This window comes from Meleagris gallopavo, chromosome 26 (genome assembly GCF_905368555.1).
Source record: "Meleagris gallopavo chromosome 26, MGAL_WU_HG_1.1, whole genome shotgun sequence".
Taxonomy (NCBI): Eukaryota; Metazoa; Chordata; class Aves; order Galliformes; family Phasianidae; genus Meleagris; species Meleagris gallopavo.
In genome coordinates, this window is record NC_139429.1 from 4,177,106 (window position 1) to 4,720,340 (window position 543,235).

The 543,235-nt window shown below is 49.9% G+C and overlaps 27 protein-coding genes and 3 long non-coding RNA genes across 63 annotated transcripts; 12 read left to right on the forward strand and 18 right to left on the reverse strand.

The window, feature by feature from the left end:
* Positions 1-37,817: 37,817 nt before the first annotated feature.
* LOC146542761 (uncharacterized) lies at positions 37,818-45,057 on the reverse strand. Its single transcript, XR_014879773.1, has 3 exons — positions 44,933-45,057; positions 43,546-44,182; positions 37,818-38,035 (listed from the first exon to the last, which is right to left on the reverse strand). It is a non-coding gene; the product is annotated as an uncharacterized LOC146542761 (long non-coding RNA).
* A 4,459-nt stretch (positions 45,058-49,516) lies between these two features.
* On the forward strand, positions 49,517-53,905 carry THY1 (Thy-1 cell surface antigen). The gene is made up of 4 exons (XM_085209370.1): positions 49,517-49,667; positions 51,592-51,676; positions 51,760-52,095; positions 52,425-53,905. Exons 2-4 carry the CDS (start codon positions 51,640-51,642, stop codon positions 52,535-52,537), a joined length of 486 nt encoding a protein of 161 aa, XP_085065496.1. The 5' UTR covers positions 49,517-49,667; positions 51,592-51,639; the 3' UTR covers positions 52,538-53,905.
* Positions 53,906-54,830: 925 nt separating this feature from the next.
* USP2 (ubiquitin specific peptidase 2) lies at positions 54,831-65,922 on the forward strand. 4 transcript variants are annotated; one of them, XM_085209347.1, is made up of 14 exons: positions 54,831-55,064; positions 56,156-56,230; positions 57,689-58,335; positions 62,843-62,893; positions 63,125-63,248; positions 63,341-63,452; positions 63,527-63,658; positions 63,744-63,808; positions 63,887-63,990; positions 64,076-64,156; positions 64,235-64,313; positions 64,416-64,523; positions 64,599-64,719; positions 64,798-65,922. In XM_085209347.1, the coding sequence occupies exons 3-14, from the start codon at positions 57,730-57,732 to the stop codon at positions 64,883-64,885; spliced, it is 1,671 nt and encodes a 556-aa protein (XP_085065473.1). In that variant the 5' UTR covers positions 54,831-55,064; positions 56,156-56,230; positions 57,689-57,729; the 3' UTR covers positions 64,886-65,922. The 4 variants fall into 4 exon arrangements, with proteins under 4 accessions (XP_085065473.1, XP_085065475.1, XP_085065474.1 ...); XM_085209349.1 differs by having other exon boundaries at positions 54,833-55,064; positions 63,548-63,658; XM_085209348.1 differs by lacking the exons at positions 54,831-55,064; positions 56,156-56,230 and adding an exon at positions 56,832-56,959.
* A 696-nt stretch (positions 65,923-66,618) lies between these two features.
* On the forward strand, positions 66,619-70,346 carry MFRP (membrane frizzled-related protein). 2 transcript variants are annotated; one of them, XM_085209317.1, is made up of 13 exons: positions 66,619-66,678; positions 66,759-66,870; positions 67,068-67,196; positions 67,304-67,462; positions 67,540-67,759; positions 67,841-67,971; positions 68,393-68,518; positions 68,604-68,698; positions 68,816-68,964; positions 69,080-69,210; positions 69,379-69,513; positions 69,656-69,783; positions 69,848-70,346. In XM_085209317.1, exons 1-13 carry the CDS (start codon positions 66,625-66,627, stop codon positions 70,070-70,072), a joined length of 1,794 nt encoding a protein of 597 aa, XP_085065443.1. In that variant the 5' UTR covers positions 66,619-66,624; the 3' UTR covers positions 70,073-70,346. The 2 variants fall into 2 exon arrangements, with proteins under 2 accessions (XP_085065443.1, XP_085065442.1); XM_085209316.1 differs by having other exon boundaries at positions 66,625-66,678; positions 68,622-68,698.
* Positions 70,347-71,382: 1,036 nt separating this feature from the next.
* On the forward strand, positions 71,383-73,839 carry C1QTNF5 (C1q and TNF related 5). Its single transcript, XM_003212704.5, has 3 exons — positions 71,383-71,542; positions 72,203-72,435; positions 72,874-73,839. The coding sequence occupies exons 2-3, from the start codon at positions 72,222-72,224 to the stop codon at positions 73,389-73,391; spliced, it is 732 nt and encodes a 243-aa protein (XP_003212752.1). The 5' UTR covers positions 71,383-71,542; positions 72,203-72,221; the 3' UTR covers positions 73,392-73,839.
* A 3,866-nt stretch (positions 73,840-77,705) lies between these two features.
* RNF26 (ring finger protein 26) lies at positions 77,706-81,463 on the reverse strand. The gene has a single exon (XM_010723803.3). It carries the CDS (start codon positions 80,895-80,897, stop codon positions 79,488-79,490), a length of 1,410 nt encoding a protein of 469 aa, XP_010722105.3. The 5' UTR covers positions 80,898-81,463; the 3' UTR covers positions 77,706-79,487.
* Positions 81,464-86,523: 5,060 nt separating this feature from the next.
* Positions 86,524-95,880, forward strand: MCAM (melanoma cell adhesion molecule). Of its 3 annotated transcripts, none has more exons than XM_019623042.3 (15): positions 86,524-86,641; positions 90,439-90,566; positions 90,636-90,855; positions 90,934-91,004; positions 91,088-91,175; positions 91,262-91,441; positions 91,529-91,656; positions 91,742-91,904; positions 91,993-92,114; positions 92,222-92,360; positions 92,449-92,570; positions 92,658-92,793; positions 93,464-93,605; positions 93,942-94,059; positions 94,694-95,880. In XM_019623042.3, exons 1-15 carry the CDS (start codon positions 86,539-86,541, stop codon positions 94,721-94,723), a joined length of 1,890 nt encoding a protein of 629 aa, XP_019478587.2. In that variant the 5' UTR covers positions 86,524-86,538; the 3' UTR covers positions 94,724-95,880. The 3 variants fall into 3 exon arrangements, with proteins under 3 accessions (XP_019478587.2, XP_085065533.1, XP_085065534.1); XM_085209407.1 differs by lacking the exon at positions 86,524-86,641 and adding an exon at positions 86,993-87,161; XM_085209408.1 differs by lacking the exons at positions 86,524-86,641; positions 93,942-94,059 and adding an exon at positions 86,993-87,161.
* A 1,873-nt stretch (positions 95,881-97,753) lies between these two features.
* Positions 97,754-132,238, reverse strand: CBL (Cbl proto-oncogene). Its single transcript, XM_010723676.4, has 16 exons — positions 131,839-132,238; positions 127,038-127,285; positions 115,541-115,687; positions 114,102-114,258; positions 112,543-112,664; positions 111,711-111,848; positions 110,903-110,990; positions 110,373-110,504; positions 109,780-109,983; positions 108,530-108,661; positions 107,139-107,516; positions 106,002-106,096; positions 105,306-105,461; positions 105,012-105,115; positions 104,329-104,511; positions 97,754-102,307 (listed from the first exon to the last, which is right to left on the reverse strand). The coding sequence occupies exons 1-16, from the start codon at positions 131,983-131,985 to the stop codon at positions 102,027-102,029; spliced, it is 2,712 nt and encodes a 903-aa protein (XP_010721978.2). The 5' UTR covers positions 131,986-132,238; the 3' UTR covers positions 97,754-102,026.
* On the reverse strand, positions 116,961-125,644 carry LOC146542762 (uncharacterized). Its single transcript, XR_014879766.1, has 2 exons — positions 125,511-125,644; positions 116,961-117,708 (listed from the first exon to the last, which is right to left on the reverse strand). It is a non-coding gene; the product is annotated as an uncharacterized LOC146542762 (long non-coding RNA).
* A 2,243-nt stretch (positions 132,239-134,481) lies between the features above and the next one.
* DRC12 (dynein regulatory complex subunit 12 homolog) lies at positions 134,482-137,365 on the forward strand. 2 transcript variants are annotated; one of them, XM_010723684.4, is made up of 6 exons: positions 134,482-134,660; positions 135,222-135,290; positions 135,489-135,608; positions 136,160-136,252; positions 136,547-136,677; positions 136,753-137,365. In XM_010723684.4, the coding sequence occupies exons 1-6, from the start codon at positions 134,594-134,596 to the stop codon at positions 136,879-136,881; spliced, it is 609 nt and encodes a 202-aa protein (XP_010721986.1). In that variant the 5' UTR covers positions 134,482-134,593; the 3' UTR covers positions 136,882-137,365. The 2 variants fall into 2 exon arrangements, with proteins under 2 accessions (XP_010721986.1, XP_085065542.1); XM_085209416.1 differs by having other exon boundaries at positions 135,225-135,290.
* Positions 137,003-140,677, reverse strand: NHERF4 (NHERF family PDZ scaffold protein 4). Of its 2 annotated transcripts, none has more exons than XM_010723682.4 (10): positions 140,536-140,677; positions 139,764-139,791; positions 139,445-139,509; positions 139,076-139,287; positions 138,768-138,954; positions 138,546-138,682; positions 138,262-138,466; positions 137,982-138,178; positions 137,682-137,852; positions 137,003-137,552 (listed from the first exon to the last, which is right to left on the reverse strand). In XM_010723682.4, exons 1-10 carry the CDS (start codon positions 140,576-140,578, stop codon positions 137,508-137,510), a joined length of 1,290 nt encoding a protein of 429 aa, XP_010721984.1. In that variant the 5' UTR covers positions 140,579-140,677; the 3' UTR covers positions 137,003-137,507. The 2 variants fall into 2 exon arrangements, with proteins under 2 accessions (XP_010721984.1, XP_019478589.1); XM_019623044.2 differs by lacking the exon at positions 140,536-140,677 and adding an exon at positions 140,166-140,323.
* NLRX1 (NLR family member X1) lies at positions 140,416-146,217 on the reverse strand. 4 transcript variants are annotated; one of them, XM_085209402.1, is made up of 10 exons: positions 145,976-146,116; positions 145,530-145,643; positions 145,333-145,460; positions 145,077-145,137; positions 144,766-144,866; positions 144,005-144,621; positions 142,202-143,616; positions 141,393-141,479; positions 141,067-141,318; positions 140,416-140,944 (listed from the first exon to the last, which is right to left on the reverse strand). In XM_085209402.1, exons 3-10 carry the CDS (start codon positions 145,451-145,453, stop codon positions 140,626-140,628), a joined length of 2,973 nt encoding a protein of 990 aa, XP_085065528.1. In that variant the 5' UTR covers positions 145,454-145,460; positions 145,530-145,643; positions 145,976-146,116; the 3' UTR covers positions 140,416-140,625. The 4 variants fall into 4 exon arrangements, with proteins under 4 accessions (XP_085065528.1, XP_085065529.1, XP_010721981.1 ...); XM_085209403.1 differs by lacking the exon at positions 145,530-145,643 and having other exon boundaries at positions 145,976-146,217; XM_010723679.4 differs by lacking the exon at positions 145,976-146,116 and having other exon boundaries at positions 145,530-145,964.
* Positions 146,218-146,386: 169 nt separating this feature from the next.
* On the reverse strand, positions 146,387-155,885 carry ABCG4 (ATP binding cassette subfamily G member 4). 3 transcript variants are annotated; one of them, XM_010723689.3, is made up of 15 exons: positions 155,761-155,885; positions 154,830-155,067; positions 152,959-153,076; positions 152,760-152,892; positions 152,391-152,441; positions 152,078-152,223; positions 151,709-151,832; positions 151,408-151,522; positions 151,038-151,177; positions 150,857-150,955; positions 150,555-150,723; positions 149,954-150,054; positions 149,662-149,820; positions 149,432-149,550; positions 146,387-149,357 (listed from the first exon to the last, which is right to left on the reverse strand). In XM_010723689.3, exons 2-15 carry the CDS (start codon positions 155,056-155,058, stop codon positions 149,132-149,134), a joined length of 1,929 nt encoding a protein of 642 aa, XP_010721991.2. In that variant the 5' UTR covers positions 155,059-155,067; positions 155,761-155,885; the 3' UTR covers positions 146,387-149,131. The 3 variants fall into 3 exon arrangements, with proteins under 3 accessions (XP_010721991.2, XP_085065531.1, XP_085065532.1); XM_085209405.1 differs by lacking the exon at positions 155,761-155,885 and adding an exon at positions 155,312-155,446; XM_085209406.1 differs by lacking the exon at positions 155,761-155,885 and adding an exon at positions 155,308-155,446.
* Positions 155,886-157,780: 1,895 nt separating this feature from the next.
* LOC146542763 (complement receptor type 2-like) lies at positions 157,781-159,045 on the reverse strand. The gene is given in 5 exon segments (XM_085209415.1): positions 157,781-157,899; positions 157,984-158,216; positions 158,322-158,489; positions 158,630-158,773; positions 158,776-159,045. Coding segments are annotated over 4 exon segments (654 nt in total). The 5' UTR covers positions 158,900-159,045; the 3' UTR covers positions 157,781-157,899; positions 157,984-157,998.
* A 1,421-nt stretch (positions 159,046-160,466) lies between these two features.
* Positions 160,467-171,451, reverse strand: HINFP (histone H4 transcription factor). 3 transcript variants are annotated; one of them, XM_085209410.1, is made up of 11 exons: positions 171,220-171,451; positions 169,992-170,231; positions 169,819-169,883; positions 163,840-164,066; positions 163,582-163,693; positions 163,300-163,452; positions 162,917-162,994; positions 162,719-162,839; positions 162,486-162,624; positions 162,080-162,204; positions 160,467-161,428 (listed from the first exon to the last, which is right to left on the reverse strand). In XM_085209410.1, exons 2-11 carry the CDS (start codon positions 170,168-170,170, stop codon positions 160,906-160,908), a joined length of 1,722 nt encoding a protein of 573 aa, XP_085065536.1. In that variant the 5' UTR covers positions 170,171-170,231; positions 171,220-171,451; the 3' UTR covers positions 160,467-160,905. The 3 variants fall into 3 exon arrangements, with proteins under 3 accessions (XP_085065536.1, XP_085065535.1, XP_010721993.2); XM_085209409.1 differs by lacking the exon at positions 171,220-171,451 and having other exon boundaries at positions 169,992-171,213; XM_010723691.4 differs by lacking the exons at positions 169,819-169,883; positions 169,992-170,231; positions 171,220-171,451 and adding an exon at positions 164,219-166,688.
* Positions 171,452-172,651: 1,200 nt separating this feature from the next.
* POU2AF3 (POU class 2 homeobox associating factor 3) lies at positions 172,652-178,422 on the forward strand. 2 transcript variants are annotated; one of them, XM_085209414.1, is made up of 5 exons: positions 172,652-172,875; positions 174,455-174,549; positions 176,187-176,244; positions 176,981-177,207; positions 177,823-178,422. In XM_085209414.1, exons 1-5 carry the CDS (start codon positions 172,869-172,871, stop codon positions 178,150-178,152), a joined length of 717 nt encoding a protein of 238 aa, XP_085065540.1. In that variant the 5' UTR covers positions 172,652-172,868; the 3' UTR covers positions 178,153-178,422. The 2 variants fall into 2 exon arrangements, with proteins under 2 accessions (XP_085065540.1, XP_010721994.1); XM_010723692.4 differs by lacking the exon at positions 172,652-172,875 and having other exon boundaries at positions 174,180-174,549.
* On the reverse strand, positions 174,005-185,668 carry NFKBID (NFKB inhibitor delta). The gene is made up of 6 exons (XM_085209417.1): positions 185,112-185,668; positions 184,487-184,653; positions 184,249-184,365; positions 182,104-182,268; positions 176,118-181,473; positions 174,005-174,188 (listed from the first exon to the last, which is right to left on the reverse strand). Exons 1-5 carry the CDS (start codon positions 185,125-185,127, stop codon positions 181,402-181,404), a joined length of 537 nt encoding a protein of 178 aa, XP_085065543.1. The 5' UTR covers positions 185,128-185,668; the 3' UTR covers positions 174,005-174,188; positions 176,118-181,401.
* A 1,127-nt stretch (positions 185,669-186,795) lies between these two features.
* On the reverse strand, positions 186,796-205,545 carry POU2AF1 (POU class 2 homeobox associating factor 1). 4 transcript variants are annotated; one of them, XM_085209412.1, is made up of 7 exons: positions 205,265-205,545; positions 199,883-200,155; positions 192,177-192,304; positions 191,737-191,779; positions 191,375-191,646; positions 189,954-190,225; positions 186,796-187,236 (listed from the first exon to the last, which is right to left on the reverse strand). In XM_085209412.1, the coding sequence occupies exons 2-7, from the start codon at positions 199,896-199,898 to the stop codon at positions 186,831-186,833; spliced, it is 1,137 nt and encodes a 378-aa protein (XP_085065538.1). In that variant the 5' UTR covers positions 199,899-200,155; positions 205,265-205,545; the 3' UTR covers positions 186,796-186,830. The 4 variants fall into 4 exon arrangements, with proteins under 4 accessions (XP_085065538.1, XP_019478592.2, XP_010721995.2 ...); XM_019623047.3 differs by lacking the exon at positions 186,796-187,236 and adding an exon at positions 188,056-189,229 and having other exon boundaries at positions 205,265-205,534; XM_010723693.4 differs by lacking the exon at positions 186,796-187,236 and adding an exon at positions 188,056-189,139 and having other exon boundaries at positions 205,265-205,533.
* An 11,406-nt stretch (positions 205,546-216,951) lies between these two features.
* On the reverse strand, positions 216,952-218,071 carry TTC36 (tetratricopeptide repeat domain 36). The gene is made up of 3 exons (XM_085209423.1): positions 217,826-218,071; positions 217,482-217,673; positions 216,952-217,404 (listed from the first exon to the last, which is right to left on the reverse strand). Exons 1-3 carry the CDS (start codon positions 217,929-217,931, stop codon positions 217,136-217,138), a joined length of 567 nt encoding a protein of 188 aa, XP_085065549.1. The 5' UTR covers positions 217,932-218,071; the 3' UTR covers positions 216,952-217,135.
* Positions 218,072-218,172: 101 nt separating this feature from the next.
* KMT2A (lysine methyltransferase 2A) lies at positions 218,173-264,636 on the reverse strand. Of its 5 annotated transcripts, XM_085209422.1 has the most exons (37): positions 264,241-264,635; positions 253,427-253,496; positions 250,966-252,666; positions 249,998-250,425; positions 248,613-248,790; positions 247,940-248,174; positions 246,353-246,417; positions 245,394-245,765; positions 244,702-244,775; positions 243,834-243,962; positions 242,878-242,991; positions 241,563-241,709; positions 241,195-241,290; positions 240,331-240,451; positions 239,441-239,554; positions 238,928-239,112; positions 238,487-238,660; positions 237,586-237,696; positions 237,282-237,355; positions 236,598-236,791; positions 236,111-236,217; positions 235,430-235,567; positions 235,170-235,328; positions 234,762-234,879; positions 234,599-234,677; positions 234,184-234,344; positions 233,498-233,683; positions 228,909-233,220; positions 227,956-228,036; positions 227,450-227,514; positions 226,492-226,662; positions 225,850-225,924; positions 225,390-225,564; positions 224,924-225,031; positions 224,320-224,403; positions 223,946-224,075; positions 218,173-222,975 (listed from the first exon to the last, which is right to left on the reverse strand). In XM_085209422.1, exons 1-37 carry the CDS (start codon positions 264,586-264,588, stop codon positions 222,700-222,702), a joined length of 11,355 nt encoding a protein of 3,784 aa, XP_085065548.1. In that variant the 5' UTR covers positions 264,589-264,635; the 3' UTR covers positions 218,173-222,699. The 5 variants fall into 5 exon arrangements, 4 of the variants coding, with proteins under 4 accessions (XP_085065548.1, XP_085065547.1, XP_085065546.1 ...); XM_085209421.1 differs by having other exon boundaries at positions 241,195-241,287; positions 249,998-252,666; XM_085209420.1 differs by having other exon boundaries at positions 236,598-236,788; positions 249,998-252,666.
* A 107-nt stretch (positions 264,637-264,743) lies between these two features.
* On the forward strand, positions 264,744-267,603 carry LOC146542764 (uncharacterized). The gene is made up of 2 exons (XR_014879770.1): positions 264,744-265,235; positions 266,115-267,603. It is a non-coding gene; the product is annotated as an uncharacterized LOC146542764 (long non-coding RNA).
* A 750-nt stretch (positions 267,604-268,353) lies between these two features.
* Positions 268,354-271,394, reverse strand: ATP5MG (ATP synthase membrane subunit g). The gene is made up of 3 exons (XM_085209425.1): positions 271,235-271,394; positions 270,896-271,056; positions 268,354-268,531 (listed from the first exon to the last, which is right to left on the reverse strand). Exons 1-3 carry the CDS (start codon positions 271,296-271,298, stop codon positions 268,433-268,435), a joined length of 324 nt encoding a protein of 107 aa, XP_085065551.1. The 5' UTR covers positions 271,299-271,394; the 3' UTR covers positions 268,354-268,432.
* Positions 271,395-271,546: 152 nt separating this feature from the next.
* On the reverse strand, positions 271,547-285,830 carry UBE4A (ubiquitination factor E4A). Of its 3 annotated transcripts, none has more exons than XM_031556887.2 (19): positions 285,542-285,829; positions 285,211-285,387; positions 284,245-284,357; positions 283,800-283,952; positions 283,531-283,690; positions 282,958-283,160; positions 282,398-282,589; positions 281,213-281,546; positions 280,843-280,969; positions 279,434-279,741; positions 278,464-278,596; positions 277,441-277,628; positions 276,428-276,528; positions 276,209-276,322; positions 274,552-274,726; positions 274,232-274,412; positions 273,491-273,638; positions 272,819-272,976; positions 271,547-272,559 (listed from the first exon to the last, which is right to left on the reverse strand). In XM_031556887.2, the coding sequence occupies exons 1-19, from the start codon at positions 285,660-285,662 to the stop codon at positions 272,379-272,381; spliced, it is 3,267 nt and encodes a 1,088-aa protein (XP_031412747.1). In that variant the 5' UTR covers positions 285,663-285,829; the 3' UTR covers positions 271,547-272,378. The 3 variants fall into 3 exon arrangements, 2 of the variants coding, with proteins under 2 accessions (XP_031412747.1, XP_010722001.1); XM_010723699.3 differs by having other exon boundaries at positions 271,547-272,517; positions 285,542-285,828; XR_014879769.1 differs by lacking the exons at positions 271,547-272,559; positions 274,232-274,412 and having other exon boundaries at positions 272,830-272,976; positions 285,542-285,830.
* A 1,612-nt stretch (positions 285,831-287,442) lies between these two features.
* On the reverse strand, positions 287,443-290,386 carry LOC100541121 (G protein-activated inward rectifier potassium channel 4-like). The gene is made up of 3 exons (XM_031556893.2): positions 289,277-290,386; positions 287,967-289,188; positions 287,443-287,777 (listed from the first exon to the last, which is right to left on the reverse strand). Exons 1-3 carry the CDS (start codon positions 289,487-289,489, stop codon positions 287,530-287,532), a joined length of 1,683 nt encoding a protein of 560 aa, XP_031412753.2. The 5' UTR covers positions 289,490-290,386; the 3' UTR covers positions 287,443-287,529.
* A 3,948-nt stretch (positions 290,387-294,334) lies between these two features.
* Positions 294,335-295,446, forward strand: CLDN25 (claudin 25). The gene has a single exon (XM_085209432.1). The coding sequence runs from the start codon at positions 294,356-294,358 to the stop codon at positions 295,046-295,048; it is 693 nt and encodes a 230-aa protein (XP_085065558.1). The 5' UTR covers positions 294,335-294,355; the 3' UTR covers positions 295,049-295,446.
* A 2,870-nt stretch (positions 295,447-298,316) lies between these two features.
* USP28 (ubiquitin specific peptidase 28) lies at positions 298,317-321,945 on the reverse strand. Of its 5 annotated transcripts, none has more exons than XM_085209428.1 (26): positions 321,778-321,945; positions 317,091-317,165; positions 316,137-316,269; positions 314,722-314,815; positions 314,378-314,540; positions 313,411-313,497; positions 312,288-312,425; positions 311,839-311,912; positions 311,240-311,316; positions 310,699-310,847; positions 308,923-309,050; positions 308,698-308,793; positions 307,435-307,629; positions 306,856-307,070; positions 306,502-306,572; positions 305,954-306,182; positions 304,616-304,807; positions 303,574-303,713; positions 303,212-303,397; positions 302,407-302,502; positions 301,316-301,494; positions 301,144-301,222; positions 300,789-300,868; positions 300,315-300,438; positions 299,677-299,875; positions 298,317-299,482 (listed from the first exon to the last, which is right to left on the reverse strand). In XM_085209428.1, exons 1-26 carry the CDS (start codon positions 321,928-321,930, stop codon positions 299,307-299,309), a joined length of 3,528 nt encoding a protein of 1,175 aa, XP_085065554.1. In that variant the 5' UTR covers positions 321,931-321,945; the 3' UTR covers positions 298,317-299,306. The 5 variants fall into 5 exon arrangements, with proteins under 5 accessions (XP_085065554.1, XP_085065553.1, XP_085065552.1 ...); XM_085209427.1 differs by having other exon boundaries at positions 299,677-299,872; positions 321,673-321,807; XM_085209426.1 differs by having other exon boundaries at positions 321,673-321,806.
* An 8,574-nt stretch (positions 321,946-330,519) lies between these two features.
* LOC100541887 (5-hydroxytryptamine receptor 3A) lies at positions 330,520-337,795 on the forward strand. The gene is made up of 9 exons (XM_010723705.4): positions 330,520-330,592; positions 332,833-332,996; positions 333,213-333,257; positions 334,049-334,158; positions 334,827-334,996; positions 335,132-335,292; positions 335,573-335,783; positions 336,160-336,393; positions 336,636-337,795. The coding sequence occupies exons 1-9, from the start codon at positions 330,520-330,522 to the stop codon at positions 336,932-336,934; spliced, it is 1,467 nt and encodes a 488-aa protein (XP_010722007.1). The 3' UTR covers positions 336,935-337,795.
* Positions 337,796-340,833: 3,038 nt separating this feature from the next.
* Positions 340,834-414,946, reverse strand: ZBTB16 (zinc finger and BTB domain containing 16). Of its 2 annotated transcripts, none has more exons than XM_085209130.1 (7): positions 414,811-414,946; positions 412,954-414,271; positions 380,040-380,137; positions 369,211-369,297; positions 348,500-348,670; positions 344,855-345,022; positions 340,834-344,559 (listed from the first exon to the last, which is right to left on the reverse strand). In XM_085209130.1, the coding sequence occupies exons 2-7, from the start codon at positions 414,195-414,197 to the stop codon at positions 344,330-344,332; spliced, it is 1,998 nt and encodes a 665-aa protein (XP_085065256.1). In that variant the 5' UTR covers positions 414,198-414,271; positions 414,811-414,946; the 3' UTR covers positions 340,834-344,329. The 2 variants fall into 2 exon arrangements, with proteins under 2 accessions (XP_085065256.1, XP_085065257.1); XM_085209131.1 differs by having other exon boundaries at positions 412,954-414,267; positions 414,811-414,945.
* A 23,154-nt stretch (positions 414,947-438,100) lies between these two features.
* On the forward strand, positions 438,101-441,535 carry RBM7 (RNA binding motif protein 7). Its single transcript, XM_003212719.5, has 5 exons — positions 438,101-438,291; positions 438,903-439,065; positions 439,630-439,723; positions 440,222-440,315; positions 440,747-441,535. Exons 1-5 carry the CDS (start codon positions 438,196-438,198, stop codon positions 441,131-441,133), a joined length of 834 nt encoding a protein of 277 aa, XP_003212767.1. The 5' UTR covers positions 438,101-438,195; the 3' UTR covers positions 441,134-441,535.
* A 342-nt stretch (positions 441,536-441,877) lies between these two features.
* On the forward strand, positions 441,878-447,792 carry REXO2 (RNA exonuclease 2). 4 transcript variants are annotated; one of them, XM_085209239.1, is made up of 7 exons: positions 441,879-442,064; positions 442,175-442,258; positions 442,352-442,522; positions 444,493-444,604; positions 445,366-445,474; positions 445,833-445,886; positions 447,362-447,792. In XM_085209239.1, the coding sequence occupies exons 1-7, from the start codon at positions 441,930-441,932 to the stop codon at positions 447,489-447,491; spliced, it is 795 nt and encodes a 264-aa protein (XP_085065365.1). In that variant the 5' UTR covers positions 441,879-441,929; the 3' UTR covers positions 447,492-447,792. The 4 variants fall into 4 exon arrangements, with proteins under 4 accessions (XP_085065366.1, XP_085065365.1, XP_085065368.1 ...); XM_085209241.1 differs by having other exon boundaries at positions 441,880-442,064; positions 442,352-442,429; XM_085209240.1 differs by lacking the exon at positions 442,175-442,258 and having other exon boundaries at positions 441,878-442,064.
* Positions 447,793-543,235: the final 95,443 nt, after the last annotated feature.

Genomic DNA, 543,235 nt, shown 5'->3' on the forward strand with positions numbered 1-543,235 from the left:
CTCGACACTGGATTTCCAACATGCAGAAGGAGTTGATAATGCCTTGAGACAAGGCACCAAGAAAGGATGAGATCGTGTCTTGAGACATATAAAGGAAAGCAGCAGAGAGAAGGGATTGCTGGGCTTGTTTGGGGGATGACGAACCTTGCAGAGAAGGAGCAGGCGTGGGCATCAAACAAAAGCAGGGGCTGAAAGGGTGTCTGATGTCTGCAGCTAAAAACAGCAGCAGAAAGAGGAGGAGGGTGCTTCAGTCCTCGAGGTAAACGGTGACAGAGCGGGAGAGCAAACACAGAAAAACCTTTGTGGCCACAACTGGGCCTTAAAGAAGGAGCTGCTGTCTGCCAGAGCCACCAGGTGGGGGTCCAAAGGAGGATGAGGAGGCACAGCCCATTTGGAGAAGGGACTGTGGATGCAAACATAGGTGGTGGGCAGCACCACTGCATCCACCGACCTCAGCACGGATCTCCGTCCCTCTTCCCACAGCCCCGAAACCTGAAGGGAGGATGAGGAAAGCACATTGAAGGGAGGATGAGGAAAGCACATCGAAGGGAGGATGAGGAAAGCACATCGAAGGGAGGATGAGGAAAGCACATCACTGCTGGCAGACACTGCCTGAATGAGTCACCCTCCCCTCACCCCGCCGTCCCCCCAGGTGACACTACACGTGGGAGGATAAATATAAATAAAGAGGGGGATGAAGCCGGAGCATTTTGATGACTCATGTAATATTCATTTTGAATTAACTCGTACATGATTCTATAAAAAAGATACATTCCATGAGATTATTTTTGTGAGCTCTAATTTGCTGCTGGCAAGGAGCAGCGTTTGGGTCTTTTATGGGTATTAGTTCCATAGTGTATAGCAGGAGGCAGAGGAAGTTTAATTATGATTCACTGAGCCACATTGTGGGTATGTTTTAAAGCCACTTAATTAGCGTAGAAATATACAGCTGTAATTATCCTGAAATATGGCCTAATTAACCTATGGAAAACCCATACACACGGCTCAGGAAACTTGGAAGTGTTAATAGTCTATTAATACACCAGAGCTGACAGCCTGTCACACTCATGGGGAGCAGCGAGGCAGAATGAGAGGAGATTTCCTGCTGGGACAGCTGTGGAAGCAGAGCTGGGACTGTCCCATGTCCTGTGAGGGACAGTGGCACGTGTGACACAGGTTGGACACACTGTTCCGACAGCTCCTGGGCAGCAATGATGCTGTGGAGCACCCCAGTGCATCCCCTTCCTTCAGTTCTGTCCTCTTCTCACACTGCAGGGCAGCTCTCAGCCCCATTGGCACTCAGGGGGCTCAGGAAGCACTCAGGGCATCTATGATGCATTGGCCACGCTCTGTAGTTCCTCTTTCTCTGGAGCTGGATCTCATTTCACACTGAATGGGGCCGTTCTCTGCTGGATGAATTCCCAGCCCTGGAGCACGAAGTGGATCATCATGGAGATAGCCAGAGCACGGCCAAAGCAAAAAGGTGATGGCAAAAGGCCTCCTGTTTATGCCTGGGTGTTAAACCTGATAAAAAGCAGGAATAACCAATTACCACTTCGTGTCATAGGGTTTCCCAAACAACTGGCAGACCCGACATTCCAACTCTTTGAACAGCACAGGTAGGGGCCTTAGCAAAGCCAAGCATCCAATGGATGCCCTGTCCCTCATCCCTGGCATTTTATAGATGGGGAAACTGAGGCACACCACTGGAAATTTAACTCCCTGATTGCATTTTCCTTCAGCTATGCCCTGACAATCAGATCTTGGCTGGGGAAACAGCCTGATTTTAATAGAGCATCATCTGTCAGAAAGGGATGTTGACTTCCACTCAAGCTCCAGGAGCAGCAGCAGGACTGTTCCTGTGCAGAGGATGAATGCAGTGAGGTGGGGAGAGAAGGGAGGATGAAGGCAGCTGGCACGGAGCTCTTCTCTAGGCAGAGCACATCCCCAAATATTCACTGGCGTCTGCGTCCTTTGGTGATCAAAGCAAGAGAAATTGAATCCGGCTGTAATCATCCACAGGATAGTTTGCTTAAAATTCCCCTAATTATGGAAGTGCAGAAAATTACCGCTCCATGGTGCTCTGAATAGGAAATGGAAGGTTTCCACAACCCAGTTGCCACCACTGTGACTTAAAGAGAAAAGGCAAGGGAGGGCCAGGGAGAAGGAGAGGGAGAAAGAGATAAATGGACAGTGTGTGCGGAGGGCAGGGAGGGGAGAGGAAGACCAAGAGAGGAGGATAATTAATTGCCCCTATCCCACTGCCTGGAAGGTCACCAGTTTTGGAGGGCTGTGAGCTGAAGAGGGAAATAGAAGTGCTGTGAGCTGGTCGTTGCAATTCTGCCAGCACACACATGACTGTACCACAAGCAGTGCTTCATCCAGAGCTTCTGCTTGGATCTCAAAAGGCTCTTCCCAGTGCCATTCTGTCTGATATGCACAGAGCCACTCAATTGCATCAGCAGAAAGGTGTCTGTGTGTCTCTCTGCCCGTGGTGTCAGTTTGTCTCTTTGCTCTCAGGGTGAAGATGGAAAGGGACCCAAGGAAGGCTCTTGCTCAACTGAAGAAGGTCCTCAAAGCACCACAGTGCTCTCCTTCAAGCACAAGCACTGCCACGGTCCCACCTCTGCACGCATCCTGACTCTTGTTTGAATGGAGGTGTCTGCAGTTCCTGGCAATAACACGGGACATTAGGTTGCTGATGACTTTGCATAACAAGAGGATTGCAATTAACGTGACGATTCCTTGTATTCGAGCACGTTGGCATGGGTCATGAAGCCGGTGTAACACAGTGATCCAAAGGGAGTTATTTATCTGGCTGTGAAGGAGCTGCGTTCCTGCTTTCTGCTGCAATGTCAGCCATTGCCATCTCGTGCCCACATGCCACCAAGTGGACAACGTCTTGCTTTGCACACACGGTGTGCCCAGTCTGACACCTACCCAACGCTGTCAGCTCCTGCATTGGAAAAGCCAGGGTCTCTGCCCATATGCTTGCCATCACATCCGCACAGACCTGCATGCCCAGCACCATCATCTGCCACCTACCGTAACGGAACCGATGTTTCTGCACTCCCTTCTCCTCCACCTCTCCTTCTGTAGCTGTAATCAGTGGCCAGCAACAAATGAGCGGTGTTTATCATTACTCTGCAGTTAAGCAGCTCGTGGTAATTAATGCAGACACACCTGAAGGTTTGCTGGCAGGTCCCCAGGGCTCCTGCTGTGCCGTAGGAGAAGCGGTACCCCATCACAGCAGTGCTCCCTTGGGTGTCTGGATGGAGGTGCACCTCTCTGGGTCTTCCCATTGCCCATTCTCATTGCAATTCTGGTCCACGGACCATGCATGGGAAGTGGAAGAAGGAAGGATGGGCAATGGGAAGACCCAAGACTCTTCACGTATCTCATTCAAAGCCTGTTGAATGCAGGGTTCTAAAGACTTATCGCATGCTGCTGCACAGTCATATCTTTCTGTTTCTTCAGCCCATGATTTTTCCCCCAAGCTGTGTGTTTCGTAGCCAATACAGTCTGTACCTGGCTTTGCATAACTCCAAATCATTTCATTAATGAAAAAAAACAACCAAAAAAATGAGCCATTATAAAACAAATATACCAAATACGAACAGCTAATCTTTCCCTTATATTGCAAGGATTAAATAAGCAGAACTATCAGCAGAAAGTATTCCAGACACGTTGGGCTGCCGTAAAATTTAAGAGGTGAACAGTTAATTTACATATTCCCCAAATGCAATAGGGTGACACTTTTGAAATTAAAAACTGACGATACAAATGGCATTTAAAGTTCATTTAATATTATTTGTTAAAATTCCACTGACAAATCTGTCATACGTATAGCAGATCCCATTACTGGAAGAAGAGAGAAAAGAAGCAATTGAAATCCAAACCTACCCCTACACTGAAGGGTCTATTAAGACAGTAGATGAGAATTTGCGTTATCAAATAACCCTAACAGGAGGTTTTGTAAGTGGAAATGTAAACTGCAGAAGGTTCTAAATGGCAATTTCTGAGGATAACTAGCTTTAGGAACAGACCTGACTATGTTTCTCCTGGAGACAAGGAGGAAATGTTTCCCTGGGGGACTGGGAGTACCCAAACAACAGAAGTGTATTTCCAAAGAACAAATCTGCACCCGCCCAGGGTTAGGTTGAAGAAGTGCGGTTGGATGGATAATGCAGTGCTGTGGGTCAGCTGTGGGCCCAGCATTTGTTTTTCTTCCTCTGAAACTCTGAGGAGGGCTCATTCCTGGTCTGCAGGGCTGGCTTCCCTTGGGACACACTGACAGCTCTGCCTTCGGCTGTCTTGCACCTAGGACAATACTCTCAGCCCTTTGATCCTGTTTGCAGCCACAAACTCTCTTATTTAATGACTGGTCCAGGATCTCATCTACTGTAGGAGCTTCATCCCACAGAGACTGCTGTTGGCTCTTCCAAAAAACTCCCCGGGGTCTCAGAACCCTGGAGAATTAATGTGATGATGAAGAACATGATTCCCACTGGCCAGAAAGATGTAGAGCAAGACTCTTTCCATGCAGCAAGGAGCATCCTGATTTAAGTGACAGGGAGTTTGTGCACCATCTAAAAGAAGATAGATATTTGGACTCCTTTTTGTTCATTTATTTATTTCCCCCTTACATAAATATGGAAGGGAAGCATTGCAGGTGAAATGGCGCATGGAAATTAATCTAGTTCACAGTCCTCATAAATATTAACAAGCTGGTAAATATGTAACCCTATTTCTCCTTCCCTCTGCGTTCATTTCCTCCAGGTCATCCTCAGCAGGGGAGGTGAAGTGGCCATGGTCAGAAGGGGTGACCATGGAACACCCAGCCCTGGGGATGCTGCAGGATGCTCAACCTGTTTCCTGCAGGACAACCTCCTGCTGGAAAGAGAAATACCAGGGAAAAAAAAAAAAGAAAAGAGAGATTTCTTCTTTTCTTTCTTTCTTTCTTTTTTTTTTCCCCATTCTTTCAATTCAGGAGAGCATCTACCTGCTCTCTCCTCCTTCAGTAATTTCACCAAATAAACAACAGAGTGAGAAATTAATAGACGTTTTCATTTGCACTATAATAAAGTGTGCGTAGCGGGCAAGGACAGTGCAGGAAAACTCCATCTAAAGATCAAAGCAGCAGCCTGGTGTCTGATGGGCTCGGTGGCAATGCTTGCCCTGAGCTGGGCTAGAGTTCAGTGCCAGCAGAGTGAGAAGGGACACATGGAAGGAAATGCAGAATTGAGTTTGTGGTGTAGATTTTCGAAGTAGCAGCACTAGAAAAGCAGCTGGATGGAACCACTGGGCGACAACATCCCAGAGAGAGTGGCCACAGCTATAGGAAGTGGGAATATATGGGCAGGGCTCCCATATGGGCAATGGAGTGGGACCAAGGGGACACAGGGACAGCAAGAAGCAGAGACCTGCAGACGCTGCACTGCTTCAGGAGGGATTGCTTCTCCAGCAATGAGCACCTGTGTCTGCTGGTTTGATTCCACGTGCCCGTATTTTCCCCTGCAACAGGGTAAATGATGGAGGCTTGAAAGCAACCGTGCCATTTTCTGCCATCTGATCTTTTCCTGCCGAGATTTATGGGAGATGGCACCCTGTATTTTGGTGTTTACATGGATCGCTGCTCAATTGGAACCTGTCCTGTTTTCAAGAAGGGATTCCTCCTTTTTTTGGCAGAGAAAATGGGTTTGTTTTCAGATCTAGCCTGTGTGAAAGATCACACGGCTGCGAAGAAAATCTTGAATGGGTTCCAAATGGTGAAAATCATGAAGGCAGATTTGTACCAAAACCTCTAACATTTGCAGCTTCAGATATTTTCAGCAGGGAAAACCCTCCGCTTGGCGAAATTTCATGGAGAAGACATATTTCACTGGCACGAGCTTTCCCAAAAGACAAAATTGTGAATCATATACAAAGGAAGCAAAAAAAAAAAAAAAAAAAGGAAAAAAAGAAAAAAGGCTATTGAGGCATTGCAGAGCACTGCCATGTTCGTATCCTTGAGCAGCTCCCCAGAAAGGCAGTGCAGGGAGCCAAGGTTGGCACAGGGAGTGCATCAGGTGAGGGTGCAGAGGTGCATGCAGAGAGATGTGGTGCAGAATGAGAGAAGCAGAGGGGACAGATGACAAAGGTGGCAGAGCTATTTGTGCCCAATCTACCATGAGTATTCTGATCTTGGAGATGGAATGATGCCCCATCCTAGCACCTGCCCTCTACCCCAGCACTGTGCTTCAGGTCTCATTGTGCTCCAATATTCCCTTTCACCACTATTGGGTGACCCATCCCCTCCGTGCTGTTGGGCCCCTTAGGAAGTGTAGAGCTTGGGAGTAATTGCTGTATCGTGGGCTGACACCTCTAAAAAGGCAGCTCGGGTCTTAGCAACAGAAAATCCAGAGGCAAAGCTGGAAAGCTATTAATGTTTAACACACGAGGAAGCTGCTGTCTGTCAGATGCTCCCATCACCCCAAGCTTGGCAGGCAGAACGACGTGTTAGCACATCTGAAGCTGCCGAAGGGTTTGATCAGCCTGACATATCATCTCCCCTTCTGCTGCAGATCCGGTGCATGCACAAAGAGAGGGACCTGGTGGGATGAACACAGACAGAATCATGGGCAGCTCCTGCGCCCTTTTGGGTGAAGACAGTTGGTGGTGCAATGGGAGCTCAGGGGCTGCAGTGGGTGGTGAAGCAAAAGACAAATGCTCCTTGCTGATTCCAGGGAAAAAAAATATAAATAAATTAGATTTAAATGGACTGAAGGGCCCTCCTTGGCTATCCTCATGTCTGAGCACTTGTCTTGTCACGTACTGAGCGTTCAGTCTGTTTTCTAAATTTCTGATCCTGTTAAATTTCTCACAGAGGAATCATTTCTCTGACCCCTGAAGACCTCAGTTAAGCTGCTGACAACAAGTTGGCTTTCCTCCCTTCCTCTTACAGCTCTTTAGATATAATCTGTTGACCCCCAATAGTCTTCAAACTGCAGGTTGAAAACCACTGACCTACAGCACTTTGGGGTCTGCCACTTGAAAACTGCTTTCTGACATCAGGGATTGGAAAATGTGCTACAGATCCTATATTCCTTTATGGCATCACACAGCCCTGAGGGGAAGTGGCTCAGGCCAAACTAGGAGGGCACACTCAATAAAGTGCACGAGGTTGGGACCGCTCATTCCCTTTGTCAGCCTGGAGACACGGCGACCCATAAACACAGGTGAATGTGCCCGTCTATCTCTGCAGCAGGCAAGGAGAAATTGGATTTTGTTGTACCTGGAGCAGCTGGAAACTTGTAGTTTTTAGCTGCTCTGCTGAGTGCTTTCAGGCACTGCTAGTTCACATGAGAATCCAGGAGATTCAAGCTAAAAGTTAAGTTAAAGGTTAAGATATCGCTATGGAGACAGAGGCAGTGAATATGCCAGTATCAGCCAGGGAATCCCTTAAAGGGATGCAGAAATGGGGTTACATATAGAATCATTAAGGTTAGAAAAGACCCTTAAGATCATCTAGTTCAACCCATCACCACCACACCCACTAAACAATGTCCCTTGGTGCCGCATCCACTCTTTTCTTGAACACTTGCAGGGATGGTGACTCCATCAGCTCCGTGGGCTGGTGGAGTTTCATATTGCACAAGCCCTAGAGCACCTGAAATACTGCCCAATCCATGCTCCAAGCCAGCACTTCTCCAGAGCAAACCTGCAAGATGGATGACCCTGCTGCAATTCTGCAGGACATCCATCCGGATGGAGGAATGCAGCAGAGACTCAACAAAGCTTTTTGCATCCAAATTTATGGCAAGAAAGGGTGCAGAGGAGTAGGGGTGGGACTGCACAGAGCTCTGACTCCCCTGGACCATGGCATGCTGAGCCTTGGCCAGAAGGAGCCATTGATCGGCGTGACAGATGGGGGCTTAAAGGAGGAAAGTGTGCCAGATCAATATGCAATCCACAGTACATGAATCACTCCAGCTTTTCCAATTTATTCAGCTTCAAATCAAACGAGCTAACGAAAGATAAATATATAGCCATGGGGAGGCTTGGAAGGGGAGGGGGAGAGGAAGGCAGGTGGGGGAGGCAGACTCATATGGGATAATTAACTAGCTCCTATCATCCTGAAAAAGCACTAAGCCAGTAAATCTATGAGAAGGAGAATGCTCCAGAAAGTCATAACTGGTGTAAAGCAGAAGCTCTGGAATCCTCTCCTCATCTCCAGGGATGGCAGAGCTGCCCCCAGGGCATGGCACAGCCCCAAACTCAGGGTGGGGATCCCTGTTCCATGGCACACTGGGGTTGCAGCCTCTGCCCTGCACACCCAGATCACCAGCTGGAGGCCAACAACACCGCCTGGTTCAGCTCAATAGAGGAACCCAAGAAAACCTCTTTCCTGGTGATGAAGCAGACAAACTCTGTATTTACCTTTTGGATCAACTTGAAATGTCCTTATGTTCAAGTCAGAATATTTAGGTTGGCTCTGGGGATTGCCCTGCAGATGGCCGACCCCTTTGTTGCACTGTTTTCTTTGGGGTGGAAGCTATCATTAGATGACAGAACGTGGTTGTAAGACGAGAGCTGGTGAAGTTTAGTCAGACACAAGAAATGCCATTTCTGCCTTTTACAAAAGCGAGCGTTTAGCGCTCAAATATGTAGACATGCCACAGGGTTTCATTATCCCTCAGACCTTCATTTTAGGCATTCATTTGCTATTTACACAAAAAAGAATACGGTTGCTGGGAGATCACATGCCCCTGCAGGCTCTTTCCCAGCACTCTGTCCCCCCCAGCCATCCAACCACCCATGTTGAGGGGTTTCTCAGCCAAGAGATCTCTGGCTTTGCAAAAACGAATGCCGTTCCACTGCTCCAGCACCCTGATTAATTACTGATCTAGTAGGATTTGCTCTGCTCGTTATCAACTTCATTAACAGGATAGTGACAGGGAGGGGGAAGGATTTGAGGGAGGGATTCAGGAGTCTCAGACAACAAATTCTGTTTGTTTTATTGTGGAAATATTTGGAAAAGGCCCATGCTAGCTTCTTTCCGTCTCTGCTAATGTCTTCTGCTCCTCTATTTGTGTTCCAGCTTCCCTTGCCTTGTTGTCCACACATTGCTGGCGGTGATCACACGGTGTGGCTCGTACCTTTGCACCATTTTTAGAGCTCCACTTTTTGCTCTTCCCCTGTACGACTGCTCTCTGCCTCCCACTGCCTCCTGCTCAGTGCTCAGTGCTGCAGAATAAAACCACCAGGAAGCAAAGGAGAGAGGGAAGGGAAGAGATGGAGCAGGAGGCAGACCCACAGGTGCTGAAAACCTCGCTTTTCAATTCTGAGCACTTCCTCTCCCCTAGGCCCGCACAGGCAGAAAAGTCAGTTTAATTAAAATTACATTAATTCTCCTCGTACTGAACCGATGGGTCTCCTGGAGCCACCTGTCTGCCAAAGCCATGCGTGTGATGCTGTGCAAGGTGTGATTTTGTCATTGCACATGGAGATGGTGCCCTGTGCTGGGCACATGGTCCCACTCCAGCCCTCGTGCTCTGGGATGGACAGGAGGACAGGGTAGGAAAAGATTTCTCTTACACAGATCCATCTGAAATTGAGATAGGAAACCAAAGTATTGCCAATTTTCCCAAGACGGCCAATTGAAATCTAGTTTAGGTTGGGTCACTCCACACTTCACTCTGATAGCTTTAGATTGCTCCATTTCAATTTTGTGCTTCGGGGCTTTTTTAAAGCTTACAAGTTTAAACTTTAAGTGAAATGGAACATTTCAGCTAAAACTCTCCCAGACTTTGTGTCTGGATAACTTGAGGCTGGGGTGCCGTGATAATTTCCAAACTGTGTTTTTCCACCCCAGGAAATTCATCACGAATGCTTCCAAAACCCGAATCGTTCTGTTGCAACAAATCAGCGCTTTTCAGTGATGGAGAAAAACACATCTCAGTGCAAAATATTGCCACTGCCTCAGCCTGTCAGAGGCGATCTCACGCTCTCCATTCTCCTGCCAGGTCTCTCAACCCCTCCTGACCACAGCACACTTTGCTGCGTATTCAGAGAGAATTTCAGAGAGTTGGAGTGGCATGGAGGGAAAAAGGCATTTTCTTGCTTTCAAGCTGAGCCTGCAGTTGCAGACCTAGGTACAAGCTCATCTTCCCCTACACAAGGTGCAGCTGTTTTCTATCACAGCCTCAGGATGTCTTCTTGCTTGCTGTCCTCTTTGCTATTCCAACTGGGAGCAACTACTGCCCAGAGATGTGCTGAGGAGGGGAGAGGGGTTTTGTTGCCATGTCAGGATTTTTAATTTCCCCGTGTGGTGATGCTATCGTGGCCCTGACAGTGCACTAAACACGCCTTATCTCTCTGCCCGTGGAAAAGCAATATCAATTTTGTGGCTTTAAGGGCTGGAGCGAGAACAATGCGCTGTGCATTGTTAAACAAGCCACCAGCCCTGTGCTGTACAAGCAGAACAAGTGTAGTCAGTGATAGGGACTTGCAGCATAATTACAGCTCGTTGGTAAAGCATGAAACCTTCCTTGTCGCCCCTGCCTCACCTTGAGCATCCTGCTCTGCAGCAGCTGAGTGAAGTGGGACACAGGCTGGGAAGGCTCTCCATCCATACATCCACCTCCCGCTGCCTCCTCTGGGGCTTTGCTCTTTGATAGAAGCTCCCATGTTCCCCCAGCAGCTGGGACAGAGTGTGGGCTGCCCCAGTACACACCGGTGTGCCTGCAGCTCCTGATTTATACAGCGGATCATCCTGCGCTGAAGCCTAATTGCTTCTCTTAGCAGACAGATTCACAGAATGAATACAGTGTTTTGAAATGTTGAATAGCAGCTGTTGATCGGTAGTATCTCCGGAGCAAGGTCAACTGCTATGCAGTAAAACTCTATCCTGTCTTTCATATCCCACCAGCTCCTCTCTGAATACCAAATGCAACAGCTAACTCCAGAGTTTCCTTGGAGAGCATCAGGACAGGATGTGTGCTCTGGGCATTGCACTGTCCCCAGCCCCAGCACAGCTGGTAGGGGAGCAGGCTTGGCATGAATGCAAAGACAGCCTCCAAAGGGTTAAGGGCAGCATCTCCATTGGCCAAGAAAACAAAGTAGGGATGATTTCACAGGCTGGAGAGCAATTTCAGCGTCCACTCAAGCTTTGTGCCACTCTCTGAAATCTCAGTGCACCCCAACTAGATCAGAAATTGGTTTACACTCCCTTCTATGCATTTATGAGTTTGTAAAAGTTGATCTATTTTATTCTGTTGCTACTCCTCAATACCACAGCTGAGATACCTACTGAGAATAGAACTAGGATTCAGTATAAAGTTACCTAAGCAAAGTCACTGCTAGCGGGGTTGCTGGATCAGACAGTATTTCATTTTTTATTGCACTGTGAGGTAACACCTTGGCTGTAGCACTGACTTTGGCCCAGCATCTGCTGGGGGAGTCTGGAGCCGTGGTCAGGTGCAGTCAGCAGAAAAATTGCTTTTCACTTCTCGGAGGGCTGGGTCTCACCTGGAGGGTTCCATTTCTCACAGGGTACCACACTGGCTCTGGCTCACAGTAGAGCTGTGGTTCCCCTTCTCCTGTCACTGCTGGAGAAAAGACAGCAGGCTGCATGGATGCTGACTCCATCCCAAACAGCACCCTTCATTCTTCCTTCCCTCCCTGCATCTTCTTGCCCTCAGCCTCTTGGCTCCTGCCTGCCCCATCTTCCCAAACCCTTTTCTCATCTCACTTTCACCCATCTCAACCAAGAGCTTGACGAGCAAAACCCAATTGCATAACAATTTGAAAGCAACTTTGCAGTTGCCTCGTAATAAGAGGCAGAACCAGGATCATGGGTGTTTGCTTAAAAACCACGACACGCAGAAATAATTATCTCTGTTCATGGAGAAAGAGAAAAACCATATGCAGCACGTGCCCTGTTGGCCTGGCTTCTTCTTCCTGGATTCTTGGGTCGCTGTCACACTCTCCTGGCTGTTTGTGTTGTGTTGGCAGTTGGATTTGGTCATCTTTCAGTATCTTTTCCAACCTTAATGACTCTATAATTCTATGAGTGGACATGATGGTGATGGCTGGACTTGGTGATCATCAGGGTCTTTCCTGACATTAATGATCCCATGATTCTGATTCTACTTACGTCCACCCCTATGATTGATTCCCCATTGGCTCGTGGCCCCAGCTGTTCTCAGTGTTTATCAGCAGATCTGGGGAAGGGCTGTGGTTGCTTCATGCCTGCACAATGCAACACAACCGGGTTCTGGTCTCAGCTCGCTTCAGCTGACAGTACAATAATAGAACTGAAATATTAAAATCTGCCATGACATATTGAAAACTCATGTCTTTTCTCTGAATGTAAAAATAACGCTTTTTTCCCCCCAAAGCTATGCCCAAATGCAGCCACTTCTAAAACTTTCACTGCAACTTTCTCATCCAGATCTGAAAATTGCCTGTCAAATCAAGCCAGCAAATCTCAGCACTGCCCTTCCTCTGCTAATTCTGTGCCAAGAGTAGCATTCCTGCCGGAGCTGCAGGAGGAGCAGAATGAATAAACAGCATTTGCTGTCCAACCCTGCACCTTTTCCTCCAAATATGACAGCAGATAATTGCACATATTCTTAGTTTAACTGCTGATTCTGGAGGATTTTAAAGCTGAAAGGAAGAGGCCCCAGTTGAGGAACGTTTAGCCATGGGTGGGAGAGATATCCCAGGTGGCTGTACAAGGGCATGCACACAGTCTGAGTGGACAGAGGTTTCCTGCTTCACTTAAGAAAAAGTGCTTTCTTATAGGATATAGGTCTCCAAAATCTAAGGGGGTAACAAGTAGCAATTCCCCAGGTGAGGCAGCAGGAAAATGGCAGAAGTGGAAATACATGATGCCCCGTGGGGTTGGGGCTGGATGGGCACATCTGGGCCATCCCACACCTCGCAGGGTTTCAGGTTCTGCAGTTTTTTAAAGACTCCCAGTCCTGAGACACAAATCCTCCCAAAGAGATGTGCAGCCCTCCTCTGCTCTCCTAGTGCCCGTTCCAAGCCCTGAGCTGTAGCACAGCAAAGACAAACGGTGCACCTATTAGCACTGCATCAATATCATTTAAAGCCCCATTCTGAGGAGGGCCTGGCAGCCCCGTTAATGCACTTAATTTCCTTGTGTCTCTGAACGGACATAAATAATCGTGCAGCCCTAGCCCTTTCCTTCTCCATCCTCTCCAGCCAGACGGATTACCTCTTGTTCCTTCTCCAGATTTGGCTTCAGGATGCAAACACCATTTATGGTCATTGATTCTTCCAAAGGCCAAGCATATAATGTGCCATAAAATGAGATTTTGATACGTAGTGGGAGGTTAGAGCAGCTCTGTGTTGTTACAGCAGCCCACGTTCCCACACTTGGAACTCCAGCTTCTGCAGCTTGCCACTGGCTCCAGCAGAACCTGCTGTGAGGAGGGCACACGGTGACCCTGCATGGAAGAATTGAAGAATAACTTAGGTTGAAAGGGACCTTAAAGATCATCTTAGTCCAACATTTCTTCAACCCCATAAGCCTCACACATGGGATTGCCCATGGGTGAGAGGTGGCTTAATGACCCCCAGCAAGGAGGTGCAGCATCCTCCTGGCCATCACCACCTGGCTTTCAGTTGCCAACCCTGGGAGCTGTTGGGGGAGGAGAGGCCCTGGTGGAAGCTTCTGGGGGAAGAAGAGTGGAAGCTCTGCACAGACAGGCAGAGGGAACACCTCCAGGACATCTCTCCCACAGAGCAGAGATGAAACATCAGCTCAAATCTCCGTGTCGCCCAAAACTGAGAGTAGGGAACAGACTGCAAGCAAAGGAGTGAAGATTTATCATGAATTAATCACAATAGGGCATCTTTCCTCCGACTTGTATAAAACTCCTGCGTGATAATTTAGTGGTGAGAGTATCCTCTAATGAGCTTCGAGGAAACTGCAGTCGTCTTAATGGGCTCCTTAATGAAGAATCATTTAGGTTTTTATTAACACTGAGGAAAAACACATGGCGTTTGGTAGCTATTCGGAGCTGGATGAACGTGAATAATTGCTTCAAATGCTCAAACACAAGCGCTCTAACGGGCCCCTGTTTGGTGCTTTGAGGGATAGCACAAGTTTGGTCTTTGGGAAATGTATCCAGAATGAAGAGTTGATTTTGGTTCCCAAGCAGAATTTCCAGCACAACACGCTCTGTGACAAGTGCCTTTGGTACCATATGGTCCCCAGATGTTCTCACGACTAAAGATGAAGATCCAGAGGAAACTACCAGTGGATCTCAACCCTGAATCTTGCACTGGGTTTGCTGCAGGTTCAGCCAGTGCTCTCTGAGAGCAGCATTTGCCCAATCACTCCTCAATCTGCTCCTACAATGGATGGCATTGGATATTTTCTTTTTTAAGTCCTGACACAGCGTCTAATCCCATGGGAGGAAGGTTCATGTTGGTTTCAGAGGACCAGGGCCCAACCTTAGAGGGAACAGCCCATGATGTCCATATGATTTTCTCATTCCTGATCCTCCCCCAGGTTCTGAAATCCCCTCTCTGACACCAAGGCCATGGCACACCAGTTGGGATGAGCTGGGAGAGCTAGGAGAGGAATGGGGGATAAAGGTGTAGTGATGCACGGAGGTGACGCCCTGAGATGCACCCATCTCCCCCTGGCCTGAATGAGAGGCTTTGCTTAATTACAAGTTTCTTAAGAACCATCTGAATTTGCTCCCAAGAGACCAGCAGTTGAGAAAGACAGAAATAACCATGAAATTACTGTCTTAATCTGCGCTGCTTGCTGCGCAATCAGAAGGACAGCAGTTACCGTATCATTATGGAGTTAATTAAATGGGTATCTGTGCCCTTAAACATAAAACATTACCAGGAGGCACCTGCTGAGTGTTGCATTTTGGAGAAATAAACGAGACAAAAGAAGGGAGAATGAGAGAAGCTATTTTAGGTTAAAGGGGAGAAAGGAAAGGGGGAATCATCGTTGTCTTTCCTGATGTAGCACTTTGCTAGATGCCAGCAGTTGAACTTGTGCTTAATTTCCAAGATCTGTGCTTCAGTGCAGTGCAAGCAGCAAAGGAAAGCTTTTGCCAAATTCAATAGAATTAGTCAATAGTATTTCATTAATACCAGGGCAGTATCACAAGCTTTTAAGTGTGGACACAGTAATCACAATTTATTTTCAGGCTAGATCTACTCTCCCTGTACAGCTGGCAGTGAAATTAATGGCAATATTACCATTATAATTAATTTCTAACCTTGAAATTTTAGTAATGGCTGAGAAAAGAAAAGGAAGCTATCTTTAAGGAGAAACGTTCCAGGGAGGCATTATATGCAGGTGGATTTATTCCACTTCCAATTAAAAGACTAACTCTTCTGTTATTCTATCAGCTTTGATTTGCCAGCCGCTCTCTTCAGTTTCGCTGCAAACTGAAATTAGGTTCCTCTGTTTCTAATGGAGTCAACACCAGATTAAAAGGAGATTTACCCAAATAGCTGAGGAGTGCCTTGAGCTTCCTAATTCACACCAATTTGCAGATAGCAGCCCTGCAGTTTGCTTGGGCTCTCCCAAAAGATCCATCTCTCTACGATCCGGTCCAGTGCATTCATGCACAAACCACCCTGGGGTCACCAAATCGCTTTTTGTGGACGATGAGTTAAGGACCAATAGGCTGAGATCAGCAGAGATGAAAGAAAGCCAAAATTCATACGAAATCTCCTTTAATAACAGGGTGAAAAAGGTCACTGGCTGGTCAAAGCATGGAGTAGGGATTGAACCATTCTCTGTGCCAGAAAGAGAACCTGGAGTCTTGAGTGCAATAGGGACAGATGTTAGATTAGGCCATTACTCAAACTTCCACCATCTCCACCGCTAATTAATCCAGACTCCCACTCCCATGCTGTGATTTACCGTATCATCTCCTCTCTGCTTGCTCCTATTTGGGTTTCCAAGAGACATTCCCCCACCCATTGGGGTGTGATATCTTGATTCATTTTTGGCTCATTTCCCCATCATGCCTAAGTGATGGACAACGTGTCTGGAAGCCAGCACAGAATAATAACATTAACTCTATGTCTAGCGAACAGACTAAACTTAAGAGAACGCTGCCAAAGAAACCCTGAGGAGGAGAAAGTGATGAAAATATAAATGATTAGAAAGAGATAAGAGACAAAGAGTCTAAACCTGTCCAGAGAGAGAGGAAATGAAAGCGGTGAAGCAGTATTCATTGAGTTTAAATCAACTCACTGATCATCACAGATTGACACCAGCTGAAGATCTGCTTCCCTGGGTGCTGCTGGGGGGGCTCAGCCCTCATACTCTGCAGGCTAAGTTCTCCAAGCCTTTGCTAGCCAGTGTTAAGGCTGCAGAGCTTGGTATGTTGCACTGTGTTCTTGCAGCAGTGTGACGATGTGTTTTGTTTGCAACCCCTCCTTCAGGTGCAGGCAGAAGGAACAGAAAGAGCCGGGTGGGTTTTGGTGCACCCTGGAGGATGGATGCAGATCTGTGAGCACACACGTGTGCTCATGCAATTAGAAGTTTCCTTATGGAAGCATGCTCCTTAGACGTGGATGGGTTCCCCACCCCAGAAGGAAGAATTTATGGAAATAGAAGAAGGTGTTTTAAATTATTCAATATAAATGTAAATAGGAGAAAGGGTTCCTTTGAATAAATTGTGTTATTTATGCTCAGCCCTGGAAAAATGGGCACAGGTTAGGATCTGCTTGCAAGGCAAAGGCATTTGTTTTCCTGGTAGTTGATGCAAATAATGTAAATACTCTTTACATTTTAGAAGGAAGCTTATGAAATATTAAAGCCAAATTCCTAGGTTCCCATCTCCTGTTGAGATGCAGCGCTCTTGGGGAAGGCTGAATTTGTGATGGCAGAGCACAGGACAGCTGAAGGGTGCAGAGCAGAGAGAAAGCAGAGCATGGAAAGGGCTGGCTGGGAGAGAGCTGCGTGCACAGAACGGGAGAGATGCCTGGAGGGACAGATATGCAATGAAGGAGGGGGACATGTAAGGGCTGTTTCCCAGGAGGGTCTCCCACTCTCCTGTTCCCAGTGCATGTGTAGGGTGATGCATTTTCCCAGGGGACAACAGCAGAGGAGGAACAGGGCACAAAAGTCCCTTAAGTGATTCACTGCTCATAAATTACCTCTCTCTGCTGCTTCTGTGTCTGCAGGGCATGTTGTTATTGCAGGGGGGAGGCACGGGGATGGCAGAGCATCCTGACAGCAGGTATCACTCAGGGCAGTGGTGGGATGCTGAGGGCTGGGGGAAACTGAGAGCATCACTTCGGGGTTTCAACGTGTCTCCATAGTGAGAGACTTATTTCTCCCCATCCAGGCAGCCAAAGAGCCATAAACCAGCTCAGAAGTGGAAGGTGTAGGGCAGCAATTAAAGGCAGGGGGAGGTGGTTGGAGGTGCTGCAGGGCACGGAGGGTGAATACAGCTGGGCAGAGAGCAGAAGCGATCCCTGCTTTGGTGCTGGGCCAGGATGTCAAGAGCAGGCCTTGAAAAAACGCAGGAGAGTGGATGTGCATGATTTGGTAAACATCATGACTGCAGTAGGAGAGGGGATAGGCACAGCGCCTGCCCCGTCCTCAGCAACCCCAGTGGGGATGTGACATGTGGGATCGAGCTGCAGCTATCAGCAATGGCACTGCCCTGCAGCAGAGGCAGAAGGGCACACACACACTCCTCTGGCATGCCTGAAGCAAGTGACCCAGCTCCTGTTTTGTCTGACTTATTTTCTTCCTTCCCTCTTCAGAGAGGCAGCGCGGTCATTTCGAATAATTCTGGAGCTACATAAGGAACAGAGCAAGGAGGAGGCAAAAGCAGGGCTTGAGAACCTGCTTTCCATTCCCTGCATATGTCTACGGAATCTGAAAGCTCCAGGCATCCCTTTGGAAGACAACTGAAAAATGCATCTTGCAATAAGAGCAAGATGTCCCTTAGCAGGTCACCTCTCTGCCAGGGGATCTGAGTTCCAAAGCACTTTTAGTCTTGAAATTTATTTATTATTGAATGCCTTTCTCATCTGTAGTAGTGCCACAGTGCCAACCCTGAAGACAGCAGGGAGGAGGAAAAGCAAAAAGAGCATTATTTGACTTCTGATTGTGGGGTCTGCCAGTCTAAGCTGCAAATCTTTGACAACATCCAGCATCTTTGCAGCATTTTAAGCAGGACCCCCAAAAGAAGACATCACTTCAAAGTCGTTGACTTGATGACTGATTGGGTCATTGCCTAAATCTGGAAGCTGCGTTTGTATTTACCGACAGAGCTGGAGATTCCAGCAATGCAATCATTTGCTTGAGTTCCCCAGGCAATGGTGTATGATAGGCAGCTGCAAATGGTAATGGATAGAGAAGCGTTGGTGGGGGCAGAGCTGCAGGAGGGAAGGAGGAGGAGGAGGCAGAGCGTGTGCTCCCTGCCATTGCACAACCAGCAAATGCTTGATGGGATGATGGTGGGGAAAAAAAAAACAACCAACGAACAAAATAGGAAACCTCAAGGAAACCTCAAGGATAATGCAATGGCTTCTTGCATTATCAGCAGTTATGCACATTTCCAGCCAATGGAAAAGGATTTTCCCCAGTGTTGGCCCTGGGATAGAGCAGCACCCGAGTGAAATCCCATAGGGAGCATGGCTGTGGGCTGGGAGCGGATCACGCAGGCTCCAGCTGGGTGCTGCTGTGCCACCAGCTCAGCACCAATTATTTATGAAAGGAAATAGAAACAAAACTGCTTGACATTTGAAGAGAAATCATTACCACACACTTGTGGCGAATCAGAGCTGGAGTGCTTTAAAGTTCTGCTATCCCAGTGCTTAATTAGAGACCAGGCAGCTGATGTTTAGCTCTCACAAAAACTAAATTAACCCCTGGCTGCTTTGCCAAGTTCCAAACGCTGCTCCTGGACAACATCTTCCACTTCAGGGGTGCTCTGCTCCCACACCAGAACTCAGAGCATCCATCAGAGCTTTCACTCCATACCAGGAGACGTGCTGCTCCAGCATGGTCAGCACTCACAGGGCTTTGCCAGCTGTTGCTTCAGGTCAGATATTGGGAACAATTTCTTCTCTGAAGGAGTGGTTGGGCACTGGCACAGTTGCCCAGGGAGGTGTTGGGGTCACCATCTCTGAAGAGCTCCCAGAACTGTGGAGATGTGGCACTGGGAGATGTGGTGGGACGGATTGGGATTGAGTCTGGGGTTCTTAGAGGTCTTTTCCATCCTTCATGACTCCATGTTTCTAACCTTGGCCTGGGTTTGGGTTCCACAAGACATTCCCATGGATGGCTGAGCTCCTCCGAAGGAACACACGGGGCAGTGAGCAGAGCTTGCTGCCCGCTCTGGGGCCCAGGCTCAGCTGCAGTTCTCCCCCTGGATGCTGCATCCATAAAGCAGAGCAGCAGGTGTAGCATGGAGATAAATAGACTGAGGAGCACAAACTGCTCAGATAATGGGATCTGTATAAGCTTCCGCAGTAAACGATCATTGTAGCTACAACTGAATTTCCTTAATCTAGACAAGCCTCTGCTCTCCTGTCCTTCAACCAGCAGTTTAATTTGCATTAAAAATCCTTCCAAGATGATGTGGATTGCACTTTTTTTCTCCCCCTTCCATGCTTTACAAGATATAAACACCGCATCTTCTTTTTAAATGTAGCCTCTGGGTAGGGATTCCTGTGAAACTGAGAAGCAGGGCCATTTTACAGATAAATGATTTATATGGAAGATGCTATGGATGACCTGACGCTGACCTGTGTGAATTAATTCCAGCGTTTGAGCTTCCATTTCTATTAAAACTCCATTTACCAGGGAAGTGAAAAGGTAATTATCGTCCCCTGCTTTAAATCACTCCGCTGCTGAATTATTAAAGGGAAGAATTAAAAATAATCAGGCTTTTTCATTATACTTCATAGAGAGGAAATTAAAGGTGTAAGAATGTATTTTTTTTTTTTTGCTTGCATTTAAGTATTCATTTCTGAGATTTATGTCGAAATTGAAATTATTCTCTCTGTATGCCCAGCTCATTCTCTTTATGAAGAAACACAGACACATGCATGTGGGGAAAAAGGGGGAAAAAATAGCAAAAACCCTCTTGTAAAATTAAAAGAATAGAAGGAAGAAGGGATTTAACATGAAAAAGTACCAGGAAAGCGTTTTGCATTTTAATACCCTTTTTTTTCTGCACAATTACACCTCTGAGTGATCCAGCAGAGGGAGATTAAGCTGCTACTAATTTCAGATATACAGTTGTAAAACGCTGGGTTAGTTCTTATCAGGAGAGGTAAGAAAATCCGGAGCTCTGGCAGGCAGCAGATTGCTGCTGGTGCATGGGAGCTCCCAGGGAAAGCAATATGGGGACTGCAGGGGTGCAGCAGATTTGCACCGCCGCTGGCAAAGATGGATTGATCTCCTTTGCATTCGGTGGGAATGGTGGAGGAGGTTGGAAAAGAGCTCTGAGATCCCCAAAGCCAAACCCAACCCATCCCCGTGAACCACATCCCTAAGGGCCACATCCACCCTTCTGCTGGCCAAACCAGGGAATCGAGGACAGCAGACATCTGGCCCTGGCGAAGCAGCCACAGAAGTTGACGCATGATCCAACTGATAAAGAATTAAAGGCGAGAAATATAATTAACATCAGTTTTCATGGAAAATAGGTCTTGTCGGACAAATCTGATTTCCTTCTTTGATCAGATTACGGGTCCGGTTGATAAGGGTAGCTGCAGAGATGTAATATATTTAGGCTGTTGTAAGAGGTTTGACTTTGTATCTCGCAACCTTCTGATTAAAAAATTAGCTCTATACGATATCAGTAGAGCACGTGTTAAATGGATTAAGCAGCAGCTTTCTGGCGGCGCCTTGGAAAGAGGAATCACTGCACGAGGGAGGGAGGCACAAGTGGTGCTTCTTCCACATTTCCAGGCTTGGACTCAATTTTCCTCAATAATCTTGATACGAAAAATCAAATTAATACTGATGAAATGTGCAGGAAGCCCAAAGATCTGAGGAGAGATGTGTGGCAACAAAAAAGGGCAGAACACGGAGCGGAAAGCTTCCCCCGGCGCAGAGCAATGGAGGATACAGTGTACAGAGAGCACTGATCCATCACTCCCCGGGGAGACATGAGAGCTCCATCCGTTAGTTTATCAGAGATGGAGAAGTGACTTGACTGGAAGAGATAAAAACCTTCACGGGGAGACAATGGCAGGTAATAAAGGCCTCGTTAATCTGCCACCAGAGACACGAGGAGAGCCCGATGACTGCGAGATGAAGGCAGGGAAATTCAAATGAGAACTCAGGCCAAACTGTTTCACTACAACATAATTAAATGCTGACAAATGGCTGGGAGGACAGCCCTTCCTCCAGCTCCAGAAGCACACATCCACAGTGCCGTGCTGCTGCTCCCAGCCCCACGCACCCACCCACGGGATGGGATCCACGCACGTGGAATGCACCGACTCCTCTCAGACTCCTCTTTGATCCCACTGGCTTTAACCCAGAACCAGGATAACCCGTATGCACTGCCCTCCTGCTCAGCATCAGCCTTTAAGCCCCAGGTCTCCAGCAGCCTTACCTTTTTACCATATTCTGCACAGAACTTAAACTACCCAATCTCCTGGGCAATGAATTTATTATCCCTTTAACTGCCTGAAAAGAACTTACAGCCCTTGTAATAATACCTTATATCTCTCCAGGGTTTTCCTTCAAGGATCTCAAAGAGCTGTGCAAATAACTGTTCCTCCTTACATTCCCATGTGCAGCATTCCCTTCCATCCTACAGAACTCACGTAGATCACAGAACATCCCATGTAGGAAGGGACCCATAAGGATCATTAAGGACACGGAGATGTTTTCCATGCTCTATCACTTTTTCTCCAGCATTGTTACATCTATTGAGAAGGTATTTTGATTTAAAGACCCAATAATTCAGGAGAAGCATTTTTGGTTAAGTTGGAACTGTTATGGTGCTTGCAAAGGAACACCTTCACTTTTCATTCCAGACCCACCATGTCAGAGTGTGGCTTTTCCACTATTATCTTCTCAAGGAACCATTGAAAGGAAACACTGCAGCTGGCCCCAAAGCAGGATTTCCTGCAAAATAAACAAACAAAGAAATAAATATTCCATGGGAAAGAGTAACATTGGGTTCTCATTCAGGGAAATAAGTAGACATCATCTTCTGTATGGAGGGGTAGATTGGGATTGGATTCAATCTCTTGAGGTCCCTTCCAACCCCTGCAATTCTGTGACATCAGAAGACAAGTAGAGAACAGGTGAGCAGGTAAAGAAGAGGTGGGTGGATATTGCAGATGGATGAAGTGATAGAAGCGTGGCTATAAGCAGGCGGGGTCCCCAAGTGGAGCAGATGCTCTTGGCACCATCCTGCTCCCATCTCCTTGTTCTCTCCCCTTCCCATTGGGTTTATTTTGCCTCTTTGACCTCTGGGGCTCCAAGCAACCTCTCTCACTTGGATTTCTTCTGTGCTCCTTCTCCTTCTGCCCCCGCTACCACCACCTGTTCTCCCATCACTTCCCACCATAGCCCAATGAGTGTAAATATTGCCACCAAACAGAAATGCCTGCATGGATACCTTCCCATTCACCTCCCCTCCCTTCCCACTGCACGAGTCTACAATAAATTAGGAGAAAAACGCTGCTGAGAGGTGTCAGAACAATTTCTATTAAACATAATTTCCTAATGAAAAGGTTATAAGCGGCTGTGTCAGAGCTAATCAAAATTCAATCTCCCCATCACAGCTCGGCAGCATCCCCCTGCACCTCCTCCAACCTCCATGGCCGTGTCTGTGTGTCAGAGCAGGGCTCTGTGCATCGCACCCCATGCAGATCCCAGCAGCCTGACCCCCAGATCCTCACCAGCTCACGGCCTTCAGTGCTTTGCCCATAGCACCCAGAGAGGTTCCTTTCCCAGGGATGACTTTTCCTCGCCTCCAGCACCGCCCTTAAGCCATCCCTCTCATTTCTTGCTGTCTCCCTTCCCTCCCACCCTCCCTCTTCTCTCTGTCTTCCCCAAGCCACGAGGGAGGACTGAAGACAGGATTACTCGATGATAACAACAGCCACCATCCTAAATCCAGTCAGGGATGGTGGCTAATCCCTTTAATGAGTTGCTGCAGCTCTGGCAGCTGAGCTAACCTGCATGCTAACACATCCTCCTCCCTTCTCCTCCCAGAGAGAGGCTTCTGAGCCAGCAGACAGGCACAGGACAAGGTCCCCCTGCCCCCCATTCACTCACATTGCCTTCCCTTCCCTTCTAATGAGGCTTTCCCTCCTCACATAACACGTGCTGCCCGAGTTTTTCCCTCCGTTTCCTTATTAAGATAAAGCTGTCATTGGCTTCCCCACTCTGCTGGTTTGTTGGGGCTTTCAAAGCCTGGAAAAGTATTAAATATTCAGCCCACTCCTTTGGGCTGCATTTCAGAGCTGTATCCCTCCCTTTAATTGCTCCGTCAAGACGAGATGAAAGTTTGATGCCGAGGCTTTGACTGGAGCTAACTCCAACACTTTGGGCTCTGCTGATTTATTTATTTAAAGATAAAATATTATTCTGGATTATTCTGCTTAAATTAGGCACCACACAATTACTAAAAGCCTCCTTCATTTGTTCTTCTGCTCATTTATGCATTCTCTCAAAAATTCACTCCTTCCCACGCCGGTTTTGATGGTGCCAAAATATACGCGTGCACCTTCCTTCATCCTTTTCTCTCCATCCCTCTCCTGTCACCACACGTACATCTCCTCAAACACCTCTTCCAAAGCAGCACCGTGCCCTGAGCTCCCATGGGATGCAGATGGAGACTTCCAGCCAAGGAGACAGCTCCCCTGGGCACTGCTGCAGCAGAAATCAGCACCGGGAGAGAGCTTGGCTGGCAAAGAAAGCGCAACCACAGCATCCTCTGCTCAGCTCCAAAGGCTGCTCTGATTGACGGGCGCCCAACAGAAGCTCGTTAACCTGCCTCCCTCCCTCCCACCCCACCTCTCCTAATGGGCTGAGCTCCCAGCCATCCCCCAGGGCCCTCTGGAGCAACCCCTGAGCATCCCCTGATGTTTCCCTTGAGCTTCTTCCTTCTTGCTTTGAACGCTTTCTGCGCACAGAGTCCAGCTTTGCACAAGAAGACAGTTTTCCACGCACAAATTCAGCTCCTTCTCATTGCAGGCTGCAGCTGGATGGAGGGGTTTTTTTGTTTGTTTGCTGGGGGCTTTTTTGCTTTGTCCTCATCCGCCCCTATGTGCATCCCAGCTGCTTTTCACTGAGATCTGGAATCAGTGGCTGAGCACATCTGTGCCACAACCAGGGGACAAGGTCAGCCCCTATCACAAGGCAGCAAACAGCAGCCATCCGGCTGCACTGCCCTCCTGCTTCCTCTGATGTAATTAACATCCCTTTGTTATTGTCTGCAATCACGGCTGTCTCTGCTTTAATCATCTCCCAGCAATGAGCATTCCTTCTCATTAGGGGCTTAAAAACCTCCATTATAAACATGTAAATGGGACGCAGTGAGGAGGGAAATATTTTACTATTCCAATTTCCTGTTGTGCCACTGCCAGCGAGTCGTGATGTTATTACCAAGCATCTCCACGCAGCACCAGCATCCACAGGACCAGACTACATCACTCTTGCCCCCAGCATCTAACAGACTGGTATCAATGCTCCCAGCCTTCAGTGGTGAAAGGACGTTTTTCCTTTGAGGATGTGATAGAGATGGGGCTCTGAAAGCAAAGGAGGATGTGATGCACCCTAGGAGAGATCCAATTCTCAGCTGGCAATGATGGTTTTATCTTAGGAAGGAAAATTGACCCTTCTTCATGATGCATTAAACAAAATCTCAGCCCTTCTGGCAGCACCATTTCATGTCTTTTGCCACTTCTGCTAAGAACTCTGGGCCAGCAGCTCCTGACTTGCTGGTACACCTGGGCTAAAACGAGCCCACACTGCATGGACCTGGCTGATACTGCTGATTTCCTTCCCAGTTACCTGCAGAGCTGCCTACAGGAGCCCCCTCTCAGCACAAAGATCCTCCAAAAAGGTCAGCCCAGGTATTTCTTCCCTTTCAGAAAGAGCAGGGTTCTGTATTCCAGGAGGGGAAGAGCCCCTCCTCCCTTCTCGCACACACTCCTGCCCAGCAGACAACTGATTTGAGATTAACCCCTTTCTGCTTTCCTGCATGACCCCCCATACACCCTCACCAAACAGCTGTTGTGCAACTCAATAACATTTACCATGCAAAGAGCAGCTCTGTTTGCATGCGGAGCAGCTGAAGGGGGGAGTGCTGGGACCTGGCTGTAGCTGATCCACAGGAGCACTTGCCATCCAGCCCCCAAAATATGCTGTTTCGAGAGGTAAGAAGCTCTACTCCATTCCACAGCCAGTCTCATAGATCTCCCAGCAAGCATCTTCTGCTCTAAAAAGGCCTCTCATGCACAACCGCTATTTGGGCAACAGCTGGAGAGCGGAGCAGCTGTGACACCACTTTGCTCCTGTGACCACCAGAGCTCCCACCAGCAGCTTAACCTTCAGCATCCAACCTTCCCCTGCACCAGCCTGCAGCTCGTGTTACAGCACTGTGTCCGTTTTCCTCTTCTCTCTGTTTTTGTCTGTAGTAGGGAGCAAGGGACACTTGATCTGATCTCTCCAGACAGGCTTTCTGCCTCGTGCATAGTAAGGTCTCTGCGAGCAGAAATCACTGAATACATATAAAAAATTTCTCACCCAAGGTGGCTAACAAAGCCCCAAAGGCAGAAATAGCAGCCAAGGTGCAGAGGAGAGATAGCAAATCAAGCACTACTGTGCTTTCAACTCCAATCTCCTCGCCCTACCTGCTGATAAAACATCGCTGAGACTCCTTCCATCTCTCAGATCCTTCCTTGCGCATGGATTTGGCACCCATGAACTTTTTAATTTCATAAACCAGCAGCGCCTTGCCTTCCCTTTTTGCACTCACTTGCCTTCTTGGAGCTCTCTAAGCCAGGTGCATTCACTTGATAATTCCTTGTAATGTTATCACATTAGGGACTCTGCACCAGAGCTGAGCTGCAGCCCCAACTCCAGACCGCTGCAAAAGAGCAGGGCAGCTGGGACCTCAGGCTGGAGGGCATCACACAAACCTTATTTATCTGATCCCCAGCCCTGCTGCTAATGCTAACACCTACAGCATCCTCCTGTGGAAGCAGCTAGGCTGCTTGCCCCCCACCCAAAAATACCCTTCTTGGGTTCCTGCTGGGTGGTTTGTGCCCTCTGTGCACCTGAGGGAAGGGCATGCATCGTTTGGATATAAGCACGTGCACCTTTTTGCACTCCAGTCATTGAGATGTGGGCAAGGGGACTGTGCTCACTTAGTGAAAGGAGCAAGGGCAGGAGAGCTAACAGAGGTTAAACAGAGCCTTTTGTGCCAGACCCTGCGCTCAGGGCAAAGCCATCAGGTTTAATCCTCTTTAGAAAACACACTGGTTTGCTCCTGAACTTTTCTGTGTGTTCCCTTGGAGACGAGCCCTGAAAGCTTCTCTAGCAGCTCCAAGCACTCTGGCCATGCCTCCGCCTTGCCTTGGCCAAGCAGGGGATGGGGAGCATAGGAGAGACCAGGTGATTGCCTCCTGCAGCAGAAATACCCCCACACCAGCACAAGTTATACTTCATACCACCCTACCCTTGTACCAAGCCACAGCTGGCCAGAGCATCTCTTCCAAGGGCAACAGAGATGTGCACAAACAGCTCGGGAGCCCAATGCTGACCCACTCATAGCCAATGGCTTGTAGCAAAATGGGATTTATAGGCAAACACATCCACCTGCCCAGGGGCTGCTGCAAAACTGTCTCATTCCCTTCCAAGCACCACTCAGTCAGAATTTAATGCGTGCACTTTGCTGTTTATGTGCCCATCCTGGGAGCTTACAGCACAGCCAGTATTTTCACAGCAGCAGATCCTTGAAGGACTGAGCTGCTCCTGTGCTCAGCCTGCACCATACAGCAATATGGATGAAATTTGGCCTTCTCTCATGGCTAGGATGGGATACAAACCTACCACCAAAGTCAGAAGGATTTCAGCCTTTGCTCTGCTTGATTGGTATTCCAAATTCTCCTTTGCGTTGCTTGTTTGGGAAAAGATGTACCTGTGGATGCAGAGAATAAAATGGCTTTTCTCTCTGTAAGTTTGGGTGCTGATTTTAATCAGTTGTTTTTTTTCCCCCCTCTCCCACAGCTCCATTTCTAAAGAAAAGGAACAGTTCTGAGAGAAATTGGAGCTGCTCCCAGGACAAATGTGTCCAGCTGGCTGTGCATAAAATCACCACTGTCTCCTCACCTTGCTTTCTGCAATTCCTTTATTAACTAACCAAGCCTGCAGTCATTCTGCCTCTCCTCACTCATTCATTCTCTTTCTTTTTCCCATTTCCAAGGTCTATTGGAGTAGCAATGCAGTGCAGTGCTGGAACACCCCAACTCAGGATGCAACCACGAGACTTCAACCTTGGCACATGGTTTATGCACGGGGCTGGGGAAGAATCATCGAATCATGGAATGGTTGGGTTGGAAGGGTCCTCAAAGCCCACCCAGTGCCACCCCCAGCCATGAGCAGGGCTGCCCCCCACCAGCTCTGCTCGGGGCCCCATCCCACCCAGCCTTGAGTGCCCACAGGGATGGGGTAGCCATAGCTCTCTGAGCATCCAGGCTGAAGTTCCAGGAGTGTAATTAATTCCTATCCCAAGACTGGAGGAGAAGCGTATTTGTTTAATGAACGCATTCACGATTTGTTCTTCTGCTCAGTGTGTGTTCTGGCATTTTATTAAGACTTTTTCTTACCGGGGGGGGTGGGGAGAGGGAAACAAAAACTAATAAAATGTGTTAATGACAAATACCAACTGCGTGAAGAGAAGGCATTAAGGGACAGGATGATTTGTGGGCTGGATAGGAAGAGTCTGAACACCCAAATCAGAGTGAAGGAAAGCTGACATCACACTGATTGCAGTGGGCTTCAGTCTTGCTCATCAGCTCCACTGCATCTCCTCTGCAAACCCTTCTCCCTTGCACCCTTGGCACCATTCCTTTCTCCAGGACCACTTCTCTCCCTGCTCTCTCAGCCACCAGACCACATGCAGGGGTAAATTATAATTTTTTATTTTCTTAATATTACATCTCTGACATGGCAATAAATAAGCGGAACCGCCGCGCCTTTGTTGCAGCAAATATTGTTCTACAAGAGATGAAGGCAGATGTGATCCTCGATATACTGCCCTTCACTGGAGTTATTTTCTCATTCCTCTATTTTGGGTGAAGCTTTCTAGAACCATTTATATTTTCCTTATGTCACTTTAAAATCAGAAAGAGCCTTAAACAGAAAATTGCATTTTTTCTCTCACCTCAGAGCCTCAGCTTTCTTAATACTTTTCTCTTTGATATTTCTTTTTCCTAAAGTAAATAAATAAACAAATATTTCCCCCAGCAGCCTCCAGAGGTTACACCCTGGTCATTTCTCATGACTTTCTTTTTCCCAGTGTTGGGTGTGCAATTCATTCAAAATGAATCACTCTTCTTTTGTTTTTTTTTTTTTTTTTTCCTGGGCAGAAAAGAAGTTTCTTCCAATATCTCCAGGCTGGAGGACACCAAGAATCCAATTTCCAGCAAAATTTCTCCCATGCTGAGCTCCCTCCCTGCTTTCAACAGCTCTGCTGAGCGTGGGATCCTGCCAGGACACGCATGGTGTGTGAGCCTGGAATTGTGCATCCTTTTGGCACTATTGCTAAGGACAAGTCACCCAGCCACCCACTGCCTGCAGCACGTTGTTCTGTACCCATGTCATCCAAAACCCGACCTATATCACCTAGAACTTGTGCTTTTAAGAGAGGCACAGCGCTGGGGTGAGTAACTCATATTAAAGCCACGAGCCACGCTGTCACTTCTGTATCATCCCATCCTTTCAGAGGTGTGGGAGGCAATGAACAAAACCCCACCTCCTCACTGTACACAAGAAATTAAAACCTCGTTTGTATCCGCTGGGGGAATAAACCAGGGCTAATGAAATCCCACAACAATGGGTCATTATACAAACGAGCACCGCCTCCTTACCAGCACAGCTGGGGATGAGCCCAGCTGCTCATGCTGTGCCCCTCCGGAATGCTGGGGTGGTATGTCTGTCATGGAGCTCCCTTGTGCCCTGACAGCCAAAGCCAGCCAAGAAATGGCTTTTTTTCCTCCCTCTTTCTTTTTTTGGGGGGAGGGGAGAAAGCACACACAGGAAGAGCATGGGTACTCCCTCATGATAACCTGCTGCCAGACAGGGGCCCTCACCCTGCTCTGTCTCTCTCCCTTTTTTCCCAATATTGGGATGAGGACTCGAGATGGCAAACTTAGAGCCAAGAAACCAACCCACCATGGTGCCAACATCTCCATCCAAAACTCCACAACTGCCCATCTCCCTCCCACCCAGCTGCTCTGGCATCCCACAGAGGATGCTCTGCCCCTTCCCAGGAGCAGCACCAAGCAGAGCAGTGCATCACACAGCAGGAGAGTTTCCACCCCCCCATAACCAGGGAGTGGATCAATGGGTGCCTGACAGCCGAGGACCTATTTCCATGCCATTTAGTCTTCATTCCCATTGTCTGGTGTAATGCATACAACATGTAATGTGCTTGCTCGCAGTGCTGCGTTTGCAGTAAACAGTGTTTAGAAGCCCATGGGTGGATTGGAAAAAGAGCTGCTTTGTATGAGAAGGCTGAGGTTCATTCAGCAGAGCTCGGTGTAACTGCTGCAGCAGGAGGAGGGCTCCTTCCCTACCCACATCAACACAAGCTCAGCCTTTGTGACAGTGGTTAAGTACCTCGGTGCCTTCTAACAGAAAGTTAGAGTGTGTTTTTGCCATTTTGATAATGCTGAAATGGGCTGATTCATGAGTGCTGGGGGTTTATAAGGTTTTTGCCCTGATTTCATGCCAGTCCTGCAGTTCCCAGACACTGACTTGTGGCACGATCCCCCCTAGCATCTCCTCCCCTACCTTCTGCTCCCAAGGGCAGCCTCGTTAACTCACCTGCAAGATTATTTATTTGGCAGTAAAACGCACAAATAAAACAGAGCAGCCTAATGAAGACAGCTCGGTAAGTTTGGCCCATTTTTAATCTTAATGCTGCATATATTCCCCGTTTGGGTCCACAGACTTGTCAACAGCTTTACAACTTTGGACGATACGAGCGCAGCAGGCGGAGAGGAGCTGGGGAGCAGCATTAGGAGCTGCCCCAGGGGAACCTTTCTGCAGGAGCCAAGGACGTGTCCTCACCATTGCAGCAGTGACAGAGAGCAGAGCTGAACAAGCCCTGCTGCGTTGTCCTGCCAATAAAGCCCTCCAGACTCATTCACCTCCTCTCCTTAGGCAGGCTTTGTAGTAACCAGCTTACAGAACAGAGAATAAATCTATTCAGGAGCTAAGGATTTCCTGACAGAAGGATGGATGCAGAGAAAGCAGGTTCCTTCCCATCGTGAGCAGAGGCAATGGGAGCTCCATGGCTCTCCTGGATGCTGTGAAGGTCTGAGCAGGCTCAGCCCTGTGAGGTCTGCATTCCTCACAGGCAAGGCAGGAGGCACCCAGCTTTATGGATAGGAGAATTGGGACTGGGTGGAATTATATGACTGCTTCACAGCGCTACAGGGAACCTGCGGCAGAGTTTTATTCCCGTCCTCCATCACCTTGCCCCATCCAGGGCTCAGAATGGGGCTTAATCAAAGCTGCATCCTTTACAGCAGTGTAAATCAGGAGCTGCTCCCTGAAGGTCCTTGCACGGCAGCCTGCGGGGAGGCAGGGAGCTGCAGGGCTGCAGTCTGTGCACACAGGTATGGAGACCGACAGACTTCAGGCTCTTAAGGCCCCCTGCCCCAAAGCCCTCCTGCTGCTCACTGCTCCTCCTGCTGGGATAACAGCGTTGCAGTGCGAAGTGGGCTGGATTCAGGCCCCGAGCCCCAGTGAGGAAGGAGCAGCCCAGCGTACAGACACACACAGAGATGCTTCTTGTGTGAAGCACAGAAACTGCCACCAGCTGCAGAGCTGGTGGAAACCAGCCCAGCCATTGCCCAGCCCTCCTCCAGAGTGGGCTGACTCAGAAGGCTCTCTGCCTCCCAGGCAGCTCCTGTCGTGTCAGGGCTGTCACTTCCACATCCCACCATCAGCCAGAAGGGCTTTCTGCCGTCTGAGTTTGACCTTCTAAGGATGTTCGGCATCTTTCAGCATCTGGCCCGTGAAGGATGTGACATGCTCCACAGATAGGCAGGATTCAAGGCTCCTGCTTGGCAGAGCAGTAGGGACCTCATTCCCTTTCCTGCTCCAGCTCCCAGCAGGGACTGTGCCAACACCCACCATGGGACCCAGGTGACTGAATCTTTCCCTTGAGGAAGAAGCTTTGTCTCACTTACCCCTGCAAAAGGACTCTCTCCAGCCATGCTCTGCTTATTTCATTCCCTTGACACATTTTCCTGTCTCCATTGACGAGGGAAATTCCTCTGCACTTCAGGGCTGACTGAGCTGGCTGCAGCCTGGCTTCGTACCAACACCTGCAGCTACCCTGCTGGCTGGGCTTCCCGAGGGGCAAAGAAGAAGCTTGTCTGTCTTTACAGGTAATTAAATCTGGATTAAAACAAGATCTTACTGTAATCCAGCCCAGGAGGAATTGTAAAGGGCTTCGGGAGGTGGTGAAGCTCCACACCAGTGCCCAAGCAGTGCTCTGCCCTTTCTCTGTCCCTTGAAAGCAAATGGGAAGCCAAAGCTCCCCTGAAGCATCCTGTAGTTTGATCAGCTGGGACCATAATGAGCACTGAAGTACATGGCTCATCCCCAGCAAGGCTTTGCCAGGGGAATCCACCACCTCCTTTCCCCATGCCTCAGTTTCTCCAACCATAAACTGAGCCTTTGATAAGCACACCAGCAAAGAGTGCGTGCTGCAGCCCCAGCAAAGCTCCTGGCACTCGCTGCCCTCCCCAGCTCCTCCTCCTGCTGCTGCTGGGCATTTTCCATGGCATGCCCCTATGACCAGGCACACAGAGCTGTCATTCCCTGCTGGGTTCCCACAGCACCCCCGTCCCTCCCGGCTGCTGCATAATGGGCCTGAAAACACAGAACCGATATGCAAATCTGACATTTAATTTGGATACAAGAGCTTAATGAGACTGTGGAGATTCTGCCACTCGCAGCCTCCACATCCTGCATCCCGCAGCCACACTCCCTTAATTGAGCACGTCCCCATCCACACGTACTGATGCACACTCACGAGCATCTCCACTCTCCCAAACTGCAAACCTCTCCCTACTAGGATCAGTGCTTCAAGCCATCACAGCGGGGCCTGGAGCATCCCACACTGTATGCCTCCAGCCCCAATGCTCTCACCATCCCAAAACCTCAGCAAGATCAGCTCTGTATGAGTTTAAACAGCTCCAAAGCAGCCTCCCTGCTGAGCAAAGGCTGCTTGGGTATCCCTGGAGACCCCCTTCGCCACTCTGCCCTCCTCTGCAAGGTGGGGAAGGAGGAAAATTGCACCCTCCCCAGTGTGCAGCTCATTCTGACGTGAGAGGCACCCCTGGAAGCTGGAGCTGAACTGGAACAAATGGAACCATAATTAATCTGCCTCCTCGACTGCAACAGCCTGAAATCAGCACGCTGCTGAGAGCCCCAAGTGAGATGAGCATAGGATATACTGGCGCTGAGCAGGGCAACCAGGAATGAGCTCAGGCCTTCTGAAACCAGCACAATCCTTAAAACTTCCAGTGAAAAAGAAAACAAATAGCAAAACCCAAGCAAAGCCAGGAAATCCTCCATCCATAGGAGTTACGTTTTGTGCCTCACTCCAGAATGTGAAGCCTTGCAGCAGCTCAGAAACCTCAGTCTTTTTATTCACAGAGGATTATGGAGCTGCCATTCAGCAAAACAAAGCACTACCCAAGCTCTGTGCTGTGCCTGCCCTTGTGCAGAACCAGCACCACTCTGGGGCCACGGGAGCAGGAGCTGCTGCTGGCCTTGGAAATCTGCAGAGCAGAGAAACACCTAAGGGTGCATGCATAGGAGCCAGAGCAGCATGAAGAAGCAGGAGGAGAGCTTCCCTTCTTCATTTCTGCTGCTCCTCCAGCAGGTACAGCCAGGCTGTGCTACTTCAGCATCCTGCTTTCCTCCTGGGGTGCAGCCAAAGCACTGAGCTGCTCCTCTGGCAACGGAAATACAGCTCCCATTTTCCCTGCTCTAATAGGGACAGGAGGATGAGGGTTGCTCGCCTTCCCCGCTGCTTTATGTCAAAACAAAACCCCTTATTGCAGCAGCAATGAGGCACCCCGCGCACCAAGGACAACGCTGCAGCCTCCAGCTAAGGCTGCCATATTTAATTGGGAATGGGAGCTGGGATGAGGCAAAGAGATGGGGAGAATCAGCCTGGGGGAGGGGATGAGAGAGGGACCGGGGGAGCAGACCAGCAGGAAGAGGTGAGTACCTGGGACATGAGCCCTTCAGCGTGAGCTGGCTCCAGGATGAAATATTAATGCCAGCATCCCGAGAAGGCAGCAAGCAGCGGCGTCTGCGCCGCTCAGCCATGAATAAAAGATGGTCCTGAAAATGAGGAAGAGCAGCAAATTAATTAATCGAAGCAAAAGACGCTCCACTCCCATTAAAGAACAAACTGCAACCCTCCCTCACGCAGCCTGGGGAAGAAGCTGGGGCACAGAGGGAAGCACCAGCAGGGACTTCTCCCAGCACCTGCAGCCTCCCAGTGACCACCGGTGCCTTTCAGCTCCGATCCCGGTCCAGTTCTCCAGGGAAAGTGCTTGGCAGAGGGCTCAGCAATGCTCCTGCCAGCAAGGGAAAGCAGTGTGGTTTTCTCCCTTTGGAAGTGGGGATTGTCTGGGTGCTGCTCAGCGGCCGCTCTGCCTGAGGCAAATCCCTTCTGCCTCGCCGGTTGACTGGGAACAGAGCAGGGGAAGCTGCGCAGATGGAGAGCCACCCTGAGCACCAGGCAGTGATTGATCTCCTCTTCTGAAGCTTTGCCCATAAATTATAGATTTTAAGCAGTGTTTGTTTAAAATATTCAGCTTGCCACTTAAAAAAGAATACTCACACACACCGGGAATGGGGAGGAGGACTTGGAGAAGGGGAAGGGCAGCAGGAGCAAGAGGTGTTTCCTCTGTTGCTGCACCAGCAGCCCTCCTGCTGGGTGCTGCAGCAGTGCCTGCTTCTCCCAACAGCACATTGCTCAGGCCCAAAGGTTTACAGGAGCAAAGAGCCTCTGCTTTTCCCACCCTGCAACCAAAGTGCAGCTTGTCCCAGAGGCTTCCATTACAGCCTGGCTCCGTTTGCAAAGCCAGCGCCCAAAGGCTGAAGGAGGTGAGAAGGCAGCAGCACAGCCACGCACACCTAAAAGCACAATCGCTGCTTTGATTAAAAATTCAGCTCTCCAGCTGCCACGGCCAAGGGGCAGATCTGTAAGAGGTGAGAGGCAGAGAGCTGCAGCTGGGCTATTTCTCATCAGTGAAAGATGCTGCCCTCCGTCCCCACTCACTGTCAGCAGAGCCTGCATCGCCGCCTGATGGCAGAGAAGGAGCAAGGCTTGCTGCAGTATGAGATTTTTCAAGCTTGCAGCACCTCCCAGGTGAAGGATTTCACATAGGAGACAGCACTGGAGAAGAGATAGGACCGTGGCTTCTGCTGGCTTTTACAGCTACCATCACTACAGTGAATTGCAGCAGCACTGCAGGGTTCATCCAGCCCAGGGAACAGCAAGCGAGGCTTCCCAGTATAGCCTAAGGATGCTGCATCCCCTCCTCCTGTATTCCTCTGAGCAACCTGAGGGCCTGGTGGTCTCTGCTCAGCCCGCTGCCCACCAGCATGCCGTCTCTGGCCCCAGAAGGAAACAAGTGCACAAAGCTCACCAGCCCAGCCTGGAGCTCAATGCTGCAGCAGAACCTCAGCACAGAGACTCTGATCCCTGACTTTCTCAGCAAGGCATTAAAATGCACTGATAAGGCCAGGTAAAGGAGTGATGCTGAATGAAAATCTACTCTCCGCTCTCAGAGATTCCGAGGAAAGGCAAAAAAAAAAGAACCTCCAGGAGATCAAAGAGTCAACAAGCACCTGCTGAACACATTGATTTTACGATTTTTTTATTTTTTATTTTTTTGGCAGCTCTGTCTCCAGGTTTGCTCAGCACCTCAAGCAGGGCAAGGTGACGTGCACTGCCAGCAGACAGCAGCACCGTGCCCTTCAGCTGGGGGCTCACAGCCCATCATTGCCCCACAACGCCTTATCCCGACAATCCCAGCCCTCCCTGAGCCCAAATCCCACACTCTGGCAGCACTGTGCTCCTCACCACCCCTCCCATGAGATGCTGACCCTTCTGGCGAGCTCCTCAATCTATTTTTAATAAATTAGCCCCGAACTCCATTTGCATGGATAAAAATAGCATCAACCACTCTGCCAAGCCATTTTTTCTCTTGGTTAACACATTTATCCAAGCTGCTCTATTTGTCTTTCCTCCACAGACTCATATTCTTCTGGATTCATTTTGTCAAACAAATTGCACAAGCTGGACTGCCCATTTACCCAGTGTTGCTTGATTACAGGGGTTATTTATGAAACAGCAAGACGTATGGCATTAAGCTTCTTAATAATAATAATAACAATGAGAAGAGAAGGGGGAAAAGCACTAGAAGAGAAGGGGGGGGGGAATGTTTTTCATTGCAGACAAAAGCTCCTGCCATGGGTGATAAATTCCAGACACTTTTCCCTGTTGTTCTTGCGCTGCTGGCATGACAAGCAGCGTGGGCGCCGGCATGCAGCTCAGCTGCAAGAGCACAGCTGGAGGTAAGGAGGTAAAACAGCAGCAGTGCACAGGGCAGCAGAGGCACGCAGGGCCAGCAGGCACTTCACCTGCACAGAGTGCAGCCATCGCTGGGTCCCTCTGGGTTTCCCCTCTTCGGTCCTACAGAGCAGTGAGACAGGAGGTGGTGAATTGTCGTGAGCAGTCCTCTGGGTCCCTGCTGTCAATTCGCAGCTCCCAGTCTGCGAGAACCAATGGAAGACATTGAGTTTCTGGGTAGCTAAGCCACTTCTGAGCCTGTTTTTCCCCCAGCACTTTTCTCTGACTTAGTCACATAGTCTGGAGGTATGTTTGGAAACGCTCAGTTCAGCACAAGTAGAGCCCAGCCAGGTCTCTGGACTCGCCCTCCTCTGACCTGGAGAGCCTGGCTCTAATGAGGGCTTACAGCAATTCAATCAAAAGCTCTTTCAAAGGAAGATGCTTGATTAAGGGCCTGGGAGACCTTGCAAGTGAAGTCAGTCCTGCAATAGGATGGTAATTAATTATTTTAATCAGTGGGCGCTAATTTCAAGGTCTAGAGAAAAGCACCAGCAGCAAAGTTACTCCCACAGACAAAGTGGAACTCTGGCACATTGCTGGGAGCCCAGTGCTCAGAATGGGGCTCAGCCCACTCCAACCTGCTGCATCATCCCACCCCTCTTCCTGCTGCCAGAAGCTGAGCCATTCCATAGGGCATGGTGCATTTTTCCCCTTCAAGAGCAAGGCTCAGCAGCTCTTTCCTCCACGCCCTGTCCCAAAAAGGAGAGCACACCAAGCCTGAAATCAGAGGCATCAATCTGAAGGTGATTCCTTAGCATTCAGGCTCCCTGGATCCTGTCTCAAAGAGAAGAGCAGACAAGAGGATAACCAAAAGCCAACATTAATACTCAAGGCTTTCCCCTGGCAGATGCAAATGGTTCTGCAGTACTACCTCAGCTTCTGCTTCCTTCTCCATCAGTAGGCACAGACCTGGGGATGCTGGGCAGGCAGACTTAATCAGGCCTCGTTTGTGATTACAATGAACTCTTGTATTTCATGGCCTGCATCCTAAACCTGCTTTCTAATTCCCCAAGGGAGAGGGATTTACACTTTCAATTTTATGTCTAGTTAGTTAATGGTTCATTACTGTCAAAAGGATCAGTCGCTGGAAGTTAAATCCTGCAGGATTTATGATAAAGAAGAACCAAAGGCTGCAGAGGAGAACATGCCAAGGAGAGGGGACCAGGAACACCAGGAATGGGGAGGGGTGTTGGCCACAGTGCAGGTCTAGAGCAAGGTTCATCCTGTCCTTTTGAGGCAGGATGCTCTCCCTTTGGATGATGTACCACGTTTCTGAATCTGGTACCCAAAATTCAGTGGCAGGCTCCCAAGAGGAAGGGAATTCAAGTGTAAATTCCCCTTGTATTGTTTTCCCCCATCCACTGAAAGAGGTCCTGCTAGCCAGGGATCAGATGGATGGGAAATCAAACCCCTGTGTTGGTTGAGCTCCAGCCTACCTTCCATCAATGCCATCACAGTTGAGTGCCAAGCTCTGCTAGGGTAGGTGGTGCAGCTCCCTGTGGAGCAGTCACTGTCACCATCCCACAGCAGAGACGCAGTGCTTATGGTGGGTAATCAGAGGCTTGCAGCAGAACAGCAGCTTTGGCAAGTCTCAAGTGGGTTTGCCCTGCTCATGTTGAGTTTAGCCTGCCACAACAAGAGGCACTGGAAGGTTTTGGCTCCCTTAGCTGGATAAAGGTTTCTGTGAAATACGCACAAGCCTGCCAATAGCTGAAAATTGGCATCTCTGTTTCTGATCCCATCCCCTGAGATGCATGGTGTTTCTGCAGAGGTATTACAGCAGCTACACTGAAAAGGTCTGTCAACATCACAAGGCTTGAAGTGCAGGGGCTTATAACCTGCAAGAACTCACTCCAGGCTGAAGCAGGGCAAGCAAAGTCCCCATACACCCCAAGCAGGGAAGTGCTATTTGCTTTTTATTTTGTACACACTTTGTATTCCTGCTGTCTGGTTTTACTCAGAGATGCAAACAGTGCCAAGGAGAGTTGAGTCTTCAAGCAAAGCAAAAAGCTGTTTAGTTCAGCAAGAGGTTTGGAATGCTGTTACAGGACCAGGTAGCTTGACTTGCAGCCAGGCAGGGAACAGCACAACTCTGAGCTCACGGCCACTGAGGCAGATTCACGCTCCTCACCCAGCCAGGTCCACACCTGCAGGAAAAGGAGATGTTAGGCTTGGAAAGATGCCCCAGAACACGTGGGGCAGGGGAGGATGGCTTAAACGCTGCCGTTCTGGGCCTCCAGCAGTGCTACAGCTCCCACTGCCAGCGCTGCCCACCAAAGCCTGCATGCTCACAGCATCAGGGAACCCACCGCACACACCGCACTCACCATTGCCAGCACTCAGGTGATGTTACACTGCTATTGCTTTTAAGCACTTAGCTGATTCGGGAAGCAGCTGAGAGGTCAGCATGTTTGAAGCTTCTTCCCACTCGCTGTGCAGCTGGAAGCACTTCTGCCCTCTGCAATCTGTGCTTCCCCCACCTGCCTCAGGGATTTGCACGCTGTCACCTCTGTACCCAGAAAAGAGCTGTGCCACTCAAAGCTCACTTTTATCCCTGTCTACCTCAGTAAAAAAGCAAGCGCAGCGACCAGAGAGAAACCAAACCCACACCATCAACAAACCGCATCCCGCAGGGAGCACCCAGGGATGCTGGTTGCTACGACGAAGAGCATTTTGTCTTGCACGAGGCAGAAGAATCCACAAGAAGGCCGTGAGATCCGGGCTCATCATCGGAGGAAAGAGCAGAGCTGCGCTGGAGCGAGAAGAGCAGTGCAGCAAAGAGCAATGCTACCCTCTGCTGCTGCCTGCGGGAACGGCTCTGCGTGCTGCTCTGCTGCGGGCTGCAAAGAGGGGTTGTTAGTTATTATTATTGTTATTATTGTTGCTGTTGTTATTGTTATATTATTATTATTATTATTATTATTATTATTATTATTATTCAAGGCCAGGCTGGATGTGGCTCTGGCAGCCTGGGCTGCTGGTTGGTGACCCTGCACACAGCAGGGGGTTGGAATTGGATGAGCGTTGTGGTCCTTTGCAACCCAGGCCATTCTGTGATTCTGTTGCAAAGCGCTGCTTGCCAACAGCTCTGCATCGTGAGGTTTTCTTGCGGGAAAAATGGCAGCAGCTTAAGCCTGCCGAAAAATAAGTTTAAAAATTAAGGGAGGAAAGAAGTGAATGAAAGATGGAATAAAAAAAATAAAAGGAAAAGTAAAGAAATAAAATTAAAAAAGTAAAAAATAAAATAATAAGAAATTAAAAAAATAAAATAAAAAGTAAGAAAAAGGAAAAAGAAAAAAAAAGGAAAAAGTAAATGGAATTAAAATTAAAAAATAAAATAAAAAAATAAAAATAAGAAGTAAAAAATAAAATAATAAGAAATTAAAAAATATAAATAAATTAAAAGTAGGAAAAAGGAAAAAGGAAAAAAAAGGAAAAAGTAAATGGAATTAAAATTTAAAAAATAAAATAAAAAATAAAAATAAGAAGTAAAAAATAAAATAATAAGAAATTTAAAAAAATAAAAAGTAGGAAAAAGGAAAAAGAAAAAAATAGGAAAAAGTAAACGGAATTAAAATTGAAAAATAAAATAAAAAATAAAAATAAGTAAAAAATAAGAAGTGAAAAGTGAAAAAAATAATTAAAAAGCAAAAAAATAAAATAAAAAGTAAAATAAGAATGAAAATAAAAGATAAGGTTATAAAAAATAAAAAGTAAAAAAATAAAATAATATAAAATTAATAAAAAATAAAAAGTAAAAAAAATTAAAAAGTAAAAAGAAATAAAACAAAATGAAAAATAAAATAATAATAGATAAAAATAAAAAAGTAAAAAACAAAAAAATTAAAAGTAAAAAATAATAAAAATTAAAAGTAAAAAATAATAAAAAGTAAAAAGAATAAAATAAAAAATAAAAATAAGAAGTGAAACAAAAAAATGAAAAATAAAAGAATAAAAGAATAAAAAGCAAAAAATTTAAAATTAAAATAATAAAATAAAAATGAAATAAAAGAAAATGAAAAGTAAAAAATGAAAAGTAAAAAAAAATAAATAAATAAAAGAAAAAGAAAAGAAAAAAAGAAAAAAAAATGAAAAGTGAAAAAATAAAATAAAATAAATAAATACATGAAAAATAAATAAAAAATAAAATCTGCCCTAGGCAAAGCCCATCGCTGTTCAATACAGGCAGAGGGGCTGTGCCCACACACAGCTGCGCAGGTCAGATTTCCTTTCTCTCCCCCTGCTTACACAGCAGCCCCTCAGGCTGGTTCTAAATCCATCCGTGTGTCTTGGCTGCAAACCATCGCCGTGGCACGGAGGGGACGGAGGCTGCAGCAAACGCTGCTGTGCAGGGAAACGACAGCAGGGACCTCAGCCTCCATTTAATCCCCGTTAACAAAACTGCACCCGAATGGAACTTTTTGTTATCGTTTCCGATGTGTTTCCAGGAAATTCCCCACAGCCTTCCGGGCCAGGCAGGGATTGATGCGTTAAGAGGAGGTGGTTCAGTTCCCAGCCTTCACTTATTGTAGCAAACAGCAGCTTACATTGTGATGCTCAATAAAGAAGTGTGTGTTTATATGGAAGCGGAGCTTTCCCCTGCGTGTGCAGGACTGTAGCTGCAGTGCTTTCTGCTGACAGCACGTGGTTTCCATCCAACTCTTTGAAGCCAACACGTAGAATCAGATCGTAGAATGGCCTGGGTTGAAAAGGATCACAAAGATCATCTGGTTCCAACCCCCTGCTGTGTGCAGGGTCACCAACCTGGGTTGAAAAGGACCACAAACATCATCTGGTTCCAACCCCCTGCTGTTTGCAGGTCACCAACCTGGGTTGAAAAGGACCACAAAGATCATCTGGTTCCATCCCCCTGCTGTGTGCAGGTCATCAACCAGCAGCCCAGGCTGCCCAGAGCCACATCCAGCCTGGCCTTGAATGCCTGCAGGGATGGGGCATCCACAGCCTCCTTGGGCAACCTGTTCCAGTGCCTCACCACCCTCTGAATGAAAACCTTCCTCCTCATATCCAACCTAAACCTCCCCTGTCTCGCAGCAATTTCTTACATTTTGCTATGAACTCATGGCTTAGAGGAGCATCCCAGGATTTGGGGTGTTTCAGAGGGCTCCATCTTAGCAACGTAAGAAAATATTGCAGCAAAATCAGATCGTGTGCCCAGGAATTCCAAAGCAATGAGAAGAACAAGTCCCATTGCAGGAAGAGAAGGGCTGCAGATGTGAGAAGTAGAGGTAGAAGGAGATAGCAGTCACCTTTTTTCTTTTCCTCCCATATTTCTTCCTAGCACTGCATAGGAAAGATAGAAAAGCCTTCCTTACTAAGTTGCTTTGCAGACCACTGCGAAACAGCACTAACTTTGTGCTCATGGGTTGAAATGGGTGATCCTGGTGGTCTTTCCCAACCTGGATGATTCTCCAATACAACTGCAACACTTTGCCATGCAAGAGGTGTAAAATACTTCACTCGGAATGCACTCCCAGGATGGCATAAATGCAAAAGTTAATGGATTTACTCAATAAATCAGGCTGGGCTGCACCTGTGCTCTGTTAATTGCTCCCAGGTGCTGCCCATGAGGTCTCCCACCCCCAGTTGCCAGCAGATGGGGCATCTGCCAGCAGCTTCCAAGCACCTGGGAGGATTCCTGCTCATGCTGTAGGCTGGTTTGGGAGAGATGAGAGGTGCTTAAATCACCCCCTGAGTGTTCAGGATTAAAGCTGTAGATAGGGCTCGGTATTTGGCTGGGTGTTGGTGTTTTAAGAAGTCTTGAAATATCTCCCAGACTTACGGAATTCATAAATGAGGTTTTGTTTTCCTTCTGTAACTCCTTGGGGGTGGGAAAAGTGTCACTGAGGCTTTCCAGCCCTGAGCAGGGAGGTGAGCTGCGGGGTTTTGATAGCAGGAAAATGTTCTTTTGCCATAAACACAGACAGCTTCTGTCCAGGTGGAAATAGAAGACCTATAAAAGGCTTAAAATGCATAGGGAACGTTCTTATTTTCTCAGCTTTATAGTTCTGTGTGACCTCATTCCAGTGCAAAACAGCACACTCCCTTTGGAGCCCTCGCTGGCAAAGCAGCAGCACGAATCTGGAAATGATTAAGCAGGATGCTTTATGTTAAAAAAAAGAGAATATCCATCTTAAGTGAGTGCCGTGGGATTGAAAAGTTGGGGAAATCACATTGGAGTGCCTAGTTTTCCATTGAAAATGGGGTGGAGGCATAGGGTAGAGCCTAGGGAGCTGCTGTAGAGGATGTTGTGGAGTTGTAGTGCAGTATTTATGTACATATGTTTATATATATATACACCTTATTGGCAACAAGTCACGATGGCATGCCTCATGTTACATTCTGATATCATTTAGAGAGAGGAAAAGAGAAGAGAAACGGGGAGAGGAACAGAGATCCAGGAAGATCTGGATTCCCATTATAGAAGCTGGGTTGGTAATATTCCAGTGGTGGATGCCCAACTGTTGAGCTGTGGCCCTTTTTGTTCATTGCAAGAAGGGGATGTGTCACATATGTTGACGTGTGAGATGGAAGTAGGTTGGATTTGGCATTTGCACGTGCATGAAGGGGGAAGGATAGCATCAGCCCTTTCCTCCAGTAGAGATGGGGGTTGCAGAGACACTGTCCCTTATCACACTGGTCACAGAGCATCTCTTACAACAGAGGGGTTTGCCCACGCCTGCACAGTGGGATGCCATTCCTCTGCTCATTCCTCTATCCATTATAAGGATTACAGTATTTGTGATCCTTATTATTATGCCTTCTGACCCCATCTGCAGCTGAGGCCGTTCTGTTTTTGGCCCAGGTGCTCTTCAGTGGAATCTCAGGGGCCTTGAGGTGGTTTCCGACAGGAGTTTGATGCAGTACTATGAAGGAGATCTTACTATAGGAGACTGGGACAGCTTGTGGGTGTCTTGGGATGCCTTAAAGGGTGGGTAGGACAAGGGGAATGGTTTTAAACTAAGATGGGGGGGTTTAGGTTAGATGTTAGGAGGAAGTTTTTCACCCTGAGGGTGGTGATGCACTGGAACAGGTTGCCCGAGGAGGCTGTGGATGCCCCATCCCTGCAGGCATTCAAGGCCAGGCTGGATGTGGCTCTGGGCAGCCTGGGCTGCTGGTTGGCGACCTGCACACAGCAGTGGGTTGAACTGGATGAGCACTGTGGTCCTTTTCAACCCAGGCCATTCTTTGATTGTATGTTGGGTCCCTTCCTGCCATAGATGCCCCCTGCATTTGGGACTGTCTGGCCTGGAAGTGGAGCTCCCCAAGGGGCAGTTAGTGCACCAGCTGTCATAGGCAATTTGCACAGACTATGGGATGGACCCATTGCTTCCATTCCCAATTAATAATTAAATAACAAAAATAAGGCTCCTGGATGCCTGCACAGTGAATATCGCAGCCCATTTCTGAGTGCATCGGTTACGGAAAAAATACAAAGCTGTGCATAAAACATAGAGCGTATTGTTAAGCCATTAGAAGCAATGCACAGATTAATAAACCAATTAAATTATCTTAAAAGAATAGGAGAGGTAGTTAATTGTAATCAAGTGCTGGCTGGCAGGATCCCAAGTTCCATTAGGAATCAATGCTCAGCCAAGTGTGGTGGAGCTTCTGATGCTGAACATGAGCAGCTGAGTACCTGAAGAGTCAGGGAGAGATTTCTTCTGGTAAACGCAGACATTTGGGAGCATTTATCTTTTCCAGTCAAGGGTTTTTAAAAAATTACAGGGATTTAATCTTCATTCATTGCATCACTTCTTTTAGTGATGGCACAGAAGTGCATAGCATGTGGCTGCACCGTTTGTCAGCTGTCAGTAGCAGAGAAAACAGGCTCTGAAAAGAGCAGCAAAGCTTGCCCCAGTATCCACGTCCCTGCTTAGCCCATTAAAATATGAAAGGCTTGGAATAAACCCACTGTTTCATGAGTGACAGCTTTGATGGGAAACTCCTGGTGAGGGGATTTGCTGTCATTTAAGCGAGTAGATTGATGTCTCTTGCAATGCTCAAGTGGGATCTTTCAAAGAGCAGTGACAGCACTGCCTGGCCGTGGTACCTTTCTTCATGGGGCCTTGCCCATCACTTTCTTATTTTAAGGTGTTCTGTTTTGGTGCTTGTGGTTATAGGGAAGGAAGTGATTAGGAGCCGTGCTAGATGAAGTTTTCCAAGTGAGAAGAGTTCCTGAGGTTCCTTTTTACAATAGCTCAGTGGTCACTGCTGGCTCTGCTGTCTCCATCAGCGATGTCTCCTAGACCCATTTTTCAAATCAGAGGGTTGGCCTGGACCAAAAAAAAAAAAAAAAAAAAAGAAGCAATTTCTTCAGGATGTGTTTCTCTGCAGTGACCCACTTAACTTCTCTGGAGAGAACTGGAAGAGATGGGGACAGGAGACTCCAGCTTGCTAGCTGTGCCTCCGGCACGGGAACACAAAGCTTTCCAGCCTTCTAGCAAGCAGAAGCAGACAACAATGGGTAAAAAGCTGCCTGGGAAGTGCTTGAAAATTGCCCTCTTCTCCAAACAATTTGTCATTATGGACTGGGGAGAATTAGCAAGTGCAACTGCAGTCTGGTTGCGTGGATAGCTGTGGCTCCAGGCGTGATGGTGATGGGAGAGGGGGCAACGTGTGCCTTGGAGGAGAGCCCATTGGGCTGTGGGTAGGCAATGCTGGCCCACACCGTGGGTGTCCCTAGAGCTGGGGGGGGGCTCAGGCAGGGCAGCCCCACTGTCTGCCATCAGCTGGAAGGAGGGCAGGGGGATCTCCTTGCCCAGCCCCGATACACACTGCCATTGTCCCTGCTAACAATGGGGGAGATGTGCGGGCGCTGGAGCTGATGACACAAACCCAAGTGCAGGGAGCAGCTGGTTGGCTGCTAAACGGGAGCACTGTGTGTACTGTAGCAACAGCCCCTACCCATCTGTTGCTGCCAGGGTGAGATCCAGGCCTGAGCATCCCTCTCCCACCAGTCCCCAGCCCCAGGGTAAAACTGAGCTCTGTTCTGTGCTAGACCTTCCTGCCCATCTTTAACCCACCTCTTCCCAGAGCCAGGAGCTTTGCAGCTGGCCCAGATCACAGGGGTACCCTGCATCCCTGCAGGAATCTGCTTCCAGTTGGCTGCTCTTCTCTGGGAGCCTGCATGCTGAGAGTTAACCATCCTGTCCTGATGGTTTCTTCATAAGTAAGCAGTGCTCATAAACAGTTTCCATTCCTGAAGGCCCAGCAGGTAGGAGGAGAAAATGCAGGGAAGCTATTTCTATTTTCTGTAGCTTGCATTATTCATCTCTTCTGAGACATAGAGCAGAAAGCCTGGCTGAGAATGGAAGGCAGAAGCAGTGCTGTACTCTGAGAGCCTTTCTCTGTTCAGCAGCTTCCTTTTTCCAGCTAAATTCCCCCATAACAGAGCAGTCGAAAGTAGCTCTGAGCATCAGCTGACTGCCCAGGTTCTGTAATGTCACACAACCCGGCACCATCCTGTGTGTGCTCCCCTCGAATCCCATCCTAATGAGGGATAGGTGTCACTGGGTTCAGCAGGTGTAGCAGGGAAGCTCCACCCTCTGCCACAGCACCTTTTCCCAGTTCAAGCCCTCTGTCCACATCAAATCAGTTATGAAGAGATGTGGCAGCCTTGCAGGGAGTTTGAACACCAGCCCTCCAGCCTCACCCTGCAGGCACCAGCTCCAGATCTGCAAAGTGAGCCAGCAGCTATCTGCCACGCCAGCCAGGTCCGTTTGACAGAGATATCCCTCCTTCCCTAAGGATGAGTCTCCCTGTAAGCTCAGCACAGAGCAGGTTTGCTCAATACAGAGAGCAGCTCTGGAAGCCAGCAGCTGTGTGGGAAAAACCCAACCCCTGCCAAGCACCAGCAGGATGCATCACACGCTGCAATGGGAGGCAGCGAGGAGGAGGCGGCTAACGCAGGCAGTGCAACTCCGCTCCTGCTGAGGCTGGGGAGCAGATGGAGTGAGCATGGAGCTCCATGCCTCCACCAGCCCCCTCTTCCAGGCTCCTGCTATCCTGGCTGGCTCCAACAAGGATTTCTGAGCCTCCTGCAGGAAGATTTTCAGAGCTGTAGGCAGGAAGGCTTGAGGCGGTCTGCAAGGAGAGCTGCTCTGCTCTGGTAGGGCAGGAGCACTGTGTGTAGGACAAGGATTGTGTCTGGTAGGTTCCCAGGTCCCAGGGGGTGGGATGGCAGCAGTGCCAGATGAAGCAGGCATCCACTGTGTGGGATCTGATGCTGCCATTAACACTCATTGATAAAGGCCTTCCTTCAAGGAGGTATCACCCAATGCTGGGGGGACAGAGGGGTTCTTTTAGGGATCCTTGGTAGTGAGAGCAGCCCATAGAGCTGTGGTTATCATTAGAGTTTTACTATCGCATACAGATGTTGGCATTCTGAGTAGATTATTGTTATCTCCAATCACGAGCAGTCAGTATAGCTTATAGTTACACAGAATTTTTAGTAATCAGCGTAGCTTTGTTGTTAGCTAGAATTGTTATGGATCGGGTCAAATTGTTAATTATCAGCTCTCCATACAGTAATCATCATCTCGGGCTCAGGATTCAGCTAAAAGCCACTGACTCCTCAGGGATGGATGGTGGCATTGGCCCTCACCACTGGGGGATTGCAGCTTTTGCTGCCCAGCAGCAGTTCCCATCCAAGTCCCACCAAGGACTTGCAGCTGCTTGATGTCAGAGACAATATCTCATATGCTGCTCCACAGTGCATGTCACCACATCCCAGCCAGCCAATGCCACGGGCAAATCTTTCTATAGCAAACCTCCCTGCTAAGGCTGGGGCTTTGCATGAGGCATCCCTCCCTTCACTGGGCTCACAGGGCTGCTCAGAGTGCAGCATCCCCAGCAGTGCTGCAGCAGGAGCCCTGCCCACCCTGTTTCTGTGGCTGTGCTGCACGCAGTGCAGTCTCCTCCACCCCTGCTCTGAGCAGTGGTGTCACAAAGCCCATGGGCTTCTTATCTGGGCCGTGCTCCATATAGCATCCGTGGGGCTCCCAAGGGTTGCTCTGTCTCTCCTATTAAGGGCAAAGCTTTTCTGCAGCCTCCCTTCCTCATCTATTGAAAGCGGCAATGGAAGGGCCTGGGTTGTGCAGTAAGCACGAATCCTTCACGGCCCTGTGCTGCCCGGCAGGTGGGCATTTTCATCCTTGAAGCCACAGCTAGATTGATCACACTCGTTCTCGGATGCCCTCTCTTGCTCTTGCATCCCATAACTCTGGCTCTAAAAGCCTTGTGGAGGAGGCCAAGGACCTCTCCTTGGGAGATGATGGCCAGGCCCTCCTGCCTCCCATTCCCAGCAATAACAGTGGACAGTTATTGGTAAGGAGAGGCTGTGGGGTGGCAGGGTTTCGGTCAGACACACAGCATTCAGCTATGCAGTGATTCACGAGCAGGAGGGAGAGATTCTCTCTCTCCATGCCTTGGAAAAGGATGAGAGCAGGGGAGAGATGTTCTTCCTGAGAAGGATGTGCACCCAGCCTTCTGCTGGAAGGGCAATGTGCTGCAGCAGGCGTGCTTTGGGGCAAGGCCAGGTTTTAATTGCTGCAGCAGCACCAGATACCCGAGCCATGGTCCTCTGCGCCTCTGCTCCCAGCCTTGTGCTGCAGCTGCTGGGCACTATCCAGGAGCAGTACTGCCCCTGACGCATCTCAGCACAGCAGGAGGACTCCCCACATCCCCCACCAGTTGGATTTCACTGCAGAACTGGGGGCAGTTTGGCTGATCTGAGCTCCAGGAGGGCTGGCTGTGCCTTTTCCCACCGCATCGATCAGTGCCTGCTGATATCTGCCTGCACTGCTGCACTCCATTCAGCTGCCTCCCTCCCCTGCTTGTGCTTGTCTGTCTGTCTGTCACCGACATTTGCCACTGCACGCACTGCCTTTCCCCCTCTCTGTCTACCTGTCGTTAGATTTTCTCATCCCCGCCCTGATTTTTCCTTTTGCCCCTGTGTTATGTATGACTTGGGGGCTGATTTTTGGGTCTGATTTTCTCTGGTTTATGGATGGCATCCAGACTGCAGTCTGCAGTGAAAGGAGCATTCAGCTGGAGAACCTCTGCAAGGAGCCTTCTGCAAATGACTTATGCAGGATGCTTGCTGCCAGCATTGCCCAAAAACTGCAAAATCATGCTTGTCTCCAAAGCACTAGCAACCAGAAATTTAAAGGGAGCTGACATCACTTGCAATGGTACTTGGGCAACAGCTTGTCTCCAAAACTGCCCTTTGAGTGTGAATTCTCTGCTTGCCTATGTTTGCATGACTAGGGGGGAAGTGGAGGAGACAGCTTGTGAAAATGTGGGATTAAATGGAAAAGAACCCACCAGCGTGCATGCTATTACATGCGCTGCCCCACATCACAGCCCTGTCTGGATGCAAGCCTTGGGCTTCTGGGGTTTTTTTGCACCATGACATCGTAGCAACATGCAGGCAGTTTTTCTGTGAATTTGCATGGCATCAATCTGTTTTCAGTCTTGCTAATGTTGACTTTCTGTGCCAGTCTGCCATGCCTTTGCTCCCTTGCTCAGCGCTGTCAGTCTGTACCACCTCAGCTCGCTCTTATCGTATTGAAGCAATGCACACAGCTGGGTGCAGTCCTTGGCCAGCCTGGGTGTCAGACCCCATTTGGGGCAGCATGCCCTGCAGCCCACTCAGTGAGCCAGCAGCCCCAGTCTAGATTTTTGTGGAATTAGCAAAACTCCCCTGCACAGCCAGTTTGCAAAACCTCAGCACTTCAATGTCACCTGAGATCAGGTTGTGCTGGAGCAGAATATGGCTTTCCATATCGTCTTTCACCAAGCCAGCCCTTTTTGCAGAGCCCAGCCAGGGATGGGAGGAGGTGAGGACCAAGCAGGACCCCTGCATGCCTGTGCTCCTTCCTGGGATGCCTTAGGATCCAAACCTGAGGGTGAGCAGCTCCCTGATGCTTCTATCTCTTTGCCCAAAAGCAGGGGAGATGTCTTTTGTCTGGCTGACTTCAGGCTTCAAAGACATTTTGCCTGTGCAGAAGCAGCTCTGCTTAGACCCTTCCCATCATAGTGATGGGAGGCAGAAGGGAACTCTTGGCTCTTGGTTGTGTCCTTTCTGCCACCAACCCTGGGGCTAAACCAGAAGGCTTGTGGCCTGTGGCATCACAGTGCCAGTGTCCCCACTGGTCCTACTACCACCTCTTGGCTTCTTGAGTGAATTGGTGCAGGCTGCACTGGTGAGGACTCTGACTTCTATGCATTTGGGGAAGGGGAATCTCTTCCCCAGCAGAGCCAAGCCCAAGTTCTTCTTCCCACCTCCATACCACCCTCCTTTCCCAGCAAAACAACCCCACATTGCCAGGGAAGGCTGCGGGCTGGCATGCAAAATGCCACGTTCCCATAGCAATGGGGATCCATCACCCCTTCCAGCCTGCACAAAGATGGAGGAGGGCGGTGGCGGGCTGCGGGGGGGGTGCCAAACAAGACCCCCCACCCATACCCAACCATGCTGAGGAGCTGCATCGGGGCTCCAGCACAGCACAACACTCGGGGCCCTGGGGTCGGGGGGGGTGCAGAAGCAAAGCTGCAGAAACAGCCCCCCTCCAAGCACCGCAGGGCTGGGGGCTGAGCCTGCGTGACGCCTCCCGGTCCTGATTTGCTGGGACCGCCCGATCGGCCCTTCCCAAACTGCGGGAGCTCCGCGCCTCCCACACCCCGCCGGGAGCCGCGGGCAGCAGCGGGCGGCAGCGCCGGGAGCAGCGGGCAGAGGCGGGCGGCACCGCGCCGCAGGTAGGCAGAGCATCGGGACGCCGCGGGGGATGCAGAGCGGGGAGCCGGGGGGAGCCGTCCTCCACCCCGGCCTGGGGGTCCTCGGGTTTGCCGCGGTGATGCTTTGCACCGCGCACCGAACGGGGAGGGGGTTCTGGAGCTGAGAGCTGGGGAGGTGGCGGTGATGGAGGGAGATGCTCTCGATTTTTCGCATTGCTGCTCCCTCTCCTTCTTCTCCTCTATTTCCCGATGGTCGGGATTGCGGCGCTGCTCCACGGGCGTGCCCGCGCGCACACGCACCCACCTGCATCCCTGCAAGGGCAGATGCCCGAATTCTGCTCCTTGCACGCAGACCCCCGCGTACCCCCTTTGCTGCCCCTCCTGCACTGGGTCTCGGTGTCTCACACCCCTGATGTCCTCATATGTGCCATACCCCCGCCGGTGATGCCCTGCTTGTCACGGTGCTGGGCACAAAGGTGCACTGTGGCGTGGCACAGAGCATGGTGCAAAGCTTTGCTCCGCAGGGCTGGATGGAGTCCCTCGGATGCTCGTGTCCTTGTGAGCCCTGTCCCTTCGCACAGCCCCTGGGGTCACACAGGAAAGGGTGACACCTGGCTCTGCTCCTGCTGCAGAGTCCAAGGGACCAAAGGGCTGGGGGACACGAAGCTGAGAAAATCAGAGTGCTTTTGTGCATCAATGGGAGGAGGTCACCCTCTTCAAGAGCACATCTGAACTGATGTGGCTGTGACCTAGGCAGTGTCCCAGGATGTTCAAGGAGGATCAGGTCAGGGAACAACAAAGCAAAGGGCAGGAGCCAGCTTGGAGGAATGTGAAGGAGACTCAGTCTCCTCTGTTGTGCCTCTGTATCCTTTTATAACTTCTTGATTATCAATACCAAAGAGAAGGGAATTTTTTGTGCTTCACCAGGGTTTGAGGTTGTGAAATAGAGACCTTTCACAGCTTCAGAGTGAGTGAATGGTTTTGGTATTTCCTCTTTGAATGTTATATGAAAGACCCAAAAAATGCTCAAAAGAAAAGTCCAGCTGGCTGAGGTACAGGCAGTTCCCAGCTCTTCCCTGGATGCTTTGTCAGGTCCAGGCTGGGCTCTGCTCTCCCCTCTGCCAGGCTGGGATCCAATGGGTGCTAATTCAGTACCCTTCTTGGACGTCCCCCAATCCCCTCTAGGAGGACTGACTGCAGAGCATCCTTCAGCTCTGTTCCTGCTCTGCTGCTCCCCCACTCTTTCCCTGTGCTCTGCATGTCTGCGGCTGGATTCCCCATGCAATTGCTTGGCTGGGCTGCAAACTTATAATTGATTCCTCTCGGTTGGATCAGATCATCGGCAGGGCTGGGGTTTGGATGGCACATCCCCAGCTCCAAGCCCACGCAAACCACAAGCAACCCGCAGAGGGCTGAGTTGCAAGGATAAGGACCCAACAGGACGCCAAAACCCTTCCACCCAGCAGCCAGACTCAGCCTGTGGAGTCTGGATGCCATCCTTCAGCATCTCAGCTCTGTGTCCAGCTGCCGTGTCCCTCCTTCCTGCTGCTCTTGGCCCCTTTCCCTCACTGCATCGCAATGAGTCATCTCTGCTGAGCTCACCCGCTGGGAGGGGGGGGGGGAAGCAGTCTGGATCCCTCACCTGGCACCGCGCTGCGCAGGCACCAGGAGCATCCATTCTCCTGCCTGGTCCTTGGGCAGGCACTCAGGCCGGCACAGGCACAGGGTGAGCACTGCATGAGGGTCTGTGCTATGCTTCATGCCTGGTGTGGGGGATGCACGCGGGGAAAAGAGCGTGGCTGGCATCCCTAAGGATACCAGGATGTAAAGCATCATTGGTACAAGATGCAGCAGCCTCCAGCCCACACTGTGCGTGCCCACGTCAGTGCAGCACAGCTGTGTGCCACAGCACTGCCTGGCTCACCGCATCTCTCCCCCCACCCAGGCTCATCTCTCACTGGCAGCCACCTCTGGGCAACTCATCCTCGAAAAGATGAACCCCACCGTCAGCATTGCTGTCATCCTGACAGGTAAGGCTCTGTGGGGTCTGACTTGGGGGGCTGCTCAGTTGTCCCCAGTGCTCACATTTCCCCTTTCTGCTTGCCTGTCCCAGTGCTGCAGGCTGCGCACTGCCAGATGATCCGGGACCTGAGCGCCTGCCTGCTGGGCCAGAGCCTGCGTGTGGACTGCCGCTATGAGAACAAGACCAGCAACCCCCTGACCTACGAATTCAGCCTCACCAAGGACAACAGGAAGCACATCATCCAAAGCACCATCAACGTTGCCGAGAACGTCTACAGGAACCGAGCTAACGTCACCGTGCACAAGAACCTGGTGTGCCTCTACCTGCACAGCTTCACCACCAGCGATGAGGGGGTCTACGTGTGCGAGCTGAAGGCCACTAACGACTACACTGGCAACCAGATAAAGAACATCACTGTCATCAAAGGTGAGGTGGCAGCAGGGCTCGGCCTCCAGTTCCTCCTTCCCACCTGCCAAGGGCTCTGCAGGGCCAGCAAAACAAAACACATCCCATTGTAGGTGTTCCCAAACCAGGCGCAGGCAGGGTTTGGTGTTCCCCAGGGACTCTGCCCCCAAAATCTCTCCTGTTCCGTGAAGTAGAAGGGGAAATGGGCAGTGGGGCAGGGTGGGGCTGGTTGCATTTGTATGGCTAAGATGAGGTGAGCAGCAGGGTCCCAGCACCCCGTAGCACCTAACCCTAACCTCATTCCTGTGAGATCTCATTTTTCTCTCCCTCCCCACTCCCCATCCTCACAGACAAACTGGAGAAGTGTGCCGGCTTCAGCCTCTTGATCCAGAACACTTCGTGGCTCCTGCTGCTCCTCCTCTCCCTGCCTCTCCTGCAAGCTGTGGACTTCGTGTCCCTGTGAAAGGAAATGCCCCCCCACACCCTCACGGAGCACCCCAGCCTCCCCTGCCAGAGCGCAGCCCTTGGAAAGAGAAGATTTGGAACACACAAAACCTCTCTCTATGTTATCTCTATATAGCCGTGTATCTAACGCTAACCACCGTCCTGTGCTCAGCCCTGCCATCACGCCCTGCTCTGCTGCATGGTGGCTCTGCTAGGCAGCATCGCTGCTCCCATCGTGCCCTCCCTGCACTCAGGCTGGTGCTGGGGGATCCGTGCTTCTCCCACCCCTTAGCTTTTGGGGTTCTGTTTGGCCTGGGGAAATACAGCTGGATGAGCAGGTAAGGGAGGTGATGGGAGAGCGTGGGGAGGGGTCCCGGTTCTGTGGCTGCAGCACCGGGTGACCCAGTGACTTCTGTCCATTGCAGCCAAGCTGGAGCCAGGGGGGGACCAGCCCATAGCTGTGACGAGAGCAGTGCTGCCAGCCCCACAGCGAGGCCTGCGGAGCCTCTCTGAGCTAGGCACAGCACCGAGCCCCCAGGGGAGTGAGCCTGGTTGGGGAGGGGGCTCCTCTGCAGCACCCCTCGGTTTTATTTGGGGAACATCTGGGGAACATCTGGGCTCCCCATCCTTCCCCATGGCATGCATCCCTGTCCTCCAACCCCATCGGACCGCTGGGAGGAGCCCGTGTGCCCCCCTCCTGCCTCCCCGCTCCCTTTCAGCATCTCCCTGTCTCTATTTAGGGGTAGAAAAAGGTGGTTAAGGCCATCCTCGGTCAAGCTAAGATGTTTCCCAGCAGTCAGCGAGAGTGGGGAGAGGGACCCCAGCCTGTCCCCATGTGCCACGGGACCCCAGGAGACAGTGGACCTGGAATGAGCAGAAAGCTCTCCTAGGAAAGGGCACAGGGTAGGAGGAGGTGCTGGCAAGAGCATCAGCTCTGCGGAACGAACCCCACACAGATCTCCTTGTGCAGCGTCTGACAGCTGAGAGCAATTCCCAGCAGCCGGTCCCCACTCTTTGCTTTTCTCCGGCCACCAAAAGCTGCCTCCCACCCCACCGCCTCCCACCCCAATGCCTTTCCCTGCCCATTCCTGCCTGCTTGCTTGCTGTCTAGTGCTGCCCAGGCTGTGCGTGGCCAGGGCAGGGCAGAGCCCGGCCAACCGCGCGGACGCGTCTCCAAGTCTCATTTTTTTGTGAACATTTGTAGTTGTTTCCACAGCTTGTCGTCAAAGAAATTCTGTTCAAGGAGAAAAAGAAAAAAGAAAAAAGAAAAAAAAAAAAAAAAGAAAAAGAAAAGCCAACCTTACAAAAAGCAACAACAACAACAATACACCTATCCTCCAGGAGTTTTCCTCTGTCTGCACAATAAAATCTTAGGTTGTGTGTTGGAGCCATGACCACCTGTGTGTGCGGCGAGGGGCTGCGGGGGGGGGCACGGTTTGCCCTGCTGAGGGGTGACCCCCTCCTGCACCCATCTACACCTCCATTCCGTACCAGAGAACCCTTCTCAGCTCATTGTGAGCTCAGGGTTGGGGCAACCTGTGGCATGGGGAGAGGGGCAGAGTGGGGTAGGTACCAGCGGCTATCCCTGGGCACATGGGCATGGGATCCCTTGGCACCCCATCTCCATCCTTCCCTGCCTGCAGTGTGAAGGCAGCCCTGGCATCCTGCGGGCAGGGAGCATATGGGAGTGGAGTTGGGCACACAATGCATCCCAGAGCCACGGGATGTGTGCCACGGGGTGCACTCACCCCTATTGGTGACCCCATAGAAGTCTCTGGGAGTCACACCCAGGCGCAGACGCGTGGCCTCCCTGTTTCGGGGTTGGAGCTGGGCAGCAGCGAGGAAGATGCCACCATAATTGCACCTAATTATCATCAGCAGGTGCTGGCTGAGTCACGGCCACCGCGGTGCCGGCTCACCGGGTGGGTCAGGCGTCAGGGAGAGGTGCCCAGGGTTGTGCCATGATGTCCCCCCGTGTCACCGTGGGTGCACCTGGCCCCCACCCACCGTGCTCTTCTCCCTGCGACGTTTCCCAGGACACAAAACCCAAACCATCTCCGCGCTCCCCACTTACTCCTTATCCTTCCTTTCCCTCCTGGTCCCCCACCTCCATCCCCCTGCCCACATTCACCCTTCACCATCCCTACAACCCCTGTGCCCCCCTAGCCTCACTGCCTTACCACCTTATGGGCCACCTTGGGCTCACGTCCCCTTTAAGCCTCCCCGAAGCTGGAATGCGAGAGGAGCATTTCGGCGCCCTGCGAGGTCAGATAAAGACGCTATATTTATCTAGCTGGTAACCTGAGCCCTGAATTTCTGCTGTGTGGTTTTTACGCGGCCCCGCAACCCTCCGGCACGGCCCCTCCAGACCATTCTCAACCAAGCCCCGGGGTGATCAGACCCTGCCACCAACTCCCCCACACACCTCTGCTCTGCTTCAGCCCCAGGAAGCACCCCGAGGAGGGAGGACTGACACGAGGCAGCCCCATGAGCCACCGCTCACCCCACACCGTGCCAACCTTGCACCCCTGAGTGCGCATCCACTGGTGAGTGCAGGGAGCACAGGGGGATGCCTGCACTAGGGAGGGGGCTGTGGGATGCCAGTGGGACCCTTAACTGCCCTCTTTTCCCTTTGTTTGGGGTGAACCCATGGGGAAGATGTTTTTCTGTTTCCATAGAGGGTGTTAACATAGGACAGCCCAGCACCATGCCCAGCACCTGGCCCCCGGGTGGGCAGAGCCACGTCCCATGCACTTCCCCCCAGGCTCCCTGTTTTTTTTCCACCTGCAGACCTCAAAGCAATAACCTTGGGGCCTCCATCAGGGTTCCCCTTTGTGTTTGGGATTTTGCTGCCTAGGGGTGGCTGTGGAGCAGTGAGCAGCCAGGTGGGGATGTGTCAGCGCAGTGACGCCTGGCCGGCACACGTGCACTGAGCTGGGAGCGTTCTCAGGCTGTGACTGCGTGGGGAAAGCTCCCCCACCTCAGCTCCCTCCCAGCACCCTCGGCCCTAAACCAGATTGGAGCAGGCAGGGTGCTCAACGCGGGGTCCCCCCCATTGCCTCCTCTGTGGCAGCATGCTGGGAGCTCTGCAGTAACCTCCAGGCTGGGACGTTGTGTCTCAGGGCACAGGGACAAGGCTCACAGCCTGCGTAAGTGAGAAGCAGCTGAGCCGTAACACCTCGGCCAGAGCCAGGGCTGTGTAAGCTGAGCTTACCCTGGGGCTCCGCAGCCACCAAGGGGGAAAGCTGCCACTGGGGCCACCAGTGTGAGGCCTCCAGCAGAATGTCAGCCTCCTCAATACCTAGGAGACCCATGGGGATTCCATTGGGAATGCTGGTTGGAGCAGGATGTGCTCCCCAACATGAGCATCCCCATGGTGCTGGGTCCCCTTGGTGCTCATGGCCACGTGGCCACAGACCGGACATTCCCGTGCCTCAGTTTCCCCAGGAAGGATGATGAGGGTGCAGGAGGCCTGACTCAGCCATGCAAGCCCCAGGGCTTTGCTACGCATCAGGAAAGCTCAGCATTATTATTGGGCAGGGAGGGGCCAGGCAGGTCAGGAAGCGATGGGAGGAACCGGGGTTTTCTCACACCTCCTCAGCTCCTCAGGCTCATGGCACGCTCTGCTCTCCCGCAGCCCTGGGGTCCACAGCAATGTGACATGGGGACAGCACGGTGCAGATCATCCTAGCAGCCACAGCAGCCCTACATGGTAAGACCTCTCCTCCCATGATACCAGTGGGTTCACCACTGTGTCCAGGGCGAGTTCCCCTTCTGAGCCCCACATCCCTGCACATCAGCTCCCCACATCCCCAGGGCAGACAGTGTCCCGTAGGGACTAATCCCAGGGACTGAAAGCCCCCGTTGGAGCCACAGGACTCCAGCACCCTCACCCCAGTGCCCGTGGGAGCGCCGGTCCTTGGCTGGGTCCCACATCCCCCAGCAAAACCCCACAGGGTGCATTGGATTTTGGCTGGTGGAGCAGCTCTCCATTGGCACTCTCTGAGCCAGTGCTGGCACGGATGTGCTGAGAGCCGGGTGTTGGTGGTGTGTTTGCCTGCAAGGGGATTATTCACCCCTCGGCCTCAGTTCCCAAACAGGTCTGTGCGCTCTGGCTTGCTCTCGCTTGTAAATAGTTTCCTCTTGCTGCTCCCTCAGCAATAGCAGCTGGGACACAGCCCAGGGCTGAGGAGGGAGGATCCCATGGTGATCGCAACTCAGTGACCATCCCCAGGTCCAACTGTGCCCTGCACGGCAAAGGCAGAGCCAGGCTCCATCCCATCACCTCCACACTGCCTTGGAGTGGGGCCAATGCCCGCCCCAGCGGGGCTGGGAAAAACCTCTGAGCTGGGGTCATCTCCTGGGTGACAGGGGACTCTCAGAGCCACACAAGCCACTGTCCAGCCAGGAAGGGACACGAGGCAGCACAGCCCTGGGACAGGTAGGGGACCTGCTGTCGGTACAGAAGAGAGCTGACTTCCCTGTTTGCTCAAAGCTGGGGAGATTTCTTGCTGTTCTGTCTTTGACTCTGCTGGTTCCTCATTTGTTTCGGGTGCCTCCATGCCCCTCCTGTCCCATGCATGGGTCTCCGTGTGGCAGAAGTCACCACTTCCCGTGGGACCCAGTGCATGGCTGTTGCCCTGCCTTGCAGGCTGTCTGTGCCTGGAGACAGGGACACAGTGGCCACCTCCATCGCTGAATTATTGATGGCAGGCAGGCAGGGCGCTGGCGTGGCAGGGAGACAGGCGGTATGCTTCAGGAGGGTGACCCCTGGCTGTCCCCACTGTCCCCAGTGCCCCCTGGTGGGTGGTGGCTGCAGCTTGGCCCCAGGCACCATGCAGGGAGTGAGGACGGATGATGAGGACTCTTGTGCTAACAGCTGGAAGACAGCATGGCAGCAGTGCTGTGGCAGAGGCATTGGCTGATCACAGGTGCCCATTGCCATGCCCAGTGCAGCCCTACTCCAGTGGTGTCAGGTGCCCAAAGGCACACAGGTGGCACCGCTGGTGTCTCCCTGCTGCCCCAAGGAGGGCTGGTAGGCACTCTGTCCCCTGCACCCCTGCAGCCTCCTGCTCACCCCTCACAGGGTCTCCAGGTGGGGATCCTGGGGTGGGCACTGGCTGGTGCCAGCCATAACCCATGCAGCTGAGCCCAGGCCCTTCTCTTGCAGCCGATGCCTCCAGCTGAGCCCGCTGAGTCCCAGCCTCCAGCATGTCCCAGCTCTCCTCCACACTGAAACGGTACGTTGACTCGTCCCGCTATGCCGAGAACACCTACAGCAAGATGCCCAGCGGCTACAGCTCCTACACCTCCTACGGCTCCACCTATGCCTATGCAGACAGAGACAAAATCGGCTTCAAATCCAGCTACCTGCCCTCCTCTCGGTACCACCACAGCAGACTGTCCCCAACCAGCGGCTATGACAGCGGCCGCCTGCCCCTGTACCCCGACTCCAGCATCCGCCTGAGCCCTGCCTACATCCGCACACAGCCGGGCGGGGGGCTGAGCGGGGGCTCGTGCTACTCCTTCACCGGGACCCCCAGCAGCCCCTCTGGCTATGTGTCCACCTCCACACTTCTCAGCCGTCGCAGAGCCATCAGCCACTCGGACCTGGCACAGGAGTTTTCAGGGCTGCACACTTCGGATAGCGCCTACGCATCCAGCCCCAGTGCTCTGTACCAGGCTGCCACGCGCTCTGACTACGTCCGCGATTACCTGGAGAAGAGCAGCTACTGCAGCCTGCCCTCCAGCCCCTCCAGCAGCCAGCTCTGTGAAAGGGATGATGGTCATGGCAGCACGCACGGCCCCGACCCCATGGTATGTGGCACGCGTTGGGATGGTGACACGATGGTGCTGGTAGGGTGCGTGGTCCGAGTGGGCTTCTGGGTGGAGACTGCGTGGGATCAGTGTGGTGCAGGGATGGTGCCATGCAGGGATGCTCCCAGGGTCAGTCTGTCAATGAGTGCAAACCCAATGGGTGCACATGGGAACGCTTCTCTGCAGTGCTGACTGCGCCGTGCTGCAGCACGCACGGTGGCATGGCGTAACCCGTGGCAGCACAGCATCACACGTGGTGGCACAGCATCACGCTTGGTGACAGGCACTCGGGGCTCCAATAGGCACTGTGCCATCCCCAGAGCCATGGCCCAGGGCATGCAGCTATCGTGCACTCAGCCCAGCTCTGGTGTGCACAGCAGCACTGGTAATTTTCCACTTGGGTCCCCTTCCAAGATCCCATTGGCTCTGTCCACGCTGTCTCTCACTCTCAGTCCGCCCCACGGTGGAGGTCGGTCCCCCCCAGCGCAGGGCCTGAACCCCAGCTCCATCCCAGTGCTGTGCACCCAGCAGGGAGGATAAAGGCTGGGGGTGTCACTTGTGCATTCCCAAGAGCAAGACGAGAGGCTCTTTTCCTTCAAGCCCCACATCCCCCCCCATGCCCACACACCTGGGAAAAGTGCCGTGGGAGCATTCTGGAGGTGCCATGGGACAGCAGGCAAGCAGGGATCTGGATCGCTGACACCAGCTGAGATTTCCTTGGCCTTTAATGTGCACACCTGCTATTTTCCATTCCTATGCATTTTTCCCCCCATTCCCAAGCAGGGAAGTGAACGTTCCAATCGTAAAACAAACTGCAGGTGCCTGCGGTCACGCCAGGTGCCGGAAACATGTGCACCCATTGCTACCATTGGTTCTGCCCCATTACACAGCCTCAGGGGCAGCATCGCAGCCAGGGCAAGGACGGGGCTGTCCCCACGCCTGCTCCCATCCCCTCACCCAGCGCCTTGGCACCACATGGAATGGAGGAGCCTGGCACCTCCATTTGTCATCCTGTGGGGCACAGGGAGGTTTGTGCAGCTGCAGCGAGCAGAGAATTCATGATGCCAGGAAAGGAAGGAGCAGTGCTGTGCCACCCCATTAACTGCCTTGTGGGGACATAGGGTCAGGAGGCCAAAGCCAGCCACAGAATCACCGGCAGCTCTGCACAGCCCCATCCTGAGCAGCTGATGGCTCTGGCTCTCGGCCAGTCCTGCCATTGCAATGCCAGCTCATGGCAGAAGGTCACTGCTGCCGAGGGGACAACTAGGACAGGTTGCTGGCTCCTTCACTTTCTGTCTGCAGCCTTGCCCCAGGAGCCTGCATCCTTCTCCAGCTATAGGAGCAACCGAAGTCACTGGGGAATGAGGTTGGTCATGAGATGGGGCTGATGCCATCCCTTCTGCCATCCAGCATCCAGGGGAGTGCTGCACCAGCACCCACAAAGCACAGCAGGCTCAGTCCTGACCCCAAGCCATGTGCTGAGCTGCAGGGCAGGGTGCTGTGCCTCAGCCCTAGGGTGCAGCCGTGCCCCACGTGGGTGGGATCATACTGTGGGGCACACGCTGATCCCCCGTGTGCACACCATGTCCCTATGTGTGTACAGTGTACACAGCACAGGCTGTGTATATATATATACACGAGTGCAGATTACGACAGGGCTCCTCTTGTGATGCAAAAAGCGCTGGCCCTGCAGATGAATAACGCTGCAAGATGCCTCCTCAGATATTTTTGCTGGTGCCAAAAATAGTCTCCTTCCCTGCTCCCACCCCCCCCGCATCCCCATCATCCCCTCCAGTGGCTGTGCACCGCAGGCAGGGCAAGCTGCAGCTGCACCACAAGGGGTCCAAACAGCACCGCTGGTGTGGGCTGGGGGCATGCTGGGGTCTGGCAGGGGGCAAAGCAGCCTCACTCCATGCCCGCTACATGACAGCCCGTGGAAATTTCCCTGTGCAGGTGGCCAGGACACCTGGGCATGGATGGTCAGAGGGGTGAAGTGGAGGGATGCAGGATGGGGAAGCAGGACGGGGATGCAGTTTGGGGATGCAGGTTGAGGATGCAGGACAGAGAGCTGGGCTCGCTGCCAGCCTCCTCACCTGCCCTTGCTGCAGGGGCAGAGCTGGATGTCTGCCTGCTTGGTGCCTCAGTTTCTCCAGTGCTCAGAGGGGAGTGACTGGGGGGGTCCCTGCTTCATGCTTTGGTGAAACAAACAAGTCTGAGAAACACCCTCTGAGCCCAGTGCTAATGCAACCCCCTCCCCCCCTGACCGGCAAACGGGTGCCGCTCCCTGCCTGCCTCTCTGCCCGCACTTTCTCCCATAACACTGTCCCCTGAGCTCCGCATCCCATTCGGATACCCTGCAGCCCCATTCCATGGCTCGGGGGCAACTTTCCATCCTCTGGGAGCCCCGGGGAGGGAGGGGGCCGTGCCGCTGGTGCTCCCCACATTATGCCGTGGCGGTGGAGAGACGGAGCCCTGGAGCTCAGTGGACATCGCACGTGTCCCCCCCGAGGAGCCGCGTCCCCAGCTCAGCAGTGGCTGCGGGCACGGCCGCCCCTCGCGGGCCCCCCTGGCTCAGGGCTGGCTGTACCACGCGGTGCGGCGGGGGCCGGCCGTCACGGAGCCCTGCTGCTGCCTCTCCACCCATTTGATGTCAGAGCTGCTCAGGTGCCGTCAGCCCCAAAGAGCCGGCATCGGCTCCGGCACCGCAACCGCCCGGCCACGGCGGTGCTCCGGCCCGGCCTGACCCCATACCCTTGCCCTCGGCCGGCCCGAGGAGAGGGGACCCTCCCGCCCACCCCCTCTCGGCCCCTCGCCCCCTCGCCATCTCGCTTTGCTCGCGGGGGGCACCATGCGGGACTCGTACACGGTGACGCTGCCCGAGGAGCCCCCCGCGCTCCCCGACCTTCACAAGGAGTTGCGGCCCCGCACCTCCATGCCGGGCTCCCTGCTGGTTTCCACTTTCGTCGGGCTCGTCCTCAACAAGACCAAGGTACGAGCAGCCCGGAGGATGGGAGCCGAGGAGGGGACGATGGGGAGGGGGAATCCGCTGTGTGCTTTATGGAGTGCGGGGCTCCCCGCTGCCCCTCGGGGTGCACGTTGCTGCAGGATGGGGTGCGTGGTGCTGGGTGCCCATCGATGCCACCGGCGCTGGGGGACGGCACCTCCCATGCAGGGAACAGGAGGAGAGGTGAAAACACGTGGCTGTGCACCAGGGTCCCTTGGCCAGCACTGCCCCGGCCGTGACCTTGGCCCCATCCCATGCCCCCGTGGCAAGGAGGAGGTGGTGGCCGTACAGCGTGGCGGTGGCGTCACCGGAACAAGTTGGAACAGTATCTGGAGTGGGGACCCCCAACACAGGCACAGCAGGGCCATGGAGGTCAGGGTCTGGGCACTTAGCTAAGTTGGGTTTCTCCAGCGCTTTGCTGGTGCTCGGGTGGAGCAGGGCGGCCCGCATCCTGTCCCCATCCTCTCGCCTTGTCCCCTGTCCCCATCCCGCAGTGCAGCCTCAGGGACTCCCCAGCCACCGCCGCTGCCGCGTGAGCCAGCTCTGCTCCGCCGCCTGTGAGCCGCGCCGTGTCCTAGATAAAGCCCCGGCCGGGCGAGGGAGATTAGCTGGAGTTGAGTCACCCAGGGAAGGGAAAACGTGGGGGGGAAATACGACCTTGGTGTAGCCACGGCTATGGCACGGGGGTTCTTGTGCATTCCTGCCCCATGGAAAGGGGCGGGGGCTGCGGGGCCATTGGGCCAGCTCCCTGCTACAGGCACTGACCCGCATGCTGAGCGCCCGAGCTGCCCGGCTGAGCCACGTGTGCCCGGCACGGGGCACCTGGGTGCCCGCCGGTGCTGTGCCCCTGCGGCGGGTGATGCCTGCACCATCGCTATGGCACACGTGTAACTGTATCTGGGTTATTTTGGGCTGCTGTCAGGGCTGGGTGCTCAGCACCTCCCACACGCGCACCAGCTGCTGCTATTTTGGAGCTGACGGGCCCCCTCCTCTCCTCCTCCTCCCCCTCCTCACGCCTGGGGGAGGACCGGGAGCTGCGGCCGCGATGGGCGCAGGTCGGGGAGGCTCACCCTGTCACCGCCCTCTCTGGACTTTATCCCACAAAGCAGCCATGCTTGTGGAGGGTGGCACTTGCGTGGGGTGTCCTGGAGGGATGGGCAGCAGTGGGACGGGCAGCAGTGGGACACCCCCTTCAGCCATAGGGCAGGCACTGAGCACAGCCACCCACAGCTTCCCAGGGCATAGAGTTGGCAGGGGGAGGCAGAGGGTGGCCAGCCTGGCCTGCAGGGCATAGGGCAGCAAGAAGGACTTTGAGCCCTGGGAGTCATCCCAGGCCAGGCACCTGAGCGAGCAATGGGTCCTCAGGCTTCTCCTGCGCATGGTAGTGCCAAGAGAGCCCAGAATGCCCCTGCACGGCCATGTGGGGCTGCCCCACAGGGGTGCTGGCGGCCCCACGGGTTACTCACAGGCAGCTTGTCTCAGCCCTACTCCTTCTCTCTGCAGAGCTCCAAGGTGGTGCAGGGGCTGACTGGACTGCGGAACCTCGGCAATACGGTGAGTGCTTGTCCTCATCTGTGGGCACAGCCCCAGCCCACACAGTGCCATTCTGTGGGCACATTAAGGACCCTGGCATCCACGCTCCCAGTGGTGCAGGTGGACAAATGCCTTCCCACGCTCCCCCCTGCTCCATCTCCATCCCCTGCCCACCCGCCCCAAGGTGCCCCCCTGCCACCACCCGCCTCCCTCTCTCCGCCTTACGTTGCCATGGTTTTCTGCCTCCCCCAGTGCTTCATGAACTCCATCCTGCAGTGCCTGAGTAACACCAAGGAGCTGCGGGATTACTGCCTGCAGAACCAGTACCTGCGGGACCTCAACAACAACAGCCGCATGCGCACTGCGCTCATGTCAGGTATCCGGGGTGGGGGTGGGGGACAGGATGAGGACATCTATGGGGCACATTCCCCTCCTCCCCACATCGCTGAGCTTCCTCTCTGCACGCAGAGTTCGCAAAGCTGATCCAGCTGCTCTGGACCTCATCCCCCAATGACAGCGTGAGCCCCTCCGAGTTCAAGACGCAGATCCAGAGATATGCCCCACGCTTTGTTGGATACAAGTAGGCACTGGCGGTGTGGGGCTGATTATCTGGGCCTGGCTGTGGGTGCAGAGCCCCCCGGGGGTCTCTCACAGCCGTGTCCCTTTGCCTTGCAGCCAGCAGGATGCACAGGAGTTCCTGCGTTTCCTCCTAGATGGGCTGCACAGCGAGGTGAACCGTGTGCTGGTGCGGCCGCGGGCCAACGCTGACACCCTGGACCACCTCCCGTAAGCATGGGGCGGGCGGTGGGGTGGGGGCTGGATGCCCGTGGGATCCAGCATTGCTCAGCAGCTCTGTCCCTCTGTCTCACAGTGATGATGAGAAGAGCCGCCAGATGTGGCGGAGGTACCAGGAGCGGGAGGACAGCCGTGTTAGTGGTGAGCATACAGGGAGGGGTGGGGGCAGGCAGGGGGCTGGGCCTGCAGTCTCACCTTTCTCCATCCCCTCGCCTTCAGATCTCTTCGTTGGGCAGCTGAAGAGCTCGCTGACCTGCAGTGAGTGCGGCTACTGCTCCACAGCCTTTGACCCCTTCTGGGACCTCTCCTTGCCCATCCCCAAGGTGAGGTGTCCCCGCTCTTCCCTGTCCCCCTACCCCACACATTGTGCCCCATAACTGTGCTCCTGATTGTGCCCTCCTCGCACAGAAAGGCTACGGGGAAGTCACCCTGATGGACTGCCTGCGGCTCTTCACCAAAGAGGACGTTCTGGATGGGGATGAGAAACCGGTATGGGACGTGGGGTGGGGGCACAGGGAGTTGCATGGGTGCAGGATGGGTCCTCACTGTACTGCTCACTGCCTACAGACGTGTTGTCGCTGCAAAGCCAGGACGCGGTGCACGAAGAAATTCAGCATCCAGAAGTTCCCCAAGATCCTGGTGCTCCGTATCCTTCGTACTAATAAATGGGGTTGGTGGGGCTGGTGCGGGATGGCAGTTGTTGGCAGGCTTCCCTTTGCTCCCCATCTCCTTGACGTGCCCCCCTCAGACCTGAAACGCTTCTCAGAGGCCAGGATACGAGCCAGCAAGCTCTCCACCTTCGTCAACTTCCCACTGAAGGACCTGGACCTGAGGGAGTTCGCCTCACAGAGCTGCAGTAAGTGCTTGGGCTGGGGGGGCAGAGCTCAGAGCTCACATGTGGGTACCACTGATCCTCACCCTCTCCCCCCAGACCACGCCGTTTACAACCTCTACGCCGTCTCCAACCACTCGGGCACCACCATGGGGGGACACTACACTGCCTACTGCAAGAGCCCCATCTCCAGCGAGTGGCACAGCTTCAATGATTCCCGGTGAGGCTGTGTGGGTGGCACGGGGAGGGCCATGTGGGCACCCCATTGCTCATAGTGCATCTCCCCATATCTCTGCAGCGTCACCCCGATGTCCTCCAGCCACGTACGCAGCAGCGATGCCTACCTGCTCTTTTACGAGCTGGCCAGCCCATCCTCACGCATGTAGCCGGCCCCTGGGCACCCCTCAGAGCCTCCTACCTGGATTTTGGCACCCCAAGGACAGTAGAAAGCCCCGAGATGAGGGCAGAACCCAGGTAGCCCAGGTGCCTCCGGGCCGCTGGTGTTTGCTTTTTACCCTGGGGTAGTTTTTCTTTTTTCTTTCTGGTGTGTAATAAAAATACTGAGCAAGGGGCATGGGGCTGCCTGCTCCCACCAGGACCTTGGGGACACCTGGAGTTGGGTCCCTTCTGGCATCTTTATACCGCTCTGCCATCCCCGAGGATCCACGAGCCTCCTCCCAGCACCTCCAAACCTCCTGGTGAAGGATTGCAGCTCTTTGGTCGCCTCCATCCCACCTCCATCTGCTTTCTGATCGGCCCAGGACTTACGGCCAGGAGGGAGGATGATGTTTCGTGGAGTTTCTTTCTATTTATCACGGACTTCTCTCAGCCCGGAGCATCCCTCCTGGCTGCCCAGGGACTCACGCCGGGGGGGCTGACCCACCTCCTTATACGACGGTGCCTTAAACCATTTCGGGGCGCGGGAGGCCCTTGGGGTGCACAGGGATGTCCGTCCTACGGGGGGGTGAGGAGGGGTGGGGGGGTGGGCAGCACCCTTCTAGTACTGGGGCTTTCCTCCCCTCTTCACCAGGAGCCCCATGGGGTGCCTAGAGATGCTCACCTAGCCCCACTGCTCCATCCTGCAGCTAGCAAACGCCAGTGGCCTTTTTAGCGTTTTCTCTAATTTATTCTCCTCCCCATCCCGCCCTGCCTGAGGTGCAATGGGGGGGGACATGTAACTGACCCAGCACAACCCCAGCCCCAGTCCAACCCAGCACCCATCCTGCTTTGGGCATGGGCTGAGCCCCCCTGCCCCGAGCACATCCCCCAGGGGCATCCCGGCAGGGCTGGGGGGCAGAGGTGGGTCCCGGGCTGGGGCAGTGCTGCAGCTCGGCAGGTGGCTTGTTTACTGTGTAAGCAAGATGGGCAGGATGTGTCTCGTACAAGGGAGACTCGTGTAGGAATAAATTTTAGCTGGAACAGAGTGCTGTGTGTGTGCGTGTGTGTGTGTGTTCTTGGCTCCAGCAGCAGGAGGGAAACTGAGTCAGGATTCAATCTAGAAGGAACCATGGCACGGGGCTCTCCTGCAGCAAGTGGATGTGGTGGCCGTGGTGTGTCCTTGGGGCACAGGGAGCTTCTCCTCCTCCTACTGTGCCCATGCTCTGCCCCCAAAGCCCTGAACAAAGGCCTCTTTCTGCCCAGCTCAGGCACAGACCTGTGGCATTAAAAGGCAGCAGGAACGCGGGCGGCAGCACTCAGACATCAGCAAGGGGGGACAAGAGGGAAGGAGGGGTGCACATCCAACACAGCCCCTCCAGGGCTGCCCCACTCCCACCGGCACCTGGAAAGCCATGTCCCCAGCCCCTGGGGCAGTCTTCCAGCTCTGGTGCGAGCACACTTTCCCCTTTAAGATGTGGGATCTCCGTGCCAGGGCCTGACCTCGGCATCCTCAGCTGAGCTGGATTAACGGGGCAGAGGGAAGGGGCCCACCGAGGGGAGCAGGGCCTCCCAGAGCTCCCCACACACAGCCATAGGGCCCTGTGGGGCAGAGCACACGAGGGCACAGCCAGCACTGTATGCGATGGGAGCATCCAGAGAGCAGTGGGTGGAGGGACATGCAGCCATTCTGGGGAGCAGAGCAATCTGGGGGGGCTTTTAAGTGCTCTGTACCAGGAGTACTGCTACCATGAAGGACTTCACCGAAATCACGCTTTGCCCCGAGGCTCTGGAGCGCAGTGAGGTAGGGCTGGGGCAGGGGTGCCACCCGATGGGTCTCCACAGTGCATCCTCACAGTGCCATGCACCATTGCTTTTGTGCAGACTGAGTTCTGCAACCCCGTCTTTGAGGGTGAGGAGCCCCTGGCAGTGCCTCCAGCTGAGCAGCCACCGGACGATGATGGGGTGGGAGCCACATCACCCCAGGATGCCCTCGGTACCTGCATGGGGTTTGTACACGCGCCCGTGTCCGTGGGACCACTGGGAGCCCACCTGTGGGGTGCTGTCTGTGGGGGTGTGGGGATGCGTGGGGAATTGCTGGCATCCTGGGGACAAAAGACTGGGCTCAGAGGGTGGCACAGGGCTGGGGACGTGGCAGCACCCCGCTCTGCTCTCTCTCCTTGCCCTCTCCAGGCCGGCAGCTCTGGGTGCAGGCGGGCTGGCAGTACCGTGCCGACTGCAGGTTCACTTGGCTCTGTGTGGCTCTGATGAGTGCTGTTCTCCTCTTCCTCATCGCCCTCCTGCTGGGCATCGTCATCCACCGTGAGTGCTGTGAGCAGGGAGAGTGGGGGGAATGTGCCGTGACTGTGGGGCTGGGTGGGCTCTTCCAGAGCTCCCTCCCCACACTACATCCATCCCCCTTGGCGCAGAGCTGACATCCCCACCACCACCCCACTCCCCGGCTGCAGCCCTGCCCGCCCGCAGCACCGCCACCACCACTGTGGCACCCAGCCAGAGAGACCCCCAGGACCCCAAACCCTCCACCCCAACCCATGGCCGACCACCTGCAGCCAGCACTCGGGCACCAGGTAAGTCCCCATGCGGGTGACACACCATGGAGGTCACGTCCCCATGTCCTTAACCCAAACCCATTTGTAATATGCAGCGTGCGGTGGGACTCTGCGTGGTTCCGAGGGCTCCTTCAGCTCCCCCAACCACCCCGGCCCCTACCCACCCCATGCTCTCTGCATATGGCACATCGAGGTGGCAGCTGGCATGGCCATCCAGCTGACAATGGATGCGTTCAGCGTGGAGGGCACCGCCTCCTGTCTCTTCGACCGGCTGGAACTCTATGAGGAGCAGGGAGCCCGGGGGGGCACTGCCAGGTAGGGCTGTGTGCGCCCAAGGAGGGGGTGGCATACCCAGGGATGGTGCAAGCAGTGCTACTACCCCCACTGTGCCCCCAGATTCTGTGGCAGCGTGGTCCCCCCAACCTTCAACAGCATCTCCAACCACCTGCGTGTCACCTTTGTCTCTGATGGCAGTGTGGGGGCACCAGGCTTCAGTGCTCGGTACCGTGCTGTGGCCCCCAGTGAGAGTGAGTACATCATGTGGGTTGGCCTCATAATACCCAGGGCTTTGGGTATGGGTACGGGTATGGGTGTGGGTATGGGTATGGGAATGGATGTGGGTATGGGTACGGATATGGATGTGGGTATGGGTATGGGAATGGATATGGGTATGGGTATGGGAATGGATGTGGGTATGGGTATGGGAATGGATATGGGTATGGATGTGGATGTGGGTATGGGTATGGGAATGGATGTGGGTATGGGTACGGGTATGGGTGTGGGTATGGGTATGGGAATGGATGTGGGTATGGGTACGGGTATGGATGTGGGTATGGGAATGGATGTGGGTATGGGTACGGGTATGGGTGTGGGTATGGGTATGGGAATGGATGTGGGTATGGATGTGGATGTGGGTGACCAGCCCAGACACCTGCACTCACTCCACAGAGAGCTGTGCGTGGGATGAGCACTTTTGTGACCAGGGGCTCTGCATCCACCTGGGCTTTGTCTGTGATGGGTTCCACGACTGCGAGGATCGGAGCGATGAGGCCAACTGCAGCGTGAAGCACAAAGGTGGGATGGCTTCCCACCTCATGTGTGTGACTCCCACAGCCCCAGGGAGGTGATGGTAGAGGGGCACAGCTGCCATGTGTGTGAGTGCTGTGTGTGTCTCCAGAGTGCGGGGGGCCGCTGACCGCCCTGGAGGGGCACTTCTCCACCCCGAGCCACCCCCAGCCATACCCACACCAGCAGGTGAGAGAAAGGATGTTGGGAGGAGGAGGAGGAGGGCAGGAGGAAGGAAGGCCTCCTCCTGTCAGGGAGTCAAGGTGCCCTTGCCCAGCTTCACAGCTCTCACGGCTGTCCCCATAGCTGTGCCTCTGGCAGATCTCCGTGCCCCTGGGTCACATCATAGACCTGCACTTCCACAACTTCAGCCTGGAGTCACACGAAGACTGCAGCTTTGACTTCGTGGAGGTTCACGACAGTGCAGGCACCGGGACTGCCAGCCTCATGGGCAGGTGTGGGTCCTCAGCTGGGGAAACTGAGGCACGGAGCGGGATGCTGAAGTGAGCCAGAAGATGAGGCTTAGGGTTCTGCACACCCAATGCCCTCTCTTGCCCCATCTCCCTGCAGGTTCTGTGGCCACCAGCTGCCACCCACCTTGACCTCGTCACGCCACGTCATGACAGTCCTCTTTGTGGCAGATGAAGGAGTAGCAGACACCGGGTTCTTTGCCACCTACCTAGCCCGCAATGCCACAGAGAGTACGTAGCCAGGCAGGGAGCAGGGTGCCTCCATCCTTGGGGGTTTCCAAGGCCAGGCTTAAGGAAGCCCGGGTTTTCCTCCACATCTGACCCTTCTTGGAGCAGGAGCTTGGGCTGGAGGTCCCCTGGCTCTGTGCCCATGCCCATCCCCATGCCCTGCTCTGGCAGAGACCTGCAGCCCCGCAGACTTTTCCTGTGGCAACGGCGAGTGCCGGGCGCTGGAGTCTGTGTGTGACGGCTGGCACGACTGCCCCGATGGCACCGATGAGCTGAACTGTACTGGGGTCTCCTACCCTGCATTTGGTGAGTGCCCACGGCTGGGGGACACCCCCTGACAGCCATCCCACAGCCACCACCTACCCAGCTGCACACCTGGAGGCCATCAGACCCTTTGTGATATGTAACCCCTAACTCCAACCCTAACCCTGCACCTCTCCCTGTTCAGGCTCCATCTGCGAGCCGGTGGAGGTGGAGATGTGCCTGGGGCTGGGTTACAATGCCACCTCCTTCCCTAACATCTGGCTGGCCATCCCAGACCAGGCGGGAGCTGCCGAGGTGCTGCAAGACTATCAGGTGAGCTGCTGGGCTGCAGGTGGGTGCTCTGCACCACACTGTGCTCACTGCTTCTCTCCTGCAGACTCTGATGGAGCTCGCCTGCTACCAGCACCTCCGCCTGCTCATCTGCAGCCTCTTTGTGCCCAAGTGCACACCAGATGGGGGTGTCCTGCAGCCCTGCCGTGCTGTCTGCCTGGCTGCTGAGCTGCGCTGCCAGCACTCCCTGGGTCTCCTCGGCATCCTCTGGCCCATCAACTGCAACATCCTGCCTGACTCCAACGACCCTGTGGAGTGCTTCCAGCCCTGAGATGGCGAAAAAAGAGGTGTGGAGGATGCAAAAGAGCCCACTCCTGCCCCAAACCTCCCTTCTGCTCCAGCTGTGAGATGTCCTGCCCTGAGGCCTGCCAGTTTGCTCTGTGCCCAGTTCAGTGCCCAGATGCCACGGGCTTTTTGCAGGACTGAGTTCCAGGAGAGGGACTCTGAGCCCTCAGCAGCAGAGCTGTTAATGCTCTGTGAATGGCGCAGGGCTGGGCCAGGGTGAGTCGGGCTACAGGCTGTCCCCCAGCCCCAGAGACAGCAAAATAAAGAGCATGAGCAGCTGATGAAGTGATGGAGCAGGAGGTGTCTTTGGAGAGGGTCTGCGTGTTGGTCCCACCAGATTATACTGCAGAAATGGAGGCATGGGCTAAAAGAGGGAAGCCAGGAGTGTGGGCAGGAATAATAGGGCACAGGACTGTCCCAGCTGCAAGGAAGACATGGGCTTGTTGTTGTTGTTGTTGTTGTGCCCTCAATGGGATGGGGGACCCCAGAGAGATGGACGGGTCTTGGAGAGTGTCATGCAGGCATCTCCATGGTGCAGGGAGCAGAACTCACTCCAGCCAGGGCTCTGTCCTTGCTGGCTATGCTGGCACCAAGCCACCCCACTGGCCACAGCCTGGCAACACCCTGTGGCCACAAACCAGCTGCCAGCTGGCCAAAACCAACAGCCCCTTCACACCTGGGGGAGAGCAGCCAGGTCCCGTGCAAGCACCCAGCTTTTGGGTATGTGGGCCATGAAGTGTCACCCGCACCTCTGCACCCTGCAGCATCTCTTGGATGCACTCAGTGCTGGAAGAGATTCAAGGAGAGCTGGGAGTGCCTTGCAAAGCCCAGCACCATCCCAGCTTCATCGCGTGCCTGCAGTCTTCCTTCCTGCTGCCTGCACCTGCAGCCTGCCGCATCCCTGCACCATGCAGCACCACGCCTGCACCCTCTGCAGCCCCCACGGGTGCTCCTAGTGCTGGCACTGCCACACTCTGTGTGCCTCACTGTCCCTCTTGCCTTATCCCTTCTGCCAGTGACAAAGTGCCAGCCAGGGCATCACACACCTCTAGGACTCCCGCTCCCTTCTCCAACTCTCTCGCTCTGCTTTCCTTCTGTTTTCTCTCATATTCCCCATTCCATCGTGCTGTCCTGCTGCCCAGATGCCTTCAGCGCTGATGATTCTCATCCCACGCCTCCCCTCGCCCTGCTGGGCTGTTTGTCTGGCTCTCCCTTCCCCCTGCTTACAGCGCTTCCGACACCGCGGGATTATTTTTCTTTTTCCCCTTGTCTTGTAGTTTTTGGCTCCCGGGGCCCGTGATTTCCTTTGGAGTTTGGGAGGAGAGACGTGGGGAGGAGGGGGGGGGTGGAGAGGCAGCCTCTCCTCGGGCCTTCGTCAGAGCGAAGCGGTCAGGAAGAGCAGCAGCCATCCCAGCGGAGCACAGCAGGACGTGGGGACAGGAGCTGGGGGACTGCGGTGAGTGGGGAGGCATGGACACAATGGGGTCCCAGCTCTGGCACTGGGACAGAAAGGAGCCACATTTCTCCTCCTTTTCCTCTTTGCTGCAGCCGTCACATCCAGGAGAGGGGAGAGAGAAACTTCATTAGGGCAAGGCCATGGGGAAAGGGCTGGGGGCTGCGCCGGGGATTGGAGGGCTGTTGGGTGGTCCCAGCACCAGGGTGGTCCCAGCACGTCCCCGTGCGATGCTGCAGCCCTGGATGGCTGCATGCAGGGAGCTGGGTGGCTCGGAGCAGGGAGCCGGCCATGGGGATGCTGCCAAGGGCAGGGCCACGATGCAACTGGAGCTCCCGAGCTGCCGCCCCGCCACGCACTGCTGTCTACCAAAACCACAGCCCATGCGTGGTGTCACCCGTGGGCATCCTGCCAGCAGTGCCCACCCGGCACCCAGAATCCTGTGTCAGCACGTGTGCACTGTTATTGCCTCCCCTGTCTGGTCCCCTCCTGCTTCTGGCACCGGCATCACCACGGTTTGGGTGGGCAATGGGGATGTTGCAGCAGGTGCAGGCAGCGCCTGCCAAAAAGGCAACTGGGAGAGAATTGAGGGCAGCTGCAGGGTGCCTGCCTTCTGAATTGGTACCCACAGGAGTGTAACCTGTGTCCTGTGCTCCCTCCCAGCCCCTGCACAGCAGACGAGATGAAGCATCTCTTCCTCCTCTTCCTCCTCGGGCTCATCAGCAGCTCTATGCAGATTGAAGACAACAAGATCCCCAGGCAGTGCTCAGGGCAGCCGGGCATCCCCGGCACCCCAGGCTTGCACGGGGGCCAGGGTCTGCCAGGCAGAGATGGACGAGATGGCCGGGATGGGGCGATGGGGATGCCAGGCGAGAAGGGCGAGATGGGTCCACCAGGTAAGTAAGGGGTCATGTCAGTAGGGGACCCTCGCCATGGGAATGAGCTTGTGTCTGAATGCTGGCATTGCCCTATATTGCCAAGCTGGGAGGAAATCCCACAAAAGTGCCCCTTTTGTGCTGCCACCACCCTTCTGCATGGATGACCCTCCAAGAGTCAGCAGCTTGCTGCCACCAGCACCGCTGTGTTTCTCCCTTCCTTCCACCTCCTGCGTCAGGAACCCCAGTGTGGGTACAACATCAATTCCTTGGCTCCTGGGGGCTGATCTCCTGCCCTTGCGGGGTATGCTGCATCCCCAGATAGAGTGACAGCACCCATGGGATGCTGAACCCCACTGGGATGGGTCTGGGCAGCTGAGCTGGGGGAGTACGGATGGCAGGGGTTGCGCTGGGGACAGCAGCTTCAAGGTTACACTGTCCCCTCTGTGATCCCTCCAGGAGCTCCCGGACCCCGTGGGGAGATGGGCAGCCCCGGCATGGATGGCATGCATGGCGAGAAAGGAGCACAGGGTGAATGTGCAGTGGCCCCCCGCTCCGCCTTCAGCGCCAAGCGTTCCGAGTCCCGCAGCCCACCACTGGCCGACCAGCCCATCCGCTTTGATGTGGTCCTGATCAATGAGCAGGGCCACTACGACCCCAACACTGGCAAGTTCACCTGCGAGGTGCCTGGCCTCTACTACTTTGCTGTCCATGCCACTGTCTACCGCTCCAGCCTGCAGTTTGATATCATGAAGAACGGGCACTCCATCGCCTCCTTCTTCCAGTACTACGGGAACTGGCCCAAGCCCACCTCGCTCTCTGGGGGGGCTCTGGTTCGCCTGGAGCCCGAGGATGAGGTATGGGTGCAGGTGGGAGTCGGGGACTACATCGGCTTCTATGCCAGCGTGAAGACAGACAGCACCTTCACTGGCTTCCTCGTCTACTCCTACTGGCAGAACTCCGCCGTCTTCGCCTGAGCATGAGGCTGGGGATGGGGACCCCATGGGCACCCCTTGGGGATGGGATCTGGCCATATGGGAGCCAGGATGCTCAGCATCCTCCCCTTGCCCTACTGCGACTTCATAGCCTCGCGCCAGGCAGGGGCACGCTCTCCCTGCCACCCAATGCAGCTCTGTGCCAGAGCTAAGCATGATCGTGGGCACCCAGCTTTGGGGCTCTGTGCCCATGCCGGGGAGCTGCAGTGACCTGATGGCCGCATTGTCCCTGTGCACGCAGCGTCCCCCGGCCAGCTTCTCCCTGCGGGCTGCCTGGCCGCTGGCACGGCGAGGGGCCCGTCCTGCCACCTCCTGCCACGTCCCACGGTGAGCGGCCATCCTGCCCGTGTCACCTGTGTCCCCGTCCTCGTCCCCGTCTTCCAGCCGCCCATCTCCTCCTTCACCCGCAATAAAGGGGTCTTCATCCCTGCGCCTGCTGCTGTTCGACCCTGCTTAGGGGTCGGAGGGGAGGCTGGCACAACTCGGGGGGCCGCACGGAGGGATGCCGGCTCGCAGCGCGGGGGACAGGACGCCAGCAGGCAGCACAGCCAGCGGGAAGCCGCTAGATGGAAGCATCGGCATCCCTTTGCCTCCTCCCTCCCTGTGAGCCTTCCCCTAAATCATCGAGGGGAGGGGTTGGGGAGGGACTCCCCGCCCAGACCCCCGATCTCGGCTCCCTGCAGTGCGCAGCGTTCTGTCCGAGGGTCGCGTCCCCGCAGGGACCTCCCCCCCCCCCCCGGTGCCATGGGAAAGGTTGGGGCCCCGGCCTGGCTGAGGACACGGAGGTTGGGGCAGGGGGAATTGTTGCCCCCCACCGTGTCCAGGACTTCGGGAGTTCGCCAGCCCTCTCCCATTCCGGGATGCAGTGTGAGAGCAGTGATCCGCTTGGGAGAAAGATCCCTATTTTTAGCCGTGGAACGAAGAGCTTCCTCATTCCTGCCCAAAATAGGTCCTGCGGGGATAGGGGACGAGCAGGGAGAGGGCTTTTGGCTGGGGGCACTCGGGACGAGCAACCCTACAGTGCAAGGAGCGAACCGCCCAGACCTTGGGACCGCGCAGGGGCCCGGAGCCAAGGGAACATCGCTGCATCACACCTGGGCACACGGAGCACAGCAGTGCTTGTGGGACCACACATAGCCCCACAAGGACTTGCAGAAGCCATGGGGCCCGGGGTGAGGGCTCGCTCTCCATGGGAGCCCTGCAGCTCCCTCCCAGCCCCAGCCGCAGGGTCACGTTGCAGCGGAAGCGGCTGTTTGGGTTGAAGATGGCTTTTTCTGTAAGCAGAGCCGCTCAGGGATAAACAACGCGGCAGAGCAGATCGATGGTCGGAACTGTCTATTCTGGGAGGAGGATAATGACTTTTCTTGGGATGAGGCCAGGGGAGGTACGTGGGGGCTGGGAGCATCCTCCAGGCCCTATCGTGATGCAGGGAGCTGCTTGGTGCAGCAGCTCTGGGCTCTGCTTTCCTTGAGATGCTCTTTTTCACCGGGGTGCTTTGTATGGGGTCAGTGGGGGACTGCTGGGACCCCCCCCCGAGCAACATAGAGGTGCTCACAGCTGCCTAGGGAAGAGGACAGAGAGGGGATGGGGTTAAGAGGAGCCACAAAAGGCTTCAGTTTGTGGCAATACCTAGCAGCTCCTAACGAGCTCCAGCAGCTGCCCCTGAGGAAGGAGTGGCCACAGCCCCTATTCCAGCTGCACCCAGGTTGGGGAGGGACCACCACCCCTTTGGCCAACAGGAGGGTGAAGCTGCTATAAGAGGAGGGTGAGCAGATAGGTCTTGTTGTGCAGCTGACAGAAGTGGCAGCTGGAACAGAAATGTTTATTTAATCAAAAACAAAATAAATAAAAAAGAAGAAGTGCTGGCAGCTCTTCCCGGAGCAGCACACTGCTTCTTGGCCACAGTTAGGTCACAGTCTTATGCTGAAGGCTTGGACCCAGCAGGGCTGGGGCTGCAGCAAGAGTCTGGGGCTGCTATGTGCAGCATGCAAGAGGTGTTGGCTATGTGTGTGCCCTGAAGCTGCAGAGGAGGTGAAGATGCCAAGTGGATCGATCATCTCCACCAAGAGCCCAAACCTTCAGCTGCAGGAGCAGAGTATGGAAATGCCCTCAGTGGCAAAGGCTGTGCTGGTGACTCCTGGCTGACCTGGTAAGGAGAAGTTCAACCTGGGGGAGGGGATGGAGGCTGTCCTCAATCAGGGGAGGAGGAGGTGGGCAAGCAAAGGGCTCAAGTGTGCAACCAGGGCTGAGGAGGGGTCCATCCAGTGCATGCATGCCAACACTGTGCATGAGCTCTCATGGCTGTGCTGGGAAACAGGCCCCTGTTGGGGTATCCAAAGTGCCTATACAGCAGCGTGAGGACAAACAGGAGGGACCTGTGGGCTGTGTGCACCTGGGGGACTGCGGTCTTACTGAGGTGATGGCAGCCAAGGTCCTTGTGGGAATGGGAACCACCTCGATATCTGGCAACAGCTCACAGCAGCAGGTGGCTGAGGAGCAGAGCTCAGGTGGGTGTGCCTCTACAAACCAGAGGAGCTGAAAGAAGGGGACAAGACCAAAGGAGGACCCAGCTGGGGGCTTCAGGAGAGCAGACACTGGCTTCTTCAGGGATCTGCATGGGAGAATCCCATGTACAGGTGAGTAGAGTGGGACCAGCAGGACCAGGGATCATCTCCTCCAAGCTCAAGCGATGTTTCCATCTGCACCCCAACGAGATGGAAAAACCCTGGGGAGGCAGCAGGGAGTTTCCATTGATGATGATACCCACAGCCCAGCTGAGCACAGCCCTGTGCAGCATGTTCTGAGCCACTAATGAGGGAGCGAAGCTGGTGCCTGGGAGCAGCCCAAAGGCCCCCCGTGGTTCTGCTGCTGATCATCACCTGCTCCCTCCTCATCGGCCGGGGGCTGTGAGCTGCTCTGCAGCGTGCTTCTGTCGTGCCAGCTCCCTGCTGTCACACAGGCAATGGCAGCTCATTAGGGCTGGGATGTTGCAGCTGGGCAGACAAAGGGATGCCAGGGATTTTCCCAGGGCATGGGGCAGGTTTCAGTTTCAGCAAGCTGTCAGCATCCCCCCCACCTCAGTGCTTTTAAGTGGGGGTAACCCAGCAGCATCACACTGCTCCCATCCTAGCAGAAGGGAATGCACCCAGCACCTCAGACCTTATGCCCATGACCGGTCTGTGAGCATCACTGCAGCCCCACGCCAGCTCCACGGTGTTGGAGAAATATCAGGACACTGCTATCAGCCTATAACCCCCATCAGCCAGGGGATGGTTGCATTTTCCTCTTGAAATCGCTTGCTGCATGTGAGCCAAGTGCGTGCAGGACAGCTCCCAGGGGAAGGCTGCGTCCTTTACATCCTGTTCTCACTTGACCACAGGGGGATGAGGTGGCTGCATGCATCTCTGCATCCTCTGCTTGGATGTCTGCTGCACAGGGCATCTCCCTGCCAACTCCCATCCCCCAGCCCACCTCAGCTTTCTGAAGGCTGTGCCTCAGTTTCTCCTGGTGCAGCCGGTCCCCTGCAGGGCTTGGCAGCCCCGTGCTGGTGCTGTGCCTGGCTGAGCTGCGCTCCTGCAGCCTGCCTGCAATCCCCCTGTGTGACTTTCAGCCAGGACATGAAAGTTTCCTCGTTAAAACTAGTTTGTTTGCTGGCATAGCCCTGCCAAGGCAGGTGAGTTCAGGGCAGGATGAGCCAAAACTCCTGAGGTCTCTGCCCATAGGGGTCCTGAAATGTGTTTTCCAAACAGTTTGCAAGGATTCTGGAGAAGCCAAGGGTGCTTAAAAGCACACAGTAGCCTGCCAAGAGCTCAGATCAGGGCCAGGGAATAACTGTGCAGCAAATGCATCTGCTCACCAGTAGCTCAGCCTGTCTTGGCTTTTTTGTGAGGCAAAGTTGCCCCTGTGCTGCCTCCATCCCTGAGGACACCAGGCTTGCCAACACCCTCTGTCACAAGCAGCAGGACGTGTAGGCACCAAGGACACATGAGAGCTGGGATTACACATCCTCATGCTTTGTTCTGCCAGCCTGGAAAGCCTCAGCCCTTCTGCTCTGGGCTGCTCCAGCTCTGGAGAAGCCAAGCACAAATTGCTTTGGTCCAGCAGAGAGAAACACATGCTTCTTTCCAGGAGCAGCTCAAGACCTTCTGCAAAGCAGACTGCTTTCTCTCTTCCTCACTGAGCAGCCCATAGTGACACCAGCCCTGGAATCCAATTCTGTGTCAGTGATGGAGCCCAGGGGTAAGCAGAGAGGAGGTCCCAAGGGAAGCCCACCCCAAGAACGAGGCAGCAGGCAGCTTCTGGTAGAGGAAACTTTAATTTGCTTGTTTGTAGTGCAAAGAGTTAAACTTAAGGCAAAGCTTTCTCTCGTTTTTTATAAACAGGCAAAAAACAAATGGGCCCCTAAAACAATGACTGCTATAATAATAATTAAAAAAAAGATTTGTAGGGAGAAATCGCAGTCTGGAGGTGTCCTTCCTCCCCTGAAACACACATAGGAAACACTGCACCCCAAGATCGCTAGCTGGCCCCAACCAGGGGTGAGTCCATCTGAGCTGCAGAAGTGGCTGGGAGGTGAGGATGAAGAGACTCCAGCACACAGCAGTCCCTGCAGAGCTGCTCTCACACACCATCAGACCTCGACACAGCACAAGTTTGCAGGGCAGAGTCGTCTCCCAGCATGGCCTGGCCTCTCTGCTGCCTCTGTTTTGGCTTAAATTACTAATCAATTATTTGTTAGCAGGAGAATGGAGAAAGCCACGCCAGCCGCCCCCAGGCTCTTGGCTTGCAATCGAGGAGTCAAGGCTCCTTCCAATCTGGCTCCAGCCAAAATTGGCTCTGATGCATGGCTGACCCCAGACAAGCAGCTGAAAAAGGGAAAGCTTTTTAGCGCGTGGCTCTCTTGCAGCCCAGCAGTTTCTTGGAATAGTGCTGGGATGAGGCACCTCAGCCCTTCCCGGCTAGGAATGGATGGCCTCGTCAGACTTCGTGGGACGCCTACATTAAACAAACTGTATTTCATATCGCAGACAAAACAGAAACGTAACCCTGCCCTAAACAAACAAAGCTGTGGTCCTGGTACTGCTCTGTGCACAAGTCTGCAGGTCCATTGCACTTGTGCCTGGAGCTGGAATGTCTCAGTGGGCTTCAAGGAGGATTGGGGTGTCCCCTTGCCTCCCAAAGAGCCACCCCTTCCTGCCAGCCCAGCCTGGGAAGTGGCAAATGCTCTCCAGCCTGAGGGCTGCTCAGGTTCCCCAGGCAACAGGTAACAAACTCTCTTCAAGCCCCTCCATGCAAGTAACACAGTATGTGCTTGCTGGTCTTGCATAGGTGTGGAAGCAGCAGCAGCACTGAGCTCTGCAGTCAGCTGTCCTGCAGGGAGATGGTGCTCATCGTGGCTCCTACTAGCAAGGGAAAATTTGGACTCCAAAGCCATAATGGCTGGGATGTTAAGGAGCCTCAGAAGCCCTGCTGTCCTCCAGCTGAGAGCTGGGCTCAGCCCTTTGGTAGAAAAGCCTAAAAAGCTCAAGTGTGCTTTGCTAGAGCCTGCAAAAGGGGCATGCAAATCCCTTCCCTGGGAGCTGCCCCACTTAAATGGCAGGAGGAAAGAAGAATGCAAATGCAGTCCACCAGATAAATTTTTGGCCAAGCCTTGGTAGAAAAACACTCCTTTGCCTTGCACCAGTTCCAGTAATTTCCAAGATGGCACAGCTTTTATCCTTTCATCAGCTTTGGCTAGGAGGAACCAGAGCATCCCTCTGTGCTTTGTTTCAGATCACAGGCTCAAGGCAACAGGCCTTGAAACAGAAGTTGTCAAATACAACAACAAAAACAAAAAAACACAACCTTTCAGCCTGCTGCAGAGATCAGCTACTGTGCCTGCTAGCAGGATCTACAGCCTAGTTGTGCACTGGATGTGGCTGAAAGACACCTCTGACAGCTTCTTGGTCCTTCAGCACCGTCCTTAGTTCTTTGGAAACAACTCGAGGCAGCCCTGGAAAGAGCCATCCTGCGTTCCAGGATGAGGCAGAGGTGTCTTCAATCACCTGGAAAAAACAACCCAAACCACCACCCCACAGTTCACAAGTACACGTTGAGCGTCTGGAGGATCATCTGGCGGCACAGCGGGCAGTTGCGTTGGTAGATAGCCTGCTGCAGGAGGACTTCTGTGCACTCCTGGCACAGGCACAGGTGCCTGCAGGGCAGAAGCAGCACTGTCTTGGTTTGATCTTGACAGATGACGCATTTCTTACGTTCCTCTTGTTCTTTCAGAAGCATCCAGGGGTCGTTGTCTGGAGCGCCTGCTCCATCCCCAGCTGCTGCGTTCAGCTGCTCTCTTCTTGGAGCTTTCCCCCAAGAGGTGCTTGGCTCGTCCCTGGATGCCTGGAGACGCTGCCCAGACACAGTGCTTCGACTCATCCCTGGATGTGCCTGCGGGATCTGCTCTGCATGTGGCTGCTCCTCCTCCTGAGCTGCACCATGGTCGTCCCGTGCCAGCATCAGCCTGCCCAGGGCCTGGACTGCCCCTCGCCGCTCGCTCTCCTCATTCATTGTTCTGCCCCCTCGGCTCCAGTTGGTCACCTGCAAGCTCCAGTCCACCAACCTGCGCCAGGTCTGTGAGGTCATGGCCATGCCCAGCATCAGGACGGCCATCTGGTAAAGCCTCCACACTTCTTGCTGCAGGCGGGGATATGCAGGCAGCGTGTGAAAGTAGCCCAGCACATGGCCCAGAAGCGTGAGGAGCAGCCCGGGGTTGAAGATGACAGCGCTGACGACAATGATGGCAAGGAGCAAAGCCAGCCCATACACGTTGACAAAGAAGATGCCAATGAGCAGCTCAGTGGTGGAGACCAGCAGCTCGAAGGCCAGCTGGCAGGGTGACCAGAGCAGGATGGAGACAGCAATGGCGCTGCTGGAGACGTGTGCCAGGAAGGCGGCCAGCAGGTTGGCAACGCGCAGCACCGGGCTGACCACCGAATCCCAGAGTGCCAGCAGCAGGGTGAAGAAGTTCTGCGTGCCCAGTAGGCACAAATTAACCATGCTGTTGACCAGGTAGGCCAGCAGGCTGACCCCGATGGCCAGCCCCTCGCCCGCCTCCCTCAGCAAGGCCTGCCCCGAGCCCAGCAGGCTGCAGAGCCCGCGCTGCAGCAGCTCCCTGCCCCGCAGCCCCAGGTGGGTCAGCAGGTGGCCCAGCACCTTCAGGCCTTCCAGGGCGGAGCAGCAGCCCCTCAGCAGGCCGCCCAGCCCCTGCACGGCCCCCAGCGCCAGCCCGCAGGCCGCCTCGGCCAGGCCGCACAGCCCGCCCAGCAGCCCGTTCCAGCAGGCCCACATCCCGGCCGTGGCAGCACCGGGGAGGCTGGCGGCGGTGGTGAGGAGCCAGAGCAGCGCGGTCACCAGCGAGGACACCAGGAAGAAGTTGAGATCGAGCAGGAGGAGCAGCAGGTCCAGCGCCAGGCGCAGGCCGCGCAGCAGCAGCAGCACCAGCTCCATGGCGGGGCCGGGCCCGGCCGCAGCCCTCAGCCGAGGCCCGAGCGGGGCCCCCCCGCTATGGGCGCCGCCATCTTGTCGTGGGCGGGAACGCGGCGCCGGCCAATCGGAGGAGGGGGACGCGGCGAGTCTCGCTTCCCATTGGGCGGTTCGGAGGACGCGGCGGGGGGGAGGCGCCTCCAATTGGTTGTTTGCGCTAGGTTGGATTTAAAGAGACAGCAGCGCCGAGTTAACCCCTGCGAGCGGTGCCTACCCGAAGCAGGCTGCGGGGTTACGCGTGTGATGAGTCGTGCCGGCCTCAGCGCTGGCAGCCGGCAGGTGTCCGGTTGTGACGTTCCAGCACAGGGTCAGCCAGGGCAGTGCTGCTCGCACCACATCAAGCAGTTTCCTGCACGGGTCTCAGAATAATTCCAAGGCCAGGACCAAGGTTTGGCCAGGGAGTAGCTCTCACAGCAGGTCCTGCTTCCTGCTGAGCGGTTCCTGCTGAGCTTTCAGGCTGGGCTTCCTCAGGAGACATCCTGGCCCCACCGCCTGGACGGTGACGCCAGGCAGAGGAACACCCAGCATCGTACCCAAGGCTTTTTAAGGAAGGGGAGAGCAAGTGGAACGGATGACCCATGAGAAAGACATCCAAGGCCCTGGGCAGTGCCTGGACATGGGGGGGAGCCCCTGAGAGTAGGGTGCCTGGGTGCCCTTCCTGCAGCCCCCTTCCACTGCACAGCAAAGCCATGGGTCTGTCTGTCAGTCTGTCTGTCTTGCTGGCTGCTTTCAGGTCCGTTCCCTCCCTGCCTGGCTGGTTTCAGGTTTTGGCTGTGCGTTCCCCCTGGTAGGGTGTGTGCCGGTGCCCACGTGACAGAGCCAAGATGCTTTGAGCATTTATGGTAATGTTTGGATTTCTTATTGCTTTACCAGGAGGCAGAAAAAAAACCAAAAGGGGGTGGAAGGGGGCAGAGCAGAAGCGCCAGGCGTGCTGTGCTCCATTCATTCCTCACTCCTTGCTATGGGGAGGGGCCCTGTACACCCCATGCACCTGCGTCCCCTTTCCTGCTGCCGGGGGGCACAGAAAAGAGCTAAGAGTTGCAAAGCTTCTCCTTCCTTGCTCCTTTCTCCTGCAGGAATGTGCAAAGACCTGGGGGAAGAAGCACCCTGAGAGGGGCACAAGGGGCTGCAAACGCCCGGGGGGTCACTGAAACCTTTGCAGGATGGGGTGCTTGGCAATCTGCCCCCCCCTTGGCAGGCTCCCCCCAGCTGTCCTCACACTTGCTGGAGGTGTGGGCACGATGCCATCGCCCTGCCAGCTGTGCATGGCAGCTGCCTGGAGCAGGGCAGGCTCCTGCTACTCAGACCTCATTCCACTCATTGAGTCAGGGCTGCATTGTACCTTTGGGGTGTAAGAATCGGAGTGTGGGTGCATCATGCCTGAGGCTGTGCTGGCACCCAGCCCTGCTGTGAGGCTGCATCACTGCCTTCCCAGCTCTGAGCTCACTGCAGCCTGTCGGGAAGCAGCAGCAGTCAGCCTGGGCTGTTCCAGAGCTAAAAGCAAAGAGATGAAGCATCCCAGTGCTGGAGGAGCTCTCTGGTTATCCCGGCTCTGGGGGGTGCATAACCCTGTGGGGCCCAGTGTGCGGCTGTGGGGGTGGAAAAGGAATGGGAAAAACAGGGAGACAAAGGGTTGGCAGCCCAGCCTGCAGCTGCGCAGGGGGGAAATGATGCTGAGGAGGGGGGAAATGGCGCCGGGGGCCACCACGGCTCCCACCTACGCTGCCTTGCAGCAGGACACAGCTTCCCCAGCTCCAGCATGTCCTCCCAGTGCTGCCTGAGGGCAGGAAGGGTGGTGCTGGGGTGTGGGTCCTGCTGGCATCGTGCCCCTGCTCCCAGCCCTGGCTGGGCCCATAGAACCGTCCCCAGGGTGCTGACTCCATACAGGAGCAGGCTGGCTAGCACAGCACGGTGACACACACACAGCCCAGCTGTGGCTGCTCTCAAGGTGCCCAGCTGAATGCCCCAGCACAGCCGCGTGCTCCAGGCCAGGCTCAAACAATGGCTCATTTCAGCACATCCACTCCAGGAAGGTCCCCATCCCCATTTCCAGCTGGGCTCTGCTCCAAAACGGTGTGACTCGCTCTTCCTCCAGCCTTCAACTCTGGGTAGAAAGGAGCCGTATCCCCCGGCATCCCCACTGCAGGCACCACCATCCATGGGCTGTGGCGATGGGGAGCCCGAGAGCTGGAGGAAAAGGAGCTGGGATCTCTCAGTCCTGTTGGAGCCCAGCCAGGCAGCCCTGGGAAAAGCAAGTCCTCAACCATGGGAAAGTCCTGTAAGGAGAAATCCCTGCCTGGCCCCACAGCTCCCATGGGTGCGAGTGGCCTGGCGTGTCCCCAGCACGGTGGGTGCAGGCAGGGGGGTGGCATGTGGACAGAGCCCTGCTTGCTGCCCTTTTCCTCTTTTGAGCAGCCCCAAACCCCGCACAGCATGAAAGCCCTCCCCCTCCCCCCCAAAATCTGGTGACGCTGTGATTTCTTGGCTATTCCTTCCTACTCAGTGACACGAGCTGTGGAAGCCCGGTGACGTGGAGAGCTGAGACCTCGGATGCCCATTCCACTGGGAGCTGCAGTGTTAGCACTTGCAGGGGGCAAGGATGGAGCGTGGCCGGGCCCCCACCCATCCCTGCACCGTGGGACCCCCCGCCATCCAGCCCCATAATCCACCCCATTGTGCAGGCGGGTGCCCGGCCCCAGCCCATCTGGCGCCAAGACAATGGAGCCTTTTTCCATCTGGCAATAGCCGGGGGGAGATGAACTCAGCATCATCCGAAGGAAAAGGCCTGTTTATAAATAGCTGTCCCTGCTCTGCCGGCTTCCCCCAGCCCCAAAGCCTTTCCTTCACAACTGCGCGGCTCAGGGCTGAGAGCGGATCCTTGGGCACAAACGTGATGGTCGTCCCAGTTTGGCTGTGCATGTGCAAGTGAGAGGGCAGTACGTGGCTGTCTGCACACCATGCAGGGCTGCACCTGCTCTGGGCTGCAGGGAGCCCGCATCCATGATATGGGGTGAGCATCCAGCCCTGGATGTAGGGCTCCTTCCCCAAGCCTTGGTGGTGGCCCCCAGCCGGGTAGGGTTTCCCCTTCATTCCCCAGCTGTCCTTGTCTGTCTGTGCTGCCTGTTCTCAGAGCAGGTTTGCATGCCCCAAAGCCTTCACCACCATCACCGGGGCAAGTGTGGGGCTGGGTTTCCCCTTTGCCATTTCAGCTCCTTTTTTGGGGCTTTGCCGCAACTCGGCATCTGCAAAGCTGCCTTCTGTCCCCAGGTGCACAAATCCAGATGTCATCTTCCTTCCTCCCTCCGCTTGCTCCCAGCCCCTCCTAAACAAAGCCCCGTAGCCATGGTCGGTAATCCCTGTAGAAGGGAGAGAGGAGGCATAAAGGAGCACTGAGAGCCCAGTCGAGCAAGGGAGGGAGGAAGGGAGCTTTCTGCTGAGCCACGGGACGTCACATAGGGCTCTGGTGGTGGCGCAGGTTGTCTGTGTGCTCCTGGCACAGCTGATGCTCATCCCTCACCCTCCGTTCAGGATCACATCCTCACAATTCAGCCCAGGCTGCGATCGATCCGTGCATCCCGTGAGCCCTACAGCTGGAATGCAGCCCCAGGGGTTTCTCCCCAGACGGATGGAGGCAGTGAGCCTCCAATTGCTGAGTGCTGGCCCCACTCCCAGCCCTTCCCTGAGGAGGGGCCCCTTTCACCCCAACGGTGTTGTGTGAAGCGGCGCAGGCCTGGGCGGATACGGCAGCCGGCTTCCATCCTCCTTTCATCCACTCCGAGCACAGGAAGCCGTGCCAGCAGCACTGCATCACCCAGCACCCATCACCAGCCTTCATCACCCATCATCATCAGGGCGAACGCTCAGCCCCACGCGTGGCCCTTCCTGCAGCTATCGCTCCCTGCCAGCAGCGCAGAGCCAGGTGCAGGAGGAGCAAATGCAATTACAAGCCGCCTGCAGCTGGGGATGCTCAGACAGCACCGTGACACAGCCCTGCTGTGGCCACGCTGCCTGTGGGGCTGCCCCACACCTCGAGCAGAGCAGGGATCCGTGCCACTGACCTCCCCACTCTGCCTGTGTGTGCGGGACAGCGGCCCCAAGCACGGCGCATGCTGTTTGTTTGCATAGCAGCGAGCGGGGGCCGAAGCCAAATCCATTAAGCAAGCAAATAAATAAGAAGGCGTGAGATAAAGCAGCTGAAGGCAGCCCGCCTGCTGTGCTCCCTGCTGAGCCTGCACCCACTGGGTGCCAGGTGATTTCACGTCTAACCCGGCTCCCAAACCCATTTTCCCCAGAACCATGAGGTTGGTTGGGAAACAAACAAAAAAAAGCATAGGAAAAAGTTCTCTTCAAAGCAAAGCGCCCCAAAAAGCAGAAGGCACATAGAAGCTGCTGTAGGCTGGCACCCGCAGCCAGGCTGTTTTCTCATGGGAGTGGTGATGTCCTTTCCCAAGGGCTGGGAATTTTCGTTTTGCTTTATTTTTAACGGGGAATAAAAGCTCGCAGTGGAACAGAATGCACAGCAGCGTGGCAGCCAGGCTCTCCCACTTGTTTATTTGCAGCGTTGGGTTCTTTCCTTGCCCTCACCGGGTGGCATTGTAGGGTTCATTCACGCTGCTTCGTACAAAACGAGCAGAGCACGGGGCTGTGATGCAGCATTCAGGGAGAGGAAAGCATCCAGGGACCCCCAGCTCCGGGCAGCCCTCAGCTATGTGAGCATCTCCACCATGCACCCATAGGGGAGCGAGTGAGGCTCTGCTCCATGCACTTGTTGCTGGAGGGCTGCCCCTCCACACAGCAGCGCCGGTCCAGGAGCCTTATCATTGCCCAGCACTGGCATTTTAAGCAACTAATCTCGCCGGGAAAGAATTTAATCATTTCCGATGAATCATCCATTTGGCTAGGAAGGGTTTTCGGGGGGTGGCTGCCAAAGCCAGGAGTGGGCACAGAGGGGACCGATGCAGGGCATTGCTGGGGCTGGGGGGTGAGAATGGGGATGCTTTGGGGACTGATGGCATGGAGAGAGGCTGGGGGGAGCCTGAGTGGGATGGGCAGAGGTGTGCAGTCCCCAGGGCTTGTACTGCAGGAGCAAAGAGCAGAGGTGCAGAGCTGGAGGAGGGCACTGTCTGCAGCAGGATACGGGTCAGAGAGCTTTGGGTGCAGATGGGGAGAGGGTGGGAGGCAGAGCGGGGCTTCAAGGGAGCTCTGGTGCTTTGTCCCCCAGCACAGATCTGATGGAGAATGGGGACAGTGAGGCATGCAGCAGTGTGAGGGACAGGAGCCGGGGGTGAGGGGGTTGCTCTGCTCCCTGGGCTTGCACTGGGAATGGGTCTCAGTGGGGTTGTGTTGGGGACGGGTGATTTCCCCTGGATAATAGCAGCCTTGTCCGCCCCACCGCCCCCGGCCCGGCCCCCAGCCAGCCCTCTGCCCCGGCCGTGCAAACCGCGGTTCTTCCACAGCCGCCCCATTCAGCAGCTGCGCGGGGGTTGGGGGGCAGCAATGCGCCGTGGGGGCCCTCCGTGGGGCTCTGCTATAGGGACGGGCATCTGCTATAGAGCGAGCATCCCTGCCGGTACGGAGAGCAGGTTTTGGGGGCAAAGCCACAAAGATGGGGGTCTTCACGGGGGTGTCCCCTCCGCCCCACAGCCCAAGCAACGACAAAAGGCGTTTTGTCGTCCCGCAGTTCCTGAGCCCCTCTCCGTGGCTTCAAGGTGAGCCAGCCGCTTTGGGGGTTGCTTTACGGGGCTGCTCCGCTCGACGGGGATCGTGTCCCTATCTGCTATTCCCGAAGAACGGCACCCCAACCCCCAACCCCCCAGGGGTTCCCACCTCCAGCGCCTGCCTGTCTGCTCCCGACAACCTGAGCAAGCCTGGGCAGGGCGGGCGGGGGGCAGGAATGAGCCGCAGAGCGACCCGGCGCCGGAACCGAAGCGAACCGAACCGGGGTGGTGACGGTGGGAGGGGAGAAAAGGGGAGAGCAGCTCGGCGCCGCGCGACCGCTGGGGGGGGATAAGGGGCTGCGGGCGGGGGGCAGCAGCACCGCGCCTTCCTCCTCCCCGCCTCCTCCTCCTCCTCCTCCTCCTGACGTCAGCCCGCGGGTCCCGTTCAGTCGCGGGCGGGCGGCGACGGCAGCGGGCATGGCTGGGGGGCGGCGGGCGGCCCCGCGCTGCGGTTGGGGCTGGGGGGGCGGCTGGAGCTGCTGCCCCCTCCTGTGCCTCCTGCTGTGCTGCGGTGAGTGGGGCGGGGGTCGCTGGGTGGGTTGGGGGGGGTCTGGGAGCACCTGAGGCGGTGCGGGGCTGTTTGCGGGGTGTGGCACAGGGAGCACCTGGGGGGGGGGGGAGCGGAGAGCGTCTGTTTTTTTGGGGATGCAGCCCGACTGGAGTGGGACGAGGGGTGCTTCGCTTCGCTGTTGGGATGCGGTTGGTTTGTAGGGTGTCTGCGGGGTGGGAGAGCGCGGGGTGTGGCTGCTCTTGGGGTGCTTTTGGGGTGGGACGCGGTGTGCAGCCGCTTTTGGGGTGCAGCTGCTTTTGCAGCAGGGCACGGAGTGCGTCTGTTTTGGGGTGCAGCGTGGAATGCGTCTGCTTTTGGGTGCCGACTGCTTTTGGGGCGTGCTACGGGGTGCGGTCCGCGGTGAGATGGGAGACCGCAGGGAGCAGTCGCTTTAGTGCTGGGAAATGGTGCTCTGCTTTCAGGGTGTGACTCTCGGGGTGTGAGGCATAGGTGTCCCCCCACGAGTAGGGAGCCCCTTCCCCACCGACTCCCCTCCCTGTGCCTGGGATGTGGCCAGACGCTGCTCCTGCAGTTGTGGTGCGTGGGGCTGGGTGCTGTGCTGCAACCCCTCCCCAAATGGAGCTGAAGAGCCCCGTGGGCCGTTCCCCACTCCCGGGCTGAATGCAGACGGCCGGGGGAGCTGACGCCCTTCGGGCACCGCCTGGCCAGAGTCCAGGAATGCTAAAACCGTGGTGCGGGGAAGCGGGGTGGGAGCAGCCCCCCCCCCCCCCCCCCCCCCCCCCTCCGTCCCCGCCCTGCACGTCCCCAGGCTCTGCTTCAGGAGTAGATCTGTGTGTGCAGAGCTGGGAGTGCCCCGTGCTGTCCCTGGGGCCGCTTTTCAGCTCCCTAAAGCAGCACAGGGCAAGGGATGCTCTCTGTAATCCCCGGTGGCCTTGGGCAGGTGGCTGGTGGTAGCCCCACTCCTGTGGCTGTTCTCCATGGGGCAGAGGTAAGGGCAGCGTGCCTGCACGTGTGTCCAGTGTGCAGCAGGGTGCATCGGTCAAGCTGTTAGGAAGCATCCACCCCTTTCCTTCTAAGGAGTTTTTCCCCGAGTGCTGTGTTTCTCTTGGCTTTTTACACTTTCTTTTTTTATCCTCTTTCCAGTCCGTTTTCCCTTGGTTTATGGGCTGTGCTTCCTGCTCCGCACTGTGCCCTCCCCATACCGGGGGTCCCCACGCTTCGCCCCTGCCAGGCTGCAGCACAGCACGGGGTAACCCTGCCCTGGGTGCTGCGGGAGGGCTGAGCTCCCACCCCCAGCCCGTGCTGGGATCCCCTTCCTCGCAGCACACGTGCCGAGCAGAGCACCCATTGGTTGGCAGCACAGCGGTGTTGGCGAGCAGAGCCTCGGCAAAGGGTTTGATGCTTCCCAGAAGCACGAGGGGCTGCAGCCAAAGCCTTTCCCAGACAGGCTGGGGGCTTGCTGTGCACCCCCAGGTGGGGGTATACGCAGTGGGGCTGTTGGCGTCACATTGTTAGAGAGGGTTGGGGTTGGAGAAGGTGTGAGGTTGGCCATTCCTGTTGCACACAGCTGGGGGAGTTTGCTGGGATGGCAGCAGAGCGTTGCCTCCATCACCATCCATGGCACAGCACGGAGCTGGCAGCAGCTTCTCATCCCGAGAGGGAAGCAGAACCCCACAGCAGCCCCCCGCCATGCCCTTCTGCTCCGCCCGCTGCCCGCACACCTCGGCTCTGCAGAAAGCTGCTGGAGGGGCCGTGCTGCTCCCCACCCCCTTCCTCTGCTCTAAAAGCAAATCTTTGTTCTTGCGGAGCGCTGGCTGCCGGCCGGCTGTCCGCCAGCCAGATGGAAAGGCACGGGGGCTCTCCTCCCTTCCCAGCTCGCTTGCTGCAGGCGGCCCCTCCGCATCTCGAGGTCTCCCTTTGGAGCTGTGCCAGGCGCTCAGGGCTCACTGTTATGGGCTGGAGCTCAGCTCTGCAGCCTGTGAGTGGCTAATAGTTTTCCAGCCCTGCCCTGGTGCCCACTGCTGGGTTTATGGGGTGTCCTTGTGTCCCCATCTAGCAGTGCCTGCGATGTCACCAGGTGCTCCCTGCAGCCCGGTGCCTGGCTGAGCCCTTCACCCCGGGTATCCAGCCTGTCCTGGAGGAGGTGGGGAGCAGGGAGAGGTGGGGAGGGGGCTGCAGTCTCCCTGTTCGCCTCTTCAAGGGCAGCGAATGGGCAGGAGGGGTGCCTGCTGCCAGCCCCGGATGCCAGCCATTCCCTAGCTCTGAGTTCATGGTTTTGGCTGCTTCGGCCAGGACGGGGGCTGTCATGCTGAGCTGGTGAGCAATGAGAGCTGCAGCTTTCCTGCCACAGCGCTGCCTCTGCCTGGGGCTGGGGAGCAGAGCCTGGCATGCCCAGGTCTGCGGGTGCCCAGCTGTGCCAGGTCAGGGCCCGGTGCCTCTGGTTATGCATTCAGTCCCGTTTCCTGACCCCAATGTACACTTTATCTCTGGGGCTTTCACCTGTTTTTCCAACTCCTCCTTTCCTGCACGCTGTTTTGCTTGTCCCTCTGCTTAGTGCCAGCTGTGCTGCCCCTACGAAAAGGATGAGGGCAGGGATGGGGCTGCTGCATTGTCCTGGCTGTGCTGCTGGTGTGAGCCAGTGCCTTGGCTGTGGCAGAAGGGGCTCCTGGCTGCGTTTTGGGATCGTGCCACCACGTGCCCACTTCACACAGAGAGCGTTCTATGGGCACGGTGTTACCCTTTGAAGCTGCTGCCCTGTGAGGCTGTCACCGAGCAGTGCTATCAGGTGGCTGTTGACGCAGCTGCTTTCCTGCAACCCTCTTATCTCCCGTTCTCATACGTGGGCTGGGCAGGGGGTGCTGCACTGCTGGGACCCATTCCAGGGCTCCTTATTGCCATCCCAGCCTGGGGGACTGCATGGGGGGGGACTGCATGGGGCGTGCACGCTTCATTGCTTTGTTGGTGTGCCGGCCGTGCCGTGACGCAGCTCTGCTCTGTGCTGTGCCCGGCTGGGGCTGCTCAACCTTCAGCCCCAGTGCAGGGCAGCCCTGCTTCAGGTCCTGGATCGATAGCCATTACCTTGGAGCATGGCCGGGTGCTCCATTAGTGCTGCAGGCCCCCATGCTGCAGGCAGGGATATAACAAGGAGCTCACCTTGGCTGTGTTGGAGGGAGGGTGCTCAGGCTGCTGGCTCTGTGGATGGAGATCTCCAGTCCTGGGGTAAGCCCTGGGCTCTCTGTGCTGGGGATGTGGTGTGAGGGTGCTGTCCCTCCCCCAGGTGCAGCCGGCAGGCTGGAGGTCTACATGCCGGCAGTGCTGGAAGTGGAGATCGGGAGCACAGCCAGGCTGGAATGCAGCTTCTCCATCCCTGGAGACGTCCCCTTCACCTCCATCGAGTGGTTCTATGTGAGTGCTGTGGGGTTGGGTGGCCAACGTGGGGCTGTGCCCAGGGCTCTACATGGGATTCGTTCCCAGGTCAACCACGGTCACTCCAATCGGGTGAGGCTGTGCGTCATCACTGCCACTGGGGCACGGATAGATGAGACGGAGTACAGCGAGAGGCTGTCTGTGGGGGAGGACAAGGCCCTGTCCATCAGCAAGGTGACAAGGCAAGACAACGGCAGGACCTTCATCTGTCGGGTTGGGGCGGACAGCCAGGGCGTGGGGGAGAACCGCACCGAGCTCAACACCTACAGTGAGTGATGGGGCGGCCGTGGTGAGGGGATGGGGATCCTGTCCTGTTCCTCCTAATGCATGGAGTGGCTTCTTCCAGAGATCCCCATGACCCCCGAGATCACACCCAACTCAGCCGGCATCCCTGCACAGAGCAATGACATGTCAGAGGTGAGGAGAGGTCCCCAATTCCCCATGCCCGTAGGGGCACCCCCTGGGCTGTGCCGTGCCCATGGTGCTCCCTGCTGCTGCAGATTGCTCGGTGCAAGAGCGAGAACAGCTTCCCGTCCCCCAACATCACCTGGTACAAGAACGGGGAGCTGCTGCTGCAGGAGGAGGACAGTGAGTTGGGGTGGGGATGGGGTTGGAGAGGGGCGGGATGACCCTCCCTGCTTGCGGGCTGGGAACAGCGGCTGCATCTCCTGCAGAGACGAAGATCCTGACCACGGTGATCCGCCCGTCGAATGGGCTGTACACGGTGATCAGCACGCTCTTCAGCAAGGTGACACGGGAGGACCGCAGCTCCCTCTTCCACTGCACTGTGCACTACTGGCTGCGGGGACAGATGCACACGAAGGACTCTCCGCGGGTGAACATCACTGTGTTCTGTGAGTCGGGGGCTGGAGGCTGTTCCCAGTGCTGTGGGGGAGGGGGGTGGGACCCACAGCCACCCTGCCCTCTTCCTCCTCCTACAGACCCCACAGAACATGTGGAGCTGCGCGTGGTGACCAAATCGGGGATGGTGAAGGAAGGGGATGATGTGAAGTTGGTCTGTGATGCGGATGGGAATCCGGCGCCTGTCTTCAGCTTCTTCAAGAAAGAGGTGAGGGGAGGTTCTGGCCCCTCTCCCTCAGCTCTCCTGTCCCAGGATGGAGGGGCTGAGGGCTGTGCTGTCCCCGTGCCCACAGCTGGAGGACAACTGGCAGGATGTGACCTCGCTGGCGGACACCAACAATGGGGTGCTGATGCTGCACAATGTCAACAAGAGCAGCAGTGGTCTGTACAAGTGCCAGACGCTGAATTTGGATGAAATGACACAGCACGAAGGGGATGTGGAGCTGATGGTGAACTGTAAGGCTGGGGGACAGGACACTGTGCACCCTGTGGGTGGTACCCCCTCCCTCTGCTCATGCTGCCCTGCTCCCCATCCCTCTCCTAGACATCGAAGGGGTCCAGGTGAAGATGGAGCCATTCTCACCCTTTCACGAAGGGGACAGCGTGAGGCTGAGCTGCAGTGCCCACAGCCCTGTAGCTCTGGACTACCAATGGAGGGACGCGAAGGTGAGCAATGCTCGGGTGCTGCCATGCTGGAGTGCCCCATGGGGCCCATTCCTGCCATGGAACGTGAGGGGTGCTGAGCCCCAGCCTTGGGTTTCCCTCTCCAACAGGGCAGGAAGGTGGCAGAAGGCAACCAGCTCCTCTTGAGCAACCTCACCTTCGAGACCTCCGGCAACTTCAGCTGCAAAGTGCAGGCACGCAGCGTGCCGGGGCTGGAGCAGAGCAAGCAGGTGGCCGTGGCCGTGCGGGGTAAGGATGGGCCCTGGGTGAGCTCCTTGCTGCTTCTGTCAACCCCGTCCCATGGAGAGAAGCAGACACTCGCCGTCTCTTCCCGCAGGGAAGCCGCGCATCGTGGCCATCAGCTCCCCGCTGTACGTGCGGCAGGACGAAGTGATCAACCTGACCTGCAAGGCCATCGCCTTCCCTCGGCCCTCCGTCCACTGGAACATCAACGGGACGGTGAGGGCTGGGCGGGGGCTGTGGGAGGCTCTCAGGATAAGGGCTGTGTGTGAGTGCTGAGCTCTGTGCTTTCCCGTATCCCTACAGACCCATGAGTACATGGAGAACCAGCACGTCACCAGCAACCTGACGGTGCGTGTGAGCCACGACCTGCTGCGAGCAGGAGCCATGTGCCGGGTGTCCAACGCGCTGGGGGTCAGCGAGAAGCACATCCAGCTGCTGGGTGAGCCCCATCTGCCCCCATTTCTCCTCTGTCTGCTCTGTGCCACTAAGAGTCATGCTGCTATCTTGCCTGGGGAGGGAGCCTCCTGCATCTGCTGCTCCTCTCCCTGTTCAGATAGGGAATGAGGCTCTGTCTCCACCTACAGGGGTGGAAAAGCTGCTGCTTGCTCTCATCCTACTGCCCAGCAAGGCCAGCAAGCTTCCTGCAGGGCAAGGGAGCAAAGGGATGGCTTGGGAGGCTTGCAGGAAACACTGTGAGCCATTGTCCTGCAGCTGGGAGCAGAATGCAAAGTGTGGCTGTGTGGGTACTGCTCTATCAGACCATATTGGGGTTGGATATGTTGGATATCAGGAAAGATTCCTTCTCAGGAAGAGTGGTCAGGCGCTGACACAGGCTGCCCAGGGAGGTGGTGGTGTCACCATCCCCAGAGCTCATCGAGAACTGTGGAGATGTGGCACTTGGAGACGTGGTTGGGGATGGGTTGGGCCTGGATTTGGTGATGTTAGAGGTCTTTTCCAACCTCCGTGATTCTATGATTTCTGTGCTGACATCTGCGTCCTACAGACAGCAGGGAGTCCTGCGGTGCTATGCTGGGGAAGGAGCTCCTTTTCTTACCTCTAGGAGCACAGGAGGTTTGATGCACGTTCACCTCCTCTCCTCTCACATCTAGATCAAAAGACCTCAGAGAGCAAAGGCATCATCATCGTGGCCATCATCATCTGCATCCTCGTGGTGGCCGTGCTGGGCTCCATCATTTACTTCCTTCACAAGAAAGGCAAGATCTCTTGTGGCCGCAGCGGCAAACAGGACATGTAAGCACCGCCGCCCTCGGGGCAGAGCCGCTTTGCCATCACCACCGCTTCCCATCCCATCCCACCTCACCCTGCCCAGCACGGCAGTCTGGGCCGCTTCCAGCTTCCCGCGATGAGGAAGGAGCAGAGCTTTAGAGCAGCCGAAGGACCCATCCCCAGGGAGGGGCCGTACAGCCCAGGGCTTTTCCCCCAGCTGGAGCTTTGTCCCCAGCTGTCCCCTGCCCCACGGCGTCCCCCGAGGCGGAGCCCGGGGGCTCGGTTGGTTTCTCTCCCCCCCCAGCCACGTGCCCTGGGCTATGGCAAAGATGTCTCAAAATTGTCACCTCCCTCCCTTAGCACAAAGCCAGAGGCACGTAAAGACAAGAATGTAGTTGAAGTTAAGTCAGATAAACTTTCCGAAGAGGCGGGGCTCCTGCAGGGTGCCAACGGCGAGAAGAGGTCGGCTGCTGACCAGGTAGGACCGAGCATCGTGTGCTGGGGCCAGGGTTGTGCTGCAGCTGGGCAGCAGCCAGAGGTGCTCCAGGTAACGCTTTCCCGTCTCGCAGCTCTCCCCACCCTGCATGGGCCTCCATCATCCATCAGCAGCGCTCGAGGAAGGGCTGGGAGGAAGGGGAAGGGGTGGATGTGCTGCTGCTAGGATATGCAGGGCAGCTCTGCTCTGTGCCAGCCCTGGCACCTCGGGGAACAGCTGCCTGGCTGTGTTCCGTGCTGGCTTCTCCTGGGGCTGCCCAGGAGAGTTGGAGGAAGCAGCTGCACGATCAGCCCTGGCAGAACTCAGCCCAGTGCAGGCTGAGATGGCAATCCCAGGGCTGAGAGCCCCCGGGGGGCTGCAGGAGCTGTTCCCAGTGCCTGTGCCAGGCAGTCGCCGTGCCAGGGCAGGGCTGTGCGCGCTCATCTCCTGGGATGCAGCACCGGGCAGGCTGCCTTAGATTAGAATGGCCCCAGCCCCGCTCCTGCTGCCAGCACGGCTCGCTGCTCACTGCCCCATGCCCTGGGATGGTGCTCGCTCCTGTTCTTACCCCCACCTCTGCTTTGTTTTGGTAACTAACTGCTTTCCTCTCCCCCCTTTTCTCTTTGTTGGCCTGAAGAGCGAGAAATACATCGATCTGAGAAACTAAAAGAGGGCGATCTCCGAAGTGCTTTCTTCCTTCGATCCTTTCCTGCTCTTGGATGGCCTTATCCCACTCTGCCCCACACCTGGGGGGCACAGCCAGAGGCAGCGACCCCCCCTGACAGCTCACAGCAGGCTGGCGGGTTGTCGGCTCAGCAGCAGCCTTCGCTTACTGCTACAGAGAAGCCAACAGCAATACTCACACCCCACTCGGCTACCTACCTGATGGAAGGGTTGGAGGTTTTTCTTGTTTCTTTTTCTTGATCTTTTTGTTTTGTTTTGTTTTTAATGGAAATCTGTTCTGTAGGTGTGTAAGGAGGTTTGGATGAGTTTTACCCCAAAACTTGGCTCAGAAAAGCTGATGGGACGTTGCTTTGCCAGCAGGCAGCATACAGGCACCCGGGGTGTGCAGCTGGGAGGGGAAGGGCTCTGGTAGGGGGTGGGGAAGGGCTGTGAGAGCCCTTAATGCCAGGCAGGGTTTTGCTCTCAGACAGGTGCCTGAGCTCTGAGCTTCCCAGCTTTTGGGCTTTGCTGAGCAGGGGGGGAGGTGGGATTGCTGCAGGATGCGCGGCTGCTGGCGGCGCTGGGCTGCGTCTGGGTGTGAGCCGAAGGAATGCGAGGTCAGCGCCAGGCAGCGACGGCTCAGGGTTGGATTTGTTTTCCTTTTTTTTTTTTTTCTTCATCATCTTCCCTTCTTTTTTCTTCCTCTCTTCCTCTTGTTTTTTTTCTATTTCTCTCTCCTTTCCCTCTTCCTCCCTTTTTACCCCTTTCTTCTTTATCTCCTGCCTTTCTTTTTTATTCTTTGCCTAACACGCATCAGCCCCAGGGAAAACTCCTTCATTACTTTCTCCCCCCCCCGGGTCCCACAGGAGGGATCAGGACAAGCAGAGCTCCCCCCAGCCCTTCCTCTGCCCCTCCTTGCCCTGCCCAACCCAGCTCCCCTCTGCCACCCCTGCGCTGCAGCAGGACCTCAGGTCACCAGGAGGAGGGACAGATTCTCCCCCCCCCACCTCCGGAGCTGTAATCGTGAGCTGCAAGTGTTGTCCAAACAGATGCTTTGGTTTATATATATTTTTGTTGGATGGTGTGTACATTTCCAGAAGTTTTTGTCTGATATTTGCAAGGTTTTTTTTATATATGTGAAAATAAAGTACCGAGTTCAAAGCTTGGGGGTGGCTTTGTTCCTGGGGGTGGTGATGCTCTGCTTTGTTCCATCGGGTTCCCAGTGCTGGGAATGGCCAACTGCTGAGATCCCAACAGCTGATGGGTCTGTATCCACTCTTGGATCCTTTGGATGCCAGCAGATAATTCTTATTAATGGGTTCTAACACAGTTTAAGAGGTAATTGTACCCCTGATAGTAAAGTAGGTGAAGTAGCTTATGAGAACAGTGGTAGCTTGTAGTAGGGAATGACAACCATCACTCGTAGAGATATTAACAAATATGTTCAATTTCTCATAGGTTGAGACAGAATACCAACAAGAATTTCAGATTCTAACATAATACTTACAGTAGATAATTCTTTAATTATCTTTATTATTTATTATTATTATTATTATTTAATATCTTTATTATTTAATTATTAAGTTGATTTTACTATAGCTACCATTTTAGTTTATTTCTAGCCCCTGCAGATACCAATAACTGCTACTAATTAATAAGTAACAGTTTTATTAGAGAGCAGCAAATTGTAACAGCCACTCAACCTGATTGGCTTCACAGGAGCCCACAGGAACCATGAGCATCGATTTGGGCCTCAGTTACACAGTGGGAACCAAACTGTCCCTGTTAGACCAAAGTTAAGCCACTTGGACAAGTCAAGCCACTTATTTCAGGTCCAGTTGACCCTCTGTGTCCTTGCTCGACCTTTGTGTCCTCATTTGACCTCTGTGATCTCATTTGACCCCAATTAACCTCATTTGACTTTTCTGACCACTTATTTTCTGTGATTTGACCTCGCTTGACCTCTGTGTCCTTATTTGACCTTTAGGACAACTTATTTTCCTTGAGTTGACCTCACATGACCCCTGTGACCTCACATGACCTCTGTGACCTCACATGACCTTTCAGACCACTTATTTTCCTTGATTTGACCTTGCTTGACCTCTGTGACCTCATTTGACCCCATTAACCTCTTTGACCTTTCGGACCACTTATTTTCCTTGCTTGACCTCTGTCACCTCATTTGACCTTTGTGTCCTCGTTCAACCCCAATTCACTTCTTTTGACCTTTCTGACCACTTATTTCCTGTGACTTGACCTCACGTGAGCTCATCTGAGCCCCCGTGTCTTCATTTGACCCCCAATTAACAACTCACCTTCATTTGGCCTCATTTTAGCAACATGGCAACGGGCCCTTTGCCCATCAGTGCATCACAGTGGAGCAGAGTCCAGGCACTCTTCCCAACCCTGTTGGACCCCACAGTCCCTCATGCTTCCATCTAAGCCCACAACACACAATTCAGTGCAGGCAGTGTTCTAAGAGCATCTCTGCCCACCAGTGGCTCACAGGCCCAGCAGGGTTCATTGGGCACAGTCTCACCAAGTGCATTCATTAGACCTCAGGAGAACTCTAGATACGCTGCACTATGCATGTAAACACATCACCTTGAGTTCTGATCTCTCCATATAATTTTCTGCATTTCACAACCACGTGAGAGACGTAAAAACGAGATGTAGTAACTGTAAGAAGAGAGTAACATCTGCTGTGAGAGACCAGCAGGATCTGTGAGAGGCAGATGGGCTCCGCAGAGTGGGATTGATGCTTCAGGATCTCCCAGACCCCAACCAGCACTGCAGGCTCCATCAGCAGATTCCTTTTGCACTCTTTTAATGGATAGGAACAAACTTGTTGATGTGACTCTCAGACTCACAGATTCTTATGGATTCTGTAACCTGTTATTGAGATTAGTATGGGACCATATGCTCTTCTGTGGACTTATTAGCATTAAGTCCCCATCCCAGAGCTGGGTACTCTGATCAGGCAGACTCCAGCTGGATTTTCCCCTCTCACAGAACCAACACAACGCAGCCCATCTGCTACAACAAAGGAAATTTTATTTAAAAATAAAACTTTGTTTCGTTTTCTTTTTTTTCCTTTTTACTGACACAGGTGAATGAAATCCCAAAGAAGCTCTTAGTGGGCAGCATACGAGAATGGGAACAATTAATAAATAACATTAGTATAACCTCTAAACATTAACAATGCATTTGCAAACAAAATGAGGACTTTAAACCAAGTGAACCTTAAAGCTCAGCTACTCTCTGTAAGAATATTTACCTTCTGTTTTTCCTTATTCTTTACAGACCTGAAAGGATTAAATACTGCTATTATATTTTATATTAATGACACTATTATACTTCTTTTTAAAATATTTTTTTTTTGTGTGAAAATCTCAACATTTTTAACACTGATATTATACAAATGGGTATTTGTCATTCAAGAGAAAGAACAACTGTTCCTCTCCCACCGGGAGTTTCAAAAGAAAAAAGCTTTCTAGGAGGAACTTTAAGAATAAGCTTCCTTATTCCCCTCTGGTTTCCAATGTGGCACCTTGAAGGAAGTGCCCAGGGAGTTGCATTTGTAATTGCTCAACTGGAAAACAACCAACCGAAAACCATGTACAGTAATGACCCCACCTCAGGATTAGCTACAGTAATGCAGTGAGCCTCGTGCAGGGAGCAGCACGCTGTTCTCCTGGAGCAGGGCTCAGCAAAAGGTGAGCAGCAAAGGCCTTCTGCAGAAAGCAGGGCTGCTGGGAGGCTGCAAGCCTAAACCTGCATCTCGTGCAGGGGCAGGCAGAGCAGGGCAGTGCAGCAGACAGGCTCCAGCACACGCCTGACAGGTTATGTCTCCTTGCAGAATCCCGTTCAGCTGTGGTGGCATCCAACTCACCGAGTCAGCGGGGCAGACAGATGCTGCTGCTGCTTTCCTGCTGCTCCCACACGTTCTGTGCCCCAGCCCTCACTGCACAAAGGGGTTTCTGCTTGCTTTGTGCCCTGGCTTGGCAGGTGGGGGGGAAAAACAGTATTTTTTATTGTGAGCAGAACCCGTATTTTGTTACGAGCACAACCGATCTTGTTCCTACAATTCTACCACCTTCACACTGAGCTCAGTGCAGCACCGCTGTTAGGAACAGGTAGAGTAGGAAACCTCCACAGCTGAAATGCTACAAAACACAGTGTTGAAGTGACAACTGCCCATCTCTCTCTCTCTTTCGCCCCTCCTTTTCACACTTTTTAAAGTAATCTCAAAGGCAGCGTGGGGCTTTTTCTTTCCACGGAGGGATACCCAGATCCAGCCCAGTGACACAGCATTCCCTTAAGAAAGGCACGAGACATTTGGGTTTCTCTTGTTGAAGTAGCGTCACAAAGTGAACTTCTTAAGAATAAAGAACGAGGGGGTGAAGGGAAAGAAAGAGAAAATAGCATCAGGCTCACCTTTCTGAAAGAAAAACAGTAAGAAAAATACACTGTACAGTGCCTGGGTGGACTTCACAGAGCACAGCCATAAAACACAGGCAGGACTCTGCTGCACTTCAGTGGTGCCAGCAAACGCTTACACATCTAAGGAAGAAAAGCCAAGGCTTAAGTTTCTTAACTCAGTTGGAGACACAAACAGTGCACAGAAAGGACACATGCAGAAAAATTAGTGATACATGCCACAAAGATTGCTCTCTAATCTCTAATACCTGGAACAACATCTGCAGGAACGTCCCTTGGCACACACAGCCCCAGAGGCAGGCCTGCATAAAGCTCTGCTAGGTGTGGGTCGTTCAGCATCATGGCCAGCCTGGAACCAAGGGCTAGCAGGGGATGGGGCACCACTGCTCCAATGGCACACGCTGTGCAAGACAAGAGTTAAGGCTTTCCAGCTGGTTGCACTCAGCTCCTGGCAGCCCTGGCAGCAGCAGCCCTGCCTGCGTGCTGCAGCCTCACGCCACACTTGAGCACACTTAGGCTGAGTTTACACAGCAAGGCAGAACTGAAGTGGCTCCAACACCAACACGGAGCGAGTGGCAGCACTGGAGAGGAGGGAAATAAAGAGCAGTGCTCCCTCTCAACACGATTTTTACGTGGGTCTCCAGGACAAAGCCAGAAAATAACTCCCAAGCACTAGGACTGGATGGTCAGGCTCACAACTGCAACGTGCAGATGGGCAACGAGAGCACCCAGGGTTGCCCAGATCTCTGCTCAGCAGTGCTGGAGCTGGGCTCACTTCCCAAGAATCTGCTGCAGACACAAGAACTGCCGGGCATCACTGAGCACAGTGAGAGCAGGGCTGGGTCAGGGCTCTGCTGCCTGCTGCACTGCGGGCACAGGAGAGGGAACAGCTCTGCTTCCCCGAGCACAGCATGAACAGACGTAGCCCCTCTGCCAGGCCAGACCCTGCTCTTGGCTGCCTGACCTCTCTGCAGCACTGCAGAGCTCGCTGCTGGCTGACAGCAATCATCTCAGCAGCGTGCTGCATTTGCAATTTCCAGCCCCAGCCCCAAAATAGCAACAGCAGCGATGGCATCAAGTGTTGCATTTAAGAGATCTCCTTACAGCTTCAGAGAAATGCAGAAAGGAGAGGAGTTAGGACAGACTGCTCATGCTTTTAAACTGCCTGGACCCCGCATTATCAATTTACAAAGCTGCAGATTTAGAGAAATACCAATACCCCACACAGAACAAACATCTGATGCTTAGTTTCCTATGCTAACATTAGTTAAGTCCCCTCTGCAAACTGCAAGCTGCTTCGCTCAGATCTGGAAACAGCAACCAGATCCTTTAAAAGCTTCAACTGCATCCAACAGCCACCGGCACTCCAGCAATATTTCACGTTGTAACCCTTTGCCCAGTGACTGCTGCTGCCCTCCCAGTGATGCAAATAATGCAGGACATGCTGTGCAAGGCGAGCAGCCCCTCGGTGTGCACAGAGCACCGTTCATCCAGCAGGCTGTGACGTGCGGATCCTACTCCATTTAAATCCCCTCAAGAGGAACTATGCTTCTCACACACCAGGCATATTATGCACAGAGTTAAGGAGCTGAGTATGCAAGTCAGGTTTTTGCAAAGTGACTGCCCAGTACTGACTCGTAAAGCCCAGTGTGATTGTTTTACAAATGCAGAGGTTTCCCAGATCTGCTTCAACACAAGCTCTGGCAATTCCTTGGAGTAAGGGCAGTGCAAAGAAGAGCCCCCCGTGTTGTTTTGATAGCCATGCAGAGAACTGCTGCGTTTATTTTACTGCAAAGCAGATAAGATACCAACAAATACATCAGCTGCATCTACTGATCCCACAAAACAGCCTGGCACAAAGACAGCTGGCTCCCAAGGAAGCTGTCTGAAGGAGACGATGGAATGTGTGTGAAGGCCACTAGTCTGCAACAGCCACCATGCAGTTAAGATAAATAAAACATCGTATCTACCAGGTGCAACATTCCTAGAGAAAGAGCATCCGGTGGTGCTGCCCAAGCCCAGCAAGGCTGCAATCAAGCTGGAGCACCGAAAGCTCAAAAGGCTCAAGGCTACAAAAGGAGCAGCACCACCAGTTTTCTGCTCTCAGCTCAGCTTCTTCCCACCACTCCAACGCATGCAGAACTCTCAGCACATCTTGCTCCCTGGAATCTGGTGCTGCCAGCACAGCTGGCATGAGGACACTTACGACAGAAATCCGACTCCAAGATCCAAAATGCCTGGCAGATGCTGGTCAGGCTATCTCCAAGCAGAAAAGGACAACTCAAATCATAAGCAATAAATGCTACTGTTACAGGTAAGAGGGAAACGCCGTGGCAAACAGGAAGCAATCAAGCGATTTCTTCCAAGGTCTCCTATTTATTCCCAGCAGAAAGTGACCTCTCAACTGCTCTAAAAAGCCTGAGCCAGATACACAGCAGCGAACAGGTCCAAACCTAGTACCATGAACCACAGGACACACCACACCGACCCGGAGACTTTGTTTCTCAGAGCATTCACTTAGAATTCACAGCACAACACACTTCCCCCAGCCTCCAGGGCATCAGCTCCGGGATCCCTCATTACGAAACCTTCCTCTACTGACACCCTGGAAATAAATCTGTTCTCTCAAACAAGAGGTAGGGGTAAAGGACTCCAAGACACACACTGTATAAAACACCATTCCGCTCCATTCCATTTCACTGCTTTGAAATCTGGAACCACAAAAACCTGATAACTGATTCTCTTAAGAGGCAGGGCTGACCTCTGCACGAAGTCTCTAAAGGAACCCCCTTCCCCTTTGGTGAGTAGCCGGGCTACGGCTGCCCAGGCAGCTGGTCCACAGAAGCTCTAGGTGTGGAGGTAATGTGCTATGTGGCCACGTGTGCAGGGGAGGAAATGGAAACAAACTCACGGAGAATATTCTTGGCCATTTCAATATTGTTATGTGCAATGACCAGAGCTTTCTGAATGTCCTGATATGAGTAGCCTTGGCTCATGAGGTTCTCAATCTCGCTGGAGAGCTGCAGCGATGCCCCGGTGCTGCTGCTGGCTGCTCCTGGCTGGCAGCTCCCTGCTTTGCGCTCAGAATTGATTCTCCGTGGCAGCGGCTTCGGAGGCCTTTCTGGAACTTGAGAGCCATCCGAAAAACCTGGAAGGGAAAACAAAGGAGTCAGTTTGGGAAAGGGCACGTGACTCTTGAATGACGTCAGACTGGTAAGTGGCACTTAAACATGGCACTGAAGCTGGTGCTGCTTTCTCCAGTCAGCCCACTGACCCACTCAGTGTCACAGATCAGATCAGCTTCCCTCGTTGTATGCAAAAGCAGCCACAGGGATTCATTATTTGGTGGGCACATCAGGCTCATTTATTAAACTAAAGCTAAAGAAAAACTTGGCCGGGGGGGGGGATGCATCCATGTAAGCAGAGCTCAGGCATCAGTTCTAGTGTGAGAGTCCTGCTGTGATAAAACAGCACAGGGAATCCACAACGGACTGCACCAAACCTACTTTGCAAATGATGAATACTTGACATCACCTTAAAGAAAGCTGTATTTACCTTCCTCGAGGTACTCAGGATGGAGTTCTCTAACAGCTGAACTCGTACACAGCACACAAATCTGGAAGGCTAAGAACGCCCACACAATCCCTCTTTAGGAGTGGGCAGTGCTGGTTAGAGATGAAGCAGTCATTGTGGAGCTTTTCTAAAAGACTTCTACAAAAGCACTGAGATAGAGGAAACAAATCCACTGAGGCTTCCTCACCAACCACAACGCAGTTCATCTCCCTGATCCTCAGAGTACAAGCTTCTTACTCATAAAAAGCTTTTTGTACGTTGGAGAGAAAGGACTACCCTCTGCTCTCCCCCAAACTGACTTTTGAAATAGCTGCTTCAGCTTGAGCTGGTTCAAATTTCAGACACCATGGGTCAATTTCAAAGGGCGACAACCAGCTCAGCTTTTTTGGTAAATGATTAAGAAACTAAATTGTAGAGCACAAAGCATGAGAACATCAATCTGCCAAAATGTATCCCATAGAAGTCAGGCTTGCTTAGCACCAGGCTTCAGCAGCAGCCAATACCCAACTTTTCAGACAACGGCAGATGCTTCCCAGAGCACTAACATCAGCGTTTTTCATGAGCAGATCTCCTACGACTACAAAGCAGAACAACAGCACCATCATTTCAGGGTTGTATAAACAAGGAAGGGTCAATGATTAAGCTCAGTCGTTCATCTGGGAGCAGCATGTGAGCTTCCATTGCACTTCATCTCCCTGCCAGCCATATTCTACAGACACAGAGACAAAGGCAGGGAGCAGGGAGGAGTGGCAGCAGCTAACACATTTATCTGAACTAATAAACTCCTCTCCATGCTGAAGAAGAGAAAGCTCCAAAAAAGGGAGCTAGTTGAAGCAGGTGAATAGAAGACGCTTTGGGACAAGCAGCCTTGGCTATGGGAGGCTCAAGGAACGAGAAACTCATTCCTCTTACTTGGCAAATGGCCAGAGTTCAGACGTGCTGAAGCCCAGAGCACCCCAACAGGAAGTTTCAGAGCTTCCTTTTGCTCTGCAGGGCAGTCGTAGGGAAGAAGCCAAGCGTTCTTCACAAATGCTCTTGGAGACACCAGGCTTTGGTTTCCCCTTGGTGAACGTGTCCCACAGCCAGAAGGACAAGATGTCCTCTGCTTTTTCTTTGGGGACAAAAAGCTGACCTTGCTGAGCCACTGCCTCCTGGCTTAAAGACACTGAAAGCATCAAGCAGTGCACTTGTGCCATCTGCTGGCAACCACCCCCTTGGAGCCAGGCAGAAGCCAGGCCAGCCACCCAATCTGCTGCCTGAACAGCTACGAGTAATGTTCTGAAGTTCTGCTTCATGTCCTAGTACAAAATAGATGCCATGTCCTATAGGACAGAGTGGCTTAAGGATATCCCTCAAGCTGAGAAAAGGTTTTGCTAACTGAGATTTAATCATGATTTGCTAGCTCAGTGGTTTAAAATGAGTAGGGAAGAGCATTTTGAGTCGTAATCAAGCGGAACAATCAAGGACCAGCGTAATTCTGCTTCGTAAAGCTGATTTTACAGCCTGCACACAAAGTCTTGAGTCAGTGACAGAAATTTCAAGCGCAGCAAGCCACCAGTACCCACAAGAACACCCAGAACACAGCTGCTCTCTAACCTGTTACTGGGTCATTTTCCAAAGACATTCGGCTGAAGGCAGGTGTGGCATTGGAGATATCGGACAGTGTGCGACGAGCGATGGCAACTGGTAGTGGTGGCTTGGGGATGTCGTAGCCATCCTCCTCATTTTCTGACTCCTCAGGGCCGTTGCTGGCAGTGGCTGCTGCCAGATCCCCTTCATCTGGAACAAGAGGCGCAGTCTGAGCTCTGGGGCCAAACAGAGCCTCTGGCTCTCAAGGCAGACTCTGTTCCCGTGTCCACAAACACTGACAGGACACAGAACTAAGGCTCTGCTGCCAAGAACCCATATTCAATGGAAGCTCTTTCCAGAAGGTAATACGTGATGAAAAATATTTACCATACATGTGGGCTGTCAACCGCTGCAGCTGCCTACAGCAACCAAGCCCAGAAAACAAAGTCTTCAAAACAGCAATTCTGTTAAACAACTGCTGGATGTTTTTACATTCCAGCTATGCTCTTCTCTCTCACATCTCCACACACAATTCGTAGTGCACAGATAAAATGCTTCCGCATACATCATGGCTATTTTAACAGCAAAAGCAAGTAACGTTTAGCACAAAAAGCTAAATGCTATTCCAGCTGGCACTGGGGTCAATTCACTGCATCCCAGTTTCTCAGCAGTTTGGTTTTGGTGAGGTTTCTCTTAGCACACCCACTCACCAGAAGTGTTGATGGTCTCAAAAGCAGAGGGCACTGCTTGGGAATGAATGTTGTACATTGCTTCATACATACAGCCATCCGTCTGCCGGTCGCACTCCAGAACTCTGAGGGAGAGAACACACATTCTGCAAAAGAGCAGCAGCCACATTTCATTGCCAGTTCGCTGTGCTGGCCTCGATCTGGTGAGCGTCACCAGGGAAATTCAGCTAACGGAGAAGGCAAAACCTCCACCCTGCTAAACAAATACCCGAGAGCAGCGAGGAGGAAGAACAGCACGTGCAAAAAGAATCTCACCGCAAACTCTGAGTCATTTCCAAAGGCATTTTGATCTCTGGTTTTTGTACAGCAGGACCCGGAGGCACCACCGGCAGAGAGGAGGGTGACATGTATTCAGTGTCTTCATCACTTTCAGACTGTTCCCCAGCAGGCAGTTTTGGTACGGGCAGCGGTCTGGAGGCAGAATAAACAAGATACAAACACCAGAAGAAAAAAAAAAAAACATTTACACTAAATCCAATTAATATCAACGTGTCCTTTCAAAGCCAGAGCTGAAGGAACAAGCAGTCACATTACATTAACACTGTCTAGAGAAATAATCTGGCTTTTGGTACTCTCAGCAGCCCAGCTGCAAAGTCACAACGACACAAGGTCATTAAGCAAAAAGCAGTTGACAGCACATCATACATCACCTGCTTTGCAGTGTGCATTTCAAAAGGCCAACTCAGAAGGAAATTTATGAGACAGCTAGTGGCAACCGTAGCCTGTTTCCTACTGCCACAGCCAAAGGTAACCACTCAGCCACAAACCTCTGGATGCTGATTTCATCTCCTTTCTCTAAGTTGTGTGTTTTGAATAATCCATCTTCACAGACTCGAACTAAGGCTGGATAGAGTTGTGTCAGACTCTGCCTCTGCCACCAGCATGCACACAGACCTACAATTACCTTTCTGTAACTTATGACAGAACATGGTTTGCAAGAAAACAGCATACCTGGCAGCTAAGGAGTAGATAGCATTGGCAGACGAGGAGGGTTTAATTTTGGGATGCTCACATTCTGAGGTTGCCGGTGGACCAGCATTCAAGCTCTGAAAGAAAAAATGCCAACTCAGGAATTATAGAAATGCCAGGTCTACCAATGCAGCTGCAAAGCTGTCAGCCAGTCACCCAACACGCCCTCTTGGGGAACGAAACACCTTCATTTACCCAAAAGCATTTACTGACACCTTAGAAATTCAGCAGTTCTGTGTTAGTTTCCCCTTCCTGAGAAGCACAAGCAGAGTTTTTCTCCTCAGCCAACTGCCTGTTTACACAAGAACCAAAGGAACTCTTATCTTTGAGACTCCAATGACTTTGTCAAACTCAGCTGAAATTGGCCCAAAGGCCAAAATGTTAATAAGGGAAAAAAGGAAAAGGATGTAGAGAAGCAAATACACACAGAGACAGAATCATAGATCACAGAGTGACCAAGGTTGGAAAAGACCTCCATGATCATCCAGTCCAGTCGAGTGCAACAGCGTGACAGCTGCACTAGTGTCAACTTCTTAGACAATATGGCTAAAATGTACTTGTTTCAGTTTCTATTTTTCAAGAGAGCCGGAGATTTTAAAAGGAAAAAGTAGGCAAATGGAATCAAAGGAAACCAAACTGCTTCAGGTTTCTCTTAGAGAGCAGTAAGTTGGACCACCAGGTTATAGATCATGACATTATTAATAGTAGCAGACCCAAATGTAACTCAGATTTTACTTTGTTAATCATTGCTACTGTGTGCAGGTTTTTGCAGGACTGAAATCTGACATGTGTGAATTGTACTTTTTCAGCATACCAGCTCCTAATGGAAAACAGCCTCGGTTTTTCAAAATCCAAAGGTGAACAGGGATCGTGAAATTGTGGCTCACGACTGCTTAAAGGTAACTGCAGGACATGCTGAGATTTCAACCCTGCTCCCAAGAGGCAGGAAAGCACATCCCTAAGAAGTCCTCTGACTGTTCTCTCTTGCCTGGCAATCACCAGCTCCCTTCTGCCTCTCCCTTGGCACAGGAACGCCCTGTTCTGATGCAAACGAGAAAAGGGCACCTTGGCCGACTCAGTTCCCCACCATCTGCCCTCACCCCCAGTAGATCCACTCACCACTGGGTTGTCCAGGCTGAGCGTGCTCCCAAGCCGATGGCTTTCAGGCCTGGAATCCATCTGAGAGGGCAAGGAGAAAGGAAGCGAGTGCCTGTTCGACAGTTCTCTCCCAGGCCAATGATCGCCGGGGCTGTGAGCTACAGATGGGGCTTTTGGAATTGGTCGGGAGGGCCAAGGATCCCCCTGACGGTTGGTTGGCACAGGGGGTGGTTTGTCCCTTGCAGGACAGTCTGCTGGGGTGCAGGGCAGGGGCCTCCTCTGAGGCCGAGCGTCGGTCCCGATGGAATGGGGTCTGTCTGGAGGTGGTGGTGGTGGGAGATCTCGGAGCGTGGGTGGGATGGGCAGAGGCTTGTCTTTGTGAAGGGTACCAGGAACAGCCTGGAAGGCAGAGGAATGTAAAAATATGGCTTAGCAAAGGTCGTTCTGCTAGAAAACAGAAAAAGGTGGGAAGAAGGTTTGGCTTTGTTTCTTTTTTACATGAAATTATCTCAACGGATAAGGAATAATGCCGAGTTAACCCTGCAGAGACACCTTCTCTACAAGCTTGAGAACACAGTATAACTACGTGCAGCTACAACAGCTAGGCACTGAACACACCAGGTCATCTTTCTGGGAGGAAAAAAAACTCTCAAGGCAGCATTGGATTGGATTCCAAACAAAGGACACTCATCATTTCAAAAAACTTCAGCTGCAGCTTATTTGCAGTTGTCATTCATCAGTCAGCAAGTCACATAAATGCTTATTTTTTTCTGTCTGGACTTTCAGCTTGATCATCCAAACCAGCTGAAGAGCTGCTGCTGTATCTCAGCAGCCAACAAATGAATACCACCAAGATCACACTGCTGCCTTCTGCTCATCTATCACAGGAACAGCTAATCTCTCCCAGTCACACACATTTCATTCCATTCTTACTTCTCTACCGGTGGAAAAGTTTGGGAAGAGAAGAAAAACTGGGAGAGGCTTGTGACACCTTTCCACATCTAGCCACTAGCTAGAGCAAAATACAACTGCAGCTTGAAGGGCCACAGGCAGCAGTGATTGGGGCTGAAAATCAGTAAAGGCCATAAGGATCACTTGGTCGTTCACCCTAAGTGATCGAGCACTTCAGCTTAGGATAATCTTCTTTCTATCAACTGTTTGGATGAGTGAGATGAAAGACAGGTTTTCTAAATAGGAAATAGAGACTCTGCAGCAATGAGCTCCAGAAGGAAGCATTCACTTTCAGCACAAACTAAGCTCTTGTGGGGAACAGAAGGAACACAGAAAGAATATAAAGCCTTGTGTGAAAGCACTTAGGGATGGCACAGAGAACGCACAGCATTCAGCAAAATGCTTTCCTTCCCATCTGCCCTAGCAAAATCACACCTGAAATGGCAAGAAGTGTGCTTTACCTTTGAAGAAGTGCTGGGGCTGGAAGCCCCAGGTGGATTGGACGCTCGCTGCTGCAGAAGATCCAGTCGTGGTGGCACAGGAGGAAGGGTGGCCTGTGGGGCTACTGAGAAGGGGGAAGGAGGACGCTCGACCTGAAAGAGAAGACTGGGAAAATCAACAACAAAATCCAGCAGAACTCTTTCCTAGAGAAGCTTTCAAGCTCTGTGACTTTTATTGGCTTTGGTAATAGATGACTATAATAACAACAACCATACACTAGCAAATTAAGGTAATTTCACAGCACAGCAGCATTTGACTTGCAGCAAACAACCACAAATGCATGCTTAGCAGGGGCACAATAAAAGACAAGCTGTTTTGCTGGAGTGCCAAACCCACCTTGCTGAGCCCCAAGCAGCAGCAAGCTTGCTTGCTTTTCAACACAAGAGGGCATATCTGCTGCAAAACCTCCTTATCACTGCAGGCACTGCTGTGCAAGCTACCTCAACTACAGTGTCGTGGCTGCTGCAGCAATCATTAGTGTGCACCAAAAAGTCCATTTCTGTCCCTGCAAAGCTGTTTTTTTACCTAACGGAACAGTGCCTCTTCTCCTCTTTTTAAAAAATGTTTATTTTGTGAGAAAGGTTAGTGCTTGGTAACTCTGCAAATCTTTATACATGTTTGAACTCACTAATGCTAACAAATATGGAATACAAGCCTGCTGCAAACCGCAACAGGATGTCGCAGCTAGGAAACTGTGCTTTGCTTCCCCAACCTATGTATACAAAAACAATCCCCAGGAATAGCTTACAGAATTTCACAGGGTAGAGGCTAAAGAGAAATGTGACCATAGGTTAACATTGTAGAGCAGGAAAAGCAGCTTGTTTTAATGGGTTCAACTATGGAAAATTAGCCAAATTCAAAACCACCTTCCAATGAAGCAAAACAATGCTTCAAAACTGTAGATGTGCAAGAGCAGCAATATGCACTAAGAAAGGAATGCTCACAGATCCATAAGTATCCCTGCCCTGCACACATATCCTGGAAGGAAGGCGCACTAATGGCAGGCAGCTATCAGACCTTTATTATACAGTTTTATCAGACACCATATAAAAAGATGACAGTCAAATTGTCTTCCTCAGCAAAACACCCTGCCCTCTAACCTGTGAGTCATCATGACCTTGGGAAGAGTGTGACTGGTTGGCTGCAGTGATCACTGAACAAAATGGACAAACTTCTGCTGATAGGAGTGAACCAACAGAGGCGACCTTACTTTGGTACCAGCGAGTTCCTTCATCATGAAGAGGGAATCATCAGCTCTGTCATCGTCATCATCATCATAGTTGGGTGAGGGAGTTCCTTCTGCACCTTGCCGTGACAATCCTCCTCCTCCTCTGGGGTCGAATGGGTCTACAACAATTGGCTCCGTGCCTTTGATTTCACAGCGACAAAAAGGACAACCCTGGCCTTCTGATTCCTTCAGGGCAGAGGAGAGATCTGTTACAACCACCATTAAGATGCAGAAATTAAATACGTGGTTAATATACAGGCAGGTTGAAACCTGCTTTTTGGCAGGTACAGAGAGGATGAGAGAAAAGCAAACTGCGCCAGAAATACGGAGGATTTTCTCTCTGCAGTAGAAATACAACTTTTTAGCAAGTCCTTGCACTTCTTGGTCATACACTGAGATAGAGCATCTGAGCAGCTTCTCCCTGGGCAGGAGAAGCTAGCACTGACATTTCTGAACTACGAGCTTATGTCCCCTCGTCTCCATACCTGAAGGAAACGGAACAGGAGGACGCAGTGCGTTTCTGTAGGAAAGCAATTAATCTCACCCAGGGAGACAAACAAGAGGCAACGCCTCACCTGCCATGCAGTGAGACAGGACGTGCACATCAGATGGCCACATGGTTCAATCTTCACATCCTTGTCGTTTTCAGCACATATTTTACACAGCTGGAACGTGGAGCCCATCTCACAGTACAGCTCATATTGTTCCTTGGAGGAAAGATGGACAGACGTTGATATTGTAAAACAACGTGCAGGATTTATCACAGCTACAAGAAATCCAAGACCAAACGGGCACAATAGGAACAGACTGCTCTGAAGAAAGTGGACTTCAGGTTTTCCCAGATTTTCATTCAGGTGTCCCAAGAACAGACTGGGAATGAAGGGTCTGAGGGTGCAGACGTGGTGGACAGCACAGAAGAATCAATCTGTTGCAGAACATTCTAAATAAGTAATTTAAAGTCTGTGAGCAGAAAGCTTTGCAGTCTCTCTGCCCAGCCCTACCTTTCATTGACTTCTGCAACTCCTTCAAGATATAACAGAGCAGCCTTAAAGACAAGCCTTTAGGATACTGAGTATGACAGGGCAGGATAGAAGACTTTGCTCACCTGTGTGACTTTAATGTGGTCCTGAGGCGTGGGCTCACACAAGCCAGTCAAGTCAGGGTTCTGATTCCGGCCATCAGGAAATAAATAACTGTAAGCAGTTGAGGAAAAATGATATCTCACTCTGTATGTACATACACACACACATGCACATAAGGTTTCTTTTCAGGGAGGGGGAGGAAAGGAAGGATGAGGGTGAGAACAAAGGGGTGGGAATTCAAGGTACTGTTAATTCAAAAGAAGTTTTGCAAGAATTTCTTATCAGGCAGAAAACAAACATGCCATTCTTTACTGCAGAAAGAAGCTTGTTTTCCTTCCTGGGAGCAATTATACTCTTCTTAAATCATTCCACAGTGAAATTGTAATTATCCAGAGTGAGAAAACCGAGGTCATAGTATCAGTTAAGCACAAGTTAAGGAGCCAATTACAAAAGAGTCTATGATGAGGAAAACACTGACACACACTTATTGTCTGCTCTTGCAAAGGACAATACGGCTCCCAGCACAAATGACGGCTGTCTGAGTATTCTCAAGTGCCAAAGCACACAAATTTTTCCACTGACATCAATTCACTTGCTGGAAGTGTTTTCCTGAATCGAGGTCTAAATAAAAAGGAAGAGCTGAGAGATGTTCAGAAGGGGCTGAGTGATGTCAACAGTGATTGCCTGACCTCTGCAACACGCCGTGTCTCCCAAGAAGAGATAACGTGTGATGAGCCCTGCAGGTGCACTTCACCATTCAGCTGACTTTGTGGCAGCAGGATTAAGGAGTATCACACAAACTCACAGGAAAAAGCAGCAAAAGTTACTTACAAGCCTTCCCTGAAGCCGTCGATCAACGCTTGAAAAAGAGGTTTGTTGTGAGGGATCGTCTGAAGAATGTTCCCATCTGCAGTGACATATCCAATGGCCCACTGACCAAGTCGGGTGCAACTCAATCGAAAAATGTAACTGAAAAAAACACAAAGGAAAAGGAACTTCAGTTTGGACTGGAACAGGCAGAAAGCATGAGATGCCAAGCAGGCCTTTGCCTATCTCAAGACAGCAAATAAAAGCTAGTAGGAATGACCGGATGATTTATACCAGCTTTCCTCACTTTACCCCCAGGCAGATCAAAGGAGAACTTTGCAATCTGATACGAAGTGAGAAAAGCATCCAAGCAACGGTCTCCATGTGAAATTAAACACAGGATCCACAGCAAGAAACTCTGGCATCTTCATAATCATTTGCTTCAAATTAATTTCAGGAAAGAAAAAAAACACATCAGACTACACAAGGTTTCCATTTTTAAAACCTGCACAGAACTAAAAGCATACTAACAACTTCCAGAAGGGAACACTTGACCCTTCCTCTGCATAAAGAGAAATCTGTCAGCTCTGTTGCACTGGGCCACATTCGATCCAGGACAGTGGGCAGCCCAAGTGTACTCATGTCTACAGATCTCTGTGTCATGCTCGTGCCTGAGTGAGCTGCTATGAAACTTGTGCAGGTAAGCCACGACACAGAGGAGAATTGCTGAACGCAGGACAAGCTAGAGCTTTGCATAATTAACAGAGGAGGACAAAGACAAAACCAAACCCATCTCCTCAGCCAGCGTAGTAATCAGCAGCGTTAGAAGTAGCTACCAGAAAGGCCAAGCACCAACCTGCCAGGTTTGTGAATGAATTTCTGAAGCCGGGCTTTCACCTCATCATACGTTAGGAATGCCATATAACCAGGATGAGTCACTGCTAGGCTATTCCAGTTCCTGAGCAAAGAGGACCATGGCTAGAGAAACAACAAAGAAATATATTAACCTAAAAGGCATCAAGACACACAATACTCCTTAATCAAAGGGCTCGGTGCTTCACTTAGAACAGTAGGTTTCTTATCCCACCATAAATCCCATAGATGACCAGAAGCCTACACCCTCCTGCAGCACCTCAGCGTTGGATTTTCTCTGGTCAGCAATAAAAATATTAGCTAAGAAGGACCTTCACCAAAACTCCTTTAAAAATGAGGGTGAGGTCAGTGACATCACAAAAAGCTCAAGAAAGACTACCAATCTGTACTGCTTCTTCAGAGAAAATGACTCATTCCTGAGACAGGGACAGAGATGGGAACTTGGAAGATTATGCAGAAACCACGACCAGCCTGATGCCATCCTGACTTCCTCATGGCCTCGGGAACATGACCTCCCTTCTCTGTCATGGTTTCACTGTGTGTAAGATGCTTGTGACTTGAGCCACCTAACCTCACTTGGGTGTGCCATGGACTACTGCCTAGTCCAAGATTTGAATCAATGCACAGCACCCACACGTTAGGTTTTCCCCAAAAAGCGATGCGTAACGACAGTTGGAAAACTTTCCATTCTGAAAAGTGCTGGGACATCTAAATCTCATCCAATTTTCCCAAACTTCTCAACTTACCCAACACGATACCTCTCCCTAAGAACTCTGTATCTCTTGGAAATCACATAACTCTTTTATGTACCATAGCCGGAAAAAGTGCAGAATGAAATCAGATACACTGCAACACCAAACATGGGAATTTTTCATCGAGATGCTTCTTAATTACAACCCACCCTATCACATGGGAAAAAGCAAGCCAGAGCCAAAGAAGTAAGTGTTTGTTCCTGTAAATACCCATTGGCACCATCAAAAGCTGTGTTTCAGAGCTCAGAACTATTAAAGACCATGGGCTAGAATTTTACTTGTTATTAATATCCCTTCAGCAACACAAATACTTCTTGCACACAGAGCACAGAATGTGTCTGCAACATCCTGGCTGCGTCAGTTCAAAAGCTAGGAAACCTAAATTTCCATGCTATGATCCATCCTGAACATTCCCCTACGGAAAATAAATCTGACAAGAAAGAAATGGATATGAGGAAAGATGGACTGATAAACTCAGCTTCACATTTCCTGAAGCTGTGTCAGAACTTTGGTCTAAAAATGACTTTTGAAAGGGAAAAACTGATTCATGGGAGGATACAAAATGTGCCTTACATTTGGTTAGAATCTAAATTTAGAAAACTTTTTCTTCTCCAACCAAAAATATCAAATGCTCCTATGTGATTTAACTAGCGAGTGTTTTAAGAACTGCTCAGGGGATGAGGGGCAAGAAGACAAAATATAAATACCACTGTAGCGTGCAAAATATGGTTTATCTTTGGAGAAGTCTAAGCTGAAGCACTCAGACAGATTCCAAGTGCTTTACACTTACCTGAAAGAGTCGTGTGAAGATATCAAACTCAAACACTGAAATGTAGTCATTGCACGTCAAGTCAATCGTTGACTTCAGGGCCATGGCTTCCAGCCCCGAACTGATGGGATGCACTTCGTGCAGGGCCTGGCGGAAGCTCTTCCAAGGAACAATGGTCCTAGGGGAAAGCAAGCCATCTGAGACTGGATGTGTCCAAAGAGCACAGTCACATGCCTACCACCTTATACATTTTACCTGTGGAGTGTACAGGTCATGATAATGGAAGAGGGAAAATCAAAAATGGCCACAAGAGATTTCATTGTGTTGTATGAGCAAAAGACTCCTTGGTACCGAAGGAAATCAACAGTCAAGTGTGCTTTAGCCAATTTTCCCTGCAAATACAAAACTCTGGCATCTGAAGTTCATCTCTGCTTTTTCCGTTCTTTTTCTGCTGCCCTGTCATGTCAGATGTACACATTACTACCATTTAGTAAGAGTTTAATAGCTTTCTAGCTGGCAGAGAAGGAGTTAACAACAAGTAGAGGTGCAGACAGTTAAAAAAAAAAACACAAAAAAAGCTGCAAGCAATTCTCTGAACAGGCATTAACAGGAGAAGGAAGATAATCAGCAACCCAAACACAGGCTCCTCTTTAAAGGAATATATTCCTTCCTTTAAAATATCAAGTGGAATAGAAACATGAAAAGAATGTGTCTAGCTTCAGACAACCAAATATGTGAGTAAATACACTACAGCTTTCTGTTCTGACAGCTACTAATTAAACTCTTTATGTGAAGTGCCTTACTTAAAAGCCATGCCTAATTCCATTAACTTTAATCCCTACACACTGCTGCGGACACCCCTGAGGTTCATTTACACAGAGTTTCATTAGACACAAAAATTAAAGCTGACATTTCAACTGTTTACACCTAAATATAGGTTGTGCTTAACTTTCTCCTTCATCCTGTCTTATCAAAGCCATCGTGCAAACTGACAAAAGTTCAGAGAATGCAGAAGAAAGGTGTCCTAAGTGATCGGAAAGACTAATTGGAGGGAAGATGAAAGAATTTAGTATGATGGCTTAGCTTGAGGACAGCTAATATTGGGGGCACAGCAAGCTTTGGAAGAAGAAAGTGATTCTGCATTGTGGAGCTCACTTAGAAGTTAAGGAATTAAATTAAGAAGAGGAAAATTTAAGTTGAATAATCCAGAGAAACCTTGTGACAGTGCAACAGTCTGCTGGGGAAAGGGGGAATGAGCATCACTTAACACATCTAAAATAAGACAGGACCAAGAACTGGAAAATATATCGTAAGAACAACTCTGTATCCCACCCGGGACAGCGTACCAAATGACCCAACAGGTCTCTCCCACCTCATTGCACTGATCAAGCTTAAAAATACACAGTTCTGTGCACAATGTGTGGTCACACCTCTGATGTGAAGCACAGCCAGGAACTTACTTCTCCCCAAATGCTTTTCTCCAAAATTCTGCAGCATCAGCTTTGGTGATCCGGAATGTGTCTCCTTGGAAAAGGCCACTTGGGAAGATGCCTTTGAGTTCTGCCAGCATGTGGCTGAATATCAGGGATAACTTCGTCAGGTTACGCCTAGAAAGGATCACAGAAATAAAAGTTTCTTTTAGGAAAGAAAGATGTGGTTCTGCACCATTTATGCCTGTAAGAAACAAGATTCGGTTATTATTATTTTTTTTTTAATATTAAAACATAAAGAAGAGGGAAACAAATGCATACAACTAGTGGGTTGGAGACTGATGCTCCTCTTCTCCCCTCCTGGTAACACCCTCTAGAAGGTAGGAAAATGGAGATGCAGAATAAAGAGCTGGGTATTTCTAGGCCAGAGGCCTTTTTTATGCCCCACATCACATGCTGGGAGAAGAAAGAAGGAACCAGCATCACATGGGGAAGGACAGCTTCTCCTCTGGTCACACTGGGTCTGGTCAGGAGACCTCACTGACCGCCACAGGCACAGGCTGGTGGGACACCAAGCAGGCTGACACAACAGTCTGCAGGCTGCAAAGCTCAGCTGCTCCTTTGGCAGCAGTTTTCACCCTACGTTTTCATGCATACGTTGCGTCTCAGCAGTGCTTACACCACAAGATTCCGGTTGGTGTTATTTTATCCATGCCCAATATCACCAGGTGCTGAAAACCGACTGAAGTAAAACCACCCAGAAGCTCTTCTGGAGGCTGCTCAGTTCATCAGCCCATCCAAAATGTGAGTATTATAAAGCAAACGTTGGATTTGATCCTACAAACACTGAATTAAAAGCTGTCTCTGTCGTTCACCTTCATCAGCTCCCAGGAGAGGTGATGTTGGAAGCCCCCAGTCCATTGCTGTCCCAATTCCCAGTCACACTGCTTCCTCTGCTTCCCACCTTGAAGTGCTGGTGCCATTCCCCACCACCTGCTTTAGGAAAGCTTACGTATCACTAAAAGACTACCCAGGATCCAGTGTGTAAGAGAAAACAACTCAGTGAAATGCACCCAAACAGCCAGCTAAAAGATCTCCACGTGATCAGAATCACGCCTGTAAATATCAGTGTAAGCTCATTTCAAATGGTGCATTCCTCCTTCCAGGAGCAGACGAGCACCTCTGCGTTACCAAAGGCAGGCTCAGGCTAGGGGACACATCCCTCATCCTACAGGGGAGATGATTTAATGGTGAGCTCAACCCTTTGGATGCACACAGGTTGTGTTCCTTCTATCCTTTCACTGTGTTTGGTTAGCAAACATTCAAATAATTGCCAACGGAAGGTTCCAGCTGCATAGCCTGCTCCTGCAGCCCCCTCCCAAAATTCTTCTTCTTCACAGAACGAGACCAGATGACAGTTTATGGCAGAACACAGAGAAAAAGCAAAGACCACGCTATTGCAAGCCATTTAATCCCAACTCGAGCAACAAAGGAGAAGTGGAATTTGTATCCACTCCATTTATAAAAACAGAGGCGTGAGCTGACGTGGAAGCAGTCTGTAGAAAATGCTGAAGGGTTTCTTGAATGCTTTAGGGAGCAATGTCTTCATGCAACCTCAGCAGGTGAAGCAGCATCGACACACTGCTGTGAGATCCCACGTCCCGCAGCAGCAGAAGCCTGAAGGCACCGAGGTCCTCCAGCACTCCAACGTGTGAAAAAGGGCCGATTTGTGAAAAGTTCCCAATCCTGCTTGGAGTGAACACCTCCAGCACTCAGCAGTATATGGAGCATCATTTCAGGTGTTTACTCCCAAGGCTGGGCGTGATGGGGTGAGAAACAAGCTGCAGGAACAAGGGCACCGTCTGACAAAAAGCAAGTGGGCGCACTGCAAGGAGACAAATTGCATTCCTGTGTGTGCTCACTCAGCTCTGTGTGTGAGCTCTCTCCTCTCGCTGTGCTTCAGGAAGTGCCTGCACCGAGCTGAGCCCAGCAGGCAGACAGAAGGACAACTTCCTTCAGCAGCTTTCGGTGTAGATGAACAAATGATGACTTTACAGCACACACACACACTGCGGGACACGGGCTTTGCAGAAAGGTTTCTAAGGCCTGAACACTTTCAGGCTTCAGGTTGAAGTTGCCATCTTTTTGTGCAAATATTGAGTCCTATCTTCTGTAAGCAAAAACAGGAAGAGCACGGGCTGCAAACAAAGAATAGCAGATTACAGAAGGCTCTAGGTTAGAAATCAGCTTGCATACAGCAACCAGTTACCAATCCTGTGCTAAATCACATTCCCTTTAAGAAGCATGCTGCTTTATTTGAACAAGCCACATTATACATTCGTAAATGAATACAGACCAAGTGAATGCTTGCAGTTGCAGTGATGTTTACAGCCTGTTATCACATTTTCATTGGCATTTCAGTGCTTAGTGATTGTGATGGTATTTTATTTTAGTAACATCAGCAGCTGTCCTCACCTCTGTAGCTGAACAGAAACAAGCGTTCACCCACAAAACGTGGCAGTGTTTTCAAAGAACATTTAAGCAATTTAGGTCATAAAATCTCCAATCTTTTTGGCCACAGACCTGCAAGGTTCCTTCTGTGTTTCTTAGCAGGGCCCCTACCAAGCTGCTGGGAGAACACAAAGGCTGCTACCAAGTGCTGTCCCAGAGCTCCACCAGCCACAGCTTGGCACTTAAATCCCACAGGCCATCAGAGGAACTTCAGCACCTGCCACAGGCATCTGTCAGAACCTCACCCAGGGAGCACAGGCCACATCAATGGGCTCTCCTGGCTGCTTGCAACGAGCTGAAGGCAACACCTGCAGCAGCTTCTAAAGAAGCGCAGCACGTCTCTGCGCAGCGGTTGGGTCTGGAGGCAGAGCAGCAGCTCCGTTTGGGTGGGATCTCATGTTCCCTGCCAGCAGCTTCACACACACATGCAAAAATCGCAAGCACAGAATCAACCGCACACAAAAAGAACGAAAGGGTGGAAACCCAACACTTTTCCACTCGATGCAGTAACCAAACACATTGCTAAGAAACACCTGCAGCTTTAGCATGGGGCCATTAACAGGCAGCAGCAAACCAGCAACACCGACAGGGCTTCCTCAGCTGCGGTTACGCTCTGAGCATCGTGCTGCCTTCACAGCAACAAGGGCTCCAGCGATGGTGGTGTGCAGCAGTGCCTTTGGGGAGGCTGTCACCGCCCTGCTCAGCTGCAGGCTGCTGGCTGTGCGGGCTCCATCCCTGCGTCCCCCGGCGCTGCGGTCGCTGCTTCCTTCCTGCTGGGTTCCACGCATTGCAGCGGAAGCCCGGAGGTCAGCCGGGCACTTCCAGGCACACCAGGGCTGCTCCCTCCCCCAGAGCCCAGCAGAGCTCTCTCCTCCAGTTTCCTGTTTGCTGGACAAAGCGTTTTTCCTCCGTACAGGCTCGGTCTTGCAAAGCCATTAACTGCGGAGGACCGCTCTAATCTCAGCGTTGCCTCTTGCTGCTGCAGTGATGCAATTAGTTCAATTAATCCACGTTACAATCACGCAGCATCTCGCGGGCTCAGGACTACATCAGCCTTACCTCGAGGCAACGTGAAGGCAGCGCTGCCTCTTCCATCAGTGCCAGCCAGAGGTTTGTCACTGCCTTCCAACATCTCTCAGCTACTTCTCAGCAAACCAACGGGCATGGGATGATCCTGCTCCTCCTCCATTGGCTCAGTACTGCACCAACATGCCCTGATGCAGCGCTGGGGCTGCAAAGCTGCTCCGTGCAAAGCCTGCTGCACACAGCGCTGCGCAGAGCTGCCATGAGACGGACAACTACAAAACGCTCCAACTGTTTGGAAGTTATTGTGTGCATTTCTTATCTAAGGCAATTTCCAGAGGGATTTTCTATTTGCATTCCTGCTGATGTGAGCAGGGGGGCTGCACGAGCAACGCTCAGCATCTTTAGGTACAGGCTGCTTTTAGCAAACATTCTTCAAGGGAAGAAGACAGCCACCCCTTCACCTCAGCCCTGAAACAAAATTCAATGCTGTTATTTCATAAAGATCATCAGCTAGCTGAGCTCAGTTATAAATCAATGATGAAAATCAAGAGGGTAAAAAACTCAAATCAGAGCACCTAAGTTTCAGTAAAACCATCCTACTCAAAACTGAAGAGAAGGCTCTCCATATGCAAACTTGGCTGTTTGAAGGGGCACGACCCGAAACACAAAATGCAATCTCAGTCCATGGAGAAATGACAAATGACTGGTGAGTGTTTTTTAAGAAAGCAAAGCACGCTTATTGAGTCTGATGAAAAATTAAGGAAAAAAAGCATTAGAGAGGATGTGGGAGTGTCTGACAGCTAACACTAGCCCATTGACTGCAAGTCAGGGCTCCTAAGGGAGATGATGCAGTTTCTGATTGTGTTTCCCCAGAATAACACACGCACCTAGGGCAGCTCCCACACACAGTTCCCTTTCTTTAGAAATTCTGCATCACTGTGGTGGCCTGGAAAGGAGATGATTGCTCAGTTCAAGTGAAGTAAAGCACTCTGATGGCTGCACTATTCCTTGCTGCTGCTGCTGGAAAAAAAAAAAAAGGGCATTTTTATAATCAACTCAAGGTCCGATTCGACCCACAGCACTGCAGTTGTACGGCTGCACCCCAGGGGAGAGACCACACAGAGCTGCCAGCACACTGTGATTATTTCAGTAGTAGAGCAATTAATGGTTGTTTTTCTGTAATCATATGCTAGTGACCCTGCTGATGGACAAGGCTTCCTTCAGGACTTGGGCATGCTTCAGGTTGCCCAAGGAGGCTGTGGATGCCCCACAGCAGGCATTCAAGGCCAGGCTGGATGTGGCTCTGGGCAGCCTGGGCTGCTGGTTGGTGACCCTGCACACAGCAGGGGGTTGGAACTGGATGAGCACTGCGGTCCTTTTCAACCCAGGCCATTCTGTGATTCTGAATATGAGATCATATTGGGCTTCCTAGAGGCAAAAAATCCCAGTGATTTACCTTATTTTACAGGCGAGGCAGCTGAAGCACAGGCAGTGCTGGAAACTGGAATGGAGAATCTAAAATCCTTTATCACGTGCTCATTATTGAAGAATACTGTCCACTAAGTGCTGCTGCAAGGAATTACAGCTATGGAAATCCAAGTTTCCTACTCTCTCATTCCTGAAGTCAATGTGTAGTTACGTTCAGGGTGACACTCATCAAGTAGGTTTGTACCCATGTGGATAAATGGAAGCACAAGCTTCAGGACTTAGGAAAATAATGAAACCACAGCTCTTGGGGTCCTGCAAACAGCCAGATAGGAAAAAAAAAAAATACAACTACTTTATATATGTAAGAGTTTGAAAAGTCAGCCTGTTTTAACTCACCAATAAGTCAAACTCACGTTTCAGAAACCACAAAGGCACGAGGTTATCGTGTAACAGATGCATTTCAGCTGTTAGCAGCTACGCACCGACCAGCAGCAGCTCCAGCCCATTTGGGCAGCTAGGTGGCTGCACCTGGTCCCAGAAGGAACAACTGCACCAGGTTCTCATCTTCGTGTCAGCACAAAGCACCACGCACAACCAGCAGCAAGTGGGAATGCTCGAGGTGCTCCCAAGCTGACTTTCATAACTCAAACAGCTTCGGAGCCCTCTATGCACAGTGATGAGTTTTAAAAATAGCTACAACGGAACTACTTTCAACAAAATTTGCAACACAGGAAGTGAATGAAATTCCACTTAACTATTGCTAGTTCAACAGAAGTCACCTTTTGCAGCAGCACTCAGCCCTGACCTGCAAAACGCAGCACCAGCAGCATGCAGGCATCTCCCAGCAGGGAATTCACTGCTTTTTTTTCAGACTCTGCTAAAACCACCTCGGTTTTGTGGAGGTGCTTGTCTGGGAAAAAGGAAGCAAGCAACACGCTTATCGTGACTTGTTTGTACAAGTTTCACTTCCAACTCACTTTTTGGTTTAAATGGGTGCAGGCTTTGCTGTTTCGTTCTTTATAGAGCTACAAAAACAGCTGATCCATCCTGCAGTTCTGAGGCTTCCCTCACAAAACCCACGGTGCTGAAGGTGCTGCGACCTCAGCAAGCGGAGCTGCGTCACTGCTGCCCTTCAGTCCTGCAAAGCTCCGTGCAATGCAGCGCTGCTTGCCAGCAGAGCCCCAACTACAGCCCTCTTCAAACCCATTGAGACCCCAAAAACAACAGCCTGGCCCTGTGCACACAAGCTGAGCACCCAACGAACACAGCACGGTTGCCAAGAAGCAAAATGACACTTGGCCACCATGGGAACCCTCCACATTTTTGGTGGTCGTTCCTCCTGACTGAACTGCAGGACCACCATCCACCATGGGAGCGTGCAGAGCTGGCCCTGCATAAAGCTCTACACTTTTATAGGCTCTGAGAAGAATAAAAGTTTACTTCCCCACTGTGCAATAAGCTGGAAGGTTACCTTGGCCCATAAACAGATTTTCAAGACAGAGGTACAAAATTCTGACCAAAAGAAAATGAATGCAAGCTTATGCCAGTGATAGGAAGCCCTATCTGAGTTCCGTAATTATCACCTCAACTAGCAGTTTAAAGCAGAGTTAAAGAGAAATAATTCACATTCCTCTCCCCAACAACATTTAAATGATAATGAATTTCTCCTTGGGTAATAAGCAGTTAGTTAGCGCTCATATGCTGGAGCCTGGCAAGGAAACCTTTCTTGTGGGCAGCTTTGGAGCCTGCTCTTTTCTTTAAGATGTTCTAATTTAAATGCAGATGTAGACTTCACACTAGTGGGTTTTGTTTTGAAATAAATAAATAAATAAATAAATAAATAAATAAATAAATAAATAAATAAAAGCCTTTGCTGTGTTGGAAGGGAGCAGCAGCAGGAGGACCAGCTCACAGTGTGTGTGTGTGTGTGTGTGTGTGTGAGTGGGTGTGCAAACACTCCCAAATACGTGATCGGAGCAGAACCTCCTCCGGAGGGCTCTCCTGGGTCATGGCACCGCACCAATGCTTTCCGAATTGTTACATTCCAATTCTTTTTCCAAGTCATTCTTCACGCATTTCCTTCCCCCCGAGGGACACACACGGTCATTTTGAGTACACATTAAATCCCGGTAGCTTTTTCCTGTGTAAATCGGTCTCCAATACTGGAGCTGGAGAAGAATACGAAATCCTGCTGAGCCAGCATCCCTTCTGTCAGGAAGACAACAGTTAAACACAGACAGCTTCCCAAAACTTCCCTTGTTTCAGGCAGGGTTTATGCTACTCCCTGTCCAAGCCCATTTTCTCATCTACAGATGCATTAATTTTGTTAACTGCTTATCGGAGCGTGCCAGCTCAGCTTGACAAAATCATTCGTGCCATTTCCTAAACAATCAGTCGATATCCTGAGTAATTACTTCTCCCTTCACCTGCCCCCACCCACTGACTCAATTCTCACGTGGAAACGTTCACAATGGTCTGATTTGCTTCAGGAAACAACTTATCTGAGTTTCCCCTTACGGCAGACGCTCTAACATATTCAGTAAAGCTGATTCATGACTGAAAATGGGACTCTTTGCCCTAATTTGTCCTCTCCCAAGTAAGAGAGGGTTCCCACTACAGGTCCTTTGTGTGTTGACCTGTTGGGTATCCTGTACAGAACTGCTCCTGTTGCGCTGCTTTGGCTGTATAGCAGACAAGCTTCACTTCTGGGTGGTTTGCTTCCTCATTTTTAACAAGTCTTAAATACCTCCTGTGTCAGGAAGCACTGGGGTCTATGAAGAATACAAGCCAGCAGTTTCAGAAATGTTTGCATCCTCAACAACGCTGCTGGTTACACACACCTCACCTCCAGCCCACGAAAAAACATCAAGAATGATAGATCAGCTCCTGAAATACAATTGGACCCCAATACCAAACCCTGCAATTTAACTTTGTAGCCCAGCAGATTCTCAAACACCAGTTTGATTTTAGAGACCAAAGAGCCCATTTAGCGAGGGCAAGCACAACAGGCAGCCAACAGTCAGTGCTCAGAGTAACACTGCACCTCTGCTAAAAAAGAAAACCTGCTCAGAAGTCACCACACTGAAGCACAGCTACGTGCCTACTCAGTCTATAAGCAGAAGCAAGAAGTTACCACGCACACTCAATTAGTCAGGAAGTGCACACACAGCACCCTTAACAGTGCTGATTTTTAAATAGAAACACAAGCGACCTAAAGCAGAATTTAAATAGTTATCTTTAAAGCTCTACTAATAAAATAAACAAGCAAGTTCCCCTTGCAACAACTGCAGGATGGCTTTGTGGAAGTTGGTAGCAGTGTCGGCTGAATGACTACACCCAACCACACTGCCCACGGACAGAAAGGAAGCCTTGGGGGCTGATAGCAGTGTGTGAACTACAAGGACAGCCCAAAGGGGGATGCTGTCAGCAAGCTGACCGTTGAGGTATGACACAGGAGAGCGTTTAACAGCTCTACCATTGCAGCTGGACTAAAACTGAAGGAACAAAGACTCACCCACATCCGTAGTACAGCGGGTGAGCATACGAGGCTGTCCTAACCCTGCTCTTGGTGTGTTATTCTGACTTTCAAACAAGGCTTGTGTTGTGCTCTGCACAAACACACCTTCCGACGTCCAAACGCAACCTTATTTCTGCTTGTGGATTGTAAACTAAGTCAGCCTTACGGCAAACCCCGAGCAGCATCCGTGCTGTGCTCCCACGCAGCCTGCTCAGAACAGCACTGACACTGCCTGCCACACATCCTGCAGCTCGGAGGGGTGTCATGCAGCTCTTATGGGCAGCCATAAGACACGGTGCTCCTTGCAGCTCTGCTCCGCTTCTGCCTCAGCCCACTGCAGAAGGATGTGCAGGAGAGTCTGTGAAAAGTACGAGCAAAGGCACAAAGAGATTGAGAAATAAGAAAAACAGCTTTGGTCGCTTTGATGCTCAAGTATGAAGACAAATCTGCTCCCACAGCCTCAGACACTCTGGGCATTTCTAATGGCTGACACGTTTGCTAGCAGCAAACACCTGCAAGGTTTGCACGCTACTTATGCAAATGTCACAACAGTGCATTTGCTTTACATCAAGAGATTCTGGGGGGAGGAAAACAACGGCGTACACAACAGGAAACAAATGGAATGCTAAATCTGGAAGACAGGAAGAAAGAAGCTTCAAGGACAACAGAAAAAAAAAAAAAAGCCAGAAAAAGTCAAGAAAAAGTGATTATTCAGTACACCAAATTAGATTTTTAAAGGCATGTTTTCAAAACACTGTAGACTAACTTTAGCAGTGAGCTTACATAAGATCAAGACAGATTTTTTATATGTACATACATATGCACACACACACTGCCATGAGTATGCTTGCAATGAATACCAGATTCGAGTTATATTTGTTTGCTCTGCAGGATGCTGACAAGCTTCCAGAAAGTTTCTCCCACGCTTTGGATATTTGAACTCATTCATGCTTACAGACATAAAAAAAAAAAAAAAAAAGAAACACACAGGAAAAAAAAAACCACACCACTTTTGTCTTCAACTCCGAACAAGGTAAGAACATCTTACCTTTTAAATCAAAAGGTGCACTGATGGCAACGTTTCTTTTTAGTCAATTTAAGAAGAAACAAATGAACAGCATTGAGTTACCAGCTTCCAAAAGGCTGCACAGATGCTGGAAGTGCAGCAATTAGCAGATTCCCTACAGCTGAACCAGCAGCAGCATTCTTTAGGCAGAGCTATCTCTTGAACTGGTATATGGTTCACATGCACACCCTCTTTCTTCTCTACAACAAATTAGAGAATTGAGAAGGTTACCACTCTTGTTACCAGCCCCAGGATAAACGTATTTTGCCCTCTGTGCCAAAACAGTAACTGCTGCTTCCTGGGCTGAGCACAAAGCAGGAGATGCCACGACACCAGCTGGGATGTGATTCTGCTTTCACACTTAGGTCTGTAAGTCTCACAGCAGTTGCTTCTCTGGTAAATCGTTTATTTATAAATGGCACAATTAGCAAATCACCAGAGACTCCTGTCACCTGCGATGGAATCCTCTTTGAGTTCATTCATTTGGATCCTCCTGCTCCTCTTAGCGGTTTGTTTGAGCGCAGATGGAACGAGGAGCTTTTCCAGGATGGTTAACTCTCCAAAAACATTTCTCTGCTTCCCTCTGAAACACCAAGGGACAGGAGGGGGGAAGTTGAACCTACTATTGAACCTGCTGTCCTCCATTTGCTCATCAGATGCTCCACACTGACGACAGGCAGATCACAACACACGCACAGCCAACCAGAACAAGCATCAGACAAACCCTGAAGGGCTCCACAAACCCTCAGGTATTTCTGGAGGCAACAGTGAACGTTCTAGAAAACAGCATCACCCGTATTACGTGGCAGCAACATACAAACCGTAAGCAGTAACTCCTACTTTAGATATTTTAGGAGCAACCTGTTGTGCTGTAAAGTCACCACCTCCAATGATCATCCATCTGTCACCATCTCAAAGAACAATCCAGTCAAATAAGCAGGAGGGTCAGAGTTCAGCTGCTGTGGGTTTACACAGAAAACTAAACTTCTTCCAAAGGAGACAATCAGAGCACGTGAAGATGCCATATGTGCACTCTCAAGCCCCGTCTCCAGCAAGGTAACTGCAAGTCTCATCCGATAGACAAAGCAATGCTAAACAGCAACTCTAAAAGAGATTTGTATTTCTTAAGTCCTTCTTCATCACTGGCAATGAGAAATCAAACAGCATGAGCAGCAGCTTCTACAGCCACTCCAACAGACTTGCTGGAGTTCAGCATTATAGAATATGCTACAGAGAGTTCAATATATACCAGAAACATGTGCCAGCACTTCTCTTTTCTCTTCACCCCAAAGTAATTCAAGCAAGTAGTTGCCAGGGCGTTAACCACATATTCTCCCCAGAGCAATTACGTTCAGCTACTGGGTTGTTTCACTTTTTTTTTTTTCCACTGTTTCTTAATTCAGTGCCTGCTGCAAAAAGCTGAAATGACTTTTAAATGACAAGTGCACGCTTTGTATGCCTCCGTCCATCACATCTCGCTGCCAGCAGTTGGACAAATGCATAAGATCAATGTTTCCCAAAGCTGTATTCTTCCCTTAAGTCACCCTAGCTCCCCTTAAAGCCAAATGAAGGGAAGATGCAGCCTTCCAAGTACAGCACAGCACTCCTCAGGATCCAGACAAAGCCTAAAGATAACTGCTTTGCTACAGAACACAAAACATTCTCCTGTTTCCTAAAACTGCCAGAAAGGTTATTCTGAATCTTATCATCCTTTACGAAAGGAATAAGACCTTCTCACAGCACACTTTATTCTTCACACGCACCTAATGAACCTGGGCTACACAACGAGGGCCACGCAGGCTCTGAACACATACCCTGCACTCTGATTTCACTAGAACCAAGCATATTTTGCTTGAAACTCTACACTTAGCCTTAAATTTCATCAGTCTGTCCTCATGTACAGACATGTCACCTAGCAGACACCAGTTCATTAAAGCACATTAGCATCACGAATATTGGAATGCATTTTTCCCCGTTACCTGGGCTGAGAGTTCTCCTCATACATCCGCTCCTTCCCCTCTTTGAAGAGGCTGATGGTCTGCTTGGTTTTCTTCATCAGGTTCTCCATGAACACACGGAAGTACTCGTTTTCTCCCAAGGTCTCCATCTTCCCCTCGTAGCGTGACAGGATGGTCCGGAGGTGCTGGTAGGTATCAGGCAGAAGGTCCAGGATGTAGGGTGGGCTGTTCTTCAGAGCCAGCTTTGGGTTCTGGCACAGGCGTACCACCTGTGGATCATCAACAACAGTCATTTTTAAAACTTAAAACTAACAAGCAAGTCATCAGTCACTTCCAGAGCATCCTGCGTTACTTACAAACCGCATTTCTTTTGTTCAGACAGGGAGCCCAGCCACTGGGCAAGCCTAGAGACCAAAGCAGATCAGGATGCAAGCTGAACTTAATACAGTCTTCACTATGTTTGCCAATGGCTCATGATAACAAGTTTGTGACGGGGCAGAATAAAAGAAGCCTCTTTGCCACCTACTACTGCCAACGTTATTTGTTGCCTAGAATGGGAGAAGGGAGAAAGAATGGCAAAATGGCAACTGGAAAAATTACTGGTGTGGGTCAGTTGTAAGAAGAACCAAAACTCTGCTATTCTGTTCTACTATTTTGAGCCCAGTTTCAGAACTTGGAGAACTAAGAAAGCAGCTCGTACTCCTTACTGCTGCCCTGCTACATAACTGCTTCCATCTTCAGCCTCTTCCATCAGATGTGAGCAGAAAACCAGCACAAAATAGGCATACAGCTTCCTAAAGCTCTTTGTTGAAGTGCAAGTTATCTGACAGCCTAAAACCAATGCACGCTGATGAGGTCTATGAATGACAGCCACGTGCACAATGCCACATACAGGGGTCCTCATGCAGACAACACCAACACAAAGCCTTGGGAAATCACAATGGCTCGAGTTGGAAGGGACCTTAAAGATCACCTAGAGATCTGCCTGAGCAATCTGCTGGTTCCCTGCTTCCCTTAAGCACCTCAGCACTGCTGTAAAACAAATAAATTCAGGCTAAAACAAGGCCTTAGCATTTCACGTTTCCATTGAGGGCTGTAAAAAGGAACCCTGAAGGGTTAAGAGCCATCTCCACTGCCACCTGACTTACAGCAGAGCCTCCAATGCGAGCTGACTGAGGAGGACTGAAAAGATGGGCACCCTGGATATCAACAAACAGAAAAATCCGACTGACATTTAGAGAACTGCTTGCCTAGAAGACCTTCCCTGAGAGGAGATGGAAATTAAAGCACCAAAATGGCCCCTGCGTGTGTTAGGAATCCTCAACCAGTGACGGGTGGTCACGCAGCTGACTTAGCCAATTGATTTGGATGCCTCAATTGCTGCTTCCTTGGAGCCTGCGAACACTACAACGAACCACGTCAACAAACTGAGTCAACACATTTGTCCCCTGGATAAAACCAGCTTCTCCGCATGGCACGAGCAGATCCTAAATATGCTCCACAGGCAGCAAAATCGCTTCCTCCATAGAAGCTGTTTTCTTACACAGTGGCTTAAAAACTTAGCAAAAGCAGTTCTTATGAGGAAGCCACATTAAATAGGCACACAGGTCTGAGTATGCCCTTCTCTCAGTCATCTATAATAGAAAACAGTTGGAAAACACCCAGCCACAGAAGCAGACCCTGTGAGTCAGTATTGCACCAACTTCAGCAGCGACTCCAACACGTCCATGCAGAAGTCCTGCAAAGCACAGTTCCCACAGGATGCCCTACAAAACACCCCTCTCAGTTCACTGCGCTCTCCATTTTGCCATCCCATGTCCTATCCACGTTGAAGCTGGAGCCAGCCCATCTTCTAGGGCCACCGACCTGTTGTCTGATGGTAGAAAGGCTCCAGCACAGACACCTCTGCTCTGTGCCGTGGGCTGGGGATGTTCTGCAGAGCCTGCCCAGCCCCTGGAACCACTGCACCATGGCACAGTTCTCCAGCACTGCTCAGAAACGCTACAATTCTTTCCTTAAGAGCAAGTTCTGTTGAAATGACATCTCACCTTGAGACAGCAGTACAAGAAAAGCTACTCAAACTCCTCTTATCTCCTGCTGCGTTTGTATCCGGCCTCTCTGCTACTTGCAAGAAAGGTGACCTACAGAGGCATTTCTCAGTATCAGCTTCAGAAGCTCAGTAACACCAGCACGCCGCTGAGTTACCTATAAGCTCATCTTCCTCTGCCAGATCTCACTGCACTGTACTGCATCCCTTAGACCTTGCTTCAGGATCACAACACCAATCCCTGAAATGCGTCCAGGTGGTCTGCATCAGCTGCTGCCCCTCCACATCTGGAAGAAGCCATTCCCAATTACAGCTGTTCATGTAAAAAACAAAGAGTTGATTTCACCAGCCAACACATCATATGTTTTCTTACACAGAGCGCTGCTTTATTTGCTGAAGACAGTGATAAGATGAGCAAGCGTGATAAAAACAAATGAAAAGCAGTTCCTCCCACTTGAACCAATCTATACACCAGGTTCGAGATGCTGCAAGGAAGTGACTGCATTGCTTACTGTGCTGTTTGTGCAGGCTCACAAGATGCCTGACAACATACCCATCCTCACAAGGGCTCTGATATTTCAGAGATAAATGCACAGATATCACCTAGTTGAGTGCAGGTGTGCATCCTTCTGCACTGCCACGACAGCGATGCAGAGGGCTGTGCTGTGTGTTAAGAGTGCAATCAGGGCAACGGCCCGCACTCACAATTAGAACTTCAAGTTAAAGAATCTGAAAGGCAGGAGTACATCAGGCAGCTTATGGAGAACATTATGGGGAAAGTATTTGGACAAGAATCAACTTGCATAGGAAATTCATCAGTCACATCCAGAACCAGAGATGCACGATTGCTGACAACCCCTGTTCATTATGCAGGCTGAGGAATCAGGCCATGAACGCACTGTGTGTACAGCACACATCTCTGCAAGGAAAGCATCATCTATTAAACATGCACACAAGTTGTTTTTCTTCATTTGCACCTGTATCTTCATTTAATTGGCCCAGAAAACTAACCCACTTTCGATAGCTCCCACGCGCCCCTTCTCACCGCTGGATCCACAACCACTGTATGAAGGCCTGGAGATTTCCTACACAAATTTTCAACTCTCAGTGTGCATTTACACAACTAAAGCTAATTGAACTCAGAGAGGCTTTTCAACATCAGATCTCCCTCCTGCTCCCATCACACTGCACAACAAGCTGTCTAAGACTCAAAAAATTAAGCCTAGAGCCAGAGCTTTCAGGTATTGCTTAGGAGCTTGGGGCAAACAACCGTACCTTTATCTTGGCTTTTCTGTTGGTGATTTCCTGGTGGAGATGGGGGATAGCCAAGGCTGGCTCTCATAGGTCTGTAGTGAATGCATACCCAAAACATCCCACTGCAATCCAAAATACCTAAGTGCCTGCAGGCCAGCCTTTTCCTTAGAACAGCCCACCTCATCAAGGCAAACACAGACTGACATTCACCTCTATATCACAGGAGCAAGAAGGAAGATTTGCTTTCCTCCAAGTTGTGCCTGCAAGTTGAATTTATTCCCAACAGAATCACATTTCTGTGCTCATCTTCAAACCAGTCTTCCCACCTCAGCCCTTATACTTATGCCCTCAGTGTGCGTCAGAGGCAGCCACTGGCACTTCTCTAAAGACTTCACCCTGGATCCCAGTCCCTCTCTGCAGAAGGTGATCAAAGCTCATCACAAACCCAGCAGGTTGCAACCATAAACTGTGCCTTTTGTGGAGCCAGCCAACGCAAAGTGATTTCCTGGCATGAGCATCATTTAATACATCTTGAAGAAAGTCATCTACCCTGCCTTCCACAGCACAGACTGCAGGAGATTCAGACACTGCATGCATCAACGCAATGGAAAAGAGAGAAAAGAGGTGAAATGCATAAACCCAGGGGGTAATAGGGTGAGGGAGGGAGATGCACTGTGCTCCTGGAGGAGGGTGACATTCCCCAGGGACAGCTGGGATCTTTGCACTGAGGCTGTGCTGCTCCTCAGGGCTGTCCTCCTGCCTTGAATCCAGCACAATCCACCACACGCTGTAGTCTGCAGCACACCAAGCCTAACCTCAGCTCTCGACAGCAACAAGAATTATCAAAATCACAGGGAAAAACACATCAGATGTTTTTATTTCCTGCCCAACCACGATACCTATGTTTTTCACACAGGGGGTGGTGATGCACTGGAACAGGTTGCCTAAGGAGGCTGTGGATGCCCCATCCCTGGAAGCATTCAAAACCAGGCTGGATGTGGCTCTGGGCAGCCTGGTCTGCTGGTTGGTGACCTGCACATAGCAGGGGGTCGGAATTGGATGAGCATTTTCAACCCAGGCTGTTCTATGATTCTATTATCTTCGCTTACTGGGCCATCCTATGCACACCACGAGAACCCACGATGCGCTGCTCACCAGGATCTCTCCCACAGCACACAGGGCCACAGCTCCAGGCCGGGGGCTGCCGCCCTGCTGTGCCCACGGCCATTTCCTGGCTGTATGAAGGCCACACGAGGGGAATGCCCGACCCCAGCACCGAAACCTGGCATTGGGAGAGGTCCCCCTCCATTCCCACACTGCCAGGTTTGGGTACTTATGGTTAGATCCGATTCTATTTTTGCAAAGGCTTTTACACAGCATTTCGTGCTGTTCCAGCAATGCCCCCATCCCGTCAGACAGCAGCACAGCGCCGTACAGCCTCGCCCCATCGCGTCCCACGGCCCCCCCCGAGCCCGGCCCACCCCTCGAGTCCCCCCCGTGCCACCCCCCGCCCGGGCCCACCTTATCCATCAGCTTCCAGCACTTCTCCACCATCTTTTTATCCACGGCGCCGGGCTGATGCGGCCCGAGGTGGTGGTGATGCGGCTGGAAGGCGTCCTTCATCAGCCCGATCAGCCCCCCGGGGCCCTTCTTCAACGGAGCCGACATGAGGGCAGCGCGGGGGCGGCCGACCGAGAGCCCACAGCCGCCCCCACCCCGAGCGGCACCGGGCCGCGGCCCTGCGGGGCTGACGGCCGTGAGGAGCTCCGGGCCGGGCCGGGCCGGGCCGGGCCGGGCCGGGCGGGCGGCGACAGAGCGAGCCGCGGGCGGTGGCGGCGGCGGCGGCGGTGGCGGCGGGGGGCGCCCGGCTCCAGCGCCGCTCCGCCCTCCGCCCCGGCCACGCCGCGCGCTGATTGGCGGGCCGCCCCCTCCGCGCGCCACGCTCCGCCCTCTCCTCCGGGGAGGAGCCGCTGCCCATTGGCTGGCGTCAGCGCCCAGTAGGAAGGAGGCGAGCGGAGGGCCGAGCGGCAGGACCCGCCTCGTCGATTCGGAGCATGCGCAGAGCGGCGGGAGGGCGGTGCGGCGGCCATGTTTAGTGCGGGCGGGGTGGGGCGGCGTTGCCATGGGAACGGGTCCCGCTGGCGGCGCGTTGCCCTCCGGCCGTTCTGCGCTGTTCTGCGGCTCTTGCACAAGAGATTATTTCCCCTTTCTAAAAACCAGCTTCCCTTTTCCCCAAATAAAGAATTGACAAGCGTTGAAAGCGGGAAGTAGAGGTGTCCTGTTCTGGCAGAGAGCTTCCCCATGCCTGTGTGCCCCCAGAACCCGCTGTACCATCACCTTATAATTGGTTGTGTCTTTGTGCCGGCCAGGCCTACAGCACAGCGACCATAACTGTGAAGGCTGCTGGCACAGGGGACAGAAGGCCGTGGCTTCTGCTCCCTCCGTGGAAGCAGAACCGAAGTGAAGCGGATCTCTGGTGCCATCCTAAGGCACGGGGTGGTCTTTGGTGGCATGGTGGCATCTCCCTCCGTAACAGGGCCAGCGTTGCACCGGGGTGTGGGAGCAGGGAGAGCAGGGAGAGGAAAGCAGGCCATGCCGTGGGTATGTCTGTGTTCTGACACAGCTGACAGCAGCAGGCCTCTGGAAATTACAACGCGAGCCCGAAAGTGAGCTCAGTTCTGTTTCCGTGCCGCCTTCAGATCCTCTTTTCAGCTCCCTTTCCAGCCAGAACGCTTCCTCTGTGACAAGCAGGGCTGCTGCAAACCTGCGTCAGCATCACGGCGTGGGCTGCAAGGGGAAGAGAGGCTGCAGCAATGCTTTGACACCCCTGGCCTGCAGGCTGCCAACCACCTTGTGTAGGGCCCTGGATGAGCAGGGCAATGTGAAGCAGCACCCAGCACCAGCTGGGAGCCCTGCGTCGAATGGTTCTAAAGCTCTCTGTCTTGATTTTACTGCCTTTCGTAGAGCTTAGTATATATTTCTGGGACAGGCAGCTCCTTGTCTGGCTTTAATTACCTGGGCAAATTTTCTTAAGGATTATATTGACCTCAAATATGTCAACGTTTATTGAGGCCGTGTTCCTGAGGCTTTTCCCATTAGATGTTAATGGATTCTGGCTAATAGTCAAGCCGGATTGACCACCGGAGGGTGCCCTGGCCAGCTCCAGGATACCACAAGTACCTGGGGAAAGGGATGGGGAGAGTTCCACTGGCTTTGTGGAGCCAAAGAGAAAAATCACCATGGCCCCAATCCAAAGAGATCAGGGAGCGTGCTGGAGCAATTGCACTCCTGACCATCTGCTGCTCTAGGCATGCCTCACCCCAAGCATGGCTGTGTTCTTGTTGAAGGCCTCAAGGAAAGGTTGCTGTCCCCTCCCTGCGGAAGGGACTGTGGCATTCAAGTTGGATTTTAGAAAAAAATTATTCTCAGAAAGAGCGCTCAGGCATTGGAACAGGCTGCCCAGGGAAGTGGTGGGGTCGCCATCCCTAGAGGTGTCCCAGAACGGTAGAGATGCAGCACGTGGGGACATGGTTTAGTGGGCATGGTGGGGATGGGCTTATGGTTAGATCTGATGAGCTTACTGGTCTTTTCCAACACTAATGAGTCTATGATTCTATCCCTATGCAGAGCCTCTGCCAGCTCACTGCTCCTGCTGCCCTGCCCATACAGTCCCATTGAGCAAATCTCACCTATACGCTCCCAGGTGTTTTGGGTGAATCACAACCTGAGCAGAAATAACTTTTTGAAATCCCCTCCCTTCCTCCCCGTCCTGTTTTATAAAGAGAATCCAAATCCAGCCACAGTCCCCAGAGCAAAAATCACTGCAGCAAGCAGGAGAGCAAGCAGGAGGGTGTGCCAGAGGGGAGAGGCAGGGCAGGAAGGGAGGAAGATGCTGGGCTTGTCTCAGGCTGTGACCTGGGGGCATCACCTTTCCCACTCTATCCCCGCAGTGGCAGGGCTGCTGCAGGACGACAGCTCTGGGACACACATAGGACAGAATCCACCCAAACTTGTGGGAGTCCCATCCTGCAGCCAAACCCAGCCAGCTGAGTTCTGGCAGTGGGGCTGGCTTTAGACCACTCCAGCACTGCTGGGTGTGTGTGGCCCATGCCTGTGTCACAGGAGAGAAATGTTCAGCTGCTGCAAGGCGGAGGCGGGTGCGGGGCCAGGCAACCTGCCCTCACTGTGCACACAGTTGCTACAACAACAGCTTGGCTTGGAGGCAGCTGCTGTGTCCTGAGGGATTGAGCTCTGTGCTCCCAGCTTTGCCAGAAGAATGCCTCCAAAGGGCAAAGGGAAGAGGCAAAAAGGAGCGAAGCAACACAAAAAGGGAAATGTAACAGGTGAGTCTGGGGACTTGCAGACTAAAGCCAGCGGGGACGTGCCTCTCTTCTCTGTCCCCCGATGTGCCTGATTAGAAATAGGAGGCAGCGGGATGTGGGCTCTGCTCAAGCATCCTGCATCCCACTCCACCCTGCAGCTCAGTGGGACCTGGGTGGGGGCTCAAACACAGTGGCTCTTCCAGACCCCAGCCCCTCCTACAGAGCTCCAGCTGGAGGTGTGTACTGGAGGAACATGGGTAGGGGTTTGGAAGGATCCCTGAACCTCTGTGTGCTAAGGACCCCAGCTACTTCCCCATCTTCACCGTGAAATCTCAGCTTTCAATCCCAATCTCGCATGCACCTCTCCAGGGAAGCCGCTTCAAGTAAAACTGGCTACATCCCCATCCTTTGCACAAATACAGCCCTGGCACTAGTGTTTCAGCATGTCCCAGCCGAGTTTTCCTGGGTTGAACATCTCCAGGCTGGCTGCCCCTGGGCCATCTGACAGCTCCCAGTATCCCTGAGCCAAGGCCCACCAACCAGCTAATTCTGACTCCGTCCCTTCTTCCTCCCCTCTGGCAGCAGAAAGCCAAGCTGCAGCCACATCCAGGAGAGCAGCGCTGGAGGCCGACAGGCTGCGAGAGCACCCAGGTAAGATGGGGAGGAGCCAGGGGTATGCTTGCAAGCAAGGAAAAGCTAGGAAAGATGCAGTGTTGGACCTAAGTGCTGGGCAGGGCATCTCGCCCTAAGGTTTGAATACAGCCACAGGCTCCAGTGTCCTCCAAGGGCTGGATCCCAGTGGGTCACCCCAGCAGCACGCTGTCCCCACAGCAGCACTCTGTCTCGCAGTTCACTGGAGGGATGTGGCCTGGCAGACGAGGGCTGACACTGAAGGGCTCCGGCGGAGGCTGTGGGAGCTGGAGAAGGCACTGGAACAGGCACAGGATGACAAGCGAGACATGCACGAAGGTAATGGAAGGGGTGGGAAGGGGCAGGTGCAGGAATCTCACATCTCAATGCCAGCCAGGGATGCCAGCCAAGCTCACCCCACCTCTCCCATCATCCTGTTCTGCTCAGCCTCAAAGCACCCACGCCATTGGCATGCCAAGGCTCTGGCTGTGCACTTGCTGCACCCCAACTGCTGTCCTTAGACACAGAGCAGACCACAGCCTGCAGAAGTCACTGCCTCACTGCTTCCTTCAGCGTTTGAGAAGGAGATGGTTTTAGCAGAGGTAAAACCTCAGCCAGAGGTTTGCGGTCTTTGCCACATGCAAAACTCCGTGCTCATTTTCACTCTCCCACGCTCAGCAGAGGTTGAACTAACTTTCCACCCCCCTCCCCAGGGCTCCCTCCTGCCCCTGCCACAGCCCAGAGGGACAGGGAGAGGGGCCATGGCCACTCCAGGTGCACAGCCTGCAAGAGAAACCCTGGCCACAGGTTCTGGGTTCCCAGCACAGGGATTGCCTGCTTGTCCCTCCTATTGTCACCATTTGTCTCTTTCTCCTCTCCTTGGCTCCCAGAAATGACCCGGCAATACCAGGAGCTGCAGAAGCAGACAGCAGCACACAGCCAGTGCCTGGAGGCAAAAGTGAAAAGCCTGCAGGAACAGCTGGGTATGGCCTTGGCATCTCTGCCTGTCACCAGGGGGATGGGAGTGGGTTTGTGCAGGGCAGGAAAGCATTCATTTGGGGGAGCAAGGGGAAACAGGAGATATTCACCTATGCTGTCTGCCAAGCAGCAGCTGAAGGCAAAGCTTGACCCTGGTCCCAGTGCATCCCTGAGCTTGGGATACTGACAGCAAAGGGGATGCTGTGACCCCACCCCATCCCAAACCCTGGGGTGGGGGCTGTGCCGCACCCTCCATGCCCACACAGTGTCCCCTGCCCTTTGTCCACAACACCCCACAGCCACCAGGCTGCAGGAAAGCCAGCACACTCAGCAGGCTGCCACCAAAGCACTTGCAGAGAGGGACAGGACCATCACCCAGCTGCAGGGCAGAATGGACATCATGCAGAGGGAGTATGAGAAGATCTTCCACGTGAGCAGGGACATGGCTGTGGGTGGCTCCCCTCAGCACAGTTCCCCCTCCTCACCGCCCCTCTCCCCCAACTAGGATAGCCTGGACCTTGTGCTGGCCAAGATGGCAGAGGCCAGGCAGCACTGGGAGGAGGAGGGCACAACCATCCGCCTGGAGCACAAGCAGCACCTGCAGGAGTTCGGCCTCAACCCCCTGGAGATATAGCACTCAGAGACCCCCCACAGGAGAGGACAGGCTCTCAGTCTCTATCAGCACAGCTGCCCCAGGGTTCTGTCTGTCCCTGGGACATGCTGCTGAATGACAGACCCCCAGCACACCACTCACGTGAACGGCAGCGTGGATTTGTCCTTTAATCACTCTCCAAAGCGGTGACATGGGAACAGTACTGTGATGGGGGCAGGTAGCACCCAGCAGTTCGCAGAGGAGGAGCACGAGGGAGACGTCCATGCAGGGCAGACCTGAGCCCAGATGAGAGCTGGGGGGGGGGTTCCTTCAGCAGCCTTTTCCCCTTGGCCCAAAGTCCAGCCCCCTGGGTCATGGCACGAAGGGCAGTGCCTTGGCTCTCCTGGGAGCAATCCAGAGCCTGGAGCTGAGCATTATGTCCTCAGATACCCCTGGAGGTGTGGGAGTGTCTTCAGGTTACCACTACATTCAATAAAAGCTTGAGGCCAACCTTGGTCAGTGGAAATGAGTCTCTGGTAGGTGTGATGCTGGCAGTTCTACTCCAGGAACAGAGATGCAGTGCTGTCCATAATGACAATCATTGTGTTCTCTGGGTATATCAGCAGTGCTGCATGGGATCCTGGCTGGAAGCAAGGTGCTCCAGGCTGCTAGAATGCATGGCGCAGCCGCCTCTGCTCCTCTCTGCGTGGGCTCTGCAGGGACACAGCAGGGACAGGTAGGCAGCACACTCCCACCAGCCCCATGGTGCCGCACAGAAGCAGCACAGAGGGCACAGGGTAGGAGGATGCCAGACTCAGAGCAGCACAGTGAAAGCTTTTTACCTGTGTGATGGTTATGCTGTTGGCAGCAGTCATCAGCCAGGAGCCAGATCCCTTTGGTCCCACATCAATGTGACAGAGCCCAGGGGAGTCACTGGGAGAGGGCAGGGAGGGCGTGCAGGAGCCCAAGGCAGGGTCACCGTCATCGAGGAAGAGCAGAGGGGACAGCCCTATCTGCAAGAGCATCATGGGTGAGCCATGCAACTCCTGGAGCTGCTTGGCAAGCTAGAGGTCTTGGAGGGGACCTCACTATGCAGGGGGTGAGGGATCCACCTCGCAGGCTGTGCGTTCCGCAGCACGTACCGAGCGGTAGAACGCATCGCTGGCAGGGTCGATGACCAGCAGTGTCACCTGCTCCTTGTGGGCACGGATCCTCAGCACCGTTTCCTGGTGGTCCAAGCCCTCGATGCTCTCACCATTCACAGCCAGGACACGGTCACCTTCCTTCATCCCTGCCTGCTCAGCCGGCAGCCCCGCGTCTATGTCCCATAGGAACTGGCCTGCGGGGACGAGGGAGGAGAGATGCTCACCAAGGCATCCCAGCACTGCTGCCCTTGAGTGCAGGTGGGATCAGCTCCCTTACCTACAGCCCCTGAGCCATAGTCATCCTCCTTGAGCAAGAACCCATAGCCAGCGTCACCTTTCACCATGTGCAGCTCCCGAACCTTGAAGGGCAGCCAGGAGGTGTCTGCCAGGGCAGCCGTCACCTGCAGTCCCCGCAGGCGGTAAAACTCCTCCACTGGGCCGGATGCCACCAGCAGTGTCACCTTGCTGCCGCTCTGCTTGAGCTGCAAGAAACACGCATGATGCTCAGCACCACCACCAGCCCCAGCCCTGTGCCCAGCACCACAGCACGCACACACACACCTTTCGGGCGAGCTGGGTGTGCGAGCAGCTCCTGACGCTGTGCCCATTCAGCTCCAGGAGCCAGGAGCCTGATGGCACTCCAGCTCTCTCCGCCGGCCCGTCCTGCCGCACTGACAGCTGGAACGTGCCCTTGACACCTACAAGAGGAGCAGGCTGCAGCATTCGGGGTGATGCTCCAAGTGGGGTGATGCTGCAGGCTGGCAGTGCCAGCTCCCTCCCTACCTTCTGGCCCCGACACGCTGAAACCAAAACCACTTTTGTCCCGTGTGATGTGGCAAAGGCGCGGGCGGATGTCAGCGGGCAGCATTTGGGACAGATCTCTGCCCAAAGCTTTGGCTGCTTCGTAGGAATCGCCATCCAGCACTGCCAGCAGGACCTGGTTCCCACTGGCCTTGATCTTCTGCACCACCTGCAAGGGGCCAGGCTGCAGACAGCTGTTCTCTTCCAGTGAGGCCAGCATCCTGCATTCCCTCTGTGCTCAGCTGGGGGTACCCAGGTGTTTCCACATTCCAAGGACGCTCGTGGCTTACCCGGTGGTGCTCCATGTGGTCCACGAAGAGGCCGTTGACCTGGAGGAGCCGATCCCCATCCTGCAGCCCCCGGCGCTGGGCCAGCCCCCCCACCTCGACCTGCCGGATGACGTGGCCCCGGCAGCCCAGCTCCTCGTGCAGGCAGAAGCCGAAGGTCTCTGTGCTGCCCTTGCTCAGCAAGTAAAAGCGGGGTTCCCCCACGGCCTCACCATCTGCATGGGGACGCGGCCCGTGAGCAGGACAGCAGAGATGCTAACGGGGCCATGGTCTCCCCATTCCTCTCTACTGTAGGCATTCACCTCCCTGCAGTGCCCGGGGGTGACCGGAGCTGCCTGACCCCACGCTGATGGGGGAAACCCACATATTTACCAATGTCCTCAGCCAGTGACAAGGCGGGGTTGTCAATCCCATCTTTGGGGTTAAATTCAAATTTTCTGCAATGATAAAGGGTAGGAGAGGCCACATTAGAGCAGCCCCATCACGTTCCCCTGCCCTCCCATAGGAGCCCCATTCCTGCCGGAGCCACAGCTGCAGTGCCTCCTCTTCCCTAGGGGAAACCACGGAGGGGTGTCACTTTGGGATTGCCCCTATAACCCTCTTGTGAAAAATATTCCTGGGACCGACAGCCATAGCCCACACCACCCCTGCAAACCCAGCTGTGGGGCCAGGGGGGGAGCACAGCACTTACATGATGGATGCTTTGTCGCCCTCGAACCCTGCAGAGGGAGAGGAGAGGTCAGCGCAGAGGGTAGCGAGCAGGGAGCAGAGTTGGGTGCTCAGGGCTCATCTGTTCACACGGCGTGCAGGGTCTGCGCAGCCCCTCAGGACTTTTGGGTGGGGGTGAGGAAAGTAACCAGGGCCCCAGAGAAAGAGAAAGCAGCATTCCCCTGCACACCTCCCCAAAACCCTCCAACTGCACTTGGAGAGGGGATTCCTGCCAATGCCCCCCTTCAGCCCATCGGCATTTTCCTGGCTGCCCGCAGCTTTCCGTGGCTCTGACACTGTTTTGCTCCATGAAGAAGCAGAGCCTGGAGACACACACACGAGGAAGGGTCTCTGTGGGACGAAGCCCTGCAGCCCCAGCACATACCTTCCGTTTGCTTCATGGCTGCAGCGAATTCGAGAGGGAGCAAGGTACAGGATGAAGTGGCAGGGAAGCACGGCGTCCCCGCCTTCTCCAAGACGCCCCATGTTTAATGGTTAAACAGCTCCGAGTTTTCCCCTGCCCTCCCAGCCCTGGCAGTGCCAGCCCTCACCCAGCAGTGCTGGGAGCTCAACCAGCACCTGGGGCTCAGGAACAGCCCCTGGGTGTCCCACGGTGGGGAAGACGGACACCAGGAAACAAAGCGGTGCACTTTAATGCTACCAAGGGTTTCACAAGCAAGCTCGAGTCCAAGCCCAGAAGACAAGTCCCATTCACACCTGGGCTTTGTGCCATATATCAGCCTGGCCCCACATACCCAGCACCTTCAACAGCTTCGGCAGCACCCAACCGCTGGGCATCTCAGCTGTGATAAGGGTGCCGGTGAGGCGCTGCACTCTCCAGCAGCTCAAAGGGTCCCATGCTGGAGTTTCCCCAGCATCTTCTTCACCTCACTCTCCACCCGTAGGAACTTGGCTTTCCTCCAGGGGTTGACCGTCTGCCTCCGGCTGCTCTCCAGGTCCTGCAGGATGATGGTCAGGTGCTGCCGAACCCTTTCGCGGTCCCAGAAAGGCAGATTCTTGTGCACCACGTTCAGGATGCTGGACCAGTAATCAGAGACGTCAGTGCCTGCCGTGAGGAAGACCAGAGCCCTGACGCCGTCCCGGTCCATGCGCAGGCTGTCGAGTGCCCTCTTGCCGTCCTCACTGATGTCATTGAAATATAAACTATGGGGTAAAAGGAGATGCTGAGGGCTGGGAGGAGGGATGAAGGGTTTTCTGCTGCAGGGAGGGATGCTGGCTCACAGCGTCCCCTGCAAGAGTGAAGGAAAGGGATGGGATGAACTCACTGCACTTTGTCCAGAGTCGCGTGCTTTTTGGCCACCTCCACCACATGCAGGGCAGCCCTGTCTGTCAGGGAGTTGTAGCCCAGGTTGAGCTCCTGGAGCTGCTGGTTCTCGGCCAGGTGCTGGGCGATCAGCTCCACACCACGGTCTCCCAGTGCAGTGTGCAGCAGGGACAGGTGGGTCAGTGAGCGGTTGCCAGCCAGTGCCTCGGCCAGGTACTGTGCCCCCTGCTCACCTATGGGGTTGTTCCCCAGCCTGCAGGGATGTGAGGTCAGGGTGCTGCCTGCAGCGTGCAGCAGGGTTCGGGGTGAGGATGGGGCAGTACTCACCGCAGGTTGCTCACTGCACACTTGTCGTGCAGGAGCAGGTCGCGGATCTCCTTGCAGGCATCAGGGCCCAGGCTGTTGAGCTGCAGACTGGCGCAAAGCAAAAGAAAGGGGTGGTGGCAGGACCGAAGCGTCAGCCGTGGGGCCATTCACCCCATCCATCCCACCGCCGTCCTACCCGGGGTTCCCCATACAAGGTCACCCAAGGCTCCCTCTCCACAAGCAAGCCCACAGCAGCCACCCCAGTGGACGGGTAGCATCAGCCAGCAGAGCCGGCACCAGCAAAAGCGAGGGAGAGGAGGGGGATCCGGGTGCCGCTTGGGGGGCTGAGGGTCTCAGGAGGGAGCAGGACCCCACTGAGCCCTTCGGAGCACCCGCAGGAAGGAAGCACCGCACAGCCCAGCCGCACAGCTGCGTCCATCTCTGCCGAGCACGGCTCGCCACCCCCTGGGCAACGAGCAGACTGCAGGTTTACAAACGGACCGGGACAATCTGGGCTGCGATTCTCCTGCCCTGAGCGAGCCACGAGGCGATACTATGCGGCTCCGGGTGCTGAGCAAGGGCAGGGAGCCGCATTCCAGCCTGCAGTGCCAGGCGCAGACGGCTGCCCTAAGGAGGGGGCGGTGGGACTACAAGTCCCAGCCCGCAGTGCCTGAGCAGGGCTGCTGGTGGAGCACTGCATGTCGGAAGCTGTAGTCCCTCCCCGTGATACGCTCTGACTGTAAACAAAGGGAGGCCCTGCCTTCAACGTGGCTCCTTGCGAATCCCTGCGATGGGCGCAGCGCCCAGGGGCAGCAGCAGGCGGTACTCACTGGAGAAACTTGCACCGCAGCAGGACGGGGAAAAGAGTCCTCAAGCTGCCAGTGTCAAGGTTGCAGGAGGTCAGATTCAACTCCTCCACCTCGTGGCTCTTGCTGCCCATGACAGAAGCCAGAACGGAGCACTTGAGAGGGGTCATCTTGACGGAGGAGAGGTTGACGGTCCGGAGGGAGCGAATGGCCTCAGCTGTGAAGCGTTCGTTCTGGAACTCGTGCAGGAAGAAGAGGTAGTCCATGAGCTCGGAGGGGGGCAGCCCTTTGCGGCTGTTCCTGATGACAGTCTTCTTCATGGCCTTGGCGATCTCAAAGGCCGCCAGGTTCTTGATGGAGCAGCCCAACTGCTCCAGGATGGCGCGGTTCCGGCGGGACAGGATCCCACCCATAAAGATGGGGAAGAGCTCAAAGACTTCATCGTCGGCAGCCTCATCGGGGTGCCGCATGGGACCCTCCACGCCCAAGATGCTGGAATTGATTTGATCCAAGACGTCATCATTGTAGTAATCCTCCTCTTTGAACAGCTCCTCTGCCATGGTGCGGGCGATGGTGTCCCGGCCCTTCCCGCTCAGCCGCGAGAAGAAGCGAGGGAACATTTTGAGCAGGTTGAAGAGCACCGGCAGGAAGCGCAGGGGAAGAACTTTGGAGATGATGCTCAGCACCACAGCGGCATCTTCGCTCACCTTCCCGATGATCTCCGACACCTCCTTCCCCACTTTCTGCACCAGGGTCTTCTTCTCGCCCAGCACCACATACAGGGCCGCCAGGTATTCCTGCATTGCAGGGATGGTGAAGACGAAAGTGTGCTCCTTGCCTGGCTGCACGCACGGCGTGAGGAAGAAGCGGAAGACATCACTGCGGAAGACCTCCAGCTGGTTGAGCTCGCTTTCAGTCTTCATCTCCACCTCAAAGCACTGCTGCAGGTCCTCCTCTGTGAAGCTGGTTTTGCGGGACATCACCCCTTCGTGGGCCAGCTTGCCCACCGTCTTGGCCACGTATTTCATCATGGAGATTTTGGTGGGGTCAGTGCTATCCAGCACCTCCCCGCTGAAGTTGAGCCGCAGGAAGCTGGTGTAGATGCCACTCAGGGTCTGGCTGGGAGGCACCGTCCTGGTGAAGTAGAGGAAGTGCAGGGTGGTGCACACCAGCCAGCAGTAAGAGGGCAGGAAGCAGGCGGCAGCGATTTGGTTTTGGCGCTCCAGGTTCCTCGACAGCATCTCCACCAAGTTATCCTGCTCGCCCGAGCGGCTGGCCACGTTGTTCTCTCCGTCACAGCCAGGCTGGCTGAGGCGCAGCTGGAAGTACAGCTTCTGCAGGTTGGTGTCTGAGAAGCCGCAGATCTCTGCATAGCGCCCCACGTACTTACCAGGGATCCGGTGCACCGCAGATGGGCGCGTTGTGACGATGATGCTGGCCTGGAAGCAGAGGGCTGGGTGAGTTTGGAGGTGCCTTTGATCTAACCTCAGCAGGATCCCAATCCTACAACCCGTATCCTGGAGCACTCGGGAGCTGGGGTCTGAGAAGCTGCTGCCCAAAGGTTTAAACCTGGCCCAGACAGAGGGGACAGAAGAACTTTCCACATCCCTTTCTAGACATAAACTGAGTCTGGAAGGCAACAACCCCACAGACTGATTCTCAGGTACTACCTCTTCTTTACCTTATCAGGCCTCACAAATATTCCCCAGCAACAAACCAGCATGTAGAATCCCGCCAGGGGTAGAAGCTACAAGTTGACTAGCAGCCAAGCTGGGCGACAAGAACTAGCACAAGGCTTTAGTCTGCGATACCCCAGCAGCCACTGACCTCTGGCAGGAGGTATTTCCGCAGCAGGTTGACCACGATAGCAGAGGGAGGCACGGGCTCATTGGCATCACAGCACAGCTCGGTGCCAGCCAGTCGGAAATCCAAGTTGAGGCGCTCCAGCCCATTGAGGATGAAAAGCACCTTGAGGTTGGAAGAGCCCAGGAGCGGCACCACGTCCCGGAGGTGCTGGTACTTCTTAGTGATGAGGCGTCTTAGGGAGATAGGGACGTGACTATAGGACAGGTCCTCACAGGAGAAGGGGATGACCAGCTCAAAGCGGGGTAGGAGACCATGGCACCAGTCCACCACCATCTTTTTGATGAGGGTGCTCTTCCCTGTACCCACGGTGCCGTACAGCACCACGTTCTTCACCTGCCGCCCACAGGCATCCACGTCAAAGAGATTCTGGAGGCTGATGACCTGCCTGCAGGGCTGCTGGAGCTGGTGCTGGATGGTCAGGTCAGGTGAGGGCTTCAGGATCTGCTCCAGGGAGCTCTCCCGGATCACTGGGTCCACGTGGACAGCGTCTAGTGAGAAGGAAGGCCCAAACTGCCTCTCTTCGTTGGGCTGGTTGCTGAACCACGCAGACAGGCTCTTCTGGTGTTTCTTAATAGCATCTGGGAGGAAAAAGGTGTTTGGCAATACAGCTTCTTGCTGGCAGGAGTTCGGGAAAGCGCAGGCAGGAGGCAGAACCCTGCACTGTCCAGGACAGCAGCTGTAAAGGACCCTCCATCCTCCTCAGCACAAGGTGGCAAGCTTACCAGAAGAGGCCACGTTCCTGAGATGGTCCAGGCCATGGTGGGAGGAGCTGCGCTGGGCTCGGTTCTCCTGAGACCCTCCCTTGTACCGAACACAGCTCCTGCTAGAGGAAAAAAAGCATCGGCAGGTGGGCAGGGGCCAGCAGCCCCAAGGGCAGGGTGGGACACCACGAGGCAGCGCCAGATAAGGGCTGAGTTCAGACTGGCAGGGAGTTGGCTCTGTGTGGTTTGCTAGTGCAGGCAAAGCAGCATCTCTGCCTACAGAGCCCCAGTGGTCCCAAGGCAGCAGCTCAGCCACCCACATCCCACTGTACCTGGGGAGGGAGATGCCACCCACGTGGAGGATCTTCCTGTGGAAACAGCTGCCTGCAGCACCTGTGGGGATGAAGCATTCCTGCACTGACCAGAAGTCTCCCCTAGCCCAGCAGAGCTCACAGCTCCGAGCTCAGTGGCTCAGCACCCCGCAGAGGTGACACACAGACTGCCCAGACTCTGCTGTAGAGCTGGGGATGGACTTCCAGCAGGGACACCGCAACCCCAGGAAAGGGTGGGTTTGGGATCACAGCTCACCTGGCCCCGAAGCAGCACAGAGGTACACACACCGTGCTGCCCTGCAGCCAGGCTGAGACCCACACAGCAGTGTCCAGCTGCCCCAGGGCAGCCAGCCATGGTACTGCATGGCCCGGGACATCTTCTGCCTGAAAGGGAGGGGACAGCTGAGAAGGAGCAAGGCACTGAGGATGTCCTCACCTGTAGGGTGAGCCTACCTGTCCCCAAAAATCCTCACTGGGGGCACAAGGGGCAGAGGAACGTCCTGGTGCACAGCCAAAAATCATCAGCCTGGATTCAGCTATAGCACCGCATCCCGGAGAGAAAAAGCGCTGGAGAGGAAGGAGCTCGACTTTTTAAAAGCTTTATAGCGAAACAGCGCCAAGCCCGGCTCTCCCCACCCTCCTGCAGCTGCGGACGAGGAGCTGAGCAGCTCGGGAGGATCCCGAGGGCGGCCCGAGGACGCGCTGCCCTCCCGACCTCCCACCGCAGGACGGGGCCGAACCGCCGCCGACTCACGCGCTGCACGCCCGGCTTGCAGGGAAACTGAGGCACGGGGGTGGGAAGGGGGTGAGAAAACTCCAGGAAACGCGCAGGAAACGATGAGCCCAGCAGAGGCCGAGCAGGGCTCGCACCGCGCTGCTTTCTGCCATCCTCGCCTTACCCGGTTCCCAGCCCTCCCTCTGCTCCGCCACCACCTTCCGCCGCCTTCCCCGGGGTTCTGCTTGGGGCAGCGCGGCCCCGTTTCGCTTCCCTGAGCCGGGAAGGGCTCCGAGGCGGCGGTGACTTCCTGCAGCACCGCCCCGGCACGGCACGGCCCGGCCCGGTTCGCCCCCGCACGGCGGCCGGGAGCAGCGCCGCACCCGTGCACCCAGCCACGCATCCACGGGCCCGGGGGCAGAGCTGCTTTTGTAATACCGGGAGGTGGTGCCGAAAGCTGGGCTGCTGCCTGGGGAAGAACAGCCCGTGCTCACAGCCTTGCGCATCCCTCTGCATCCCGGCACCCAGCAGCGCACAGCCATCCCAGCATCCCGACACGCGCGGACCCCGCGGCCGCTCGGGAGGAAGCGAAGGGTACGCTATAAATATAAGTTTTATTGATGTGTGAAATCCAACAAGTACAGCTGGCAGCTCAGAGACGCCCTTACAAGTTGCGACCCCTCCACCTGTGTAGCAACCCTCCGGCCACCGTGAGTGCTGCTCACAAGCCAGGACCCCCCCCCCACTCACAGGGCACTCAGCACTGCCTGCAGCCCCGTGCTCCCCCACAGCCCAGCTCATGCCCTCTCCCCCGGGCCTGGCCACGCTTCTGCAGGGCAGCGATGCATCCCCATTGCAAGGCAGCAGGTCCCACTGCTGGCAAAGCCCTTGCACAGCAGAGCCACAGCCCTGCAGTCTCCCTCGGGCTCTGAGCTGCTGTCTGCATGTTATTTTGGTAATGGCTCACCCCGACCCCACATGCACACCCCCAGCACAGCACAACCACACACAGCACACGGGGGCAGGGAGGCAGCAGGAGACCCCCAGCAGGACAGGATGGATGGTGTCCACACACAGCGAGAATGAAACACTGCTTTATTGCCTGCTTGGGGTGGGTGAGACCTTGCAGGCAGATCTTTACCCCCTGTGCTGCCCTGCTGTCCCTTCCAACAAACCCCAGAGGGTGAGGATGCTTTTGCTTCTCTTGTGAATGTGACAAAGGTGACCCAGACGTGCGTAGAGGGGAGAGGCCGAGTCCCTGTGTGCCTGGCAGCATGCTGGGGGCTGTTCACAGCACACCCACCCCAGCTGAGCCTTTGGGCCTGAATCGGTTCAAGATGGGCTGAGGTTCAGCTGCTGCCCTCAGAGCTGCTGCCACAGCTCAAACCTCATCCTAATGCACTCAAAGTGCATTGCGTGGGAAGGGAGGGGGCGGGAAGGGAGAGGAGGTGGAGGGGAAGAAGCCTGCTCTCCTCCATCACACTCCTCGTGATTATCCAGACGCGTTCCCTGGAGGGGTGCCTGCAGCCAGAAGCACCCAGAGTTCCACTCCCCCGCTCCAATAAAGTGCATCCTCACTGCACACATCCTGGACAGGGCAAAAATCAGCACGGATCTGCCTTGACCTCACACACTGTAATCCAAGAGCAGGGCAGAAGTGGGGCACTGAAGTAGCCCAACAGCCCCACAGACATGAGATGGAGATGGGGGACAGCCAGCAGCTCTGCCATTCCCTGGTGGCACAGCAGATGTGGGGACTGCTCCCCGTGTCTCCCTGGCTGTGGGTGGCAGCAGTGCTCCCACCCCCTGCACAGCACAGCACAGCACAGGGATAGTGAAGGTGGATCTGGGAGCAGGGGGGAATTTTGTGGAGGACAGCACTAAGTCAGCCGAGATCCCCTGGGGAAACCCCAATGCTCAGCACTGGAAGAGCATCAGGGCACGTCCTGCTTCCAGAGCCTTTATGCACGAGCTCTTCACATCCATGCAGGGGAAACCCAGCCCCGCTGCAGCAGTACCTCCATCTCTGCCCTCCAGCCAGCCCCTGCAGTGCAAAGCAGTCCCAACAAACCAGGAAAAGTGAAGAAGAGTTCAGAGGATATTGCTGCAATTTGTCCTTCTCTCTGCAGTCCAATCCCCTGCCATGTCCACGCTCACCAGCAGGCAGTGGGCTCCAGTAGCACCCATGCAGCCCCATGACAGCAGTGCCAGCGTGCTGTCCCCACCAGCTCCACTCCTTTGAAAAGCCAACAAGGTTCTAAAATGCCCTGAGGGGTGCAGAGCTTTAGAGGAACCACCAAAAGACGCCTTCTCCTGGTACCAGTCCCAGCATCAGGGTGGCTCAATGCAAACCAACTGCTCCCAGATCTCACCTGCCTTCCAGCTCTGGCACCACTGGGACCCACTTGTCCATCCTCTTACCCATCAGTCCTGCTGCAATGGGTGGGTGCCCACAGTCTTCATCTCCTCCCTGCAGACAGCACACAGCTGTTGCTGAGGGAGGTCATTTCCATCCTGCGTGGTTGTGCTGGGGAAAGGGAACAAGAGGCCAGCAGAGCTCCACTGATGGCACAGTGCTCCACGCTGGGTTTGATGGGATGGTCACTTCTCTTTGTATCAATCACTTTTATCCTCTTGGCTCAGATCCCAAAGACTGAACGTGACCCCCTCTGAGGTCTGAGAGCGCTGTCCCACAGACACTGCTGTGTCCCCAGGTAGCAGAGGCCAACCCTGAGGATGGCACCGAGCAGCAGCACAGGAGAGCCCCGAGCCCTCTGCCCGCTGCTCCCATTCCTCTCCATGCAGACTGAAAGCAGCGGGGTTTCAAAATTAAATTCAAAATTAAAAAGGAGGAAAAAGAAAAAAAAAAAAAAAAAAAAAAGAAGTAAAGGGAGGATTGAAGCAGAAAGGAAAAGGGGAGGCAGCAATCAGTGGCTGCAGCTGCAGGAAACACAGAAGCCTTGTGCAACTTGGTGGCTTTGGGGCTCTTCTCTACGCAATGGCTCTGTGTGTGCCCCCACGTGGCTCGGACCCCCAGCGCCTCTCCTTCTCCTGCCTGGAGCTCCCCACAGCCCCACTCTGCCTCCACGGGACCATCCCTGCTATCCCCCATAGGCAGGCAGGTTGAGTGAAGGGATGCAGCTCCGTGGGGTGAGGCAGACACGTGGTGGGGCTGTACAAAACGTTTGCCATGAAGAGTGCGTGGAAAGGTTAAAACAGTTCCGAGATGTCTCAAAACCCTTCTCGACTGAGCCAGGCCTGGCTGGCACCTACCAACATGGTCCACGACTGCCATGCAGCAGCTCAGGCCCGGGGGCAGCTCTGGGGTCCTGTGGCCCCTTTATCTCTCCGACTTGACCTTGTACCTGAGCACCAGGTACGCCAGGAGCCGCAGGATGACGAAGAAGATGCCCAGGATGAGGAAGTCCAGGTAGAGCTTGGCCTCCTCCACGTCCAGTTCCTGCAGGATCTTGATGGGTTTTTGGAAAGGGCAGAAGTCCTCGAGGCACTCCAGGTCCTCGCGCTCCATGGCATAGATGGTGAGGATGACGCCTTCAAAACCATACCTATGGCAAAGCAGAGTCACTGGGTGTCCCACACGGCCCCACTCCCACCCTACAGACAGAGTGTGAGGTCCCACCTGACGTAGGAGACGTAGGAGCTCCACTGCAGGTAGGTGGGAATGGTCTTGAAGCTGACAAAGAAGCCTGAGAAGAGCAGGACGGGGATGGCAGTGACGGGTCCCACAAAGGTGGCTACCTATGGAGCAGAGGTCATTGGGTGCCACATCCCCATTTGTGGCCCATGGCACTCCCTGTATGTATGTGGTCCTTTGGGACACCCACGTCCACACCACGGGCAAAGCCTGACCTGCAGGGAGGTGGAAGCAGCTCCAATGAGAAGCCCGAGGGATTGGGCCACCAAAGCAGTGGCGGTGGCCAGGGCAGAGAAGAGGAGGAAGCGCGTGGCCTCGGGCGGCTGGCCTGTCATCCAGTACACGATGCTGCAGTAGGCAATGGGGCAGATCACCTGGAGAGGGGTGAGCAGAGTTACACAAACTGGGCCCGTGGCTGCTCTGGTCCCATAGACCCTCCCCAGGGATGCAGAGTCCAAGTCCATCCAGGGCATTGGAAATTGGCCATGCCAAGGGGGCAATGCTCACCTGGAAGGGCACATCCGCCATGGTCTTGGCCAGGTAATAGGCTTTCAGGCTGTACCAATAGTTCAGGTGCTCTCGCAGGAATACAGACATCTCCTGGGGGACTGTGGGGAAGCAAGGAAGGAGTCGGCAGTGCCCCAGGCCAATGCACCCTGCAGCCTCCTGCCCACGGGTGGGAGCTTCACCAGGCACAGAAACTGAGAGGGGAACCTTCGCATGGACAAGTCAGCTCAGCCAGGGGGGTTTTGCTCAGGCTTTTTGAGGAAGTGAAAGGGAGATCTGAAGCAGCTGAAAACGCAGCTGTGCAGACAGTTTCTCAGCAAAATAAGTAAATAGATAAATTCCAGTACACTGCTTAGAGCCATTCGGTAAACAATGGCAATAAATGAAGCAGACAGTAAATAAATGGCAACTGGGGGGATTTACTCCAAGAGATGCAAACACTTCCACCCTTCTCTTTGTATCCTTTCCGTCTCTATCCTATTGCCCCACTTTGGACCAACTCAGCTGTCTCCACCATACAGCATCCACTGGAGCCCTCCCACAGACACAACCCCCCCCTGCACACCCAGGGGTGGGAGCAGTGGGGCGAGGAGCTCCTTACAGGTGAGGATGGTGGGCATCAGCGCAGCAAACATGAGGAAGAGCATGGAGAAGAAGAGGAAGCCAGTGTTGTTGAAGACCTTGCCGGCGTCGTTGCCGATGTGCAGGTAGAGCAGCCCGATCAGCACCCCGATGCAGATGTGAGACATGAAGCGCAGGTGGGTCAGCACCTATGGATGGGCAGAGGGGATCAGTGAGGCAGGACCACGTACCTTGAGCATCCCGGAGAAGGGTGAGCCCCACTCAGCTCTGCTTGCCCCCAGTAAATAGCTCCCATCCCTTTAGTGCTGGCTCAGCCCTCACCGTGTCCCTCAGGATGCAGATAAAGGTTCTCTTGAAGAGGATGCAGAACTGGGTGGAGGTATTGGTGGCGAATGTGTGGCTCTCAATGTGGTCCACGTCCTGCAAAGGGATGTTCAAAGTCAGAGATGCAGGTGAGGGACAGGGATCACCTCCCACATGGTGTCCCCTCTTGGGTTCTCACTGTCACACAGTGTGCTGGGCACGATGAGTCTGCCTTGTTGGGGCTGCTCTTCTTCTCGGCCATGGTGCACATGCCATTCTGCACAGCACGGAACAGGACAGGGTTGAGGTCCCCGTACTCTCCTGAGGCCACCTCAATAACTGTGGAGCACAAGAGCAGCACTGAGTCAGCCCTAACCATCACACTGCTCTGGTCACCCAATTTCCCCATGGCCAGGGGATGGGAGCCCAGTGCAGCCCTCACCCCACAGTGCCACATCACCCACAGCACAGCACCCAATGGGGGGACATGAGTTTGGACCTCGCCACGTGGGTTTGGACCTCGCCACCCTCCGTCCCCAAGGCTGGTGAGCTGAGGAGGGGCCACTCACTGAAGTCAGCGGGGTTGTGGTACGTGGGGCAATGGAGCCCAAGGCCCTTCAGGTAAGGGATGAGGTTGGTCACGACGCCTTTGAAAATGCACTGGCCCTGGCTAAGGATGTAGAGCTGTAAGAGAAATCAGTGATAGGGCAGGTGCAGAGCAGCCAGGGCACCACTGCTTGCTCCAGATCCCGTCGTCAGGGCTGTGAGCCACACGAGCCCAGGTCAGCTGTCTGCACCAGCCCCTCCCACAGCCTCTCTGCATGGTCAGAACGACCTGCCCCCCCGAGAGCCCTCTGCCCCAGCCCAAACCTTGTCAAACATCTCAAAAAGCTTGGCGCTGGGCTGGTGGATGGTGCAGATGATGGTGCGGCCGCCCTGAGCCAGGGAGCGCATCAGGGAGACGACCTGGAAGCAGGAGGCACTGTCCAGACCACTGCAGGATGGAGCAGAGGAGAAAGAGATGGTAAAGAGAGAAGGAGAGAGTTGAGAAAGGGAGAAGAAAATCTCCAAGACACCTCCACCACCACGTGGGCACCCTGCGTGATGGAGAAGAACATCTCTTTGCAGCCCCAGCCCCGTTGTCCTCCAGTCCCCCTGGTGTCCCACAGCCCCTCTTGGATCCAAAGGGCTCTGGTCCCCCCGGTATCCCCCAGTGCTGGGGAGCTCCTGCAGTCTCACCTGGTGGGCTCATCGAAGAACATGACTGGAGGATTGTTCACCAGCTCCAGGGCGATGGCCAGGCGCTTGCGCTGCCCACCCGACAGTGAGATGGTGCGGGTGTAGGAGCATTCCAGCAGCCCCAGGGCCGTCAGGATCTCATTGACCTGAGGGATGGAGCCTCATTCACCATGAGCTCCCATGGACCCTCACCCTTTCCCCATCACCTCCTCCCACGTCCCCATCACTGAGGGTCCATGGTTCCTTCCCTTCTCCACTGTTTCCACCTTGGAGTAAGACAAGGGGCCCTAGACTCACATTCCTCTTCACTTACCAGCTCTTTCTTCACCTCCTGCTTCTCACTCAGCTTCAGGTTAGCAGAGACCTGCAGGGAGAAGATGAACAGGGAGATCAAAGCATCATAAAGTGGCTTGGGATGAAAGGAACCTCAAGGATCATCAAGCTCCAACCTCCCTGCTACATGCAGGGCCACCAACCTCCATATCTATCTAGACCAGGCTGCCCAGGGCCCCATCCAACCTGGTCTTGAACACCTCCAATGGGAACGTCATACGTAGGTATTACACTCATCCCCATTTGAGTGATACAAGGGCGAGGGCAGGACTTCATCCCCACATCCCACAGCTCTTGGGAAGCTCCCACTTGAGGATCCAGCCCCAGGAAACCCTGCAGCCCCGCTCACCATCATGGCCTCCAGCACGGTGAGGTGCGGCAGCAGCATGTCATCCTGCATGATGTAACAGGACATCTTGCGAAAGGTGCGCAGGTCCCGCGGCCGCCCGTTCACCAGGATCTGACCCTTCATGCCCGTCTCCCTACAGGACAGAGAGGATATAACACAGCCCCCAGCCTCGCTCCCCCAACCCGTCCTCCAGCCCCACCTGTAGCCAGCCAGGATGTTCATCAGCGTGGACTTGCCGGCACCCGATGGCCCCATGATCCCAATGAGCTCTCGCTGGCAGAACTTCCCTGACAGGCATTTGAGGAGGGTCTTGTAGCCTGGAGGAAGAGAGCAGAAAGGTGGGATTGCAATGGGATTCCGGCACCTGGAGGACTGTAGGACCGCCGTGTGCTGTGCCAAGGGATCACCTCTACCAGCATCATCATAGCCGTCACCCCCAGTATAACCCCCATCCCTGCTTCCCATTAGCTCATCCATTTCCAACGCAGACAAGACCAGAAAACCCCTGGGACACAGCATAAGGAAGGCCACCAGGCTGTGGCACTGCCCTGGTCCCCAGGCAGCGAGGAGCAGGGTGCCATGGGCAGCAGCGTCTCCATGCCCGCCGGATGCCTTCATTGGTATTCATGCCGTGACACTCGGCAGCAGCCACTGCTAATCAGACCTGGAATTATCTCTGCTTTAAAGGCAGCTGATTAGCATTTTCTGGCAGCAGGAACGCAATGTGTCGGGAGCATGGAACAGGCACAGCCTCAGGCTGTCAGAAACTGCCCCGAAACACAGCCCTGCATGGGGAGCTGTGGTTTGCAGGGTACCACAGACCAGGTCTGAGCATGTCTCTGCCAGAAATACATCCCCTTGCCCCATGGTATCAGCTGGCAACAATGCATCCGTCCCATACCCACAAACTGGAACAAGCCTAAGGATCAGGGCAGCGAAAGAAGCAGGAGGAGATAGGAGGAGATGAGTGGGGAAGGGGTCCAACACTGTGATCTTCCTGTGCCCCAGCAGCACCCGTTGGGGTCAGGCACCCCCAGGAGAAGGGCCCCGGGGGTTGGGAGGTGTGAGCAGGATGCTGTGTGACGGCAGCAGGGTGAGCACAGCGCACAGCCCGGCAGCGCATGCTGCTCACGTCGGTGCCACTGCAGCTTGCGCAGCGGTTACTCGCGTTCATTGACTGCCAGTAACCTCCTGCTTCAGCAACGCGCGGCAGCACGGCCGGATCCTGCACAAAGGCACCTGGAGCTCCTCACCAATTCCTGCGTGCGGTCCAGGGGAGAAGACATCCCCGCTGTGCAACCCCACAGTCCCAGCTCCAGCTGCCCCAAGTCTGTCCCCACCACAGGGCATACAAACACTCCAGGCAGCCCTAGTTCCAGCCTCCATCTTTTTCTTCCCAGCATCTAAGGAGGCAGAGCTCACCCTGGAGGCTTTGGGCTGGTCCTGCTGTCCATCGGTGCCTCAGCTTCCCCAGCTGCAGAGCTTAGTTGGGAGCAGCAGGGACCCCACACCCTCAACCAGCTCTCCCCAGGACCCTGCTCAGCACCCCCCCCACCTCACAGGGCCAATCTGATTGGCATCCCATTAACTAACAGGGCTAATTAAAGCTGACTACCACCCACCAGCTACCATCTGCCTCCCCTCCCTACGCTGTCGGCCGCAGTCACACATAGGGAGCTGCCAAAGAGGAAAACCCTTGCAAGCTCAGCACCCCCCTGCACACCAGGGCACCCCTTGGGGCCTCCTACTGCCAGCACAGCAGCACTGAGAAAACCCATCCATCTTGCCAGCCCCAAGCCAAGCAACAGCCCTGCCTGCCCCATACAGCCTCTGGGATGGGATCTGGTTTTGGGGATCACAAGGCTGGGTGGCCACAGGGGACAGTGGGGTGAGCAGCTCCGGAGTTTCCCTCTATTGTGCACTCAGACAAAATCCTGCAGAGCTGAGACACAGCTGCCTGAATCAGCAAAGAGGGATGGACCCAGGGCAGAGGGTCTGGGAGAGATGAGAGGAGACTGGAGGGGAGATGTGGCAGCCTCAGGGGTTCCCAGCCCTACAGGCAGCTCCTACCTCTCTTCCTCCACCAGGAGCCCTCGCGCACAGAGTAGGACAGGTCAATGAACTCGATGTTGACAGCCGAGCGTTTCGGGAGGTGGGAAAATCTCTGGGCCTCTGTGATGTGGTTCTCCACCTTCTTCAAGTGGGTGGTGAGGAGTGGGGCATCCGGGGGGCCGGCGTGGCAAACCGTGTCCTCCAGGGCGATGGAGACACATGCAGGATCCATGCCTTTCTCTGCCATCGTGCTGCTCTGTAGGAAACATGCAGGGATGGACCCACTCGATCTTTGGCAGTAGGGCTCTGCAGAGCTGGGGGAACGCTGAGCCAGGCGGGGTGGGAAACACGCTGCACCCCAAACCCTCTGCAGCATCCCAGATGAAGATGGGGCTAGGGGTCCCTCATTGTGCTGAGCACAGGAAGCTGAGCCGTGCCCTGCTGAGCTCAGCACCCCCCCTCCCCTGCAGGGCCGGGGTCCTAATGCCGTGCTAACCTACATTTTGCTGAGCCGCAAGCTGCAGGCAGCTCCTCGCCGCAGCTGCAATGCACACACACAATCCCCTGGAAGGGGAGGATGGCCTCGCGAGGAGCTGCGCCGAGATCTTCTCAGCCCTCTCCCCGATGCAGGCAGATCTCTTTCAGGGCTGGAAAATAGCCAGCCTCGGCCCTGGGGGAGAAAAGGGGCGAGGGAGGGCTGCGTGATCCCATCACCCCCACTCCCTCCGAACGCTTTAGGTTTCCCCTTCCTACAGCCACAGAGCACAGGGCCAGCAGGACGGGGGGCTGCGGGAGCCACAGACCGCCCTCGGGCTCACCTTGACTCCTTGAGCCGCTCCCACCCCACCCCACCCCACCGGCGAGGGCATCTCCTCCGGGGCCGCTCCTCCTCCATCCCCTCTTCCTCCATCCGCCGGACCCCAACCTCTCGGACCCTCCCCACGCTCACCTGTACGAGCTCGGGCTCCTCTCCCCGCAGCCTCCGCCGCTCCGCGCTCTGCCGCAGCGCCGCCGCCGCCGCTCCCCCCCACCCCCCTGCGGACAAAGGGGCGATGCCCGCGGCGAGGCCGAGCGCCCGCAGCCCCCGGTGCGCACCGATGGACCGCGGGGGAGGAGAACGGGCGGCGGCCGCCGCTCAGTGCCGCTCCCCGGGCTTAGCGCTGCCCCCGCGGGTCCCCAGCCGGGATGCGCTCCCCATCCCTCTGTAGGGCTGGGCTGGGCTGGGCTGGGCCGGGGCGGGCGGCGAGGTGGGAGGACCGGTTCCGTGCCGTTATCCGCTCCCGTATTGGTGCCCCGGTCCCGTCGGTGCCCCCCACCGCCGGCGCTGTCTCGGCTGCCGCCGTGTGTCGGGACGGTGAGAATTGGCTGCCCGGGCGGCGCTGCCAGGCGGCGAAAAACCCTCTTAAAGGAACCGGCTTTATTTCCTTTCCCCACTCTGCTCTGCGTGTCAGGCAGAAGGCCCCGAGCATCTCCCGGCTGCAAAGCTTGGGATTTGGCAGCCCCCGTTCTTCCGTCCCCACCGCTGCACCTCTGACACAGCAGACAGCCCACGCCCACTGCCCCTCACCCCATAGCCCACTCCCAGGGCTCACCTAGCCACGCACTGAGCTGCCTTTGCATTGCATTGCATTGCATTGCATTGCACCCAACAGCCTCCACCACAGGGCACAAACAGGGTGCAAGGATGGCAGAGCACTGCTCAGAAAGCTCACAGCAAGCATCAAAGGCCAGGGGGCACAGCTGCCCCCCCCCCCCCCCAGGGTCCTGGTGGGAGGGTGCCAGCTTGCCCCCAGCACACACACCCCTGCATGGTGTCTCTGTGCTCCACCTGGCTCCCTCCTCGCAGTCGCTCACACCTCTCACCCACCACAGCACTTAAACATGAAAGACATATGGAAATGAGCAGCACTAACAACAGTATTAATTAAAATACCCATCTGGTGAGCTAAGGAAATCCTTCCCCTCCCACAGCCGGACCGGGGCTGGGACAGAGCTGGGGGCAGAGATCCAGCTCTTTAGGCATGGCATTCAGGCAGAAGGTGCTGGAGAGTGCAATATCAGAGTCAGCCCCACACCAGGGCCTGCAATCAGTTCCTCGTGGAGCAGAAGAGGTGCTGGGCTCATCCCAAGGCCATTTCAGCACCCTGCCTCCTGACCCAGGACACTCACATCCGGAGCTGGGAGAGCCGGTCCTGGCCCTGCCCTCTGTGTGGGGCTGTGGGGATGGAGCAGGCAGCAGAACCTCCGTGCATAACTGCAAATTTGTGTCATTTCCTGTAAATTACCCACAGTGGTGGTGGTGCTGCTGTTGGGCCCGTTTCCCCTGGTGATCCCATTACACATGCTCCTGCCCCTCTTCCTCCCCAGGGAATCACAATTTTGGTTCTTCCATTGCTGCTTCAGAGGGATCCAGGGTGTCCCTGGGGAGCACGTGGCACCCAGAGACCATCACGACAGTGGGACACGAGGGGACATGGGACAGAATGAAGGGCTCAGGGCTGGGATCACAAGGAACCCAGGTCCAAGGAGCGGTCTTGTGTGCTTAGGACAGCCCCTTGCATCTCCTTACCTGTTCTGGCTACAAGGCATCAGCTAGCCAGAGATGTCCCTGGGGAGGATGGGGGGGAGGGGGAGGGTCAGAGCAAATTACACACTGCAGGAAGGAGCAGCCCCAGCCTGCAAGCACCATGCACAGCAGCCCCCACCCCCTGCCTGCACAGATGGAGCAGCAGGACAGCCCTGCTGAGTGCACACAGGGGCAGGAAATAACTGGCAGAGAGAAATGGCAGCCTGCAGGACTGGCAAAGTGCTGCCTCCTTGCTAGAAGAGGATGTGAGCCTTCTCCAGGGAGCAGCCAGGAAGAGACACCGAGGTCTCCAAGACCTCAATACAGCTGCCCTGTTCCTGCTGCCCACAGCATTCCCTGCATGCCATGTGATGGGGCCAGGCAGGAAGGCAGCAAGTCCCAAACCTCTTCTCCCAGATGATAGCTTCAGGATGGATGGAAATTATGGAAAGGAAGAGCCCAGCACCGGAGATGCGTGGCCAGCAGACCTCAGTGCAGAAGGCTCAGCTCTACCGGGAGAATCTGAAGGAGAGCAGAGATGTTGAGCAGCTCAGCAGCACCCAGCTTGCAGCCACCCCTTCCCTAAGGGCAGCATCAGCCCCTCACCAGAGGTGGGTGCCACTACCGGGTCTCCCCGCAGGGCACGTGGCAGTCGCACTCGCAGACGTCGCAGCGCAGGAACCAGCGCGCCCAGCCCGAGCGTTTGGTGCTGCAGGAGGAGATCTTGATGCAGCCTTGGTGCAGGGAGGCTCCCAGGTGGCTCTGGGTGCTGCAGGACGACGAGCAGCTCCCGCTGATGTCCCGCTCGCTGATCTCGATCCGGCCTCGCAGGCAGATCCCTGCAAGAGCAGGACTGGAGCACAACCCCCGATGTATCCACCAGCCTTTTTTCCCCACGGTGGGCTGCTGGAATAGCAATACCCATCCCACCCCATGGTACTCACGGAGACAGGTGGGCTTGGGCGTCCAGCGGCCGTCAGACTGGCAGGCGCTGGCCGGGTCCCCCAGCAGCATGAAGCCGGGCCGGCAGCTGTAGCGCACCACGGAGCCCACCCACCAGTCATTGCCATGCACCACTGAGTTGAAGTCTGCCTCGGGCCTCCCGCAGTTCACTGGGGATGGGGAGGTTCCCGTGGGCAGGCGGCTCGGTGGGACACGCGTGGATGGGAACGTGGAGAGCTTCCACACACGCGTGGCACCAAACCTGCCCCGTGCATTCCCAGAGCCCCCCACGTCCCTGAGGTGGCCGTACCTCGGCAGAAGGACTTGTAGCCCAGCCAGCAGCAGCTGCCATTCCCACACTGGCTCCTCTTCAGCTCCTTATGCTTCCCCTTGCAGCCCCCCATGCAGATGGGTGCAGTGCCGGACCAGTAGGTATCCAGGTCTCCTGGTGCCGTGAGAGCAAGGCAGAGCAGGACTTGGGGCTGAGGACCACTCGTTCCAGCAGCTCTTCAGCCCTAAGCCCTGCTGTAGGTGGTGCCCAAAGGCTCAGCCACAAGCCCTGCTGCAGCGAGGAGCACATCCACGCGCAGCCCCCAGCTCCGGCTTCTCCAGCACCAAGCTCCAGCACGGGGCCTTACTCCTTGCTATGTCAGCAGCCCTAGGGCACCCCATAAGCAACCCTTCTCCCAAACACCCTGTTACCTTCCGGGTGCTCAGAGGAGACCAGCGTGACCAGCATGGTGAGGAAGAGGAGACCCAGCCCCATAGCGCAAGCACTGCTCTTCTCCCCTCACCCCCAAACTCTGCCAAGGAGAAAGTGAACTTGGTTTCCATACACACAGCACGGCATGCTGTCGGGCCCAGGAGAAGGAGGAGACTCCTCTTGATGCCAATCCTCTCCCCGTGCGATAATCCCTAGCAGATTACCCTCTCTAGACCCAGTGTTTAAAGGGACAACTCTTCTCAGCCACCACTCCACTCCCAACACCAAACACTTGGGTAGCACAGGAATGCTGCAGCTTCAGAGCAGCGGTGCAGCCAGGGCTTTGGCAGCAGAGCTCATGTGTTGGAAAGGGAGCCAAGATGGAAGTGCTGCGAATGCAAACTTGGCACGAGTTCCTTCTCTCCAAGGTATCTGCAGCCCAGCTCAGCCAAGGAACAGCGAGCAGGCGCCGAGCAGGGAAGGTTGGGCAAGGCCAGGGCACACTGCATGCTGGTAGCCCAGGGATGCTCTCATCAAAGAACGCAGCATCTTCTGGCAGTTCATGCCACCAGAGCTGCTGGGGCAACCAGCTGCCTCCTGCCCTGCCTCAGTCTAAGCAAAATGGGCTTGGCTCCATATGCATTTCACCAGTTCAAGGAAGGCATCTTGCTTACAAACCCGTGTGTAGCCCCAGAAGACTTTCCTACTCAATCTGGGGCAGGGGGCTCTCCCCACTTCAACTCTGCTCCTCATCTCAAGCAGGGCACAGACCCGAGGGGCTGCTCTCATCACTCCTGGCCAAGGGCACTAACATGGATCACACCCACAGTGCTTGTAATTAGAAAGTGAGCAGATGGCCAAGGGTTTAGCATAAAGTGATTTTCTCCATTAACCTGGAATTTCAGCAGCTTTTGCCAAACTGCTTGAGGAAGTGAGGGGAAAAGTCAACCAGGTTGCCTTCCTGCCTTCATCGGGGCACATCACCTCCACATGCAGCTTCATGAGGATCCAAGGGTCACTCCAGCTTCACACTGTCCATGTCATGTACAAAAGAGGAAGCTGGCTCAGCTCATAAGATCAGGCTACTCTTTAGGTTTAGAAAAAATAAACAAACAAATAAAAAAACCCACAATCACTGTAGGCAGCTGACACTGATGGCCAGAAGGAGGCAGCAAAAAAAAAAATCAAATCCATGCCAGGACAGCAACCAGCAAGAGCCTAAGCTAAACCTGGCCTTTCAGTGCCACCAGAGGGGACATGGAACTGCACGCCCCAAGCAGGAAGCAGCTGCCCCAAGCAGCAGTACACAGGATGTGCCAGTAGATCCCGGCAGCTCTGCAGTGCTTGCCCCACGCTGCAGGCCCTAGGCAACTTGGCCTCACCATGGCACCACAGCATCCCTCGGCTGGCAGGAATGTGGCTGAAACAGACACCAGATGCTGGCTGGCCTAGCAGTCTGATCTTTATTTGGCTATCCAAAGTACAGTCTGCCCAACCAGGAGCCCAAACCCCAATGTGGGGAGCAAACTCAAGGAAAAACAAAAGCAGGAAGGTCCCAAACTCCCCACGCTGCAGGTAGCCTGCAAGGGCCAGTGCCTTCCTGCAGTCCCCTCCTCCCATAGAGATCAATGCAGTGAAATGGGAACGGCAGTGCAAACACCTCTGACAGCACTGGCTGATCATCAGGGAAGATGATGTTCAGGAAAGCACTGATGAAGGCGGAAGAGGAGCGTGTCATCCCATGGAGAACAAGTTAGGGGGAGGCAGAGGAGAAAGCTAGCCATCTGCACGCAGAAGACACACTGGACCCTTTCCCTCTACACATCTCCCAACCTCTCCCTGCACCACGTTCCACAGAAGCCCAAGCTTCTCAGGTTAGCATCTCACACAATATGGATACCCAGCTCTTCAGCTGTCTTCTGCAGACGATCCATGACATTCTCCTCCAGCTCCATAGCCAGCCCGCTGGCTGCTGCTGCCCGCTCCTCTGAGAGTGTGCTGGCCATGATATAATACACAGTCTCACTCTCCCCATGCTCGTTGGTCCGGTTCACCACACGGATGATGGGGTTGGCCGGGGTGCTGGGCTCCTGCTCTGAGGACTGCACTGCTCCTGAGAAGGTGCTGGGTTGTGCTTGCTCAGAGCTGTCGGCAGAGCAGGCTGCAGGATGCAGCAGGGCCATGTGTGGCTCGGACACGTTGCTCTCCACAGAAGGAACCTCTGTTGGAGCCTCCAGAATGATGCCCTGCAAGTTGCCCTCACCTTCAGACAGCACCACACCGTCAGTGGAGCCATCCAGTGCCTCCTCCTGTTTCTCTCCATCCTTCAATAGCTGCTCCGTCAGCTCCACACTCTCATAGCGCACCAGCTGCAGCCTCATGTAGCCATCCTCATGCTCCTTGTACCTGAACACAGGCCCAAAGAGAAGAGCAACAGCCTGAAGCAGCAGCCAAGGAAAGGGCACTGTATTCTGGGCTCCAAAGCCCAGCACTACAAACCCAACACCAGACATGTAAAGTAAAACCCAGCCCATAGCCCTAAAAAGCACACCCACGTAGCAGCTTCTGAGAATTCAGCCAAGCTTTTATCATCTTTCAACTCCATCTCCTTTCCCCATTCTGTTTCACTAGGAGCATTTGAAATTCACCCTCTCCCCCTCCCTGCTTTTAGGTTCTGGAAACTCTTTGGGATTTTCCTAGAGATGATGCAGAAAAACATCTGTCAGGAGACTGATCTGCAGCAGCTCTTTCTAGGCGGTACACGTGGACCCAAGGCCCTGCCAAACTCTGAGGTGTATCATGAGATGCAGCTGCAAAGGCACCATTGCCTGATCTCTGACCCACTGCTGGAGCTGTCATGCAGCACAGCTCCATTGCTGTATCAGATCCCAACAAAAGGTTGTTTCCAAGTGTTTCCCAGCCAGTGGGAGATGAGCCTTGAGCACACTGCAGGCAAACACCAGGGCCCAAGCACTACCATGTTTCTGTTGGCTCCAGAAAGAAGGATGTGGTTCCAGCTGTTGCAAGAGGGTGTGAGGAGCTAAGGATGAGCAGTACCTGAAGCGAGGATGCCCCGAGGGCCATTTGAACTGGTGTTTCTTCCTGAGGTGGACAGTAAGGTTGTTTCCACGCGTGAAGCTCTTGTCACAGACATGGCACTTATAGCGGGGTTCTGAGTCACCCTGAAAGGCAGAGAGGGATATGAACACCTTGCAAGACTGACCAGAAGGGCTGCTACCCATACACGTAACAGAGGAAAGAATTGGGTTCTCCGAGACACAAGCTGTCATTGCAGCAAGAAGAAAGGAATGCAAAGCTCACATTCCTACAGTCCTGGTCAGCCTGGGGCTCTTCATGCAACTTCAGTTTTTTTCCTCATGCTTCTGCAGACCATGCTGCATTTAGAGCTTCTCAGCCTCGCCTGAAGAGATTACACAGCAGTCACCCTCTGCTCCCTTCCTACCTCGTGGACTTTCCGGTAGTGCAGTTTGATGGAGCAGAGGGAACGTGCAGTGAAACTGCAAGCCTCAAACTCGCAGCGATAGGCTGGCTCTTTGCTGTGTGTATCCAGATGTTTCCTCAAGTCAATGAGATTCTTGCACCTAAGAGGAAAGAGGGGAACAAAGCTGAATACTGTGCACCACACACGTGCTTCTCTACCAACGGTAAGGGAAGACAGAAAGCAGCTTTCCTCACCTGTAGTCACAGTAGTCACATTTGAATGGCCGTTCCTCACTGTGCCGAAAACGGATGTGATTGCGCAGGGAGGAGGGCAGTGGGCAGGTCATGTCACACAGAGGGCACTTATAATGGTTCACTGTGGGAAAACATCATCACAGAGCAGGGGAAACGCAGACTTCAGAGCTTCAGCTGGGACAGTGGGCCTTTACTCACCGTGGTTCCTCATGTGGTCACGGAGCAGCCTCTCTGTGGCGAACCTCTTGGAACAGTGAGAACACTGAAACCTCTGCTCTGCAGTAATGGCACCAAGGAGAGAGGGGAAGGAGAAGTGAGAAAGGGACCAAAGCAGAGAGTAGAACACAAAGACCAACAAATGAAAAAAAAGATGCAGTTACAGTGGAGCTAGGAACCGTCTCCTCCAGTCAGGGATAGAAGACACTAACTACAAAGCCAAAAGACACAAACAAGCAGAAAAAAAAAACCAGCTCCGCTTGCAAGGACCACTCTGCCTTCTGTCTGTGCACCCTCTCTTTTTGCTGCCAGTGTAGAACGTAGAGAGCAACAATCATGCACATCCCCTGCCCCCAGGAGCTTACGGTCCAGCGCAGTCTGACGGCGGATGTGGTCAAAGAACTTGGTGTTGTTGGCAAACATCCCACCACAGGTAGGGCAGGCCACCACCTTCTCCTGCGTGTGGCTGCGCAGGTGCTCCCGCAGCTTGCAGCGCCCTTTGAAGGTGCAGTCACAGTCTGAACAGGAAAAACAGAATGCCATTAAGATCCTCTGCTCAAGGGCTCGATAGGCCAAGCATCTACAGCCTGACTGTGTGGCAGGCTGCTCACACAGACCCATGCAACACCCTGCATTGCACCCGATACCTTTCCAGCCACAGAGGACCACGTGGTTCTCCTTCCCAGCAGCCTTGTATTCTGAACAGAAGCTGTGATCCTCCACGTGCCGATAGAACCACTCGGGATTATCAAATGATCTCTGTTAGGGAGGAGGAACGGACAGAACAGAGCAAAGAGATCAGCACGTGCCCGAGCACAATGGACAGGGCAAAAGCAACTCCCCTTCCCTCAGCTCCCACCTTACAGACAACAGTCAGGAAAGCAGAACTAGGTCTCTGTTCTCACCTCACAGTATTCCCATAGGCACTGAAAGTTCTCCTGGATTTCAGGGATGATGTTGCGGCTCTGGAAGTCCAGCTGGCAGTGGCTCACCTCCGACTGGCCCTGCAGGGCCTGCAGTCCCCACTGCTTTAGCTTGGTGTGGTAGCAGTGGAAGTAGACGTGGCGGGTGAGGTCGGCGGGGCTCTCCGGGGAACAGAAACCACAGTCCTGCCACAGACACGTGTATTCCTCTGCAACACACACAGAAGACAAAGAGACCATAAGGGTCTAAGGCAAACACTGCAAATAAACCTACAGAGGCCTCCATGGGACCTGAGCCCTGCAGCAGGCAGAGCCACTCTCCCCAGGGTAATCCCAGCCCCTCACAGCAGACGCTCCTTACCGAGCGGGTCCAGCTCGTCCCGCTGCTCGCCGGGCAGGTGCAGCCGCAGGTGCTGGGCCACATGTCCGCAGAACTCCTCCATGGCGGAGGCCACGTAGCTGCACGCCTCCCACTCGCACTGCAGCACCAGGGCTTCCTTACCGCCGGCCTTCACGGGCGGCATGGCCGGTGCCGCCGAGGCCTCTCCTCACCCTTCCGCTCGCGTTCGCACAGAGGCTGCCGGTACCCGCACACCACAGCGAGGCCGCGGGCGCAGCCGGGACAGACCGGAAGCGCCTCACTGGGGGACAGCGGAAGCCAAAGGACAGCCGTCCGCACAGCCAATAGCAGCCGTCTCCTCTGAGCCGCCGACCAATCAGCGCGCAGGAGAACCCAGCGCGTCCGCCGGCGCAGAGGAAGAGTGCAAAGGTTCCGGGCACATTTCCGCCCCCCGGGAGCTGCAGCGGGATCGCGGGCGCCATTCTTTGGGGCAGCGGTGGGACCGGCGTACGTCGGGGGTTGCAACCTCCTGTCCTTGCAGCCGGGCTCCATACATGGAGGACTGCGGGTTTTGACACAAGTTCCAGCTACTACAGTAGCAAAATGTGAGCTGTTGTACACACAACTCCTCCCATCTGCCATCAGAACACACACACCTGGGCTGGACACAAAATACGGCCCAATCATCCTCCAGTACAACCACACAGTTCCTGCTGTGGGACAATGCAACATCCTTTCTGTAAGGACAAGACGGACTGAAACGGCGGTTGGAAACAAACAAACAACCATGGAGTGTTGCATCTGCTGCACCAAGTTTTTGTGGTACAGAATAGAGATAGGATTCCTAGGAAAGTTTGCTTTGGCACAGGGAAATAACACGCTAAAAGTAAACGGCTATAAAAGGAGCCATAAAACATGCCTTATCAACACATAATTGCTTCCATAATTCCTACTGTATACTCAGTACACGTCCTAACTCACTGAATTACATAGAACAGTTGGATCTGATACTTTGTCAAATGAAAACGGAACTTCAGGATTGAGCCCCACTTAACAGAAGGCAAGCTGAGTTTTTGTTTTATCTCTTTTCTACAGGACCTGCTGTTGTTTTCCATGCAGGACAGAAAACACCTGGACTTGCCAGATAGTGCAAAGCTATTAGCTGGGACGGTGCAGGGATTTAATTTCTGTCTCCTATCTAAACCAAAGTACATAAATATCTGGCACAAGAGACAAAACTGGATGGACAGCCTGCCAGGAGGCAGGTGGCAAGCTAAGCCTGCTGCTGATCAAGCAGAGACAGCTCCCTGCTGTTGGCACCTCACATCTGCCTGCACCTCACCAAGCTGCCTGGAGCTTATTGCCCTTCTGGCACCTCTCAGCCAGATCTGAGGCACTGCAGGTAGCACGGTGGCCAGGGACATTCCCTCCCAAGTGCAAGAGGTGATATCCATTTCTGTCTGTGTCCTGGCTTGTGCACAGATGCTGACTGGTCAGTATGAAGACCACACTCACCTCTATTCTGACCATTTTGATCATAAGCTTTTTGGGAGCAGTATCTCCTGCAAAGTGTTTGCCTTGTGCCCAGATTCAATTAAAATCTCCCTCTGGTCAGCATCCAAACACCAAATGCAAGGAGCAGTTGCCCCAAAACTGCAATCTCTGCACCCAGCAGAAAACATTCGGGGTAACCACAAGCCACCACTGAGATTCTGCATTACTGCTCATCCCTTTCTAGCTCTCCATGCATCTGTGCACCTGGGGATACAATGCCATATGAATTTCAGTGGTAAACGGAACCAAACAGCACATCCTGAAAATCAGTCAGGCAAAATGGTAAATCCCACTTTTAGACATCAAACGTGTCAATTGTGGAATGGCTGTTTGTGTTCTCCCAGGAGAACACAGCTGGGTGTTATCCAGGGGATTAGCTTCAAAGTTCAGTTTCTCTCTGGAAGACCTCAATAAAAGTCCATCTGCACATTCCTCCCTGGGTCCTGCAGGTGCAAGCTGCATGGCACAGCCCATCAGCCGGGATAAAGGAGACAAAAAAAAAAGCCCATAAAGGACTCAGAGCCATCTTTCATCTCAACAAAGCTTGCACCAGCCTGTTGGATATAACAGCAGCTACCTGCATTCACAGTTCCAGCTGCAAGAAACATGTACCTGCACATCGAGCTTGTTGTATGGCACAGACCCAACCTCAAAGGGCAGAAGGCCTCAGTAGAAAGCTTGCTGCCCAGAGCATCCCACAGCCTTCAGGTGAGGCTGCTGGAAGATTCAGCTCTGTTGCTGTTGGATGGGAGTTATGTGCCATGGGGATTGCAGGGTGTCCAACCTTTGCAGAGTTTGGATGTGCTCCTCTCCAGCTTGCCAGTGTCCAAAACAATCAAACCTTTGAAAAATGATATGCTAATGTTAAGCAGAAATGAAATCACAGGCTTTTCTCCCAAAACTCTGGGCAACTTTCATTCCATCCCTGCCACCACGTTCTGCACGCCAGACAACATCTGCGGCTTGCAGTAGGACATCCATGGGGACATCCTGGTCTGAGAGGGACAAGCCTCATTGGAAAGGTTTGGGATGTCTGTCAAGGCCCTGTGCCAGCTCTAAAGGGGCTCAGCTGTGCTAATGAAGCAACCACCCCCACCTGCTGTGGGGCTGAGGCTGCCAAGGCACAGAGCTGAACACTGAGCTGCTCAGGGGTGGTGGGCAGCACCAGGCTGAAGGGCGCTTTGATCCTCATGGACGCAGCGGTTCCCCTCTGTGGGAACCTGGAAAGGCAGAGATCAGGACAGTAAGGACACAGCAGAGCAGGAATGGGCACAGGGGGGCTCAGGGGACACGCACAGATCCCTTGCAGTATACACGGGGTGATGGCCCTCCCCAGCAACTCCAGCACAGAAAAGGAGCAAGGGAGGCATCTTGCTGCCACAAGTGCAGCCAAGAGTGCATCCCCACCCTGAACGCATTGTGCTTTCCAGTCTGGGGTGCACAGAATAAAACAGAGGCTAAACCACGAGGTTTAAGTTAATAAATACACCGTGCTGACACTTCCATCTGCACACAACCTCCCCATCGCACAAGGCTTTCTCCAGGCAAGCAGAAACGTGAACTATGGGCAGCTGAAGGCACACACTGTGATGCTCTTAACCCCAATCCCTGAGGGCGTTTGTTTTGGGCTTTTTGCCTTTAGCAAAACAAAGGGACAAACCTCCGAGGGACTCTCAAGCGCTTTTCCTTTCACGCACATTGATTGTGACAAAACAGGCAGAAAAGCAGCACAGACCCAACCAAACAATGCAAGACCTGCCTTCAAGCAGCACAGAAAGGCAGGAGAACCCCTGAGCCACAGACAGGCACTGAGACAAACTGCTCCCACAGCAGACAGGCGTTCAGAAAGACTTCTTTGGGGAGCACTGGGAAGGAATGGCTGTGTTTGCATTCTCACCCTCCTCCCTGAGGACTATCAGCTTTACTCACTGCCTTTCTGGAGGCAGCTTTTCCGTTCAGCACTTCAACAAGCACAATGGAAAGCTCAAGGAGCTATAAAACAGGCACTGCTTCCTCTATTGACCTCTGCCTTATACCCCAAAGCTCAGTAGTTGTGTGTATCTCATGCAAAAATCAGCCTTATTGCTAATTCCCTCTGATAGACAAAAGACATTGCTGTGCAGGGCCCTGCACAGCGACACATCATGGAACAAACAGCTGTAAGAGCAGCTCTTTATCTGACAGATAACACAATCCAGACTCAAAGCAAACAGCAGATAACCAAACAACCCTTTGTATATTTATCACGCCGCCTAATTGAGCGGCATCTTTTATTTGAGCGTGATCTCGCCTCCAAAAACAGTACATCTTTGTTGTGCAAGGAAAGATCTGTGGTGCAGCCCAAGTGCGCGTGGGGCCGGGGCTTCTGACAGCTGAACATGTGTGGGCTGCAGTGATGCTAAGCAGATGTGCTGCAGAAGCCCAGCTAGCCCAGTCCCACTGCGCTGAGAGGAAGTCATGCAGGAGGAAATGGACTAATGGGCTTAAATTAAGCTGCACCATTCATCACCCGATAAGGAGCCAGGAGGCAATGGAAATCAAGCTCCCTGCAACACGAGCGTGCTTGCTGCAGGGAAAGCCAAGGGAGGGCAGCTGGAGAGGCACTGCGGTTGAACGAAGGCAGGAGAAGCCCTCCCTAAAGGAGAGTTGTCAAACAGCAGCGCTGGGCTGCTTCCTTCTAAGACTGGAGCTCAAATCCTCGTGCAGAGGGCTGCCCCATTACCTTCAGCCAAAGGTTCAGAAGAGAATACAGACAAGATGACAGCAAGATGCTGTAGCCGTGGGCAGACAGAAGCTCATGCAGCAAGAAGGACGTCTGCTGAGCCCCGATTTGCATGTGGCAGCTCCAGCTCTGGAGCAATGGTCCCACTGAGGTCCATGCCACGCAGACACCCAGCCCTAGGCAGGTGCAGCCCCAACCCTGAGGGGTGAATCCCGTCTGCCCGCAGGCCACAGGGCTCCTTCCTGCCACCTCCTGTGACTCATGTGGGCTCAGGACTCATTTCCATCCTGGAACAGGGAGCAGCTGCAAGCCTCCCTCAGCACCAAAAGGAAGTCTTAGCTCTGGCAAATTTAATTCAAATCTAAACCTCTGAATTTGGTTGCTTGCTGCGGCAGGAACCTCCTGTTTGCGCTATGCAAACTGAACACAGCGTGGCACCATCACCAGCCATGGAACCATCACCAGCCTGCCAGCATCCAGATGCAGAGCTCAACACAGCCCCACGGATGAGCTCTGCCCCCAAGGAGCAGGTGTCTTTGCCACAGTGCACATAAGGAATTAACCACCCTGAGCACAAGGGTCACGCAGGGCTAATTAAGTACCTTGGGGTCAAGAAGAGATTGTTGTTATTATTATTGCTCTCAGCATTGCTGTACCACTCAGCCAGGAGCTACAGACCACTGCCTCCACACACAGCTCACCAGGAGCCAGCAAAAAAACAAGAGGCTCTGCAGCAGGGAAATGCAGCACGACAGAGCTGGGCTGTTACTCGGGTCGTGCAGATTCAGCCTGTTTTGATGAGCCAAAGACTTGTATATCGACTCTTACAGTGACCTGTTTTGTGCTGACGCCAAAATAACTGCTCAGCATTGTGGCTGTGCTGAGGGACCTTGAAATATATGGGAAAGAAACCAGTTATCTTGATAGTTCTGCCACCGGCTCTGCCCAAGTCCTTTGAAATCTCTTCTTAGCCTACATCTGCTAAACCTCAGAGGCCCCAGGCTTGAAATCTCGAAGATAATCTCCCCATAGTGATGGCACCAAGGCTCATGCAGCACATTGCAGCCACGCCAACACCTTCCTGAGCTCCGTGCTCAGTGAACTACCTTGCTTTGAAGAGACATTTGGTAACGTGCCTTTATCTTTTGTGGGTCAGTGGCAACACAACTCAGTCATCTTTTTGCCCCTTCCCTCCCCACTAATAAATAAATGCCTCCTGTGCTGTTTGGACAAAAAGAGGAAAGCATCTAAAAGAGTTAACACAAAAGCAGTGATAACAAAGGGAAGACCCCTATAGCCTTATGTGAAATCCCAAAAAGGGGGAGAGGTAATTAACGGCTCCCACCTGTTTCGATGGAGGTGGCACATGGAAAATCCCTTCTTCCTCTGTGCCTTCCTGTCTTCCTGGAGCTGAAAGAGAAAAAGCACAAAGCCAGGAGCTGACAGTGCTGTTCCTGGAGTTCCTGGGTCAGGAAAAAGGACAGAAGCAGGAGGCTTTGCTGCCAGGCACAGGCTCACCTCTCTCCCTTCCCCAAGCACGTCTGGCTTGTTGCAGGTGGAGATGTGCTGGCTTCAGGTGCTGCAAGCTCTGGGCTGATGCTCCTGGTTAAGCCAGACTGACTCCTGCCTGGGGAGGGGGCTCTGCTTGGCCCCTGCAGAGGGGCTCTGTGGTTTCCCAGGTGTGATTTTCCCCTCATCCACCCCTTTCTCCTGCCCACAGCAGGTTTGTTCCTCCCAGCTAGTTACTGCGAGCAGAAACTTTAATAGAATCATAGAATGGCCTGGGTTGGAAAGGACCACAATGACCATCCGGTTCCAACCCCCTGCTGTGTGCGGGTCACCAACCAGCAGCCCAGGCTGCCCAGAGCCACATCCAGCCTGGCCTTGAATGCCTCCAAGGATGGGGCATCCACAGCCTGTTTGGGCAGCCTGTTCCAGTGCCTCACCACCCTCTTCTTTCTGTTTGTTTCCATCTCATCGCTCCTTTCCCTGATCAAGACCTAAACAAATAGCTTTCCCTATCTCCAGACAACTGCTCCGTTAAGCCTGCTGAAGTCTCTAGAAACACCCTTTGCTGTCTCTGGGCAGCTCCCCATCCCTGCAGCTCCCCACGACCCAACTCCACTCATCCTACAGCGAACTTCCAGCCCTTCACCACACCTCTGTCTGGGCAAAGGAGGATGAAAGGCCCATCTAGGACCGCCGAGAGAGGGAGAAGAAGCAAAACAGTTTATTACTGAAGGAAATAAGTTACCTGTGTGCTTTTCCCTAGCTGGTCCTTCAAACAGAAGGTGCGAACAGAAGCACTGATACACCACATCTAGCTTATGAAAGCAATTCTCACGGGCGGACCCCTCCCCCCCTCGTGCTCCATTCCACCGGCAGCGCCCGGTACCGGAGCGAACATCGGGGCCGAACCCGGCGTGCAGCGGCCGCTAGAGGTAGCTCTGCTCACACGAACACGCGAGTCCTGCGCTGCCCCTTCCCTCGGGTACCCACGGGACCGGCAGCGAAACCCTCCGGGAGGAATCCCAGCGTCCGCGGGTGTGCAGGGATGCGGCGGGAGATCTTTTATGAGCCCCTCTCCCACAGCCCGGCGCGTTCCCGCAGCCCACCATAATTTCTCACACTCCTTAAGCACGGGCTCCACGCGAGCCCCCGTACCCCACAACGCCCCCAAACCAGAGATTGGGGCGAACTCTGCTGCTTTCAGGTGTCCCCGTACCGCCCAACCCCACAGCCTCACCCCGGTACCCCCCAGCAGAGCCCCGCTGTGCGGCTGCTGCCGGCCGGGAGCGCCCGGCTCCGGTCCTGTCCTGGCTTCCCTCTCCGCTGTCGTTTCCTGATTCCCCAGCCCTGTTCAGACCTGTTAGGAAATGCAAACCCTCGCGGCTCCGCATGGCCCGAAACCCTCGGACCGCACCTTTCTGTTTGCCCGGGGGGACAAACAGACTCGGTCCACGGACAGTGCCAGCAGCCGAGCACCGGGGAGCTCTTTTGGATGTGTTTGACCCGTTCCAGCACTCAGCTCTTCACTGAGGCAGGGCCCCTGGAAACGCTCCTTAGCCAAGAATAGGCTCCCCTCTGCATCTCCAGCTCCAGAGGCAACCATCGCCGTGGCTTCTGGGAAGCATCCCCAGCTACGCAAGGGCCTCAGGACACACTTAGCATCATCAGGTGCTGCAGGAGGTCCCTGTGCCCCCACCGAGCCCCCCGTGCTGCATCACAGGATGGGGAGAGGGCTCCTCACTGGGGCAGCGTCCCCGGACCCGGCACAAGTGGAGAGCAAGGGAAGGGATCACCACCGTGCTCACTCCTCCCCGAAATTGAATGCATTTGTTCTACTTCAAGAAAAGATTCAGCTGCAACAACAATCCCAACTGAGCAGCTGGTAGATGATTAATAGCCCGGCCTGCTTGCTGGCATCAGCCAGCTATTCCTGAGGCCTGACACTGCTGTGTAAAGATTAAACATGACTTAAAACAAAACCAAAAACCCCAAATACATTGATATTAAGCAGGAGTTGCCCTAAATCTGCATCATCTCACCAAGCTGCAGCCTCTCTCCTTGCAGCACAGGGGGCAGGCCAGTGCTGCAGCACCCGAGAGAGGGGCTGCCTCGTGCAGGGCGAGCACACAGCCTGCATTTAGGGGAACGTGCATGTAAACTCCAGCACCAGGCCAGCATGTGGGGAGAGAGAAAGAAGTGCTGTGAGAAGAGGCAGGGTCTGGGTGGTTTCCACCAGCATGCCCAGTGTGGCCTTTCTGCTCAGCCACATCCTCCCAGTGCCATTTTGGTCCAAAATCTGGAGTATTTCCCCTTAAAAAGTGACAAATCGTACAAAAAGCCACTCGGTCCCTTGTGGAGTCCTCTCTGCAGGTAGCACATGAAATATGAGAGGGCTGGAGCCCAGCCTGCAGGTCTGAGGGGAAAACGCTGAGCTGGGTTTGAGGCATCTGCTTCGTTTGGGGAAAGATGGAGAAAACCCTGAAAATGTCAGAAAAGCACAGGGTGAGGAGGGCAGCCCCACTGGATCTTATTCCCCCAGACCCTCTGCTAGATGGGGATGTGCTCGGTTTCACAAAAAGATAGCCCATTTTGTGGAGCCTTTGAATATTCAAATTGAAAGTATCGCGCAATCATTGATTGTCAAATCATTGGTTTCTAGAGGTTTTAAATACTTGGCATAAGGGGAGAAAAACTCAAACTTATACCCGTAGGTATAAAACAATAATATTTGAGCGGGCACCACCTGGCATCGCCACGAGGCCGGCGGGTCCCTCGGCCCCCCAATTCCCAGCTCGCCGCCTCCAGCCCCCATCCCCCGCCGCGGGGCCGGGGCCGCCGCCGCTTGCACTGGGGCCGCCGGGCGAGCCGCTGCCGCCGCCGCTCAGGATGTCCGGTAAGCCCCCGGCCCACGGCATCAGCCCGGTTTGGGGCCGTTTCGGCGTTCCGCGGGGTCATTCGGCGTGCGATGAGGCAGCGTCGCCTCCCCGGGCGAGGAGGAAACGGGAGGGCGGGGAGCGGGGAGGAGGAGGCAGCGAGCGGCTCCTGCCCGACGGGGCCGGGGCGCGACGGAGCGCAGCGGACAGAGCTGCTCGACGGAGCCCCCCAGCCCCGGCCACGCAGCCGGGACCCTCCGCTCACCCGGCCGCCCTTCTGCTATCGCTCTGTCCGGCCCCGCATCCCCTCACCCTTCCATGCTCAGCCCAGAGGAGCTGGCAGCCTTACCCACCAGTCTTCTCGGGGCGCAGCCCCCCACCCGTGCCCAGCTTAGAGATAAGACCGTGTGTCAGCTGGTGGGTTCTCCTGAGAGCACTCGTGGCGCAGCTGGCAGCCCTGCCTGTCTCCCTGTGCAGACATTCTGCATACATCCCAAACTTGCAGGAGGGTGGGTGCCCTTCCTGACTATAGGGCCTGCTAAAGGCAGTTCTTATTAAATTCAGCTGAGGGTGCAGCTCAACAAAGTCTCCTGGAAGAAGCTCCAGCTGAGCTTGCTGAGTTGCTTCCAGGGGGACCCAGCACCTCTGGCAGCATCCCTTCAACCAGGGGAGATCAGACGGGATGGAAAGATGCTGCATATCCATCAGTAGCAGGGAGAGGTCATAGCAGGGGGAGCAGAGTGCCTGCAGTGGGGTTTCATCGATGTGTGAGCACAGCCTGCTGTGGGACAGGGAGCCTGCAAGCAGCCGTGGGCTGGGACCATGCTGGTGTGTGTAGGATTGGCTGTGGGTTGGAAATAACAGCAGAAAGTCAGGACGGAAACTGAACTGCCAGAGGCTTTAAGGATTTCAGCATGAGTACAACAGGTGAAAGTGATTCTTCAGATGAGATAAATTCTTTGCCATTTCCTGTACTAAAAATCCCTGCTCAGGTAGTGACTGATGATTGATGGTTGTTTGGGGCTGGATTAAAGGCATCCTAAAAGCTTGTTTGAAGGCAATGGGAGTTGCACAGAATGAGCGAATCAAAGAGACAATCCAGGCTTTGCAAAAAAAATAAAATAAAATAAAAAGGCATGAAAGCAGGCATTCTATTTGTGTTTTATTTAACCCTCTGAATAACCACCCATGTATTTGTATTGTTTGATTCCTGCCCTTCATCTGTCAGACAAAGCAGTTCCCACTTCTATTTTCAGGTCCTGAGAGCAGCAAACACGAGGGGGATTTAAATGGATGCAGCAGCAGTATCAGATGGAGCTGGGTGTTAGGACACCTGGAGGGAAAAATAGAAAGAGATACCAAAGAATAAAACCTATATGATTAATATGTATGATCAACAACTGTTGTTTTGTTTTTTTTTCTCATAAATACCTGCTTGTCACAAGCTTGATTAGCAGGTGTGAAAGAATTGCCGCTGCAAGTCACTTACAGAGAGCAATGAACCATCTGTCAGCTCTAAGCAGGGGGTGCCTGGAAACATGCCATGTGCTCCCAAAAAGTCTCCCATCCTGAAAAGAGTTTTTCCACCCTTTCTTTCAGGAAAGCCCAAAGTGTACCAAGGTGTCAGAGTAAAGATCACTGTTAAGGAGTTACTGCAGCAGAGAAGGGCACGACAAGCAGCAACCGGCGCGGCGGTGAGTGAAGCACTTGGTGTCTGCTGTGTACCTTCTCCCTTCAGCATTTATTTAATGTCTTTGCCAAGGTTGTAATCTATGTGACGTGGGGTTTGAGCACGGCGGGGTGATAGGGAAGAAGGAAACTCAGTCAGCAGTGGTGCAAACCGGTGCTGGGCTGAGCCTTGTGCAGATGGAGGATGTGTCCATGGCAGCCAGGGCAAAGGTGTGCCATGCTGAAACCATGCAGGGTTTGGGAATATGGGAATCCAGGTCTCTTGTGTTATCCAGCACAACCTGAGCTCCGTCCCTTCTCAGAGAGGGGAAGGAAAGAGGTGGGTTCACCTGTGTGCAAACGCTCCCCATCTATGTGAGAGCCCTCCAGCTCCAGCCGCGCTGGGGATTTGCATGAAAGGGTCAATAAATCATTTCTGCTTCCCGGTTCGTGACACCACGCCTTGGCATGGCTCTCGGATCTCATCTCCCTGCACCTGATGGCAGCTGATTGCACAAGGCTGGAAGCCAGGTGGAGCAGCCGGGGCCAGGAGAGCACAGAGCTGCTGGGCTTTGAGAAGAAGGGGGGGGGTCTCTGCTCCCACGCAGCCTCAGCGCAGTGTGCAATTGGGTTTCCTTCCTGGTGCCAGCTGGCACCGTGCTGTTCTGACCCATAAAGGAAAAAGCCCAAATGGAGGCAACAGGGCAGGAGGTTCCCATTGCGGATTCCTGGTTGTCCTAGAGGGATCGGCTGCTGCCTGAGCTGGATCTGAAGACTTCTGCTGTGGTGCACATCTGCAGCCAAAGCCAGGAGGGGCAGTCCTACCAGCTCCCAGAGCAGCCACTGTTTAATGATTTAAACACGTGGGGAGAGGAAGCTGTTAGCAGGAAAATGAGCTATCAGCATTTTGAATAGAGGAAAAGAAGTGGAAGTCTGTGTAAGTTACAGCTGAGGTGGGGGGGAGAGAGGATTTGCATTTGCAGAGTAAAATCCTAGTCCCAGAGCACAAGCATCAGCACTCCCATTGCTTTTGGGGCAGGTATCTTCCTCCAGCCAAGCTCCTGGAACAAACACAGACCCGTCAACTCCAGATTGCAGCATCCTTTGGGAATCCCAGCTGTTCCCATGGGGGCATAGAGCTGTGTTAGGGGGAGATGTCCGTATCTCAAACAGCTTTGGCACCAGCCCCAGTGATCCAGAGGTGCCTGGCCGTGGGGACACCTGGAATGCCTTTAGTCATTCTGCTGCACTTGTAAATGGCTTGCTCTTATTCATACCCATCCCTACGAGTTCCTGGTGATCCACAATCCTGGGAATGAACAGATGGTATGTTCATTCCCAGGATGGTCAGTATGGGAAGGTTTGCAAGGCAGCCCCATCTCTGCTGCAGTGACAGCAGCAAGGCAGCAGGCAGAGCGTGCTGATGATGTTATATTGAAAGCTTTGCACCAGGCTGGTGCTGTGCTCCTCCAGCCCCGTTATCTACACAAGCTCAGGTTGAGAATGTTGCTCTGTCAGTTACAGAGAAAGTTACAGTGCCTCAGCCCTGAGATAAATGAGGTTTACATGAATAGCTTGAAGCAAAATGACTTACCTCAGAGTGCAGAAAATCACTCCTGCATTACAGCACCTCCAGACCCTCCTCTCCCCTTCTCTTTGCCAGGTTTCCTGGGGAAGCAACAGCATCCAGTTTGCAGAGTCTGTGTCTCCTCCTCACCCAGGTTGGTACAAAGCCATCCGAGTGTCCCTTCCCAACCATTCCCACAGCCCAGCATCTTTCCAGCCCTTGGTTAAGGCAGGGAGCCGGCAGTGCAGCCAATCAGCACCTGAATGGAGCCCATGGAATGCAGGCGAGGATGCCGAGAGGCCAACAGGGGACATATTCCCCTCTGCAGGAGCACCATCCAATGCTCTGCTTGGGCAGCTTCCCACTGCAGGAAGGCAGAGCCCCTTCCCCAAGGGATGCTCAGCCCAGAGAGCACTGCTGTCCCTGGGCTGCAGCCCATGGGTTGGGAGCGCTGTGCACTGTTGGCTGTTGTTGCTCTGCTGGCAGCCCCTGCAGCAGTGAGAGGAGTGTCAGATTTTCAGCTCCTTCCCCATCTCAGTGGATATCCAAGGAAAGGGGGAAGGGCATTTGGGGCTTTCAGGTCCTTCGAGCGTTCTGCAGCCAAAGCAAAGAGACCTCAAGGGTTGGGCATGTGTGAATATATACATTGTGTGGACAAGGAAATGATTAAATCATCAATATTTAGGAATCAATTTGCTTATGTTAATACAGAAACATGAGATGTACTCAAGGTCTTTCAGGGTGGTAAATCTCCATCTGTTAATGTACTTTGGGTACTTCTCACTCCTTCCCCCATCCAGCTACGCACTTCTACTTGCAGCTGCACACACTGCCCTTTGGGAGAACAGATACTGAATAACGCACTGCTTCTTGCTTTACCTTCTCCCCAGCACCTTTTGATGCAGAACCCATCTCTTCAGCTCCCAACTATTGCCCGTCAAGGCAGTTCTCAAACTGCCTCTCCTGCGAGGAGAGCCCCAGCCACCTGGAGCAGCTGGTGGACTCCTACCTGCAGGCAGAGGCAGCCTTCGAGCCATCCCTGGGCGCTCTGCAGACACCATCACATTACATCCCTGATTCCTTCCAGCCAGTCCCTCTCTGCTTCAACCAGGGCTTGGTAAGCACTGTGCGCTCCGAGGGTTGCTGGGGATGGGGTCACAGCATGGGGCAAAGCAGCAGCGAGCTGATTTGGGAACGGGGGTGCTTCAGGAGTGCAGACATCACAACACAGATGGTGCTCTGCATGGAGATCCCAGAGAGTTCAGAGGAGGTCTCTCTCAGTGCTCGTAGAACTGGAACAGCCTCTTGGGTTTAGGTCTGCTGTTGTGGTGATGCCATATGGGATGGAATATCCATTGGCCAGCTTAGGCTGTCTGTCTTGGTTCTGTCCTTTCCCAAATGCTTGTGCCCCTCAGCCCCCTCGCTAGCAGGACAGCATGAAAAGCTGAAATATCCATGGCTCTGTGCATCAATACTGAGGAACAACTAGAAACATTGGTGTGTTATCAATGTTGTTTTCCTCCTAAAGCCAAAACGTAGCATCACACAAGGCAATATGGAGAATATCAACCCTGTCCCAGCTGAAACCAGGACGTCCTCCAAAGGCCAACCCACCTTCTGTGCAGCCAGACCCTCTGAGTGGACAGCAGTGCAGCAATCCCAGCTGTCCTGCTGCATCCCCAAGACCACACTCCAAACCAAAACCCACTTTTCTCATTTCTCTCCCTTGCAGGCTGCAGCATCCCCGAGCCCAGCCGATCTGCCCAACGCGCTGCCCCACGGCTGCCCCGCTCCCCAGCTGCCCCCATTCACCCCCCTGACCCACAGCCCACCTCCTGCCCTGGATCCCACTCCCTACGGCTGCCCAGCAGAAGGCTGGCCCTGCCACCCCCCATCCCCCTACACGCCCCTCGCCTGCTGCTGTGCTGCCTGCAGCCCCCCACACGCCGACCCCAAGGTCCCGCAACGTTTCCCCTGCCCTGGCACGGACTGCTCGGGCTGCCTGCCACCCACTGACGACTTCTTCAGGAGGGACAGGAGCTGGGACATCTGTTACAGCTAATGGAGAGGGGCTGCACGCTGCCTTCGTGTTGGCATCGTCGCCTGGGAACTGCATACGGTTGCACTGCCTCCAATGTACTCATCACTACTCACACACGGTGTTGTCACTACATTCATCCTCCTGTTTTCTGTGGTCAGGGGTAGCTTTTTTTTATTTGGTCTTTATTTTATTTCCTGGTTTTGTTTTTAAGAACTTCCCCCCCAGCTGCCTTGCCAAACCCATGTCATCAACACCAGCTCTTTGTGTCACAAATAAATAATTTGGTACTCACAGTGCCCATTACTTGTGTGCTGAATGCCAGCAACTTTCTCTTTGGCTAACGATGGAGGCTCACAAAGATGGGGAAGAAGTCCTCAACCCCCAGCACACCTCCAGCTCTTCAGCTTCCACAGTAATGTTCTCTGGTGGCTCTTGCAACTGAACACCTTCCCTCTGCCCAGAGCTGGAGGCACTCAGATGGATGCAACATGTGTACTGCTGGCAGATAGGGACCTTCCTCCATTCTACCAAAAAAAAAAAAACAAACCAACAAACCCAACCAATATTGCTCCACCTTCACCATAACCTTCAGTGATGCTTTCCTCTCTTCCCTGTTTTCACCTGGTTAACCTCAGAATCATAGAATGGCCTGGGCTGAAAAGGACCACAATGCTCATCCAGTTCCAACCCCCTGCTGTGTGCAGGGTCGCCAACCAGCAGCCCAGGCTGCCCAGGGCCACATCCAGCCTGGCCTTGAATGCCCCCAGGGATGCAGATAAATGTGCCATCACCTCTGTGATGCTCCAACACGTGCCATTTAGTGGTGCTGGAGGTGCTTTGTTCTCTATGGGGGTAGGGTCACCTCCTGCCCCAACACTGCCGAGCTCCTCGATGCCTCGTACTTTGAAGTCCATCCTCACCAACATTAAACAGCCACGGGAGGATAAGGTTGAGGCGAGGTGTTTGAGGCTGCTGGTGGAAATGGGATGACCACATCCTCCCCGTGGGCTGGCTGCATTAGCCTGAGCTTAGCAGAACTGCCAGAGGGTGTTCTTGTTCTATGTTCATGTTCTATGCAAGCATACAACAAGGAAAGCACCCACGTTAGCACAGCAAGGCTGACACTATCCCCATCTGTTAACCAAGTCACTCTCCGTCCCTGGCAGCCTTTTCCCATTTCCCTGCTGCGTTTCTTTATGCTGTTTCGCAGTCCCCCATAGCAAGGGGGGTGCAGACACCAATGTGTCAATAGCTCCACACGTGCAGTGCAAGCCGAAGCTTGCCCCTTGTTGACACAAGGATTCCTGGGCTGATTGTGAACTGGAAGGAAAAAATAACAGAGGGGGAAACCATTCAAAGGCCGACTGTGGATTTTCTGGCCGTGAGGAGCATGTTATTTCCCTGCTTTCCTTCCTTGTAAAAGCTGATTACATGAAAATAGCTGATGCCGTATCTCTAACAGAACTGGCACGGCGCTGCCAAATGCCAGTCCCTGCCAGGTGGAATAAACACGTGGGCACTCAGAAATGAGGATCTCCCCACTCTGAGCCACGAATAGTTCCAGCAGCAGCCTGCAGTTGTAGAGAAAATAAAGGGCTCTTATTTTAACCGGTTGCTCAGAGGATCTGATCAAAAAGCTTTCCTTGCCAGCCGCCCAATGGCTTTTCCATGGTGCCACTTGGAAGCGTTTGTTCAGTGTTAACGAGCCTTTGTTCTCTGTGACTTATTTGAAGCCACGGGTAGGAAGAGATAAAGTGTGCAAACAAGGGGTATTAGCGCTGCCAGCGCCGCTGATGTTATAAAAGGGACATTCCTCCTCAAAACAGCTGCAAAAAGCAGAGATACTGCGATCAGACTCGAAGGGATGAAATTCATTTTGGCACAGAGAATGGCACAGGGATCGTTGCTGAGCCGCGGGAGGGATCGTCTCAAGGTCAAGAAAGAGAATTTATTCTCCACTTTTCCTCGTCAATGCAGTTCTCATTCATTTGGGTCTCGTTACAGCATCCCATCAAAGCAAGGAAGCACATGCTTGAGCCGGCCTGTGCCCAGATACATGCAAATTTATGCAAACACATGCAAATATGCGTCTGCTTTTTTTTTGTCAGAGGACGCTGGCAGGTTTGTAGGCATGATGTAGTGAGAAGCAGTAGCCAACCAGCAAAGAGGAGGGATGAGGAAGTCAGAAGGTCTCTAATCAGGACTCCTGCATTTCTTAAGAGCTTTTGTTTGGATCTGCAAAACAGTCGTTGAAGGGTTTGCAAGGCTCACAAGTGCTTAACAAAGCCCTGCTGCGTTGAGTTAATGGGCGATGGAGGAAGTCACAGGGTGATTTAAGAGATTTGCCCTTCACCTTAATCAGTTCGGTCCCAATGGAAGAAAATAACTTCTGCAAGACTGAGAGAACAACAACACTCAGAGCGTGCACTGAGGATGAGAACCTCTGTGTTGGCTGTCACAGCAGAGCTCTCACCCCCTGCAGGCACCTGCCTTCACTCCTCCTGCCCCACACGCTGCCAGCTGATTGCACAGCAATTCACAAATCATTTCACAGAAAGGATAAGAACTTCTTAACATGGGATGAGGATAGGAGAGAACCCGCGCCACGCACTTGCTCTCGCAAGCATCTGCTCTCCTTTCATGGGTTGGGATGAGGGATGGGGCAATGGAGAGCTGATTCAGCTCCCTTCCTCAAAGTGCTAAGAGCAGGGATAGCAGCAGCTTGCAGGAACCCTCCCTTGGAGGTCTTCAGTTCAGCCGTGCCCCTGGAAACTCTGCAGTCTTGGTGTGACCTCTTTGGTCCAGTCTTTCTCCCCTCCTCCCCCCCCAAGGTTTGTGCATCCCAAAGACAGTCGAGCTCATTGCACATCACAAAGGCTTCAGAATTTCACCCAGTGCTCCTGCACAGGATGTGAGCATGGCTTCAAGCAGTATTTCTCAACCATTGCTACCAAGGACCATCTTGTGTTCTGGCTGCCCTTTGCCACCAAATCAAAGCTTGGCTGCATGTTAAATGTTTGCTAATTTGTGTCACGGGATTATTAGCATTCCCTGTTGACAAAATAAGCTTCTCTACCATCTCAGAGCTTATCTCTTGATATCTCCCATGCTACTCATGGTCCAAAGGCCGCAGGTTGAGAAACACTGCCATCCCACCCCAGTGTATAGGTTCTGGGGGCAGAGACACGCTGGTTAACCATCCTCATGGTTGTTCTATGGGGCTTTGTGCCACTGGCTGAAGTTGAAGCCATTCCAGAAGCTGCGGGCAACCTAGGATCTGGCATTTCGGCAGCAGGAAATGAATGTCGATGCGACTTTTCCTCTCTTCAGCAAATGCCTGACCTGCCAAAAAAGTGCAAAGGTTTATAATGCACCACGTGAAGCTGTGGGGAGTGACATGCACAAGCTGTGTGTGGACACTGAGATGCATACACACACACACACCCCTCATTATATCCACACAGAGGCGTAACTAAAAACATTCTAACTCACTGAGACTAAAGTGAGCTCCAGGAGCCTTTTCATACCCATAGACATGAAACCTCATCTTCCCTTGAGTCATGCTGCCATTAGGGAACAGCTGTAGACTGGTATAGCACAGCTGTGGTTCAGTAGGCATGGTGGTGGTGGGTTGATGGTTGGACTTGATGATCTTAGAGGTCTTTTCCAACCTTAACGATCCATTGATTCTAAAGCCTGCTTTGTGCTCCTTCATTTTGGATTTGCTGAAGTAGGGATGCCCCAGCAAGCTCAGCCCCATGCCAACTTGGCCAACATTGTTGGCACACAACGTCCTCACAGAATCACAGAATGGCCAGGGTTGGAATGGACCTCAAGGATCATGAAACTCCAACCCCCTGCCACATGCAGGGCCACCAACCTCCACATTTAATACCAGACCGGGCTGCCCAGGCTGTCCTCCCTGTTTCCTCCATTAAAGGCAGAGGGCACTGGTGCATCAGGAACACATACCTGATCCCCAGCTTTCCCAGAAGGAGCCATGTGGATGGGCTGGTCATTGTCTAAGTTTCGGATGCTTGGGTCTGCCCCGTGGTCAAGGAGCAATTGAATGATTTCCTTCTGATTCTTGTCACCATGCAGTGCAGCTGCCATGTGTAGAGCTGTGTTTCCATGAGCCTAAAAATAAAGAAAAACCCTCTGAAGGGCTGTGCCCCTTTTTTAGAACTGCCCTCGGAATGGAGATCAAGAAACCTCACACCATTTCCTATCCAGAGCCGAGAGAGTATCCCTACCCCGTGTTCCCCATTCATGGCTTCAGCAAGAGGTGCTGCAGAAGGCACTGCAGAAGAGTGCAGAGAGCCAGAGCTCCAGCAGCTCACATCCCTCCATGCACCACAGGCTGAGCAGGGGGCTCAGCACGAGGCATGGCACCTGCCCATGCAACCCTAACGCTGCCCAGTGGGGTATGACCCGTAACGGTTTTACACGGCGAGAAGCAAGCATGCAGATGCACGAGGAGAGGTATTTTTAGTCGGCACCAAGTCTCGTGGCAGCTGTATCTGTTTGTTCCTCACTGAAACAATCACACGTTTCTGATGAGTTTGGGAAAGATGGGCACAGATGGCACCGCGCATCACTACTCCAACTGTGAAAAGGGATATGTGTGATTTTCACCTCCTTTTTACCAGCGGGACGTAAGAGACTTGGAAGCAAATTAGAATGGGGATCTCAATAGCTATTCTCAGGCGAGGCATTTTTACAAGCACTGAACAAGCAGACACTTGTCAATTTTACCATCCCATAAACTGAAGAGAAAGTTTATAAAGTCTTTATATGAATTCTCATTAAAAAGGAAACATCTGCATTTGTTTGCTGCATCTTGGTGGCAGAGGCACTCGATAGTTTCCAAACCCAGGCACAAGGCCATGAGGGCCAGGCCAGCTGGCAGTGCTTGATCTTGAAGCCCCTCTGTTGACTTTAGTGGGACTTGTGTGAGCCACTATTTCAGAGCACCACATCTGGGCTCTAGAAATCGGTGAGATGAAAAATAAACCCTAAAACCTTCAATGGTTTTCTCATTGTGAAATCCACAATGGATTGAATTTGGAATGAGACAACTTGCAGCAAGCAAAGGGTGAGCCAGGAAAGCCAAAACACAAAATCTCCATTTTCTTCTCTTTGTCGTGCTTGGAAGAGGTAGGAAGCACAGATAGGAGCAGCCAACCCTGCCACTACATTTCTCCCTGTCCAGGCATCCCACCAACAAAGCTCCAAGCGATCCTATCGCAGTAAGAAGCTCTCCCAGCATTGTGATCAAGAGACAACAGCAGACTCCCCTGGACAAGATAGCACGTGCCTGATGGCTCTTAAAAGATACGGAAAGAATGCAATAAAAGAAAAATAAAAACCCAGTGTAATTGCCCGTGCATACACACTAAACCAAACATGTTTTCCCATCCTCCAGCCCAACAGGTTGGATTTTGTGCCCTAGCAAAACGGCTCAGCTCTGCAGGAGCACTCAAATCATTACCCAGACCTGCACAGAGGTGGCAGCTGCTGGGATCTCTGGCTGACAGTGCAGGGCAATTGCTCATCACACACAGGAATGTCAGGATCTCTGCTCAGGAGGATGGGTGCAGCTGATGCAGCTGCAAGATAGTGTCACTGCTTTGTGTCTGCTGAGAGGTGAAGCATGGGGCAGGCAGGGGGTGGGTGACAGCAGCAGGGCTGGAAAGCTCCCAGCTCATCCAGGATGGTCGTGCCCACAGAAACACCACACCGAGGCAACATCTCAGCTCTGTAAGCGTCTCCATGCATTTAGCACTGGAGCTTTGTCCCTTGCTGTGCAGGGCACTGCCGGGGCAGGTTGCTAACACACAGCTGCCCCAAACACTGCCAACAGCAAAGCATCACATCACTGCTGAGCTATTTTCTCAAACTTCAGCCCAGTGTCACAAAGTTCCCATCCCTCCCCAGGAAATCATTTCCCACATCCCTCTCCCCCCCATTATCTGTCTTGCTGCCGAAGCTCAGCCCAAGCCCTGCACTAAGTCCCGTGGGAGTGCCTCTTTGCTGCTCAAAAAACATGTCTGGGAGGGGAGTCAGTGCTTTCTGCAGGACTCCAGGGCTAACTGCACTGCCTCTGTCCGGGCTCACCTTGCTGTTGATGAAGTCCTTGGATTTGAAACCATTCAGCTCCAGGAAGTAGCGGAGCAGGGAGACGTTCCCATCCTGGACGGTGTAATGAAGAACCGTCTTGTTGCTTTTCACATCCTATTTCAATGCAGACAAACACAACCAAATGAGAATCTTTCCGCAGAGCATCTTAAGGCAGAACCCCCGTACCAACAAACAGCAGAGGGACAAATGAGGGATGGGGAGAAGCAGTTCCTACCAGGCTGTAGATGGAAGCTCCTGCCTGCACCAGCTGCTGCACACAGGTCTCCAGCTCCCAGCTCTGGTGCTGCAGCTCTTCACTCTGCTGTTCTGGCAGTGCCAGGCGGCTCCGATCCCGCAGCAGTGTGTTGTGGGCCAGGACAGCACAGTGCAGAGGGGTATGGCCTGGGGACACAGCGGGGAGGGAGTGATGATGGTCCCCATCGGAGCAGCACCATAAGGGGAGGATGTGAGCTCTTGATGGAGCTGTGGGTGTCCCTGCTCACTGAAGGGGAGTTGGACCAGGTGGCCTTTAAGGGTCCTTTCAGCCTCCAAAGATACTATGCACATATCTTGACAAGGGTGTCTTTAAGCCCCGAGTCCTTTCTCTAATTCCAAAAGTCCCACTCTGGCTGCACAGACAATTTGGGGGCATTTTGGTGTGTAGTCAGTTCCACACGTGCACTGAGGCATCGCTGAGCTCTGTGGCATTTGAACTTCCAGCAACGATGCCTCTGAGCCCACCACCCACACATCAGCCAACCCCAATGCACATCAGCATCAGTCATTGACATCAATGGCATCACTTCTTCCTTCTTTTTTTTTTTAGGACCACTATAAAATACTTGTGCATAAGGTCTCACCTTCAAAATCCTTCATTTCTAAATCAAGAGGGAGGCCTTGTGAGAGTATCACCTGGGAGCGACAGAGAATTGGGACAATTTTAGCTCGGCAGAACGTTGTCCAAATCACAATAGTTGGAGCTAACAAAAGATGGGAAAAGACCACCAACCAATCCCCCCAGAGTAGGCAATTAGACAACAGATAATTATAATTTAACTGTAGGCTAAGCAGTTTGGCACTAGATTTTGGCACTCTGAGTCCTATTTCCTAGCAGGGATGTCACTCAGATTTGCACAAGATGATCACGTTCCCTAAGTCCCCTAAAACTAACCCAAGAATATCCCGTTGGGTTCTACTAGATTCTCAGTTCCTAAAATTGAGCTCAAGGGCGTTAACTTCCTCACATTTCCCCTGCGCTGAGCACAGGCATACCTTGATCACACCTCTTCATGTTTGTTCCAAGTTACTCTTAGCAAGGATAAGCATGCAGGTGGAGTGACATAGTGGTCTGTAGGTGAGTATTGCTTGGATTTAGCAGAGAGCAAAAGAACTGCCTTAAAGAACAGATCTGACGCGATGCAGCCAGATAGCCCCTTGTCTGAACTACTACAGATTGTGCAGATTTTGCTCTGAATGCAGCATGTTGTTCACATCACAGCATCTTGCGTGGGGATTTGGCTGCGCGGTGACTCATCCCAACCCCGTCGTGTTGGACAAGGAGAAGGATTACTCAGAAACGTTAGGGCTTGTGCTCTCTTATCATAACAAGAATATAATATACCCAAAGCAAACATTGACAAGAGGCTTTGAGCTGCCTGATGTTTAGAGATTAGATGTCTCAGGTGTTAAGAAGAAGAACAAAACCAAAAAATGCCGTTGCATGTCATGCCTGTGACCCAGGCGAGGAGCAAACCCACGTGCACTATTCCTTGCTCCCTCTGATTCCTCTTTTTATGTTTAAAAAATAAACACTGAGAAGAATAAAAATGATTCATTTCCACCACTCCAGTTGGCACTGATGGAATTATCTGAATGCATGGTGCTTTAAATGAAACACCTGCTTTCCAAAGAACTGCTCGTGTTATACATTAACCATTGCTGCTGGCCCTCCCAGGACATGTGCCAAACAGAACTGATGGTTGCTGGAGCTATATATCCCATAGCATTGGGTTTATCCAACACCCTGCAGTCTTGTTCAACCCAAGTGAGCCCACCATGTCCAGCCCACCATCAGCTCTGCAGGAAGAATTTATTCTGCCCTACAGATATGTTGGGGAGATCCCTTCTATGATGGTGTTGGCTACAAATCCTAAATTAGGAAAAAAAAAAAACTCTAGGAAAATCCTAATGTGAATGGAAAGATACGCTTTTTTCTCCTCTTAAAATCTTAATTGCTTACAGACATCTTCCCTTCTGAAAGAGTTATTTAAAGATGGAGATAATGAGACGATAACATAGGCTTACATTGTTAGCAATTAAACCATAAATCTTTTCCTACCTGGAGAACCTGGGCATACCCATATGTTGCAGCAAGGTGCAGAGCTGACTGCCCTTTGTTGTCTACAGCATTGACATCTGCTCCTGCCTGGATCAAATCGTGGACGATCGCTGGCTGCCGGGCAGTGACGGCCACCAGGAGCGGGGTCTGGAAAGGGCAGCACAGCAGAGAGCCCTGAGAGTCTGGAAGGAGATGTGATCGTGAAAAAAGAAAGGGAGAGGCAGACTGGGTTGGATGGGATCTAGAAGGCCAAGGGTTGTGGTGCACAAACCAAGGGGAGCTCACAGGCAGATTTAGAGTCCCGTGGTACCACGAATGAGGGGCACTTCCCAGCTCCTGCTGAGCTCTCCTGCCCTAATTCGGATGGCAAATCAAGTGCAGCACTTTCAGAATACCAGAGCAAGGCATAGCACTGCTCAGAGCTGCTCCTGCAGTAACAGAGAGGCTGAAGGGGGATTTTCACAGCATCAGTCACTCTCAGCCACGCAGCCTGTGCCCATCCCAAATGCTGCTGTTTGCAGGAGGAGGTGGTCAGCATTACCTTTCCTCTGTGTTCCTTGGCATCAAGTCTCCGCAGCTCCTTCATGCGCTCTGCAGCTGCCAACGTAAACGCCCTCATACCTTTAGCTGCATAAATATGTAGAATTCTAAGACAGTAAATAAAGACATCGATCACTGCTTGGCCATGGATCACCCTGGAAGCAAACAGTTTTACAGGGTAACAGTGCTGCTTTGGGGGTTTTATACCCAGAGTTCCCCCAGACTATGCCATAACCCCAAGGGCGTGAGATTCAGATAACTCTGAACTGCGTTTCCTACCTCAACATAACTGCTGCTTTCCCAATCCCTCAGCACCCTTAGTTTTGCCATGCTGGCTCCTTTCCACATCAGCACTTTCCCTGGGGTGAGCTTGACACTTGTACCACGACGTACCAAAGTCCCCTACAAACTCAGCATTGGGGCTCCCACTGGTTTGGGGTCACACAGTCCTGCACAAAACCGTGGCACAAGGCAACCCTAGCAGCCCAATTTGCTCCTCTCCAGACAGCAGCATTCAACACTTCTTAGTCATAAACCAGTGGGCAGTCGCTTCTTCCCCCAGGTGATTTTGTACCCCAGAGCCACAGCTTGCAATTTTAGGAAGTAGAAATGCAACTTCACGGCTGGTCTGGTTTGCAGTCAAGCTCAGCATGAGCTGTGAGTGCACACCATGCATCCGCATGGTTACCAATAGCAGATAAATGTGATCAAACCAACACCCAAACAGCAGCAGTGCTTGTGTCAGCGAGCAAGCAGTGCTCCCAGCCCACATTTGGACCACGGAGATCCTCTTTAGCCTGCCTCAACGTGCAAAACTAGCAGAGAGCCCAACAGCTCCTTGGGCTCTGGGCTGAACTCAGGGGCTGACTGCTAACCCAGCACTAGGTTATACTTCTGTGTAGGAAATAAAACACTCTAGGCGTATGCAAGTTACTATAGATCTTTATTGGAGAATAATTTGTCTTTTTCTAACCAGAACAACCCAGAAAGAAATTCTGAAGTAGTTCGTCTTTGGTATCCACACACAGAATTTACATACATTGAAGTGAAAGGAATTAAAATGCAATCTTAGCAACCACAGGTTTGGTTCACACACCTGTTATCCCAGTTTTACTGAATGATTCTGTACTCATAAAACTGGAGTAAGCAGTGGTGAACCAAACTCCTTCTAATTAATTTCTTTGCTGGGTTTTTCTGCAAATGTAAGCCACTAATATCAATGCGCCTGGACTTCTGCTGTTTTCAAGTGACTTTATGATCACATACATGATCTATTGCTTGTGTCTTCTAGATTTGTGAATATTAAACAATGAAATATGCTTTGAAAGTCCTCAAGACTTTTGCTCTGATCTTGCAAACCTCACTCAGGCATAAAACATTAAGGTTACTTGAAATATTGCCTGGGTGGCAACTGGATGTTGGGCACCAGGCAGTCAGCAGTGCAATAAATTACTTTGCATAATCTCACAAGTACTGAATTCAGCTAAGGATACTGGGCTTCAGAAAGCAGAAAAACCCAGAGAAATTGTGTTCACCAGCCAAGAGCCCCCAGGTTTTTTTAAGGAAACGATAAACAAAAATCAGAAGGGGGTACATCTCCTGCAAGTATGTTTGTGGCATGGCACTCCTGAACATCAACAACAGTATTTACAATGGCATCAGAGGAAAAGGTAAAGCTACTCGTTGTCTGGGAAAGAAAACCAGAAAGCCATAAAGAGAATGTGTGCACCTGTGAGCTTGGGAAACTACAACGCAGAGGAACTTTCCATAACAGTAAGGCACAAGAGAGGTCACTAGGGTTCCCTGGCTCAGCACACCAACAACTTCATACTCAAATGCTACAGAAGAAACGAAAGTATTGCCAGCTAATAGTAATGTCACAAATTTCTTGTTAGGCTGAAGTCCAGGTTTTGGAAGACCCTGTCTTCTCAATGATTTGCTGATATGGGGGGCCATGTTGTGCAATCCTGACTCAGGCAAAACTCTCGGTGACGTCAGTGGGACCAGGATCTGTCCATTGGTAGAACACGCAGCATTACCAGCCAGCCACAGAACCAGCCCCCCATCTCCAAGATGAAAATTCAGAGTCCAAAAAGCACTCTGTAGATGAAAGACCACAGCTGCAAAGCACTGTCCTTCAATGCCTACACATCTGTCTTACAGGGACAGATAAGGTGAGAGCTTTGAGTTTCACCTTCACGTGAAATCAGAGGTTTCACCCAGGCCCCTTTGCATTGCTCTGTGCACAGGGATACCCAACTGCACCGTCATGTAGTTCAACTCTATTCACTTTTCATCTTTGGACTGATGCACCCATTTGCACCAGTAGAACAAATGTACCTTCTACATTTTCTCGTTTTCCAAAGGGGTGGTTCAATTTTGAAAAGTACCAATGCAGGCCCCCAAACATTTTCTAGTGGCATAAACAGCTCTACAGACAGAGCAAAGACACACACAAGGCATTAGCTCTAGAAAGCAGTCCTACTGGAAAGGTCTTGCCAACACTTAGAGGCGAGGGCACCCTCACCAAACACTGCAGTTGGCCATGGCTACACTACTGTTTGTCCATTTCAGGCTGTGAGATGAAAGTCACCTCGTGCTGAGGCTGTAACAGCACAGACATTGGGTGCTGGGCCCCAGGACAAAGCAAGTTTCACTCAGCACTCAACCACGGTGTGAGGTGGACGATAAAACCCCAAGTCAACTCTGGGCCGGGTTTTCCTCTGTACTCAGTGCTCATGGTGGAGCATTGAGTATACGAGGACCGGACCCAAGATGTGCAACTTAAAGCCCTTCAACAGAGAGAGCGTGGTTTAACACATACGTATCATTGTCTTCATCTTCTAGCAGCAGCTTCTCTATGGGCAGTGTGCCGATGACCCTCCGGGCGTCCTCCAGCTCCTGCGGGGCTGGATCAGGGATGGAGATGGGCAGGGGCACAAACTGCGGCGTGGGGAGCGTGGAAGAGGCCGGCTGGTACTGCAGGGTAGGGGCTGGCAGAGCTGAGAGGGGCTGTGGCCACGGGAAGTAGGTGATGGGTGGCTGCTGCTCCGTCACCTCCAGCTGGGGCACCACGGCCGGGGTGCTGCTTCGGGGCTGGAGGGAAGGAGAGACGTTCAACAGAATAAAACCATTGGCCATTGGGTGGGGCGTGGGAAGGACGGGAAGTGAGGGGAAGGATGCTCACTCTCACTTTGAACATCCCTTTTCCTGTCTCTCTGGGGAAGCTTTACACCCAAGGTGACAGTTTTCCCACGCTGGCTCCCATGAGAGCAGTGGCTGTGGGTGTCCCAGGTGCTCGCGGGCAGTAGCTTGTGCTCATGACGAGTTCCCTTTAGCTTTCTGTTCCCACTCCCACCCTCGCTGCAAGGCCATGAGACAGCTTTGCTCTGAGCTGAATGCTGCCTTCTTTGGTAGCATTTTTTTACCAAGCCATTTTCCTGGCATGTCCAGTGAGTGTTTCCCAGAATTCCCTTTGCTTCTGTTGTTTTTGTCTTTTTTTTTTTTCAAATATTTGGAACTAATAGTGAAGAATCCCATGAAGACTGCACAGACCTCAGGAAGGACAGCTTCCTTCCCATCCCTGAAAGCACTCAGGGCCAGGGATGGGGCCCTGGGCAGCCTGAACCAATGGGTGGCAGCCCTGCCTGTGGCAGAGGGTCGGAACTGGGTGATCTTTGAGTTCCAACCTGAGTCATTCTATGATTCTAAGTACTTGATTTGACAACAGTTTTTATGCACCATAGAGTGAATCCACTCAGAACTACAGCTGTCTCAGCTACTGCAAATCCAAGATGAAGAACCCCTACTCCAACTGGAACCGATGACAGCAGTAAGCTGAACACTCCCCATTAACATTCCTGAACTGCAAACAATACTCCCTGACAATAAATAACGTCCACAGAGCCAAACAAACTCAAGGCAATGGCAGCTCAGTTGCTGATGTGGTGGGAGATGACTCATTTCTCAGGACAGCAGCAAGAACAGGCTGTATCAAAAACATGAAAAGTACTGAAGGAGTGTGGAGAGCTGGAGAAATGGCAGAGGAGTCTCCAATTTCAAAGCAACTTCAAAGCTCTCCAGTGCCCAGCATTGTGCAGAAGGGGCTACACTATGAGAACTACGTGCAAGAATGAGCTGCATGACAGTAATTAAATTATATGAGTTATATCCTGCACTCCCCATTGACGCTTTCTGGAAGGTGGGGAATTTGCCATCATTTATACACAGGTATCTTTGACTTACCGTGAAATTGGTGATCAGTGGCTGAGAAGCATAAGTCAGTACAGACGAAGGTCCAACCAACGTGTAACTGGGACACACAGGCTGGATGTACATGTCTGCAGTGTAAGGACAGCTGGCTGCTTCATGGGACACGTAGTCGGGGTAAGTGGTCCACTGGGTCAGAGGCTGCAGGGATGAGGGAGAAGGCTGGGAGAGCCAGCTGGAACACAGTGCTCCTTCCTCTGCGCCGGGCAGTGGAGGGGCAGCAGCATCCACATCGATACACGGCTGGCCTGGAAGACAGGAGGGGATCACAGCTCAGTTCTGCATGGCTTTCCCTGCAGCAGGGCTGAGAAACACGTAGAAAATCAAGGAAATGTTACCCATTGGTGTGTAGGAAGGGAGGGGCTGGTGGGGCAAAACAACCTAGAAAAGAGAAGAAAAATATCCAAGGATTAATACCATAAGCAGCTCCCCCATTCAGCCAAATCAATGGCAGCTAAAGCTGCCCAGAACTGTAAAGGTGAAAATGTATTTATTTCATAGAATGCATTGGGTTGGAAGGGACCTTTAAGATCATATACTTCCAACCTAATTGCTATAGGCAGGGATAACTCCCAGGTTGCTCAAACCATGGTCTTCATTTACATCTAATTTATATATTGCATTTAAAATATATTTCACAGTATCTCCAGGTAACAAGAAGTTCCGCTATCTCTGAACACTCTGGTGATACAAAGATTTCTCTTATTGCATAAAGCGGTGCCAGGGCCTCTCAGCTAGCCAACCAAGCCTTGCTCCTGCATTTCTTTTTTCCTCCTACCGTTGTGGCTGCTGCTGCAGTGGCATTATGAACATTTCCCCGTTTCCTTTTCAATAGCTCCTTCACTGGCTCTTTGACGCGGACCCCTTGGTAGGGGCGAGGCTGCGGCTGTTGTTCTGAAGCAGAAGCTGTAAGAAAGAAAAAACAAAGAGACAGGTGGTGTTTATTGTCTTTTCTTGCCCCTGTTTTCCTGCAGAACACTCCTACATGATGCACTTTCCCTTTGGTTTGTCTGCTTCCTGTTGCTCCCGTGCCACAGGTGTGCAGTGCAGTGATTTACAAAACCTGGAGGGTGAATGGGTCCGAGTGAACCCGCAGGTTGGTTGATGAGAGTTCGAGAGAAACATGTTATGGTTTAAATAAGTTATTTAAAAACAAGCTGCAAATAGAACCAAACGTGAAGAGCATCCCCATTTGGGCAGCCGTTGCTCACTGGACACGTGTGTCCCATGGCTTTTGGAAGCAGGCAGGGAGAGCTCAGCAGGGTAAATGATGAGACGACGAGAGCAGAGAAAACACCATTCTGCATCAGCAGATACTATCACCCAACATTACACACAGTGTCATTGGAGGCAGTTTAGAGCAGGAGACCATGGGATAGCAAAGCTCAGGAAGGCCCTGTGTTTTCAGAAGCACTGATAGCGAGACTTGCTGCTGCCCCTTCGATCTGTAAGCATGTCAGTTGGTAAGTTTCCATTTCTGAGGATTGCAGTTGGCTTTATGAAGAAACCCAGCTGGATATCCAGCTCAAATCATCCATGAAAAGCACCATCCCAGTAGGAAGCGTTGATTCAGAGTTATGATCTGTGCTTTGCACTGCAGAACAAAATGAAAAACTGGGTCTAAAATTACGAGAGAACCTCAAAAATATTTGACAGAGTTAACTTTTCTGCTTGGACTCCTTTTAAAAACGAAATCCTTATTTTCCCTTAGCTTTACAATACCAACAGTTTGCTCTTTCAGCCCCACCACATACCATTTAATCACAAAATCTTCAGGGGCCATTAAATACTTCTGGCAGCAGATAACGCCACAGTTATGCGTGGAGCTGCTCTCTTTGTTTGTTACCCTTATGCATATAGGGAAAATTCCATGCTTTGGAGCAGTAGCTGAAGGAGAGCTGATTTCTCAGCCTTTGCCTAATGTGTACTTGCTCTCTCTGACCATTCCTTGTGGAACTTCAAAGCAGGTTGCCTGCATTCTCATAACTCCTGTGGCTTTGGAGATGCAGTTAGCAAAGGGAATGAAAGTCACTTTGTTTAATACAGCTCTGCTTTTACAATGTAATTGGCATTAATTTCTCTGAACGCTAACTAGAGGCAGTGCCACACAGCACTGTGCTGCGGGCTGCACTGATAACTCTGAAAATGAGCTGAATACAGGACAGGTCTGAAATGAAACCCATCCCAAAGGTGCTTCTTGCTCTTGCATGACATTTATTTGGGAGCGGTGCATTGCTGCCTTACCAAGAACGTCTCACAATTGGGTGCTGCTGCTGTTTATGGCAAGCAAAACCATTGGCTTTGCCAAAGCCAGCATGCTGTGGGTGCACGAGGGGCAGAACGTCCCTCCTGGCAATGCCCAATCCACTGCCCTCACAGCTCCTCCCTGCAGGGCTGGGTGGGGAAGGATGGCAGTTTTTGGCTCCAGGTTTGGGGGATGGGAGAGAAGAAATTTACTGTAAAAGCTGACAAATATACCTATTCACAGTTTCCGGTGTAAGCAGAGTAACCAAAAAAAAAAAAAAAAAAAAGATAAGAAATAAAACCAAAGTCTGCATGACATATTTCGGTTCCCCCCAAGCTGACCTCCAGAAATAAAAATAATGCTAGCACAGCTGCTTTTCCACTGCTCAAGTGTGCACCATGTCTGAGCAGCACAGAAAAAATAGAGCAAACTGAGCTTGGTCTTCAGTGTGCAATTCCTCATGAAGCAAAATAACGTGATCTTTTACAAGTATTTTGGGAAATGATGACCACTAAGTATCCTTATGAAGAACGTAGCTGGATTGAGCGCTCTCCAGCCTCTTCTATCAGGGTTGCCTTAATGAACTATCAAGCCTACCTTGAACTCATGCTTAATCAAGACTGAGCTGCAATGCACCAACAAACCCAAAACAAATAAAGAACAGCATCACACGTATTTTGGTGCTCAGGTGTGCACAGCACAACAGCCATACATCCTCCTTACCAGGCACTAGGTCCCAATTTGCAGCTGTTTGCTGAAGCTGGAGCAGTACAAAGCTTTGGGAGCATAGAGAGAAGAGAGGGAACCTGACCCAGCCGGTAGGATTGGCCACAGTTTCTGTGTGCAAACTTATTTGAGCTCATTGCAACGCTTTGGTCAGGCCGCCTTACAAACCCAAGCTACTTTCATCAATGTTATCACTCACTGCATTTGCTGATTGCTGAGAAAAGCCTGGCATGAACCCCAAACCCCTCGGAGCAATCTCTGCAAGTGGATGGAGAGCACCAAACGGTACCAAACACAGCACTCCCTGCAGTGCTATGCATCAGAGACAACAGCAAAAAGCCCATAGAGGTGTTGGGTTGAAGGCTGCTCTGCCATTCAGCTTGCTGAGATTGCAGAGAAGCAAACGACACGCTTGCCACCGCTTCACAAGGTTCCCTTTCTCTGTGCTCATACTCTATGTTTGATAAGCTATCAACCAGTCAGTGCAACCAGAGCAAACATTTTGCTCTTTCCTTCCAGTGTAATAAAAAAAATTGAAAAGAAATACAATAGAAATTTTTTTCTTATTTACATTAACACCAAAAAGCAAACGGTTCCTCTTGGATAACAAGAAAAAATTGCGTTTTACTTAACAAATCTCTGACGTTTGGCCTTCGGTCTTGAAAATTCCTTAGGGCAGCTGCTGAACTTTGGGGAATAAAAAGTTCAAAAGAAAGGGGAGAAAAATAAGGTGTAGCTTTGGATATGCTGCTTGGATGCTTCGACTCTAATTCAAATCTTTTTACATTAAAAAAACAATGTCCATTGAAGAATATTGAAGCAGAGACCAAACGTTGCATAACATTTGTCTGCATTTTGTATTCAATTCAGACTCAGCATTATTCAAAATGCTTTTAAGAAGTATTCAGTCTGGTAGCACTGGTTTGCAGCTGTTGCTGTTTGGAAATGAGTCGTGATCAAAGCAGACAGACTTATTTTACCAAAATTTTAGGGAGTTGTGTTGGTAGCAACTGGTCAGGCTGGCTGGTAGGCACTGGGAGTCATGAGCAACAGAGCATTCTTTGGCTGACAAACAGTGCATGCAGCATGAAGAAATTCCAAATGTAGCGTTTTCCCATATTGACTTTGGTCATTGCCCACTTTGTCATCTCATCAGTGGTCTCTCCATTTGAAATGATGTCCAAGGGCCGTGGTGTTGGCATGGTGTGTCCATCTGGAGGTCAGAAGGCACTCTGTGCTTCTGACACATCCCAAATCTCATATGAGGTGTTGCCATTCTTTTATAAGACAGCCCTGAGTAAGAGAACTGGACCAGAGCAGATTTCTTACACTTCTTGTCACGCTGAGGGTGTGTATCTCAATAAGGATTTAGTTAAATGCAAAGTGCTAAGCAAACATCTTGGGCAGAGAATCTGCTGTACAATAAACAGAAAAACTCAGAGCAAGAGCAAAGGAGACAAGCGATGCTTCATTGCTCAGCATAAGGAAATGAACTCGGGAGGGTCCTTAGTGTAATTAATTCAATAGACTAAATATTTCACTTGCTTACCAACAACTCAGTGCAGTATTTGGTCTCTTTCTGCTCAGTTGCTTAGCACTACAACTACCCAGCGGAGTGAAACAGATAAGTGCCACAGTACTATATTTCACAATTATGCCCAGTCCCTTTGTTTTTGGGTGTTTATCTACAACTGGAGGATGGCCAAGCTCCAAAGCAACCTTGGGTTCCAGCAGATCCATGTGCCATCACACCCTGCCTGCGTCCTTCCTGCATGCTTCTGCACACTGCCCTTGTAGGAAAGGTCTCCTCCACACCTCCAGGAGATGTAAAGGAATGGGAGCCATGGGAGCACTGTGCAGAACCTGTGTTCTGCTCCAGCACAGGGAGATGGCTGCATTGGCCGTGTGGTGGTGAGGGCTGCCAAAAATTATCTGTTTCAGAATAAGAGAACTCCTGCTACAAAGGGGAAGCTGAGATAGACAGAAAGTGGCTTAACCATAAGTCTCACCCGCATGTCCCAATTCCTCCCAGCCCAGAATACTCTTTCCATTTTAGTAATGCAAGCTTTCCATTTAATTGCCGATGTGGTCATTCATAGAGCCCGACACCTGCTTTGTAAAGCATGGATGGGCTCAACTTTCGTGCTATCCATCTTTCCCAGTGGGGTTTTACCAAAATTAAGACTCACAAGATGCGACATATTGCAGTTTCACCTCTCGGTCTCATTATCTGATACTTTCAGAAAGGCGGTATAGAGCCCACATCTGCTGAGGGCAGAAGAGGCTTCAGGGGTTTAAAAAGCATTTGGGAAGAGGTTTGCAAAGGGGAAGATTCACATCTCTCTGTTGCACGGGAATCCTGCCTTACCTGCACCAGTCCCACAAGATTTGAGTAGGAGTTGAGTGTCCAAAGCTTTTTGACCTCACCAAAAACACCACGTCAATGTGAAACACTTGCCGAATTGCAACCTGCTCGCATACCCTCTCATAACAGAAGTAATTTGCATGAGAAGTATGTTCATTTTGTCATCAAAATACAACATGGAGTTGCTATCTGCATACGGACACGTAAGAGGAAAGGTGCTGCGCAATAGAAATTTCCCATCCCGCTGAGCGGCCGGCTCCCATCCAGCAGAATCCTGCCAAAAGCTGGGAAGCCCCTACAGTCACTTTGCTCCTGCCGTGGGAGGGGATGCTTTCAGGCTGTGCCTTTTGCTCAGCGGAAGCTCTGGGCCCCATTCCTGCACAGAAGCTCCCGCAGGGTCACGGCACAGTGCGCATCTCCAGCCATGCGAGACTCCCCAGAGGACGAGGGCCTCTGGTCACCGCAGGGCTGAGGGCTGCCCTGTTCCTGTAGGGCTTTCTGCTGAAAGGTCCTCTGAAGAAGCAGGAAACTGCCCTTCAGAAGTGCCCACGAGAAATGCCCTCTGGTGAGGTGACACCTATTCAAATCACTTCGTCGCTCTTCAATTTTCAGTTTGTTTGTTTTGATCTTCGCTTGTTTTGGTTTTGTTTATTTCATGGCTGGGGTAGAATATGGGGATGATACCATTCCTTTTGAAACCTCCTATTGTGCTAAAAACCCATTTAAATCCATACTGAGGCATCCTAATGGAGGAGGCTGCCACGAGTTCTGTGCAGCCTCCCTTCATCCAGTACGGATGGAGCAAACATTTCTGCCCCTACCTTTGCATTCCAGCTGGCACTGCCCTGAGCTCAATTGCAAATGTAGCACTGCACTGCAGGGAGCGGCACCAGGCGGCCTTTGAGGCTCCCTTCCAACCCAAACCATCCTATGATTGTAAGTCTGAATAGTGCTTGAAACTGCTTTCTAACTAGAGAACCATCAGGAAAGGGCAACAGGCAGTGAATGGATCCAGGAGTGGGACAGAGCAACAGCCCACAGAAAGCTGCTGTACAGCAGCTGTACAGCACACAGAGCTGGACTTACTAATGGCTTTGTGACTTGCACGAGGACACTGGGACGTCCATGTGGTCACAGGTGCTTTGAGCCAGGTGGTGCAGGAAACACGAGCCCACAGCTGGTCGCACTGGCAGAGGACAGTGGGACTAAATGGGGACTCACAGAACTATCGCCAAATCTGACTTCCACTGAAATCATTGAGTCCCAACACCACGCTCAGCAACACGTGGAGAGTCAGCACAGAGAAGGTAAATGCACCCCAGCTGCCATCAGAGCACTGCTCATGGCTACACCTGAAGCCAAAGTGATTCATTGCTGCAGTGCAACAGGGAAGAAAAGCAGGATAACAGCGTTAACATTGAAAAAATGATCCTATATTTAGGTTTAGCAAAAAACCCAAAGGCCTCTGAGACTGAGGAACCCCAATCCCAACCATGCCATAACACAACAGACACCAACAGCAACCAGGCAGCAATCTGCAGTCAACTCCTTCCATGTCTCAATTAACACAATCCTAGGCTGATCCAGTGACCAGCCCAAGGGCAGAGGGAAGCCTGGCTGCTCCATCTGTAGCAAGAGAAGCCAAATGCAGGCAGTTGCTGTCTTTCAGAACAGCAGGGAGCATTGCTACAATGGGAGAGTCCAGTCCTTGGGAGCTCAGAGGCATGGGGGGGACACAGGGATTTGCAGAAATGGTGTTGGCTGGAATCTCCCAGTGGGGAGATGGATGACTTTGAAACATGCGTTTTGATCTCCTCTGCTGCAGGCTTGCAATTCCTGCTTACCTGTGAAAGCATTGCATGTGTCAAAGAAACAACATATGGGGAAAACACCTTATCAGTTGCCAGTTTGGTTCTACCTACAACATAGCTTGTTAGTATTGCTTTGTCATTGCAGTAAAAAAAAAAAAAAAAAAAAGTAATAATAAAAAGAAGATTGATAGGCTTCTCAGATGGAAGATAACATCTGACCCTTGCAGCATGTTTCACATCATATACCTACTGGTTCTGAAAACAGCACGAGATCATCGGAAACAAGGTGTGTTACCATAGAGCTCCTGCTTGCTGCTGACTACTCATCACACAAACTGAAACACCACAATGTAAGCAGTCAGGGCTTCTTACTTCAGGACTTAAAGTTTGCACAATGTAATTTCACAAATACACATTTGAGCTTCCAAAGTTCCCAAGTGAAAAAAGAGTAACAGAAGCTCTTAGCAGGGAGAACAGAATTAAATGTTAATAAGTTCAGAAAGACGCGGGCATCATAAACCCACTTCTGTATAACCTACAGGCTGCAGTGTCAAAGAGAATAAGAATGGTCTTAGTTCCATGTTAAGTAAGACATTAAGAAAGAAGCTTCTTCCAGTCAGATACATTATGTTATTCCAGGCTAAAGGACAGCATTGCGCAGTGCCAAGGATGGAGAAATGAACGCAGTCATAGCATCATAGAATGGCTTACGTTGGAGGGGACCTCAAAGCCCACCCAGTCCCAGCCCTCTGCCATGGGCCACTAGGTCAGGCTGCCCAGGGCCCCATCCAACCTACAGATCCGCACAGTGAGAATGAAAGAGCTGCAGAAGCAGAGCAAACACCTACCTGCGTTGGATCGGCAAATTATCTGAGCAAAGGTGGGCCAAGAGTAGTGAAATTATCTTGAAAACAAGAAAACTGATTTCCTGTAAACTCATAACCGTATTGCCTTCGCTCCTTATCTTTATTATTAGTTGAAGAAAAAAAAAAGTACATATCAAAAAAGACACAGAAATAAGCTTTCTCACAGGTTTCACTTTTAAAAAGGAAAATTCTCTGGTATGTAACCACCGTAACCTTTGATATAATACCTGCATCCTGTTATTGTTTTTATGAATCATAGTCTTCCACTTGATTCATAGTGATGAATGCCAACAAAGCAGCAATGCTGCCCTGTCTTGATATCCCTGCTGGAAAATCAGCATCATGTTTTCATTTGTCTCTCCTGAGAGCGCATCTCTTCCTGAGCATCCCTCCCGTGCTATGCTAACCCTCACTTATCCATCACACCTCTTATATCAGACACGAAAACAAAGGCTACCAGAGCTCACTTACATTTTTGCCAGTGCATGTTGAGTGGTGGGACGGAGCCTTTTGTGTCTTGACTGAAGACAGTCTGGCTCTTTAAGAGCCAACGTGGGTTTGACTCCCTTTCGGGGGACGCGATCACTGAGTGTCAGGATGTTTCTTTCAGCTTTTTAAAAGCCCCGTGTTCCCGCTGAACTCTGTGATGTCATCACATCCTCCAACCACAACTACTTCTATATTTTCCCTTGCTCTGTGTTGTTCTTCATGACGCTAAAAAGTTCCTCCAAGACCAAATGCGCTCTGGAAGATATTAAGCATCAAGCAGCACGTGAGATCACCGAGATCCATTTAAACAAACCCCTGAGCCTGGAACCTGCTTCTCATGGGGCTTTTGATGGAGATTTGCAAAAACGGGGTCACACAGCAGAAAAACAAATGGGGCTTTTAACAAGGTGTTGACCACCCATGGCACTGCGGATGACCTCAGCTCATGTCCAGTGACCATCCTATTGCAATCGTGGGCTCCAGGCACTCAACCAGACCAAACCAACACACGCTCCGTGTCTGTGGGGCCCTTTAAATGCTCACAGCTTTTAAAACACAAAACTGGAGTGTTCGCCTCTGCCTTATGAGAATCTCAACTCCCTGGGGCCGCTAAATTTGAACTTGTGAGGAAACACCTGTAAACACTTCAAGCCTCATTAAACGAGGACGTCCTTCATTTAAAAAAGAAACCTCTCCTTTTTCTGTTTTGTTTTTATCAAAATACAGCACTTCCTACAGAGGAAGAGCTGGCCCTTCCAAAGAGCCTTGCAGAGATGAAGGAAGGCTGATAGACTGCCATAGGAGTTCAGGTACGTTCTGAACATTAATCATAACAACACTGTTGTATCTGACCTATTCATACTGCTGCATGAATATGTCCTCTTTAATGACTCGGCATTCCCATGAAAAGAACAAGATGGGGTCTGGTCTTTGTTTTTGGCCACGAGCATATCGAAGGGATTTCAGCCCTTCAAATAGGCCCAATGTGTCTTGGGAGAGGGATCGTACTGCAAAGCATTTTGCAGTGTAACATTGGTACGTGTTTCGTGAAGCAAAACCAACAAGCAAACAGAAAAAAACCCGATGGACTGACAGAACGGAGATCACAGAATCATAGAATTGGAAAAGACCACCAAGACCAACCAGCCCAACCTACCACCAATATGACCCCACTAACCCATGTCTGTTAATACCACATCTGAACGTTTCTTGAACACAAGAGCTCTGCCCAAGAAACCCCACAAAGAAACAACCTCCAAACCAAGCAATGACACAAAGGAGACCACGCAGCTCCAGACTGCTGCTCTCAGCAATAGGCCCCCACCTTCTGAGCATTGTTCTGCCACGCTTTGCATATCTGCATTCATTCTTACTATCAGCTGCACGCTGCGATATCCTCTCTGCTGTCAAAGTGCTTAGTAATAGCAGGCATGCTGTGAGCCAGCACCACTCGTGGACAGGGGAGGGCCCAGCTCACAGCCCTGTGCTGCTGGATGAGCGGAAGGACAACGCTGGAACCTCCTTCAGTGCCATTCCATTTGCACCAATGCTGGGAGAATACGTGGTCTCTCCTATCTCTGGTACGGTAACTATTGGATTTCTCCCCAGAATAATGCAATTATAGGATTTCATTACCGAAAAAAAAAAAAAAAAAGAAACCCCTTCAGTACATAGAATTAAACTCCTATTTTTCTAGCAATGCAAAACCTCTGCCTCACAAATGATGTTCTTCAAATATCAGTGCTTGGTCACGTATTTGTGCACGTATTGCACGAAGCAATATCAGGAAGCAGTGATAGAAGCTAAGGGCGTTTGGCTTGAGTCAGTGCATGAGAAAACAGTGATCACAATCAGGAGATGGACTCAGCGATCCTCACAGGCCTCTTCCAACATGAGATATTCCATGATTCCATAACTGCGCTCTGCTGCAGTTTTCTTCTGGAAACATCTGACTTCTGCCACCACAGAGCTGCTTGGAAGCAGCACGGCCAGCGAAGGCCTCCAGCAGGTCTCTGCCACGAATGGGCCCTCTATTTTTAAACGTGAGAACACACCCTGTGTACATTTGCAGAAGCACTGCCTGAGACTCACACACAGCAGACTGCCAGTGCATGCAAAAGCAGATCGCACACGGCGTGGTCCCATGCTGACACCCAGACCCAGCATCTCACATCAAACCATGCTGTGGTTGCACTTAGGAATGCCGAGGGTGACATGGAATTACTCAGGATTCAACTGTTTTTAAGGTCTTTGCATCGGTACTTTACGAACATGAAAACAGATAAAGTCTGGTGATAAATGTCTAAAATGAGGAAGTTGCAAAAAAGGGCATAGATATCCACAGATAAAACAACGGGCAGTACTTTGGTGGCTGACCATCACCCATTTCCATTTATACCCACAGTCAGTAAACTTTTGATATTCGTTGCCATGCCTCCCAGTCCTGCCTTGACCAGTTCACCATCAAAGCAATAAGCTCAATGTCTTGGAGCCAACGAGACCCCTGCTAGCATGGAGCATCTCTGCCCCACGTCTGGGTGAGATTTCTCTTGTTCCTGGTGGCTACACATTGAGTCGTGTCCACAGACCAAAAGGTTCAAAGACAACACAGTTCTGCCACAATTCTGTGAGTACAGACAAAATAGAATCATAGAATCATCACAGAATGGCTTTGGATGGAGGAGACTTCCATCTCTGGCCATGGGCAGGGCTGCTCCCCACCAGTTCAGGCTGCCCAGAGTCCCTTCCCACCTGGCCTCGAGTGCCTGCGGGGATGGGGATGTTGCTGGGGATGCCTCCATAAGAGTAAGTTGTGTTTGACAGTCTGATCCTGAGCTTTACCTTGCAGGTTATGAATCAGGCACTCCCTCCCCTTATCTCCTTATTATTGCCTCATTCCCAGGACAGCAGTTGAGCTCATAAATAATTTTCTTCCAAAAAGTGGATTAATGCTGTTGACAGATACCCTTTTATATATATATTTTTTAACAGGTGTCAATATTAGTGCTTTAATCCTGCCATACAATGGCAGAAGTATGAATACACAAACAGCAGCCTGGAATTTCAGAGAGCTCTGCGGTCTGCAAGCACAAACATTTGTCTTTGAGCATACAACAATGAACTTAATAAGAGGATCTCTATCTCGTAGTTCTGAATGAGTTTAAAAGATAACCACACTTAAGCCAAGGTTCCTTCTGAAATTTCCTCCATCATCCATCAGGAGAGGGAACAGAGATTGAGAAGCTGAGTCTCATTGGAGGCAGTAACGTCTGCCTGAACCAGGGTAGGTATTTCAGACTGCATATTTTATCTCTCACATCTTTGTTCTACTGCATGACGTTGTATGTGAGAATACAGAAAGGCGATCCAGGAGAGAAATCCACAGAGCACGAGGCCAGGATCCATCCCAGCAAACTGATGTAAGTCGTATCACCCAGCCTGGGAGCATCTCCACCTCTGGGAGCTCCTGCAAAGAACACCTGCAAACTCTCAAAACCTGTGTTTGGAATGCAAAGGGTGACTTCGGTCAATGAGACCAACCCCCAAAAAAGTCAAAAATGAAAAATAAAAGAAAGTTTCCCATTTTCAGCAGAAACTCTGAGGGTTACCAGGACAGCGTGAGTCACAGCAGGAGGGAGATCACAAACAACCCAAGCAGGGCCAGAGAGACCTGGGGTGAATTTTGTGTTAAATCTCGTCAAAACTCTCTGGGAAATGCCAGAGTTTACTCTATGCCCCACAGTGGGAAGGCCTAAAAGAAATGACAGACACGATTTCTGATGTCCTGATCCCAGACAGCATTACCAACTGGCACAGCCTGCTCCAACATCTTCGTGTGTCACAGATCCAGAGAAACGAACACAAAGATGCACTTATTTTGCTGAAACGTGTTGTCAGTACTCATCTGTTTGGTTGGTTTTCCTTGGGAGTGCTGCACAGCCATGCACAATGTCACCCCCTCATTAAGTGCATCCTTCAAACAGCCTCTGAGCAGCCCGTGGAGCTGCTGTGTCTCTGCTCATTGCCAGGGAGTTGGATTAAGTGATATTTGAGGGTCCCTTCCAACTCAAATGATTCTATGATTCTATGAACATCACCAATTTTTGTAGTACTATAAATAACAGTAAAGCAGCTATAGTACAATGAGCTCCACTTAAAGAAGTTCCGTAATATTTTTATTTTTCTACGTGAGCCTCACACCTCCCACTTGGCCCTCTGAAACAAGCTCTGATTCATACTTCAGTTTTAATAAGGAACAAATGAGGCATCCTCCATACACAGTTGGCAGCAGCATGAAGCCCTTGGGCAGTGTAAAACACCGTCACCCTCGTGACCTCTCACACAAGCTGAGGATCTGAACCTGGGACATTCCACTTCCACTCCATGGTCGCTGCATGTATTTTTTCACATTCAGAAATCGTAGAATGGTTTGGGTTGGAAGGGGGCTCAAAGGTGCCGCTCCCTGCAGTGCACAGGGACACCCACAGCTCCAGCAGTGCTCACAACCCCAACAGCCTGACCTGGGCTGTCTGCAGGGACGGGGCACCACCGCCTCTGGGCAACCTGTGCCAGTGCCTCACCGCCCTCAGTGCCAAACCTTCTGCCTTACATCCACTCTAAACCTCCCCTCTTTGAGTTTGAAATCATTTCTCATTGGTCCTGCTGAGTGCCCCATACTGCTCACACCCAGCATCAGACAGAGAGGACAACATGAAAGCCCTCAGAACCTCTGCACGCAGGTGACCCTATTCCCCAGTGTCCTCAAGAGCATTCTGAGTTCAAGGCTAGGAATCATATTAAAAATAAATCTAAAAGTCGAGCCAGCACAAATTTTCTAACAGACTTCTCCAAGCTTGACTTGCAAGCTGCTTGCAGCAGGCGCAGCACTCGCCTGTCCCTGCCTCTCCCTTCCTGCTCCTCACTCACAAGTTCAGGTGTTTGTCTGCAGATGAGTTGCAGTCACGTTGAGCTTAAAAGTTTCCGGCGCTGAGTCAGGCAGTGGGAACGACAGCAGCCAACACTCTGAGCTCGTGTGATGCAAGCCAACTGTGGTCAGAGTTTGTCCTCTTGGTAGAGGACAAAGAGCAGCGATGGTCCTATGGGCACTGTGCACCAATGCACACAGAAATGCTCGCTTTGCAGCAAGAAAAGGGAAGGAACAAGGCACCTTTTAACTTTTCCACCTACAGTAAGTAGCGCCAGCCCTGGGTCTTGATGGTTTTCAGGGTTTGTGCACCAACATGAAGAAAACCACCCGTCCGATCCACCCCCCAAAATCAACCTGAAAACGGGCAGAAATCTGAAGATCTCAAATGATTCACCAAGGGAAAAGTACAAGCAAGAATACCATTGCATGTTACTCACATGGGTCGCATGACTGGCTCTGGAAGCTGCAGGGTGAGGCTGTGAGGAAGGATGGGGTTTCTGCAGCTCTGAAGGCAGTGCAGCAGAAGGGCTCATTCCATTGGAGTCCCAGCACAGTGGTCCTGCATAACAGCCAGAAACAGGCTACAGTGAGGGCTTGGGTCCCTTTTCTGAGTCTCCTGTGACAGCATTTCTTTACAGGAACATGTAATTAACAACCTCACTTTCCTCTCACTGAAGCAAAACTGAAGCTCTGCAGATGAACAAGGAAGGCTTTGTGTAATGTGAAAACAGTGATACTTCTTATGACCAATACTCGCCATTTGTAAAGCTGTTCTCACTCAAAATTTGCCTAACTGTTGATATGGATTTCAGATGAAACTCGCTTTCTGAGAGCCTCTCATTTGACTGGATTGCAAGTCCTAGAAAGGCATCGTGCTTTGAGCTCACACAGTGCAAGCAACACCCAAATACAACTACCAATGGCTCAAAAAGCCATGGCTCCAACCAAGCCAAGCTCAGTAGAGCAAACCAGAGGCTTCACCACCTCTTCTGCCATTGAGATGTTGGCCCAGGCTTGCCACAGTGTTCAAACCAACAGTTTTGAGCTGGTGGTAGATATTCTGCCACCTGCAGATCAGACCTTGTGCCAGAAACCACACCGTGGGGCTGCCTCTAGCTGGTTCATTCTGAGCCTGAGCCCTGCCCCTGTTACCTAGGCAAAAACTTGAGCCCAAATTGTGTCACAAGGAAAGTCAAACTGCCGGTGTGTGGTCCCATCTGGAAACCATTCACACTGAGAGCTCTCCCTGAGCACATTTGGCCCTGGAGTTTCACCAAGAAACAGGACTCAGCAGCTCCACAGCATCCTCAGCCCGAAACCTGCGGTGTTCAGCTGCAGAGGAGTGGGCAGAGAGCTGCAGAGAACAACGGGATCATGGCAAGATGTCAATCTGCACAGAAGTTCCCACTGCATCATTCAGCACATACTTTTCTGAGGCCTCCTTGGAACACCTGGAAAAGCCCCAGGCAAGGTGCAATTCACTTGCAGATTCCACCCCAGCTCGCCACTAAGGAGATTGACCCAGCCTGGTTTAGGGGAGCCATTAGGAAGTCTAAGGAAAAATAATTGGAGAAGTTTTCTAGGGGAGGGGGGTCTTATCCACGTCCCCCATAGATTGGCATCTGGCTCAGTTCCATACTGTGCTTTTGAACAGGCTTTTTTCACATCTTATTCAGCCTTTGGCTGTGCTTTTTCCCTTGAGAGCTTCTATCAGGGCTTAATTACACCTTTAATAATCAAGTTAATAATTCATTGGCAAAATTTCCCCCTCTTCTTTGCTGGCTGCTGGTTTTGTAGAAGGCCTTTCAAGCCTGTCTCCACTTGACTAACTGAAAGCAGCACTTACCAGCCTGTTCTCATCACCAAAGCACAGGTGGAGCAGTGTCACCTGCCTCCAGAGACACCGATGGGCGTTGGGATAGAATCATAGAATGGCTTGGGCTGGAAACATTGATCCCGCTCTGTGAGCATTGAACCCAGTTTAGACAAGGAGATGGGTTACATCTCCCTTTGGCCCTCGTGCTTAAGAGAGGTTGCAAGCTTTACAAACTGATTTTATATCCACATGAAGGGGAAAAAAAAACTAAACACGTCCCATCTCTGGTTCCTGGTCAGGCCATGCTGGGGGTCAGTTTGCAAAGCAGCACCGTGGGGTTCAGAGGGAGAATCTATGCTGGTTCTGATCAGAAAGAATGGGAAAACCAAAAACAAACTCAAAAAAAGATAAACCACCCAGCCAAAACAGCACCTGGACTAAAAGGCAGAATTAAAGCTTGGTAAAGTGGAAGCATCATTGTCTGCCGTAAAGACACGCGTGCTGCTGACAGCTCTGTGCTGGGAGGGAAGCGATGAACGCCGACTGTGGTCAGCAGGAACAGAAGAAATGGCACTTTCTGGTTGGAATCAGCCTATAGCAGAGAGGCTGGAACTAGAAGATGTTAAAGGTCCCTTCCAACTCAAACCATCGTGTGATTCCATGATCCGAGAGGCCCCTTCCAACTCAAGCCATTCTACGACACTCTGGTGACTGCCACTGGAGCAACAAGCAGGGTCTGTTCTAAAGTGAAATGCTACTCTGGGATTGGCTGCTGGAATTCTTCCTGCACCCTGCAGGACCTGTGTTTGGGTAAGAAAGGAGAATCCCACTGCCACAGGTGATGGTGGCACACGCTGTGTCCCCTCTGTCACCCATCCGCTGGGCGAAGCTGCCACCTGCCGGCCCTCACCCACACCCTTCATCCAACCCTCATCAAAATGGAGATCTGAAAGCACAGCAGATGTCCAAACACATCAGCACGAGCCATGGGAGCAACACACCAGCAGCACCCAATGGCGGGTTGAAGGAGAAATGCTCAATCCAGACGTTGGCATTCAAAACACAGCCCTGACAGCTGTCTAAACATCAGTGCTACGTAATTCTGAGTGCAGAATTATGGGATGTTTCCTTCCATTCCAGATGCACAAAACGTGTTTCATTAGTACTGTCTGCTCCCTGGAAACAGAGGGACTTTCCTTAGTCCTTCCAGCAGCCTTATCTTCTCTTCCAGTGAGTAAAGTTCTCACTGTGTGATATTCTATTGCATGAAATGCAGGTGCAGAAACCAGCCCTTACTGTACCCCATGGTTCTCATGAAATACCGACAGCTGCACTTGAGTTTCCAGTTGATCCTCTCCATCGTTTCTCATTCGCTTACCAGTCGTCGCTTTTGCACTCACTGCTTACACAGCTTATGTCCCACACTATTTCACTTCCACGTGCTCTGAGCCAGGCACAGATCCGTGCTGGACGTTGGCCATGAGAGCAACTCAGCCCTCAGGAGCCCTCACCCAAAACAGCAGGATTCACATAGAGCAGAGAAGGACCAACTGTGGGATTCTCCTCCTTCTGTCTCCCTATGCTCTGCAGTGCATCAGACTTCACGGCAGGAATACAAGAAAAGGCAAAACATGCTCTCACAAGTGGAAATAACATCTGGATTCACTAAAACTCTTGTTTTTTTCTTCAAAACTCCAAGCATTTGGGTCACATTAGAGTTCCACATCCATTAAAAACACCTGACCTCAACCAGCACGCAGATACCCTTATTCCTCATTGGATTATGCCCACTTCTGCACCTAAAACCAAACATTACATCAAATATGAAGAGTCCATTGTGGTTTTGTTACTTTTTTTTTTTTTCCTCCAGACTAGACCAGGCCAGGTGATTTCCAAAGAAAGAATTTTAAGTCTCTTTTATGTTTACAGAAGAATCGAATTTTCATACCGCGCGGTTTGGATTACACATTAAACTGTAATAATTATTTATCCCCTTACAATCGCAGTGCCGAGAGCACACAGCCTGGGTCTCTTGGAGTTTAAGTGCATCGCCCAGCAGCGTGCCAAGCCAGGTGAATAAATTCAGAGCTTTCAGGACAGGGCTGCCAATGGCAGACATGAAGGCTATGGGAAACACTCAGCCATAGATCACACTTTCTACGCCTGTCTTCCTCCCCACTCCTGGCCAAAACCTCGAGCAGCAACAAGAGGTGAAAATTTGGCTCTCCTTCCAACACTCCATTTTCCCATTTATCTCCACCAAAATCCCCGACAAGAAAAAGCACAAAAATTAGCTGGAATCAGACTGAAGCATGAGCTTTGTATACTTGGAATGGAATGAATTTTCTCAGCCTTTTGAAGCCACTGCCTCAGCACAGGGCACGAACCTGCCGGAGGTCCTTAAGGTTCCCCAGTACTTGCCCAATATTTTCTGTTTTATCTGATAACATCAGAGAAAAATGAAACAAATCGGATCATACTGTTCCAATTATGAGTCGCTACAGTGAGGCAAAGCTGGACTTTCCCAGCTAAACATCTCAATATTGTGAAAATATTCTGACTCAATTATTCTAATTTGTTCCTTCTAACATCTGAAAGACACATCTGAAACAAAAGAAGAAACACTCATAAAATTAACCGAGAGGCTCAATGTTTTTATGAAGGGAAAAGCATTGTTTTCAGTTTCGCTTGCAAGCTGTGCTGATGCTCAGTTAGTCAGAATTAAAGCGTCGTCTGAAGAAATGGGGCATTGCAGCCCTGCAAGGGAGGCGTAAAGGCTCGGAGCACAGCACTGAATCCTGCCCTGTCGTTAAGTCACTGGATGTTCAGAAACGACACCAACTTTTTGATTGCGTATATCATAAAACAGCAGCACCACATCACAGCCAACCACAGGTAGGATGCCCAGGGATGGGACCTTACACCTCCCTGGTTGGGGCAGATGATCTTTTGCACCATTTGTCACCTCTTGCCTCCGATGTGTGAAACTTCTCTTGGGCATCAGCTGTGAAATGAGTGGAGACTTTTGCTGTTTCTGCTGGGGAATAGAGCTCAATCTCCAATAACACCAATGCTGGCCCCAGGGCCACACAAAGTCATTTATTCTAGAGATTTTGCCAGAGCACGCATCACCTCAGCAGATGAGAACCTCACCGGTTAATTAACACAAAATTAGCGAAGTGTACTCGTGCCCTGTGCTTTCCAGGAAATCTGTCCACTGGGAGACTTTTGCTTCAGGAATTACCAAAGCACGAATGGCTGCAGCAAAGTGTGCAGAGCGCTCTGCGTAATCTGCGGGCACTGAAAGCCAAAACAAACCCAACTGCTGACAACAGAACATAAGAAGGGGGAAGGAGAGGAGGCCAGGAAGGGCCGAGTTCACAGCAGAGTGCAGCACAGTTCCTCCTTCTCCATCTGGCCTCACTTGTGGGGAGCACCTCACCTCCGTCCCCATCCCTGATGTCTTCAAGGCTTGGTGAAGATGGATCCCAATGCCACGGCCTGATGCTTCTGGGACAGATCCTCTTGCATTCCACCTGGACAGAAGGCAGCTGGGATGGGACTCAGCATGTTTTATGGGGAGCACTGCCTTTTTCTGACCCTGAAATCACAGCTCTCTGTTGTTGACCCGTGCTGAAATGGCCTCTTGTCCTGCAGGAAGAGTAAGGTTGGCAGATTTACTCCTGAGAGGTTGAGCAACTCGCTGAGAAGTGGGTGAAAGCAGGAGCAAGGGAAAGGCCTCTGGCGGTGCTTCATCACCGGCTCACAGGTATTGAAATTTGTTGTTGTTTTTCCTTCCTGACTCTTCTGGTTTATTTGGAAATTTGTGACGTTTATCTTAAAGATCCCATGCCTGCAATCAAGTAGTTGAGCATGTCTTCATTTAATTAAAGAAGGCCAATCCCTGAGACTTCAAGTGTGAAGAACTTGCAAACGTGAGCTGAGTACATTTAAGATTCAGAAATAGACTACAAGGGGAATAAAGTTTTATAAGAAAGGGCTTTCAGCAGCACGCAGAACTTCACGTGGCATCATCCCTCCTCTGCTGGGTTTCTCTCAGGACTGAGGTATGAGCTCACCCACTGCCCTGAAGCACAGCGAGGTCTAAACAGCATCCCCAGGAATGCAAAGGTTCAGAGCTCAGAGTAGAGTCTGAAGGTTACAGCCTTGACATTTGAAGGAACAGCAGGCTTTGGAATGAAGCAGTTTGATGGTATCATATATACTTTGTTTTCAGACTTGTAAACTGAGAGCAGAAGTTATCCTATTGAGCAATACACATGGAATGGTCCATGCTTTTGTTAAGGGCTTCTCTCCCTGGGAAGAACAAACACAGCAGCCCATGTGAGCTGCAGCCCTGAGGAATTGTTGCTCCCTGTGCTCCTGATTATATCAGCTGCCATTTCAGCTGGCTGTAAAAATACAGTTTGTCCCAGGGGAAAGCAGTATGCACAAAAGCTATGGAGTGCGATGGGGTGTCAGATGAAGCCCTCTGTTACTGAGGGTTGTAGTGTCACTCCAGTGCCTCACTGACCCGAACAGCTCAAGTGTTAGCAGAAAAACATCTGCCTTTTGAGGTCTGCATGCCAGCACACTATTTGCCCTCAACAGAGAGGGCACAAGCCACACGAACATCAATTCAAAGTACCTCCAAGTGGTCACTGCCCCTTAGGACTCAGGCTATACTGCTTTCAAGGGAGAAAGAATTGTTCTGCCATCAAAACTCCATCAAAACTGGAGCATTGTTTCCATGTCACTCTTCAAAACTCAGTCATGCAATGGAATGAGACAGTGGTCATTGGCCATACCTTGGGTAGCTCCCGTTGCTCAGCAATGTTGTCAGGGCTGGGGAAAGCCATTTCTCACTGCACATACAGGAGCCAAATCCAAACCTCATCTGTCCCTCTCAAGCAGTCTCTATGCTAACACAATGGTTTGTTGCTAATAATTTAGATCTTAATAAGCCCCACGGAGAACACTAGCCTCGTGTGACTGGGTGCTCTGCGTACACGTCAAGAAAAATGGATTTCCGTGCCAAAGAATTTACAGCCTAATCCAAGAAATGGGTGACAAAAAGGCACAGTTCTCATCTCCACTTTACAGGCAGGGGTCAGGCAAATTAAAACGTGCACCCACACCCTTTACAGCCATCAAAGGGATCCAGCTGTGACTTGGTGCGAACCATCCCAGCCCTGCACAGAGCTCTACCTCAACTCATAGCCCATCACAAGCATGACATCCTTGGTACATCCAATGGCAAGAGAGGAAAAAGGGCACCTGAGCTGGAAAAGGACGTTGACAATCGATGGCAGTGCTCTCAGGGCTGCTGTCCCCTGCGGAGCTGCAGGCAGCACGCGTCTCCTCCTGCTTTGCACAGGTGTGAGGTTTGCACCATCGCTTCGGTTCCCCATTTGGCTCTGACTTTTTTGTTCTGGAATTATTGGAATGATAACAAAGGGACTGCGTATTTAATCTGCCAATTGGCACTTCTTTCACCCAGTAAATATTTAATTCCTTTTTTTTTTTTTTGGTAAGACCGCCTCACTCGAGCTGTGCTTCCATTAACCTCTTGACCCTGGATAAAGAGGCTCAAACTCCAAGCAACACCTGCATTTTTGCATTTCCCCATTTCCCTACACAAACTCACCCCCAGGCAGCTACATGCCCCAAAAAGCTGCGCCATCTTCCCCCCTCTGTCCCCTGACGTGAGGTGCATTTCTGGGCAACGTGTGATGCGCTGCACCGCAGCAAAGCAACACTCATGGAATCATAGAACTACAGAATGGCCTGGGTCGAAAAGGACCACAGTGCTCATCCAGCTCCAACCCCCTGCTGTGTGCAGGTCATCAACCAGCAGCCCAGGCTGCCCAGAGCCACATCCAGCCTGGCCTTGAATGCCTGCAGGGATGGGGCATCCACAGCCTCCTTGGGCAACCTGTTCCAGTGCCTCACCACCCTCTGGGTGAAAAACTTCCTCCTCATATCCAACCTAAACTTCCCCTGTCTCAGTTTAAAACCATTCCCCTTATCCTATCACCATCCATCCTCACAAACAGCCGTTACCCCTCCTATTTATATGCTCCATTCAAGTACATGCAAGGCCACAATGAGGTCTCCCTGGAGCCTTCTCTTTTCTAAGCTAAACAAGCCCAGTTCCCTCAACCTTTCCTCATAGAAGAGCTGCTCCAGCTCATCTTAGCTGCCCTCCTCTGGACCATGCTGTATGTTGGCTCAGTAGCAGACCTTCCAGCTCAGTGTGTTCTGATGGGAGATGCACAATTTATAGTGAAAGATTAGCTCAATCAAGGGGAAGACAGCAGTGCTTTCATGGGAACTTACCACCCGGGAATGAAAAATAAACGTGGCAATAAACCAACCCAAACAATCCCCGCGTTAAACTGGTTCAATCTGAGAGTCCCATCCTCTACAGCAGGCACAACACTCACATACTGATTCATGACTCAAGAACAAACAGAGCAAGAACAATCCAAAGTAATTATCACCTACCGCTAATGAATATATGTCTGTAAATGAGACCTACACAAGCATAGCACTCTTCCCATTTGCCCTCTTCAACAAATTCTCCCTTATACTTTCCCATTTCTTTTCATGTTTCTCTTCTACATCCCCATTTCCTGCAATTTAGTGCCTGAGCTTAGGAGGAAATGAAGGTTTGGTTATTCGAGTTGCACACTCACAACTTGTCACCCATCCTGCTGCAGTGGAACTGAACGCAGCTGGATGTCTCTCAGATCTGTTGGCTACTAAGGTGCACTTCCTTATTTTCAGATAAATACCAGATGTCACAATTATTAAAGCAAAGCCAAGAGTAAATACTACACACAACCCTGAGCAAATAAAGCAGTGCAATCATCTCCGTGCAGTTTCCCAGACCTGTTTTTCAGGGTTCTGCTCTTATTCATTGTGTTATTGTCCAGAGATTAGCATAGCAGTGTCTGGGTCACATTTCAGCATGAGGTGTTGACTTTGGGCATCCCGAGTTCAGTTCTACAGAACCTTTTCTGCTGCAGCCACGCTGGGACGGCATCACCTGCCCCCAGTGCTGAACAGATTGGGTGAAGCCCATTGGAAATGCAATGTAACTTCTGTTATGGGAAAGGGACTGGGAAACCTGACCCCAGTTTACCACCTATTGTTGTCTGCCACTCTCACCAGTTTTGTTCAGAAGGGAAAAATGGACTTCAGGCCTTTATTTGCTTATCTCCACTTGAGGCATTGCTTTTAATGATTAACCTTAAAGAAGTCGATTGTTACAGAGCTAATTTGCAGTTAATAGGAGAACATTCGCTGTTTGGGCCATCTTAGTTCTGGTTTGGTTCAGCTGCTCTACTGCAGAATGACAAATGGGCAAAGCATTATGGAACACAGTTAACGGGGAGTTTTGGGGTGGGTTTCTTCACCCACACATGCCCTGTATTAAATATATATTGATAGGACAAGGGGAAATGGCTTCCAACTGGAACAAGGGGGATTTATTTACAGTGGATGTAAGGCAGAAGGTTTGGCACTGAGGGCAGTGGTGCCCCGTCCCTACAGACAGCCCAGGTCAGGCTGTTGGGGCTGTGAGCACTGCTGGAGCTGTGGGTGTCCCTGTGCACTGCAGGGAGCGGCACCAGGCGGCCTTTCAGCTCCCTTCCAACCCAAACCACCCCATGACTCTACCTGCATGAAAATCTCATAGGTAACAAATATTTCCATTCTAACATTTTCTCACATCACCAGTGGAGAATCACCACATCGCTGCATTCAGAACCAGCTCGGTGCATTCAGTTCCTGAGGTTTTGCACATCTCCAAAAAGCAAACGCAGAGATGAGGTGCTGAGATCACTGAGATGCTGTTTGATGTGAAAGCTGATGCATCGAGGAACTTCGTGGAAGAACGTTCAATTGCCACAAGGAAAGAAGTGTGAAGGCCCCAATACAAATAGCACTCTGTCCTTAATGTTAAGCTTGCACTTAATTTCCCGACTTAAGTGCTTTGCTGAATTCCTGCCAGAAAAGGCAGAGCAGAAATACTACAAGAGAAAACACGACAAGGAGCAGCCACGTATCCCAGATTGATGCCCTCCTCTGGATCACCAACAAGCCTGACACGGAGAACAAGCAGAAAGCAAGTCTTAAGCAGAAAACAACCAACCAAGCAGCTTATTATTAAGCATTTTAGAAGCACGATAGGACCAGAAGAAAGGATTCGCAAACAGAAAGATGAATGAATGAAAGCCATCTGAAAAGTTTGCATGTGCGAGCTCAGTTTCATGTGCAGTAACTCAGTTCTCAACGCATGCAAGAAAGCACTTTAAGGAGCAACATATGGCTGTGGCTGTCAGGGACAGGGCTGAGACAACAGGAGAGGCAGAGTTATGAAAGAGATGGAGAATCTGAGCCTTGTGCCTGGCTGCCAGCCACGTCGTCGTATTTTAACAGCTAAGCAAGTAAATGATCCTTTGAAAAGAAGGCTGTAAATAGAGAAGATGGCTCGAGTACCCAGCATCAAAAAGGTGTGTTTGCAGCTCTGGCTCGTGGATGCAGAACGTTAACCCTGACTGTGCTCCATAAATGCAATGAGTTTAAGCCAAGGGTTTTGCATGGGCCAAGTAAAACAATGCTACTCTTGTCACATTCATAGATCATAGGATCATCTCACTTGGAAGGCGTCCTTAAAGCTCACCTCTTCCAGCTGCCCAACAGGGACATCGCTGAGGCATAGCATAAAACAAACTGGGGAACAAAGGCAAGCCCTCAGACATCCTAATGCTTTCAAGAGGAGATCTGGAAACCCTGTTCTGTACACCCCCGTGTGCCTTGAGAGAAACACTGCTGCTCCTCACCCATCTCTTTGCTGTCCGGTTGGTTTTGGGAGCTGATTTATTTTACTCTTGTTTGCTAGGGAGGGTTTCCTTCGGTCTGATTCACAGCACCATCTCGTGGCACGAGTTGGGATGTCACAAACAGGATTTCCTATTTCTCACCATTATTCTTCCACCATCAGTTGGGGCTGAAGCTGAGGGTGTGCACATTTCTGGGGGTCTGAGCTGAAGGGGTACACAATAATGCCAATAATAAGTGTCTAAAAGCTCAGATCTCAGTAGAGGGAAAATGGAAGAGTGCTCTGCTCTGACTCCCCACCCCACACAGTTCTGAAGTGTAAAAAGCACAGTGAATCTGACCAGAACACAAAATTCCTGGGTAAGAAATGAATGAAACCCACCCTGAGCTGCAGATTGGCCTGAACAAAACACAGCAAGTTTTCCCTATACGGATATAAGACCTGTTGGCATCCCTGCCCAACGCATCATTGGTGCCTGCAAACATGCAACAGTTTTGGAGAGCTCCTTATCAGCCCATCACAGCCACCTGTGAGCTGGGACCATCGCTCTCCAGAGCCTGTTTTAATTATCAGCTGCACTTAATGGGCTTCAGAGTGCAGATCCACACTCTGTGGCTCCTGACATTTCACCTTGGCAAAGAAAGCAGGAATGAACATACAGAAGATCTGGCTCTGCACCCAGCCCCTGTGGCACCCACTTGAGAAGCAGAACTGACCCAGAAGGGCATGGAGATGTTGGTGGGCATCCAGCTGAAAGAATTCAGAGGTGTTGTGGCTGCTATGTGCTCATCCTGGAGCACACACATGATGCTGGTGGGCGCCAGCACAGAGAGCACCAGGAGGAACCCAGGGTCACCCGCTCCCTGGCAATGGGCATCTGGCTTACCTGGGTAAAGTGGAGGCACAGAGGTGCCTGGAGCTGCTCTCTGGTCCTTGCTCTTGTCCTCCTGCAGCACGCACACTGCCCTTCAGTGGAGGAGACTGCATCTCCACCATGGTGCATCAGAGCCAAGGGCTCATCACCACACCAGGGTTTCACTTGGTGGGCCAGAGCCAAGCAGCAGGCAGGCAAGGGCAGCCTCTGGCAGCAGGTGGAGTGGAACATGGGGACATCCCCGAACAGTCCCTGTCACCCCAGCATGCAGCATGGCCGGAGCACGCAGCCAGGCCACATCTTACCTGGAGCATCACCCCTGCGTCCTACCCACCCTATGGGGCAGCTGTGCACAGAAACCTGGCCCCAAGCACCCCTTCACCGTGGGTGCTGTCACCGAGCAGGACCTGCCCTCAGAAGCACTTGTGGTCTTGGGGTCGGTCCTCCTGCACCCTGGCTGCAGCGCAGCGCTCAGGGCGCTCAGGAAGAAGACAGACATCCTCACAGCCCCATTTCTGCGCTTCCACACTCAGTGTGGCTGGAAGCAATGCTACAACCACCCATAACACCACGACCAGAGCCCTGCTGGGCCGCCAGGGAGGTTTATTTGTGATGGAACAGAGCCACGACAAAGCTGAGGTGCAGGAAGCTTTCCCCGTGGCGGCTCTGGACGACGAGCAGCTGCGTGCTGCCGCCTCCTCTAAACCTTCAGAGTCCTTCCAAGCACAGCTGTGCCCCTGAGCTTCAGTCAGGACGGGGGTCCGGCGGCCTCAGTCACTGCCGACCACATCGGGGTTGCGCAGCCGCCCCAGCATCTCGCTCAGCATTTGGTTGCAGAGGGCCGAGTAGGGGTTGAGCAGCACCAACTGCTGCCGTGCGAAGGCGCTGCCAAGCCGTGCCGCCTGTTGGAAGTCCCGCCGGGCGTCGTCCTCACGGCCCTGCAGCCGATGGATCAGCCCACGCTGCACCAGGCTTTGGCACACGGCTCGGCCGCAGCCCCGGCCCAGGCGGACGGCGGCATCCAGGTCCCGCAGAGCGCCTGGATGGGGCGAGAGGCGGCGGGGGGCTGTGGGGCGGCCTGGGGCCACGCCGGTCACCCGGTGCCACGTTCCTTACCTGCCACGTCGCCCTTGAGGCGCAGTGCCTGTGCCCGGTTGTTGTAGGCCGAGGCGCGCTCGGGCAGCAGGCGGATGGCCTCGCTGAACCGCTCCAGGGCTGCGCTCACATCTCCGGATTCGGCAGCAGAAACGCCCTGCAGCTCCAGGTCCCTCACCTGCTCCAGCAGCTCCGGAGCAAAGGCCTCCTCCTCTGTGTACGGCGGAAACGTCCCTCGTCCCAACACCCGCTGACACCCAGCCCCGGGGAAGCAGAAGGAGCCCTGGGCGCTCAGTGCAGGCGGAGCCCCTTCCACCCCCCGAAGGGAAGGATCCAGCGGGAATCCGAAGCCGCGTCTGCCTCACCTTCCTGCTGAACGTCCTCATCCTCATCCAGCCCGGGGATGTCACCAAAGGGAGTGCTGGGGTTGAAGATGGTCTGCAGCACGGCTCTGTCGTTGGCGGTGGCCATGGCGCAGTGAGGGCAGGAGGGCACCGGGCGGGCTGTTAACGTTCACCCATCGCCTCCTATCCCAGCCCAGCTGCAGCTCCTCCGCCCACCAACACGGCCGAGTCCCACATCTCCCCCAGCACGGCCCTGCGGGGCTCTGTGAGAAGGGATCCCTGCAACCATCGGCCCCCTGTGGGATGGGAAATTCCATCACCGACACCCGGCGCGGCTCCGGCCTCAGAACAAACCACCAGCAGCCCTCTGCAGCAATAAACTTGACATGTTTATTAATTAAACTATCACTTAAATAAAAAAAAGTGCATAGAAAATAAACATGTTTAAAAACTCCTTTTTTTGTTGTTGTTTTTTTCGTTGTTTTTTTTCCTTTTTTTTTCTTTTTTTTTTACAACTATGTACACTTTTTATTTTTTTACATTCAGTCTTTTGCAGAGCTTTCAGCAATTTATTTTTTTTTTATTTTTTTTTTTTTAATTAACTATTAAAGTATTTCCTTCTTCCCTGTGCCAGGGAGTTAACACTGATGTACTTTAGACACGTTGTTTTTTTTTTTTTTAACCAAAAGAAAACCAGAAGCTCGGAAGAACACAAAAAAATAAAATAAAGGTTTGTTATACATGATAAGTTGTCAAGAAATGTAATCCTAGAACATAACTTGGCGGATTTTTTTTCTTTTTTTTTTTTTCTTTTTTTTTCTTTTTTTTTTTCTTTTTTTTTTTTTTTAATTGAAACAATTATTCACCTACCTGTATTTACTAAAGAGACTGTTAAGTTCAATAAAAGAAACACCACAAGTATAGATCTCGGTTGATAGACAAAGCTACTGTACCTTGTTCAAAAGATACCAGGAAAGCACAGAGCACATTGTTTTTCTCTATATGCAGGTGGTACCCCAACATTCATTACCAAAAAGAAAGGAAAAAAAGGAAAAAACCAAGTTGTACAAGTACTGACTGGTAACAATAAAGGGCAGGAAAGCCCCCGGGCTGCCCGTTCCCATCGCCCAGCCCTCATCCAGGCACCCACCTGGAAACGCACAGCCTGGGCTGTTCCTGCCTCTGTTAGCAACTGTAACACAATCCTTATCTATAGTGTTAAGAGAATTAAAAGCCATGGACCGATACTGAACTAGGCTTCATTACACGGTGCATTACTATATTAGTTCCTATATATATCGTATTTATAGTTATTAAAAAAAACTTGCAGGTGTTGAGTGTGGACCAGTAGCATGGGTTTGAATGGCATGATTCTGCACAAAGACCATCTCGCTGAAGAACCTGGTATTGCTTGGAAATGAAAGAAGGAACTATTAACAGAAAGATACCCAGCCCTTTGCAATGACCCGCTTTTCCTTTACAAAAAAGAAAAAAAAAGAAAAAGAAAAAAGAAAAAAAGAAAAAAAAAAGAAAGAAAAAAAGAAAAAACCCAAAAGTCGGTTTGTACAAATAAAAATAAACGCCCTAAGGTTCCATTTTGTAGTATTTTTCAGATATCATGATCTGTGTCAGTCCTTATAAAATATACATTCATATACTGGGAAGCTGTGCTGTGCTCACCGTCAGGGCAGGGCACGCCGCAGCACCTCGTGGTGCCTGATGGAAAACACGCAGCAGCTGCCAAGGCTTCTCCCTGCCTTCCTTCCAAGCACCCACGCTGGGCTATGGGAGCGGGTCGGGGCCCTGCCCAGCAGCACAGCTCCCCTTCTCTGGGTACAGACAGTTTCACTGGCCACGGCGGTGCCGCCACGGCGGCCGCCACAGGTATAGCAGCAAAGCGAACAGCGAGCCGGGTCTAAAGGACCCATTCTGCTCGGCCGGTCCTCACAGGAGGAGATTTCCTGGTGCTCAGCTCCTGGGGGGGTCCCACGGCTCTCCTCCCCACCCCTCTCTTCCAGCATTTCCTATAGGAGCGGTGTTGGGGCTCCGACTGCACAGCGCGGCCATGAGGGACCGGGCTGAGCTGTGCAACTTGCACACCGTTCTTGGGTTTAACCAAGCACTGCTGTCCAAAACAGAGAATAAGGACAAAGAGCAGCCGTGTCTGTGGATGCAGGGCCAAGATCCCCCCCAGACGTGCTGTTTGGCCTTCTCAAGGTATGTGCGTTCCCAAACTGTCAGTGCATCAAATCATTTCAGTAACAAATGCAGCTTCGATTGGATTCTTCTTTAAACAGTTATTACCAAATAATAATCACACAGTGCAATAAAGAAAGGAAACCAGCAGTTCCTGACCCTGTGAGAGCTGTATTTCATTCCCAGGTCAGAGGAAGAGGTCGTGGGGCCTGAAGAGCACAGATAACGGAGTGTGAGCTCACGACCACTGGGGGTATCGCTCAGTTCCCTACCAGCTGCTGATGCTGTTTCAGAGCAGCCTTTCCATTTGCCAGCTCGCCTACCCACAGGTCCAGCTTAGAAAAGCAAGGGTGCTTCAAGGATTTACTACTGCAAGGAAATACTACTCTGTGTTTGGTTTGGGGATGAGGAGTGCAGGTCGGGGTGCGAGCCCCGTGCTGCCCGGGTGGCAGGTCTGGGGCCCTATTGCTTCGCTAGATTTCCACAGGACTGCGTTTCCGTGTCTGCAAAGATGTGGGTTTACCCAGAGCAGAAAGGCAGGGCCTTCCCTTGGGGAAGCTGCTCTGGACAGAAAGGGATGCTGAGAGCCCACAGGTGCCACAAGGCTGGGCCAGCAGAGCGCCTCGCCGCCCCCAGGGCTGTGACACCCAACTCCCCACGCTTCAGGGTGAGAAGAGTCACACTTCCCACTGAAATGCTCATTCTGAACACCAGGCAAAAGGGGTGAAGCTATTTACGGTCAGTTCTCTCTCTTTTTTTTCCTCTTTTTTCCTTAAATACACACAGGATACTGGTGTGTGGCAAGGCAGAATCATGCCTCCCGCCTGGGGGCACAAGCAGTTGTTCAGAGTTCCCAACAACTCCTCCAAAGCCAGGCAATTTTCCCTCCTGCCCCCATCTTGACAAGAAAATCAAAGATTAAGGTCCAGCCAAACCTCACAGAAACAGTTACCGAAGTCAAAAAGGCAGAACAAGATTAAAAAATAAAAATAAAGTGTACCCCTCTCTCTGGAGAAAGGATCAGACTGTGTCCAGCCAGATATTTCCTATAACCGTCCTATGAAAATAAAAAAATTATTAAAAACAGATTCTTTTAAATTAGGATAATACCACTGTTTAAAAAGCCTCGTCATAAGTGCTTTTCCCTATGAAGTGCTTCTCATAGAAAAATATACAAAATATATTTACATTTATAAAACCTTAAATACTAAACTGTAAACAGAACAGAGTAAAATCCAATGTCTCAATTTGTTAGGCTTGGGGCTTTTTCTTTCGTTCTTTTTTCTTTTTTTTTTTTCTTTTTTTTTTTTTTTTTTTTTTTTTTTAATTTTTGGAGGCGTGGAGCAGACCCAAAAGGGAGGAGCATTGACTTGAACCAGGACAACAGTGTCTTTTGATTCACTTCAACTAAGTTTGACTCTTCAGCTACCGTGATTTTCAACCGTGCCAATCGCCAATTTGTTTCCTGTGCATTTTTAAGTGCTGCACGGAGTCCACGAGGCTGGTTAGTGTTTGGCCTTGCATCTTCAGTGAATCTACACTCCATTTTGGTGCCTCTTCCTGTGCCTTTCGTGGAAGATTACGAAACGACGTGCTGACTGTAGGTCAGACAGGCACGTGCCTACAGAAGCCACTTGTTTGTCTCCCTGGGATGCTGTTCAGTGGGGCTCCACACAAATCTCCCCTCCCAGTTCCTGCTCTACAGCCAACAGCAGCAGCAGCTCCCACCACTGCTTCCTTCCCTGGGGAGCAGTCCCACGGTGGCAGGGGAGCCCTTCGGTCCCTAGGTCAAAGGAGAAAGGCAGCCTCCAAAGGCAGAAGCATGGGAAAAGACTGCTTCCCTCCTTTATAGCAGGGGGAGGGTGCTGCTGAAAGAAAGCCTTTGCTCACAAAGATTTACAGCTCTGTAACCAGTTGGCACAAGCCCTTTCTCTGCTAAGGAATGCCAGGAATTCCCTTTACACTCCAGCTGGAATTTCAGAGTGAAACACTATCCAAATCCTTCTCAGTTTACTTATGGCTGCTGTATGACCCTCTCCCCCATTTAGTCTTCCTAGATTCAAGCAGATAAGCCGGACCCATACGGCACAGCAGCCACCTACATCACACAGTACGCCAACCAACTCACAGATAGTGTTTTGGAGATGCATAACACAAGGAACCACAGACACTCACAAAGTTCTCAGAGTAGCTGGTTGGTGGGGTACAGTTTCTCTCCCTAGGAGAAAAGCGCAGTCACGTACTGTGCTATGGGAACTTATGACACAGCAACCGAACAAAACGAGAGCTCCACATTCACCTCTTTGAGCCAAGAGAGGTCAAAGGGATGGATCTGCGATCAGTCCTCTATACTTGGGTCCGGGTCTGCCTTCCCTCCCCACTCCCACTCATTAGCCCCGTTCTGAGAAACAAATTCTGGGGGGGGGTTGGGGTGGGAAAGAGAATAGCAAAAACATAATCACATTGAGGATCTTCTCCAGTCGCCCGTGTCTTTCGTAAGGGTAAGTGTGCGCATGCAAGACATGAAGATGTGGACTCTGACAGAGAAACACAGCCGCCAGTTGGGTCCCTGAGCCCAGCCGATCTTCATTCCTGCCTCTGTCCTCTCCCCTCCCCTCGTGAATGGCAGGGTAGGGGTTCACTGTTAGCTTTGGTTCGCCCCACGCCCTTTAGGGCTCACTTGCAGCTCGTGGAAGTTCTTAGTTTAAAAACTTCCTGCACTTCTTGGCGCCGCAGTTACAGGGCAGTTTGTTGCTGGCGTCTTCAATGGGGAACTTGTAGTCGTACGTGAGTTCTTCCCCCCTGTAGATTTTGCGCATGGCGAAGATGACAATGTGCTTCTGGCCATCGATGTTGATGACCCGAGAGTAGCAGTTGGGCTCACAGGAGTGATTGATGAAGCGGGCTGCATTCCCATGCATGGTGGCATCCACCACTTCAGAGTCGTCAATGCGGAACATGTAGCAACCGATCCCCTACACACAGAGAACAGAAAGACAATTATGCCAGGGAAGTCAAGAGGTAGCTGCTCTGATGGACAGTTTTGCTTAATTACTGCAATGCTAAGAGTCAAGTCATTAAGAAGATCTACAACCCTGCTTGAATTATTTCAACCCCTTTGCTCTTTGGAGCTGCAAGGTGAGACCACACCGATATGTTTCCCTGCCCATGGGAGGAAATGACCCTAGAGCTCCAGCTGGTAAATATGCAGAGAATTCTGTAATCCCAAATCATGATGTTTCAAATGCAGTTTTCACATGCTCTATGCCTGTCCTACCTTCAGGGCCACTTCTTAGTTCTCCCAAACTCCTCTCCCTACACAGTAATCTCACCAGTCATGTCTCACAATGATTTATTTCATTTTATATACATCACTACCTTGCACTGGAAACTGTTTTAGGTCACTAATACAAATGCTAAAAGCATTTGAGAACTCTAAATATTCTGTGATTATACTTGTCCTGGCTTTGTTTAGACAAAATGCTTCTCTCAAGAATGACAAAGGCTTCATGAAACAACTGCAATTTGTAGCAGGGAGGTTACTACACAACAAAGAAGTTTTAATTTAGAGCAGAGTGATCAGCTTCTTGATTTTGTTTGAGAGTTCTGGTTTACACACTTCTTTATGCTGTGAATCCTCAAGCTCTGATCTCACCTGTGACACCTCCTCTGGCACAGAGTAGATCTTTAACTGTTTAAGATTCTCTAACTCACCACACCATAAAAATCAACTTCATTTTCCCTCCATTCTCTGCACATGAGAAGCACTACTCTGGCCCTAGAACTTGAAACTTCAGCACACGTTTTTGCCAGCGTTACAAATAACTTTAATCCCAAAGCCTCGTTAGTAACCAAGTTCTCTGTCTGCTCTGTTTCCTTGGATGACTGAATGGGAAAGGGGCTTATAATGCTTTTTAAGAAGTTCTATGAAAGCCCTTAACTCACCTTACTGTCATAGTACTTCTCTCGTTTGTCAGTGAGGATGGAGCGAATGACATTGCCCGAATATTCAATCACCATCTCACCTGCATCAATGTTCCTTTTGCAGAACAGGCCCCGGCCATGGATGGGAGACCTAGAAAACCAACAGGGTGAGAGAATATTCAAACAATACAAGTGAAACTCAAAAATGTTGCACCAGCACTGCAGAAAACAAATTTCATGATAGGGACCACAGTAGCATTGTTACACTTCTACAACGTGATGCCAGTGAGAACAACAGTAGGTCTCTCCTAATGCCTTAGCTGTCAGCAAGGTTTTCAGTTTTTACCTTCCTCTGTCCCAGACATCAAGTTTAGAGTGTCAGAACAAAACCACACCTGTAGACACCGACTGCCTCCTTGGAAGTCTTCTTCAAGTGTCGGAATCGCATGGGCATTGGCAGGTCCATACTTGTTGCCCTCCTAGAAGGAAGAGACACCACTAAATGATGACATCCATGAGAGCCCATGTCATGTATTATCTGGGATAGTTTCCAAGACACAAACATTCAACCACTGTGGCACCGCAGCCCGCTGAGAACACCATCAAAATTCAGTGTGATATAAATGTACACACACACACACACTCACACACAAAATGCAGAGCTGTTTCTTAATTCTGTATCTTAACTCAAACGAATTTATAACTGCTAACGAGCAATCTTTTCTAAAAGTTCAATGCAAATAATTTCTTTCCTCCTCAAAGTTATCATCAAAATGTCTCGTGTCAGCAGGAAAAAGAAATGTGGAAAAGACAACTGGTCTGGCTGACCACCTTCAGCTGGTGTAGGACTGTAGGAATCTCCCTTGTTTTTCTAGGGCTTGGTAGCTTTGAAGTCTTAAGCACTACCTCAAAAAATAACGTGTAACTAAACCTGATCTCTTAGTTCTAACACCACAGCATTATTTTCCCCCCTTTAAACCTTTAAATCCTACCGCATACCGGGCTGATTTCAGTTGTACTTCCTCCTCTTCCTCATCATTTGGATTGTATTCTGGTGGCTGTCGGTGTTTAGACGCCAAGAAATTAAACATATCAAATGCAGATTTCCTGTAATTTAACAAAGGAAGTCTGTGTTACTAACTAAAATTAATGCAAACATTTGGTTGGCAGAACAGCTTGGCATGTTTACTGTTTTACACCTTCCCCAGTCTGTCCTCTTTCACAGCTTTCTATGCATCAGGATAACACACAATAGCTTCTGAGAACTGTGAATAAAGGCACCAGCCAGGGAAGTTTTTTTAAACAAAGAAACACATAACAAAAGGTGCAGACAAAGAAGATGCAATATAACTGATTTACCGGAGAAAGTTGCTTACGTTTACTTATAAACTGAGAGCTCTCAGCACTCTCAAGATTTTTTGCTTGTGTCCTTGTTAACCTTAACAAAAACAAAGCTCACACTTGCCTCAGGTGGACTTCAGCCCTAGCAGAGCCATGTGGATTCAGAGGAGGTTCGTTGGCCTCCTCTGGTTTATGAAATCTGAACTTGTAGTTGTGGCAGTGCTTTGCTCCATAAAGTTGCTCAATCAGAAACACAACAGTATCGTGGATAATCCCCAGCATCCTCAAACCATTCACACCTGGAACAGGAAACAGGGCACACGAATGACAAAAATGATCAAGCATATTGGGAATGGGAGGATACAGCAGCCCATTAAATAAAACTTGTGCTAGCCTGAAATTTTCCCAGCAGCACAGTATTAACTAGCTCACTCCAGGTAAGTAATTTTAATCAATTCATTAGGAGAATTTATTTTCCATTAAAAAAACAGCAGCTCAACTGAAATTTTTAAGGCAGTCCTAAGACCTGTTTGCTCTTATACGTTCAATAGCACATTAAAAATGATGGTGGCACTGGCCATTACCTGCAAATGATAGCTGTTTCAGGCGGGCATTGGAACGGGCTTCTTGAACTTTGTCAGTCAGTGACTTCCAGGCATCTGCAATTACACAAACAGAAAACAAAACTGTGAAGAATATCCAAGCACTGGGCACTGAGGAGTGCTGTAACAACAGCCTTGCTGTCAGTTTTGGCACACTGCATCAGATTTCCATCAGTACCATCAGCAGACTTTTATGTACATGTGCAGTACGCTGTTTTCCTATAAAATGTTCATATTTAAATAAAATAAACTGAGAACACGAAGCTTTCATTCCATCTATGGACTATAAATTCTCCAAAATTCACTGTGGCAGAAAGGGAAATGAGTTTCTTCAGTAACTGGTCTGTAGGACAAGTCTAGATGTCATACTGTCTGAGCTGTGCTATTCTTTACAACACATGGTTCAAAACCATTGGTCAATGGATAAAACAAAATGGGATAGTGACATATTATATTTTTCAATAGAAACCACGTATTGTTAGAAACTAGGACTGTTCTGGTAAATTAGGAGAAGTTGTTTCTCATTTAAAGACCCGTGAAAATGAATAACGCTCTCAGAAGTCATAATTTTACTTCTGGCAGGAAAAGTCAAAACCAGTATAACAATAAAAGCACAGCTCTCACCTTCAATGCTTTCTGCACAGATCTGAAAGCCGTCATCACTTGAGATCTCAAAAACCAAACCTTTCTTGGGTTTCTTCTCACCAAGACACTCTTTCCTCTTTTGTTCTTGCTGCAGCCAAAACATAAGCGGGGAGCTGAAAGTGCTCTCTTCTTCCTCGAAAGCTTTTGAGCCTAGGAAAGACAAAAGCCAGTATGAAGGTGGAAATTAAGCAGAAAGAAGCTTTTTTCCCACATCTGAATCAATTACTTATATTTAGTGGTCAAATGGCAAGTCTGTAATGTGTTTAAGAAGAACCTACAAAACTCAAATTACAATTGCACTCACGTAAGGACTCACAGAAATTCACCAACATTCACATCTTGGTGAAGAAACAAAATCTATTCATTCCGAAGCTGTTTTAACAACAGATGACATTAGTAGCTTCTAAACAGCTATTACAGGAGAACCAGGTTTCCACAAGTCATGATTTGCAGTAATGACAAAGAGCAGAAAGACTATTATTTTATATGTGAGAACTACTCACGCTACTGCAATTGTATGTAAGTGACACTGGACTGGGAAGATATGAAAGACAACAGTCTGCATTTCCAGATTTACTTTGAAACACTCACAAAAGGGCTTGGAGCTCTCATATCTGGCAGTCAGATTAAAATATACTTTCTAAGAATCGAGATTTCAAAGAGATTTTACTCAAAGGAAAAAATTCTAGATAGTACTGTAGTGAGAGTGTAAAATCTCAAGTACTGAAATTCCCACAAGCTAAGAATAGAAACAACTATTTGAGCAGATTTTATTAATAGTGAACAAACCTTTCCTCCCTTCAAGGCATGAATAACAAGACTATTAGCTCTGAGATTTTTTTCTGTGAGAACAAGAGAGACAAATTAGAACAACAAGGTACTAATTTCCCAGTCATGGAGAGCCCCAAGACCTGGTGCACGTCAAGAAGCAACATACCTGCATTTTCTTGCTCATTTGTTGAGGTCTTTGTTGACTGAGATTCTGGGAGAACTGCCGTTTGCCTTTGGAAGGAAGGGAGTGAAAATGAAGAATACTTAATAACCATTTTACTACACCTGAAACCATTGCTAAATGTGTTTTACGTAAGCTCATCTGGAAATGAACAGGAGGATTTTATTCAGTAGCATTTATCTTTGTGGTGTCGATCAGTCAGTAGATAGCAGACTAATTTAACAGAACCTGTGATCTGTTGTTCTTATTAGTCCTGCTCTGTAATAAGGTGTATGCTAACACATGGTCTGCTCATGTAAGTAATGCATTTCCCACAGCTATATTAAAAGAAATAAAAATAATAATTAAAAAGAAACGTGACTGCTCATTCCAGACTGAAAACTTACAAGATAAATTTGTTAGCAATGACTCCTTGCATTCTCCAGACAATTATTTATTTTTTTTAAGATCAGGCCACCAAAACCTGATGCAAAGGTGTGCTTCATGCTTACCCTGTAGACTGGCCACACTGTGTTTGTGATGGCTGATCTGTGCTTGCTGCATCCTGCACATCTGTCTTCACAGCAGGAGTCCTGGAAGAAGAAGAGTTAGGAACATTCAAACTACCTTCCAAATCATGCATGCTACAAATGAGACTGGAAGGCAGTAACAGATCTACTGGGAGTTCCAACAAGTGATTCAGCAGTTCAGCAAAACTACAAGAGGAGTAACAACAGCTGCTCCTATGATACGAGAAAACAGATCACATTCCCAGCACTGCATAGGATTCAAGATGTGCACTTGAAGAGGAAGGAGAAGCATTAAGTTTGGCTGCAAGAGGAACAATTCTGAGCAATCACAGGCAATGCACTCAGGGGTCAAGTGATGTACAGTGGAACGTTGACACAATCACAGCAAATATTTACGGACTGAAACAAATTGGCAAGTAATCAACAACACACATGCAATAAAAGCTATGTTAAGAGGTTAAGCTGTCTAAAGAGTTCTGAATCAGCTGTTTAAGAACCAGACTTATTTCAGAACACTGAGATGATCAAGTAATCACAAAAGTCACGTCCAGTGTTTCTCAGTTACCGAAATGCTGATGTTCTTTAGCACCAGCAATTATTTGGGACCAACCTCTGATGTAGCTAGAACTGAAAATAAGGGGTGCAGTCCTTAATTTGTCAGAGGTGCCAACCGTGAATAGAAGTCCTCCTAACCCTGATCCTCAAAGGCTCAGGTTTCTCAGCCTTCCCTTTCCAGAGGTAAAGGTTCTAAGAACATCTTTAGAAATCTGCTTTCCAAAGCCAAGTGAGGTCTTACATTAGAAACATTAGATAACAATCTAATAGATACATTAGATATCAATCAAAAAGGCAAATCTGCTACAGAAACAGGTGCAACATTCTCTCTCAATCTGTTGCAAAATCTCACAGGTGAGCAAAGCAAGCACTTCTCTTACCGTGCAGCTGAGACCTGGGGTGCAGCAGTGGTCCCTCTGTCAGGAACATGTGCTTCAGAGGAACCGGTCCACATGTGAGAAGTTTTGTGCTTCTTTCCATTCCCTTTCTCTAAAGACGGCTGAATGCGTTTGATTTTCGGTTTCATTTTCGATGAGCCAAGCACAGAGCTACTTGCAGACTGCTGACCAGATGACGGGGAGCCTCCAGGAGATGCTGAACTGGCATGCATCACAGATGAGGAAACCTTGTTTTGTTCCAGTCTGGTACTATTGGGAACATCAACCAGCTGTGAAAAGCTTGACAGCTGAGCTGTTGCTGAAGCTGCACCAAGGTCCAGCTGTGAGGAAGCAATCCCAGTTTTGCTGGCCAAGAGTTGCGTCATATGCTGGAGCTGATAAGAGCCTTCTGGGTCAGTAGATGACTGGGCAACTGTCATGCTCATACTCTGAGCTGAAGGCAGAACACAGATGCTTGATGCAGCTGTCATTGCTGCTGTAGACGGAGTTTGTGACGTTCCCAGTTGTGAAAACATCCCAGAAGCTGGTGGTAAAGTCATGTGCTGCTCCTGAAGACCAAGGCTTTGCTGACTAGCTTTGATCAAGAGGTTGCTTATGGAACCAAGGTCCCCTAATAATCCAGGGCTAGTTAATGTTACTGAGCTTTGTCCCAAAACATGGCTGGGAACTGAGCCACCGGTAGTAGGGGCTGCTGTGGCCTGCATGGACACCACGTTCAGTACCGAGGAACTTGATGCTAGCCCTGACACAGGCCCAGTTGGAAGGTGACCAGCATCTGGCCCAATAACACTAGGAGATGTGCCAACTGCACTAGCAGTCCCACTTTGGGGGAGCAAAGAGGTTTGCTCAAAATACATTACTCCAGACTTGGACCTTTTGATAATATTGGGGACGGTTCTGTGGGATGTTGAATTTGCAATGGTTCCCAAATCCAATGGGTGGTTGGAAATTTGGGAAGGAGCAAAATTAATTAAAGTCATGTTTGAGACCATATCAGGAGGAGCTATTGCAGAAGGGGTTCCAGAGGGAGCCAGTTTCTTATTCTTCCTTGACTGCAGTCGAGATATTGGCCGTTTCTTGCTCAGGGCCGCAGCTGGTGTTGAAGCAGTGGTACCAAGATCAGTCCTCTGATTAGCTTCAGACACTAACAGCTGAGGATCAGGGGGTGGCTGCACACCAATAAGGAGACCTGGCGAAGGACTGCCAATATTTGGTGGGAAGCCAGTCTGAGTGGCTGTGGAGAAGGGATGTATATGCTGGTGATGGGACATGGGCAACAATCCTTTACTCGTGGGAGGATATAAGGACTGAGATGAGGGCAAGCTTGGATTTAATCCTGTGGTCAGTGTCAGCCCACTCCCTACAGGCCCCAGCACTGAGGCATTCGTCTCCATTACGCTCTGTGCTGAACTAACAGAAGGTGTCAACTGTATCTTTTGAGTAACGCCATTGGGAAGCGTTTGGAGGACGTAGAGTGGCTGCATATTCTGATTGACTACGAGAAGCTTTTCTGCAGCTGGCTTGAGGTGGGGTGGTGTTGTCTGCACTGCAGCATTAGAAATCTGAGAGGCGCCGGGACTATCCGTGGAATTGGGAACGTACTTCTGGTTCTGCAGGGGAACGGTGGGTGACACGGGCACTTGGATACCTGGAGTCCCACTGTTCCTAGTTAAATCCTGGTTGCTGCCATGTCCTTGCTCTACCGGGCCACAGGGTGGGCTGGCTATATGCTCTGCATCGATGTGACCCTGGATGAAGTGGTCAGGAGTCATGTGCCCTTCAGGGCTCGGGTCTACTCCTGGACTCAGAAGAGCTGCATCGCCCTCGCTAGAGGTGGATTTTTCTGTGACTGTAACTCTTTTTTCCCCAGATTCCGTGGAGGGCAAGGCAAGCATTGACCTCTCTCCTGAAGAGGACAGCGAAGACTCTGAAATGACGGCAAGTCTGTTGTGATTCTGACTGGGCACCGTTGGGCTGCGAGTAGTCAGAACAGAGAGATCAGAAGGAAGTTCCAGTGGTAATTCAAATTGCTCCTCTGCTGATATGGACGAAGAAACACTGCTATCCACTGGCTCAGTTGTTGGCAGCTGTTGAGAAAACACTTCAAACAGACCCATGTCTTTGCCCCGGTTGCTATCAAGGCCTAAACCTTCTCCAAGTGTTAGAAGTTCAGATGATGAGGACTCTGGACTTTCTCCTAAAGCCTGCATGGACGGCGTGTTCTTCAGTACAAAATCCATGATGTCTGACGGGAGGATGTTTCCACAGTCATCGCTGTTGTTATTGTCAGAGTCAGATTTCAGAAGTTCTGTGTTAAAAGTATCCAGCAAGTTCTTATCAGAAGGTGTGCTTGCATGAGCCCTACGGCCCGTTTCCAAAGAGCTCAGCTGAGCTTCCAGAGAATCCTGACCTTGTGTTTTAACCCTGCTCACGGGATGGCAATTATCCATCTTTGGATCAGTTTTGTGGACAGCAGGGCTTTTTGTGACCTGTACTTTCTCCCCACTTTCTTCAGTTCTATCCAGCTTTAAGTTTTCCGTTCCATTTTCTTTACCACTCCTTTTAGTTACTTGATTTACTTTTCTAGTTGTGGCTGTGACACTTGTATCACTTTCAGTCCCATCATCTACACCATCTAACTGGGAGATTTTTGGAAGATCACACTGCTCTTCCTCCCTGAATAAGTTATGGGATGCAAGCCTCTCCTCAGTGTTAGAGGAAACCACTGTTCTAGTGAAATTATAGTAGTACAAGTCATCCTCATCTGACGTGCTTAAATCATCCGCACCATCCACCTGTCCTTCTGCAGACCGCTTCCCTCGCTTCTTCCCTGTTGAGTTACTGTAGAATGGAATGTCTTCCTCTCCATAAGACCTCACACCATACAGAGGAGTCAGTCCAAAGAACATATTAGACCTGGCCCGAGCGCTTCTCCGTGGATACCTCCGCTTGTATGAGCCTTCTTCTTGAGCTTTAGTCCCATCCTGAAGCATCAAGTTGTTATCTTGAACAGGCAAGTTTTCATATGCATTATTTTGAGATTCCTGTGTTGGTGCTTTATTTGGACTTCCTTGAACTACAGAGTTATCTTCTGGGCTTTCAGAATTTGAGGAGGGCTCTGCTGAAGAGGCAAGCTCTGTCCCTGCAGGCTGAGGTTCAGCATCACCTTCCTGCTGTGCAGCTTTAGACTGGCCTTCGCTTTCCATCTTGAGAGGAGTCAGAGTGACTTTGACGGTGCGTTTTCTAGGTGCCTGTGATTCCTTAGGGGCCACTTCAGGCAGCACTACAGAACTTTTAGACGACCCCTGCGAAGGTGGAGACTTCTCAACATTTTTTTCAGCAGGAATATTATTACACAACCTCTGACTAATTTGTTCAGTCACCAAACCCTGATTACCAAATTCTGATGTCAGATTTCCTTCATCACCGCCTCCTGCCTGACTTGAATCTGTAAGAGATTTCAAGGAATGCTTCTCTTTAAAACTCTCTTTCACTATCTTTTTCCCCTTCTGACGCCTGTCTCTGGTGGCAGAAACTACCTGCTCGCTTGCTGCAGGAGATCTGCTATTTACTCCTGCAGACTTCAGCATCTTTGCATCTATCTCATCAACTGAAGTAGTTTTTTCTGGCTGTACAGATTCCAAGTGCTGATCTCTGTCTTTCCTTGGGCCTCTCTGATGCAAAGATGGAAAGGATACTGTTTCTTTAGAAGAAAATGATCCTGCAGATTCTTGAAAGGTTCCTATTTTAACATTTATTTCTGTGCCTGATGAACTGTTTGGTTGAGTTGATGTTTTGGAGTTTCCTCCAGAAGAAAAACTATGAGCTGAATAATCTGGGTCCCTTGAGGTCAGCGTTTTCACCTTCTCTCCCTTTGAAGGTGCACTTTTGGCTGCCAAATCTGAACTACTAGGATGTTTTCCTTCTGTAGACTGAGATGCATCCAGCTGGTAAGTTTTAGTTCCACTTGCAGCTGCTGTCTTCTGGGAGCCTGAACTCGAAGAGCAGCTTTGAACTGGAGCACTTGTGGTACCTGAATTCACAGATCCCACAAAGTGGTCAGCAGTTTTTGTACTCTGTTCATGTTCAGAAGAGGACCCTATGCTGGAAACTGAAGACAGACTGTGTCTGGAGTAAGTATTCCCAGCTCGTGTAGGTGAAATCATCCGGAGTTTTGACTGCTGCTGTGACAATGAAGAAGTGCTATGTCTTCTAGAACCAATGCTCTTAAGTCCAGAGGATAGTAAAGGATCTCCCACTGTAACTATTTCATGGGTCATTGGGGTAGGACTTCCTGAGAAAATAAAACAAGAAGACTGTCAAGATATAGGAATCCTTCACAACCAATACATACCTAATTGTTTCAATCATATATTTCTTGACAGGTCATCTCCACTATATATATTTCAGAAGGTTCCTTCTCTCAAACCTACTGACATTTTCCACGTTCTTCAGAAACACAAAAATAAACATCACATTCTGAATGACGTCAAAAAAAGACGTCGAACCAACAGTATCTCCAAAGCAAACAAAATCAAAACAAAAATCAAAGTCAACAATGCTTGAAATACCTGCAGAGGGTAAAGGCCTAGAGCCAGGAGACCTCTGTGTGGATGGATAACTTGGTGTCCTGATCCTAAGACCCTTTGAGACCGTGGGATAATAACAGGAACTAGAGGTCTGAGAATGCATGGGACGATCTGGAGATGGTGGGTTTACAATTTCAGGTGTATTTCTGCTGTCTTTGAATAGAGTTTCTGTCATTGCATAAAAGAGAAACAACAGTGTAAGTCATCACTAAACCCTAAACGCTATGATCTGATTAAGCATATACTGCCTTCAGGTTTCACATGAGGAATCAGGGCATTTGTTAGATACAAAGTCAAAGACTACTGCTTCCTTGACATCTGATGGCTTTTTTCCCCCCAAGAACACTGTTAAATACCGGTTATCAACATGTGACCTATTGACCCGCAAATTATATGTGAACACTGACACTAGAACTCACATTTGATGTTTTAGACCATCAGAAAAATCTCAGCTCTGTAAACTAGAAAGTACTACTACAGTAATCTCTGTTTGGGTCCTGTTTACCAAGCTGCCAGTGCATTCAACATTGGAATCACAAATGGGGTTCTGGTCCAAATCAGATTTAAAAGCCAGAAAGTCCTAATTATTACCTGGCTTTCTGGTAAGGATACACTATAGCAAATACATGTAGAAAATATGTACTTTAAGAAAGTCCTTCAAACATTACCTGTAAGGGGAACTGGGCTATGGGCAATTGTTCTGTTATCATCATGTTCTACAGTGCTATTGATATCAGGTTCTACGACTGGCGGTCGGCATTCCATGATCTTGCAGGTATACACACAGCGTTTCCTGGCATCTGTTGTACTCCAGTACACCCTGGAGCACCTGGAAGATAATTCAGACATACATAGAATAATTTACTCAACAGTCAAGTAAGCCCTGGCATTATTTCACATATTCATTTTCTTGAAATTACAAAGGATAAAAGCTTTCTGGTGTAACACACAGCACAGATAGCTTAGTCACAAGATTCATTAACAGTTCATGAAAGCTGCAGCTGATTTCTACCTATGTTACCTCAGTGCTGGTTTGACTTCTGACACAGTAAAAGACACTGTCATGAAACAGCTTATACTCACTGATAGCCAATGGGAAACAACTTATCTTCACAGTCTGAGAGGTCATTCAGAATTCCTAAACAGTCTATCGTCATTGAACCTAAGCAGAGAGAGGAACAGAAAAGTTCCATGAACAAAGCTCCAGCACCAAAGATGAAACAAGCGTTCAGGAACTAGATCTTACCAATCATCATGTGGATGTTCTCCGGTTCCAAGCCACTAAGAAACTTTCTTCTCAAACTGATCCCTTCAAAATCCACAAAAACTCTCCTAAGAACTTCAAACCCATTCTCAGGAACCACCTGGAGCAAGAACCCACAGAACATCTCAGTAAGTTTAAAGGAACTACTACAAATATGCAATGCAACCTATTTTATTACGTCTTCAGTGTGGTCTTCAGTTTGCTACTTGAAGCACACAGTACCTCTTGACAAACTTCCTCATGACAGTTATATCACAAATGTGGTTTTAGCAACACTGTGGTCAGGCCCTCATTCATAAGGAACACATTCAGTGTTAACTCTTAAGAAATGTTTATAGTTACAGGCTGTCCCCACCTTCAGACAAAGCAAGTGTGAAAGATGACTCTCACCTCTCCTTTGATCAAATCACGGTGCCTCTGGCAGTAAACTTTCTTATCATCCAGAAAAACACAGTTCTTGGCTCGTGAGCACATGAAATGATAGTTACTTGTGCAGGAAGTGAGGCAGCAGCCCACTGTGGCACCTGACTTCTGGCAGAACTCGCATCTCTACAAAAGCAAAACCAAAGGTAAACATCTGTTTATTCTAAAATCAGGTAACAATAACTGTCAGCTGTTTTCCTCTGCAATGGTAGAATACATATACTCACCAGTTGCTTTCCCCTGATCACAGCCATGTGCACGTTTTTCAGAGAACCATCATCATCTTCAAATACTTCTGCTGACCATAAAGCACAGTTCACATGTGTCCACTCATTTTGGCCAATATAGAGAAGGCGTCCAGCATCCTAGGGAATGGCAAGAAACCTTTTTTTCTTTTTTCCTTCTTTCCCTCCCCTCCCCCCAAAATGTTCCACAAGACACAGCAATGCACAAAAAGCCTCGTAGGTTTCAACTGCACTGGATTTAAACTTTCCCCAACGGAAGTTTAACAAGACAGCATTACTTTCAGAGTTTAAAAGATAAATGTTAACTAGGCAGAGAAGACTGCAGCTAAGTACATGTGATATAAAAGGCAACCTTAGGAAGAAAAAAAATTCTATTCTTGAAGAAATGGCAAGAGGCTTCAGTGTAAGAAATGCACACAGTTCACGTAAGTGACATGGTGAATTTCTTAATGACATGTCTAACAAACGCCACGCTACTTTCTAGGCAGCAGAACAGACAGATAAAGGTCATTTTCATTTCAAAGAAGGCATACCAAGATATGGAAAAAACAAAAACAAACCAACATCCACTACCTCACCCCTTATCTGGCCTATTCACAGTGCTACATCTGTAATACTGCTTAAGTCAGCTACTACCAAAATGGGTGCATGCCAGATACTTACATTAGCACTATCATCACCATATTTCAGGCACAAGGCACACTGCCTGTTGTCTTCTACATCCGGAGGTGGATTAAGCTCAGGACTATCTTCTCTGCTTCTGTCAGAACCTTAGCATTAAAAGAAAGAATGCTTTTCATTCTTGAAGGTCAGGAAGGACAAAATTTATCTGGAAAAACTGTCAGTAAGTGAACAGAGCAGAAAAGCCAAATAGTAGCCTAGAGTTTGAATGATCAGCTTGTAAAGCAAGAAAAAGCACGCATCTGCCTCTATGCAGCCCTCGTCTGGGGAAAGAGAGGCAGGTGAAAACATGTTTCTAGGCCAAAGTTCTATTAAAAAACATATCAATACGTAACAGTCTCTGTATGATTTCAGGTCACATGGGTCTCCACAATTCCTCAGTCACTAATTCCACCCTCTCTACAACAAGAGGGCTCAAAGTGAAGCACTTTGGGTTTGGGGCTAACAGTGCTGCAATCTGTTTTCTTACCAGAGATAGGTGGTGTAGGAGGATGTAGAGGAGTAGGTGAATCCGGCTCTCCAGGTCCTTTGGGTTTTGGAGCTGGAATGATTTTCTTCATCAGAGGAGGCTGTTCAGTGTGGTTGTTCTCTTCACGCTCCTGCCACTGAGCATAATTATGGTCAAGCGAAGGAGGGAGCACTGCATTTGGCAACATACCACTGCTGAAGACACAAGGAGCCAGCTGTTAGACCTGGCTGCACCAGATGAACTTCTGCACTGCTTATGAACACTACAGACATACAACACACTGTAACAACTCATTTAATTACCTTCATTCTACACATGCTCTCACAAAGGCTATGATCTATCACTTAAAATTTAAAGTCTGTGATGTAGCTGTGTTTCTTCGGAGGATAACAGATGAAGAAGGGTCAACATGAGATGAGGGAGAGGAGAGATAAGAAAGGAGAGGACTGACAAGCCAACACACAACATACTTATTTCTAAGTAACACTTTTGATTTCTCTGCTTCAGAACAGTGACGTGTATACAAAACCTGGAAATGTGACTACTTCTTAAAAAAAAACAAACCAATAACATCATAATTATCATAAAAAGCCAACCTCACAAACAGGCTCTCTTAATACTTCTTGCTTGGACAGCTGGCAAACCACATATAGTGTCACAGTCAGACACAGAACAACTACTTACTTGCTTGTTACTTTATTTGGCTCCCAAAATCTGGACTTCTTTACACTAAACCATGGAAAAACACGTTCCATTTGCTGAAAGAAAACAACATTCCATTGAAATGTTATCCAAGGTACCTAGAAACTCAAAGAAATTTAGCCAAGATCTACTATAAATGCACAATCAGTGAGATTTCATTAACATTAACAAGTCTGACAAGTTATTATTTTGTTCTTAGAAATGTGCATGATGGACACTTTGGATTCCAACAGCTACAAACAGTGTGAAACAAAGGAGATTTCAAAATAACTGTAGTCCCACTCACCCGAATAAAGAAGGACTTGACCATGCTATTGGCTTTTTTAATTTCTGGCTGCCCTCCATCGGAATTAATTGCTGCTTGAATTATCTTCACAATATCATCACTAAAATCCAGCTGCAAGAAAAGCACAGCATTGTTTTATTACCAAGATTGTCTCCTGTACAGCTTCATCATCCATTAGCTTTTAAGGCATCCAGGTGACAAAAGGACTGAACCAGAACATAGACTCCTGCAAGAAATTTGGCTGTAAAGAAACAAGCAGCTCTGTGTATTTGCAAACTGGCTAGCAGAATGGCTGCACAAACCAACCTGTCATTTTTCCCCTTTTTTCTTTAACCAGGACCTGGCTGCTGACACACTTTACATCTACTACATGGGTTACCTCACAAGCATTTGGCCAAAATCTGGCAACAGCACGTTTGCAGTGGGACTTCCTAACACACGTTCCTCCTCAAGAACAGCTATGCAGGAGGAAGAAAGTATTTCCATTTTTTTAAATTGATTTAGTCTATATTTTAAACAACAATACTTGAAGAGATCACACCTCCAAAACATGAGTTTATTAGCTTCCAGTTGACTACTGTCAGTGTTACTTCGCTGGGCTTTTTGTTAGAATCTGCAGATAAAGGATGCCCTACCCTGTTTCCATGAACATAAATAACTAAGAGCAAAAGCAGTTTAACCCAGTATCACTGCTGGTTAAAGAGAGGCACACAACAGTGTAAATTATATTCTCTGGGCCAACACTAACACGAGTGCCAGACAGAATTATTTTTAGCAGTATATTAGCCTGTTTCCTCGTTCATAAAGAAAAGGCTTAAGCATGCTCAGTTATAAATACCATGGGTCATTAAGCAGTTCATAGAACCTATTATTAGAATGGAGCACTAGAACTCTGACATACCACAGAAATGTAACCTCCTTGATCCATTTTTCTTTTCACTCCTTCCATATCCAGAGGTTGCTGCTCCTCTTGTTTACTGACTTCTGTTAGGACAGGAGGATCAGGGCCTTCTGGAGAGCTTCTCGATGGGATACTCTCCTCTGTCTCAGGATTTAAATCAGGTGGTTTTGCTGCCTGTCAATATCAAGAAACAGACAGTTATTGGCTACTGAAGTGCGGATGCTACCCACGATGTACTCCCTTGCACATTCATAAGCACAGAGATTCTCGTTAACATGAAAGAGACTCAAGTTTGGAATTCCTGTCCAGAACAGAAGGACAAAAATAACAACTTTCTGCTGTTGATCTGTAAGGCATACAGCAGGGCAGCGATCAGCCACAAGGATCAAACTCATTTTTTCAAGAGTCTCATTTCTGATTACATTTCAGCCTTCAGCTTACCTGTCTGTAACGCAGCAAGTGACTGGTGGTTCTAGAATTCAATAGGGCTGTTAAAACCTGTTTTAAAGAAACCTGCAACTCCTTTTCCAGTGCAAGACGCCATTCCGCAGGGTGCTGTTCTGTACAGTTAATGCAGGTGTATGCTACACTCTCAGGCAAGTTAGAGAGTATCTCATACATTTCATCTGGAGACAAAAAAAAATAAATAAATAACAACTTGAACTAATTTAGTCAAGGATGGATGTGGGGAAAAGCCTTACTCTGCATACAGCACCTACTGTTTACATCAGATGCCTTTCATGTAACTAAAGCATCTTGTGTAACTCATTCATACTGCATTTCAAGTCAGTCGTAAGCTTTCAGGTTATCACTGATATTAGGTATTTCTCAAGCAGATCACAAGCGAGAGTGCTAATGCAACACTCAAGGAGAAAGACCAAAGCGATCCCATTTTGGACTTGTCTGCAGCTGCCTCACGTTCTTAGGGGCTGAGGAGAGAAGAATTTGCCTTACCAGAAAGGTTTTCACATTTGGAGTGTACCCAGCGGTCACATTTCCCACACTGCATCATCTTACTCTCATAGTCATCATCATCGTAGCATTTGTCACAGAGGGGACAAAAATTCCCTGCAAGCAAAAAATGAGATATATGTTTTCAATCAGAAATTCAACAGTCACATGCACCTTACAGACTAGATGGTTACTCACTAGTGTGCTAAGAAAGAACCTCTCTGAAACTCCCACTGGTAAGCTGCCAATACAATTACATCTACTTTTACAACACTGAAGACAACGGCCACAAAAACAACCTGCTTGAAAGATCAGTTATCCTTTCTTGTGGGTTTGTTGTTTTTTTCAGGGAGGGGAGGCATGTGGGGCAGTGAGACTAACGAAGGCCTAAGTGAATCAGCTTTACAGAGTAGAATGAAAATGACAAGGATGAACACAAAGGCAAGAATGTAGAAGGGATACTCAAGATTTCTCCCTGGAGTGATCCCTCCTAGATTCAAAGGTCTCATAACTAACACAAGAACAAACTGTCATCTTACAATAGGAAATCTGCTGCTTTTAAATCAAGAGACCTTTAAAATGCCTTTTTCCTCACGAGCTACTTGAAGCCCTGAACCAGCAGGTCTGTAATAACCACCTTCTATGGTACAGCACTTAATTTTTAAAGTCTCAAACTCTCCCAGTATTGCAGTAGTGACTTTTGTTATGCACTGTGAAACCCATGAACACAGCTTTCAAACTGTCCTCTGCTTCTTGGCCCTGACACCAGGTTTCACAGGTTTGTACCAGTGACAAGCTCACCAGGCCTTCATTTTAACTAACACTGACACCTTCTCATTAGAAACAGAGCATCTGAGAAGGTACTTACCATGAACAATTACAACTTTACGTACCTTTAGCAAAGAGTTTGGCACAATCATGACACAGTGAGAAGTCATGAGACCACTGAGCATCCCACCCTTTGCCTGGCGTTGTGGATCCACAGCTCTTGCAGCGAACACATTTGGTACATATCTGGAAGAAGGATGTATTTGTTATTTGTTTCTATCCAGGGGCTTTCGTTCTTTTGTTCTACTGATAAATTTAATGGTTTGCTTAGTAAATGAAAGCTGAAAGCTTACACGACAGAACAACGAGATTCAAATACCAGAACTTCCACTACTAAAAAAAGAGCTCCCTCCCTTTATGGTAAGATGGCGCTGATACGAGAAAAGGAAAAATAAAAAATAAATACAAAACCTTAAAAAAAATACGTTTCATATTTGCACTTCAGAAAATATCACCTCTTCCTTCACATAAGAAGGCCTACATAGCTGTAGCATTTCTTCTGACTTAAAATACAACACTGTATTTTATCAGTTTTCCTACTTTGAATACATTGTAGTAGAAAGCGCGTAAAAACAATCAGTTCCAAACGCACTCGTAGGCAAAGCTTTAGCACTAAGTCTGTTAATGACATAACCACTTCCATGCTTTACAACTTCTTCCACCTTTTGAGACTACAATCAGAAGAATTATCCCAACTGAGAAAGGTGTAAAACCCTCAAAATCCTTCTCATACAAACCCCACCTGCTTTAGCAGCAACCCACCTCAGTGAGAAACCTATCCTCAAAAAGTATCTTCCAATGCAACAGGTGCCCTTCCACAAACTGCTAAGTGAATGCATTGGAACAAAACATCCGCGGCGCTTTGGCCCACAGTATTATCATCAGTTAACAAGGGAACTGCCCAAAGAAGAAATCTGAAAAAACCTCACCCAAACTTTCTTTTTCTTGGTGGGTTTGGTTGGGTAGTTTGGGCCCAGGCACTCGGGGTGATAGCTGTTTCGGCACTTGTTACATTCCAGCAGCTGCTACAAGAATAATGGGAGAAAGTATTGGAACAAAGACACTAGAAAGAATGCAAAATCCTGGACATTTTCATTTTACATTTAATCTCCTACTCAGAGCAATAGGAGGAAGCTGCATCTAAGAGACCTGTGCTAAGTCCACAACCACAGGAGGCTGCACACACACAGCCTGCGCTCCACCGCCTGCTGTCCCGGTTCCCAGCTGAGGGTTAGAGAGCAGAACTCGAGGAGCAGCACGGGGAAAGCTGGCTGGGTTGCCCGGAGGTCGGGGGTACCTTGGTGGCCTGGTGCTGTCTCCCACACACGTGGCAGAACTTGCAGCGACGGCAGCACCAGTTTTCCAGCTGGTCCTCCAGGGGCCGCTCGCTCTCCTCTAAGCAGAACTTGTGGAAAGGCTCACAACAGACCTGACAATACACAAACTGCAAGGGGGGAGAGGGAGGTTTTAGCAAGTCAAATGCTTTTCTGAATTCCCGCTCGCACTCCAAACTACTTTGAATTCTGCTTTACAACTAACAGAACAAGGCCATCTATCGGTATATCTCACTGGGGAAATGGTGTGTGTACTTGGGAGCACCTAAATATATGCCTGCCTACCTAGATTATGCATCTAGCAGCAAACAGGAGTCTGATACCTTTTGTCTACATGTTCTGAGCGTTGGGAAAGGCCTATAGGCCTCTTCAGGACTTCCCTCCCTCGCTGCAACACAAGCCACCACAAGTGAAGACACATTAAGCAGAGAAGGAAGGGACACACGGAGCAAAGAGACATTCTTCCCTCTGTTTAGCTTAGAGGGGTCATTGGAAAGCTCTAAGTATCCTCTGCAAGGCTGGACATCCTAAAAAAGAATAGTCCTTGGGGCACAAACACTGCAGGCTCCAACAGGACAGAAGAATGGTTCACCTGAGCAGCCTGACAGAGAAGGGGATTGGCTCCACGTGCCACTGGACCTTTGTAATCTTCAAATACACTGATGTTCACATGCAGAACTTAACCCCATTTCCCTCACGTACTGTTGGCTAATCGCACTCGAGCATTTTCCAGTGCTAGCATCACCTTCCCAGGATGGCTGAAAACTCTGAGAAGACATCTATCTTTTCCTGGAAATGCATTTACCAAAATTTAAACCTAAATTCAGCTGTTTATGCAGCACCAGAATCTTGCCAGTCACGTTTCAGCAATGATCTGCAGCTCTTTGGAGACAGAGGCACGCCAGGGAAGGTCAGCACTGCCTAACACCGCTTCAGAACTACTGAGCAGACGTTTTAATTTCAAGAAAAAGCAAACTCCCTGCTTTACCTCAGCTGTGGGATCCCAAATTACATTTTAGAAGAGATGCAGGGGCTCTTGAAAATGTCATTCCTTATGGCTGACAGCGTTCACGTATAAGCTAAGCACCACAGAACTCCTCAAAGACAATTCAAATGCTTTTCACTTCAGTATCTTAGGACAAAGTTTAGCAAGGACAGATTTAAAGGCATTATTTGAATTTCTTCGGGATTACGGTTGTTATACGTTCTTTTTTTTTTCTTTTTGGTAACAACATGGTGCTGTAATTAAGTCATCAACAGCAGAACACAATGCTTTACCTCCACATGTCCACTGCTGGCACAGAGAAAACACACCACCCTGGGAGTAATAGGTACCGAGGTCACGATGCCTAACCCACCCATCTCCCAAACATTCTCCACTTCACAGTCCTCCTGAAAGTACAAAAGGATACATCACCATGCAGAATAAGGCAATACAACATCAGTACAAAGTGCTCACATTGCTGCTTTATGCACTGCGCCTTCAATAAAGCCTTCTAAAACAGAAATCATTTTAACTTCTACCTTGGTCTACTTTATAGTGAGTATTGGAATAATCACAGCCCAGCACTCCTCCTGCCAAGAGAGCTCAATCAAACACTAACCTTCCCTCTCCAGAAAGCAAGCCTAAAAAGCATGAGAAAGTTCTTCACAATTGCTTATCACTAAAAACAAAATTTCACAATAGTTAAACTTTATTAAAAATCCACGTTTGTATCGAAACACTTACGAGATCTCACTATAATCTCCATTATTAACACTTATATAAATGACTGAAAAAATATTAGGAAAATATTGATTTTTATTATTTCAACATCGCTGTTCAAAATAGTACATGATTTATCAGTTTAAACCCCCAGATATCCCCAAAATACTGTGAATTACAAATTACTAACATTTTCCCCAAATCTTGTTGACCCAAGGTAAGGTTTTATAGTTCCATCTTAATGGAATCAATCTTCATAAACCTCAAATTCTTGCTCATCCTCACATTGAAAGTTAAGGTTTAAAGCTTTAAGTCTTCATCCAGTACTCTAATTATAAGAAAAAAAAAAAAAAAAAGCATAACAAACTTCTAAGAATTAACCGAGTCAGGAAGGTTCCTATTTACAGTTCTCTCTGATTAGGACCAGACACACAAACTCAGAAGTCACTGTCAGCATTCTTGAGGGACTCTACTTCCAAGTGTTTAGAGTCAGCTAATATTCAAATACTTAAAACATATTGTCCTCTACCTTGAAATCCACTCGGATTCTGTGGACTCCATCTGTAGGTGGCTTTTGCTTGGAACTGCTCCCATTAGTCAAAGTGCTGAGCAAATTCAGCGTGCTGTTTTCTGGCTTGCTTATAGGAGGGGGCTTTTCCTAGTCAAGTAAAGGAGCCTGCATTAATCCCAACCTCAGACATCAAAACTTCAACAGTAATTTAACACTGTACATGATTTATGTACCAGAAAAACAACAACAACAAAAAAACAATTCATAACATGACAGAATTAACATGTGTATCAAAGTTGCCATAAAGTAACCATTCTGCAATCCATTTTGAAAGCATTCCATGAACAACTGCATTTCTAATTCAATTTATTGCATCTCCCCCTACCATCAGGCTATTCTCTCTGATTAGTGTTATTTTTTTACTTTGTTCCAGTGGGGCAACTCTTGGTATAATTACGACCAACACATTTCTCTCTCAGATTTAAGACAACCTAATGTTCACCCCACGACACACAAGTCTCAGTAAAAATTCACACCTAAGCTGAACTATGGGCATATGCCAGATAAGTTGGTGTCCACATACTGGCACGAGGTAAAGCCTAACATTTGTACAATTTGCTCAAACTCACAAGAAATGACACGTTTCTCATTGACAAGACTGAAAACTTCCTCCTCAAATACCACAAAAGATCCTGAGTAGCACCAGGAATCAAGTTAGATCGGTCTGAAATCAGCATTCAAAGGAAAAGGAGCAGAACTGAATTCCTACAGGTATTTCAAGTACACAGAAATCTGCAGAAGGGTTAAAGTAATACAGATTTACTTTCTAGACAGACAGATGGATGTTCTCAAAATTTCTTGACTGTGTACAAAAAACAGTATTCACCTTTTCTTTTGGTTTCTGTTTCACAGGGAAAGTTGGACGGGGAGCAATTTTTTTCTGTTTGTTTTGTTCTGTGCCTATAGGAAGGGGGGAAAAATTATGAGTATTTCAAGTAACTAACAGGCACCTGTAGAGAAGGGAAAAAAAACAACAACCATACAATGAGATGAATTTTAGACCTCAATTTTTCCACCATCTTTGCGACTGTACATCACCAGCTACAACTGGGCCAATCTGCAAGGCATGGCCAGTCGAACTTGCTCTGCTAAAACTCTGAAGTGTTCCAGGTGCAAAGCAACAGAAGTCCTGGAGCTGCCTTTTTGGTCACTGTCCACGCCGGTCTGTACTACGTGCAACACTAGGCCATGTTTTTGTAGCAAGACATGACACTCCTGTTGTTTCACATTCAGACTGTCAGCAAACTTAACGGTATTGAAAATATACTTCAAGATTGCCAAGACTAGATGACTAAAAATCACATTAAAGGTGGTCACTTATCTTCCCATCCCAATAAATTATGCAGTTCAATAAAAAGAAGCCAGTTCTAAGCAAAATTCCCAAAATAATTTGCTTTAATTTCACCAGATCATAAAGCATTTATCAGTCTTAAAATCCAGCAGATTTTAGCAGCATTAATACTGTTACTTAACATGATTCACGATTCAAACATATTGAAGATAAACAGTCCCATTTACCTATTTCTGGCTGTGGAGGCTGCTTTTTCTTAGGCTCAGAAGTAGTAACTTTTGGTGCTTCCTTTTTCAAAGGTCCTGAGCTCGGTGGCTGAGATGGAGGGAGCTGCACTGGCTGGGCTGTTTGTTTGCCAGTCTTTCTGGTACCAGATGCAGGGGTCTGTTTGGGCTCTGGTGGGGGAGCAGAGGAATTCCCATCCTCATGCTTCTCCTCCACAGGCTTACGAGCAGGCTCGCTGCTCTTCTTTACAGCACTGTCTTCTCTTGGTACAACAGCTGGAGGAGTTGGTTTCTGTCCAGAGTCCAGTTGGTTCTTCCCAGAATGACTTTCTTTCTTTTCATTTGTCTTGGATTTCTTCTCTTTCTTTTTTGCAGCTAGAAAGAAAAAAAAAAACCAAGAGTAAAGTAACACATATAAAATCATGCAACTTCAGATGACTCAGCGCATTTAAAAAACTTTATTTTGAGGGAGTTCAGCATCCTGACCACCGTGACAATAACATGCAAACCTCCAGAGGTCCAGTGCCAAGGATGCAGGGATTTAACAAAATCATATAACATACATACAGCTCACTTAAGGCTTATGTCAGAGATGAGGATGTGCCAAGGGATTTATCAGTCCTCATATCACTTAGGAACAAAGAACCAAACCTCTGAGAACTGGCTGAGCTTAAGTGCTGAGGGAAGGCTCATCAGCTGCCAGCAGCTGTTCTTACAAAAAGGAGGAGAAACTACAAGTCTAAGCTGAAAAAGATAACTGCTGTCTGTTTATAGTTGTTAGCTGTATTCACATCTCTCCTCCAACTTTTACAGGACCCCAATAAAACAGCCAGGTTCCCTGTTAGCATTTGCTTTCATACTGAACTTCTATAGCTGTGTGCAGTCACAATGAGAGCAAAGAGCAAAATTTAAGGTATGAAAATTTCTCTCATCCTGCACTTGAGCCAAACCTCTCAGCCTACCTTTAGCTTGCTTCTGGAGATATGCTTTTGAAGGCATCCACTGTAGATTCTGACACTTTCTCATTCTACAAAGAAAGAACAAGTCACCCAATCAGAAATTAGAAGAAAAATGCAGACATTAGGAAGGCATTCTGTAAACATCCAACATGATGAAAAAAAACCCAACAAACAAAAAAACTCATTATCAATGCATCCACCAAATTTCTCCAAACTGTTCTCTCCTTCTTCAGAAACATTTAAAACAATCTAATTTTCCTGTATTTTCTTTTTCCCCCCTACACTTACAACACAATTTTGAAGATAATAAAACTCTGCTTCACTGGTAAATACCCCATCAAATCCATTTCTTAGAAACTGGCATTTGAGTAGTATCAGAATACTTCTAAGAACTCTAAAACAACATCAAACACTCACCAGTAGGTTTTTTGTAACCCAAACAGGCCATTTCAGATTTAAAAATATATATATTCTGTTCCCATGAAGTGGGACTGAAGTGTGACCAAATATTTTTTAAAGTGTTCAGTTCCTGTTTTCCTCATATCTAATGCATGTTGTCTTCTAAATATTGAGCAACAGACTGTATTTCTGTCTTCGTTGTTGTAGTAAAGTCAGCGGTTTTGAAAGCCAGCCCAAGGCAAGAGCAAAGCTGCTAGGAGTTGGATTACTTATGTTCAGAAGTCTGCTGACTGTTTTCACACAGATGAGCACTCCACAGCAATTCTCAGAGCTGCACTTTATAAATAGCTTTTGTATCACAACAATCTTTCTGATACCACTTCATTTGCTGCCTTTTCAGACAGATTATCTAGTCTGGAAAAATCAATTTGATAGAGCAATTAAAAAAGCAAAAGGTTTAGGCTAAGTTATATGTATAAAACGATGGGAAAACTAAGTAAGGGAGTTATTTCTTAATGATATCCACAGACTTCCTTGTTATATGAAGTGTATATTCATGAGATAAACTTCATTTGGGAAAAAGCGGCTCTCCATAAACGCCTTCTGGGAGAACAAGAGGTAAAATATATATGCATATATCACCATTCTTGCAATAATAACCTTTCACTCAGAGGGTGGTGAGGCACTGGAACGGGTTGCCCAAGGAGGTCGTGGATGCTCCATCCCTGGAGGCATTCAAGGCCAGGCTGGATGTGGCTCTAGGCAGCCTGGTTTAGTGGCTGACAACTCTGCTTGTGGCAGGGGGTTGAAACCAGATGATCATTGTGGTCCTTTTTAACCCAGGCCACTCTACGATTCTATGAATAAACCATACTGCTGAATGAAAGTCACTGGTCTCATTTCAAATGGCTCTCAGTGCTACTATAACCATTTCTTCAAAGTAGGGAGAATAAATTGGAAGTGAACTTCAGAAAAAGACCTCATGAAAAGCATGCCTTCAATCAGGATCAACACTCCTAAATTAAACTGCGTTTAATTCCCTGTAGAGATCCAGCCTCAGCTCAGGCCAAATTCATCCAAAGCCTACACAACAGGACTAAAAGGCTGTTGTTTCTCGTCCCATAGTGTGGGTGTGCTTATCCTGCTCCATACAGAGATTAACCAAGCAGTTTCTCAAACACTCAGACTTACTTGCAGCACTGCTTCTTTATATTCCGCCCACCAAACTTGGGTTTGTCCAGACAGTTAGTGCAGACACCACAATCCTCTGGAACCTGACAGCCTGAGCACTGCCCACAGCGCCTTGAGCGTCGGCCCTTCTTCACTGGAGGCTCTTGCTGTGCCTTGTTTCTCGTTACCGGCTTAATTGGTTTGATAGGTGGAGCAAGAGGTTCAGCCTCTTCAGAGCCAGCTATTGATGATTTGTCTGTGAGAAAGAAAGTTTTGTGAATTCACGGAAGTGAAATAATCTTTGAAGTATTTGATGAGCTCATGGAACCTACTCTATTAAATCTAAGTTCACCTGCAGAGCCACATAAGGGGCGTGTGTGACCATGGATGTATATATACAGACGTACACACGTGGTACGTACACACACACTGCTCTCAGCAGACCTCAAGTGCAGCACATAACAGATTTTTATAGAAACTAACAATGGTTAAAAGGATTAACCTTGTCTTAGTGGCATTTTAACACGGAGCTCAGATCTGCTTAACATACTACCCCTTATTAATTGCTCAAAGATCTCATTCTCACAGGTTCAGACATGGCTGTATTTATTACAAATGTAAAGATGCCATTAACCCAACTAGTCAACGAAAGCAGACTTTCCATGAATCCACAAGTGAAAATTGGAAGCCTTACCATCATTCCCCATGGAAGACAGTATCTTCTCTCGCTCTTCCCACGGTAAGGCACTCAGAGTGGGCATGTCATCAGGAAACACCGCTCGCTTACGGCCCAGGGCAACAGCTGCTCTCCTGCAAACATGCTTTATTCGTGGTCCTCGGACTGACGTTTCTGATGAATCGCTCTCTTGTCCCTGGATTTCAAGATATGAAAATAGATAAGTGTTCCTAAGAAAGGTACAAAAGTGGAACTGTGACACATGCAATGGAAACTTCTAAATAACCTAAGAAGAATTAAGAAGAATTAAACTATAGCCTAGCTTGCATTTTGTAAGAGCCGAGGTAAAAATAAAGACTCTCAGCCTTCTAAGGCTCAGATATCCAAGAGAAGAAAATTCAGAAGAACAAGAACTTTTATTTGTTTGGATTTACAAAGTTTCTACCTGCTAATAGAAAGCAAACTCACTCGTGAAGCCGTGCTACCAAAGCAATGGCATCAGAAACCCAGAGTTGACTGGAATCGGGATAAACAGACTAATGTTGGGTACTAACTGATCTGGCAGAAGACAGAAGTAAGTCAAGCTGTTTAAATCAGGCTCTTTGACAGCTTTGTAGCTGTTAGGATGAGGGCACTGTGTTTACTGAGGTGATAAATACAGCAGTTTAGTGCAATTTTCCCCAAACAATTAATTGCAAAGGTCTGGGTTTCTTCATATAAACATGCCAGGCACACACTTTTCATTCTGGGGACAAAAGATAAGCACTAGTAATTTCTAACATTAACATTCTCAGGGAAAGTAACACTTCAAATAAGGAAATATTCTGTGAAAAGGTATTGCTATCATATAACACCTACCTTTTTGATAGCTAAATAGATTGCAGGGTGGGTTTGTGGTGGGGCAAATGCAGAGAGGGAAGACAGGAAAGCAGGAGGAAGCAGTTCTCCAACCAGATGCAAAATCCCAATGGATTTTGCTTCTGCCCATAAAAGTAACAGATCAGATCATCATATGAGACAGTTACAGAAGAGAGCTCAAGATTAATTCCATCTTCAGAAAAACGACTGCAGTCTGTTAGAACCCTGTTTTTAAAAATGCACATTACCCTTGATGCTCACTTTGCCTAGATGTGTACAGAGAAACCTAATAACCAGCTCCACTGTACCATTCTCCAAAAATGCACCCAGCTCCCCCTGAGCTGAGTACACAGCAGCTTTCTCTCCCCCTCAACTTCTGCCCATGCCTTCTCATTTTTGGATCCCTTACCATCTGTTGCACTAACAGCTTCTTAGCCTGGCATGTTAATTCTTCACGCTCAGGATATGAAAGCTGCTTGTGATTGTGCAGTGAAAATTCCAAACAAGATGGACCCCAGCAAAAGAAAAATAATAATAATAAATACCTGTGCTTTTGGCTGATCTGCTTGTTTGAGGGACTTGCTCTTCTCGATCTTGTACAGCTGGGCTTTTGCTTTTTTCAGAAGACTGGCTACCCTTTTGTCAGTCATTGGCAGTTTGTCTGCTTGAGCCAACATAGAGCTGATGGAGGAAGCGGAATGTTTAACGGTGCTTGAAGCAGGAGTAGAGAGACGCAGAGCTTTTTCCTTCTCCAAAGACGGCACAGCAGGGCTGAGGTCCAGATCTGATTTGTCTAACCCCCCTCTACCTTTCTTGGATGTTTTGGTTTTGATGGCTGTTGTATCTACCAGAGCAGCAGTGGAAACATCTGCCACAGGATCTATTGCTGTAGACTTCCTCCGCCCGGCAGTTTTTTTTGCAGAAGATGATGCTGCAACATCTTCACTGACAACTTTTTCTTTGGGCATTTTACCTACAGGAAACAAAGCAGAGCTACTCTGAATTTCTGACCCTTTTCTCCTTTTCTCTTTCCTTGACTCACGTTTGTTCTCCTTCTCTCTCTCTCTGTCTTTCTCTCTGCTCTTGTCCTTCTCCACACTCTTATCAGCGTCTTTATCTTTGGACAGTTCCTCTGTTGCCCTGTCTTTGTTTCTGCCTCTCTCTGTCTGGGGACTTGTTGTGAACCAAGGAAAGAGAGGAGTAGGACTACTAGATGAGAAAGGCTCTGCTGGAGTGCTAGTCTGCTTCCTTTGTCTCTGGCTTCTTTCTGCTGATTCCCCGGACTGTGTTAGGGAATGGGAAGGAAAAGTAAAAGTTGAATTTAAGGCACTAGTGGCAAGAGAACTAACAGAAATGCTAGTTAATGAGGAAGAGACAGAAGACTGTGGGGTGAGAGTTGTCAGGTCAGAGGTACTAAGTCTCCCACTTCTGGTCCTCATGGAGTGCGAAGGAGATCTGGGTTCTGAGCGGATAGGGCTAAACACTTTTCTCTTTCGTTTCCTAGAAGAGACACCTGTTGCAGAAGTTCCCGTAGTGGTTCGACCAACGGATGAGGGCAAAGTTACAGATTCAAAGATTCTGGAGTGGGCCTCGCTTGGAGTGAATCTCGGAGCTCTCAACAGAGGACTTCTCTTGTGCATATCAAATCTTGTTCCAGAATGAAGAGAAAACAGACGTGCTGGAGCCGTAGCACCTGGCGTTGAGAAGCCAGATGCAAAGCCAACGTCCTCCGGTGTCAGCGGTGGGGGTCTAAAGTTATCAAATATTGGTTTGCGAATAAGACCCTCTTTGGCATATTTTGCTGATGAGAAGTACTGTGGTTCTGACCTGGAATGCTTCAGAGAGGTCCACCTAAACGTTGGCTCTCGTAGAATTGATTTACGTTTCTCTTGCATTGGTGCAGCAGAAGTAGGAAGAAAGGGTGAGGCTAAAGGTATGGTAGGAGGCATAAGCCAGGGAGTGTGGTCTGAGATGCCAGAAGCAGGTTGTAGTGGTGGGGGAGGAGTGAGCAGAGGGGGAGGAGGAGAGGAGGAGGACTGCTGCTGTGGCACACTTGGCAAGGCTGACAGCTTTTTAGCAGCCCTCTGGCCAAAACTTCTTTCTGTTATGGAAAACCTTCTGTTTCTCCTGTCGCCGTTATCATTCTCAGGGGACTGAGAAACGGGTAGAGGTGTGTGAACTTCTGGAGTATTACTTCGCTCCTCAGAAAGAGTCTGCATCTCCTCAGAAGCCTGAGAGTCCGTAGACGTATCGACGCTTGGGCTACTGGACCGGGAGGAGTCTGAAGACATCTGAGATGAATGCTGAGAAGCAGCACTGGATTTTTCACTGGATCCACAAGATGTAGCACTGAACCTGCTGTTTGGCGTGGATTCTAGTCGGGATATTTTGATAGGAGGGTCGTAGTCTTCATCTTCAATGAACCGCTTGGGTGTTTTAATAATCCGTGAAGAGATAGCACTTACAACTGGCATGATGAACTGCCGGATGTTTTTAAGCTGGGTTCTCCCCTTTCTGCCCTGCAATTTGGCTGCTTCTTTCTCAATCTTTTTTTGTGCCCCCTTCTTAGCCCTCTGCAAGAGTTGCTTAGCGATTGTTGCATCTGTCCTTTTTGTGGAGGGTATGATCCTAACAGGCTTAATCCTGCGTGGACTCTGTCTGACAGCAGTCTTCTCTTCCTTCGTAGGAGGCGGCGTGCCATCCTTTTCTTTACGTATCCTTTGGGGTTTCTCCAGCTGTGAATTTATGACCAAGCTCGAGGAAGTCTTTAAACGTTCAGAAGATGGCGGCCTTCCTCTCCTGCGCACAATCTGAACACTTTTCCTCCCTATTTGAAGTTTTGCCCCAGGCTTAAATTTAGATTTTAGTGGGGAGAGTTTACTAGTTCTTAATTTCTTAATTTTAGTTGCTTGCTGAAATGTAGTGGATGGTGACCTTTTGATTTTTTTCAGACTCTCTTTATCTTCTTTGCTTCCCTTCTGAATATCTGATGTGTCCTTTACTTGCGACAACTTGAACTTTACACTAGTAAGCGTTGGAGGTCTTCCTCGTCTTTTTTCCCCACTTTTCAGATCCTTCTTCTTTACTTTCTCCATGGATGTGGTTTCAGACTTGCTTGAAGGGGAACACACTGATGAAGAGTCTGACAGTACAGCTGAACTTCGGTCAGAACTGCTCCGGGGCCTCCCACGAGGTTTTCGTGGACTAGATTTAACTGAGAGGAAAGTAGAGAAAGCAGAGTACACATTAAATTTCTCTGAGTGTCAGCTCAGCATTATCCAGGTCACACAGGTATTTACTCAGTATAAAACACATAGTCTGGACAAGCTGCTAAAATACCTCTGTTCATTAACAAATAAAAAGAGCATTTTATCAATATATAGATAAAGAATTCCATCACAAAATAAATCTCTTAAAAATCTCTAAGTGAAGTAATACAAAAGAAAACAAAAACCCTGGTTTTAGCTTTGAAATACATTCAGCACTCAAGACTCCGGTTAGAATCATCAAGCAGATGTGCACAACTACATTACTCACCTCTAGCAGTGCCTCTCAATTCATACACAGTTATTCCAGTTCTGGGTCTTCACATAGCTCTCACTACATACTTCATTCTTCATGTTAAATGCCTTGTTAGCAAGGCTGTCCACAATAAAATTCACTGGCAAGGCCAAATTGAGTAGAGTATTGTGGTGAATGAGCAGAGTACTGTGGTGAGAGCAATTATTGACAAGAACCTAAAATCAAAACCACTCATTTGCTTCCAAACCCACTGTGATTTCATCCTATCTCTTGAACAGACCAAACCTAAAGACACCACAATGATAGACAGCATCCAAATCTAAACTCAATCCAAAGACCATCCAACGGCCTTTGTGGTGGATGAGATTTAAGACAAGAAGCAGGAAAGACAAGAGAAGAGCATCACAAAGGGGCACAGGAAGATAACATCCATTCCTGCGACTTGAACATACCTGTGGGGGACCGGGTGGGACTTTGTACTTTGATTTCTTCATCTGAACCAAAACCTAGGAACTGTTCATCCTGCAACAAAAAAGAGGATTGACATTTTGGAGCTTCAGCAGGGCCTTTACTTTCCTCCAGCCCCCTCTCTGAGCAGCTTCTCCCTGCTCCCACAAGAGCCACGCTCACAGCCCCAGGAAGGAAAGCACACAGTTCCGTGGCTTCTGTCAATCTCGCAGGCCTTCAGATGTAGCCCACCTCAACACTTCCACCACCCAATGGCCTCCAAGCTGAGCAACAGGCTGGACGTGACTCCAGCTGCTGACGTGGAGATGGAGCAATCCTGAAGGCATCGTCCACTCTATAACAGCACTGACACCTTGCAACAGCACTGAGCGTATGGAAAACACCACTAACCAGTATGGTTTATTTTTTATCCTGACAGTGAAAACAGAAACCAAGAAGAATCAGGAAAAAAAACACTACAACAAGTGCTGTAAGATAAGGTGCAGACAACAAACTAAGTAACACCAACACAAGGAGCATCACAACTAGCAAAAAAGCTCATGCTACAAAAAGCTGCTGAATCGTGAAATGGCCATTTTTGATACAGCAAAGCAAATCAATATTCCAATGCAATGTTCTAGGCACTCTGTTCACATTAAGTCAGGTTTCCCATGGAATATACAAATGTAAATCCTCGTGATGTGCCACCAATCTCTGTGACTGTTTTTATGCTGATCTGTGTTTCCTGGTGCAATTTCACCTCGAGCAATTATGTTCTCCATTCTTAAATTCCCTCTGCACTTACAAACAGATATGCCAGTTGCTGCTTGCTTCTTTAATCACCTGTGCAACCTGGCTGCATGCTGGAAAGTAACTTCTTGTTCTACCAGGAAGGTGCCACAGCTCTACTCGCATCCCTTTCTAACAACTCAAGTTTTCACTGAGCTCTGAGAGAGGAAGTATTTGAAAAATAGCATGCTGAAAGGACAAAGGTGCAATACTATGGAACAGGAGACCTTCAGCAGTGCAAATCAACAACAACTGCTTAATTTAGCTCTGGGCTGGTTCAAGAGTATGTTGAAACAGTGCTTTTTCCCCATCTTGTGCTTCGTATGTTAAATACCTAATTCACTTACACTCAGAAAGCCTCAACTGCTGAAACAATAGTTTAAAGAAATCAAACCACATGCCAGTAACCTGTATGACCATCCCCAGGAATAGGAAATTCATTCAGGTGTTAGAAAATGCAAACCCAAATACACCAATTCTACTTGAACAGCTGAGCTAGCCCAACCCCTGGAGGTTTCACACCCCAATAGTTTGCTAGCTGAATGGAACTTGACACATTGAGAAGCCATTCAAGCTTTCAAGAGAGAAAACATTCTAGCACACCTAATGCAATAGAGACAAACAGTGCTACAAAACTTCATAACTCGATTAAAAAAAAAAAAAAAAAGCATACCCCAAAGGCAAAAAGTGCTGTTTCTACCCGATGTATCTTGCATTGGGCAGAAGAATCCATGGCCTTTCCCTGAAAGGTATGAACTACCACTTCCCAACGTTGATTCCACGTTAACAGGAAGAGAGCCAATGCCAAGCTGTGACCCAGCAGTGCAGAGCAGCCTGGCACCCTAAGATCCAGGTGTCAGGACAAGCAGCACATGTCAGTCCATGAGGTACAGCCATAGGGAGCAGCACCAGAACAGAGCTGTTCTGGGAGACCAAAACACAGACCTCCAAAATATTGATTCCCAATCTCTCCTCTAAGCAGCGCCTTCCAAGTTCAGTCGTTGGCATTCAGCCCTGAACTTTCAATGGTTTTCAGCTTCCTTCCTTTCTTCCCTTACATATCCATTAATGTAACTGTCACTCCCACTACGATAGCTTTATATTCTTTCTTCCTTGTCCTTCTGTTTTACAAGAACAGATCACAAAAGTGATGCTCCCACGCTGTTTGCAGTGCTCTCTCTTGACAAGTCCAAGCCATTGTTAGAGCTACACCACCCATTCCCACTCCCAGGCCAGCAATGCTCCCTGCACATCCACCTGACCTGCTCTGGACTTTTTTGTTTGCACTCTGCTCACCCAAGATCTTATCTGCCTCTTCAAGCACTAAGACAGACTACGGATGGAGCTGTGGAGGATGTATGGGAAACAAGCTGACAGCTACAGGCTTTGGAGCAGAGAATGCTCTTCATAAGGGGGCTGCCGAGCTAAAGTGAGGGAAAAAATAATTAAACTCCTTGCTGAGAAGAAGGCTAACAATAACTATTAATCCTAAAGACCACTTGGTGTAAAAGACAGCAATGATTTCTTTCCATAAAGCAATTCAGTTCCAAGTCCCTCAGCTCCAATTAAACATCCCCCGGTGCTTCATTCATTTGCTGTGCAGAAACAGCGCTGAACGAGGGGAGCTCACAGCTGCAGCTCTGGACCCACAGTGCTGCTGTGTGAAAAGCACATCTCTACAGAACAGACTGCTGAAAGTAACCCCTGCAAGGTTTTTAATACCAAAAGCAACTGGAATATGTTGTCTTCAGGTCTCACACTAGCCTGTCCTACGTGGAAGTTCGTAATCCCAGCAAGTATGGTTGTGTAAATTGGGGTTTCTTCTTTATTTGGAAAAAATAAATAATGAGACTTGAAGAAAATCATGCCCCACCAAGAAAGGCTGTCACTATCTTATATTATACAAAGCCCTTGGAAACTTGCAATTAAAAATAAGCTTACTTAAAATAACAAAGGGGCAAAGGCGTTGTGTACCAGCAGTTAAAGCCTAGGACAAGAAAACAATTATTGCCATGAGGTGGCAGTTTGGCATTCAAAGATAAGTGTGGGACAGGCAGAAGCCTCACTCCTAATGGTTCTCCTGCCCAGAAGAGAATGCTGGGTTTGAAGCCCGCAGGGACTCCAGGTAACCTCTTCCACCTTTCCATGAGCTTAATGAAAAGAAATAAGGACTTGAGCCTACTTTTACTTCCCCTAAGAAGTTTGCTCACATCTGCTTCCCTGCGGTCTGACCGAGGTCAGGGCTTCCTTACAAGTGCACAGAGAGGAAAGCTGGAGAAAATTCCAGGAAACTTGCACGGTTTCTACAGAAAAATCCCCATTCCTGCTATTCTGAAAAGAAGCATCCCATAAGATATCACAAAGTTACCATCCCGCCCCAGCCATCAAAAAACGACTTGGAAATATACAACCTCTCATCAAACATACGGAGTCTGAGGCCATGAAGTAAATAGGATAAAACACAACTATCTAACAGTCCTGATTTGTGACTGCCTCCAAGTTACTGTGACTAATATGAATGCTGCTTTCTTTTCTGTTGTCTTTTTTAATTGTATTTTTCACCACTGCACACCATAATCCACAAACCAGAACCTGCATCATTTTCAAACTGACCACTGTTACATTACAAGTCCAGTAGGTTAAATAAACTCTGGCTTCAGCCCAGTACCCTGGGGATGATCATTCTCTCTTATTTCCTACTAAGCAGTCACAAGAATTGTCTACAGTGAAGAGGCTCTCCAAAAAAATAATTACTTTGGCTCCATTTGCAGAAGTAGCACGACCAATATGCCATTCAAGTTTGTTTGGTGATGTTCATGAGGGTATCGCTGACCTCCAAGTGGTCTTTCTCACAAAGTAAGAAGGAGGCCATGTAAATTAGCCAAATTAGCCATGATGGAGAAGGCTGCTAAGCAGCGCTATGCATCTGCATGGCTGTCATCCATTCGGTCAGTCCTATGGCAAAACTGAATACGGAGACAAATAAAGCAGGAAGCCTCCCTCCATTTTTTTTCCAAAGTTGTTATAAAGCATGACAGATGGAGAGTGATTAAAAACCATGACGGTTCTGCACCTGACCTCATTTACCTGAGAAAGAATAATGCAACACAAAGGTCAGTCGGGATTATAAGTAATGGGATGAGGACAGGCTCACCTGGTGGGCAAGGCTCAAAACAGCTCTGCATGCAGGGGCTGCCCCAGGTGGGCTGCACAGCTTCCCATGCACCTCCCCAGCCAACACTCAGCACACAGCCCAGGTCAGACCTCGAGGTTGTGAGCTGATGAGAGGAGTCTTGCCTCGAAGTAAGCTGGCTCTTGCAAGAACAGGAAAGTCCCAAGCACATCCCTATTTGAAGTCAACTTACCACAGCACTCTGGAGCAAAATTACTTTTCAAAGAACTTCTGACTGAAGAGGAAAATCCAGCTACAGACACAAAACTGTCCTGAAGGAACTGGTTTTCTGGTCTCTGAGTAATACCACAACCCAAACCACCACAGACCTGTCAAACTGCAGAGGTCTCTCATCGATGTTGTCAGAACCACTAAACCCAGCGATGCAGCTGATCCAGTCGGCTCTCACAAACGACTGTATCATTTAAAAGCAGAGCTATCTGAACCTTGCTTCACTTCTCTTCCTATTCACCGTGCTGGTTTTGGCCCCGGTTACGCAGCACTTCATCTTCTTGGAAAGAGAGGAGCTATTTTGAGCAGCTCATTCAGCAACATGCTTGGTAACTACAGCACTGTATCCCAGGGACTCCTTCCGAAGGAGTGAGCATCCTTAGAGGGCAGCAATGAGCAAACCCTGAGCCCAGCTCTGGGGGCACTCATGGCTTTGTGGGAGGTGGAAACCCCTGGTAATGCTGGGAGATGCTGCCCAGGTGTTACTTAGGGGCAGCCTCACTAACAAATAGAACTTATGGGTTTAATGTTATACAGAATCATAGAATGGCCTGGGTTGAAAAGGACCACAACGATCATCCAGTTTCCACCCCCCTGCTATGTGCAGGGTTGCCAACCACCAGACCAGGCTGCCCAGAGCCACATCCAGCCCAGATGGCTGAGGGTCCAGCTGCCTTTTCGCTCTAATTCAATATCCAAAAGCTGTCAATGGGAACCACGCAGGAATCCTGCTAGGACCTTGCCTCAAAACAGCCCCAGCATCCTGAAAGTAAAGTAAAACTCTCAACTATTCACCTCCCCATGACAACTTCCAAGACAACAGAAAGACCCAGCCCTGCCACTGTTTGCAGCAGTACTCTCAGCCACTAATTGCAACAACACAGCCCTGGTTAGAGCTCCAGTTTGGGAGTTCCTTGATTGTGTAGAATCACACAGAGCAACCTGCTGCAACTCACAAGGTGCACTGATCAGCACTGCCAGCTTGCTAAAAGGAAAATATGAACATCCAGTGGTAGGGGGGAACAACACAGCCAGTCTATCGCTATTTGGCCCAAACCTCAAGCAACAGGCTCACTTCTAACAGCCCACTAACAAAACACAAGCAGTTCACACATGCTGCACAGTTACGATTCCATCAGCCCAGCCTGTCCCCTACAGTCAATATGAAGAATTCTGATTCACAGTAGGAATACTTTTTAAAGCAGCTGAGAAATGCTCATTTCACTTCCAATACCACCACCGAGGGTCAGCTGTACTACTGCCTGGAGAATTTCAGCTTGCACCCAGCGAGAGAAAGGTAACAGCAGAGCCTCAGCCTGCATTTCACAGAGCAATGTCACTCTGTTCTACAATGAACACTTAGGAAGAAATGCTGAACTTTGACAACTGAGAGATGGAAAGAACTGTAGAGCTGTGGTTAAATAAAAGCAGACACAGCTCACCACGCTGCCCAGACAGACCAAAACACAGCCTGAAGTGCTTCTGACACTTCTGCACACAAAGAATTATGCTCTATAGTTGCTGTATCAAAGGATAAAAAAAAATTATCTTCAATAGCAATGACTCATCTTTCACTTCTTAAGAAATGCATGCCACCTAACGAAGCATAAAAGTATTACAAAGTATTTCAAAGACTAAATGATGCTTTCCTGCTTCACTCAGTGCAAACAGCACACCTTCCTGTCAGATCTTTTGCAGCATCTCTATAACTTCATGTCCAGGAGCTCTCTTGCTGTCAATGCACAAGGCTGAACTGTGGGCTGAATCTACAATGCTGACAGTAAAACACAAGTGAACAATTTGCAAGATGTATTCCTTTCCATCACCATCCTCAGCAGCCACCACTGCTGTAAGGAAAGGCAAGATCAGTGCTGCATGGTGATTCTCTCTACTTGCCCTTCGCCAACCAACCTTTGACTGCAAAACCATCAGCTCTAAGTAGATCAGGAGGCTATCAGGATGCCTTCCAATATATGCCAGGTGTGTTTTACTCAGCTGCTCTAATAGAAGAGGTCAAGAAGAGAGAATAATCTTCTCTGCTGAAGTGGAAAACCTTCAATGGTTTGCAACAAAACCGAACCCCTCCGCCTGAGCACTCACTCTGAGTGCAAGATAAACGTGTTTCAGTTTATTGAAACGCAGTACAAGTGAAAACTGAACAAAACACCTCGCTGCCTCATGGCAGCTCCTTGCTTCACATAAAACCTTTTTTCCATTTCAGTCTTGCTGTTTAAAAGCTGTATGAGCTGCAAGCTTTGGTGTCACAGCTGGAAGATCTGCAGCAGGCAGGCACGTTACCTTGCACATGGGCACAGCAGAAAAGCAACTGCTCGCTCTTGGAAGCCACAAGTGGTCTCCTATGCATTCAACAGGTCAGGAGGATGCTGCTTCAGCTGGGAAGCACCTGAAAGCCAGTTAAAGAGGCTGGGAGATGAACAACTGACTCAGAGTTAGCGAGCCTCCTCTCATTTCCTTCACCCGCAGTACAGTAAAAGCTGCAGCTCAGCACTTCGATTACAGTACAACAAAAGGCAGCGAGAGCTACTCCTGCAAACATCTGCCCTCTGACTTTTCCAGCACCAAGAAGCCCCCCGAGCAGTGAGCATCCCTGCTTCTTCTGAGGCTGCCCCACCTGCCCATGGGAGGAGTGACACCCCTGCATTGAAAACAGCTTCTCACGGGGAAATCCAAATTCCAGTTCTCCAAAAACCTTCACAGAACCGATACTCTGAGGGTTATGAGTACTTGCTAACGCTGACTGAACTGCGGAAACAGGGTGGTTAAAAACTGTACTCTTATTTTCACACTTCTGACAATGATTTCCTAACCCTTCAGAAAGGAAAGGAAAGCGTGAAGGAGCCCCCAGCTCTCAGGCTGCAATCTGTACAACCTTCATCTCATGCCTTTTGCTTTATATCAATAACTAGAAACAGTCCTGCCCCAACTCACAATCACTGATATCATTAACTGGAGCAGACAGAGCTCCACAGCTCTGCAGTAACAATTCAACACCAAATAGGAAGGAGAATCCCAAGGCTGACAGAACTGTCGTGCTCATGGAGGAAAGAAGCTATCAATACTTCAGCTGGGTGACACAGAAGCCACTCCTCCCCACACATGCTGTGGCACATCTCAAACCAAGGCAACCATCAGCCAGCATCGAAGGCTCTAACATTCGCTTCATAAAACATTATGATCCATGTATAATTACAGCAGCACTACTACAATCACTATCACTGCTACTATATCCCATTTCCAACCTCGAGTTTCTGCAACTTAGCTTTAACTTTTCCAGCTGATGCAGATTTATGAAGTAAACTGTCAGCATACATCCGACACACTGTCAGCTTTTATGTCCTGAAGCTTCAATTAAGCTGCAGTGATGCTGAGGGAGCCCTCAGTGACAGTTCCACCAGATATTCAACAACCACACACCACCTTCTCTTACACCACGTTTTACAGAACACAGGCAGAAAACACAAACAAATTCCCCTTATTACTTAAGTGTCATTCTCACCACACAGAAAGGTATGAGTGCCACTGCTGTCAACCAGGGAGAGCTTTGCTATGCAAAAATCCCCTCTGCCAGCTCCTGCTGTCCCAAAATCAAGTATCACAACTTTGTTCTCTTAAAGCTAAATGGTTTCAATATAACTCAATGAAAAACTGAACTCCAGCAGAAGTACTCACACAGCACCACCGAAGTATGCCATGACATTCCAGAACTGGGAGCTTTTGTATGGAAACGAAGCCCACATCCTACAAAATAGATGTCCTTAAAGACAGAAACAAGGCTTCTTCCACGTGACTTTGGTCACCTAAACACTAATTACTCGTCAAGATTTGACTTCTGATACAGAACGCAACCTCAGCTGAAGGCAGCAGCTGATGTGGAGCAGGGAGGACAAAAAGCCCCATGCTGAGTGATGCCAGCATCACCAATGGGCATAACAAGCCCAGTGAGTGGGAGCTCATGGAAGCCCCTCTCTAGAAGACAGCTGTGCCCACAGCCATGCAGGCACCAGAACCTCACCATTTCAGCACCAACACAGCCATGCTCTTCTCAAGACACCACAGGCAGCACCCAGACACTCATTGCTTAGAGGAATTAGAGCTCTTCTCACATCCTCTGCTCCTGCCACATAGAAACGTGTGCTGTGGGAGAGAAGAGTGTGTCCTAGGCTTCCTGGTGCTGTGCTCTTCACTATGACTGCAACACATAGAATAAGTCAGTGGTTAAGGATGTCTGAAGCTAAAATACTTGGAGCATCACAGAAGGAAAGGCACCTTCTTATAGGAGCAACGAAGACAACAAACCAACCTTTAAGGCACCCTGAACCGAACGCTCAAGAGCCTATAAACAGGAGGGGAGTCAACAGCAGGACAAGGGGAAATGGTTTTAAGTTGAGGGATGGAAGATGTAGGTTGGATGTCAGGGGGAAGTTCTTTAGTATGAGAATGGTGAGGTGCTGGAACAGCTGCCCAGAGAGGCTGTGGATGCCCCGTCCATCCCTGGAGGTGTTCAAGGCCAGGTTGGATGGGGCCCTGGGCAGCCTGGGCTGGTATTAAATGGGGAGGTTGGTGGCCCTGCGTGTGGTGGGGGGTTGGAGATTCATGATCCTCCTTGAGCTCCCTTCCAACCTGAGCCATTCTGTGATCCCATCATCTGCTCTCCTGGCTGTACACAAGAAAACACTGCAGTGTCAGAGCAAGAAAAAGCATCTTGGGTCTATTCCTTCTCTGCTCATGGATGGACAGACAGACCTTAGCTACAGACACCAAGTCACAAAGCACCTTCTTCATTACTTTCCATTGTTACAGAAGTTTTTAGTAGTTAAATAGAAAACAGGTCTAAGAAGAAAAACAGAATCTGAAGATCCAACAGACATTTTCCTCACCAGCTGCTGGTACCAAAAATGCCATCTTAAAGCAAAGACGCCCTAAAAGCCAAAGTGCTGAAGATTTTTCATAGATATCTTTGGCTTTTGAGATGAAAAAGTGTGCTTCAAGAGAAACACAATGAGAATTTAAAAAGAGGAAAATCCAATGCTGTTAAGAAAAAAAGAAATAAAACAAGCTGAAAAGTTTTCACGGAAGATGCAGCAACTTGTTAGCTGTGCCATTAGATCAGATGGTGAGATCACAGTTGTTTCTGTCCCTGAACCAACACTTATAAGACAGCAATTATAAATAGTAAACAGAAAATTCTGAGCAACCTGGTCTATCACAAACAGCTGAATTTACCAATATATCAACCAGCCACCTTGAGAATTGAGGTACCAGCCAAAATGGATGCTAGCAGGCAGCATGCATGCCTTCAGTAGGTGACCATTAGCACTGTCAGGCTGGCAGCATCTCCAGACTGCTTCTGAGTTTGTGACTCTGAGCCCCCACCTGGAGCAGGGAGCTCAAAGCTGCACATGACATCACCTGCCAGAAAGCCCTGAGAACAAGCCCCAAAGTGGAATGCACCCTTACACTCATTTTCATCACCTCTCAATCAGTGATGATAAAGCAAAGTAGCTGCTTTTTAACATGACAGACTCATGCACTCCACAGCTTGCCCTTAGAACCACAAACAGAACACACCTCTCAAAAAGAAAACAAGCATAAATGCCTTTTGCTGTAAAGAAACTGAAGAATTTTCCTGCCAGCCCAAGGACACAGCTAACAAGTGATGCAAAGCAAGCAACACAGAAAAGGAATGCTGCAGCCTGTAGTAAGTAACACATCCCCATCATGTCTTCCCCGCTCTGTCAATAGGTGGGTTGTTGTCAGACTCTTGCTCTGGCTGCATTAGAATGGCTTAAAAAAAAAAAAAAAAAAAAAAAAACGCAAAAAGAACAACTGAAAAAACCAAACACAGAAGCACAGCTCTTCCTTGCTACCGAGCAGCTCTCCCTGCCAGGCCCTGCTGCCCCGGGGTGCAGCTCAGCAGCCAGGTGCAGCCGGGGGCGGCAGGAGGAGGAGGAGGAGCACCGCAGGACCGGTGCCCGCGGCACCCAGGAGGGGCGGGCGCCGACATCTCCGCTTTCCGCTCCGCTCCGGCGCTCGTCCCCCGGTCCCGACAGCCGCCGCCCGTTCGCGCTCCCCCCTTAATGCCTCCTCCCGGCGATCCCGAGGGACCGGCGGCCGGAACACCTCCGAGCATCGCTCCTCCGGGGAGACGCACGGCTGCGGCCGGAGCTCCGTCCCTCCCCTCCTCCCGGTACCGCGGAGCGCGCTCCTCACCCGCCTTCTACCGCCCTTCCCGACGAAGGAGCCGCGGGAGGAGGATAATGGAGGCGGCGGCGGGGAGGACACACCGGCGGCAAGTCGCGTGCGCGGGGAGGGACCGCGCGGCGCGGAGGCGGAGGAGGGGCGGCCGCCACCCGCACCGCTCCCGCGGCGCCCCCCGCCGCCACCCCCGGCGGGCACCCGGCGGCGGGGCGCGCCCTTTGTGCGGAGCGGCGCGGCGCGGTAGGTGTGTCCGGCGGCGCGGGCCGGGGCTGCGCGGGCAGGGGGTGTGCCGGCCGCCGGGGCGGAGCGGGGATGCTGGCGGGCCGGGACCCCGCGCTCCGGGCCGCGCCGCGCCCTCCTCCCTCTCTCCCTTCCCTCCCTCCCGCCCGCCCCGCCGCCCCTCCTCACCTCTCCGCTGCCCGCCTCGGCCCCGCAGGCCGCGCGGAACCGCCGCAGGTTGATGCCGATGGCGGCCGAAACCTGGAGAGCCGCGTCGAAGCCCGGTCCCACCCCGGCCGCGGGGCCCCCGGAGCCGCCGGAGCCCGGCGCTGCCCCGCCTCCCCCGCTTCCCGCCGCCCCGCCGCCGGAGCACGGGCCGCCGCGCTCCCCGTCGCCCGCCGCCTCCGGGGCCGCCGGTTCGGCCGCTCGCAGGCTCCGCACGGCCGGCACCCGCAGCCGGGACCCCCCCAGCCCCCGGCGGCCCCATCCGCCGCTGCCGGGCCGGGCAGGGAAGCGCCACCGACCGCTGTGCGCCATCTTTACTGTGAGGCGACGAGCCAGAGAGCGGGGCCGGGCCGCACCCCGCGCCCTGCATATCTCGTCGTCGGCCCGCAAAGGTCCTGCATAAGAGTCTGAGTTATGCAGGTTGCGGGGCTCCGCCATCTCGCCGCCCCGGCACATGGGTAAGCAGCGCGCGACCGGTGCGAGCCCGGCATAACGCTGGGCGATATACAGGGTCCTGGGTAAAGGCTCCAGCGCGCCCCCTCGACCTGAATAGCGCAGTAAGCCGCCGCGGCACCCCGTCATAACCCGGAGCGCTATACAGGTGCGGGGCACCTCGCACACTAGCCCCAGAACCGGGCTGTTTCACAAGGCGGCCGTAAGCAACCCACATAACCGTAACGGCAATGCCGAGCGAGAGCGCGAGTCCTGGCTGCCCGGGACCGCGCATAAGACATAAGGCCCCCCGCGAGCCCCCTGCATAGCGCCGGGCCGTATGCGGGGCGCGGGGTTTCCGCTCGGCGCAGCCCCGGGTCGGGCGCGGGGCGCGAGCGGGCGGCCCGCAGGCGAACAGCGGGGCGGGCGGCGGCCTCGCGGGGTTCGGCGGGGGGAAGGGAGGGGACCGCGACGCGGAGGGCGGCCGCAAAGCCCTCGGGCCGGGCCGGGCTCCAGGCCCGCCGCAGGTAGGTGCCTGAGGCCCCGCCGCCCCCCCCCCGCCCCCGGCCCCGCTCTCTGCCTACCTGCCGCTCCTCGGGGTCCGGCCCGCTGTCATCGCCGCTGAGGAGCGGGTTCGGTGCCGGAGAGAGGCTGGATCCCGGCAGCCCTGATGTCACGGCGAGGCCTCACCTCCGCTCTGAGCCGTGCGGGGAGAACGGGGTTAAATTCCTACAAGTGCCGCTTTGTTCCCTTGGAAGACGGCGCTGCCCGGACACGAGCCGCAGCTGTCGGGGGAAAACGGTGTGCAGGGTGGAAATACCTGCAGGTGGGAACGAACGGGCTGTGCGGGGTGGGGGAGAGGACTTGTCATCGGGACCTCAGTGTCTATTAAAATAAGGTGGGTTCTGTCGCTCCAGGGAGCGTGAAGAGGACTGGAGCGTGGCCAAGCCTTCACCAGTCAAGTTTAACTTCGTGTTCCCAATGAAGGGAAGCGCAGCACAGGGCCCAGAGCTGCCCGGTTTGGCTGCAAGCTTTCAGCCTGGCGAAAGCGGGACAGACGAGTGGCGCTGGAGGTTGTTGCAGACTTGCCCTTCTGCAGAGCAGTCGTGCTTTTAATCACAGAACGGCCAGGGTTGGAAGGGACGTCAAGGATCATGAATCTCCAACCCCGCTGCCCCAGGCAGGGCCACCAACCTCCCCATTTAACACTAATCCCACACTTGACCTTTCTGTCACCCAGTATACTTGCTACAACCCACCTCTATGAGGCTCAACAGGTTCCCTTCACAGCTGGGTGATGGATTATGGAACTGGAATGTCCAGCAGTAGTTCATAAGGCTGTCATTCAGCAGCAGAAGAAATGAGCCCCTCCACACACATTAATCATGTGCTTATTTATGTAACAGGCTCCTCCAATACGCCAGACCCACCGTGTACAACCACACTTGGGATTCACTGCATTCCCCTGCAGCATATCTGACAGCAGTGTGAGAGAAGAGGCAGGAGAGCCCTTCCCAAGCAGCTGGAGACAGCCATGCGTTAGTTAAGTGCCATTCAGTTACTTGAAACAGAGCAATCAGCCCCAAAACACCCAGTACACACACAGATGCGCGTAGGTATTACTGAGCAAGGAAAAAGCACCCCTGCTTACGTGTGCACTCAGTGCTTACCTTCAGCCCTTTGTTAGAGTCACACCTTCAGAGGTTGGTGAAAAATAACAAAGTGTGTATCAGCAAAGTAACTAACAGCTGCACCCAACAATTTCCAGGTGTGAAAGGGCTCTTGTAGGCCCACAGATGCTCGGCTGTGCCAGGCACAGACATTTATCTCCTCAGAAGCATTTTGGGAAAAGAGAAAGCAAGGCAGTAGTTCTGGACCACAGGTTGGAAGCCCAACTCCTGATGCACTTACCTGTGGAAGCCCAAAACTTCTTTCTGCCTCATTTTCCCCATCTGTCTTGTGCAGATGATTAGCACCTTGGGCACAGGTGGTGAGAATTCCAGCAATGAAGTGTCTGGCAAACCTTGCATGAAAAGGGCTGAGACTCTAAGTGAAATAACTCCAGTGCTGTCTTCTCAGTTTGTAACCTGTGCTGTGCAGCTGCTTGCCTCACAGCTAGCTCAAGCAATCTCTCCTGTCTATGCATCCTTGGTTAGCAGTGAGAACTGTGGCCCTGCCACTGGGGAGCTGTGCTCTCTACAGGCCATCCTGTGCTGCCTGGTACCACTCTGGATCAGGAGTCAAGTGGGGAGCTGCACGAGGTCCTCCTGTGTATCTGTGCTCCCTTCAAACTGCGTTGATGCAGTCATCTGTTCCGTGGTGAATTCTGAACACCAGGCCATTGGCCTCTTGGATGGGACATGGACAGCACATGCAGATTACAAGAGAAAGTAGTGCTGCCCATCAGCATCTTGTGCTCCACTTTCTCAGAAGCACTCCCACAGCTGCTGGGTCAAGGACCCTTCTGTGCAACAGAAACGCATGGGCTGTTGGAAGCCTGCTGTGATGCCAAGCAGACAGCAGTACATGAAGCCTATAGTCCTACAGTCAATAGAAATGCAGGCACAGCACCACTCCAGTTACCAGCTCTGGACAAGTAACCAGAGTAACACTTGCACGTCTCTAATGTGCTACTTGCTGCCTGTGGCTGCTTCCTGTGCTGCCTATCCAAAGCGTCCCAGAGACCACACAAGGCTTCTTCCTGTCATGAACTGTTGGGGGAGTTGGGACTGCTGCAGACACAAAAGCCAACTGCTACAAGTGCAGCATCCCCAGAGCTGTGAGCGACATGGGGCAGCCAGGCTGGAGGGCTGAGGGTCACCAAGGAACTTAACACAAAGCCCAGGGGATCAAAGGACCACCTGAGAACAGTCCCAGGTAATACAACAACAAGAAGCAATATTGACTGGAGACAATTTTCTGAGGCAGTAAAGACAATTTAAAAAAAAACAATCAGTTAAGCCTCATCCAAACAAGACTGAAACCTTCAAAGACCTCCTTTTAAAATTAGAGAGGAGGGGATGGTGTTGCAATGCAGTTAATCTTACTAAGTTGCTATATAGATATGGCTGTACAGAATTTGTTTAAAAATAAGCAGGGTTGTGAACTTCTACACAGCTCACATTTGTAGCCATGTGTGAGTTAAGATGATGTGTACAGTACCATTCTGCTTACCTTTAAAGTCTTCCAGCACGAGTTTCACCTGAAACCAAACTGCACAGAATAATGCCATAAGACCATATAATACACACAATGCCAAGGTATCCTTTGACACCTTAAAATACTGTGGTTTCTTGCATGTTCTCACTGTCTAATGTTAAATACATTCAGAAACAAGTGAAAGCTTTTATATAGTCGGTTTGAAATTGCTTTACTTTTGCAGCACTGTAGCTTGTTGCACAGGAGATATCCAAACATCTAGCACAGAAATAATGATCAAGCAGCAGAAATGACCAAAGCCAGCTTTAATGCTGTCTCACATTTTGAGGGAGAGGCAGAGGAAAGTGAGTCACTTCACCAGCATGTGCTGCTGTGCTAAGGGGACTGCCCTTCATGCAGCTGTGTTAAAGCCATTGGTGACACTGGTGACATTGCCAGGTCAGAGACAAGCTCGCATCCCAACCACCACAAAAAGACCACAACAAGTCTACATCAGCTCCTGGCTTTATTTGTGTTACAGGCTCAGGGCCGCAGCAGCAAACGCTGCGTTACTGAGGTCGAGTCTTCAAACATTGTATCCAATCAGGCCTCGTTTGCCTATGATCTCACCAATGTAAAACCACATCAGCACCTCTGTGGCCACCAAACCGTTCCTCAGCGCTTCCTGAAAGAAAAAAAAGCCACAATTTAGAATATTTGCTCCTGCAACAGCTTCCTTTCTTGCTCTTGTAATCAAACACCATGCATGACTAGCAAAGCAGTCATCCGATTGGCAAGACAACAGTTTAAGCCAAAACCAGATGTGCAAGTTACTGTTTATCACCTTCATCCACCCCTCAACAGGTCACGCTGTTAAAATGGTTCTAAAACGTTCAATACCACATCAGCTGAGATTTTATTTTAGAAGTCATCTGCTTACACGGCTCTAAAACCATACCTGCAGGAAACAATTTAATTTCAGGGCCAAGCAATGCACCAAACAGATGACACAGCTCTGTAAGGCTGCTGGGCAAATCCATTCCCTACTCTCTCCACTTGAGCAGATAATGACAGAACCAAGGGAACACAGCACAGCTCTGGTACAGTTGTGGAAGAGTTGAAACAATGCTGAAACATTAAAACACTTTCAACTCTTGACCCATAAATGCTCTGAGCTTCAAGCCAGCTGACAGCAGCTCAGGAAAGTATGTCAAGCTAAAATGCTGGTGGTGAAACCGTGCCTTGAAAATATCACTCTGTGTGCTGATTGCCTGCGGCTCACAGGCTGCAACTGTCAGAGCCTGAAGAGACTGCAGAACTCTTCCATCCCTGAGCTTACCCAGGAAAAAACAAGCTTTTGTGTATATAATTTCTTATAAGTCTGGTACTGAACAAAACACGCTTTCAGGGTATCTGCTGAAATGCCAGCCCCAAGTTACTGAGTTCAGAACACCTACTTAACATATATTGGTTCCCATGGGGAATGGTTTCACAAAGAGCTGAAGTAGGTTTGCAGAGGACACCACTCTGTCTTCCTTTCTCAACAAATACTGATCTCAGTTGCACTACGCACTTCCTCTGTATGTGACAGCCAGCACTGTTCCTTCACAAGCTGTAAATCTTACTTACACATATTAAACATTTTTTAATTGCATTTGTGAGCATTAAAGACAATATGATGTCCTCCACAGACAAAGCTGACAACAGAAATCCTCTGTTCAGATGAGGTTGCTTAGTGTGCTGAATTAAGCAAAGGCAGCAACAGGAGGAAGGAAGCTAGTCTGAGCCAGCTTCTCTGCAGGCAGCAGGTAAAAGGCAGCAATAAAGCCTTAAAAACATAAGAGGCAATGGGATGCCTCTTCAGAAGGACTTGAAAGAAACAGAGGGAAAGGTCCACGGGTAGATGGCTGAGAAGAAATAATAATTCAAGGATTATAGCAAAGGGTCCTTTTAACAGCAAAAAGCAACACTGTGAAAATAAGCTGACCAGCAGAGAATAAAATGGTCACAATGAATAACACAAGCCTTAATGTGTCTAAGTGATTACCAGCATTATCAAAAACCTCATCTAAAATGAGGAATTCTCCTGAGCGATGGCAAATTTACCCCAGCTGACTGACTTGTTCCCTATTCAATTTGATCAGATTTTCATATTCATTGCAGCTCTGGGCTGGGGAGTGTGACACCAATAAAGACACAGCCAAACTGCAGTAGTAGATGACCTAACGTCAGGCACCGGGCAGGAAATGCAGCCTCAGCTCCTCACGGACATGCAGGCAATGAGATGGAAGCTCACTGTGCTGGGAGGCAGCACCAGAGCTGCACATCTCTGACTTGCAGCACATGAGGATTAACTAGCCAAGCAGGACACAGGTTGTCCAGCCTGAGCAGGAAGTCCTCAAGGGCAGTATGAGACAAATATGTTAAAGCTCCTATCTCCACAAGGTATTTCAGCTTAAAATACCATCCTTATAAGACACGTCCAAAGACAATTGTTGTCTTCACCTGCAGCTGAGCCTGATCAGAATTTTTCTGAACAGATCCTAAGCCTCATCACAACAAAACATCCTGGAGATTAAACACACTTTAGAATACTTGATACCAGGAACAAGAAAACAGAAAACAAGCTGAACTCCTGTTTGCTACACAGCCCTATCACACTGCTACTAACAGACACCAAGGTCAAGATCAGAAATGCCCACAAGTGACAGAAGGGCTGCAGATGCAAGGCACAAAACCCAACCCCCGGCTTTGTGAACACTCCTAATGCAAATGCAGCAGGGTAGAAGCACCAATAACTACAGATGTATGGCTGAACAGATACTGAGCCAGTCAGCCAGTCACTGCTCTGAGGGCAGATTTCAGCTGGTTGTTTTTGTGGGTTTTTTTTTGCAGTCTTGCAAGCAGCCTTGTCTAAGCAGGCAACAATTAGCAGAAGCAAAGCTCCGGACGCAATAAGGCAGGCTGCCGTGAGCAGCCCTACCTGGGATCTGTTAACCAGAACAGAAGCACAGCCTCCTATTTACATCCATCCCCACCCAGCCGTTACCTTCACCGTGAGCTGCGCCAGGCGACCGGACTGAAAGCTCCTGACCATGGCTTTCATGCTGTCGATGGCTTTGGGGATCTCACCGGGAGTCGGAGGCGCAAGCTCGACCTTGGCATAGTACCAGAAGGTGGCCAGACGAGGCTTGGAGTAGGCCACGGCAGCTACAAGGGACAAAAGGAGCGCGCAGCTGAGCCCAGCGACGGGCAGCGGGCTGCACTCACACGCGTCCCTCCCGGCCCCCGGCCCGGCGCCCTTCCCCGCCGTCGCAGCGCACGGAGAGCCGCGGCCGGACCTCCCGCCCCGTCCCACGTCGGCGCAGAGCGGCCGCCCGGCGCTCACCGCTCAGCAGCTGAGGCCCGCGGGTGCTCAGGCGCTGCACCAGCTTCTGCGCGGCCTGCGCCATGCCTCAAAGTCACCCCGCTGCCGCCGCAGGACCCCGCCTGCCCGCGGCGCCTGCCCGCAGCGCCTGCTTTTCGTGCTCCCGTCAGGCGTCTGCCGCGGGCAGCCCGCGCGGAGCCACAAGGACCCCGCACCACGCGCGCGGGGCGGGGCGCGGCGCGGCGCCCCGAAGGCCCTGGGTTCGAGACCCGCGCGGTGCCGGTGCCCTCCCCGTGCCCCCAAACGCAGCGATAAACCAGGCGAGGGACGGCGTGAAGGCAGAGAGGATTTATAGCGTTCCTCGGGAGAACGTACACAGTCTGAGCAGGGAGGCAACGAGGCTCCGGAAGAGCTCTGAAACAACAGGTGTTCTCATTCACCGACCGCTAATTGCAAGCTCCTCCGAAAGAACACGCAGCCTTGTCATCCCTCCCGGCTAAAGCAGAGGCTTTTCTGCAACTAATTTCTCCCTGCAGGAGCTCTATGAGCTGCTAGACCTTCACAGCCGACTGTACAAATATCTAAATATTGCATTTTATCACCCTTATTCCTATGTATCATCTGAAAAAGAAATCAGCTCCACAATCAGCACGTGCACGTTTGCAGAACTGCCCCCTTTCAGTCCATGCTCCCTCTGAACTTCAGAGCTGCTGCAGATGCGAAAGCATCACTTTCACAGTAAACAGGATCACATCATTTTAACAACTTGGAAGTCAACAGCAACAGAACAGAGGCTGGGGTAGCAAAGAACATTTTTGGTGTCACTGGAAAAGTAACATGGCAGTTGTTAGCCAACACAGAGAACAATTAGTATAGGGACAGGGCAATAGGACAATCAGAAGAGGCTGAAACTTCCCAAGATGCAGAGGTGAGGAAGCTACAGTGCAGCGGAAGTTCTTGGTATTAAACAATAATTCTTGAAAGGAAAGACAGAATAAGAGAGAAAAGAAGGTACTATGAGAGATTCCAGATGTGGTGCAAATACACTGGATGTATTCTTCATTCACGTGGCAAGTTTCACGGATGCTCTGGAGAAACTGCCATCACCTCTGCAAGGCATTTATCTCGCCAATGATTGCATGTCTGGGTATGGAGATCTTTGTTCTCAGTTCAGTGTGTCCTCCAGCTCCTCCTTCTGCTTTTTTCTCTCTGCAAGCCACTGCTGAATCTTTTCTTTAAGCTCCCTGTTTGGTCTAATCTGGTCCATAGTGAGTGGGCTCCGATTAAAAGGATCTGTCTGATCACTGAAAGAGAGCATTGAGGAGATTACCTTGACAGCCCATTTGCTAGGAAAAAAAAAAAAAAAAAATAAGACTGGTCAGGAAGATTGGTGCGATCTTCCTGCTGGTAAGTGAACTTACTGAGCCAACACTGAGCCCACGTGTCACTGGATATCATTAGATAAGTGAAATATATTACCTGTATACCCCACTCTATCCCAAGCTTCCCACTTGGAAAAGCACAAGTCCTTGCCCCATGAAAAGCAAATCAGTGACAAAGGAAGCTTAACATAACCAAGGTTGCACTTAAGCCTACATTTCATACCTCAGAAGGTGCCGGGCTATGGTTGATCGATCCACAGTGACACGGGATGATGGCAGGATTACTGGGTCAGACATCAGAGTGCTCATGATAGGATCCAGGAACTCATCACAAGCATCTGCATATGTCTCCTCTTCCTGCTGCTGACGGTCTGCAAGAGACTGACAGGCAAACACAGCTTTTAAAACCCCAGAGTTCCCCGTGCTGTTCCAATTCTTTCAGAAACAGGTTTGCTTTTAACAGCATCGTGACTGAAAAAACACTTCACTGGAACACACAAGTATCACAGCTGGTCAGGGCAGTGGCTGTTTAACAGAGGCACTGTTAAAACTACAAAGACATAGAACAGGCTGGGGAGCCTGATTTAGCACAAACATATTTGCCACTAGAAGCTGACAAACTCCAATAGCCAAGCCTCACTATAAGCCACCACACACTTCTCTTCTCATGCTATACGCTCATACAGCTGTAGATGCATTCAAGAACTGCATGCTAAAACTTCTAGGGGTCTGTGCCATAAAGGAGCCTTCTCAGCTGTCCAAGCATACACTTGAGATAAAGCACCATTTCCCAGAACTGCAGCTTCATGGCAAAGGTGCAGCCATAAACAGATGGAAAAGGATGGCAGTTTCCTTTCTTTTTGGCTTTTATCCTATTATCCTATCTACTTCTCACCTTGATCCTCTCAGCCAGGTTACTGAAAGCCACTATCATGTTGCCAGGCTTATTGATTTTCTTCAGAACCCTTACTGTCTGGGCAAAGAGCGTTGGTGAATAGGAACGGCCGTCCTTCGGTACTGTGGCACAGAAGTTTTCTTCATCCCTGGACCACAATTTGAAAGAAAACAAGAGCTTAAGAATTCATATTCCTCTGGCTACAAAACACACTGCTCTCAACGGCTGTGTTACCAGAGCAAGGAACTCGAGTTACATGGTATCAAGAGAAAAGCTTGACTGTTATCAAATGTTTTTCCTAGGTCCTCTCCACAGACGGGATGAATTTAACTGTGATTACGCTCAACTTCCACTCCTACTACTAGCCGCATTGGAGCTGTCTTCCCTGTGTAACCCAAGAACAGTTACAGAAGAGCACACCATGCTTCTGAAAGGCCCATTAAGGACTTCTGTTCACACAGCTCCTATGAAAACACTCCCACCCTGTGGCAAAGGAGGTCACAGGGCTCTGCTACCCCAGATGTTCACCTAACTGCAGCTGCAATTCCCATCCCAGTGCAGGTTTTGGTGTGCACATCACAGCTAGTCCCACTTTAGGCCAAATTAGGTTTCCAATTCCTTGCAAACATCATCAGTGTCCAAGAGATGACAAAAACCTGTTTATACTTAAGAGCACCCAAAGGCCATTCTTCTCCACGAGCACTTCTGACATCCCACCTCCAGCACTCCCTTGTCACATACCCAAGGTTCAGGTAGATCGTACAGATGTCAGAAACTAGCTGCTGTGGTTTGAAGTCAAACTCGCTGAAATCCTTGACTTTCAAAGCTCCCATTTTAGGGCCAACCAGGTGTTGCAGAAAATAGTTTAGCATGGAGATGATGCGTTCAGCAAGAAAGGGATGCACAAACAGGGACTTGATTTCTGGAACAGAAACCAATAGTTCCCTGAGCTTCACAGTAATCCAGTCCCTCTCTGACAATCCTTAAACCGAATCAGACCCACCCAATTCCCAGGCAATGCAGTTCTGTAGGTCTCAGCAGGCAGGATTTGCTCCTCCTACCTGATGTCAGGAAGGCCAGAGTACCGATGGTTTCGTTGGACATGATGTTGTGGAATCGAGCCAGCTGACCAAACATCTGCAGGCTGGACTCCTTCTCCCGACGAGCCTCCTGGGACAGGCTGTCCCACTCACCACGGTCCTTCTCTATCTGCTGAATTTTAATCTTACTCAGGTACTGTAAAAACACAGCAGGGAAACATATGGGAGCAGCTGTGTGAGTAAAGCAGACTAAGATGCTTTCCTTTCAACACAGAAGAGGCACATGTGTTTGATAGAGAAGCATGGAACACATCTCCTACAGCAGCCTCAGGAGAACAGGCAATAAATAGACAACAACAGCTAAGCCAGAGTGCTCCCTCATCACTGCCTGACAGCATTAGCAGGGAGATGCTAAAAACCAGAACGTCTGTAATGAATATGGATTACGTTAGGATTGCTTCTCATAGAACCTTCATTCTGTAACCTTCTGCCAGCACAGATGTAGGCAGAAAAGAAACCTTAGTGAACTAAGAAAACTGTCAGAGATGTTCAGTACAGCTTTTGAGTGCTTAGCACAGAGAGCATCCACGTTCCAAATCGTCTCCTCTGGTCAATCAATATAATGTTACCACCTCTTCCTATGGCAAATTCCACTTGAACGCATCTAGGTAACATTAACAGAAAGCATGAAGCCTCACTGCTCATCTGCCTGATCTCAGGAGGCAGAGGCAGAAAAACCAAAGCGTTTTCAAGAGTGGAATGCCATGAGTTAATTTCAAAAGCTGTAACAAGCAAGAAATAAGAGCTCACTTGTGTTATAATGCCTTTGTGTTCTCACCACCCTAGGAATCTTAATGGCAAGACCTCAGATACTGTCTGCTCCACTCTGACAGGGGCCAGTTAGGGAAAGAAAAGGTAGAGCATTTGAAAGGGTTCATAACTGCATAACTTTAATAAAACATACAATTGCTCATACAGACAAACTGTATGAAGTCTGTAGATGTTCAAAACCAGATGTGCAACATCCATGTGACCTGTCTGATCTGCCAGTCTCCATTCTGTCCCAGGTAAAAGCTCCACAAAAGCACTTTCTGGCAGCACCAAGAGGCTCTGGAAGGCATGGTGAGACTATCATCACACAACAGGGACACGAATTCAGCTGAAACTTGCCTTGTAAACCTAACAGAAAATTGCCTAGAGACAAAAGGTCCTTATTAGCCTACACCACCTGAGGAAAGGCCAAGGGGATTTGATAATCAAAAACTGCAGAACTCATTTAAAGCCTGGCTGCATCCAGATTAACAACAGGCAGATTTCCTTCTGACTCTCCATCTGGGAAGGAAAAAAGAAAGCTTTTCTGTTTCTTTTTGTTCTGATCCACTTCCCAGGATGAAGGGGTATGGAATCAAGTGCCCTTTGAGTGCTGTCCCAAACCCCATCATACTTCTGCCATAATCCCTTCTTCCATGGTGTTTGCTATACCAGACTTGATGCTTGCAAGATCATGAACCTGGCTCAGCTGAGTTTCCCAGCAAATATCTACTGCAAGGATTCATCCAAAGAGCAAAAGTATATTAATATTGTTCTGGAGATAAAAGGTCACTGCTGTAATCAGCCACCTAAAAGGGAGTAAGAACCATTTCTACACAATGCCTGCAGCATACACACAAAACCCTACCTGTATGGCTTCATCCAACAGGAAAATTGCATCATTCATGAGCAAATTAAGGAAGCGCAGGAAAAGAGGGGGATTCATTGCTTCTAGATTCTCTGAGGCATAATCAGCCAAAGCCTGCAAACAACAGGAAAACGATTACTGCTCTGACACAGTCCAAACTGCAAGACACAGTTCCATGAAGAGCTAGACAGACATGCTCACATTTACATCTTGTCTCACCTTTATGCTCTGCCGGTACGAATCCGTGCCCCACATGTATCTCAGGATGGGATACATCGGACGGCGGTAGTTGAACTTCTGCTCAAACTGATGTGGGTCACCTGGACAGAAGCGAGAGCACCACGTTTTGGCTATGGGCACAGGCAGAGATTTTTAATTCCTCTTCAATGTTTGCTCAGCACTGTGTGGGAGCAGGCTGCGTTTTTTTCAGGAAGCTGAATAGTGACCATAAAGTTGGGTATTGAATGCATCAATGGGCAGCAAGCAGTCAAAGCACAGTTTCACCACCACTTCCTCAACAAAAAGGTCCAGCAGTTTCTACTGACTGTTACCACTGCTGTGACCAGGCTAAGCTAAGCATCCATAGGGTACAACGAGCAAGTCCTGTGGAAAAAAAGCATGAGTGGCTGCTGGGATCACAGCTGTTTAAGATCACCTGGGATACTTTTACAGCAGGAGGGTGCAGTCAATGGATAGTCAGTGTGCCTGACAGCATCCCAAGCAGAAATAGACACAAGCAAGTGAGAAGGGCAGCACTTCCAGCTCGTGAGTAATTCTTCAATTTCAAAGTGCAGGAAGTGCCAACTGTAAGTAGGACTGCAGGAAACCAACAGAGTCCAACAGAACCCCCTGGGAAGGAAAATGACCGCCTCAGCTACACTTATGCATTTCCTCTAACAGCATGTGTTTCCTATTGCTCTCAAGGGATTATAAAAAACAGCTCCTGGAGAAGTCAGAGACCTGTCACTGACTTCCAAACAACACAACCGATTCCACAGTAGAAGGAAATGGCAAATGACAAGCACTGCTGCACCAACAAACACTTGCCCTTTGACAGTTATACTTCCTAGCCGTGTGGTTTTGTGCAAGTCAGAATTCTGGAAAGACAGGTGCTTTGCTGGAATACAACTGAGCAGTTTAACAAAGCACAGATTCCTTCTTTTACACCACAGCACTTCAAAACCTGAATAAATTTTAGAGAAGGAAGACACCTCTTCACCTTCCCTGCTTACCAGTAAACTCAATATCCACAAAGACTTTGATAAGTGCCTCAGCAAGATGGGCAGCGTGTTGGTAAGAGCAGAACACTCTTTTACGATGAAACACACTGGAGACAAGTGGATTCTGGGCCTGATCTAAATGAGGCATCACAGCTTCCAGCACTTCTGCCAGCTTGGCTCGCAGATGAGGATTTTTCATTCTGTAAGTGAAAAAACAGTAGAATTCAAAGGGATACTTAAAAAAGATCAATTTTGGTATGTTCCTGTAGCAACTAGCAAAGCATCTCTAACAAAGCAGTTTCTTATGTCATACAGGAGCATAAAGCAAAGCGTCCACGTTAAAAGACAGACAGATTCTGCTGGGAACAACATCTGATTCTTTGCACCTCCACCAACTCCCACTCAAAACTAGTTTTTGTTAAATACAGCGCTTTAATCCACAGCCAGATGACCACAACTAGCATCTAAATTCTACTCAACACCATACTTGCTCATTTCTGTGTATACAGCACCAAGGGAAGCAGCAGAATAAGTAATCTTCCAAGTACATTTTGATTAGGTGGTGATTTCCAGCTGATGCATACTCTTAGTGCTCCTGCTGCCATATGCCCTCTGTGTAGATGAGAGTGCCAGCAAGCACAGAAGTAACTTCTTCAGGTAGTAAGAAGTATTGAGAGTGTGGAAAAACTCTCTCAACAACATCTAGAGACGAGCAGCAGTTACTGTTACAGCAACAGCCAAACCTCCCTTGCTCAGTGATCAGTGGCACCTAGTTTCTGGGTGACTTTGCTCCTGCATAGTATGACTAAACAAGTATTTAGACACCGAATATTCTGTTTGCCTTATGTGAAGCACAAGTCCTTCAGGCAGCTTTTAGTGCCTTCTGTGAGCAGAATTTGATTATTTACAAAGAGATCAAGCAACCTACAGATGTATGAGCCAAGCCCAAGGCACCTCTGACAATTCCCACCTTTCTGTTTCTATCCAGGTGCTCTGCAGTAAGCATAAAGGGTTTAGACCTGGGTCTGTACGTACCTCTCCACATCACCCATGAAAACAGTAACAAAGTGAAGGATGTGCTCCAGAGAATCGGCAGAAGTCTCCAAGATGTCATCAGCAAAACGCCGCAGGAAAATGAAGAAGTCACCCAAATTATCTGCAAAGAATTCTGTGAGGAGAGATTGCATGTTAGTTCATCAGGCAGCTCACACAGCATGTTTTCTGGCCTTCATGGCACTTAGCTTACCTCTCTAATTCCAATTAAGGCTTCAGAACTAAGGAGGAGTTTTATTAGAATACCAAAATCGTGAAGAATACACAGCCTGGAGAAATCTAACACACAGGATTCACTTCACTCATCTCAAAAGTCACTCTACAGGGCTCCCAGCAGCTCTCCATTGATGTTATGCACTGCTACACAGCAGAAGCTCAAGGGAAGACAGTCTCAACACAACAGAATTTAGTGCACATGGAGAACAGTAAATCAATGCAGGATTTGGCCAAACTTAGCAACATGGCAACGCATAGGATCTCTAAAAGGTCAGCAGCAATCAAAATCTGAAGCATTCCCTGAAAGAGCTGCAAATGTTAGGAGAGTTAATGACCCTCTTCAAAGAGAATATTCTGTGCAAAGAAAAATGCTATCAGCAGTAGCACTGCATCCTCTCCCCTGGAAAGCAAAGCACTGCTTTGGACAGAGCTTCCAGTATTCATCTAGACAGCATCAGGACTAGCTTGCTGGATTAACTGAGAGATCTCTGCCTGTTTTGGATGCTATGATCTGGGTGTTGTTATCGTTGAAGTTCAGCTGACTCACACTACACTCTCTCACATGTTCTGTAACTCACCCTTCACAAAGCTGAAAACTAAGGGGAAACCCTGGTGCTTAAGGAATCATAAAGAATAAGGCCACGTATGCATAAACACTCTGAACGGAGCACTTCTTAAGCTGCTTTAGATTCAGACCCTTACATGCAGCAGCACAAACCAGCAGAAGTGGCTTCACCTGGTACATAGGCCAACGCGCTGTTTTCCACTCCTGGCAATGGAAACGTCAGCTCTACAGGCTCAGTCCCTTGGTTTCCTATAGCCAGCTGTACCAGGAGAACTGCCATGGACACCTGCAGATTCAGGCAGTTCTGCAGCATCTGTGGCTCCGTCATCGCCGTCTTCGTGGAGAGATAGATGGTCATCAGGCGTTCAAACTGCTCCCTGAGGCTGTCAGCAGCAGGGCTAGAACTCTGCTGAGCTTCTCGCCACGCTACCTGCAGGCGGTGAAGGCTTTGGTTTATCTTTACCATCTGGTCATGCAACCTACTCGGGGAAAACAAGGCAAGACATCAGACAAGATGCAAGTAAGTTCAGTACAGACTGCCTAAGCAATACAGAAGTCACCGTGCTTGCTAGCTACAACTTAGCTTGTTTGTTAGAGACATTCTGTGCAGCAGGCAAGTATCTCTTCTGTTTAAGCTATTTCCCTGCAAATAATCTGTTTCAGGGGTCAGTAACAAGAAATGTATAGAGAAAGGCAAGCCAGGACTTGAAAGGACAAGAAATCCTCCTGAAATACCAAAGAGGTCTGCTAAGCAGCCTGGTAAAACAGCAGCTCCTACGAAGCACTCTGCAGTGGTGCAGACAAGCAACCCACGCAGCTGCAAACCTTGTTGGGTTACCAAGGTCAGGGTGTGGGTGAGCCTGGGAAGTGACATTTTCAGTTTCCCAGCAACAAGCCACTTGCATAACTTTTTCATCTATTTCTATATTTAGATAATAAACCAGAAGGGGACTATGCCTGAATCAGTGGTGACCTCATAGTATCCAGGCAACAATTTAGAGAAGAAAGCTATAAAAATAGTGCATTCTGGTGTCCAGAAAATTGTTTCCTGGAAACGGCCAGTTACCTTGCACTGCTGCTTTGAATAAAATCAATTTAGTGGAGCAGTTCAGACACCTCACACTCTGCTACTGAGATGCTCCCTAGTAGATAAGCAAAAGGACAGAGGCCTGCTCTCCCACAGAAGGTAACAGAACTGAGTGAGCCCTGGCAACCCAGCACCTACCTGTTAAAATACTATAAGTGGATTCTGTAAGGCTGTTAGCTTGGACTGAACACAAGTGAGCAAAAATTCTTTACTCAATTAGTCAGCCCGACACTCAAGTCGTCAGTCAAAATGCATTTGGCAACTCAACTGGTATACTCTGAACTCTGAACATTTACTAAAAATCTGGCTAATCACATGCAGATGTATGTGAACAATCTTGTGCCTAAAGCTTGAGCTTTCACATTATTTCTGAATATTAATTATTTAAGCCTAAAGACACAAAACCTCTCTCAAAGTGCATGCCTCAGCAGCACCTCTAATACATTCTCAGAGGCCAGCTCCCTAAGAATACACACAGCTCTAGAATTATTACCTGTGAAATCCTAAGTGAAGGGTATACTGTGTCAGAACCAGGTTTTCTGTCACCAGATTGTAGCTGTTTGCAAACTCTGGCTCTTGTTCAGTCACAGCAGGTATCAAACACGTTTCTTTTTCCAAACCTAGAATTAAAAGCATCTTTACATTAAGCTTTGTTAAGGGCTCAAGAGAGCTCCTCCTGATAATATGAAGTGACTGCAAGTGACACTGGACAGTGTTTTATTTGAATTCATCTCTTCCCTTTTTCCTCTGTAGTCTCTCACTTAACTCACCCTTTACCAGCATACAGCAAGAGTGCACTGGAGAGGTTAAGAACTGAGAAGATCCCTTTTTACTTCACTTGCTCCCACAGGTTTTGGACATACCTTTCATATGTACATTCTTACTCCTCCGCTCCTCTTCATTCAGCTCCTTCAGGGCACAGTAAGTGGGGTTAAAGGTTAGCAGCCTAGGAGATTTTGGTTTGCAAAAGGGCTGACACAGCTTCAGGAGGGCAGCTCCCAAATTCAGAAAGAAGGCATCTGAGGCATACATCTGGAAGAAGATCTCTGGCATCTGATTAGCCCAAATTTTGGTACGGCCTGAGTTAGCGTGCAGACAGTTTCCAAGCCAGGAGAGAATCTTGTGCTTCGTCTCTGGAGACAACTGCAACAGGTTCTTGAGCATCTGGTAGATCTTCTCATGGAACTGGGCCATAAACTGTAACACGGAACAGAGAATGGTTGAAGGAGTCATGATCTGAAGGCTTCTTTTGACTATCTTATTAAATGCTTCCAGAGTTGTCCCATGTTACAGCACCCCACCCTCAAAAGGAAGGATTTTCAAAGTAAATTATCATTGTGACACCTGTATTAATCACCACTCAGACACACATTACGAATAGCTCAAAACCTGAGGCCAGAATAATTAACACCACACTGAAATGCAAGTTGTTTCTGTGGGAAATACAAGCAAAATTCTTCACACATTTTTTGCAGAAACAACAACCTTGAAAGAACGCATGGCTGGAAATCTCATTCTTTGTGAAAAACACCTTTCTCTTCTGAAACAACCCAAGATCCTACTAGCACTGCTGATCTCAGGAGGGAAGCTACTTAATTTCACAGAGAAAAAGTGCTGCTCGCCATTCTATCTGCTCGTGAGCCAATGTTTTAATTAGAGGAAAGGCACTGAAAAAACTATTTCACAGTAATTACAACAAAGGTAGATTATCTCCATATACCACCTTCAGTTACGGTGCCCTACAAGCACCCTATCATTTTCCCAAAGCTCAGGAAGCTACTTCATAAGCAATGACTTCTTAAGCAGCAGAAACATGAGGTCAATATGAAGACTTTGGATACAACCTGAGTGAGCAGTTATACCCATCCATGTCTTACAGATGGAGAATCTACAGGCTAAAGTGGTTCTAGGACTTTCTTAGCCACAAGCCAGGCTATTGAAGAGCCAGCAAAAGAACACAACCCCAGCATCCAGTCTTCTCACTTGAACCCAGAAGCAGAGACCAATAAAACCCATTGGGAAGCAGCATTGTTACAATTCAGTCTCACCTGATGAATGTTGGATTCCTGCACCTTGATCTCTTGTGGACTAGATCGGGATGGATTCAAGAAATACCCATGATTCTCTACCACACCAGGAGTCTTTAGCAAGCAGGAGATATTTAAAATGGCACCTAGCAAAGTCTTCTGGTACATCTGTCCATTGCTAGGATCCTTGGGCTGAATATACCCTGCAAAAACCTAGGGAAAACAATTGAACATGCAGCAGCCTAACTGACATGCAGTCATCAGAACTGCATCGTAAAGATGAATTGCTGAAAATGAGAAGAGCACAAGATGTGTCACAGAAAAAAAAACAATTAAAAAAAAACAAAAATCAGCCATGAACAGAAAATTACAGGAACACTAGAAGTACCTGCTTCTACGACTCCTGTCTGCTTTCCCACTGTTATGTGCAAACTCTTTTTCCTTCTTCTACCTCTTGCCTTTTTGAGTGATACTTCAGAAGCGTTCACTGAACAACACTAAGGTGATACTATTCCAACCAGCTGAGTTTCCCCATAACAATTAAAAAAGTTAACAGTTCTTGATAACTGAAAAGCACATACCTTAGCTACATCTTTCTGCTTTGTGAAATAGAGGATCATATCCAGGTAAGTGTACAGCAGGATCTGGCAAAGGTCCAAGTCCTTGATCCTGCTCAATAAAATATCAAACACTGGAACCATGACTTCCCCAAACGTCCGCACTTCCTCGTCCATCGTTAAGGCTTCAATGACCTCCTCAAGAAACTCAGTCATGTCTTCAAAATCTAGCAAGGGACACAAGACAATTACTGGCAATGTTCAGTGCAGCCAGATCTTAGAGTATGCACACACTACAACCTAAACACAGCCCTCCTCTTCGTCTTCCTTTTAATGACAAAGGGAGTCGAAGCTTTATCTGAGCCACACTGCTGTTCTTGCTGGTTTTACCAGTTAGATACAAGAATTCAGAGTGCCTTTTAGAGCCACCTCCTCAGTGGAGACAGGAGATCTCATTGTCATTCTGACTGCAAAATTTAAACCTTCACAGGGCTGAATACACTTGCAGAGAAACACAGCTAAAACAGAACAGAAAGCCTCATAACCACACTAACAGTAACCTCACAAAGACATAAATTAAAGTTCACTCAAACTTACGTGCTCCTCTCAATGCTTCCAACATCAGGTCCACCAGCTGCTCATACACATTTTGGTTGACATAAATCTCTGGGGTGAGAAGAACAGTGTGAGCATTTGACACAGTCAGATTTCGGCAGCGCACAGCAAAGGGCAGCAAGTTCTCTGGAACCTTGGTTATCTGCACAGAAAGAATAAAATAGATCTGAGGCTGCATATCCGCCTCTTGCCACGAAAACATCAGCTTTTAGATATCAAAGTTACCTTATTTCTCAGAAACTCCTACCCACCTCTTCTCTTGCCCTCTGGAAACAGGCATAGAGGTAGCGTAGAATTTGTTTCTCCCCTGCATCTCGATCTGCAGAGAGATTCTGTGTGCCAGCAGAGGTCATGTAAATCAGGTTGTTCCCAGGCTCCTGCAGCAGCAGGCGGGTAAACAGCGCCTAGATACAAGTAAGAACAGCTTGAAAGTGAAACAGCTTCAGGAAAAATTACAAACAAAACAAAAAAATCCGTTATCTTTTAAAAACAGACTATGCACTTGCAAAGTTCTCCTCACCTGTTACCGTTCCTACAGGACAACCTATCTCAAATAGAGGATACTAAATTCCCCATGTGAGTTAGGATTTTAAGAGTTTGGCCAGTTACAACCAGCACATCTCTCGTAGCACTGATGCAGTCTCTATCTGGACAGTCATTGCTCTGCATGAGATATGAGGCATGCAGTTGTTATACCTGTTCGATGTTTTCCATGTCAAGCCAATCTTGGTCATCCAGATCTGCAGCCATTTCTTCCAAATACACACAACGAGCTGGAATCCCATTTCCACTCTTCATGCTGGGATCACCTGATGAGAACATAAATAATCTGCTGTCCCGATTGATAGAACATAGCTGCAGGAAGTGAAATCTGCAAGTAGGATCCTGCTTGTGGCAAAGGCAGTTGTCTGCTACTGGCTGCTGCAGGGAAGCACTGCCCACCTCCCAGCATCCCTGTCCAATTTCACATAGATCTGACAAGCTCCTGTTTAAACCACATTTCATTAGGGAATCCAGCAAGGCATTTTTCTACAAGCACAGAACCCACATCATTAGAAGCTGCACTCTTACACTGATATCACTTGTATAAAACAGTTTCAGGGTTCTACATGGTTCCTCACAAGACCCCAAGCTCTCAGGGAATTTCTCTGTTCACACCCTTGTCCCATGTGGCCCCACTTAGCAGGAGCAGCACGAGCTCCTCAGCACACTGGTGCCAGAGGTGCCACACTGGTGCCAGTTCCGAGACATGCTAAGTGATGCTTCCATTCGCTGCACGCAGAGGATGACACTCAGAGGTGTTAACTTTCAGGATTCTTTTCAATGATAGAGGCAGAAACAGTCTTTCACAGCAGTTGCATAACGTTGTTTTCTCTAACCCTTACAGGTGAAAAGCAAACACATAAGCTCTGTTCAAGGTTCTGGGAACATCAGATATGAACCAGCTGCATGGTTTGAGGACACAGAGGACCTTTTCCACCTCGCGTTCCTCCCAGCCTGTTTTACACCAGCACAAGAACCAGAGCAGAGCTTGCTGTCTGAGGAGGGGCCGTGCCTCCTACTGTTCACCCAGAGAATACCAGCATCCCATCCCCTTGAGGCCCAACGCAAGCCTTCACAAGGCAAGCCGCATCAACAACCAGGGACAGCACGGGCACTCACTGTTGTCCAGAGTGATGAGAAAGATCCTTTGGATCATGTGATTGATGTTGAGCTGCTCGCACAGCTCCCTCTGGGAGCGGAAGGAGCGGCTGATCTCAGCCACAGAGTAATCACAGTCATCGAGGCTCTCGGACACGCTGTTGTCAGAGTCATCCTGGCTGGCTGAAGTTTCCTCTCCTGCAAAATAAAGCTCCTGAGCTTCTTCCTCATCACTCACAGCCGGGGAAAGGCTTCGTAGGAACGCACGGCACCAGCCAGCAGCCCGCCGCCCGCTTCCTCGCCTCGGCCCAGCAGCAGCAGGCCTCTCCCAGCCCCTCGCCCCGGCCCTGACCTGCCAGCTGCCGCAGCTGCTGCTTCTGACCGGCGGCGAACTGCTTGGCGTCGGCGAGGGAGCTGAAGAGCGCGGCGAAGGGGTTGCCGGAGATGCTGTTGTTGTTCTCCTGATCGGTCATCTCCACTCAGCGCCGCGCCATGCGGGCCGGGCCGGGCCGACCTGCGGTGACGGCGACGAACCGAACGGAACCGCACCGGGCAGGCCCGGGGCCGCCGCGCTCACCTCCTGCTCAGCCGGACAGCGGGCGTCACCGCGTCGCACTATAATGGCGTCATCATCGAGAGCCGGAAGTTGGACGAGGGACTAAAGAGTGGCGCGGTGCTTTAGCGCCCCCTGGCATCCAGGAGGGCTCCGACACGTAAACAAAAACGCACCGGTGCAACCCGCATGCATTAATTAGCTCATTAATTAGCTAGTGTTGGAATTCGCACATTTATGCACAAGCCGCCGGACCTGACGTTGATTTATGGATGTCTTGCATCAGCATCACTGTCCCAGGGGGTGTTCCAGAACCGTGGGGATGCAGTGCTTGGGGCTGTGGTTTGGTGGCACGGTGGGTATGGGCTGCGGTTGGACTCGGGGATCTCAGAGACCTTTTACGACCTTTATGATTCTATGTGTGTGCATTGCAACTTTGGGATAGATGAGTGGACAGTGAGGTGGGCTGAGAACTAGCTGACTGGCAGAGCGCAGAGGGTCGTCGTTGGTGGTGCAGAGTCTGGCTGGAGACCTGTAACCAGTGGTGTCCCCCAGGGGTCTGTGCTGGGTCCGGTCTTGTTCAACATCTTCATCAATGACCTTGATGAGGGGATAGTGGCCACCCTCAGCAAGTTTGCTGATGATACGAAGTTGGGAGGATTGGCTGACACGCCTGAAGGCTGTGCTGCCATTCAGCGAGACCTGGACAGGCTGGAGAGCTGGGCAGTAAGAAACCGGATGAGGTTCAACAAAAGCAAGTGTAGGGTCTTACACCTAGGGAGGAATAATTGCGTGCACCAATACAGGCTGGGGGATGAGCTGCTGGAGAGGAGCTCTGCAGAGAGGGACCTGGGCGTCCTGGTGGACGACAGGTTGGCCATGAGCCAGCAGTGTGCCCTCGTGGCCAAAAAGGCCAATGGCATTCTGGGCTGCATTAAGAAGAACATGTCCAGCAGGTCGAGGGAGTGATCCTCCCCCTCTACTCTGCCCTGGTAAGGCCTCATCTGGAGTGCTGTGTGCAGTTCTGGGCTCCCCATTACAAAAAAGACAGGGATCTCTTGGAAAGAGTCCAGCGGAGGGCCACAAAGATGGTGAAGGGCCTGGAGCATCTCCCCTATGAAGAAAGGCTGAGTGAACTGGGTCTGTTTAGCCTTGAGAAAAGAAGACTGAGAGGGGACCTGATCCAGGTTCATAAATATCTGAGATGTGGCGGCCATAGTGGTGAGGCCAGTCTCTTTTTAGTGGTACGTGGAGACAGGAGGAGGGGAAACGGACATCAGCTGCAGCATAGGAAGTTTCGCACGAATGTGCGTAAGAACTTCTTCACGGTGAGGTGACGGAGCACTGGAACAGGCTGCCCAGGGAGGTTGTGGGGTCTCCTTGTGGAGATATTCAAGTCTCGCCTGGACGCCTACCTGTGCGACCTGGTGTAGGGAACCTGCTTTGGCAGGGGGGTTGGCCTCGATGATCTCTAGAGGTCCCTTCCAACCCCTACAATTCTGTGATTCTGTGATTCTGTGATTTTCCCCCAGCCCCATCCCATGAGGCCTCGTCCCGGTGCCATTGTCCCAGTACCATTGTCCCAGTACTACTGCCTTGGCTGAGGGCTCAGGAAGGGAAGCTCTCTGGGAGCAGCCCTGGGCACAGCCCCGTGTGGTTCAAGCCACCACCAGACACTGACATCACCATTTTCGATGAACAGGTTTTAATGTTCTGCTGAGGGCTTCTCTGCCCCATGATACAAAACCAAAGCTGTGTGGTCGCACTGAGCCTTGATGTCCGCCTGCTCAGGACCCGCAGGGCTGTGGCAGCAGCTCCCAGCACAGGCTGGGTGTGGAGCGGTCCCGGCGCTCCAGCTCTGCCATCTCCTGCATCTCCCTGGCGCTCGCTGCTGGGGTCTGCACCTCGAAGGTCAGCTCAAAGCGGCTGTAGTCCACGCGGAAGGCGCCCTTCTCCAAGGACATGCAGGGTTCAAAGCGGTACCCCCACAGGATCTCGTCCTCGGTGTAGGAGGTTCGGGCCTGGCACGTCATCCCTGCGGCAGGGACATGGCGAGAGGTGGTGGTGGGCTTTGCATCATGCAAACACATGGACACCCACAGACCCCACTCCCTGTCCCTCGTGCCCTGCTCTGCCTGACCCCTGCCCACAGCATGGCTTCAGTAGCACCGGACCTGGCCCCCCAGAGGGCTGTAAAGAGCCACCCCGACCCCTCCTCACTCACCCGTAGCTTCCACAATGCCCTCGAGGATGATGATGATCTCAAACTGCTCCCTCTTCAGTGACTCTGCCGACAGGTCCCAGAAGGGACTGTGCTGGTTGATGACGTGGCAGATGATCTGGGGCTCCACCAGGAACAACCTGTCCTCCCCTGTATCGTAGCCTAAGTTCAGCTCCGACTGCTCCAAGGGGATGAACTCCCCTTCTTTGGTCTGTCGGGATTTGATCAGCTTGGCTCTTATTTTTGCATCCACCATGTGGCTCTCTCGGAGGTCCCCGATACGGAACATCAGACAGAGCTTCTCGTCCCTGTGGGAGATGACACAATTTTTGCTGAAGATTAAGGTCTGGGCACGCTTCTTGGGCCTGGAGATCTTGACAAACATGCACCCCACCATAAGGGCATCAATCATGGACCCAATGATGGACTGCACCATCAGCAGGATGACGCCCTCAACGCAGTTAGCTGTCACGATCCTGGAGCCATAGCCAATGGTCCTCTGACTTTCCACAGAGAAGAGTAAGGCAGATATGAAATTGTCCACGTTCTCAATGCACGCCTTCCACTCTGGGTCCCCGATGTGGTTGATGTCATCCCTTATCCACGCATCAAAGAAATAGATGGTGCCGAAGACAACCCAGGTGACAATATAGCACATCATGAAAACAAAGAGGAACCAGCGGTACTTGAGGTCCACAATAGTGGTGAAAATGTCCGAGAGGAACCTCTTCTTCTCCTGGATGTTGCCCAGGTTCACTTGGCACTTGCCCACTTTGGTGACGTAGCGCTGGCGCTGCTGCTTGCCGGCCAGGCCCAGCAGCCGCTCGTCCTCTATCAGCTTGCAACGCCGGCTCTGCAGCCTCTCGGAGGCAGGGATGGAGACGATGCTGCGGTTGGGCGTCCTGCTCCGTGCGGGGCTGAGGATGCTGGGCACGCTGCGGGTGTGCCGCGGGTACCAGCGAGAGGTGCCGTCACGCAGCACGGGTGGATGGTCTTGGCGTGAGGCCCGGCGGAGCTTGGGCTGGTGGTCACTGGTGGTAATGGAGACACTGGGCCAGCGCCTGGTGGATCCCACGGCCTCCGAGTCTACACAGCTCTGCGTGGGAGCTGGGTCGCTAGGAACATCAGTGCCACTGGGTGGGAAGAGGTCGTTTGGAACCAGGGCACTTCTCTCAGCAGCAGCAGCAGCATCTGTGAGAAGCACAGGGGCAGCTGGGACTTCAGGCTGTAAGGGGAAAGGCTCCAGTCAGCATTAAACCACCCTCCTCGTGCTCCGTGCCGTCATGCAGCACAGCGAGGCCATGCAGCCCTACCTTCTGGGGGAAGGTGCCATAGCGGCTGGTGTCGGTGGGTGGCCGTGGCAGGTAGGCCAGCATGTGCCTGGCAGTGGGCGCCTGCGCGGGTGGGATGGAGTTCCTGCGGCACCAGGGCTCCTCCCATGGAAGCCAGGTGCTGCCCACGCTGTTGTGGGGGCAGAGGTGGTGCTGTGGCTCCGTGCTGCTGCCGGCTGGAAGCACTGCGGCCATAGTGCAGGGTGCTGTGGGAACAGAGCGGGGTTGTCAGGTGGAGCTGTGGGGTGTGTGGGCAGTGCAGGGTAGGGATGTTGGGGGGAGCATTGCCTGGTCCTGCTCACAGCTCCTTGGGGCTGTGGCAGGTGAAGGATGCTCATGTGAGGGAAAGGTTGGGCACCCGCAGTATCATGGGGCTGTGAGCAAGCATGGAGGGAAGCAGTGCTCCCCACTGGAGTGTCTCAGCCCCACTGTCCCTGCTTGCTCCATGCCCCTTCCCTGCACTGGGATGTGGTCACAGTGAGAGCACTGTGGAAATCCCACAGCCCTGGGGCTCCTCAGGGTCAGGCAAAACCATCACTAACAGAAGCCCCCTGTGTGCCTGAGGGGTTTGGAAAGTATTCCATGGTGAGAAACGGACCCAAAGCCTTCACCTGTACTGCTGATGTCAAGACAGCCCCAGCACATTGTCTGGCCATCGTCTCCCCACTCACTTGAAGAGTTGATGTTTATTTTAATACAGGTTTTCATCGAAAGGGAAGTTGGATGTGACCCAAAGCGCTACTTCAAAATGCAAACAGCAGCCCTGAGCAGAGCCAGAGACAGGCTGGAGCCCATCCCAGCTGCACATGGTGCACCTGCACTGGGGTGTCATGGGCTGGGGAGCATCTCTGCAGCCCTCAGTGCAGCTGCAGCTGCAGCTAGGAGTGTAGCACAGTGTCACCCCCGTGCATGCACAGGGACAGGATGTGCTGAGTTCAGGAGCACTGCAAGGAGAGGCAACGTGCAGCAGGCAGACCTGGGGGAGAACCCCAACTGCGAGGGCCCTGGGGATCTCTTGGAGGAAGTGGGTTGTTAATCTGAGTCCCTCCTAAACCATAATCCCCTTAGTTGCATTTCTGCAGCAGCTTCGGCACAGTGCTGCTGTGGGCATGGGGCTGTGATACAGAGCAGGAATGCCAACTCTGCAGCCATCCCAGGGCCGGCAGCACGATCCCTCACACTGTGCATCCATTGCAGCTGGTACCCAAAGCACCCAAACTCTCTGGGGCGGGTGCTGAGGGCCACCCTCTCCTGCTGTGTCCCAGTCAGGTGATGGAGCTGAGCTGGGCAGGAAGCACCAGATGGCTAAGCCAATTACTTGCCCTAATTGCATTGCATCACCTGGGGATGGCTTCCTCCCATCCAGCCCACTTGTGCAGCCCTCAAGCTGCGTGATGCGGGCACATCCTCCAGCAGTCATTACCTGCAGCTTGTTCCCTGGAAAACAGCTTTAACACCACCCAGAAACATAACTCAGAACGGGGAAGCCCTGCCAGGCACAGGATCCAGCCCTGTATGGCACGGTGTGGGGGTACCTGGCTGGTGGAGCCCCGTCCCTGTCAGCGGGCTGCAGCCTCACAGCGGGACCGGCCCCAGCACGGCTCCAGGCGCTGGTCCCCCCAGGGACAAGGCGAGGGGCCCCGCTGCCTCATCCAGCATCCTCTGCCCCGGCCGCTCGGTCCTGGCGCGGGCGCTCCATCCGTCTGTCGAGCAGCGCTGGGGCCCACAGGCTCGGCTCTTGGAGCAGCTGGATAGAGAAGTTACAAACAGACAAATTCTGCCATGGAGTGATCCTGCTGCAGGGTAGCAAGCACACTCCGGGCAGCCCCAAGCCTCTGCATGGGAGCATCCTGCAAAAAAAACCACCCATCCCAGCTGCAGCCTGCAGCAAAAATGAATAAAGAAGAGGCAATGTGGAAAGCAATCACTGCTCAGCACAGCGCTGAGCGCCAGCCCTGTGCTGTGTCTCTGCATTGCCTGGGCCAGGCTGCGAGGATTGGGCTAATGAGCCCTGGGGGAAGCGAGTTATCTCAGAAATAATTATCTGCTTTAATTATTCCTTTCCTCTGGCAGCACAGAGCTGACATCTGTACACCCCGGGTGCGGGGCTGGGGAAGCAGCAGCAAGTGCAGAAGCTGCAGGAGAGCTCTCAGGTTTGGAGAACACAGCTCCTGTAGGCAGACCAGCAGCAAATCAGTGGTGAGACTCTTTGTAAAGTCAGAAAGTTCTGCAAATTCTGAATCCCTGAATTTTAAGATAATTTGGATTTAGACTAGATAACATTTCGAGGTTCCTTCCAACTTAAATGATTCCATGATTTCCCTTGATATGCTACAGCAACAGCTCCTGCCAATTCCTTACATTTGGAGTTTTCCCAAACTGTGTCTAATTGCTGTAACACTGTGTGAGACTCACGGGTGTGAATTCTGGGTGCCTGCAGACGCTCTGCTAGTAGAGATGCCCGTGCATGGAGCTCTCACGTTCAGAATGAGGAGAGCAGTACTGCAGCACCGCTCTGTGTCTGTCACTGAGCCTTCCTGCCTTGCACTGCTGCTGTCCCAGCCCTGTTCCTGCAGGGATGTGTCTCATGGTCCCATGGCTGCTGCCCCATCCCACAGCGCGGCTCCCAAACACTGGGTGATGCCCAGCAGCCAGCACAGAGCGGGTGGCCTCACGGATACCCCCAGCATTGTGCCCCTGCCCCATCCCTGCCCATCTTCCCCTGGCCATGAGCCCCCCGCTCGCAGCACCTACCGCATCTCCAGACACAGCCCCTCGGCCTCTGCCTGCCCCTACAGCTGCTCCTGGGCACCGACCTGTCTGCCCCCGGGCATCTTCCCATCAGTTCTGGGGGGGAAATCCCTTCCTGGCTGCTCCACAGAGCTTAGGAGAAGGAAGGCGAGCTTGGCATGTCCTCCAATCCTGCTCCAGGAGAAGAAGGTCACTCGCTAATCCCCCTCAATGACGGGCAGCATTACCTCAAGATGATTTAATTGGAAGGGCTGGGGGCAGACGCTCAGTGGGGGCTTGGCGAGGGCATTCCCTGCTGAAGGATCCCAGCCCTCAGCCACACCATTCCCCCTATTTTTATGGATGGGGTCATCAGCAAAGGCTTCAAGACATTGTCTACATCTGCGTGGTTTCCTTCATGTGTGTGAGCCACTAACTCAGAGCCCAGCGCACCTTGTCCTGCAGAACCGAGTTAACACATCTCAGGGCCACGCTCTATGCTATATTTAAAGCCGGATCCCTACAGCACGAGGGTTAAAAATAGCAAAGGCAGCACCAAGATTATAAATAGTGCTCAGGTCCACCCCGACGTGGAGTTACCAACACAGCACCACGCAACTCCACCAACTGCACTCGTGACTGCAGCGCTCGGCTCAACCTGCTCCTCCTGCAGGTGACACAGCTGTCCCCAGCAGGACTGCAGCAGTGCAAACAGCGGCCACAGACAGTGCCTGGGGGCAGCCTGGAACTGGTGGGACCACGGGACCGTGCTCAGGGCAGGCAGTTCCCAGACATCTGAGTTTCCCACGAAGGGCAGAAAGCAGTGACCGTGCCCAGCTGTAGGGCTCCTATAGGAGGATGCAGCAGAGCAGCCCTCAGCTGGCGCTGAGAGATGGCAGCAGGATGTGTGCCCAAGGGATCAAGCTCCCCATCCCTAAAGCAAATAGGTTCTGCTGTCCTCGCACCTTTTTTTAAAGGCCTCCAATCATTGCGTGCCAGGAAAGTGGCAGTGAAGCGGTGCTGGGGACACGGAGGTCCCACGCAGTGCTGAGCCTCCTCCTCGTGACCGCCACTCTGCTAAGGAAGCAGCAGTAATTTCCCAGCCTTGCCCCCTCATATCCTTCTTGGTAACAAAGCAAGCAGATGAGCGAGAGATTAGTTGCTAATCCCTCCATGAAGATGAATCTAAAAATCTGGACCTGGGGCCCATGCATGTGGCTGGGCAGGAACAGATGGGAAGTGAGTGTCATCAGAAGGTTACTGATTTCTTCCTCTCCTTTTTCCCCTATCTTTTTTACAGCAGGATATTTTCTTGCAGCGACGCCGTTCCCCAAGTGACATCCCAGCTCTGCCTCCGTCCCATCTCCCCCAGATAACCCCTGGGAGCGGCTGCTCGAAGCTCAAATGTTTGCAAAGCGCTTTTGAGGATGAGGAGGAGGGTATAAAGTCCAGCCCCATTGCAACACGGAAACTTTCCAGGATCTCTGCCTCCTGGAGCAGGGACCCAGCACACAGAGCAGTCTCTGGGCCACTTCTCCACGGGAGCCTCAGGGACAGCTGTCAGCACCTCTCATGGTGTTTATTTAAGGGCTGAAAGAGGGTTGGGGCCTTAAATCCCCCTGGGAAGAACCCAGGCACCACTGCTCTGCCCACAGCCCCTCTCCCCTGCCAAACCTGCAGCTGTTCTTGCCAACTCTCTCCTCAGGGTTCCTGAGGCTCAGGGGATTTGCGTGCTTCTTGCTTAACTCTCCTGTGTACAGCACAGAGAGGCAGCACCCGCTGCAGCCCGTGAGATGCGTTTGCCTTGAAGCAATGCTGCCCACACACGGGGACAAAACCCTTCGTTTCTTGGAGATGTCCTCTCCCAGGAGCCAGCCCAGAGCATCCCCCAGTTTGCAGGGATGGGGTGGTTGGCGACACATAGGGAGCAGGGCCATGCTAAAGCGCTGCACTCAATGGAGAAGTGGGGGAGAAGGAGCAGAGCGTGAGGCCGACGATGGCTTTCAGAGCAGCTTTGCTCTCCGTTGCACCCAGTTTTTCCTGCCTAGCCAGCGGTGCCTTCTTCTATCGCGGCAAAACCAACAAGACATGAAAATGATCGAGGCCACACCCAGGAATTAGAGGTACAAGCCTGAATTTCCCCACACACAACTCCTCTGAACAAACAGCAGCGCTCTGACCGTGACCGCCAACTGAAACGGTGCGTTCATGGAAATCCACACCACAAATACACAGCTCCAAAAGTGTTAATGCCAAAAGCCTTCTGCTCACCTCAGCTTATCTCAGCCCCAGCAGCGGAGCCAGCACACAGCTTGCAGGAGTGGTGTGAGCATGGCGTGGAGCTGCAACGCAAGGGTCCAGGTGGGCGCGATGCTGCTGGCGCTTTTCGGGTGGGTCTCGTCCTGTGTCACCACCTTTGTGCCGCTCTGGAAGAACCTCAACCTGGATTTGAATGAACTGGAGATCTGGACCATGGGGCTGTGGCAGGTGTGCATCATGCAGGAGGAGGGGGCCACGGAGTGCAAAGCCCACGACTCCTTCCTCGCCTTGCCGCTGGAGCTGCGCGTGTCCCGCGTCCTGATGTGCCTCTCCAACGGGCTGGGGCTCCTGGCTCTCCTCTTTGCCAGCGTGGGCTTGGAATGCTGGAAGACATGTGAAGGAAAACCCAACGCCAAGAAACAGCTGCTGCTCGCTGGAGGAGCAGCGTTCGGTGCGGCGGGGATCACCACTCTGGTGCCCATCTCCTGGGTCGCCTACACCACAGTCCTCGAGTTCTGGGATGAAGCCGTTCCTGACATCGTCCCGCGGTGGGAGTTTGGCGAGGCGATGTTCCTGGGGTGGTTCGCTGGGTCCTTCCTTGCAGCAGGTGGGTTGCTTCTTATCTACAGCACCTGCCTGAGCCGGACTGGGACGCCCGCTGCACCTCCAGCTGCCCGCCCGCTGCAGCCAGCGACACACAGCCCAGCCACGATGTCACCGTGGAGCCACCACTCACACCCCAAAAACGCCGACCTGGTAATCTGAGACTGCAGATTTTGGCTGTCTGGATTTCAGAGACGGTTCTCACATGTTAAGGGATGATTTGTTGATTCCTAAGACTGTTCATTGCAGCTCGGTTTTCTTCCATCTGTGTCTGTCTGCTTCACTTTTTGTGTTGTTTTTTTTTTCCCTTTTTCCAAGCAACACTTGCAAACCGAGCCCAGTGTTGTAAGCCAAGAAGGCAAACACAGAGCAGTAAAGAGCACTTTGTATTTCTGGCTATATTTGCAGGATACTCACTGATTACACTGTGCTGGCATTCCCTGGGAATCCCCCAATGGCCAGGAATGTAATCGCTGTAAGACCTCTGTCTGCGCTAAAAAGCTCATCCTTGAATGTCCATTTCACTTTGATGTATTCTAAATAAATTATTTCAGCCATTAGCAGTACGTTTCTGTGCTCTGAGAGCAGAACATGCTACGTGGGATGAGCATTTGATGATGAGAGCATGGGAAGAGCGGGGACGAAGGGTGTGGGTTTTAGGGAACAAAATCACTGCTTGAGTGGCTGTTCATTGAGCAAAAGCTTAGGGAGAAAGAGAAGGAAGGAGGAGAGAGGGGGGAGGCAGAAACATGAGCTGATGGCCAACTGCAAAGTTGATCAAGTCACAAATTTAGCAGCGACCTTCATTTAGAAGGTTCTACAGCGGAACTGTTTACCTGGGCATCAAAGGCAGAGATCACAGAAACCACAGAAAGATGCTATTTTCTGGGTGTCTGTGAGGATCTCCCCTATTTCCTTGATTCAGCTCAAAACAGAAATTAAACCCGCTTTTACATTTGCTCTCTGCTCCTAACGCTACCGAACACCAGGCTGAGCTAACAGCCGACTGCAGGAAACCCACTGCCACAGTCCTATTTCAGAAGGGAGCTCACTGCTGCTTTAATCTGTCAGCACCAAGAGCCACAACAGCACGGCCGAAAGTAAGGAAACCTCCACCCAACAGCAGCGCTCCTTTGGGAACCAAAGTTCACTGTTCTTCAAAAGCCCCGTTTTGAAATCCGCACTTTGGTCCAGTGAAGAGTCAAAAATAGAAGTACGTGGGGAGAGAGAGAGAAAGAAAAGAGACGATTCCCAAACATTTTTCACCCTGAGGAGGGATTGCTGGGGGCACAGCTCAGCTCGGAGGGACCCAGCAGTGCCATAGCAATGGAGCGTGCACCACGGAGGGGCCAGAAGGGCAGCATTCTTGCCTGATGAATGCACTTTTCAGACACAAACTTTTTTTTTTTTTTTCAGAGTTACACAAACCCACAAAGCAGAGACTCTATTTTGACTTGAACTCATCACCCACACCCTTGGGAAATGAAGACACAGCAGGGGGAGGGAGAATGATGGCAAGATGCTGAGCAAAGGTTTCCTCTCAGTGCCAGTACGCTCCTCCTTCCACACCTGATCCAAACTCTCATGGCTTCATAGGCACAGACCTGCACTCATGAGAAGCCCTTGTTCTTTTTTTTGCATATTTGTTGGGATATTTTATTTTTAGCAGCAACAGAATAGGACAAACCTGTCTCGTGAGCTCCCCAGCCACCATCCCGGTCACCTGGAAGTCAGAATGTCTCGGAATGACACAATATTGCAAAACTTATCTTGAAATTGTGGCCATTTCCTTGCTGTGAGCAAGTGATGGAGAACGTGGCACCAAGAGCCCATGCTCCGTTAAAAATGTTGCATTCAAACCCTAGAGCCCTAAGAAATAAAGCAGAGCTACCATCATTTCAGGGTCCCCTCCATCACAGCAGCATGGAGCGAGGTAGCAAGGCTGAAAAAGCAGCAGCTCTTGCTCTGTGACATCCATCAGTTGCAACAGGCTTGGCTCACTTTTTACACACACATAGCTTGAGTTTGTACAGATAATTGTTCCAGCCTTAAGGAGAACTCAAGATAAACCAACTCCCGTAGGGGTTAGTTATTCCTCTATAGGAACTGATGGAGCAGTGGGACCCAGGTGACAATTTCATTCAAACCACAGATCTGCTAATTACAACCAACGTTGCACCAAGAAGAAGTCCCACAAACATCTGTCTTCAATTTGTCCAATAACACCCACATGTATTTCTCTCCTTTCCTCCTCAGCTGCTGAAAAGAATCTGCATTTTCTCAGCACAATGACAGAAGGTAAAGGCTCCATTATAATGTAGGATCACGTTAGCAGCTCAATATGCAATTAGATGTTTCATTTCCCCAATTAACGGAGAAAATACTCAGAGATTTTGGCTGTTGGAAAACATGGATTTTTCCTCCTCTTTACTAACTCAATGTGAATGCACTATTTCCTACTGCTTGCTTTGGAAATCAGATCCCCTCCCTCAAAAACAACACCAGCTAACAGAGGGCGACTTGCAACACAACTGAAAAAGGAGACTTCAGGAGAAACCAGCAAGCACTGATAACCAACAGAGGCATTTTCTCAGCACCATTTGCAGGAATATAGGACAAAGGAGGGGAAGCACAGCCCTCCCCAGCACCAGCCAGCACACCATTATCTGCAGACACAGCAGGGCTGGGCAGGTGGCCTTCAGTAAAAGCAGCACTGAACGTGAACCCTTGGTCACACAGCTCAATCTGAATAGCAGAAACAGAGAAAGGTGAGATAGAAAACCAGCACTGTAACCCAGTGCAGCTCAGTGTGTCCCACCTGTAGTTAATTAAAGAGTGCTTCAGATCAGCACCAGCACAGAGGAGGCTCAGTCAGATGCATCACAACCTGTGCTCTCATTGTGGACATATGTTGGCTAATGGAAGCATCAGCCACAGACCAGACGAGCTGCAGTGCACTCCATGAGCCATATTTAACCCCGGGGCATAGCATGACCTGGCTGCTCTGTGTGTCACAATGACGTTAAGGCACTGCTGTAGATTTCATTTGAATTCCTGCCTTCTCAGGGATGAGCTGAAGCTGTCAGGTCTGAAGAGCAAACAAAACTCTGTGGTCACAATCAATGAACTCAACTCTTCCTCTGTCAAAGCACTCAGAAGTCCCCCATGCTGTCCCAACAGCAGCAGGAGAGAACTCTGAGCTCCCAAGCACTTCACTGCCATTGCAGAGCCCAAGAGGAGCTATCAACCACAGCACTGCAGAGCTATCAATGCTCACACCTGGAGCTGCATTCAAGGACAGACATTCCTGCATCGCTTTGCCAATGGATTTGTTCTCCTCTGCTTCCGCTTCTTTCTGCTGAAGCCAAGAGGAACCCTTAAGGCATAACAACAGAGGGAAAAAAACAACACAAAAATACACAGAGGGAACTTTTTCATTCTAACATAGAACAAATGCTTTTATTGCACTTTCAGAAAAACTGCATAGTCCTAACAAACAGGCTTCCTCTTCCACTTACTCAGAATGTTTGGTTTAAACAACTGTCAGAGTTCAAACACATCATAGGCTGCCCGCAGAAGGAACTCCAAACGAGGCATAATTTATTTCTTACAGGAAGTTAATTAAAAAGGGGCTGATTCTAGGCCTTGCAGTTATCATCACTTATCTAGCACTGAATATCCACCAGAGATGCAATGGAAGTTCACTTTCCAACCCAAGAGGGTAACACACCCTGGAGGATTATGCCCTGAACCAGCCAGCTAACACCACAGCACCTGTAAAGCCTCCAGCTCTGTCCTGTCTCCTGTCACTCTCATTATTTGATTTTGCCTTTCTCAGAGGAAGAATCCTGCTTCTTTTCTTTTGCCAGTTAGAACACAAAAGGGAAATGCTTGTTTAACTTAACTGAAATACGCAGTTGCACGCGTGACTGCACACAACACACAGAGTGAGCACTGCAGTTCCTCTCAGACAGAAGTTTGGCAAGATCTGAATATATACTGCAGCTAATAATTTAGGAAGATGTAAATGTGTCTGATGGATCAATGACAGCCAATAGTGCTCACCAGATAAACCAAACTGTTCCTCTGCTGTCGGTGTCATTCCCTGGGATGTGTGCCTGCTGGGCAGCATACAAAGTTGCCACAATAGAACAAGTGTCCTGGCCTGGTCCTAGGAAAATAAGCCAGGTGGAACTGCCAGGTACCTATCGTGCCATGTTAGTACAGTGGTTCATGTCCTTTGCATTCTCACTTAACATCTTATCTCAAAAGTGCAATATTGCTTTTCATTCACTCCTATTTACAAAGCACACAGGTCTCAAGACGAAATCACCTCTTCCCTCTCTGAATACCTCCTGGCGAGAGGATGCTGTGCACGGATGCTTCACAGTGTGCCACTCCAAGGTGCCAGCTCTGCCATCTACTTCACAGTCACAGTCGAGGCGTCATGGATGGACTCCATCACCGCTGCAAAGCGGCTGCAGAGGTCGTACGGGGAGTTGGGACGGATCTTTGGGGGCTCCTTCAGCACCACCACCTCCGTGGAGCCGTCGAGCAGGCGGGGGAGCAGCTCGCCCAGCCTGATCTGCAGGCTTGCTGCAGGAGGAGGATGATATAATCAATGGGACTGAAACGGAAATAGCCAAATGTGCTACAAAACTGATTTCAAGATCTTAAGACAGTGTTTTAAGCAGTCCCTTTGTTCCTTTCTAGTTAAGACCTAGGCGTAACCCTAACAGCACACTAACAGCATGAATAAGGTAATGCAGGTGGCCATTCACCATTCCTACCATCCATGTCTTCTCGTCCCAGATAGGAGCACCAGCGGCTTCTCATGACCTCGATGGCATCCATGTCTTCTCTGGAGATGTCAAAGTTGTTAATGAGGTGCATACAGGGGATGATCAGCTCATTCAGGATGCTAATGCCCTCTGCCACATGAGCTTCCTCACAGCTTACAAATAGAGATGATGCCACCTCATTCAGCTTCTAGGAGAGGAGAGAGAATCTGAGAAAGACCTTTAAGAAGCAATCATGGTCTTCTGATAATCAGCATGCTGTCAGAAAAGGCACAGAGCTCAGTTCCTTTCCATAGGCAGCTGTGCAGCATAAAGACAAACAGAACCAGGTGCTAAGTTCTGCTACGTTCTGGAGAAGCAACTACTGTTAGTCAAAGCAATCGTACTTCAGAAAACAAACTGATAAATACATAAATATATTTATGTACATATTAACAAACTGTTGTATAAATATACAGCACATACATAGCTTACTCATAATTCTGGTTTTCATATCTGCTTTACCAAGTCTCCTTGAGAGCCACATACATTTTTTCATTGAATTATTCTACATCTCCACGATGTTCCCCAGGCTGCTCTCACCCCTCCACAACCCTCCCAAATGGCTTGAGAGCTCCTCCTTTACACACCAAGAGACACTTTCTTCTATACAAGGTGATCAGTGATTCATTCACTCCTCTGTTGGCTCCCTTCTTCAGCAGAGTGGTGTTGCTTTGGTAGGCATAGATCAGGTAGGTCAGGGACTCCTTGTACCTACAAGAAGAGAGCCAGCTGTCGAGCCTGCAAGCTCTTGATCTCCAAAATGTGCTTAAACCCATTACAATGCCTAATTCAAGACAGTTTTGTTTTAGTATAGCAGTCCAAAGGGGCAAAAAGTGATGGCAGGTTCACTGGGAGAAAAATGAGGTAAGGACAGACATCTAGCTAGTGTACTCAGCATAACCAGGATTGGCTCTGCATTCAAGGAACGGCAACCAGCGAGTCAGGAATAAACTATATTGGCCTCTATCACAGGGCTGAAAAAAGGTCTGAAAGAAGTAATTCTTCCAAAACTTCTAGGCTGTAGCTTATCTTGTCTAAAGTCACCATTAAAATATACTTACTTTCTATTCTGGTACAGCTCCAGCCCTGTAAGCAGGTAAACAGACACCTTCCGAAAAAGACTGTAGTCTTCGTGCCATTTCTGTTGAGGAAGAGAAGAAAACAGTGTCAGTTTCAGCTCCAACATGTTTTCACACTCCTTCACAACTCAAAACAGTATTTGATTTTACCCTTTAGAGAGTTTAAAGTTCTCTCAGAAGTCACAAATTGACTCAGTCAACTGCACACTATCCTTTAAAGTTCAGCTAATTCCCTTCTGCTTTCTGTGCTGGCACTGCTCTGAACCACATTCCCAGTTTCCCACACACTTTGGAAAGCATGAGCTCTGACTGCAAGAAGGCCAAAGGTGGCACTTACCTTATACTCCTCCATATTGACCTCATCAGGACCAATCTCTTTCAGTTTATCTCGTGCTACCTTCATGATGCTAATTGACCTGCCCCGCATAAGAAGAGATGAGAAAATGAGAAGGACGGCCTCAGCTGCTTCCAGATGAGGAAAACTTCATCACGGAACCCACAGCACAAACCTTTCATCGTAGCTGAGGTTTTTGTCTGCAAACTGCTCAAGGAGGGTACGTTCCACAATCTGCTGGGGAGCATCATTTTGAAGGAAGTAAACGAGCACGTGTTGCAACCGGGCATCGTTCTGAGGGGTTGGGGTCTCTTTGGAAAGCAGATAAAGTCTGGAGTACTCCTCGTGGAATGCCTGGCAAGAAAGCACACACACACTGAGGCATCCATCCTTTCACCAATCTGAATTCTGCAGTGCTTAGAACTGTCCCAAAACGATGGGGTGCCCACAGGGGATAACTAGCTCTGCTGCTTAGCTGTGCTCTGCTGGTGAATAGAAGCCCATGAGCATCGGGAACGATGCATTCCAAGCCAGAAGGACATGCATCAAACATGCGGTTTTCTGAAGCATCCAGGTATCTGAATGGCTTCCTGAGAGAGTGGGATATATACAACAGGTTTGGTAATCCTCTTGCAAACAAAGGAGTTGTAAAAATCAACTGCAATCATCTTATATCCGTGAGCATACTGTCCTTTATATTCCTGTAGATAGAGAACATAGGAGATTTCTGCCCATGCTGTATTTTTAATTAAATCTACCTGCCAGTAAAACCTAGCACCAGAGCCAACATTGGGCAGCTTGTGTTGTTGCAGATTCCCCTATTCCATGCATTCTTTTCATGAAGACACCTTTTACAAGAGAAGTTATCATGAGCATGCTCATTCCAGAACGCAACAAATTTCACGAGCGCTCATTTCCTGACAGCAGCACCAAGGACGTGCAACAGATGCTGAAAGACAAAGAGAACCTCATCTTTAAACCCAGACCAAGAGAATTACCAACACTGAAAGAATAAGGAGTACAAACAGCAAATAGCCTTCTGGGAGAAGGCAGTTCTTACAAGCTCCAAGAATAGGCTGGGATGCAAGGACATGGCGTTATGCAAGCACAAACACCACTGCAGGACAGAAAAGCCATTATCTAGAAAAACAACTGCATGGACCTCTCCTTCCACTTGCTTGGTATATCTTTACACATAGCACAGATCTTTCATTCTGTGAACACAGATTTCCATGCTTGTGGAAATGAAGCAAACGAGCAGGATACCTTAACGAGCCCCGCTTCAGACCCATCGCGATCAAAGGTCTGGCGGGCTTTTGCAATAGCCAGGATGACACCTTGCATGGCTGGACTCAGCATCACCTACCATGGAAAGCAGGAAAAGAAACACAAACAAGAACGAGGAAAACAGTAACAGACAGGAAAAGAAGAGAAAACATGGTGAAGAGAGGAAAGAACTTTGAATTTTGAACATGAAAAACACTAGCCATATCCCCTCTGCATCCCATTCAGTTTTCCTAAGCAACACAAGAGAGCAGTGCAGGTGTCAGAGGAATTATTTGTGCTAAGTTCATACAGGCATGCATTAAACACACTCAAGCAGTACCTATCTCTATATTCCTATAAGTGAACTCCACTTCCAGAATGTGAAAAGACATCTTCTAGAATGCTGCTGGGTGTGTGTGAGGTTAACCAGGTTTGACAAACCAGGAGCTGAAATACTGTGAGTTACACTGTGAGTGCTCCATCCCTTTGACATATATGGGACAAAGCTCTGAAGGCAGTAAGGAGGTTTGTAAATACATCTAGGACCAATTCTGATACAGAAGGAAGACCTGCAGGAACACTGAGTAGATCTAATGACTGAGTGCTTCTACAGAGCTGCTCCTCTGATGGCATTTAGGAAAGAAGCTGCTAAACAAATTGGCCTCCCCACTTCTAAAGGGGGAAAAATTAACTTTGAAAACAGCACTTTTTCCATGACAGACAAGTGAGGAACGCTTGCAATCAACCACTACAAAGTTAGAGGTTAGTGATGGACAGCAATTAGGGCCTGCACTGGGAGCTGTACCTCCTCATTATATCCATCTGCATCAGATCTAACAGGAACCTTCCCCACACTGGGGATTTCCACTTCCGAGATCTGTGAGCTACTTTGGGCAGCAGGCTCTGTTTCTTTAGCATCCTGAGGTTGTTCTGCCTGCACTGTAAAGGCTGTTTCTCCCAGTTGGGCCTTCATTGGTTCTACCTCCTCTGTCTGTGGCCGAGAAGAAAAAGAAAAAAGAAAAACAAAAGCAAAATAGAGGAAAGCAGAAGGGGGCCGAGATAAACGTGGTACAGCTACAGAATCACAAAGAAATGAAAAAAGCCAGGCTTCCTTTGAGAAGAATAACACACAGACAGCAGCTGGCTGCTCTCTGGGCTGTTCCTCACCTCGCAGAGCGCTGCCTCCACGCCGTTCTTTTCGTAGACATGGGCTGCATTGGCAATAGCTTTGGCAGTCTGCTCCTTTGCAATCATGGCGTGCTCTGAGGACAGAGAGCGCAGGCTCTGCTCGTGGGCTGCAGATGGATCTGTCAGGGCAGAGAAACGGTGTGAGCGAGCAGAACTGCAGGGCTTGGTCCAAATGCACAGAGGGTAAAAGGTGAACAGAAGTGCATGAGGGTGAAGCAGCTCTCTCACATCTCCTAAGCAAACGCACCAACTTCTTTATCTGTCAACAGCACTCCAAAATCACTCACATTAGAAATTATCACCCACCTTGTTATAAACCTGCTCATGCGGCCCTTAATGAGATGGAGCCATCCACCAGAAGTGCACATTCTTAGGAATTATGGCTCAAGATAAAGTAATGGCTTCATTAACATCTTAAACTGCTGCACCACCAGACGACGTGATACAAGATGCTAATTTAACACTACATCTGAGGCTGGAGTGAGCTTGCTGCTCAGTTCCATCAAAACACAATATCATAATGAGCATTTGCTCTCCATTACATCTTCTTTCCCTGTCTTGTTCTAAAATGTCTTGGAGCACTTCTGTGCATGGCTGAACAGCTGCTACATCCATCCCACACGAACCTGGTCCATCGTGAGCTCATGCACACACACCTCATGAAACCTTCTCAGAGACTGCGGCACACGCCGGATTGCTAAATGATGCTTTCCCACTCCAGAGAGCAGCATTTAAACATTCTCCACTCTATATTTCTATTAATAAAAAATGCCTGGAAGCAAAATGAGATTAGCTCACTGCCATGAAATGAATGGAAAACAGCATTTCTGTTGACAAGCCTGGAAACACAAACGTGCAAAAACAGTAGAACAGCCTTTTGTATTGGCAGGACACAGCCCCCACCAGCATCTCTATTACTTCAACAGCCCCTTAGATACCCAAAAATTAAACAAGGCTCCACAGCAGCAGTCTTTCTGACCATTAATTTCAACACAGCTTGCAAAATCAGACGCGGCATCACCTGGCCCAGACTCAGGAGAGAGCTCTTGAGATTCAGAAGCAGTTGAAGGAATCTTGCAAGACTGCTCTTCCTCCCACTCCTCTGCCTCCTGCTCGAGCCGCCAGTTGTCCTCCTGGATGTAACGCCTCAGCTCTGGGGGCAAAGCCTCCACCTCCTTCTGGAACTGCCCGACCTCTGAGTTGTCACCTTCACCTGGAAGAAGGTCAGAAACGTGGCTGCACTCCAAGGCTATCATTATGCAGAGTACAGCACTCACGCTGCCTGCAGCCATAATGGTCATAGCATAGCTTGAGACATCGTATCTACAGCATCATGTAAAAGCAGGGAGCCATGTGGGCTCCCAAGCATGAATTCCATATGCTGGCTTCAACTCCCTCTACTTCTAGATCTGAAATAACACAGAACTCACCACAAGTCTTAAAATTAAGCAAAGCAAATGACAATTCCCTCCACCAGAGCCATCTTTCCTTGTGCACCCATTGTAAAAGAAAGCGTTTTTTAAAGCAACAGAAATTGTATTAAATAGAAGAAAAAATAATTTGTGGGTTCACTCCAGAAACAGACCTATCACAAAGAACTGCTTCCAAATTCTCATCAGCAATGTTTAGCAATGAACAAAATGACAGTCCCCTATTGTTTGCTGCTATTGATTACATCAAAATGAACCACGCATGAAATTATTAGGTTCTTCTACAGCTGCTGGCCATGTATAGCACCACGTGCACAATAATTCATCCATGTAACTATTCATATGCTGGCAGTGCAAACAGGCTTGCAAGGCTAAGCCACGATCACCAATAATTCATCTCATGTAACAGAGAAGGCTGTGTAACCAAAGACCCCATGTGTGATGACATCACTAAAGATTAAGTCAGATAGGAGGCAAAAAGAGAGCTTGAATACACAGTGCTGTGTTAGTGCAGTTCTATCTTCAGTTTTCCCCTTTTTCTCTATTAGAGACTCAGAAAAGAACAAACCACTATGGAACAAACTACTTCATGGACATTTTGGGTGAACTGTCTTCTAAGCATCTGCTCACTGCCTGGCCAGCTCCTACAACAAGAGGTCTGAATATGTGGCAGTAAATACAGAGATTATGCTGAGCTATCTGTCCAGAACACTGCAGCCTGATGTGACCAGGACAAGCTGGCTGTGTTCCAGAGATGGTCCTTTCTCCTGTCAGCACCCAAGCTGCAGTCCTCCTCCTGCTGGTCTCACTATTCCTGCATCTGCAGACAGGGGGTAATGTTATACCACACAGACACTGAGGGACTTGGCAATGATGCACGTTAGAGAGAACGTAATGCACCAGAGTCAAAACAGCTTTAGTTCCCCTACCTGCAACAACGTGGGACACCTTATCACTTATGTACATCAGGCAGTAAGCACTGGCATTCCTCAGGCCACCAAATGAATCTCTCTCCAGCTCTTCCCACGATGATTCTGTCACTGAGATGTCATTGTATTTCAGCCAGCTTTTCCGAGGCTGGTCGTATATGAAGGCCCAGTAGTGACCAGCATTTGCTTGCCCTTCATGCACCAAGACAGCGTGCAAGTGATAGGGAACCTGCAAGTTCACATGGACAGAGCTGTCAGACTCACTTTCAGTAAAGGAAGTTGTCTGATCTTCATGAAGAAGTTGTAAAATACATTCACAGCCATTGCCTTGGTGCAAGAACTGATTCATACATTCCATTTACTGATGAGTAAGAGCTGGATTTTAAGGGAAAAAGCAACATTAGGATTTGTTTTTAAAAAATGTAATCTATTGTAACACTGGGATGTTTTCAAAATACAGCAAAGTGGGTAACTTGAACTGACAACTACCAAGACCCAGTATCAGCATCATCTGTCCAATGTTTACTTTGTGAAGTGGTATCTCCTACCTGCTGGAGGTGAGGGTCACAGTACATTTCATCAATGGATAGGCTGACTCTGGCAATGGACTCCTTCAGATCTGCCAAGCACACCATGAATTAAAAAAAATACCTAGAAATGCCAAGAAAGCTTGAAGCCAGACAGTAACTACTGAATGCACTGAACAGCAGCTGAAACCAGTACATTTGATGGTAGGTCTAAGCCCAGTGGATATACCATCTACCTCAAAACATACAAAAGAGTCATTTTTAGATGAGCAGAAAGACCTGAAGGCACAGCTCAGGATGCATTCAGCCAAAGCAATAGAAGGGGATTCGGGCTGGCAATAAACACAAAAATCACAACCAACATTTAGGGCCGACCTCGCACATCTTGCTCAATCTCATTCCTCCATCGCTGCAGGCATGTTGTAACCAGGTTCATCTCTTCCTCAGAAACCACGTGAGGAGCAGGACAGTCCAACATCTCTGCTGGTGGAGCAGAAGGCTGCAGAGGTGTGTTCAGTTGTTGCTGCGTTGAAGAATTTGCCAATAGGACGGCTTCATCTTCAGGCTTACCATCCTTTCCATCCAGCATGCTGCAAAGCAAAAGCCAGGTGTAAGCCAAGTACACTGAGCAGGCTCGTAATCATCCAATACTGCAGTAATGTAACAGTTAATGAAAGAGAAAAATTAGGAAAAGGTGCATAATTCAACTCAGGATCACTGCTCATCCACAGGAATATGGCAACACTGCTGGAAAAGGAAAAATAAAACGAACCAGCCAGAAAAAGCAGCAGACTACCTGCAGTGATAGACCAAACTAAACGAAAAGTAGCCACTAACTGCTCATATATCACAACTACCCACATCAATAATTGACTTCCTGAACTCAAACCAGTAGCACTTAGATGAAAAGTTAACATATTCTCCAACAAATGGTTTTTATTTCCATTTACCAACCTGTCAGGCTGTGAAGGTGTGCCCAGAATGAGCGACTCGCCCTGGGACTGCCTGTCCATCATCTGAGAGTCCTCATTAGAAGATATGCACGCAGAGGACACAGCTCCAGCAGGCTTTGTAGTGATGAATTCCAGAACGTATTGCAGCATGTCAGGCAGTGGGAAGCGTGCTGGGCCAGAGCCATACTTCATGTACCTGCAATGACAGAGCAAAACATTCCATTAATGAAGGAGTAGAGCTGTTTGGTTAAGCCTGAGACAAACAACAAACAGGCAACTACATATCTGCTTCTGACGCTACTTATTTATGCCTGTTTGGAAAATAAATATGGTATCAGATAACCTAGGACACATTTCCCCATGGAACATTCCTAAAGCTGCCATTCTGGGATCCCACCATGCACTGCTTACATATTTCTCAATCATTTCTATTCATATAATAAAAGCCAGTGCTGCTTCTTTTTTGACAGATACCAAAATATTCCTTCAATTCGTGTGAAGGTAGAATAACTCATCACTTACCTAAGGCAAGTTAATCCTTGCACATACCATTTCCTACGTGTACAAACAAAAAACCAAGAAATGAAACCCCAATAACACAGCTCCACTGTAACAACATATCCAGACTTGGTTCAAAAGGCAAAAACTTGGACCCTGCAACCACGTGGTGCCCATGCACACACACTTGTGTCCCACAGGCACGCAGCTCTTCTGCTGTTCTGAAGGCTTTGCAGTGACAAGAGGAGCCTTGTGCTGCAAAAACCTCTCTCCAAACCTCATGTTTCCTCCAAGGAGAAGCACGCCTTGCACACCCACAGCTTGTGTCTCAGGGCAGAGGGAAAGAGAGCAGGCCTTGGTGCCCTGCACTGGCCAAAACACGGGCATGCCATCAGCTGCTCTTTGGTCAGAGTACCAAAACACAGCACAGCCAGCTGCTAGGAAGTAATCAAGCTCCATCCCAGCCAGACCAGAGCAACGCCACGCAGGGACCCAACACACCACCTTCCTTACAGGTTTCCCAGAGAGGCTGCAGATGCCCCATCCCTGCAGGCATTCAAGGCCAGGCTGGATGTGGCTCTGGGCAGCCTGGGCTGCTGGTTGATGACCTGCACACAGCAGGGGGTTGGAACTGGATGAGCATTGTGGTCCTTTTCAATGCAGGCCATTCTATGATTCCATGATTCCAGTGCTCACTTCTGCCTTGCTGTTTAAAAGAAACCATTTCCAAACCCACACAAGAGCAAAGCTGTAGCTGACTGCTCACCTTTCCAGTTTCTGTTGCAGAATCAGCATTTTTTCCTTCAATTTCTTCAGTTCTTCTCTCTTTGTCTGAATAAGCTCTTTGCTGCAGTAGAGGTACCTAAAGAGACAACACAGAGCCTCACCGTGGGGAATCTATTTACTTCTCAGATCCGCAGTCTTCCATAAGTACTTCAGAATCCATCCTTGCTCACCAGCTTTCCACATGCTGTACAAGAGAGCAACTCACCTGTCCATATAAATAGTCTGAGGGAATTCCAGCTTTGTGTGGATTTTCTCTGGCTGTCCCAGGGATTGGTTGAACTCAAATCGGGAGAGTTCAAAGGTCAGCACTGGAGGGAGTTTGGTGAACCAGCGCTGCAACAGAAGCAGAAACGCCCCCGAGGGGACTTGTTTTAAGATGACTGCTCAGCATCACATCTCAGACCCATCCTAAACATCTGTCTTTCAGTACTGGATGTATGTTGTGTGCATGGAGTGACTAGGCAGAAAACTGAACTACATGAGATTAGGTTTTCTGCTTCCATCTAATGTTTCTACCACCAAGCAGTCTCCATACTGCTTTCAGAAAGTTCATTTTCATTGCCTGACACATCCAAATCCACAGCTTGCTAACTGAGGTTTACAAAATTTACAGAAACTACATCAATTCTGCATGTCAGAGCCTCCAACAGATAGCCATTTTCCAACATACATCACATGCAATGATGAGTAACAAGACAGGAGTCCTCAAGCAGCGCCTTATTCCTTATCCTCTCTGTTTATGAACCATTCAAATGAGGAGATTCAGACAAGAAATCCACTTCCCATACATTTAATAGACTGTTGCAAAGAAAGAAAGATTCATGGTTGAATTTCTCCTTCCTCTGCCTTTCTGGACTCACAGCACTTCAAGCATCCCCAAGAGCACGGCACCTACCTGACACAGCACTGCGCACTCCATTCCCTGCCACATTCATTGTGAACACACTAAGGGCATTTTTCTTTGCATGATTCATGTCTCACGTCCTGCCATAGCAAATCTGCCCCACACCAAAGCGCCACAGCATATTTTAGATCTAAGATATTTAGAGTGGAGGTAAACTGGGGTTTTTTTAATGCTTTTTAAAGCAGCTAGCAGAGGGAAAGCCTCACCTTCAGAACAAGACAACATAAAACAGAGAAGGAAAGATTTTACACCTGTTACCTAGGGAAAAGTAAGTTCTAATTAACCCCATTGATGCTCTGATGCACTCACTCCTACAACAAAATGCACCTTCTCCTCTATGCCCCCTATCATGCAGCCTTCCTAGGAAGTAACAACACATTTTCCACATGTTTTCACAGAACAAAAATACTTTTCTCAGTCCCTTCTAAGCCAGACAGCCCTGTGCATTTCTCAAACCAACCTTCAGCTGCTCTTAATACACACAGGATGCTGAATGCAATGATACATCTTAGCTTTCTACTTTGCTGCTGTAGTTTATGACTGATTTGTGATTTGTGGGTTTAAAGAAGAAAAAAAACAAAGAAAAAGTAAATTAAATAAATCAGCACAGTCAGAAGATAAGAGTGAAAATGAGAAGAAGAACACACACTGTAATAGGGAGAAAGATACAAATTCCAAATGGCATACCATAGAGATAAGCACTGTACTTTTACCCTCCGAAAATAAGGAGGCAGTGGTTCTCCCCCTACTCAGGTACAGGTAGGCTTCAACAGAAAGAGAGAGACTTTATCACACTTGCATCAGAAGCATACGTTTACCTTTTTATTTCAAAACAAACCCCTTGAATTGGTTATACAGGACAACACATCTTTACAAACAAGCAGACTCAGCATCTCACAGCTGACATGCAGCGACGTGAGATCCCAGGCAGCCAGAAAACGTCGTCGTATTCAATTAGAGACTGTTTGTAATTGCCAGTTACAGTTAGCACACTACACTGAGACACACCTGTGCTACACGTATTGAGTTTTTCTTTAGAAAGCAACCAAAAGCTCAACAACAAAACTTCCAACTAACCTCCTGTACATATTTCACTGACTGAGTTGCTGTCTCCTCATCCATCTCTCCCTCCACCATGGCTCCTTCCAAGCACTCATTCAAGTTTCGATAACCATTTACCTGAAGGGGATACTGACCAAAGGTTTCGATCTTGGAAAAAGTATTGCCTGAATGATGAAAACGATACAAAACCCATGAACTAACTTCAGTGAGCAAAAAGAAAAAACTCCGATTAACACAAGAGGTTGTTGTAAACACCAGGTTAGATGCATGAAATGAAGTGCTCATAGCTCTCTATGCACGTCTCTCAGGGTAAGCCTCCTCCCAAACGAGTACAATGAGCACTTACGAGTATTACAGGTTTTCAGAAGACTCATGATATAAATGTTAAAGACAATTCTATAAGGAAAGAAGACTATTTGCAGGTTTGCTGTAAAACACTGAAAGTCCAGGCAATTCCAACAAGAGTGTGCAACAAAAACGTGCATCAGTACTGATGTGCCGTACATCAAAGCACCCAAAGGACTTAAAAAGTGGAACTACCAAAACCTTCACTCACCCTCGTGGACACCCTCCGTCAAGAAAGTCCCATAGAAAAGTTGGACCATTGGGTTTTCAGATTTGTCCCCAGGGCTTCTGTTTCAGAAAGAAAAAGCACAGAATTCATCTGTAGGTCGCAAAAAAAAGCCCTAACTCATCATCCAACCCTCAGCTTGGGAACCATTCTGTGATCAAAAGCAACATTTTTTATCACAGCACAGAACACAGAGGAAGCTTGTCATCTGTTCTCATACTCAAAAGCACACTATAATTCTTATATTGGCAAGAAAGAAAATAACATGCAGGCATTGTCCTATGGAAACACGGCTCCTTAAGGCCACCTCCATTTGTTTACACCAGCCTGTAGAGTTCCCCCAGAGCTGATGTGCTCTGCAGGCCATACTGGCCATGAATACAGTCCTACACTTAGGCAAGAAAGGTAGATCCAACCCTCCGTAGCATACTTCAGGCTGAAGGGGATTGCCATCAGCCAGCAAACAAGTTTTTCTCACACATGGACAACATTTGCTTAAAGCCCTCTCCTATGCCAAGCAGTCACATCTAAAAGCTGTTTCTCCTCAGTGACAGCTCAAACTCCTGGTATCTTAAAAAACTCACTTGACATTCACAGTGAGCTGAAATGCATCTTCCAGCCAATCCAGCAGTTTGTGTGTAAACTCGCTCACATCTTGCTGCAAGAGAGACAGAAGTCGAGGGTCAAACACACAGAGCAGAAAGTGGTTTCACACTGCTGGTCTCACAGACCAGCTCTAATAAAATCCAGTTGGTACCATCCACCCAAAAGAAGGGCAAAACCCCAGTTTCACCAGTAATGAACATCCTGTTCGTGTGCAGATAAGAGGAAATGAACCAGCCAGCTGGCATGGGGCACAGCAGCATTGTGCTGGCTGGTCAGTGACCAAGATTGTACCCACACAACCCAGAGACAGCTGTCTGCCTGCTGCCAAACACATCAAGAGACCTCTGGAAACAAGAGGATGAAACCACACAGGATTTCTCTGTTATCAAGTGCTGGTTTGAGGAATGGCTCTCTAACATGGTTTTACCTGTTGTTCCTCGGTTGATTTAAAAGCATCCCTTAAGAGTTCCAGTGCTGCAGAAGGATCCACAAACTTCCGACGTGTTCCCAGCATTAAAGCAAACAGACACTGGAGTTCTTGCATAAATGCAATATTTCTTTTTCCCTGCAACACAAAAAGAAGAGAAGACAAACCCTTCCTGCACTGTAAACCAAGAGCTGCAGAATACCATGTGCATGTACCTTAACAGCTAAGCTAATAACCATGGGAAGAGATGACATGAAAAAGGATAAAAGCAGAAGGACATGTGGTGTTGCTCAGAAGCAATGTGATCTTCCAAGGGATGCATGGGAGGAAAAAAATAACTTCTAGGTGCCCAAAGGGCTGAAACATAAAGCAAAAACCCAGTGAGCTTATCAGTTTATTCTGTCTGTGCATTGGGTTGTTTTTACTAAGAGCACACACAAAAGCAAGTACACCAAAGTCTCCTAAACGGGAGAACAGAACAACATAACAGCAGAAGACAATTCTATGTATCACATTTCTTTTGTAAGCACCTTCTGCTGACCTTTCTCAGAAGGCACTGGAGCTGGATGCACCCTCACACTGACAGAACCATAGAATGGCCTGGGTTGAAAAGGAGCACAGTACTCATCCAGTTCCAAACCCCTGCTGTGTGCAGGGTCACCAACCAGCAGCCCAGGCTGCCCAGAGCCACATCCAGCCTGGCCTTGAATGCCTGCAGGGATGGGGCATCCACAGCCTCCTTGGGCAACCTGTTCCAGTGCCTCACCACCCTCTATGTGAAAACACTACACTCAAACACTGACTCAAACACCAGTTCTTCTATGACGAATACAAACAAAATAACAACCTGGAGCTGCCAAATAAGCTTGATGTGGCAGGTTTCTCCTGCCTCTCACTTAGAGGAAAGCTTTATGAGAATCATTCAGTTTGTTTGTTTTTCTTTCTAGTGACTGTGTCTTTAAAAAAGTATTTCCCAAACTTAAAGCAGCTGGATGGTTTAGAAGTCATTAACACATAGATAGAGGCCTGGGATAGCCTGTTCCCAGTGTAATCTGCTCAAAGAAATAGCAAAGCAGGATAGCACAAGAGGGAAACTTCATAACTTTACGTGATGAAAACTCACAGTGCGCGTCCGACAGCTCTCAAGTACACTTGGTGGGAAGGAGTAGCTGAGCACCAACCTCCGGAACTGTGGCAGCTGGAAAAGAGACTGAAAGGGATGGAGAGAGAAATACTGATCAACACCTCCACCTTGCTGACTCATTTCAGTCTAATGCACTCCACAGCCTTTTCTGTTCACTCTTCATTCTCCCTTGCCTTCAGGTCATTAAGACAGCACTTAAGAAGTGAGCAGCCTGAGTGGCAAAGCAGCACAGCCCTACCTCACAGATTCCTCCCAAAGATCTCAACCTCCCATCCTTGGGCTATAAAACTGGTTTAGGAAAAAGTGTTAGGAAAAGCACACAGGAGCAAGTGACACAGAGAAAGGAGCCCAACTGCAGCTACTTTACCTCCTCTCATGAATGGGGAGCCAACGGATCAGCATTTATCAGCTGATGTAAAATGGTTACAAGAAGCAAATGTGCTCAGTTCCATTTACTGCTGTCTCTTCTTGTTTAGGTTATCACTGATAATACACACCACCGAGCTGCTTATTAGTTCCAATGTCTGTGCCACTGTATCCCATTAAGCAGAACCTGATACCCCATGTATTATGGAGCTAACAATAACATCGGTATAATTACATCATCAGTTCCAATCAAGTTTCTGTCATTCAGTAAGCACTTGTACATCAATGCACCAAAAAAACCAACTGCACACATGCACACAGACCACATGCATCTGTATCTTGTGTGCAAAGTCTCCACTTAAATGCTCTTTTGGCACACGCTCAGAGGAAATCTTAATTATGTTAAATAAAAAAAGAGATCTTCTTCAACTCTGAGGACAGATATCTACCTCTCTATGTGAGGACAGGCACATCCACTCATTTACATGTCAGCACTTCCTGTTAAATGTTAAATTCTAACTGATAGACATTTTCTCTCCAAGCCTGTAGCAGTGACAGAAGAATCTCGCCACCACATTACCTGTATGACAGCACTAAACCAACACGTGTTGCCAATGTTCTTCATCCCAACGGGCCAATCTCCCACTCTTTTCCAGTCGCTCTGTTTGGAATTCTCTCCCCAGACCTCACAGCGTTTCCTTTTGGAGCGATTTTTGTTTTCAGGAGAATGGACCTCTTGTGGTCTGTCACAAGACAGGAAGGACAATGAGAAATACCACCTCACAAAGATTCTCTGGGCAACGCACCCCAGCCATGGGCAGGATGCCAGCACGGAGCATGTCAGGCAGTACCTGGCACTACAGACAACATAAATCCCATCCAATTCCTAAAATGTTTCAGCTCTGAACCTACAGCTCCACCAACCTTTCAGCAGCATGAGCTTTTGGTGATTCCAGCTGTCTGTAGGCAACAGCTGAGTGGATGTCCCCTTTCTTTTCAGGGTCAAATGCAGCACCACCTGGAGGCAGGACAGCATTCTGATCAGTCTTCCATCACGAGTAGGCAAATGTTTTCTCTAAAAAGAACTTCTACAAAATGTTACACTTCTCCAATGTGATTTTTGACATGATAAAAGATTTTCTAGCAAAAAAAAAAAAAATTTAAATACAAATTCTGTTAGCTTGGATCACACTGTAAAATCAAAGCTCCCATTAAGTGCACTTGATTAGGATCATGCAGCCATGTAAAGGCCAGATTTCCTTACACCCCAATTCAGAGCTCATGGGAATGCTCCAAACCTGTTGAAATAATGAATCAGGAACACCAGCTGCTGCTTGTGTTTGCTATGGCTTGACACCAGTGGTGATAACTGACACTGTTTTAAGAAATAAAGGGTTTTCATTTAATACAATTTGCACATTTATATACAATCAGCTTCCTTCAGTTGTTTCAGGATGCTCAGCTAACTGAGCCACTTCATTTACTGGCTACAGAGGAGAGGGGAAAGGAAAATAAGCAGTTCTGGAAGAGACAGAAGCCTTAGACAGTAGAGCAAAGTACAGCTGCACTGCTCTAGGTGTTACTTCTAAGCTCCCAGCACAGATCTTTGGCATCACTAATGTGTCCAGAGGCAAATTTGCTTGGGGAAGTTTCAGTTAACAGAAATGCACCAAACTGACAGCCTAGTTTTGCCAATAACTGTAATAATTACAGAAACAATTTTTTGATAATCTAACATTTCCTTCTACATTTTCATGAAAATACTTCACAGGAAACTCAATCCACCTGCTTTGCCAGCAGAGGCCATAGAAAGAAAAGTAAGCCTTGATGGAAATTTGCTTCTCTATCTGCTCTCTGCTTTAGGAGTTTTCTGGCTTTCTGTGCTAGCGAACTGGTTGTTTAAAATAAATATAGCTCAGCAGCACGACCTGTGACTGACAAGCAGTACTACAACACTACTAAGTCACTCCTCTGATTCAGCTCTCCTTCATCAAGAAATACTAAACACAGTCAGAATAAACCCTTCAGCCATACAGAAGCATGAAACCTGCTTGAAGAGGGGTTCCACCCAATACATGTATTTGACAGAGGCTGCTGATGTGCATTCTTGCTCCCCTTCCTTAAACTGGCACTTGGCTGACCCAAAGGTGAGCAGGTTCTAGGAAAGCCTTACCAACACCAAAGTGCTTTCTGCTAATTTAGTTCTCCATACTAACAAAATCAGTGCCAGGACAGGAACAGGAGGGATTCCCAGCAGAAGGAACAACATGGCCCCTTTCAGCTTGGGTGACACAATGAGCCTTCAGGAGACCCAGTGTGAGCAGAGATGGACCCCTCACCTTGTGGGGGCTCTTTGCCCACTGCACTGCCTTCCCAAGAGGATGGCTCTGCAGCAGCTGTGTTCTGACCAGGCTCCTGATCACGCTCCTCTGTGAGGACGATGAGTGCTTCCATCAGGTTTCCCTTAGCAGCCTAGCAGAAAGACAAGGAAAAAATCCATAGTTCCAGGGTTAATTTACCTGCATTTATATGAAATTTAATGCATCCGTGGCAAAGATGGGCACACTGGCTCCAACTTGGCTTCTGCTGGCCATCGGAGAAAGCTATCTATCTATTGGTGACAAGTAGCAGTAAAAACAAAAACAATAAAGGCTAAAATTTATCTGATGGAAAGCTCTTTGCCTTTATTACTAGGACAATATAGACTCCATTATCTAATTTCATTTCCCTCGCTAGAGATTCAAGTTGCTCTGCAGTGCACCAAGGCACGTGGCAACAGGGAAACTCCCAGGAACCAAAGCCTACGTGGATGGGTTTGTGGGTATGGTGACACAACACAGCACAGGCTGTCTGAAGGACAGCAGAATGCTGACCATGGCTCATTTTCTATCTCATTTTATACCACAAAGTTAAGTGTTAAACTCCTTTCAGCCCATGTCTGTTAACATCTTGTGGGCATTACTTCCCAACGAAATACTGGAGAGTTTTCATAAACAACTCTCTGTGTATACAAACAATGCAACTCACCTCTTGCCCATACATCTCAGGGCAATGGGGAGTGATGATTCTGCACTGATGTCATTGCAACCCATTTAACATTACAATTTCCAATATCAGAACACGCTGTATCACCATCACAGGCCACACAACGGCTTTCCTACTTTCTTATCAGCCCACAAAAACACCAGCACACACCAACCCTGAGTTATGCTTTGGGAGAACCTCCTGAACTTGCTTGATTTTGGGGACATCAGCAGCCTTCTTTCAAAAGGGCAGTGACAGCACATACAAACCTTGAGAGCAGCGTGAAGGAAATCTGCATCCTGAATTCCTGTTATCTCTTTCATCTTGTTTAAAACCTGGTAATCCTGCAGTCAAGAAACAAAGAAAGCTCCTGTTAAAAGGTGACCAAGACGACATCAACCCATCCCTGAAACATCTGCCAAGCTCTCAATTTGTTCTTTCTTTCCTTTCCACTGACAGGTGGACACGAAAACTCACTCACACGTGCCAGACAGTACTACCAATGTCAGTCTGAACACCATTCTTAGTTTCTGCTATTTCCAGACTAACTTTCAACCTGTTGCATGCTCAGGAGCATGCTGGCAGGCCCTGGCAGCCCTCTCCCCAAGCCCAGCATGTGCAGCAGGACATATAAGGCTTCCCATGGGCTGCTGGGGGCTATTTTAAGCCTGGCTGCACATGCCACTTGTGCACGTCACCTCTCACTCACAATGAGGTGACAGAAGAAGGGCTCAAGAGGTTTCCACTGCTTTTCTTCCCCCACTCCACGGGAGCTCCAGGCCTGGGCAGGTCCTTGCACAGCCAGCAATGCGTTCTTACCAGAGAAAATGTCTCTAATTGTTTTCTTAACAGATTTTTCTAAGCTTTATAGGCTTTAGGAGATGGTCGAGTAAAAAGCAGCCTTGGTTTGGCCATACAAAGTGCCCAGGGAGGGACACAAAGAAGCACTGGCCTCAGCTACAGAGCAGTGAACTGCTACATGTGCTACAGGCATTCATTGCCCAGAAGGTAACAAAGCTGAGGAATGCATTCAAGGTCAACAGAACCAGATCGGTGTCCAATACTACAGATGTCAATTTCCCAAAAGACCTGCACTTTTTAAGAGCCCCCTGTGTCTGCATGCACACCCCCAGCCTGGGGTGCTCCAGCTCAGCACGATGAGAACTGCACAACCAGGAGCCTCAGGACAGGAATACTCACAGCACACCAATTATACCATGCTGTCAATTTCCCACCTCCACGCTGTATTCTGGTTGCTTAACACCACCTAATGCTGCAGGGCACATCTTTCCATTGGAGAAGAACCCACATTGCAAAACCACATCACAGCAGTGCAATCCAGAGGAGGACAGGGCGTGATTTTTTGGGGCCTTTCCTTCTTCACCAAAAGAAGAACTCACAGAGGCAGCAGGAAACACAAGAACTAATTACCAGCCCACAGCTCCACATCGCCACTTAATAAATGATTTGCAGGGCAGCTTCATTCATAAGAAATATGTGTATCAACAGCAGAAAGCTGAACTGTGCAGCACACTGAGAATCACACTCTGCACCTCTCATTTGTGAAGTCTACTTTTGATTTTGGGCTGTCTGGTTGTTTTTTGGGGTTATGCTCTGCTGTCCTTTAAGACAAACTGGCCATTAGAGTTCAGAACAGCAGCAGTACCTTAATGCCAGCTGCAATTCCAAGAGCAAAAGAAAAGCAAAGAAACAGGAGTCACAGCAGCAGTGCTATTGGTGTTAGAGTCTGGAAACAACAGACAAACCTGAAAAGTGGCTGAGAGGGAGGGAGGGAATGGAGACAATAATTATAAGGCCAGCTAATGAGTGATAGCAGCAGCTCTGCTGTTCTCCTTCACACCCTGTGAATCACAGCACGCAGCAGTGGTTGGTTTGGGAGAGAAACTCAGAGCAGGGACAGATGCAAACGTGGAGCATGAGTTCAAGGGGAACCAGGAGCAGCAGTCAGCAGGGCAGATGGGAGCCCATGACCTTCAGCCACAGCAGCTCAGCCGTGCTTTGTATCCAAGTGGGAAAATGGATGTGAAGAGGCCTCCAACCCTGCAGCAACAGCAGCACCTGCACTGCTGAAATAGAACCTTTTACAGACCCACACCTTCCCACTGCCACACCAACACCCGTGCAAAATGCACAACCATCCATGCCTCCGCTGCACCTGAGAAAAGCTGCTGAAGGGCTCAAATGTGCCCAAAGAACGAGCCCACATCCCTGTGCATGCTGTGTCCTTTGTGCAAGCTGTGTGTGCTGTAGCCCTGTGCATGCCACATCCCTGTGCACACCGTGAACCTTTGCAGGCTGCAGCCCTGCGCACACTGTGCTCCTGTGTGTAGTGCATCTCAGTGCATCCTATGTCCCTGTGCATGCTGCGTGTGTGCTGTGTCCCCATGCATCCTATACCCATATGAATGCTGTGCAGGTGCTGTGCCCCTGTGCAGTGTGTTTCTGTGCATGCTGGGTGTGCTGTGCTCCTGTTCACCTCTGTACATCCTCTGTGTACTGTACCCCTGTGCACGCTGCATCCCAGTGCAAGCTGTGTCCCTGTGCACTCCCTGTGCATGCTACGTCTCTACGCATGCAGTACATGTGCTGTGTCCCCACACACACCATACCCCTGTGCATGCCGTGTGTGTGCTGTATCCCTGTGCACACTGTAAGTCCTGTGTCCCTATGCATACTACATCTGTGCTGAGTCCCTGTGCATGCACAGTGCATGCTGTGTCCCTGTGCATCCTGTATCCCTGCACACGCTGCATGAGGAGAGGGGAGGAGAGGACAGGAGAGGAGAGGAGAGGAGAGGAGAGGAGAGGAGAGGAGAGAGAGAAGAGGAGAGGAGAGGAAGAGAGAAGGAGAGAGGAGAGGAGAGGAGAGGGAGGAGAGGAGAGGAGAGGAGAGGAGAGGAGAGGAGAGGAGAGGAGAGGAGAGGAGAGGAGAGGAGAGGAGAGGAGAGGAGAGGAGAGGAGAGGAGAGGAGAGGAGAGGAGAGGAGAGGAGAGGAGAGGAGAGGAGAGGAGAGGAGGAGAGGAGGAGGGGAGGGGAGGGGAGGGGAGGGGAGGGGAGGGAGGGGGAGAGGAGGGGAGGGGAGAGGAGGGGAGAGGAGGGAGAGAGGGGGAGGAGGGAGGGGAGGGGAGGGGAGGGTGTCCCTGTGCACACTTTGTCCCTGTGCACACTGCATCCCAGTGCAAGCTGTATATGAGCTGTTTCCCTGTGCATACTGTGTGTGCTGTGTCCCTGTGCAAGCTGTATCTCTGTGCATGCTGTATGCATGTATGTCCCTGTGCACGTTGCATGTGTGCTGTGTCCTCATGCATACTGTGTCCCTGTGCACTGCGTACTGTCTCTATGCATGCTGTATCCTGTGCATGCTGTATGCGTGCTGTGTCCCTGTGAATGCTTTGTCCCTATGCACTGTGTGTGCAGTGTCTCTATGCACTGTATTACTGTGCATGCTGTGTGTGTGCTGTGTCCCCATGCATGCTGTACCCCTGTGCATGCTGTGTCCCCGTGCACGTTGCATGTTTGCTGTATCCCTATGCATGCTGCACCCCTGTGCATACTGTGTGCTCTGCATCCCCATGCACGCTGCCTGTGTGCTGTGTCCCTGTGCATGCTGTAACCCTATGCATGCTGTGTGCTGTCCCTGTGCACTGTGTCACCATGCATGCTGTACCTCTGTGTGTGTTATGTGTGCTGTGTTCCTCTGCATGTTGAATCCTTATGCATGCTGTGTCCCTGTGCATACTGTGTGTGTGCTGTGTCCCTATGCAAGCTGCACGTTTGCTGTGTCCCTGTGTATGCTGTGTCCCTGTGCACTGTGTGTGCTCTGTGTCCCTATGCACGCTGTACCCCTGTGCATGTTGTGTGTGCTGTATCCCCATGCATGCTGCCTGTGTGCTGTGTTCCTCTGCATGCTGAATCCTTATGCATGCTGTATCCCCGTGCAAGCTGCACGTTTGCTGTGCCCTGTGTATGCGTTGTCCCTGTGCACTGTGTGTGTTGTATCCCAAAGCACAATGCCTGGGTGCTGTGTCCCTATGCACTGTGTGCGCTCGGTGTCCCTGTGCATGCTGTGTGTGTTGTATCCCAAAGCACAATGCCTGGGTGCTGTGTCCCTATGCACTGTGTGTGCTCTGTGTCCCTATGCATACTGTGTGTGTTGTATCCCAAAGCACAATGCCTGTGTGCTGTGTCCCTATGTACTGTGTGTGTTGTATCCCAAAGCACAATGCCTGGGTGCTGTGTCCCTATGTACTGTGTGTGTTGTATCCCAAAGCACAATGCCTGGGTGCTGTGTCCCTATGCCCTCTGTGTGCTCTGTGTCCCTGCGCATGCTGTGTGTGCTGTATCCCAAAGGATGATGTCTGGTTGCTGTATCCCCGTGCACTGTGTGCGCTCTGTCTCTGTGCATGCTGTGTCCCTATGCATGCTGCATCCCCATTCACGCTGCCTGTGTGCTGTGTCCCTGTGCACTCTGTGCACTGTGTCCCTATGCATGTAATGTCCCTAAGCGCTGTGTGCTCTCTGTCTCAATGCATGCTACACCCCTGAGCATGCTGTGTGTGCCGTGTCCCTGTGCACTTCCATGTCCCCATGCACTTCCATGTCCCCATGCATGGTGTATCTCCATGCACGCTGCCTGTGTGCTGTGTCCCTGTGCGCCGTGTCCCCGCTCACAGCCCCGCACACCGCCGTACTCACACAGCACCTCACACCGCAGCCCCCCCGCACCCGCCCGCCCGGCCTCGGGCCGCTCCTCCCGCCTCACTCCGACACCCCGGTGGGCCGCCTCGCCTCGCCTCGCCTCGCCCCGCCCCCCCCTCCGCCGCCCGCTCACCGCCTCGAGGCCGCCGCTCGCGGCCTGCAGCTCGGCCGTCATCCCTCCGGGCCGGACCCCCCCCAACCCCCTTCGCCGCGGGGCCGCGCCGCCCGCCCGCCTCACCGCCTCCCTGCCGCCCTGCTGCGCATGCGCCGTCCCGCGGCGGGGAGGGGCGGGGGGCGCGGCTGCTCCGTGCGCGCGGCGACCGCGGCGGTGATCCGGCAGTGAAAGGGTGCGGGGTTTTGCACGGAGGGGTCGTGCTTTCGTGGGTTTCATTAAAAGTTTCTTTCTGCTTGCTGTTTCGTGGCTCGAGCGCGGCTTTCTGGAAACCCCTTCTGCAAATGCAGCTGAGATCTTTTCGTTGCTTTAATAAAAACAGCAGATGTCTCAATGCAAGGTGTACGCAGGGACGTGCTCACCTCTCTGGAGCAAAGTGCATGCGGTGCACATCATGTGAGGACGGCCGGTGCAAGGAGCATGCAATGCACATCATGTGAGCCTTTCAGAGCAAGGTGCATGCAATGCACACAACATGAGCGCTGCAGAGTCAGCTGCATGCAATGCACATCACACAGGCCCTCTGTTGCAAGGTGCACGCAATGCACATCACACAGGCCCTCTGTTGCAAGGTGCATGCAATGCACATCACACAGGCCCTCTGTTGCAAGGTGCATGCAATGCACATCACACAGGCCCTCTGTTGCAAGATGCATGCAGCAGTGCACATCACATGAGAAAGGGTGAATGCACAGCCTTGGGTACACAGGGACAGAGCTGCAGTGCTGGAGCCCTCTGCAGGGAGTCCCGGGTGTGAAGGTCTCAGTGCACACCGAAGCACCAAGTGCAGGGCAGGCAGCAGTGTGGGAAACAGGCTCAGAAATCCTCTGTCCTTGCACAGAACTGTTCTGTGATCTGCAAATCACTCACACAGAGTTGCTGCAATCCCATGCACAGCACCGCATCTCTTTGCTCAGCATGGAGCCCAAGCACTTTTAGTTTGCAGCATGGGGATTCTCCCCTCAAAGACGTGGGAAGGATGAGGATCTGTAAGGCACGATGACTCTGTGAGTCTGTTTTGAGGAGGAAACGCTTCTCCTCCCCAATCACTACCATCCAAAGCAGTGGCACCAGGAGGCTCAGCAAGGAGGCAGAAGGCACCGCATCGGGGCAGGGGAGCCCAGTGCAGGTGAGAAGCACACAAGCCATCACGCAGGGCTCAGAGCGCTCTGATAAATCCTCATTTGTATGACTTCTGCTTGGGACGAGGCTGTGCCGCGGGTGCCGATGCGAGATGAGATCTCATTTACAGTTTCCTGCTGGATTTCAGATGTGGAGCAGCTCATCACAAAGGCTGTCAGCAGCCCCGGCCCCGGCTGCACACGCAGGACATCACAGATGAGATTTCAGCGCCGCACATTGGCAATTTGATTCGGCCCAATGACCTGGCTGGGCTCAGCTCCCCCGGGGCTGAAGCAAAATTCCTTTTTTGCATCTGTGGAGGAACACTCAGGAACGTGTCACATGCAATTGCAGCTCCTCGTTTCTCCGGCTGCCTCGCAGTGCGGGTGGCTGGAACATCAACACAGGTGTGGGAGCATAGCATGGCCTCTTAAGGGTCATCTTGGCTCCAAGCATAAAAGAAAAAGAATTAAAGCTGTATCTGGAGGGATGTTTTCAAAGGGAGAGGTAAAAAACTGTCAATTTCACATGTCTGCAGGGCTATTCATAGCAACAGAGCTGATATTATTGAGTTTAGGGTTTGCAGCATCCTCTTCAGCCCAGCAGCAGACCTGCGATGTTCCAACCTACTCTGATATCCCAAAAGCTGCTAAAATACGTCTCAGGTGCTGGCAAGTGTGATAACACAGGGCTGCGTGGGCATGGTATTAATTACAGGAAATATGCTACATGAATTTAATGAATAACTGCAAGCACTGTAATTAGCTCTCATATGGCAGATATGGTGTTCCTTCTCCCCGCTGAACTGAAATTGCAATCGGAGCAGCTGGAAATGCAAAGTTAAGGGTAGAAGAAGTGCGTCCCATGGGTACCTGCCCAGCACCCCCCTACCCATCCTTAGCGGAGAAGCAGAGAGCAGGTCTGGGAGATGGACCAGATGACCTCTGAGCGCCCCTTCCAACCCAAACGATTCCACGACATGCCCTTTTCCTGCCCCCAAAGGAAAGTTTCAGAAGGAGATGAGCGAAGATGCTGAGATTTGGCACCTGAACCAACGCCATCCCAAAGGCAGGGGCTGTTATTGTGGCTCCGGTTGGTGCCCACGCCGAGCGATGAGCCGTGCAGCTCCCGGCCCATCTCCGACTTCTGTTGTGATCTTTTTGCCTCCTGTTTCCTGCACATAAAAGACTAGTCTTGCCTGAGAATATCAAGTTATTGCTAGGGCCTTGGGGAAATCTGATCGGGGAGATAATCGAGTCGGAGTTCCAATTTGCTTATATTGAGTTTCGCCAACTGCGGAAGGCAGATACCTTTGTATTCCCCTCTGCTGGCTGGAGCCTCCCCGACAGACGCCGAGGCAGCTGTCTCGACACGCTGCCGAACTGGGAAGATAAATACAAACGCATGGGAATTATCTCTGCGTTTGCTAACCACCAATTTAGGTCTAAGTAGGCTCCCTCTGTTAGGAAGACTAATGAATTCCAATTCTACAAAATATCCTTTGCTTTTAACAAGCAAGATGGAAGGTAGCTGGGAAAGAAAGAGGGAAGAGCTGTGAATAACGCCACGAGAGAGCCAATTACAGCAGCCAGCTGGCACTGCAAAACTTGGTGCTTAACTTGGTAAGGAGGAGCCAGATTGTGCGGTCCATGTAAGGATGCTCTGGGCCAGCCCCAAGGAGGCCAGAAGGGAGCTGCTCCTCCTCCATGGCTTCCTGCAGAAGAATCATAGAGTCAGAGGGTCATTCAGTTTGGAAAAGACCTCTGAGATCTCCAAGTCCAACCCAACCCATCCCATCCCACCGTGCCCACTGCCCACGTCCCGCAGTGCCACATCTCTGCAGTTCTGGAACACCTCCAGGGATGGTGACCCCACCACCTCCCTGGGCAGCTGTGCCAATGTAGCACCGCTCTTTCTGAAGAGAAATCTTTCTCAATATCTGACCATCTTACTAGGAGAGACATGACATGTCTGTGCCATCGTGCCATGGAACTGAACTGAGCTGAGCTGCAGCCCAGCACATCCGTACAGCAAAGCCAGGGCTGCAGCCACTGGGAGAAGCCAGGGCTTGAGCAGGAAGGGGATTTCCGTGCATCATTTCATACAAAATACACTTACCTTGAGGTCACTCTTATCAGTTTTATGAGCAGGAAAATCTATAGGCATAGAGAGTGAACACAAGTGCCTGCTGAAAGCAGCCGAGACAACTCCCTCTAAAAAATTATTAATGTCCTGATTGCCAATAAACTCAGCCTCGTATTTTTAGCTCTGGGTTTGCTGTGGGTATGTGTTATGCTGAGCAGCCTGATTAATGTCACAGTAACTAATTAGGGTGCAAGACAGATACTGGTGATTCTCTTGCAGTGTCAAGCACAGTACAAGTGCCGTTATATCAAAGATAATTTGGTGTGGTGAGGGGGCATATGCTCTTGGATGGAGAACAAGTGGGAGCTGATGGTGTGCCCCCATCCCTCTCCTCCCATACCTTCAGATCTTTCCATCCAGCCTGATTTTATCAAAAGGAAGCAATCAGTTTGCACTGTTAAATGAAAAAAGAATGAAAAAGTGTTCCAGAAATGTTTACCAGCACTCAGGGAGCATAAGTGTGGGGGGATTTCAATGGACACCAAACACTTGCCCTTACGAGACAGCAAATAACCCTCACCTGCTTTCCCAGAAACACTGCAGGGTCATGTTTAAAAGCAGCAGGCACTGATGAGAAATTCCATTTTGAAATGCTTGTGCCTCAAAGTGCTTGGCATTTGCACAGCTCCTGGTGCACATCTACTGCTGGGAATGCACCGAGCCTCCCCTAAAAAGCAAGGATAGGAAGAAATGCCCCTGAACTGGGGGTGCGTTCCCACCTAACCAGGTCAGGAAGGTGCAGCAGCAAAATAAAAGGGGGAGAAAAGCAGCAAGTCGGGCACCAGGCTCACACTGTGCCATAAAGACAGCCATGCAAGATTAAATACTGTTGGGTTTGCTCTCAGCAAGGCAATTCCTGCCTAACCTTGGGTAATATCGCATCTCTGACGCGCAGCTGCTGTACCTGCTCGGAATGAGATGGATCTCCTCCATTAACGCCAATGGGCTCCAAATACCTTGGTGTACTTATTATTACCTGGCTTTAATGGATAATGAAATTGTGGCATAATATTGCTAACACTTGAAGGGTGTCTAATGGTGAATGCAACTGAAGGGAAAGTGCTTTGATGGGGGATTTAAAGGCATCGAGCTTCTTTGCTGGGTTTGCATTCCCAGCTCTGGGAGTGCAGGGATCCCAGCATCCTCCCTGGGACTGTGGGTTTGGCAGCTCCAAGGTCACCACCATGCCCAGCATGCTGCTAGCCATGTCCCCAAGGGCAGCACAACAGAGGGGCTGTGTCAGGGCACCGGTCCACAGCAAAGAAGGGCATGGATCACACTTTGTCACAGCCCAAAGAAGAAAAAGGGGCTCACAGCCATACAGCAAGCATTGCTCAGCCTTCTACTTACAGTGCTGAGAATGAGATCCCAAACTGCATGGTACTCCCTACCCCCTGGCCTGAGCTGCACCTGATGCCAGCACAGCACTGTCACCACTTGCTGCCTTGAAATACAGCGTGACTCATCCCTGCAGCTGCTCCAAGTGGAGTTCATTAAGCAGATGAGTAAATACGAGCAGCTTGCAGAGAGAGAGCCTTCCTTAGCTGAGCTCTCTGAGACCAGGCTACAGCTGTGCCCATTTGGCTGCTGGGCTCCAAAATACCACCCCCCCCCTCCTGTCTCCATCCTCCTGTTTGCCCGAGGGATGCTCAGCACCCTCTGTGTGGTGACCACCCCACCTGTCTGTCTGTCCTGTGGGCAGCCCTGTGACAAGGGGTGATCCCCAGCCCTGTGAGCAGTAGGAGCGTGGCTGGGGACTGAGATAAGAGAGCTCACAGCCCCCCCTGCTCTGCACAGGCACTGTCCCAGCCCCTACCTGCAGTTGTCTCTCGCTGCTCATTGCACGGCGCTGGTATTTATCTCCAATTGCCCGTGAAATGCTTCTGCTGCTGTTAATGAAATGAGAGCAACATCAGATGCATCCTGACACCCTTCCATCCCCCAAAACCACCCCGCAGCCAGCTGGATTTGGGCTCAGGTCCCTCCGCTGTGCCCTGCAGCGCTGCACATCCCAGCATTGCTACAGCTCCATCAGTTTGCACTATGGCCTTTTTACACTCTGTGCAGGTGCCAGCTGCACCCCACACCCAGGGCTGCTCCCTCATTGCACTGATGCTCCAAACTCTGCCCCCCCTGCAGCACTCACCTCTGCTCAGAGCTCGTGATTGGATGGCTTTGAAAGCCAACAGATGACTTTGCAAAAAAGTTATCCCCTTCCAGTGACACTTGGTGCCATGCAGCCTGGCCCATTTGTCACAAAGCACTCAAAGGAGATTAAAACCAAGTCGTTTCAGAGGAGATACTCTCTTACACTGTGAGACAGCCTCACGTTCATTACAGAGCATCACTTTAGAGCACTTTCTGCAGAGACATTTTAACTGTCCCCTCCAGGCCTGCAGAACTTTGTGCTGCTGATAATTAAACCATGAAATACAGTGGGGCTGTGGAAGTGCTCCCCTTCCTGGCCACTGCAGCGCTGCTTATTTATGACCCCTGTGCATTTTTATTGGTAAGGATGGGGACAGGAGTTGGGGAAGCTTTCCTATCGCTCTAATAAAATCTTATTTCTAAAGCGCTGCTGAGATAAATTTAAACTCATTACAGCAGTTGCATAATCACACTCCCTCATAAAGACGAACAAAGTAAACAAGAATTGCAGATGGAGGAGACCAAGCGGGTCACCTCCTCATCCCCCAGTCGTGTATGATTATCTCCAACAGGATACTCCACCAACACTTTGTCTTCATTGCTGCTGTCGTGCACTTGCACTGCTGTGGGACGGCAGCATTGCTGATGCTGTGTGCTGCCCTATCTGCGTGTTACTCCAGCACCCAGCTCTATAGGTGTGGAGTTATTTACCTGAGAGACACTTAAGGGCTCACAATGAGGCAGCCAGCATGGCAGTGAGGTGTTTGTCGGCCCAGTTCCCTGTGCAGAGCAAAGCTATTAGGATCTGTAGTGACCCACAGTAGTGATTAAATTAGCAAAGTGCCTCACGGAGCTCCTGGCTCCAGCCTGGCTCCCCAAACTGCCCTCCAGCTGCGCCCTGGATATGCTTTTTAGGGATTCTGGAGGAGGGACCCCTTCACTGGGCACCCAGCTTGCTTGCTGCGGTAAAAGAACGGCCTCGTGGAGCCAACAGATCCATCTGTGCTCTGTATCCTTCAGAAACCTATTAGCCTTTATGGGGAGCTGTCTCCATAGAAGCAAGGAATGGCCCTTTGCTCTGCAATCTACAAAGCATCGCTCTGCCATCATCTCGTTTGTAACCTCCATGCCCCTCCTGCTCCTCTGCGTCCATCAGCGAGTGCCCATCCCATGCAGCAGCCCAGGGCTGAGCCCACAGCTGCAGCAGGTGGCTCTGACTGCATTCCTGGTTGGCACAGATTGGTGTGAGGGGAGGGATGCAGAGCACTGTGCGCATCACCAGACATCGTGCTCAGCCCCTACCTTCCAGTTTCCCCCACCCTGAGGTCACCACTCTAAGAAGCATCCAGCACTGAGGAAAGCATCCTTCCCCACAGCTGGTGCCTTCTGAAAGACGGCCAGAGCTGAAGGAGGCTTAAAAGCAGGGGACAGCATGGCACAGCATCACCAACCAGGGCAGCCTGCAGGCAGGACCCACGGAGAGACTTTGCACTTATCTGACAAATATTCAGCTCTGCATGGAAAGATGAAGGATTTGAGCACCATCCTTAGCCCTTAAGGAGGGAAAACTCACCAGGTTTTGGTGCACAGAGCGGTGCTGGAGCCGTGGCAGTGCTGCAGGTGCAGGGAGCCGGGCTGAGCTCAGGGAAACTCGAGATGCCGAGCGCTTCGATTCTCAGAAAAGCAATTACTGTGCAGCAGATTACAGAGCTAATAAAATCCCATTATACCATTTCAGAAAGTAAATCTGATCTGGATACTGCCAATTTATATCAGACATCCCACAAAAAGTCCCGTAAGAGCCCCCGACGTACAGACTGTGTGTGCAGGCGCGTAATACAAGGCTATAATAGATCACACTAATTAGATATCCGATAACAGGAGGCCTGATAGGAACTACATTAAAATCTCTTTAAGATGAAGACATAAAACCCAAGGGAGAGGATACAGAGTTAATGATGCTGCCACTGAGGCTGCGGTTCACTGCTCCTCACTGTCCTGTTCCATCCCGGACCCCACTCTGATGCTGGGACCCTCGCTTGGACCCTGTGCAATGCATCGTGTCCCACTCCCTGCAGGTGCTAGGAGGACAGCGTGGTGGCAGTGGGTTCTGCATGCTCCCCAGCACTGCAGCCCAGGGCACGATCCCCAGCACCGCTGCGGCGCTGCCCGTGATTTTTATTATCCAGATTCAATAACAGCAAACAGCTCCGAGCTGTCTGCGCTCCCCAGGAGGTGACTTACCATCCTCTAACAGAGCTGAGAAATCAAATTAGCCCCAGCTTTACACTCTCTCTTTCCCTGACACCGCTATTGGCAGCCGAGGGGGAGTTCATCAGGGCCGTGCACTAATTCTTATCTCGTTTAAGTGACTCCACGCTGCCATCTGATGCAATTTGCTCCGTGCCGCAGCCGAGGGCTCCGATCCTGCCTGGCTGCCTCACCAGCCCTCCCAGTACGAGGGAGCTTGTGGAGAAGCTGGGAGCACCGTGAGGCTTTGGGGAAAGTCCTTCTCCAGCCTGCCCTGCTCATCCCCAGGCTTCTTTCCCTGCCACTGAGCAGTTATTCTTTCTTCCCCTTTAGCAACTCCAATTCCAGCACTGCTCAGTGCAGCTCCAGAGATCTCTGCCTGGCTGCTGGAAGCCCACTCTGCCCTGCAGCAGCTCTGGCTGTACCCACACCAAGCACCCCACTCCTGAAGTTACTTAAGGCCAGGTTGGATGGGGCCCTGGGCAGCCTGGTTTGGTTGGCAACTTACACATGGCAGGGGCTTGGAGCGCAGTGATCTTAAAGACCCCCTCCAAGCTAAGCCATTCTATGGCTCTCTTCTTTGTAAGTCCCCGGCACAGATCTCACCTCTCTCATTTGCAGGCCATGAAAGGGCTCCTGGCACAGCCTTGTGGCTCTCTCCATTACCAGAACTGCTCCCCATACACCTCCTGCAGCCCCTGCTCTCCTCCATGGCTCGCAGTGCCCCGGAACAAACCTGCACAGCCACAAGGCAGCACCTTGCACAGGTTTCGTCCTTCACCTGCACAATATCCACAGTAGCACAGCTGTGATGGGGAAATCTCACACTGCTGTCACCCGCAGATGATGCAGCCAGCTCCCACCCCTCCCAGAAGCAGGAGCTTCCCCCCAGCACTATGCGTGGCCAGGGGGCTCAGACGCTCAGCATTCGCAGCATGCCAGCCGTGGGGCGGGCGGCCTCCTCCTTCCTCCCTCCCCTCCTGAAACTCGATGCAGCAGAGGAGGCTGATTGCAAGATTAATTACGCATTTTCCCAAACCTGACGGCTGGGGGACAGCGAGCAAAAAGTGCTGCCTGCTTCCCTGATTGGGTTCACTTAGAGGAGAGCGCAGACTGCGGACGGAGCTGGGGACGTGGGGCACCATGGTGCTGGTGGTGGCTGTCATGTTGCTGCTCCTGGCACTGCTGCCACCGGTGTCGATGCTGCAGGATGCAGGTAAGGACACGATGGGGAAACCTTCAGGGGTGGGAGAAGGAGCTGGTTTCTTGCAGCTGGAGGCACATTGGAGCACCTTCATGTAAGCAGTGGCTCTATAGAGCATGCAAACTTTAGGGTTGTTTTGATGTTGTTTTTTTGTTTTGTTTTGTTTTTTAAGTATTTTCTAAGATTAAAGTTATTCAAAATCTGCATCCATGGGTAAGTCCAACCATGGGTAAGCTCTTGGAAAGAGCTCCAAGGCACTGTGCGCTTGACTGAGTGTGGTTGCAAGGAGAAAGGGGTAATGGCTTACCTGAACCCAGCGCTGAGTTTTGGGCACATCAGGGGTTTCAGAGCACTTGGGTCACAAGGAAGGATCCCCAGACATGGTGCTGTGACCCCACTTCAGTGGCTGCATGCCACGGCCCAACTGCTGGGCTGAGCAGGGGAAGCAGCTTTGGCCAATGTTCTTTATGTTGAATAGTCAAAGGCAGCCAGTACAGGGCCATGCAAATGGTTTCAGGAGTGCGTGTTGTTTTTGTCTTTATGAAAGGGATAAAGGTGGTGGTGATGGGAGAAACAGATATTTTGTCCAGGATTTAAAAAAAATCTTACCATTGGGCATTTTTTGAAATAAGTTCACCCTGTGGTTGATGCTGATTGCATCACAAAGTTTGAATACTTGGTTATAGAATATTGCCAGCCAACAGATAGCAACTGGGGGCTTTCTGCCCTTTGAAAGTTAGTCAGTTTTCTAGTTACTTAATTTCATAGACAAGATTTCCCTTTAGCTCAGATGGAAAACAGTGAGCAAACAGCACTTATCTGCAATGTGGCAGGTGGTGTGAGCCAGTCAAGACCTGGGACCAGCATTGGGACCCAGCAGTGAGCCCAGCCTCATCCAATTTGGCTTTTTCCATGCACTGGGAACAGGTGCCCTAAGCCAGCTGTGAGCAGCTGCAGCTTGGCCAGAGCCTCTGGTGTAATGGCAGCAGTGCCTGAGTTCCTCCCTCCCTCTGATTGCTGCTTCTCACCCCTGTTGCCTCCAACTGCTTACATGTGGCTGGATGAGGGTCATGAGCACGGCCAGCTCTGGGGCATTATGGGTTGCATGTAAAGTTGGAGGGGCTGGGGCTGCTTTTTCTTAGCTGAAAAGAAAGATGAATATTTCCTCCCAGGCAGTTTTTTCCCAAGTTCCTGCAGATCTACTCCAGTGAGCGCCCCTTGTTACATACAGAGCGGGCTCTGTTGGTTGAGCTACCAACACCAACATTGCTCCTGCACAATAAAGTGATGTCACTCATAGCTAAAGGTGCCAGGTTGGCAACACGGAGCTGCAGATGCAATGCTCACACCCTGGCAGAGCAGCACAGGGCCAACGCTGCATGTACACATGCATACACCAACCCTGTGGGTCCTTCTTCAGCTTCAGCCCAGACACCATACACATATAGGGCAGGAGGAGTGCCTGGAGCAGGGATATGGGAGCCCCAGCTCCCAGCCAGCATGGCACAGAGCGCTGCTATCCCAGCTCTAATCACACAGCCCTGTGCTGCACCTCCTCCTTTTGTGGGCTCAGAGCATCCAACTCTCACATGTGCCACGAGGAGATGAGATATGAATGTGCAGAAGATGTGCTGTCCAATAGTTGGGCTCCTCAGCCTTGATGCAGTGCCATTCAAAGCCACAAATGATGGAGGAGTGGCACAGAACCTTCCCACCATCGCATGAACGCACTGGGGCAGCAAAGATGAGCTAAGGAACAGATATTTGACCAATAGCCAAAAAACCCAGCTGGCATACAGTTGTTTTCCAAGAGACTGACTAGCCAGCAGCATTTGCAGGCATTTGTGCTGTAGAAAGCACTGGGGAACTGGATTCAAAACCTGGTGACACACGTGGTGCAGCTCCCCAGGATTAGCACAGGTACTTTTTTTTTTTATCTGGTATAGACAGATTTTAGTTTTCTTTGTTACCTTGCATGAATTTAGCATCTTAACTCATCTTTAACCTTAGCCTTCACCTTCATAGTAAAGAAATAATGTCTCTCCAATAAGGGTTAGAAAACTTATCCTGGGGCAGTGATTCCCTTGCAGTTTCCCACTGTCCTGACATCACTCCTGGAGAAGAGGCAGACAGCAGCTTCAGGTGGGACATGGCCATCTGAGACCCAAGAAGAGTCTAGGGGAAGGTCAGGTTGATTCAGGGGACCAGGGGGGCAAACAACAAATATGAGCTGCCTCTCCCCATCCCGGTAGGAGCCCTGCAGGGGAGCCCAGTGCCAGATCCCTCCACGCCAGCCCTGCTCCGTCTGTCTGACACGCTGCTGGCTCACTACAGGAGGGGAGTCCGACCCGTGCGGGACTGGCGCACCACCACCACTGTGGCCATCGATGTCATGGTGTATGCCATCCTCAGCGTGGTGAGTCTGCTGTCCTCCCATCCCAGCTCTGATGGGGAACCAAGGGGTTCCCAATCTGCCTCTCCCCTTCCACCCCACAGCATCGTGCTGCTGCTCATTCCTCTGCAAAAGGAATGATGCTTGCTATACGAATTCCCTCTGGCTACCTCTACCCACCCAAACCAGCAATGGTTTGTTGTCACCCTGCACCAATCACTCCTTTTCTTGTTCTCACAGGACGAGAAAAACCAAGTGCTGACCACCTACATCTGGTACAGACAGGTGAGCCCACGGACCATTCCGGCCCCCCCTTCCCTTCAGCCCCATCTGCCAGCACTGCCCCACAGTCCCAGGAGGGATGCACGGGGGAAGGCAGGCTGCTGTCAGCCAGCCCTGATATTTGCCTACCTCATCATCCCAGCCCTCAGCCCTGCAGACAGGTCCTGGCACAGCGGCTCCTTCCAAAACTGGGGCCATCTCCCTTGGATGCAGGAACGCTGTGGAGCAGTAAATTCAACAGAAAGGAAAATCTCCTTTGAGTTCACACTGTATTTGCAAGCCTCTTCCCCAAAGACAGCTTTCTTGTCTGCTCAGCTACTCACTCACCTCTGGTTTTTGTTCCCTGTGACTGCCCAGGTATCAATCAACGAATTCACCCTCAAACAAGGCCCATGAGACACAAAGCACCTGGATGCATGCAGAAGGAAGCAATTTCAGGAACAGACAGGACAGGCATTTCTGTTTTCATGGGAGATGCTGCTGGGGACGGGGTAGTGTCCCTGTGAGAGCCAGCACCCCTGGGAGGCAAACGTGTCTCCATGAGCACATGCCTTTCCAGCTAACACCATGGGGTTATTCCCCATTTTTGCAGGACATAACAAGGCCTCTGCAGGGCATGAGTCAAGACTCTGAAGACACAGCTTACACACTGCCTGCTTCTCACTGTTGTGTAGCTGGAGAAATGGGCTTTCCTTTCTCTCGGACAAGGCAGTCAGGGTTTCTTTCTGGCATCGGGTTTGGATCTTGGCAGGGCAGCGTTACCTTCCAGATTCCCTTTTGCTTTGCCCCCACAGCACTGGACAGATGAGTTCCTCCAGTGGGATCCAGCACATTTTGACAACATCACACAGATTTCCCTCCCTGCAGAGAACATCTGGGTGCCCGACATCCTCATCAACGAGTTGTAAGCACAGCACAGCCCCTACCCCAAAAGAGAGCTCGGGGCTTTAACCTCCCTCTCCCATCACTGTGCCTTGCTCTGTATTCCTGGCACAGAACTGGCAGTGCCCCCGTGTGCAGTGGGCTGCAGATGGGGAACGGCTTGGCACTTGGGACATTTCCAATGCTGGCTAACTGCAAACATTTGTAATTATCCACACTGTGCTGGGGGTGGGATCCAGATATTTGGAGAAAGGCTTTGTTAAGGAAGCACAATGCGAGGGCAGCTGCAGAGCTGCCAGCCCTCCTTGCAAAGCCAGCCATTGTCCTTCCCCACCCCCACTTCTGCTGGGATTTAAGGTGTTCCCACCATCTCGTGCTGCACAGACCCCCGTGAGGCAGAGCCACAAATGGCCTTGGGCTGCTCTGGGAGAGCATGGGGAGCACGGTAATGACGTGGGGCAGCTGTGCCCACGCAGGGCAGTGTGCTACTGCAGGGCAGTGTGCTACTGCTTTGGCCCTTTCCCCTGACCTCCACTTGTTTCCAAAGAACACGTTGGCAGAACAGCAAAGAAAGGTCCCGGTGCTGGGCAGTCCCCATCCCAAACGCAGCTTGCCAGGAGGAGCCCAGCTGTTCACAGCCCTCCCCAAAGCGCTCCCTACGCTTATGTTCTCTGTCCCTATGCCCTCCAGCGTGGACGTCGGGAAGTCCCCTGACGTCCCCTACGTCTACATTCGCCACCACGGAGAGGTCCAGAACCTCAAGCCCATCCAGGTGGTGACAGCCTGCAGCTTGGACATCTACAATTTCCCCTTTGACGTCCAGAACTGCTCTCTTACCTTCACCAGCTGGCTGCACAACAGTGAGCGCGGGGGGCTCGGGGACGGGACCGGGGCGGGCGGCTCCGTGCAGGGGACGCGTCCCCCTCTAGGTGGCCCCAGCGGCTCGGGAATGCCGTGCCCGGCAGCCTGCAGCTCGGTCCCCACCTCCCTTGCAGTCCACGACATCAACCTCTCGTTGTGGCGGCAGCCGGAGCTGGTGAAATTCGACAGGAGCGTCTTCATGAATCAGGGCGAGTGGGAGCTGCTCTACGTGCTCAGCCACTTCCAGGAGTTCAGTGTCAAAAGCAGCGACAGCTACGCCGAGATGAAGTTCTATGTAAGGGCCCTTGCTTTCTTGGGGCAACGCTGTGCCCTGCTTTGAGTGCTGCTGTTCTCAGAGATGAGGCACCCTGGCATAGTTTTGCCTTTGGTCTCATTACTTCAAGCTGCTCCCCAGCCCCGTGCCGAGGTGCATCCCTCCACCATTCCAAGGGTCTGGGCAGTGCGGCCCACCACTCTTGCCTGCCTTAGCAGAGACCCAAACCAGCCCAAGCCCACCTTTCAAGCAGGGCTCTGCCTTCACTAAACCTTTCCTGTCTCTCCCTATGTCCCAATAGGTGGTCATCCGGCGGCGTCCTCTCTTCTATACTATCAACCTGCTGCTCCCTAGTATCTTCCTGATGGTGATGGACATTGTAGGCTTCTACCTGCCTCCCAACAGTGGCGAGAGGGTCTCTTTCAAGATCACTCTCCTCCTGGGCTACTCAGTTTTCCTCATCATTGTATCTGACACGCTTCCAGCTACTGCTGTTGGCACCCCACTGATAGGTAAGGCAGCACCATCGGTCCCAGCTGGTGCTGGGGCACGAGCTCCTCACATAAGAGCAAGAAATGGGAGATGTGAGTCAGTACAGAAATGGGGGCTGTAAAATAGCTCAGGATTTGGAGGTATCAAGGCTACTCCATGTATCTGACAGAGCTGCACAGCAGCCCAGAGAACAGAATGACATCCTGCCAACTGGGTGGGGTGGGCTACAAAGCAGTTGTAAGCCTGGAGCTCCAGGAGCTGCAGCTCTATGCCATGACCAGAGATCTGCTGCAGGGCTTGGCAGGAAGAATTCACTCAAGACCTGCCTGCACTGTGTATCGATCTAAAGACTGAGCTGGCCATTGCAGGCCACTCACCTTGCTGGCATCTCCACAGGCATCTATTTTGTGGTGTGCATGGCGCTGCTCGTCATCAGCCTCACAGAGACCATCTTCATTGTGCGCCTGGTACACAAGCAAGACCTGCAGCCTCACGTCCCCAGCTGGGTGAAGCACTTACTGCTGGAACGTGCCACTGCATTGCTCTGCATCTGGGACAGGAAGAAATTCAGCCAAAGCAGAACACAGAGCTCAGACATCTCTAGGCACATGGAGAACAATGACAGCACAGGTAAGGACTGGGGAGAGTGCTCCTGCAGAAACAGAAGGGAAATGAATACTACGCAGATCTAAGCCCAAAGCTCTTCTAGTGGTGTATTATCAGAACTAGCATTTGTTATTTCAATTAGCTCTCACCATCTCTCTTGGAGCACTGTGGCACACGCACAGCAATCCAGATGTCCAGATCACATGCAGAAGTCTCAGCTCTGCATCTAAAAAGATTTTTCTCACTTCTCTCTCTCGATCCTGCAGCCAAGCTGAACCACTACAGTTCCGAAGACCCTCGGGAGCGAGAGGTGGCAGGAGGCACAAGGCCCACCCCTGCCTTTGCCACTCCAGCAGAGGGCTCTCTGCTCATTCACAGCATCCTGCACGAGATCACCACCATCCGCCAGTTCCTCGAGAAGCGTGATGAATTTCGTGATGTTGCCCGTGAGTGGCTGCAAGTGGGCTACGTGTTGGATGTCCTGCTCTTCCGAGCATACCTGGTGGCTGTCCTGGCCTACACTGTCACACTGGGAACCCTCTGGTCGGTGTGGCAGTATGCCTGAGCTGCATTTTAGGGCAGGCAAGGTGAGACCTCAGATGCTGCTGCACTCCAGAGGCTACTCCCTGGTTTATGCACTCAGACCCATCTGTGTTTTCTGACTACAGAGATCCAGACTGGTGCAATTGCCCCACTTCCAGTAACTCTAGAACAGCAGCATCTGAGCGCTAAGGGCTGAGGAAAAGTGAGCAAACGCCGAGCACGCCTACCCCAACCAAACCACTGTCAGTTCCAACCGAGCTCCTTTTTCCCTTTCTCTCACCTCACAAGGGTTTCCCGGGTGACTGCAGCCTCTTCACCCATCCCTCTTCATCCTCCTCTCAGCCGGGTTAAGGCCACGAGCACAGCGCGGCCCCGCTCCCACCCGGCGCTTCAGCACCACGGACAGCGGCACAGTCCGGCAGCCGCCGCTCCCGTCGGGGCTCCCGGTCCCACCAATCCCCCGCGCTTCTGGACTCCTGGGGCTCAGCACTCACCTTGCCCAGTGGAGCCTCATCTGAAGCCCAGGCCACCAGGATGCCCACCCCTCTCTCCTCCCTTCCCCAGGGTGTTTTTTTGCTCCCTCCTCCGTCTGGGGGCCACCCAACTCCTTCCCAGTCACACCTCATCCTCATCATGCATCCTGCTGTGGCAGAGGGACATGGATTTTCCCTCCATGCAGGGCTGTGCTCACCAGCTCCACTCACCTTGCACGAAGCACTGGAAGCTGCACATCTGTTTCTTGTTCTTTGTTAATGCTTCAACCAGAGCCAGGAGTTCATCAGATCCTGCATGTCAATGTCTCCCCTTCTCCTGAGTGCTTTTTGCATGCTTGACCAGTAGATCCCCTCTGCATTCCTACCCATCAGCACAGTAACTGGAAGAGAACTGGGGGGGGGGAAGGGGGGGGACAAAAAAAACAACAACAAAAATACACAGTGCAAATGGGTCTGTCTCCATAGGAATGCAATGCTGGAAGAGACCAACAGGGTTACCTGTCCTGGTCCTCCACAATGCAGGCTTCCAAAGCTGCCATATATAAGCATGCTCCCTCTACATACCTCTGCCAGGGTAGTGGCACGAAGCTGCTGTCTAACAGGAGAGCTCCTGCATCTCAGAACAGCAGGACTGGGATTTGAGCCAAAAATTGTAAAGAGCTGCTCTGCCCAGTGCAATACCTGCACAGCGTGTTTGCAAACTAGGGGTAGTGTGTCAGGCAGCTGTGATGTCTGCCAAGAGAAAAAGCCAAACTGATGGCATTTTCAGGGTGGTCCCTGAAGCCCTGTGCAGGTACAGACGTGTGCTTCACACTTGTTCCTTACCTGAGCATCCGGCGCAGGCACCGTCCTCTAAAGTACTGGAGATGAAGAGAGGCCTCATCCTGTTTGCTCTGGTAGCTCCTTGGCAGGAACATAGATATCACAGTTTCTGGCATCTCTGTGTCCACTTTCAAGCCCACCAACCCCAATGCACAGGCCAGACACCCTCCCAGGCCTTCACATGCAGGAAAACTCCCTGCTAAGTGACAGGAGGGCTGCTGGCTGGGTGGCGTGGGCTCCTGGCAGCCCCAACCAGCACTAATGCGCTGATGGTCTGTAAGTGGCTGGCTATTGATGAGGTGTCCAGTTAAAGAGTTTGTGAGACACTAAATCAGCCCATTGATCCTACCGAGATCGATGGTGCTACAGACCTGATCACTGCAGCGGGCAATTAACACCCTCTGGAATGAGCTGCCTTCATGTAACATCAAACGCTCCAACAGACAAATCCAATGGGCCCATTGAACCGGGCGTGTGACACCTCCCACCCGCATGAGACCTGGGCTGAGGTCGGTGGGACCACTGCATCTCCTTCCTCAGCCATGCCCCATGGATGCCCTCTGCCCCATGGCTCACCTGTGCCACCACAGATCCCACGGACAACACTTCTCTGGCCATCCCGGTCTCGATATGACTTGATCCCAGTGCAGAGCTGCTAACCCTCACCTACTCCACAGGTCACTGTGGGAAATGAGTTAAGCTAGAGCAGGAGGCAGCACCCAGGCTTTCTCCCTTTCAGATTACTGCTTTTCCCTCGCACGGCTTTGGGAAGTGCTGCATGCAGGAAAAGTTACAGGCATCTCTACGAGATGAGCCTGGATTTTCCTCTAAACAACAACAAAAAAATCAATAAATCTGAATCTAATCTACTAATAAAGGTTTAATGAGGACATAATGTTGATGGAACAGAACATTGTTGCAGCATAATCACTCCCAGCTGCTGTGTGAATGTGCAGACAAAGGCCCAGTCCTATGACAATTTCCCTGTTATAATAACTCCTTTGTATGAGGCCAAACGCTGCAGTGGGATCTTATCCCTTCCTCCACGAGGTGCAGACAGCAGGTTGCTGCAAGCAGGACACTTCAACCAGGGGTGCCCAACACATCCCTAGGAGTGGCTGTGCGAAGAGGCAGCACCCAGAGGCAGTTGCCACTTGGAGGCTCATGCGTTGCCACCAGCACTTCAGGAGCCACTGATGCTGGCTGTGCCCTGCAGCAGGACCCACAGAGCAGAGGATGGGACACAGCTGTCCTAGGGGAGCTGGAGCCCTGTGAGAGACTTGGGGTGAGCACACTGCTCACTGTGGGCACAGGAAGAGCTCGTGCTCACACCAGTGCATTGCATCCATCACCTGAAAAATAAAGGACACATTACATGGAGTAACTGGGACTGCTATAGGATGGGCATGTAACTGCATCCTGGCCCCCCTGGGGGGCACCAAGGGCGGGAGGGAGCAGCTCGCAGCGCACCGGGCTGAGTGCCGCATGCCATACAGCGACATAAAAGGAGTGCAGACTTTGCTGTTAATGTAGTCAGTAAATAAATAAAGGAGGGCTTAAGCTTAGTGTACAGCAATCAGTTTAGAACTACAGGATAATTAACACAGCGGGGGGCCAGACTACTCTGCAGTCAGGTTTAAATGAACGAGTTCACTTTCATTGAGGCAAACCCGCTCTGCTCCCCAGCGAGCTGTGCGTGCAGCAGCAGTGCCTGCACTGGCAGCAGCAAGTAGGGCCAAGGGTTGCACCCCATGCACCCCACAGCAGCAGGGAGCCCCTGTGTGGGTTTCTGCTGTGAATCCTCCTCTTGCTGTTTGCTCCTACATCACCCAGGCAGACTGCAACCAGTTCTGCCCTCTTCCCATGTAACGCAAATGCACCTGTGCATGCACCATCCCAACAAGGAAGAGCCAACCTTGGGTGGGAATGGCACCCACACAGGATGGGAATGGCCCTTTTGGCTTCAGAACCCGAATGGCAGCGCTGTCCGTGCTGCTGCTTCTCTCCTCAAACAGGAAAAATAAAGGACAGCAGCAAATCACCCTGTCAAGCATCATGCGGCGCACGATGAAACGGTCTCCAGGGATGCCAAGGGACTTTAAAACAGGAGGCACGTTTCATTTTCTGCCGCTATAAGGGCCCTCTCCTATGCCAAAGCACGGAGGGAGCCCTGCATAAATAAGAAGGAAGCTTTTTAGGAGCTCGTGGCTCTTAATGAAAAAGAAATTCTTGAGAGCCATGATCACATACCTCCATTTTCCATGGAAAAGCATCTTCCAGGCTGCACATCCTTAGAAAAACAGCAGCTCCTGTTTGCTGTGTGGGACTCCCCTCTCTCCAGGATCACAGTAGTGGGATTTGCTCCCTGCACCACCCATCCCTGGGACAGTGCTCAGGTCAGGGGGTGCACAGGGATGGATCCCCCCCATCCACCCAGCCCTCCTCACCCATGCCCTCCAGCAATGGTCAGGATGCTTGACCTGCATCATAGGAACACCCAGTGCCAACGGCACAGCACTGGAGGGCTTCTGCTACCACCACATCCTCCTCTTCCTCCTCCCAGGGCTGGCATCCGAGCACAGAACAGCAACAGGAGACGGCAAGCTGAGACAACTGAATTAACTTTATTGTTTCTTCTAACTGCAGATTCAAGGTATACAACTGAACATTGCTATTTTCCTTATGAGACTTATAAATAAAAATACAAAAAATGTCCACTACAAAAAAATCTACTGTTAGTAGGATGTAAAAAATATTCTCTTTGCTATAGAAGGCACGAACTTCACTTAGTGACACATGGAGAGAAAAAAACCTGCAGCAGTATATTCTTTTTTTTTTTCCTTTTTTTTTTTTTTCCTTTTTTTTCCTGTCAGAAACACTGAAGTTTTACAAAGAAATGCATCTGAATCTACACAGAATGAAGGCAGATGCGGAGAGCTGCAACTAGGAGACACCACAACTCGGGACTTTTTTTTTTTTATTCATTTTTCAGGAAATTTTAGCTAACTGCATCTGTGGCTAGAGAACAGATAGGACTCGCAAGCAGTACTGCAAAGGAACAAACAGCGAGGAAACAGAATTGTACAAAAAAAAAAAAAAAAAATAGTAACCCATACTCTGAAGAAACAAAAACAAAAAATTGGGCACCTTCTAAAATGAGGCTACCAGGAGGTGCTGAGGTAGACGGAACTATAACATCAATTAATTCCAAACACTAGTTTTAATACAGAGCAATCAGACTGGCACTTGGGCTGTCACGACATAAAAGACAAGCGATGAAAGAAAGCCTTAGTTTGCTTGGTCCAGCAGGGCAGTTGGTCCTCAGTGCTATAATATACATATATATACTTATATATATATGGATAGGTGTCATGGAGCTTTACCATGGCTTCGCAGCCTTAGAAGTTCATGCATACGTAACACTATGTGAAACAAATACTAGGATGTGCACTCAAACACTGGAACTGGGTGTGGGAGAGGCACTGTGCTGTGCTGCACTGCCCAACGTGGGACACACTGACACGGCACTGCACATGGCTCAGCACGGCATGGCTCATGGCACATGCCTGGTGCTCCCTACGAGCACTGCAGAGGGAAGCTGGCTACCACATCACCCTCTAGCTGGGCAACCCATCATCAGACACAGCCTTGCAGTTACTCTGCTCGTCTGTTTGGGAGCCAATGGGAATTCTGATTCCCATTCTGCACCATGCTGAGCTCTGAAGCCAAACGATGCCAGTGTCTGCATTAGGGGAGGAAAGGGACAGTGAGAGGGGAGGGAACGTTAAAGCAACAAAAGCCACGTGAGCTCAGCTGAGCGCTCAGCAGTACCATGACACCCACGACCAGCAGTACCAATTCACTGCAAAAAGGTACCATATACTTGTGAGAAATTGCAGCAACTGTTTATACGAAAGAACTGGTGTGTTGTTTTGTTGTTGTTGTTGGTTGTGTGTATGTGTGTGTTTCTCTTTAGGCACAAAGATTAAACAAGCCATTCTCCAAAGTTACATCCTGGATTGTACTACATCAGCATCTGCCCCGCTTCACCTCCTCGGTGCGGAGCAGCCAAAGTGCTGCTGCTCACAGGTGCACACGGGGCATTGCTGCAGGGTGCTCTGCATGGACAGACCCCCCCAGCAGCACCACCACAGCTCAGGGTCCCCATCACAGCCCTCTGCCCCCAAGAACACCCCCCCAGCAAGCCCTGTGCATGGCCAAAGGGCGATGCTCTGCAGATGAACAATTGCAAACCCACCCCACCCAACGGAGCTGCACAGAACCCCAAAGCTCATGGCATCGATGCCAGCCCTACAGTGCACCCCGGGCTTTCACATTACAGATGGCGCTCAACTGCTCCGCTTTCCTATTCAAGTTTCACACTCCCCTCCCTGCAGCACCGACACGTCGCCGGGCTGCGCCCTGCCCCACCACGCTGTCACACGGCAGCGAATTCCCCAGATTAAGGCCTTCACGTTTCCGACAGTGAGGGAGCAAGGGGACAGGGGACAGCAGTACAGACACCCTGCTCTCTTCCCTTTACTCCCATCTACAAAACTTCTCCCTAACTCTTCCCACCCCTCCCCCCCTTCCCCAATTTAATACAAACGCAGCTAAATTACAAAATAATACACCATTGCAAGTAAAGCATGAGATGAAAACCCAAATGGCATCACAAAGCAAACACAAATATTGCAAACTGTGCTTCTGTCACTGCAAAAAAAAAAAAATAAAAAAAAAATCAGAACACAACAAAAACGAACACAAGAGGTAGCTTTCCGAACCGGCGAGCCAGGCTCCGTCAGGCCGCTCCAAAAAATACCATTTTGGTAAAGGATAATGCACGAGAGGTGGCCAATGGGGCCCAGCACGCGATCCCTTCCCTGGCATCTCCGCGTCACCAGCCCCAGCGCGGCCCTCACCCGGCCCCATCACTTCAACACCACCCCCACCCACCCCCCCTCCCCCAAATCAATAAAAGCTCATGAGGTCACAAAAAAACGAGGTAATTTCAAGTAAAATGTGCTAAACACAGAAAGAGTCAAAAACTTTTAAAAACAAACCGAAAGCAAAAAACAAAAACAAAAAATAACCAAAAATACAACACCCAAACCAAAACAGAGCAAAGCCATTTGTTACCGTCCGCTCCACCGCAGACTCTGGGAGTTGAGGGCTGGGCAAAAAAAAAAAAAAAGCATTGGCACATTCCAAGTACCCGAAAACACAAAGAAGTAAAGAGAGAATCTCCTGGCCCAGTATCACCGCAGCTCACCCAGGGCCCGGGGCACTGTGGACAGGAGCTGCAGCTCCAATGGGGACAGGGAGCAGCACGCAGCCCCCAGCTTCATCCTCCCGCTGAAGGCTTTGTCTTCACCTCCCGAATAAGAAGAAAAGGAAAAAGAAATGCATAGAAAGGTCTTTGGTCAGGAGGAGGATTGCAGCCTCACGCAGCCCCTTCAAACCAGAGGTTTTTGCTCCAGATTTCTGCCAAAGCTGTGGGAGCACCGGCAGCACCCCATAGCACCCCCAGTAGGGCCCGATGGGTGAGCGCAGACCCGGGCGCTGTCCCACCCGCGGGGTTCTGAACTCCCGCTGAACGTGGGGCTGGGCCCAAGGGTAACCGCCTCACCCAGAGGGGTCTGCGACAGCTCCTCCAAAGGGGTCGTTGATAGGGATAGAGGGAGAAAATGAAATTAAAGCATTCCCAAATTGCTGCTCACACGCACAATGTTGGGGTGAGGCACGAACTATGCTGTTCGCACACAATCGACCCGGTGCCACCTGTGCGGGGTGGGATGGCTGCTGGTTGGCGGTGGCAAAGGGAGTGGGGTCAGTGGACACACACCCCATAGAGTGCCAAGGGCTGGGGAGGTGAAGGGGTCGTGAGTGGAAAGGGCAGCCCCCCAGCGTTCCCAGCATGGGACCCCCATGCTGCAAGCACAGTGAGCACCACATGCTGCACCTCCCCATCCTCAACCCAAGTGAGGGATCCTTCCAGCAACAAACAAAAAATGGAAACAAAAGGCCATGGACGATGCATTTTTTTTTTTTTTTTTTTGCCCAGTCCTCCACGACTCAGCCCCGCGTCCCCTCCGTGTCCCTCAGACATAGCAGAGGTAGAGATAGGTCTTCTCTATCCTCCAGTCGGTGGGGATCTCCTCCGGCTTGTGGCCCTTCATGTGCTTCTGCATGGTGGAGAGGCTGGGGCAGTACTCCAGGCAGATGGTGCACTGGTACGGGGAAGCGCCGTTGTGGGTCCGAAGGTGTTTGATCATGGCTGAATAATCCCGGGAGCGCTGGTGGCACAGCTTGCACTCAAAGGGCTTCTCACCTGCAGGAAACAGGGCAGTGGGATAGGGTCAGTGGGATAGGGTCAGCATGGCACGAGCTTTCAGCACTACATGAGGCTGCAGGGCCTCGCTCGAGCACAGTAATTAACTGCCCAGCGCGCCCAATATCGATACTCGCTCTGTGCACAGACACAGCGAATAATGAAGTAATGAACAGCAAAAGTGATCTAACTATTGATCCGCTATTTACAATAGCTCCATGCTGATGCATTCAATGATTCCTTCTCCCCAGCAGCCAGCCCTGGCGCTGCAGCCGCCTCGCTGCCTGGCACCTACCTGTGTGCACACGGTAGTGGGTCTCCAGCTGGTGCTTCAGGCTGAACTTCTTGCCACAGCCGTTGCACTCGTAGGGTTTCTCCCCAGTGTGGATACGCTTGTGGCCCTTCAGCGTGCTCTCGTCCCGGAAGCAGCTGCCGCAGAACTCGCATTCGTAGGGGTGGTCACCTGCAAGCACGCGTGGGTCAGCCCCACAGTGGGCACGTGGGGAGCGGTGCAGGGGCACAGCTCAGGGCTGCACACTCAGAGCCCTCTGCCTGCATCAGTCCTGCACCGCAGCGCTGCTCAGCACCCTGATAAATGAACTTGGGCTCAGCACCAAACTCAGAATTATTTGAATGAAAGGTGAGGGCTCCAGCTACTTATTTATTACGGCAGTGAAGGCAAGGACAATAAAGATAGATTGATCGTCCAAGACTTTGTTCATGAATATTTAAATATTACTGATTTGTCTTGTCACTGTAATTACAATTTCTCTGTGCTGCATATCCTACAACCACAGTTTATGGTAAAGAATGGCCAACTGTATTTCACTTGTCCTACTGCAGATGTGCAGAGCTGCCAAGCGTGTAATGTTCCTCGCATTTCATACATTTTCTTCAGCTGTGAAGGCTTAAGTCATCCACAATGACCTACGTTTTTTCATTATCCCCATGTCAAACTGCACTCGTGCCTGGGCATAAATTGTCCTTCTAGTTATATACTCACATGCCTGTGCTTTCACTTCCTCTTTGCAATGATATTTTACTCTCTGCCTGTTCACTCCCCAGCCTTGCAGAGAGGTCTGCTGCTCTGTGCACGGCATTGTTTCCCAACGGCTGCCAACCAGCAACGATCCCACAGGGTGCAAACACCTCCCATTACACAGCCCCCAAACCAGCACATCTTTAACCACGTTGCACTGTGCAGGCTGCAGCTTTGTCTCCATTTTCCATTGAACTCCTTGTACCTAAAACCAAAAGGACCCATGGAACTGGATGATCCCCTCCAACCCAAACCACTCTACCATGTAACAGCCAGCTGCCCATTTCAGCACTCCCATTTGCTCAATAGTTAAGAGAACACCTGCGGATGGAAGCCAGGTGAAGGATTTTCTTGTTTAGCCTCAGCCACCCATGAGAATAGCGATTTTTTTTCCTCCTGCTGCTTCTTTATAGCACCCTGGTACTTTAAGTGAAGTGTTAAACTCAGGAGCTGGTTTGACAGGATCCGCATGAATTTAATTATCAACCTGATCATGTGGTAAATGAGTTTAAATATGGCATCTCGAGGACCAGACCCACACCCTCCATATACAGACAGTGTTGATGCGGGGACACTAATGGGACCCACGTCCCCACAGCAGCACTGCTCTGATTGCAGAACCGGGGGGAAAAAAATTAAAATCCAATTTGTGGCACGCTGATTAACTTTGCAGAACCTTTAATGAGCCTAACATTAAATTCAGGACAAAGGGGACTAATTAGATCCCCTCCAGCACCTGTGACCCGCTTCTGCACTGCTACCTGGTGCTCTGTGCCATGGAGGCAGAGCAATGGATCCATTGGCACTGAGGAAATCAGTGCAAGGGTTTGGATTACAAATAACCAGCAGAAAAGCCCCAGTGTAACTCACTCTCCAGTACAACACCAACATCCCTTCCTTTCTATTACCCCGACCCGCTCAGCAGAAAGGGGGGCTGACAAAACTGGGATACGTTCAAGAGCTGCAGCCTTTGTCCTCTCCATAGTGATAAAAGACCCTCCAATTCCTGCTGTGCTCTCCCAGCTCTGGGATGCTGCCAGGCAGAGCTGGGCACCACGTCACGAGCTCTCTGCGGACTCAGCACTGTGCTCCCACTCCGAGAATAACCACGAAGCACAACTAACTACTCATAAAGCTCCGAGGATCCTGGTTTATTTTTAAAGCCAAGAGCTAGTAAACCATCAGGGGCTGGGGGCAGAACCCACGCAGAGTGACCCACAGCCCAGGTCACTAGATTACTTGCTATGAATAGCTGCTCCACTCAGCATTAATGGGATCGTAAGCGCTGTGCCATTCTGGGTTTCCTGGTTGGGAGCATGGATGCAGGACAAACAGGCACTGGCGATGCAGACCTTCTCATGGTGCTGCCCCAGCCCCCAAGCACCCGGCACATGTGTATGCAGGAAGCTGGTTAAAAAGAGGAAGGAAAAGAGATGCAAACAATCTGCATCTGCCTCCCCCCAGCAATCACACTGCTGCTGGAGCGCCAGCCCCGCGACTGGTGTGGGAAAAGATGGGAGAGGAGCATTCCCTCCACCCACCTGCAAACCATCCCCGCCTCCCCACCGCTGCAAAAAGCAATTTCAGTTGCTCTGATTCATAGCTGGGCTGCAAATTACAGGCCAGCTCTCTGCTGCGTGGAGCAGCACAATCCCGCTAATCACTGAGCTGGGTGAGGGTCAGCTCCCCAGCCTCGCCACATTGCTGCACGTGTTGGGTGCTGCAAGGCTCCAGATCCAAACTCATTGCCACGAGTGAGGGGAGAAGCAGCTCCTTCCTGGGGACAGAAGCACATGGGGACCATGGGAGGCCATCTCTCACCAGGAGCTTGAAGGGCCATTTCTCCATAGCAAAAAAAAATGCAGGTGGGAAGTCCTATGGTGTTGCTAGGTTTTCCCAAATGCACCAAACTCAGGTATTAAACCTGCTAGAGAACTTTCACTTTCTGCTTTGGAAGGGATGCACTCACACCTCTTTCCTACATATGATCAACCAGAGAATCATTAAGGCTGGATCCCCAACCCCATCCCATCCCAACCTATTCCTTAGTGCCACATCTCCATGTTTCTTGTACACCTGCAGGAATTGTGACCCCACCACCTCAACAGGCATCTATGCCAGTGCCCAAGCACTTTTTGGGAGAAGAAATTTTTCCAAACATCCAACCTGAACCACCTCTGGCACAATATGAGGCAGTCTTATGTTCTAAGAGCTGCTTTTCCCTACACTGCAGTCCCACAGCCACAATCACGTAACGGAGACTCACAGCAGGAGCAAAGCACAGGAGGACAGAGCCAACATCAGGCAGGTGGTTTGAGGACACCGAGTAACACGGTCAAATCCTTGGTTTCATACCCCAGCTCTCCTCTAACCCAAAAGCACCTCGGTGGGTGTGCAATGTAAATACCATATACACGTAGCCCAGGTCACTGTAATCCCATTAGAGCCGAGTACCAGCTGATTATGTGCATCTACTGCATTTAAGCCGATGAAGTGGGGTAAGATCGCACATCCCCTAAGAAGGTCACATGTCACATTATACCGGATCAACTTATTACACACAGAACTTCCCCCCACCCCCCTTGTTTTCTTGTTCTTCTTTTTAAACTCAAGCAACCTCAGTTGTGGATAACAGTTGCCTCAATATTTTTAAGATTAAAAAAATGATAGAGTGCAGTTTAGCAAGGAACATCTTTGTCCCAGCCCTCCTTGCAGCTGGAGCTCCACCAAAGAATGCTCCTCCAGCTCCATCCGTGGCTCAGCATCAGCTGCTGCTTGCCACCGAGCTGCCAGTGCCAAGCTCTCCTGCACAGAGCTCAGAACCCAAATGGGGGATCTCTGGGAAGCACCAGGACTCCCCACCCCACGGCACAGGACTGCTCTCAGTGGCCTTGGCTGTACCTGTGTGGGAGCGCAGGTGCCTCTTGAGGGCGGTGTGGCTGGGGAAGGTGCGGTTGCACTCGCTGCAGATGTAGCTGCGCACCCCGGCGTGCACCTCCATGTGCTGCTGCAGGGCAGTCTGCGTCTGGAAGCGCTTGCCGCAGAGCAGGCAGAAGACAGCCATGTCTGTACCTGCAAGAGAGGAGACAGAAAAGTGAGGCAGTGCCTGGGGGTCTCCCAGGGGTGGTCGTGAGGAAGGGGAATGCGAGCCCCAGTGACCGCTCACAGCCTCCAGCTCTCTTGTTGCAGACTGCAGCCTGCTTTCCACACCTGCCCCGTTCACCTGGTGTGCTCAGCCACACACAGAGCATCCCTGGATGGGGAGAACTCTTGCGGGCAGAGACCCGCAGCCCTCGCTCCTAGGGGGCAGCAGCAGGGCTGGCACTGGGACTGCAGCAATTCCAACCCTTCAGCGTAGAGAAGGAGTGCAAGAAGAGAGCAGAGGGATTTTATTGCCTTGGGCGCAGCTGGAAGTCCCTTGTAGGCTTGCATCTCCACACCCCAACCCAAATGCGAAGCACCTGCTTGGATAATTCCCCATGTTCTGATGGGTGGCTGCATGCACCTGTGTGAGATACAGCTCCCGATGCCAGGTGGAAACAGGACCCAAAGAAATGACAGTTGGATGCCTGATCACCATGCAAAGCTGCTCTGGGTAGCAATGGGCTGAACACAGGAGGACCACGTGCACACGCCCAGCACTGCTTGTGACCCTCAGTGGTAATACCACCAGAAGCTTAATCCTATGAGCCACATGCACAATTACAAAATTGGCTGCATCAACAGAAGAGTACATAAAAAAGAAACACTAGCGCAAAAATAGAGATACAGTCAATAAAAATATAAGACCTTTGTGTTATTAAACAACTTGTTTTAGTTTATGCATAGCTGATTGTTCAGAACCTATGAGTCAGTGCAAATTGTATTACGCTGGGAGATTAAGCAAATAAATGCTAGCTTTTTGGAGACATTAAAATGTGAGGACTATGGAAATAAAATTATCTAGAAAATTGTATTAGCAATTCATTAGCGGCAGCAAGATGTTCAAGGTAACCAACAAACACCTTTAAGAAACGGTGCAGAAAGGGAGGGCTGCTCCAGGCAGTGCCAAAATTAACCTGAGGGGTGGTGAGGACCAAAGCCACTGCACACAGGGGTGCTGGGGGAGCTCTGGGCACTGTGCGCTCCTGGCACCTGCAGTGCTGTGGATGGATCCCTGGCTGCAGCATCACCTCGCTGAGCACAGGGGATGGCTCCAGGCTCTGTGCTGGTGGCAAAATGCACCAAAAGTAGTGCAGAGATCCTGCACAGCCCAAGGAGCATGAGTGCACGTGCACCGGCCATGCTCCTCTATGGGCAGGTTCTGCACGCCCTTGTGTGCAGCGAGTTGGCTCGATGCCGGCCATCCCCTTGGTGAGGTGTGCACCGTGCGAGTGAGCGAGGCTGAGAATATGAAAATAAATGAGCAAAATGGAAATAAAACCACATAGCAGCGAGGTGGCCCCGGTGGCGATGCTGCTGCCTCCCTCGCTGTGGATTTATCCGGGGGACGCGCGCTTGCTCGCAGCTGCAGACAAAACTCTCCCAAGAGCCCTGGAGACACAAAGCCCATCCGAGCGGGTGGTGCGGAGCAAATCCTGCACGGTATGCAGCCCGGCCGCGCTCTCACGGTGACAGCAGGACGGGTCAGAGGTCGGCGGGGCCGAGCCCCTGTGCCGCAGCCAGCTGTGCCGTGGGGGCCCCGGCCGGAGGGACGCCAGCCCCCATCAATCCGCCGGGAGCAGCCCTGCTGGGGCCGGGGACAATGGGCTCCTGCGGGGGTGGGGGCAGGACAATGCAGCCGGGCCAGTGCGCAGGCCCGGAACAAATCCTCCCTGGCACCATAGGGCCCTCATTTGTGAAACTAATTGGCCCCCGCCTGAAAAATTGGGCTATGTTGGGCCGCCGTGCTGGAGAGGAGCTGCCTTGTACGGGGAGCCCCGCTGCCTAGTGGGATGTGGCTGTAGGGATGGGGATGGTTGGATGGGGATGGGTGGCCAAGGACAAGGTGACAAGGATGGGGATGAGTGGCGGGGGACAAGCTGCAGCCCGCATCCCATTGCGTGCCCAACTGTGCTGGGATGGGCACACGTGGGATTTGCAGCCTGGTGATACAGCAATGCAGCTCCTCAGCCACCACGCACTGCACCATCGCACAGCACATGGGCACCGTCCCACTGCTCTAGGGACCTCCAAGCGGGATGCGCAAGCGGAGCCCACCACTCAACCATACCCATCTCTAAAAGCACAGCTGGCAAGGCAGGACCTGCTGGCAGGAGAAAAAGGGGTGATGCTGGAAAAGCCCCACCTCCCCGCAGCGGCACCCCGTTGGCTTTGGAGCCGTGGGGACGTTTCAATGCGTGGCCATTGAAAGAAAAATCACCCCAGATAAATAAACACCGCCGCCGCCACGTAGGCACAAAAAGAGGAAGACGGATTTATTCATTTCGCTGACGTTTTAATGGTTTCTCTCCTTTTTTTCGGGAAGATGATTACAAATTAAGCAGCATTTAAACGCTTTTTACTGTCAACAATTAAAAGGGGCGAATATGGAACAGAAAGTGCGGTGACCATTCATTTCCAGGGAAACGCGGCTATCAGCGAACACCACGGGGCCTTCCCTGTACTGTACGCTGCACAATGGCAAAAAGTATACCATTAATTTTGTAGGACATTCAAAAGCAAATTAAAATATAAAAAGCTCTAGGCACAAAGATAGATACCAAGAGAGAGGGCAGAATAGGTCAAGCTTGTGGAATTAAAGTCTTAGCAACAGTGGAGGTTTAAGCACAGCCCTATTACGCCGCATTCAATAGCCACCTTCTCCCATCTTCTCTTTTTTCTCCTCTAAGAGCCGATGTGCTGTTTGCCTCCAGCCTGCAGCAGTAAACAATTAATACCGCGTGTAGCAGTGCTGCGGGTTTCCAAGGCAGGAGCGACAGGCTGCCATGTAGATGAGATTCTGGATGCAGCATTAACTATTTGGAAGAGAGCGCCGCCCGCTCTGTGCGAGGCAGGTTTAAATAACAGGTGATGGGAGATGTGATTTTTGCAGGATTGATGCTTGCTCAAGGGAGGAAAAGCCCTGAGAGCGCAGCTGTGCGTGTGGATGTCTACGCTTTGCTTTCCAGGCTCCCAAAAAAGTGCTTTTCCCTCTGTCTTTAAAGGCAAGGGAGATGCATTTCCCATCACTCAGGGACTCCCCTTTTCAAACTTCAGGTGAGGAATGCTAAAATCACCACAATATTAAACACAACACTTCTTCCATGCTCTGACTCCACACTAGAAGGAATTAAAATGAAATTCACTCAGAGACACGTAGGCATAAGGCAGGGAACACAGGTTTGTTTTTCCTCTTATTTTTAAAAGCTGCCCGGTGCATTTCCGTACCACGAAGTTTAACATGCAGGAGGTACGCCGAAGAAATAAAAGAGACACGTCCCCTTTAAAAGGAAATATAATTTACAGTGTGCAGCCAGGCGGTCCATAGTTTCAATCTCGTTTACTATAGAGAAAACTCTGCTAGCTGTTCTCTATCCCACAAATCCGATTTAATCAGACAAGCCAGCCAGCGTGGCTTGAAGTAAAAACGGATAATTAGTAAACAGAGAGCTACTTCAGTGCTTCATTGGCATTCGAGCCGGGCTAGTGTGTCGCATTTAAAATGCAGTCTGATGAAGTTTACAAAATCAAACCATTTGTTACTCCTATTGAAGAGGCTTCAGGCCACTTGCAATTAAATTGGAATTAGTGCTCAGAATGAGATACAGCAAATTCATACTAAAAAGGGATCTGACTTTGAGACGTTTGACTTCAAGTTTTCCCCTCTGCGTGTGTGTGCGTGTGCAAGAGATGTGGCTGCTCTGTTCCGGCCCTCGCCTCCAGCTCTTGCAGCCCCAGCACTGGGACCCGGGTGCAGGAAGGTGCCCCTTTGGTGCCAAGCCAATGAAACTTGAGCACTTATGAGCACGTGGAGAAGGCACCAGGACTGCAGAAAATTCCTGATATGCCCTAGGTATGAAACACCCACTGCGTTTTTATTGCTTCTGGTGGTTGGCTGTTCTGTCTGTCCATCACCATAATAATTAATAGCATTATAAACCTTTTTTCAAAGGTTCTGGCACAACAGTGGGCATTAGGGTGCAAATGTACAGTGAGGGCTACTGACAGGGCCAGGCATAGCCTGCTGCCTTCATGGTAACACCTCCAGCACTCCCTTGATTGTGGAGCATCCCCACAGCCAGCCCCAGTACATCCTACATTGAACAACATCAGCACAGTGACATCAGCATTAGCTGTGAGCTACACAACTAAAAGATGCGTGCATGCACACACAAACACGCAGCATGCACACAAATCCCAGCTGGTCGGTGCCTCCAACAAAACACAGTCTTCACTTACTCTTCATATCGAATCTCTTAAACTATGTAAGTGCAATAGAGGCATGCAACAAAATTGTTGTTGCAATCGCTAAGAGTGAAATGGAAGGCTCCAAAAAATTCTTGGTACGCCAAACAAGAGTCCAGGGATTGTTGGCTCTTGCTAGATTAGATTTCAAAGATGTTTGGAATTTTTTTTGTCACTGTGTCAATGGCTCCTTCACAGCCACCAGCTGTTGGACAATGCAGAGAACGCTGGAGTTTGACTGCATGGAAGCAGGGCTAGGGGAATTTTTTATCAGCCTTGGTAGCAGGGTGTGACGGGTAACCTTCATCCCCAGTTAGCTTTGATTCATGTTGGCCAAGAGCAGATGTCCTAGGGGAAGTGAGGTGGACAAGTGATCATAAAACCACAGAATCATTAAGGTTGGAAAAGACATCCAAGATTACTAAGTCCAACCCCAACCCATCCCCCTATGCACAGGTGTCCCCAAGTGCCACATCTCCACATTTCCTGAACACCTTCAGGACGGTGACTCCCACACTTCCCTGAGCAGCTGTTTTCTGAGAAGAAATTTTTTCTGACATTCATTGATATTTCCTGATGATCAACCACTTCTCAGAACAGCATCAAGGGACAGGACTGAAAGCTATCAGAGCAGAGGGATCTGGGCACATACTTTAGACCTCTTCAGCAGTGGGATCTCCAGGGATCTGCTGGAGGAGGGGATACTGCAGTGCACATCCTGTTGGGATGAGGAAGAGGAGGAGGAGAAGAGGGGAAGGTGAGGCAGACAATGCTGGCCAAGGCAGCAGCGCGCTGGGATTGTGCTTTGCCCCACCACAGTGTCAGACATGAGCTTCTGGTGTAAGGAGATTAACCTAGTTTTGGTATCCCTTTTCCTGATTATGAAAGAAAAAAAACAAAGAAAGCTCATACAGAAAAGCCCCATGATGACAGCTCTGTTCTGGAAATCACTTCCTACATACAGAATGCACTGCACACACAGATACACGCACTGTGTAGGATGCTGCACCAGCCCTTGGCAAACCCATCATGCCCTCCTCACAGCCCTTCTGCAGGAAACAAAGGCATTGCCATCCAGGAAATGGAAACAAGAGATGTCCACCTGGCTGCCCCACAGACAGAGAGGGGAAAACCCATGCAGAAAAATAAATTTTGTGCTGGAATTACCAAATCATCCCAGTTTCAACTGCTGCCTCTGGACTCCACAACTGAGCTTTCATGCTAATTAACATCTTTATGGAAGGGAAACTCTCTCAAGGGGGTATTTGTTTGATTATTATTATTTACTCGGAGATACTACGGCTTTCTTCCCATGTTTAACTGACTGCAGAAAATTCATTTTTACAAAGCAGCGCAGGCAGCTGCCTCCTGTGCTGCCCGCTTTCTCTCCAGGTTGGGTGGCAGAGAGGGATGCCCTGGCACGGAGGATGGGGATGCTGCTTTACATGAGCACGTGCACACATCCTCTCTTCTTTTAACCAGCACTGGTTTATCGGAGCTGGAGAAGCTCAAATATTTAAGACCACATGTATATGAAAGGATATTGTAAACGGAAAGGTGAAGCACCAACGTGAATTTCATGCTATCACAGAACACCCCTGAGTCAGAAGGGAGCCACGGGGATTGGGCAAAACGGGCACCGCAGGCTGAGCCTGAAACCAGGAAAGGAGACAGTGCCCAAAGAGGAGGAAGAGGAAGATTCCCCAAATGCAGAGGGACGGCACAAAAAGCAAAGCGGGCAGCGGCCGCGCGGTGACGTCTTTGTCGGTGCCGCTCTCGCAGCCGGTGAGCGCCGAACAAACGCTGCTGCCCGGGAAGCTCGCGCCCGCCGGAGGTGATTTATTCCGAGGGCCATCTGGACAGGGGAACAATGTGGTCCCATATCTGAATGACCCAGCGCATTAGTCACACCCTCCTCGCTCGACCTCTCCGTCCCTAATCTTCACACTTGCTCTCATTCTCCTTTAGTGAGGCAAAATGACCGGATCCGCTTCTCACCTCTCTTTTGGCTGGCGAAGTTCACAGGGCTGGGGGAGACAAAAGGCCCCGCGCCTCGCTGCGTGCCACGGCCAGCAGCCCGCGTGGAAACCGTGCCAGGGCTCCCACCCCATGTCCATGGGGTCCAGCATCACCCCGTGTCTGTGCTGGGCACCGGCACACCTTGGGACCGCACAATCCCCACTTCTCAGCCCTTCGTTCTCCATCAGGAAGGCCTACACCAGCCCCTCTCTCTCCCCTGCCACCCTTCACCCTCCTCCTCAGTTTACCTCTTTATTATACTTTCCTGCGATCGCTCTACCAAGAATTATTACATGGGAGGAAAAAAAAAAAAACACCAAACAAACATCAAGTGACTATTAGCGGTGGTAGCTTTATTGCAACAGGCACAGAACTCATTCGTTTCATGTTTTGCGGAATATAAAAGCACTGAAACATTTTAATTTTAAATTCTTATCATTGAATTTACTGCTTTTCTCTCGCAATGATTTGTGTTGCTTTTTAATTTTTACAGTCTCTACAGAAGCCAGATGCTACCGCCTAGGGCCAAAATAATAAAAACCTACTGCAGTCATGAGTTACAGAACAAAAAAGAAACACACAGTTGACAGAAGTTAATATCTCAATTTAACAGTGCTGCTTTGCTAATGATCCTTTGATATGTGTTTATTTAGAAAGGTCTGATCTTGACCTTGAAAGCAAACTAAACCACAAAGTCTTTATGAGACGAGAGAAAGACTTTATTTATAGAATGGCTTTATGTCAATCACGGCGGCAGCTGGACTCGAGGTGAAAAATTGCTCAGAAGTGAGCGGGTTCGTGCCCAAAGTGTTGGTTGCAGTGCGTGTATCTGGGAGGGGGCACTCATTCCAGATGAGGACTATGGCACAGTGCACTCCCCAAGTCAAGACACAAAGCCCATAGAGTGGTACAGCCTGCCGACCGTGCACCGCACCCACCGGGAGCGCCGGCACCACTGGGACAGGTTTTCCTCTCAAGGAAATCCAGGATAGCACAAAGCTTATGTTTTGAAATGAAAATAAGAATGGCTTCTTTACAGGACAATTACATTTTACTGTGATTCTACGCTGAGATTTCCCAGATCCTCTTGCTGCACGAGGCTGGGAGCGCACTGGGGAGATCTCACACCAACGGCGCTCTGTGTTTTCAATTGTAATTCTATGTCTGAGGTCAAACAGTGATTTGAAGACATTTATCAACGCCGAGCCCTCAGCTCTGCCTCCTTGCAAAGCCATGGTGCCAAGACCCTTATCAAGTCTGTATCAGTGCCATTCAGGTGGCCAAAAACTGAGTGCATCAAAGGAGCCAACCTCCACTTTTCGGCACTGAATGCGCTCATTAGGCACTATGTTAGCTTACAGTTACCAAAAGAACTGTAATAAGAGGAATATAATCTGCTCCACAGAGACTGGATGGAAGGGCACGAGATGGTGGTGTGTCCATCCTTCTGCTGCTAAACAATGCAAATTCGGGACTGAAGCAATTACAAAAGACCTCTTTGCATGTTGACTAGAGAAATAAATGCTGCTGTAGAGTCCCATCTGGCCCAGCAGCTGAATGGGGAAAGCTCAGTGAGACAAACGGGTCTGAATTTAGACACAGGCAAGAGACAGCAAAGATATTTCAGCCTTAAACCAGGTATAAAAGATGGCAAGTACAGCCATAGACAAAGCCTAGGGAAACTTTGCCCTGGCACACGCTTGGGCTGCCCAATTCCTGGCCTGTATTTCCCAGAGAAAGAAGTTTCACTTGATCAAGGCACACCCACCTGTGCTCAGCATCACGCTTGGAGCGGGCACTTCCCCACTGAAGGAGCACTGCTGTGGTGTTTTCTGCCACCACATCGCTGGGGAAGCTGTCATCTCACTGCTTACTCATCACCACCACTAAGGCTGCCCGCATTTCTCTTTCCCAAAAGGAATTTCAAATGGAACCAGCTGAAAAAATAACTTGATTCGCTGCCGAAAACACATTTTTTCCCATTGCTTGCTGAATGATGGTTCAATTAATTTGTTCAAAACCACTCAGAGGTCTCCATCCTTACACAAAGAGCCTCAAGGAGGAGATGAAATCCTCACCAGTTAAATGCTGGCCCCTGGTGTCTTTCTGGCTGGAGAATCTCACCTTAAGCATTTTCCAGCTGGAAGCTGTATTTCCACAATTTTAACTCTTTTTCCCCTCATTCCTGCTGGAAATGTGTCTTAACTCAGTGACACCCCCGGACCAACACAGCACTCCCATCCCACCAGTGGCACAGAGCATCCTCCATACATTTCCATGGTACAAGTTGCATTTGTCTGGGCTGTCACTGAGGGGCAGCGAGGAAACACGGGGCAGCCCTGGTTGCCAAACCAGCAAGTAAAATTGTCCTTAGGATGCTGTACAGAGGGCTGCTGAGAGAAACAAAGCAACATTTCCTAACATCTGCTTATTATTCCAGAAGCTCCATTATTTAAAAAAGAAAAAAAAAAAAAAAAGAAGAGATGAAAAAGATCTCTCAGCCAACTCATGAAGATGTGAAAGTATAACGGAGAGAAACATCTCCACTTCTTTAATACGTTTTTATATTTTTTTAAGTGGGGAGGACAAGGATCCCAGGACACAAAAGTAACTGGTAAGGTAAGTTAAACCTTGTCAAGATGAACTTTCCTGCTACTTTTAATTAAAAGTTCTTTAGAATTAAAAAGGACACTATTCAGAAAAGACTGAAAAAAAAAATTCATTGACACCAGCCCGCCCCCCTCCCCTTTTTCCCAAGGAAAAGAAAAAGCTGTTTTTGTGTGTCTGCTCACCCAGCCCTCACTGTACAAAAGGAAGCGGATTTGCAGCAAGACACATGAGATGACCCTTTGACCCTAAACTGCTGAAAAGTCCTCAATGGCATAAATACCAGATAATCAATCACATACCAGGAGGGCTGGTCCCCCTGCCCTTACCCCAGTGGCCGAGTTTATGAGAGATGCACTGTAAATGGACACCAGCTTTTTAAGGGAGGCCCCTCTCTGCATTCCTCTACGGAGCCGGAATATTTTCCTCAGGCCGGGAGACCCTGGCCACCTAGTTTTACACATTTCATCACTATCTGATGCAGCCCCACAGTGCTCCTCGCTGGCACATCCGGCAGCACCAGCACTGCGGCCTCTCCCTGTATGGAGGGGATGAAAAATGTTCATCCCAAATGGATGGGATGCACAATGCTCATCCTGTATGAAGGTGGTAACAAAATGTTCATCCCACATGGAGGCAACGCAAAATGCTCACTGCAAATGGAGAGGATACAAAATGCTCAACTAATATGGAGGCAATGCAAAATGTTCACCTCGTATGGAACTGATGCAAAATGCTCGCTCCAGATGGAGAGGACACAAAATGTTCACTCCAAATGGAGGCAACGCAAAATACTCACCCCACATGAAGGTGATGCAGAATGCTCACTCCAAATGGAGAGGATACAAAATGCCCAACCAATATGGAGGCAATGCAAAATGCTCAACCAATGGGGGACGCAAAATGGTCACCTTGCATGGAACTCATGCAAAATGTTCACTCCAAATGGAGGCAATGCAAAATGCTCAGCTAAGATGGAGCTGATGCAAAATGCTCATTCCAAATGGAAGGGATGCAAAACGCTCACCCGGTATGAAGGTGAAGCAAAGTGCTCGCTCCAAATGGAGAGGATGCAAAATGCTCAACCAACATGGAGGCGATGCAAAATGCTCAACCAACATGGAGGCGATGCAAAATGCTCAACCAATATGGAGGCAACACAAAATGCTCAACCAATATGGAGGCAACACAAAATGCTCATGCCATATGGAGATGCAAAATGCCCACCCTAACTGGAAGAGACACAAAATGCTCACCCCATATGGAGGCAACGCAAAATGCTCAACCACGTATGGATTGGAGGTGGTGCAAAATGTTCACCCCCAAATGGAGGTGATGCACAACGCACCTCGAGGCGCACAGCAGCACACTGCAAGATGTGGGTGCCCCAGCTGCACGCACGGGGAAACTGAGATTAAGTGAGCAGAGAGTGCTCTTTTGTTTCCTGCTCTGGGGGAGTGCAGCACAGGCACCAGCGCTGCGGCGAGCAAACCTTAGCCCAGGGCTGGGGCATCGCCAGCAGCAGGGCGGGTGCAGGAAAACGAAGGTGCAAACGGCCTCACCTAGAGAGGCCACCGCAAGTGCTGTTTGTTTGGGGCGGTTTCGTTAGTGTTTTTCTTTTTTGAACCTTTCGTGAGTTTGACACCAACTGCACAGAGTTGGTTTCCCTTATCGGAGCTCTGACAACCATCTCCAGCCTGAACAGAGCAGCGCAAACTCTCTGAATGTTCCGAGGGCAACAATAGATTTTAAAGCTTTAAAGGAAAAGAGGAAAAAAAAAAAAAATTGCTGAGATACTGAACTGGTTCAGTTAAATGGGGAACCACTTGGCAACTAAATTTGATAATGCTTTTGTTTGAGGGTCAGAGGTTAAATATGTTCACACTAATCCCCTTCATCTAGAATTAAAGGACAAGAAAGATTTTTCTGTAGCTTAGCAAGAGGGCTTTTCTCATTGCAGTTTAAACAGTATTTGCACAGGAAAATTAAACGTAGACCATTGGGCGCTCATTTTAAACGTGAGCACATAGGTCTGCTACCTTTCTATTTGTTGATTTTAGGCAAATGTGCCTGATCACAGCAACACCAATCTCGTCGCACTTCCTGTCCGATCCGATCTCCCGACTATAAATTCTCTCGGAAGGGCAGGGAATTTTTGTTTTCCTTTAATTTAAAGGTTAAGAAAAGAAGCGGGTTTGAAAGGCAGCGCGATTCCCGGTTTCAGGAATGTGTGCTCAGACTCAGATTTCAAGCACTGTCACAGAACATTACTGTCAGACAAAGAGGCTCTGTGCTGCGGATCCGAGCGGCTCCGCGGGTTCGGGCTGGGAGCTGAGGATGGGTTCCCAATGCACGGTGCAAACCTGCAGTACCCAGAGATGCTGCAGGAGCTTGGGGTAATGCATCACCCCTACATCACCCCTCCAGTGAGAGCTCCCAGAACCCACAGCTTGCAACTAGGGAATTCTGGTATTCTGAATGCAAAATGTTGAAGCACGTGATAGATGCTTGGCCCAAAATGGGGCTGGATGTATCCACACCAGAAGACTCCAGGTGAGATGGGGATGGTGAAGCATGACAAGGACAGGCTGTATGTGCTGCATGGAGATGGAGCAGCACAGGGATCCCAAGTTCAAGTCAGGTAACAGCAGCCTGGCACTGTCACGTGGTGCTGCTGAGATATATTTGGATTAGAGGAGCTGCGTCCCAAACCAACCACTACTTTTTTCCAAATGCCTTTTGATGTCCTTTCCAAAGCTAAAAACGCACAACGTGGCTTTCAGGGCGCGTGTGGTGCTCAGCACAAAGGCCTCTTTCCTTTAACCCTCCATTGGCAGAGCCTCTTGCAGGGTGTGAGGATGGATTACAATGCATGCCAACATCTGCCCCCAGTTTCACTTAGCTCCTGTTATACACATCGGTGCGTGGCACCAATTAAAACCTAATAGAGCTTTTGGAGAGATCTGGGGTATTTCAGGGTGTTATAATTCCTCTGTCTCCTCAAAATGGCCCATCCAGCTGAAAATTCACTATGTTGAGCCATGGAAATGGGTCTTTGTGAGCAGTATCAGAGGGTTACACTGCACCTCACCAGCTCTACACACTGACATACTCAGCTAACACAAGATACTACAATTCCAAAGCAAGCTCCTATCAACATCCAGCAGGGAAAGTCTCTTCCAAACTGCAGCATCTGACCCACTGCTGCTGCTGAGCATTGCCCCAAGGCAACAGCAAGAAACAAACTTCTCCGTTTCTTTGTGTGCTGACAAACATCAGCTCGGGAGCACTGCAAAGAAGCAGGGGCAGAGGCAGCCTCCAGCGCACGGAGAACTTTTGGCTTTGCTGCATTCAACACAGTGCACATCTCCAGCTTTTATCAAATGCTATGCTGGCTGCGTCAGCTCTGGGAGACGTGGGACTTGTTTGCATGGCAAGAATGCTGGGCATGGCATTGCTAGGAGGGAGCCAAGACACACAGCAAAGTGTTTGGGCTGCAAACCCTATGGGTCAGGTTGCAGCAGGACCTTGGGGAAGTAAGTTGGGGACACGTTGTTCTCCAGCACCTCTGCCAGGCTGTGGGGGACGGGGACACTCCTTTGGGTACATGGCAGCCCAATGGCAGCTCTGTGCTCATGGCCATGGGCTTCTGGGGCTGTGCTGCTGCCTCTAGACCCCATGGAAGGAGTGACTGCTCCATGCTCGTTTTTATCTTTAAGAGCTGCCCATTTGTTAAACTGTCATCATGAATTATGCTCCTAAATTAAGATGGGAAGTTTCATTGTCACAGTCATTGTTTTTGTAGAAATAAATGCTTGCAAAGAAACCCCGTTCCTTGGAAGATGTCAGCTTCCACATACAGAGCTCCTGGGCCAGGAGCAGGGAAGCACAGGAGAGGCAAAAGCCTTCAGCTGAATGCTGGTGCTCACCTTTCCCTCTGTTTGCAGTTTTCAGTCCCTTTTACAAACAAACTTGGGAAGGGCTCTCGCAGCCCTGCATTGCTCAGCAGAAAGCAAAAAGGGGACAATGCACAGCTCATCCCCACACAAGGGGAAAGTGCAGAAAGATAAAGGGGGGGATCCTCTTGGGTCCCTCCTTTTGAAAAAGGACACAACTTTGAAATGCTACATTTGCTATAGCTGCACCAAGAGGAGCTCCAGCTGCTGGCAGCTCCCAGCCCCAGGGCAGTGCCTCTGTTCTGCGGACATGGTTGCTTGCCAAAAGCAGCTCGGGGTTAATGAGATATCAGCCCATCGTGATCTGATTAAGACAGATGCTTTGCCTCTTTATGCTCTCTCAACTGCCATTTTTAGTTTGGAAAGTGTTCGGAAACAAAACTGATCTTTTTTATTTACAAAACTCAGGAGTTCGATCATCGTATTTCAAATTTTCATCCTTTCTTGGGTCATCTTTTCTGTCCCATTTTGCCACACCCAAACATTTGAGCTAACACATCCCTCCCCCCAAGGAACACTGAGGATTGAGCATGGTTGGGATCTCCAAATACACTGAAGTGCTGCAGAACTTCCCTTTTGTTAGACCACCAAAAAGCTGTCCAAACACGAGCACGCAGCCCAAAACTCAGCTTTCAGTTCCATAACAAACATTTCAGAGGCTGGATGTCCACTTGATCCAATCAGCTCATCAGAAAATGTCACTGTGAGTTTTTGATGCAGATTTTGAAGGAAGAGTGGAAACTGATATCAATGAGAAAAAACAGAGGCACAGGGGGCAAAAACATCTACCCAGACACAGCTATGCATTTATCTTCCCCTCCTCCTTAAGCCATACAATCGCAGAATCATTAAGGTTGGAAAAGACCACTAAGATCACCAAGTCCAACTGCCAACCCAGCCCCATCATGCCCACTAGATCACATCCCTCAGTGCCACATCTGCATGTTCCCTGAAAACCTTCAGGATTGCCACTGCACTTCCATAGGTGCCTGCGTTATTGAAGCAGCAGACCTTGTGTCAGAAGATGGTTTCTCTGCCTGTAATCACTCCCACTTCATCTCCTGGGCACACCGGATGCCAAAAGCATCTTCACACCCTCCACATGTGGCAGCTAAAACCTCAGCAAGGAAAGCAGAGTTTTGAGGGAAACCAGATTTATTTGGCACACTCAGGGTTTGCAGTTCACCTCCAGAACCAAGCACCCACATCTCTGCTCCCATCTGTTCCTCAGATAGGGTCGTGTGATGCTCACACCTGGACCAAAGCCTGCACCCCTAGCCCAGCCCCATGCACAAGATCTCCTCAACGCTGCCAGAACCGAACGCTCCAACCTCCAAAAGAAAAATCACAGCCGTGTCATAAAACAACAGCTTTGGAGCCGATGTTTTCTTGCGTATTTACAGTTTTTCTCTCTGCGATCCTTTCAGATGTGTTCATAGGACTCCAGGTCTGTGAAGCACTCCAAGAGCTGCCAAAATATCGCAAGACTTGGCAGCGACGCCTGAAACATTCTTTGCTGGCACATGAGGAGCAAAACTTTGTTACACTGTGGAAAAATCCACAATTTGTGCACTCTCCAACTTCACCACTCGGCCTCTCCTCCACCCTCCCTTGTCTCACTCGTTATTGGGATCGCAGCTGGGGTGCAGGGAGGCAATGCTCAGCCTCTAGCAGCAGGCTGGGGGATACCACCTCCCGGGCAGTGGGGATGGTTTTCCACCTGTAAAGATCTACGTGTGGTCAGAGAGCTCAATTATGACAAATAGTAACACCTTCCCTCTCCCCTCCCTAACAGCCTGGCTCTCATGCAGGCTCCCATCCACGCTCCCAAAGGCATGTCCATGTTCTCAAAGGCCCCTATCTATATTCCCAAAGGCTCCTGTCCCTGTTCCCAAAGACTCCTGTCCCTATTCTCAATGGATCCTGTCCCTATTCCCACTGGCTCCTATCCGTATTCCCAAAAGCTCCTTACCCACATTCCCGAAGGTTCCTGTCCCTGTTCTCAATGGCTCCTGCCCACGTTCCCTTTACTCACAGCTCACTCGCCCCACAGCCCCATTGCAGCACCATGTCCCATTCCCAGCACCCCATGCTGAAGGAAGGAAGCAGCCCAGCGCTCTGCAGACTCCAAAACGCAGGAGACGCGCAGGGACGTTTTCACTTCCTAATGAAAAACCAAAATGCTGATTGTTCCCTTGCCTGTACTTGCATCTGAAATTGGAGCTATAACAGGGTAGATATGTCAAAGCTTCGCTCAGCCAGGCATCATCCACCAAAGCCTGCAGCATGATTTTAAGTGTAACTGTTTTGTTTGTTTGCTAGTAGCCAACGCAACACCCGTAATGAAACAAAGAAATGGGACAGCCCCAATCTGAACAGCTCTGACTGGGAACAGAGGACATGGGGCAGGAGCTGGTAATGCAGCCCTCCTCCTGCACTGACCCTGCATGGTCCAACAGGAGCTCCCCAAAGCCTACTGATCTCTGTGGTGCTGCAGAATGCCCAGAGCACGGAGCTCGCTGGGGTCACTCACCCATCTGCACCCACATCCATGCCTCCTGCGTCCTCTGCTCTTCCACTTGGGTTCACACAACCGAGTACAGGAGGGATAATTACATGTAAACATACTTAATACTACCGCACGTTATCTCTATCTATGGAGAAAAATGCAATCTGATGGCATTTTCCCCATAAGCCCAATCAAGCAGCTCTGTTAAAACCCTCCAGAGTACTGTGAAACAGTAATAGAAAGTCGCAAACACGCCGGGAGATGCTGCACACGTTGGGTTGAGGAGAGGAGTGGAGCTGCTGGTGGGTCTGGGGGCTGAAATCCCCATTTCTGCCTCCTCCCAGTTCCCCAGGACAGGAGCATCCCTCTGGTGGGAGCATCCCAGGGCAATGCTGTCCCCTCCCAACTCCTCTTCACCCCATACTCTGTTCTTGCATGCTGGATTTTTTTCCCTTTGTACCTCCGCTTACCACGTTACTGTTTTGAATCTCTAAAATAATGTGACAAGTTAATGATGGCACAATTATCTAAATGTTTAACAGACATGTTATCTAAGTGAATCGGATTGAGATTCCATCCCGCTGACAATAAACATCAATGGGAGAGCAGAAAGTGATAGGCAAATTATCGCAAACCCTGCAATTTCAATGCTATTAAATTTGGAGGAATAACAGCCCTGAGGCCTGTAAACTCTGAATAAAATAGACCCTTGTGTTTGTCCAACTATTAAATCAAAATGCTACCAACATCCCAGGAAAAAAAAAAAATAAAGGGAGATTTATAGCTTTTCAATTTTCAGTTACACATTGGTTTTATTAACTCCATTCTGCTGTTTGCACCCCAGTCATCGCCGCAGAAGTGTCTGCTGTGGGTGGGAGAAGGGAGTGATGGCAGAGAGGAGGAGGAGAGACGGGATGAAGCCTCTTGCTTTTAGGAAATACTACACAAATCACCTCTGATACTTCTAAAAGTGCATGGCACACCAGCCAAGCCCCAACCCCATTACCTCCAACGCCAGCAATGAGCTACCAGAGCCCCATTTGTGGATGCACTGCTTGGTAGTGATTGGTTTTCTCCTGAATACATTTAATTTTTCCTCTACATTAGAAGAGCACAGTAAGTAATTTTCCACGCTCTCCCTCCGGCATGGCGCTGGGCTTACGCTGCTATGAAGATGAGCCAGAACAGTTGCTGCTTTTCCTATTGCTGTAGGATGGAGGCCAAGGAAAGTGAACACCCAGAAAGAACCTCTCAGCCCAGAGCCGGCCGGGCCACAGGCGGCGCGGCCATCCCTGTGTTTACAAGCAGGAGTGACTTTGTCTTTTAATACCTTTTACACTGCAGCTGAAAGAAGGGCTTAATTTTTCCACCATAAGAGATGGAGACTGTTTTACAGCAGTAACCGGGCAGAAAATTTACACCAAATTGGAATAGAGTATCCCAAGCTGGAAGGGTTGCAGAAGGATTGCCAAGTCCAGCTCCTCCTGGTGCACTGTCTTTTGGAAGGGGCAGTGAGAACAACGGAAAAATGTGAGAAAAATAGCGTTCCTACATCCAACCTGTTCACCTGAGAAACATCTCCCCACGTGGAAAAAAACCAAGAGTCCTTAGTCATCCATTTCAGAAAACTTCCCAAGCTTTGGATGACCCAGAAAACCAACAACCGTCAGTTGGCTTTTTGCAAACTGGAGCTGCACCCTGCAATAAGAGCTGCATTTCTGAACAAAACAGGTCTGTTTGGTACCTCTGTGCCAAAGGAGTCCTATACAAAGCTTATTTATTCAGCCTCTCCCTGAGAAATGTCTGAACCACCCCTGAAGCCATCCACCCCAACATCTACCAAAAAAGGGCATTTTTTTTTTTCTTTTGGCAAAGTCTGAAAGTCTTCCACCGAGTTGGCCAAACAACCTGCTGCTAAGGATGAGAGGATGACGCTCCAAAACCTTTTCTGGGAGATGTCATTATTTAGAAAGAGAGCTAATTATAGCAACTGTATTGGAGGAATGTTTCTTCTGCCACAGGCAGCGCTATTTGAGTGCCGCCCAACAACAGGAAGCTATTAATTTCAGTGAGTGTGAGCTCCTCTGGCCATAGAGCCCATTTCTGATGTGTAACTGAGATGTGTGTGTTTACAGCTCAGAGGTGATGATAAACCTGTTTAACCTGGGTCATCGTGTTCCGCTGGGCTAAGTTTTCATGTCACCCTTTGAGCTTTGGCACACACACAGACCGCCATGGTCCAGCCCCAAGTTTTCCCATCAGGCCAACACTGACTCATGCAGAATTGTCAAGGTCACCAGCGACAGCCCATCTCCACACTGCTCTGCACGGCTTTCAGGATGGCTCTGGACCAAGCCATTGCCTGCAGGGGTTGCAGAGCCCTGGGAGTGTGATGTTTGGTGGTGCCTTGTGACACCACACATGGCCACTACCAAACCCATGCTCCAGAGCCTGCTTCACCAGCCCAGCGTGGGGCATGCACCAAACCCAACCCCTCGATGTGCTGGCGAGTTCCTGTAAGCTTTTCTGCCCTCCCTAACCTACAGCGTATACAGTTGCTAAATAGATTATGGTTTGTAAAGTTCAGCCTCAAGTAGCATGACTTTGAATACAGAGGGCAATCACTTTAAAATTTATTACCTGCTGCTTGGCAAGCAAAGTTTCCAGATCAAATGACGTGCTGAGCCTATTCCTGCTCAGTGACGCAGCAATTTATATTACTGATCGGTCATTACAACCTCTGGCATATAACCGGTCATGTTCTGCATGCCAACATAGCGTCCACACATCGAATTTCAACCTCTGAGTATAAACGCAGTCATTAGTGGCATCTATCAGTTTTTTCAGCATTGAAAGACTAGCTTGCTCTAATCTAAACTGCCCTTAATATAGCACAGAGGGGAGAGGGCTCTTCTCTGCAATTTTGATTTCAGGAGTTGCTCAAAGACTCCACTTTGGACTGCCTGATGTGAACTCCTCCGTGCCCCATAACAAACCCACTGTGGGTTGGAAGGGCAGTGTTTACAGCGTGTATCTGTCACCCTGTATGGGGCAGAAGGAGCTCCTCGTGCTCACCCACAGCCAGCCATATCCAACCCGAAGAGCTGGAAAGCACAATAACAGAAACGTGGCAAAAGCCAACTGTTGATAGCTCTTTGGAAAGGAGCAACGTTTTCCTCACAGAGGGAGCAGTCATATTACGCAGTATTTGCTGCACAATGGTTTCCTACATGCATACTTTAGAGCTAAGCTATAAAAGCAATAGTGCTTTAGTGAATCACTGCCTCGTGTCTACGCTGCACTGGAAGAAGAGCTCAGGCTCTCACCCTTACAAAGCACGGAAGCTAAAACAATGCTGCAACTCAAGCTGCCTTCTTTATCAGCCTGCCGTATCACGCAGTGGTTTGCAGGAGGGACTCACGGTGCACTGATGGCTCTTTATTTGCCTGAACACTGTGTGATGTTGGGATAACAGATGGGGCTCTGCTCCTGTGCCAAGAAAGGAACCCCAAGGCCCCCCCAGGGCCGCATTCCTGCTCTCATCCCACTCAGCATCTTAGCATCCCGTTAGAAGCGACACACAGACCTCGTGGCTGCAAGGCGAAACCCACAGAGAGCCCCAGTACAGTGCAATTATTTGTAGAGATGCTTGAAAGCAGGAAGAGAATGATCAGTGTAGGCTGAGACTCTCAGATGATTTATAATGCACCACTCTTAGGCTCCCGATCATCAAAACAGTCTTGACAACGTTATTTATCTCTTGGAAAGCTTCTCTTAAAATCTGAAATGGTGGCCAAGTGCCACTGCACTGGTCACATTCAGTAGAAGTTTGATGAGAGTTACACCTGAATTTTAGAGCCGTGTTTACAACATCGAGGGAGCAACAAACCAATTATCTGGAAGGAAATTGCAACCCCTTTAGCAACTCCTGCCAACAGCAACACTTCCATACTTCCAAACCTCTGCTCCTGGGTCTGGGGCAAGGGCAGGGCTGGTTCTATGTTCCCAGCACCTCTCCCACTTTTCTTAAAGCCAATATTCTATGGATACTGGTCAGTTTGCATCATGGCCAGTGCTTGGTGTACAGAGCAAGGGTGGCCATCCAGCAGCACAACGACACTCTGAGCTGAACCACAGATGGCTGTGCTGCTCTTTCCACCAGTATCTCTCAGGAACCCACCTGGGGATGTTTCCCTTTCGAGAGTCACAAATTGTAATGCAAACACAAAAATATTTCCAAGAGGTCAACAAAAAGCAGGCTGACTTACCTTAATGGAACTAATTTCAAGATTGAAATGGACTTGGGCAGGTCAGAAGCTGGGACCGCAAAGGGTGAATCTTGTTGTTTGCCAAAACTTCCAAAGGAAGCTTAAATATCTAACTTAGGTCTAAATGGTGTTCGATAAACAGGTGCTTAGAATCATATCAATCACAGAACCATAGAATGGTCTGGGTTGGAAAGGACAACAATGCTCATCCAGTTCCAACCCCCTGCTGTGTGCAGGTCGCCAACCAGCAGCCCAGGCTGCCCAGAGCCACATCCAGCCTGGCCTTGAATGCCTGCAGGGATGGGGCATCCACAGCCTCCTTGGGCAACCTGTTCCAGTGCATCACCACCCTCTGAGTGAAAAACTTCCTCCTAATATCTAACCCAAACCTTCCTTGTCTCAGCTTAAAACCATTCCCCCCTGCCCCCCTAGCAAAAGTTTAAAATCATTTTAAAACCATTTTAAAACCATTCTCCCCAGCAAAAGTTTCATTCCCCAAGAAACAAACAAACCCCACTGGGGTGAAACCAGCACCACAACCACACCCAGAGCAAAGCACTGCGCTCCCCAGCAACTGCATCACTGCATGACTGCAGAAAGTCAGCCTAATCCTGAGCATTCCTGAAGGGAACAGCAGCAAGGGTCACTGCTTAGGGACAGAATGGGACAAGATCAAGCGGGGCGGTGGGACACAGGATCCCTCCATTGGACATAAGGGCTCACTGAGGGAGAAGTAACAGAGCTGGGAAAGGGATCTCCTAGAAAGCACGGCTGCCCAGAGCAGAGGCAGCACACACAGCTCTTCCTTCTGCGCTGTTTGTTTGGAGAAGAAGTTAGGCAAAAAAAAAAAAAGAAAAGTCAACATACCAGTATGTGTCTGCCTGTGTGTCTCCAGGGCATCTTCTTTTGAGAATTGCGCACCGCACTGATCACAGACAAATGCTTTGGCACCCGCTGGAAAGACAAAGGGGAAAAGGAGCATTATTCAGAGAGCACGCACAGCAGAGAGCTACAGCACACAGCAAGGTGGGAAATCACAGTGGCAAAGAGCACTGCAGAAGGGATGGGGTGGGCACAGACAGGCATCCCTAGCAGCGAAGCCATGTATGGGGACAGGGCTTGGATGGAGCAACTCAACAGCAAGCATCCAAAATCAAAGCTCCAAATCAGGATCCGATAGGAGAATTTATCCATTTCTGGAGAGAAAGGTTCTCACGGAACCAACACAAGCAAACAGCATGAAAGTGATATGAAGAGGACTCCTTTAGGAACGCATGTATTTTTAAAGCCATTCACTTCATAAAAAGCAGAATTTATTGGATAGACGGATGTGTATTTTACAGTCCACAAACAGCAGCAAGAAGCAGCCGCCCTCCTCCGTCTCACTGCTCAGTGAGTTCCAAATAACAGCACAATGCACAGATATACCATTGACGTTGCACAGTTCTTTCACTGAGAGGTGTTGCTTGCCAAGAAGAAATTAAATATTTGTTTTCAAAAAATCATTAAACATCAATGAGTTTCATTAGAGTGGCAACTGATCTAACTTTAATTGGTTTCCTGCCCCTTCCTATTGTAGCGTCGTCACCAGTATCAGAGGATGGGAGGAAAGCGAAGGCAGAAACCATCTGATAAGCAACGCGGCAGAAACAACACCATTCAGTGAGAAGCACAGATACTCCTTTGCCTGTGAGAGAGATGTGGTGTTTGGGGGAATTCTTAGAAAATCACTATCAACATGTGCCGCGTGCGGCGGGTCAGAGGTGCCGGTGAGAACAAGGAAAAAAAACAGGATGTCTAACAGCAGATAAGTCACTTCCAGATAAAACCAGATTAACAATGCACACTATCTCCAGTGCTTACGCTGCCAGGACAAAGCTGTGAACGAGGCTGTGAGATCGTGAAGCTCGATTCTGCTGCTGTAGGGACCCATCCGTGGAGCAGAGCATGGAGGAGCAGCTCAGAGGACAGGGGCACACAGAGCTGCTCCCCATGCCCGCATCCACGCTCAGGAACCAACCCCGGGATGCACAGTGCAATGAAACAAAAGGAGAGACGGAGGTACCACCAAATCCATTACCACGAGAATTCCTTTGCCTTTAAATTGTCTTAGTAACGGCTGGCTCACAGGCAGAAATATTTGGCAGCAGCGAAATTAAAAGTGATAAATTTTCTCGCCAAGCTTTGATCGATAATAGAGGTCTCATCTGTTAATCAATAAGACAGTCTGCCTGTTTACTGTGCATATGTTGTTCTCTGCTGCCTTCCCTATGATGTCAAGTTTGCATTCAAAACAACTCAAGTGTGCATAAACCACATGGCTGCTTGCAAAAAAATAAATAGGAAGGTGCATTTTGGTGACATCACGGCGCGGCCGCAGCCCTGTTCCCATGTGCTGGGGGACACAGGGATGTGGGGACACAGCCCCGTGCCAGCTGCCCCCTCCCTTTGCCCAAGGACGGCTTTAATAACGAGCTGGGCTCTATTACCGGCATAATTAGAGAGGTCACTGCTGTTCAGGAGCTTGCTCGGGATGTTTTGTTCCTGGAGCAGTGACCCAAAAGGCCAGCAGGGCCATGCCACAGTTTCTGTGTTGGGTTGGGTGGTTGTTTTTTTTCTTTGTAATTTCATTTCTCCCCAGAAGCACACACTGCATGCCATACCCAGGGCTGAAAAGGGGGCATGGGGCATTGCCCACGTGGGGACAACAAAACCTCATCCACCGAATGGTAAATGATGTGCACTCAGCACCCAAACCATCCTGCTGAGCCAAACCAGGCACAGAGCATGGCGAGCATCCCGATGAAGTGCAGAAAGGCAGCTCCCAGACCAGCTGCAGGGACAGGCACTGGGAGTACAGGACTGGGGCAGCCTTCCCGGGCACCCATGGGACCCTGATCAATAGGGCAGCGCCGCCCACCCCTCCCCATCAGCTTCCAGCACAGCTGATGTACAGCAGGCAGTTGCCAAGGCGATGCCTCTCCATCTCCACTTTGAGCTCTCCGAGACCCACTGCTGTGAAGCGTAATCCACGAGGTTACACCAACCTGATGGAGCAACAAGTTGGCCCCGTGTCGAGCAGCTGAACCATGAGGGGCCAGGACCCCACGAGCATCACCACCACTGCAGCAGGGCCATAGTGGGGACAGCACGGAGCTGCAGCCCCCAGCTTTGACACAGTCCTCAGCTCCAACACGGCCCCCGGCTTCAACACAATGCCATCCTATGCAGAGGGGAAGGTGGGCATGAGTGCAGGGTGCAGGAGGGGGGATGCGGGAAGGCACAGGGACTGCTGAGCAGCTCAGAGAAAAGCAAAGCACGAGGCGCCCGCCGGCAGCTGACCGGGGGGCGGGGAGGGCAGGGGGACAGCAAAATTCCTTGAGATTTTAAAATAAACAGGGTGAATGTTCTGATGAGATATGCATGCTGGGTTACATAAGGAAGTACAGAGTGTACCAAAACAGCATACCCAAAAAAAGCATAAGCTGTCAGAACAATGAGTACAGACACGGGGCATTTTACAACAGGCTATGCTGTACAGTTTTATTTACAGTACCTCTTATCAGTCAGGGAACAGCACGCTGCCTGCCAATTTCCAAAGGCCAGGACTGTGTGTTCTTTCACTCAAGTAGATGTGTACTCCAGGCAGGGAATTTTTTTTTAATCAACAAAACAAAAACTGATCTGGAGCCAGAATTCCTGTAATGTACACACGCTCGGAGGAGAGGGGGGAGGAGAGAGTACGGCGATTGAATATGTAAATAGTTCAAGGTTAATTTTACTATGTGAGTCACCAGGAAAAATGTCATCCAACATCTGAGCTTATTATAACAGGGCTTAGAAAAAACAGTTAGATGTTTATTAGAGGGAGCATGACATATTTGAAAGCAGTACATCAAGAGGCTGTGTCAGGGCTTTTTTTTTTTTTTTCCTTCTTTTTTTTTTTTTTATTCTTTTCTTCTTTTAAATAACACCCGTAAAAACTATTAGCCCATTAAAATGTAAACAGAAGTTTTGGGAGGGTATTTTTAGCGAGTGGCTTGTATTGCCTACAGTACATAGATATCTTCAGATGATCTTCCCAAGGGGATGGGACTTAACGTGCTGCCAAGTATCAGCTGTGTTTTGGAGCATGCCTTGTAATTGGCACACAAGCCTCCACCGAACATTTATATCTGTACGAGCAAATTTATAGCTCCTGCCTAATAAAGGTCCTCGCGGCAGCAGGCTGGCAAAAACACGCCGAGAAGCGGCTCGCTCAGCGCCCGGCACGCAGCGGGATGGGGTCAGCACGTGCTTTTTGTGCTTTTTGGCCCTTTTCTTCCTCGCTGGACAGGTTTTTCCTCCCTGCGGGGCTAAGGCTGCTCGTGCCGTGACATGGGGATGAATGATGCTTGTTTTAATGACACGGCGTGAGCGATGCGCTCGGTTTCTCGGAAATTAGATCCCAGAAATGGCGAGCTTGAACATCGCCCCCGAGCAGGATGGATGCGGTGCCTAGGGCTCCCAGCTCAGAGTTTTGCCCCCAGTTACTACCTACTGGGCAGCAATAGATGCAGCGCTGCCATTCGATCCCTTTTCCACATCTTTTTCCCCCAAAAGCCCCAGGCTGCACAGCTGCCCTAGCACTAGGATCAAGCGGCATCCCCTTGGCCATGCCAACCCCGCTGGCACCCAACCCTCTGTGCCCAAGCTGCATCCAATCACTGCACACCTGGACCCACAGACATCATCCCACTATTTTAACCCACCTAAAAGAACTACTTCTTTCACACTCCCCCAGGCATCTACTCAGTGAAACGTGGAAACAACTGATCAACTTTTCCCGTGGAATACAGCAAACTACAAGCTTTAGCACCGGACCGCACCTCCTGCAAAGCATCCTGAGTCTCAACAGCTCATCCTGGCATGGGGGTACCCTGAAATGGCTCCAACCTGTAAGGAAAAGGCTCTGTGGATCTGAAAACAGAGCTTTCCTATTTTTAGTCCCTATCGGCCTTAATAATACTTCCCAACGCCCATTCAGCTTAATTACTTTATTGAGGACAAGGAGTAGGCTCTCTAGGTTTAACGCTTGTGATGTTAGGAAGTAGTAAAATGTTCTAACTGGTTAAAAATGACACTCGTCCGCTTGCCTTTGGTGTTCCCAAGACCGTAATTGCGGCACAGGCAGCAGGTCTGAAGCTGCTGGGCTGCTCCAAAGCTTTGATTTTCACCTCCTGCACCGTAATTGAGGTGCTGCATTACAACAAGTGCAGTGGTGGTCTTTCCAGAGTTAGGATAAAAATGAATAGATAGGGACAGACAGATCCTGTGAGGGTCACAGAGGTGGCAGTGGGGACACCTTTGCAAGGTGTTCTGCTACCTCCACAAAGCTGCTCTCCTCCGACAGCAGATGAGCCATGCCTCATTAACCTTCCCAACTAATTTTACAATTTACTAAACCACTGTTTTCCCGCGCCCATTTAACCGTTCCTGACTGTGATAAACTTTTATGGGGCTGGTGGCCAGGAGAAAGCTGAAAGGAGGCTGAGGCAATAAGGAGAAGAGGAGGTACTTAAAAATATAAATGGTTACTCACGTGCCTCGAAAAAACAGAAGGAAGAAGAATCATAGAATGATAAGATGGGTTGGAAGGGACCTTAAAGATTATGGAACCATCGAATTTAGAATGAATTGGGTTGGGAGAGACTCTGAAGATCATGGAAACATAGAATTTAGAATGGGTTGGAAGGAACCTTAAAGAGCACAGAACCATAGAACTTAGAATAGGTTGGATTGGAAGGGCCCTTAAAGACCATAGAGCCATAGAATTGTAGAATGAGTTGGGTTGGAAGGGACGTTAAGGAGCACAGAACCACAGAAGGTTGGAAGGGACCTCAAAGACCATACAGCTCCAACCTCTGACGTTGACTGGTTGCCACCCAGACCCCCAGCCGTGGCAGGGAGCAGCCAGCAGGACCAGGGCCATCATGGGATGTCTGCTCACAGCCCTATGCTCCCGCCCAGCCTTCCAACAGCCTCACTGAAAAAGCACAACGCAAAATGGCTCAACCCACACAAACGTATCGCTGCTATTTTCAGGTAGAAAACAGGAAAAGCAGTATTTGCCCGTGCTGCATCTCAAGGAGGGTCCTGAGGCAGGGCTCCACGCCAACAGAACACCCAGACCCTGCATAACTGCAACGCGTGCTCCAAAGCGACAGCCCTGTGATACAGCACTGACTCCAGTCCCCGCCCTCAAGCACAAGGGATTAATAAAAATTTGGGATTATATATTATTAAAATGCTGTAATCGGCAAGAAGGTGGAGAGAGGGAAAAATATGGATTAAAAAAGTGCCAAGTAAATTTATGCACTGTCGTCGCTTTACTACCCTAATTAATTCAGTAATTTCAAAAACAATTTTATTTATGTTCCATTTACCACATCAAAAGTGCAAAGGAAAAAAAAAAACAACCCACAGTGATGCTAAAATAATACCTCAAGGCATCTATTTTTAATCAGTTAAAAAAAAAAGAAAGAAAGAAAGAAAAAATCCGAGCCCTGGTTTCTATACAATCTCTCTTGGGCAGACCACCAACTCTAAGAGAGAGAAAACAGCCGAGCCCTCTGTGAGTGCCTTCCTGGCTGCCGAAAACAGAGCTTGTCAAAAAAAAACAAATCCATAATGGCCTGAGGCTCCTCTCCAATCTATTTTCTGCTCAGCTGGTTTTAAATGAAGTTATTATGAGTCATTAAAACACCCGCAAGCCTGTGGAAGTCAGCCAATTACAATTTTAAATTTAGCCTGTTCTCTACCCCATTCTCTTGTTTTCTTCTTTTGCTCACATAAAGCTGCTTTTTATTATTATTATTATTGTTATTATTATTATTATTATTTCCCTTTCCCCTGTTTCACCCAAGTGGAAGAGACAGTAAAATCTCCAGTACTTTCCACTAAAAGTATAAAAGACATCTAGGAAGGGCCGAAAATATCAAGCTTCAAACCAGGTTTGGATTTAGAGAGATGTGAAAGGGTTTTCTTTTCATCCTTTTCTCTAAACTGCCATAAAAATGCGATAATTGAATATAAAAATAATATAAAAAAAAGGAAGGTGTGTGTTTTATAAAAGGTAAAAGCTTCTGAACCAAGTGTGAACCTCAGCCCCAAAGGATGAGCTCATCCTCAGTGCTATCGGGGCATTCTGCGCTGCCAGCTTCATGGGGAAATGGCCGACAGCAGCATCAAGTAGCACAGGAGGAAGGTGTAAACCCAAGTATTTCCCATGTGTTCCTTCCAGCTTGTCAGCAAAGAGCAGCCAAAGGCGCCCAAGTGGTGCCCTAATGGATGCTCAGTGCAACCCTTCCTCTGCAGCTGCCTTCAAGCTGCAGGGCAATAGGTCTGCATCCCAAAGAGCAGGGCAGGAGCGATGCTCAAGGGGAAGCCTGCCAGCAGGGGATGAACCGGGGCTGGGCTCTGGGGTTTGGGCTCATTTTGGCACCCAAGCTGTTGGCTTGGCCGGGTGGCAGTGGTTGCACCACGTCGGGCAGGGGGACGGGGTGAAGGCTGTCCCTTGCTGGGGACTTTGCCCACTGCTGTGCCACATCACCTGACATGGGAAGACACCCGGCAGCACCTCCCTCACACACCACCCAAAACTAAGGGGATGGGATGGATGCACCAAAGGTGGGGAGAGCATCCACCAGCATCACCATCCCAATTTCATCTGCTGATTGGAGAGCTGCTTGGGGACACAGGGAGAAGTAATGGAGAGAAGGGGATATTTTCAGGTTAAAAAAAAATAATAATAATTTCAGCTTAGCAACAATAAAAAAGGTTATTACATAATTTCCACTTTTCCTCCACCCTTAAAGTAATGTTCTATCTGACAGCCTCCTCTCAGAGGGGAAAAAATGACAAATCCAATCCAAAATTCAACAGCCTGTGTTCTGTTCAGAAAGCACACAGTGTACTATACAGCCCATAAAACTCCAAACAGCCTCCAGACACTTCTGCAATCGTCCTCCATCAAAACACTTTGTCTTGCATACAAAAATAAGATACAGTGCTGAACGGAATACGAAATCAGCCCATTACAGTACAGGGAGGCTGCTACTTAGCAACAAGGGGGCTTTAAAGCCGCGATGCTCTACAGGAAACAAAATCTGTCAAGCCTGTTGGGCAAATGATAAACATTAGCAGTATTAAAAAACACAAAAGCCATGTAAATGGATTGTGAGCGACGCGGGGAGGGCTGGGCAGGCGCGGCGATGGGGCAGGGGATGGCTCCCAGCCATGGGGAGAGGTCTCAGCCCGACCCCCCCGGGGGTTCCGGCACAGTGCCCTGCATTGAACTTCCATAACTTTCCCATCTAGCATGCACGACGAGGAACCTGGAAGGCGACGGGCTGCGCCGCGATGATCACATATATTTAGAGGTATTAATGTAGACAGATGTGCGTAAGATTTATTTGCTACAGAGAGCACTATGCTGTAATGGGTCCTGGCATCGCGCTCCGCATAATGCGGCGCAGAACACCTTAAATAACAAAGAGCAGCCAAAAAGCGGGGAGAGAGGAGAAGCAGTGACGGGTGAAAAATAAATATATTTCATCAGGTAAGGGGGGAAAAAATAAGCTGGCTCTGAATCAGCAGCCGGGTCTAGGAACGGAGCCAAAACAGGAGCTAAAAAGCAAACCATATTCTTCTGGTCTCAGCTCAGACTCCTGAGGCAGAAAGGATTGGGGGGTTGGGGAGGGGAGGGGGGGAGAAATGTATTTTTCATCAGCCAGTGTATAATTTATAAACAGCATTAAACAGTTTTTGTTTTCTTTCTTCCTCTCTCCTGTGTGTGCGGGTTGGCCGGCAGTCAAGCCTGCATTAATTTCTGCTGTGGGTACAGTGTGTTCTTGGATGCACATCTGCGGATGATCATAAACGCAGGAATGCTGGCAGAACATCCAGACCTGCCGGCAGGCCGCTGACATCACTCGGGGACCGAACGCGGGACGGCGGCCAGGCGGGGAGGGGGGGCCGGGAAAAATCCCCGCTGAGCCTTCAGCGCTTCCCTTCCTGCTCCCTTCCACTGAACAATGCTGGGCACGGAGGGAGGAGCGCGGCGAGGGGCTATCGCCTCCATCTCTGATCAAACATCTTCAGCGGGAGATAACCAGCGAGGAAGGAACGTTGATGTTCATCAGAGACGTGCAGCGGGCAATGAGGCTGTAGTGCCAGACCTTGGCAGGATGAGCACCCTCAGGTGTCCCCCGTGGGACCCATGGGATCGCGGCAGGGTCGGGGCCGAATCCTGCTCCCAGCACCTCGCAGCTCCCAGCGCTGCTCCTCCATCCCGCAGCCCCCGGGCACTGCAGGTGCTGCAGGAGGGCACAGCAACCCGCACAAATGGCCTTGCCCACATTTGTCCCCATTTGCAGTCTGGGTGGTTACAGCATCCATCTCCATCACGGCAGAGATTTCGGACCAGAAGCAAAGGCAAAGCAAGCAGCAGGGAAGGAGTAAATCCCCAAATCCCCCCGCTTCTCCCAGGCAATGAGTTTTTTCTGTCCTTCTCTTAATGCAATCTTTAAAGTTTTTGCAAACACATCCCAGTTAGGAGCAGGCAGTGATAATGCAGCCACGCCATGCACGCACCAACACTTTGCACTTCATTAAGGGTAAGCCTATATTGAAATGTAAACATTTGGCAGAGTATTTATCATGCACCTGAAAGCTGCTGAGATAAGAGTGCCAAATAATCTCCGCGTCACAGCGCGCACCACAAAACCCCCATAGGGCTGGCTTGGACATTTATAAGGATGAGAATTATTACATTTACTCATGTTGGATTCACTTATCCATCCTCCCTTCACCAGAAACCAAATGCATTTCCATGAGACACGCACCCCCACAAGCTCAGAGCACAAGGACAACACAGATGTAAGGATGGCAGTGGCCCCTTCCCACCCCCTCTCCCTGCAGGACCACCCTGCTCCCCTCTCCTTTACCCTGCTGCACAGGGTAATGCATGGGCTTAAGCAGGTTGAGTGTGGAGAGTGCTCAAGAGCCACGAGAATAAAACATGCAACAGTCCATTTGGGCTCCTGCAGTTTCCTGCCTTTCTGTGTCGGAGCATTTCAGCTCGAGAAGAAGGTCATTGCTTCTTCAGATCCACTATGGGAAGAGTTTGGTCAAAAAGACAAAATAGGATCACTGGGATGACTGAGGATGTATGCAGCTCTTTGAGAACCAAAGGTCCATGGCACCTGTGATGGCCTCAATCTATGCCAGGGGGTGAGGTCTGTCTGCAGCGCAGGGGTAATGGGGACGTGCTCCCTAATCTGCCCATTAGCTGCAGTGCACCTTTATCATCAAGTTTCTCCCCCAAACACTTGTTTAGGTAAGTTTGAAATGCAAACTGCAATTAAAAATACTATTCACTGCCTTCAACCTTTGAGGGGGGCAGTGGTGCTGGGGGGGGGACGACGACACCCATCTCCTTTGGGGCATGCTCCCAATTCAATCACCAGCTTGTGTATAAGGCAAGCTGACCGGGAAAACAAGCCGACCCCTCAGAGCCAAGCTCCATCCTGGCCGGGGGGAGGTGAGGGGAGAGGTGCAAAGGTCTCCTGCTTTAATAAATAACAGCGCTGGAATCCGCCGCGGCTGTTTTCGAGCGCTGGGAGAGCTCGCCCTGCCCGCTGCCCCCACCCCTCCCTAACCCTTGCCAGATTAGAGAAAAAATTAATCCTGTGCGATGACAAACTTGGCTCGGCGCGCACTGTACATACTGTACCCACACGGCTGGCAGCCGGCCAGGGACGGGACGAGAGCCAAAGCGGCGGTAACAAACACGAGCCGCGCACGCCAGCGCTGCGGGAGGGGGGGACGTCCGTGCCCTGCAGCCCCAGGGCAACGCTGCCGGCCCTCAGCCCCCCCCCTCCAGCTCCTGTGCCCCACGCAGAATGGGATTTTGCTTTGTAAAGCACCCGAGCTCAGAATCTCTGCCACCAACTTGAAGCATGCTCCCCAGCATCATCCCTCTGGGAGACCACAGTGTGCAGCGCTGCTCCCCGTGGAGCATCCCAACACATCTCTGCTAACAAACCCAGTGGCCACCTGCATTTTTTTTTTTAGTTTTAATTAAATAAAACCCTTAGCCATACATGGGGCTGCATGCCCAACAGGAACATCAGGCTAAATTGACTTGCAGAAGCCTCCTCACCCGCGCAGCGCTCCAGCCTTCCTATATCTATTTAATTAAAGGGCCTGCATAATTTGAACCCGATAGTTAGATTCATTAGACAGAGAATACCTAATTCTGCAACAGTTTTGCTAATGAAGCCACGCCAGGTATCTGTACGTGAGGATCAGCGTCCACTGCCCAGCACACGGGAGCAAAGACGCTGCCTGAGCCCTCCGGCAGCAGCACAGAGCACTGAGCACTACACGCAGTCTGTTATTGCAGGCTGCTCAGCATGGAAAATATTTCCCCAATTACAGAATTGAAAACAAACTTTAAAAACAAGGTGAAAAAAACAAAACAAAACAAAACAAAACACCAAAAAGTCCCATCTCAAGGGATGGGTGCTGGACGAGACGTTTGCCATTTGCTGCTGCAAAGGGGACGAGGCCACCTTTGGGTGCAATGCATGCATCAGGAACTTGCAGTAGGTGGGCACTGAGCACATCCCTACCAGCACCCCAACCCGACCCACCTGAGTGTGCCAATAAGTGCATTCGCAGCCGCAAGCTGTCCAGAAACCGCTTCCCACACAACTCGCATCCGTACGTCTTCATACCGCTGTGCAGCTTCCTAGGGGAAAACACAGACAGGTTAGTGCTGCTGGGAGCCTGGGGAGAGGGCAGGGTGAGAGGGGAGATGGTGTTCCAAATGTGAACCCTGAGAACTTCCAAAATATTTAATGAAATCTACATATTTTATGCAGGTGTGCAGCCAGGAGCCAGCAGAAATCGGTTGAAGTTTTAAAAGCACCCTAGGAAAGGTCAGCTGTTGTCCAGAGAAGCTGTGGGCACTCCATCCCTGCAACTGCTCAAGGCCAGGCTACCTGAAGGAGGGGGCACTCAACCCATGGCACGGGTTGGGGCTGGGGGGGCTGTAAGGTCCCTTCCAACCCAACCATTCTATGATTATACGATCTTCAAGGACCTTCCCAAGTCAACTATTCTATGGTTCTATCCCCTTTAAGGACCTTCCAAACCCACAATTTTATGGTTATATGATCTTTAAGGACCTTCCCAAGCCAACCATTCTATGGGTCTTATGCTCTTTCAGAACCTTCCCAAGCCAACCTCTCTATGGTGTATACTCTTTAAGGACCTTTCAATCATTCTATGGTTATATGCTCTTTAAGGACGTTCCCAACCCAGCCCATTCTACAGTTCTATGGTGCTATGATCTTTCAGGCCCCTTCCAATCCAAATCATTCTACAATTCCATAGTTCCATGATCTTTAAGGGCCTTTCCAACTCAAGCCATGCTATGTAAGATCCTGTGTTTCTCAGCATTGACTGTGGGATATATGTTTGTATCCATCAGCCATACCTGATGTCTACATACAGTATCTTCTGGTAAACTCCTTCCTGTGTGTGTTGTGCCCTTTAAGACAAAGCAGTGTAACTCTAAGAGGTTGCCTGGACACATCTGTTATCAAATCTCAATTCCTACCCAGATGCAGCCTGTTACAATCACAACACAAAAAAATTAACCATCAGCCAGCCAATGGGAAATGTGCCCCTCACCATGTCTTGGTGTATAAAACAACACCTGCCTCTGGCAAATTGCACAACCAGAACTGCAACCTACAAGACCTTGTGCCCCAGATTGCAAGGAGGTGCACACCATTGATAAGCTCAGGCTTTTGCAAACAAGTGCAGCTTTGCAACTGACAGAAGCATAAAAAAATACCATCCCCAAGTAATGAATGCTTCCAGCCAAGTTTGTCGGCTTTTGCCTACGGGACACACCTCATTTAACACAAACTTCTCATACTGGTGGCAGGGAAGAGTTTGTGAGAGCAGCAGCACATGCAACATTTCAAAATCAGATTCCATAAACAGAGAAGCATTTATGTGCATTGGAGAAGTACCACACCAAACAGCCACATGCCAACCTCTGATCGAATCCACCATTTATCACTGCTTTGCAATAAGACAAGCATATTTTTATTGTGCTGTTGCCAACCACAAAACAGAAATGGTCTTGTATGGGTCTGGATGGTGAATATTAGATGCAGCCTGGCTCCAAGCAGTGTCCGTTGTGCACAGCTTTGTCCTCACCTCCGTGCCCAATGCTCTGGGTGTCAGGATAGCACCCACGGTCAAAGGCATTGATGAAAGAATTGGGGTGGAGTTTTTCCTCCCCCCCCTCCTTTTTTTTTGCTTGCTCAAAGAACTCAATCACTGCATTTGCACGCGGAATGAAACTCCTTTGCATTTCTCAATGCAAAATGATTGCGTCTAAATATTTGTCAACATTACAGATGCTTAATTTGTTAAGAAGACAAAAAGAAATTAAATATCTTAAAGCGCCACTCTTAAAGAGAGTTTTTTTCTTCTTTTTTTTTTTTTAAATATCTGATCAGGACAATGGCATTGATTTATCTTAGAAATTAATGAAAATATGTCACTAAAAAGCCCCGAGATGTGCTTCCCAAGCCTGCACCAGGAAGGAAAGCCCACGACTTGCTTCGAGACAACGTAGCAGTGCAATGCATTCTGCAAGAAAGTCACCTCCCATCGTGGCTGCCACACAGATGGCTCCCTTCAGGTAGTGTGCAAGGCAGCCAGCCCCACAACAGCCTGGTAAAGAGGAGACCCAAAGATGCTGAACTGCAGCATTGGGAATGCTGGGCTACAGAGAGACACCCAGCACTGAGCAAAAACTCCCAAAGAAAGAGAAGGCAGCAAAATGCTGTAGAGGAAGTTTGTTTCAACCTTCAACTTTGCTGTAGAATATAATTATTAATCAAGCTTGTCCTGAATTCACTGTGTCATAGCAAAGGATTAAGAGTCATGCACGAATTCAGGCCAAGGCAGTTTAGAATCCAAAGGATTTATCTGCCTTGCAAAAATAAATAAAACACAAGCCTCCCGACAGACTTCTACTGCCAAGAAGTCAGCTAAATAAGTGACAATCTTCTAATTTTGCATTTTTAATTATGGACATGCCTGTCACACTTCCATGCTTCAGGCTGAGCTGAGTTCTGCACCTATAGGTTCAAACCTTTTTGCTGGGGAGAGCACAGCCAAAGTTGCAGCGCTCACCTCTTTGGGGCTAGAAAGTGTTCTCAGTGAATTAAAATGTAGTTGGTTAATTAGCTCAAGTAAAACTTTGGTGGTTTTAAGTGAGCCTTAAGAAATGCACAGCTCTGGTTTGGATTTTTTTTAATTCTTTTCAAGTTATCTTGAGACTGACTGCATCCAAGCAAGTCTTTTACATTGAGGGCGGTGAGGCACTGGCACAGGTCGTCCGGACAGCCAAGGTCAGGGGCTCTGAGCACTGCTGGAGCTGTGGGTGTCTCTGTGCACTACAGAGAGTGGCACCAGGCAGCCTCTGAGGGTCCCTTCCAAATCAAACCACTCTCCAATTCTGTTTCAAGGATACAGTGGCCATTTTCTGCTGTTGCTTTGCTATGGGTGTCACTCTGTAAGTGAAGACAAACTCTTGCCAGACCTCAGTGACCACATCTCCCCTAGCCCTGTGCTGTCCCCTCAACCCCCCACCACAGGCTCTGCTCGTCCTTAAGGGCCAATGCCAGCACGGAGACATGGGCAATGTTTTCTGCTGAGCACTGCAAGGGAGCTCCTTATCTTCAATGCACACAAAAGCAAAAACAAAACAAAAAAACCAACCCAACAAATCACAAACCAACCAGAAGAGCCATCAAACTTTTTAGTTTTTAGCCAACAGAAATATCATCTTCTTGTTTTCTGGAACAAAATGTTGAGATGGGAAGAGCTGAACGTGCGCTGCGCCAAAATGCAGTGGGACCCTCTTTGGAGGTGGCCATGCCCAGAGCAGGTCTGGAGGTGAGGGGGTATGGGATGAGCAGGGTGAGACAGCAGGGATGCTCACGGGACAGCAGTGATGCGCAGGGACCACCACAGCTTTGCTCCTCCTCCACGAAGGCACCAATGGGCACCGCATGGATCCCCACTGCGCTCTGCACCCATCCTCACCCAACTCACCATAATACAGACAACAATGCCCAGTGCAAAACTCAGCCCTTGACAAGCTCTCATAAATTTATAAGACTTCCTTCCCACCTCCTCCAGCAAAAGCAGCAAAATAGAGAAAAACAGCGGGGCTGGGTGCCATGGCCAACAAAAGAGCCCATTAATCTCACGGGTGCCGCAGCTCCTGGAAATCTGCATCTGCCATCAAACTTGGGCGCTGATTTTTCCAGTCGTTACATAACCTGCTTATTGTTTTAAAGCGCTCAAGTTCTCGCCGAGTAATTTATTTTCAATATCTTTATCAACAAATTTCAGTGGGAACAAAAGTTTTTCATTTGGCGGCTGCTTATAGGACGATCTTATCGCTCGCAATCTTATACAGGCTCTTTCAACAAGGTCTTAAAGCGCTTTATCTGCCGGGTTCCTGGTAGCAAAATATGATTGAAATGTTCTATTTATGCTCACTGGATTAAGGAGATGTTGCAAAACTGCACAAAAAAACCTGGTAGATGTAAGCAAGGTATTACAGCTGCTCAGGCTGTTAAGATCTGAGGGGAAAGATCAATATGTGTTTGTGCCGTTTTACTGAAGTTGTGCCTTAAAAAGGGGGAGGGGGGGGAAGTATATTGAAGTACACCACTGAGAAGCGATGCCCAAACTTAAGTACAAAAAGATAAACTCCACTTTATTATTGATGCTGAAATTTTATTCCGTGCGCTCCCGAGCATATTAACCAGGAGGATGCCCACGGGAACGAGAGCAATGACAATTGGGAAAAGCTCCTTTTCTCTTTTTTTCCCTTTAACAGAAAAGAAACCCAGCACCTCCGGAACATCTGCCCTCACCGGGTGATATTTCAAAGCTATTTTTCTAAGATAGTTTTTTCTCTTTAATTACTGTTAGGATAAATAGCGGAAGCTGCGGTTTCCAGATGAGGAGGTGACGCTGGATGATGCAGGGGATGGATGGCAGGAGGCAGTGGGGCAGCCCCACGTGCAGCCGCGTGCCAAGGGGCAGCGGGACCCCCCCTGGGGGAGTGCAGCCGGACAAAAGCTGGGATGCAGGCAGGCCCCTCACAAGCTGCAGGCAATTAAAAAGGCCCGTAAATGCCCTGCAAAAAGCACTTCAAAGGGACAGTAATTCCAGGCTCGGCCAGTCGAGACCGCGCGGTGTAAAAATTATGAGTTTTCCCCACGGGGTGCTTTGTGTGAAAAGGATGGGGCTGGTGGCAAAGGGGACGTGGGGCAGCCTGCGTCCCCATCCCACCATGGCACCGCTACACAAAACCCATCCCCTTCCATTTCGCTTTGACACGCTTCCCTTCCCCAGCAGCCCCCCTCCGCCTCCCCAAAACACAGCCCCCCTCCCCAGAAAACCCAACGCAGGGAAAGCTCTCCCCTCACCCTGCAGCCCCTTCCTCTCAGACCGAGATGCATGAATTTGGGACATTTGATTACTTTTAAGTATATATTTTTCCCTCAAATAGACTGAATACAATGGTTAGGAAATTTGACAGAAAACTATTCTGAGCCATTTATTGCCTTAATACGCACCTTTGTCCAACAGGCAGTTTTGACAAGAGCGATAAATTCCAAATTTATGTCAACAGAGCATATGTTGAACACCTCATTTCTGAGCTAAAGCGGCATGCTGCCCCATAAATCACAGTTCTGTTTGAAATGAAAGTAGATTACAGGCCTGTGTTATTGAGCAGTTAGAGCTATAGTCATATAAATCAGAACTTTTAACTCTAGGCGATCCGTTGTGCAATTAACTAAAGGGTACTTTGTCATTTCAAGGCTTGTGCACAGACTTGGCAGGACGCACGGCTACCGGGGAAAGGCAGGGAAGAAGGGGAAAAAAAAAAAGCCTCGCTGGCAAGGAAAGGCTGCAGCAGCATGGAGTTTTGCTAAATACCTGTTGAATGGAGAGCAAAACTCCAGCCCCAGCCCCACGAGCTCACTGACATGCAGCCAGGGCTCCCAGGGTCACCTCCAGGATGGAAATAGACTCACACATCCATCGGCACAAACACAGCCCCGGCGCGGGGCTCTGCGGAGCGCCAGGAAACGCTGCTGGAGCCCGGCTAATAAATAAAGGCGAGGTGACACACACAGCAAGGTTAAGCGCTTGCTTCCCACTCTGCAGGGCGCACAGCCTTGCCCCGACCCGCTGTCAGCAGGAGCAGCCCCAGCAGCTGCATGTCCCCTCTGATATTTGTGCAGGGAGCTTTCCATCACACCTGACTCTCCATGGGGAAAAACAGCGTGGCACGGGGGCAAAACCCTTCACTTCGGGACTTCTCGATTCTAGGGCTGCGCCCAGAGATTTCCCCAGTAAAACCCCTGGCCCAGGATTGATTGCTCCAGGAACCTTGCCAGCGTCCCTCTGCAATGAAAAGCTGCATCAGTTTCCTCCATCTCGGCCGCTGCAGAGGTCAGCTGGCAACAATAACTTCTCAGCAATAAACACTGCGCCAGGCGCACGCGCTCTGGAGGAGCAGGTTGGCTGTTGTGCCTTGTGCTGGGCAGAGAAAGTAGAAAATGGGAATAAAAACAAGGAGATGGAAGCATGTGGTAGTTTCTCCCCATAGATGTCCCAGGGCTGAGCAAAACAGATGTGATGCTATGCGTAAAGCCACTGATGGGGCAGCCAGCTCACTGAAAATCACATGGACTCTACGAAATCATGGAATCATGAAAGATGTTAAAGATGTCTAAGATCATCCAGTCCAACCATCCACCAATAATATCACTAAACTGTGTCCCTTAGTGCCACAGCTCCATGGCTTCTAAACATCTCCTGGGATGGTGATCCCACCATCTCCTTGGGCAGCCTGTGCCAACGATCACTCTTTCAGAGAAGAAGTTTTCCCTAATATCCCACCTGAGCCTCCCCTGGTGCAACTTGGTGCTGTTCCCTCTCATCTTATTGCTGTAAACACAATGGGGAGATAAGGATGCATCAGTGACATCTCAGAGCCCTACTGCATTAAAAGCAAGATAAAAATACACATTAACACAGCGTTAAGAGTCTTGCACTGACTTGAAAGAGAAAAAGCACAGAAGGAGATCCACCCTTCTGCATTTCACAGATACTCCTTATGCTTCGTCTGTGCAACAGTCAGAAATCCCAGTGCCATGCCCAAAGCACTGAACCTCAGCACCTCATGCATTTCCCTGGTGTTCACTGCACATGTCCGGACTGGAGCACGGCAGCAGCACCTCACAGCCCTGTGCACAGCACTGTGAGAGGTGGAGGAGCTGCTGCAATTGCGCGTGAGAGCTGGAAGGTTACCACCCCTGTAAGTAGCAGCACTATAAAAAGATTCAGACACTAAGTATTTCCTTTCCTATAAAATATTCATTGCCGTATGTGAGAGCCAAGCAGCAGAAACCTCAAGCATTTCTAACTTTGTACTGCAGTAATAACAGAGTTTTATAGGAACCTTCTGATTTTATTTATATCAGGCTATAAATACGTTGTTCCATCAGATGCGGAACCGTCGGCTGCTGAGTTCCCTTCCTGCTGCAAACAACGCACATAAAGCGCAAGGTGGACGGCACAGGACCGGAGTGGCTCAGCATCCCAAATGAAATCAGGTTGAATAATTCGGAAGAAAAAAAAAACAAACCACCAATTCCATAACAGGTTCACTCGCATTCCTCCGCTCTCCTCGCCGAGAGCACCAGCAATATCTCTGTGGGGTGAGCTCACTTATCCTAATAACACCAATCACCTGTCAGTGCGCACGCAGCCGAGCGCACAGCGTGCCAGATGTGCCTCCTGGCCCCAAATTCCCCCTTTGCTTCTCAGCACCAATCCTGCCCTACCAGCACCGTGCCCACCCCACAGCCCCATTGCATCCCTGAGAGCACTGGGCGATGGCATTGGTGCAAGGGACCATCAGGGCACACTCGGTTTTCACCCGCACCCCTCTCGCCCCAGCAAATCAATATAAAAATCAATTAATCTGCTGATATATTTTATCAAGATCCACGTGGCGATGCCACATCTCATTTACAGCAGGGACCTCGTGGAGAACCAAGGTCACCAGGTGGAATGGTGGAACGCAGGCAACAAAACCCACATTCTATACTGGCTGCAAATAGAAAAGTGAATGAAATTGGGAGCAGAGATAAGGAAGGAGCCCGGGGATGCAACAATTACCGCACAGGGAAAGTGTGGTGCCAGCTTGGCTCACCAAGCTTGCCTAAATAGAAAGCAATCTGGGAGGGATGGGGGCACGCACCCATGGGCAGCAGTGATGGAGGCAGCACCCAAAGGCTGCTTACAGCTGGTGATAAGGAGAAAGCAAGTGCATGCACCTCAGATCAGAGTGTTATATCTGCAGCTCAGCTCAATGACATCCAACCACGTGCCGGCTGGAGCCGATGGCACCGCTGCAGCACTGCCAGGGCCCTCATCTCCAAACACAGCAGATTAAAATAGCAGAAAGAGCTATTAAGGGCGTAAGGAAAGGAGGGGGAAGGGAACAGAGCCCTTCCTCTTGGTTTAACAGATTTAAAAAGGAGAAAAAAAAAAGTTGCCCTCAAACCGCCATTGCACTTCTAAATAAAACCGCATGGGAGCGGGAAATAAAGATTTTACTATTTCTAAATTAATAAAGAAGGAAATAAGCGGGGGGCAGAGGAGAGAGCTATCAATACAGGGCACTAAAACCCAGTGCCTGTGTGATATTTGTGATGAAGAAACTCATCATCGCAGCTTCAAGAGGATGCTGACCTCATCACACCAACACGCCGACACTTCCTCTTCTGTCTAAACAAGTTGAGAAACGGATCCCTCCTGCTTTGCCTCATCTTACACGAAAAAAAAAACACAACCCAACAAACCAAAAGATGCTCAAAGCGTGCTGTCTGCCTTTCTTTTTTTAAATCCTGCATGTGCTAAAGTGCTGTGAAAGGGAAGTGACTGTCCCAGCACCCTGCTGCCTCCTGGGAGCTTCCAGTCTTATGAACCCACACCAGAGGACAAAGGAAAACTGGGAACAGAGCAGAAGGCTGAAGAGATTTCATTTATCTTCTCATATGTTCTGGAATGATGCTTTGGATGTGACTCCTGCATGTCACCAAAGGCACGAAAACGGTTGAAGCAGCCTACTGCTCAACTGGGCAATGCCACCAGCAGGGACGCGGTTAGTGGGCATGGTGGGGCTGAACGTGGTGGTCTTAGAGGTGTTTTCCAACCTTAATGATTGTATGATCTCCATCGTAGCACTTTGACAGCACCTCAGAGCAACGCCAAAACATTAGAAAAGGCACCCAACTCTCCATCCAACTGCTAAAGGATTTTGAAATTGGAGATCAACCCCATTTTGAGCTCTCAGTACTTTTCCATGCTCGTGTTAGCTGCACTTGGCACTTCGTGATATTCACCTTGAAAATCCAATACCTCCCTCCCTGTTCTTGGGTTTTACAAACTGATGGAATTACATTAACTCGGGCAGCTCTGCGCCAAGCACTGCCATGGGGATCCATCCCCAGCCCAACCACTGCCACAGCTGTTGCAGCAAAGCCCTGGGCTGTGGGCACAGGGCATTTCCTGGGCACCAGTGGGTCTTATCAGCAGGGTGAGCGTGCAAGAACCAATGGGTTAATGCATCCTGATTCACAGAGCCCTGCTTAGAATAGCCAACGCTAATTTGGCAGTCCAAAACCATCGTCCATATTCTTCGGGCATCCAGTGACACTGATGTATTGAAAAATAAAAGAATAGTGTTTGCTTGCATGGGTTACACTGACCCTGCAGCGCTGCGCTTGGCATAACACTTGTTTTGACTCGTAAGTTGAGCAAACATGACATGGATGTCAGAGATGTCAAAGAGAGAACCAGAGGAACTTATTTTTAAAAATACAGAATTTCAACAACAAAAAAAAAGCAAAGTGACCTTAAAGCCGAATACATCTGCTGCAGCAACGGAGTGATTATTCACATGTTTTGATTCCTAATTCAGAAATAATAAGTGGTTCATGGGTTCCAAGTTTAAAAATATATTCATCATCTGGTCTCCCTAGCAGCATGGATTCCATTGGAGCAGCCTGCAAGTTGTGAAGTGCTAGGTTTGTCCTTCTACTGCTTTCAACCACGAGTGCTGGAACATGGGGACACGCTAAGCAAGGCCATTCCAAGCAGTGCTGTCCCTTGGGACCAGGCTGCTGGGGAAGCTCTGGATTTCTGGAGACAGAGGCTGGAAGATCAGCTTGTACGTGAAGCCCGCACGTACTTCAGGTTTTGGCAAAGCAGTCAGGAAAGTGCAGGGCTCCTTAAATAAAAGCCCCGCAGCTCCTAATTGCCCAGATGTCCCACTTCAGAGGCAGAAGGTAATGGTTCTGGCATGACTTCAGATGCTTAGTGCCATTAATTACACACAAGAGCTTGTCCTGCTTGTGTGATGCATACAGACCGGTCCCGGGCTGCCCACAGGCACAATGCTGAGACCCCCCATCTGATGCTGAAGGGACCCCCTGGGATCCATCCAGCCATGACAGCACCATCCCAGTGCCTGGGGATAGATGGCCCAACTCCATAGCAAGCCAGAAACAGGACGGATAGAGAGAGTGAAGAAAACAAGAGGATGCGGAGCATGGCTGAAACAAAGGGGAGACTTAACCAAGAGTGCAATGTGAGGGGTGGGTTGTTTTTTTATAGTTCCATTCCACATGCAGATGGTGCAGCCACCAGACTCAACCCATGGGGACATGGCTGGCAGTGTGTCAGCACCAGGGGTACCCCACTTCTCACCCCATCAGCTCACAGCACTGCTCGTGCCCCCCTCCCCACTGCCAGCTCCTCTGGGGTCAATTGTGCTGGATGAAATAAATCCATCACAAGCTCAGCTGCTCCGGCACGTCAGGGAAATGTGCGTTTCCCAGCAGCTCGCCTCATTGCAAAGATGCTGATGTCCTCCCACCCCAAGCCACCATCCATCCCCAATGCATCCCATGTAATTGTTTTCTGCCCCTCTGCTCCCCTCCCTTGGCAGCAGCCAGGCTGCTGCCTTCACACATTCACTACAGACACACAGAAATTACAGGGAAGTGCGTTCTTTCAAACGCATGGCCCAGATCCTGGGGATTTTTATAAGGTAATCAAATATGCAATAGATTCAACAAACTAATTTCAAGAACACACCTGGGGTCCTCTGATAATGTCAGTTGTGTCTATACAGCGCAAGGATTAAAATTTCATAGAGTCATGATTTCATCAGTCACTAAACTACAAAGGATTAATTAACAGCAAGGGAAGAGCTCATGGGTTGAAAATACAGTCTTAAGGAAAATATCTATCTCTGCTCTCCAGATGTCAGCACATATACGAATAAAGCACTTTGATGAAAACACTTTGTTATTATTAGGGACTCCAAAACAATTTTTTTCATTTTTTTTTAATTTTTTTTGCAGCTAGAAGGAAAGATGCCGAAATTTCATTCCTTCAGAACACTTTCCAGCCATTCCCCCACCTCTCACCCAAGCACTCATGGGTGCACGTCGAGCCTCACCCCCATAGGGAAATGTCTTCTGTAAATAAGCAGACCCCTCCATTTATATACAGGGGTGCTTCACAGGTGCAGGGGCCAATGCATAACACTCAAGTCCATGGAAAACCACCCAAAGCACAGGGGCTAAACTTCTAAAACAAACACATCCACTCAGCCTCACAGCACCGAGCACAGCAATTGCTGAAGTTTTTGCAGCAATAGATAGCAGCAGGTTCCCTCCCCCCCCTTCCCTAGGAAGATGAATTAGCAAGCTGTCAGCAAAGGACAGCCAAAGCAGTTGTGTTTCTGTAAAGGGGCAGTGGAAGTGTCTTTGATTAATGAAACCTTAATACTTGGCTGTTACACAGCCTTTCTTCAGACAGTCCCAAAGAGATAGATACCTTCAGACAGACTTAAAACACAGAGACCTGCAAGGCTTCCCCAGAAAGGCTCCTCTCAACCGCAGTTCTGTTTTTGCTGGGGAATGAATTAATTTTTTGTTCCCTGTCCTTCTGTGGCATGCCTTCAAACAAGAGGAGGGAGGTGAAACCACAATTCCTGACAGAAGGAGGGCTGGTAGCATCCCTCTGCAGAGCCCTCACTGGTCCCAGGGCTGGGCATGGGGGAGGAAACCCAAAGCTTTCAGAGCTCTTGTGCTCTTCTTGCCCATTGAGACCCCCGTTTTCCAGCAGATCAGTTATGTAGAAGTTGAAGTGGGGAACGCTGCTCTTTGTACCCATGCAAGAAAATCCCACAGCCCAACCACAACACATTGAACTTACTTTCCACATCTGCTGAAGGAATCTGGGTGGAAATACTCTGTCTGCACAGGCCAATAGAAGCAGGATCACAAATTGTTCCAAAATGCCACAAAACCAGAACCACAATTCCCAGTTGTTAAATAATCAGAGCAAAGCTGATCCATCATGCAACCAGAGTTACTCCCTTCCAAAAAAGAGCCAGAGCTCATATTCCTATGAGAAATAAGGATACAAGGAGAGGGTCTGCTGACCTTGCCTGACAGGACTGGAGAAACCCTGTGCTGGAGCAGGAAGACAAAAAGCAACAGGGGGTACATTGGGGCACAGGCAGCCCCATGGGGCAGCACAGCCCCCTGCTGCCCTACCCACTGCTGCCTTCACCTGACTCCCTTTCATCACCTCACAAGTTCGAAAGGCTGACAAAGAACTAATTATGTCCAATTAGAAGCCAGGCGATGAGCTAGTAAATTAATGCTCCTGAACCGTGCTCAGCTGGAGAGAACCTGAACTGCCTGGAGAGAGGGAGCTGGCAGCAGGAGGGATCAGTGCACACTATGGGGCACCATCCTGGCTGGCATGGTGCACTGGGAGATCATCTACGGCCAAGCACATCGTCACCCAACGCCACCTCCAGACACCCAATGCCATCCCCAGTCACCCAACCCAAATCCCATGACAAAGCCCCAACTTCAGGCCACCCAACCCAACTCCCAGCCACAACTGGGAGAAGCCAAAGCCCCACATGCAGCTCGCAGCCAGCTTTGTAACCTTAACTCCTTCTGGTTTTTTTTTCTTTAAGGAGATATCAGCTGTTCCCCCTGTGTGAAAGCATAAGCTAGAAACATATTCCAACATTTTCAGGACCAGATGCCTGGAACAGAAGTGTTGTGCAGAAATCAGCGCTTCGCCCCATCCTTCCTCTCCTCTTTAAAATGCTGAGGGTCCCCCCAGTAGCAGCCAATGAATGCTCCAAGATGGCAAAAAGGAGGATGGCCAGGAGCTCCAGGTTGGAGAGAAAACTGAGAACAACGAGCACTTTTATCAGGGCTATTTGGGCAAGATCTGCGGCCACAAACCACGCGTTTTTCCAAACAAGCTCCCGAGGTGGAGAGAAACAAAATGCTTATTATCAGCATTTCATAAGCGTGATTTCTGAAAATATTTTTCCTACGGCCAAAAAAAAAAAAAAAAAAAAAAAAAAAAAAAAGAGGCGCGTGCGGCGCGGGAGAGAAAGGCGCATTGTTGGTGCAGGGCAGCGGCCGTGACTGACAGCAGGAATGAATGGGAAGGCGAATGCTTGGAACGAGTCCATCAGAAAGTCCATCTGATAGCGAAACTCTCCAAAGTAAAACACACTTTTTGGGTAAGGCTATCGAATCCGGAGGTGTCGGACTAGCTCGTAGAAACCAACTCCCGGAGGAGCTGTCAATATCCCGTGGCACACGGTGGTCTCTGTATCTCATTCATAATGTTTGATTTGGCCCCGGTTCCAAAACCACAAAAACATCTGTACAGAAGGAAGCGAGCGATTCAGTGAAATCATGCTGGAAACTTTTAGCATATTTCGAGTAATCTCATGGAGGAACAATGCGGGCAGATGTCACTCACTGGAAGAACACTGCGGTCGGCGGCTCACGCCAGGGCTGTGCACGTGGGGATGGGGACAGCAAAGAGGGGGACAAGAACAAGTCGGTGCTTCTTCCATTTATCCCTACTTTTTTTGGTGAACCTGGAGGAACCTCCTGAGCGCATCCTGGCATCAGTTCTACCCCTGCTGCGCCAACACCTACAGGATCGCCTTCAGCTCGGCGTAATGAGTTTTACTTAGCTGAAAAGATGTTCTGCTTAAAAATAAACAGATATCTTCCACGTTCGCCAAGAGATGACACAGCTCTCTGCAGCCAAGAGCACATGGTGTGCTCTGCCGGGACGGCACCGCTGCCCTTGTGCTCTGTGACCTCTCGGAAGAGGCTTTCTCACCATTAATTAATTTATGAACAGTTTCACCCCCCTCCCCAACATGCACAACAGGTTCCATGCAAATTCTGGAGCTTTTAAATTATACTGTTAATGAAAGCAAATAAAGGCAGTTAAAAGGCAATTTGCTCAATTGGTGTTAATATTTAAGCACAGCATGTGTAAAAACGAGATGGCAGAATTCAGTTTTTCCTGCAGAAAACTTTTTAGTCCCAGTTTTCCTTCAGGAAGGATGAAATGCACCCAGAGCGCTCCGTACGCCGCTCGCTTTTGCTTTCACAGCCCCTCAGCATCAGGTAATGAGGCTTTTTATTAAGTAAATTTTTCACATTAGGCTCATCCGTTCCTATCATGGTGAAATTCCAATCTATAAAACAAAATCAGCTCAATCACGGCGAGATTAGAACCTATGTCCCGGGGGCAGAGGGAACAGCACGCTGCCTCCCCCCACACCCAGCCCCAGTGCTGGGATTGGGGTTATTAAAAGCCTGCCTGTCACCACCTGGCATGCTCGGTCCCATTTTGGCAAGGATGCCCCCAAGCCAGATAGAATTTCCCCAAGCTCTCCATGTCTGATAACAGTCCCCAGTCCCATCGCTCTGCCCTTTCCATGATGGGGTCTTGGGGTGCCCTCATGTCATGCTTTGTTCCCCATGTAGCACACATCCCACTGCACGTTTTACCCTCCAATCCTGTCTCTACAAAGGAAACCAGACAGTGCCAATGCTTGCCCTTGCCACGCAGTCGCTGTGAAACACACAAGGCAGAGTGCTATACATTTTGCTCCTAACCATGATTAAAGCGTTGGCACGAAGCCCTGAGCTCTGCCATTTTTACACCTTTCCCTCCTCTTTGCTCTCCAAGAGCTGCACCAACGGACAGCATCCAACCGCGCACTGCCCCAAGGGCACAGAAGGGATGGGCCATCATCCTGCCCATGAGCAGCTCTACAGGTAACCAACGGGCCCAATGCCTGCTCTGTGCAGGGCAGAGGGATGCCAAAACCACGGCACTGCCCCGAGCTGGGAAATGAAGAAACACCGCCAGAGGGTTTAAGAGAAACCACAGGGTGATCCAGCACGAAAACAAGGCACAAAACCCACAGTCCTTCTTATTTCCTTTTGTAAAACGCAGGGAAAGCAGAGGGGTTTGTGTTGTACAACACAAAGGCAGGCAGCTAACAAAAATGCTCACGTTTCTGGAGCGCAGCAATAAACAACAAAGTGCGGCCAGCATTTGCCTATTAATTAAGCCCGACTCCTGGAAACACCCCGCTCTCGAGTTATGATGCTTTCGCATAAATTCACTTTCAAAACAGGCGCTGCCAGTGAATAAGAACTTGATTTCTAATGGTTGGAAATATTTTGTACACTCTGCTGCTCCCTCTGTACCCCTTTGTCGGGGCCAAGGTCTCCGAGCTAAAGCGTGTACCAAAAGACCATCTGTAGCTACCGTCTTTACAGAGAAGTTTAAATAGAAGGATGAATGAACACAGGAATTAATGAATGATAAAGCCGTATGGTCTCAGTCAGCCTCCTACGCTTGTATGTGGTATTCAAACCCTCCCAGCCTTCTGCCACAAAGAGAGGTTTCTAAGCTACAAAAAAAAAAAGAGGGAAGAAAAAAAAAAAAGGGGGTATGTGTGCGTGCAGATTTTTAAAAACAAACCCAGCAACTTGCTCCAAAGTTCCCACAAGGTTTTCCTGCCTGGATTCATGGAAGAAAAAAAAAAAAGCACATGTTAATCCAAAGGGGAGAAAAAAACGGGTGTTGCAAAAAAAAAGAAAACACCAAAAAACAAACACCCTTTGGTATCAAAAGGAGCCCAAAACATGGGGTTTATCAGTGCTCCTGCATCCTGTGGATGTAGCAGCCCTGCGGGAGGCTGGGCAAGCTGCACTTTGGACAGATTTCCCTTCATGTGAGGGAACCAGGTGGTCAGAAGTGAAATCAGAATCATTCAGGAAGCAAAAACTTTCAAGCACGTCCCCTTGAAGAAGTCTCCCCATGAAGTCTCTGTGCTAAAGAAGATCCTTTTGGATAAAGAGGTCTTTAGGCTACAGTGCTAATTCATGGACTCAAAGCCCCATTTTAATCATCTCAGAAGGCCAATGTGGAACTCATTAAGCAGCTGACCCGGCTCCTGGGAGCACAAGATGTTGCCAAGTGTCAGCTGCGAGTGGGGAACCACCATCAGGTCCAGCTCCGGGTGACCCAGGGCTGTCCATAAAGCAGAATTCATGGACATGCTGCTTCAATCCAGGCTTTGCCTGGATGCGTACCCACGCGACAGCAGGAACAGCACCCACGGAAGCAATGGCTGAAAGGTTCTGCAGCAGTTTCAGTTCAGCAGGATGAGTCGCCTTCCCCATCGCCTGCCCTCTGTGCTCCCGCTCTCCCCCCTGCCCTCAGCCCATTTGGTACACATTAAACATGTCCATTAAAAGCTAACAAACCTTAAAAGGCCCTAATGGGTATTTTAAGCGAGGGGTCGTGGCAAGGGTGTGCTCGGGAGCGCATCCATTATAAAGCAGCTCCATAAAAAAAATGTATAATAATAAAAGATACACTGTGAGCTTGGAGCAGAGGGATGCAGGCTGAGATTTCCTCCAGGAGCTCTGTGGTGCCTGGTGACTCACTGCTAGAGGTTGCATTTGCTCTGCTCTGTGAATGTTAACGACATGGGGCCGACGGTTCCCTTCCTGACCACAAGAGCTTGGAAGGACGCTCCCAAAGCGAGAGCTGCTCCCCTGGGGGACACCGATGGACTGCAACCCATGCATTTGTCCTCCTGTGTGCCCAGCACAGGGCAAAGCAGCGCCAGCATCGTGAAAACTGGTGCCGAGGCGCAAGGACTGCAATAGGGTTTCTCATCTTGCTTCCCTACCCCTCTTCCCCTCTACCCCGAGATCTTTTGTAAGCGATGCAAAAGCACTTGCTCCAGCGCTCGGGCTGCAGAAGAAAAGATGATATGGCTCATTATGCTGTTTGCGGGAGATTAAAAGGTGACATTCAGGGAAAGACAAAGAACCAGATGGAATCACCTACTGTTTGCTAAAGGGGAGCTCCTGCCAGCCCAGAAATATTAACAAGGTAAACTGAGGATCAAAAGCTCACCATCTCTCTGGTTCCTATTCAAGATCCCCTTTTGTTCCAGGGGCTGTTGGGGGGATTCGCTCCTTTCTCAAATAATCTGCAGCCGCAAAGGTTAACGCGCCCACGTAAAAAGCCCGGCGCAATATTAGAACGCTACTTTTATTTTAAAAGCCATCATGTGTAAAGCATTAGCGTTTTGGAAATTGCATTCTTGAGTTAATTAAATGGACAATCTTTTATACATAAAAAGTGAAAGAAAGCAATTAAAAGCTAAACGAAGAGAAACTGCCTTTTCATAGCCGCGCCAGCGCTACCCCGTTCTCTTTGTATTAACTTCTCCCGAGCGCACGTCTCAATGGTGCCACTGTCCAAACGCGCTGTTTATAGCACCCTTGGCGACAGTTTGAACGGTGTTTGTCTTCCTTCTAAGTTTACCTACGAGATTTAACATAACAAAAAACCTCGCTTGGGCAGCGTTTTGCAAACAAACAAGGAAGGCACGGAGCTCTGCAGCAACTCCGGGTTGTTACTGAAGACACTGAGCCCTGCCAGTCCCGGTGCTGTGCGTCTCCATGGGTTGGGGCTGTCCCATGGGTGCCCAATGCTGCTCATATGCAGCACTGCCCTGCTCGGTATGAAACAGCACATGCAAACTATTCTATATGTATCCTATCACCACCCGCAATAACGAGCTAGATTCACTGCGCCTATATTTACGGCTATCTGGAAGCAAATCTGTGGTTTCTTTCCTAGGGGGGTAGAGATGGATGAAGTGTAACTTCCCCGTAATAAATGACAGGCAACAAATTTCCATACGCTGCCTCTGTTTGCCAATATTTAAGTCTGACGGTATACCCGACTGCTTTTAACTTCATAAACACTGGCTGTACTCCAGCTTGCCAAGGGGAAGGCGGTGGAGGAGCATCACACAGCACAGCTCCAGAGCCCACCTTCTCCTGACCAATGCTGGGAAGCAAGCAGGGAGGGAAAGGAGCCATGCTTCCAGCTTCCCTTCTGCCAAATGCTGTATCCGAAATGGAGCACAGTAAGGAATGGCCGGCAGCCAGGAGCTCTGCTTTTCAGGATTTTTTGATCGCTCTTACAGTGACGGGTTTGCTAAGGAATCTAACTGCATACAGAGGATAATTGCTCGCGCTGTAAAATAACGAGAGGGCAGCAATATTTAGAGAAGGATGAGGCAGAAACCTTCCCTTCTGCAGTCTCCCTAATTGCTCACAGCGATGCTAACCGAAGACCTCATTTTCTCCCTTGCAAGAAGAGCCACAAGTCAACTTCCAGGAGCACGCAGTTCCATTCCCCCTCCTCATACCCAGGCACCCATGGGAATCATACACGCTCATTTCATAGATTTCCTACAAAGAGAGACATTTACTGCTAGCAATGGTGGGAAAACCAGCAGTCACTATCTTTACTGCAGTAAAAACCTGACCTTCAGTTTTAGGAAGGAGGTAAAGTTCACTATTGATTAGACCCACCGTAAGCTGTTTATAATTACTATTATCTCTGACTTAATCTTGTAAGAGGTCAACAGTTTTACAAAAATCTTGCAAGTCGTGCCTTTTACCTCCCAACTTCATATCTGGGTCAAAAGGTCAATTACTTCAGCTTGCTAACTTTAGATTTAAAAAAAAAAAAAAAAAAGAAGTGAGTCATGCAGACAGATTTCCCCTTTAATTCCTGTATTGTTTTTTCTCTCTGCATTTCTGGCTTTTCAAATGGATGCACCAATGAGAGCGGGGGCTCCGATTTCGTTCCACCACTGCTGCGATGGGTGATTGTGGCTATTCCTTGTGGAGATAGCCACGTTGGACATTCCTCTCCCTCCAGAGGTGATTTCTCACCTGGAAGGAGCCTTGTAAGAAGCATCTGGTGATGTACAGCATCCTTCCTCAGGGTTACAGCCAGTCTCACATGCTGGCTCCCATCATGCATGGGTGAGCCTCCGAAGTCAACAGAAGGAGTTTCCTGCACTTCCACAGTGCTGATCCCAGCCCAGAAATGTGGTAGAGGCTGAGCCTCGGCTGGATGGAAGGTGCTCATGGCACGAGGCTGTCCTCCATCAGGACCCGGGGACAGATCTTCTGTGCTGCTCCCCTGCATCACTAAATATCAGCATCTCCCACAGAGCCCACGCAGCCACCTCCCTTCCCAGGCGCATTACTGGAGCATTTAAAATCAAGGGCAGGGGCCAAGGAGAAGCCCTGGAGACAGCAGAGGCCGCATCCCAACCCCTCATCCCACACAATCCAACAGCATCACTCACATTATTTTACCACTCGCCTCTCCCCCGCGACGGGAGGCAACGGGCGGCTGTCAGACAGCCCTGTTCTGCACGTGTAACACCGCACTGAGGGAGCAAAAATCAATAGCTGCTGTTGCACCTTCTCCTGTAAGATCATGACTCTGTTTCAGGAGGATACGAGCCTCCGAAGCGCAGCCTTGGCAAACAGAACATTGCTCAACTGTTCTGCAGGCAGGTGTCATAAACAAGCAGGCACATGGCAAACATATTGATTTCCCGGACCTTATCGCGCAGCAACCAGTGCTCAGTTACCAGGCTACTTTAATATGTAATTTACTGCGAGAAGGGAGAGCGAGACTGAGGGTGTCTGAAATATTTACTGTAGAATCGACGGGAAGGTTGAATGCGTGCGGGCTGCAGGCAAACGGAGGCGAGGGGCGCGTCGTGGCCATCAGTATTTCCCAACTATCCAAAAAGCCCCTCTCCACCACGACAAACTGTTTACACAGATGCTATTAATCTTCTGCAACTGTTTACGCTATGAAAATATAGTCTCAGCTGCCCGGGCTCTCCATCACCTTCATTTAAATTCAGATGCTTAATTTCTGTCAAAACAGAACCCACTGAAATTACTGCCATCCATTTCTGGCGCTCGGTTTGCCTTGTGATCCCACTGCCCACCCCACAAAGCAGGAGAAAACCATGGGAAGGTACTGGAATTTGGATGCTCTTTCTGATCTATTCCAGCCTACCTGCAAACAGCCATAAAGCAAAGACTGAAAGCACCCATTTACAGATGCTGCAGTGCTCAGCTCTGATTATCTCCACCTCCTCACGTTTCTCCACCAGATTGGCACTAAACTTCACCACTGCACCCTTACCTGGAGGAGCTGCTCTGCTGTGGTGTCATAGCCATCACTACCTGCACTGTATTAACCCGGATTGTAAAAACACCATCACCCATCGGGTTATGAAAGTACAGCTCTTCAGTGCTGCTGAGCAAACAGCTGAAGATAACGTAATGTGTAATGCACCAAATGCAACCCTTGCTTTCAGAGTAGTTCATGAATTCAGCATCAGGCACAAGAGATCATATAACAAGCCTGTTATAAACCTCAGCTATACCTGGCACGCATTATTACACACAGATAGGCAAACAAACATGGGACAGCCCCCACTATGTGCACCCAAAAGCACGGACTGGTCTATCAATGCAGAGACAGAGTCAGCGCCTACAACAGGACAGCATTACTGCAACAGCAAGAATGGGCTGCTGGAGGATCACACCTGGAGACAGCGACTTTCAATTAAATAAAAACACAACCGCCTACGAATAGTTGGGTATGAAAGCCAGCAGGGCTGCCTCACAGCTGCAGAGGTACAGCAGGAGGAGGAATGCTTTCCTCCATGCAACAACACTTGGGCAATTTCGCATTTAAGAGCAATTTGCAAACGCAGCGCTGGCGGATCCTTTGGTTGCACCTATTAGAGTTTGCATTTTCATAGCACAAACTTTTTAAAAATCCCCTTTATACAGTGTCTTTAAGTAGATCTTTTGGAATTTACAAGATAAATACTGGTAATTTGATTCTTATCTTCTTCAAATCCAATTCTAAGCCAATTCTGTGTAAAGGACACTAATTATAGCCTGCAGGGAAAGAAAAGGTAACCCATCAGTGAGAATACACTTGAAACATTTAAAAGGGTATGGGACATTGAAAAGTTAAATAGATTTCAAAGCTGCTCTTGCAGGAACAATAATTTGTTATGTGAGAATTCTCCTCCGCATGATTTCTCTCCCTCGTATGGGATTTTTTTTGTGATCATCTCAGCGCTGCACTGAAAATAACTGCAGTCAGTTTTGCATCTAGTTTGGGAGCATTTTGTTTGCAGATCTTAAGACAGTTCAATCTGTCTGAGAGCAAAGCTAAGTACAGATAACAATAAGAACAATCAAATCTTTATGCAAAGACAGACACATTAATTTTTTACCCCTCTTGGCGCTCTTCAGAAGAACAGTCTCAAATGAGGGACTATTTTGCTTTAAAGAAAAATATTTTTCAGAGCTTCTGCTCCAGCAATACGTGCAACACTTCAGACACATGTTTACAGCACGCTAGTTAGAAAACTGCTACCGTGCAATTGCAAGGTAATGTTTTACCCTGGTTGCTCTGCAATGAACGGCCCGCTACAATGCAAACAGACATCTTCAACCAGCCCAAGGAGGAATGCTTTGTGGTTACAACGCTGTGCTTATAACTCCATGCTCCTCTGCAGGCCTTTTTTCCTGATGGCATTATGATAGTGAAACATTTTTGAAAGCAGAGGGCACCCCCAGGAAGAGCATTCCAAATGCTGGGATGAACGTAAGAGGCGTTCAGGAAACATGGAGACGTGGCACATGCCATTAGCAGACATGGTGGTGATGGGTTGGTGGTTGGACTTGATGATCTTAGAGGTCTGTTCCAACCTGAATGATTCTGTGATAGAAAGGTCTGAGCTGATACAAATAGGGCTATACTCTGGGAGCTGAGCAGCTCTGTTGCTCCCGGAGCTGCCAGAGAGTACCCAGCCATGGAGCACAGTGGGAGAGCTCATCAGCAACCTCTGCACAACGTTATTTGATTGTTACAGCACCTATAAAATAATAAAACCCTGCTCCACAGCGCAGGTCCAGGATGTGGAATATGTTGCAGGAGGAAATAAAGGGAATGGGCCGTCCAAGCAGCGCAGTGCTGGGCAGTGGGCTGTGGCCCTAACAACAGCCCCGCAGGCACTCGGTGACTGCACCCAGAGGTGGCAGCTCTGGGAGCTGTCAGTGCACAAGGTCTTGTCCTGAGCCTCACAGAATCATTAGGGCTGGAAAAGACTTCTAAGGTCATCAAGTCCAACTCCAACCCACCCCACTGTGCTCACTGACCGTGTCCCTCGGTGCCACATCTCCATGGGCTTCTTGAACACCTCCAAGGATGGTGACCCTTCCTCCCCCCCCATACATCCCTGGGCAGCCTGCTCCAGTGCCCAACCACTCTTTGGAGAAGAAACTGTTCCTGACATCCAGCCTGAACCTCCCCCGGTGCAATGTGAGGCCATCACCTCCCATCCTATCCTTAAATGCCCAAATGCTCATTATCCAATCCCTCCTTTGTTCACAACTTCAGAAGGCTGCAGGTAGGGATGTTCTCAGTCTGACATTACAGCACTTTCAGTGAGCCGTGCCCAGTGCGTTGCCTGCCCCAATGCAACCCTGCAGCTGCTCCTGCAGCTCACAAAGCAGGCTTTTCTTTTTTCTTTTTTATGCCCCCAAAATCATGTATGCAAACATTTCCTATTTGTCTGCTTCCATGATTCAGTAATTCAAGCTTAAGCAATAAGAAGTGCAGAGAAGTGCAGTAATCCACATATTTGTGTGAAATAATAATAAACTCACGCCTTCAATGGCTTTGGAGTGCTATGCTATTAAGACATTTTCCTTTTCTCACATTGAATGCAAAATACAGTTATTTCAAAACGGTAAAAGAATCAGCTCATTAGTTAATAACGAGGAAAATAAATCCTACCAAGGGAGAGTGCAGTGGATGGAGAATAACGCCGGAACTGAGTCGACATGCAGAAAGAAGAGAAAAACCAACCCATGCACAACACGTTGCTGCTTTCTGCCTTTAAAATATCTGAATCCAACAGGAGGGTGGGGGGGAGGGGGTGGAAACGGACACAGTTCAGCCTTTGGTTTGGTCCTTTTCAATACAGCTCCATCACAGCATAACAGGCGCCTTGCAAAGGCAAATTTATTTAGATGGTGAGGAGATGCCAGCGCAGCCTGGGTTTATCGCAGAGCTAATGGATGGAAAAGCAGCCAAAAAAGACAACACCGTGCCAATGGCTCATCAAGAAGAAAACCCAAACCCCCTGGCACTGAACATCGGGTCCTTTTCTGCTCGCTCTCAGTTTCATGCAGGGGATTGAGCACCGAAGATGCAAAAAAAAACCCAAACCCCAACATTCACAGCCTGAACATAAGAGAAATTTCAGCAAACCAAACCAAAAAGCACAACACAATGACCCGTGAGACCTGCGCTACACACAGCACTACATGGGGCTTTTTTTTGTTTTCTTGCGTTGTAGTTCTGGCAGGAAGAAAGTCTCCATTACTCGCTTTAGGTCAGTGATTCTTATCAGTCCCCACCAACTGCATCTGTGGGCAGCACCGAACATCCAAGCAAACGAAGGGGGGTGGGAGGGAGGAGAGAAAAACAAACTGCGTTCGCCTCTTGTCCTTGGCCTGCATTACCTGACCACTGTCACGAGGCGAGCAAACGGGCTGCGGTGCATTCATACCTGTGGCCACACAATGAGGCATTGTGTGTGCTTTCAATGACCCCCTCCCCGACACACGTATCACTGTCAGGAAGCCGGCCATGGCTTCCGTTCACTTAGCAACAAAGGTGCTAATTAGGGAGCTGCCTTCCACCTCCAACGGGTGGTGGATGCTGCCTGTGGCGGGGCTGGATGGGGACACTGATACTGGGATGGAGATGTTGGTACTACGATGCTGATACCCCTACCCTGACCATGCACTGAACCCAATGCTCTGAGCTGCCCAGCTCTGCTCTTTTGCTGTCTTCTCCTGTTTTTGCTGGATGAATCTCTTCTGGAATCATGAGGTCGGGCACGTGCCTCCATCCTGTGCAAAGCAGTGGCAGCGCAGCCCCCTCCCCACACACATCCCAGCACCTGCTCTGGGGCAGCCCATCTCAGCTCCCACCCCAATAAATAATGCATCGGCCAGCCCTAATTAACACAAGGGAAGGATGATATACATTTCTTCGTTGCTTTAAGTTACATTTGGTTAGACACTGAGGGAAGAGCTGCCTCTAGCTAACGGGTCAGATAAGCCAGAAATCAATACCAGTGACTGCCTCTGCATTCTTAAATCTCACACCTCACGCTGCCAGCACGGTGCTGGGGAGCTGAGGGTGCCCCACTTCCTCCAGGGCCCTCCACCCCCAAAATGCAAAAAAAAAACCTTAAAACCAGTGAAAACCTGCCTGTCGCCCAAGTTCAAATTAACCAAAATGCCTGTGGACAGCAAGATGAAATAAGAGCATGCCCTCCAACCCTGCCCTACAAGAAGAGACAAAGCCCCCCAAATAGGCTCCTGCTTAAAAATATCAGCAAGTTATCACTTTTTTCTGCCAGTGGGAAAGTCCTGGGGTTAAAATTTTCCCCTTAAAGATCCCTTTGGGAGGGAAACAGGGCTCCTGCCGACCGACCCACAGCCAAGAGATGGCCACAGGTGGATGTGGCCAAAGATGCTGTGCATGCCAAAAGCCCCCAGCAGCCACATGGCCCCTCTCCTTCGCAGAAGCGCTCTCTGTCACCACTTTGGATATTTTCTAAGAAAAAGGAGGAAGGAAGAAAGAAAAGAGGAAGTCACTCTGTTACTGGTAAAAAAAAATAATATACATATATATATATATATATATATATATATATAAAACAAAACAAAACAAAAAGCCGAGTGCCAAATAAGAAAGCAAAGTAAAGAAAGATTTGTTTCTGAGCCCTTCATCTTTTCACAGAAAGAGGCCCCAGGGTCGGAGGACGTGCTCTGTGCCCACTGCCCACAGCACAGCCCAGCCCAAGCTCTCCCACGCACAGCCCCGCTGCTGCACGGCACTCAGCGACCGCAGCCCCTGCCCAGCCTGAGATAAAGCACCCGGCCCCACTGCCAGCTGCAGCTCGGCCTCACGGAGCCATCCCAGAGGTGGGGGTTTGTGGCACGGCTTTGCCTCAAGGCGCAGTTTGAGTGTCATCTTCTGATGCTGATAGCGGATACTGAAAGCGGGGCGATAGTGAAAGCGTGAGGTTTGCAGAGCGAGACCTGCTGCCAGAGATCACAGAATCACAGAATCATTCAGGTTGGAGAAGACCTCTCAGATCCCCCAAGCCCATCCCACCGTGCCCACTGACCACATCTCTCAGTGCCACATCCCCACGGGTGTGCAACACTTCCAAGGACAGACCCCTCAGCTCTTTTGGAGCAATCTAACATCCAACCTGAACCTCCTGTGGCACAGCTTAAGGCCCTCACCTGCCAGCATTGTATTCCCATTAAGACAGCAGGGCTCACATACACCCCAAACTAATGCAGCCATGAAGAGCAAGGCAGGGCTCCCAACACCACCACCTTCCACACCACTCAAAGTCCCAGCAAACCCATGGGAACCTCAGACCTGCTAACCGAAAAACCAACAGGATGGAGTGAAATCTGGAAATGCCTTAGCTGTCCCGAAACCCTTTTGCTCTCGTGTGTGTGCACTTCCAAGAAGCCCAGGTGGGTTTTGTTGCATCTGTTTTAACATGTATTACGTGCTGCGGTTAAATCTAATTTCTTAGATTCACACAGTATTCATGGGTTTACCCTGTACACTCCAAAATTAGTACAACCTGCCTTTAAATACCATAATAAAAAGCACATAGTAAGCACTTTGCCTTTATTTATGTCATCAATGGTTTCAAGGAGGATGAATCACACTTCCTCCTTAACACTCCTTTCTAATATCATTTACTATAAATAATGCACAGAGAAAAGAACGAGGGATGGTGACAGAGGGCAAAGTGCACTGAGCTCACTGCCAGCATGCTGCCCCCAAACTTGGTGGCACAAAATCACTTTGAACCTGCAAGGAAAGTGTGCGTGTTGTACAGTACATCAACACAAACCTTAAAACGATCAAATGCTAAGCAGTGGTTCTGTAGTTTTGCATACGTGTGCATAAATACACATATATATGTGTACATATATACACATAGATAGATGGGTGTATAGATATACACACACAAATCGAGATACGCTTACACAGATGCACATACAGACAAAAGCTAAATTACATCACATGTCTAAAAATGACCAGAGAAATGACTTTAAAAGCAAACACTGGCTCCAGCTTATTTCTTCTCTTTCCGTCCTTCTTGGTAAGCAGGTAATGGAAATGCTCTGGTGTTTGGGGTTTCGGGCTTTTTTAGTTTCTTTTCGTGTTGTTTTTTTTTTTTTCCACTTGTTCCATTTCTGACTGCTTTATAGGTCACCCAGAGGTTCCTACCACGGCACAGCACCACGTCCCCTCTGTGTGCTGCTGGATGTGCACCCTGAGCCCCCCCCAGCCCTGGGCACCATGTGGGCACCCCACACCGACCCCTATGAGCAGAGCACGGGGTTATCAGCTCACTGATGCTCCCAGATAACCACCACCCCTGTGCTGACACAGGTAACACGGCCCTGCATTCAACAGGGATTTACCACAAGCAGCTCAAGTTGCAACTGAATTATGCCCCTCTTGCTTAAATAGAGAAATATTTCCTAAATTACATATTGCCAGCTTGTTTATTAAACAACATGCCAACAAAAACAGCGACAAGATTACGAAAGTCAATGGAAAACTCAACTAGCACAGTGGGGCACGTATCCAGCCGTAATCTACTTAAAATCAGTTAAGAACACTACAGTGAAAATGATGGAGGCTGCGCTGGCTGCCATCCAGAGCACGCACACCATCAGTCCTACCACCCCAAATAAGAGTGGGGTGCTGAGCAAAGTGCCCCAGCACTTCCCTTCGGTTGGAAAACGGATGGAAAGAAGGAAAAAAACACCTTTATCCGTGAACAACTGTGGTCAAGCAGCAGCTGTTATCCCTGTAAAGGTATCTCTGCACATGAGCTGTGGAAGTGATCCGAAACGCTGCCAGTGCAAACTGGTGCTCCAAAATGATAACGGCTGTTTCAGAATCACTGCGGTGCAGATAAAGAATTATCTGGAGCCAATAATGAGGCGGCACTTCTGTGTGCCCCCCAGCAGTGCTTTACGATCAGACTGAGGGCTTAGAACAGAAATCGGTGTCATGAAGGGATGGAAAGTCCTCGAGCTCATGAGCCCAAATTCGTGGTCCCCAACCTTCCCCACTGCCTTATTTGCATTGACTCATCACAACGATGCAGAAAGCTCTCTCTGTTCCTCGGATGACACAAATCTCTTCTGTCTTAATTTCTGCTACGTGCCATGTTCTGGGAGCCCACTGCACGGACATTTCTCAATTCCTAATCTTCACCGTAGCCAGAGTGGAAGCAAATCTCTGGGCAGACAGCGCAACCGGCCACGTGTGTCCTTCAAACAAACCGCCGTAGAGCTGTGCAAAATGGAGCCATCCCATGAAGTGCAAACACTCTTGGGCCATGCAACCCCAAAAATACAACGGCTGCCCAAAGCCATGCAGGACAACGGGACGGCGCTGGGCTTTGTTGCAAAGGCAGGGGTTGGAGGAGAGGGGACAGACCCCATCCCGAGCATCTGGACACCACCTCGCTGCTAAGGTGATGCCAAACAAAGAATTAAACCCACTATAAAGCACTTAGCTGCCTAACACAGGCCGGAGAGGGGAAAAAAAATTGCAAGAAGAATGACACAATCCAGGGCTGCCCAGAAAGAAAGAATGAATGGAATAGGCTAATTTACACAGGAAGTGAGCACTTACCAGACCCTTCATCCTAACACACAAAACCCTCTGCCATATCTGGAAGCAATTACACCCAGTTAACATGATCTGCCTGCCACTAAAATTAACTGCAAACAGAAATATTTTTCACTTTTGCAACAGGAGATGCCATGGCCCCGTGTTTGGCTGCCGGGAAATATTTAGTAATTACTCATTTAAAGTCTCTCTTGAAGCTGTCAAGGGGAGAGGGGGGGGAAAGTAAAAAGAAAATTCATGCTAATTATGAGCAAAAAAGAAAACGCAGATCTTCTTACCATGCAGATATGGGCAGCAGTGATAGGGAACGGGCAGCATCGCAGCACGGCACAGAAGGCTGCACAGAGAGTCTGCTACAAACCTGTGCTTCTCGCAGCATTTCCATACATTGAGGGGGAAAAAAAACCCAACAACAAAAAAGATTTGCCAGGGTCACCCTGAAACAGTGCATTCCCTGCGAGAGGGATCCTCCATGCAGCCAATAAATGCCATTTTAACAAACAGCGCTTTGCGAATGATAACAAGAAGTGAAAGCTCTGCAATGCCTGCATGCCGCCACGTGCTGCCCCACGCAGGTGCTGCCACACCAGCCAGGAGAGCTGCTGCCCATTGCTGGGTAAGGGGAAAAAAAACAACGTGGTGTTTTCAGAGGGCAGCTGCAGAGCTCTGCTTGCAGAGGCACTGCCATCCACCAACAAGATGCGCGATAATCGACCGCACAGCGCCGAAGCCAAAGAGAGCCGCTCCCCCTCCGCGCTCCAAGCACTGCATGGAAATGGTTAAGTCCCCCACCGAATAAATCAAAAGTTCAAGGCTGCAACATACCACAACGTATTCCCTCTTTCCTTATGACAAGAACCAGAGAAAGCCCGAAATCCCAAGCATCCTGCGCGGGGTCTCGGCTGGCACTCACAGGTTACACGCTCGGGGTCAGCGCCGCGGACCTCGGCTGCAACATTCATTTCCTGAGCAGGGCAGGTCCCCCTGCCCATAAAGCTAATAAGAGCTTCCTCGCATGGCAGCCCTGCACTGACAGAGCTACTTGTCAGCGGCCACGCAGTGGGGGAACGCTGGTTTCCATTAGGCGGTTATGATGCCAGGTGCCACTAATAAGGCCCATCAGTGAGAAACAAGAGCTGCCAAGTTGTCTTCGAACTCTGGAAATAATCACGGGCAGAGTTTGGGGGCTGCCTTTTTGTTATTTATTCCTTTTCTTCCCCCCCCCTTCTCTTTCTTTTTTTAAAGTTTCGATTGCAGCCGACTTCAGCGGAACATAAATCGCCGAATGCTTAAAATGAAATAAAAAACAACTACTGTACCCAGCTACCAAAATTAACACTAATAACATCTCACAAAGCACTTGGGATCTGATTTATCACGTTTATTGCTTTAATGGTATACTGCATCTGTTTCTCACTGTGACATGTTGAGCGGTGCCAACGTGCCTAATGGCATTAGTATTACAACGCTCAGCTAATCCTCTCGAAGACAAATGGAGGTGAGGTTGGCAAGCAAAGAGCCAAAAGCAGCAATATTTCCCTACGCAGCCACTTAAGATTTGCTTCGGCACTGCTGCAGACAGAGCTGCTGGAGGTGTCCCAGTGCACGCAGTGACAAGCAGCAGCCAATGGGTCCATTCAAACACAGGTCTTTGTTAGGGACCCGCGGTTTGTTCCACTTCGCTGCACCGCATCAAGGAGCGCAGGGATCGCATGGAGAGGCTCGTGTGTTTTGGGGAGCCAGCAGAGCCCAATTGGCAAGGCAGTGGGCAAGCAGATCTGCTGCTCCTCTGTGCTGCATAAGCAGAAATAGAGGTTTGGGGTTCAGGGTGGCAGGGCAAACCTAACCTTAAAATCATCCACCAGAGCGCGATCAATTGTGGCACCTTCCAACCCATTCAAAAATCAGATGTGGGAATTTGAAAAGAGGTTTCCCAAGGTATGCATTAACATGGATTTAGGGGCAGAGGAGCAGGCACCTTCCAGCCAAAACAGCACCAACGGGAATCGTGGTGCCGGTTATGATTTGCCTTAGACAACACTGGCACAAAGAACTTTCATTTTCCAGCTGGGCATCTCCATGTCACAGAGGAACATGTGGACAACGCTGCCAGCACACAGCACTGCTCGGGGTCGCCCCACAGGACCACACTGTGGGTTTGGATGCTCTGCCCTTCAAACCCTTTCTCTACAGAGGGGAAGGATGATGCACCAAAGGAAAAAGGGAGAACTGTGCCACTCACGGTCATCACTGAATCACATCTCCCTGACAGCTTTCTCTGCTGCTTTCGATGTGAATACATATATATATATGAAACATTCATTTTATAAAGTCTGACTGCATTTAACCTCACGATGACAAACTGCCCCAGATTCAGGCAGCAGCTCAGCACAGCCCTGCAGAAGCGGAGATTTTTCTTCATACAAACAAACCGGAAAAGGGCCACTGAACTACAGCTTTTTGGTCTGCAATTAGAAGCGGCAATCAATACTAACATTAGATTAAGTTTGAACTTTGTTGATCCTAGAAGGAAATCTTTTATTAAAAAAAAAAAAAATAATTCAAGAGTCACCAACTCAATACGCACTCAATTAGTCAAAATCATAAGCTTGGTCAACAAGGAAAACGGATCACAAAGCAGCCGACAGCCATCCAAGAGGCACAGGGTGGCTGTGGGGCTGCTCCTGGGGGATTGGGGACCCTATGGGGACCTGCACCCCTGGGTGCTCTCTGAGCAGAACACCCAAACCACAGCCCCTCCAGGGTCTGGGGGAAGCACCATGCTCTATTTTTCCCCCCCCGTGCACATATTTCCCATACTAGTGAAGGCAGGAGCAACGCTCAGAAGGTTCTCAGACTCTAAACATATATATTTATACGCATCTAGGCATGTGTGTGCGTAAACAAACATACACACCATATGTAGTCACTCACGTAACATAAACAGACACTGTACATGTTGGGATGCTCTTGGCTCATTAAGTGCTCTCCGTGCAGAGCACTTTGGTCTCTCCTCTCCCTGCCGGGACTCCAGCACACAAAAGCCACCAAACCAAGAGCTCAGGCAGTGCCAACAGTGCTGGAAGTGCTGCATCTGCCCATCAATCCAACACCTTGAAAGCACAGGACTGGAATAAACGGATGGGCAGACCAGCAGAAGACAGAGCAGCGGGCATCCAACTGCAGTCTGCAACACAGCTGGGGACAGGGCTGCCTCTCTGTGCCCAGGGCAGGGTTAAAAGCAAAACCACACCAGCAGGCACCCAGCAGAAAGAGGTCACCTAAAGCAGCGGCTCCGTGGTGACACCGCTGTCACTCGGCACACCCCGGGAGCAAAGCAGCAGCACGGTGCAGCTGCCACCACCTGCACAACTGCTCCAGCAGAGAGTTATAGATCCCAGCGTAGCGTGGATGCTGTTTAACAGCTCCATAAATACAATGGGATCCCACAAATCCTCTCGAAATGGTAATTTTCACCACGTATCAGAAAGCAAACACTATAAAAAAGCCACATGAAACCTTGTCTACGCACAAACTGCCTTGGATTTTGATTTTTTTTTTCCCTCCTCTTTTAAAGTTCATTTGACTGTTGCCCAACACCTTTCAACACAGACCATCTTACAAATCAGTTTAAAAATGGCTCAAAGGATTTGGCTCACTCTGAAAAGTTTACCAGCACGCAGTGACTGCACACAGCCATGGCCTCAAAGTAGGAGCGCACCAAGTTCGGCACTGCCTTAAACCATCCTTCTGGGGCTCTGTTTTTAGCAAACCCTGCCCTGCTGTGTGTTAGATCAGCCCCAAACCTCAGCAGAACACAAGGTACAGCACGGAGCAGCAGCAGCAGCCCTGGCACAAGATCAGGATTATGAACCGGTTCCAGCATCGGTCACTGCTCTGCGCTCAGGAAGAAGGGAAGATGCTGGTGAGCGTGGCAGAAGCCACGTTAAAATTCTCACTGAGCATTCACTGCAGCTCTCCCTTGGTGACGTTCAGCCTGCATCACCCTACGGCAAGCACGGCTGGATCCTCGTCCGAGTGAAAAGCTTTGGGCAGGCATCATCTGCCCCTCGCACGCACGCACACAAACCCCAGCTCTCCCACTTACAATGCAGGGGAACAAAGCAGAACCCTGCTGCACGGGTGCACAAAGCGGGAGGGACCCTCCGGGGCAGGGGGATGGCTGTCAGCACGGCACGGCGAGCCACGAAGCACCGCCAGCTCACGGAGCTCCGCAGGGCTGAACGCTGCAGCACCAGAGATGCAGCTGCTGCTGCTCTCACGAGGGTCACCTGCATGGCCACGAGCACACGGGCTGCAGCAGCCCCTGCTAGCAGTACCCATACCGTCCCTGTGTGTGCACGGCGTTGTGAGCGTCGGGACTAATTAACTTGTTGATTCATTAATATTTGGAGATGATGCTCAGTTCAGGCACTTTAGGGACGCTGCGAGGAACTCTGGCAGTGTTTATCTGATAGCAGCACACACTGGGAGCAGCCAGCACACAGTCCCACAGGCACCAACACCACGGTATCCCCCGGAGCACACCCACCCACAGCCGCCCCCTCCGGAGGGTAAAAGCTGGACCTGGTGATAAAGCAATCCCAGCCTGACCTGGATGTTGCTTTGGGCAAAGTGCAAATGTTTCCTAAACCATGCAACTGAGCAACACCACCAAGCTGGTGTTAAACTACAGGAGTGGCAAGCCGTGCAACGAAGCAATTCCAAATGTCATCCGTGCAGTAGGATAAGAGCACGCAGCAGGTCTCTATCTCCCCTGCAGAAACAAACCCTGCAGAGCACTGGGCACTCACACTGGGGTCAGGGGCTCAGCACAGGGTGGGAGGATCTGCAGAGCATGGGATCTGCGGCACAGATCCCTAAACTCAAACGGCAGTGACCGTATGGGGCTCTGCAGACAGCAGCCAGGGAAACCAGTGGGGTTTGTGCTAGCAAGAAACAACTACAACACCTTGAGCCTCCTCTGGGCTATGCACCCCACCCAGCACTCGCTGAAAGGAAGCTTCTGGCACAGCTGCCAGTCTTGAGAAAGTTAAGGCAGTTCTCCCTCCGTGCGAGGCTGGCAGAGCGCACGCTCTCCACTTCCTAATTTTGGGCTCGCAGCATGGATCTGATGCTAAGCTGCTAGCACACCCAGTCAGAAATCAAAACCCACAACCAAGATCACACCCAAGCGTCACATTCACTTTGAGAGCAAAATACAACAATAAACAGAGGAAAAGACCTCGGCAACAGCAAAACAAGCAACCGAAGGCGCGCGTGGAGCCGGACGCAGCGAGGACTCACCGGTGCTGTTCGACGGTCTCGTTGTCCGGGAGCTCTGCCCCACACACACTGCACTGCTCACCCACGGCTCTGCTCTCCGTTTTCATGCCGGCTGCCAACTCCCCGAGCTTACTGAACAGCTCCCTCTGAATAAAGCCCTGGGGCAGGAGCCCTCCGTAAGCGCTGAAGTCCATGGACACGGCCAGGGCTGGCTGCATGTGAAGAGTGGATGTCATGGAGGGCGGCATGCTGAGCACAGAGTCACTTTTGTGGTTGGGGAGCACGGAGTAGACACCCAAAGGCTTCTCGCTCGCAGCCGCGGACTGCTCCGGCCCCACCAGCATCCCCTGGGCAGCCTCGGGAGTCTGCTCTGCGCTCTCATCACGGACGTAGTGCAGTTCGCGGGCACTTGTGATAACACTACTGCGGGTCGGGGTGCCGGGGTCTTCCTTGCTCTTGTCATCAGATTTCTCCCCGCTGGAAGCACCCGACTCCGCCGGTCGTGGGCTCTCGTGGCTGGAGGCATCTTCCACCTGCATCACTTCGGTTTTGACTTCGCTGGGGCCGGGGTGGCGGCCGGCAGCGTGCGGCTCCTCGGGGACGTTGTGCTGCAGGGCACCCTGCAGCAGTGACTGCCCGATGCTCATCAGGCTGTCCACCGCTGCCTTGGTGGGGCTCATGGCGGAGAGGCCAAAGGATGTGGAGACTGAGGGGCTCTGCTCCACCATAGTGCCTGGTCCGCTCTGCCCAGCTGTGCTGGCGTAGCCGCTCTCCTCGCTGGAATGCTTGGAGATGAAGAGCCCCTTGATGTACCTTGATTTCCTGTCCTCCTCTTCATCGGCACCTCCATCCGTCATGGTGACTTCGGCATCGTTGTCATCAGATGCCTGGATGGTCTCCAAGATCTTCAGGCACTGCTCTTCTAGATACTCTATTTCTAGGATCTCAGCTGCGTAGAGCAGGTCATCCAAATCTTCAACCTTTGCCTGGAGGGTGGCTGTGTAAGCATACTCCAGAATCTGCTGGAAAGTCTTTGGTGAAAGGAAGTCCAGGGTGTAATGCTGACTGTTGCGGTGGAAGAGGATCTCAAACATTTTACTAGTGCAAGCTAACACTGTCCTGTGAGCGTGGAACTCCTGGCTGTCCACCATGATGACCACGTCGCACAGCGTCCCCGCCAGGCGCATCTGGTTGGCTTTGTGCAGCAGCCCCGTGGGGTGGCAGGGGTTCTGGAGCTGTATCATGCCCATCTTAGTCAAATCCATAGCGCTCCCGAGGTTCACTCATTAGGGTGCCTTACCGTCGCTCAAATCTGGGACTAGCTTTGTGTGCCGACTATCTGCGAAAACAAAAGACAGAGGGGGGGAAGAGGAGGAAAAAAAAAAAAAAAAGAGGAGGGACGGGGGAGGAGAGAAGGAGAGGGTGGTTAGCCGGAGCTCGGCGGCGACGAGTCACGATGCTCTGAAAAGTTTGTGCGCTCGGCTCGGGGCCGGCATCCGCAGCGCTCCGGCGCGCTGAGAACCGCGGTCCCGCCGGCTGCTGCTCGGGGAGGAGAGCGGCAGCGGTAGGAGCGCATCGCCGCGCATCGCCCGGTGCGCGGAGCCTGCGAGCACGCCCAGCTGGGCACGGCACGGCAGGCAGCGGCGGCCGCCCCGTCCCGCCCGCAGGGCTCGGACCCGGCGCAGCGCTCATCAGGTGCAGAGCGGGAGCCGCCGCGCCCGGCACAGCCCCGCGCCCAGAGGCAGCGGAGAGCCGGCAGAGCCGCAACCGCGCATCGCTGCGGGGGCGAGGAGGGGGAAAAGGAGGAGGAGAAGGACGAGAAGGAAAAGAAGAGGACGGCAGCCCGCGCCCGCCCGCCCGCCCGCTGCCCGCACTCACGGCGGCCGGCGGCTGCTCCGGCAGTTCGCACTGCCCGCTCTCATCGCCGCCGCCGCCGCTCGCCGCGCCGCGCAGCAAATCACCGCGGCGCCGGCCCACGGGCCGCCCCGCGCCCACGTCAGGCCGCCCCCACCCCCGACGCCGCCGCCCGCACCATCTTGACTGCTGGCGCCGCCGCCCCCCCGGCCCCGCCCCGGCCCGCCCCGACGGGGGCCCCGCGCATCCTGCGCGGCCCCGCGTGCGCCGCTCGGCGGGCAGCGCCGCCGCCTGCACTCCGCCCGCTCCCTCGGGGCCGCGTTCCCCGCTCCCTCCCGGCCCCGCGGGGGCACCTTGCGGCGCGACTCGGGTCCGCCCCAGCGCCCGGCGGCGGCTCTGGGGCTCGAGAGCGGGGCCGGGGCGGGTGAACGTCGGCTGCTGGACAGCGCTTGGCTCCGCCGGCCGCTGCCAACAACAAACATGGAGGAGCCGGCGGCCGCGAGGAGCCAATGAACCGGAGCCGGCGGCGGCGAGCGGCGCCCGACCGCGGGGGCTGCCCCGTACCGCTGCCCCCGCCCGCCCCGCCGAGCCGCCGCGCTCCCGCCGCCGCGATACGGGCGGGGGCTGCCCGCCCCCCGACGGCTCCGCGGGCGGACACGCACCCACTCACCCGGCGGGACCACCCCCAGCTCGGAACAAAAGCGCTCCCGGGGAATCGAGCCCGCGGCCCGGCTCTAAGAGCCCGCGGCGATCGAATGGAAGCGGTAGGGACGGTCACCAAAATCCAAGCTAGGGGCCCGACGCCAGCTTTCGGCTGGAAAGCGGAACGTCACGCTGCACGCGCGTCGCTTTGGTAAAGCTGCGATTGTCCGAACGGCTTCCCCGAGCGGCACTGAGTTCGGATAGGAAGCACGAAAAGCGAACGAGCCCGCGCCGAGCTCAGAAAAAGGGACCCGCAGCGCCGGGGGATGTTGGCACAGCGCACATCGGCAGTGCCCACATCGGGGACCTGCAGGAACAGGGGAGCACAGATCGCTGCTGCCAGCACTACCTGCAGCCCGGCCCTGTCAGCTAAAATAACAAATAAGGACGGCATTAGTACAAAAATCCCCTTGGGGTAAAGCAGTGCAAATGTAATCTAAGGAGAACGTTATAGGGAAGTGTGTTCATAATTATAATGGGATTTAATGTACTTTGGGACCAGATGATAGCAGTCATTTAACAAGAACGGCCTAATAACCGAGGACCCACGATGGAGGCAGTGGTGCTGGGGTTATTAGATACATTTTGTGATGCAGCATTCGCAGTGCAACGCTTCAGGATAAGGATAAGGCATCAGCCACCCCAATTTTTCAGGGGTTGTAACTCTGCCCTTTCAATTGGCAGAAAGCTGAAGTTCAGAATGCAGGCAGCCAGTATGAGAGCAATATGTTTTTTCTTTCTTAATTGCTTACGACTGCCTGCCTTCCCTCCCCCTCCACTGAAACTGACTGAAAGGGGGAAAATAGCAAAGATGGTGTGGTTTCAGGTGTTTGTTTACCCTCCTCTAACTTTTAAAAGGCTCGATTTCAGGGCTGAAATTTTAAAGACAGTTAGGGGTATGTTTTTAGTGTAGCTCGCATGAAATTAAGCTGCATGAGTCCCATTAGCAATAATGGAAATCCCACGGCTAAATTCCCATGCAGCATCCTGAAAATTAACCCCCCAGTCCTTCCAGTGAACTGGAGCATTGCACTTTTTGTTGCTTTTTTTTTTTTAATATACATAATAAAAGCTATTGGGTTGTTTAAGAGACTTGCTTCCTACAGCTCCTGTTTTCTCCCAAAAAGGCACTGGACTATCAGTCCTAGGAGCAGAAATCCCACACTTCTCCAGGCTGCAGGTGCACTATAGGTACTGGTACACCTCATACATCTCATACTGTGCTGCAGTGGTTCCCAGGCTGGAGGGAGAACTAAAGCCCTTCTGGACCATGGGCTGAAGTCGCAGGAAGGCAGATGCACTCCCAGCAGCTGGGCTTGTGCTTTAATTTTGCCACCTACGTTGCAATAGCACGCCTGTAGGCTCTGCACAACCACCCCAAAAGTGAGGAACCTCTCTCCAAAATGCTGATATTTGCTGAACTGGGGTTAAAACCAAGAGTGGAGCAGCAGTTGGGCTCCATGGGGATTGAGCTCATCTGCCCCTTGCAGCTTCATGCCCCATGCCTGGGAAAAGCTCTCTCTAAATGCAGCAACCTGGTGCTTTAGAAACCTCCATGGAAAGCTCAGGGTTTGAATCTGGAGTCTGTTCTGCTTAGAGCTGGAAGATGAAGCAGCACACAAGAGCTGCTCGGACAGCTCATCAGAACATCTTTCCACAGTTTGCGTTTGTCAACCAAAACCCAAAAGCAACCCCCTTCTCTTGGGGATTTCTGCTTCGCAGAACCCTGAACAACAGCAAACGCTGAAAACCCCTCGTCCTCCCCAAACCACAGCACAGGGCTCTCCCCCCACCCCGTTGCTCTGTCAGCACACTGAGTGCTGCTGACTCGCCCTGCTCACCGGGGCTGTTTCGGGTACAGGATGAGTCAGGCAGCTCCACTCATCCTTTTTTGTACAGAGCATCCAGTGACAGCTGCAGCCCATTTGCCACATGGCCAGGGCAGACTCGTGCCTCACTGCTCCATCACCTCCTCACACACTGCCTGGATGCTCTGTGATGCTTTCCACCGCCCTTCTGCCCACACCTGGATGCACACACACACACACACACACACACACACACACACACACACACACACACACAAAGCAATGGCTAGCTAAACCATGCAAGCAAATTACAAATTTTTAAGGGGATTTATGCTGCTTCCTTCCCCACTCTGACTGCCCTGCGTGTACAGAGCAGGGAGAGCCCTTGCTAGCAAGGAGGTGGACTGATCATAAAATGCATAAAGCAGGGAGAAAAGCCAAAATCTCTCGCCCATGACCTTAAGCAACACCTCATTCTCTCCAACCAATGGCCTCCACATGCTATACAGAGGAAATACTAGGAAAAAACCCACACCTACATCCCCCTCCTACCCCCAAAACACCAAACCCCAACGCAGAAAGCTCCAGTGTTGGCCTGCAGGGCTGTTCCCAGCACCCCAGCATGAGAGTTAATCGGCCATCACACCCCCCCAGGATGTTCCATTTCGCTCCCATCTCTCCCCATCAGTTTCCAATTTATTTACTTTTCTCAACTTAATCCCCACCTTGTAGTGTAACATGTTTATTAGAAAGGAACCAGCACGCTAAATGAAGCCAAGCTGGGTTCTTGTGTTAAATAGCAGTCACGCCCAAGTGGCTCTCCATGTGCCATTACTCCAAGTGATTGAGGCAATTTCTTCCTCTGCCACGAGTTTAAGTTGTAAATCTCTCAACCAGATACAGAGGCAATGATGTGCTGCCTATTGCGATTATTATTAACCTCTGGCATTAAACTCGTGAGACTTCCGTGATTTCTCTGGAAGGTCTTCACATGAATGGACCACGCAGAGTACTGCTATCCTCCCCAGGAGCTGCACCAGAACAACCCAGAGTCTCCAACCACCTCCTGTTAGAAGGCTCCAAAATGCCAATAAAAAGAGGAAAAGCGTCCTTGTTTGGGATGTTCAGAAAAGCAGATGCTGCAGGGCTCCCCTCCAGCTGGCTCCACTCTGTCACCCCAAACCCTCACTCAGACAGCTGTTCTGTCTCCTCCAGCACTGGGGAAGTGCCCTTTGCAGCCACAGAGCAACACAGCACAGATTCCTTATCTCCAACTTCACATCCCGGAGACAGATACAGTGCAACATCTCCTACTTCTCCTACTCACCAGGCACTAAAATCCATAGAGGCAACACAAGCCGAACTTCTATAGCTCTGCTCACCTTGGCACCCCCCTGCCTTACTTCTTTCTCCCATTGCACACAGAGGTTGGTGAGGCACTGGAACAGGTTGCCCAAGGAGGCTGTGGATGCCCCATGCCTCCCTCCTGGCCCTGGAGGCATTCGAGGCCAGGCTGGATGTGGCTCTGGGCAGCCTGGGCTGCTGGTTGGTGACCCTGCACAGAGCAAGGGGTTGCAACTGGATGAGCATCGTGGTCCTTTTCGACCCAGGCCATTCTGTGATTCTATGATTACTTGGAGCACGGCTGCCGCCCACCTGAGTTGCACACAGGGTGAGGATGTGCTGACTTTCCTCATCCAGAACCTGTCAGCTAGTTTCTATGACTAGTTTTGCTTCCATTGGCTTTTGGAGGGTTTCCCCATCTCACTGAGCTATGAAACAGTGGGACAAAGATTCCAAGTGTTGTTCAGCATTTAGGTGGGGAGGGATGAATTGCAAACGGAGATGTTTGAACTTAAATAAAAAATGCACAGCTTTCCTTTAAGTTGAAAACTGGTTTTGGTATTCCTCCATACTTTGAGGGACTTGTAGCATCCACGCTCCTGTGCACACACGAGAGCAGTGCATGCAGGAGCACTGCAGCACGCTGTCAGGCATGTTAGCACTGCTATGAGATAGGGTACAGCTCTGCTTCTGCATGCGAGACGAGCTGACAGCTCACGAAAAGATGATTAAATGTGTTAGACTTTAAGAAAAATACATAGACAGAGCTGTTTATGAGGAGGAGGGAAGCAAACTGCCGTGGGCCTCTGGAAGGCTGCTCAGCGTGCAGCCACAGCACGTTAAGCTTCCTGTGAAAACCATTGATTAGCACAAGGATCCATCTGAGCCGTTCAGATATCGGACCCGGGCGCATTGTGGCTGCACTGGGGAGCGGTGAACAGTCCTTTTATTGTGCTGCAAGTGGTGGCACAAAGGGAACCTGAGAGCCACTGAGAGGATGCAGCTGGTTTGGGGGCTCTGGTGTGAGGCAGGGGATGCAGCCCTGCCTGCTGCTGCTGCACAGGGGACGCTTCTGCACTTTGCTGAAAGTTATCTGCCTTACAATCTATGTCAGAGCAGTGCAACAACCCAGCACCACTGGCAGATTCACTCCACGTTATGGGAATATAAAGTCTGACCATCATCCTTTCCCTGTGCTTCTCCTTGCGCTTGCTGGCCCTGAGCAGGATAGCATCACACAAACAGGTCAGCAAATGCAGAAGGCATGGCAACAGGTACAGATAACTGCATCACCCACCTGACCACCACAGCAGTCTGTGCAGCTCCACACACCTGAGTGGGACTGTTGCACACACACATACACACACGCAGTGGTGCACAACCAGCAGGCTGGTTTTTGGTCAGGCTGACCAAATCCCCATTTCTTCTTTCTAAAAGGGCTGCTTTAAGGAGCACTGCAGCCCAACAACAAGCATGGCACAGTAAAACTCACATTTCTGCCCAACATTGCTGCTCTAAGCACCTCTCCGAGTCACAGTGATGTCACTCAGTGCCAGGCTCTTGTTGCTGCCATTCGGCCCCTATGGCCACACTGGGAGCAAGGTGATGCCATCGCAGCACAGCACTGGGATTGGTTCTCCTCTTGAGCTGTGCATGATGGGCTTTAAGATCCAAAATCCCAATGAAAGGAGAGAAACTGCCATTTGCCCCTTTTCCATGTACACAATCATTTCCTCAGCTTGCATATTTCCATTCCTGAGTCCCCCCACCCCACTTTGTCCAGGTTATTTATACTGTGAAGCCTGTAAGACAATAGGGCTAATTAGTGGCTTATGGCCCTAAGCCTGCAAATACTGCGAGGATCATTGTGAGCTGTGACTCAGGACGGTGGCAGTCCAGCCCAGCCTTCCCGCATTCCTCCGCTAAATCCCCCGACACAAAAGGGAATTTATCCACAGTGACTCAGCGAAGGAGCACCAACTTTACAGCGCTGCAAAGCAAGCAGCCGGGCTTTGAACTGGTGTGTTTATGTATCCTCCCCCCCCATCAATGCGTAGCCTAGTTAGTAATTAAATAAAATGTCTCCCTCCAGCAGGCTATGACCTAATCATTGGTACAGTACCTATTTTTAGCCTTACCCTTTGTGTGGATTCGAGGTTGCTCGGTCCACAAGCAGCAACTTTTTGAAGTCTTAATAAGCAAGGGGGGGAGGGCTGGCTTTGTTCAATGCACTGTGTAATTGTTTTTCCTCTTTTCTCCTTCTCTTAACCTAAAATGTTTGACATCCTGCATGGGACCAGGAGGAAGATGTGCCAGGGCTTTAAATGTCAGCCCCAACCGTACGCTGCTGAGGAGGCTGCACGCCTGCTTGGTAAAGTTCACCCTGGAAAAAAAAACCACTTAAAATACAGGAGAATCGACACTGGAGCCCCACCACAGCACTGCTGGGTTGGCTCACTCCGGCCCTGGAAATATTTGATGGTCTAATAAGGTTTGTTCCACACCTTCCATCCTGCTTCTCCTCTATCTCCCTAACCGCAGCCTGACTTTCCGTTCTCCTTAGAATTAATTCAAGCCAGGCATCACCTGCACTGCTTTGTGCCCCCAGGAACACAGTACAGGATCCTGCTTTGGGACAGCAACCTAAGGGGATGTTTGTTCTGTAAGGATCACGGCCAGGCTCAGGTTGGTTAGGGATCTATCACACACTGTTCTGAGCACAAGATTAACATACCATTAACATGACTTAGAGCCCTCACTGCCTTTAAATAGTACAATTTTCAAGAGCCTCTGACTTGGGAGGTTAGATCTCACTTTTGGAACTGGCTCAGGAATACCAATAGCATTTGGCCATCCTATGGAAAGCAGTGAGCAGGGCTGAGGTATTAAGGTGATTTGTTCAGTTTCATGCTATGGGAGCAAGCCAAACATTGGATCCTGGTCACCAAGTAGACACCTTTACCCTGAATTTCATCTTTCCTCTATCAAGGGCAAAGCTCCATATCCCATTTCCAGCTGCATGACTCATCTGTTCCCCTTTCCAAAGCCATATCTGCCTGTGTGTGCATGCCAGCATGCGTGCAGGGCGCACTGCCATTTCTGACAGTGCAAACAAAAGCCCACGCTTATAGAAGCCTTTTTCACCCCTTTTCTTAACATATCCAAATGCTAAAGATTCCCACTCAATGCCTACACAGCTGGGGAAACTTGTCAGAAGGGCTCCTCCTTGTTTTCTTCCTTGCATCAGGAGTGGTTGAATCACACAGAAGCATTTTAGAAATCTAAGATGTTCTGGCTGCATAACGAAGGTAATCCTGCCTCCAACAAGACTCCTGTTCATTACTTTAATCATTCCTAAGACCACTCTAAAATTTATACGGCTCCAGGTCTTACAAATGAGGCAAGACAAAGCCTGAAGCCAAATGTTACAGTCTTCAGTTCAAGGTTAGATATTAACTGATTTTATTTCCTTAATAATTGCCAGGAGATGCAATAAAACCTCAGTATCTTATCTACCCCAAAATTCCTAAGTGACCAAAGCCTCAGATAACGTTTGTGCATCAACACAGTTTGCAAACGACCCTTTTTGAGAGATATTTATGAACCTCTTGTGAAGGTTGGGAGATGCATTCCCCACCACTCTCTGCAGCACTTGTGTTGGAGGTGCTGCAGCACTCTCAGCCATCATGGTGTGCATGCAGGAGGAAGGTTGGCTGCGCTCTCCCAAAAAACATTCGCTGCTGGAAGGGCCCCCTCAGCCTGTGAAGAATGGAAGCAAACAGTGTTGCAAAGCTGTTCCAGGATAAGAGCAATCTGCTGGGGGCCAGAGGCTCCAAAGCATTGCTTCAAGCAGCTAAGGATGCAGATGGGTTGGGATAGCAAGGCAGCCCATGGCCATCACAGGGGCTGCAAACACCCCAGATTCCTCTAAAGCAACTTCTCAATCCCAACTTGCTGTTCCTCACTAATGAACTTGTCCACCTCCATTCCTGGTGCATCGAATGTTTCGTTCACGATACAGAAAATCCCAATTCCACCCCAAAGGGATCAGAATTTCATTCCTATTCCATCTGACATAAGCCCCAGTAAGAAGTTCCAGTTACACCCAGTGCCAGCTGGAAAATGGGAACGTGGCCCTGGCTGGGGCTTCAACCCAGAGACCCTTCAAGGGACCCATCATTAAAACATCCCCTTCAGGATAGCCAGAGGGAGAAAAAAAAAAAAAATAATCGCAACTCTCACGAAAAAAAAAAGTAATTACCTCTAAGAAGTGTGAAATGGAATAAAGAAAAATTTGAAAAGCCTGAAAGCGAATAGTTTGGCATGAATAATGCAAAACACTAACATCTCATTTTATAGCTGTTTCAGAAGCCACCACCACCACCTCCCTAACCCTCCACCAGGGCTGCAGGATTGCCTCCTTCGCAGGTTGGCCAAGCATGGTTAACCTTTGCCAATGCAACAGGGGTTGGCCAGAGCCCAGCCAGCAGGGACAGTATGTGCTCAATGACTGTGGGATTTGCTGCCTCTAAAAGGGGCACTGAGGTTGGCAGAAAAGCAATTTTAAAATGACCATCTGGGGTAAAGGCTCTGAATGTGCAGAGAGCTTAACCCTGGTTGTGGATCAGATGTCGGGGCAAAGGATTGGCTCAAAGTTTTGGAAACAGGATACAGAAAAGCAATTCTTCCCACCATCAGCAAATGCCGCAGAGCAGAGTTCTGACCCTCCACCATGCGTCAGAGACAGGTACTGCTCCAGCCCAGCACCTGGAAGGGATGGCTCTGCCAAATCCCAGCGCCTTGTGCAGATGGAGGGAAGGCCAAGGTTGGTACACTTGGCTCTACTGCATACCACAGGCTGCAATAAAGGACAGAAAACTGATGGGCACCCTACAAAATTGGCTTTCTTTCAGACATGAAGAGGTGCTACATTGGCCAGAAGGTAAACTCCACCAGCACTGCTCAAGAGATCAGAGGTGACCACATCTGCCTCTGTCCATGGGATGGTGTCAGGTGGGTTACAGAGGCTCATGGGGATCGTAGTGGAACCAAAAAGTCTGATTTCATCTGTGTTGTCATCATCGCACTTCTTTAATTTGCATCTCATCATAATCATCTGTTATATGTTCCTGCCTACTTGTTTGCCCCACAGCATCCGAGAAGAGCAGACTCAAGGCTGTCAGCTTCATTGCCATCCCCACCTCCTAATACTGCTGGAAACAGGACCCAAGTGGGGCTGTGTGCTGCGTAACACCCATCTTGTTCTTCTCCCAGCCCACTGAACTACTCCAAGACTGAGCTTGTACTCTTCCTAGAGTCAGAACACCTCATTTCACATCCCACTATTGATTGTTCTTTCCACTGGCATAAACTTCACCCCGTGCAGTGTAAAAATCCACGTTGCATAAACATGCCAGCATCCAAAGAGCTTTGATGCAGTGCTCTGAACTGTTTTCACAAAGATGAAGCTCGGATTGTAACAAAGGACAAATCTCAAACATCAACTACAACCTCCAAGAGATGAAGAAACCACCTGAAGAGTGGTGCAAACAACAACCTGAGATATGTAAGATTGGACCTCAAGCTGCAATAACTCTGTTCTTCTGGCAGGTGCTTGGCCACGGATAAGCCAAGAGATCACCCACATACCTAATCCCCAGGATGCTGAAATAATGATGAGGAAGGGGTGAACAACAAGGGAACAGAAGATAGACTGCAAAAATCGAACACTTCCAAGACAGCCTTCTGCTTTTGCCAGAACTGGCAATTTACTCTTTTTCCTCATCAAAATGAGGCAAAGCTGCCACGATTCTCCAGGAGGAGAAACAGAAGGCTGAGGCAGACCTTTGCCAAGAAGCACTGAACTCCTGGATGCATCCAAGCAGCACCCAGCCTGCACCAGGGACTGTATAGGTCCTCCTCCATCGTTCCTTCCAAAACTGTTGGTGCTCAGTGGGAGGAGAAAAGTGGGGAAAGGAAAAGGAATGAGTGAGAGCGCTGCCTACTGCAAATATTGACAGAACCATTATGGGCATGTATAAAACTCCCATTTGCGTTATGTGAGCATTATATTCTTTGAATACTTCTGTCTTGAGGAATTCTTTATTTTGCTATAGAAGAAAAATGTTTTCATATTCTCTCCTGCCGTTCAGACCTGCAACCCAGTGAGCCCTTTTGCCCTTGAGAGCCATAACATTATTTGTTAACATTTTTATGATGCCAAATGGTCTGTGCTAGAATGGGTGCCATTCTTTAGCTGGGAAACCATATGGCATGCCGAGTAATAAATAAGGTATTGTGATAGTTAATGAACCTAATTGCTAGCAAAGGCTTTAATACAGAGAATGTGCTGCTGAGAATTTAGCACCACATTAGAGATGCAGCAGAGCTCCTCTGACTTCTGAGGCTTAATTTAAGTTCTATATTGCAAACTCCAGAAAATAATTCCAAACCCTCCTGCTGGAAAAGCAACCTGCTGGTAGACTGTGATTATACTGAATTACTAAAATCGCAATCAATTTTATACACTCAGTTAACCCTTGCTGGGGAACTCTCCTCTCGATTTGATAGGAAGCCACTTTAAGATGTACTGGACACAAATGACTGTAAGCATTATGGTCATCATCAGGACATTTTCTCTCCCTGCATCTCCCTCTTCTGGGAAGAAGCCTTTTAAAGCCTCTCTGTGCACCAGTCGAGCTGACTGCCAGCAAAGCAGGGAGTCAAAGCCATGATTATGGACAGTCACTGCTACTTTACGCCGTCACCAACTTAACAACTGCTGCCATCAAATCACAGCAGCCAGAAGAGGCACAAAGCACAGGTGCTGCATCTGCCTGGGAGCTCCTCTGTGAAGCACTTGCAAGAGGAGCACAAGGAAACTCGCAAGTGGAGTTTTGCTTTATTTTTGGCTTCTTCAGCCCTGGAAAATGGAAGAACTCTGAGCAACAGAATCTTAGAAACATAAAATGCCTTGAGTTGGACCTCAGAAATCATTCAGTTCCAACCCCCGTGCTGAGGGCAGGGCTGCCAACTGCTCAATTAAGCACTAGATCAGGTTGCCCGGAGCCACATAGAGCCTGGCTTGAACACCTCCCTGGGATTGCATGGGATCACATTTTAGTGCAAAATCTTTCCACCCAGAAAACCTTTAGGCGGGCGCCATGCCCGCAGAGGAGGACTGGCAATTGCCAAAATGCTGGCCATGCACGCCCTATTGCACAGTCACTGTCCCTGCCACCTTGCACAAGGGCTTTGTAAGGAAGCCAACCGAAGTCCAGAACACCAAATATTCTCTGTTCAGGTTGACACAAAGTACATGAAAGCCCACATGAAGATACAGAGGGTTATGGAATGCTCATTCAGGAGGGCTGCAGTCCTCCAAGCAAGACCTGCTCTGTGCTGAATGGATGCCACAAAGCCAGCCCCCCTCCTGCTTCAGCATTGCCAAGCCCTGGCAGAAAACAAGCAGAGCAGGTAGACCAGTCCTGTGCTGATCCCAGCAACTGAATACTGCTCGTGCTTGCTCCCACCAAGCAGCAGTGGGAGTAGCAGCTTTCCCCTTGGGTACCAGGCAATGCCAACACCTTGCACGAGCTCAGAGCTCCCAGCAGCTGCACCGAGAAATGCAAAGCCCTCTCTGCATTTGTGCTGTGGGCTTTGGGCAAGCAATGCAGATTGAGCATGCTGCTGCTGGAGCAAGGCATTGCTGCAGAGGCAGAAGGTGGCCGGGGCCAGCGCCCAACCGTAGCATCCAATGAGGAGAGTGCCAAGATAAAGAGTTGCAGAGTGTGGATTTAATACTGTACATAAATACACTTTACAATCTCAGGAAGGCTCTGTGCTAAGAGGAAACCATTGGAATATTTTATAGTGATGCAGATCGAGTGAAAAGACTGTGAATAAATAAAAGGGAAGATAATTATTTGATGGAGTTCTCTTAGGATATGCCACAGCGGGGAATACTTACGGAGAATACATATTACTAGAGAGACACAGCTATTCAAGCATCAAACTAACCTATAAATTGTCACAGGAGAAAATTGGAGGAGAGGAATGGATGGGGTTTTGGGCACCGCTCTCATTATTAACGTCGGGTTTCTCTTTCTACCTTTCTCATCACAATTCCCTGTGCCCAAGGAGTCACAATCTCTGGAAGAGGAAAGGCTGCGTCCAATAAATGTCTGTTAGGAATTACAGCCAAACTACTACAGTAACGAGATGGTGTCATTTATGTCCCTGCCATCTGTGCCCGTTCCCTGCACGCTGCACACGCGGGCACACATCCCATGCCCACCCAACACTGGTGTTGCAATACAAGGACTGCAGAAGGATGTGTGCCCAACCTTCCTACCCAAGCCCAAAGCAATGATGGGTTCCTGGCTGCTGCCCAGCCAGGTGTCCCTTAGGGCGTGCAGGTCTCTCCATGCACTGCATTTCCTTTCTCTTAGCTAGTAACCAGCTACAAAAAAAGATAAAAATCACAGCCTTTTCTGCGCCATGGCAGCCTTTGGTGTGCAGCTTTCCCCGCTGCCAGCCTTCTCACCCGAGGGTGCACCACGTGCACTTGGCAGCATCGCTCGGAGTCCTGCTCTGTCCCATCGTGGGTTTGTCTGGAGCCAGACTGCTTCCTACAGGCAGCACTGCAAAGAGCCCGCAGCCCCTCCATGCAGTGGCACGCGCCGCCGGGCTCCCCGCAGCCCCATTTATAGGCTCAGATCTCCGAGTTAATAATTAATGTAATCACCCAAGTGACTTTACTCACCGATATCCTTAATGGCCACTTGAAGCTTTAAATAAGCCGCAAAAATCTGGATTGTAAAATTAAAAAATAATAATTACAAGCAGTTGCAATGCATATCATACATTCACCTACCAGTTACTGAGCATTGATCCAGAGGGGCTCCAGAACCACACTGGGGACACAGCACTGCCTTGTTATGGAGCCGGCCAGTCCCACCGTAAATACGGCCGTGATAATCACAGGCAGGCTGGTAATTAATAAAACAGCCACTCTCCTTTTCATACGCTGAATTGGAGCCTTGTTATAGCATGCGGACCCCAAACTTTGCTCATATATGTGCATTTATTTTCCTCAGGAGCAAAAAGATTTAAAGCTCCTGTTCTTGTAGGGGGGGAGACCTGACATTGCCTGGAGTACAAATGTGGCAGTGGAATTTCTAAGCGAGTTTAATGAATGTAACAGTAACACAGCAGGTGTTCATTAACCTTTCCCCTCCCAGACGAGTCACAAACTGAAAATATAATCCCTGTAGCATTGCTACTATGGGAAAATCCTAACTGGATGTCCAAAATACGATATTACTTCTCCAAAGGCTAACTCAGGAATTCTGTAAAAATGGCACACACAAAATGGAAACCATGCAGATAGATCACTATAGGTAACAACAGTTTTAACCTTATTAACTGCACGTTGTTGCTCTGTTTTCCCTTTTTTGAAGCATTTTGGTGCTTCAGCTTTTCATCTATACCTTCTCATTTCTCTGGTTCTCTATCCTGGGTGGAACAAACCCACTCCTGAGGTTATTTCAGGCGTGCTTGTGACAAGCCCTGAACACTCCAGGGAAACCTTTGGATCTCCTATGGGAGAGGTGCACTCATACCACGCACAGGCAGCCCAGTGCAATTAACAGAGAGCCTCATTATTTTAAGACAAGATTTGCCACTGCTTCCAAAACCCCAAGCAAGAGCAAAGCCAATGCAGAACGCAGGATATCTTTAAGGCTAGCTCAGACAATGAAATAAAGGCAGTCTGATCATGACAGGTCTCCCTCTCCTCTACCAGAAGGGAATTGCTCCATCACCTGCACCCAGAATAGCACTTGGTATCCACTGCCATCATTAATTTATTCCCCGTGAATCCCTGCAAATTAGTGAGACCCCAGAGATGCACACAGCCCACCTGTTCTCATTGTCTGCATCCCTGCTCCTGGCTTTGACATTTGGAGGCTTGGTAGCAGATCTCGACACCGGCAAATGGGGCCATAAACCATCTGATAATGCGATACCTGCCAGCCCCAGCCCTCCCGCGTGGGGAAGCAGGGCCCAGGCAGCCAGCAGGCAGGGAGCACAGAGTCCAGGAGAGCTGCTTTTAGCAATGCTGCTCAGTGGGTGCTCAGAGGAATGGGTTACTTTGAGGTGGTTGTCTACGGGACAGCAGGAATTTCAAGCATAACAAATCCCTGGAATTGTCACAGAAATAGGCAGTGTCTGAAGAGGGGCTGTAAGAAAGGGCAGATATTTTAGCAGGGTCTGTTGTGATAGGACGAGGGAAAGCTGTTTCAAACTAAAAGTGGAGATTGAGAGTGGAGATAAGGCAGAAGGTTTGGCACTGAGGGCGGTGAGGCACTGGCACAGGTTGCCCAGAGAGGCGGTGGTGCCCCGTCCCTGCAGACAGCCCAGGTCAGGCTGTTGGGGCTGTGAGCACTGCTGGAGCTGTGGGTGTCCCTGTGCACTGCAGGGAGCGGCACCAGGCGGCCTTTGAGCTCCCTTCCAACTCAAACCATTCTGTGACTCTATAGTAGAAACCTCCTCTTACTGTTCCTTCTACATCCTACAGCGAGTCCACACCTTCAGTCCATAGAAAACTCAAACTTATCACTTGCACCCCTTCACTCGACCCTCACACACATCCAGGGAGCTGACAATGGTCAGATTCATTCCTAATCAAGCCAGAATAAAGAGCTTTTAAAAATAAATATCAACACTACAGAGAACCTTCCAGCTAAGGGAATCTTAGAGCAGTTACAGCTCAACTCCACCGACTGCAGCTGCTGTGGCCCTGTTGACTCCAGCACCAATTTGTGCCCACCGGTACAGGGCTCTAAGAACATGCATTTTAACAAATGGATCTTCAAGCATCAGCCCCCACACAGCACGTTTTGGTCCCACTCATCCCCCCGCTATGCAGTCAGGGGTAAACTGCCACTGTAACGAGCACTGCTTTGCTCTGCTGCCAGCAAGGAGGCAGCAAGATGTGAATTTGCTCCCAAGCCCTTCCCAGCTCATGTTCCTGACTGCCACGTCAAACCCAGCAGCTTTGTCTGCTGTGCAGATCTGTATCTCTATTGTATTGGGAGGGAGGCAGGGGTGAATCCTGACAAACAAAGTGAAAGAACACGCCAAAACTTCCTGGAGAGGCTGTACTGTGGAGCAGCACACCCAAGTGTGGTTGTGCCACTGATTCCAGCTCATTGAGGAGGTGGATAAATATTTTCAGAGAGCTCAGTTGTGCTCGGGCAGAGTGAACAGTGCTGAGGCTCAAGGTGATGCTGTGACACAGGGTTGGCCATGCAGCCCCATTTCGTGAGCCATGCCTGTGGGACAGTGCTTGCTTTCCCTTAGCAGTTCTGAAGGATAAAGTCTTTGGAGCTCACTTATGCCTTATTTTCTGCTTTCTGCTGCATGAGGTGCTAAGCAAGTTGTGCTTACACCACCCACTGTTAGGGGGAAGCCATGAAGCTAGGGCTTCCCCAACCCAGAAACAAGCACTGATCCGGATCTGCTGTACCACACTGCAGCCAAGGAGAGAGCAGGACCACAGCAACCACACAGAAGGTTCACGTTTCAGCCTCCATGCTCAAATCCGGGCAGCTCAAAGCAACCCCAACACTGAAATCCAATGCTGTAGCCCAAGTCCCAACAGCCTCCCAAACACCATCAGCATTTGGGGCATTAATAAACCCAGCCAAGCAAGCTACAGCTGCCCAGCTCTCTGAGTTCTGCACTGCTGGGCCAAGCAAAGGCTGAGGTGTGATATGAATCACGCCGGGATTCCTCAGCAAAGCCCCGTTAATGAAACTGCTCAGAGCCATTACAGTTCTTAGCAAGCACTGTAGAGATGAAAGCCTTATTTATGAGTAAGATATATCTGCAGAGGGAGCAATAAACCGCAAAGCAAAGTATGAAGGTTTGCAGCAAATGTAGTAAAGTTTTATACTCCTGGAAACTAGGAATAAAAGATAGAACCATTTAAAACAAAGTGGATGGAAAGGGTTTCCACAGGACTGTAAAACACTCCTACAACAGTTAATTGCAGCACAGAAACCTCAACCAGAAAGAGGTCTGCTTAAATCTGTCAATGAGTAAAAGAGGAAACAAGGGTGAGAGGTAACAAGTGCACAGGGCAGGGTGAGTCTTGGGGTTGAGACCACGCAGAGGGTGAGACCCAAACCTGCTGCCAATAGAACCACCAGCTTTTGTGTCTGCAACTCCAGTGGTGCTTATGGGAGAAAGCTACAGAACTGCACTGTGTGTTAAAGAAGTATGGCAGGGGCTGTTTGGAAGCTTACATCTCAGAAAATAAATACATTTTGTCTTTTAAGAATACAGTTGTCTCCTTTCCCCCTTTCATATCATCCAAATAATTCGTTTTCAACAAATACTTGCTCCCCTTCTCTAAAATTATCTGAAACTGGAAACATTTGTTTCTGCAGCACTTGCCTTATGCATTTTCCTGCAAGTATAACAGAGGAGGACATCTCATTCCATTGCACTTAAGAATTATGTAAAAAAAGAGAAGAGTGCTCCTACTTTAAGGCTCCCAGAACAAGCAGCATCCATGTTATCACCCAGTTATCAGCCCACACTGGAGGTGGGCACCCACTATTGCCATGCCCAGCAGAGATCCTCTCTCTGACCCCCACTGAGGAACACTCTGATGGCAGCACAGGGAATGCAACTCCAAAAAGGTGCCTTTCACACTGAGAAGCAGCTCTGTGCTACACAACACTGCACCTACCTGCTTCCCGAGGGCGAGGATCCATCTGCACAGAGGAGGGGACATCACAGGTGTGCTGCAGCAGGTTTGATATCCCAGGGTCTGGATCAGCTCCAGCAGTTGCTGAGGCTCAAAGGCGATCCTCAGCTATAGCCTGGGTCTGATCCTGCACTCTGCAGGCATAACACGGGCTAGCTCAGTTCCAAGTTGGCTCTAATATCACAGCAACAAGATCCAGACAGAGCCCAAACCACCAAAACCCAGAGATATTGCAGCACCCTGCTTCCCAAACACCCTTTATCACATCCATAGCGCTGCCACACCCAAGGCTGCAGGTGCTCCTTACAATGCTGATGAACCCAGGATGAAGCACAGCCTTGTCCTATCAGCCTTCTGTTCTTCCCCTCCTTATGCCATTTCTGCAGGAACTTATTTTTTTTCTTTCCTTCTCAATTTTTCCTCCCTTTAGTGGCAGATATTGTGCATTATCCAGTAAAGTAACCAGAGAAACACATTCCACTCACCACAGCGTAAATATCGAAATGCTGTTTATATCAATCAGAGAAGCACTTAGGTAGAGATGACAATGGAGCCCACAGAGCCCTAATCACACACTTTGATTGAACTAAAAGTACCAGGGAAAATGGAAATCAGATGTCTAGCATTGAGATTTCAATAGAGACGGAAAGCAGGGAGGCAGGAACACATGGGGAGGTTGCAGACAGTTGCACAGGAGCTGTGCTGGTGAAGGGCACTAGGAATGAGCCAAAGGAGCAGGAACCTGCCTCTGCCAATTGCAATCTGCTTTTACAGATCTCAGCCCAATATCTTAAAAGATAATAAACCTAAACTCTGGACAAGTTCACAAGCACGTAGACCTGGCTTTGTTCTCTGTGACCTGCAGCAAGCCTGGGGCTGGCAGAGCAATGTTAGTGCTCGTCTACATCCTCAGTGCTTTCCTTACGGACGCAGGCTGCAGCACCACTGGATTTTCATTCTCAGCATTAGATTTACTGCTGGCATCTTCCCTTTGGTGAGAGTGTTCCTCTTGCAGCCTGGCACACATACCTGGGGGGATGAGGCAGGGCAGCTGCACCTTGGCATAGCATGCAGCACTTTCAGTCTTACCTTGAGCACCCAGAATTGAACAGGAGGCAGAACTCCTCCCCCTTTGGGAACCACTCCTGAGCCCAGGGCCAGGCAGGGGCTGGCTCTGCCCTGCAGCAGCTCAGCCTGAACCCAGGCCCCAGGACAGCTGCTCTGGCACAGAAATGCCCTGAGCAGCCCCAGAGCAGCTTCTCAGACCTTAGCTCAAGGTGGGAACAGGTACATATGAGCACCAAGCTAAGGTCTGTGTGCTATAAAAACATGCATCTCTCTCTGTTCCCATTTCAGATAGCAGGGAAACAACCTCGGTGTCACCACGATTTATTCTAGTGCACCGCAAGCTGTGTATGATGGCAAGGGGGGAACATTTACGGTGTGCTGCATGGGTACATCCCAGTGCAAAGAAGCTCCAAGGGTCAGGAGGAGCACTTGAGAGACCTTTCAGCTCTGGGCTCCAAGGAGACACGATGATGGAGCAGCCCATTTAGTGCACTCATCATCCGAGCTGGCATGATTTTAACACTCATACCTTTGGCAGTTGGTTTCACATCAGCAGCTCCGGCCGCGCACCCGATGTGAGAAGCAGGGTTTATGGGGCAAAGTCACCACGGGATCCTTCAGCCTTAGGTTTCCCAGGTATGTCTGCGTTGCAAAGCACGGGTTCCGATGGATGCGGCGCGGGGCGATGCTGACACCGCGCGGCTGCAACAGCGAACAGCGAGGAGTGCGGAGATGTGCGGGACCGGGTGCGGGAGGTGACGGCCCCGCGTTGCTCCACGGGAGGGTCGGGTTGGGTGTCAGAACCGACTTGTTCTCTGAAAGAGCTGTCGGGCGTTGAAACAGGCTGCCCAGGGAGGCGGTGGGGTCACCGTTCCTGGATGTGTTCGGGAAATATGGGGGTGTGCCACTCAGGGCTGCGGTCAGTGAGCACGGTGGGGGTGGACTTGGGGACCTAAGAGGTGTTTTCCAACTTCATAGATTGATTCTGAGAAGTGATTCCTCCTCTTTCCTACAGCTGAGAATACAGCAGCCCTCTTCCAGGGCTTTGAATGGCCTTAAAACTTCCTTATAACAGAATCACAGAATCACAGGGGCATCCATAGCCTCTCTGGGCAGCTGTTCCAGCACCTCACCACTCTCATAGTAAAGAACTTCCCCCTGACATCCAACCTGAATCTTCCCTCCCTCAACTTCAAACCATTTCCCCTTGTCCTGCTGTTATCTCCCCTTTCCAAGAGTTGATTCCTCTCCTGTTTGTAGGCTCCCTTTAGGTACTGAAGGGCTGCAATGAAGTCACCCTGAAGCCTTCTTTTCTGCAGGCTTATCATCTCAAATGACTTAGCTCTGCTATTAAGATACACTCATATTGGATGCTCTAACACTGTTTACGAAACTGTTGGAGTCAGCTATGCTGATTCACACTGTAATGCTTTATTGCTGTCAATTACTGTAAAGCCATGGACGTGCAATGTGTTCTCAGAGATTGTCATTAATTGCAGTCATTTGTAAAGGGAACTGTGTGGCTCCGGGGCTGCTGATGGAATTGCAATAGGAAGTGTTATGGAAGAAGTAAAACAGTGGGGGAAAAAGAAAAAAATGGAGAGAGCAACAGAAAACACACAGAATCAAATGGCCTGGGTTGGAAAAGACCACAATGATCATCCAGTTCCAACCTCCTGCTATATGCAAGGTCACCAACCACCAGACCAGGCTGCCCAGAGCCACATCCAGCCTGGCCTTGAATGCCTCCACACGTAGGGATATTGGTCATGGGGTTATACTGGTCGTGAATGAGAGTGAAATGCAGCAAGTTTATTTGTTAGGAGGGAAAACTGGGTTGAGAAAGAGAAGCTGTGAAAGTGACGCAGGTTCTGAGAATGTTCTCACTGGATCTATACAAAAAGAGGCCCTTCACAAATCTATTTCTGCCAGAACAATCCGGCATAAAATAAGAGCGATAGCACATGAAGATGCTAAAAGGCTGAAATGAGTCAAAGATTGCGAGTATCGTAAAGGCTTCATGTGACACAACAAGATCTGGGAGGAAATAGAGGGTTTCGTCCACCTCCGCTGGGTTTCCTCTCATTTTCTTGGTAAGAACTTCATAAAAAGCCCCAGAGGAGCTCCTAAGGGCTGTGCTGTAATGTTTGCACCAACGCAGACTTTGCGCTGCGCTGGAGAGCTCAGAACCTCTCTGACACTCAGTACTTAATGCTGAGCATAACATAATTGTTTCTATAAAGACCTTTGTGGCTGTCACAGAGGCGCAGTAAATGCAGGGATCCAGCAGCTGCTGACATGTTCTCTGCAAATAACATGCCCAGGTCTTGTAGTGCGGGTGCCTTTAATCGCTGTTTAACTGTTTGAACATCAGCATCGCTGGAGATTTTTATGGTCTGTTTAAAAAGCACAATGATTCCCTTCATGGGGAAGTTTGTAGCTACAATTACCCTTCTGTTGCAACCTGTCAGGAGTAATTGAAAGTCTTTCCCAGCCAGCAGGCTGGGGCATCCTGCTTGTCTTTTGCTCTCTCTGGCAAAAAGCACAGCACCAGCAGCTGGAGCATCCATGGCAGGTGCTGGTGGAAGCAGTGCAGGTGGAAGCAGTTTCAGGTTGAACATAGCATAGCACTGCCAGTGTAAAAGGATGAGAAAGGATGCTGAAAGAGGAGGCAGACTGGCTTCAGCTCAGTTTATTCAGCTAGTAGCTGTAGCTGCTATTTTTTCTGCTTCTCGCCCTCTCTTTGTACATGTGTCAGTCACAGGTGTTCAATGGCCCTAATGAAAATTGCATGTAGGGATAAGGTGTGCTGTTATTGTATTAGCTGGTGTGACCCATTCTTTTAGGCTCTCCAGTGAAAGAATTGTCATCTGTGATGGCTTTGTCTGACTGATCTCTCTATCATTTGGTGTAATTACAGGCACCTGTTTTCTGGCAGGATAGCAGGGCGTGGAGAATTTTCAAGCATCCACTTTCAATTGAGCAGCCCCATTACCACGGCAGTGAAAAAAGATTGTCATCTGCACAGAGAAGTCATCGAGGCAGCTGAATAACCCAGGAACGTGTGCAATCAGGCGAGAGGGAAGGCTCTGCCAACGTGCAATCAACTCTGAGGCTGCACTGCAGACATAGGACAGACAGACTATGGGTTCGTGGACTGTCTGGCATTGCAGGAACCCCGTGCCTTGCTGGAAGGGAAGCTGAGAGATCTGTAGCCAAGAAACAACAACCTGTAAGGCAGGCCAGTAAGCAGCCATGCTCCTTTTTCAGCCTGTGAGCTGGGAAGAGGCAATGACATCGCCCAGGAGCAAAAGCAGTGATTTGAGAACTGCTGCTCTTGTGACACACTGGAACAGGCTGCCCAAGGAGGCTGTGGATGCCCTATCCCTGCAGGCATTCAAGGCCAGGCTGGATGCGGCTCTGGCAGCCTGGCCTGGTGGTTGGCGACCTGCACACAGCAGGGGGTTGGAACTGGATGAGCATCGTGGTCCTTTTCAACCCAGGCCATTCTATGATTAAGTGTCAGGCAGTGGAGGGCAAGGTTGCAAACAGTGCGAGGAAAAACAGGTGCAAAATTTGAAACAGTTTCCTTTGTAGGGCATTTTTTCAAGTACGGGCCATGCAAGACTGCCACAAGCAAGCAGGTGTCCATCACCACATCCTGCAGCTCTCAATTTGGTAGGTTGAGCACAGCACCAAGTGGAAAACAAAAGCACCCATTTGGAGATGCCCAACCCACGTGTAGAAAGCTAACGATGGGAAAGCTGTCAAACAATTCCAGCCAAACCCAAGGGGACCCAGTAAGGAAAAAAACCACAGAAGAAAGTAAATGAGGCTCCAGGGAAATTAAGCCAAAGTGGAAGTCCTGGCAGAGTAGGGTAATAATTTCCTTTCTGAATGAGTAACTGTTTAGAATTTAACCAGGCGAACACGATTAAACCAAATGAATATAAATTCTAGGTGCGGTAGTAAGTAATGAACTGAAGAAAATGAACAGGGGCCAATTAACAAGAAAATAGGATATGCCATAATGCATTGAAATCTAATGAAAAATGAAAGTAGAACTTCCCCTTTCGGTATTCTTTTTTTCCAGATGGAAAATATCCTTGTTTTACATCCAGCATATTCTAAAATATTCAAGGGATTACAGTTGCTGAGAACTGTACTTACCATACAATCAGAGAACATGGGAAAAGGGAGCTATTTCGCAAAACACTGGAGAAGTACATTACTTGAAAGATAACTGTCCAGAACTCTGCTCAAACATAAAACCAGAAGTTTCATCTTCACATTAAAGTGTAATGCAGCTGCTTAAAGAAGGAATACAAAGCAGCCTGCCTGGGTTAGTGTCATTACAAGAGGCAGTACTTGGGATGGTAGAGGCTATCAGACAGAGTATTGCAGCAATAAAACAGAATGAAGAAATGAAGTGCTCAGCTCTCCAATCAACGCTGTGAGGTTTTTCTCCTTTTATTATTAAAAAACAAACAAACAAAAAACAACAAACAACTATCCTCCATCCTCGAGGCCTGGCTTCACAACAGCTATTTGTAATCACACTGAAAAATTCTAAAAAGTTCATCCTACCGCTTGCAGGTGAGCTCTCAAAGTAGCAACCTGTAAAAAGAAAAGGCTGAGAACATAAGAACAAGACACACAAAGCTTCCCATTGCAGTTTCTCAACCCTCCAGGAATCAATACTCATTCCAAGCTTTCCTGCACCTGGATGCCACCCATTTAGTTAATTTTAAAAATCGGTATCCCAGTTTTTAAACCAGATGTTTGATCAGAACCACTTGACAATTATTTGAAAGCCCCTTATATTAGCGTGGAAATGACCTGCCGTACAGCATCAATCTTTTGTTGTAGTCAGCTCTATGTGCTCAAGCCACCAGCTGGCAGTTGCTGTCATCAGTGAGGGCTCCAGGAGCCTCCCCTACTGCACTGAGCAGCTTCACTGAGTGCACTGCCCGCTCCTGAAGCTGCAGCAGGAACTTGCTCATGCAGCTAAGCAACCACCACTCATAGAACAAGGGTAAGGTTAAGGGTAAGGGAAGGGCTCAAGGTCCCTCCATCCCCACCTCCTGCTGTGGACTCATTATCTCCTACCAGCTCAGGCTGCCCAGGGCCCCATCCCACCTAGCTCTGAATGCCTGCAGGGATGGGGCACCCACAGCTCTCTGGGCAGCAGTGCTAGTGCCTCAATGCCCTGTGAAGAAAAACATCTCTCCTTACATCTAACCCAAACCTCCCCTCTTTTAGTTGAAAGCCATTCCCTCTTGTCTTAGCACTTTCTGCCTGTGTAAAAACCTCACTCTCCTGCTCAGCAGCTCCCTTAGGCACCAGAAGGCCACAACAAGGCCTCTCCACAGCCTTCCCTTCTCCAAGCTGAATAACTTCAGCTCCCTCAGCCTTTCTTCACGAAAAGCACTTCAGCCCACACACCACCAGGCCACGGTTACCCGGACCTCGGGGAGACTGCGAGCTCACAACGCGTTGCTCTGCTGCTTTCTGAGAAACAACCGCGCTCTCACAGCCAGCACCCCTCAGCACGGCCCACAACCCCACAGCCACCCCCACCCGCTACTTCCGCCCAGCCCGCCGGAAGTAGGCGGTGCGCGCACGCGTCCATCACGTGTCCTCGCCTCCTTCGGCGCCTGCGCAGGAGCGAGCGGCGGCCCCGTTGAGCGCGGGCGGCTCGGCCGCGGAATGGGTGGAACGGCCGCCGAGGCGGATCGGACGCTGTTCGTAGGGAACCTAGACCCCAAGGTGACCGAGGAGCTGATCTTCGAGCTGTTCCATCAGGTAGGGGCTGCCGCCCGCCGCGCTTTATACTCGGGCGGGCGGGGCGGGGCCGGGCGGGCAACCTCCCGGCGCCATAGCGGGGCGGGCCCTGGCTGTGTACAGTAGCTGCGAACGGACAATCTTCTGCCGAGTGCGGAGCGGCGCCCCCGCGTGGGCTCTGCATCTCACGTGTGGCCACAGACGTCACCTGGGCGGCCCAAAACAAACAGTGGGATCGAGTGCACCGTCTGCAGTTTGCTGGTGACACCGAGCGGAGTGGTGCCAGTGGTACGATGCAGGGAAGGGATGTCATCCAGAGGAATACCAGAGCAGGGCAGTGAGGCGCTGGCACTGCTGCCCAGAGAGCTGTGGGTGCCCCATCCATGCAGGTGCTCAGGGCCAGGTGGGATGGGGCCCTGGGCAGCCTGAGCTGATGGGGGGGCAGCCCTGCCCATGGCTGCGGGTTGGGACCAGATGATCTCCAACCTGAGCTATTCTGTGAGTCAGATGCCACCTGGTGCATTGGTAGGATCTCTCCTGCTGCTCCATTACATGCTGCTTGGTTTAGGTTTTCCTTTTTGGTGAGCTGCTTGATTTGTCCTTTAACATTTGCTTTGCTTTATAATTCACAGGCAGGTCCGGTAATTAAAGTTAAGATTCCTAAAGATAAAGATGGTAAACAAAAGCAATTTGCATTTGTGAGTTTCAAGCATGAAGAATCTGTCCCGTATGGAATGAATCTCCTTAATGGGATCAAGCTCTATGGACGGCCCATCAACATTCAGTTCCGCTCAGGTACGCAGAAGCATTCAGTAACCCTGTTACTAGATGGAAAGAAAACTGCCAGCTCCTTCCTTCCCCCAGATCTGGCAGAGTTACAATTATTGGCTTATAGCAGCTGTTGCATGTGCTTCTGTCACAGTGTTGCTCACCTGCTCCCTGGTGATGCTGCAGAGCAGTGCTGTCACATAGGGTTGTGCTTTTATCCTTGTGCTTTGGCAGGGGATCTGTCTGCCAGTTTGGGGCATGGGCAGTGCCCAAGCTGAGGCTTTTCTTTGATTTTGTTTGATTATTTTCTGTACCCTTGAAGGCCCTTCTGAATTATCATGCTAGTGCTAAACTGTGCATCTGACTCATGTAAAGAGAGGCATGTTGACCAAAACTTCACAGCCTGATTGCAACTTCCTCAGCTTGGCATTAGGGCAGTTTATGGTATTATCTTGTTTTGGAAGCTGGGTTATGTACTTTTGCAGATTGCTGATGATACTTAAGAGCTAATTAATCATGTGGAAATAGTTAGCATCTTACAAGTTCGTTTCATATCCAAGTTGCTCCAATGGATCTCACGTTTCTCCTCAGGGAGCAGCCACGCATCTCAGGACAGTAATTTGGCGTGTTTACCACATGGAGCAGCCAGCCTGGGCCCATCTGGCACACCACATCCAGCCAGCAGGTATGAGACAGACCAGAAGTACACATGCATTGTTGAAGCTGGAAAACGTATTCACACATTTAGCTTTCCTGATTCTCATTCCAAGCACAATTCAGCCTTTCTTCCCTATAGATTAATTACTTGCATTATTATTACTCTCAGTACCCTACATTCTCGGTACCTAAAAACCTAATGCAAAAAAGAACAGCATCATCTTGAACTTGTTTTTTTTTTTTTAGAAGATCTGTTTCACCAGTGCTTCTGGCCCAAGTAACATTTCTTATTAAAAGGTGTTTTCATACAAGCATAGAAAAGATCTGGTGATGTGAAGTGAGTGCTGCCTCATGCAAGCCTGTCTGCACTAGTTTCTCACAACAGTAGTGAGTTAAGGGTAATGCTTATCTATTTTTCTTTTTCCTAATGGTAGCAACATGACTACACAGCTAATGCCCCTTAGACTGGCAATAGTCTCGTGTTAGAAACATTTAAGACTAACTTTCCTAATCTTTTTTTCTGCAGATATGACAGGAATACAGATGGTATGGTAGCAGCAGGGTTCTCATCTATGCAGAGATCTTTGCCATCTCATGACAACCTTCAGAGACAAGCAGGGGTAAGCTGTGCTCTTCTGTTCATGGTGTCTAACCCTGCAGTCACTCACAGCTGATGGATGATGACATGCAAAGGAGTTGTTGTCGATTTTCAGTACTTAGATGTTTCCTATAATTATTGTATTAAATCACAGGAACATATTTTTGGAATGTTCAACTGACAGTTGCAGAAGATAGATGGTTCCTTCTACTGAGCTGGGGCAGTCTTTGAGCTTTACAAGTTAAGCTGTAGATAAAGCAATCAGTAGCAGCCAGTCTGTGTTCAGTCTCCTTTCGCTGGTGCATTTCCATTTTCCCTTGCATCTGCAGCTTGATTAATGTCAAACTGAGAGGCGGACAGAGGAGTCTGAAATGTGCCATAGAATAATTTGAGCACTCTGCCAGCAGGAAAGCGCATTTAATCCAGCAAGGCATTTTTCCTTCTGTTTTTCAGATGCACGGCGCTGCATGGCAGCAGTCTCAGCCTGGCTTTGCTGTACCTGGGTACCAGCACGGCCACTCCCTCGTTCACCCATCAGCCTCCCACATGCTGCGGCGTCCAGACATTGCAGTGCTGCGCAAAAGCAGGATGGGCTCCCACCCCTACTACCCAGACAGCAGGCATTTGGGCCGAGAACAACGTGCAGGGGACCGTGGGCCTGACTATGGCAGGGGTAAAAGGGATGGCTATGAAGACAGAGGGCACATCTCTGAGCACCATTACCGGGGGAGCAGAGATGAACCATTCTATGACGATAGGAATCGCAGTGCATGGAGCCACGATTACGACAGCAGAAGAGAGAGCTACAGAGAGGGGAGCTGGCGCTTGACGCGGCACTGACACGTGCAGTGGGCTTTAAAAAACTTTATGCAAAAGAAAGATAAATCAAAGTTCCCTTTTAATGTTTGTAAATCTAGTGACATCGTGATCTTCCAAACCTAGCAGCTTGATTTTAAACGTGTGAACTCTACACCTCAGGGCTTTATGCAGGAAAACAAATGTGCCACAGTTTCAGAGAAAGCATTGTGCATTATAAAGAGTTTGTGTATTTTTGTAGTGCAGCTGAGGGAGGCACTGTCTGTTCCAGGTGTAGCTGCACATCTTTTTAAACGGATTTTAAGTGGTACGATGCTTTGTGGCATCTCAAGCGTGTTTTGATACCGAAATTATTCCTTTTGTATACCCCTCATCTCAGAGAAGAGTCCTACCAAGTCTCCCTGTGGATAAACCAAGCTCCTTTTATCGCTGTGTCAGTCTGGTTTCGTTCATTCAACTCACCCTCGTTTTATCCTTTGATGGTGTAATTCCTTCACCAAAAGTCCCCGCGATGGCTGGGAAGCGCAGCCGGGTTGGTTTAACTGCAGCCACGCAGGGACCAGCTGCAGCCTCACGCATTTCCCTAAGGGTAGAAGCAAACAAGATTTTAAGCCGCCCCATAAAATCCTCGCAGCGGAGCCCCCGGTGCCCCGAGGGAGGTTCCGCGTCGCGCCCCGCCCGCCGCTCCCGGCGCTCCCCGCGGCCCGAACTACGTCTCCCAGCAGCCCCCGCGCTCTCCCCCCGCTCTCGCCCTGGGGCCGCCGCCGCGGGGCATGCCGGGAAACGTAGTGCGGCGGCGGCGCTTTGCGGCCTGGCCGCGATGCTCGGCGGCAGCCGCGGTGGCCTCGGTCGCCTGCGGAGCTGCGCCGGGCGGCTGTGGCGGGGCCGGCGGTGGGCGGCGGCCATGGCCGGAGGCGGCGGCATGGGGCAGCGAATGGTCTGGGTGGACCTGGAGGTGCGGGGCGTGCCGGGGTAGGGGGCGAGGGGGTCGAGGGGAGGGCGGCGGGGCGGCCCGCGGAGGTGGGGGGGAGGCCGCGATGACGGTGCCGCTCCACTGTGTGGCAGATGACGGGCCTGGACGTGGAGAAGGACCAGATCCTGGAGATGGCCTGCCTCATCACCGACTCCGACCTCAACGTGCTGGCCGAGGTGAGCGCGGCCGGGTCCGGGGAGCCTCGGCGCCCCCAGGGCGGCGATCCTCGGGCTGGGATCCGCTGAGCGTCGCCGTTTTCCTCCCCGCAGGGCCCGAATCTGATCATCAAACAGCCCGACGAGCTGCTGGACGGCATGTCCGAGTGGTGCAAGGAGCACCACGGCAAGGTACGGCCGGGGGACGGCGCAGGTCGGAGTTACGGCTCGCGGCGATCTCAGCTGCAAAGGGAGAAGAGCTGTTCTGAGCCCAAGGGCCGCGCTGTAAGGCTGTTCCCGCAGTCCCACGTGTCGTCCAGGGCACGCTGCAACCGTGTTTGTGTGTCTGTAACGTTGGGGACTGCTCGGTTGTGGGGTTGGTACCCGGGTTTATTGCTAAAGAAGGGGATGGGCTCTCTGACGGGGTTGTGGCAGGACAAAAGGAAATGGTTTGTAACTAGAGGAGGGGAGATTTAGGTTGGAGATAAGGAAGGTTTGGCACTGAGGGCGGTGAGGCGCTGGCACAGGTTGCCCGGAGAGGCGGTGGTGCCCCGTCCCTGCAGACAGCCCAGGTCAGGCTGGACGGGGCTGTAAGCACTGCTGGAGCTGTGGGTGTCCCTGTGCACTGCAGGGAGTGGCACCAGGCCTTTGAGGTCCTTCCAACCCAAACCATTCCGTGATTATAAGTCTGAATAGTGCTCAGAGCTACTTGAGAATCACCAACAAAGGGCAACAAGCAGCTAATGGATCCAGGAGACGGACAGAGCGACAGCCCACAGAAAGCCGCAGACAGGGTGAGATAAGCCTGGGCGGCTCTGTGAATAGGATCCAGCACTCTGATACCCGCTGCTAATTGCCACATTCAAAGCATTGTGCCCCTCAGCATGAGATTAAGAAGTTGGATTCAGTTCCCTGGAGCTCCTCAGTCAGCCCCTCCTGTTCAGACCTCCTCTGCTTGGCATGAAATAAGCACAGAACAGCTCTTACAGAGAGAGCAAGACCTGCTGTAAAGCTCCAGCTAACAGTAGCTACAAAGTTGGCAAAGAATAGTCCAGAGCTGGCAAAAAGCAAACTTATCAGTGAAAATTAAGGCACTTGTATAACTAAACAGACTGATTAACTGTATTTCTGCCTGTCCCCCTCAGCGTTGTAAGCCTAGTTTTATTTTTTTTTTTCCACTGAAAACTTAACTTTTGCAAGAATAGATTATTTTTTGGTTCTTTTAGTCACCAAGGAAAACTTCCTCCTTGCCCTTAGCAAGAAAGTGAATGGATTTTCAAATCCTTGATTACAAATTTAAATTCAAGGCAGTTTTCAATTAAGTGCTGAAGTTTTAAGACACTCAGAACCCCTCCCTCCTCCCCCCTTCAGCATCTTACTCTCCCTAGGAAGGATTAGCAAGGGTTTGGAAAATGAATATTAATTTACTGTGATGGGAGCTTTTCCCCTTCTGCAGTTGAGGACACAAACTCAACTTCAGCTCACAAGTGAATTGAAGATGGTAGCGTACGTTATCGCTGCTCCTGAGGAGCTACTTATTTTTAATTGACTAAGAAAAGAGAAGCAATTAGAATATAGATGAAAATGCAGCCACATAATGAATTTTTTAACCACCACTTGGATCTGTCAAGTAGATTTTTGCGGCACAGTCACGGAAATATATAGCATAGCCAGATGGAAATAAATCACTGAGAACACTTAGAGCAGATTTGACATTTAACTATTGGAAAAGAAAAAAAAAGAAGCAAGGAGCTTTTCTGATTTATAGGAATCTTGATAAACACTTAAGCAGGGATTCTGATTATTTCTGTTTATTTATACATACTACTCTATGCTGGGGATGTGAATGCCTCTCGTTAGACAGAAATATAATACTCTCCTGGATCATGTACATGCAGGTGTGTAAATGAGGCTTGCATAATGGCTCAGTAATTGAGAGTAGCACCCCAGAAAGTTCAGCAACAGAGAGGAAATTCAGAGGAACGTCGCTGTCATTAGGAATGTTCTGTGGTCACCTTCACTTGTGACGGTTTGCACGTCTTGAAGAGGTGCCCTAAAGATATCCAGAGTGAACAAAGGCAATTGGATCTGCCAGAATATTATCAAACACAAAGTGAATTTGTCCTCTTACCTCATCCGGGCGTGCTGGGGAGCAAGCAGTGCATGCCTGCCTGATCTTTTGCTGCTGAGCATTTCTAGAAATATCTTTGAAGATGATGTCTATCTCGTTTCTGACGGATGGCTCTTTCTTGCAGTCTGGCCTTACTAAGGCTGTGAAGGAGAGTAAAATTTCATTGCAGCAGGCAGAGTATGAGTTTCTGTCCTTTGTACGACAACAGACGCCCCCTGGTCTCTGTCCTCTTGCAGGTAAAATGGGTTCTTTCTTAATAATAGTAATAATGTCATCCCTCCTGCAGTTCCCAGCTGGATGCTGAAAGGCCGGTTGATGCACATGGCAGGGATGCTTTAGTTTTCTGCGCAGAGATCTAGCATGCAAATCAAAATCTGCAAGTGGAGAAAGGTTTAGTAATGGCATCATCTATTCCATTGATTCCCTAAAGCAGGTATCGCACGTTGTTGCTGCAGGAAGCTGAAAGTTCTTTTGAGCATTAATAATTCATTGTACAGTTATAATTGGGAAGGGCAACTTAATGGCTGATAGCAATCGGTGACTGTAAAAATCTGAACTGTAAACTGAACAGCATCTTTCCTTCAAACAAAGTATCAAACATGAACCTTCCAGTTGTCCTATTACCTGGCATTGCTCTCGGGACGTTTACACACAGCCTTGGGATTATGGCTAAATGAAATTAATACTGATGCCTCTTTTCACTCGGTGGAAAACCCGATTCTTGTGTAATGCTTTGATACTTATCTGTGCGACAGAAATTGTAGTAACTGAAGAATTAATATAGGGATTATGTATTTAAGCCATGTGTGATCCTGAAATGAGAATCTGACAAACCTTTACAATCATATTTGCTAGAAAATGAGATATATGAGCTGCTTGTGAATAGCTTTTCATACCCTATGATCTTTCCCAAGCTTGCTCAGGCTGTTTCTAGTTTAGATGCTCATAGTAGCTTTGCAGTGCCTTTGAAGAAATGTCTTGTTCTGTGTCTTTGTAGGTAACTCTGTTCATGCAGATAAGAAGTTTCTTGACAAGTACATGCCTCAGTTCATGCGGCATCTTCATTACAGGATCATTGATGTGAGCACCGTCAAAGAACTTTGCAGGTGAATATCCTCCAAATTGAATATCTCTATAAAAGATAATCTAGGGAAGCCTGTTACGTGGCACTGACATGCACCTTTTTAAAACAAGGCTGCAGGCTGCTGGCAGACAGCTGTGCACGGCCATCTCGTTCTTTCATATCTTCCTCTCTTCTGTTCAGGCTGATGGACAGAGTGAGCCATAAAGAACTCAGAGAGCGGTGTCCTCTGGCGTTTGTAGCACTTGGGTTCACAGGGTTGTGCCTTCTGTGTGCCAGTTGAACTGAACTTCTTTCACCAATTGTAACAAACCCAAAGCAGCCCCTGGGCATGTTACTGAATCCCAATTTCCTTTTAAAGTGGGGTTTCTTTCCACTTACAGACGCTGGTATCCAGAAGAATATGAATTTGCACCAAAGAAAGCAGCTTCTCACAGGTGAGGTTCCTACTTTTATCTCTAACAAAGCATGGCTTGTCACGCAGGAACCATGTGCCTCATGAGCAGAATGTGGAGCTGGGTGCTTCCTTTGATTTCCACTCATGTTTGTTCTAATGAAAAAGACAGCAGAGGTGGTACGATTGTGCACCCTGTCACATAGTTTGTATTCTCCAGCCAAGAGCCTGGGTAGGGTAAGGAAAGGAATTACAAAAATACAGAGAATCAGAAGCGTCCTTATCTGTTCTCATTCCATGTGTTTACTATTCAAGCCACAATGCTTGTTTGGCAATGTAGATACATCTATCACTTCTTAGGCATCATGGTGAGAAACCACATGAAAAAGCTAGCTGAACAGAGCTGCTTTTCTGTCCTTGAATTGGGCAAAAGTTGTTCATAGATACTCTAAAATTGGAAGACTGCACATAGGGAGATAAGAGTTCTGTTCCTGGCTATTTCCTGAGTTTGTAATATGTCAGAGAGCTTGTTCTCCTTTCTGTGAAAAGGTTTCATTTTGAGTTACGCTCCTGCCAGCATCTGAGGCATCCTTAAAAGACGGGCTTGCTTTGAGGTTTCTGAAGGAAATATTCTATGTAGTATTGGCACATAACTTCTAAAATGCTACATTTGCTAATACTGCGAGCTCTTCTGAATAGAGGAGATTGTGGGTCTTGTGTAAAACTTGAGATCCATAGGCTTTGTTAAGTCCATGTGCACAATGAGTTTATCCATTTTGCTCTTTCATCTGCTCAGACTAAATTTGCACACCCATGCACTAAAACACCTACGCTGGGCTTTTTGTAGGTGTTATTTGGTACTTATAGCTCTGAGTTTCCTAAATTGCAGTGAAAGGAAGTAGCTGCATCTTTACCTCTTTGTTTTGATGTGGCTTTGCTAGGCAGGAGAGCAGGCTCTGGTATAAAAAGAGAAGGAGTGATGATCGTAGAGACGGTGGAAGTCACAGGTAGGTGTGCTGCACAGTGAAAACCTGCAGTAAGATTACTACTACTGCACAGACCTCACAGTCAGAGCAGGCAGAGCACAGTAACAAAAGGCACTGGGTCCAAACAAGTCGGTCACCTGTGCTGATGGAGAAAGCAGATGAGTGGCCAAAGCAGGAGCTGCAAACAGGTCTCTTGAGCCCTCGTCTCTTTGTCGTCTTGGATCGATGGTGAATTGCTTTTAATAGTTGAAGCTGTAGAACCTGCTGGCTTTTGAGAGCTTCCATGTCCCACGGTGATACAAACTAATAAGCTGTACGTTACTCTCTGGTATGCCAGCCTTGGTAGACTTTTATTGCTTTCCAAGTACCTACGAATAGCGAGGCTTGTGTTTATTTCTGACAGATTTGTGATCCATGCGTGTCAGAGTTTTATTTCTTTATTTCTTGCCTGGAATTTTTCAGAAGCATTAGAATCTAGATGTAGCTGGAGATGTGTGCAGGCATTTTGAAACTCTCCTTAATTCTCTTTCAGAGCGCTTGATGACATCAGGGAAAGCATCAAAGAACTTCAGTTCTACAGAGATAGCATCTTCAAGAGGAAAACGGATGAAAAGAAAAGGAAACTAATAGAGAATGGGGAAAGTGATAAAACTGCCAGCTGATTGCTCACCTTACCAAGCCATCCCACAGCATATACTAGATGAATCTCCAGGTTCTTTTCTGTTTGCCAGTCTTTTGAGATGCTGCACCCTTATGTTACCTTGTTTCTTAACAGTTGATCAAATGCAGATGGAAGTCCAAGTCACTGCTTCTTTTCTGTTTGAGAAGAAATCTACACATTCAAATCTCAACAGCTTCTTTGTTTATACGTAATAGGTAAAATCTGCTGTTTGATATTCCTCTTCCTCTGGTTTTAGATGCAGTCTTTCACTACACAATAAAAACAGTTCTGTTGAAAGATGATATTTTCATACAGTCTTTCTTTTGTGTTAGATGTGTGTTCTTAAAATACTCTGCTTTATAACAGAACTGCGATGTACTTCCCAATACTTAATGGCAACGTGCAGATCACGTGGCAAGATGGGTCGCTGCATGTAGCAGGGACAATAACATCCCAAAATGCAAAGACATGAGCATCGAGACTGAAGGAAGAAAATCTATTGCTGATTATTGGGCAATACCACAAAAGTAATTGAATCTTTCTGCGTCTGCATGTCCCTGATGTTTGCTGCACTGGTAATTACTTCAGTGTAGCAGCTTCTAAGGAGAAAGTACTGCAGAGCTTTACCAACATTAAGCTCTTTGCTAATGAAAATAGCAGTGGGGAAGGGTCTGAAGTGCTGGCCCAGAACTGTGGTGATGTCTGAATCTGTCCCCTGCTAGCTTGTTGATTCATGAGAGACGTATTCATTTTCTTTGATCGCACGTTCACTGGGCTGTGATTATGGGCTGTCTTTGCTCTGAATTAAATCTAGTTCCACAGCAAGCAAAAATCTGGAGTTCTTCAATATGAGAGATCAAAGCATTTAAGTGTTAATGGCAAAAGAAACAAAGAATAAATATTTAAATGTTTAAAAGTAGCGTGGTTGTGCCACGAATAAAAGCAGCAATTAAACTGTGCAGCTGCTTTTTCTGTGCTGGGTGCTTGACTGAAGAATCGATTCAAGTCTCATCTCTCAGCTCATGGCTTCTGCTTTCAAAGCTCGTTTCAGGATTTCAGATCTATATTACAATGCACTGTAGTAATTGGCACAGAACCTCTCCATTGTGCAACGAAATCTCAAGTCAGTTGCAGGTGAGCACTGGGAAGCACTGGGGCACACACTAGCACTAGTGATGCCATTCCTCTGCAGGTCCACATCCGCAGTTTTCATCAGCACTTGTTGAAATCTTCAGAAAAGGGACTGGTGGGCTTCTTCGTCTTCTGTTGAGGGATCAGATGGCTCTCCTGCTTTTTATTCACTGGTGACGTTTTGCTGCCCGGTGATCACCAGGGTTCCTCGGCCTCCCAGGACATCCTCACACTCTGTGGCTGCACCTCCCCATGCCCTTGTACTGATTTCTCATTTCCTGATGTATTTTCTTTGTTTTTCCCCTTTTCAATTCCATTTACGGTGCCTAATATTTCCACGACTCCCTTGGCAGTGTGAACGAATAGGTTAAAAGCTTGCTAAACAGCGTACAGGCTTTACTTGAAGTGCATGAGGAGTCACACTGATTTAATGGGAGTGTTATGCGCTCATTGAACCATTTTGTGCATTCGTTTTTTAGGATGGAGCTCTAATTGACGGGGAGGAACACCCACAGCACAGCGTGTTACAGTATTGGTGTGAGTGCAGCTCAGCTCAAACCAGCAGAACCCATTTGTTTTCAAATAAACAGAATTATTAAAGTTAGAAAAGATCTCCAAGGTCACCGAGTCCAATCCCAACCCAACCACACCGTGCCACTAAACCATATCCCCAAGTGCAACATATCCACAGTTCTGGAGCACTTTCAGGGACAGTGACTCCAAATGCACATTCAGGTCTCCTGTTGTACATGAACTCATCACATACAGAAAGGGCAGCCTGTGAACCAAACACCCTTCAGCTTACATGGGCTTACAATGATAGTGGCTGGTGCTTGGAAGGTGTGCCAGGTGCCATGGTCCATCTCACACATGGTCACACTGCTCCCTGCTTTCACTCCCACCACCCAGATCAGTGCAGCTTTTTGCAGCATCACAGCTGTTGGCCAAATCCTAATTGAGCCATTATCAGCAACAAGCAAGCAAGCAAGATACATCCCAGGGTCAGCCTGTGGGCCTGGCCAGGAGGAAAACCACACACTGTGCAAACGTAGCACATCTGAGCTAAATGATTGCAGAAAGCAAGAAGCACACAGCCTCTCACTGATCCTGGAGTGGTTTTCCAGCGATCTCCATTTTGCTGTTGCAACATGCCCCAGTACTGCAGCGTGTGCTGATAGGCTGCCCCCCAAAACAGCACGAGAGGGGAAGATTATCACGTTTACTTTCCCACACAGAATGAAAACCTGTTGCTTTTCTGCTCCCACTGTACAAGCAGCGTATGTTTTACATATTGGCCTTCTATGACAAGATCACATCCTGAGTCATCTGAATATAAAATGCCCTTTCATACATGGTAGATCTATGTATAACAACACAAATATCTCCTATGTACTCCTCACTTGAGTTAAACACAACTGTCTGCTGGTTCCACACCAATACACCTCCATGACTCATTAATATTAACAGGCTTTGTTTGCTTGCTGTTCCCACTATGTGGACACTCTGGCAGGGTCCAGAGCAGTTCCAGGAAACCCCCTGTACATCCCAAGGCTGCATCCCTGCTCCTGTGCTCCCTCAGCACCACTGGGGCAGAGGGCAGTGCCAGAGGTGCCAGCAGTGCCTTTCTCCTGCACCAAACTGGGATGTGGAGCAGAGCTAAAAGCAGACAGGCAGAGGAATGGTTCACCAGTTTGCTGGGTGCTCACGCTCCCCATTTTTCCCTCCTTTGACTTATTTGCTCAACTTAAAGGCAGAAAGGAAAAAAAGAAAAAAAAAAAAAAAAAGAAAAAAGAGAAAGCTGTTCTTGCTGGTTTTCCTGCAGGGACTGTAATCCTGCTCCTGGTGGCAACAAACCACACAAAATGCTGATTCTCAGCAAAGAAAAAAGTCTCTCCCTCACATTCAATACCTCCACAGCTTTGAGGTGCTGCTGCAGCCGCCGGCTTCAACAGGGAGGAATTTAACCTGAAGCTACAATTCAGAAATAAAACACCTTCAATAAACAGCATGAAAACCCTCCACAAGCAGCAACCCGTAGTGATGCTCTGCCCTGAGAGGTGCTGCGTGCCTGGAGCGAGGAGCTCAGGGCTGGGAGGTGGGGTGGGCATGCTTCATCCCAGCCCTACTGCAATGATCCAGGTGCAGTGGTTCCCCAGCTCTCTGCCCCACATCTCCCTCGCTGCTCACTGGCATAAAGGTCCTCCGTGGGGCTGGGAGAGCAAAGGAGAAACCACCGCTCTGCCCTCATCAAACGGAGCCGACTTAAAAGCACAAGATCTGTTGCTAGAGCCTTTGATTCAGCAAGAAATGTAGCCTTAAGTGTGAATGAATAAATAGCAGCTTGAGAGCCAGAGCTGCCATTTTCCCTTGTAGAGCCTAAGGGTGAGATTAGAGCGAGGTCCCAACCTTCCTGGGTCGGAGGCTGTGCCTCCTTCCTGGCCCAATCCAGCTCCCACCAAAGCCAATGACACAATCCATATGTTCTCCTGTAGCAACAAGATTTGCTTCGAAGCACTTTGACGTTTCTATGGTCACCTGGTAAACCGAAGTGCAAGCAGTGCAAGAGCTAATTATAATGGCAGTGAATATTTATGGGCTCTGGGGCTAAAAGGGCCGCTCCGATAGTCTGATCTGATTTACTGCTTAACATATGTCAGAATATCGCACCCCTCAGTCCTTTGGTGGAGGGAGTTACTCATCTTATCCATAATTTAACACTACAGAGTCCAATCTGCACTTGAATTAAAGTTTATCTTCTAGGAACCCATCCAATCTCCACTCAAAGACAGCAAATGATGGCAAATTCATCATTTCCTTTGTTAAAGTGCTCCAGAGTTTAATTACTCTCATTGTTAGGAAGGTGTGTGGTATTTCCACGCTGCGTTTCTCTGGCTCAGTCTTCCCACTGGTTGTTGGGTCCCTGTTAATCCAAAGCTCCCTCCATGCCACGTATATTCTCCAAAGAACCTCACAGGCTCCACACATTCACCTTGATGCAGTAGCAGAGGTGCTGCTCCATCAGCACTATTTTTACAGAATCAGCTTGTTTCCTTGTGTCTTATTACACAACCTGTGTGTTTACTCATCCCTGGAAATATTTTTTAAATTAACACCACCAAACGAACTTGTATTTCTACCTCCAGAATCTATTAAGCGCTAAGTTCTCATGCAGAGGTTTCAGCAGGAGATAACTGACCAAATTTGCTATTGATTCTGAATTGAGAATGAATGTTTTCAAATGCTCAGGTTGGACAGGACCAAAGCAGCTCACCCTAGGCCAGCCCAGCTAGGAGATCCACCAGTCCATAAAACAGAAGGGCATAAAAGAACACAGGGCGTATACGCATCCCTATTTCCTTTTTATGATCAGTATTAATAATAATGACCATCCAACACTTTTCAATCGCCCTTATTACTCCAACACCTGCTCTCCTAACCGTTGCAATCGTTGCTATCTGAAAGAGGCCGTTAAAATGGTTAATGGTGCAAATAAATGAGTCTTTCAAACATCTCTCCCCTTCCTCACCGATTCCTCAGAAACTCGCAAACAGTGCAACTCTGCTTTTTAAATTCCCAGCACAGTGGACCAAGAGGACCATCCTCACCACTGCCATCACCACGGGGCAGGGACTGCACTCCTCCCACTCCTACTCCAGAGATGCAGATCCCAGTGACAGCCCCATGCTGCCGCACAGTGCTCCGTCTTTGATTTCCACTTTGTTATTTCCCCCCTCACTTTGAATTCCCTTTATTTATTTTTTTTTTTTTGGCGACCTACTTCTCCTTCTTTTCATATTTTATTCTATTTTAAGAGGCTTTTATTTTTCTCAAAACTTTCTCTTCTTCTTCTTTTTTTTTTTTAAGGAAAATATGCCATCTGTGTTTATACATTTTTAAATATTGTTTATTCTTGCTTCTGAAGTAACCGTGGCATATAAAGGATTCTCATCTCAATTTCCCCTATTATGCAACAGCTTTCCTGTTTTTAAACACCAGCATCTTTCTGAGGTTCAGATTTAGCACCAAGTCATTATGTGTCTTGGTAAACCACAGATAAAACCCCAACAAAGCGCTCCATCCTTTGGTGGGCCAATCCCTATAACCCTACAGGACGGGGGGAGGCCTGTGATACCAGCAATCTAGAAACACCCAATATCAAACACAACATCAGCTTCAAACGAGGCAACAGCAGCACTCGCTGGAGCACCTTAACAACATTTGTGTCTCTCACAGTCATCATTCTCCTTTTGGACCTGGATCTCTCCATTCATACGATAGAAGGGAATTTCATGACCCCTCCCTGCCCACACCTGAGCAAGAGCTGCCTTCCTTTGGTGAATGGCACCATTGGTTTTGATGACGTTATTTACTCGAATGGTTATTTATGTGCAGGGCACTTGGAAAGCTCAATCAATAGAGCACTTATGATTGCAGAGGTTTTTTGAATAATAAAATAACGCTCTGCGCTCGCGCTCTCGTTATTTATTTAATCAAAACGCCTTCTGAAAAATTACCAACTGATTGAAACAGCCTTGCTTGTAAATGACCAACAAATGAGATACAACCAAATCTTGTACAAGCTGCCATTAAGGGATCTCTCTACCAGAGGCTATCGGCATTGCCTGCCCATCCAAGAACCGATGCTAGCGTTAAATTACCCAAGCACAAACGAAGGAAAGGAGCTGAAATGAGGTGTGTGCTGTTCCTGCCCTTCCCTGCTCTTTGGTGCCGTGTGGAAGTTGAATCACGCGGTGCTCCTTGCAGAAGCCCAACACTTCAGTGCAGAGCTCTTTTGTAGAGATGATAGGAAGCGCCATCAAACATTCCTTTTCATCTTTCTCTCTCATTTCTTTAAAAGGCAAATGGGACGCAAATGACATAATATATAATGCATCCCTTTGGTTCCTGCCAATGTACTTTCGGTGTAAGAAATGATAAGGATTTCTGTTTGTTTGCTTCCAAGTGAATTCAGAAGAGTCCATCTATGTCTTTGCTTGGGGACACAAAATGCAAAATGAAGACCCTGTCCGGCAGTGCTGGACCACGGGCATTAAATCACTCTGAAATCACCCGCTGTTCCACTCTGAACAAATCTGTATCTGCCCTTCACTGACTGCAGCTGAGGTTTCTTCAGAGACTCACAGAGACTCTTCAGAGACGGCCCTGTGCTGCCACATTGTCATTCCAGCCCAAGTGCAGAGCCCTGGATGTGGCAGTATGAGAATCAACGTCGTTTTGGATGCGGTATTTAAAAAAAAAAATAAATTACTTGAAGGCAAATATAGAGCACGTCTGGGTTTTTCAATTTAATTTAATAAATTATCTTGGCTCCAGTAATTATTTATTTGAAATAGGAATTTGGTGAGTGGCCTCAAGTCCTTTTAATACCGCATTAATAAAGTAACCACGGATTACTGATACAATTCTAAAGGAAGTTTTTTAAAAAAATGCTTTTTCTGTTGAAGCTTTAAAGCTGTCCTTGTCCTGAATATGCAATTGTGCCACTGGAAGCACCCACCCTTCACATCACTGAAAGGTGCAGCAGAAGTATGACCCTGCTCTTTAGACCAGCAAGCAGGTTGGGAATTTGGAAGAGTTTCGTCTCCAAAAGAGTGGCCAGCATTGGCTGCATAGGGAGGTTGGGGGGGAGGGTCACCATTCCTGGAGCTGTTCCAAAACCATGGGGATGTGGTACTCAGGTACACGGTCAGTGGGCACGGTGGGATGGGTTGGGGTTGGATTTGGGGATCTTAGAGTTGTTTCCCAACTGGAATGGTTCATGATTCAAACAGAAAACAATGCCCCAGCAAGGAGCAGAGGGCACTCAGGAGCTCCCATTAACAGCACATATCGATCATCACATTCAATCAGGTAGGTGTTGCCCAAATCATGTTGGCTCCAGAAAACAGCTGGAGGGAGGAATGCCCCCTCCCTGCTCATGTCAAGGAACACAGGCCAAAAATTGCTATCCATCAGCATTGCTTTCATTGCATTTAGAGTGGGAAGCCTCTTTATGCCACCGTCCTCCAGCCCAACAAAGGAAGAAATGAAGACTACAAAGGGTGTTTTTTTCCTTTTAGCTTTCATTTTTGCCCCTTTAGCCCTACCCTTCTCCTTTCTTCCTGCGGCAACTCACTGTTGTAAATGGAAGGAAGGTTGAGAGAAAGGAAGTAGGAAAAAGAAAATTCTTTCAGTGTTTGGGGAAGCACCGGTCATAAGTACATCAATTTTTAGAGAATGGTTTTGACCTTTTTTTTTTTGCTGCCAACTCTCAGAGCAGCAGCGCTCTGGGCAGGGATGCTAATGGTGCAGATGATGGAAAGATTTGAACCAGCAGAAGGCTGGTGCTGGCCACCAGAAGATAACCAGGGACAGCAGGAGGTCAGGGCAGCGCCGTGCGGGCATCCATCACCCAGGCATGGTGACAGGGCACTGATAAGCTCATGTCCCCCTCTCACCGTGGAACAAAACCCTTCTCTGCCTGCTGGTGATGCTCTGGGTCTTTCTGCTGTGTGGGCTTTCCATCAGAGGGCACGGAGAAACTCCCACGTGGGGGAGAAAGAAGAGGGTAGGAAAACAGCCTTCAGCTGTCCAGGGATGTGCCTCGCTGGGATGAAGCAGCGCGGCTCCCAGGTGTGTTGGGACAACATCACTGTTCAGGTTCTATTGCAAATATTTACTTTTTATATCACAAAACGCATGCAAAGAATAAGAGCTTCATTTTGCTTTTCAAAGCAGAGGAATGGCATGAATCGATATATACACCAGGTGGCCAAAGCCTGAAAACTAAGAGAGAAACTGCAGGTGTCGTCGTCAGACAGAAGCAGAAAAACGTTTGTGTTTTGACTCCACGCTGCAGATAGCACTTGTGTGATTTCCCTCTGAATTCCCTGTTTCCCCTGCTCGACAGGCCCCCAGGCTCCCACTCCAGCTCATCTCCTCTTTTATTTGCTTCTGTGCTTGGAACAAATATTTTATGTGTGTTTATACAACATTTTTTTATGATCCAGTCTGCCACTGGATTTCCAGAGTAAATGAAATATGGCATAGCAGTCATGTACCAGGGTGAAAACCGTTTAATATGTTTGTAAATCCACCTCCTTGGACAGAAAGTCATATAAATATAGTTAACAGCACATTAAAATCTGTTTACTGCACAAGGCAAGTTTGTTTTCCAGTTCACTGTTCAGAAAAAGCATCCCTACAGCTGAAGGCAGCACAATGCCATGACTTCTTCATTTGGGAGCTCTGCTCCAACACAAGGCACTTGAGCTTCCCATGGCAGCAGGCAGTTATCTGCCCATCCATCCACTCCTCATCACTTCTCACTGCCCTCCTGCATCCCTCTCAGCCCTCCATCCTTCCACACTGTGCTATTGGGGTGTCATACCCAAAGACAGGCGCAAATCAGGGGTAATATTTCCCAGTGCACTGAAGCAAATGGAGAGAGAACCAAACCTGGGCACATCTCACTTTTGCTTTGCTCAAGGCTGCCCCACTGCAATTTTTTTGTCCCCTCCAAGAAATCCCTGTGACCCTTTTCCCCTTGTCTCCCACGCACAGCCCTGCGTGCTGCACGCCCACAACCTGCAGCATCCAAGTGGCACCGCCTCATTAAAACAGATTCAGAAATGGCAAACCCCGAGCAAAATCCTTGCTGTGACACTGGAGATGCAGCTGGATGGTTGCAGCCTTGCTCTGGGCACTGCTGCCCACCAGCTTTGGCCACCGCTGTGCAGATAAACAAAGGCTGCAGAAAAGGCTTGAGATTGGCCGCAGAGAACCTGGAATATAAAACCCTCAGGTTTCCCCCCTCCTCCTGCTGCTGTTGATGATAGCCTTTTACTGGAATAACTCACTGATGCTGACAGATAAGCTTTTAGGCTAGTGAAATCTCAGTGACACTTTAAGTGCCCTAAATGACAAAACAAGGACGTGCAAAATTATCCTGCCCATCCTTGATAAAACACACTTGTCAGGCACTCGTAGATGCACAGCCCTGGCCAGGATGAACCACCCCTGCCCTGTGTGACCGCAGCATGGCCACGTCTGGACCCTGCCCTTGTCCCCAAGCCTCAAGACCATGAGGAGGACACCTAGTCCCAGAGATGGGCAGGGAGCTGGCATGGAGAGAACACAAACTCCTCGCAGGCTACAGTTCTGCAGGTCCCGATGGGAAAGCCTCCATTAACTGGTCATCAGATCAAATTAAACTCCCACGACATGGACTCTGCTGATGAGCGGTACCAGTTGTCACCAATTAAAATGAGAAAGAATCACAAGTGCCCTGATGTTTTGTCCTTGCAGAGGAAGAGAATGCGAGAACAGAAGAAAGTGAGAAGTACAAAAAACGAGCAAGCAGTGAGCCCCCATGTCTGCTGGGCAAACAGAGCGCTGCCCCCAGGTTATCCATTGCCCAGGGACCAGTGCAGCCCTGGGGGGCTGCAGCCCCACAACCCATCCACTAACACAGCCACAGCCCCACAACCCATCCACTAACACAGCCACAGCCCCACAACCCATCCACTAACACAGCCACAGCCAAGGAAAACGCAGCCTGATGTCACCAAGGCTCTCCATGCAGAGAGCAGGAGATGGAGGCTCTCTCTGGCATCAGGGACCCATTGCTTATGCCAGGCAGAGCTGCCTCTCTGCTCTGTTTCCCGAGTGATGGATGAGAACAAAATGGCTATAAATTGCCGGGTACCGAAGCAATGTTTTATCTGTTGTGCTGAAGGAGCCACGAGCAGTGGGCTCTGAGCTGCGTGCAGGGCACTGACTGTCAGTCATGTGTCAAGTGGCATCGCGAGGGAGAGGTGATGGAGATCAGCACCGAGTGCCAGGGGAGACAGATGGGCGCCCGCCTGGGCACGATAAAAACACGGACAACTCCCAGTGCCCTGCTGTATCCATCCCCAAACGCTTTGGTTGCTGTTAGTTATGCAGAGATTGCAGCTGGATACCCTCAGCTGTTTGAGGAGATCACTGGGCTCCATCCATCCATCCCAGCAGTGGATGGAAAGGAATCAATGGGTGTCAGCAGCAAGATAGACTGTTGTTTACCATGGAAATCCCTTTTTCCAGCGAACTACCTTTCACCATTCCCTGCCGGCTCCATCTCTCCCAGCCTTTCCCCATCGCCCCGGGCACGGAGCTCCTCTGCTTACCCCAATACAACTCGATTTCGGCCCCGGGGCTCTGCGCTAACACCGAGCACGGCCGATGTCCTGCGGGAAATAAATTAAGCGATGCAAATGCAGAACCGCTTCCCGCAGGGGGCAGCTCCTCTGGGGGAATCCCGGGACCGGCGGGCAGCGCTGCGGGCTCCGCAGCACCGCAATGAACCCCGCAAAAACTTCGGGAGAGGCTGAGACACGCCCGAGCTGAAGGCCTTCTCCTCCCTTCCCCTCCCCCCCCCCCCTTCGTTTCCCTACTTGAGAACAAAGCTGTTTAAAGATGTTTTGAATTCCTCCTCAAATACACTTGCAATGCCATGGAGACCGATGCTTTTGAATGCTGGTCCCCAAACCTTCCCTGCACTCCAAAGGAAAAAAGCAAAAGGTATTCTGCTCGTTTTGCAGAGTGCTTATTTGGCATTTTATCACAGGAGTCAGTGTTTTACTTGCTTGATAAATCTATGGAGTGGGTGGGGGTTTCCCCCAATCAAAAATTCTACTATGAGAAAAAACATTCACATCTGGAGATTTTTTCCCCCTAAAGATATCAGAGAGAAGAGCCTGAGCTGAGGCCACAAACCCCGGTCAGCCCAGGTGCTCTGAGTTGTGCTCCTGGAGCTCCCATTCCCATCACTGTCTCCATAGCAAGGCTGTCCCTACAGCACAGCTCACACTAAATCCCACAGAACACCTGTAACAGCACACGCATTCAGCTGAAGCACTGTTCCATATGTATACAGCCCATTCTTTTACTGTAAAGCCAGCGGTTGCACAATGAACAGACTGACAGCTACAGGAGAGCAAACAACAACAGAGATTGTCTACGTGCATCAGGCTGCAAGAAGGACATCCACTCCCAGTCTGCTTTAATCTGGTGTAATGCCTTCCTGCTCTGCAAACAACACCTCTTCTCTGCAGAGCAGCCTTGTGAAATAAAGGCAGAGTGGGAGAAGCAGCCCTGCAGCCTCCTCCTTCCTGACCACTGCTCTCCTCCCACACTGTGCTCTTTTGCAGTGAACTCGAATCAATGCCGGAGTTTCTCCCCCATCCTGCTCTCCAGGGGATGAAATCACACAACTCCAGTGCCCAGCAGAATTCTTCCCATAGAACAGACTCTAAAGTCTTTTCCATGGTCCCTGGTCCCAGTGGTGCTGGGCACAATGCAGGAGCAGTGCCTGCCCTCAGCTCCGGGCACAGCGGGGAGGAGAGAGCTCACCAAACTTTGCAGAAGGGAAATGAAGCGCAGAGATTAAGTGACCTGCTGAGGGTCACATAGGGAATTGGTGGCAGAGCTCAGAACGGAGCCAGGATCTCCAGGGTCTGACCGCATGATACTTCTTTCTCTTTCCCTTTAGATAGCTGAGTTAAAAATAAAACCACGATTCCTTTCTGCTTAGCAGAAATGTGACTTCCCAGCAGAGGAGTAGATTCTGTTAACTGCTGGACTGCAGCATCACCGCAACACTGCCCGCTTCTCTGCAGCACTCCCATGCTGCGTGTTCTAAGGGATGCATGTGTGTGAGTGGATGTACGTAACTACAAGCACAAATATTAATTAGGTTACTTGCCATTTTCCTCCCCGTAATTAGTACAGAACCTCTTCACAGACCCCTTTGAAGTGAACCTCTGTTGGTTAAGAGAAACTTTCCATTTCCAGGCAGCGCCCTGCAGCAGCTGCTCGCATTGTTCGCTTCGGTTGGAATAAAACTCCATCTGATAACGAAGGGGAAAAAGGCTTCCATGTCTGTGTGCTGTCACACAGGCAGTGTTTGGGATACAGGGAGTGGGCTGCCGGCCTCCGTACAGCACAGAGATGGGAAGAATCAGATCGTGATGGCTTTGATTGCTCGGTTTGATCCATCCTGCTCCAGCCGGACAAGGGCTCCCTTTGGGGATGACTCGTGGTGAGATGCAACTTCACGCTGACATTGTTTGTTAAAGAAACAATAGGTTTTGATTGCTGTGGGCCCAATTAAATACTCTTCGATGTGCAAGGGTGGGTAGGTGTTGCGTGTACCACTGTCTCCTGTGGGATAAAGCATTCCATGCAGAAAAAACAAAAAACCCTTCTGGGGGCTTTGTGTTTAGTGTACCTCCCCCATTAGCTGCAGCTGTGTCAGATCTCATTGCAAACAGGCGTGCACGCCTGGACACGAGCTTGTTTGTGGGGCAGATGCCAACCCCTTTTTTGGATGGGATGTGTCTGAATTGATATCTGCAACAAACCTTCAAATAAACCCAGAGGACTGGCGAACAGCTGGTGGAAGGCTCCTGTGCTTTGCCTGCTGCTTATTCAGACAATTTGTATCAGCTCATTGTCCCCCAGAGTTTTCCAACCTGTTGTGTCCTTCTGTTTTCTCTTGTTTGCTAACTAAGATCTTTGGGGCAGGAGCTGTCTTTTTTTTTTTTTTTTTTTTTTTTGGCCAGGTCTGCACAGCTGGGAGCCTGCAGCACAGCCACGCACTCAGACAAGGGAAGGCTGAAGGACAAAGATACAGCTTGGCACTGACCATCCTGCATTCCCACACAGGATGAGCTGACCGTGACAGCACGGGGCAAGAACACAAAGATACGAGTGTGCTTGGAGGGGAAACACAAGCAGGACCCCCTTCTACCCCAACCTTTGCTCGGTTGGCAGCTCCATCAACACCACTCTGCCTGCACCGCGCTGCTCAGGTGCATAGAACCCATCGACAGGTCTGCATGAAAAATACATGAGCAGTGCACTGACAGGCCGTACGATCTCAGCCACAATCAGGGCTCCGAACCGCCCTGCCTTCCCCCTGCTCGAGCTCCCAGACCCCGAGCGCTGCTCCCTCCCCACCTCTCCGAGCCGCTGCTGTTGCTGCAGTCGGTCTTGAGGTGTCTCCCGACGACAAAGAGCTGCGAGCAGGGAACGTGTGGGGGGGCAGGGCGGTGAGGGGAAGCAGCTCCGAGGCTTTGCAGCAGCCATAGCGCTGGAGCACGGCGCAGAGCCCTCGGCTTGCTTTCGGACTGCTATTTTAAGAACGCAACGCTGCTGCGGTCAGAGGGAGGTGTTCAAGGTGCGGGTAGAGCCCTTCCGCCTTGTTTCCCAACGAGGGGAGAACCTCCTGCCGAAGGGAGCGTGGTTTTGTCCCTCGTTTGCGGCCGTGGCACGTGGCGTTGGGGATGGCATCCCACCCGACCTGCGCTGGGTGCCTGCCGTTCTGCCTGCTGCCTCCTCTCCCACCCAATGCAGCAGCACACAGCTGCTGGGCTGCCCTCTGCAGCCCGTAAGCTCTCCGTGCCCCGTCCGCAGCAAGGGGACCGCTCTGCAAACACAGGAGCATCTCCAGGACCTGCTGCCAGCTCCTCCTGCTCTGTAGGGATGGGACAGACGGGGCTCGGGGAGACGGAGAGCCGCACTGGAGCCATTTGTTATGGGACCGCGCATCCCAGCATGCAGGCATCCATCTCCCACGCTTTCTAAAATAAATACATCACCTCCAGCTTCTTGTCTCTGTCCTCCTGCACTGTACCTAAGCAGTGCCTGGTGCCCTTCTCCTCCCCTGCAGGGAGCTGGCTGAGAAATTCACACGTACCTCTTCTTGATAAGAGGGGATTCCCTCCATTTGCACACTCACAGCTATCAGGAATGTAAAAACCCACATACGATGCCCAGCCAGCATGGGCAGGAGATACCTGCTGACAAGCCAAGCCTACAGCTCTGCAGTGATGTCCCCTAAAGAAAAGTGCTTCAGATATAATCCTATTTGTAACTCAACGCTCACACCCACAAGAATCCACCTCGTCAAATATCACAGCCGGCTTTTAAAAGGTCTGTGCAATTTTCTAATCATCAATAATAGGAGTAGATAAACGGGGGGCTAATCAAATCACCCGCTTTGGAACAAAAGGTTATCAGGGATAAAAAAAAAAAAAAAGAGAGAGAGAGAGAGAGAGAGATGAGCGGAAATGTATTCCTTTCATGTACAGCTTCACAGAATGAGGCGGGCGTGCTCGGTGTGTGTTTGATGGGCTTGGAGCAGGGATGCTGCTCTGCTGTGCCTGACTGCACCAAGAGCCCCAAATGCTTTGCAGGGCACTGTTACTAACGAGGGAGTGTGGCCAGCTGGGGGGAAGGCTGATGCCTGCATCTGCTTCCCAGGAGCACAGCTCTCCTCATCCCTATGGGTGAAAGCTCAGCCAACACCACCACCACATCCCATAGGATCCTGCTCTGCGCCCGCTGTAGGCTTTCCAGTGAGCTCCAATGAGGTCTTTCTAGAAAGATCTGCTCTCTCTAATGAATCAGCTTGAATTTCAGAAAGCACAACATGCTTTGGGACTATTATTTCCCTTTCCCAGGGGAACAAAGTCCCTTGGCCTGGGGTCTTCGCCGTGTCCTCTTCTGTTTGTTCTAATTGCCCTGAGATGCTCTACCTGGAGTGAGCCTTAGTACATAATTATATACCATTAGCAATGAGAAAAACATGACAACTGGTTTGGATAATTACACAGAGCACAATTTCTGCCAGTCTCCTAGATACCACAGACACATAAGTATTGGTCTAATTTTTTTTACAAGAGAATATTTTGGAAGAATTACTTAAAGCCAGAAATAAAAGCTGCAGACACACAACCCTGTTTTCACAGCGCTCAAACGAAAGCCAAAGGGAAAATTCACTACAAATCCCAACCAACTGCTAGGATTTCTGTTCTTCCTAACTAAAAGCAGAGTTAACCTTGCAATAGCAAAGGCAGCCTTCAGAAAATGCCTTTTGCTCTCTGCCTGTCCCCTGGGCAGCATGGCACTGCGCTATGAGGGGTGGTTCCCTCGAGAGGCAGAGCCCCAAGGGCTGCAATGGAAGGCAGAGGGAGGATGGGTTTGAAGAGAAATCTGCCTTTCGGTCAGAAAATGCTCACTGTTCAGCAAAATCTTGTAGAGTTTTGCAATGCCATGGAAAACAATTTCAAGTTTATGTCCAATTCGAGCAAAATGCGTTGCTCAACTCATAAAGACAGGATAAAAATTAGAAGCGTATGCTGTTCCCAGATTTTTTGATAATGTAATTAGCTTCCCTCACATAAATTACCCTTGGCTCAGGGCATTTCTGCAACATGGCTGTGGCCAGACTGAGCCCCTTACAACCTCCCAAACAGACAATTATCTCCTCTTGCTTTCCCCACCACCTAGCACCAGATGCTCCAGAACAAGCACTGGGATCTTCAGGACACAAGAGAGCATTTTGACCATTCATTCTGCATAAGACACAGGCCCCAAACCCAGTCACGTCTGCACTGAGCCCTGAGGCTTCTGCCTGAGTTATGGCAGATCTCTCAAACTGAGATCTAGTGCTGATTTACAGACTTCAGGAAGCTGCACTGCCATCCCTGGGTAAACTGCTCTCATGTTTTATGACCTCGCTGCTAAGAGTTTGCACTGTGTTTCTAGCCTGGATTCGTCTAGGCTCTGTTCCTAACCTTTACATATAATTTTGCCTTTTCCTATTCCGTTAAAGAGCCATCTACTGTCAGAAGTCTCCTTCTCCTTTTGATAGCTGTAGAAAACGCAGGAGATCCCTTTGTGAATCATTACAGCACACCTTGCCCCTTGCTTTGCTTTGCTTCTTTTCCAAGTCGTTTTTCAGCACAGAAAGGCTCTGACGAGCGCAGACTTTTCCAGAGCTATTTATCACTTCTTCCTGGAAACTATCACCACCACTCTGCCATGCAAAAGTTGCAGAGGGCAAGTGAAGATCCTTCTCCTAAAGTTCCATGCTACAAAATGCATTCGAGGCCGCTAGAAGGACGTTGCCTGCTCACCACAGGCTGCTTTCATAGAACAGCTCAGGTTGGAGGGGACCCTAAGCCCACCCACTGCCACCTCCCACCACGGGCTGCCCAGGGCCCAATCCCACCCGGCCTCAAGCACCTACATGGGTGGGGATGCTGCTTTGATATGGGATTGTGGCACAGGAGCAGGGTCTGCATGCTGCCATCCACCCCCGTGTACACCCACTGCTTTTCCTTTCCCCCGCCCTGCCAACACATCTTCCAACTTCTCTCCTTCGCAGTATTTTTCAGACTGAAGGATGACACTGTCAACCAGTCCCCGGTGAATAAAAAAAGCAAACAAGGTGTCGAGAGCCCCAAGGACAAGGCTGGCTGCTGCCAAGGTCACCTGCATGAAGATATTCATCTTCATTCCTCACCATCACCATGCAGCCCCAGTGAGCTGCCTTGGAGAACTGAGCCATTTCCGGGCTGCGCATTTTTAAAGGATGAGGGAGCACAGAATGGTTCAATAGAAGATTGCTTCGTAAGACAATGGCTGAGCTGATAATGCCAGCTCAAGTCATACCACTGGGGACCTCTTACAATTTTAAGATCCAATCAACTTTAAAATATTACTGCCTCAGACAGGCTGCGAGTCTTGGAATAGAAAACAAGTGATCCTGTTTTATTTACAGGAAAAAAAGCGTGTTCTTCCTTTCCTTACCCATGTATTGAAATATTAATGGCGTTTGTGTGTTGCTGTGTCAACACCACATTACCAGAGCTCCGTCTACACAACCTCTGCTAACAACACTTAATGCCTTGCTCTGAACTGCACGCGAGGAGGGCAACAAGAGCAAGGACAAGCGGGCTCCAGGGGAAGCTGCAACCAAACCCATCTGCACCCTGTTCCCTCTGTTCTCCCAAGAGCCTTTTTCACTGCCTGAATTACCATTTGATCACAGAGGAGCAAAGCCCTGCTTGCAGAAGTTTGGCTTAGGGATAACCACGCAGTAGAAACCCCGGTTTTGTATCTCTACTGCGTTGTGATAAAATTGCCCATATGCTGCCTATCTGTTGCAGTGGTGTTCTACAGCACAGGAAGCTCTTTGCGACGTGTCTGCGCGCTGCATCCCTCTGTTACTATCTGGAAAGTGCTTATATGACACATCATTATTCTGCCTTACCCAGTTGCCACAGTGGTGATGACTGCATTATATATTTTATCATAAAAACAATAGCAACTACTACAAAAGGTTCTTAATAAAACCACGCTCCTCTCGCTGGTGCAGAGCACGAGTTAAGCACTACTTGCAACATCAAGCAATTTGTGGCTCGTGCACACACCGTCATGCAAACGTCCCCAAAGTGCCCCATGAAAAAGTCAATAACATCAATAAAGTCAACAGCCAATAACAAGCAGCCTGGCTCAGCTGTGAGGTGTGTTCGAAGGGAAACATCTCAGCTGCCTTCAAGCAGGCTTAGGGAGAGTAGCAGCCCCACAGTGGGATGAGGAGGTTGTGCATCCTACCATGAGAAGCATGCTATAGGGGAGGTGACCAAGTAGCACATGGAAAGGAGCATTGCCCCATCCCCAGAGCTGCGTTTTGCTGCCTGGCACCTGCAGTAGCTCTTGCCTTTGACATAAGGCACTGCGGAGGACACGGAGGGTCACTCACCCCAACCCATGGTGGTTAATACCAGGCTGAGTTCATCCCATGCTCCCCACCTTTCAGCACCCAGTCACGCCCTGCTGTGCTCCTGCCTTCCTTATGTATCACTCATCCATCCCCGTGAATCAAATTCGTCCTCCTTTATGAAGAATTAACTTGTTTGAGCTGATTTATGAAGACTGGCAGGCACCTGTACTGAAGCAACGCTCTAATACGTTCATCATGAAGTCCTGTAGTTATTCCTAAAAGAGCTCATGTTAATGCGCCACATTAAAATTCATACTTTATTTCGACATAACTAAATGTCTCCCTGCAATCTTTAAAATCTGCCCTTCAGAACCTCGATTTTTTTCTTTTCTTCTCTTTTTTTTTTCTCTTTGGTTGGAGATTGAAGCTACGAAGGTGACAGCTCCACGTAAACAAGCGATGGCATTGGCAGGCGCTCGCAGGTCGTGCGTGTGCCATGTGTTATACACTTGGGTTTGACTGACAGCCAGGACTTGTCTTGTCAAATTACATCTTCAGTCAAATGTGACTAACTTTTGCGAACGCAGATAACAAAATGATTGTGCTTATAAAAAATAAAATAAAATAAAATAAAAAAATATATATATATATAACCTCCTCTAATTCAACTTTTGCTAAGGGGAGCCAGATTTCACCAAAAAGAAAGAAGAAAAAGAAGTGTTAGTTTTACGTCCTTCTGAAAGACTTCTCAATTTGCTCTTGGTGAATTGAATCCAAGTCCACGAGTGAGCTGAAGGAGCAGCTTCAAGGGAGCCTTTCATGTGCACCAGCTCGGGGAGGAAGTAATCGCCATGAAAGCAGAGCTATAGGGGGTAAAGTCTTGAATAGTTTGGTGGGAATATTTTTCTCCTCTCTCAATTCAGGCATATTTCATTCCTTTAAGTCCCCGGTAGCAGCGAATCCACTGGAACCCATTTAATTTGGCACCAATTCTGTGCAAAACTTATTTGGCCTGAGTTCACTCAAATTAGCCTGGTAGAAAAGCCCAGCACCGCATCTCCTCGCTCCCCTGCTCGCTTCTGTGTTTTCTCCACGCGTTTCCCTTTGAATACCAAATGCACACCTGACTGCCAGCCAGATTGTGCTTTTGGTCTGGTGAGGCTGCGGGAGGTGTCTGAAGCCCTGCCCAGGAGAAGAAAGCTTCTCGTGAGCCCCGAGCAGAGCCAGCTGGGTCCCCACACCCCTGGGGGAACGTTCCTTCTCACTGTCCTCTCTCTGTTTCCCTCACTTTTCAAGGCCATACTGAAAATCTATCAATGCACGTACCAGGACGGCAACACAATTGCTTTTCTGGCATGGCATCAGCTCCTGCACTGTGCTTTCTCCATTCTCCTGCACAGCCCCGCATCTGACTTCCAGCACGCGCTGTGGGTCATAATTGACCACTTAAAGCCTTAGGTACAGTATTAATTTACGAGGGCTGTAATCAGTTGTGTTCCTCGCTCTCAGATGTGGAGAAAGAAAAAACAAGAAAAGGAGTGGGAAAGTTAATCAGATTTTTTTTTTTACCTACCACTGTGTCCCTGCAGCAGAAAAATCCCATCCTTCTCCTGCTATTTGTTAGGAGCGGGCTGCTTCATGAGAAGCACTTGAGACACAACGGCAGACAGTCCCAGCTCCAAGCACAGCCATCCCAGCTGGGGAGATGGACAGGCTTTGCTGCACGCCACAACTGAGCATCATTTCTTTTAGCTGTGCTCAAGGGGTGTGATGCTCCTGGGGCTGAGACATAAGGGCAGGGCTGAGCAGAGGCCTCCCCTTCTGGTGGCCACTGGTCACCACGAGTGCAAGCGGATGTCTTCATCATGCTCCTGTGCCTGGATTAGCTCCAAAGCAGACTGAAGTCCATGGAAATCTTTCCATTAAGTCCGCCGGGCTTTGAGCCAAACTGCACTGCATTAAACGCCTGGGACACGAGACAGAAAGATGGACAGAAAAACAGAACAGAGTGCCTATGGGAATCCCATACAAATGCACAAGCAGTTCCTCCTGGCATCCAGGAGGACATTGCCATGGCTGCTGGCAGGGGTCTCTGTGCCGGAGGAAGTACCAGAGACATTCCCAAGGCGCGCAGTCAGCCCACGCTCCATCCCGGCACTGGGAGAAGCGCCCAGCTCTGCAGGGTCGGGTCAGGGCATGATGGATGGGATGGGATGGGATGGAGGCCCCAGTGCCAGCCCCACTGCACTGGCAGCACCCACGGCAGCGGGAGAAGGGAACGCAGCCGGCACTGGCAATGCTGGCTGCCGCGGGATGTCAGCGCCGCGCAGTGCTTGTCCTCACGTTTGTTTATTTTCACAGGAAAGAACAGAAAATGACAGCTAATAAACTGCCTGCCAGCGACCTCCTTCTCCCCTGTCCTTTGAAGCTAAACTAACTGTTGGCTTTGAACCCCCCTCTATTTATTAAGTGGAGCAAAGCTTATGTACTTCTTGGGTGCCATAAATTATAGCGTATGAGAGAAGGGGAAAAAAAGAAAGATAATGTGACGTGCCCTCCCAACTAACTTTGCTAATTAAAGCACCTCTGAACTGTTCCCAACTATTCCTACGTTATGACAACGTGAATGGCACATTCCAGTGAAACTATTAAATTTATATCGTGCAGATAAAATTCAAATGAGACAATTATTACTTCGTAATAGTGGTTGAGCCACTGTGTTGCGCCAAGCCTGAACAATGCTTTGTTCACAGCCCAGGGATGGACTTCTCAAACAACACATAACCTCCACCACCAACTTGTGTGAAAGCCCTGATGAAAGGCACTCCGACTATTTTTTCCAGTTCTTGAGATTTTTTTAATTGCTTCAGGCAAATATCTGAAAGGATCTGCTTTTTAGACCTGTTGTTAGAGGCAGTTCTCTTCATTCTGAGTTTGGCAACAAGCCTGTCCCTTTAAGATTCAAAGACTTGAACCTCTGCAATGCATTTCCATTGTATCTACTCAAGACGCCCTTGCTTTTAAACCTGTTTCCAATATCACAGAAGGAAAATTTATTTCCTTTGTCATATTTCTTTTTTAAAGACCGAAGACAACATTTTCCAGTAGGCAGAGGAGTTGTCCCTGGGTAGAATTCTGCTCTTTATCCCACTTCTGAGGAAGGAATTGATAACGTGCTCATCCATCAAGGATTTGAGAGCGACTCCACCTTCCTCTAGAGCAGAATAAAAATGTCACTGGCTGGCACTTAGCAAGTATCCTCCATTTACTTTCTATTACCCTTATGACAAAGAGAGTGATCCTTTAAGACATCCTAAAGGAAGAGGAATCCCTCTGAGCCTAGGTCATTTCTCCTTCTGCCACGCTCATGCCACGATACCTACAACGCAGATCAAATACATCTCCACTGGATTTTTCCACTAGGTTACAGCGAGTGGTAGCAAATCTTCAGACTGTGACATTACAGCACGTAAAATGGGAATTGATTGTCATGGCAAGAATAATATTCATTGTGCAGGTTCGCGTGCTCTTGCAATTAAGTTATGAAACACAATGGGCGTCGTGAGGATTAGGTGGACTTTGCAAGAGCCGCTCTTTCTTTTTGCTGAGCATTTTTTATTGTCTTTCGCTAAAATAACCTTTTGGAAACTGGAAGCAACCTCCTCCCCCTCAGCCCTCCAGTCACTGCTGTCCTCTGCTGAACATTGATTTTCCCACTACTCCTCATTTTTCCTGCAACTTGAAATGAACCCGGCTTTATATTTCTGCAGACATGGTAAGAAAAGAGATAGTAAAGTCAGAGAGTTCTATGAGTCTGTGAGGTCAGGCAGGTCCGGCTTTCAGGAGTCCTTAAAAGAAGCTTAAAGACTGAGCATCCTTGGCAGTTTAAATTCAAGACACTAAAAGCTGAAAAGGAAAAAAAAAATAAAAATGGGCTTCATGTTTTTCTTATAAATACTCAGAGCAGAATAAGGAAGTCCCTTTTTCACTGCTTTCCTGTGGTCTCTGGGTGGGGTGTTTGGGAAGGCTCTCTCTCAGGTTCACAGGAAGAACGAGATTTTGTGCCACACGCGCTGACAAAAACTCATCACAAAACCTGCAATTAGTGATGGTATTATTTCTGTAGAATGGATCTCACGTTCAAAACGTGAAGGGCAATTGTATGCCATATCAGTGCAAAGGCTAAAAACAGGAGAGCGCGCAGGCAGCTGCACACCTCTGGGGCTGCAAGGAGGCTCTACCTCCTTCTCCATCTTCCAGCAGTCATTGAGGGAAACCGAGATCACGGAGCCCTTTGATCCTCACTCCTCCTCTGCTCTGGGGTAATTGCTATGCTCATCACAGAGAGAGGCATGCCAGGAAGGATAACACAAACCTCACAAAGGAACTGCACCAGCCTGGTGGTTAGCATCAAAGAGGTGTAATCACAGGTTTCATCGGTTACCTGCAAGCGACACCCACCAGTGCCGCAGTAATTCTTATGGGATGTGCATTCGAGGCTCAAATCACGGAGCTGGGGCCCTCTAACTGCCATAAATCAGAGCCAGGGTCCTATGGATGGATACACCCCAATGGGGCGGTGATTCACAGCGCACTGGGCAGCTCCATGCTTTGTAGCATTTCATCAAGGAGAGGTCATCCCGCACGGAACACCGTACATGAGCAGGGCGTGGGCCATCCACGCTGCCCCTTGAGATGACCTACTCTCCTAAAAAACAGACAAGCACCACACAGCATATTGATGCGATCCTGGGGGACGCAGTCCCAGACTGCATCGCTCCCCTCTAAACGGTGCTTTCAGATCATCCCCCCGAGATAAATGGTGCCATACAGATTAATTCCTATCTAAGCACAGCACTGCACATTCATCTTATCCCCTGAGATACATCATCTGCAAAGTGGAAAGTCCCAAGTAAGCCAGCCACAGCATTTTCACACTATCCCCCTAGGATGTACAGACCCATAAAGGGACTTTCCTTGTTCCTTTCTTACAGAAATGCCCTGCAGACGCCAGCTGAAACAGTCCAGGAGATTAACACTCAGGCTGCTCTAACACCGTGGGCTGCTGTCCCTGCGTGCTTAGGAAGATTTGTGAGCAAAGAGAAGAGAAGAATAACCACAAAACAACAACAAGATACCCTCTGCAACAAAACTGAGCCCACTAGAAAGCAGAGATAAGACAGGCTGTCTGCAGCAGCTGTGCTTTAACTCTGGGCACGCAGGTCGGCTGCATCCTGGACTTCAACCCATCAGGGCTGCAAATGCTTTGGTTCACCTTGTGCAGTGAGTGCTGTTGTTCCCATGCCAAGGGTTGGCGTTGCAAAGCCTGTAGTTAAGTGGCATTGGAGACAACAGAACCGGCCCCCAGCAGATCATCTCCTTGAAGATGTTCCAAGCGCGCCCTATGAGAGATTTATTTGAGCCTCTTTGGTTGTGGGTGGGGAGGGGGTGCTGAGAACAGGAGGGCTGGTTCCATGGGGCTGCTTTACTGCCTGGGTTTGTCAGCTGGCCGAGTTAATCCATTATTTGTGGATTATATCTTACTGACAGGTGGTCGCCATTTGCAACTGTATGACTAATTAGCTGCGAGACCCCTAGAGCTTTTTATCTGGCTGCTTTTTTAAATCATTATTCCATCTAAACGAACAGCAAACAAACAACTTGCCTTAAATAAGACAGGATGAGAGCTTTCGCTCAAAACACAAATGAAAGACCAAGCTGGAGAAGACTTTACAAGGCTGAGATCCCTGGATAACTCTGCGTACATTCCAATGCACGCACATATTTATATAGGTGTTTATATTTATAGTGGCCTCTCTGCCTCAGATCCCAGGTGATGCCCGAAGCAAGGACTCTGAAATTTGATAAGCGATGCTATAAAGCAGAAATTCCAAAGAAAAGAAAAGAAAAAAGCCTGTTCTCGTGCAACTTTGCCTCCAGCCCTGGATCTTGCAAAGACTGAATTCATGATAAGTTATGTTACGGAAAAACGTCTCACCAGCTTCTCTATTTATAGGTAAAGATTATTTGTAGAGGAATCAGACGGCACTCTGCGTGTTTATATTTTTGCTTGTCGTGATTGTGCCACGAGGCCTCTGATGCTGAGCAGCCCCTGTCAGCCCCCATCCTAGGAGCACCATGCAGGTGCTGCTTAGGGCACTGGCAGCCAGCAGTTATTGCAGTAGGTACAGCTCACAGCCATGTGCGTCCCAGCTTTGGTTAAAAGCACAGCCAACCAGCTTTTATAGGACTGTCTGCTTCATGCCTTGAATGGTAAAATTTCCCCGAAAACATAAAAGTTTAAAAAAAACAACAACAACAAAAAAAACAACAGCGAATATAGATATATTACTGCAGGATGAGAGCTCACCCTAAAAAATTATATACAACTATAAAGGGATTTAACTCCGGACTTGAATGATTAATTTGATGGCTCAGTTTTTCTTCTCCAACCATCCTTCTCCTTATGGGAGGGGGACAGCTGGAGGAAAACAAACCCTTTCAGTTCAGATCTTCCTGGGTAACGCTCACACAAATGTAATCGTTAGTGAACAGCGTCGGAGATGCAGCACTATAGAACACGACATTTCTGAATATCAAACAGGGAGCGGAGGGGGGCTTCAGAGATCAGACTCTGTTCTGATCTGGCTTGGATCTCTTCGTTTTAAAGTCTTAATTGAAATGCTACTTGAAAGCCTCCTGCTCTCTTCTTAACACAAGGATGGGAGATAAACCTGCATGCTTGTCCAGAATGCCTAAACAAATGGTAATAAAGCGAAAACGTTGTTTTGCTCAAAATTCAAGTTCCTTACAAGAAAACCCATCCCTGTGCCCCACACATTGAGCATCACTGGGAGGGAAGAGACACACCAACTGAGAGCAGAGCTGTTACTGCTTCTCTGACTGGGGTCTTTCCAGTGGAAGGGAGAGAGGAGGTGAAGAAGAGATGGGTGAGCATAGGATGCAGACCCTGCAGTCATAGTAATGGCACAGCACAGCACTCACTGTGTCCCTTTCCCTCCTGCTCCCTCTAGCACTTTTAAAAATAGTTTAAATAAGAGAAACCAAACACAGAGAAAGAGGGTTTCAAGGATCTGCGAGTCTAGCAAAGGTAAACAGAGAGCATATATATTTAATAAGGAGTAATCCCATATCACACCGCTCAGCCTCACAGCAAACAGATGTAGCAATTTGCCAAGCCCCTCTGAATGCCGCCTGCTCTACTCCTCTCTGATCTGCCACTCAGTTCAGTTCAAGAGACCAGAAGAGATTGAAGATAAGTATTGATTTTGGAGAGAATGAAGTTTCCAGGCCTTATTTTCAACGTACACCTGGGACGCACATCATAGCCAGGGCAGCATTGCCCAGGGGAGCCCATAGCAGAACATTGATGGAATGTGGGAGCCTCTGCCCCACCTGCACCCACACTGCTGGGCTGCCCCACTCCCCCCACAGCCTTCATATGTGAGTGGCAGGAGGCAAAAACCAACAAGTAAAACAAAACGAACAAAAAAAAAAATCACCGAGGCCAGGAACTGATGAGGTGGTAATTACATTTTGCGATGTCTGCTGCTTGCTATCATTTGTTTTATTATTTCTATTTAAAAAAAAAAAAAAATTGGAATAAGTGGGATTTTTGCCGTCTGGTGCTTGCTGAGCTGTCTTGAACAATCTGACAGGCTCCTGCCCATCAACAGCTGGCAAAGCAAGGAGACATGCTGAGGCACATAACACCAGTGCACCCCAAACAGGCTTTCTCTTTCCAGACACGAATCATAGAATCATTAAGGTTGGAAAAAACCACTGAAGATCATCTGTCCAACCAACCACCTATACTGCCCACTAACGACATCCCTAACTACCACATCTACACATCTCTTGAACACCGGATGCTGAAGAGGAAACTAGTGATGCTCAAAAAAAAATCACACTGCAGCATCCTTGCCCTTCAGATTGCTTAATGCTCAAACATTGCAGCCTTTACATGCCATAGAGCTGCTCATTTCCCTGCAAGGAAATGGAGAACCTCTGAGAACGTTCCTTTTAAAATGAACAACAACCAAAGATCGTGACCCCCTGCTGCAGCCCCTTGGCTGCCTGTGTGGTGCAGCCCACCAGGAAGCAATGAAATGGAAAAACACTGATGCGCCAACACCCAAAAGCTTTCATCTTGCCCAGCTCTGGTGTGGTAGGACTCACTGCAGAGCTGTGGATGCTGTTGTTAGGGGAGCTGAAAAGTGAGCACAGTATCAAAGCCCACACCCGCTTCCCTTGCTTATTCCTTTATTTTGGGTGCAGCAGACAAAGCGTTTGTTCATTTAGGTACAGCGGCACTTATAAACAAATGAGGTGTTAAAAGGAGCGGGGTAAAATGTGGGGCTTTCATCTGAAGGCTGCAGTGTGGCTTTGATAGGACTCAGAGAAAAGCTCTTTTCTCAGGAGGATAATAATTATTTTTTTGCTTTGAGAAGTCCAGTTGTCTTCACAGGCTTTCATTCCAGCCCTCCCCTACCTCCTCAGATTTCTACTTCAAAAAAAAAAAAAAAGAAAAAAAGAAAAAAAAGAGGGGGTGGAAGGGGGGAAGATCCAAATAGCATCATTTTGTTGATCAAAACCCTGTGCTAAATGATGGCCTAGATGAAGAAATCAGATTTGAGCTTTTCATTATCACTAGATGAAAACAACACCTAACTCAGCCTTCACAGACAGGATGACTGCAGCGGGGCTGTGGTTGTGTGGTACCCTTGTCCTTGGCTGGTGTTCGTGGATATCAGGCTCCTGATGGACCTGGCTTTCAAACCAGCTATGATTTGGGACAGTCCTGTGGCTCCTGTCCCCTCCTTCCCTTTGCATGAGGCTAAAGGGGCTTCCCCATGAGCATAAGGTCTCTGTGATGCCAATTCCCTGCTCCACAAGGTTTTTCCCCAAACACCCGTGTATGGATGCATACATGCCTACAGGCACAGAGCGCTATTCCACATGCCCAGCCCACCTCACCCTTACATTTTCAATCCTACCTATCATAAATCCTTTCATTAAACTTATTACTTAAAAAAAAAAAAACAAAAACCAAAAACCAAACAAACCAAAAAACCCCACAAAAAAAAAAAAAACACAAAAAAACCACGAAAAAATCCCATGCTTTTCTCCATCCAATCTTGATTTGCATTCCACCATTACCCAAGCAGTTATATTTTACACGAGAAGGAGTTGTATGCCCATCTCTGGCCTTCTGCATAGTTAGAGAAAGTCATATTATCTAGCTGTGGGCAGACATTCAGAAGAAAATGGTTTTCTTTCATCTGTCCAAGTAAACCTCTTCTCAACACTTGTACGTCTGATTGCTGCCAATTTCCACAGCAGAAATGTCATGGTTTGGAGGGGAAGGCATTAGTTACTAAAAGATACTCATAACATTTAAAATGAAGTCTTTTTTGTTACTCTTTTCCCTTCCTACCTCAGGCTGTGCATCTTTCAGCTCTACATTACTCGAGAACCAGCCGCATCCTGCCCAGGTGTCACATTCTGCTGCCAACTGTGCTGAGCCATCCACACTTGGGGCTTGGCAACACTTCATCCAATACAAGTCTTACCCCATCCTGTCCCAGACACCAAACCCCAGCATCTCATAATGCTCCAAGGTTGGAGGAAATGGCCCTGGGGGTGCTGCTTGATGGTTGGCTGTCCAGGGAGGTGATGGAGTCACCATCCCTGGAGCTGTTACAGAAACATTTAGATGTGGTACTGAGGGATGTGGTTTGGTGGGAATACCTCCATGTTTGGTGGTAGGAAAACAGTTGGACTGGATGACCTCAGAGATCTATTCCGACCTTGACGATTCTACGATTCTAAGGTTGGAAAGCAAATCTAAGACCACCAAGTCCAACTGCCAACCCATTCCCAGCGCCAGCCCATTCCCAGCATGCCTGCTAAACTGTGTCTCTCAGCGCCACATCTGCATGGTTCCTGATCACCTCCAGTGATGGTGATTCCACCGCTTCCCTGATACAAGCCAGGATGCTGTTGGCCTTCTTGGCCTCCGGAAACACTGCTGGCTCACCTCCAGCCAACTGCTGACTGACACCCCCAGATCCTTTTTCCCTGCCCATCCTGTAAACTTGCATGCAGTTGTTGTGACCCAAGGGCAGAACCTAACATTTGATCTTGTGGAATCACATACAGTTGGCTTCAGCCCACTGCTCCAGCCTTCCTCCGAGCACAGGTCTCATAGTTTTCCCCCCTGGCACCATTGAGAATCTCTGTCTTTCAGGGCACAGTGGGCACTAGGCTGCAGAAAGAACATTTCCAGCTCATCTTTACGTGCCAGCATGTTGCCACATGTATGTTATGAAAAATTACCCACTGTTTGGAGTGCTCGGCAATACAATAAGCTCCACATCAACATTAATGAACCCCTGTCTCTCCTGTGAGAGAAAGCTAATGTAATAACAACGTTATATTCAGCAAACAAATGCTTGAGACAATTTTTTAAGCACCAGACAGTAAACAGGACCTAAAATATCCTCATGAATTACAAGAGTCTAAAATCCTCTACTGAGAAATTAATTTAATAGCAGTAAATACTGGAGCAATTTCCCCCGTGTGAAATGCCACTGCAATGCTCAGTTAAAAGCTTCATTTAAATGGCACGTGGGCACTTGCATAAGGATGTAAATATATTTCATCAGAGAATGGTGTTTCAGATACGTCGCAGAGGAAGAATGTTACTGGGGCAGGGGATGCACCTTGCTCCGTGGAGTGATGCACACAGCAAAGCAAAGTGCAATGGTCACTGAATGAAGGGCAAGGAACTCTGCAAAGCAAGCATTCATCAGCTCCCACTGTCTGAACTGAAGCGGGACAATGATGCTGTGCTTTTAATACTTGGTGGCCAATTTGTGCTGAGATTTCATGCTTCTCTACCAACAGACGTGGCATAAAGCAGAAAACAACAGACAGATAGGTGGAAGCGAGAAGTATTTCAATGTCTAAGGAACAAACCGCATGCTGATGGATGTTCTTAAAGCTCAGCCTCTCTGGCTACAAAATGGACGTTGCTGTTCAGAAACAACTTTCATCTGGCCGCAGAAGAAGGGGAAAGCAGCACGAAGATTGTTAATTTCAATTGATTTTTTGATAAGGTTTCATATCCTGAAGGGGCTTCATATCTGAGAAGTGACATCTGCCGAGATCACCAATCAGTGTCTGAATTCTCCAGAACGTAATTAGATCTGAGAGAGGATAGAGGAGCTGGTGTGGTGGCCTTTAGGGAGGAAATGGTCTTTGAAAAGAATTATGTTAATCAGACTAGCCTTCTCCCCGCATCTGTTCTGCTGTTATTCTGGGTAAAATTAATAGGTCTAAGGAAAGATCTGATCATAATGACAATCTGGTCTTCACAGCAGGAGATTTTATAAAGGAGTTGAACTGTGCCTCATTGAAAACACTTAAAGTAATTAGTTACAGGGCTACTCACTTTCTTTCCTTTTTAATAATAATAATGGTTATTAATGTTTACAAATTACAGCGACTCACTGGAAATGAAAGGACGTCTGGAATGGTTACCCGGGGAAAGCAGGCGCTCGCATCCCCGCTCCCTGGGAGACAGATTTTCTCTCACCCAGCTCAAGTAGCCACTGGAAACAACCTCTCCTTGCAAGGCTACAGGCACGTTGAGCCCGAGCACTTATAGATATAAATCAGTTCGTAATTATAAATCTAATTATTCCGATTGAATAGAATAAAGCGGGAGCTGTTTGCCTGGAGGCTTTGAGCCCTTAAAATACTCTGCCAGAGGAAGGTCTGAGCTTCAAAGGAGCAGCCCCAAAGGTAACCAGAAGCAAAGCACTGCCATCCCACTGCATTCCTCCCACTGCGCCGCGGGACACAGGGGTGCAACTCTGGGGTGTATGATGGCACACCAATGGTGACGGTTATTGGGATGAATCTCTGCCAACTGTGCCTCCCTTAGAAATCCTTCAGGGACCTCAGGGTCTAAGCGTGGAGTCTGGCTCCAGGGAGCTGTTGCGAGGTGCTGGCACTGCTGCCCAGAGAGCTGTGGTGCCCCATCCCTGCAGGCACTCGAGGCCAGGTGGGATGGGGCCCTGGGCAGCCTGAGCTGGTGGGGGGCAGCCCTGCCCATGGCCAGGGGTGGCACTGGGTGGGCTTTGAGCTCCCCTCCAATCTGAGCTGTTCTATGGCTCTACAATGGAGCAGTCACTGTGGAGTATGATGCATCTCAGGGGAAAATGGAGCCTCACAAACATGACACGTAGGAAAGGTGAAGGGAGAACGGTATAATTTATAAATACGTAGAAGAAGCTGAAATCAACCTGAACTTTAGGAAAGAAGAGAAAAGATAATTAAAATATAAATAGACATGTTTGTTTCAAAGATTTATGGCAAGCGCTTGGCTCAGTCTGAAGATTAATCAGGCAGGTATAATTATGTCTTTGCACCAAAAAAGAAAAAGAAAAAAAAAAAAAAATTAAAACTCCTCCCCATCCCGAACATTCATGAAGAAATGGAGAAAGGAGACAGGCAACATTCCTCCAGTCACCAAATCGGGAATGAGGTCCATTTCTGAGCCCTGGCCGCAGTCTGGGCTCCCCATATGCCCGATTCTTGTGTAAAAAGACAATGACACCAGAATGGCCACGGGGGTGAAAACGAAGGAGAACCAGGTATTCCCTGTGGGGACCTTCAGTTTGTTGCACTAGGTGTGTTAATTCAGTTCCAAACCATCAGGCAGTGCACGATGATGGCTGCAGTTCGGGGCTGTACTGCCCTAAAATGGAGAGAGCTTCCCTCAGCCCCAACCCCTCCTCGCTGCCCTCTCCCTGTTCTCCCCTCTGATCCGAGATATTTCTGAGCACCAGGCGGATGCTCCTGCTCACTGGTGCTGTTGGTGTCACAGCACATTTCCTTGCCTTGAGCCCCAAGTCCCCAGCGATGCTGCTGTCGCATCAAGCAGAAAGCACCGAGACCCCGACATGGCAACAGCAGCTGCACCCTGCAGCGGTGACCGCTTCTCTGCTGACAAGGGGGAAAAACTCATCTCGACTTGTTTTCACTGGGGACTTCGTGGAGAAAAAAAAAAAATCAGTAGAGGAGGGCTCGGGAGGGCATTTGAAAGCTGCACTGCGCTTGTGGGGCTGCGACGAACATCTTGCTGCTAAGTAATAAAATCACAGTTTGTCCCAAAAGGAAGAGGGTAAAGCCCAGCAATAAAAGCTTGCACAAACACCAACATCTCGGTTTGCTCGCTGCCTGCTCTTCGCTCCCACAGCTGGCATCTATGAGGGATTCTCCTCTCCAGCACACAGCACTGTAGGATGGAGCAGAAAGTGGGGATGGGATATGGGGACCCCTGGCTCTGCTGGGGTGCAGATATGGGACATGGGCTGCAGGGGGAACGCATCTACAGCACTGCAATCTCAGTGCTGCAAATACAACATATTTTCCCAGCACTTAAATCACCCCAGAAATGGGCAAAGGCTTTCTTTCTGCTTCTTTTTAATTAACCTCTTTCTATTCCCAAGAGGAAAACCCTTTTATCCTTGTATGTTTGACACTGCCCTAATTTCACCGTTTGCTTATAATAGCCTGGATGCATCCCAATAAAGGAAATATTATAGCTGAAGCTGGTGGCACTGCCTAATGTCAAAGCAGCTCATCGCTTCCCATTACAAACCCATTTTCAATCACTTACAACATTGCCAAACTAACTGTCTGGGCTGAAATGTTACACAGGAGGGCTAAGTTCAACTTAAGAAAAGCACTCACATTTGCAGAGTGTTGTATTCTGCAACATTTCTGTTGCACAGGGCTATGGCAATGTATGTTTATAGTACAACGCATATATTTAAAGTCATTTTTTTCCCCTCCTGTGTGTGCTGTCTGAAGCTTGAGACAGCAGCACGGGGAGGTATTCAACCCAAACAAAGATCATTGGAGCTCAGGAGCACAGTGTGTCTCTCACTATTTGTTTATTTACTGTTGTAAAGCCTCCAAATGCTGCTGCACCATAAACAATGCCTGCTGGGAAGTGCCTTGCCACATCCAACCCACACGAAACTGTGGCAGCTCTCACCACGCTCGTTAGCTCATTATGAGCCCACCCTTCACCCTCAGGTAGTGTTTTACAGGCAGAGCCAGGAAGCAGGGACTGCTCTCAACCCCTGTCCTGGCCAGGAATCCCAATGCCTCACCCTCCTCCTTTGCCACATGTCACTAAAGCCATACCAAGGTGCTTTGGTCTAGTCCCACGAGGGGCAGCAGGCGATGCTGCACAAGGTAGTATTTCCCACACGCCCCAACCAAGCAAAAGCCCCAGCGGTGGTGTTGCATCTTATGGAATGTTCAAGTGCAGCATAGCAGCTGAGAGATCTCACTTGGGTCATGCGTGCCATCTTACAAAGTAATAAATAATCAATAGTCCCTGGAGGCATTCAAGGCCAGGCTGGATGGGGCCCTGGGCAACCTGGTCTGGTGGTTGGCGACCCTGCACATAGCAGGGGGTTGGAACGAGATGATCCTTGGGTCCCTTCCAACCCAAGCCATTCTATGAATGGAAGCAGAGCACCTTTGCCATTAATTAAAAAAAATAATAAATACAATACCCTGAACATTACTTCTCACCCTCCCACGTATGGAGCAGCTGTCAGCAGCCGTCCTCAGCTCTCCTCCCCGCACACCCCCGTGCCAATGTGGCCCTCCAGCCTGGCAGGGAGGGCTGCAGCCTCTGCATTGCGTCTCCTCCTTCAGCCAGAAGAGCCTCTGTGGTATTTTGGACTCACATTAGAGCAATTTGGTAAGAAGGATGTTAACGGTGGGGGCAGGTGAGGTCAGGTCAGCAGAGCGGCTAGTGCGTTGCCATGGCGTTTGTTGGATTAGACACCAAAGAGGGAGCAGCAGTTAAATGAGCTGACTCCCAATAAGCCCGTACAGGGTCAGCATCCCTTCATCCCCTGCCCTAAGGCAGCTGTCACCCCGCAGTGGAACCCAGCTGGCATAGGGCTGGCTGCTCCCTTTGCTTTCTGCCCATAAAGAATGAGTTCATCGCCTTCATCCCATTGCCTCTTTCCACTGAATTCCCCTTACGCTGTCACTCAAAGCCCCAGTACCACCTCCCAGCCCCCTGTTCCCTATAAGGCAGCCTGCACACCAATCCATATCTCTGTCTTCTCACTTAGGGATGCATCTTGGGGCCAGTCATCACATCTAACCATTTGGGAATCCATTGTTCATCCTTCCTGCTCCCTTTTCTCATGTCTCTGCAAATCCCCCAAGGACATTTCAAGGCATAATTATAGTGCTAAATATTATGGCCAGAGGTTGTCTGACCACCTCATAATCCTGTGGGTGCTGCTCAGTGAAGCTTCCCATAACCCCATTATATCTCCAGGCTCTCGGGATGGCTGGGGCAGAGGGGGAGGTGGTGGGATAACGGTGTAGCACCACAACCTCACATCCCTCCCCAGGAAAGGATGGAGTGGCCCAGCCGGCAAAAGAGATTGATTTGTGGGGAACTTTGTGTGCATGTGTCAAACCATGTGTGACGAGCACCAAGATTTGTTTGACATCTCTTTCCCAGCAAGGTCAAGTTATGCTTTGCAGCTGCTGACTCAGGCAGCTGGGTGCTGCCTGCCCACAGGAGGATGCACCGTGGGGACAAAGCCTTGCTCCGTGCAAGTTCCAGCCCAGCACACTTCTATTTGCCAATATAGGCATTTCCCCCCCACCTCTTTCCTCATCATTTACTCATGCAGCAGCATTTGCTCAGAGTTGGGATAGTTTTCCGCATGAAGCCCTCCAGAATAAGACATCAGAGAGCTGTTTGCCAACAGAAGACATAAAAAGGAGGAAACTCCATGTGAGCAGCAAACAGATTTACAGCCTCAGTGTTGCTCTCCATGAGCTGTGCTCTCCGTCGAGGTGCCTCACAGCTGCTGGATTCCCTATTTACTGTTGGGTTCCATGTCCCAGAGGCAGCACTCCGTCCCAGGGCAGTGAGCGTGCTGTTCATCTCCGTGACAGCTGGGAGATGGTTCTGCTCCTAATGTTATTTACACGTTATAGGCAAAACTCTGACCCTGGACTTTTTTATTTTAAAGTTTATCCATCATGTGTTCTCTCCTGATAGCAATCGATCAAGAGAAAGGCAGTCTATTGGGAGAGGGGCATTTCTTAATGCAGCCTCAGTGCCAAAGATGAAGTGGTGAACCAGGAGGTTCTCAACCCACCCCATCCTCCAGCAAACTGAAAGCAGAGTCCAGGGAGAAGAAGGAACTGAACCTGTCCCTCTGCCCAGCAAGCCTGGGGCATCTCCATGTTTTTCATAGCCCTCATGCTTTCTGCACACTTCCCTATTCAACATTCACCAAGCAAGAGCAGTGTGAGAACACATATATGCACCCCTCTGTGCAAAACTCAAGAGATGAGCAAACAGAAAGCTGGAAGTCAGATTATTATTTTTTTTTTTTTTGTACACAGGAATCAAAAAGAACATGCCATCATCGTGTACCAAGCTAAGCCAGAGAGCCTTAAGTGCGGTACATCAAGTGTTTTATTTAGTGTATCTGGAGAGAGAACAACTAAAATAACTGAGTTCAGGGATAAGGCCAAGATTCCTGCGGATTCAGAGAGCTGAAGCTATCAATACAAGAGCTCAGAGTGATTTTCATGAATCAGACTAGCAATGTCAGATCCTCTCCTCTCAGTTGGAAGGAGAGGGCTGGGAAAGCTTTTCCCTTTCCTTAAATGACTCTCCATCTCCCGATGAGCCTCTGCCTCCTCACCCCCAGCAGCCGCACTGCCCCCTGCTCCATTGGAGCTGCAGAAGGACGGAGGCACAGCCAACAGCCCCCAGCATCCCCAAGGCCAAGGGCTGTCTGTAATGGAGCACCAGAGCCCCACAGCCAAGCTGAGCACCAAATCGTGGTGCACACGCAGAGGAAGGACTACTCCCACCCATCCTCAGGCCCACACGTGGACTTGCAGTGGCTGAGAAAAGGCATCACCTCACCTCCTTTTTATCACAGCATTGGGCTTCAGACGTATTAATCTGTCATTGTCTTTTCTGCTTTGATCTCTGAGCAAACCTCAGAGCCATTATGTCTTTGCAAGGAGAGGAACAGAAACACTCCAGGCTACCAAGGTAGATTTTTGCTTTGTTGGGCTTTTTCTTCTCTGAAAGGACGTAGGAAAACAAAGTTAGATATAAAATCCCCTAAATTATTTGAAGAATAAAAAGGCCTCAGCGCATGCCAGGCAGGCGTTAGGAGGGTGATAGGAAGAGCCAGCTAAAAAGCTACTGCTGAGCATATTAAAGAATGGCATTATCAAGTGGAACAGACAAGACATGTATATAATGCGTAAGTAGTGTTTGCTGCTTCTCCAAACAACTCATAGATCACCGGGACACCAGCTCCTAGGAAGAGCAAAGAGAAAAGAGAGGAATGTGTGATAGCATCAGAGGAGACGTGTCTGGTGCCGAGAAGCAGCACAAGGCTTATCAAAGCCTGGATCTAGATGCGGTGTGGTGATGCTCGCTGACTGCTGGAATAAACAATCAGACCCCACGGATCAGTGCTGTGGGACCACCAGAGCTTCCCCCAAACCCACGGAGCACAGGCAGTAGCGGGGAGCTGCGAGGAGATGTGTGCCAACAACCCAACCTCACTCAGTGCAATGCCTCAACACCCCCCAGACACTGTGGGTGGCCGGTTCAAGTATGAGCCAACAAAATGGGCTGATGGAAATCCACTTAGGTGAAGCATAAAAGGGATTAAAATTCATTAATGCCCTACAGATTTAAACACTAGCAAGAGCCCGGGATGCAAATTGCCACGTTTGCCTGGGCCTTGTAGCTCTCTCCCACCTCACAGCATTGTTGTCGCTGTTCCAAGCCAGCACTTCTTAATATGCGATGACAGCAGCAGCGCTGACCCCAGACAATGAATAGGGCCTAATAGTTAAGCATTAATCTGCCAAAAGAATGACCTTCAACCACTAAAGAAGGGATGTTTTTAAAAACTCGTAAGTGTGAGGAAGGTTCATTTGCTTTCTCATTTAGCATATTAAAAGGATATTATTGCTACAAATAAGAAATCTAAATGAGCCCCCAGTTGCAGCTTTGGATAACACTTCAGATTAAAGGTGCAGGGCAATGATTAACATGCAGTGTATAAACCATTTATCGTTCATAAACAAGGCAAGACACATTTTCTTTTATGATAAGTGATGGAAGGCCTGTAGTGAAGCTGCACAGAGACAAAGGAGTAATACAAAGAAGTACTGGGGAAAGCACACGGAGCTGGGGGGCAATGGGGCTGCTGGCCCTGGTGAGATATAGATGCAGGCAGAGGGGGACACTGTGGGACCAGCACATCCCTGCAGTAGGGCAGAGCACTACAGGGCTGGTTGGGTTTTGCTGAACAGCCTCCTTCTATACTAATCCAGGCAGCAGATCTGGAAGTTCCGACCTGGCAGAGATGGGGGCTATGGGCAGCACAGCCCTATCTGCGTGTGCCAGCAGCACTGGAAGGCTGCCTCATTCCTTCTACCTTCGTTAGGTTGTTTTTTTTTCTTTCCTCCTTGCGAATTTGCAAAACCCTCTTTGCCAGAAAGCCTGAGTTGTGTGACTTTCATATCTCACCTTCTAAATAGATTTGTCAGCCATGCTCTAGCTATGACAGCTCCCGACTCCCGCTCCCCAGATTTTGGAAAGCATAAAAACAGCTAAGGGCAAAAACTCACAAGTCAACGTAGAGTTGTGAATCCTTCCTCCATGCTATTTTTTGCGACAGGGAAGGGAGAGAAAAGGAGACAGAAAAGGTCTCGCTAACACAACCTCGCAGAGAAACGAGATGCTTATTATTGCTGGTTTCCAGATGAATGTTTTCAGACCTCCTGTGCTTGCTTAAGCACATCTGATTAAAGGTCGGCACGAAGGGAGAGCCGAGGTCCCCTCTTAGAGTGCTGTCCCCTGTCTGAGCCGTTCAGGACTGTTCTGGCTCCACTCCTTCCTCCTCCATTCGAATGCAAGGATGGGAAAGAGAGCCTTGGAAAGCTCCTAGGGCGGAGAAATCAGTCACTTTAATTACCCACTTACACTGTATTTATCTCAATGAAAGGTCCCTTGCTCCTTTGTCACTGACTGGCAGGGTGAGCAGAAGGAACGAGGATGATCTATGCTTATTTATTTATTTCACAGCACCGCCACAGGAAGCAGAGCCACCCCTGAGCTCCGAATGGGGCTCAGGAGATCACAAATCCTGCTCATCCCTCCCGGATGGAGGATGACAGCAAAGAAAAAGGGATCTCTGGTTCCCACTCTCCAGCGTGGACCAGGTTTCCCACCCGGCCTTTAGCTCAGCATTGCTGGCCCCAAGGCAAGACTGCAGGGAAAGTCCTTCCTTACAGCAAAACTGGACTTAGCCAAATAGGATAGATGCAGAGCAACCCTCTTGCTCCTAATCCAGCCCACTACATCTCTCTAAAGATTTTTTTCCTCTCTCTGTTTTCCAGCTATCGCTTGGCTCCAACCCACGTGCATTGGCACATCACTACCCTCTTTTTGTCGCTGCTTGGAAGGTGCCCAGTGTGGGTCCCATCACATATCAGAGGCAGGAAGACGAGGGGCAGAGCCCAGCTCTGACTGCTGCTCATCCCCAGCAGCAGACTCTGTGCACCGAATGCCACTGAGTTCACCACCTGCATGCTGATGATACACATCCGTCACCTTTGGTTTCTCATTATTTTTCACCATGAGGAACAATTGCCACCACTACACAGCCACCAGCCCTCTGCACCGACCCATTGCAGATTCAGGAGCACCACAAGTTGGGACTGTATCCACACATGCCAGAATTACTAACTCAACAGGACCTCCAGAGATGCTAGCGATACAGGGAGCGAGGATAAACCCTCCTTTGGGAAACTACTACTCCAACTGAATGAAAAATCCGCAAAAGCATGAAGGTTTTGCCCCCACATAAAGTCGCAAAGGAACCAAAAACTATTCTCAGAAGGGTTTCGGAGTCCCAGTATTATAAATAAATCATCAGTCCACACCTAGGCATGACTTGCATACAGCCTGGTCGGGTTGGGAAACCCTACTCTGTCCCCTCACTGACAGCTACATGCACCCACCCCAGCCTTCAGCATCACGCCAAGCTGCACCCTGCTGCCTCCCTTATGGGGTCCTTATTGGGAGCATGGCCCTGGCCTGCTGCAGGAGCCCAGTACCAGGATGAGCACGTTTCCCTTTGCAGAGCAGCAAGCAAGAAGGAGCAGCGCACAGACAGCAGGCGATGAGCAGCAGAGAGGAGGGGAAAGCAGAGGGCAGGGAGGGCAGCGAGGCTCTTTCTCAGTCCCCGGAGTGCTGCTGTCTGTGGCAGCCCCAGCACCGAGAAGCACTTTCTGCTGTGACAGGGTTTTTTCTGTGATTGACCCCAATTATAGAAGTCAGACCACACGGGCTGGGTGCGTCACTCATGTCAGGCAGGCAGCTGCTCAGTGCCTGGAAACACAGCTACCCAAATACATGTGAAATGAAGGGCGCTGACTGCAGCAGGACCTGGGAAAGGGCTGCCTGTGTGCATAGGGTACATGCAGCATCTCAGCAGAGGCCAATGCTGAGCCCTGCTCATGCCCCACTACACCAACCACCCACACCTGCAGGTTCCTGGAGCTGCCACATAGAACACGCCAGTTTCAAGTTTTTCCCATTAATTTAACGCACTTGGATTGTTTTCACCATGACCTCACAAAAGCAGGCCATCAGAGACGTAGAAAAGTAACATTCACAGCAATTAGAGACCCTGCAAGCTGCTCAGACCTGGTTGTCCTGCACAGTCCAACTCGTGTTGTGCATCACAAGAGACCCAGTACCATCACCCCACTATTGGATGAGGAGTACATGCTGCAGCCTACAGCCAGCAGCACACCTGCACTTCTTTTAAGCATAGGATGGTGAAAAAAAGTAGAACAGTGTGTTGTTCCCTCCCCTCCTCAGGTTTTTATTTTCAGATGTTCAATACAGCTGAGCCATTTAGGAGCAAGGTTATGCAGGAGGTCAGTGTGTTTCCCAGAGATCTGGCTTATAGATGCAGAAGGGCTGTTTGTACGGAGAGAGTTTCCAGGCTACCACCAAGAGTCATCCAAAACAAGCATCTCCAAACAAATTCTTTAAACAGCCACCTGCCCAGACAATATTTATCAACAATCCTAAACTAACTGCTCTGCAGCATATCATAATGCTGTAATAGGCCAAACCCAGCGCACTTACAAGCAAATCAATCTGTTTCTGCAAACATTTAAGCACAACAGCATGTCACTGTGCCTAGCAAATTGTTTCATAAACATTGGGGGATAAATCACTTTCTCAGTTTTGATCCCAGCATTTCACAGCAGCTACTTGCCCTTCAGTGGGCAAACAGCACATTATAAACCACAGAGATTTAAATAACAGCCACGCGACCAACTCTTGAAGTGCTGTAGGACCCTTCCATGTGCCCAGCTGCAGGAAGAGCCCCTGGACATCAGGAGACAGGCAACAAATACTCAGCTCCACATGAAACACACTTCTACTCTGGCCCTTGAGTTTCTAAGCAAGGTCAACAACAAACAGTTTCTGTGTGCACAGATACCAGAAACAGGCTTTAAATCACCAAGAAAACAACATTTCTGCTGTATAAATGGGAAATAAAGCCAAAGAGACTCACCCAGATCCACAGGGAAGGCTGGAGAAGGGCACCATGTTGCACGCAGCTCCAAAGGAAAGCTCTGTGAGCTGCATGGCAACACGAACAGAGGACATCATGAGCCTCACCTGCCCCCAGTGTAGCATCCCCATTGCTCCCATCATTTGCCCCTCATTACTCACCCTCAGGCACCTGGGGTCCCATTCTCTCCCTCACAGTACCCAAGGATTAACACCTGAACAACCATCCTCACCTCCCTTTCCTCCTCGTCCCTCTCACTTCTTCCCACTCCGTAATACTTTCGCGTGTCACTCTGCTTCATTGGTATTTTCTGTAAAACAGAAATTATACTCTGCTAAAAGACACTTTTTTATTATTATTTCATTCTGCTGTTATTAATACCTGATTTGATTCCATTTGTTCCATTTTACAGCTTGTCTCCTGCAATTGCCTGGCTTTAGAAACAGTTTTATCTGAGCAGGTGAGGCAGATTATAAATAAATGTGGTATTGCACCTTGTATTTTAAGCAAATTTGAGACTTTCCTGATTAGGTGCCTTGCACGGGAGAGCCTTGTTCAGTCAGATAATTGCAACCTCGATTCTTTATCCTCTCCTTTTGTTCTCTTCCCCCTTTGGCTAAGCTGCAATCTTGCACGAGAACATCAGCAGACAAAACCCCTTGAAAATAACTCTCCAGAAGAAATCTAATTTACTTTTTAATCTGGTTCGGAAATTTGCCAACAAAATTTCCACTGACAAGCACAGCCATTTATTACTACTTATCATACAGGCTGGATTTTCACTCCTGATTTGGATAATGTTGCGGGGACTGTGAGAGCGTACGTGTGAAGAGATGAAGGGAGAAATCTTCTGATATATTATTTATTTGATACAATCTTTCCCCGATCAGATCAGTAAGCAGAGGACAAAGCTGCGACCTTATCCATTTCAACTGCTTATATTATGAAGCACCAAGTGTGTGTACTTTCATTTCACTTATTTTGTTCGTTCTTTTAACATTTATTTTCATATAAATATATATACACACACATGCTTATGAACGTCTGCCACATTCCTGCCGGGGAAAAGAATTCATAGCGTTTGTTTCCCCATGAAGACCCTCTGGACAAAGAGGATTTGATTGCATTTGTGATTCAGGAAGTGTCTTTTCAGTGGAAACACATGGAGAGGGCATTGCATGAGTAGTCAGTGCTGAATGCATTGCTCATTGAGACCATTACAGGGCTCATTTAATGATGTGGCTAATAAGCATCCACCACAAAGGCCAGGTATATTTTCCATGCTTCATCTTTCTGGGCTAGGCAGAGAAAGGGCAAGCATATGCTTGAATATATAGTGCCTATAGTTTGCAGTTAAATACTCAGACCGGAGTTCACGAGGTCTACAGCAATCCTGGCTCTGCTCTAAGATCTCTTTTATACAGGAGACAAATAGCATCGGTGCCCTGTGCTCCTACTCCTAGTCTGTCTGTCAATGGAATTCTGTTCTCCTGTTTTTACTGGTCTCATCAGCAGGTGCTGCAGGCAGAGTCTTTCTTCTTGCATTGAGAAGTTTTGCATGATGGCTGTGGCTTCCTGCTTAGCCCCTACATCTGGCTATTACTCTGGCTTTGTTAATTAGGAGGATGCTCTGGTCAGACCTAACTCACATGCTGAAGTTTCTACATAAAAGTTTCTCTCCCTCTCTCTTTTGCTTTTCAGAACTATGCCTCCTGTGGGAAGTGTAAATATAGAAAGATGACAACATGTGCATTAATGCTCGTTAGAATGTCATCATTATATTCTGCAAAGTGTCTGCTGAAGGGATCCCTAAAGGACACTTAGAAATGAAGCAGCTGCTCCGGATTTGTTCCAGCTCACATCTCGAAGAAAATGACATTGAGATAAATACAGCGTTGTGAGCATCTTCTGAGCAGAAGGAGAAAGAAGAGAGGGGAGGATCTCCCTTTGTAACAGTCCCAAAGCAGGACCAAGGCACGCTCAGAACTTCCTCACTCTCTGCCTATTTAACATTAATCCCATCCTGCAATGTCCAATGGTTGGGGTGGTACTGAGGCAGCTCTCACCCACCTACATGGGGGTGAACATAGAGAAGGAGAAACCCAGAAAAATTAAAGTGCCTTCTGTGGAATACACCTCCGACTTTGTTATCTTTGGCCATAAGCTTTTCTCCTGCTGTCAAAACTAACGAGACACTGGCATGGAGCAGAGCGTTAGTTGCAAGAAAACATTGTGCTCTATTTCTTTCCAAACCTTTCAAGGTTTTGGAACTCCAGCCAAAAAGGCTCGAGCTTCACATTTATAGAAACACTGTAAGACATCAGAGCCTGTGGGGATTTTGTGTGCTTTGCAAAAAATAAAGGGAAGAAATAAAAATCTAAAAGATAGCATCTACATGACCAAACTCTCATATGTATTTTAAGCTAGATTTTCATCTGGTGTGAACCCAGCAGAACAATGGTGCTCACTTTACCAAAACAAGCTCGTTTGTACAAAAACTTTGAGATGACAATACTTATAAATGAGCCTGAAAACCCCTCGGCCCTTTGGATGGTGCTGCCTTTGTATGCGCGATGCCATGAGAAGGGAACTCAGAGGGCTGTGTGTGTGTGTGATCAACCCCCCCTCCTGTTTGCATTCACCGAGAGAACCTTGAAATAACAACGCAAACAGTCCCAAGGGCACTTACAGCAGAAAAGAGAAAGGTTAAGAACTGTGACTGACCATGAGAAGATCCAGACTCTCACATTACCCAGCTTGCTTCTGCTGTATTAATGCCCGGCAAATAAAGGAAGGAATAAAAAAAAAAAAAAAAAAACAACAACCACCACACATTTTCTTCAATTTCCCCATCTCCTAAGAACCCATATCATGTCAAGTATCAAAGTCACAAAGCAGAGTTTTTCTATTCAAAAATAACAAACAGGTCATTTTCCTGGAGCGGCGTTATAGAAGCTCCCAGAGGGAGGGGCAGCCCCTCTCGTGGATGACAGAACCATCTTTTCCACCGGTAGGCATGGAGCGAGAGAGACAGGAAAGATCAAGCGACACGAGAAGCATTATCAGCCATTAGGAACCATTTCTCATTCTGTGCTGGTACTGAAATGATGCTTCAACATGCCATTAAATGGGGAGAGATATATGCTGCAGAAATGGGAAAAGGAGATGGGGTCCCCAAGGCAACAGATGATCCGAGCGTCCTTTTTGCTAAACCAAACAACTAATGCAGCTCCTGAATATGTGGTCCTATTCCAATGGGTTGAATTGCCTCCTGAGCCCCCAGATTTGTTTTCTCATCCATACAAAGAGAGCAGAGAATTCTTTGCTGCTTCTTCAGAACGGCAGCATGGAGTTTTGGACACAGATTAAGCAGCCAATGTGTTCCCTGCCACAGGTGGATGCATCTCAGTAATAGGATCACCCTACTTCTCTAAGAGATGCGCTTTATTTTCAATTTTTAATTGCAAAATCTTGACGTGAGGTGGTCACACAATAGATGCACTGAGATTGCAAAGTGCCCACAAACGTCCTTTAGCTGAATGACAAGCACACGCGTTCTGTTCCATTATTATTTACCACTGAAGCCTGGAAACTACATTCTAAATCCCATAAAGCCGTGTTCAGATTTAGCACTTTCTCATCTGCACAATCTTTTGCTGGCAGATCCTATTAGCAGCATGCCTTCTTTTGGGACATTTTTTTCTCCAAATAAAATTATCCGTAAGTCTCTATCTTGCTAGCGCCACCCCCTTCAGGATGTTAGTAAATACATCACATTCTCTATCTGCATTTGGTTTGTAGAGTTCTAGCCCAATGAATTGATTTCTTTACCTTATCTGCCAAAAAAATTGATCTGCTTTGAAAATACCCTTCCTTTTCCTCATGCCATTGGCTGTCAAACTGCTTAACGACTTGCAAATCGCCCTGTTGAATATGGTTTGTTAAATATGTGTGTCTGAAGGATGTGTGCGCTGCAAAACTGTGCAGCTCTGAGGGATGAGGGTGAAAACATTCTCAGAAAATGTTTTCCTGGCCAAAAAAATTGTACATTTTGATCAAGACACATTGCACAAAAACCACATGAATTTACATTCTGCTTTGGAGGAGTGTGGACCGGTGCACATGGCTGGTTTTGGCTTAGCAAACAGCCCGATGTGGAGCAGAGAGAGCTGATTTGTGGCTGTAAGCAAAGAGGGTAGAAAGGGCTGAAGGAAGAAAGGAATAAAGGAAAGAGAACGGAATAAAGGAAAGAGAACAGTGAGGCCTTTGAAGGAAGAAGAAGGGATGCAGATTAGGGAAGAAAAAAGGAAATTACAGAGCATCATCATTAATACATCTTACTCAGGAAGAAACATCCAGCCAAAGGGACCATTATTTCCTCCCTCTACATCAAGTAAACAATTCCCTTTAATTAGAAAACATGTATTTTGGACACATCCCCAATAGCCTGCCCTTGAAAAGGACTGAGCTCCAGAGGAAGTTACGGGAATGACAGCCACCAAAACACAGTGAGAGGAGAGGAGAGGAGAAGCCCTGCCAGGATCTGGGCTTGCTCTGCTCTGGCAGCATCACATCAGTCATTGGGACAGGCTGGAAGTCTTATGGCTCAGGCTTTGAGATTATAGAGTGCTGCATTGCAACCTGGGATGCAGGTAGCCCTATTTGTTAAGAAATGAGCTTCACTCACAGGGAAAACATGTATTGTAGAATGGCTCCGGTTGGAGGGGAGCTCAAAGCCCACCCAGTGCCACCCCCGGCCATGGGCAGGGCTGCCCCTCACCAGCTCAGGCTGCCCAGGGCCCCATCCCACCTGGCCTTGAGTGCCTGCAGGGATGGGGCACCCACAGCTCTCTGGGCAATGTATGCATCATATCCAGTGATTATTTCCACCTATGTACTTACAGACATGTTGTAACCTCTCACCAAGCAAAGACTCATACATCACACACATATCTCATATCATATATATATCATATGTGTCATATATATAACATATATATCATATATCATAGCTCTATTTCCCTAAATGTGAAGGGCATCTCAACAGGCTGCTAAGAGACCAGAAAGCATTGACGTGATTTCTCATCCTCAGGATGTGATTGGGTACAAAGGCTTCCTGCCCCCAGCATGCAATATGCAATATCTGCAAGCATGGGACAGACATTCAGAGCAACTTCCTCACACTGAAATCTGCCTTTGCTCCAAGTTAAAAATCAAATATTTCAAAATCCCTTGTGGGAAAAAAATAAAATTTACCCTTCCAACAGACACTTCCCAGTGATCAAAACACTGGAGTTTCCTGGTTGACACACAACATTTAACAAATTTCAAGTGAAAAATCTATTTCTCAATGAAATATTGCTGTGCTGTTATCTGGCACTGGTGAAACATTTCAATGCTGCTGGAACATTTCTTATCTTAGAATCATAGGAGGGATTGGGTTGGAAGGGATGTTTAAGATCATTGAGTTCCAACCCCTTGCTATAGGCAGGGATACCTCCCTCTAGATCAGGTTGCTCACAGCCCCATCCAGCTTAGCCTTGAATGCTTCCAGGGAGAGGCATTCACAGCCTCACTGGGCAACCTGTTCCAGTCCCTTTTTATTTCTCGCTTGTTCTGAAATGATCAAAAATGGCTTTTAAAAACAAAACAGAACAAAATAGCTAAGTATATTTGAGCAACATCATGTTCCTGGAGAGAAAGGCGTTGCAGCGAAGCTGTCTGTCCAGCTGCACCTGCAGGTCCCTTTACACCCAGCACCCCTCCTCCTGGGAGTCCTCCTGGGCACAGCTCATGTCACATAGATGCCAAGTGTGGAGTGACAGCACGTCACTGCATGAGTGACAGGCAGCCCAGCACTTAGCAGCTCAGAGAAATACAGGGATGCAGCAAGTGGCATGCTGGATGAGAGCTGACATCCAGCTAACCCGGCTCACCGTCTGCAGCAGCAGGCGGGGAAGCTGAGCAACAGGCACAGAGCTGCTGCTGTCAGGGCTGAGGGTGACGTCCCACAGTTGTTTGTGCAGATACACGGAGGATCAGGTCAGTTCGTGTAGGGAACAACACAGGAACAGGGGTGGAAACAACAAGCTTGTCAAGCTCTGTGATTATTAGCAACAAGAAGCACATTTCTAGCTCCTCAATTTTGGAGACATACCTGACATGTTGCTATTAGCATCACTCACTTCTATTGTGCCTGGGCTCCTTTGTGCTTGAGGCCATCCAGAAAGAGAAGACAAATCCTTGCATCAAAACCACCTTGGGTGAGGGCCAGGAGGGCTGTGGGGATTCAGCTTGGCTGCCTCTGCCCATTCTGCATCAAAGCCCAAACCCTTCTATTCTGACACCTTGCTCTCGACTCTGCCTTGTAGTCCAACTAGAGAGGATTTACACTCGTGCATTCTAACTTATCTGTTGGTCTGAGGACTCAGCCAGGCAAAGGCACCCACACTGCAGAGGCAGCAGGGAGAAGCCAGCCTGATTCAGCATCTCCAGATTGATGGTCACACTTCTGCTCAGAACACACGGCCAGAGACAGGGGAGCTCTGGCAGCTGCCAGGAAAACCAAAGGTCCCAACCTCTCACACCATTGCCTCCTCCCCATCCAGACTCTGATGTTATTTGGATGGAAATGAAACAGAGCAATTCATATTAAGTGCAGCAGCAATAAAATAATAACAGTAGATGCCCTTCCACCTCTGCAGCCCAATGTCTTACCCATGCAGGAGGAGGTGTGATTCATCACCCAAGTTTTCTTAAATACATCTTGGTTAAGATACAAGAAGTCTGTCCAGATAGGGATTTTGATGGAAGCTATCCCTGTTTGATGGCAAGGAACTACTTTGAGTGAAACAAACTGAAATAAAAACAGATGAAAGATGTAATCTGATGTGCTTTGCTTCATACCTATACTGGGTTAAGTGTGCGTACGCCGTTATTAACAGCACAGCTGACAAACAGCGACTTGTTAAACTGCAGTAACTGGATGATGCATCTGAGACTTAAAAGCATAAACAGAGATTCACACCAGCTTTCCTGAAATGAACGCAAGCCTCTGTATAGATAAGGCCTCATTCTCCATACTCTTTAGCTTTATATATTGCTGACAAATCAGATTTCCCTGCACAGGAGCAGTGCAGTGACTGCTGGTCCTACCGCAAATGACTGCCAGCAGAAGGACAACCTACTGAAAATTTTTCCATTGGTCTTTTTTTTATTTTTATTTTTTTTGTTAAAGCACGTTTGGCTCAGCATTACCATCCCACATCTGCGCAAGTCTCTGAGTTGCTGTAATTTCTTTTTCGTTCAATTATTTCTGCACCATACTGTTTGCAACAGCTGAAGCCAACAGTGCTGTTCAGCATATTATGTACTCTGTGTCAATGCACCATGAAATATTAAGACTACAATAGGTCTGAAGTCACAGAATCATAATCCTTTAATAGCGTATTTCATTTTTGCTGCTGGAGGATGGCATAATATTTCTATTTTTAAGCAAATGGCATTCATTCTAATGAAGAAGGGGCTCATCTTGATACCGCTGCAGTCAAAAGACCTTTTTTTGCACTGTGGTTTTTGAAACTCACGGTTATTCAAAGGGGGAGTCACTGAGAACCTGGAATAAGGGAGACTGAGACTGGATATATGGAAGGTTTTTTGGCACTGAGGGCGGTGAGGCACTGGCACAGGTTGCCCAGAGAGGCGGTGGTGCCCCGTCCCTGAAGACAGCCCAGGTCAGGCTGTTGGGGCTGTGAGCACTGCTGGAGCTGTGGGTGTCCCTGTGCACTGCAGGGAGCGGCACCAGGCGGCCTTTGAAGCTTCCTTTGAGCTCCCTTTCAACCCAAACCATTCTGTGATTCTGACTTTCTGCACTGCTTAACCATGCTGACAAACCTGGCTTTACGCGTTTTGCAGACAGGCATGGGAACACTGTTTAAAGGAATGAGACTTTTACATCTTTTTCAGACACAAAACAATCACACCCATCCCTAACTGCCATCTCCTACAGATATATATATATATATATATATATATATATATATATATACATGCACATGTGTAAAATAAAATCAAGAGCAGTGCACGCACCCCCAAGAGCATCACACATCTGCACAGTGGTGGGGCTCATCCCCCAGGCACCCTGCATGCAGCACGGCTGGCAGCCCTGCACCTCATTGCCTGGCAACAGGTGCAGAGCAGTACATCAGGCAGAGAAAATGTCACTCTGCAGGGATCCTTCATCTCCTGAGACACGCTATTTCTCTCAGCTCCTCTGTCTGGGTGTCAGGGAAGGCAGGAGGCAGCTTTGCTGCCTGTGTCGCTGATCAGTGAGGTCTGCCACCTTCCAGGACAAGTATGCTATCAGCACGCACTCTTGAGTGAAAATAGTGTGACTTAAAAATATAAATGCAAAATGAACCGAAACAGCATTTGTGAAAAGGAGAGCGAGGTGTTTCCCACAGCCACCATCCCTGGTAAACCCCTTTTTAGGGACAGCCATTCAGCATCTCGAGGGATGCACATTTGCACTTTTTTTTTTTTTCTTAATAAAAGGGGCTTTTTTTAAAAAGCCTTCTTGCAAATTTGCATATTTCTCCTCCTCTCCTTCCATAGTTAACCTCGTGGAATATAATAAATATTTCACTTTCAAATCTAGATTCATTAAAGGATGCCCAGGGGGGAGAAATAATAAGGTCTCACTTTACAGCCCAAATAAAACACAGAAAGAAATGGCCTGTAATGTATATTTCAGGCTTTAGGTTGGGATAATTCATACATCACTCCCAGTTAAGAAACAGAGATGGTGCTGAGTCAGCAGATTGCCTGAGAAATATCTTCTCATGGTATTTTACACCTTCTGCTGAGGACCCGGCGAAGCAGCCACCCCTATATGGTGGGCAGAGATCTCCTCCTCCCTCCCAGCACTGCATGGAGGAAAAGAGACAACAGACACCCACCAGCGCTTCTTTTTACTGCTATGTTTTCTTACCCAAGGTGTATTTTTTTGCTAAGGCTGCAGAGCTGAGTGAGCTGCTGAGCGGGACAGGAGCATGCCCATGACAGGCTACAGAGTGCTCATTTATCATAAGAGCGATTTCCCTACTAATAAAGTGACCTTGTGTAAATAGCTCAACTTTTCAAAGCTATCACATCGTTAGTATAGGACACACGTTGATAGATAGAGACCACATGGACTGCTGATCCAGGATGAACTACCACAGCCAGAGAGTTATTTTTGACTCGGCTGAATCACTCCATCACTTGGAGGCAGGAGATGTCAGTGAGCAATACGTGTGGTAAAGGAACATTTTCACCCACTGCCAACAGTGCAGAGGGAGGCAGCACTGTTAGGACTCACTGCGGTTGTCCTCTGCAATGGAGTCCACCAAAGCTATGCCCAAAGGTGCCAACATCTGCAATCAGTGCCTGCTCAGCACGCTGAGACGTGTAGTAAAAAGCTCTTATGCTGGAGAGCCCCTGTTTTCCATTATGTTTTTCAGAATGCTGTATGACAAAGCCCTGTGGCATCAGAGGTTCTGAAACCAAAAAACCCAGAAAGCAGAAGGAAATGGCTGTAAGGGCAAAGCCAGTGCTTAGCTCAGCATCTTTGCAGAAAGAAAAAAAACAACAGTGTTGTCCACAGAAGTGCCTTAAAAATTCCAATGGGAAGCACTGAGTGGGGAAGAGCAGGGGAAGGGGTGAGCAGTGCATTGCTCTGCAAGGAGAACACTGGTGGCCTTGCAGTTGTTCTTACTCTCACGTCTCCTCTATACTCCTGGCTAATCCAGTCATCTATTATTTATGTGTAGCCTAATTAAGGTTGTGAGTAGCTTGATCTTTGTTTACTTACGTATACAACGGAAGATTGCCAAGATTAAATAAAATTATCTGCAGGCTGGCAGAGCCAGCTGAACAGTGCTGGGAGGATGCTGCAGGGCTGCTGAGCTGCCCCATGCCATTTCGGATGGCAATCACGTCAGGTGTTGCATCATACACCAGTGTTGCCAATTCAAGCTTATCTAATAAAGATTCAGATAAACCAGACCAAACAAAACCCAGTGAAGTCTGAAACTCGCTAATCGAATTTGATTAGCTCTCCTCAGTCTCTGCTTTTACCTTTTACTTGTTAAACCTGAGCATTCCTTCTCGTTTCGATGCTGGGCCTGTGCATTAATGAAATGCACGAGGGGTGGGAGAGAGAAAAATGCATGTAATCACTGCATTGAAGACATTAGAAATAAGAGGTTTTGCATCAAGATGTATCCCCTTCCAGACCATCTCAGCACTGAGACAGGTGTGGGTGTTTGTTGGAAGGCTGCAGAATGTGGGTCTACTAGAAGTTATGGGTTCTATGGGAGCAGCACGTGAGCAACAAGGAAACAGATGAAGGATTTGAAAGGAAGAAAGAAGGCAGAAAAATGAACAGGGGTGTCTCTGCTCGTTGAAGGGAGCGGGTCCAGATCTCCTTGAGAGTCCCTTCCATCTCAAACCATTCTATGATCTCTTAATGTCAATTCCCATTGACTCAGCTACTTGGTCTTAAAGGAGACTATGGGTAATGTTGCTTTTTCTGAGCATCGCAGACGAAGCGTGCTCATAAAATCACACACATTATGATTTTTATACTTAACAAGCTGTATCACTTCTTTCCTCCCATCAAACCTATGGCAGGAACAGATCCCACAAGCTGAAGCAGATAACAAGACTATTACATTCTCAATGTGCACTGCCACCCTACGTGTTTCCAACACTCACCAAATGGATCTGCTTGGACCCATTTTAAATATAAATATTGTTAGGTTCTGTGTTAAATGTGTATGCGATGCATTTTATGAAACCTTTAGCAAATTCTGTGCAAAAGAATATGTTTTCCCATATGGGCTGCTTAAAGAAAGGCAGATGTGAAGTAATCCAAATCCTTCGCATGCTGCTTCTTCCTTTCCTTTCCTTTTGGCAAACTATTTCAGGCAAAGACAAATATTGTATCAAAGAGTTATGGAAATAAACACGACTACAGCTCAAGGGCATAAGTAAATTTCTGGAATATTTCTGAGTGCAATTAATAGGTAATGTTGCAGGGGGAAAGAAAAAAAAAAAGCACCAAAAATGTGCCTGAGGAAGCTCATTTCATTGTGCAGGCTGTGCTCTGGGAACCAGGGAGTGGGAGCTGCGCTAAGCAACATTAGTCAGGACAGAGTCTTAATAGGATGCAGGAAAAGATGGAGAAACCCAAGGCAGAAGTTCAAGGCAGATTGCTTAATGCTTGCAGGGTGAGCTGGAGCCAGCGTGACTGCTCAAAGTCAGAGAGAAAGACCCCATACAAGGGATAGGGGGCATCATCCCTCCGGCACGCACCGGCAGAGGATGGAAAGCAACATCTGGAGGCTGCAACGTTTGTTCTGGACCCTGCTCACATGAATGATGCGCTAAGACAATTTTCTGCCTTATCATAAATTCTGCAGACTCATGAACTTTACAGTCTATGGAGCGCGCGCTATATGGGAACTACTTATCTTGTGCTGAAAGCAATATAAAAACAGATGGCAAAGATTGTATCCAGAGATAAATCAGCAGTGCTTCTGCCACTCTGCCCACGGACGTCTCCGATGCAGCAGGGCTCCCTGACAGGCACACAGTGAGGACAACCAAACCATAGCAAGGGCTCTGCAGTGGTTGAGATGCGTTGCTCGTAGAGCAGAAACATCCATAGGAGGTGCGTGGCATGGAAGGGACTGCAGCAGAAGAGAAAACAGACGGACCTCATCAGCACTTCTCTCAATAATGCACATTCTTGCAAGAAAAAATGAAATAAATATATTTTTCATCTGCCAGGCTACTCAGCTCATTAATAACCTGCAAACATTAAACCAGATGTTGTGTTTTATCGCTCGACTCAGATCATTATGACTTTATTTCTGATGGGCTCTGAATAAATGAAATGCAGTTATAAAGGTTATTTAACTATTAAAACAACTATTAATTAAAGTTTGCCAAGTCTTGGGGGCTCCGAGGACAAGCAGCAGCTAGGTAAATGTCAGTTATTATTTAATAAGTCATTGTTATTGAAATATGCAGCGCGTGAGCTGCGTTCCCAGAAGGAGCTGGGATCTAGCTGGTCCCCACTATAAATATTTTGCACAGTGTTCGTGGGGTGGGTGGAAGGTGGGGGGTTTTAGCATCAGGCCTGGTGCCATGGAGCACCAGGAGCAGCATGGCAGCTGCCACAGGGTTGGCTTTGTCTGTGCCTCGTAGGGGATGAGGAAGGCAATAAATCACCGTCGCAACAGCTCCAACCTCATCCAGGATTTCTAGAAATGCTTCTAATGCCAATAATTAACAGAAATAATGCTGAATAAGCCTCCAACGTGTAGGAGCTTGAAAAGCAAAGCAGTTCAGTGAGCTGGAACCCTGGAGAAAGAAATACGGAGCTGCTCTTGCATATTATTCTGTAATTAGGGCCCGCTGCAGCTTCGTCTCCATCGCCCCGCATCATGGAGTGCACCCATTCCTGTGTGTGTTTTTCCCCTTCAGTGATAGGAATCAAGGGGAGCAGACACCTCGGAAGCCCTGGTTCTGTACACTAAATGACAATAAAACAATAATTGGATCGCTTTAGGTGGGAGGGAGGGGAAGAAAGAGGGAGAGAGGGATGAATATGGAGCAGAGAACCCAAGCATTAAATCAGGGGATGAAATGCCAGCCAATGTTTTTTTAAAAACAAACCAAGGAAATGAAAGGGCTGCAAGCAACTGCCATACAGAGACAATAATCACTAATCAAGTCAAAGTTTCATTCTAATCAGTTCAGTTGTTAAGGGGAAAAAATAGAGCAATGGTTGGGCTTGAAGAATTACCATTCATTACTGTCTCATGCCTGAAGATTCCATCATCAGAGCTCAGTCCCAGGCTCGTTAGGGCCCTGCTCAGCCCACCCAGCCCCTCCTGCTGGGATTGGGCTGGAGGGGCAGGGGGGGGTGGGGGGACTGCAGGATCACAGCCTCACATACCAGGAGGGGAGATGGATGATCCTCACACCTCAAGGTGGTGGGGCAGGCAGAAGCAGACCCCAGGCACTGTCACTTAACAGCAGAATGGTTTTCCTGACTTTCAGAAGGACCCTGAACTGGCCATACTTTGGCCATTGAAGTCCAGGCTGGGCAGAAGAATGGGAGTGAATTAGGAATATATTTCCCAATGTCTTCCTGTTGTCTGCCTCAGTTTTTTAGCAGTCTCACTCAAGGGCTTTATTCCAGTAAATCCATGTTTGTTTAACAAGGAACGTGGGTGCTTTCACTGCTGAATCTCAAATCTTTCAAACTCAACTGTAAACCTGAAAAAAGAACTTCAACTCTGCCCTTCTTTTCAAAAATGGCCATTAACAGTGCATGAAAGGGGTCTGGCTAATGGAAAGACTTTTTCTTCCTGCAAAATGATAGAGGCATAAGCCAAGGGAGAAGATATAAATACAGTGGCAAAGCTGCAGCCTGTCCCTGTACTGCTGGATTGCTCCAAACACCCGCAGAGTGCTGTGCAAACAGCAAGGGTATGGTTTTCAAAACCACTTTGGCACTGTGACTGCCTCTGTTGAAGGCCGTGCAAGCTTTGTCATCAGTTTGAAGGGGAGGAAAGCTAATCCAACTGAGAGTGCTTTTTAACATATTAATCCTGTCCTGTCCCATGAGCAACGTCCCAGCAATTATCTCCGCTGCACAGGCGGTGATGGGGGCAGGGAGGTTTGCCCACGCAGGGAAGGGAATCATTTTTTGAGCTGTAATTTTAGTACAAATCATTTCAACCCCCAGCTCTGCGCTTGGAGTAGCATCTGGGCCATGTTTGATGGCAAAAAATGATATTGACAGGATGAGAGTGCTTCCTTGAAACAAAGGTTGGTGAGAATACAGTGATAACGATCCTGATCTCATTCTCATCACTATAAATGCGGTGTAAATTCCTTCAGATCTGTGTTGGTCCAGCTGAGACTTGGGCCCCTGCCATGGCCAGAGGTAACCAGCGGGGCCAAGAGCCCTTGGGTCCTCTGTTGGATGGGATGCAGCAGTACAATGTCCTTCCTAGCCCTAGGCTGGGGGGAGAAACTAAAATGCAGGCTGGGCACGTGATGCTGGCAGAGGGGAAGCAGAACCAGAGGAGGGCAAAGAAACAACAAGAAGGTGGTGAAAGAGCAAATACTGGAAAAAAAAAGAGAGAGAGAAAGGGTGAGAGGAACAAGAGGAAAATGGTGTTGTATGTGCTGACAGCTATCAGTGTGCAGTAAATTGAGTTGTTTCAGCTCAATATCAGGTACATATCTGCCCTGATTATGACACTGCATTTCCAAACCAAAAGAACTAACTCGAATGATTGCCTGTGCGGGTGGAGGAGGCTCCACACGGCGCTGGCGAGCAGCCCTGGACCGAAGCACAGTCTGTTCCAAAAGGAATTTTGCTGGTTGATTTATAATTTTATCAAGTCCAAGAGGATGCGGGAAGCCCTGCAGGACTTGGCATACTAATGACTCTGTGGACTGTAAGAGTTTGCCTCGGTTGCTTTTAAACACTGTCCCTTTACCCAAGCCCCTAAGGCTGAGCTGTAAGTACACAATTTTCGGCGTTCAGCTCTGTCTTTGGGGCAAGCTTTACTCCCTTTGATGCTGCATGGAAACAAGCTGCAGTTCCATAACGACGTGGTTAAGTCAGACCCAACGACTGAAAGTGCTTTTCATCTCTTCTTGCTATGAAGATGTGCAGACCTGTGCTAAGGGTAGGGCTCTCCTCTAAGCATCGCCCCTGGCTCTCCTGCCAATTCGCTGTGTCTCCTGAGAGGAGTCGCACAATTTCCCTGTGCCTCTCTCTGCACACAGGGGTGTAATTATTACCTGCAAGGATATGGCTTTTAATAACGCAGATTAACTTTGAAGTTTTTAGCTGAAAGGGATAAAGCTCCCTCATCACCCCGGTTGTATGCTGAAGAATGAGAGGAAGTTCAAATCACTGTAACTTGTTGGATGGCTCCTAATGAGGTGTCCATGCTCTGCAAAGCAAAATTTCCAAATTGCCGTGCAACAGCCCAGGCTGGGCTAAGTGCTTTTACAAGGGGTGCAGCAGGGCAGCATTGGGGCACAACATCAAGATGGCAAAGAGGTCTGGAACTCACATGTATGCACATGAGAGCTTGCCCCTCTTCTTTCCTGCTGGCCCCCAAACACAACAGTCTGCTTGAGAATGCACAGGGCAAGATTGGGATGTGGTTTGATTTATAAGAAAGAAAAGAAATGATTATGCTCTCTGTGATTTACCTTCTCTGTGTTTTACAACCAGAATAAATTGCAATTCTGAATGTTGCTCTAGAATTATTAGTTATTGGGGGGGGAGAAGCAGTGCCATGAATCTTGCAAGCGGGTAGCTTATCCCTGTGGCACATTTGAGACACAGTGGACTGGAGGTTTAATTGGGGGCACTGCGGTTTTGGGAGGGAGGAGAGGGGCAATGTCACAGGTTGTGAGCACTGAGGGAAGCGGAGTTCAAGTCAGGCAAACTGAGGCTTGGTCCACCTGCTGCATTTCTCCAGCTTGCCAGACCGCAGGAGGGCATTTTGTCCTTCTCTTTCCTTCCATCTTTCTTCTCCTGTTTATTTATACCAGAATGTAGACACCGGTGGGGGAGAATTTGTAGTCAGGCAAATCACTCTGGCCCAAGGCCAGACCTTGCTCGTGGTTTGGTAATCTATGGACAGACTGGATTCAGAGGAGATTTGTATCAGGAGATGCCCTGGAATTACTGCATTTCTTTCAGCAACCCCTTTGAGTGCACAGCTGAAGGAATGCACACACCAAGGAAGCCAAACCATCGGTAACCACTGAACACAGCCCACATGCAGCGCTGCACCCCCAACCCATATTGCACCCCCAAAGGCACTCACTGCTCCCAGCATCCCACCCCACACCTTCCAGTTCCTGGCTGCTTAAAGGAGCACGATGCAAAAACTCTTGTAATAGTTATGTATGAAATCAGGGAAACGCATTCCGGTGCCCTACGAGCACAAGGTTTGCATTTTATCCTGATGAACAAAGGTTCATTTCCTTTATGCAATTTATCTTATGCAGAGATACTCAGAAAATAACCCAAAGTCTTTATGACAAAGGTGCTGTGGAGTGCCGCATGCTGAACTTTGAGACCAATAAGGTATCTTCCAATCTATTTTTCTATGACTTCTGCCAAGCACTTCGAAATCAGTAATAACTTGTTGCAGGGAATTTCACAGAGCAATTATATTTTATTCAGAGAAGTATTACCATCATTTTTTATTTCTTCTGAATCTTCTTTTTGAGGTAAATCAGTCAGAACCCAGCACACATTTCTGGGTGAGAATAAGCCATTGCATTGAAGTATTAGATTTCTATTTTTTTTCCCACCCCACTTGCCATTTGCACCAAAGGGTACTGAATATCTTGTCTTTTCAGACTGTAGGGCAGGGATTTTCTCTAATATAGGCATATAGATGCTTCCTAATTTTATAGTGGGCATCATTTTACAGTGGTCGACCAACATCATCTACAAACCAATGCTTCTTCAGCAGGCTTTGCTATATGCCCTTTCCATTTCTCTACGGTCTTCAGACTTGCCTGTACTAACAGACGTGCACCATTCACAACTGTAGAGCAGCCCTGGTGTAAACCTCAGAGGCACACTGCCTCTAATCATCCCCAGCCACAATTTCTCTGCTATTCTCCTTGCTGCAGCAGCCTACAAAGGCACAGTGAAAGCAGTATCCCAACAGAGGGCCCTTCCTCCAGGCTCAGCAAAAACAACACCAAGGCAAATAGCTGCAACCCTTACAAAACACTTCTGCAACAGAACCCAGCAGAAAAACACAGAGCTTTGAAACACAAGAGGCAACACAAAGCATTGCAGGCTTTCATGAACTCATCATTAATGGTTGCAGCATTGCTACCCTGATTGCAGAGGGCAGAACAGGCTCAGCAAACACAGCTGCTGTTGGAGTGGAGGCAGTGCAGCAAGGAGGTCGCCCTGCAACCTGCATCCCAATGGGGCAGAGGGACCAACAACAGGACAAGCAACACAATCAGGGGGTGCTTTCAGCACATGACACTCACACCAGGAGCCCACTCTGTCTGCCCTTACCTGGACCAGCAGCACCTCCAGCCATGCCACACCACCTTCCAGAAGTCCACCCATGGGCTCAGAGCTTTGAGTGAGGTCTGAGTGCTCACAGCTGGTGCCCCACACCTTGCTATGACCACACCTGAATGAGGACAGTCCTGCAGCACCCTAACTGGAAAGCCCCAAAAAATCCAAGGAGTGGACTTTTGAGTTCCTAAGGTTCTGCTTTTTGGCTTGCAGTCTGTAGAGTGGTAAAAAAAAAAAAGTTCTGTGATAAATAAGTGATAATTTCCAGCCAGTAATCATTTTATCAAATTCCCTGTTCCAGTGCCTGAGCAGTTATGGACTGACCACGGTTTTCTCCAACAATTAGCTCCTTTCCACTGCTGCTGGCTTTGTGCTTCATTTTGGAGCCGTCCTGAGCTCAAAATGGAGTGTTTAATTGTGCTGACCATTCACATGGCATTGCTTTTATTTCTTGACCAGTTCAGCAGAACTAAGACTCATTTTGCAACCCAGCTAATGCAGGCTATACCTTTATAGGGGTTTCTAATGGCTTTTCCATGCACAGCCCTCAGCACAAGCACTACGTGCTATAGCCAGTGCTGAGAGCTCTCTGCTCACAAGGATGATAGGAGATGGCTCTGCAGCTCTCAAATGTCCTCATGACGCAGTGACAGAAGCACAGGTCACAACCACCATCAAACCACCCTTCCACTCCTGTTTTTGACGTTCCTACTGAGCTAGATAAGCCACATCTGATGCAGGACAGCCCAGATGTCTGCTCCATAGCCCAACAAAAGGCTGCGAGGTTTGAAGACACCCCAGGATAAAATGAATGCACCAACTGGCCACGGTTGGAATTGTTGTAAATGAAGGTATGTGTCAGCCCAGCTGAAGTAAGACTGAAGCATACAGCATCCACGAAGAGCACAGCCCACTCCCCAGCTCCCTGCCCTCCTACCCTGGGCTCTCCTGCAGCACTACGTGGGCATGTGGAGCTGTTGGAGGTGGTTGTATCATTGCTGTGTGTACTGCAAAGGAAAGGGGGAGCAAAAAAAGTCACCGGAGGAGAGGAAGTAATTAATGCAAATCCCTGAGCTGGATCAATGCAGATATTGAGGCTTTTACAGTCTCCCCAGAAGGTAGAAGCACTCAGTGCCTTGCTTATTTCAAGAGTTCACAGCTCACAAAATCTCCTGGAATGCTATAAATGCTTCCCGAGGTGCAGAGAGGGACGATGCGGGCACTTCGTGCCAGGGCTCAGGCAGAGAGAGGGGAGCGGGCGCTGCTCCCAAACACCTCTCTGTCACTGCAGCTCTGCTCACAGCCGCTCGGGGACCGACTGCGTGACAGCTGCGACAACAACAGCAGAACCCTCTCGATGTGCAACACCCCCAGAAGCTGTCAGCGCACGAGGGACGCCGAACTCCGGCTGCGTGCCAGTGACTCATGCACTGATAGGAAAAAAAAATATTGTTTTCCCTTTTATGTGACGATGACAGTCAGGAGAGTGATGTAGAAGTGATGGGTGAGCTTGCGTGCTTGTGTGGTATCTCCAGGCTGAGAGCAGCCAGTTCACACACTGAAGAACAGAGGGGCTCTCCAAAAAGCAGCAGCTGAGTTACTGGAGGTGTGGAAGTTCAAGTCGCTGTCTCTATTGCCACCCAGAGCTGCCATTGGGTTGCCCTGGTGCAAGCCAAGTGCCAGTTCTGCATCCTTCCCAGGCTCTCTGCCTCTGCCCCACCACCTGCTGCAATTCACAGATGTTTAAGCTTCTTCCCTGGAAGCCTATCAGGATCCTCCTCTGTCAAAGTCAAGTGTGTTTAATTAAGACAATCCAATCCAGGCTGGGACTGGTCAAGTTCTCCCCAAAGGTACACAATGGAGTTAGCAATGTTTTCACAGGAATTAAATTTATAATACAATAGACAATAATAAAGCAGGCTTTGTACATGCCATTGCAGCTACCTTTTTTGCATACAATTGAATAAATTACCTTTTGTTATGAAACATTAATCCTCTTTGCTAAATGGCATAATTCCCCCCTCGGATGCATTGCAAGTGCTGGAGTGCCCTCGGAGCAGGCTCACAGCCACCCTCACTCAGACTGCAATTACCAAAGGAGCACACGAGAGTGTACCCTACAAGGGGACAGCAAGGCTGCTGGTCACGTCCTGAGCTCCAAGAGGGGCACACCTTGACCTTCCCAGGGCAGAGAGTTGGAGGAGAACTCAACATCTGACAAACACACACACCAACATCCAGCGCTGGCTGGACGAATGCTCCACAAATCTCTGTACAAAGCGACAGCTCTGACAAAATGAAAGCGAGTATCAGGTTCAGATCTGCACTTAAAACAATCCAGAGACCCATTAGTATTCATCCCGCGCGATCCAGATGGAGTAATAGCAGCTTTATGAATAAAATTAAAATCAGAGAGCTGATGCTGCCTCGCACTTAGCAAGATGCTGCAGAGCGAAGACCCCATTACAAGTGGTAATGACTGATGCTTCTGCTCTCCATCCCTTTTGCAGGGACCAGAGTGGCTATTTTGGGGCTGCAGGGAGTGGGGCAGCAGCTCTGCACATCCCATGTCCTCAGTATGCACCTGGCCCTGGGAGTGGGGCTGCAGCTTCCCAAGAAGCCCAGCATCCTGCGGAGAGCACAAGGGGATAACAGAAACTCTCTCTGAGCAGCAAGCGGGCCAGATCTATAATGTTTTTAACCAGGTTGCAAGTTTCAGACTATAGTTCATTAATTCAGAATGATAAAATTGATATTCTCTCTCCCCCTGTCAATGGGATCGAAGGGTCTCTCCGTGTTTCCTAATGCTGCCATTGTATTCCAATAGAACCCACTGCATCTGCAGCAGCAGATCATTGTTTCCCTGAGAGACGTGTTGGAGATACTGGTAACCAAACTACCTGCATCCTTCCTCAGCCACCTGGAGGTTATTTCTGTTGCCTTTCCATCTCCTTCCCTGACAGCCCACGGTGTTTCCAGCCTGTCTGCCGAGGAAATGAATTGGAGGGGAAACTGCTGTGCAAGGAGTCTCTTCTTTGATTTTAATGACACGGTGGCTATGTTATTCAAAACACCTTTTTTGCCAAGAGTCCCTAAGCACTATTATTCATGGCTGCTTATGAAACCCCTCATTAGCTCAAGAAGCTAATTGTTGTTGTTGAAAAAATGAGCAGCGAATCTTCAGGTCTGGCGCTCTGCCACCGCAGGAACCTGTGCTTATTTATTGCGAGGGTTGACATCTTCTTCTTTTACAGTCAGAAAAATAATCCCCAACAAACCCACATTTTTCCCTATGCTACAAGTCGTCTTCCCTTTTTTTTCTTTCTTGCATGATTTCAGTGTGCGAGAGCACTTAGGACTGCTGGTGGATCCCCAGTGGTTTTTCATGACTCATTTCAGATAAACTCTTCTGGACAGTAGCAAGATCATCTCTGAATAGCCAGTACTAGCAGATAAGTTATAGAGCCATAGGATCATTACAGTTGAAAAAGACCACTAAGATCATCTTGTTCAACATCAGCACATCACACCATGCCCACTAAGGCAGTCACTGTGACATCTGCCCTTCAGCGTTCCACAACAAAGAACCAACAGAGGTACACAAAGCTCCAGTAACTGGAATTTGAATTCAGACAAAATAAGAAAACGACAGACGTAAGAAAAGCGTGATGGTGCATTCCACATTCATTGCCCATCACTGCATCTGCTGGCCCTAAGGATGAGGGAACAGGGCAAAAACCAGGCACTGGCATTTCAGCTTCAGCTCAGGCAGTCAAAACTCTCTGGATTTCCACTGAAAGACCATCCTTAGCTAAATTTCCTGTTCTGTCAGCAGTGCATCACTGGCTCTTGTCTGTGCTCTCAATGTCTTTACATGCAGGCATTCCGATCCTTCAGAAGTGACATGGGAAACCATGAAACGTTAAATGTAGAAAAATGTAAGGCAAAATCCCCAAACTCCCAAACATCGGAATCACTCTTTTTTCTATGGGTAGATGAATGGGAAGATCTGCAGTGACGTGACCTACCAAAGAAGGTAATAAGAAAAGCACAATGTAATGCCATAGCCCTGTGATCCTCAGAAACTCCTTGTTCACGGTTACAAAAGTCAGCAAAAAGCCTCAGGTTTAGTGGGTCAGACAAAAGTCCTTATTTCTGGCTTATTTCTTAGAGCATCCCTTCACTCAAAGCCTTCTGTTTTACTTTTCTTGAACATTACCTGGGACAAGACCGTGGAAGTCTGAACAGCGAAGAGAATGGCGGCCACGAGACAGCAGTTATTGACAGTTGGATTAGATGACCTTAGAGATCTCTTCCTGCCTTAATGATTCTATGATTGCTTCCCTCATTTCGATACCTCAGTGGTATCAATTCAACTCCCATCCATGCAATATGAGAAGGGACAAGAACAATGCTGGACGGCCCTCCCTTACATCCCCCACACATCTCAAGGAGCATCACTTGGGGTCAGAAGAGGCAGCCAACCCAATACTAGTTAATAAATTGTCCCTCCTATCTGGCTGCTGGGAGAAATGAGGCTTCAGTCAGGAGGAAATTATTTTGCTGGTATTGTTTTGCTAACAATAGCAATTCTTGCTTCTGAGAATGCTATTTTGCTTAATACCTTTTTTCTGTAGAGTGGTAACATGTGACAGAGTAATAGCCCTGGGAGCAACACGGAAGGGTCTGGCTTGTGACAAGGAAGAAAGACAACTGCTTCCATCAGAAAAGAGAAGGAAAATAAGTGCTAAGAAAATAAGTGTTCTACGTTAGAATCCCTTGACAACGTAAGGTTTTAATCTTTGGGATTAAATGGTGTTTTGATTTCTAACTGCAGAATAAACGTATTTGCAGGAGGAAAAAAAAAAAAAAAAAAAAAAAAAAAGCCTGTTTTGTTCTCTGGAAAGAGAAATGGCAGCCTGGCCCAGCCAAAACAGTGATGTTTGAAATAAAGCAGAAGTGTGTTTTCAGAAGGAGAAGTTATCTGTTGGATAAGGCAGTAGATCAAAACCCACAGCCCAGTGCAGAATGGGAGGATGGACCCTTCAGCCCCCACTTCCCAAAGAAAGTAGTTTCCAAAACTCATCCAACAACCCAACAAATCCAATTATTCATTAACGTTTTTCTTGGGTTGGTTTTCATTTTTCGGAAAGCATGGTTGTATTCTGGGCACAAACTGTTTATGCTGATGAATTATTCAGGTTCTGTAAAACTAGACATCATTATTTTCATGTGAGATAAAGCAGTGCTTGCACACATACATGGATGTAGATACAATGCAGGGTTTGCCAAGAATTGTAATGCTTTTTACTCTCAAAAAAAGAAAACAACAACAACAACAAAAACAAAAACCAACAACCAAGACATGATGCTCTTCGCTTTTCCTTTTTATGCGAAGGGAAAAGAAACAAACACTGAGCCCTGCCGTGTGTGCTCATTATGAGACACCAGTGTATCCCACAGAGTCACCTGGTGGTCACTGACCCCTTGTCCCCCCGCATCAGCAACCATGAATAACAAACCGGTAGAGAGTGCTGTGGAAGCAGCAGAGGATGAGCCGCCCAAGGCTTCCCCTGGCTCTCCCACTGTGATGTGCACTGAGGCTTTTTCTCTCTCTTCCTTCATAAGCAACCTCACCGCAGCAAGCCCACACGCACATCTGCAGCTCCCTTAGCAACCTGACAAATGAACTATGGGCATATGCAGTGCTATGAGCAAACCACCTCTGATAACAAACCAGCACGGAGCACCCGCAGCCCTGCAGGGACAAGCCAGCGCTCGCTGCAGTGCTGCCAGCAACGCTGATTGAGCCAGTCGCAGTGCCAAGAGCATCCCTATGAGAGCCAACCTGCATGGCCACAGGGAGCAAAGCACCCAGCAAACCCCTCTCACAGCCTCCCACTTCCAGCTTGCAGGGAGCCATGCTGCTAGTCAGAGGGCTAAGCTTCATAATAACAAGCAAAAACAGAAGGCTTCTAAACAAGAGCATAAAGCGAAGAGCTTATTTTAAAAGAATCATAAGAAATCCTTTCGCTGATGTCCTTTTCCCCTCTTCTTGGGAGTGATGGAGGGGGCCCGCGTTCTTATTGATCTGACCTGCAACACCCCTAACACAGCTTGTTAAAAAAAAGAAAAACATTGTTGAGCAACACAACATCTTGTTAACTTCGTAAGGCAGGGCAGCCTTCCTCCTTCCCAGCAATCACCCAGGCACTGCCTGCTTAAATAGAGCCGAGCAGTATTGCTCTTAATAGGGTTATTAATAACTGTCACATTCCAAGAAGGTGAAATAATGTGCTTTCTTTCTTTCATAGATTAAAACAAACCTGTAGGGAATTGTCTGAGTCCTCCTGCCCCCACCCTTTGTATCCTTAAGCCAGTGCAGAACAGTGAAGCAATACAGCAGCAAAATGCTTCATTAACATGATATATTTAAAGGGAAATGTTAGCCGAGGACCAGCTTTTATACGTGAGCCTCCACATCCTTCCCTACCACTTATGCCCCCATTGGTTGTTTTCTCCACGAAGGAAGGGATAAAAATTGCCAGGACCACTGTCAAAGCAATTAATTTCTATTAGTAAACTAAGCAGGAAGAGAGCCGGTCTTCAGGCAAATCTGTATTCAGGAAGGACTCTTTTCAAAAGAACACAACCTATTAGCTTCCTCTGTGATTAAACATTGCCATTAAGATTCCTTACAGGGTTGGGGAGCAGGCGAGAAGAAGCTGCCCCAAGTTCAATGGGCACAAATCTCCACTCACACCCATCCACACAACACAGCAGTTTTGGTCACAGCACACAGTGTGTGCCACATTCCAGAGGTGTTTTCATGACTACAAGTTCATTGTCCACCACTGTTCTTGAATTTGGGGTGGCCATGTTGAGCTGCCATAACCACAACCCGCATTTTCCAAAAAGAGACTCAACATTCAGACAACTGCTCTTTAATGATGCCTCAACTTTTGCTCTACCAAAAAAAAAAAAAAAAAAAAAAAAAGAGCACTTTGGTGCTTCACTGTAGTTACATCTTTAGGCCTAAATATAACTAAGAGCCAGGGGGAGGAGAGTATCTTTAGGATTGTTCGACTGCAGGCAAAAATCTCAATCCTTACATGTTAATTTAAAGTTTGAGGGTTTTTATCTGGATGCTGCTGAGACAGACGTAGCTATGAGTAAATATGTCAAAATAATCTATCAAGGGGAAATCTGGTCCCTGAGCTGTTCAATGAAAGAGGTAAATTACACAAAGATTATTGCTTGATTTCCAAAATACATTCTAAAAAAAAAAAAGAAAAAGAAAAAAAAAGTGATAAAAAAGGAGAATAGGACAAAATTTGGGGCTCTTTGTCAAGTCTTAGATCCCATTTCTTTGTTGCTGTGAGATAAGTTTGGACACATTGCTAACTGCAGCTCCCACCCTTTTGCACCCAAAGTGGAGGTAGGAGGATGGTTTAGAGCTCCAAGATGTGCCACAACCTGGCAATCTTTCATCACTACAGCTGCTGTTGCCCAATGACTGTGTGCTGTGGAGTGTTTAAGATCTCCCTTCCAGACTCAGTTCCCAGCCAGAAGGAAGTGTGGAAGAAAGTGGTTGTCCCTGGTGCGCAGCGAGAAACACAACCCAGCCATACTCAGCGTACACAGAGACAGGAAGGATGGGGAAAAAAAAAAGGAATGAAGAAGTACAGAGACAGAATCATAGAATGGTTTGGGTTGGAAGGACCTCAAAGGCTGCCTGGTGCCGCTCCCTGCAGTGCACAGGGACACCCACAGCTCCAGCAGTGCTCACAGCCCCAACAGCCTGACCTGGGCTGTCTGCAGGGACGGGGCACCACTGCCTCTCTGGGCAACCTGTGCCAGTGCCTCACCGCCCTCAGTGCCAAACCTTCTGCCTCATCTCCACTCTCAGCCTCCCCTCTTTGAGTTTGAAGCCATTTCCCCCAGTTCTATCACAGCAGACAAACCCTGCGCAGTTAATTAACAAGCAAACAAAAGTATTTCTTTGGGATGGAAGGCTCCTCTATGGTTGTCATCGCTTTTTATTAGCATACCACTGCCTTGAACTTGAAACACTAAGTGGGAGCAAGGGGCTGCAGACTCTGCTCATCTCAGCTTGGCCAAAGAAAGGCTCTCAGAGTTACCCATTCCATATGAGATGCCCAAAGCTGATGTGCTGGCCCCATTCCCTGATCATTCTGCACCCACACCACCCACCTGCTGCTCCAGTGCCTGGGCTCCATCCTGAGCTCAGCTCTGCAGCTGAACCACGTTGCACATGGAGCTTGGATGGGAGCTATCCTCCCTGCCAGAAGGCTATTACTCACTAATAGAAGTGCTGCATTAATCCTTTTAATAAAGAAAAAGCCTTGTCTTAAAAAGAAAAAAAAAAAAATATCTAACTGAATAGTTTTCCCCTTGAGGCTTATCAGTGCTTCATTTTCCATCACAAAAATAACGTACTGTAAAAGACTGATTAGTCAACTGATAATTGAGTTCTTAAATGTCAAAAACAATATAGTATGAATATTCAACAGATCATGCCACTGAAACTTACCTGTTCAATCAACAATGACTAACATTTTTTATCTCCATTGTTCTTTGCCAGATATTATGTTAATTTCACTTTTCTGAGGTGCTGAACAAGGTTCTCTTAAAACATATTGTCTTGCAGGTTAATGTATAACGGGCTGCTTAAAAGAAAACTGTTTGGAAGTCGTGTCTGATTTATATCCCTTTGCATTAGCTTCATCTTGCAGTTCAGGTAAAGGGGCAATTGAAACAAAATTGCATTGAAACAGATATAGTTAATACTTCAGCTTCCAAGGAGAATATTCAGGGTGTAGGTTATAAGAAAAGGAAAAAAAAAAAAAAAAAAAAAAAAAAGAAGTGATATTCTCCTGCTTTTGAGGTTAAATGCAGCCCAAGGTTCAAGGTCACAGCACATTTCAGACATAATTTAATTTAACGGGGGAAAACACAGGCCAAATGTAATTAAGAGATACGTATGTGGCTTTTAAACAGATGCAGAGTGTTATCAGAGCACCCCCAGCAGCTGGAAGGTCCTTCATGGGCAGGAGATGTGGGAGGGAGGCAGCAGGATGCGATGCTCTGCCCACGTCCTCTTGGAAACCGGCTTGCTTTCAGAAGGCTGCTCCTTCAGGCAGGGCGTTCATTCACTTGTGGTCATCAGGGAGCAAAGCTTTGCTCCTCAAAGCTGCTTCTGCAGCATGCTCCTTGGGAGCCACAGCAAACACAACTAGACATCGGGCTTTAAAGAGGAAAGCAAAAAGAAAAGGGCCAAGCAAAAAGAAAAGGGCCAAGCAAAAAGAAAAGGGCCAAGCAAAAAGAAAAGGGCCATGGAAAGGAAGCAGCAATGTGGTATAAAACCATGGGAAAGAAATGAGGGAGAAAAAGGAATGAAATAAGGATGGGGCACTTCGTATTGGCCTTCAACAAGTACCTCCAGCATTCTGTTGGGCAGCAGATGAACTGGAGAAGTTTCAGAGTGAGAATTGGTTGGAAACCTTCAGTAAATGTGGGTTGTAACAAAAAAAAAAAAAAAAAAAAGGTTTTTCAACTGCAGGATGTTTTTCAACTAAGATACAATTTTTCTGACACATCTGCTAGAGATAAGGCATCAAAATGCTCTTAGAAATTCCACTGCACATCTCTTCTCAAGTACGCACCAGTATGACCAGACCCCTATCTCTTGTAACGCATGGAATCATAGATTCACCAAGGTTGGAAAAGACCTCCAAGGTCACCCAGTGCAACCATTCACCTACCACCAATATTTCCCCACTAAACCATATCCCTCAGTACCACATCTAAACATTTCTTGAACGCCAGGACACATTGCCACCACGCACAAGGAATGGGTCTCACGGGAGCTGTGCACTGCAGCCCTATTTCCACATCAAAATCATTCTGACGTTCTACAGAAACTCTGACATTTCAGGGAAAAACATCCTCATTTTCCAGCTCGCTCTCATTATAGACCACAAGTGTTTAAATCACTTGAAATTAATGTGGACAAAGACCTCAGTGGTAGACTGCACAGAAACACTTCTGCACTATCTGTAGATAATCAGGTGACAAGCTGAACCTCCCCTCTCATTCTTCGCCTCCATTGTTTCATTTCATATTTTTCCACAGTTCAAAATCTGAATATATTTACCCATTTCCTTCATCTTTCCCTCTTCAGATTTTCTTTGCCGTTTAGCTTCAAAGAGTGTACCTTGCAGGAACGAGTATTTCTGGAAATAGCAGAGGAGCTTGAGGATCATTGCAGACATGCCATAGGGCACCATTAAATAAAGCAACCTTCTCTGTCACCATAATCATGATGGAACGACTCGGATGGAAAACAAACCACGGCTGCACGCGCGGTGGCTGCAAGCATCAAATCTCCAAAGGCTTCTTCAAAATAAGGGCAGATATATCACAGCAAGGAACAAAACGTCTCAATGCTTGTTGGGAACCATTATTTTTGCTGAGCCCCAGCAGGAGGTCATTCTACTGCTCAGGATAATTTGCACCCAGACCCTTCTCCAGCACAGTGCATTTAAAGACTGAAGGATTACATCTTCCTAAGCATGTTTTTAATTAACACACAAATGTGTCATCCTAAAAGGGAGCTCAGAAGCCTGGTTCTCAGTTACCCCAAACCAGATTTATGGGCGCTATGTGAAGTGGTTAGCAAAGACATTTAAAAACAATTAGGCTCTTGAAGAGGCAGATCCAAGCAGCCCAGGATGCTCTCATTACGCTGGAGAACGGGAAAATAAAGCCATTAGGCTCACCAGACAACTAGGTTATTTGTACTATTTTTTTTAATGATTAGTTTCTTTAATATTGCCTTCTGCCTGCAGTGGGAGAAGCTCTCTTGTGCGCTCTTGCACACCGAGTCACTGATGGATGACGCTCCCATGTGACCAACCCAATCCATTTTTAATGCTTCACGATGCTATTGAAATGAATAAAAAGGCAATTAGCATTTTCCTTCCGCAAAGCATCAGATGCCATTGAGCACCAGTGTGCCGCTAGGAGCAGGGGCAGGGAGGAAGACCAGGGGATGCTGCAGGGCTGCTCACTTGGATTTAAGCACAGCCCAGCCACCAAGTTTCACTTCTGATGCACTTTCTATACTTTTGCTTTGCACCTTTCAGAGATTGCAGAGTAACAGGCTTGGGCAGAACAAAGATTGGGGCACATGACTCTGAAGCTGCATGCACTACAGCTGAACGCCAGCCTGTTTGGGTGTCTTTGGTGCAGACCATCATGCCTGACTTGTCCCCAGAAGCTCAGCCAAGCTGAGGCTTGTTTGTATCCAGTGCTGCAAGCAGGATGTGAGAAAGTCCTTGGCTCAGAGCATGGCAAAAGCCCAAAAGCCAGCTCTAAAATTTCAGTGTTTTGGGGGAAAAGTAGAAATGTGGAGCCTTTTGCCTCCTCCATTCTCCTTATAGCCTTTCCCTAAGTGGCACAGGTAGAGTGCAAGCTGAACCTCAGGGTCAGAGAGCAGTGACATCCTGCAGGTCGCTGAGTCTGGGTCTCCTCCTTTACTCTGATGCGAGCCAGAAGCTGGGATCTATGGGGTGGAAGGACAGTCTGCCTTTCTTTATCGCCATCACTGAAAAAGAATCCATCTATAGAAATGGAATATAAAAGATCTTTTAAGTGGCATTAATATTCCAACTGAGAGAAGTCAGAAAGTGGGGGGAATTTCTCCCCCTCTTTTCAGGATTGCCCTCTCTCACAGAACGCTGCACATTGTTGCAGATATTGCACTGCCACTCAATCAGTTCCTGCAGATTTTGGGAAAAAGAGAGAACTTTTTACTTCCATACCAGGGTGAGGAAAGGTGACCTTACACACACTTCCATTAATCACCATCATGCCTTTCATTTGCTGCCCGGACCAGTATCCATAATTATACTAACATATTTTTCATGAGTACAATGGGAAAACGTTTCAGAGCAACAGAGCTGCAACGGGGAAAAATTAACCACCTTCCTCGTACTGAGACATAATGGTTGTTTATTCCTCTTGGCGGCACGGTAATTCTCCACAGAGCTGCCCAGAACAGAAGTAATATACAGTGTAGGAAGGGGTGGCAGAATCCATCCCATAAATGCGAGCTATCAGGTTAATTCCTTTCCCTTCTTTATTCAGGCTCTGCAATGACAGCCGGCTATTTTACCAGGCTTCCTCCCAGGCCACGGTAGCTGCAGGAGGGACTAAATCTAAATATAATTTAAAATAATCTAAAATAATTTTAAATAAATCTAAAGTAATTTAAGGGAAGCGTATCTCCATGCAGCTCCTGCAAACAGGAGCTGGCCTCCTTGCAAACACCTGCGTGCTGTCTGCTCCTTGCATTCTTTTTGGATGAAACTCTCCAAAAGCCACTGGGCAACAATCACGTGCTGGTAAGAAGTTCTATACGCTCATCCATGAAGCACATTTCAATTACAAAGGCAATTGAAATTTTAATTAGTAGCATCACAGAAGTGTTTCTAACTCAGTCAACTATGTAAAAACAAAAAAAAACACCAAAAAAAAAAAAAAAACACACACACACACAAATAAAATAAAACCCTTCATCACTCCAACAGATAGAAGCACACAAAGCCAGGAAAGGACAGAATTTTTTATAGAAGGATCAGTTTCTGAACTTGGTAGCAAAGAGCAACTCAATCAGCAATGATTGTCACCTAGCAAAACTGTGCAGCTCTTTCATCCTCAGGGGCCAGGGCTGCGTGTTCCCTGTAGGAGCTCAGGCACCTTCCAGCCATCCCCTTTGGCTCTCCATTGGAGTTGGCACATCGCACCATCCAGGCTCACCAATGCTCTCTTGTTTGCAAGCACATCTCTATTCTGCCTGCTTTGATTTTGCTCGATTTATTTATTTTGCCCGGATATTTCATCGATCGACTCACCCCAGGTTCTTTTCAACACTCCCTATTGACATAATGGGAGCTCTGCATTTGTTTTCGCCTTCCGCAGGTCTGTGCGTTGCCACATTTGTACCACAGGAAGCAGAAAACTAGTTTAACATCTCATTTATTTCATAGATGAGAAAGTAATTCCCTGCTGAATGATTGTCCTGAACCAACAATTCAGAAAGCAGGAATTTACAGTGCCTGCCAGAGACGAGAGTGCATTACTGTAGTGCTGTTATATAATGGAGCTGAAATATGTTTTTTTCCCCTCCTGTTAGCCTGAAGAGAAAAGCCATTAAATATGATTAAGGTTAAGAGATTGCTAAAATCACAAACAGCCGCCATTCAATTATTTTGCTCTATAAAATGCAACACAGATTGGAGTTATTTCTCCGAAATGTGTTTTTAGAAAATAACATAACACAACTAATGTGGTTTGATGTAGCAAATCAGGTTTCAGATACTTTTTGTAATGCAAAACCAAAAGGTTGATGATTTAACCCAAAGTTTGCAACTTGGAGTCATCAGGTTCTCGCTGCACAAAGGAGAGGGGGGAAAAAGATCCATCATCCAACAAACACCCTGCAGAGTCACCCAAAGCTGTGGAGTCAGTCAGTTTTGATGCCCACTGAAGGAAAAGTCAGAAAAACACACCAGCTTGGCACAACTGTCACACATTCTCTATGGGGAGTAAATCTCTCAAACAGCTCCTGTGATTTTTAATGTGACCTCCGACGGGTGCTAAGGAGAGAAACACCAAGAGCTCATCAGATGGCAGTGGGGTTTCCCTGTAGGTTGTGGTCATTGGGAGAGTGGGCTGCGTGCTGGTTGCTCTGCTTGCACTGGTATTTAATGCTTGTTGAGCAGCAAGTTGGCTAACTATGCTCAAATGTATTTTCTGACAGCTGTACAAGGAGCTGAAATAATTGGAAGGCTGGAAAAATATCCATATGTGGCTGTATTAATGGCTGGAGTCTGGTGGTTATTACGGTTAATAAAATGTGAGGAATTCATTATTCTGCTGAAAGAAACAAAGCTTTTGGGGTCCCCGGAGGCAAGGTCTGAAGCCAGTTCCATGAGTGAACTGGAATGGAGCACAGGGCTCAGTCCCTCATCTCGGCCCTAGCAGCTCTCGCAGGGCAGGGCAAGCAATTTGGATGGCCATCAAACACGTCAGGAGGATTTGTCGCTTTACAGATGCTTATTTCTCACCTGTTGGCATTGGCATCCCTGCAGATTTCACAGGTTTCCACTATGGTTATCATGAGATCCAAAGAAGAGAGCGTGGTGACAACAAAAACTTTTCCCTCAGTGCATGCACAAATTACAAAGGGTTAATGGGTGAGCAATAGATCATTTGATGAATAACTGCTGATTAGAGCCCAACAGATCAATAATTTCTTATAACCGTGCCCGTAATTCATTCCATGAATGTGTAACAGTTATCTAACACGTACCCTCTTACATCTCACAAAAACAACTCGTTCATTTATCGACATTACGCAAACCAAAGTACAACAGAGGAAATAAACAAAGGACATTTCTGGACCTATGCAAAGGATCAGACCAGAAAATGAGTTTATGCAAAGAAACCAGAAAATGGTTCAAAAAATACAGGCTCCCCAACACACCCGGGGGATGAATAATCTGATTCTGAATCAAGGAATTACTGATGGCTGGGGAGATACACCCCTGGTAGTAAAGATAATAATGCTCCTTGTACAGCACACAAATCACAGCCCATCATCAGAACTGCTGGGCTGCTGCTCCTTAAATCACGGCCGTGCATCTCATCGTGCTGTGTACGTGCAGCAGCATCCTCCTGGTACAAGGGGTTGGGATGCCCATTGCTGCTGGGACAGCACAGTTGCAGAACAGGGGTTTGCTCGACATACAAGCAGAGGACACCAGGTTCACAAGGCTGCTGCCTGCTGTGCAGCTCATCCCAGTGCTCTGGTAACACTGATATCCAGTTTTCAAGCCCAACGACTTTCTCACTTTCATGCCTGCAGCACCGTGATGCCCACAAAGGTTTACCCAGGCCAATGGATGCTGCACAGATCACCCCATGCCCATCATTGTGAGAAAGCAGAGACAGGTCTGAAAGCAGCTGTATCTCTTTCCCTTTGCTAACTACCCAAGCAGCTATTCCATGCACACGAAACAGTAGATAACTCTTTATCTGACAGGTAATTAGTGGCAGAAAAAAAAAAATCAAATTAAAAACAGAGACCATATTAATAACAGCGCGCGAGCGAAAATTTGTCTGGAGATGCACAATGAATTACTTCAATTTAAAAAAAAAAAACAACAAAGCACAACACTCTGTTTTCTCTGTGGATGGGGGAGGATATGTCTTCATTCCTGCTCTCATCTGTGAGCCAGGCTCCTAGCAGCAGTCAGCCCTGCCCTCCTGTCCCATTCACAGTGCCACATCTGCAGTCAGATCCCAACCATGGGGCTGCGTGCATCACCATTGCACATGATCAGCATCATTTGGTGAACCTGGAACACAGGCCTACCTAATTAATGATCTAATACCTGGAGTCAGGAGCTGGATTGAAGCTGGTCTGAGTCCTGACAGTGCATTTAGAGCCAATATTGTGCAGTAGGTTTGTGGCAGGGCAACAATTGCTCCTCACTGGAGTGGCAGAAACAAGGCAGGAGCGCATGGTGGTCACCTCCTTTCCCTTCAAGGCTCATTGCATTTCAATTTAATACGAAGTGTTGAGTTTCAATGACATGACCAGTAATACCTACATCATTAAAAGCACCCTCTGGTGGGCTAGAGGCTGAAAGGAGGGAGTCTAAATGGAGGGGTCAGGCACTGTCCTGCAGGATGAGCCCTGCCTGCCAGCAGCATTCCTGCTCAGCACTATCCTTGCCTTCCTCTCTCCCAGGCTTTGGGACAGGGTTAGGTGTATCCTGTAACTGTGAGCTGCAGTGCAAACAACTTGAGGAGGGCATTCAGACCACGCTGGTGCAATCTGCACATTGTTATTGCCCTCTGCAGTGTTCTCTCATACAGAACTGTGATTTTGGTTCTTTGTTTTCTTTCCCTCCAAGAGGAGAGGAGAAAGCAGCTGGAACAGCAGAGCTCACCTTTGGCCATGGCGTATACTGCAATACAAAGAAATGCCACAGTGCATTTCCCCTGACAAATGGTTCCAAGCAAAGAAACCAGAACGGATACACGGCTCAAGAGTGACACGGGGACCTGCAGCACAGTACTGGGAAGGCTGTCCTACAGCAACGTGAGGGTCTCTGCTCCACTCCTGGCGAGCTGAGCTCTCTTCCAGCAGCCAGGAGCTGCAGCCACACAGCCTGCAAGTGATTTCTGCTTGGTTTGTGCAGTCTGCAAAGCCTTGTTTGATGCAGGCAAGAAAGAAAAAAGAACACCAAAGAGATCACAGCAAAGAAAACAGGAGATTCCAAAAACAGAAACTACCCACAAAACCACAGGAAGAATAGAAATATAAAACCAAGCTGCCCTATGGCAACAGCAAGGCCCTAGGGAAGGCTGCAAGATGCTAGAGGTGGGGCTGGGAATGTTGGCAGAGGTGTGTGGTTATCAGGCACTGAGACACAGGCAATAAACCCCATCCAGCTTCTGATTGCTTCAGCATCTCTTTGCAAAGTGTTTGAATCTTTAATCAGATGAATGTTTAACCAGATCGCATTGCACTTTTTGCAGCAGCTCTACCCAATGGGGAAAGTTCCTCTGGATGGGAGAACGGTGCCCTCAGCCAAAGCCTAACCACAGTCCAGCACTCTGGGGATGCTCAGAAGCTTTGTCCCCAGCTTGTTCCAAACCCCTACACCTCCAGGCATGGTCTGTGCCAGGCTGGGTACCACCCAACAGACGATGCTGGGAGCAGATGGGGAGGAGCATTAATTAATCAGCATTCTGCAGGTCAGGGCTCCCTCCAAAAGACAGAGCACAAGGAGTCTGGAGGAGCAGCTAGCTCTCATCCTTACCCTGAGGCTTTCTGGCTTATGGATAAAGCCATTACTTTAGGATGAGGCTTCAGTCTGATTCCCATCAAAGGCTCTGGTCACTGTGTGTTTGCTTAACACCAGACCTTTCAGCACCATCAATTTTAACAGGGCTTGACAGATACAGGATTAAACACAAGAGCCAGACAAATCCATACTTTTATAGGAGACCCTGGTGGATGCGACAGGACAGGCAGGACTAAGAAAAGGAAATACTGGGGGGAAAAAAAGGAAAAAAGGAAAAGAAAGAAAGAAACACCAAACCTGCCTGTTTGCTCACTCTCCTGGTGCAAGCACCCACTGTGCCCCTACTGCTCCCTGCCAGCATCCACCCGACCCCATGCAGCCTCCCAGGCACTGAGGCACAGGCAATAAATCCCCCAGCTTCACTCTTCACAGCAATTGCTCCATCTCCATGCACACAGCTGAAAACACAAAATAATTAGCAGGGCTTGCCAGCTGACGAGGCTTGCAGAGGCAGCTCAGGAATGTCAGAGTGGAAGGTTTGTTCTCATTTATTTTTATAAACAATCTCTGATTTTATCAAACACTGTTCTGCCACAGCCCAACATGAAGCTCAGAGCGAGCGCTGGGAGATCTCCATCCTTCCATGACAACCTTACAGATAGAGGCATGGCCCTGCAGTGAGGAGCACAGGGGGAGGACTGAAACCCATGTGCATCCATCTAATGAAAAATTCTTAATATTTTCTGGGAAGTTTTCAAATCAACAGTTCTGTGTTTGTTTTTCTTTTTAAGCTTTTTGTCTCAACACCCATTCTCTGGGCTATCAACACAGAAAATGGTTTCATCTGGAGACTGCTGAAAATGGACACACAGTCATGAAACTTCATAAAACAAAATTAAATGAAAACCATAATGAAAGCAGGCACAGGGCTAACAGTTCTCATTTTGACAGATGGAAAGAAACATCAACCCACCAAATCCTGAGCTAGACTCTGAGCCCTAAAAATAAATCAAATCAATGCAACCCTCCAGCATTGCGCCTGCGGAGCTGAGGATCGCACTGCCCATGGCTATCAGCCCTGCTCAGAGCAGACACAGCCCTGCCCCGAACTGAACAAACACAGCTCCTCCAGCTGAGCTGGGACCAATGCTGCAGCATACCAGTGAGACTTTCCCAGTGTTATCATGTAGCTAGATTATTCATGCAAATCCCCAAAATGCTTTTGCAGCATAAGCAACGGTCCCACTGCTGCAGAGAAGCCTGCTCTTGGTTATTTGGCAGCTCTTCCTGTGCTTGGTGCTTTCTGTATTGTAAGAAATCCCCTTTGGGGCAAAGCAAAAACTCAGCTGTCTTTCATTATTTGCAACTGGCTGCTCACGCTCCTGGCTCTGGTGGCGGCTGCTGTTTTTCAGCAGTGCAGAGCAGCTCGCTTTCCCCTCCCATCCCTCCATGCTCACTCCCAGCAGCAGTTCTGCACTGCATTGCCAGCCCAACCCACTGCCCATCACCACCACCACCGCCACCTCTCAGCTGGCAGTGATTTCTGCTCTTTCATTAAGCACAAACTCCTGGCTGCACGCCGACGTGCGGTGCCAATGCCACGCTCCCAGCACCAGGGCTGCAGAGCCACATGCCCTGCAGTCAGCCTGCAGGGCTGCACACGCGCCATCCAGCACTCTACATCCAGCTTCAGGCAGCACCAACAGAGCACAAACCTCACTGTTCACCTCTTGCTCTTTGCACAAAGTCCCCCAGTCCTCTCCAGTTGCTTTCGTTCAACCCCAGCCTCTCCGTGAGCACCAGTGCTCACCTGCAGCCCAAAGTCTTGCACCCACGCAAACCCCCCAGGTACCTTGGGGAGGTGCAAGAGAGGTTGAGGTACAGCCAGAGAAAACAACAGGACCATGGTAGGGTGAATTTATCAGTGCCTGTAAACAAGGGTGTCCGTTCTGAGAGAACATTGGAGCCCCAGCTAGTAACTGATAGTAATTAGTATTTAATTACTGGAAATTAATTGATTTAGAGAGAGACGCAGTCACTTTATATACGGCGTTTTTACGAACTAACTATGGTTTACTAAGTAATTTCCAAGTCATATTTATTAGCATTGCTTAAATCTAAGCAAACAAGTTATTTTTGTTTTCGTTGTGGGAATAATTAAGAGTTACTGTGTGTTTTGTTTAAGGGAATTTCCACCCCCAGCTGCAGTTCGGAGCACTCCCTTCCCTCCACCACGTACTGAAGCCTACAGGGATGGGGCAGCTCGCTCAGTGCCAGCACCCATGGATGCCCCCCAGCCATGGCTTCCCATGGGCAGCACTTGCCCCAGGTGCTGCTGGAGGAGCAGCCACTCTCCACATCCCCTCCCCATCATGCAAAGAAAATCTGAAGGATTTTTTTTTTTTTTAATTTTTTTCTTGTTTTGTTCGGTCTCACGATTAAAACTGGCTCTGCAATGCTTTATGCATGCATCTGTTATGCTAAAATAACCATCCTTTCTAACCATGCCCACCTGCTGTCTTTTTCAATTTTAAGTATTTCTAAGTAGCAATCAAATCAGTATAATTTGTTCTTTATCTCAGAAAAACCATTGTGAAAGAAAAATGTGACCATTATGTTACATCAGGGAAAAATACAAGCCCTTTATTTTCAGCCTTCTCTACATTCTATCAGATCTCACAGTCGTCATTACTCCGGTTGTATTTAATACCACTGAAACGAACGGAGCTTTCTTTAATCACCACCACCTTTCTCCCTTTCCTTTAACCCACCCCTCCCCAAGGTTAAGGCTTTTTTAGTAGGTTTTTTTTTAAATTTAAATACACAAATACTCGTATTACAACTACGTTAAGGGTTTCCAGGAGACGGCTCTGTGGGTTCGTTTCAGGCTCTCACTATCAGCAGCATTAACATCAGCTGCTATTGTGTGAGGATCACGTTGTTGGATCCTAGAAGCAGGACGCACCCGACGTGCTCACCACCCACTGGCTGTTCCAGGGAGATCAAAACAAAGCTGGGCAAATATTGACTTTATAATCAATTGCAAGATTAGGACTGACTGCTGAAATGCACCGGGCTTGGTGTAAAAACATTCAATTCCATAACTTTCAATAAAGCCTGCAAATGAGAGGTCAATGATAAATTATTATTTATAGACTTGGTGCAAACATAAGGACTGTGATTCCTTTATAGCTTAGATTAATGCCTTCACATAAGTGCTGTTTGCAATGCAAGCATTAGGGCAGGCTTTAGGAAGACGTTTCTTTGATTTAAATAATGGGGCAGTGGAGCCTTTCATCCATGAAAGAACTACTCACACATAGAGCAGAGTAGATAATTCTCAACAATCTGATTTTTTTTTCTTTTTCTTTTTTTTTTTTTTGCACGTTTTCGGCCCAATGGATAACCCCATGCTTATTTAGATTTCTTTCAGTTTATTGATTATTCAAATGTCTTCCTATCTTCAGCACCTCCACAGATGGCTCTGAGCATGCTGATGTTTGTGAATGTGGCTCTTTGGCAAGGGATGCTGCATTGAAGCCAAGTCACCCCTTGCTCAACAAGTGCCCTTCCAGGGCATGCAGCAGGTCCGACATGCTGAGTGCGATACAGCTGGAGCCAGCGCTCAGAGAGCAGAGTGGCAACAATCTGTTTTGCCCCCTGTGCTATACACATGTCCAGGGAAGTGGTGCAGACACCGTCCCTGGAGGCATCCCCAAAACATGGAGATGTGGCACTTGGGGACATGGTTAATGGGCATAGCAGAGGTGGGCTGGGGTTGGACTTGGTGATGTTAGGTGTTTTCTAGCCTTAACGAAGATTACCAAGTCTGCAGCCCAAGGAACTTGGGGCAGCATTAGTAGGGACTCACTGTACCTCAGCCAAGTGTGAGCAAAGCTCCTCCAAACCAAAACCAAGCACACCTATTATCCTACCTGCATACCCATCACACCAAAAGTACATGCTGCTCCCTTTCCTTCCTCCCCCTTCTCCCTAAAGCCAATTCTGAAAGTAAAAGCCTTTTTCTTTTTTTTTTTTTTCCTGGAAAATCCTCCATTATACAGAGCTCCCCTCTCTCTCAGGAGCACAACATTATCGCCCTTTAAGTGAGCTGAGAGCACATCTTCGATAGATGAAAAGAATGGCCCACAAGGTTCAGATCATTAAACAGTAATCCAGGGCTGGGGGTTAAGCACTCCTATTTAACAGTGTGCTCCTGCTGCCAGCTCTTCAGCCTGCCTAAGAACAAGCCCTGCTCACAGAGACGGGGATTTTCTGCTGGAGTCGGTGGGGCAGCTCTATTTGGCACTGCCAGCCCTGCACTGGCGCTCCTGGAAGGGCTGTGGACAACTCTGCCACTCTGCTCAGGTTTAAAGAAACATTACTTTTGGTTTTGGCTGGGAAAGAAGGCATTGCAGATCGCTCCAGGCTCCGCCTGTTTTGGAAAGCCACCACTCAGCCTAAAGTCATCCAAAAGCATGAGATATGCTTTCCACGATACCAAGCATCTGAACTCAGACTCACTTCAGGAAATATCACCTCAGCCCAGAGATTTCCAAACCTGGAGTTAGGCTGTTTGTGTCTGCAGCTGCCGAAGCAGCCACGCTGGGTCTCTGCAAATGCACAGCACTGCTTGGAGCTGGTGGCATGGCTTTCCCAACCCTCTCTGCCCATGGCACTTGCCCAACCCACTCACTGTTGGGTTCCCAGCCCAGAATCTCTGCACATGTTCTTACATCCAGCTCGACTACACTTTGCAGATTCTCGTTTCCATAAATAAAAATTAAACAAACACTTAACGAGCGTCATGCATATTAATACCCTCCAGGTGAAGGTTAGCACGAGCCGTGATTGTAGCAAATCCGCATTTGATTAGATTGACTTGGAAACAGAGGAGATAAACAACCCACAAAAACCCCCAAATTATCGTAAATTATTCTTTTGACCTCTGCAAGTTTCTCAGTTTTATGCAACTTCAGCCTGCTCCATACAACGGGGCTTTTTCCTACTCATTGTGCCTCAAAGCCACAGGTGCTGGTGTATTAGGGTGACCATTCCTTTCTCCTCTCAAGTCACTAACCACATGTGCAGGATGGCATCTGTCTAACAACTCATTGCTTTCAACTCTGCCATCTAATAAAGAGCTCCTTGGGAAAGCAAGAGACTCATTACACGTTCCTCCTTCTAAGTCCCAGGTGAGAACTCGGAGCTGCTGGATGAGCAGGAGGTGTCAGGGATGGAGTACCTGGAATCTGACACCAAAGCTGCCTTCCTGAGCAAATTAAGCCGGGTTTATTTTTAACTGGCAGCTGAAGGCTGGCTTGGGAAGACGCAGCAGGAGAGCCCCGGCTCTCACCTCGGCTGAGCTTCCAATTTAAAATAATGTGAACGCTGCAATTATCAGTGGGCCTGACGAGCCAGCAGCCTCGGGCCAGCCGCGGGGAAGCGTGGGCAGATTGGCACACCTGCAGCGACCACAACAGGAATTCGTCCCCTCAATCCAACACAACTGCTGCTGTCTGGGTGCTGTGGTCATCGGTTCCAATGCTCCTGCTCAAGCCAGAAGGGCTTTCTTTCCATAAAGAGCCAACAGCTGGTTAATAAATACTGATGAAGGCAGCATGGAAGTGTCTAACCTCCGAGCTGAGGTTCTCCATGGGGTCCCTGCTCTGCAGCTCGACACAAGGTGCCATCACTGTAACACTTCCAAGTAGATGAGCCATTATTATTCATTCGTTTCCTGTTTGTGGTGACAATGTTAATCACAGCAGTCTCTGGGAGAAGGATGCTAATGAAGATGTGATGTGGGCAGAGGAGTCCTGAGCCAATTCTGGAGCCATTTCTCAATTCATTAGCATGCTGTCATGGCAAGGGGCAGCTGCGGAGACCTGCGTTCCCACCTTTCACCAAAACATGACAGGATAATAAAGCAACGCTCTTTTCAGTCCTGGGGAAAAGCTGGAAGCATTCCTTGAGCACAAGGGTTGTTACAACAAGTCCCTAAAACCAATAACAAAACACCATAACAAAACCCAAGCACCCAGATGAGCAACAGAAACCATGTGCTAACCCAGGTGTCTCAGCCCCTCTGGCTGTGCTCTTCTCCTCCTGCTCAGCTACTTCAGACCCTACGCCCACGCTGCAGTACGGGGCCATACAAGGAGCCATCTTCACCATTGTCCCTTATTAAGCAGCACAGGGATTCAGTCTCTTGCTATCCCAAGCAAGGTGGAAGAATCGAGCTTCTCCCCTCTAGTTCCTTGCTCGCCCACAGGAGGGTCGAGCAGACACACATCTCAGCACCAAGCACGGCTCTACCCACAGCAGGGAACAAGTAATTGCACAGAACAAGCTGAGAAATCTGTGTGGGTGTCCAAGCACAGGACAGATCCAGGGAGCTGACATCTGGGACAGCTCGTGGCAGTGGCTGATGCCCTTGCACTGTCACCAACTCTTTATTCACCAGCAAAGACACACAAAAGTGAGCAGGCAGTGATTTGGAACAGAAGAAGCTTGAACCTGCCAAGGGGACTCGTCTATGCTGTGTGTCATCTCAGTATTAGTCAGCCTACATTGTTAGTAAAAAAGAATATATGATCAATGCCTTTTTTTTTTTTTTTTTTTTTAATATTAGTGTGATAAAGTATTCCATGCCTCAGAAACTTGGAGTGACCAAGAGCACCCAACCTTCTTACAGTATTTCACAACCAGCATCTATGTGAGCAAATACAGTCCTCCAAACAACCCGATGGCCCCCAGAGTTAATGGAGTAATAGATACACCAGATTTTATTTTTAATGTAACTGCAAGCATCCCACTTTGCTGTGCTCGGGTTTTTTTCCTTCGATCATCATATCTGAACTCAACTTCTACATTCTGACTGGGTGCCATATGTTCAAAGACTCAGATGAGCCTTGGAAACTAAACCAGTGGGGATGCATTTTTTTTGCTGATTGCCATTCTCCCGACAGTGGTTTCAGCATCCAGCCAGGAAATAACAACAGTGCAATGAGGGATCACAGGCTGCTGAGCTGTGGACGGCAAACAGCTGGCACCATTCGTAAAATGCAACCAATCCACCTGCAAAATTGTTTGTCCAATGGATATACCTATAAACCGAGCAAACAAATGCATTTGCAGACATTAGTAAGGAGTAATCTCCTTTCCAGTGTGGGCTCATTTTCACCTAGCTCCACTGACCCTCCGCAGGTGGAGGGGATGAGTCACTTCTCAATAGCTGCTACAGAACCAAGGTGCAAATCCTCCTGCAACAGAGGTTTTTGGAGACTGAGAGGCTGCCACAATCAGGGAGATAACTTCAGGCTGTAGAAAGCAGATCAGGTCTGACAGGGAAATGTCACAGGTCACTGCAAGATGCTCACAAGCATGAGGTTTTGCAGATGCAAAAAGGTAGACGGAAGGTCCTGAAACACAGGAGTTTCTGGTGTCCAAAAGAAATCATGCTGTTTGTTTTCCTACCAATGGGTTGAAAAGGTTCCAGCAAAACGTGCTCAGTTATGGGGTCCCCAACACAAGGGCACTTCTGTGGCAGATCAAGACGGGAAAGTGCTGGCACTGTCCAGACAGCACCGCACATTTCTCCCAGAGATCTCACACTTCTATTATTAAATTTCACTCCTTCTCTCTTGGATACAGCTTCGTTTCACTTTCAGCCTCAGCTGCAACACAATATAATTTGAGCTGTGAAAATGCAGTCAGCACATCTCACCGCTGTTGCCTGAACCATCTATGATTTTGTCAGCTCTCCATGCTTGACGGAGTTTCCTGATGTTAAATAGGTTTTGCAGATGAGTGGGGGCAAGCTACTAGGATAAGAAATCATAGGAGGGAGAAGACAGAGCAAGATGCGGAGCGAGCAAGAAAGCAAGAAGAAAAGGATGCATCCTGCAAGCCAGAGCACTGGGAAAATACACAGCAGTGCAGAGCTCTGCATGGAGACCCAGCCCTGTGCACCAGTGAGTGATCCAACAAGAATGGAGGCATGAGGAGGAAGGCTCTTGAATCATAGAGTGGTGGAGGTCTGCTGGTTGGACTCCTCATCAAGGATACTGCCCAGCTGTTTCTAACTTACATCAGAGCATATTTAATGTCTGAGAGCAGCACGTGCTGCTCCACTAATGCTCCATTCAGCCTAGCAAATCGCAGCAGCTTTCCAATCTTTATTTTTTCCCCTGTTAAATCTAGGAGGGGAAAATATACCAACTGTATTTGATAGGAGTTAGTTCCCCTAGAGAGGACTGTGGGAATAAGGATTTTAATGAAGGAACACACACACAACTCCCATTCCTTGTTTATCTTCTTCGTATTTTAAGCAAGGGTAGAGGAAAACAGAGCAATATTTGGCTGAATTCCCCATGTCTGTCAAAAACCAACAATTCATAAATATTTAATTATGCCTATCTATCACCTGCTAGTGTTTGGGGTTTCCAGGAGTCAGGGAACCATCGCTGGCTTATTCAGGCAGCTGAGCAATAAACACGTGCTGAAGTTCAGCCTTTCTTGGTATTACTACCCCACAGACACAAATTGCTCTCAAGAAGCTGGGAACACTGGGGATTTAGGATGGAAGGGGGCTAAGAGTTGCATTTTGAGCTATCTACCAGCATCAGAGAGGCAGTGGTGCCTCGTCCCTGCAGACAGCCCAGGTCAGGCCGTTGGGGCTGTGAGCACTGCTGGAGCTGTGGGTGTCCCTGTGCACTGCAGGGAGTGGCACCAGGCAGCCTTTGAGCTCCCTTCCAACCCAAACCAATCTGTGATCAGTGCTATCTCTATGGGGAAACTGAGTCACAAGAGGGGCATTGCAGCGTTTCCACGGCAGCCGCAGCCATAACTCAGAGACGGCCTAAATGGACCTGCATAGGACCTTTGAGACACAGGCAGGGGATCTCGAAGAGCCTGAGGTATCCCAGCCCTCCCTTTCCGCCTGCTGTCTCGCTTCTACCAACATGCCTTCATGCTTTAGAGCACCAAAGGGAGACTTCGCAGGTCCATCCTCCTCAAACAGAATCTGGTTGGCTGTGTAGTTTGATATATCTTGCTCCTACCAGCTGTTTTACAGCCTCCCTCATTAAAATGCCAGCAGGGAATGCTAAGAAACTCATTTTTCCTTCAATCCTGACATAAAACAGGTGAGGAGCCTCCATCTCCATTTACATCTCTGGGAAACAGGGCTTTGCTTTCAGCCAGACCGAGCCATCATTCAGCAAGTCAGGACAATGCCTTTCTACCTCCTGCCCACGGAGACCAGACTGAAGGAGCATCCTCACTGCATCCTGACTGCTTGCACCCAGAGGTTGGAAGATCTCAGCATACTGATGCATGCTCCTCCTTAATGCTCAAAAAAACCCCACTCTCTGGCCCTGCCCTTCTCCTGCCAGGCAGAGCAGTACAATGGCTCAGGTTGTTTTTTCCCCCCCCATGTACTTTAGAAGACCATGCTCTTACATTTAATTAAATGTATCTACATAGAAATGAAATTAATTAATTCTTCTACCCAAGAGCCCTCTCATTGTGTTCACTTAAATGAGGTTTTTTTAAAATGTTGTCTCCACCATATCCAGACCGGTTCTCTCCAGACAACACTCACACCACTGTTTCAGCTCATGCTGTGACACCCAGATCCTCTTAAAACACAGTGAAGTGAGGCCAGCCCACTGCCTGCTTTGGAGGAGACTGAGCACAAAGCTCAGAACACAAACGAACCAACTTTGTGCATCTCAGACCTTGCGGAGAGGAACCCGCATAGGCTGGGACACAGCGAGCTTCCACTCCCAGGCCAACATGCTTAACCTGCCATCAGTGCAACCACGGGGATGTCGTGTGTTTGAAGTTCTGCAAGGTCAGAAGGCTGCAGCAAGCAGGCGGGTGAGGATGTGGACCTGAAGCGCAAGGAGAGAGCTACAAAAGGCTTCAAAGCTTGGCTCCGAGCCCTGCAGGGGGAATGCTTTAACCAGGATGGGGCTGCTTTGCCAGAGTGCTGCAAAAGCAGTGGCAGAGCACAGCACAGCTGCACCCGATGCTCAGTGCCCCACTGCTAAGAGCAATGCAAATCAGTGAACCAACAGCCTGGAAAATGCCTGCTTTTCAAACTGCCATTTTCCCTGAGATCCTAGGCCATTTCTCCGTGCAGGTCAATCGCAAAGACATTCAGCAGTGACAGCTGACAGGAGGACTCAGCGTTTAACCCTCCAAAATGAAAGGAACGGAACAAAGCAGAAGAACAAGCTCTCCACAATTGGACAAGGAGGATGCAGAGAGGTGACCTAAAATAACGCTATGAGAATGGACCAGGCTATTACACACGAGGGGTAGTGCACTGCATGCTCAAGCCCTTGCTCTTTTTTCTGTCCAACTCTTCACCTAGCAGAGGAAACATCTTCCTTCTAATTTAATTTCGGGTCAAGGTGAGGGTCGCACTCCTGATGGAGCACTGCCTCCCGAAGAAAGTGAAGCAGGAGGAAAGTTGTTTTTGCTATGTAGAGTATGGAGGCAAGGGGCAGCCCCCAGCAGGAGCTGGTCTGTGGGCTTCCTCAGTACTTGGGGCAGGGCCAGCAGTTTCACTGCTGGGCTTTATTCTGTGCTCTGTCCTGGGTGCTTGGGAGCCATGGAAGAGGGGAAGAACAGGGATGGCGTTGTAGTGTGACCGCCCTTTCCTCCCACCTGATTGCTCCATTTTGGTTTCCTGCAAGCTGCGTATCTTCCCACTGACACACAAGATCCAGCCTCCTGCAGCCAGAGTTTAATTGATGGGGGAATGAGAGATTTCTCCTCCCAAACAACGAGCTTCTCAGCCCATTCCAGCAGTACACCAATTAGACTATTTACACTTTCAGTTAAATACAAGCCACCTAGAGATTCCCCAAGGCTTATAAAGACAATCAGGGCAATCTTGACTACGAGGTTTGTATTAAAAATAGGGATCTGAAGTTTGCTGGCTGAAGGAATGAGGCTGCTCATGGCACACAGGTAGTACCCTAGCCAGCTCAGGTAGCAACACAGAATTGGACACATCTCTCGTTAGGCTTAATTAATGGCTCCCCCCTGCTCTCCGAGTATATACTGTATCATAGAATGGCCTGGGTTGAAAAGGACCACAATGCTCATCCAGTTCCAACCCCCTGCTGTGTGCAGGTCACCAACCAGCAGCCCAGGCTGCCCAGAGCCACATCCAGCCTGGCCTTGAATGCCTGCAGGGATGGGGCATCCACAGCCTCCTTGGGCAACCTGTTCCAGTGCATCACCACCCCCTGTGTGAAAAACTTCCTAATATCCAACCTAAACCTCCCCGTCTCAGTTTAAACCACTTCCCCTTGTCCTATCACTATCCACCCTCGTAAACAGCCATTCCCCCTCCTGTTTGTACTCTCCCTTCAAGTACTGGAAGGCCACAATGACATCTCCCCACAGCTTGTATGCACATGGAGAGACAAACACCGGTCCTCCTCACTGATGTCTTCCACTGCCACTGATTTCTGAGCATCTCAGCAACAAGCAGAACTTCTGGAAAGCATCCTCCAGACCCCGGCTTCCTCACCCAACCCCTCTTTGCTAAGAGGCACATACATCCATACACCCACACGCAACAGCATGCAGACCAGCACAGTGCACGCTGCAGTGGTTACCATCAGAGAGTAGCATTGCCTCACTCTGCTAGGCTACTCTTTTATTAACTCCACGTCCTGTGCAGGAGTCACAAAGCTGAGGTCCAGTTGGCCATGACCTTGCCTGGAGCCTGCTCTCCCCTTCCCAACAGCCGGACATCTCCCCAGGGCTGCAGCCATTCACAGCAGCACATCAGCATTGCTCTTCCCTGGGGCGGTTTGTATTTCACCTGAGTTTCCTACGATAAATCCTTATCGAGAGCGCCCGTGGCAAGCCTATGGTGACTTCTTTCCTCCTTATTAGCCCTGTGCAGATTAGCTCTTGGCAGCACTTAGCCAGTTTGTACAGATTTCTGATAAACGTTTTGACAGATTTTCCTGACTTTGGGGGAAAAAAAAAAAAAAAAAAGCCAACAACATAAAAACCACAACAGCAAGGATAAGAAAAAGAGAATCTTTGCCTTTCCATGCTTCAGATACTGTTTAAGACATGAAATATTCATCATCTTTCTACACGCGGGGTCTACAAACCAGTAAGCACTTCTGTATCACCAAATAACTCCCAGCCATCCCTTCCCAGTCCCTGGGTCTTCTTCACTGTACCGTCTCAGCTCCCAGAATGTGGAGGAATGTCCTACACAGAAGGACCTGAGGCCACATGGGGGTTTCTAAACACGACTTGGGATGCCCAGGGAGCACTTTGCTCCTTCAGATCTCTGTCTCTGCAGCTCCTACAGTAAATTCAGTGGATCACCTTTACCTTCAGTGCTGCCTCTCCCCTGGAATGCTAATATCTTTTATTCACTGCCACTCTAAGTGAAAGCTTTCTAGATAGCAGAGAAGGCACTGAGAGCAAAGGGTATTTTGCCTTTGAGGCAGGTATTGGGAATTTAAGGCACTGAACTTTTTTGGGGGGGACGCAGAGCCCCCGTGTGACACCCACAGCCTTGTACAGATGGGACCCCCCCCCAGCAGCCATGTGGGTTTTGACCTTAATCTTTCCCTACACCCTGACCTCCTCCTCCAAGAGCCATGGTTATGCAAACAGAGCAGTGCTCCCACCCCACTGCAATCTTCCCGTCCTCTCCAGATAGCTGGGGATGGAAATTTCCACCATCCCCTCATGCAACCATTTACTTTCTGCCAGATTTATCTTCCTGCTATTAGCCTTCAGAGCTCTGATTTGTTTGCCTGTCATTTGGACAAATGTTGACGGGGAGAAACAAGCGGGGCTTCTTTCCCCATCCCTTTTTTTTTTTTTTTTTTCCTTTCTTTTTCCCCCCCTTCCCTACCATGGAATCCAGCCCCAAGAGCATCAAAGAAAAAGGATGAAGAAGTGACCCATAAAATAAATACAAGGCTTACAGTTTCTGATAAAGATTAAATATTGTAGGAGTCATTTCAAATGACGAGATAAAAGCTAGGGGAAAGAAAAGCCTCAGACCTCGATAGGGCTGGAGAGAAATAAAGAAGCATACAGACACATACACAGGAAAGATGTCTTATAAATTTTATGGAGAGTTTGATAATCTGAATATATTTTGCTCCAAGCAGACTGTTCTCACACAAGTGCATCTCAAACACATCCCTGAGAAATCCTAGGAGAAAAGCAGCAGGAAAGCTGAGCACCCACACTGTGTTATGCTGACCTGGGAGCTGGCAGCTCTCTGCCCATCCAGCCTCAGTCCAGTGCTGACCCACAGCTCCCAGAACCACAGGGGATGAAAGCAGCCCCAGAGCAGTACCCTCATTTTGCCCCTGTCTGCATAAGCAAAGAGACAACCCTTAGAAAAACAAAAATAAATACACTTTCAGGGCTGAATGTCTTCAGTCCTTCAAACCTCACAGCCATAAGAAAATGCGGTTTTCATTCTGTCCTAATTCAAGTCTCCCAGAAGGAGAAAGACACTGACCTAACTGATAAAAACAAAAAGAACTTCCACAGATGTCCTCAGAGATTTCATCTCCCAGCTCACTTTCCTTTGCATTTCTGTGCACTAAAGCACTCCAGCAACACAGCTAGAGAACTGGAGGCTCACCAGGCTCCTTCACGTTTAATTTCTCCCCCTACTTAGAAGCTTTCTGAACATTCATGTAAATCCCAGGCTGCTCCCATATGCCGCCCCACAGCCCAGGCAGGCTGACAGCACAGCACTGCCCACTACAATAATATGTGTGCTCAGACACCACAGCAGCACACAGAACTCAGGTTTCACAGAAGAAAAAGCCAACAGACGATACCCACAGCCCGTGAGAAAAGCACAACCAGCTGCATCTCACAGCCCTCCTTACCTGCTGAGTTCAATCCTGAATGGACACAACACCAGTGCAGGACAGGATCGTGTTGCTCCTGCCCAAGGAACACCACTTTCTGCCCACCAGCCCTGTGCTGCAGGTGGGGTGTGATGGGCACTGAGTATCCCCAGGTGTGGCAGGGAAGTGGCTGCACACAGGGCAGGACAGGCAGGGCAGGAGCACAGAACACAGCTGCATCCCCAGCAGGTGGGGGCTGCCACGTTGGTGGGGATTTTTGGGGGTGACAGTGGGGAGTAGGGGAAGGCTGGGCAGGGACAGCACCCAGCTGTATGCTGAGAGCAGGCTGGAGGAGCCCCTGTTCCCTGCTGTCCTGTTGATGTGCTTCATGGCAGCACATCCCTGGGCAAGGAGGACTGTGGGCGCCGAGCAGCCCGTGCCCCATTGCTATCAATGTGGCACCAGCAAACAGATGGGCTCCTGGAACACGGAGGGGTTTGCTTGGACAGCAGTGCTGGCAAATCTTTGCTCTTCAGTGTGCTCCTCACTCCCTCCCTCCCTCTCTCCCTCCCAAGGATCAGGTGCAGTCTGTCCAAGCAGACATCCAATTGGGCAAGCACGAGGCAGAGCGTTCAAACGGTGGCACAGAGAGAATTGAAGCCACGCTCGGCAGCAAATTAGACATTTAAAAACTGAGGAGAGTGACTGCTGAAGATTAAATGCATTATAGATTTGCTGGAGGAGAGGCGAGTGAAAGCAAAGGTGGATCATTGACACCCCTCAGGCAGCAGGCTGAAGGTTTGTTTATGTACTGGCGTGTAATCAAGGAGGAATGAATGCAAGACACGGGGCCTTAATTTTCCATTGGCAATCAAGGCCACGTACACCTTTCCTCAGTCACAGACAAACACGGCCGCTCTCTTTGCTCCTGCTCAGCACTGCCCAGAAAAGGGAACATCAGCAGGGCCAGGAGTGCTTCCTGGGGCTGCAAAGCCTCGTGTGTGTAGTGTGGCTGTGCTGGGCTCGTTGTAAGGTCTGTGTGTGTGTTAATGCAGTGAGCAGCCTGCAAAATGTGAGAGCCTGGCGTGTGGCATTGGTGTGTGTTGGAAGCAAGAGGATGAGGTTGGACACAAGCTTTTGCTGTCATTCCAGGGATGCTCTGTCAGCTCCTGAAGTAAGGAGATAAGTGGCTGAGCCGCTCCTGGTTCTTAAGAGTGAAGCAGAACACCTGGATCCTGTCTGCTTTTTCATTTTGTGAGAAAGGTGAAGTATCAAACCCAGCCTGCAGGAAGAAGAGAGGAGCGGGGAGTGCAGCAGTGCTGCCTTCACACCAAGTGGGGCCAGCCCAGGGTGAGCTGCATGCCCCAGCAGAACCATACAACCATTAAGGTTAGAAAAGACCACCAAGTCCAACCTCAACCCATCCCCACTGTGCCCACTGACCCTCAGTGACACCTCTCCACGGTTTTGGAACCCCTCCAGGGATGGTGACCCCCCCACCTCCCTGGGCAGTCTGTGCCAATGCCCGTCTGCTCTTTTGGAGAAGAAATATTTCCTAATATCCAACCTGAAATAGGAGCAGCCCCCAACACCCAGCATGCATTACAAAGCCAGAGGAATCCCCCTCATCCCAAAGGATGCTGAGGGCACGCGGGTGGGACTTGGAGGAAAGGCAAAGGACAACACCAGTGCTAGCAGGACATGAAGCAAATCTTTATTTAAGCCGTTCAGAGGAAAATGGGATTTGCAGAAAGCAACAGTGGTTACAGCAGAGCGCTCCAAGCAGACAGCAGATCCCTGCAGTAGCCCTGTTCTTAGCGAGTGCTGCGAGTCTCAGCACCGTTTTAAACACCAGGGACTCTTTTCCTCTTTGTACTCAGAGGCGGATAAATGCTCCTTATTTCACAGGGAGCGGATGGAAGCAGAACAGACAGCTGCAGCCCAACAGAGTACAGAGAGGAGCGGGGGCTCCAGGAAAGGACCCCAGCAGCAGTGTGTGGGGAACAGGGGGGTACGGGCAGGGGGGGCTGCATGTGGCACAGTCCTGGGATGGGAGGAAGCCCCGTGCGGGGCCATGCGCACGCCCTCCTCTGAAGGAGCACAGTTCTCTTTGTAGCCCGAGGTCAGGGTTGCCCCCAAACTAAACTCGGACTGATAGATCTGCCTGATAGATCTGCCTGCCTTTGATTTTCCCCCATTGCTTGCTGAGGAACTGCTGAATGTATCCAGCCTTGTCCTTTCTATCTATATTCTGTATTCCTATTGTGTCCATACTACTCTACATCTATTACTTAGAGTGCTCTGGCTCTGCAAAACAGGATGAGAGACGGGAGGGAGGCACAGGGCTGTGCAGCAGGTAGGCAGAGGCGTACAGCTTAAAGCAGGTATTCATACAATCACAGAATCACGAAGGCTGGAAAAGGCCTCTAAGATCATCCAGTCCAACCATTCACCTACTGCCAGTGTTGCCCACTAATCCACGTCCCTCAGTACTACATCTATCCTTTCCTTAAATGCTTCCAGTGATGGTGACTCCACCACTATTATTAATGTATTAATGCAGCTGGGCCCAATGTATTCGCATTTTCCAGGAAAAGCCTTCAGCATACAATAGGAAATGCCTCTATGACTGCTTCTTGAAATAGGAAAAGCCAGTTTAAACTTTTATTGGCCATTAAACTTAAATTATTTTCTCTGTTGCACTAATTCAGATGTTAAACTATTAGCCTGAGCATTGCTTTTTAGCTGGGATTTGTTTTCTCCCGTTGCTGAAGTTATCCAGATACGTGGGGTTCATTTAAAATCAGAGGAGGATAATGTGTGCAAGGGAGATAATCTTCTGCAAATGGCTGGTAAATTGGAACCACCAGAATTATGGGCTTGTTCAGTGTGGAGGACTGAATTGCTGTGCCCAGACTCACAGGACTCATGTACAACTCATTTCCATGTGTGTACTGTAGATGTTGTGTCTGTGCTGTGTTTGCAGCCCTGCATTGCCTTGCATTGCCCTGCAGTGATCTGCATTGCTGTGCATTGCCCTGCATTAACCTGTATTGCCCTGTACTGCCTTTTATTGCTCTGCATTGTCCAAGACTGCCTTCCATTGCCATGCATTGTTCTGCATCACCCTGCATCACCCTACACTGCTTTGCATTGCCCCGCATTGCCCTGCATTGCCTTACATTGCTTTGCATTGCCCCGCATTCCCCTGTGTCACTCTGCATTGCTTTGCATTGCTCTGCATTGCCCTTCATTGCTCCACGTCACCCCGCATCACTCTGCCTTGCCCTACATTGCTTTGCAATGCTCTGCATTGCCCCGTGCTGCCTGCACAGCACAGGTCTTGGCATGATCAATGCGTTGAGGAGCAGATGTGATCCCATGTGGCACACCAGGAGCCACTGCCTGCAAAATGTGATTGGATCTTCAGAAAAACCTATTAGTCTGGTGTCAGAACTTCTGATGATAACTGACTGGCCAGCTTGGATCAATGCTGTGGACTTGGACAGTTGCACCTCACCCCAGCTCTCCACCTTTTTTTTTTTTTTTTTTTAAACACAAGAGTATTTCAATCACTGAGCTCAGAATTCAGGTGCATTTTACCCGATATAATTTGAAGTGTCAGTTATCGCTCCTTACTTCATGTAGCATGAGCTGCCTTGACTTCCAGAAATACCAGCCTGGCAGAAAAGGCAGTAATTATGCAATCAGAAGTTAAAATAATTCCTCTTTGTACTTAGTTAAAAAATAATCATCATAATAATAATAAAGAATTGTATTTCTTACCTAATAATATAATCATGCAATTAGTTCCAAATTACTTACACAACTTGCGAAAATGTTAAGTTCAGGGCAAACGTTACACTTTTAGTTTAAATAATGATCATTTTCTTCAATTTCATGAAATGTCCTTCGGTCCTTTTAATTAAAACCACTCACCAGCAGCAGGCTCACAGCCCAAGGGGAGCACTGCTGGAGCCAGCTCCCAGGGCTGTTAGATTTGGAGCCTCTCAATTCTGCATGCTATTTGTTCCAGCTTTATCAGCAGTGCTTTTGTTTTGGTGCTTGAAGAGTTAATGCAGAGCATTGCCCCATTAACCCGTGGGGCTGTTCGGAAAACCTGGGGCTGTGAGGGCTTTCTAGGAGCCAAGATGCCTGGATGTTCAATGACAAAGAGTGTTGGCTTGTGATGGCCAAGGAAAGAAGGGGGGATGTTGGGAGCACAAAATGGGCAGCATGGAAAATTGCTCCTGCTTCCTAGATCTCAGCAAATGCAATCAGAGAGGTTTCTTGGTGGATTTCCTGCTCTGCATGGCTCTAAATGGCCGGACAAAGGCACAACGCAGTCACTTGCTGGTTAACTTCAAGAGATTGGATGTTGACACAAGTCTACTGGAGTCATCTAAGAGTGTGGATTAAGCTCCAGTTGTCCCAGGCAGACCTCCCTATTCCCTGGGACGTAATGAAGTCTAAATAAGAATCTTTTGAAGTTACAGCGAAGTAAATCTGTGATCATTTCAAGCAGTGCTTTATTTGGGTTTCTTTTTCCAAACAGATGGATGCTGCAGCCTGAAATTGCCAAGATTAAAGGGAGCAGTGGTTTAATACACATGACTGGGGAAATAGCTGGGCTATTTGAGGAGCTGAATCCAAAGTCTTGGCAAAGGCTCTGCTCAACATTCACAGAAGGTAAACAGCCTGAGAGCAAAGCAACTGCGTCTCCTGCCCAGCACAGAGGCGCTGGCAAACGCGAGAATAATGAGAAATGTCCCGATTTGGGGCATGGCATGAATGAGCCACACATGTCCATAAATAAATCATGAACTCTGCAACAGGCAGCTTATTTGCTCTCACAAAAGCTGGGGCTGGCAGCATTTTCACTGAGCGATGTTCACAACTGGGTTCTTAATAGGCTATTAACGCTCAATCAAACTTCTATCAGCTTTAACTCCAGAAGCTGAGACGTGGCCATAACCACGCAGCCTCATCCCTTCCTTGTCTCTCGCAGCAGCTTTGCCTCGTGATGGCTTTGCTGGTCCCCACATCCCTCTCTGTGCTTACTGAGTTGTTAAAAATGACCACAACGAGCAGCAGGGCTGTGCTTCAAGGCGGACGCAGCGTTAATCACAGCCCAGCGCCCTCGGGGCTGAGAGGCAAAGAGCAAACACAGTGGGAACGATGGAGAACCTCTGCCATTGCAACACATTGTGGGCATTTTGTGGCGGAGCACACAAAATTAAACCAGCTTCTGGTATTCATGAGGTACTCACCTATAGGTGCATGTGGATGTGTATCACGCAGATAAATGTTACCAGCACTGAGAGGTGCCAGGTGCTGTGCAGTGATGGCAGCAGGTGGGTACCACCTTCCTCTCTGCAGATGTGAGAGCCACAGAATGTCCCAGAACGATCATAGAAAGACAGAATGGCTTGGGTTGAAAAGGACCTTAAAGATCATCCAGTTTCAACCCCCTGTTATGGGCAGGGTTGCCAACCAGTGGACCAGGCTGAAGGATCATTGAGTCAAACTGCTGGCTCCACAGCAGAGTATGCCGCTGTTTTACTATTCTTTCCTTAGATTTCAGAGCAAAGACCATCTCAGAAAGGAAAGGTCCACTCCACCCAGTTTCACTGCACCTGCAGCGGTAGGCAAGACAGAAGTTTTTCACATGTTGCCTTACCCATCTGCAGATATAGACTGATGAATTGCTGCGCAGCTTATTTAATAGGACAGTGTGTTCACCATTTAGTTTGTTATCTCTCGTGTCCCAACACAGCAAAAGGCAGGAGCATTGAAATTAGATGGTGTTGGAGGTCCCTTCCAACCCAAGCCACTCTACAGTCCTGCGATTCTATCAAATACTTCTCTGATGAATGAGATTCTCAGTCTGTCAAAAAGAAAGAAAATCACTGTAACCTGTTCCATAAAATAGGTACCACATTTTTAAGACGTGAAGTATTCCGGAATAACTGTTATTATGCCTTTGTACTTTTTCCACCACACCCAGAAATAGTTAGTAGTAAACCCACTCTCCTGTTACTTTTTGTATAGATTTCTACTTTCAGCCATAAAAGGCTCTTTTTTGCAGATTGCACTGCTTATTAACGGATCCACGGGGGCTGGGGCAGATGGAAGAGGTCAGGCCGTGTTAACACGTTCACTGCTTCATTCCTTGGGCCTCGGCAGCTCAGCCCAGCAATGTGCATCTGCCGCAGGGAGGGACTGCATCTGGCACCAGAACTGCCCCACTCCCCCAGCCGTTGTTCTTTGCAGGCAAAATACAGGCGATGCCATTGCTGAATACAGCTAAAATTCATGAGATAACAGCGTTGCTGTGATTTGCTATTCCTCCCAGTCTTTATAGTGTTTTAATGGATTTATTCTCCGCGACGGAGGAGTCTCCAGACAGGGTGGCACTGGAAGATGATGAGCTGTCAGCGCTGAGCTCCTTCCCTCGGCAGCTGGGCACACGTTAGGTATCTCCACGCCGATGGGCTCGCCATCAAACATCTCCGCCTGCCTGCCAAGGAGCAGCGCGGCACCAACGCGAGGAGACGCACACAATGCAGCTCTTTGGATGAGGTTTGCACGTGAGCACTGCGCCGTGGTGCCTCCTTTCAACTCCTCATCGTCGGAAGCGGTGCCAAGCGCTGGCTGCGCTCTGCACATTTCTCTCGCGCTGCCTTCTCTCGCTCCTTAAATTATTATCTCTCTCCCAGCGGAATAAAGATTCCCGAATTTTTCTTTCACCTGTTCTATTGACATTGTGCCAGACAGAAACGCTGCTGCCTGAATGGTAATGACCAGAAAGCGTTCAGAGAGAGGGGAGCGAGGAACAGGTGGGGAAGGAATTCAATCGCTCATCAACTCCGTAACCTTGTTTCTGACACCACGAGCGTGTGCTGCAGTTGGTTTTGGCTTTAAGGGGGAGAAAGCACCACAAGCCAGCTTCAGACCTGTGATTCTAAAATCTCTTATAAATGGAAATAGTTAGAAAATAAACACGCTAATGATCAAAGAACACATGCTCATGCTCATTTCATATAAGGTGAGGAATTACTCCCTTTTCTGGCTTGCCCTGAAGCTTTTTGCTCAGTGTCAGAACTTCTGCAGGAAAAACATTACTCGAAGAGGTGGATTCAACTTGGAAGCATTGAACACCAGCCTGGCTATGGCAAGCTCTTCGCAAGCACATTTGCTGTGAGATTAAGATGATGCATCTCCCTGTAGTATCTATTCAGTGGAGAACAATGGTGAAAATAATCAGAACTGAGCCTGGAATAGGGATAGGGTGGAGAAAACCACATATCCCAACACTCCCTTACTGTCACAGGATTGAAATACCCATCTACTATTAAAAGCTTGTGCACTGGGCTGCCCAACACCAGCTCTGGAAGATTGAAATATCAGTTACAGATCAATTTTCTCCTCAAATAAACACTAATGCAGGATAAACAGTATTAGAAGATGCAATCGTAACATTGCTGACTGCGGGCTGGACTTCCCGCTGCTCGCAGCAAGTTTAAGCGTAGGGATTAATTAACCTGAGAAGCTATCACTTAGGGAAGATTTAAGGCTCTTGCATCAGGAATATGAGCAGAGGACAAGCCGTGTGTGCAGGAAGGCAGCGGAGACTGAAGGAGGTGAACACGCTTTGATTTTCCCACGGTTCCCTTTTGTTCTGCTCAGCGGCAGCTCTGGCTTTAGGGATCAGGCGTGCGAGTCGGGGTGAGCCGCCTTCCACGGCCAGCATCATGCTCACAGGTCTTCTCCCAGTTCTGGATCCCAGTTTTGCTGGCAGTGCCCCAGTTTGGTGTGGACTTACATCTTCTAACTCAGCTCGGAGCTCCCCAGGTTGCCACCTGGCACTCGCCTGTGTTCTGCTCAGTCCTTACCTTCTGTGAACAACTCTGTCTTATGAACTGCGTTGCTGTTGTTCTTCAGAGTGCTGTGCATTGGGAAGCAGGTGCTTCACAAAGAACTAATGGCTGTGCAACTCCGCGTAAGGAATGAAGTGCCACAGGGGTTATACACTGGTTCTGAACATGCAAGTGTCATCTAAAAGACAACACCCTGTGTCAGGGCTGGAAATCTGAACTCACACCAGAGCTGAATTTCCAGCTCTTTTTTTTCCCATGGGATTTACAGCAAGCTCCACTTGCTCTGAATGTGTGATCTGCACAGAATCACAAAGGTTGGAAAGGATCTCTAAGATCATCCAGTCCAACTGTCCGCCTACCACCAGTATTGCCCACTGACCCCATCCCTTGGTGCCACATCTCCACATTTCTTGAACACCTCCAGGGACAGCGACCCCACCACCCCCCTGGGCAGCCCATTTCAGTGCCCAACCACTCCTTGGGAGATGAAGTTTTTCCTCATATCCAACCTGATCCTCCCCTAAAGTCTC

Coding starts and splice junctions, on each gene's coding strand:
- NFKBID (XM_085209417.1), bottom strand. Junction 184,366..184,486: donor GAGCTTCCATCTACAGCCTG/GTAGGAACTGCT, acceptor GCATTGAAATAG/GATGTGAAAAGCAACAAGAC. Junction 182,269..184,248: donor AGGACTTCATCAACAGCAAG/GTGAGCCCGGAC, acceptor CTTTATTTTTAG/GCTCATGGAAACACAGCTCT.
- DRC12 (XM_010723684.4), top strand. CDS start 134,594: ATGCCTCCAAAGGGCAAAGGGAAGAGGCAAAAAGGAGCGAAGCAACAC. Junction 135,291..135,488: donor CAGGCTGCGAGAGCACCCAG/GTAAGATGGGGA, acceptor TCTGTCTCGCAG/TTCACTGGAGGGATGTGGCC. Junction 135,609..136,159: donor CAAGCGAGACATGCACGAAG/GTAATGGAAGGG, acceptor CTTGGCTCCCAG/AAATGACCCGGCAATACCAG.
- THY1 (XM_085209370.1), top strand. CDS start 51,640: ATGAACCCCACCGTCAGCATTGCTGTCATCCTGACAG. Junction 51,677..51,759: donor CATTGCTGTCATCCTGACAG/GTAAGGCTCTGT, acceptor TGCCTGTCCCAG/TGCTGCAGGCTGCGCACTGC. Junction 52,096..52,424: donor GAACATCACTGTCATCAAAG/GTGAGGTGGCAG, acceptor CCATCCTCACAG/ACAAACTGGAGAAGTGTGCC.
- ATP5MG (XM_085209425.1), bottom strand. CDS start 271,298: ATGGCGCAGGCCGCGCAGAAGCTGGTGCAGCGCCTGAGCACCCGCGGG. Junction 271,057..271,234: donor CGGGCCTCAGCTGCTGAGCG/GTGAGCGCCGGG, acceptor TGTCCCTTGTAG/CTGCCGTGGCCTACTCCAAG. Junction 268,532..270,895: donor TGGCGCAGCTCACGGTGAAG/GTAACGGCTGGG, acceptor TTTTTCTTTCAG/GAAGCGCTGAGGAACGGTTT.
- ZBTB16 (XM_085209130.1), bottom strand. CDS start 414,197: ATGGATTTGACTAAGATGGGCATGATACAGCTCCAGAACCCCTGCCAC. Junction 369,298..380,039: donor GCACTTATTGGCACACTCAG/GTGGGTCGGGTT, acceptor TTGTCTTTCCAG/CGGGTGCCAAAGCATTTGTC. Junction 348,671..369,210: donor ACACAGGCAGACACATACTG/GTATGTTGACTT, acceptor CCTCTCTTGCAG/GTACAGACATGGCTGTCTTC.
- TTC36 (XM_085209423.1), bottom strand. CDS start 217,931: ATGGCCACCGCCAACGACAGAGCCGTGCTGCAGACCATCTTCAACCCC. Junction 217,674..217,825: donor TGAGGACGTTCAGCAGGAAG/GTGAGGCAGACG, acceptor CGCCGTACACAG/AGGAGGAGGCCTTTGCTCCG. Junction 217,405..217,481: donor CCTCAAGGGCGACGTGGCAG/GTAAGGAACGTG, acceptor CGCCCCATCCAG/GCGCTCTGCGGGACCTGGAT.
- USP2 (XM_085209347.1), top strand. CDS start 57,730: ATGTCCCAGCTCTCCTCCACACTGAAACGGTACGTTGACTCGTCCCGC. Junction 63,453..63,526: donor CCACGCTTTGTTGGATACAA/GTAGGCACTGGC, acceptor GGTCTCTCACAG/CCGTGTCCCTTTGCCTTGCA. Junction 63,809..63,886: donor GGAGGACAGCCGTGTTAGTG/GTGAGCATACAG, acceptor CCTCGCCTTCAG/ATCTCTTCGTTGGGCAGCTG.
- USP28 (XM_085209428.1), bottom strand. CDS start 321,930: ATGAAACCCACGAAAGCACGACCCCTCCGTGCAAAACCCCGCACCCTT. Junction 301,223..301,315: donor AACCTCAGCTACGATGAAAG/GTTTGTGCTGTG, acceptor TATGCGGGGCAG/GTCAATTAGCATCATGAAGG. Junction 299,876..300,314: donor ATAGAAGAAAGTGTCTCTTG/GTGTGTAAAGGA, acceptor CTCCTCTCCTAG/AAGCTGAATGAGGTGGCATC.
- NLRX1 (XM_085209403.1), bottom strand. CDS start 145,453: ATGTCCCGGGCCATGCAGTACCATGGCTGGCTGCCCTGGGGCAGCTGG. Junction 144,867..145,076: donor GGTGGCATCTCCCTCCCCAG/GTACAGTGGGAT, acceptor TTTTTCCTCTAG/CAGGAGCTGTGTTCGGTACA. Junction 143,617..144,004: donor GGAAATACCTCCTGCCAGAG/GTCAGTGGCTGC, acceptor CTCTGCTTCCAG/GCCAGCATCATCGTCACAAC.
- REXO2 (XM_085209239.1), top strand. CDS start 441,930: ATGCTCGGCGGCAGCCGCGGTGGCCTCGGTCGCCTGCGGAGCTGCGCC. Junction 442,065..442,174: donor TGGTCTGGGTGGACCTGGAG/GTGCGGGGCGTG, acceptor ACTGTGTGGCAG/ATGACGGGCCTGGACGTGGA. Junction 442,259..442,351: donor ACCTCAACGTGCTGGCCGAG/GTGAGCGCGGCC, acceptor TCCTCCCCGCAG/GGCCCGAATCTGATCATCAA.
- LOC100541121 (XM_031556893.2), bottom strand. CDS start 289,489: ATGGCCGCAGTGCTTCCAGCCGGCAGCAGCACGGAGCCACAGCACCAC. Junction 289,189..289,276: donor ATGGCACCTTCCCCCAGAAG/GTAGGGCTGCAT, acceptor TTCCCCTTACAG/CCTGAAGTCCCAGCTGCCCC. Junction 287,778..287,966: donor GGGCATTGTGGAAGCTACGG/GTGAGTGAGGAG, acceptor TCCCTGCCGCAG/GGATGACGTGCCAGGCCCGA.
- HINFP (XM_085209410.1), bottom strand. CDS start 170,170: ATGAGGGGAAAATCACACCTGGGAAACCACAGAGCCCCTCTGCAGGGG. Junction 162,840..162,916: donor TGACCACATGAGGAACCACG/GTGAGTAAAGGC, acceptor GTTTTCCCACAG/TGAACCATTATAAGTGCCCT. Junction 161,429..162,079: donor TCGGGGCATCCTCGCTTCAG/GTACTGCTCATC, acceptor GCCTGTGTTCAG/GTACAAGGAGCATGAGGATG.
- C1QTNF5 (XM_003212704.5), top strand. CDS start 72,222: ATGAAGCATCTCTTCCTCCTCTTCCTCCTCGGGCTCATCAGCAGCTCT. Junction 72,436..72,873: donor GGGCGAGATGGGTCCACCAG/GTAAGTAAGGGG, acceptor TGATCCCTCCAG/GAGCTCCCGGACCCCGTGGG.
- NHERF4 (XM_010723682.4), bottom strand. CDS start 140,578: ATGCCCAGCGGTTGGGTGCTGCCGAAGCTGTTGAAGGTGCTGG. Junction 138,467..138,545: donor ACACCCAGCTCGCCCGAAAG/GTGTGTGTGTGC, acceptor TGTTTCTTGCAG/CTCAAGCAGAGCGGCAGCAA. Junction 138,179..138,261: donor CTATGGCTCAGGGGCTGTAG/GTAAGGGAGCTG, acceptor TCGTCCCCGCAG/GCCAGTTCCTATGGGACATA.
- POU2AF3 (XM_010723692.4), top strand. CDS start 174,394: ATGCCATGTGCTCCCAAAAAGTCTCCCATCCTGAAAAGAGTTTTTCCA. Junction 176,245..176,980: donor TGTGTCTCCTCCTCACCCAG/GTTGGTACAAAG, acceptor CCTTCTCCCCAG/CACCTTTTGATGCAGAACCC. Junction 177,208..177,822: donor TCTGCTTCAACCAGGGCTTG/GTAAGCACTGTG, acceptor TCTCCCTTGCAG/GCTGCAGCATCCCCGAGCCC.
- UBE4A (XM_031556887.2), bottom strand. CDS start 285,662: ATGACCGATCAGGAGAACAACAACAGCATCTCCGGCAACCCCTTCGCC. Junction 281,547..282,397: donor AGGAATCCAACATTCATCAG/GTGAGACTGAAT, acceptor TCCGTGTTACAG/TTTATGGCCCAGTTCCATGA. Junction 272,560..272,818: donor ATAGCCCGGCACCTTCTGAG/GTATGAAATGTA, acceptor TTTTTTTCCTAG/CAAATGGGCTGTCAAGGTAA.
- ABCG4 (XM_010723689.3), bottom strand. CDS start 155,058: ATGGCAGAGAAAGGCATGGATCCTGCATGTGTCTCCATCGCCCTGGAG. Junction 151,178..151,407: donor CCACAACCCCGCTGACTTCA/GTGAGTGGCCCC, acceptor TGTGCTCCACAG/TTATTGAGGTGGCCTCAGGA. Junction 150,724..150,856: donor TCTGCATCCTGAGGGACACG/GTGAGGGCTGAG, acceptor GCCCATCCATAG/GTGCTGACCCACCTGCGCTT.
- POU2AF1 (XM_085209412.1), bottom strand. Junction 191,780..192,176: donor CTGCAGCAGCAGCCACAACG/GTAGGAGGAAAA, acceptor TCTCTTTTCTAG/GTTGTTTTGCCCCACCAGCC. Junction 191,647..191,736: donor CCCTTCCTACACACCAATGG/GTAACATTTCCT, acceptor CCTGTCTTCCAG/GCCAGCCGTGTATCGATGTG.
- RNF26 (XM_010723803.3), bottom strand. CDS start 80,897: ATGGAGCTGGTGCTGCTGCTGCTGCGCGGCCTGCGCCTGGCGCTGGAC.
- CLDN25 (XM_085209432.1), top strand. CDS start 294,356: ATGGCGTGGAGCTGCAACGCAAGGGTCCAGGTGGGCGCGATGCTGCTG.
- KMT2A (XM_085209419.1), bottom strand. CDS start 264,588: ATGGCGCACAGCGGTCGGTGGCGCTTCCCTGCCCGGCCCGGCAGCGGC. Junction 242,992..243,833: donor GAATCCGAGTGGATTTCAAG/GTAGAGGACAAT, acceptor TTGTACTTTCAG/GAGGACTGTGAAGTGGAGAA. Junction 236,792..237,281: donor CCAAATAAAGTAACAAGCAA/GTAAGTAGTTGT, acceptor TTGTGTCTTCAG/CAGTGGTATGTTGCCAAATG.
- MCAM (XM_019623042.3), top strand. CDS start 86,539: ATGGGGGTCTTCACGGGGGTGTCCCCTCCGCCCCACAGCCCAAGCAAC. Junction 90,856..90,933: donor CACCGAGCTCAACACCTACA/GTGAGTGATGGG, acceptor GGCTTCTTCCAG/AGATCCCCATGACCCCCGAG. Junction 92,115..92,221: donor ACCAATGGAGGGACGCGAAG/GTGAGCAATGCT, acceptor CCTCTCCAACAG/GGCAGGAAGGTGGCAGAAGG.
- LOC100541887 (XM_010723705.4), top strand. CDS start 330,520: ATGGTGCTGGTGGTGGCTGTCATGTTGCTGCTCCTGGCACTGCTGCCA. Junction 330,593..332,832: donor GTCGATGCTGCAGGATGCAG/GTAAGGACACGA, acceptor CCATCCCGGTAG/GAGCCCTGCAGGGGAGCCCA. Junction 332,997..333,212: donor TGTATGCCATCCTCAGCGTG/GTGAGTCTGCTG, acceptor TTGTTCTCACAG/GACGAGAAAAACCAAGTGCT.
- RBM7 (XM_003212719.5), top strand. CDS start 438,196: ATGGGTGGAACGGCCGCCGAGGCGGATCGGACGCTGTTCGTAGGGAAC. Junction 439,066..439,629: donor CAACATTCAGTTCCGCTCAG/GTACGCAGAAGC, acceptor GTTTCTCCTCAG/GGAGCAGCCACGCATCTCAG. Junction 440,316..440,746: donor ACCTTCAGAGACAAGCAGGG/GTAAGCTGTGCT, acceptor TCTGTTTTTCAG/ATGCACGGCGCTGCATGGCA.
- CBL (XM_010723676.4), bottom strand. CDS start 131,985: ATGTCGGCTCCGTTGAAGAAGGGCCCCGGGGGGCTGATCGGGCTGATG. Junction 111,849..112,542: donor TTCATTCACAAACCTGGCAG/GTTGGTGCTTGG, acceptor TGTTTTTTTCAG/TTACATTTTTCGATTGAGTT. Junction 104,512..105,011: donor TGAGACCATCAACACTTCTG/GTGAGTGGGTGT, acceptor CTCTTGTTCCAG/ATGAAGGGGATCTGGCAGCA.
- MFRP (XM_085209317.1), top strand. CDS start 66,625: ATGAAGGACTTCACCGAAATCACGCTTTGCCCCGAGGCTCTGGAGCGC. Junction 66,871..67,067: donor ATCACCCCAGGATGCCCTCG/GTACCTGCATGG, acceptor TGCCCTCTCCAG/GCCGGCAGCTCTGGGTGCAG. Junction 68,519..68,603: donor CTGCAGCGTGAAGCACAAAG/GTGGGATGGCTT, acceptor CATGTGTGTGAG/TGCTGTGTGTGTCTCCAGAG.